The sequence below is a fragment of the Bubalus kerabau genome, chromosome 1, assembly GCF_029407905.1.
Source record: "Bubalus kerabau isolate K-KA32 ecotype Philippines breed swamp buffalo chromosome 1, PCC_UOA_SB_1v2, whole genome shotgun sequence".
In the NCBI taxonomy this organism is placed as follows: domain Eukaryota; kingdom Metazoa; phylum Chordata; class Mammalia; order Artiodactyla; family Bovidae; genus Bubalus; species Bubalus kerabau.
In genome coordinates this window covers 57,107,875-57,665,728 of record NC_073624.1, presented here as the reverse complement: position 1 = coordinate 57,665,728, position 557,854 = coordinate 57,107,875, and the positions used below count along the sequence as shown (strand labels likewise).

The window sequence follows — 557,854 nt, the reverse complement described above, 5'->3', positions numbered from 1 at the left end:
TATAATACACTGGTAATAGTAAGTGAACTGCTTTCCTGAGTTCTGTGAGCCAAACCAGCAAATTAACAAATCTAAAGAGGGAATCACCTATACATATCTTATTTCCACATAAGGGCACATTTTGAGGTTCCTAGACAGCATATTAAAAAGCAGAGACATCACTTTGCCACCAAAGATTTGATGCTTTCAAATTGTGGTGCTGGAGAAGACTCTTGAGAGTCCCTTGGACAACAAAAAGATTAAACCAGTCAATCCTAAAGGAAATGAGCCCTGAATATTTATTGGAAGGACTGATGCTGAAGCTGAAGCTCCAATACTTTGGCCGCCTGATGTGAAGAGCTGACTCATTGGAAAAGACCCTGATATTGGGAAAGATTGAAAGCAGAAGAAGGGGATGACAGAGGATGAGATGGTTGGATGGCATCACTGACTCAATGGACATGAGTTTGAGCAAACTCTGGGAGATAGTTAAGGACAGGGAAGCCTGGCGTGCTGAAGTCCATGGGGTCACAAAGAGTCAGACATGACTGAGTGACTGAACAACAACTAAGGTTCCAGGTGGATATGAATTTTGGAGGGGAGGCTATTCGACTCTATATAAATATAACATTTTAGTATTGATCATAACTGTTATAAAATTTTATATTATTGAATTACATACAGATAATATTTGTTAATGTAAATCAATAACATCCCTTTAAGATTGAACTTAGTCTTGTTTTTAATATTGGCTCTCAATAGATCATCTGCTGAATGAGTAGTTTAATTAACTGAGCGAATCAAGCTATCTGTAGCCCCCAAATTCCATCCAGTAGTTCACACAAGGCAGAATCCAAGGATTGATAGCTAATGTCAAAGCATTAAAAACAACATCAGAAAATACAAAATGCAGAATGAAACAACTAATAAATCAATCAAAAGAAAAAAATCTCCAACAACTACAGTAAACTTTAAGCAATAAAGGAGCATTCTTTTTTTTAATTTTTTAAAAATTATTATTATTTTTTTTACTTTACAATATTGTATTGGTTTTGCCGTACATCAACATGGATCCGCCACGGGTGTACACATGTTCCCCATCCTGAACCTCCCTCCCACCTCCCAATAAAGGAGCATTCTTATAGGGTTGTGAAAAAAACAACTCGTATTTCAATATTCAAGGATTATGAGATTATGAGTGACTCTTCTGTGTTCTGTAGAGATGTGTAGTCAGATGAATGAATATTCCTAATGTAATAACTTTAAAAATTTAGATCTCCAAGCATGATGCTTTCATCACAATCTGGAGAAAGTTAGAACTATTAAATAAAATACTTTGTCATCTGATGGAAGCAAACTGGTGACGCTTGCTTTGCATGTTACAACCATGCCAATTTCAAGTGAGAACACCTAAAACATTACTATTAACCTAACCACCAATTAGAAAATCTACACATGAAAGTAAATTGCAGCTCACTAGTTGAAACCCTCAATTACTAATTGCAGTGTTAGAATCAAGGTAGGTAAGATGGTGAATGTGCTTAGGGGGTGGGGTACTAGGGGGGTGGGGTACTAACTGAGAATTCTTGTAAAAGTGAAGTTGAGAGAGCAACATGGAGGACTTTTTTTATTCATAAGGGAAAAGCAGTAAGAATCAAAGAATCTAGAAGGGAACTCCTCACCCATTCCCCACCTTTAACCAATGAGGAAGATGGGCTTAGAGAATCTGATTTGCACAGATTTCCTGACTCTGGATTCACTTTTCACCACACTGTCCTTTATAAGCTAGAGGAGTTACCAAGACAAACCAGACAATGAAAATAAAAAGAAACCAACCATGAAAATACCCTGCTGCCAAAATTTCAGCAAATGGCTTACAGAAATACTAAGTGGTATGTGTGAGTGTGTGTGGGCGTTTATTTGAGAGAGAACGTATACATACTTCACATAACATAGTTTCAATTTTTAATAAATAGTATTCAAATGTTTAGGTACATGGCATGCATCTAAGAAAAAAATAGAACTGTTAACTATTGACTCACCAAACAAAATCTGTGTGACACAATTTACTTATTCTTAAGGTTCTGGAGAGCAGTGTACATATTTTGATATTTGGGCTCAACAAATCCAACATAAAATCAGAACTCCACTCAAAGTTTGGCTGAAAATGGTATGACAAATCGCCCCTTTAGTTTTAAATAGAAACACTATAAAACTGGTTCCCAACCTTTTTGACACCAGGGACCGGTTACATGGAAGACAGTTTTTCCATGGACCAGAGTGTGTGTGGTGGTGGGGTGGGGGGTGCTGGTTTCGGGATGATTCAAGTGCATTTCATTTATTGTGTACTTTATTTCAGTTATTATTACATCAGTTCTACCTCAGTTAATCAGGCATTAGATTCCAGAGTTTGGGGACCCCTGCTATAAAACATAGGTTGATTTGAACACCAGGTCCTGTGAAAATGGATCTACTGCAGTCATGGACAACAAAGGGTTCTGGTAAAGACACCAGTAAAAAAGGAGCAACCACTCTTGGGCTCATTTAAGTGATTCAACGATTACTTAAATGTCAACTTTTTGATGACATCTTTACTGGGCTAACCCAGAAGGTAAGCTCTGCAAGAGCAGGACCCCACTGCTTAGGATGGAGTCTGGTACAGAACAAGCGCTTAAGTGTGTTTGTTATATTGACTTCTCAAATCTCTATCTCTTGCACGAACCAGTTTAACCAGCTTCAGACCTAATTTTCCAACCATATCTTCTGAACACCTCAACGTGCACATTCTCCTCACATTTCAAAGTGAACACTACCTCACACCAAAATGCATTATTCTTCCCCCAGTGTTATTCTGTGTTCCTTAGATTGGCATCACTGTCATATGATACCAAGTCCAGATAAATCAGCCTTTTAAGTATCTCCAGACATCTTTCTCACTATCCCTTCTGAGCTAGTTTAAGTAATTATAATCTTTTAATTTTTAGAATTGCTGCCAATCTTACTACTGTCTCCAAAACCCTCAAAAATATTTTTTCCCCCTAAAACCCAAATCAATCACAATTGCTTGCAAGAAAGAATCTAAATTCCGTAGTATCTACAAAGGTTTCCTCTGTGCTTACTCCTCCAGCCTGATTTATCAATACCTCTAAATCCCTAAACTTGTCATTCAGAACTACAATTCCCAGAGCATTCCAGATGTTCTCACATCCCTGGAAGCTTATTCTCTCTGCCTAGAAAGCTCTTCTCACTCCTAATTATCTCCTCCTTTGGTAGATCCCTATTTGTCCTTCAAAATTCAAGTCTTTTCAAGGCTCTGACCATCACCCTTCAACACTGTAGGTGTTTCCTCTTTCACAGATTCTCTGATTTCCAGAGTCTTTATCACGTTGCTGAGCACTTTCAAGGTAAAGACTTTTCTCTTTTTAGTCTTTCAGCAAGCAACAGTACCTCTTCATTGTTTTTTGTTGTTGTTGTTGTTAAGTGAATGAAGGAATAAATGTTAAAGAGCATCTGCTGCTGCTGCTGCTAAGTCGCTACAGTTGTGTCCGACTCCGTGCGACCCCATAGAGGGCAACCCACAGGCTCCTCCCCTGGGATTCTCCAGGCACGAATACTGGAGTGGGTTGCCATTTCCTTCTCCAATGCACGCATGCATGCTAAGTCGCTTCAGTCGTGTCTGACTCTGTGACCCCATGGACAGCAGCCCACCAGGCTCCTCTGTCCACAGGATCCTCCAGGCAAGAATACTGGAGTGGGATGCCATTTCCTTCTCCAGCTAAAGAGCATCATTCCTGGTCAATTCCACTCTTTACAGATGGGAAACTGAGACCCAGAAAGGCGACATAATTTGACAAAATAAAGCTGAGAGAAAGGGCCTGGCCTTCCAGGCTTTCGGCTCTGACTTTATCCCATATTAAGCGACTTAGCAGCAGCAGCAGCAGCAACAAGCCACGCTTAGTGATCAGAGACCTATCTTTTATTACATTCAAGACCAGTCTCCACTTTACCTCAACCCTCCTATCTCTCATTGTGTTGCGGTCAAATCCTTCTCCCTCCCCTCCCCCACGCCCTACTCTGGTGTTTCCCGAAGGAACAGCCAACATCCTCTTTCTGCTTTCAGTTGTGGCCTGGAACTGCAGGGTTTCTCTCCCTCTCCCCAACCCCTCACAAGGATGACAGTTTGTATCCGGAAACGACAGCGCCCTCAATACAGTGAAATATCGGATTTAGGACTGGGAGGGGTTCTTAACAGATCAGGATAAAACTCGGGCAACTCTGAGCAACACTCCAGGTTGCTTCGAGAAGAGACTGATTCACCTCTCCTGCTAATCTGGACAAATACGGTTTATTGTTGTCGCTGAGGGACCAGATGAAAGGATGTGCCCTGTGACCAGGCCATTTTCTGTGAGAAGAGCGACTTTGCCGACAGACTTGTGTGACCCTAGGCAGAGGAAAGACACTAGTCCCTTGATCCGGACGCACGCAGGTCTCGTGCTCCCTAGAAGCCTGGAGGCGGGGCGGGGCCTCCAGCCACGGCCCCTCTCCGCCTCCTTCGAAACAGGCCGCGGCGATTGGTTCCTTCAAAACGGGCCGCGGCGAACCCTGAGCCTGAGGCAGCCGCGGCGGCGGTTGGGTAGGGGCGTGCCGGCCAGGCACAGATTGAGCGAGATGTTGCCCAGCAAGGAGAAGTGACCGTCCTGCGCCTGTGCGGGTGAGTACTTCTTTGTTTGCCGTTCTCTTTTCCTCGCGAACTCTTACGTGCCTTCTTGGGGCTGCGGTGCCTCAACTGGCATTGGAAGAGGCCTCGCGCTCAGCCCACTCAAAGGGTTGATTAAGTAGGGGCTCCGAGCTGCGGGATTCAAGTTGATGTGCGATTGGTCCACTCCGGGAGTCGCGTGCGCTGATTGGTCCCTGGGGCCGTCAAGATGAAGCAAGTCCCTGCCTTCTCCTGCCCACCCAGGTTTGGTGCAGGGGCCACAGGTGTGCTGGGGCGGCAGGTGTGCTAAGCGAGAGACGAGGTAATCACTCGTTGCCGCTCTGCTTTAGAATCCAGGAAGAGATAAGAGTCTGAAATTTAGCCTCTCCAGAGGTACCTTTGTTTCCAAGCACCTAGCTCATATAGGGTCACTTAATTCCTCGGTGTCACCCCTGGGAAGAACTGATGTAGTCACTGACCTTGGAAGGGAAATTGCAGATAGTTATTTGGCCATCCGGCAGAGGGAAAAGTTATCTGTTTGTTCCCTCCGGTCCACGCAAGGGTCATGTCGCCGAAATGAACGGAAAGAGGGGACGTACCTCAAGGCTGTGAGCGCTGCTTTTCCCACCCGCACGTTTCGGTTTGAAGGGCTGCGTTGCGGGGAGGTTTGTAGATTGCCTTGGAAGTCGAAGGAAGATTTTGGAGCCTGTGCTTGCCATTCAGTCGCTCCTGGTTCCTAACTAATCTCTTCGAACCGCAGGATTGAGTCTTTCTGATTTAGAGTGCTTCGTGGAACATCTGTTAGAAAAGCTGGTCAGTTCTTATTAAGTGAAGAAATGTTTCTTTGCCGGCCCTGTCTAGGTCAGAGTTTGGGTTTAGCTTCGTTTGTGTGAAGAGTGTTAATACCTACTCTCTCAGAAGATAAGCATGTTGTGAACTGTCCGATCTCCTCAGTTGGCACTTAAATAATTAGGAATTGGCATTCTCGCCACCTCAGATTCCCTTTAGGAGGAGATAGGAATGGTTTTGAATGAAGAAGTGGAAACTGGTGGTAGTCGTCTGGTGTAGATCCTGATACGTGTCTGTCTGACTCATCTGTTTCAAAACCTCATTAAAAACCAACGGACTTTACGTGGTAGGTGTGTCTGCTATTTCCACTTTAATGAATTATAAGTAATGTTTCTTTTTATGTGTTTCTAAGTGTGGGGGCTGTGAAGTCACACTTTACTATGTGTGTGACCTTAGGCAAGTTATTTAATCTTTCTAAGTCTATATTTCGTAACGTGTAAACAAAGGTTAATATTAAGTAGTTGCTACCTTATTGCTGTGACGTTTGTGAAGATCAAATGAAATAATCCATGTAACTAGTTTAGTACATTACCTGACACATAACTAGCATTATTTCTGTGCTGCTGGGCAGAGAGGAGCAAAAGGTGAAGGCAGTACCAGAGGTAGTGGTATTAATATTTATCATTCATTGATTAAGTTTGTACAGCTAAGGTACTCATTACTGTTTATCAGTATGAGGTGGTTGGATGGCATCACTGACTCAGTGGACGTGAGTTTGAGTAAACTTAGGGAGACAGTGAAGGACAGGGAGGCCTGGCTGGCTGCAGTTCATGGGGTCGCAAAGAGATGGACATGACTGAGGGACTGAACAACAAGGACAACAACTGTTTATCAATTGCATTATTACCTAGCATGTATCAGGTCCTGTTCTAGATGCTTTACTTATATATTGTTAAACCTGTTAGTAATCCTGCAGTGTCATTGGTGTTTTCTCCATTTTATAGATGAGGAAACTGAAGCCCAGAGAAAGAAATTAAGCTACTGAGGTTCACCCAGAATTCAGTCTAGACTGTCTCATTCCAATATCCAGCCTCTTTTTTTAATCACACTACTCTTGCATTTATATACCCAGAATTAAGCTTCTTTGCACAAAGTTGTTTGTATGGCCCAGGTTCATTTTTCCCATGGGTTTCAGTTCATTTTGACTACTTCATTAAAAAATAGTGGTAAGTACTTTGTGATGGTGAATCAAAGTGTGTGATAAAGGAATAATGTCCACAGTATACTGCTATTACTAAAAAACAAAATGAGTCCAATGACGTTTGGAGACTTGGTCGGTTTAAAAGTAATGTTTCCTAATTTATATTTTCCCATTCAGTTTTTGCGTATTTACTGTACTTTTTATTAAGCAGCACTCTTTTTGTTTTTTTCTCTGTCAATTTCAATTTAAGTTTGGAGATTAGTTATTTCAGTAATTGTTTTTCAAGCTGACTGTTGTGAGGAAAGTAAGGGGTTAAGGTTAATGCATACATACTGTAAACTGGCTGTATTTCTGTGTGTGTGTGTTTTACTTTCTTCCTATTATTTGTTTCTCCCTCTACTTTGTTATTTTTTAAATTCTTAATGAAACTTGAAGTGTACATAGATTTGAGAGAATAGGAAACTTGAGTCTGTCAGTCACTTGTCTCACTTTGAATTTCCCTGTTTTAATTGAAATGTAACTACTGTAGAGAAATGCCTCAGAAGTAATGTTTACAAGCTGCAGCCAATAATTATAATTGTTATCTCTTCAGTGTTTCTCCTTCTAAAAACTCAAAAAGTTTTCTCATATTATTGCATTGTTACAAAATAGGGGTTTTAACAGAAAGTTGCTATGTGTCTTGTCAATGAATTATCAATTTTCAAAGAACTAAAATGTAATGAAATGTAGCAGATACACTAAATGTAGTTTCATTTTTACTGCTGAAAGGGTCTTTTACAATATTATGACCATCAGTCATATATTAGATATTGCTGAAGTGCTGACTGGTAGAGATTTCTGCCTCCTCTCACAAAAACAAACTTTTCTGTAAGAAAGTATAAGCTATGGTGAAGGGCTCACTTTACATAGAATTTTAAATATTGTGACTTTTGTTTTCCTTTGATGGATGACTTGTTAATGTTTTTGATTGCCAAAATAAAATTGGCTGTTGAAAAAAATTACTTAACTTTGTTCAGGAATTTTTTTCTCTCACCCTCACACAGTTTAGAAAACACTGTGACCAGAGTAACATAATTAAGTACTGTCCTGCAGATTGCTTTTGGTTGCATGACATATAATGGACATCTTTTCATATCAATACAAACAGTTATTATTCTTTCAAGTGGCCAAATGAATCCACTGTATGAATGTCCTGTATGTTATTTTAGAGGTTTCCTGTTAATAGACATTTAATGTTGTTTTACATTTCTTTATCTGGAAACAGTGTCAGAGTTTATTTTTTTGGGCTCCAAAATCACTGCAGATGGTGACTGCAGCCATGAAATTAAAAGACACTTACTCCTTGGAAGGAAAGTTATGACCAACCTAGATAGCATATTCAAAAGCAGAGATATTACTTTGCCAACAAAGGTTCGTCTAGTCAAGGCTATGGTTTTTCCTGTGGTCATGTATGGATGTGAGAGTTGGACTGTGAAGAAGGCTGAGCACCGAAGAATTGATGCTTTTGAACTGTGATGTTGGAGAAGACTCTTGAGAGTCCCTTGGACTGCAAGGAGATCCACCCAGTCCATTCTGAAGGAGATCAGCCCTGGGATTTCTTTGGAAGGAATGATGCTAAAGCTGAAACTCCAGTACTTTGGCCACCTCATGTGAAGTGTTGACTCATTGGAAAAGACCCTGATTCTGGGAGGGATTGGGGGCAGGAGGAGAAGGGGACAACAGAGGATGAGATGGCTGGATGGCATCACTGACTCGATGGACGTGAGTCTGGGTGAACTCCGGGAGTTGGTGATGGACAGGGAGGCCTGGCATGCTATGATTCATGGAGTCGCAAAGAGTCAGACACGACTGAGCAACTGAACTGAGCTGAACTGATGTTAGTGTATATGCATGTTTTCCATTGTATACGTATGCCTGCAATATGGGAGACCTGGGTTCGATCCCTGGGTAGGGAAGATCCCCTGGAAAAGGAGATGGCAACCCACTCCAGTATTCTTGCCTGGAAAATTCCATGGATGGAGGGGTCTGGCAGGTGACAGTCCATGGGATTGCGAAGGGTCAGACAAGACTGAGCGACTTCACTTTTCACTTTCATGTTTTCCATTGATTTTTTTAGTCTGTCATATATAAAGGCAAACTGATTTTAAGTTTTTTCTTTTTAAACATTTCTTGGCTCCTTCCTCTCAAAGCCAGCAGTGTGACAATCTTTCTCCACCTCTATTCTCATATCCCCTTCTCTGGCTCTGACCTTTCTGCCTCCCACTTATAAGAATTTTTGTTATTATAATGGGCTCACCAGGAAAACCTCCCATTTTCTTAGGCCCTTAATTTACTCAATCAGCAGGGTCCATTTTGCTCATGAAAACAGTATATTCACATGTTTGGGGGTTATTACAATGATGTCTTTGGGGTTCATTATCCTGTCTGCTGCAAATGGAGTTTATTTAAAAGATGTAATAAAAATGTACTTATCCAGTAGGACAGCCATATGAACTCCTGAGTAGTATATTGACCTCAGAGCCCTTGCCTGTTGGCACAGCTCTTCTGTCCTGTTCATTTGGATCCTCTGCTAAATGTACACCAGATTTAGTCTTTTTTTTTTTTTTTTTCCCCAGTGATTTTATGTCAGGTAGCTCACTTGACCTGCTGGTACCTTGACTAGTAACTACTTCACATATTTCTCCTTGGACATGTGTGATGGGAGGCAAGATTATTTATCAGTTCAGGTCCCATAATAAACAAAAATGAAAAATAATAAATAATACCCCCAAAAGTTTCCTGTTAGATACTTGTTTGCTGTGTGTCAGCTTCCAAGACTTGCACCACATTTTACCTATCTGGTTTTTCCTAGAGATGTTCACACATCCATCTTCCACTGCAAGTGTTTTCCTAAACTTTCAGCTTGAATACTTCTCTCAACACTACTTCCAGTAGCAATCCTGTAATAGACTTGCTTCCCTGGCGGCTTACATGGTAAAGAATCTGCCTACAGTACAGGAGACCCAGGTTCAATCCCCAGAGGTCTGGAAGATTCCCCTGGAGAAGGAAATGGCTACCAACTCCAGTTCTTGCCTGGAGAATTCCATGGACAGAATTAAGTATATACTATTTCTTCATTATTTCTGTACATTGCTTGACCAAGTTGCGACCCTATGGACTTAATTCTGTCCATGGAATTCTCCAGGCAAGAACTGGAGTATAAAACACTATATAAATAAGGAATTGGGAGAAATGCTAGGTGAATTCAAGAGCTACAGATATAAGCAGAATTAATTTAGGCCAATCAGGAAGGGCTCCTGGGAGAAGGTAAATCAGAAGAGTTGTAAACCTGGAATAATCTAGATGAGGACTGTCCCTCCTGTTGACTCTTTTTCTCCTGTTTAAATGTTGGATTTTCTCAGGACTTGTTCTGGCCCTAATCACTGTTTTCTCCATTTTTTTCTCCAGAAAGGTCTCACTCTTTCTAGCGGCTATATCTCCCAAGGATTGCTGACAATTTCTGTCTCCTCCCAAACTTTCTTCTTAGCTCTAGATTTCCAACTGCCAAAATGACATTTTGGCTTGAATGTCTTTAAAGGCTTCTCAAATTAAACATGACCAAAACACAGCGCTTTTGCCATCTCTGCTGGGTTCCCTGCTTCAGTCTGTTCAGATGCCTATCATCCTCATCTCTCTAAACATTGCCATCATCTATTTGCTCAGTTGCTTAAACCAGAAAACCTGGAGTCGTTCCTGACAATTCACTCTGCGCTGACATCCTTTGCCTTCACCCTCTATCTCTAACCATTATCAAGTCTTGATTCTTAACTCCAAAATAAATGTCGGATCCGTCCACTTCTCTCTGGTTGAGACGTTACCAGTGTCCCTCCTCAGTCACCATCATTTGTCGCTGAACTGCTGCGGTGGGTCCACTCCTCTTCCCCTTCCAGGCTGTTCTCCATCTCATCTCCTATGTGCAAGGACACTCCTGCTCAGTGTCCTTTGCTCTCCCACCACTCCTCTCTGTTTCTCCTTCTCTCACTGAAGCCACTGATTCTTTTTCCCACATCTCTACCCACCTGTCCTTCTGTTTCCTTCCCCCTTTTCTCTGTTAAACCTGTCACTGTTTTGCTCCCATGTCTCCCGCCCCGCTGCAGGAGATCTGGTAAAACTATGAATTACATTATGTCTTTCCTTTGGTTAAAACTCTTCCATGGCTTCCTACTGCACTTAGAATAAAATCCAATTTCCTCAACTTGGCTTTGTGTGGTGGGGCTACTGCCTAACTTTGCAGTTCTATCCGAAGGCACACATGCTCCACGCTTCAGTCATACTGGCTTCTTTCAGTCCTCAGAATGCACCAAATGCTCTCTGTTCAGAGTCTTTGTAAAAAGTATTCTCTATGCATAGAACTTTTCCTCTTCTCTCTCCCTGGCTGATTCCCACCATTCTTCAAGTTCGTGTTTTTCCTCTGGCAAAACCATTACTATATCACTCAGTCTGAGTCTTTAAAGTAGGCCTCTGCTGTTCTCTCTCTGTTCTTTCCTCCAAAGCAATTATCATGATTTAACATTGTATATTCATCTGTGTATTCACTAACGTACACAAACGAATGTAGTGGCTCCATGCGAGCATCACTGCGTCTCTTGCCTGGGGTGCCTAGTTTAATAAAGGGTGTGAGTAAATACTTGGGTAAATGAAGGAATGGCCATGCTTGGATGAACATGTAGTCTGAACTGTGATAGAGCCACAGAAATGAGCAAAACTGGTAGAGAGGATGCTGAGGAGACAGCTTGAGTGGAGCAAAGAGCCTCTTTGTGACACACCGGAAGACTTATTCTAGCAATAGACTTGTAGGTCACAAATCCATATTTGAGTATACTCCCAATTAAGTTGTTGGTCTTTTAGAGTTTTTAATGTTCATTTATGGGCTTCCCTTGTGGCTCAGCTGGTAAAGAATCTGCCTGCAACGCGGGAGACCTGGGTTCGATCCCTGGGTTGGAATGATCCCCTGGAGAAGAGGAAGACTACCCACTCCAGTATTCTGGCCTGGAAAGTTCCATAGACTGTATATAGTCCATGGGCTCACAAAGAGTCATTCGTTTATAACTGTATTACAATATGTTGTAAATGTTTTATGGATTTCTCAGTATTTTATCTCTTTTTAATTTGATGAATTATGTTAAGTGCACTATAATTATGTATCATCATGGTATCATCACAACAACTCACTTGTTAAGTGTCAGTATGTGTCAGGTACTTTATTTGTATCACCTCATTTAATCTTTACATGAAGCAGACAAGGGAGGTGGTGGTATCCCATTTACAAATGAGATCATGGATTCAGAGAAGTTAACTACCCTAAAGTAAAAAAGAAAGTGAAGTTACTCGGTCGTGTCCGACTCTTTGCCACCCCATGGACGGTAGCCCTACCAGGCTCCTCTATCCATGGGATTTTCCAGACAAGAGTCCGGGAGTGGGTTACCATTTTCTTCTCCAGGGGATCTTCCCAACCCAGGGATTGAACCCAGGTCTCCCACATTGCAGGCAGACACTTTACTGTCTGAGCCACCAGGGAAGCTAACTAACTATCCCAAGATCATCTGAAATTCAAACCAGATGGATCTGCTACTTTCTACTACCCCAATGGTGCCTTTATGGTGACTTATTTTATACATTAAAAAACATGAACTGTGTTCTGTATGGATTTGTTGTTCAGTCGCTAAGTCCTATCTGACTCAATGCGACCCTATGAACTGCAGAACGCAAGGCTCCGCTGTCCTCTACTATCTTGGAGTTTGCTCAGATTCATGTCCATTGAGTTAGTGGTGCTATCTAACCATCTTATCCTCTGCCTTCTCCAAAAGGATCCCTTCTCCTTTTGCCTTCAGTCTTCCATAGCATCAGGGTCTTTTCCAATGTGTTGGCTCTTCTCATCAGGTGGTCAAAATATTGGAGCTTCAGCTTCAGCATTAGTCCTTACAATGAATATTCAGGGTTGATTTCCTTTAGGATTGACTGGTTTGATCTCCTTGCTGTCCAAGGGACTCTCAAAATCTTCTCCAGCGCCACAATTCAAAAGCATCAATTCTCTGGCGCCTAGCCTTCTCTTTGGTCCAGCTCTCACATCCATGCTGCTGCTGCTAAGTTGCTTCAGTCGTGTCCGACCCTGTGCGACCCCAGAGACGGCAGCCCACCAGGCTCCCCCGTCCCTGGGATTCTCCAGGCAAGAACACTGGAGTGGGTTGCCATTTCCTTCTCCAATGCATGAGAGTGAAAAGTGAAAGTGAAGTCGCTCAGTCGTGTCCGACTCCTAGCGACCCCATGGACTGCAGCCTACCAGGCTCCTCCATCCATGGGATTTTCCAGGCAAGAGTACTGGAGTGGGGTGCCATTGCCTCCTCCGTCTCACATCCATACATGACTGTAAAAACTGTGCAGCTTTGACTATATGGACCTTTGTCGGCAAAGTGATGTCTCTGCTTTTTAATACACTCTCTACGTTTGTCATAGTTTTCCTTCCAAGGAGCAAGTGTCTTTTAATTTCATGGCTGCAGTCTCCACCTACAGTGATTTTGGAGCTCAAGAAAATAAAATCTGTCACTGTTTCCACTTTTTCCCCTATTTGCCATGAAGCAGTGTGACCAGATGCCATGACCTTAGTTTTTTTTAGTGTTGTGTTTCAAGTCAACTTTTTCACCCTCTTCCTTTACCCTCATCAAAAGGTTCTTTAGTTCCTCTTCACTTTCTGCTATTAGAGTAGTATCATCTGTATGTCTGAGGTTGTTGTTATTCCACCCAGCAATCTTGATTCTAGCTTGTGGTTTATCCAGCCTGGCATTTCACATGATATACTCTGCATATAGATTAAATAAGCAGGGTGACAACATACAGCTTTGTTGTACTCCTTTCCCAGTTTTGAGCTAGTCGTTCCATGTCCAGTTCTAACTGTTGCTTCTTGACCCATATACAGATTTCTCAGGAGACAGGTAAGGTAGTCTGGTACTCCCATCTCTTGTTGTGCATGGTCAAAGGCTTTAGTGTAGTTAATGAAGCAGAAGTAGATGTTTTTCTGAGATTCCTTTGCTTCTCCCATGATTAAAAAAAATGTTGGCAATTTGATCTCTGGTTCCTCTGCCTCTTTGGAACTCAGCTTGTACATCTCCAAGTTCTCAGTTCACATACTGCTGAAGCCTCTAGTATGAGGGATTTTGAGCATAACCTTGCTAGCATGTGAAATGAGCACAATTGTAGTTGGAACATTCTTTGGCATTGCCCTTCTTTGGGATTGGAATGAAAACTGACCTTTTCCAATCCTGTGGCCACTGCTGAGTTTTCAAAATTTGCTGGCATATTGAGTGTAGCACTTCAACAGCATTATCTTTTAGGATTTGAAATAGCTCAGCTGGAATTGTCACCTCCACTAACTTTATTCATAGTAATGCTTCCTAAGGCCCACTTGACTTCATATTCCAGGATGTCTGGCTCTAGGTGAGTGACCACACCATCGTGGTTATTTGGGCATTAAGACCTTTTTTGTGTAGTTCTTCTGTGTATTCTTGCCACCTCTTCTTATCTCTTTTGCTTCTATTAGGTCCTTACTGTTTCTGCCCTTTATTGTGCCCATCTTTCCATGAAATGTTCCCTTGATATGTCCAGTTTTGTTGAGATTTCTAGTCTTTCCCATTCTATTGTTTTCCTCTGTTTTGAATTGTTGATTTATGTAGGCTTTTTTTTTTAATGTTTCCTTGCTGTTCTCTGGAACTTTGCATTCACCTGGATTTATATTTCCCTTTTGCCCTTGCCTTTAGTTTCTCTTCTTTCCTCAGCTATTTGTAAAGCCTCCTCAGACAACCACTTTGCCTCCTTGCATTTCTTTTTCTCGGGGATAGTTTTGGTCACCACCTTCTGTACAATGTAATGAACCTCTGTCCATAGGTCTTCAGGCACTCTGTCTACCAGATCTAATCCCTTGAATCTATTTGTCGCTTTCCCTGTATAATCATAATGGATTTAATTTAAGTCATACCTGAATGATCTAGTGGTTTTCCCTACTTTGTTCAGTTTAAGCCTGAGTTTTGCAATAAGAAGCTCATGTTCTGAGCCACAGTCCACTCCAGGTCTTTTTTTTTTTTCCTGACTGTATAGAACTTCTCCATCTTCAGCTGCAAAAAATACAGTCAGTCTGATTTTGGTGTTGACCATCTGGTGATGTCAATATATAGAGTCTTCTCTTGTGTTGTTGGAAAAGGGTGTTTGCTATGACCAGTGTGCTCTCTTGACAAAACTGTTAGCCTTTGTCTTGCTTCATTGGAAAACCAAAATTTGCCTGTTATTCTGTGTACCTCTTGACTTCCTACTTTTGCATTCCAATCCGCTATGATGAAAAGGACATCTTTTTTGGTGTTAGTTCTAAAAGGTTTTATAGTCTTCATAGAACCAATCAATGTTAGCTTCTTCAGCATCAGTGGTTGAAGCATAGACTTGGATTACTGTGATGTTGAATGGTTTGCCTTGAAAGTGAACTGAGATCATTCTGTTATTTTTGAGGTTGCACCCAAGTACTGCATTTTGGACTCTTTTATTGACTATGAGGACTAATCCATTTCTTCTAAGGGATTCTTGCCCACAATAGTAGATATAATGGTCATCAGAATTAAATTTGCCCATTCCTGTCTAATAGTTCACTGATTCCTGAGATGTAAATGTTTAGTCTTGCCATTTCGTGTTTGACCACATCCAATTTACCTTGTATCATGGACCTAACTTTCCATGTTCCTGTGCAGTATTGTTCTTTACCATATCAGACTTTACTTTCACCACCAGGCATATCCACTGAGCATAAAATGAGCATATAATGCATATAAACTGAGCATTGTTTCCACTTGGCCCAACCACTTCATTCTTTCTGGAGCTATTAGTAATTGCCCTCTGGTATTCCCCAGTAGTATATTGGACACCCTCCAACCTGAGGGCCTCATCTTTTGGTGTCATACCTTTTTGTCTTTTTATACTGTTTGTGAGGTTCTCATGGCAAGAATACTGAAGTGGGTTACCATTTCCTCCTTCAGAGTACCACGGTTTGTCAGAACTCTGCACTATGACCCGTCTGTCTTGGGTGGCCTTGCACGGTATGGCTCATAGTTTCGTTGAGTTACGCAAGCCCCTTCACTACGACAAGGCTGTGATCCATGAAGCGGATGGTATGAATATAGCATTTCTATTTTCTCTTCTAGGCAACTAAGAAATATTTAACTCAGAATTTTAAAGCTGAGAAGATAGTTTTTTTATTCCCCTGAACAAATCAGGATATTTTCTTCAACTATTTTTCCAAATGAAGCATTAAAAATGATGAAATGTTTTTTGACACACAGAAGGGAGTACAAAGTAATGTAAGAACACTTGTGTCCTCACCACTTCTCCTGAATGAGAATCTTGTTGGTACAGTTGCCTCTGTGCATTCCATCCCAATCTCACCTTCCTTCCCTCCTCAGCAGTGACCACTGTGCCAACCTGGGCATTTATCATATCCCTGCAGCTTATGTGTCTTGGCAGTTATCTGTCAGCTGGGTGCTATCGGTGTGTTGCAGTGGCAGTTAATGTTATTTTTCTGAGGAACCTTACTTTATTTCTTTGCTTTTTGGCCATTATTTTACAAATCGGCTCCTGTTTTGTTCCAGGACTGAGCCATGCCACCTGCACTCTCCCCACCATATTTTATTAATATAGTGTGATTAGGAATTAAAATATACTCGGTTTCGGAGCCTACAGCTGTGGAACAAAGGAGCAGCTCCACAGGCTGGCATTTTTTTTTTTTTTTTTTAATTCCCATCATGATCTGAAGTCAAATTGGTATAAAGAGCCTTACCATAAATAATCTTAAGGATCTCATGGCTGAAACTATTTCTGAGGGTTGTTGTTCAGTCAGTAAGTCATGTCCAACTCTTTTGTGACCCCATGGGCGAAGTGGACTAGGTCCAAATTCAGTTCAAGTTTCAGGTAGATGAGCTTATTATGTGCTTCTAACATTTTCTCCAGATTTAAAAAATTGAGCATGGTATTCCTCACTTGTGGTTTGCCTTGTTGAAGACTCGCATTAGCAAATGGTCTGGACTTGGTCACATGAGACCTTCCCACCGCCACCCCCCACCACCCGCTCCAGATCTAAAGGAAAAGACTTCCTCAAGAGGGCACAGAATTAAAATAGTCTTCTCCAAAAAGACAGACAAAAAACAGAAACCAAAAAGACCAGTAAGTTGCTAATTAAGATGCAGCTCCAAAGTGGAAGAGTTGCTGATTCAGTGTAATTAGTTTATGTGGGAAAAAAATGTAGAGACTGAGACTTTTAGGGAAAGATAGATAAGAGGAAAGTAGGTAATAAGCTGAGTAAGAAGCAAGAATTGCAGTTGTGATGCAGGTTAGGGACTGGGCTAGCAGTAGACAAGAAGCTGCTTTGGGATTATATGCTTGAGACAAAAATGGCTTAGAAAGAGAATGGCTCGAAAATATCAAATCACTGGCTCTTAGTATCTGGAACACAGTGAATACTCTGGAGTTAATTGATGATTCACTGATAGAGTCTCATCAACTAATAAATGTTTTCCAGTAAGAGCATATATTTGTGTACATGATAGTTTTCCACATATGAAGATGTGTTATATCTTATCTGAGTAACATTTATTAAATAACTACTTTTAAAAGGTAATCCAGATGGTCGTCCTTTTGTCATCTTTAAAGTAGTTCTATGAGATAAGGATGATGTGAGAAAATATATATATGTACGTGTATATATATTATATTTAAATAGACTCTGCTAAAGTTCAGTGACTGAAGGTTGTGCACAAATTCTTCATTTCTTTCATAAAACTAATTTTGTTGAATTTTCCGTAAAAAGTGCAACTGCTGAACATTCTTGTGATAGCTTCTTTGTGACTGTGTCACTGTTCTTGATTTGCACACGCCTTATAATTTAAGCCTTCTTTTGTTTGGGGTTGGCAGTTCCAACTGTTCAAGCTCTTGTCTGATTATGTGGGACTCCTTATTTTAATAGGAGCAGCTTCTCTGCTGCATTTTTTAAAAATGGTCTCGGAAGCTTCTTACTGTGGATCTTTGTTAGGGACAAAGGATTATTTATGCTAAAGGAAAATGTATTCCCCACTGAATTAGCTCGTGGGAAGCATAACAAGCTCATTAGTAATGCTCAATTGTACTTTGGCCTTTTGCTAGGGTAGAGAGGAGGAAAAATGATATCAGGAACATTCTGCTGTTCTTTGACTTCTTACAAAACCAACGTGATGTGTAACATCAGACTTTTCAGATAGGTTTAGCTCCATTTCAGCTTTGGTACCAGAAGTGTTCCTGAGAGGAAAGTGGAATGTGTAGTGGTCACCGTGCCTGAGGTATGTTTGGTATGACTTAGGGGAAGAAAGTCACTTTTCCTGGGAAATGGATAACATTATAGCCATAAGCCATTTCCTGTTTTTTTCTAAGAATGTTTTAATGGTGGTTTACAATTAAACAATAGACCGGTATATTATGCTGCTCTCAGCAATCTAAAAATTCTAGGTTTTATATGGTCTATATTATTCTGAATGTTTTCAAACTCTTTTTTTCCTCTGAAAATATATTAAAGAATTGTATTAATCTAACTTAATTAAAGTTGTATTTTTTTCTTGTAGGTTTCAAGAATAGTACTTTAGAGTTTGAATTCCTGTTCCTTTTGGGTTTTTGGCTTTAACACCTCGTGGAGAAAATAACTTATGAAAAATTATTATAGAAAGGTATTGAGTGTTGTTTCATAGTCAAAATTGATATTTTTTCTTTTTTACCTTATCGTATGGTAGAAGAGCCTTATGGTTTAGCCTCTTGTGAATTTATACAAAGTTTAGATAAACTTACATGATCTCTTTGTAAAGATCAGATGAAAGATACTTTCAGTATCAGTCATTGTGATGTTTGTATTATACTTACAGTGTCTTCACAGGGAGAAATTCTGGGGCATTTTTCATTTAAAACTAAGTTTTATTGTTAATTTTATTTTACTAGTCAGATGCTTTAAGAGTTTCTTTGATATTAGTGCCAGAAACTACATATTAAAGTGTTTCAGGTTTTCCTTTTTCAAATGAGGAGTACTTTTATGAAGAAACTAGGAGTATGATTGAATTCTCCTATCATCAAATAACTCCAAATAGAAGAAAAAGTATTAGGTTTTCCCTCGAATAGAATAAAGCAGATTCCTTATAAGTTGAGGGTTTGGGGGAATGGAAAAGCTACCATTGTGTTAATATTAATGTTTTGTTTTATTTTCAGAACAGCAGTGTCATTTCAGTATAGATGACCATGCTGCCTGCAATTCAAGTAAGTGGTTTCCTTGGGAAAATATGTATTTGAATTAATGAGATCAATGTAACAAGATTGCAATAATTAGTAGAGTTATCACAATTTTTTTTATTGTACTAGTTTTTTAAGCATCAAATTTAATAACAGAAATATTCTATTTTTACTTTCTAGTTCTAAAAAGACTTTAATTTTAAGCATTCATTTATACTGCATATTTATAAGAATCAAAAATACCTTTAGGATTGGTGAGTTCATCTTAATTATACTATCGCAGGAAAAGAATTAGAATATTTTGTGATTTTCTTCTCATTAGAATTTAGGATGTGTTTGTAGTTAAAAGAGCTTTCAATGAAAACAAATGAAAAAATTTTAATTTTAGATAATTGTACATGTGTCCTTTAATGCCTGTAAGTAACATGGTATTAAAACTTAAAATTTAAAGTGTGGATTTTTTTAGTTAGTTTTTTGGTGAGGAGAAGCAAGATGGAAATAATGAGACAAACCAGAATCATCTTGCATTTGAATTTGAATGATTTCCAGAGTTAGTACTTATTCTTATATCCTTTAAAGTTTTCTTTCTTTTGATATACATAGAACATGACTGAATTTTAACTTAAAACTGCCTGGAAGGTCTACTTAGAAAGATGCAAGCAACTGATAATAAAGTTTGCCTTGGAAAGTGAGAATTGTAGCATAAATCAGATTCCATGTCTGATTTTAGTTCTGCCACTCTGTGAGGTCCTGGCAAGTTATTTTACCTCTCTGAGTTCCCACTTGCTTGCCTCTAAGGTGAGGATAATAGCACTTATTTTTTAGGTAGTTGTGAGGAATCAGTGAGATATCATGAGCAAGATGTGTCCTGGAGTGTGTTACATAGTAGGCACTTAGGAAGTTTGGTTGTATCATTGGTACAACAAAATTACCCAAATGTAAAACTGGAGATTATACCTGTGTCATGAGAGTCTTTTTTTTTTTTTTTAATTAAGAAAGACGACATCAAGATAACAGTGGGTGATAGCCTAGAGAAGATAATTTATCAAATGGTTAAGAACAACTCAGGCTATGTTGTTGCTTTCTCTCCTCCTGTGCTGTGCAGCTCTGTCTTCCAACTCTGCTAGTAAACACTTTCATAGTGTTTTCCTTTTGGGCTTCCCTGATAGCTCAGTTGGTAAAGAATCCACCTGCAATGCAGGAGACCCTAGTTCGATTCCTAGGTCAGGAAGATCCCCTGGAGAAGGGATAGGCTACCCACTCCAGTATTCTTGGGCTTCCCTTGTGGCTCAGCTGGTAAAGAATCTGCCTGCAATGCGGGAGATTCTTGGGTTGGGAAGATCTCCTGGAGAAGGGAAAGGCTCCCACTCCAGTATTCTAGCCTGGAGAATTCCATGGAATGTATAGTCCATGGGGTCACAGAGTCAGACACGAATGAGCCACCTTCACTTCCCTTTGGGACTTGGCAGTTCATGGCAGTCTCCCAAAAGGTCTTATTTTTCCTATTTGGGTCCTCTCTAATCCACATTGAGTATGTTCAGAACTTCTTATTTCTAAAAACCATTTTTATCTGAGTATTTACATCTGTCTGTTTTTAACCAGGTCTCTGCATGTCATCAATTTCATGTTGATTATGTTTTCTTCCTTATTGAGTGCTTTTTATCATTGCACATTGACCATATTTTTCTCATTTCCATCCTACTGGCCATTAATACTTTCTTGATGAATTTTTTTTTTCACAGTGTTTTCTTGTAGTTCCATGAACCTTTCTCTCATCTAGATTACACAGATCCACCTCTAGTGATTCTTTTTCAAGAGTACTCTTGGCATCCCTCATGGAAGTTTTTGCTTCTTTCCCTGGTGAATGTGAGAACTTCCTAGGATTTTCACCTCCTTGCTGATTAGACTTTATTATTCCTAAACGCCTTGCAGAGAGGAGGCACCCAGTAGACAGCTGTTTTCAGTTTGTTTCTTATTCACTTAATTCATGAAGGTCTTCCTTGCCCCCTTTTATGTCCATGGTTCTGATTAGTAAATAAACTTACAGTCTAAAAATCAGTGAACTATAGCTCCTAATCTTTTTTGGGTCCTAGTCCCTTTTGGGAGAAGGCAATGGCAACCCACTCCAGTACTCTTGCCTGGATAATCCCATGGACGGAGGAGCCTGGTAGGCTGCGGTCCATGGGGTTGCTAAGAATCGAACACGACTGAGTGACTTCACTTTCACTTTTCACTTTCATGCATTGGAGAAGGAAATGGCAACCCACTCCAGTACTCTTGCCCGGAGAATCCCAGGGTCGGCGGAGCCTGGTGGGCTGCCGTCTATGGGATCGCACAGAGTTGGACACGACTGAAGTGACTTAGCAGCAGCAGCAGCAGCAGCAGCAGTCCCTTTTGAAAACCTGACAAAAACTATGAACTCTCTCTCTCAGAAAAGGATTGTTTGTACAGAGGCCTAAATTTTTGCCTAAATGTCAGTTAGGTTAAATCAGTAAGTTGTGTACTGATTCAAGTTCTTCTGTAGATGGCCTATGGTTAGGAATCTTTGCAATATGACAGTTTTCAGCATGTTTGAGGACAATCTTTATACATGCAGACTTTGTTGTTAACATCTGACTTTTAGCAGCATTGATATGCCAATTGATTTACAATGTTGTGTTGGTTTTTGCTGTACAACAATGTGAATCAGTCATAATTATATATATCCCCTCCCTCTAAAGTCTCCCTCTCCTCCCCACCAACCCCACCCCTCTAGGTCATCATAGAGCACCAGGCTGGGCTCCCTGTGCTATACAGCAGCTCCCCACCATCTGTTTTACACGTGATAGTGTACAGATGTCAGTGCTGCTGTCAGCTCAGCCCACCCTCACCTTCCCTGGCTGTGTCCATAGGTCTGTTCTCTGCTAGGTTCATCAGCACTATCTTTTTCCCCTAGATTCCATATATATGCATTAATATATGATACTTGTTTTTCTCTGACTTACTTCATCTGTGTAAGAGGCTCTAGGTTTACCCACCTCACTGCAACTGACTTAAATTCATTCCTTTTTATCAACCCAGGTTTTTATAGTTTTCTGTTTGCAATAATAGGAATATCCAAGTACTCGTCTCCCTAGTATGGCAAGAAATTTAGAATGACTTTTGTTACTTTTAACTTCTCCATTTTTGCACACGATTTTTTCGAGACCACCTTCCTAGCTAATACCCATTTTTCCTTGACAAACATCCACATCTTCTCTGACTTTTGTCAGCTCAGTTAAATGACAAATAACATTGTATTGACCATAAAATACCATTGATTGTAAGATGCATCTTGATTTTGATGGTGCAAAAAGTCATTTGCTAGTATCTATTCCTCAATTTTTCAGCTAATATTTTTGGTTGCATATCATGTGCTAGGTCTTATACTGAGTCCTGGGATTACAAACAAGATGTGCTTATGAAGGGAAGATTTAGATATTAAATTGCTGCTATACTCCCTTTGAAATAATTCTAAAAGAATTTGGGGAAATAAACAAAATCTTTTTCCTAAAACTTTATAGGATCCTCATGTATTTTCCTGAACCACTGCCCCTCAAATAATTTTGTTTCTCTTTCTCTTTGGGTACTTCTAAGTTTTGCTACTTCTGCTTGCCTCTGGTGGTATATATTCCTTGTCTTTCTTTGCGTTTGGAATTTTTAAAAAATGTGTTGATTTCTTACTACAGCAGATTGGAATGGGCTCTTTTCCTCCAGGTTTGTCTAGACTAACAATGGTGTTGATATAGCTTTTAATTTGATATAGTTAAGACTTGCCTCAAATAAACTTCAGTGAGTTTAATATATTTTAGGGAGGAAATTATCTGCTTTTAAAAATCAAGAAAGAACTAGATCACTTGATGTTACCTACATTTATGCCTCTTTTTTAGAAAACTTAAAAAATTTTTTACTTAAAAGCAATCACAGACCTACAACTAATTGTTAAGTGTAGAACAGAAGTATTTGTTTGCTGAACCATTTGAAAATAGGTTGCAGATCTTGTGCTCCCTTACTTCCAAACTTCAGTAGTATATTTCTCATGTGCAAGGACTTCCTGCTATAAAACCACCATGAACTCATCAGAGTCAGGATGTTGACTGACTTGGTGCAGTTGGTGCAGTACTGCCGTCTAATATTCAGACCATTTTCAAATATTGCCAGTTGTCCAATAGCATCCAGTTCAGAATCACATGTTGCGTTTAGTTGTCATGTCCCTTCTTCTCTATCAGTCCAGAGCAGTATCTCAGTCTTTGCTTTAATGACCTTGACACTTTTGAATATTATAGACCAATTATTTTGTAGAATGTCCCTCAATTTAGCTTTACCTGATATTTCTCATGATTAGATTGAGGTTATGCATCTTGGCAGGAATATCACAGAGGGATGCTGTTTCATCTCACTACATCCCATCAAGTGGCATGCGATTTTGATTTGTCCCATTATTGATCATATTCACTTGTGTCACTCAGTTAAGTTGCTGCCTGATAAGTTTCTCAACTGTGAAATTACTCTTTATTTCTTTGTAATAAGTATTTCTGTGGAAGTTCTTTGAAACTATATGAAAATCTCATCCCTCATCAGAATTCCAGTTTATTCATTTATTTGTATCTGTGTGAACTCAGAGTTGTCCATTTTGTTCAGTATGTCATAATTCCCTTACATCATTATTTTGATGCTCAAATTGTTCTTAATTTAGCCAGCAGAAGTCCCTTCAAGTTGACTTCTGGGTCCTTTTGCATGAGGCCTGGCGTGCTGCGATTCATGGGGTCGCAAAGAGTCGGACACGACTGAGCGACTGATCTGATCTGATCTGATCATTCTTTAAGTACTCATTAAGTACATCCTTCTTTTGCTTTCTGGTAAAAGATACTCCATTTGTACACCATAGAGTTCATTCTCATTTTCTCTCAGTCCATAGTTATACCTCTCTTTTTTGGCAGGAAGAAACCTGGCTCCAACTTGATAAATCCTCATGTCTCCCACTGTTAGTGCCACCTCTCCCTAAGTTGATGCCCCTCTCAGCTCAGCTGGGTTCTGACACCCTGCACTGGGACGTTCCCCCACTGTCCCCAGTGGACACCCTCCTTACCTTGCCTGGGGTCTGACCCTTGGGGCTGTACCCATGTGTAGTAGATACCCTGTCACCTCACTCAAGCTCTGATCCTCTGTTTCTCCCCTCCTGTGAGAACTCCTTCACCACTTGGACTCTGATACCCTTTCCTCAATTGAAATTTAGCACAGTCTTTTCTCTCAATAATTCTATATTAAAAGTACATCTAATTGTATTTCAAAATTTGCAAGTGTTGGTTTGATAGCATGTTTATGTCAGTTTTTATTTTAAACCAGGGTTGACCAGTTAGTAAATATTTTTGACTTTGTGAGTTGGTAGGCAAAATTGAAGCTATTATGTAGGTGCTTATATAACTACCATTTTAAAAAGTAAAAATCGTTTTTAGCTTGTGGGCCTTGCAATAGCAGGTGATGGACCAGATTATATAGGTTTTTTAGATAACACTGTTGTTAGGATTTAAAGTTTATAAAATGCCATCTGTGCACTCATTCATTTATTTGTCCATTATTCAACAAATATTCTTAGGCCCACAAGTGTATTAGTTGCTCAGTCATGTCCAATTCTTTACGACCCCATGGATTGCAGCCTGCCAGGTTCCTCTGTCCATAGAATTCTCCAGGCAAGACTTCCCTTCTCCAGGGGATCTTCCCAACCCAGGGATCAAACTCAGGTCTTCTACATTCTACAAAGATGTATTAGTAACTCATTTTACAACCAAGATGCTGAGACTCTGGTCAGGTAACTTGTTAAACTTACTCAGCTAACAAGTGAAAGAAAAATAATTATGTGTTAACTTTTATCCCCTTGATTTGACAGTAGAATCCATTAGTTAGAGATTCACTTACATTTGTCACAGAATTAAATATGGAAAATAAGTCAAGTATCTAGACTAATAGTTTGCTTCTAGTTTGTTAACTTTCTCTGAGTTGCTGCAGCTCTGTATACATGTATATTAAATATAGTCTATGAGTCATTATTTAAATAAACATTGGAATCCTGACTTTTAACCAGTTGCACCGATTGGTTGATGTTTTCTCTAGGTGTGGTTTGGAGAAGACCTGCCTCTAAGTCCACGGAGTCCTCTGACCCCCAGACATGGGCCAGGTTTGGCTGATGTTTGTCAGTATGATGAGTGGATAGCTGTGAGGCATGAGGCCACCCTGTTGCCTATGCAAGAAGACCTGTCAATCTGGTTAAATGGTTTATTAGGTAAGGCTTTCAAAGATACTCAAAATTATGTTGTCTTACCCAGTAAATGTTTGTTGAGAATCTTACTCTTTGTCAAGGAATCATTGTTCCAGAGGTTGGGGATCCTCTAGTGAAGGAAATATTTGATGTCCTTATTTTCACCAAACTTACATTCTGTTTTACAGAAGACATTCTGGTTCACTCTGACCCCCAGGGCTTGAATAGTAAGCAAGTTTGAGGCTTAATGGTAGAGGTCAAGTAGTGGTCAAGTGGTAAAAGCTGTGAATAATCAATGTTTTCATTTTTAATATTAAAAAAAATTTAAGTGTATTGGTCTAATTTGGGAGTCTATATTTCATTGATTTTTTTCCTCCTTAAATTTGTGTAAAGCATGAGATTCTGGGTGGAATATATTGCTGTAATTAAAATGATTTCTGTTTCCCTGGTGGCTCAGCTGGTGAAGAATCCAGCTGTAATGTGGGAGACCTGAGTTTGATCCCTAGGTTGGGAAGATCTCCTGAAGAAGGGAACGGCTACCCACTCCAGTATTCTGGCTTGGAGAATTCCATGGACTGTACCATCCATGGGGTTGCAAAGAGCTGGACACAACTGAGCAACTTTGACTTCACTTCTGTTTTTGAAGCTCTGAGGGGCACGGGGATATGAAAGCTAGGAGGAAGTGTTGGGATGGGGAATACATGGCATCTTACTTCTTTACTCAGATGGTGTGAGTGCTCTGAACTTTACCCCCGGGGGCAGGGGGTGGGGGAAATCTCTTTTAAATAACAGAATTTTGTGTAGCCTTCCAAAGTTTTCATGAAAAGGTATACATACATCTCATCTATGGTCTTTCAAGATAATTAAACATATACTAAACACTCAATCTAAAGATCTCATATCAGTTTGAAGATTTGGATAATTTTTTTGAAGTTTATTATGTAATAATGCTTCCAAAAAGAGGATTTTAGAGGTGAAAAGCTGGTATTTCCTGAATGCTTGTTATGTTGCTCTTTCATTTTTAAATTGCAACAAAGTCCATCTTATGGAGAATCTTTCCTGTGCATGCAGCTGTAATGTGCAGTGAATCAAAACTATTGAACAGTGAATATTGAAATATGAAACACTTCAATGTTTTTAAATGAAATAAAGTAGATGTCATTTTATTTTTTCTGTGCTTCTATACCACAGATATTTTTGTTTCATTCAACTTTCACTTAATTTGAAAGATAATTCACTTATCTGCTGTTTTAACTGTAATGTCTAAGAGTGAATACCTGGGGTCTGATCTAGTGTTTGTCTAGTGTTTCAGCTATAATCTGATTACATTTAATTAAATTTTAGCCATATTGTTTGAATTTACCATTTCTGGAAGAATCTTAGCTTTGAAATATGTTCTTAGGTATTGAAGTTAAGGCCGAAAGGCTATTGGAAGAACTTGATAATGGAGTGCTGTTATGCCAACTGATTGATGTTCTTCAAAACATGGTGAAAACATGCAACTCTGAAGAACCTGTGGTAAGAAAATGTTTGACAGTAGTGATTTTGTACTTTGGTACATATTGATTTGTTTATGGACACTTTTTATTTCTACAAGATTATAAACTTCCACCTCAATTATATGTAAATCTTGGATAATTTACTTAATATTTTTGAACATCTGAAAAAAAATTCTCACTTGTAAAATGGAGATATTAACATTTACCTTATAGAATATAGTTTCGAGGAGTCAGCAAAATTAAATGAGATAGTATAGAGATAGTGGTTAGCTTAGTGCCTGGTGTATAGTAAATATGCAATAGCTAGCTCCGCCTGAGAATAACAGTACCTTCCTTATAGGATTACTGTAAGAGTTAAATGAAAAAAGAGGTTATGATGGTTCCTGGCACACAGTTAAGAGCTATCGTCGTCATCATCTTTTTATTCCTTATATACTATCTTGGTGGTAAATTCTGTAAGTATTGGTTGAATGAATAAACTTTTCTTAGACAGTTTTCCTCCATTGACCATGAGGTTGTGATTTGAAGTAGATAAGGTTTCCTCTCTTTTTATCAAATATGGATGTTTTCATTCATGGCATGTGACGTTTGTGAGTGTGGGTTCTAAGCATGAGCCTAGTGCTGGTAGAAATATAAAGTAGTACCATCTTTCTGGGAGAAAATAGGTAATATATATCACATTGAAAATAAAGCATATTGTTTGCTATGTAACATAATTCTAATTCCAGGAATTTATTCTAAAAAAATAACCACAAATTCACAGGAACTATTGTGCAAAAAAAATTTAAGAACAACCTAAATGCTCTTCAGTAAAGAAGTTGTTTAAAATTAATTATGGTACCTAAATAGTAGAATATTATCTGTTCATTAGAAATGACTATTTTATTTACCCTAAAGGATGCCTGCAACCTGTCATTAAGTGTGCATATGCGCTTACACAAATCAGACTACAGAACAGTGTGTTTATGCAGCAGTATGTAGGGACACATATGGTTGTGTACAGAGATGTCTTACTGAAATGTGCATGAGATTTAAGTTGCTACTAACCATCTTTGAATTTGGCAGTGTTGTTTGATTTTTTTATATACATATATAATTAGAAAAACTCAGAAAGTTATTTTAACTCTGGAAAATAATAGCAACAGGAAGGAAATATAAGGAACTGGTAATAATGGTTATCTCCAGGGAGTGGAAGGAACTGAGGGGTAGAGGTGGCAAAAAGACATACCCTACTATGCCTGCTGCATTTTAAAAAACCTTATACATGAATTTCTTATTTCAAGTAAAAATTTAAGACAAAACTGAAAACTGCTGAGCCTCAGCAGGATTATTTGGTCCAGATAGTAAAAATAAAAACATAGGATTCTGTACAACTTAGATCATCGATTTTCAAAGATCTTGAATTAAGAATGGGCTATTATTTCATTGGTGAAGTACTCAAGAAACTCAGAACTGTATTTGTAAATCTGCAAATAAGGAAGTAAGCAAAAATTTGTCAGTCTGTAAACCTTTAACAGCAATAATTTTGTGTTTGTATTTATGTTTGAGGAGATGTACTATAAAGATGTGCTTTGGAACTCTCATGTCATTCTTAAAACCTTCTAGAACTAACACCCAAAAAGATGTCCTTTTCATTATAGGAGACTGTAATGCAAAAGTAGGAAGTCAAGAAACACCTGGAGTAACAGGAAAATTTGGCCCTGGAGCAGAGAATGAGAGGGGCAAAGACTCATAGAGTTTGCCAAGAGAATGCACTAGTCATGGCAAACAACCTCTTCCAACAACATAAGAGAGGACTCTACACATGGACATCACCAGATGGTCAACACCGAAATCAGATTGATTATATTCTTTGCAGCCAAAGATGGAGAAGCTCTATACAGTCAGCAAAAACAAGACTGGTAGCTGACTGTGGCTCATATCATGAACTCCTTATGAACTCCTTATTGCCAAATTCAAACTTAAATTGAAGAAAGTAGGGAAAACCACTAGACCATTCAGGTATGACCTGAATCAAATCCGTTATGATTGTACAGTGGAAGTGACAAATAGATTCAGGGCATTAGATCTGATAGAATGCCTGAAGAACTATGGACAGAGGTTCATGACATTGTTCAAGAGGCAGTGATTAAGACCATCCCCAAGAAAAAGAAATGCAGCAAGGCAAAATGGTTGTCTGAGAAGGCCTTACACACAGCTATGAAAAGAAGAGAAGCGAAAGGCAAAGGAGAAAAGGAAAGATATACCCATTTGAATGCAGAGCTCCAAAAAATAGCAAGGAGAGATAAGACTTCCTCAGTGATCAATGCAAAGAAATAGAGGAAAACAATAGAATGGTAAAGACTAGAAATCTCTTGAAGAAAATTAGAAATACCAAGGGAACTTTTCATGCAAAGATGGGCACAATAAAGAACAGAGATGGTATGGATCTAACAGAAGCAGAAGATATTGAGAAGAGGTGGCAAGAATACACAGAAGAACTATACAAAAGAGATCTTCATGACCCAGATAATCACCATGGGTGATCACTCACCTAGAGCCAGACATCCTGGAATGTGAAGTCAAGTGGGCCTTAGGAACCATCACAATGAACAAAGCTAATGGAGGTGATGGAATTCCAGTTGAGCTATTTCAAATCCTGGAAGATGATGCTGTGAAAGTGCTGCACTCAATATGCCAGCAAATTTGGAAAACTCAGCAGTGGCCACAGGACAGAAAAGGTCAGTTTTCATTCCAATCCCAAAGAAAGGAAATGCCAAAGAATGCTCAAACTACTGCACAGTTGCACTCATTTCATACACTAGCAAAGTAATGCTCAAAATTGTCCAAGCCAGACTTCAACAGTATGTGAACCATGAACTTCCAGATGTTCAAGCTGGATTTAGAAAAGGAGGAGGAACCAGAGATCAAATTGCCAACATCCGCTGGATCATGGAAAAGGCAAGAGGGTTCCAGAAAAACATCTACTTTTGGTTTAATGACTGTGCCAAAGCCTTTGACTATGTGGATCACAACAAACTGTGGAAAATTCTTAAAGAGATGGAATACCAGACCACCTGACCTGCCTTCTGAGAAATCTGTATGCAAGCTAGGAAGCAACAGTTAGAACTAGATGTGGAACAATGGACTGGTTCTAAATAGGGAAAGGAGTAACATCTAGGCTGTTTATTGTCACCCTGCTTATTTAACTTATATGCAGAGTACATCATGAGAAATGCTGGACTGGATGAAGCACAAGCTGGAATCAAGATTGCTGGGAGAAATATCAATAATCTCAGATATGCAGATGACACCACACTTATGGCAGAAAGTGAAGAACAACTAAAGAGCCTTTTGATGAAAATGGAAGAGGAGAGTGAAAAATTTGGCTTAAAGCTCAACATTCCGAAAACTAAGATCATGGCATCCAGTCCCATCACTTCATGGCAAATAGATGGGGAAACAGTGAAAACAGTGGAAGACTGTTTTGGGGGGCTCCAAAATCATTGTAGATGGTGACTGCAGTCATGAAATTAAAAAGCAGAGACATTACTTTACCAACAAAGGTCCATCTAGTCAAAGCTATGGTTTTTCCAGTAGTCATGTATGGATGTGAGAGTTGGACTATAAAGAAAGCTGAGCGCCAAAGCACTGATGCTTTTGAACTGTGGTGCTGGAGAAGACTCTTGAGAGTCCCTTGGACTGCCAGGAGATCCAACCAGTCCATCCTAAAGGAAATCAGTCCTGAATATTCATTGGAAGGACTGCTGCTGAAGCTGAAACTCCAATACTTTGGCCACCTGATGTGAAGAACTGACTCATTGGAAAAGATCCTGATGCTGGGAAAGATTGAAGGCAGAGGGGAGAAGTGGACGACAGAGGATGAGATGGTTGGATGGCATCACCAACTCAATGGAGATGAGTTGAGTAAACTCTGAGAATTGCTGATGGACAGGGTGCCTGGCGTGCTACAGTCCATGGGGTCACAACAAGTCAGACATGACTGAGTGACTGAACTGAACTGCTAATTTTGACCAGATTGTTTCCCTGGAAATGACTTTTTAGAATATATTGGGTTGGCCAAAAAGTTCATTTGAGTTTTTCTGTACCATCTTATGGAAAAACCCAAACAAACCTTTTGGCCAACTCAATACTTATTAAATAAAGCAAAATGGCAATACTTATTAAATGAAGCAAAATAAAGCAAAAATAATTTTTGAAGATGCATTTCTCCCTAGTGCTGTATAATCTTTAGCAAACTTCAAGGGACTAAACATTTAATAATGCCCATTTTAATACCCATATTAAAGTGGATATCTAAGGAAAATATTCTTGATACCTGTTTGAAATTATTCTTTTATCTTTTCCAGAATTTTCCAATGAGAAAAGTGCCCTGTAAGAAAGATGCTGCATCTGGTTCATTCTTTGCTAGAGACAATACTGCTAACTTCCTTCACTGGTGCAGGCACATTGGGGTTGATGAGACTTACCTCTTTGAATCTGAAGGTTTAGGTAAATGTTGTAGTCATATTTAATGTTTAATAGGATATTTTTGAGGTTTCCCTGGTGGCTCAGATGGTAAAGCGTCTGCCTTCAATGTGGGAGACCTGGGTTCGATCCTTGGGTCGGGAAGATCCTCTGGAGAAAGAAATGCCAACCCACTCCAGTACTCTTGCCTGGAAAATTCCATGGACAGAGGAGCCTTGTAGGCTACAGTCTGTGGGGTCACAAAGAGTCAGACCGACTGAGTGACTTCACTTCTTCTTCAGATGATCTTGATGATCTTCTCTGGTTCCTTTAGTCTGGCCTCAGGTGACCATATCCAGTGATACTGACATCTTCTGTTTGTTGGGTTTTAACAAACATATTTTAATAACAAGGATATTTTTGGAGAAGGAAATGGCAACCCACTCCAGTGTTCTTGCCTGGAGAATCCCAGGGACAGCGGAGCCTGGTGGGCTGCCATCTATGGGGTCGCACAGAGTTGGACACGACTGAAATGACTTAGCAGCAGCAGCAGCAGGATATTTTTGTATGCCTCACTTCTAGTTTTTCTTTCCAAATAAGAACTCAAATGCCACATCTCATTTTCCTAGAAAAATTTATGTTCTAAATAGATGTGAAACAATTGGAGAATCAGATTCCAAATCAAATACATGATTAAACTTTTCATTTATAGTTATAAATCCTATATATCCAGAATGGCCTAGACAGACTTTACTTCCTAAATGAATTGGCTGTGGGAAAGTTCTGGACTAATGCTTATTAACTAATTAATGTTTTAATCAAGAATTACTCAACAAAGTCTAAATTACTGGTAATCTCTCTTTGACCATATAATTACAGAAATAACAGAAGGTCAAATGATGTACACTCATGGTGTTTAGATTTACCTCATAAACAGAAGCTGCCAACTTGGTTATCTAAATGGATTAATGTTTTTGACAATTCATTTTAAAAAATCATGCTCTACTGGAGAATTATTGATGTATTTTCTCATTTCATTTAATTCAACAGAAGCATCTCTGCAGTGACCAAACTGAAAGCTATCTAAGATTTTTACTTGACTGTCTGTATATTCCCTCAAAGTATTTATATATGTATAATTGCCTGTTTAATTTGCCCCTTAAAATATGTGGTCTTATTTTTTCACAGTTTTGCACAAAGATCCAAGACAGGTGTATCTTTGTCTTCTTGAAATTGGTCGAATTGTCTCAAGGTATGTATTCTACAATATTTCAGGCTTCTGCAAAGTCATAAAGATGTTTTAGGCTACTTTATTTTATCTAGGATACTATTTTCTATAAGTGAAAATAATTTTTAATTGGAATAAAGTAACTTATTATTTTTTCTTTCTTTTTGTTCCTTTAGTAACTTTGTTCACATGAGCTGTGTCAACATTTGCTTGTTCATATAGCTTGCCTTTATTTAATATTAAACTATAAGAGTGGGCACTTAGATTTTTTTAGGTTAAGAGTAGAATAAGAGCATGCAGCCTTTAAGCAGTTCAAAGTGAGGCAAGTCCTTTGAACACAAAGAGGGTTTGATAAGAAGGCCAAGGTTTGGTATTCTCCATACCTAGTTCAATTCTATCTTCACTCATGAGCTGATTTTTAAAGGTACCTTTAGGATCCCAGATTGAATATTGGGAGCATTCAGTAACCCAAATTCATATGCTATGATGTAAAGGTGATAATCTGAATTTTTGGCAGTCTAAGAGACATTAAAAAGCATTTCCAGATGTTCCAATGAAACTATTGGTAGAAGAGAGTCATACAGACTTTATTTAAAATTAAAAGATAACCTATTGTGATATACATGTAAGTACTTGCCTCAGACTTCACTTGATTGATGAGATCACATAATTGATTTTCAGATATGGGGTTGAGCCACCAGTATTAGTAAAACTTGAGAAAGAAATTGAACTAGAAGAGACTTTACTTAATACTTCTGGGCCTGAAGATTCCATCAGCATTCCAAAATCGTGTTGTCAGCATGAAGAGCTGCACGAAGCTGTAAGTAACTGTCACACTTTCTTTCATCTGTGATGCGTCAGTCTCATAGTTTGCCAGAAGTGTTCCTCTTTCATTTTTATTGTAATTGAAAAGGGGAAAAAAACGTAGCACAAATGTGTTTATTGCACTGTTATTTGTAAGGGTGAAAAATTGGAAGCAATATAAATACTCTCAAATTGGACATTGGTTAGGTAAATTAGGATTCATTATCTTTACAGAATAATCATTTTATGTGATCATTATGAAGACCATATAGCAATAAGAAAAATGTTTATTTTGTATAAAGTATGTATCAGAACAAGGAAATAATGGATGTTAGGGTAGAGACTTCACAGATGATTTTAATTTCTTTAGCTATTTCTTTAATGTTAAAATGTTAGTTATGCAATAGATTAAAACCAGAGGAGAACATTTTTTTAGTCACAGTATTTATTACTTCATTTAGATTGACCACCTTATTTATATTGTGGGTTAGTGCTAATTTGTACTGCTGAATATAAGTGGTGTTTGGTATTTTGAACAAAGAAAATAAGTGACCTTTAGTCTTGTTATGAAAACTAAAAGAAAACACATTTCTTGAAACCTGTATGTGCTGTATGAATATATTCAATGTCCACCTATACATATGTGATCTGCCAAGATCTTAGGATCATGTCTAAAATAGGGAGCAATTATTATCTGATTCATTTTTTTGAGTGCTGTGAAGAAGTATAGAACTGCAGTTCTGTGTACCTAAGAAACTTTAATGGATAGAAAATAATGACTGAAATAATTATCTCCTTTCAAATTACTTTTTTATCTGATTTATAAATGGTTTAAATAATTATAAATTCTTTCCTCAAGTTCAGATTATTTTTAGCTATCCTTTGCATGTGGTATGTATGTGTGTGTATGAATGTGTGTACATATACATGCACATATATACCCAGGCTATCAAGATAAACTTGATTGAATGGCATATGAAAATCAGTTCTGTTTATAATCATGCTATTTTGTTAAATGAATGATGTTGAGAGATAAATCCAGACACTTCTGATTGGGCCCCAGATGAATCCATAAGTGTCATCTTGGGTAGATAATTAAGACAGTCATAAATTTCTGTTAGTGCTCAGCTACACTGAGTATATCTGAAGAGACTTTCTTTAATATCATGTCTGTATTCAGTTAACTGAATTTGTTTAGATATACTCTGTATGACAAGTAGTTGAGAAAAATAAACATGGTCTTGATTTTTCAAAAGTGTCATTTTAGGAGAACAAAATATTTTCCATAGTGGCTGATATGTGACTTTTTTTCAAGTCATACATATCTCAAGAAATATTTTCATTGAGTCAATTCATTTTAATTTCCATGTTTTGAATATAGAATTCCTAAATTTTTATTTCAGTTTTTACCATTTGTAAGATATTTACTGTAGTTAAAAATTCTGTAAACCCCTTGAGAAGTAGAGGTAGTTCAACTCATCTCCGTAGCAGACTATTTGAAACAAAGCAAGTATTTTTAGAAAAATATCTCTTGAGTTGAAATTTTTAGAATTTACCCTATCTTAGGTGAATAGATGTAAATATGTATATGTCTATTTTAACAGTAACTTTGGAACATATTTGAATATTCCCCATAGTATTACTGTAGCATAGCATTAGGGGGCAAGTGGTTAAACTTTATCTGACATGTGTGTATATATATATATATAAGCATACTTTTTAATTCTTTATTCTGTTGGCTTTCTTGGCTTTAAATTTTGTTGTTGTTGTTAAGTCACTCAGTTGTGTTTGGCTCTTTGAGACTCCATGGACTGTAGCCCACCAGTCTCCTCTGTCCATGGGATTTCCCAGGCAGGAATCCTGAAGTGGGTTGCCATTTCCTTCTCCCTGACTTGACATATATTAATTCAGGTCTTAAAACAATTCAAGCTTAGTAATGAACTCATACATTTCTTATGATCTAATGAATGTGTTTTGAATTGACTTCACTGTGTGCACATTCACAGACCTTTTCTGGTGATCAGTGAGTACACAATGAGTCGGACTACACTTGGGCAGAGAGCGAGAGAGAGACTCAATACTTCATCACTGCTAACTTTTATTAGATTAGTGAATGTCTAAGTCTCAGATGGTAAAGAATCTGCCTGCCATGCGGGAGACCCAGGTTCGATCCCTGGGCTGGGAAAATCCCCTGGTGAAGGAAATGGCAACCCACTCCAGTATTCATGCCTGGAGAATTCCACAGACAGAGGAGCCTGGAAGGCCACAGTCCATGGCCTGTCAGACATGACTGAGCTACTAACACTCAGAAGATTAGAGATAATAGTTGAACTGTCTTTAAATTTTTATCTTTGAGTTTGATTTTTCCCAGCTATCAAATAACCTTACATTTTAATGTTAAAGTAGTTTGGCATAAGTCTTAAATCTTTTTATTTATTTTTAATCTTAGGTTAAACACATTGCTGAAGACCCTCCTTGTAGTTGTTCTCATCGGTTTTCAATTGAGTACTTATCTGAAGGACGATATCGACTAGGAGATAAAATACTTTTTATAAGAGTAAGTCCACCATTTACATCCTATCACACTCAGATCTTTTTTTAAAATTAATTCTCATTAAAGTATAGTTGATTTACAATGTTGTGTTAGTTTCTGCTGTACAGCAAAGTGAATCAGTTATACGCATACATATATCCACTCTTTTTTTAAGATTCTGTTCCCATATAGGACATTATAGAGCATTGAGTAGAGTCCCTGTGCTATGTAGTAGGTTCTTATTAATCTATTTTTATATATAGTAGCCTATATATATGTCAGTTCCAATATCCCAATTTATACCTCCACCCCTCCCCACGTTCAGATCTTGTTTTGAGCAACTAACCATAGGGATAGCTCTTTGGATATAATTGGGCGGGGGGGGGGGGGGGGTGGAAATATCTTTGAATACCTCAGGTAACTTATTTCATTTTCAGACTTCCTAAGAAGGAATAGTTTTCTATCATAAGAAGAAAGAAGCAAAATCAGAACATCTAATAAGATTAAATGTCAGTAAGAAGAAAAATAAATAGAAATATTGTAGTTGATAATAACATAAGACTTTGGGTTTTAAGTATGAAGCCTTTTTTTTGCTGACACAGTATCAGCATCTATACTAGTAGCTAATATACATGCTCATTTTCTTCCTTTATCCCTTCTGCAATCTGTTATTGATTAATTGTCCCTGTTGCTGATAAGGAGATTCAAGTTTTACCTGTTTAGCATTCTGTCCACTTCTGATACAAGAGCTGTTTTATTCCCAAGTTAGGAATGTAATATAAAAGTATGTAAAAAAAATCCAATTTCATTACCCACATTTTCTTTGATTTCATATATTATCATTAGATCCCCATACCCAACTCAACTCACCCAGAAACAGGTACATGCACTTTCTGTCTTTTAATTAACTTTCTTTTCTTAAGCAGTATGATGCAGTGACAGTGTACAGAGCGTGGGATTTGGAGTTAAAATTTGCAGAGCAGTCTCATACAATTGTGCTGATTTGCCTGTTGAATGAATAGGGGCCTGAGGTCCAGCTTAGGCTGCGCTGGCAGACCCAAGATGTAGCATTTCTGCATGAAGGCACCATTTGGGGTTGGCAGCCTGGTGAATGTGAGGCCAGGCCAAGTTGGTGATTTGGGACAGTTTCCTTAATCTCTCAGAGCCATTAGTTCCTCATCTGCAGAGGAGAACTAGAAATAGATTATATCAAGGTTTTGGAAAGATTACATTGATATAATTCCTATGAATCTAATTTATTAAATTCTAAAGATTTTGGTTATTTTGATTGTTCTTCTGCAGTTTATCAGTATTTTTTCTCTATTATGAGGCATTTTTTTTCTCTTCTCCCTCTTGACTATCTCTACTCCTTTCTTCCTTCAATAGTGAATTCTCTACTGAGCAGTGTTCTCCTTGTAGTTTTGCACTTAGTAATTTGGATTTTTAGGATGTAAGCTGTGTGTAAATATCTTCTTACAAACTGGAAGACTCTATTGTTAGTGTCATGATTCAGTATGAATTAAATTTTAATAATACAAGAAAGAGACTGTCAATTTATAGTGAAGCTGTTGGCAGATGCATTGCATTTCATAGTCACAGACACCACAGACTGTGACTGCTAATAAATTATGGGTGCACCCTACAGTTTTACAGCTTTGTTTTGTGCTTTCTTTTGGGGGAAAGATGCTTCACGGAAAACATGTCATGGTCCGTGTCGGTGGAGGCTGGGATACTCTTCAAGGATTTTTGCTTAAATATGACCCCTGTCGAATATTACAATTTGCTACGCTAGAACAGAAAATTCTAGCATTTCAAAAAGGAGTTTCCAATGAAAGTGTGCCTGATTCGCCCGCCAGAACACCTCAGCCTCCTGAAATGAATCCTTTGTCAGCAGTTAGCATGTTTCAGAAACAAAACTCAAAACCTGGCACACCGGTTGGTATTCCAAGGGGCAAAGAGAAGCAGGTACATCTGCCAGCCGCATTGCCGTCAGCGTCTTCCCTGAAAGGAGGGAATCTGGCCCCTGGGTCAGTCCGTTCTAAATTGGCAAATTCTCCAGCAGCATCTTCTTATCTCAAACTCATGCCTTCAAAGGGCATAACGAAGAAACCACAGGCTCCTTCTAACAGTGCATCATCTTCACATGCTTCTTTAAATCCAGTGGGTAAAAGCACTTTTTCACCAGCTTTATCAAGAGCAGCACCTTGTGTATCTGAGTCATTGAGAAAATGTATCTCATCACCCAGTACTCCTAAGACCAAGCGTGTTCCGGCCCAGAAGTCAAGAGATGTGCCTGAGTCTACACTTCTGCCAAATAAGTGTTCTGGAAAATCTGAACCAAAGCATTTGAAACACAATCATGTACCTTCCAGGGATCACGCGGTCTCTCCCTCAGCTGCACATTTAAATTCATCATCAAAGTGTCCAAAGCTACCTAAGGCACATCTGCATGTGAGGCCTAACCCTTCTTCCTTCCAGTCCCCTGCAAAAGTGACAACAACCAGTTCCAAGACTGTCATTAGGAGTCTGGAAACACGGGCTCAGCCCCATGGTAGAGCTCCACAAGCCCAGAAACCTAAGTCGGCCCTGAATTTAAACCAGCCACTTTCTGTATCCTCAGTTGCTCCTGCAAAAGCTGCACAGAAATTGAAAGATAAGAATATGGTTTCAGTTGCCAAAAAGCAGCCTCAGAATAAAAGCACGTCCCAGAAGACAGGAACCAGCTCCTCCAGGTCCCCGGGCCGTACCCCACTGTCCATCGTGAGTCTTCCCCAGTCTTCTGCCAAAACACAACCTGAACCAAAGTCAGTACAGACTGCCACCAAGAGCCAGTGCTCAGCTGCTGGGCCTCCCAAAAGTGGCAAAGCCCCAGCTTCAACCAGGAAACCACCCTCATCTGGCAAGGAGACGGTTAGTGCAGATAAAAAACCTTCTGCTAAAAAGAAGGAAGACGATGACCATTATTTCGTTATGACGGGAAGTAAGAAACCTAGAAAATAAATATAATGTGTCATTCTAAGAAAACAAGAGAAGAGAAAGAGAGTAAATGTGTTAACTTCACATCCTAAAAGGTTTCTCCTGTTTGTGTTTATCCAAATAGGTTCAGACATTAAGTACAATAAGAGGGGGTAGAGGCTGAGCCCAGGAGAAGTCTCATCAGAACTCACATACCTGAATTCACCAGAAGGTACCTTTTTGAGGCAGACAGTGGTAAAATCACCAGAAGGTTCTTATTAGTTATAGACATTTATACCATTTTCCATCCGTGACATTTTTGTTAAAGTCTCCCCACTAAGGGAAACATAAAGTCAAATAACACTACTAGGACTGTAACCATGGTTGCTGTATTTTGAGTATGTGTTAAAATATGGCAGTTATTACCTGCTGATAGCAGTAGAGGTGCTCTTATTATGTTACTGCGTTATAATTTAAAAGGAACGGTTTGGCACTTGTCTTGGCACCTAATTTAGGTTCCTGATCAGGATTGTTGGAAGGAACAATACCGAGTACTGATGGCTGGTGCACGTTTGCTTGCTGTTACACTGGGTGTGGGAGAATTGTTACTACTTAAAAATTTTTTAAGCTTTCCAAATCAGAAAGAACTGATTTTTAAACTGACTTATATTAACATCAATAATATTTTGTTACCAGTATTTTTGGTAAAAAAAACAAATTAAGATATAAAAATTGAAATGTGGGAAAAAAAGTTCATGTATTATTTATAAGAACTTATATTTTTGATGGCCATTGTGCAATGTGAAAGGAGAAACTTAGTAGTTTTAGCATATTAGAAATATTTTTAATAATGCAATTTTCTGAGTGCAGATGACAGTTTTTACATTACAATAATGTTAACATCAAAATTATATTTTTACAATCTCAAAATTAAGGTGATAGTGAAAAAGTGGTGCTGCATAAAAATTCTATCATGTGATTGTTATTTTTCTTTATAGTAATACCCATTTTAATTAGTTTTCCAGTTATGTTTTCTTCAATCAAGTCATGCTGCCTTCAGTTTTCCAATGTCAAATGGACAGTCAATATGTACCATTTTCTGTTTTGTAGGCAGATTCTCGAAAGAACTTAGCCACATAATGTAATGACTACATAGACTCCATCAATCTAATGTATTTGTAAATAATATGTTTTTAAAGACATTGTGCCTATTTAAAAAAATTACTAATGTACTTTCAGAAGTTTTAGGGATGTGTTTAATAACTTTACAGTATTATCAGTTATTCCGTATTGAGGTTTATGTTTCCCTATTTTAAACTAAAATGTGTTTCTAAAGAAAAATAATGGTTCACACAAATATGCAATCATAGAATAGCCATCTTAAGCTGACTACTAATGTTTATAGATTATAAAGCATGAAACTTTTGTATAAAACTAAGTGATCTTTTGTCTGAGGAATAAAGACAAAAGTTATATGCAAGCTAGTTTTTGAAATAATTGATGCTTCTCATAAAAGAGATGGTCACCAGAATAGTTTAGTTTCACTGTTGGTCTGGGCATTGAGGGAGATAATATTTACATCTTTGGAAAGTGAAGTCAGGATTCAAGAAGTACTAGAAGCTTTACATTTCTAGTGATAAGAAATATTTACTGTATCTTTCAAAAAGGAAGAATTTTACCTTCAGGAAGGTGCTTATTTCTTTGTAAGAGCAAACAGTGCTTCTATATCAGTAACATCAGGAATAAAATTGACATGTGGCACAAATCCCAAGAAATAGTTTTTATTTTTTTCAATTGGAAGTTAATTCATAAATAGTCCTATTTTCATCAGGCCACTGATAGTAGGAATTTCTAATTCCTATAATTCTGTTTTAATTTCACACTTTGATGCAGTGAGAATATTCTTTTTTTTTTTTCTTTTTGAAGTTTTAATTAAACTTTTTTAATAAATTTATTTATTTTAATTGGAGGCTAATTACAATATTGTATTGAAATACTCATTTTATCCAATATTCAGGGTCAGAAAATTTCTCCAATTATATCTGCATTGGATGAATTTTTATTTATAGATAGCTTACTCTTCCAAAATAAAGCTGTTTTTTTTAAAGTAAGCAATGGCTGAAAGATAATTCCTTCAAATATATTTTGATATGCTCTTAAAAGACCTAGTGTTTCAGTTTTTACAGTGTTAAAAGTACATTGTTGAAGTTGGGAAGAAATTTTCATTTCTTAATAATAGTGCATGATTTTTAAAGTTCCTTTTTGTTTAATAAAGTGAATATTAAAGTACTGAAGTACCTGGAAGAAGAAATAATGTATACTTCCAAGAAAGAATGGAATGTTTTTCCATTGCTTTAATTTGTTATTATGAATAACATATCAAATTAACCTTTAGGGGAAAATGAAATGCTGACTATCTTTGCATTGTTTGAGCCTTACAGTAGGTGCTTAAAACTTAAATCTTCAAAATGTTTTGATAAATTAGATGATCTCTAACTTTCTTCTTCACACTAAATTTACAGTGCTTAAAGGATAAGGGAAATTTTTTGAGAAAAAGATTGCCATAACCTCTGTGATGTATAGCTGATATAAAAATCCATTAACTTTTTAAAAAGCCATGAGTAACAATTGTCAAGATACAGTCTTGTATCCAGGTTTGCATACTGACTCCAATTGAATCCAAATTTATGTATATTTTCTTGGACTGGCGATGTTTGTATCAGATTTTAACTTAAATATATTTTCTCAAGTATTAAAATTTAACATATATACCAAGTCCTCAATTTACTTTTTTGTGTGTTCTGAGTATATTCTGATCACTTGGTTCATGTGAGAAATTGCATATATGATGCAACTAAGACCCAATGCAGCCAAATGAATAAATAAATATTAAAAAAAAATAATGTTGGTGTTGATTTATCTTAAAAGAAGTGTGTATGGTGATGAAGTGATTTAAGAGTTTACAATGATAAAACATTAATTTATAATACTTCTTAATTGTCTGCATTCTGCCAGGCACAACATTTATTGCATGGTGTTGGCATGTAGTGTGTTATCTCTTACAATTAACCTCTTGTGGCTAGTCTTTTATGGTTTCATATAATACATTGTATCTAATTTGACCAACTTTCTTAAATTACTTTTGATAAATTATTTCACAAATTATAACGAATGAATTTAGTAGAATGGATTAATGTTGGGTGTGATTGTTGAGGACCTCTAGTGGTCAAATGTGGCATTATTGAAACACTTATCAACTTAAATCACTGTTTTCTACAACCTCTCTTGAGTTACGGGAGATAGAGGAATAGGAAAGTCATCACATTCAAGAAGCTTGGGTTTATACAGCACTGTGAAACTCATGAAGCACTTTCAATTACATTAACATCCAGTCTTCTGAACAGTTCCATGAGATCGTATTATCTTCTTTAGAATATAAACACCATAAAGACAGGAATTGCATCTGTTTTGTTTACCAGTGTTTTCCAAAGCCTAAGCCAATGCTTGGCACATAGTAGACATTCAGTAAATATTTGTTAATGAAAAAATGAATGAACTCTTTTTTTGTAGATGAGGAAACTAAGGCTCAAGATAATTGACAGTAGTAAATGTAAAAATATCCTAGTAGGATTGCTTAATTGAATTTTATTTAAAGGATAATTTTACTTTTACCTATTTATAATTTTACACAAACTTGATTTGTTCTTTGTGTTAATTTGATAAAATAGGAATTTAGTGGCATCTTTTAAAAAAATCTGTTGGAATATTACATCCTCTGTTTTCTTTCTTTCTTTAATTGGTTTTGATTTACTCTTTTTTATTTGTATCATTTCTTTTTAGATTCTGCATATAAGGGATGTCACAGTATATTTCTTTCTCTGTCTGACTTTACTCAGTGTGACTGTCTCTAAAGGAATTACCCTTTATTTTAAATATTCTAAACTTGAATAAATTTATAGAGATTAGTATATTCTTACATTTTTAATATTTATAAAGCACTTGTACTCAGAGTATGTTCTAGGAATGATGAATGTACTCAGTTCTCAGGACAATGTTGTGAAGTCAAGGTGCTCTGTAAATATTTGCTGGATAAATGAATGAAAAAAATAAAGGTAGCACAAAATACTTATATTGGCAATTAAAATAAATTCCCTGCTGCTGCTGCTGCTAAGTCGCTTCAGTCGTGTCCGACTCTGTGTGACCCCATAGATGGCAGCCCACCAGGCTCCGCCGTCCCTGGGATTCTCCAGGTAAGAACACTGGAATGGGTTGCCATTGCAGTGGAAATAGATTTTGGTGAAAGGTACTACTTGCAGATGGCCCAAGAATCTCCAGGTTTAAAAACATTTAAAAAAAAAAAAAGATTGCCCTTTGAGTAAACAGAAAAGATAAATTTTCTTCTTCTTCCAGGAGGAATAAATAAATTTAAATTTCTCTCACACAGCCCTGACAAGGTAATACAAAGTTGGGTCATGTAATTTCAGTAATTATTTCAGTAACTCACTGCACCATGCTAGGTGCTCAGGAACCCAATAATCAGCTGTGGAAGAAGATTCCAGACTGTGGTGTATGTGTACTGGAAGGGGAGTGGAACGTGACGTTTCTTATTTCATTCCCAAGCCCTGAGGTAACATGAAACAAGTGCCTTTAAACAACGATTTGTGATAGTTTCCATTTATGTTAAGCATCAGTGAAAAGAATTTTTGAAGTTCAAGAAGTCCCAGGTGTCCTTAAAGACTGGGGGGGAAAAAATCACCACTGAGAATGACAGCCCTTGAAATCAATGAAGCCCAAAGGGGAAGTGAAGAGGCCAGGATGGTCTTCAGAGGCTGCTCTAGCAGGAACTGAGAGTTCTGACTTCACCCACTGCTTCCCCCACCAGCCCTTCACCTCCTCACCATTACCCTCCACATCACTGCTTAAACGTCACTTACTCAGAAGCTTCCAGACCCTCCGAGCTTGGTTGGATGCTTCTGTGTGCCTCCTTCACACCTTGCACTTGTCCTGTCACTGCATTGCCATCTAGCAGTACTTCCCACTGACTTACCTCAGTTCTCACCAATGCCTCACTTGTTGACAGTTGCAGCTCCTGCATTTAATGCCTAAACGTTCATGGGGGGAAGGAAGTAGTCTTTTACTCATGGAAATAAGCATCCATATGTATAAAGTGACCCTCTAATTTAATGTTGGCCCACCTACTGTTAAAATGATTTTTTTTTCCCCCTGGGGAAATGTCATGGCAGAGTTTGGAAAAAGCGCCATAGATGACTCATCTCCATTGAGTCGGTGATGCCATCCAGCCATCTCATCCTCTGTCGTCCCCTTCTCCTCCTGCCTTCACTCTTTCCCAGCATCAGGATCTTTTCAAATGAGTCAGCTCTTGGCATCAGGTGGCCAAAGTATTGGAGTTTCAGCTTCAACATCATTCCTTCCAATGAACACTCAGGACTGATTTCCTTTAGGATGGACTGGTTGGATCTCCTTGCAGTCCAAGGGACTCTCAAGAGTCTTCTCCAACACCACAGTTCAAAAGCATCAATTCTTTGGCTCTCAGCTTTCTTAATAGTCCAACTCTCACATCCATACATGACCACTGGAAAAACCATAGCCTTGTTGAGATGGACCTTTGTTGGCAAAGTAATGTCTTTGCTTTTTAATATGCTGTCTAGGTTGGTCATAACTGTCCTTCCAAGGAGTAAGTGTTTTTTAAATTTCATGGCTGCAGTCACCATCTGCAGTGATTTTGGAGCCCAGAAAAATAAAGTCAGCCACTGTTTCCCCATCTATTTGCCATGAAGTGATGGGACTAGATGCCATGATCTTAGTTTTCTGAATGTTGAGCTTTAAGCCAACTTTTTCACTCTCCTCTTTCACTTTCATCAAGAGGCTTTTTAGTAGTTCTTCACTTTCTGCCATAAGGATGGTGTCATCTGCATATCTGAGGTTATTGATATTTCTCCCAGCAATCTTGATTTCAGCTTATGCTTCCTCCAGCCCAGTGTTTCTCATGATGTACTCTGCATATAAGTTGCATTAGTTCCAGAGAATGCTGCATTTTTATAGAAGAAAAATGTTAGGAACTTCTCAACTGTCTACACATGGTTTTGTTTTAAAACATTTATTTTCGGGGTTTTGAGAATTTACTCAGAGCATCATATATAGACTGAAGTTGGCAAGAGTCCTGCTACTACCTAATTCTGTCCTCACGCTGAACAGATGAGGAAACTCAGGCCCCAGGGAGTTTGTTAGTAGAGCCCATTAGTTACCAAATTCATACCACCTGGGAGCAACAGAGTGAATGCAAGGCAGTGGGCTATGTGAGTCACCCTGATTGCTGGTCCCTTCAATGTATTGTAAATGCCCTGAGCCCAGCCCAGCAGACTCCTTGTATTACCTGTATGGATGATTGGTTCCAGAGCAATCTACTGGACCACAAGGCAGTAAAACTGCATTAATTTGCTCATTTAGCAAACAGTTCTGAGTGCCTCCATGACAGTCACCAAGCTCAGTGCTAGAGATCCCATGGTAAGACCAGTCCCTGCTCCCCAGGATGTGACAGTCTTTGTTCAGGTGATTAACAATAACAAAGTATGATCTTTTTGACTGTAGCCCACTCAGTTCTTTCTGGGGTAAGATACTTTGGTGAGAGTAGCCTGTCTTTTCTCATATTGCTTCAGATCAGGAGCCCATAGAAAACAAACAAACAAACAAAAAAAACCTGTTATTTGTATCTGAACCTCAAGAACAAGAGTCATTCATCACCAATTGTTACTCAGAAAGTGGAGCAGAGAGGATCATATCTTAAACAAGGCATTGGAAACAGGTATTTGAGCTTTCTCTGCATAAACCATTACTTAGAAATTAAGAAGCACACATCTCTTAATGCTCGAAGATGCTCTTCTAACTCCATAGGATGTTTCCTGTGACAGTGGGAATTGATTCCAACCTTGACCTTAACAAGTCGCCCTGCCACGGACAGAGGCAGGATCTCAAACCAGCTGCCTATAGTAAGGCTGGTCTCTCTCCAGCCACCTCAGTTAGGTCAGAGGAACACAGTTTTGAGCAGATGCTCTCAGTGATTTGACCTCTCAGTACCGCCTCCCGCTGCCCCAGCAGATAACAGGAAACTTGTCCTGTACAGTGGGTGGCTGTGACACACAGAACAGCCCTTCTGGGCCTCTGCGGCATCTTCTTGGCTGTCCTTCTGGGCCTCTGCGGCATCTTCTTGGCTGTCCTGCAGCCCAAAGGGACCCATAGGTGTCCCAAGTAGACCTGCTGTGTTAGGTCAGCACTTTTGTCTGCAGATTCACTTTGGTCTTCATTAGTACTGGGCTTTATGGATACACAGAATCTAGAGGACAATAGGAATCTGGCAGCAACCCAGAAATAGCTGTGCAGTGAGCCTCACAGAAATTGGAACTGGAGTCACCCAGAAGCACAAGGAGCTCTAGAGTCAGGTAACCTCATCTCCCTTCTGCAGCCTGAGTTTCCCCTCTTCACTCTGGTGCTCTGCCAGGATCTAGCCAGCCTCCAGGTTTCAATATCTCTTTGGGTGTTTTCTTGCATCTTCTCCAAAATTATCCAGCCAACCAACCAACCAACCAAACTGCCTGATACCATTCAGTCCCAGTGAGAATCTGATTGGCTTAGTTAATTACCATTGTTTCTGTGCAGATTTTTTGCTCCAGGCCACTGCACAGGTCAACCAATGAACTTACTGCCCTCCATATACCCATCCCCCTTGCCAACCTGGTGAACAGATAGGTCACATGGTCTAGAGCCTGGCTACCTTGATGTAAGGATAGCTTGGTTCACTTGTCTTAGAGCCAGTTTTCCTTAAAAGGCTGGGCATGACTGATTTGTCCAGCCCTCTTGGTAAACAACCCCAGAGTTAGGTTGGATTTGGTCTGAGGTCCCAAGGGAGGTCTCTTTGCATCAGGGAGCCTTTAATTTCTAGCATTGACCTTTTCTTTCAAGATAATTAAGTCCAATATGATGGTAGATGTAGTCCTCCCAAATCTAAATCCATACTTGATGGCTAGAAATGTACAGATATATGTATGTTACTGAGGATGAGTGTAAAATCAGAAAGTTTTATTTTACCCCTGATTTGAACAGTAGGCCAATTCAGGAAAACTGATGTGTGTCCAGCCCACTGTGGGGTCTTCCAAAGCCCTTTTCTGAGAGGGAGAGAGAATGTTCTAGACCCTTGCTTCCCAATTTCTAAAGAAGACACTCCAACTCTTACACTACAGCATCAAAACAAGTAATTGATTTAATCAGTTTGTTTAAAAAAAATATATAGGCAAACCAGTGCTTGGGAATCATGTTAAAACAACCAAGATTGGTTGACTTTTTCTTTTGGTGGTTTTGGTGTTTTATAGACACTGTCTGAGATGCCCAGAATGCATTTTATCAGCCAGAATCATTTCTGTCCCTGAAATTCTGTCCCCAAATGACTTTCAGTGACTCCTTGAAAGTGTTCAAAGGCTTTTACCTGCACTGAGTCTTTGATTGTTTTCCCTAAGAAATTCCTGTTAGATGAAATGGTACAGCTGTATAAGATAAATTAAGATTGATTTTTATTTAATAACACTAGTTTTGAAGCTAGTAGAGATGCCAAATATATTCACTGCTGTCTATTTGCCTCCTTGGAGAGCAGAACTTTGCTGTTCCTTACAATTCTTCCTTGTTGTTTAAGTGATTACAGGAGGAAAAAAAAAGAAGTTATTAGTAGATTTCGCCACCATATTTAGAGCTTTATCCTAAAACCTGAACAGGTTCAGAAATCACACTTATATAATGAATTCACCTTGTGCCAGATACTGTTCTAAATGCTTTCCATGTAGTAACTTATTTAATGTTTACAACTCTATAAGATAGATTCTATGACTATCCCTACTTTATAGATGCGAAAACTGAGGTACTGAGATATTTCTTCCATTCCTCTGTGTTGAGGCCTGACGCGTCCTCATCTCAGACAAATACTTGGTTTTCAACTCTTCAGCTTTCTCCAAAAGTGGTTCACTGGGCAGAGAACCATGGGCTGGTCACAAACTGTCACAGGTCTCTTAATTAGGGGTCTTGGCCACGTGTTCATGTGTCAGACCTGTGGTGTGCTGGTGTGCACAGGAGTCACACAGCCCTTGGCCTCCCTCACAGCCAAGGCTGGCCAAGTGTGCCCTCTGTTACATCCAGTTTCTCTCGTTTCCCCAGCATTTTCCCGCTAATCCTACAGACAGGCTCCAGTCTGACCACACTTTCTTCTTTTTCCCCCTCATCCCCACATGGCCACCATGTGTTGGTCAGGATGGGCTAGGCTTTGCTGTGGAAAAGCACTCTTCACGGCTTGTAGCAACAAAAGGTTACTTCTCAGTCATGCTGGATGTCCATCAGGGCCATTGAGGGCTCTGCTCATCTTAGATGCTTGGGGACCCAGGCTGAGGGAAGCTCCATCCTTACAACACTTCAGCACTTACCGTGTCAGGGGAAAGGGGTGTGGGAGCGGCCGGCCCCTGCTCTTTGAAACTCCTCCTCTGATCTTCCTGATGTGACTGATTTTTCTCACGGTTCTCTGATCCTTCACACTTGTGTTCTGACTTGTGCTCCCATGCTGCCCTTTCCACGTAGCTGCTCCCTAAGGACCATTCCTTGGCCCTTTTCTAGCAAAAAATATTTCCTTCCTTCCTTCCATTTCTGTGTGAATGACTTCAGATCTTTATTTTTCAGCCCAGTTTCCCTGAGTCCTACTTCCACCATCAGTAGTCATCAGCCTTCTCCCATTACTACCTCAAAATCTCTTACCTCAAAAGAAAATTTCCATCTCTACCAAATCTACTCTTCCTACAACTCCCATGTTTCTGTTGACATGCCTTCCTCTTCTCATATTGAAACTTTCAAACAATTTTAGAATGTGCCTCAAATCCATCCCCTTACCTGTGCTGCTGCCCAAGTTCACAGCCTTCTCACCTCTCCTGGCAGACAATAGCCTCCCAATAACTCTTTGATCACACTTTCGGCCTCTCTGCCTGGCTCAAGGCTGCACATTGCACAGCTCTAGGAGCACCATTCATGATGTGTTCCAGGTCAATGGCACCCCCTGGAGTTGTGCAGAGGCCCTGCAGGCCTGCACTGAGCCTATAGTCATCTGCCTATAGCTCCACTTGAATCCTGACACACAATTGCTCAAAAACCTTCCTAGGCTTCTATTCCAATCTGAGTAAAGGCCAAATATCCTGGCTGTGCCCCCCACAGGTCCTGATGGGAGTCACCCTCTCTTTTGTCTTCTACATCAAATGGCATTATAGTGATTTAAGAATAGTGTTTCCTTTACCTGCTCTATGAGTGAGAAAGTAAATTAACTGAGAGATTAAATTAATAAGGACTATTTGTTGCTAAAATAGTGGAAAACGTCAAGCCAAAATGGCTTAAGTTTTACAAGAGAGCGTATTGGCTCACATAAATGAGAACTGCAGAGGGCATGGCTTACTGCTTTAGGAATAACAGGATATGGGGCTCAGCAAAGATCCTCAGGACTCCTTGCCTCTCTTTCCACCTCAGGAAGCTAAAACCGCAGCAGGCCTGTCTGGCGGGAGCTAAAGCCAAGGAGGAGAGGCAGCTGCCACCAGAGATGCTGCCCGAGAGGAGGAGGAATGTTCTGACTCCCCCTCCCGCTGTCTCCTGGTGGCCCACCACTGCTGCCTTCCGCTGGCTCACCCCAGAGTCTGGGGAACGCAGCCAGAAGGAGAAAAGGAAGAGGCCGGTCTAAGAGCAAACAGGTGAACCACCAGCACAAGCGTCTCATTCAGAGTCATACAGCAGCAAGTGCTGGAGCCTGTCTTATGCCACAGCTGAAGCTCTGAATCCTGCCACCCGTGCTGCAGCCCGCAAAAAAGAGCGTTCCAGCTGGAGGCGTCTGTGTGAGTGAAAGTAGCAAATTCTGGAACATGTGTGGAAATAGCAGAGGGTCCCCTTGGGCTGCAGTGTAAGGTGCTTGCAGAGGAACAGCAGAAAAAGGGTCCAACTACATAGAGTCTGAAGGCCTGGCTCAGGAATTTGGTCTTTGTTCAGGAAGCACAAGGAAAATTACCAAAGGAAAAGTAAGAGATAAGGTAATTAATTTATAGCTATAAAGATGTCAGAGAGAGGAAGGAAATGTTTGGACTTTCTTCAAACAAAATAAAAATACAAAGTGAAATAATTCTCAAGAATGAAAGTTACAAACATAATAGTTGCTTTTTTTTCTACTAATTTTTGTATAGTTGCCATCTTTGATACTGATAACAGAAATTAGGAAATCAAAAGCAACAAAAGCAAAAATAAACAAGTGAGACAACATCAAACTGAACACTGCATAGGAAAGGAAGCCATTAAAACGAAAAGGCAGTCTATTGAATAGGAGGAAACATTTGCAAATCATGTATTTGATAAAGGGTTATCAGTCAAAATATGCAAAGAACTCATACAACTCAGCAGCGAAAAACCAAACAATCCAACGTGCAGATAGCCAGCAGACACATGAGAAGATGCTCAACATCACTAATCATCAGCAAAATGCAAATCAAGGTCATGAGATATCACCCCATACCTGTTAGAATGGCTTTTATTAAAAAGTGTTGGCCAGGAAGTGGAGAAAAGGGAACCCTGTACATGGTTTGTGGGAACGTAAACTAGTGCAGCCACTATGGAGAACAGTTTGGAAGTTGCTCAAAAAATTGAAAATAGAGTTTCCATAGGATCCAACAATTCTGTTTATGGGTATATAAGTGAAGAAAAGGAAAGCACTGATTTGAAACTGTATATGCACCCCAATTCTCATGGCAGCATTATCTATAATAGCCAATATATGGAAGCAACCCAAGTGCCCATAAATGGATGAATGTATAAAGAAAGTACCATATGTGTGTGTGTGTGTGTGTGTGTGTATATATATATATATAATTATATATATATATAATATGTATAACTGGAATTACTAAGCCATAAAATGGATGGAAATATTGCCATTTGCAACAACATGGATGGACCTTGAGGACATCATGATAAGTGAAAGAAGGCAGGCAAGTGCCATCTGATTTCATATATGGGATCTAAAAAAAGAAAAAAAGTCTTCACTCTTTGCAGTACCTAACAAAGTATTTAGTACCTAACAGATGCTCAATAAATATTTGTGGAAAATATGAATTTTAAAAAGTGTAATGGTAGATCAATGAAATGGAACAGAGAATTTAGAAATAGATCCACACAAATACACTCCATAAATTTTTGACAAAAGTGCTAAAGAAATTCAATGGAGGAGCGACGGATAACTTTTTAACAAGTGGATTAATAAACTGTGGTGTTTTCTTAAAACCACATAGCACAACAGAAATAACTACTGCTACACACAACAACATAATGAATCTTACAATGATTGTCAAAAGCAGCCCTATATGAGAGCATAACAACAAAAAATAGGAATGAACATTTCATTCATTCATTCATTCAGGTGAGGACCTACCATGAGCTGGGTTCTGAGTCAGGGCTTTAGAGCAGGCCAACGTGAGTCGTTCGTTGGGCTCTTCTAACATTTCCATTCCCTTTTGAAGTTGCAGGAGAACACCCCACATAACGTCCTGTGATCTGAAAGATCTGTGGTTTCCAGAAAGTACACTAAATGAGTATTCACTTTGTACTCATTTTGTGGTTTTATATCTCAAGGTTATATGCTTGAGCTGGCTTTATTTGAAGTTAAATGGCTTGACCTCGCTTGCAAATGAAATTGATGGAATGTACACAAAAGAGATATGTCCACTAAGAAGGAAAATGTCTCTGGGTGAGGGCAGTAAAGATTTTGCATCTTTTGTGGGGAGAGACTGAGTTAGTGATTAAGCCCCTTGATACTTTCATTTCTTTAATCACAAACTGAAGATACTTGTTATTTAATAAGTATATCATCTTCAACAACACAGATGCCCCAACTAAAGGTCTGACTATGAGCCATACAATGTTAGGCACATCACACAGGGGACACTAAATATTATATAAACTGGATTCCTACAGGTGGTTAGATTTACAAATTTTAATCAACAGAGGGCGAGTCAAAAAAATATGAATCCCTAGGTGGTTAGAAAATTTAGTTCAACCTCAACACCCCTGCCATGACCTTACACTTAAAACCCATTCATTCACTCATTCAACATTTATTAAGTACTTTCTAGCTTCCATGATTTCAGCAAGATTTATTAATTGCCCATATGTGCGCAGCTTTGAGTAATGGTGAATAAAATAGATACGACTTGATCCTAAGGGAAGTACTGTTTACACCCATGGTTTAATACAGATTGTGCTGTCAAAAAGCTCTCTCTTTAGCAGGAAGACAAATTGGTGGGCAGACCTGCAGACAGGATGTGATGCGAGTATGAAGGTGTTCGTTGGGAATGAGTGGTAAGCTCTGCAAGTGTCCAGAGAAGGCTTCTCTAAGAGCTAACGCAGTGGCTGGACCTTAAGAGAAGCACAGGAGTTCCCAGACTTTCAGAGAAACACGTTTTGAGCAGAAGAAGTGGCAGGATGCTGAGGTATGGAAATGTGAAACATCATTCACAGTTTGGAATTCAGGGCTCTGAAGGTGTGGGAACAGGCGGGCAAAGCCAAGCCACATGAAGGCTGTGAACCATGTTTTGGAATTCGGGTTTCATTGTGAGGTGCATGGAGGTGGTTGATGGATGTGAAACAGAGAAGTGACAAGATCAGGTTTGCCTTTTAGGAAAACCACCCACCAACATTGTGACTCCTGGAGCCACTACAGAGAAAAGATTGATGCAACTTGGCCACTCACTGGAACCTTGGATGCAGGCATGTGGGTGTGTGTGATGGAAGGAGGAAGTGGGGAGTCTAGGAGAATCCCAGGCTTCTGGGTTTTTGCAGCAGTCTCTGTATAACCCCCAGGCTCCAGACTTTTCACACTAAAAAAGTTTTGCAGATGACAACCCGATCTCTCTTCCTTGACTAGATCTTTTGTCATGTTGCTTCCTTGTTAACAAAACTTTTAGTGTGTTTTACTCTGAAAATATGAATTTCTGAGCTTCCTTCCAAGGTCCTTTGTTGGGACTACTCTCTGGTTCCAACGTTAAACCCTTCTCACCTGAACACTCCTTTTTCACTGCTACACACACATCCCTTTCGCCTCCATCTCAGTGCCCTCGCATCTTCCGTCTGAATACCTGAGGTGCACCGTCCTCAGGTATTAGGCTATGCTATGCTAAGTCGCTTCAGTCATGTCCGACTCTGTGCGACCCCATAGACGGCAGCCACCAGGCTCCCCCATCCCTGAGATTCTCCAGGCAAGAACACTGGAGTGGGTTGCCATTTCCTTCTCCAATGCATGAAAATGAAAAGTGAAAGTGAAGTCGCTCAGTCGTGTCCGACTCCTAGCGACCCCATGGACTGCAGCCCACCAGGCTCCTCCATCCATGGGACTCTCCAGGCAAGAGTACTGGAGTGGGGTGCCATTGCCTTCTCCGAGGTATTAGGCTAGCCTGGCCTAATCTCCCTCACATGGCCTTCTCGGAGCGCTTCATGCCTCACTGATCTGCTGTGTCTTCATCTCCTGTAGTCTGGGGCGAGGACATAAGACAAGAATGTGAGCCTCACTAGGGCAGGGATTTTGTCTATTTCACTGCTATATCTGCACCCTTGGAAGAGTGCCTGAAACATGACAGGTACCCGATAATGAATGAATGAATGAATGACTATTTGGTGCTCCATAAATATTTAAGAAAGAAAACATTTTCAAGAAATAGAACACTTGATGGATTTGATGACTCATTAAGTCAAGAAGCATATACTGAGTGATTGCTCTGTGACAAGTATCACGATGGTTTCTGTGTATTCAAAAAGTCATTACACTTGGAGTCCACAATGAGAACAAAATCATTATCAGAATCAAAATCTGATGAATATTTACATTTTAACAGTACAAACAGATAGGGAACAGTACAAACAGACTTTTATTTTAAAAAGAAACCAGAATTTCATATCCCTTAGATTTCAGCATTTTCAAAGTCTGATAATACCAAGCTTTGGTAAAGGTGAGAGACTATTTCACTTTTTTCAAAGGAGCAAAAGCCATCCTCAAACACAGCTTAATTGAGGGGGAAATTAGTCCAGTCATGTTGGAGGGCACTTTTCCCATTATCTAGTAAAAGTGAAGATGGGTGTGCAAGATAGTCCAGTAAATCTACTCCTACACAGAAAACTCTCAGACCTGTGCCTGGGGACGGAAACCACAGTGCTAATGGCAGGACAGTTTGAAATGAACAGTTGGAAACAACCAAAATGCCTCAGCAGCAGCAGAATGAGTAAATTAATTGTGGTTGTATCCCAGTGGTGGAATCTTCTGGAGCTGTGACATGAGTGAACGTGATATTAATTATTATAATATTTATTATATTAATATAATATTAATTATATTAATATAATTACTTATATGACTCAATCTCACAAATGTTATATCGAGTGAAAAAAAGCAAGATGTAGAATAATAATGCATAAGGATCCTCTTTGCATGAAGTTTAAACATAGACTATAATATATTATTTGTGAATCGATATAAATGTAGTAAAAGTATAAAATATACCTGGCAGGGTGACCAACCATCTCTGTTTGCCTAGAACTGTTTTACCACTGAAAGTTCTATATCCTGGAAACCCTCCATTTCCAGGCACAACAAAACAATTGGTTGTCTTACCTGAAGAAGAGAAACATCAGGCTCAGAGTGAGGGTTATAGGCACGTTCCTGGCAGTCCAGTGGCTAAGACTGCACTCCCAATGCAGGGGGCCCGGGTTCGATGCCCGGTCCGGGAGCTAGATGTCTCATGCCACAGCAAAAAACCCAACTAAGACCTGGAACAGCCAAGTAAATACATAAATATTAAAAAAGAAATTGGGGGTTACTTCAGGAAGGTAAGGAAATGAAATTGGGTAAAGGTGCACTGGGTATAATTTAGCTGAATTTGAAATGTTCTGTTTTGTAAACTGGAGTATAGATATGTATGTGGTTATTTATTATTTTATTCTCCATTCGTATATGTGAAATATTTCATAATTAAGAAGCAAAACAAGACAGCTCCTATAATGAATGCCGTGGCGTGTCGGCCAGTGCATCTCCAGCTTTCGGGACTGAAGCACTTGCTCCTGCAGCAACCTGGAGTGCTGGCAGGTCCATCACCTTCCGCTCACCTGAGTCTTGAACTTCCTTGATCCCTAATTGCCTTTGTTTGAATGGATCCACTTCATTTCTGGGGGCAGCCTGCAATCAGTGACTGCTTGATACATGGATGTAAAGGCTCATTACCTCATTCCTCAGTTCAGGACCCTTATAAAGGGCCATCCAGGCTCCAGAGCTCCCTGTAGGGTCAGCTGAGGTGTCTGTTGTGATAGCATCACAGGCCACCTTCTTGTGCTCAGTCTTCGCTCCTTCCCTTCCCTTCCCTTGCCTTCCAGGTGTTGACCTGAGGATGCTCCCTGGTAGATGGATGCAAGCACATCTCCATGTCAGTCTTTCTCCAGGGGAACTTGACCTGTGACCCTGTCCTTCAATGAAAAAGAGAGAGAGGCAGAGAGACTGAGATCACAAATTATAAAAATAGTTCCCCTGCCTCTATCTTTTTCTTTAGGCCCTGCCCACCCCTCCTTGTATCCCAGTTGATTTTTAAATCTCAAGTCTATATACTACACAAAATTCTAGGTCTGGATGTGAAAAAGAAACACTCATTATACTTTAATGAACAATAACAAAATGATACATTTTTTTCTCCCATGGAGGGGTTTTGTGGGTCAGAGAATATTCTCACTCCCGATTTTGTTTTTCCCACTGAAAGAGGGGGGAATCAGAGGAAGGTGGCATTCAGAGGAATCAGGTGATTCTATCTGAGCCAAGTTGTGTGATTCCGGAAAAACAGAAAGAGAATCTAAAACAGTACCTAACAAACCACTGACTTGTGTGATGCAGATAATAAATACTTGTGGAACAGAGAGAAAGGGAAAGTCAGTGAGATACAGCAATGGGATCAGGCTCAGAACACAGACACAGAATAAAAATAAATGAGAGAAAGAAGGAGCATCTCAAAGCAGTCATCTCTCCACAAGCCTAACAGATCTTGGAGAAAGGTCAGTCATTTGATCTTGGACCATAACCTAAAAACTGCCAAGACCACTCTCAGTATGATCTCCTCCCTGTCCTGATCCCTATAACCTGCACCCTTGACCTTGCACCAGAATAACTTGCAATCTCCAAGACTGCAGGGCTCCTTCCCCTAGAAAGACACACACACACACACACACACACACACACCGCCAACATTCCTACTGTGGTTCCTAAGTGTTAGCTGCTCAGTCGTGTCCGACTCTTTGTGACCCCATGGACTGTAGCCCACCAGGCTCCTCTGTCCATGGAATTCTCTAGGCAAGAATAATGGTAGTCATTTCCTTCTCCAGGGAATCTTCTCAACCCAGGGATAGAACCCAGGTCTCCTGCATTGCAGGCAGATTCTTTACCAGCTGAGCCACCAGAGAAGCCCCTCATAACGTCTCCTGTCTCCCTCGCCGAGTTCATTGATGGGAGCTACTCTGTTTAGCACTGCTTTTGAAATTCTACTACAGCAAAGCGCTCTTGAAATTGGCTAGATTTAAATCCCAGGTCCACTGCTCACTGGCTGTGTGACCTTGGTCAAGTAACCACAGCTCAGTGTCCTCAACTATAAATCGAGAATAACACTCCTAACGTAGATAGGAGGTCTAAGCAAGAAAATGTTTCCAAAGCATGAAGTGAAATGCTTGAGAAATCTGTGTAGGATTTAATAAATGATTGATTAGTTGAATATTTTTAAATGTAAAAATGATGATTCTAAGAAGATGTAGGAAAATGACACATTAATATTTCAATACTATGCAAATTTTTAAAAACTTGACTGTGATGTAGGATTAAAATAAATCTAGTGAGGAAAGAAGGGAGGACTAAACTTCACGTTCCTACCAAACCATCTGTAGAAATGATAAAATTAGAACATTCTTGTGACAGAGAACTGTCATGTTTGTTGAACTGAATTGCAAGGAGAAAAAAAATGGTCAGGTTCTGTTTAATGTAATAATTCCTATGAGAGTAATTAAAATCTGAAGTTTCTGCGTCTTTTTTTAGAAATAATGTCTGCTTGAAATGAGCTCTAATTGTCCCTATTTACACACTGGCTGCGAGAGCCCATCCCAGGCAGGCAGACAACTCTGTAATTAGCTCCCTTCAAGAACAAAGCAATGACCATCTTTCAGCTGCTTTCTGGCTTTTGAGCTTAGGAGGCAAAGGAGAGTTTTTGGCTCGCTTGCAAAATGGAATTTAAATCTGCCACAAGCAGTCAGTTGCAAGAATGATAATTGCACAGTTTGTTACAATTGATTTATACAGGCCCCAGGAAAGAATGAAGAGCTTCTGGCTAAAACTGTCAAAAGAATAATCAGTGATGTGTGAAATTTTCTCTCTCTGAGATTTTAATGGCTGCATTTAGAATAAAATGGTGACGTTGACCTATTTCTCATACAGTGAATAAACCAGCTGATATTTTGGGTTGTCTCTTAATCATTCTCATTGATATCACCCTTTTCAATATCTACTATGATCTGCTTTTTATTAGTATTTTGCACATTTCAGGTGAAGAACTTTTAATGAAAAAAATTTAGTATTTCTTTATTTATATGGCCATGTCAGGTCTTAGTTGTGACATGTGGGACCTAGTTCCCCAATGAGGGAGTGAGCCTGGGCCCCATGCACTGGGAGCGCAGAGTCCTAGCCATTGGACCCCCGTGGAATTCCCCCCAAATTTTTAATTCACTGAATTACACCTTGTAAAAGAATATATGCAAAAATAAAAATTGTGCGACTGAGCCCAACAAAAACTTGTGTGTGCCACCAAAATCTTTTGCAAAGAGCATATAAACTGAATTACCTCCTTCACCACCACCACCACCTTGCAAAACACATATACAATACAGATGCACACATATACGCACTTAGCTCAGAAGAAATGGGATGAATCCACTTTGGTGTGTCACATGAAAATGCCTTATTTTGCTTGTTTCATTCAACCTAGAAGTCTCTTTATTATGTGAATTTAATCTGGCTACATTTATTGTGATTATTGATATAATTTGGACTATCTCTGCTACTTTACATTGAGTTTCTACCTTCATATTTTCTCTTTTTTCCCCTTCTTTACTGACTTCTGTTCTGTTCCCCGATGCTACTTTCTTTTCACCAATTTTCAAATATTCTACTTCTATTTTTTTAAGGATTACATTAAATAAAACTTTTAACACACATGTAAAATACATCTCTCAAAGAAAACAAGGAACTTAGCATGTTTATCTTCCCTCTTAATCTCACTCATCACCATCTTTTATGTTATTACCTAGAATTTTAGGTCATGTTGTCTCTAAATAAGAAAAGATAATTAGTTCTATTTTTGTAGACCATCATTATTTTTCTTTTATAGTCAATAATTGAACCCTTCAGCTTCCTCATAGATATCTTTTTCTTCTTCCTGTAGTAGTTTTTTCAGGGAAGATTTCTGGATAACACACTATTTTAGTCTTTGCCTGAAAATATCTATTTTATTTTCTCTCTTGCTTTCTTTTAAAATTATACTCAATTGGGGGAATAAGGAATACTTTCACATGATACAAAATTCAATTAAGTTGTATATTGTTTTAGTTGGGTATAGAATTCCAGATTCAGTATTGCTTTTCCTTGGCACCGTGGAGATATAACTCCATTTATTCCGGCATCATTTTGCAAATTAGAAATTTTGCATCTGTCTGATTGTCATTCTTTTTAGTTTCTCTCTGCTGGCTTTCAAGAAATTTCTCTTGCTGTTCTGCAGTTTTGCTTCTACAAGTTAAAGAGTGGATTTTTAAAAAAGTTGTCCTGCTTGATATACCTTTTAATATACCTTTGATATACTTTTTTATTCTGAAAAATTACATCAGAGCATTATAATCTGTTTTTCATATCTCAGTTTCATTTTCACATTTTTTTCTCATTTCATCTCTGTGTTTTATTTTGGATCAAGTCCTCCCTTTCAATCACTGATTCTTTAACTAAATCTAGTCAACAGTTGGGAGAAGGCAATGGCACCACACTCCAGTGCTGTTGCCCGGAAAATCCCATGGATGGAGGAGCCTGGTAGGCTGCAGTCCATGGGGTCGCTAAGAGTCGGATACGACTGAGCGACTTCACTTTCATTTTCACTTTCCACTTTCATGCATTGGAGAAGGAAATGGCAACCCACTCCAGTGTTCTTGCCTGGAGAATCCCATGGACGGAGAAGCCTGGTAGGCTGCAGTCCATGGGGTCGCACAGAGTCGGACATGACTGAAGCGACTTAGCAGCAGCAGCAGTCAACAGTTAATATCTTTCTGATGTCAATGATTACTTTCTTATTTTCCATAATTTTTAATTGGTATTTTTTCACAATTCTTTGTTCTTGATTATAACTTCCATCCTTTATCTCTTTTAAGATTTTAAATGTAAATAAAAGTCCTTTGGGGGTTGCTATATTTCTATTTCTTTGACTATAAAATTTCCTATTTGTTTGGAAGGCTTTTAAGAAACAAGTATAACATCAGCCACCTTCGGCTTAAGAGCTGAAAGGAAAAACCAAAACCTGCCCACTAAGAGATCAAGCTCTTGATCCTATCATTTTCTACTAGGACTTTGTGTAGGTTGTTATCTGCCAATGTCATATCCTCATGCTTAAGAGGTTTTTATGTTATATTAATTTGTGTCATCTTGTAAAAACTTTGGAGGGTAAGAAGAACAGATAGTATCTCCATTTTACAGATGAGAAAGATGAGACTCAGGGAGATGCTATTATTGAAGTTTTTATGGCTAGCAAATCGGAGAAGGCAATGGCACCCCACTCCAGTACTCTTGCCTGGAAGATCCCATGGACGGAGGAGCCTGGTAGGCTGCAGTCCATGGGGTCGCTAAGAGTCGGATACGACTGAGCAACTTCACTTTCACTTTTCACTTTCATGCATTGGAGAGGGAAATGGCAACCCACTCCAGTGTTCTTGCCTGGAGAATCCCAGGGACGGGGGAGCCTGGTGGGCTGCCGTCTATGGGGTCGCACAGAGTCGGACACGACTGAAGCGACTTAGCAGCAGCAGCAGCAGCATGGCTATAAAATATGGCGAAATCAAGATGAATGCCAAATATTTTTATTTCCACTTCCTTGCTCTTCCCATTTTTTATTATTGCCTCTCAATATTCATCTCATTAGTGGGGAACCCTTTTTCTCATCTCCTGATGTTTCCTTCCCATGAAGGACACTCCATCAGTTTAACTCCTGACCTCTTTCTCTTCCCTCTCTCCAGCCCTGGGAGGTAGTAATTTACTTGATTGATAGGTTGAGGAAAAATTCTTCCCTAATTCTCTTTGTGAAGGAGCTTGCTTTCCCAGAGAAAAGATCTACTCTGCTCTGCAATTCTAGGCGGTAAGTGGGAGGTGGGTGGGCGAGTGGAAGTTAGGAAGGTTTTCTGGTTCATTTCTGCCTGAAATTTAATAGTTAAATTTGCCTAATGCAGTCAACAGGCCCATTTGGTTAATACTCTAAACTGGACCCTCCAATCTAGCTCCTATTATGAATCACATTGATATTCTGGCTTCTATCTTTACTCATTATTTTATTTCTCAACTTGCTCAGAGCCTGGTCAAAGGATAGAGGTTACTACTTATTGCGCATTTCCCTGGAAATCTCCCGTTTAATCTGCATCACTCTAGGGAGTTTAGAAATAAGAATGAGGCATGGGAGCAAACAATCATGACCAAATCCTGAAATAACCACAGGAATATTGCATGACTCAGAAAACATATTAAGGACTTCCCTAGAGATTCAGTGGTTAAGACTCCCTACTTCTGCTACAGAGGGCACAGGTTTGATCCCTGCTGGGGAACTAAGATTCCCTCTCATATGTTGTGTGGTGTGGCCAAAATATTATATTAAAGAAAGAAAATATAGCTGGGAAAAGAAGTTAGCTGGGAGGATCCATTTAAGTATTAGTAGCAATTGATAGTCAGAAATGATGAAAATTAAACTCATTCTCTTAGGAGAAAAATCAATGGACCAGATAACAAATTAACATTTATTCACTGCTTAAATCTCTAGGAGCAAAAATAAAATCAATATATACCAAGTATGCAGTGGTTCAAAGAAACAGCATCAGAAATGAACACTAAGGTGAAGCATTAAGCTTATGGCAAAAATCTATTTTATAAAATAGCCTTACACATGAGCTTCTTTCCTTAACGAACATCTTTATAGTCACCTCTTTCAACGCAGCCTGCCCAGATTAACATGCAACCGACTTTGTTTTTAAGCTCCTACTATACAGTGGAGAAAGAAATGGCAACTCACTCCAGTATTCTTGCCTGGAAAATTCCATGGACATAGAAGCCTGGTGGGCTACAGTCCATCGAGTCACAAGGAATCAGACACAACTGAGTGACTAAACATGAGCACACAGTGTATACTAGACACCTTTTATACATAAAATGTACACAAATACTTCTTTCCTTACCAAAGAAAGAAGTTTAGCAAACTTCCAAGTAGGGAATGAATAAAAATTTACCATGAGAAGCCCTTTCCCTCTGGGCCAGACCTGGCAAGGCTGTGAATGTGTATTTGTAGATCCTGGTTCTCGTGGATTGTGGATTCATGTGTCAGAACACCAAACACATCCCTGCTCAGGTCAGAATAGATACCACACAGCGAATCCCAGAGGGATAGGAGCAGGTCCGTATCTCTGCATCATCCCTGGTATCTCCTGGAGCTGTCAGTGTGTGTGGTCCATGTGTGTGTGGTGGCCTTTTGCTCACCACTTCTGAGCATCTAACAAGAGAGTCACCTCAGGATGCTTATTGCTACTGAGTTTGTTGCTTTTTTTTTTTTTTTTTAAACTTTACATAACCGTATTAGTTTTGCCAAATATCAAAATGAATCCGCCACAGGTATACATGTGTTCCCCATCCTGAACCCTCCTCCCTCCTCCCTCCCCATTCCATCCCTCTGGGTCGTCCCAGTGCACCAGCCCCAAGCATCCTCATTTACCAATGAAGTAACATGAGACCAGTACTGTATATCATTTTAGAAATCTATGCTGAAGATGGTGTGATGTGTGTAGATAGCTCAAAATAGAAGTGTTGTAAAGCATTTGGTGGCTTCTCATAGTGATTTTTTTTTCTTTTCTATTTTGGAATTTTTTCCTGGATGCTTCTAAAATGACATGCACTCGTCTGCCAGCCTCCAAACTTCCTGAGTGGGCACAAATTGAGTCTTACGGATAGAATGGGAAAGACTAAAGATCTCTTCAAGAAAATTAGAGACACCAACGGAATATTTCATGCACAGATGAGTGCAATAAAGGACAGAAATGGTATGGACCTAACAGAAGCAGAAGACATTAAGAAGAGGTGGCAAGAAAGAACCATACAAAAAAGATATTCATGACCCAGATAACCACAACAGTGTGATCACTCACCTAGAGCCAGACCTCCTGGAATGCAAAGTAAAGTGGGCCTTAAGAAGCATCACTACGAACAAAGCTAGTGGAGGTGTTGGAACTCCAGTTGAGCTCTTTCGAATCCTAAATGATGATGCTGTGAAAGTGCTGCACTCAATACGCCAGCAAATTTGGAAAACTCAGCAGTGGCCACAGGAGAGGAAAAGGTCAGTTTTCATTCCAATCCCTAAGAAAGGCAATGCCAAAGAATGCTCAAACTACCCCACAATTGCACTCATCTCACATGCTAGCAAAGTAATGCTCAAAATTCTCCAAGCCAGGCTTCAACAGTATGTGAACTGTGTGAACTTCCAGATGTTCAAGCTGGATTTAGAAAAGGCAGAGGAACCAGAGATCAAATTGCCAACATCCGCTGGATCATCGAAAAAGCAAGAGAGTTCCAGAAAAACATCTACTTCTGCTTTATTGACAAATAATGCCAAGTCAATGCCAAAGCCATTGACTGTGTGGATCACAACAAACTGTGGAAAATTCTTAAAGAGATGGGAATAACAGACCACCTGACCTGCCTTCTAAGAAATCTGTATGCAGGTCAGGAAGCAACAATTAGAACTGGACATGGAACAATAGACTGGTCCAAATCGGGAAAGGAGTATGTCAAGGCTGTATATTTTCACCTACTTATTTAACTTATATGCAGAGTACATCATGCTAAATGCTGGGCTGGATGAAGCACAGGCTGGAATCAAGATTGCCAGGAGAAATATCAATAACCTCAGATATGCAGATGATACCACCCTTATGGCAGAAAGCAAAGAAGAACTAAAGAGCCTCTTGATGAAAGTGAAAGAGGAGAGTGAAAAAGTTGGCTTAAAGCTCAACATTCAGAAAACTAAGATCATGGCATCTGGTCCCATCACTTTATGGCAGATAGATAGGGAAATAATGGAAATAGTGAAAGACTTTATTTTTGGGGGGCTCCAAAATCACTGCAGATGGTGACTGCAGCCATGAAATTAAAAGACACTTGCTCCTTGGAAGAAAAGCTCTAACCAACCTAACAGCATGTTAAAAAGCAGAGACATTACTTTACCAACAAAGGTCCATCTAGTTAAAGCTCTGGTTTTTCCAGTAGTCATGTATGGATGTGAGAGTTGGACTATAAAGAAAGCTGAGCGCTGAAGAACTGATGCTTTTGAACTGTGGTGTTCAAGAAGACTCTTGAGAGTCCCTTGGGCTGCAAGGAGATCCAACCAGTCAATCCTAAAGGAAATCAGTCCTGAATATTCATTGGAAGCACTGATGCTGAAGCTGAAACTCCAATACTTTGGCCACCTGATACGAAGAACTGACTCCTTGGAAAAAACCCTAATGCTGGGAAAGACTGAAGGTGGGAGGAGAAGGGGACAACAAAGGATGAGATGGTTTGGATGGCATCACCAATGTGATGGACTTGAGTTTGAGTAAACTTTGGAAGTTGGTGATGGACAGGGAAGCCTGGTGAGCTGCTGTCCATGGGGTCACAAAGAGTCACACACAACTGAACAACTGAATGGAACTGAATTTATGTGTCCCCAGTGTGTGGATACAGATTGTGCTCAAAAAGTACTTTCTAGATGAAAGACTGGTCACAATGCCAAGGGAAGAAAGAACTCTAAGCTACCCTGAGACTCATTAGTTACTCTAACTTAGCATCAGACTTGGATACTCTGCAAAAGTATTCATAATGGAGAGCAGAGATGTCAAGCTATAGGGAAGAATAGTTCCAGCAGTGGGAATTTTTTCCTTGAAATCTAAAATGTTTGTACATCAACTTTAATTATGTGCTAGTGGCTTCAAACAAAAGAGCTCTCTAGTGCAAGTAATCTATAAGTATTTTGATCTGTCCAAAATAAAGTTAATTTTATCAGGATTACTGGTCAATGTTTACACATATTTTTATAGTTCTTGATAAATATCACCAACTGCTTTTCCAACAAGTTTTTTTGGTTTCCAACACCACCAGAGGGATCAGACCATACCTTCCACACCACTACTCTCCCTTCCCCAACTCTGGATAGTAATCGTTTTTTTTTTTTTTTCCCTAAAATTTTACTCACTTAACGAAAAACGATGTGTATGCTCAGTTGTATCTGACTCTTTGTGTCCCCATAGACTGTAGCCCTCCAGGCTCCTCTTTCCATGGGATTCTCCAGGCAAGAATGCTGGAGTAAGTTGCCATTTCCTTCTCCAAGGGATCGTCCCAACCCAGGGATCAAATCCACATCTCTTAACATCTCCTGCCTTGGCAGGCAGGGTCTTTACCACTAGCGCCACCAAATGCTAGTTCATTTTTTGGTTGTTCGTATTTCTTTGGCTACCACTGATTCTGAACAATTTCTCCTATTAATGTCCTTTGCTCATTTTTTATCCCCAGTGGTCATAGTGGTCTTCTTGCTAATGTGCATAAATGCTATTACAAAATAGTAAAATATATATATATATATATATATATTAACCTCGGTCTATGTCCTTGTTGCCTGGAGGAGGAAATGGCAACCCACTTCAGTATTCTTGCTTGGAGAGTCCCTTTCGACAGAAGAGCCTGGTGGGCTACAGTCCATGGGGTCACAAAGAGTCAGACATGACTGAGCGACTAAGCATATATCCTTGTTGTGTATATAGTGTTTTCCAGTCAACCTATCTTTTGCTTGGTTATATCTTTGTGTGAGGAAGTTGCAAAATCGTGTGCAGTGAAATTTCAGTCTGTGATGTCTTTAACCACTCCCAAATTTGGAAAGTTGCACTGCCCCCAGAAGTTTGATAGATATTTATTTTACTTTACTTTTTTAAAAAAATGGCCTGAGTTTTGTATATAGAGATTTAATCCATTTGAAATTTATTGGGATACATGTGTGAGATAAAGAGCTAAATAATTAGTTTCTGACAAATTGACAGGCAATTATCTTAGTACCATTATATTCTCTCCTTTGTTATTTGGTGATGGCTTTGCGAAAAATCATTTAAATTCTTCTGTGCAATAGTATCTACATCTTCCATGCTTATTCTAGTCCAATGATCTGTCTGCTATTCAAAGATTACCACACTATTTCAAATTATCATTTAAGACTCTTTTCTAATATTACTGCTGCTTTTTGAAAATTATTCTGTATTTACCCTGACTCTTTGTGACCCCATGGTTTGTAGCTGCCAGGCTCCTCTGCCCAATGGAATTCTCCAGGCAAGAATACTGGAGTGGGTTGCCATTCCCTTTTCTAGGGGATCTTCCCAAACCAGGGATAGAACCTGGGTCTCCAGCATTGCAGGCAGATTCTTTACTGTTCAAGCTACCAGGGAAGTCCTTTAAATATATTCCTTTTCTTCCCATGAAAAGGATTCTGTTGGAATTTTGTTTGGCTGTCTTTTACCTAAAAATGAAATCTACAATAGAACTGGCATTCTATTTCATTTTCCAGTATGGTATACCTTTATATTAACCAAGTAGTTGAGCTCTTTAAATAAGTTTTGGATTTTCTTTAGAGAGGTCATACACATTTCTCATAGAAATTACTTCCAAGTATGTCTTTTTTTTTTTTTTTAACTTGTAACTGGAACTGAAATCTTTCTCGTTATATTTCTTAACTTCTCAGTTGTTTGCAGGCATGCTATTGATTTCCACCAATTCATTTAGCTCTTATTCAGCTTTTCTAAAACCATGGGTCCTGTCTTCTGCAAAGGAGTATTAGGAGGATTCATGAGAAGAACATTTCTGTGCCACTTACACAAAATACAGAGTTACCGTGTGGTTCAAATGTCTTTTATATAAAAGATGAACATAGCTTTCTTTTATGGGGTGAAGAGATATAGCTATCTCTTCTGTATCCCTGGTCTTCAAATTACTGCTTACTCTGCCAGCCCAGGAGCATTCCCAGGAATGCTGCTCTTTCCTTGTCTCACTGGCGTTTCAGTCCCTGCTCTGGGCCTCCTGGCTTGGGCAGCCCATTCAGAGTGCTCTGGTGGCTTACAGCGTATGGACTCTCGCTGTGCCCTCACGATGCTGCTCCTCTAGTTTCGGTGTCATCAGCTGCTACCACTGAGTGACTCTTTGTCTCCATTTGTCCTGTTCACCTGGAAGTCCTTCCAGCCAGACTAGACCCTGGTATGAGATCAGAAGCCACAGTGCATCTTATTTCCTTTTTGTTCCCCAAGAAATCCAGAGCTAAACTTGGACAATTTAACTTACCCCAAGATCTTTTCTTCTTTTGATGGTTTTTCAAGCTTCTAAATATTTTTTTCACTGACTTGTTTTATATGTGATTTAGCTAAACACTGCATCAAGTATTCTCTAAAAATAGGCAAGATATAAATCTTAGCAAAATATGTTTTATGGTTAAGATTTTGATTAAATAAACCATACCATGTGTGCTTTTCAGACTAACAGCATTAAAAAAACAGAATGAAGCTGTGGGGAAAGAGCGCATGTAAGTGTTACAAGCTAGAATACCTCCTGGGTGTCTATATATGTGTATATGTGTGTGTATGGCTCCTGTGTCCATGGAATTTCACAGGTAAGAATACTGGAGTGGGTTGCCATTCCCTTCTCCAGAGGCTCTTCCCGATCCAGGAATCAAACCTGGGTCTCCCACAATGCAAGTGAATTCTTTACCATCTGAGCCACCAAGGAAGTCCCAAAATGTACATGCATAAGTTTTTCAAAACATACATGTGCACATAGGTGATATTAAACATAGTTTAAAACAATGGTCACCTAAATTCACATGTAAATAACAATTTAAAAATACATGCCCTTTCATTCTCTAATAAAAGTGCTTTAAATGATATAAATCATAGTGAAATGAGGCATCAAATAATTTCTAAATTGTTTGTTGATTTTTAGGAATTGCTGGTATGACCTTGCTGTCACTAGCTAAATGATGCCTGCTCTGAGCCAGGAGCTGTGTGAAACTCTTCCAGCCACTTCCCTACTGCATGGATGGGCATTAGGTTCCTGGAATCAGGGACTTGGTTGCAGGCATAGAGCAACTAAGCCTGTCCACTGTCACAGCCAGGCAGCCTCTGGATGCCAGCACTTCCCACAAGGACTGGACACAGATCGCCTTTCCCTCAACCCCTGCCCACGATGTAGTCTCCTTGTTTCCAGAATTCTCCTGGCCACTCCTGAATCAAGTCAAGGAAATGGATGCCACCTAGAAATTGATACTTTCGAACTGTGGTGTTGGAGAAAACTTTTGAGAGTCCCTTGAACTGCAAGGAGATCAAACCAGTCAATTCTAAAGGAAATCAGTCCTGAATATTCATTGGAAGGACTGATGCTGAAACTGAAACTCCAATACTTTGGCCACCTGATGGAAGAACTGACTCCTTGGAAAAGACCCTGATGCTGGGAAAGATCGAAGGCAGGAGAAGGGGACGACAGAGGATGAGATGGTTGGATGGCATCACTGACTCGATGGACATGAGTTTGATTAAGCTCCGGGATTTGGTGATGGACGGGGAAGCCTGGCGTGCTACAGTCCATGGGGTCGCAAAGAGTGGGACATAACTGAGCGACTGAACTGAACTGAAAGACAACTGCCACCAGGTGGCGCCAACCTCTGCAGCGAGGACGTGAACCGGTTTGGGTCTTGCAGCTGCTGCTGCTGCTAGGTCGCTTCAGTCGTGTCCTGGCTGTTAAAACTGAGTGGTTTCACTAATCTGGCAATAAAGGCCTGGTACTTAAATGGTGAGTTTTTTGGACTCCACTTTCTGCATTACGAGTGTGGGGGTTAGATTTTAGATCGCTATGAAGATGTACCTCAGTTTTTCTCCCTTCCCAACAATATTTGATTTGGAAAATTTTGAAACTTGGAGAAGAATTGTAAGAATAATATAATATATATAATGACACCCATATACCTTTCACTTAGATTCACCAGTTCTTACCATCTGGCCACATGCTCAAGCTCTCACACTCACATGTCTCTCTAATCTCTCCCTGTCTAGGTGTATATTTCTCTTCCTGAATCATTTGAAAATTAGCTGCATAAACCTGACTCTTCATCCCTAAATACGTCACCATATTCTCCTAAGAACAAGGACATTCTTCTACACAATCACAATTACTTTCAGAAAATGCAGTATTGATAATGATATAATTATCTAATATATAGATCTTAGTATTGAGTTTTCTAAATTGTCCTAATTATGCCATTTATAATTTTTTAAAATTCAGGATCTAATAAAAAAATCTCACACTGTATTTGTCATAACCTTGACTCGCCTTAACCCGAGATGATTCCTCACCTTTTTGAGCACGCACACGCAAACACTCATGTGTGTCTGTGTGTGGCCGGTCTTTTATGAAACTGAGTATTTTGGAGAGTCCAAGCCAGTTTTTTGCATTCGTCTGATTCTTCTTTCATGATTAAATTTGGGTTAAACATTTTTGGCAAGAACACCACAAGGTGATGCTGCATTTTCTTAAAACAGTGTTTAAAAGATTCCAGTGATTCTATTTTCACAACATACTTTTTGTTCTAGAAAAAAAATCACTAATCACTGACTCAAATTAATTTTAACACACACACAAAGCTTCTTAGACCTTCCGCCTTTGTCATTCTGATCCTATTTTCATGATTATACCACACATAATGGACAAAAGGAAATTACACAATGAAAACCAGCAGATTCAAGTTCATAATGGATTATATCTAAGTAAAGGCCCTAGTAGTACTGTTGACACCTGGGTTGTTTGTACAGCAACCTTTCTTTCAAAGAGTCACCAAACTTCCCTCTCTGTGTGGCCTCGGCTGTCAATCATGGGACTCAACCTCTTGACCTGTGGTGATGGTTCAAGGGTAAGCAGGATGTGACCTGAACAGAGCCCACTTCTCTAAGAGATTACACATGGGTTCTGAAGAAAAGTCTCTCTCTTCCTCTGGGATTGTAAGATAAACGATTATGTTTCCTGGAAGCATTTATGGTCCTCTTCCTTATTTTATGGAGGAATATTCTGTAGAAGAAAGTCCACACACACAAAATGAAGCAGTGGAAAGTGGAGATAGAAAGATCAATAGAAAGAGACAGAGTTAGTCCAAGTGACATATGTTAGTCCCTGGATCTAGCCATGCCTGAAGTCAAGTCAGCTATAAATCCTGTTTTATCCCCTTAAGCTAGTTTGAGTTGAGTTTCTGCTTCTTGCAACTGAGTTTTGAGTAATGCAATCATGATCTTGGTCAGAATCACAAGAATCTTTTTCTTTGCATTGGCAAAGCCTTGGCAATCACCAAAGAGCCCCAGGTACCTGGGCTATAATAGGAATGATATTAATAATGCATATTTCAGGGTACCTGTTGTGCAGATTAAGAGGGGACCTGGGTAAGCACCGGACAGTGTCTGGCTCGTATTAGGAAATCCGTGTACCATGCACAGAAGTCTTGGGCATCTCTCTAGGCTTCTGCCATTTGCCCTGTGCCCTTGAGTTTTCCCCTCACTGGGCATCCCTAGTGGCTCAGATGTTAAAGAATCTGCCTGCAATACGGGAGACCTGGGTTTGATCCCTGGGCTGGGAAGATCCCCTGGAGAAGGGAATGGCAACCCACTCCAGTATTCTTGCCTGGAGAATCCCGTGGACAGAGAAGCCTGGTGGGCTATACTCCATGAGTTTGCAAAGAGTCGGACACAACTGAGCTACTAACATTTTCACTTTACTGCCCAGACTAAAGCCAGACTTGGCTGAGAACAGTGCTTGCTTGGGTAATGTTCATTGCTCACTGTCAATGTCTTGGTTATATTCTCTCCATTTGTCCTATAAGCTCAGCAACATGCACAGTGTTGAATATGTCTTGAGGGTATTCTGCGTTTGTCAGGTTATTATTTTTCCAGGCGAGAAAGAAGCCAAGGGTGAGGCCAACAGAACGGAACTGCACTGATATTTTGGCAGCAGGCACGCTCTGCATGAGCTGGAGCTGAAGCTCAGGGGTCAGGAAATTAGTGACACTGGAATTGGTAAGTTTTGGGGCTACCATGTGTATTTTTTTTGGCCTTATTTATCCTCTTTCTGCAACCTTTTCCAGGAGGAAGTTTGTCCTTTCAGAGGCCACTGTATTTGTTGCTGTCGAAGGGGCCAGTTGCAAAGAGTCTTTCAGAAAAGCAAAATTCCCAGGGAAGGACTCATGAAGTTTATGTAAGTACCTGTACAACGCAGGCATACCTCAGGGGTTATGGAATTGCAAAGACTCTCACAATTGCTACATTTTTCTGGACTCCTCCTCTAAGTACCTTAGCATCTACTAAGAAGGGGTACCTCAGGCAGGTGCTAACAAATGTCCTGGTTGACTTCAGGTCTGGAAGATCATTGGAGGTGAGAGCATGGCTATCTCTGGTAGGAGTTTGTGGCCAGTGTGGACTTTCCACCCAGTCCACGGTGTGTTTGGAGCAGAGATAAGGGCACAGTGGTGACTTCTTGTGCCTGAAAATTCAGCCTCAAGTGGGAAGAATATGCTGGGCTTTGTGGAAGTCAGTCAGCCCAGTTTCCCAAGTTCTTGTATGTTTTGGAGTTGAGTGCTGGTAACCCCAGGGCTGGAAGCAGGTGACCTGAGCACTCTTTTCACTGCTTGGAAGAGCCTGTTGGGTGGGCCTGGCAGGATCCTCTTTGTTTGGGGAGCCACTAGATCCTCCTGAGGAAGAACTGGTGCTAAGGACAGAGACCAGCTCAGTTCAGTTCAGTTCAGTCACTCAGTCGTGTCCGACTCTTTGCGACCCCATGAATTGCAGCACGCCAGGCCTCCCTGTCCATCACCAACTCCCGGAGTTCACCCAAACTCATATCCATCGAGTCAGTGATGCCATCCAGCCATCTCATCTTCTGTTGTCCCCTTCTCCTCCTGCCCCCAATCCCTCCCAGCATCAGAGTCTTTTCCAATGAGTCAACTCTTTGCATGATGTGGCCAAAGTACTGGAGTTTCAGCTTTAGCATCATTCCTTCCAAAGGACACCCAGGACTGATCTCCTTTAGGATGGACTGGTTGGATCTCCTTGCAGTCCAAGGGACTCTCAAGAGTATTCTCCAGCACCACAGTTCAAAAGCATCGATGCAGGCCTATAAATTCAGCTGGAGAACAACATCCTAGTGGCCGAGACAGAAATGGTTTGAGTATAGGGAGGCCTCCTCCCAGTGCTTCCATCAGAGCCCTGGAAGAGAAGTCACTGTAAAACTCTGAGAGTGGCTCTCGAGGACTCTGGGTGTCCAGAAAAACAGTTAGCCCTGCTTCAGGCCATGCTTTGGTGACAGTAGAAAAGGCACAGAAAGAGCACTTCCTCCTTCTAGCAAAGCAGCTGTGGCATCACAGTGAGACCTGAGGGGTCAGTACAGAGAGCATGAAGGAGTGACCGCTGTGGTCGCCACAGGGAGGGGCCTGGGTACAGCTCTTATGGACCCCAGTGCCTCAGGAGCAAAGGCAGACAGCAGTGTCACGGGAAACAGTGAAGGCCTTCTTAAGTGATCAATGCAAAGAAATAGAGGGAAATAATGGAAAGATTAGAGATCTCTTCAAGAAAATTGTAGCTATCAAAAGAACGTTTCATGCAAAGATGGGCACAGTAAAGGACAGAAATTATAAGAACCGAACAGAAGCAGAAGATATTAAGAAGAGGTGGCAAGAATTCACAGAAGAGCTATACAAAAAAGATCTTACTGACCTAGATAACCACGATGGTGTGATCACTCATCTAGACTCAGACATCCTGAAGTGTGAAGTCAAGTGGGCCTTAGGAAGCATTACTACGGAAAGCTGGTGGAGGTGATTGAATTCCATCTGAGCTATTTCAAATTGTAAAAGATGATGCTGTGAAAGTGCTGCACTCAATATGTAAGCAAATTTGGAAAACTCAGCAGTGGCCACAGGACTGGAAAAGATCCGTTTCATTACAATTTCAAAGAAGGGACTAACAAAGAATGTTCAAACTACCATAAAATTGTGCTCATTTCACATGCTAGCAAGGTTATACTCAAAATCCTTTAAGCTAGGCTTCAGTGGTACGTGAACTGAGAACTTCCAGATGCATAAACTGGGTTGAGAAAAGGCAGAGGAACCAGAAATCAAATTGCCAACATTTGTAGGATGATGGAGAAGGCAACAGAGTTCCAGAAAAACATCTACTTCTGCTTCATTGACTATGCTAAAGCCTTTGACTGTGTGGATCACAACAAACTGGAGAATTCTTGAAGATATGGGAATACCAGACCATCTTACCTGTCTCCTGAGAAACCTATATGCAGGTCAAGAAGCAACATTTAAAACTGGACATGTAACAACTGACTGGTTCAAAATTGGGAAAGGAGTGGGACATATTGTATATTGTCACCATACTTATTTAACTTCTATCAGTGCCGGGAGCCACCACGGGAGATCCCATCCATGACAAAGGTCATGCAGAAGAGACCTGACAGGCAAAGGTGGATCAGGCCTCAAGGGACCCCCTGAATCTGCTCTAGCATCCACCCCAAAACCAAAATCTGTCTGTCTTACTATTTTATGCCTTTCACCAACTCTTCTGACATTAACAGGGGGCTATCCCCGACCACCTTTCTCTGAAAAAGTCAACTTAGGGCTTTAGTTAATAAGTCTCCTGGGCATGAAAGGAATATTTCTATTTTAACCCCTCTGTTGGCATTCTATATTGCCTGACAGGTTTATCCATACTCTTGCAATTAACACACATGATTGTTCACAACTCCCCGACCTTGAAAGGCATGGGAAGCCAAAACATTCTAAAAGTCCTAATGAGCATAGAGTCCTTTAAGGGATGAAAAATTATTAGAATAGATAGTACTGGTAAAGGGCTTCATTATTGGGCCAATGCTTGCTGCCAAGTTCCCATATCCCTTATCCATTGTGCACCTGGGAGTGCATTGGTTAACATAGTTGGAATGTAAGAAAAACAAGTAGCAGCCTTGGAATTAACCACATCAGACCTTTGAGCTAATTGGTTTTTTCTTTGTTGTGACCCACTGCACCTTTGCTCTGTGAGAATGTAACTCTGTTTAGTACTTTCTGAGCCTGAGAGAAATAAAGAAGAAACACTTCAAGGGAAAACAAGTTTTCTGGTGGAGCAGCCTTTATCAAAAAAGGGTCATAAAATGTCCACAGGCCTCCAAGGCCAGAAGATAATGTACACAACATTGTTTATGGGAAAGGTATGCAGAAAAAATCCTGGTTTTGATAAAGACAAAACAGATGTAATGTTCGGGCTGACTCTGTATGACTTTGCATCTTTCATTTCCCTCTATGTACAAGTCAAGGTATAAAAGTTCCTTTTGAAAATAAAGTTATGGGCCTTGCTCACCGAAGCTTGGCCTCCCCGTGTCGTTCTTTTTTTCCTTTTCCCTCCTTTTCTCTCTCTGTTCTTCTTTCAGGATGACTCCTTGGAACACAGGAGCTTTATTGGCTTTCTGTGTTAATCAAGGAAGATCAAGCCTCTGATCTCTCCGCTTTGCTATCCTTATCGCCTAAGCCGTCATCCTGAGGGTACCCCTGGCTCCTGCTGGGGCTGGACCCCGGTAAGAATACTGGGCTGGAAGAATCACAAACTGGAATCAAGATGGCTGGGGGAGATATCAATAACCTCAGATATGCAGATGATACCACTCTAATGGCAGAAAGTGAAGAGGAACTAAAGAGCCTCTTGATGAAGGTGAAAGAGGAGAGTGAAAAAGCTGGCTTAAAACTCAACATTCAAAACGCAAAGATCATGACATTCAGTCCCATGACTTCATTGCAAATAGAAGGGGGAAAGTAGAAGTAGTCAAAGATTTTATTTTCTTGTGTTTCAAAATCACTGTGTACAGTGACTGAAACCATGAAATTAAAAGATGCTTGGTCCTTGAAGGAAAAGCTATGACAAACCTAGACAGCATATTAAAAAGCAGAGATATCACTTTTTGGACAAAGGTCTGTATAGTCAAAGCTATAGTCATGTATGGATGTGAGAGTTGGACCATAAAGAAGACTGAGCACTGAAGAATTGATGCTTTTGAACTGTGGTGTTGGAGAAGACTCTTGAGAGTCTCTTGGACTGCAAGATCAAACCAGTCAATCCTAAAGGGAATCAATCCTGAATATTCATTGGAAGGACTGATGCTGAAGCTGAAGCTCTTATACTTTGGCCACCTGATGTGCAGAGCTGACTTACTGGAAAAGACCGGGGCAGAGAGTTCAACAATGGGGCTGAAATGGTGGCTGGCAGGAAGATGCCCAGGATCTGCCATCACCCCAGACTTTTCAGAACTAACTGGGGGAAGCAAAGTTAGTCAGGGACATAGGAAAGATGTAGAGAAATACGATTTTCTACTGTAAATGTTACCCCATTGTTACCTTTTTACTCCAGGACATGTGGTCTGGGAGGTAGAGAGGGGAACATGGGCTCCACCTGTCATTTCAAGCCCCTTTATTCTGATTATGAACAGCTTGTGCCACACAAGAATAGACACAAGAGTGACTTGGGGTGTTTCGCTTGATTGGCAGGAGCAGAATTTGGAGGAAACGTGGTGCCCCAGACAGCATCAAGGACTCACAGAGGGACTTGATTATCAGCTCATTGCTTCCCTTTAAATTCCTCTGAGCCCAGGAGTCTTGGGTTAGCTCTAGAAATGTCTAGGGATTTATAAGCAAAGATTCTCAGGAGAAGGTTTGAGCTGAAGTATTAACAAAAGAGATGATCACATCAAAATCAACATAAGGTTTCAGGGTATCGTCTATTCACCAGTCTCAACAGAGGGGTAATTCCATAATTATAATAAGGCAAAGTAAATTAAAGAGAGTAGTACTTAAATCTTGCCTGGAGAATCCCAGGGACGAGGGAGCCTGGTGGGCTGCCGTCTATGGGGTGGCATAGAGTCAGACACGACTGAAGCGACTTAGCGGCAGCAGCAGCAGCAATGCTTAGATAGCTGCAATACAGTTTCTTTGGAAATACCATTTGCAGAAATATCAACTGTTTTGGATCGCCCATGTCAATCTGTCATTCTCTAGTGAAGCTAATGTACATGCAGAAGTGTAACTCTATAGTAGGATTGCTGAAGCTGTGAAGTCTAGTTTTATGATTTGGTATTTGGGAGATTCAGTATGGACAAAGGACATTTACACTGCAATCATCACTTGGTTTCCTCTGCTTTTTATTAGCTCGTGTGACCTTCAGGAGATCACTTCACACCTCTCAGATTCAGTTCCCATACTGGTAAAATGTTGATAATAACATTCACAGAGTTCCTGTTATTGTACGTAGGAAACAAATATCTCTAAAGTTTCGCATGGGTTATTAACACAGTATAATATCACAATGTAACATTTATTGTGATCTGATTTTTATCAGTAACAAAGTCTGTATAAGCAGAAGTAGCTCTGATAAACACAGGCTGGGCAAATCAAACTGACCGCTGACATGATATGACAGGTGTTGGCATTTAGGGCCTTGGTAGGTCAGGACTTTTGCTCTCACATTTCTATTGGCTACAACTGTAGGGATGCTGAATCTAAGACTCAGGAACTCAAATCTGAATCACAATTATAATTTTAAATCTTTTGAACTTTGGTCTACTTAGAGCCGAGATGGTTCAGTACCTTAGAGAAATAAAATTCCAACACTTGGATTAAAGGACATTTAGAGCTTAACACTTGGATTAAGCTCTAGAGGACTGTGATTATGCTACAGTGAGTATTCAGAAAAACAAACACCTGAAGAGGATGAAGTTAAGGTCTAGTTGCCCTCTTTAATTCATGTTTCTACCCTCGATCACACCATAAGTCATTCTCCTTGACTGTACCTTGTGGCTCAGACCCCTCAGAATGTGAATCCACCCCTGAGTAGGAGACACAGAGCACCATGAGAACACGGAGATGGGACAGTCAGGCTAGGAAGACTTCCAGGAGGAGGTGAAACTTAAAACAGAGACTTAAGTGATGAGAAGGAGGTTTGCTCCACAATTACAGGGAGAGCAGAGAAACATTCCAGGCAAAGGGGACAATCTATGTGAGTGAGGGAATGGATGGATGGATGGATAAATAGATGGGTGGATACACAGATGGATACCCTAAGCTTAGAAATATAGATATCTCCTAAATATGACTAGAGTTCATGCTAGTTAACGGCGTATGCTGATTCTTCTCCCACTGGAGGTATCCTTGTGGCTCGAGGCATCCATTGTATGATTGGTGAGATCCCAGTTTGAATCCTGGTTGTGCTGGTTACTTATTCCCTATGTGGTTCAGAACTAGTTATTTAGTGCAACTTCTTGGGTCTCAAGCATCTCAGTTAAAAAATGAGGACATTAACATCCACCTCAAAGTTTTTTTCTTAGAACTAAATGACATTTTGTAAAGTTGTTAGCACAGTCCTTGGGATGAAGTAAATGCTGGGTTAATCGTGGCATTAACCATCATCAGCATCAACAACAGGTGATTTCCATCCAAGAAAAAGCAGTGTGTGACTGTAACAGCCACCTGAATAACATTTACAAACACCAGCGTGAGCCAGGTCATCTCAAAAGCAGAGATTTTGAAAAGAAATGCACAGTGCAGTCATCTGATGATCTTTGTTGGTCCAAACACACGATTCAGCCTTGAAAACAACAGGCTGGTTTGGGATCCTGGCTACTGACCCGGGGATGGGCGTCAGACGTGATGCATGGTGTAATAAGTACTTGGTTCCATCCCGGCAGTACAGAGAAACAAAATGGCTTCTCTGGAAAGAAATCGCAGTAATTGTTGTCATTTATAAGAGCTAACGCTTACAAAGTGGACTGTAGTTCTTGCCCTGCACAGAGAGTTAGAAAGAGAATCATTAGAATACTGTCTACCAGACTTACTGACTCTGTAAAGGTACTTAATGCCTCTTGAGTTTCTTCATCTTCAAAAAGGAGACACCCTCCCTGACTCCCAAGGTTGCTGTGAGCAGCAGACAAATGATGGAAAACAACAGGCAATCAGTCCCCATGATTAGTGGAGGTGCTGATACCCAACGGCATCCGATTCTTAGATGACTTGCTTTTCTGAGAGAGCAGAATGCTACCTGCCTATGATAAATATTTCAGAGATGCTGAATTATTTATTTATTATATACCTGGGTTTATAAGGAAGGAAATTGGTTCCTTTAAAATAATAACATTGATTGGGTTAAATAGCAGAGACAGCACTCTCCCATCCTTATTTACAGACTCTGGACCGAGTTCCAAGAGCACAGTGGCAGATTATGGATGTACCTGCTGACCTGCAGACAAATAGGAGGGTTAAAAGATCAATTAAATAATCTTAACTCGTGAGCAGCAGGGAAAATATTTCAGCTGAAACATTGATCGTCGTCCTGAAATGTACTACAGTGGAGCTAAACGGATTCATGTCTTCACAGGCAGTGGGCTTCCTGGCTTGTATCCCAGCCCCGGCGGCCTGTGACTGATGTAGGGCGGACAGAACCTAAGGATAGGAAAAGAGAAATGGATATGTGTTGAGCATATATTCTTGCCAGGCAGTCTACCTAGCCACTTCACCCAGGTAGGTCACTAAACATCTTTTAATATCTGGGAGGTTAAGTTCCTTGTTCCTTGCCTCCAGGTGATACAGCTAGTCAGAGGCAGGTGTCACCAAAACCAGGATTTACGTAGAGAATGGTCTCATGGACCCAGGGTGGGAGAAGGAGAGGGTGGGATGAGTTGAGAGAGTATCACTGACATATATACACCACCATCCGTGAGATAGGTGGCTACTGGGAAGTCAGTGTATAGCACAGGGAGCTCAGCTTGGTGCTCTGCGGTGACCTGGAGGGGTGGGATGGGAGTGGATAGGAGGGAGGCTCAAGATGGAGGGGATATATGTATACCTATGGCTGACTCATGTTGTACAGCAGGAACTAACACAACATTGTAAAGCAGTTATACCCCGATGTAATAAATAAATAATACAATCAGAATTTGACTCTCAGATCGGTGTTCTGTCACCACCAGCCTGACCATTCATTTCATCAGTCAACAAACATCCGCTGAGCTGCTTCCACGTGCCAGGCACTTGGGATGCAAAGGCACAGCAGGTAAGTTTTCTGCCCCCAAGGGTCTCACAGTCTGAAGAGGGAGACAGACAAGGGGGCTTCCAGTTTCCATGTGGGGTGGAGACGGTGGGACCAGAGGGCAATTTACTGTGATGCTTCAGGACTCCTCATTTGTGTGTGTCACTTCTAAATATTCACTCTTACACCTGTCTTTGTAATTTGTATTACTTTTCTTAAAGAGCATTCTCAAAATATATAAGCTTTGGAACTCAGTCCACCTGGATTCAGCCCTTAGCACAACACAGCAAACCCCGTAGACATGCACGTACAATATCTATATCTGCCCAGAAGGCTTCTAGAAGGTCGCCCTTGAAATGAGACTTAAGCACAAGAAGTACACAGTGAAGTGGAGGGCGGGGGATGGGATGGGCCTAGAGAACAGGACCTAGGAAAGCGGTGGTGAGGGAGTCAAAATAGCTCAATTTATCCAGGATGATGCAGGCTTGTGGGGAACGGTGTGTTGGCTATGGGGGCAGCTGATAGACAGTGGGGTGCTGGTGAGGGAGGGCAGGAGAGACTGTAAGGCCAGTGTGGGAAGGACTCCCATCCAGGATTTTATAGAACTTTAACTCTGATTTTTCATGCTAGAAGGAACAACTGAAGGATTTTTTGGATCCATTTTTTAGCATTAGATTTTAGAATCATCCATCTGATATCAAGACGCAGGATGACCTGGAGGCAGAGTGAGCAGCTGTTACCTAGGACTGTCCTGGTTTTAGCACCGAAGGTTCTCTGTCCTGGAACACCCCTCAGCCCCAGGGAAACCAGGACAGTGAACCACCTGACCTGGAAAAGGGTGGGCCCAAAGCCAGGAGAAACACTAAGGTGTGCTCAGCAAATATGCCTCCCATTACCCACCTGACAGCTCCACTTTGATGTCTAAATGGCATCATTAAATCAATGTGCTCAAAACCTCAGAGTGTTTCACTTGCTGTTCCCCAGGATAACCACACGGTTCACTCCTTCACCTCCCTCTGATGTTTATTCTGATCTTACCTTCTCAGCAAGGCCTCCCCCCAAATCCTCTTTTATTATTGCAGTCCCTATGCTTGACATTCCCTATCCTTGTTTTGGTTTTGTTCATAGTGCTCCACCACCACCCAATGAGCCCAACATATTGAATATTTACATTTTTTATGGTCAGTTTTTTTCCCACTATCAAAATCTTTCATGAAGGCGGGAATTTTGTTTGTTGTATTCATTGTCCAGGACAGTGTCTGGCATGTAGGACAGGTTCTTTGACTAAGTAAATTGAGTCTCCCTTGATTCATCCCTACTCTCTCAGGCCCTGCATCCAGTTCATCTGCAAATTCTGGTGACTGTCTGTTCATGGTATTTCCAGAATATGAGTTCTTAGCACCTCCACCACGCCTACCCAGGTCCAGGCCACGTCATCGCTCACGTGGATTGTTGCAAGAGCCTCCCTCCACAGGCTTCCCGTATCCAACCTTGCTTCTGAACAGCCTGTTCTCTGTTCTCAAATCAGCAGCCAGGGGATCCTGCTGAAATGTGAGTCTGATCACATTGCTCCATCATCTGCTCAGTTCCCCCTTTCCCCTTGCACTCCCTCGTCTCCTCTCCTTTGCTTCCTCTTCTTCCCTCCCTGCCATTGCCTCGTCTCAGGCCCACCTCTGTTTCTGGGAAGGCATCTTCTGATGTGTCCAGGTTCTGGCCCTTCCAGCCACACAGGCTCCCTTTGTGTGCCTCAAGCACACTTGGCCCCTCCTTTCCTGACCCAGGGTCTTCCTGCTGCTGCTAAGTTGCTTCAGTCATATCAGACTCTGTGCAACCCCATAGACGGCAGCCCACCAGGCTCCCCCATCCCTGGGATTCTCCAGGCAAGAACACTGGAGTGGGTTGCCATTTCCTTCTCCAATGCATTAAAGTGAAAAGTGAAAGTGAAGTCGCTCAGTCATGTCCGACTCTTTGCGACCCCATGAACTGCAGCCTACCAGGCTCCTCCGTCCATGGGGTTTTCCAGGCAAGACTTGTTGGGAAGGGAAAAAACCCAGAACCCAGGCTCATGACAAAAAAACTAACAAAAAAATTAATTTAAAGTAAGTAAAAGAGCTTTCATTTCATTTTTAAAATGCCTTTATGAACTAATTTTCTTTCCCTCTTGGAAAAGGCAGAAATGTGTGTTCTTGTCATATTGAGATAACTAATTACCCTCCTTGCTGGTAAAGACAGTAAAGTAGAAGCAGAATTTCAGAAAAATAGATTCTTTCCCTTTTTCTCTCTTTTCACTCACTGTATTTACCCACTTTCAGGAAGTAGAGGGTTTTGCTGCTCAAACTTTCTTCCTGTCTCTCAAGAAGCAAATCTCTTGGAAATTCTTTGCAAGAAGCCTGTTTGCTGCTAGAATGTGTTGAGAATATTGCTTCTTTCACAAGGTCTGTTTTGTATCTTTAATTCATAGGAGTTTTTTGTTTTTGGTTTTTTTTTCTGTTCACCCCCTCCCACTTCTCCCTACTTTTCCCCTTGGATTTTCCATGTGCTTCCTTCTTTGTGTCTTTCAGATGGTCACATGTTCAAACTTTCTGTGTACTCATTTGCCATGCAGTTACACATGCATCATCTCATTTAAATCTTCAAAAGCACCCTGTGAGGTGCTATTATTATTATTCTCTTTTACACACAAGGAAGCTGATGCCTCAGAGCTAAGTAGTGTGGTGAGAGCTGTCAGTACCCCATCCCATGCCACCAATGCAATGGGCACTGGTTGGCTTCCCACCGCCAAGGTCTATATATGTTTCTTTGGCCCCAGAAGAGGCCAGATGTGCTGGGGAATATGCCCATTCCCCATTCCAACACACCCCCTCCATGGCAGCCTTTACCCAATGACTGATGGAGTTGGTGTATAAATATCACAGCTTCCCTGGTCCTTGGCTGGGAGAGAACTGAGGGGCAATTTCTAGGCTGGTTTCAGAGACTCCTAGCAGGATTGTGCTCCATAGTTATCTGTCTGGTTAAAGAACCTTCTGTTGGCTACATCTACTTCTCTCGCTCTTCCCCTACTGGAGTTTCCTGGAATCACTTCCTAGATATGTGTCTGCACTGGAATCCTTATCTCAGGGTCTGCTTCTAGGGGAACCAAAGATAGATCTTTGCCTGAGATTGTATAGTTACCAGATGGCAGGGATGAACTGCAGACTCAAATCTGTGTGATTCTAGAGCTTGTGTGTTTCATCATGATGTTCTAATCCCTTCCTTCTCTTTAAGAATTTTTTTAAATTTCTATCACTTGTAGTGGTGATAACTTTTTTTCCTAATGTGTCAAATTATAGCAAACAATACTTTAAAAAACCATCTTGATAAATCAATTGGGAAATGTTAACATTTTTTTTAGATTGAAAATTTAGTTTTATAATGACAAACTATAAGCTATAAAAGGACAAGTTCCCACAAGTCCACAACCTAGCATTAATGGGGACCATATGATATGAGTCATGATGAGAAGAAGAGCGAGAATGGATTGATAATAAGTTAGGAGTACTTTGTTAAGTTAAAAATGAATTTACTGGAAGGTCTTGGTTAGATTGGAGCTTCCCAGATGGCTCAGTGTTAAATAATTTGCCTGCTAGTGCAGAGACACAAGAGATGTAATTTCAGTTCTTGGGTTGGGAAGATGTCCTGAAGTGGGGAATGACAACACACTCCAGTATTCTCGCCTGGAGAATACCATGGACAGAGGAGCTTGGCAGGCTACAGTCCATGGAGTCGCAAAGAGTCACACGACTGAGCACGCACGTACTTGGTTAGATTAGGGACTTGAAAGAAGAGCTGGATAGTCAAGTTCCAGAAAGGACAGACAGGACAGCTTTTGGGAACCAGGGACCCAAAGCTATTGGACAGTATTTTCTGGGAACCATAGTCAAGTCGATTAAGCTTCAGTTCATCTTGGAGAAGACTAATCCCAGGGTCAGATGGTGTGACTGGCTGAGCAGAGACAGTGGGCGGGGAGCACTTTGACTGATACAAGCAATGGGGGAGATGCTCTTTCCCCTACAAAAAAATTAGCTGGCTGCTTTAGAAAAGGAGGAGTGGGTTTCTGTGCTGTAAAGACGACAATATCCTTGTGAAAGAGAAGGGGAAATGTCTGCTGAGGAAGGAAGGAGAAGGGGGAAGCAACAGCACACAGAGGAAATATTTAATACATGAGGTGTCTGCAAAGAGAAGCAACTGTGGATATTCCCAGCTGCCGACAGGGTCCTTGCCATGTCTAGTCCCTTTTGAGGTAATCTACTATTCTCCTTTTCATTCCTTCCACCCTAGACATATTGGGTTTCTGGTGTTCCTCGATCACATGAGATACAGTCCTCCTCAAGACATCTCTACTTGCTGTTCCAATTTCTGGAACAGTATTCCCTCAACTTCAGCATGGCTATTCCCTTATCTCCTTCAGGTGTTTGTTCAAATTTCATCTTCAAAGGGCTGCCTTCCCTGATCACCCATTCCCTCCTCCCCTCCCCACCTTCTCTGCCTTATTTATCTATGTACATTGGATATTATTACCATCTCACATTATGTTTTTATTTGCATAATATATGTGTTCCTTCATGGGAATAAAAATTCCATGAGGGCAGAGGCTTGGTAACCCCAGTTCCTAGAATGTTCCTGATATGTTGCAGGTGTTTGATAGATATTTGTTGAAACAATGAATGGTTTCTCTTCTCTTCCTCCGGTAAGGCTATCAAGTGTAAACATAGGGTTTCAAAACGATTGACAGAGGCAAGCCTGAAATGAAGTCCTAGGGCAGGCAAGAGGGGCACCAAAGATGTCCCACAGAGACATCTGTGGGAAATATGCCTGGAAGATTCTCTGCCCCTCCAACCACTACACATGACGGGGACATGGGGATTCTGGCTTCAGAGGGAATTCCTGTTTCTATACATCATTACTCTTTCAATGTTTTAAGTGATTCCTGTTAAAGTCTAGTTTCATAACCTTGTGATCATTGTACGCTTACAGTGATAATCCCAAGAGGAGTGGTAATGGCACCCCACTCCAGTACTCTTGCCTGGAAAATCCCATGGATGGAGGAGCCTGGTGGGCTGCAGTCCATGGGGTTGCTACAAGTTGGACACGACTGAGTGACTTCACTTTCACTTTTCACTTTCATGCATTGGAGGAGGAAATAGCAACCCACTCCAGAATTCTTGCCTGGAGAATCCCAGAGACGGGGGAGCCTGGTGGGCTGCCGTCTATGGGGTCGCACAGAGTCAGACACGACTAAAGTGACTTAGCAGCAGTAGGAGCTCTGGGAAAATGGGAAGACAAGTCAGCAAAGAAGTGAAATTAATTAACTGAGAAATGTATCAAAGTGTAACTTTGTTTACTTTGTTTGTTTGTTTACTTTGTTAAAAAGTAAACCTTGTTTACTCAGATAAAAAACAATCCTTACCAATCTTGAAGATCCACTTTCTGTGCAGTTTCTGTGGGTCTCTTTTATCTTGAAAGTGTTAGTTCCTCTGTCATGTCTGACTCTTTGAGACTCCATGGACTGTAGCCCCCAGGCTGTTTTGTCCATGGAATTCTCCAGGCAAAAATACTGGAGTGGGTAGCCAATCCCATCTCCAGAGGATCTTCCCAACCAAGGGATTGAACCTGGGTCTCGTGTGTTGCAGGCAGACTCTTTGCCTTCTAAGCCACCAGGAAAGTTGACTTACATTTCTTATTTTCTAAATCACCAGACGGCAGTATTAAATGTTTGTTGATGTTGTTGCTGATTTAGGTACAATTCTGCAAAATAATGTTTGAGTTAAATACATCTCCAACTCTAATACCAAGTTTTCTGAGGATTAATTAACAGTGAATTAGCTGAAGTCTAAGGAATGATGAAAGACAAGTATATATCATCAAAAATTGATCTAATGACCACAAAGACATAAGAGCTAACACATATGGAACACTTAAAATGTACCAGGCACTATGCTATGTAGATATGGTAGAGAGAAATGATCTCATTTAGCTCAAAAGACATTCCAGTTTCAAATCTACAAACATTTATTTGGCCCATGTGCCAGGCAATGGATATATAAAGAGAAATTATAATTTCTGTCTTCAGTTTTCTTTTGTGTTAGATTAATTTCTTTGATGTCAGTGAAATACCATGGAGAAATCTCTGTAAGTGTGAAGATGTGTGTGCCCCAATTATCTTCATTGGGGCACACAAAGACCTTCACACTGGCTTCACACCTACCCATCTTCCTTGCTACATTGACTATTATCTCCTCAAATTATGTCCTAACCCTACTCATTTCTCCAAATAAGCCACAAGATATCACATCCTTAGGTCTTTGTACATGTTCTTACCTTTGCTTTAAATTCTCTCATCTGTCAGCTGAATTTCAAATGCCCTTCAAAACCCATTTCACACATCAACTCTTCCATGAGGGTGTCTTTAGAAGCTCCTCACCCACCTCATCTCTAGGATCAAGAGCTGGCCAATGGTTGTGCGTGTCTTTTGCATTTACCTTCCCAGTGTCCAGTCTGCCTTCTTTTGCTAACAGCACCCCACTTTTCACTAAGGAAGTCACTCCTCCCACTTTTCATCCATAAGGCTTGGGTGGGACTGATCCCACCTCCACCTCCACCTGGGAGTGGGTGGTTGAGCTTAAAGTCCCAGTTTAGAGGCTGGAGAGTGGTTCAGGGATGGGCACATGACTCACCTGGACCGCAGAAGACCAGCCTCAGCACTTCTGCCAGAGCTGTTGAGAAAGAGGCTCCTTATTTCAGCTGAGGTTGTTAAATTAGCAGACAAAGCTGGGGGCCGTCTTTGGGCCATGTGAAAGGAGCCTGTCAGAGGAAAGCAAGAGAGGGAGAGAGAGAGTTCTAAAGATGCAGACCCAGCTTTGGAATGTCTGAAAAATTTACCTCTAGATAGCTTAGCAATTTATTGTTAGGTAAATGAATGAATGAATCAATAAATTTTCCCTGTGCTTTAAACTCATCTGAGTTGGGTTTCAGTTATCTGTAATAGGAAGGATTCTATGAAATGGACCCTTTCTCATTGTTATATGATAGATAGGTAGATAGATAGATGATAGAGAGATAGCAACAGATAGATGAATAGACAGATCATGTAAACTGTGAGGATTTTAAGGAAGGAACTTGTCCCTCAGTGAATCTTTAATACTAGCATAGTGCTCACTGAATGAACAAAGGAATGAATTTTCTTTAATAACGACATAGAATGCTGCAGAATTTTAAATAGACATAGATAATCCCAAGGATTTTCTGAGTCATGCTTAGCGCATTTATGTCATAGCGGTGATGACTTATAAAGAATAACCCTCAAACCCTCCTGGGAGAAAGGATTCAGCTGGCTATACTATCATTCTGATACAATTCTTTTGATAAAGGACAAAAATCCCGCTTTAGAAAATTACTGTACTGTATGATATGGGCCAGAGTTAAATATCGTAATAAAGTGTATATGGTGTTTGCTATGGACCAGGCTCTGCTTCAGGTGCTTTGCAAGTTTTAAATCACTTGATCCTCACAACAAGTTTATAAGATAGATACAATTATTACCTCCATTTACATCTTGGAAAACAGAGGTGTAAGGAGGTTTACAACCCCAGATCTCACAGATGGCACCTGGCCAGCGCTCCCTGCAGTGAGGGATCCAGTAGAGGCTGGTAAGGGATGAGTCAAGAAAGGCACCTAGAAAATGTCTTAGCGGAAAGGAAGGAGAGGAATAAAAGAGAAGGCTTCATTTGATAGCAAGAACAATGCAGAGGTCCAGATTCTGTTTCACTTAAAAATTCAGTGCTAGCTTTTTTCAAAATAAGCAATGAGAAGTTTGTAATGAAACCTCCCCTTCAGGGTCGAGCCTCTATAGTGACTGCTTACTGTGAGCAAAGCTCTGTGTCTAGTGTTTGTATGTTGTGGTGGAGAAGATTAATTTCTCCTCAATATCTGTTATTCATTTCATCCATATTAAAAGAAATTGTGTTTTTTAGCTATGTGTGCGGCTGGCTGGAATAAAATAAATTCCAGTTTCCTTTGCAGTTAGGATGGCCATATGGTTAAGTTCTGGCCAATGGGATGTAAGCATGTGTCATGTGTAATGTTTACGTGTCATGTGTAATGTGTCATGAGCAATGTTTGGGAAGTGTCCCAAAAGGAGGGAGGCAGGCATGCATCCCTCTTGCTGGCTGTACTGTGTACATTATATTGTGATTTATAATAAATATATATTTGGTCTTTGTTCTAGTTTCTGGCATAGAACTCCTAAAACCCTTGGAATTTTGTAAGTGATGAGAGCACTAAAAAGTCTTCTATTATGTTAATGAGGTGATATTTAGAGGCATCTAGGCATGGGAGCATTTTATGGCCCAGGATGAACCATTTGGTGCCAAGATTATCCCAAAATGCATCTTATGGGCGAGGGCCCTGGTGCCATTCTGAGTTTTAAGACATTCCTTTGGAGAAGGAAATGGCGATCCACTTCAGAACTATTGCCTGGAGAATCCCATGGACAGAGGAGCCTGGTAGGCTACAGTCCATGGCATTGCAAAGAGTCAGACACGACTGAGTGACTTCACTTTCACAGGCATGGGAGCCAGGGTTGGAACTTTCAGCCCCATTTCCCTGACCTCAGGGGAGAAGGGTGGGGCTAGAGGTTGGAATCAGTGTCCAGTGTTTTAATCAGTCATGCCTCTGGAATGAAGCCTTCATAAAAACCCAGAAGGACAGGGTTTGGAGAGCTTCCAGGATGGTGAACAGGTGGAGGTGCTGGGAGAGATCCTGTGACCCCAAACCCCTTCCCCATACCTTGCCCTGTGCATATCTTACATAAGTTATAGCCTTTTATAATCAACTGGTCATCTAGTCAGTAAAATGTTTCCCTGAGTTCTGTGAGCAAATAATTGAGTCTAGGAAAGGGTTGTGGGAACTTCTGGTTAATCACCAGTCAGTCAGAAGCACTGGTGTGGATCTGATCTTGATGTGGCTGTTGGCATCTGATGTGAAGGGCAGTCCTGTGGGGTGGAGCCCTGAACCTATGATGTCTGATTCTCTCTCCTGGTGGACAGCATCAGTGTTGAGTTCAACTGTGGCCCCCAGCTAGTGTCCGAGAACTGCTTTGTGCTACAGGGATCTCTCCCCTGACTGGAATTTGGTGCAGAACCTTTAGATACTCGAGCAGCTATCCTGACCATGATATTTGGTGCCGTGTATTAGGATGGCACCATGGAACAACAGACTGGTTCCAAATAGGAAAAGGAGTTCGTCAAGGCTGTATATTGTCACCCTGCTTATTTAACTTCTATGCAGAGTACATCATGAGAAACACTGGGCTGGAAGAAACACAAGCTGGAATCAAGATTGCAGGGAGAAATATCAATAACCTCAGATATGCAGATGACACCACCCTTATGGCAGAAAGTCAAGAGGAACTCAAAAGCCTCTTGATGAAAGTGAAAGTGGAGAGTGAAAAAGTTGGCTTAAAGCTCAACATTCAGAAAACGAAGATCATGGCATCCGGTCCCACCATTTCATGGGAAATAGATGGGGAAACAGTGGAAACAGTGTCAGACTTTATTTTTCTGGGCTCCAAAATCACTACAGATGGTGACTGCAGCCATGAAATTAAAAGACTTACTCCTTGGAAGGAAGGTTATGACCAACCTAGATAGCGTATTCAAAAGCAGAGACATTACTTTGCCAACAAAGGTTTGTCTAGTCAAGGCTATGGTTTTTCCAGTGGTCATGTATGGATGTGAGAGTTGGACTGTGAAGAAGGCTGAGTGCCAAAGAATTGATGCTTTTGTACTGTGGTGTTGGAGAAGACTCTTGAGAGTCCCTTGGACTGCAAGGAGATCCAACCAGTCCATTCTGAAGGAGATCAGCCCTGGGATTTCTTTGGAAGGAATGATGCTAAAGCTGAAACTCCAGTACTTTGGCCACCTCATGCGAAGAGTTGACTCATTGGAAAAGACTCTGATGCTGGGAGGGATTGGGGGCAGGAGGAGAAGGGGACGACAGAGGATGAGATGGCTGGATGGCATCACTGACTCGATGAATGTGAGTCTCAGTGAACTCCGGGAGTTGGTGATGGACAGGGAGGCCTGGTGTGCTGCGATTCATGGGGTCGCAAAGAGTCGGACACGACTAAGTGACTGATCTGATCTGATCTGATCTGATTAGGATGGCAGTCACACATGCTGAGCTGCTTCTACTAAATTCACCAGTTATGGAAGTCACTCCTCCCCACCTTGGGGATCACAGACTCTAATGGAAGTTCTCCAAATGGAAACAAGAGGAATGGGAAATTGCATTACATAACAGAATATTTTTTGTTGATCTCAGTTTTACTTTGGGAAACTAAAGTTAGGTAATGTAAGTGTAATGCTAGGACTTCAGTTCAAATCGGCCTGATTCTCAAACTGGTGAGCTCCTCCACTATCTAGACTGCACAGCTTCCTATTACTCACAGTAGTGAGCTGGTAAAGACAACAACCAGCTGGGATGAGAGGAAAGACACTGAATTGTAGTGTTTGCCAACCTCCATGGTGTAAAGATTCCCACCAGGCCCATTTCAAGCTACCAGTAATTCAAAAATGGACCTGCAAAATTCCTGAAATTCTATCTGTCCCCCTGAGCCCAGGTGAGCCGGCTCCAGAACTTCTGGTGTGTACTTAGCTGAGCCTGAGAGAAGGCGCTCCAGGCAAACTGCAGGTTGTCTCCAACTGTCCTTCTGTACATTTAGGCTGTGCAGCTTTGGGTCAATTAGGATAACAGCCATCCAGAGCAAGCAGAACACCTGGGGAGCCCTCCCCCCTCACCCCAGTGATGCTGGGCATGAAGTGATTAAAGAGTAACTGCATGACCTGGGGCCCCTGAGGGACGTTAGGGGAGCTTCATAGGAAGTGACGTGGATGCCCTGTTCTTTCTGATGGGTGATCCATTTTCAGAAAGATCTGGCCAACAGGATTCTCAAGGGCTCCTCTAGCTGACAAAATGCCTACAATACCATTGCTGGAGCCAGGGGAAGATAGCTCTGCAGAGAGAAGCAGGACTGGAGCACTTGGGTTCAAGAGAGAGAGAGAAAGCTCTGTGGTCACAAATCCACAAGCAGCATCTGGCAAGGCAAGTTGGACGGACTCTGATGCTTCCTCCTGTAGTCAGTGGGTACAATAAGAGCCGTAATTTGAGCAAGTGCTGGAGGAAAGCTAAGAGGCTTTAATAGGGTGTCTGTGGTGACAAGGGCAACGCAGGACACACAGCTGAGGGTTTGGACAAACCCGCCCCCAGAAAGTTCTCTTACCACATCCTTAGGAGGAAGGCTGGAAACTCTTATTGGAACCCACTGTACATCCTTGGTAGCGTGAGGATGGTGAGTTTATACCACATCTATTAATAGTTCTCCTGACAGAGTGGGTTCAGTGACGCTCAATAAATCATTTTGTTAACTGCATGAATTCCCGAGCTAAAGAAGGCCTTTGGCTTTGTGGAATAAGGATGTCCATCCTGGAGGGCCCTGTTTGAGAATGAGTGTCAAGGTTCTGCACATGAGCCAAAACAGGCCATCAGACCCCTCCTAGAATTCTCGCTTGCCCAAGCCTTCACCTGTCATTACGTAAGGGGGACGTGTTGACCTAGCTCTGCTTTCTTTCGTGTCTCTCTGCTCCCTGAGAAAAATCTGTTCTAACGTCCTAATGTTTTCAATCCAGCTCACTTGTTTTGAATTTGTTTTATTACTCCCAAGGTTAAATCACAAAACGCGCACTCCTCTGTGTAGATTCTCTTTTTCTGGTGGTAGCATTGTGTTTCTCCAGGGACAGAATTGTAGACATTTCACATGGAGGTATTGGCAAGTGAGGGTCTTGCCTGCTCCTTGAGTATCACTGTTATATGGTCAGGCCACCCAAGATGGCTATACCCTTGTTCTCTGTACATCCCCTGCTCCACCAGTACCTGCCTCACCTAGACCCTAATCACCCAATGGACCTTCCTACGTACTTGCTCCTGGCCCCAGCTGGTCATTGTTCTAACTCTAGATCGGAGCATATCCAATATGATAGCCTGATGATGAGGAGTGTGCCCCTGTGCCAATTTCCCTGGTAACCGAAGAACCAACCTCAAGTCAATTCCCTCTATAACTGGTAACCTCTCCCTGCCCCCAGGAGAGAAGAATGCCACCATGCCCTGTCTGCCATCTACCGCACATAATGGGATGTTGCTCCAGGACCTTACTTCAGACATGTAAGATCCCCCATCCCCCATTAAACCACTGATGTCTCTCTTGATGACTCTGGGCTCTTTCTTTGATCTGAAGCTAGGCAAGGTCAGGCCTTGCAGACCTGTGGTGTGCAGCCCAACAAGTATGGACTCAGGTGTTTTGTTTTAAAGTTCGATGCTTCTCTGTCCTTTTGATATAGCTGAATTCACCTTTGAGCACCTCCTGGCTGTCTGCCACAAGATGTTTCCATATTACCTTTTACCTTCCCTGCCCCAGACCTGGAGCCAGCCATGTCTGCAAGAAGCCCTAGTTTCTTTAAGTGGGAAATGTTATTTGGAAACAAAGAACCGAGTTTGAGGTATGCTCATTACTACTGGAATATCATTGCCTCTGGCCCCTTTTTATAGACAGAACTAGAAGAAAAATTCAATGATGAATTAATAATGCTTCCTCAATTCAAATGAAACACAGCCCCAAGCCTTAATTTCCCCATTTCATATATGCATTTTTACCTGTTTATACTATTATACAATAAACACAGTGTAATTTCAGAAATACAACATTACCAATTCTGAACCTATTAAATAAAGTTCAAGATGTCTTTGCATTTCTCTTGATTTTAAGATTTATTCTATTAAGGATGTACAATCTTAGTGCTATGTGTAAAAGGTATTTGAATAATTTTTCTGTGTGACTATGTTATCTATCTAGAATATATTAATATTCACTTCTTTATTAATGTTAAGATTTTATTCCCTGGTGGCTCAGATGGTAAAGCATCTCCTACAATGTGGGAGACCTGGGTTCAATCCCTGGGTTGGGAAAATCTCCTGGAGAAGGAAATGGCAACCCATTCCAGTTTTCTTGCCTGGAAAATCCCATGGACGGAGGAGCCTGGTGGGCTACAGTCCATGGGGTTAAAAAGACTTGGACAGGACTGAGCGACTTCACTTTCACTTTCAAGGTTTTATTTTATCTTTCTTTTTACTTAATTTTATGTTTGAATATGTAAAATAGTTACATCATTTAAAAGTTAAGACTAGTAAAAAAGTTCTAATAAGAGAAATCGTGCTTGTACCCCTACACCCACCCCCTATAGGCAGTTATATTCATTAGCTTCAGATTTATTGTTCTTGATTTTCTTTTTGCAAAAATAAGGGTATATATTTTCTTTCTCTACAAAAGAGCATAAAATGAGCCTTCTTTTGCACCTTGCTTCTTGTCACTTGACAATATATTCTGCAGATTACTCCATATTAGTTTATAGAGATCTTTCTCATCCTTTTTGATAGCTGCATAGTATTCTATTGTACAGATATACTGTAATTTATCTGTAATGCCCTATGGATGGGCATTAGAGAAGGGAATGGCAACCCACTCCAGCATTCTTGCCTGAAGAATCCCATGGACAGAGGAACCTGGCAAGATACAGACCATGGGGTCACAAACAATCACACACGACTGAGCAACTAACACACCCACACACACATGAATGGGCAGATGGATAATTCCTAATAATTTATTACAAATAATGTCATGAATAACTTTTGTGTGTGTGAAGGTATATTTTCAGAGTAAATTTTCAGCAGTGAGACTGATGGCTTAAAGGGTTGATGCACATGTAATTTTGCTAGAAAATAGCAAATTTCCCTTCAAATGGGCTGTACCATTTTGCCTTCTCACCAGCAATATATGAAAGTGCTTTTTCTCCCATTGTCTGGCCATTAAGGATATCATTAAAGTCTTAACTTTTTTGTCAGATAGTTAAGAAATGGTATCTCAGTATAATTTTAATTTGTATTTCTCTTATTATAAGTGAAATTGAGCATTATTAATATATATATAAAAGGCCATGTGTGTATCTTTTTCCAGGAACTACCTGCTCATATCTTTTACTATCTGCTGCTGCTGCTGCTGCTAAGTCGCTTCAGTCGTGTCCCACTCTGTGCGACCCCATAGACGGCAGCCCACCAGGCTCCCCCGTCCCTGGGATTCTCCAGGCAAGAACACTGGAGTGGGTTGCCATTTCCTTCTCCGATGCATGAAAGTGAAAAGTGAAAGGGAAGTCGCTCAGTCGTGTCCGACCCTCAGCGACCCCATGGACTCCAGCCTTCCTGGCTCCTCCATCCATGGGATTTTCCAAGCAAGAGTACTGGAGTGGGGTGCCATTGCCTTCTCTGCTTTTACTATCTAGTAGGTTTTTAATGCATACTCTAAAAATCATCAAATTCTAGTTATAATATCGGAGTTTACAAAAGAATTTCACAAGTTATCTTTTTGATCCTGAAAGATTTTGAAAACCTCAGATGGAATAAGGACAGAACTGTTGAACTAGAACAGTTTCAAGGTAGTCTCATTAATCTGGAAAATACAGAGTACCTGCAACTATATGCATACTATCTTGTCTGATGCTTTTAGAAACCATGAGCAGAATATTTCATGTAGAAGATTATTAACACCGGCTGAGAGCAACTTGTCAGATGTTCATAATCATTTAATAAATATTCTCAGAAGTCCAACGTTGTCAAGTAAAGCCTAACTTGCTTCCTGCTTACAGCCGCACCTAAAAAGAGCCCTGAGGTGGAAATAGGGCCTGGCAGAATAGCAGCTACACACATCCAAAACATCACAGTTCAATGGGTTTGTTCATGTGGCTACTTTCATGGTTTGCTTTTGAATTTTTGCTTTTATTTCTCTTCTTATTCAGAAAGTGACTTGAACTCTCCCCAGTATCTCCAATGATTGCTAAGTCCAGACATTTTTCTTAAGAGGTTCCCTGCCAGGAATCTTTCATTTAGCAAACCATACCACTAAAGGCAAGAGGGGTTGATTTATTGGAATTACTGCTTGGCAAAGGCTGAAGAGTCAACTCTGCCACACTCTGACCCAGGGAAAGATTTTTGGAAAATAAGGATCATTTTCTTCGGTTGGAATAAAACCACTCTGCAAGGAATCAAATTGGCCTTCTGTCAGTGTGATCTTCATAACTCAAGAGAAAGAGGCATGTGCTCTGTCCACAAATGGAGTTGGCCAAGCAAACTGGAGAAGGGTGGGAAGTGGAAAGAACCTCACCAGCTTCCCTATTGAACTGAAAATCCCCTCAAGGAAGTAAAGTGAGAGAGGGAGCACTCATCTCTAGTCTCTAAGCTGCTCTCACTCATGGGCAGGAAGAAAGAATATCTTGTCTCCATTAGAACAGTCCTCTGAGATCCTGCCTGAAATGCACACGTGGCTGAATTGGAGGAGAATGAATGACTCAGAATTTCTTGAAGGATGCAAAACACTTACTCTCCAGGGCATTCTCTTGACTAAAGCTGAAGTCAGAAAAGACAAACCATAGTTACCACGTGAAGGTAAACGCTGACCACAGTGGGTAAAGTGCTTGATGCCTCAGAATTCCTACAGGACAGATTTGAAGGTGACAAGGGTAGCTGCCAGGGCTTATAACACACACAGAGAGAAGACACAGAGTGCTATACGAGATTAAGAGGTGGATGCAGGAGAATTCATATATTTTGATTAAGGTGTAATTTATAAACAAGAAAATATACACATTTTAAATGTACACTTTGAAGAGTTTTGACAGCCTGCCACCACTACTACCAAGATATAAGACATTTCTATCATCTGCAAAGTGTCCCTTTTTGCCCCTTCCCATTCCTGGGCTCAGGTAACCACTGATGTGCATTCTGTTGCTTGAGATGAAACTGAACTTTCCTGTGAGATTCATGTAAGTGGAATCATGCAGTATTTGCTCATTTGTGTCATGCTTCCTTCACTCAGCATAATAGTTTGGGATTCATTCATGCTTCTGCTTATACCAGCTGTTCTTTTTTTTCATCCTTTGGGTGTCCCACTCTCTCCTTCCCATACTGCGTCCTAAGTCTATTCTCTGTGTTTGTGTTTCCATGTCTGCCCAAGAAATAGGTTCATCAGTAGCATCTTTCTAGATTCCATATGCATGTATTAATATACAAAATGTATCTTTCTCTTTCTGACTTGACATCACTCTATATAATAGGCTCTGGGTTTATCTACCTCATTAGGACTGACTTTCTGTTTTATAGCTTAGTAAATATTTCAGGGGATATATATACCACAATTTCTGTATCCATTCATCTGTCAGTGGGCATCTAGATTGTTTCATAAACTGGCTATTGTAAAAAGTGCTAGAATGAACGTTGGAGTACATGTGTCTCTTTCAGTTATGATTTTCTCAGAGTATATGCCCAGTAGTGGTATTGTTGGTAGTTCTATTCCTAATAATGAGTGATATTGAGTATCTTTTCATGTGTTTGTTGGCCATCTGTATGCTAAATTACTTTCTATTTACTTTCTTTCCCCATAAATCTGCAACTGGTGAAATTGTAGAGAAGGAATTTGGGGGTAGGTAACTTCTAGTTTTGGCTATAAATATTTGTCAATAAATGTCTGTCAATAAACTGAAATTCACATAGTATTCCAAGACAACTCTTGAACAATTTGTTTCAACTTCCTTCATCACTGTGTAAACAGTGACCTAATCATACTCTGTAAATGGTTATTGCCCAAGTGCTAAAATAATATATCTGTGGGTCAGCTGGACAGACCATGGCCTTGATGAACACTTGCTTTGTTCCCTTTACTGTAGTAGCAGCTAGGAATATGAAGTGAAGAGACTCACTACTTCCTGGTCACAGAAGCTGGGAGATAATAGTGACTATTTCCTTGGAGGAGCTGTTTTTCTGTTGGTGTTGCCAGGAAGTAAGCCCTTTCTTTCCAAAATGATGAAGATTCCTGAGGTAGATAATGGATCAATGTATAGATGGTTAATGGCTGAATGAAAGGATAACCAGCCAGCCAGAGAAGCTTTTATCTATTCATCCATAAGATAACTAGATGAAGGAGATATGGAAAGAGTCTGCATTGAAAGGGAAGGAGTAAAAGGCAAGAGATAACCATTGATGTTAGCAGATAAGAAAAGGAGAAATAGAAGCACATAGAAGAAGCTATTTACAGCAGGGGGCCACACGCCCCTGTCAATATATATGACCACAGGGACTATGAAAGGGTGAAGTTGTTGCGAGCTAGTTTAGCAGCTGGCCTTGCTGTACAGTCTCTGATGACAGGGTGATGGGCAAGGTCCCAAGGCAAGAGAGACAAGTACCATTGCTGGTCCTCTCCCCTCTGGACGCCATTCTCCTCATTGTATCCAGTTGTCTCCTGGGCAAATGGAATGGAATCTTCATTATACCCAGTACACATTTCCTATTTATTGAGATATAATTCATATAATATAAAACAGGCCCTTTAAATGTATACAGTTCAGAGATTTTTAGTACAGAGACCTGTGTAAACATCACCACTACCTAAATCCAGCACATTTTTAGCACCCCAAGAAGAAACCCCATATCTGTTATCAGTCACTCCCCATTCCTTTCTTCCCCAAGCCCTCAGTGACCGCTATCAACTTTTATGTTTTTAAGATTTTGTAATTCAATAGTTTTAGGATTACGTGAGTCTGAGTGAACTCCGGGAGTTGGTGATGGACAGGGAAGCCCGGCCTGCTGCGATTCATGGGGTCGCAAAGAGTCGGACACGACTGAGTGACTGAACTGAACTGAACTGAGGATTATATCAAAATTGAGAGAAATGTACAGATTTTCCATATGCTTTCTGACCCCATATGTGCATAGCTCCACTATTATCAGTACTGCTTACCAGAATGATCCTTTTGTTGTTATTGTTAAATAAAGGAAGAACCTATACTGATCATCCAGAGTCCATAGTTTACTTTTTGGTTTACTCTTGGTATTGTGTATTCTGTGGATTTGGACAAGTGTATAATAAACAAATGGGCTTCCCACATGGTGCTAGTGGTAAAGAACCTGCCTGCCAGTGCAGCAGATGTAAGAGACGTGAGTTTGATCCCTGGGTCGGGAAGATCCCCTGGAGGAAGGCATGGCAACCCACTCCAGTGTTCTTGCCTGGAGAATCCCGTGGACAGAGGAGCCTGGTAGGCTATGGTCCATAGGGTCGCAAAGTGTCAGACACGACTGAAGCAACTTAGCACGCACATACATAATAACGTATATCTATCATTATAACATCGTACAGAGTATTTTCACTGCCCTAAAAGTCCTCTGTGTTCTGCCTGTTTATCTTCTCCTCCTACAACCTCTGTCACCGCCCTCCCCAAGCTACTCTCTGTCTCTATGGATTTGCCTGTTCTGGGGTTTTCCTATAAATTGAGTCAAACACGTGGCCTTTTGTATCTGGCTTCTTTCACCTAGAATAAATAATATGTATTTTTTTCTTTCTTTTTTAATTAATAAATTTTAAATCTTAGAGCAATTTTAGTGTACAGAAAAACTGAGCAAAGGTTCACGTGCCTACTTTCCCCACCCCTTACACAGAGCTCCCTATTGCTTTTTTTCCACCATCTCAATCATTTTTTAGATGTACAATTCAATAGTCGGCTATATTGCCATTGTTGTGCCAGTACACTGGTTTACTTTAAAAAGAGAGGTTGAAGAGTAGTCTTCAAGTCTACTTGACACCCTCTCTGGAACTGAAAGCTCAAGACCTTGATTAAGACTCTTCTCACAGTCGTGCAGCCCCACTGAGGCTCTCTTCCCTTTGCCAGGCTTCACAAAAGGCCTGAGATGAGCTCTTGGGAGCAGTGGTGACTCTCCAAGAATGAGCACGCGCCTCCCTGACCTTGTAGCATTGATTTGTTCTCCTCCACTTTAGTAAATATTTTAAGGCATTGAATTGGATTTTAAACATCAGAGACTTATTTTTATCCTGAATAAAACTTAACTGAATTAATATTGAAAGCACTAAATGATTCAACTCTAAAAACTTGTTGAGGAAGTCTTCCTAAAACTATTTTAATTGTCTCCTCTGGGCACAAAGGCCACTTGCCCTAAGAGATTTGCAATGCTGATAATATTCTTGAATAGTGGAGATTTTTTGCAAACATCAAGGGTAATTTAGGTATTATGGAGGTGATGATACTACTTTTCTATGAGTATCTTTGTGAGCAAAAATTAGAGAGACAGGATAAGGACATAACAAGATGCTCTCTGCATTTTTAGTTTATCTATATCTAGTAGAAAAAATATTGAATCGAAAATACTTGCTACCATTTATTGGGTGGTTAGTATGTCTCTGGTACTATGCTAAGCACTTTTATATGTGTTTTTGTTTTTAAAACTCACAACAGTCTTATGAGTTAGCTACTACTATTTTCATTTTTTAATTGAGACATACACTATAAGTTTAAGGTATACAAAATATTGATACATGTATATTGCACTGTGATTGCCATTGTAGCATTAGCTTAACACCTCGATCACATCACATAATTATCATTTCTTCTTGTGGTGGGAGCAACTGAAGTTCTAGTCTCTTAGTAAGTTAAATATTTATAATACAGTTTGGGTGTCTGTAATCACTGTACTGTATTTTAGCTCTGCAGGATGTATTTATTTACTAGTTGCAAGTATGTACCTTTAAACAACATCTCTTTGGGAAGACAATGAAACTAAGAAACATTAAATCACTCACTCAGGTCCCCCATTTTGCAGGTGAATTTAACTCCAGAGTCAAAGTGTTCAAGTACTCTGCTGACCTGGAAGTTGGATCAAGTAATTTCTCATCCTGATTGACTTCATGGAATTGGGCTTCATTTTCCTCATCTGTATAATGAGGACATTGGACCATATGCATGATTCCTAACCTGTGGCTGCCTTTAAAACAAGCTGCTATAGAGAATGTGGGTGACTGACAGCCTTAAGCTACTGCCCCTGTGAATCCGAGGCCACATTTATACTAGGCTGCACCCAGCCAGTAACTGAGCATGGGAGGGTCCTGGTGTTGGCCCAGTGAGGGGCTTCCTCTCATGGGCAGGTTTGGCTCAGGGCCTCTCCTTCAGCTGACCAAGACTACACTTTAGTCTGAGACTCTTCCTGTCCAATCCTTCCTTCTCGATCTCCCTCTCAAGACTTGCACCATGATGTGAAGGTACTCCCTGCCTACTCCTGCCTATATTCCATTTAACCTTCATGAAAATTACTCTCAATACATCTTTTGCACATGTAATCCTGTCTTTGTCATCTGCTACTCAGGGGACCAGAACTGACAACTTCCATCTTGAGTGGGAGGGTCAGGAAAATATTTCAAAGGGTCTGGAAATTCCAAGTTCAATAAGAGATGTCTTTAGACCATAAATCCTAGGTTTCACATTTATATGAACTACTACTTTCCAAATGAATGTAGATGGTGAATATAGTGTGGAATCATTTAAGAGTGTTACGGAATTTATAGATACTTTTGTTCATGTGTATATTTCCAATCAGTAAATTTTGAAAACATGATTGATAGAAAGGGTCTTTATGCTTAAAATATTGTGAGCCCCTGGGCTGGATGCCCACACAGAGTCTGTCAGGTCTGACATCCTTTGATCCATGGGGCAGTACCATATAGTGGTTAAGGATCAGTGCTGAGAGCATGGCTGAGAGATGACCCTGGATTTGAGTCCTTAATTTCATTCTCATTAGTTACATAATCTCAGGCAAGATGCACAATCTCTCCAAGTCTTTGTCATCTAAAATGGAGATACTAATAGTGATATCCGGATGGTATGGTTGTGAGGATTACATAAGAAACATGACTGGTAAAGTACTTTGCTTCTTAAAAGTTCATTGGAATTATTATCATTACTTGGCCTTAGTTTCATTTTGTGTATTCATCTTCATTCTACTCAATATAACCTAAAAGCTATTTTATAGTATATTTCATAGTTTTAAACTCTTACTTTGTGAGAAAGGGAGACAGTAATTTCTTATCTTCCTAAACCAGCTTCCCTAGTGGCTCTGTGGTAAAGAATACGCCTGCAATGCAGGAGACTCTTAGGAGACACGGGTTCAGTCCCTGGCTCGGAAAGATCCCCTGGAGTAGGCAATGGCAACCCACTCCAGTATTATTGCCTGGGAAATGTCATGGACAGAGGAGCCTGGTGGGCTACAGTCCATGGGGTTGCAAAGGAATCAGACATGACTGAGCAACTAAACAACAAAATCTTCCTAAATTATTTGGTACATTGTTTCAAAGAAATTGCATCCCATGTTTAATACACCTCTATTCATTTGAGCTGAGACCTTTGTAACCAACCGAGCTTTCATTTAATCATCTGGAATAATCTTGCCCTTCGTGTTTTCCCCCCTGGGTAATTTCCCTTTCACAGCCAATTTGTCCTTAATGCTCAGACTACAGCTGTCTCGGTAACATGAAGAACTGAGAACATCTACTATCACTGACACAACCCCATTTCAAATAGACGATGATTTCAGGCAGACATAGGGGTGTGAGATTCGGAAATAGGGCAGTTTTTTTGAATAATAATTGCTTATTTGAGTGCTGATTTTGTAGTTGACAGCAAAAAGTCTTCTGGGGTGACTCATTAGTGGGACAGGTGCAAGAACAGCTGCTCTGATTAATGTATTAGGGATCCTCATTCTTGATTTCTGTTAGGGATGAGAGCAAAGCTTTGCTATCTACCTGATTACACAAAAAAGATTGGATTGAGGAGGGGTAACCAAGAGGAATGTTTTTAGTTGAAGATAATAAAATACATGACTTCAGTGTTATACAAACTGGAGTTTGTTTTTCTTATATAGAATGAAGTCAGGAAACAGATGGTTGCTGGTGTTGGTTTCCCAGCTCAGGCACGTCTAGGATTATCTCCCTGAGATCCTTTTGGCCTTTCCTTCATTGTCCCAACATGGGTACAGGAATTCCAATCATTGCGCACACAGTCAGGGCAAGTGGAAGGAGGAAGAAGTAAGAAGTTCCCATGGATCCCCAGCAGACCATCGGTATGAGCAAACCCTGTATGTCTCATTGGCTAGAACTGTGCATGCGGTCCTCAGTTAGCTGCAAAGGAAGCTAGGATATGAGAATTTAGCTGGGCCCCTTGCCATCCTGGATATAATCAGGATTCTATTAAAGGGTCAGGGAAAGTAGAGGAAGTACATTGGGAAGGATACCAACACAATCTGATCTCAGAGGCAAGCCTAGGAATGTTATTGATGTTAATGTCTTGGAGTCACTTTTTTCTCTGTAGAAAGAATGAGAGGAGTATTAAATGTTGAAGTACATCTACTGGAGATGAAAACACATCACAACAAACTTCAAAGAGGTGTCCACAATGTTCTCTCCCTGTAAGCTTACACTATACTGAGAAGTATATCTCAGTAAAGCTTAGAAGTCATCTTCTTAGTCATGAAGAATTCTTTTTTTCTCTCTAACAAGGTCATGGTAATATGATTTACTTGAAATTACAGAATGTAGCAGAGATTCTTATGAAATTGCTTTTATTTCTCTGAAACACCATGCTATATTTAGGGTAAAGTATGTCCTGGAATCTGTTTGAGAGTTCAGTTGTAATTTGCTCAAATTAGTTGTCCCCAGGTTCACAATTTAATTTTAAGTTTTAAGAAAGATACAAACGACATCAGGAGCTTAAGCAGAATATAAATAGATCTTAGAATCCTGAGGTGTGCAATATAAAATAGGCCATGCCTCAGGAGTTTCTCATGAAGATGCCTGCAACATGAACTTTTGATTCTACAAAAATTATCCATCTTCACAACTAGGTAAAATTGTGAAAGTGGACAAGTATCTGTCTGAATCTTTTCTCATTTGTATGGTATGTAACTATCTTTGTCAGAAATGACAATCTAGGTATGTAGTTTTCATTTCATTTTTATTTTAAATCTACTTTAAAATTAATTATATGTTTGTCATGGGTAAATAAGTATAGCTATTTGACTTGTAGCGTATTTCTGTTACTTATATAATTCTCCTCTTCCCTGATATCTTGCTCTAATATCTTTAAATCATGTAGCCCTCATATTTTCCCTTTTAAAAATTTAGTGATATCTTCCAATTATGTTTTTATGGAGAACTTAAAAACCATAGAAAAGTAGAAAAGAAAACCTCACATTATTTATGACACATTTATACGCATTTGTTTGTTTCACCCTTGATAAGCTCTTGTGTGATGTCCAAGATGGGATACATACACACATATATCTTATATATATACATATATCTATCATATGTATATATGTGTATACACACACACAGAGAGATATGCATGGCTGGTGTGTGCCTAGAAAAAACTAGAACCTCCCTAAATCTGGATGAATAAAATCATATTCTGACTTCAATTGATGCATATGGTGAGAGCAGTCAATTTTCAGGCCAGTTTGATCATGGGAATGAGGTTAAAGAAGGCATACAAGGATAGGCAGCCAGAAGTATTTGGTCATTTATCACATTATGAGTAGTCCTGTGCTGTGCTGTGCTTAGTCACTCAGTGTGTTTGACTCTTTGAGACCCCATGGACTATAGCCTGTCAGGCTCCTCTGTCCATGGGGATTCTCCAGGCAAGAATACTGGAATGGGTTGCCATGCCCTTCTCCAGGGGATCTTCCCAACCCAGGGATTGAATCCAGATCTCCCACATTGCAGGCAGATTCTTTGCTACCTGAACCATCAGGGAAGCCTAAGAGTAGGCCTGGTACCTCATTAATTTGAAAGTATATGTAAATATATATTATAACCAGAGAATTTAAGTGACATAACACAGAGAGAACCAGAACTAGAATTTTGGCTTTCTAGTTCACTGGTTTCACTTCTTAATAAACTTAATAAAGAATATATACAAAAAAGCTTAGAGCTAATATCATACTAGTGGTGAGAAACTCAAAGCTTTTCCATTAAAATCAGGTTCAAGGCACGGATGTTCCCTCTCACCATTCCTTTTCAACATTGTACTGAAAGTTTTAGCTAATGCAATAAGAAAAGGAAACAAAATGTATAGAGATTGTGAAGGAAGAAATAAAACTCTCTTTGTTCACAGATGACATGATCGTCTATGTAGAAAATTCAAAAGAATCAACAACAACAACAAAAAACCCCTCCTGGAATTAATAAGTGATTATAGCAAGGTTGCAAGATATAAGGTTAGTATACAAAAATCAGTTTCTTTCCTATATACCATCAGTGAACAAGCAGAATTTGACATTAGAAACATAATAACATTTATATTAGCATCTTTAAAAGTAAAATACTTAGGCATAAATCTAAGAAAATATGTACAAGAACCATATAAGGAAAGCTATAAGATGAAAAAAACCAAAGAAGATTTCATGTTCATGGATAGCAAGACTCAATACTGTCAATATGTCAGTTTTTCCCAATTTGACATATAGACTCAATGCAATCCCAATCCCAGAAAGTGTTTTGTGGATATTGACAAACTAATTCTAAAGTTCATTTGGAGAGACAAAAATGTTTCATGCAAAAGAGAAAATACTATCTTAACATTAAAGACTAAATTTGTTGTGATCCGGTGTTCAGTCTTTGGCTTTGGGTTGTTTGACCAGAGAAACCTCAGTTAAAGTCAGTGAATGGAGGATTGGGAAGTTCTTTTATTTAACATGATCGTTTCCCTCTAGGACTCTGCTGCCACTGGTTTTTAAATGTTCCCTGGGTTTTGTTTACTTTTTATTCCTCAGTCTGCTTTTCTGCAGTGGAGGCAAATATTTTCCTCCCTAATGATTGTATTCATCTCACATGAAATTTATTCTCAGTAGGCAGCTAACAAAACCCATTCAGCAGTTCTTTGTTATTATTTGTTTATTTATTTTGGATGATTTTGTTGATGTTATTTTAAAAATCCCTTGGCACTTGCCACCCCATATGTGTTCTGTTACACAGATATTTAAAATATCTATTGTTAAGAAGTGCTCATAAATAGAGGATTTACATGTCTCTCTTAAATATCAATTGTTATATATATTCTGATTATTAGATTATGTACTGTTCACCTCTCTCAGTAGGGAATTAAAAACTAAAATATGTATGGGATGAAGAGGTCTGTTTTGCTGTGTGGAGTGATTAGAAACTCCAGTGGTTTGGATGTGTATGGTGGGGATGTGTGAAGCAGAGCTGATGTTCAACCAGGGCACACTGGTGCCAGTTTTAAAGTACTGAAATATTAATACCTCCACTCCAGTTGTAATAAACAGGTTCCACCCCGTGATCCCTATTGCCTGGCACCTTGTTTCCCCTGGACTTTCCCACATCCTGGTGGCTAAAGGGTGAAGCCTGGCACACGTGGGGTTCCTGTTTAGCAGTACATGTGCGGTATTTGCTGTTCAATATTATGAACATCATTAACCCTTGTGAAAGGGGTTATTATTTGGTTGATATTCCTAAAAGAATCCTGGAGAATTGCATGTAATAAATAATAGGGGTTAACATCTGTTGAGAACTGTTCTACAGGCTTTATACACATTAACTCGTTCAAGACCCTCAACAACCCTATGTTGTGGCTCTTATTATCGCCCCATTTGGCAGATGAGTAACTGAGGCCTGGGTCACACGATGAATATGTGGTAGAGCTTGTTTGAATTCAGACTCACCCCAGAACCAGTGCTCTTAAGTTTCCTCTTGGGTCTGACCTTCTGTGATTCTCCAAGCAATACACAAATGTTGGGCTTTTACCATGTAGAGCACTGTGTAATACACTGTGGGCAAAATAAAGAAAAATAAGACATAAGCAAGTCTTTCGCAGAGTTTATCATCTAGTGAATTTGGTCAAGATCCTCTTCTCCTGTCTGGACAGCACAAGTCCCACACAAATTCCTTTCTATGTCAGAGAAACTATTTAATGAACAAACTCCAGAGGAAATATTTGTTACATAAGACTCTTGTTTAACAGTGTTTATTACAGATTTAGAAAGGTGATATTTTCATTCGCTGCCTTCTAGGAGATGGGAAATATTTTTTATAATATAGAAATTTTTGCTTTTCACACTGAGATGGAAGTTATGGTAATTTTTTCATCAGTATGAATTCAGAATCATTCTAATCCATATGGATCTGAATATAAAACATTTTCACCTGTATAGTCATTGCAACACTCAATTTCAGGTTGAGGTACATGTCTCTGTTTTCATAAATAAGTCATATGGCACTTATATAACAAAATAAAGCATATTTAAGGTAAATATTATTGAATCCTCTAATAAATTTTCCATTGTGTCAATGCATAGGATTTAATGACAAGACAATGTCCTGCCAAAGCCAATTCTATTTTATGCTAAATTTAGTTAAATTGCCTGCAAAGTAGTTAGTGAAATATGTAATAAAAGGCATTTGTACTATTACAGGTGACAGCTTTTCTGTTATAAATTGAAGAGAGTTCATGACACTTGAGAAATGGAGACCAGTATGTCAGAATTTAAATAATCTACTCTCTTCCTTAAGGTAAGAATTCACTGTGCATGTTTAATTTTACAGTTTGTTTCTACCGGTTGGCCCTGATATACTTAGGAAAAGCTCATGTAGCCTCTTCTTATTACACCTTACTGCCCTTCAGTACAACTAACCTATATTTCCTTAAGGAAAAAAAGTATAAATAAAATAATATTTAAAATAGAAGACTTAGAAGGCAAAACAATTAGATAGTTTATATACATTCAACAACATTTGGAAGTGGTATATTATGAGCTCTGGAATCTGGTTTTAAAGCTTGGATCCATACCTTGCTGCTGCTGCTGCTAAGTCGCTTCAGTTGTGTCCAACTCTGTGCGACCCCATAGGTGGCAGCCCACCAGGCTCCCCCGTCCCTGGGATTCTCCAGTCAAGAACACTGGAGTGGGTTGCCATTTCCTTCTCCAATGCATGAAAGTGAAAGGTGAAAGTGAAGTCGCTCAGTCGTGTCCGACTCTCAGCAACCCCATGGACTGCAGCCTACCAGGCTCCTCTGTCCATGGGATTTTCCAGGCAAGAGTACTGGAGTAGGGTGCCATTGCCCTCTCCAATCCATACCTTACTAACAGTTAATTAGCCACTTGGTGGCTTAGTTTTCCTGTCAAATGATGATCACAATAGTATCTATTTCACTAGTCTTAATATTAAGACCGTATACATTATAGCACTTTATATATAAATGCTTTTATATATATATATATATAAAGAATGAACAATTCATGGTATACAAGAAACTTTATTCACTGTAACAAATCTGTCAAGTTTTGTAAGAATGTGTTATAAACATTCATTTAAAGCTCTAAAACATGAACTTGATGTATCTACTTCTTTGCCATTTTAGGTTATTGGGTTTTAAAACGAGTTTGAGGCTTTTGCAACCTTTCCATTTATTTTGGAATTTTGAAAAACAAAAGTTGTCATTTCATTTTAGCCACTTTTTTTTTTCAGGTGTAGCAAATTATAGCAGAGATCCAAGGAAGCCTTTATTGTAATGGAAATGGAATTGTTATGTAGCTATAATGCTCTATCTTTGAAATCAGTTATTTTAAAACATTTAACTTGTTAAATCTTTAATAATGGATCACACTCTAAGTCAAATTGATGGCAGTCACATGAAAGCTGAATTACTTTTCAGTTGCAATGGTCTTAAAGAATGAGTATTTATAGTTACTAAACTACAAACTTAAAGTAAGTGATTAAAAATGTTAATCACCCAGAAATGTTAATCACCAAGAGGTGGCCTCTTCCAGGGTCAAATACAATACAATCACGTTCAGAGCAGTTAATAATACGTCAAATTGTTCAAGTTCAGAGCGTGCTGAGAAGTGAAGGAGAAGCAGTTTTCCTCAATCTATCATCTGAAAAAGGCATTTTCCTGGAAAGGTTTAGAACATGGCTTTCATCAAGGTTGTGACAGTTCATATTTTACTCCTGAAGACACGTTGAATGAATAAAACATAAGAAAATCTGAATGACAGGCTTGTCTTTAGGAAATTTTACCTGCAACAACACAAATCCTGGACCTCATCTTTCACATGTCATTTCCTTGGTGAAGTCATCTGTGAACACTGCAAAGACAGGCCCCTCTTGCTCCTTGCAAGGTGTCTACTACCCTGTGTTTCATCAGGGTATCCTACTTCTCTGTTGGTCTTCCTTCTTCTCAAGAATGTGAGGCAGGGGGACCACCCCCTCCTTCAGACCAGGAGTCTGGGAGGCTGTTTAAAGACCACAGTCTCACCTGACAGCACATGGCCTGGGCACAGGGGAAGGCTCTTAGCAAACCTGATGATGAAGGAATGAGATATATTTGTCCATTAGTTCCTCAACCAAGAGGCCCAGGGTTCTCAACCTTAATTCGATGGAGAAAACCAAATATCTCAAGGCTTTGGAGTGGTATGATGTGGACAGAAGTTCAAGTGGCCTTAAGAGAGGTGAATTAATTACATGCTACTTTTTAGTTCCTTCTAATTAGAAAAGAGCTGCCAAGAAGAATTAAGTGCAATTTGTAACACATTTTGATTGTCCTTCCTCCTGACCATCCCTGGGAGGAAATGTGGAGATAAAGAGAGGACAAATATCTGCGCCTGGATGGCGGAAGACAACTCGCCAATGGCCTTGGGTCCCAGCAGAGGTGCACAGCAGGATCCGGGGGCAGCTCCAGGCTCGGGCCCCAGGGCTTGGACAGGAGCAGGCACCAAGGGTGGCACAGGCTGACAAGAGCCAGGAGTGCTGAGGATGGGGAACTGAGGGTGGGCTGGGGGTGGGCGCAAGGGAGGCTGCCAAGACAAGGAAGGCACTGGGCCCACCGAGGAAGGCAGGTCTGCCCCTTAGCCCGCCCCAACTAGATGCGCTCTCACAACCTAGAGCAGAGGGTGGGTTCCCAAATCGCCTTAGGCTTGGGGTCAGCAGGTTCTGCCTCTGGGGTCAGGGAAGTGTGAGATTAAAGGGACCTGGGCAGGGGAGAGGCTGGTGGAGAAGGCGGGTGCGGGAGAGGGTGCAGCGTCTAAGACAGAGCCCCACAGAGCCTCCGGAGTGATGGCACTGTCCGTGTCCCAGCTGATCCCCGCTTAAAGTGGGCAGGGCGCTAACAATGGTTACCCGCCACTTTACAGATGGGGCAAACAAAGGGTCACAGAGAGGGTCTTAACTAAGGGTCACCTTCCGGTAGCTGGCTGACGCAGCGGGAATAAAATGCCAGATTCCAATCTCTCACTCCCCAGCTCTCCCTTACCCAGCGCCTTCTCGCCGTTCTCCCAGTCTGGCCCCACCGGCTGCAAAGTGACATTACATTCTAGAGCCTTGCCCACCGCCACCTGCCGCCGCCTCCCCGCGCCCCAGAAGAACGGGAGTGCGAGAAGAGAAGAGAGAAGAGCAAAGAGATGAGAAGATGGCAGGTGCAAAAACCTGACACTTGGATCAGGCCGGCGGGCGCCACGGGCAGCGGCGGTGGCGAGGTCAGGAGCCAGCCGAAAGCTTCCTAAAGAAACGCCCCTTTTGCCTTCGCCAGATTGTTCTGCCCTCTCTTTTTTCTTCCATGAGAGTTGGCAAAACCCTAAACTCTGTTAAATAGCCTTGACAGCACCGCCTCGCAGTTAGTTGGGAGCTAGCGTTTTTCCAAGGCCGAGATACCCTGGTGATCAGGACTGTTAGTCCCGCGCTAGGAAGCTGGGAGTGCACCCCCCGTGTCGTCGTGACTTTGCACCTGGTACTCGGGAAGGCTCAGGTGCGCCTGATCCCGAGGGGGCGTTAGGCGGCCTCGCTTTTTCTCTTGTCCCCATCCGCAAGGGTGCTGCTGGCCTCTTGGATCTCTTTCTCCCTGTTCCCCATTGTTCCAAACCCTGATTCTAAATGAAGAGTTCTCACAACAGATGGCTGGGCTTCCACAAAGGACGAGCAAGGGGCTCGGACATTCAATCATTCAACAAAGAATGTTTGAGTTCGTGCCCCGATCGAGGGGCAGGGCAGTCATAGTGGAATAGGACACTGGTCACAGCTTCGTGGGGAGACAGGCGCAAGAATCAAGGTGATAGGATGGTGTTGCCAGGACAGATATGATCTGCTGGGGTCAGAACTCGGTACTTAGCCGTCAAGGACTTTATTGATAAAAGTCTTCAAGACAGAGCTGTGACTCTCCCCGGGGTTTTAGCCTCAAGGGAAACCCTTCCTGAGACTGTCGCCTGGGCTGGGACTCGCACCCGAGAGCCATACCCACCCCTATGTCCCCAGGCTCGCTCTCCAGTGGAACTTCCCTAGAAAGGGAGCTGGAGGTTCCAGGTCCCCGAAGCCGTGGCGCGCTCGGAACTTCCCGATCCCGCCTTTGCCCGCGTCACCTCTGCCGCCCCCACCCCGAGGGGCACCCACTTCGGCGTGGACCCAGCCAGGTCCTGCTCGCCGCCCGCCGGGTGTGGCCGCAGTCACCCGGTGCCTCCGCCCGGCACCTCCCACCGCCGGCTTCGCCCCTCCTCTCTCGAGGTTGCGCGCCCTCCCGGCAGGTTCAATCCCCGCGGGGCCCCGGAGCACCGCGGCCCGTGTGCGTCCTCGCTCCCCACGCCCTAGCAGCCGAGACCCGGCCCCGGGCACCTGCGCGCCGCCGGCTCCTCTCCGAGCGGCCGCGGCTGGCGGACTGGGCATGCTCAGCTGTGGGGCGGCCGGGCGCCGCGGGAGCCGAGCGCATGCCTTCGCGGGGCCAAACGCCCGCCGTCCAGGGGCGCGGCACGCAGGCGGCCGCTGTCGCCGACGCCCGGGCCAGCCTGCGCAGGACGCGGGCCAGGATGGCCTCTCTCACGGCATACGGTAACGGCGGCGATCGCGGGCTCTTGGGGCGCCTTGGGCGGCCGGGACCCGGGAGCCGTCCGATCACCCCGGGAAACTTCGGGGTTCGGCTCCTGAGAGGGTCTGGGAGGGAGGGAGCGGGCGGCAGTGCGCGCTGGCCTGGGGCTGGAGGGGTGGTAGTTGGAGGCTGCCTGGAACCTGGGAAGGGGGCGTTTGTGGAGTCCGGGAAGTAAAAACGCCTAAATTTTAGGTGTTTGCGGGCTTTGGTACTCCAGAAAAATTCCTTCCTCTTCTTACCACCGAGAGGAAGGGATACGGGTGTTGAGTCTTTTTCTAACGGTGTGAAGCTAGGAGTTCGATCCGCGTTCAGTACTTGCTCATCTTGTCCCTGACTGACCTTGAACAAGTTACTTAAACTTTTCTGTGCTTGCATTTCTCCATCTGTAAATTAGAAATGAGAACATCTCTCTTGACAGATCCTATGGGGTTAAATTATATGCACCAAAATATGCTTTTAATACAGAAAAACTCAGCTTGGAAATAATAGTTACATGGAAATGGAAGATTTTTTTCCCTTTCCAGTTTATTGTTAAAGAAATATATTTCTTAATTATTATTTTTAAGGCATTGTACAATTCTAAAGGAACATGAAATCAGTGTGAAGGTTTCAGACTGAGCTAGAAATCCTGGCCGCTGGGGAAACCAACAAGCCTCTTCATCAACATTTCTGCTTGCATGGAAAAAGCAATTCTCTTTCGTCCTTTATCAGAGATGCTGCTGAGAATGGGTTATATGAGGCAGAAACTCAAGTAGACCTCTTCCCTTAACCTGGATTGCAATCAGTTACTGTGATAACATTTAGTTTAGGCATTTTAAACATGGAAGTACTGAGCAGTGATTGGGGGATGTTCTGAGAGGACATCTCAGAGCCAGGGCTCCCTGGGAGGGAAATTGTTGCCGTTTGGCATGGAGTCTTCATTCTCCAGGCCAATGATGTCCCCTGCTCATTTTCCCAAGGTTAAAGTCTCCTTTTCTTGGGATTTAAACTGACAGGACTGAAGCGACTTAGCAGCAGCAGCAAATGATCACTCAGGTGGCTCTGAGGGTTTGCAATAGATGCTTGGGAACCTAACAAATTGTGAGCAGATTACAAATTGCATACTAGTAGCCTATTTTTTTTTTAACTCAGAGCATTTTCTGCAGAGATTTGGGTTGTTTTTGTCCCTGCCGCACATTTAGCACATAACATTGCCATTCTTGGGTTACCATTTGGGGATAACTCAACATTATAATCAGTTTTTAGTCCTATTCATTGGTAGAAATCTATTTTTACACCTTTTCCTATCAGAGAGAGCTAACTTGTGGATTTTACATGATGTTAGATTTCACATGCTTGTCTAGTGGATGTAATAGGTTTTACGTAATAATCTGTTCCATGATTTTCTAGAAGCTTTGAAAGCTTAATTGGGCAGCCAGGTGGAGAAAATGAAGTCTAAAGTGAAACTGTGTTTGCAAAGCAAATATATTTCAGTAATTAAAGGAAAAAGTGGCAGATTTTTTTTTTTTTGACAACTAAGAGTTGTATAGTTTCTCTTTAGAACCTTACAGGGAACTGAGACAGGTTTAGGTAAATATATCAATTAAAATTTGTACTATTTAAATATATTCTTTACACACTCTTCTCCTTCCCCCGAACCATCCCTAAAGTGGATACACTTGGCCTCTAAGTGCAGGTTGGTTTCTTTGTCTATACTGAGGTGACCCAAGACACAACGAGATAAATTAGTCCATCTGGGTTTTCAACCTGGTGAATGAGTTCAGGAAAAACAAACCGAGCACATTCAATACAATCCTCCTCCGCTGGATGCCGTTGAGTTTATTTTCTGATGAGAGTTTGGTCCAGTTCTGGAACTTTCATCTCTCTTTTTAAAAAATATCCCCTTTCAATTCTGTTGGATTTGGGTTTAGATATCATGATGGGGGATGATCTAAGTTTCTTGTCTAGAATTTAGAGGGTTCAATTTTTATATTCAGTTGACTGATTGAATAAATGCCTTTAATCCTATCTTTAGCACAGGGACTGTCAAGAGAATGAACAGTTACAGTGTAGACCGTGTGTTTTAGGTTCCTAAGAAGAGAGAAAAATTTGGCTTATGTATGCATTTCATTAGCAGCAGGCTCCAGTTAAACCTCATTAGCTTCCCAACCAAATTTGCATTTTTGATCCTATGTTGGAATTGCTTTTTCTGTAGTTTGGTGTGAATTTTACATTCAGGCAGCCATCTAGATATGTATCTTCTAGAAACATGGAATGAAATTAGGGTAATTAATAACTGTAATATGTCCTTGAAATACATGTTCAGTGGATGATGCTGTTTAAAAAATTCTGGATTTTTAATGCCTCTCCCTTTTGTACTCACGACTGATCTTTCTTTCCCTGTCCTCTCAATGGTATAGGTTCTTGACCACCTTTAGCTTATTATGTAACCATGTGCATGAGGCCAAGGATAGTGACAAGAGAGAAATGACTGGGACTTGATTCATTCTTGGCCATCCAAAAGAAGGCCCATGGGCTGTGTCCATGCTGCATCAGGAAGGTACTTGTGGTAGGACCTGCCGGCCTGGCTTTGAGCTGTCAGCTTCCACTCTTAGGAGGCTTAATAAGGGGCCCAAGGAGCTCTATAGAGCACAGTGGGAAAGATTTCAGATAAGGAAAGCCTCTCTGAGGAGATACTTGAGCAGAGGGGTGAATGAAGGAAAGGAACAAGCCATTTTGATAGGTGGGGAAAGTGCATTCCTAGCAAAGGGAACAATTAGGTGCAAAGGCCTTGGGACAGGAATGACTGTCATGTCCAAGGCTAGCTGGGAGGTCAGTGTGGCAAGAGCGGAGAGCTAGTAGATGAGAAGGAAACGCAGTCAGAGCCAGTTTCGTTGTTATAGCTATTCTCCCTTCATTTCCCTGCTACTTCTTAAAGGGCTTCTTTCTTCCCTGCTTCTGTTTCTTGTTACTGTTTGCCTGGGTTCTGTCTTTGGCTTTCTAATCTCACTCTCAGCCATTTGAATGGTGTTCATTAGACCTCTACCAAATGGGAGACAGTGGCCCTGAGTGCAGAGTCAGTCTCTTAGCAGGAAGCCTATAAACTGGGTGACAGAGTTGTAGGTAGAAGTGTGGGGTGTGCTGAGACACAATAACAGCAGTACTTTGTGCAAATTAGCTCATTTAAATCTTACCACTACCTTTAAGAAACTAGTCCAATATTAACCCTGTATCCACTTGAAGAAATTCAGTCCCAGATAGGTTGAAGAATTTACTTAATCTCATCTAATAAATGGGAGCCCAAATACAGGCTGGAGAGTTTGGCTGGGGAGCCTGAGGCTGGGGAAGTTAGGAAGAAGAGAAAATGTGCTTGTTCACGAACATGTTCACCATGTATGGATGGCTCTGTGGATTAACTCAAGGAGTTAATGGGCTTGAGCAAAGGCCAAAGGCAGTGGATGACCAGAAGCTCAGAACTTCTGACTGGAAGAGGGTAGGAGAGGGGCATACTAAGAGCCAAGCCTAACTATGTAACATGAAATGGAGGGAAGCCAAAAAGACAAGAGCCTAGGACCTACGTCCCTTCCTAGCACTTTGTCTTTATTGGTGCATGCGTGTTCAGTCACCTCTGACTCTTTGCAGCCCTGTGGACTAAAGCCCACCAGGGGCTCTTCTATCCATGGAATTTTCCAGGGAAGAATACTGGATTGGGTTGCCATTTCCTATTCCAGGGGATCTTCCAGATCCAGGGATCCAGCTCGCATCTCTTGAGTCTCCTGTGTTGGCAGGTGGATTCTTTACCACTGCGCCACCTGGGAAGCCCTTGTCTTTATCCAGTGACTCCCAGATAGGAATCACCAACTTTGAGTTTCTTTTCTTGTTTGTACTATGCTTGTCTAACCAGCTGTCTGCTTGACTTCTTTAAATGTATGCTTCTCTGGCATTGCAAACTCACTGTGTCCAAAACAGAATTCCTCTCCTGTACCTGTATTCTGTAGAATTAGTCCAGCTACTGAGCTCAAACTATGTTCCAGGCTCTAGCCTGGCTCCTGGAATACCAGAATAAATGAGATCTCATTCTTTCTCTCAGGATGGCAGCATCAGCTGGAGGAGCTAGACTCCTAAAGAGAATTATGATGCGATGTTTCAGGAGAGGCACTGTGGGGAGTAAGGGAGAGGTTGGAAAGAGTTACCCAGAGGAGATGATGTTAAAATACCAACTGGGAGAAGAAGGGTATTCCAGGGAGGGGCAACAGAATGAACAAAGGTGAGGGGAGCAACTTGGTGTTGGTAGAGCATGACATTCAAGACAGGAGAGGTTGGCAGGGGCCAGCATTCTCTATCTAGTACCTAGGCTGGAATCTTGGGAGTCATCTTTGAATCCTCTCTTATCAGAACACACTAACAGTGACCTTAGGCAAACAATTTTACCTCTGAGGCCTCAATTTTCTTATCTGCAAAATGGGATCTCTCTGAGGTTTAAATGCAACAGTACTTGGAAGAGCTTATGAGCTACACATAGTAAGTACTCAGTAAGCATGGCTATTACTGTCAACTGCCTCTCTCTGCCCATGTACTCTCAACCACTAAGTCCCATTGATTCTTCTTCCTTAAAGTTCTTATACTCTGGTTTTTCCTCTCCTTTCCCACTGTTCCTATCCTAGTCGAGGTCACTGCCAATTTTGACTGTAGTAGCAGCCTCCCAACTATCTCTGCCTCAGTCCAAGCCTCTTTGATCCCAGTTGCAAATCGAATCCTATTATTTCTATGCTTAAAACTCTCCAAGGGATCCCCTCTGCTTGCAGGTCAAAGTCTGACTTCCCTAGGTTGACGAATGAGGCCGTTCAGGAGCTGACCATCCTCCTTTCCTGCTGCTCTTGGTCTCAGCATCCAACTTTTTAGGGAGGGAGGTGGCCAATTGCACCTGGTTTTCTCAGGTGTCTGGACTTGGCCCTTGCTCTGAAACACAACCCCCTCCTCCTCTATGAGGTTCACTCCCCCTCACCTTTGACCTCCCCATCCTACTGTGTTCCTGTCTCAGGACCTTTCAGGTTACTCTTCTCCCGAACAACTTTTTTTTTTTTTGTGGTGCAACAAAGACTTCTCTCTGTGGGTTGTAAAGTCCCAAAGGCCATGGACTACATCTTTTTTTTTTTAAGTGCCTATAATACTTTTTTTAAAAAACTATTTACTTATTTGGCTGCACCGGGTCTTAGTTTTGGCACTTCATTGCAGCATGCAAGATCTTTAGTTGCAGCATTGGAACACTTAGTTGCAGCATGTGAGACCTGATTCCCTGACCAGTGATCAAACCCTTGTCCCCTGTATTGGAGTGCAGAGTTTTAGCCACTGGACCACAAGGTGAGTCCCTGGTGCCTAGCCCAGCAGCTGGCACATACTGGGTGAACAATTCTTGCCAGTCTGATCAACTAAAAGACTGAATGGGCAATAGGAGAAGGTAGTACACCACATATACATTTTTAAGACTTCATTTTCCTATTGAAAATAAGTAACAAAACTTTTGGGCTTCCCAGGTGGCACAGTAGTAAGGAATCCACCTGCCAATGCAGGAAACACAGGTTTGATCCCTGGGTCGGGAAGATCCCCTAGAGTAGGAAATGGCAACTCTCTGCAGTATTCTTGCCTGGAGAATCCCATGGAGAGAGTTGCCTGGTAGGCTACAGTACATGGGATCACAAAGAGTTGGACACAACTGAGCACACACGTACACAACAGAACTTTTATCCTTCAGAAAATAGAAGTGAACAACAGAGCAGAAGCATCCACACTACGAGGTGAAATCTGAAGTGTGCTAATAGGCTAGAAGTCATGCTTTAGCTGCAAAAAAAATCTAAGGAGCTATTTGAAGGCGTCTCTTGTTCTTGTCCTCCACCAACTGGCATGCTTGTTATTATGCAATCCAGTCATTTATGGTCAACATTGATTAGGATCCTTTTTGATTAAGAAGCTGCAGCGAAGCCTGCACAGATTAGTTTTTGACCTTCAGCCCTTCACAGTTAAAAAATTTCTTTTCTGGGGCAAAATTAAAATTTTATTTTGATCCTGTGAAGAAGCACTTTAATCTTTTCCTTTAAAACGTGATGTTCTCTGTAATAGGCATGTGGATTTTTCTATTCGAACTTAGTCCTAAACAAACTGTTCATAGCTACCAACAAAGTTTCTAGAACAAACAATTCAACATATATTTTGTGAGTGCTCACTATGTGTGAGGCACTGTTGTGGGTTCTGGAAGTAAGAACAAAATTAAAAACCATTTTCATAAATCTTATTACATTGTAATAATGCTGCTGCTGCTAAGTTGCTTCAGTCGTGTCCAACTCTGTGCGACCCCAGAGACGGCAGCCCACCAGGCTCCCCCGTCCCTGGGATTCTCCAGGCAAGAACACTGGAGTGGGTTGCCATTTCCTTCTCCAACGCATGAAAGTGAAAAGTGAAAGTGAAGTTGCTCAGTTGTGTCCGACTCTTCACGACCCCATGGACTGCAGCCTACCAGGCTTCTCCGTCCATGAGATTTCCAGGCAAGAGTACTGGAGTGGGTTGCCATTGCTTTCTCTGTGAATAATGAGGTATGGATATTTACCTTCTTGAAAAAATGACAAAGAATGTAGGCTTTTCAACACTGAATCAAAAAGGTACAAGGAGGAAACAAAAGGAAAGGAAAGGCTTTTCTCTAATTAGGATTCCTGGAAAGTCTTTTTGCCACTGTGTCTGTGAGAGTGGAATCAAAGGGAAGCTGAGATAATGAATATCGGGCCCCATGTTTAAAATGCAGGAATGGTGACTGAAGTATTTGAAAGGTTGCTAGAGTCTTTGGCAAATATTTATTGTGCTATTTATGTATTAGGCAGAGCCAAGCACTGTGGACACAGGTGAATAAGCATTGACTTTGCCCTCCAGGGGTTTGGGTCTAGCTCAGGTCCAGTGGGAGATGCAGAGAGAACCATTCCTAGTACAGTAAGTCCCCTACATACTAACCTTCAAGCTGCAAACTTTCAAAGATGCAAACATGCTTTCCGTCAACGTCAGGTGCGAGTGAAACTGCAGCCTGTGCTCCATCTCCTATTGCTGATGATCTCTCAGCTCTATCATCTCCCACCCCCTCTGCCTCCTCCAGGCAGTACTCTTCTTGCCTGTTCACTTGGTGCCGATCTCCGTATGCCAGCTGTTGCAAGTTCAGTTCAGTTGCTCAGTCGTGTCCGACTCTTTGTGACCCCGTGGACTGCAGCACACCAGGCTTCCTTGTCCATCACCAACTCCTGGAGCTTACTCAAACTCCTGTCCATCGAGTCGGTGATGCCATCCAACCATCTCATCCTCTGTCGTCCCCTTCTCCTTTTCAATCTTTTCCAGCATCAGGGTCTTTTCCAATGAGTCAGTTCTTCACATCAGGTGGCCAAAGTATTGGAGTCTCAGCTTCAGCATCAGTCTTTCCAGTGAATATTCAGGACTGATTTCCTTTAGGATGGACTGGTTGGATCTCCTTGCAGTCCAAGGGATTGTACTGTACTACTGTACTTTTCAAGGTACGGTATTGTAAGACTAAAAATGTTTTATTTGTTGTGTTTGTTTTTTATGTATTATTTGTGTGAAAAGTATTATAAACCTATTACAGCACAATACTATATAGGATTGTGTTAGTTGGGTACCTCAGCTAACTTTGTTGGACTTAAAAACAAATGGGACTTTTGAACTCGCTCTTAGAACAGAACTCGTTTGTATGTTGGGAACTTACTGCTATTACATCTGGTCCCTGCCCTGCCTGTCTCTTGGTGCTGCTGCAGTGTCACATGAAAGAGCAAAGACGAAAATGTTATGAAAACCTAGAAAGCCCTGGAGCATTATAGTACACAGCGCTCTGGTGCGTTTATTGTTGTGGGGAAAGCTCTGTGGAGTGAAGCACGCTCTACACTTTGATTAATTCATCAGCACCGTAGGGAGACTTTCCAAGGCACCAGTTCCTACTGGGGCCAGCCTGCAGCTACTCTGTGGTAGGCACTCAGTGTTTTTTAAATGAATGAATTTCAGTCACAATGTAAAGCCAGAATTTGAGGCTCAGGGAGGTTAGGGGATGAGATACAGGCTATAGCAGCAAGGAGGAAGGGGTTGGCCTTGAATATTAAACTTTTCTGTAAGCCTATAAAATACACAGCAGACATAGAGTAAATCACACCAGTATTTCTAAGGAATATACATATGCACATATAGACACATCCCACCTACATGATTGATATTTTGTTTTCTTACCAGTGGATTTTCTAGAGCCTTTTATAAACAATTTTAAGTGATTTACAAAAAGAAAAAAACACAATAAAGATGTGGTAAGCAGTTGTAGCTCACTCTCCACATAATAAATATATATTTTTAAAAGTGAAATGTTATCTCTAGTATACTACTGTAGAGTGGTAATTAAACACATTGTGAATTTTTTGATAATGTCAATAGTTATGTGTCATTATCAGTTTGGTAATTCTGGAGTTTCATCTGTCCATATGTATCAGCAGATTTCTAATATGTTTTTAAGGGTTTAATGAAAATATTTTCTTTTTTTTTTTTAGTATGTCTTCCCTTTCTTGTGGGTGAGACGTTCTCCCAGACTTTGTGGACTGTGGATTCCAGGGGAGGATTTTACCGGGGCTTGGAGACTGGTAGCACTGGCGTCACCTGGGACTCTATTAGAAATGCGACTGTCAATTGTATATCATTAGTGCTGAAAAATATGCAGAATTCCAGGCCCACCCAGAGCTATAAATCAAGCTCGTCACTCTAACAAATGCCCGAGTGATTTGCAGTCTCACATTTTCTGTATTTTCACTAAAATTTTCCTTGCTCAACCAGTTATTAAGTATGTTAAAACCTTCCCCTCTGATGATGGATTTGTCAGTTTCTCCTTGTAGCTCTATTCATTTTTGCTTCATATATTTTGAGGTTATTTTATCTTAAATAGCTCAGATGTAGCCTTTTTAATATCTTCCTGAAGAATTGAACCTTTTATTGAACCTTCCTAAACCTTTTATCATTATTTATTGCCCCTCTTTATGCTCAATAATGCTTTTTGTCTTAAAACCTTTTTCATCTAAAATTAACATAGTACCTCTAGCTTTATTTGATGAACGCTTGTTGCATCTTTTTATATCTTTTACGTTCAACATCTCTGTGTCCTTCTGTTATAGGTGTTTCTCTTATAAATAGCACTTTGTTGATTTTTGTTTGTATGTTTTCAAAATCCATTTCACAATATCTTAAATAGAAAATTTAGACCATTTACATGTATTGTTATTACTAGTGTATTTGAACTTAATTCTACCATTTTACTCCAGATTTTTCTCTTTGTCTTATTTTTTCCTATCCTTTAATTCTCATTTATTCCCTCTAAGTTGAATTTTTTTGTTAATTTCCCTTGCCCATTCTTACTCACCATCTGTCTCCAATAAAAAGTTAATTAAAAAAACACTAGGTTTGTCTTATACTAAGCCAATATTTGAGAACAGAGGCAAAGACAGAAGGAGGACAGATTATTAATGTAAGCTGGGTTAGGTGGGCTCCTAGAGTATCTGGTGCTACATGTTTGACAGTCATTTATCTGATGAAATTCTACAGAGAACGAGATAGACATCAAATCATGGACCCTGTCTTCAGAGGCCACTTTAACAGGAATGCATGACAAAACTTAACCCAACTTTATTTGCCTCAAATTATTTTGTGTATACTTATGATCAGTATGTTCTTGTAACAAAATCAGGTTGCTTTACAGTGTTGTGTTAAATTCTGCTGTACAGCAAAGTGTATCAGTTATGTATATCTATCTATTCTTTTTTATATTTTCTTCCTATTTAGGCCACCACAGAGCACTGAGCAGAGTTCCCTGTGCTATACAGTAGGTTCTCATTAATTATCTATTTTATACATAGTAGTGTGTATATGTCAATCCCAACCTCCCAGTTCATCCCACCTCCCCTTCCCCTCCTTGGTATCCATAAGTTTTTTCTTTACATCTCTGTCTCTCTTTCTGCTTTGTCACTAAGTTCATCTGTACCATTTTTCTAGATTCCATGTATAAATGATATTATATATTTACTTTTCTCTTTCTGACTTCACCCTGGATGACAGTCTCTAGGTCTATCCATATCTCTGCATATGACACTATTCCATTCCTTTTAAGGACTGAGTAATATTCCATTGAATATATGTACACATCTTCTTTATCCATTCCTATGTTGAGGGACATTTAGGTAGCTTCAGTGTCCTAGCTATTGTAAATAGTGCTTCAGTGAACATTGGGATGAAAAATGGAGAAGCTCTCTACAGTCAGCAAAAAGAAGACCAGGAGCTAACTATGGATGAGGTCATGAACTCCTTATTGCCAAATCGAAACTTAAATTGAAGAAAGTAGGGAAAACCACTAGTCCATTCAGGTATGCCCTAAATCAAATCCATTACGATTATACAGTTGAAGTGACAAATAGATTCAAGGGATTAGATCTGTTAGAGTGCCTGAAGAACTATGGATGGAGGTTTGTGACATTGTACAGGAGACAGGGATCAAGACCATCCCCAAGAAATGCACAAAGGCAAAACTGAGGTCTGAGGAGGAGGTCTGAGGAGGCCTTACGAATAGCTGTGAAAAGAAGAGAAGCAAAAGGCAAAGGAGAAAAAGAAAGATATATCCATTTGAATGCAGAGTTCCAAAGTACAGCAAGGAGAGATAAGAAAGCCTTTCTCAGTGATCAGTGCAAAGAAAGAGAGGAAAACAATAGAATGGGAAAGACTAGAGATCTCTTCAAGAAAATTAGAGATACCAAGGGAACTCTTCATGCAAAGATGGGCTCAATAAAGGACAGAAATGGTTTGGACCTAACAGAAGCAGAAGATATTAAGAAGAGGTGGCAAGAATACACAGAAGAACTATATGAAAAAAGATCTTCATGACCCAGATAATCACGATGATGTGATCACTCATGTAGAGGTAGACATCCTGAAATGTGAAGTCAAGTGGGCCTTAGGAAGAAGCATCACGACAAACAAAGCTAGTGGAGGTGATGAAATTCTAGTTGAACTATTTCAAATCCTAAAAGATGATGCTGTGAAAGTGCTGCACTCAACATGCCAGCAAATTTGGAAAACTCAGCAGTGGCCACAGGACTGGAAAAGGCCAGTTTATCTTCCAATCTTTAAGAAAGGCAATGCCAAAGAATACTCAAACTACTGCACAATTGCACTCATCTCACACACTAGCAAAGTAATGCTCAAAATTCTCCAAGCCAGGCTTCAACAGCATGTGAACCATGAACTTCCACATGTTCAAGGTGGATTTACAAAAGGCAGAGGAACCAGAGATCAAATTGCCAACATCCATTGGATCATCAAAAAAGCAACAGAATTTCAGAAAAACATCTACTTCTGCTTTATTGACTACACCAAAGCTGTTGACTGTGTGGATCACAACAAACTCTGGAAAATTCTTCAAGAGATGGGAATACCAGACCATCTGACCTGCCTCCTGAGAAATCTGTATTCAGGTCAAGAAGCAACAGTTAGAACTGGATGTGGAACAACAGACTGGTTCCAAATCGGGAAATTAGTACGTCAAGGCTGTATATTTTCACCCTGCTTATGTAACTTATATGCAGAGTACATGATGAGAAATGCTGGATTGGATGAAGCAGAAGCTGGAATTAAGATTGCCAGGAGAAATATCAATAACCTCAGATATGCAGATGACACCACCCTTATGGCAGAAAGCGAAGAAGAACTAAAGAGCCTCTTGATGAAAGTGAAAGTGAAAATTTTGGCTTAAAACTCAACATTCAGAAAATGAAGATCATGGCATCTGGTCCCATCACTTCATGGCAAATAGATGGGAAAACAATGGAAACAGTGACAGACTTTATTTTGGGGGGCTCCAAAATCACTGCAGATGGTGACTGCAGCCATGAAATTCAAAAACACTCCTTGGAAGGAAAGTTATGACCAACTTAGACAGCATATTAAAAAGCAGAGACATTACTTTGCCAACAAAGGTCCGTCTAGTCAAAGCTATGGTTTTTCCAGTAGTCCTGTATGGATGTGAGAGTTGCACTATAAAGAAAGCTGAGTGCCCCAAAATTGATGCTTTTGAACTGTGGTGTTGGAGAAGACTCTTGAGAGTCCCTTGGACTGCAAGAAGATCAAATCAGTCAGTCCTAAAAGAAATCAGTCCTGAATATTCATTGGAAGGACTGATGCTGGAGCTGAAACTCCAATACTTTGGCCACCTAATGCAAAGAACTGACTCATTTGAAAAGATCCTGATGCTGGGAAAGATTGAAGGTGGGAGGAGAAGGGGATGATAGAAGATGAGATGGTTGGATGGCATCACCGACTCAGTGGACATTAGTTTGAGTGAACTCCAGGAGTTGATGATGGACAGGGAAGCCTGGCGTGCTGCAGTCCATGGGGTTGCAAAGAGTCAGACATGACTGAGTGATAGAACTGAACTGACTTATAATTTCAAATTATGGTTTTCTCAGGGTATGTGCCCAATAAACCTAGGTTTTAATTCCAGCTTTGTGACTTCCCTGAAGTGTGATTCTGGGCAAGTTCTCTACTTTTGTGAGCTTCTTGATAGTAGGATAATCATACCTATCTTAAAGGAATCTTTTTGGAACACAAATGAAATAATGATGGAAATGAAGTAATGAATTTTTAGCTCAGTGCCTGACAAGGAGTATGTAGTCAATGACTACTGTTTTATGAATCCACCACCATTTCATTTTCTTAGACATTTTGTACAGAATTTGCATTTCTACATCTTGCCCTACTGTAATTTCTGTCCCTCTTTATTTTTGTAAAAAAGCTATTGTATATACAGACAGGTGGTCAAGACAGATTGATAATTTAACAAATAATTATAAAATGAATACCTTGTGACCACCACCTAGGTCAAGAACAGGACATTCCCAGCACTGTGGCACACACCCGCATTCCCTGTTCTTTCTCACAATTCAAGGGGTTTTCTTTCTTACCAAATGGAATCACCATGCTGACTAATTATTTTTGTGCTAATTATTTTGATACTTTTCCTTACAGTTTTACCATATATGTATGCATCTATAAATAATTCAATTTAGTTTTGTTGTTGAAATTTTCATAAATAGAGTCATATATCATTTGGGTATAATATATGTGCTTCTTTCATTAAACATTATGTTTGTGAGGTCTGTTGATAGTATTTTGCATTGCTTTGCTTCATTCATTTCCTTTGCTGGATGGTATTCCATTTTATAAGTACCTTTGTTCTTTTTAAATATAGTTAGTGTTAGTTGCTCCTTCATGTCCAACTCGTCGTGACCCCATGGACTGTAGCCTGACAGGCTCCTCTGTCCAAGGGATTCTCAAGGCAAGAATACTTGAGTGGGTTGCCATGCACTTTTCTAAGGGATCTTCCCGACCCCAGGATCAAACCTGGGTCTTCTGCATTGATAGGCAGATTCCTTATTGTCTGAACCACTAAGGAAGCCCAAAAGCTAACACTAATTGTACACCTTCTATGTATTATTTTATAAAGTAAATGCTGTTATTATTCCCATTGTACATACATGGAAACAAACCCACTGAGAGACAGAGTGCTCAAGGGATGGAAAGTGAAAGTGAAGTGAAGTCGCTCAGTCGTGTCCGACTCTTTGCAACCCCATGGACTGTAGCCTACCAGGCTCCTCCATCCATGGGATTCTCCAGGCAAGAGTACTGGAGTGGGTTGCCATTTCCTTCTCCAGGGGATCTTCCTGACCCAGGGATCAAACCCAGGTCTCCTGCATTCCAGTTAAGTTGCTTAGTCGTGTCCAAATCTTTGTGACCCCGTGGACTGTAGCCCACCAGGCTCCTCTGTCAATGGGATTCTCCAGGCAAGAATACTGGAGTGGGTTGCCATTTCCTTCTCCAAGCAGAGGCGTTAACCTCTGAGCCACCAGGGAAGCCCCTAATGTAGATTGCTAAGTCACTTCAGTCGTGTCTGACTGTGCAACCCCAGAGATGGCCTCCTACTAGGCTCCTCTGTCCCTGGGATTCTCCAGGCAAGAACACTGGAGTGGGGTGCCATTTCCTTCTCCAATGCATTAAAGTGAAAAGTGAAAGTGAAGTCACTCAGTTGTGTCCGACTCTTAGTGACCCCATGGACTGCAGCCTACCAGGCTCCTCCATCCATGGGATTTTCCAGGCAAGAGTACTGGAGTGGGGTGCCATTGCCTTCTCCGAATGTAGATTACTGACTCCAAAACCCACAGAGTTCATTAACCTCATTCATAGGCTCAAGTTTTTCCACTAGTTACTTGATTTTATTTAACTGCAGTTCGTTCCTAAAAGATTAAATGGATAGTTAAGCCCTCTCACATTTTTTGGTTTTAATTCTTATATAGGAAAACATCTTTACAGAGTCACTTTGTACCAAAACTACCATAGTTCTTTGTACTTACTTTTGCTCTTTGAGTCTTTTCAAAATATTGCGAAACTATGCCCTAGTTTTACCATTAAAATTCAACTCAAATTTCAGTAGTTTTTCCTGTTTAAATGTATGCGCAGCCTCTTCCCAGGCATTCATTGCTAATTCAAACATTCTGCTTCTTTGTTGATTACTAATTCTCAGTGTTCTTTTCTTTTTCATTCCTTTTCTCTTCTCACCATTCATAATCATTTCTGTGGCTACTGAATCTCTCCTGTCACCTCTCCCCACACTTTGATGCCGTTGACCTTGTCTCTTTTCACTTCCAAAATATTTTAAGGGCAGATCATTAGTGAAGGGTTTTTAAAAATTAGGAAGGACAACTTTAGAGTAGTTGTAGTTTGACATGTTTTAGGTCTGGGTGTTGTTGATTCAGCTGATTCCACAAATATATATAGAATGACTTGCTAACTATGCATTTTGCGTGGCTGATTTATCTTTGTTCACCGTACCTCGTCCTCTTCTACCTCCCCACCCTATTAGCCCAGGAAAAGTGAGATAAGCGCTATTGTCACCATTTTCAGATGGGAAGATCAGGACTAAAGAAGTCAAGAGCTTGACCAAGTTCACAGAGTTCATGTGCAGCAAAGCTGGGGCTTCAGACCTCAGGTCTGCTAACTCTTAGCCGAGTGCTCTTTCTCCTTGAACCTCTGTTGAAGTTACAGTTCATAAGAAGGGGAAATGGTCATGTATTTTTCCTTTAATTTCATGCATTCCTTTATTCTTTCTTTCAAACAATGAACATATATTGAGGATTCACCTTTTCCAGGCATAGCACTAAGGTCTGGAAATAACAAATTGAATAATGCGTGGACCTGCTCTTGACAAGCACATGGTTTGGGGTAAACCCGCTCTGTTCTTAGCTGTTGAGTCTTGTTGGACACTTTGCGACCCCATGGACTATGGCCCGCCAGGCTCCTCTGTCCATGGGGATTCTCCAGGCAAGAATACTGGAGTGGGTTACCATGCCCTCCTCCAGGGGATCTTCCCAACCCAGGGATCGAGTCCAGGTTTCCCTCATTGCAGGAGGATTCTTTACCATCTGTGCCACTAGGGAAGCCCTAGGGGTACCCGTAATAGAGTACAATCTCTCATGCGCAATACTGTTGGAGTGTCTACTGTCCCTGAAGCTCACTAGAGAGGGGAGATGGTCTGGGAAGGTTTCTTAGAGAAGAAGTTGGTTGCATGAACTTGCTTGAATTATTTTCTCCACATTAAAAATTGTTTAGTTCCTTGTTTGTAGACCTGCAGTGACCTTGATGTGGCCTCTAGGGGCTCCCATTACTTCTCTGGCCTCTGGCTCACTACCTGCTTTTGTCAATACTCTCCAATTGCTTTCAAACCACAAGCACATCCAGATACCCCTGCGGATGACTCCCATTTCCTGCTCTCTCTGCCTAGGCACCTGCGGGTCTTTCCTCCGAGAGTGTTCATCTGCAAAGCCATCTTCTCTAACAGTCTGCATTACTGTTCTTAAAATATGACTCCGCATGTTTCTAAAAACCCTTTCTCTTTGAGTACATTTGACTAATTCTTAATTATTTCTCTCCTTCAGACCTGTAATTTTTAACGTTATAGATCAGAATTTCATAATGAGTTTTCCTGGTATCACATGGCATATAATATTTGTATATTTCCTTCAGGTCAGTTTTGCAACCATTCTTACAGTAACTTTTTGTCTCTAACCTGTAATGTGTTATATTAAATAATATTTATTTTGATATTTTTAAAAAATATTCATTTAATTTGACTGTGCCGGGTCTTAGTGGCAGCATGTGGGATTTTTTAGCTGTGGCATGTAAAATCTAGTTCCCTGACCAGGGATAGAACCCAGACCCCCTGCATTGGGATCATGGAGTCCTGGCCACTGGACCACCAGGGAAATCCCTGTTTTAGATATTTTAAAGTCACTTATGCCCTGCCTTTTTCATAGACATTTTAAAGCAGTTCTGATCTCGGTTGGAGCTCTGCTCTGCCACATGCTGTTGCGTGACCTCAGGAAAGGTGCTCAGCCACCTGGAGCTTCAGCTTTTCCATCAGAGACATGGGGTGACATCTGCCCTGCTCCACCTCGTGCGGGAGACAAGGTGGCTGGAAATGCTAAGATGCCATGTAAACGGGAGGTTTGGTGTCTCTGCTGCTCTGCCTGGAACGCAGTCTGCTCACGGTACTGAAGTCTGCATGGCAGCTGGCTGAACTCGAGCCTGGAAGGGAATTGAACTCACTCTTTGTCTCCATTGCCTGTCCTGCCATGATTTGGCCACCATTACCTCTTCTCAGGATGACTGAGTGGCCTCATAAAGCAGTCCTTCTGCCTCTCCTGTCACACTCCTCATGTCTGTCCCCCTTGCTGCCTCAAAGTGATCTTTCTGAAATGAAAATGGAATCCTGATCTCTTGGCAGCATCCAGATTTGTTAATGTGGTTTATAAAGACCCTTTGTGGTCCAGCCGCTGCTCATCTCTTTTTTACTGTGTTTAGCTGCTAACTCACGAAGCTGAGACTTCTGAGTTTCTATAGCACTCTGCCTGGGTCTTTCCCCTCAATGCACCCCGCCCCCTTTTGCCTAGATGGATGGTATTCATCTCTTAGGTTTTAGTTCAGATGTCACTTCCTCCACAAAGCCTTACCTGATACATTCTAGTTTGGATTAGGTGTTTTTTCACCTCGTCATACGGTCCTCTCCCAGTGCCCTCCTCCCATTTTAATAACAGTGACACCAAACTGAAATTGTCTATGTGACAATCTGGGTTGTTTGTCAGAATGTTCTAAATGCCTGGCCCCTAGCACTTCCTGCAATGAATGAACCAATGAATAAGTACGAGTTTCCTGGACACAGACATTTGGTTTATTTACCAGCAGTCATATATCTACTTTGTGGTTATGGTACTTATCAGAATGTAATTAACCTCCTCTTTTATTTTCTTAACAGACAAAGATATAAGCAGTGGGAGTTATAACCTTTCCTCTGCAACGACCGGCAGCTACTACAGTTGTGTCAGCCAGGTCACCATAGGTGAGCAACTGAGTCATGTTTTAATGAAAATTATTACTTGTAAAGGGTTGGGGTGTGGGGCTAAGGAAGGAGTGAGTAGAAAATGTAAACTGGAATTTATTTTCAGGATCAGAGCATTTGCTTGTGGACTCAACTTGCTAGGGCGCCCTCTTGTGGATCATTATTACTTTTGCATAGAGATGGTTGGAGCTAATGTGGTCCAGAGAGATTTAAAAAACATGGGTTTCCCTAACTCTCCATCATTTGCTTTCTCTTTCATTTGTGTATCACCTATATTATTATGTACTTAATATAAAAACTGACTTAGTTTTTAAGATTTATTTTCATTTATTTTAAAAAGAAAATTTATATCACAATAGCAAATAGTATGTTTCCTGGAATTTAATGCATAGTAGTGAAAGTTGCTCAGTTGTGTCTGATTCTTTGCAACCCCATGGACTGTAGCCCGCCAGGCTCTTTAGTCCATGGGGATTCTCCAGGCAAGGATACCGGAGTGGGTTGCTGATCCCTTCTCCAGAGGATCTTCCTGACCCAGGGATTGAACCTGGGTCTTCCGCATTGCGGGCAGATTCTTTACCGTCTGAGACACCAGGGAAGCCCTATTCTCAGGTGGCTCAGTGGTAAAGAATCTGCCTATCAATTTAATGCATACATGTGTAAAATAACAACAAATTAGTGTTACTGAACGCTAGCTATGCTTTGAGGGCTTCTGTGTGTACCAGCTGCCCTGTCGCCTGACATCTCAGAAATAAAATCTCCTGTCATAGCACATGGCCTCCTCAGAAGCTTGAAGCCTGCAGCTTGGGGCGTGTGGCTCTCTGTCCCTCCCTCCTGGATGAAGGACTCCCTGCAGATACAGTAGGATCCTAGCGGAACATAACATGCTCACCTAGCAGTACTCTTTGGGGGAAGTACAACTGGGATAGAAAAATTATCAGTAATAGGAAGACCTGAGAAGCACATTTCTTGAAAAGCCCAGAGAATTTCTAGAAGGGGAGACTGAGGAAGGTTAAAGTTAAACATCTACCCTGGTATCATCCCTGGAGCCATGTCCGTGGATGATGGGAGGGAAGCCAGGTACAGGGCCTTGAATAAGGAGTAATGAACTGTGAGTAGAGATGTCTCTTAAGACACTTGTCAATGAACGTGGAGGGGTAAATGGTGAAAACCGTATGGGAGCTTTCTGTGCCAAGTGCTGTTCTAGGTGCTTTTCCTGTATGTACCCATTTAATCCTCACAACAATCCCATGAGATGGATGCTGTTATTTCCTCCATTTTACAGATGAGGAAACAGAGTTCTTAACAAGTTAAAAAGTAAGAAAGAAAGAACACATGGGTGGTAAGAGCTGGGATTTGAGCCCAGGTAATCCAACTCCCGTTGGACGTCACTCTTGTGAAATTGCCATGGGTCTAGTCAACTGTGGACTGTGGCCACCATGTCAGGGTGTTATGAACTGAATTTGTTTCTCCAAAGATAGATTGAAGCTTTAACCTCTGGTATGTGTGAATTGACCTTATTTGAAAATAGGGTGTGTACAGATGTAACCAAGTTAGGATGAGGTCACATTAACTTCCCTGGTGGCTCAGACAGTAAAGCATCTGCCTACAATGTGGGAGACCCGGGTTCAATCCCTGGGTTGGGAAGATCTCCTGGAGAAGGAAATGGCAACCCACTCCAGTCTTCTTGCCTGGAAAATCCCATGGATGGAGGCACACTACAGTCCATGGGTTCACAAAGAGTCGGACACAACTTAGTGACTTCACTTCACATATGCACTTAGGTTGGGGCTTCTAATTCAATGTGACTGGTGTCTTTGTAAGCAGAGGAGAAGAGACACACAGGACATATGTAAGAGGCAAAGATTAGAGTCATGTGTCTACAAGTCAAGGAACTCCAAGGATCGCCAGCAACATCAGAGGCTAAGAAAAATGCGAATAACAGATTTTCTCCTAGAGACTTCAGAGAGAGCACAGCCCTGCCAAAATCTTGATTTCAGGTTTCTAGCTCTAAAACTGTAAGAGGACAAATTTATTTTTTTTTTTTATTTTTTAAAGCCACCTAGTTTGTGGCCTTTTGTTACAGTAGCCCTCAGAAACTCATGTAACAGGGTCTTAAAAAAATTATCATTATGAATACTTTTTGGCTGTGATGGGTCTTTGTTGCTGTGCAGGCTTTTCTCTAGTTTCAGAGAGCGGCGGCTACTGCTTGTTGCCACGCACAGGCTTCTCACTGCAGTGGCTTCTCTTGTTGCAGAGCACAGGCTCTAGGTGCATGGGCTTCAGTAGTCGTGGCTCCCAGGCTCTAGTGGTGCGCAGGCTTAGTTGCTCTGCAGCATGTGGGAGCTTCCCGGACCAGGGATCAAACCTGTGTCCCCTGCATTAGCAGGTGGATTCTTATCCACGGTTCTGCCAAGTAAGTCCATGTGACAGGTTCTTACCTATGTACTCACCTCTGAAGAAGAGGTGGGTATGACACACAGTTTTCTCAGAAGGTGATGAGCCCTTGAATGTTGCTTCTGTTTCAACAAACTCAAACCGGCTGAACCCATAAGGAAAATTAACACTCTTACGAAAAACCTCAATGAACTTTTGGGCCAACCCAATATTATTTCACATAACAGGAAAGTCTGTTGGGAGGACTGGTTGATTAAGCTGCTCAATGATACTGTGAAAGACCTTCCATTTGCCTTCCTAGGAGAATCTCTCTGTGGTGGCAGCCAGATGGTCCAGGAATTGCACTGAGCCACAACAGTGATCAGAGGGAAAGGAGCGTAGGTGCCTTCCTCAAGCATGCCCTTGAGAAGCTGAAACTTTCCCTTGCAGGGTCTGCCTCTCTCATTGGGTGGGATTAGGTCACATGACCACCCTTCAGCCAATCCCTGGCAAGAGATAAGATCATCTTTAGACCCATCCTTGCCCAGGTGGTGGTGGGAGAGGACTAGATCTGCCTGCCCTCAGTCATGGGCCTGTGTGTGGGTGGGATAAATTCCCAAACAAAATTTGACTCTGTGGGAGGATGGGATGGGGGATGGGTTCTGCACCAGAATCAGGCGGTGTCCACTGCCCACACTCTGTCCAGTACAAACTCTTTAAAAATATTTATAGTAAAAATAGCAAATAATTAACAACTTTATACTCAGTACTGGAGGGAGGACATCTCTGAGTCACCTAAGCAGTTTTTTTTTTTTTTTGGTTTAGAGCTCTTTTTGTTTTCTTTCATCTCCTGTACTTCAACTGTCTCATCTGTGAGGGAATTCCATTTAAGAAAACAGCATACTTCTGGACTTCCTATTAATGTAGTTCTTTGTAGGAACCTATGTCCTGACAAAAGAATTGCCAAAAAATCCAATCCACAGAAAAAATGACTCCTTCTGAAAATTTTCTACTTATCTGTGAGGCTCTTGTAAAAACTCCTTATATTTTTAGTAAATGCCCATTTTACCATGTATGAAATATTTAAGAATTTTATTTTATTTTATTTATTTATTTTTTTATTAAAAAATTTTTTTTTAATTTTATTTTTAAACTTTACATAATTGTATTAGTTTTGCCAAATATCAAAATGAATCCGCCACAGGTATACATGTGTTCCCCATCCTGAACCCTCCTCCTTCCTCCCTCCCCATTCCATCCCTCTGGGTCGTCCCAGTGCACCAGCCCCAAGCATCCAGTATCGTGCATCGAACCTGGACTGGCAACTCGTTTCATACATCATGTTTTTTTCTCAAGACCATCTATAATTTTGAGTGTTCCTTACATGTCTCTTTTTAGGATTTGGGGGCTAGTGAATGAGAATGTTGACATGTAACTCAAAGGGAGCTGGGACCCCTGCTTCTACCCCACTTCCCACCTGGAGACAGGGTGATGGGTAAGAGTGAGTGAGTAGGCTACCAATGTGACATTCTTATTACTTGCCTCTTGGACACTTGGACTCCAGCTGTCCACCGGCTGTTGGACAACCAACCACCCAATATACTTTGACCTCATTGCTGCTATTAAATTTTGGCTGGTCTGGTTCTATTCCATTATAATTAGGCAGATCTTATTATAGCTCATTTGTATCAATAACATGAATTAATATATTTGCTAATGAACTCCATTTCTGCATTAAATGATGTGGAAATTTCCTAAACTTTAAAAACAGACTGTGAACAATATTTTTTCAAAACTAAGCATGTTATAAATAAGCTATCATTTTATGATAGAAATGGTAAAACCTGAAATTGTGGATAGTCCAGAGTTCCTTCGGACTTTTAAGTCTAATTTTTTCACAGTGTGTGATAAATATTGTACACCCTGTTCTGTATAATGACTTCCAAGGAGCTTGGAATATGGAAAGAAGAAGAGGTGCCTAATCGAGTTTCTGAATGAAACAATGAGGCAAGGGAAAACATGGTCCTGTAATTGTTCTTCTTGTAAAGGATTCTCTGGTGTAAGTAGGAGGTAATACGTTTTCACAATTTTAATAAAAACATAATGGAACATCAATTTATTTATTTATTTATTTATTTATTTATTTTTTTGGAACATCAATTTAAATGGAGCCTCCTCGAATTTCATTTCTATGGCCTAGTACACTCGTAGGAGCTATGGGAGATCCAAGAGTATTGATCACGAGATAAACACACTTGCATGAGAGGTTTAGTCCAACAAACAGTATCGGGGGCAGCCCTGGGGTCAGTAGCTTTTGCTTCAGCCTCCACTGCAGCTCTGGCTCCATTGAGGTTCTGAACATTGAGAATTAGCATTCTCTGTGATTATCTTCAGGGGCTCCATAGCCCTCACCAGAGGAGTCCCTCATCTCACTACATTCCATTTACTCACCTTTTAGGAAGATGACCAACCAAGAGGAGTTCAAATAGTCCAGTTAGCATGTTCTCAAGTATGTCAGCATTTCCCTTTCCTTGGGAATTCTGGTCCATTGAGATCCCTCTATGAAAAATTGTTTGGAGAGGAATAAGTAACCTCAGAGCAATTTGTGGGGGAAACAGATCCCGGTTACATTTTCTAGAATCCTTCTTGTTGCCTGTGCTCTTAGCAAGGCAGGGTAGCTTTGAGGACCAGAGCACTTGTCTTCGATGAGCCTGGGCTTGACTCTGTTATTTCTGTGTCATTATTGACCTTGGGAAAGTAATAATGTCCCTTAGCCTTGGTTTCCTAATCTGTCAAATGGGAATATTAGTACATTCCTGACAGGGTTATTGTGAGGTGTAAGTGAGGTGGTGCTGATAGAGCCCTACTGCATTGCCAGTAAGCATTAAACAGGATCATAACTTCTAGTAGATTTATCATTTTGTTTTGGGATTTATTATTTTATGACAGTGAAATAGAGTGTTCATTTCTTGGCATCAGCTGTGACTTCAATGTGGTTGCTTCCCAAATTTACAGCTCTGGTCCCATGTCTCCTGATCCTCATTGCCTTTGTTTTCCAGTAAAACTCTATCTCCTCCTGTCTAAAAACATACTCAACCTTCCCCAGCCCTTGCCAGGCCAGTCCTCCTTATGGCCAGTGTGAGGATGGGGAAATTCACCTTTCTGTTTGCTATAAGTCTTCTCTGACATCTTGCCGGACAAAGCCACCTGGTGGCCCCAGACGCCTTTCTTTCCATCTTATTGTTGTATATCTCACTGGACTTCTTTTCCTTTCTTGCTGCCAACACTTAGATTTGATCCCTTAGTAATGCTTTCTTAGCTTCTACATCATAGCCTCTATGTCACCTCCTTGCCACTGGTCTAGGAAGAGTTCTGTGAACAGTGGGTATCTATTGAATGCCAGGATAAAGAGCCAAATAGAGAATCACTGGGAGGGAATTTCAAAGATGATTAAGATAGCCTCTGATCTTGCAGGATGCTCAGCTCATGAGGGAGACACATAGAAAAAAGAAACACTTGGCTGTGAAGTATAGGCAGAGACTGTCCGACACACGAAAGTGAAAGGGTTAGTTGCTCACTCCTGTCTGACTCTTTGTGACCCCATGGACTGTAGCCTGCCAGGCTCCTCTGTCCATGGGGCCTCTAGGTAAGAATACTAGAGTGGGTAGCCATTCTCTTCTCCAGGGGCTCTTCCCAACCCAGGGATCAAACCCAGATCTCCTGTATCATAGGCAGGTTCTGTACCAACTGAGCCACCAGGGAAGCCCAGTCTGACACATGTCTGTGTTCAAGTGGTTTCATGCATAGTGTGGGAGGGCTGCCCAGAAACCACCGTCAGGTCTTCAGGATCCAGGCAGGCCTCCCACCTTGTTGCCCCTTTAGGGCTTTCTTGGTCCCTCAATACCCTCTCCCCCATTTGGACTGTCTTCCCTCACACCTCCAGTCCCTACACCCAGCACCTTTTCCAGGGCCTCTCTTTACTTGGTTAGGTCAGCTTTGGGAAGTCAGAGGAAGCTTCCCAGAAGGAATCAGCACCAGAGGAAGCAGGGACAGTTTCTGGCTTTTGCTGCTGTCTGTTTGATTTTGCCAGTACCCATTTCAAAAACTTATTTAGAGCTATCGTTTTGCCTAATAAGTAAAATCCAATTTTCTTACCTTGGCATTTAAGACCCTCAGCTATCTTGCATCAACCTACCTTTGCATTTTTATTTTTTTTCCTGACTATACTTACATTGTATTTCTAAATTCTCTATCTTGGCTGCAGATGCAAAGGCCTGCAGAGGTCAGGCATGTAAGATAAATTAAGTGAAGCAGGCTGGGAGTAAGGCATTAGGGAGGGGTGGGGACTGTGGCAGACAGGAATTCCTTTATTCCACTTCAATAGAGTTGCTCTATGGTTGCTTCAGCTGACAGTTGCCACATGGGAATGTGGTCCAGTATTGCTAGATCTTTAGGGGAAGATCAAGAGGTTGTTTTTTTTTTTTTTTTTAATATTTATTTATTTATTTTTGTCTCTGCTGGGTCTTCGTTGCTGCATGCAGGCTTTCTCTAGCAGTGGTTAGCAGAGGCTACTGTTCCTTGCGGTGTGTGGGCTTCTCATTATAGTAGCCTTCCTTGTTGCAGAGCATGCGCTCCAGAGAACAGGCTCAGTAGTTGTGATGCACGGGCTTAGTTGCTCCGTAGCATGAGGGATCTTCTCGGACCAGGAATTGAACCTGTGTCTTCTGCATTGGCAGGCAAATTCTTTACCACTGGACCACCAGGAAAGCCCTGAAAATCAAGAGATTTTTAAAGAGATAACAGAAAGCTGGATTTTTGTTGAGACTACTCTAGATTTTTATTGTTGTAAATTTTAATTTTGCTTCAAATTAAGAAAAATGTAGGCTAACAAAACATAGCTACAGAATAAATCTGTTCTTCTGGTTGTTCTAGACTACAACCCTTGCCTAGAGGGCCAAGTTCATGCCATCTTTTCCATGACCTAGTTCCTCTACTGAGAAGGGCTTTGTCTCCCAAAATCCTAAGGAGTGTTCCTATCCTGCTTTAGTTCTTTCCTCTCACTTTGTATTCTTGTTAGTTGTAATGTAGGAGAAAGAACGTAGGTTTTGGAGCCAGACAGACCTGGCACTTACTGGCTGCTTGGCCTAGGGAAGATTCAGTTTCCTCATCCATAAAACTGAAGTAGTGGAGAAGGGAGCAACAGAGGATGAGATAGCTGGATGGCATCATTGACTTAAAGAACATGAGTTTGATAAAACTCCAGGAGATAGTGAAGGACAGGGAAGCCTTGCGTGCTGCAGTCCATGGGCTCTCAAAGACTCATATATGACTTAGCGACTGAACAACACATCCTTGTATAATTGCTGTGAAGATTACAGTCACTTTTTGTAAAGTACCTAGAATGTAATAACAGTGAAAGTGTTAGTTGCTCAGTTGTGTCCAACTTTTGCCACTTCATGGACTGTAGCCCTCCAGGCTCCTCTGTCCATGGGATTTTCCAGGCAGGAATACTGGAGTGGGTTGCCATTCTCTTCTCCAGGGGATCTTTCCAATCCAGAAATCGAACCCAGATCTGTTGCATTGCAGGTAGATTCTTTACCATCTGAGCCACTAGGGAAACCAGAATGTAATAGACCTTCATTTATTTTTTTTATTATAATCACAAGTCTTATCTCCTTTATTAGACTCTGAGCTCCTGAAGGACAAAGACTGGGTACCCAGCACACAGTATGTGCTTGATAAACATACATTGGTTAGTTAACAGGATTCATCAAGTGTGACAATTCCTGCCTGCTTATTAGTAACATGAAGCCTTATCTCAAGTGGTGTTTTATTGACTCACAGCTAAGACTTTGGGGAAATACAAAAGGCAAGATGATGTGATGTTTTAATTGCTGATCCTGACCTTATGTGTCTGTCTTGCCAGGTTATGATGTTGCAGGGCCTGTTGCAATTGGGCTCACCCGCTGGAAAAATCCCTATGCACAAGGCAGACCCACCCTACCATCAGATCTGCCTCTCTTCATCTCCAAAGATGCAGGCGTCCCAGTGTATCACCGATCCCTCACTCGCAAGACGGAGCTGGCCACGCCTCTGTCTTGCCCAGCCTCACTGTCCATCACTCCAGTGCCTTCTTACAGCAGCAGCAGCCAGGAAACCCTGAGCCAGGACACAACAGGTAACAGCGCTGGCTTCCTGTTGGAGAGTCAGGACACAGTGTGTTTAAAGAGTCCTTCACGCATTTGCCTACTGAATGGATTGCATCTGTATTTCTGCTTGTGGACCCCAACAATTCTCCCATATTTGCTGGCCTTTAAATAGCTTGGGTGTATCAGAAGTAAGGTTAGATGTGTTCAGAAATATCTGACCTAAGCATTAGTTCTGTTTGGTATGATGTCATCTGGAAATCAACTCTCAATCAGAATTCCATGACTTTTTGTTTGTTTAATTTCTATTCTCTACTTAGCGACAAGGCATCTATCTTGAATTAAACTCTTGTATTCAAGAAAGTTTTGAATACAGTCAAATTGGTAGTCAGTTACCATCAACATGTGATGCTCCACCAGTTTGATCTATGTCAGGGGTCTGCCCATCACTGCCAATGGGCCAAATCTTGGCTGCCACTTGTTCTTTTTTCAGCCCAAGAACTAAAAATAGTTTCTGTTTTAAATGGTCAGTATCTTAGTCTGTTCATGCTGCTATGACATAAGACCACAGATCAGGTAGTTCATAAAAAAAGGCAAATTTATTTTTCACAGTCTGGGGGCTGGAGGTTTGAGATCAGGATGCCAGCATAGTTGGGTGAGGACCCTTTTTTGGGTCACAGACCTCTCGTAGTGTCCTTACATGACAGAAAGGGTGAGGGATCTCTGTGGGGTCTTTTTTACAAGAATGCTAATCCCAGTCATGATGGCTTTACCTTCATGACCTAACCACCTCCCAAGGGTCCCACCTCCTAATACCATCATATTAGGCATTAGGATTTCAAATGTATACATTTTGGAGGGATACAAACATTCAGACCATACTGTTGGAAAAAAATTAAAAGGATGATAATCTTTGAGACATGTGAAATTCACATTTCAGTGTTCATATATAAAGTTTTATTGGGACACAACCACTTATGTATTTGTCTCTGGTTGCTTTCAGGTGGTAATGGCAGAGTTGAGTAATTGTGACAGAGATGTTATGGCCTGCAAAGCCTAAAATATTTGCCGTGTGTCTCTTTGCAAAAAATGTTGACCACTGATCTATGTGATCTTTGGGGCTCATGACTTATACAGTCAGGGCAAGAGGAATATTCACAGCATCTTACTTTGAAATTTATTGCTTCCATTATACTTTGAGTTGTGGAAAGCTTTACTTAGGCAAGAATGGCCAGTTAATTAAACATTTCTAGAGTCTTGAGTTGGAGGTTTAAAATATGCAAAATCTATCCTGCCACTATTTTTTTCCCCCTACAGATACAACACTTAGAGATAATGGTTTAGGTGGAGAAATTCAATGCGTAATTTCTGTTCTGGAGATAAATTTTTGAAGGTTGACACTCAACATTTCACAATAACATTCAACAAATTCACAGATGCTGCCACCTAGAGATGAGACACTGATGTTGCAGACTTTTCAGATGATCAAGAGCAGTCTTTAAACAGTGGATTGCAGACTTCACTAAATGTTCCGAGTCCCCAGCTGCTTAGAAATGAAGATGCCTGGGCTGTATCCAGGGGATGCTGTGGGCATGGCACAGAGCAAGCTTCAGTGTCTGCTTTCTGCAGACTGCTCCCTCCTGGGATTTTTATTCCTGAGTTTCCCACACACACCTTGGGGTGTCACAAATATGACACACAAGTGTCTTTGGTTAAGTGGCTGGATGATATTGCAGGATGCTGGGGGATATTTGCATACCATTAGCTCTGGAAAACTGAGCATCTTTCTGGTTGTCCTGATTGAAGGTCAGTTGGAGAGTAGAGAAATCATGATATGAAGTATGAACATTTTCCATATTTATGTTTGAAATCTGCGGCGCTTTGATTTATCATGATTGAAAACTGACTCTGCCTGCTTTAAAAAGTTGAGTAAAATCCGAAGTTAAGAAAAGTGCTGCCTTTGGCCCTGGCAGCTGCGAGGTTATGGCATTTCGTGGCAAAGAGGAATGTGAAATGGCAGCTGCCAGATTAGCATTTTATCGTGTTTCCCTTTGAGTTGACTTTTCATTTTCTTTTTCCATAGAGCCTCACAGTCTGATTTCTGGAGGAGGTTTCTATTTTTAACTTGTAGGTTTTCAGAAACAAATGAAAAGCCCATATTTCTCTTCAATCCTAGGAGCTTTCTGTTAGCATTAAAATGTTGAATTTTTACAAGCAACTGGTTTTTAGTAATAATAATTTGTGTATTTACAAAGTAAGCCTGACAATGATACATTAAACAAGCAGGTAGTAGTTTATAATAGAATATTATAGATTCTGGTGTAACTTCTGTGAGTCTCAACTATGATTATCTATAGGTTAATTATTGCATTTGTTGATTTCTTACAGCAGTTTATTGATTTTAATTGTATTTTTTTGGTGTGAAAGCTTCCAGTTTAATTTTTCTTTCTTTTTTTTTTTTTTTTTTTGCTGCATCTTGCAGCATGTGGGATCTTAGTTCCCTGACCAGGGATTGAATCCATACCCTCTGCATTGGAAGTACAGAGTCTTAGCCACTGGACCACCAAGGAAGTCTCTCCGTCCTGTTTTCAATAATAAAGTTAATTTATGTATACATATGTACATACACACACATACACACATATAGATTTGATTCTGTTGCTAGTTTGAAGAAAACTCTGAGGTAAGATAAGTCACTTTAACTCTAGGAGAGTGCTTCCTACAGTTTCCAGACTGAATTTCCGACTGTTTAATGGTGCCACAGTCCATGCAGACCCCAGGGCAGACACTGGGTGCCCTCATGCTTTAACCCTCTGCTGCCGTCAGCCTCCACAGCCAGCTGACTGACATGTGCATTGTCTACTCTAGAGTGTCTCTGATTCAGAGCATCCTCTCCATCCCCATTGCATTATCTCACTCCAGCTCTCACGATCTCTACTAGAGGAGCCTCCCCATTTCTTAATTCTTCTTTGTCCTTGGGGTTAGCTTTTCCAAATTCATCTCTTCCTCTGTTTTCCACTCTTTCTCCCTCTCTCCATTTCCCTCCCACTTGAAAATCTCTGTTGAGAGAAAGAATGGAGAGAGAGAATATTTTTAAAAAGATAATCACTGAGAGTTTCCCAGAATTGAGAGACAGAAATATTTTGATTCAAGAAACACAGTAATGCCAAGCAGAATAAGTAAAAATAAATCCACGTATAAACATATTGTGGTGAGTCAGCAAAAGACAAAGAGAAAAATCTTAGCAATCTGAAGGGAAAAGCAGATTTACCATGAATGAGAAACAATTAAGGAGGAAGCCTTTCCAATGATAATGATAGAGGCCAGAAGACAGTGAATCAATATCTTCCAAGTGCTGAAAGAGGTAATGGTCGGTTCAGAATTCTGAACCCAGCCAAGTGATCATTGAAGAGGGAGGTCAGCATTAGAACATTTCAGAGAAAGACTGGGAAGGTGTACCCAGTGCACAGCTATTGGAAGAATGGCTGTAAAGCCTATTTAATTTTTTTAAATATTTTTATTTAAAAAATATTTATTTATTTGACTGTGCCAGGTCTTTAGTTGTGGGATTTTAACTTTTAGTTGCAGCATGTGGAATCTAGTTCCCTTAACAGGGATTGAACCGGGGCCCCCTGCATTGGGAGTGCAGAATCTTAGCCCTTGGACCACCAGGGAAGTCCCCTGAAGAGCCTATTTTAGAAAAGAAGGAATTTGAGCCTAGAAGAAAAGCTAAGATGAAAGAAATAAAGAGAGGAAGAAATATATGTTTAATTTAGAAGGATCCCTCTAGAAGAATGGTTTTCAACCAGGGATAATTTTATTTCATGGGTACATTTGGCAATGTCTGGAGGTATTTTTGGTTGACACAATGGGGCAGAAGGTATTATGAACATCTACTGATGCTGAAGCTGAAACTCCAATACTTTGGCCACCTGATGTGAAGAACTGACTCCTTTGAAAAGACCCTGATGCTGGGAAAGATTGAAGGTGGGAGGAGAAGGGGAAGGGGAAGACAGAGGATGAGATGGTTGGATGGCATCACTGACTCAATGGACATGAGTTTGAGCAAGCTTTGGGGGTTGGTGATGGACAGGGAGGCCTGGCGTGCTGCCGTCCATGGGGTTGCAAAGAGTCGTACACGACTGAGCTACTGTACTGAACTGAATGGGTAGAGGCTAGGAATACTGCTAACCATCTGCAGTGTATGTGACATGGTCCCATGTTCATCATTAATTCTTAACACTGCCTCCTTCCTTTGCATTTCTCTTCTTATATGTTGTACCTTGACCTTGCAGTGGGCCCCCACCTTTATGGCATTTCCAGGACTGTCTTTGATAAAGTATATCCTTCACACTTTTGATTTTCCTTTTTCTATGTTTCTTTGTGTCCTTTGGCTCTTCCTAAATTCTATCTCATGCTGCATATAGGTCTTTTCTTGTTCACCTATACCAATTTTTCAGCCTTGGCACTATTGACATTTTGGGTTGAGTAATTCTTTGTTATGGAGGCTGTCTTGTGCATTGTAGATGTTTAGCTGCATCTCTGGTTTCTACCTGATGGATGCCAATTGTGACAACCAGAAATATCTCCAGACAATGCCAAATGTCTTCTGATTCTAAAATTGCCCCTAGTCGAGAAAGTGAAAGTGAAAGTCGCTCAGTTGTGTCCAGCTCTTTGCGATTGCATGGACTATATAGTCCATGGAATTCTCCAGGCCAAAATACTGGAGTGTGTAGCCTTTCCCTTCTCCAGGGGATCTTCTCAACCCAGGAGTAGAACCCAGGTCTCCTGCATTGCAGGTGGATTCTTTATCAACTGAGCTATGAGGGAAGCCCCTAGTCTAGAACCACTGATTTATACTAATTAAGTCCAGTGCAGTTCTCTGGACTTCTGCTTTTATCCATTCTTTTGATCTGTCTTTTAACTGATATAGTTAAACCATTCACATTTAAAGTGATTATTGATAGAGCTGGGTAAATATCTACTGCTTTGTAACTGCTTTCTATTCATTGCATTTGTTTGCTGTTTCTTCTTTCCTCTCTCGTTTTAATTGAACATTTTATATGATTTAAATTTATATGATTTATATGATTTATTATATGAAAATTATGATTTATTAAATTTATATGATGAAATAACATTTATATGATTTAAAATGGAATGGACCATATATGTGAGACAGCAAAAGAGACACAGATGTAAAGAACAGACTTATGGACTCTGTGGGAGAAGGCAAAGGTGGGATGATTTGAGAGAATAGCATTGAAACATGTATATTACCATATGTGAAATAGATCGCCAGTCCAGGTTCGATGCATGAGACCGGGTGTTCAGGGCTGGTGCACTGGGATGACCCTGAGAGATAGGATGGGGAGGGAGGTGGGGGGAGGTTCAGAATGGGAAACACATGTACACCCATGGCTGATTCATGTCAATATATGGCAAAAACCACTACAATATTGTAATTAGCCTCTAATTAAAATAAATAAACTAATTAAAACAAAACAAAAATGGAATGGGTACCTACCCCCTTATTTCTCTGTCTTTAAAATGTTTTCCTTTTGTCAAAACATCCCTGAAGGGGTAATTCAACTTTAATTGTATGTGATGGAATGTTTCCTAGTAAAGTTTATATGGAATGTAGTAGGTATCATGGTTAACCTGCTAATGTTGGGAAGTTGTAATAAGTGAAACTGCTTGTCCTGGCTTTCTGGAAGGTGATCTGTGGTTTTCTAGAATATTGGCTGGGTAGAAGATGTCACAGTAGAAGGGTAGGCATTTGAGTAAAGGTTGTTCAAATGAGGAACTGGTATTCCAAACAATGGGCAGTGCATGGAGACTGATCCCAGAGCAATTAGGGGTTGTGTGTCCTTATAGTCAAACTTGAGCACTGAATGCATTATATATAGAGATGCTGTTATATGGGGTCGTTGGGTTCTCTGGGGCTATTACTTTGGTGTTCAACTTTTTTTGGCATTCCATGAGTTAATTGACATCTGTGAACGGACCTAGAATCTTAACCCATGTATATGCCACTTCTCTGAGAAAAACTGAGGTTAGTTGGGGATTGCCTGCATTTTAGAACTAAGAGGATGGTTGGTAATGTTTATTTGACAAGAGAACTGGCTGAGAGAAATAAATCACCGAGCTTTCTTCAAGTTTCCTAATTTCCTCTTGTTCTCTTAAATTTGGCTGTATCATTCTTTTCAGAATTCAAGACCATGTGCTGCCATTTAACTTCTGATTCTAGCACAATCCCGTTAATCCCTTCTCCAGGTGTAGTGGTTATTTAGTTTTAGAAGATTGAATGCATCGGTGAATCAGGGAATGATTAATGGCACATGAGGACAAAGTCAATTAAATGATGCAGCTAAGAAGTTTCTGGAGGATTTCTGATATATGAAACGGAAAAACCTGATTTAAAACTGTATTAAATCTGGTTTGCAAAGGATGATATATTTTAGAATCAAAAGGCATTAAAATGCTCCAATAAACTCATCCATTCATCCAGTCATCTAGATTCTTGCTACCTGATGTGTGGTCCTCTAGAGATAAGAAGGCTTGAGCTGGGATTAAGCAATATAATCCAAAAGGGGCACGTCTGAGGGATAGTTTGGAGGTAGCTTCAGCCCATCTTGGTGATTAATAGATGTGGTATGTGACTGAGTGGATATTGTATGTGCTTCCAGATAAATTGAACTATATTACTGAAACTTTATTGTTTAGGCCAGTTCTCTCAAACTTTAATGTGAATACAGATCACTTGGAGATGTTAAACTGAAGATTCTCATTCAGTAGATGGGGGTTGAGGGTGACATCTTGCTTTTCTGACAAGCTCCTGTATGACTGTTGTGGAGCTTGTAATTTAGTGTGAGATGCAGACAACAAAATCACACCCCAAAATGTATAGTATAGTATAGTGATGAGCAGGCAGGTGCTGTGAAGGAAAGGGATCTTTTTAAAGATCCTTGGAAATCTTGTTTTTATCAAAACATGCCTCTGAGTTCCCAGAACAGCACTCCATAAAGACATTTGCTTTACCACAAGTTATAAGCAGAAGGTCTGCTTATACCATGTTTTGGGAAAATGATTGACTAGTGTGGTATGTGTTCTGACTTTTTTGTATACATGGTTTTAGATACAAAAAACCCCCAACAACCACAGTACTGCTTGAGGGGGCGGGGGCGGGATTAGTTAGCTTGGTTTGGGTTTCCTGGGAAGTAGGTTCCGAGCTAGAGATGGACATGTAAGAAGTTTATTGGGGAGAACCCTTGAGATGAATGTGTATGAGTGTATTTGTGGATGTGGGCGGTGAGGATGGGAGTGGGAACGGAGCAGGGCTGGGTAGAGCCGGGATTTGGACTGTGATGACATACACAGGCTTCAACGCATCATATAGGGTGATCTGGAGCGGGCCGGCCTTCAGAATTGTCCCCCAATGGGGCTTTGTACCTCTCATCACTGCCTGGAGGCAACCTGCTACCTGAAAGGGGTGTGACCTTGAGAAATTCTCTTGGAGGGTAAGGCCCCAAAGACAGAGAAACTCAGCTGAACGGCATCAGCACCAACACTTAGAGCAGCTGGGGGAGTGTCAGGGCTCACTACAGCCTCTGCTACATCAGCTGATTGAAGTGAAGGGATTAAGAAGTTATAAGGGGGAAAGGCAAGTTGGCTGCACAGTGGATTTCTCAAGCCACGGGTATGGTAAGTCGGCTGGGGTGGGAGGCGATGACTGTGCCACTTGTTTAACTGAGTCCGGAGTTGAAGTAGGTTAGGGTTTTTGAGATGTGGTTCATCAGAGTTCATCCAGTGGGTTTTTGGAGAGCAACTGACTTGTAAATTATTTTGAAAGTCGGGAACGCATAGAGGATCTACGCTTTGAATTCTGTGGTGGGGGAGGTGGTGATGCATGGGGCAGATTTTCTGAGCACCCAGATTCAGGCTCACCTTGTAATATTTCCCTCCAACAAAGGGGCACCCTTCTGACGACTGGGTGCCTGGTTAGGAGGGTAGGAGTTTGGAAGTTTTCTACGGCGGTTTCTTTTCAGCAAAATAAGAATACAGATGGTTTATGGCTGTAACTGGAGAATGGGCGAATTCCCTTCCCTTTTTTCATCCGAGGTGGTGTCCATTTATTCAACAGCTGTTCCCTGAGTAGCAAGTACTGAGTGGGCCAAGCACTGCATTAGGACACAGGGCTCCTTTCTTTTTGGAATGACGGTGGAGCAAGCTAGTGGATTAAACAGATATTAAATAATCCCAAATAAGAAAATCTGATTAGTTCAGTGAAGGGGGGGGGGGAGTACAATTAGGGATTCCACGTGGGCGATGCTGGCGGGAGATGCGCAGTCACTGACTGGGGCACGTGGGCTGGGCTCCGCGGCTGACAGGGCGGCAGGAGCTGCGGGCTCCACCGAGGCGGCGTCTGCAGCTGCCCGGACGAGCTAGCGCCTAGGCGCCCGGAGCCGGGGAGCCCGAAAGGCGCAGGCGCGCGCAGGTAACGCAGAGGCGGAGCTGGAGCCCCACGGCCCGCTCTCTTCGCCTGGGCTGCGCTGTGGGATCCAGGTTCCAAAAGCGGGCTCAGAACCAATTCGCCGGAGCAAACAAAACTAAAACAAAAAATCAGAGGGTATATCAAGTGGGGTTTATTTAGATTTGAAAACAGGTAAAGACTCAAGAGTGACAGTAGATTGAGAGATCTCAAGGATGTATTGGAGCTGGTGAAGTTATAGTGAGAATGTGGGCAGCCAGGAGACTGAAGACCTGGCTTCCCGTCCCAGCTCAGTCACGTAGCATGGTACCCTCACCCGAAGGACTTAACTTCTTTGAGCTTTGATTGCTTCATCTGTAAAACAATACTGGTATGAGACTCAAATGAGATCAAATAGACGAAAAGTTTGTTAATCCTAAAATGTGAGGATTTTAGGAAAGTGGCTATTTCTATTAACTACTCTGGCCCACTGACTCCTTCTCTTTCCTTACCTGGCTCCTCCGATTTCCTGGTTTGGGCTTGGATGCTGTGTTTAGTGAGTTGTAAAATGCTGTGCCACTGCCTTGTCTTAGTTTGTGGCTTTCAGCTTGTTTTTGCAGTGTGTGTGTGTTTTGCCATTACCTAGAGTGACAAACATTTTCATACTGTGATCCACTACCTCTACTTTTCTTCTTCCTTCTCTCTCACATCTGAAAACAATGTTTCAGGACATAACACTTATCCTCATGTGTTATGTACTCTGATATGCATTGTTTTCCCCCCAGAAGTGCGTTGTGATCCGTTAAATTGATGCCATTGTCTACCAATGATTGCAACTTATAATTTGAATGGCATTGATCTATGTAAGATAGTAGTACCTCAGATCCTCTGAAACCATAGTAAGGTGACAGAGGTAATTTTTTTGCTGGTGTGTGTGAGGTCTGTTGTACAAGGATTTTTGGACCGAGGTTGACTACTGGTGACTGAAACCATGAGAAAGGGGGACTGCTGTAGTGTTAACTGTAGTCACCTTGCTGTACCTCCCCAGGATTTATTTTTTATAACTAGAAGTTGGTATCTTTTGACCATCTTTATCCATTTGCCCCACCCTCTGCCTTTGACAACCACCAATCTGTTCTATTTCTATAAATTCATTTTAATTCATTAAAAAAATTCTGCAGGTAAGTGAGCTCATATAGTATATTTTATCTCACTTAATAAGTCCGTCAAGGTCCATCCATATTGCAAATGATAGGATCCTTCTTTCTAATGACTGAATAATATTCTGTTTTACATGTATACCACATCTTTATCCATTCATCTATTGATGGACTCTTAACGTTGTTTCCATATCTTGGCTATTGTGAATAATGCTGCAATGAACATGGGAGTACAGATATCTTTTGGAAGTAGTCTATCTTCCTTGGGCAAATTCCTGGAAGTAGAATAGCTGGATTGTTCAGTAATTTGATTTTTAAACTTTTGAGGACTCTCCATACTGTTCTCCATAGAGGCTGCACCAACTTACATTCTGATCAGTGTATCTTTTTTTCCACATTCTGACCAATACATGTTACTGCTTGTCTTTTTGGTGATGCCTCACACATGTTAGAATGGCTGTCTCATTGTGGTTTTGATTTGCATTTCCCTGCCTAGTAATGTTGACCACCTTCTCATGAATCTGTTGACCATTTGTATGTTGTCCTTGGGAAAATGTCTATTCAGTTCCTCTGCCTACCTTTTTAATCATATTTTTTTCTTTTGAGTTGTATGAGTTCTTTTAATATTTTGAATATTAATCCCTTCCTGGATATATCATTTGCAAATATATTCTCCCATTTAGGAGCTTTCCTTTTTATGTAATTGATGGTTTCTTTTGCTGTGCTGTAACGTTATAATTGTAATCTCTTTTTTTTCCATTGTAATCTTGTTTTTTTTTCTTTCTGATGTCAGATCCAAAAAAGGCATCCATAAGACCAATGTCAGGGAGCCCCTCTCTGTTAAAGAAGTTTATGGCTTATATTATTATCCTTGAATTTTAATGTAGTATAGGCTGCTACAGAATAATGCTTTTGTGTTATTTTCCTCATTTAATTTTAGGGCCAAGATTTCAGTATTTTGTGTCTTAAACTAACATTTTGCAGCCTTCCTATATAAAAAGTATAGTCAAGATTCAGGATGAAACTAGAGGTGTCACTTTAATTTGTGTAGAATACATATTATTATTTTATAATGTGATTTATTGATGCAATGAATATTGACCAGAAAGCCCAAGACTTAACAAGAGACAGGAGAACAAGAAATTAGATGATGACTCTTCTCCCTTCCCCCACCTTCAATAGTTGAGCTTTAAAAAAAAATCTGCCTCATATCTTGAGGAAAAAATTGCTATATAGATTCAGTTGTACTAAGAAGTACTTTTATTGTTTGGCTGAAACACAAGACTAGCCAGAAAAATCTTAAGTTTTCAATATGCTCTAATCACTTATTTGCTATGCATCTTTTAAAATAGAGCAGGGATAAGATTGCCTACATCATATGTTTTTGTAAGAATTCAGAGTGAATCAACTTAAAGTCCTTAGAAGAGGGCTGCACATAATTACTACTATTTTCATGATCATAAATCCAGTTATGCACATCCTTAATTCATCCAAAATGTACTGAACACTGCCTGTGCTTGCCATTGTGGAAAATGGTGTGGATGTTAAAATGAAAAGTAGGGTCCTTGCCTCTTTGGAGCTTCCAGCAGAGAAAATAATTTCACACGTGGTTATAATTCACTAGAATACAATCATCTCATCACTTTCTTCTTCACACCCCTCATTGAGTCTCTGTCTGCCCTTTATAATAGTGGATCCTGTCCCATTGGCCTCTTCAGGGACTTTATCAGCTTCTTTCCAACTAGTGTCTACATTCACTCAAGTCCTAAATCCTATAAACTAAGACAAACCCCAATTCTCTATAACAAAAGTGAACAAACTAAAAATACCAACAAAATAAGCAAAACCCAACTCCTAACTCTAGAGTGCCCTCTAGCTACTACCCCTTCTCCTCCAAACTCCAAAGACAAGCCTGCATTCATTTTCTTCTCTTTTCACCCTTTTCTTCCCTTTATTATTCATCTGGCATCTCCACCCACCCTTGCATGGGATATATCAATCATCAGTGACCTCCTAATTGCCAAACCTAGTACCTAGTAAAAACCTAATCCTTCTCCCTTTCAGTGGGGATTGTTCAGCTCTTGGGAGATCTCCATGGAGCCCTTCAAGCTTTGGGTTCTATTCTATGTTCTCCTTCACTAGACCTTCTCTATATCCCTTAAATATCAATATGAATATCAATATATTTAATTGATATTTAGTAAATATAATACATTTAGTAAATTTATTTAATAAATAACAGTCTGCCCTTTTACTCCCTCTGCCCTTACCTGGTTTGTAACCTTGTTTGTTGATCTGTATTCTGTTTTGTAGGCTCAAACCTCCCATCTGACCTTTTCTGACTTTTTTAGAAATATTGATATAGATATCTCATGGGTACCCCAACTCAGCTTAGCCACAATACCCTGCCCCCCGCTTTTTATCCCAAATTCACCTTTTCCTTCTGTAGTTTCTCTCTTGGTTGAATGTACCCAGTTGTCCAAGCCAAAACCCTAGAATAATCCTATACTTTCCTCTTCTGCTCCTCACATCCCTGCAGTAAGCTGTGTTGAATCTGTCCCTGTTCACTCTCCCTATCTTGATTCAAACCTTGTCACTTTTGTCTGGATACTTCCCTCAAGCATCTCCAGACTCTTTTCTTGATACTATCAAAGATAATATTCTTTCTGCCCTATTCTACTTCTTATCCAACTTCTTTGATTGATCTATATCTATTCTCCTCTCTCTCAAGGACTGTAGCTTTGAATATAAGTACATGCTCAGTTGCTTCAGTGGTGTTTGACTCTTTATGACCCCTGTGGACCATAACCCTCAAGGCTCCTATGTCCATGGGATTATCCAGGCAAGAATACTGGAGTGGGTTGCCATTTCCTACTGCAGGGGATCTTCCCAATCCAGGAATTGAATCTGCGTCTCTTGTGTCTCCTGCATTGGCAGGTGCATTCTTTACCACTAGCGCAACCTTTAATATAAAGGAAAATCATATCAACACTCAAAGCTCCCTTTAAAAAGGAAAGGCCAGAAAGTACTGGAAACATTACATCATGCCTGAAAATGTCCTGAGTGAGACCCTTTGGATCAGAGGTTGGCCATGGAAGGCCTTGCGGTGAGCTCTTCCTCCTTTAGCCTGGACTTAATCTGCCTAGAAGTGCTCTGACCCAGAGTGCTCTTCATGGAGAGACTCTGGCCCCAGAGTCACCTGCCCTTGGTCCTGGCTCATTCAGGAAGAGAGTAGGGCTGACATTGAACTGTACTTGGATATGAGTTGTTAGCACAGATGGTGGCCTCAGTGTGTGATGCTTGCCACGTGACTGGTGTTGGGGAGCAGATGGACGCCTTCTTTCTGCACCAGCTGACACATGAATCCTCCTCAAAGGCGCAAAGTACAAGCGGAGTGAGGCGGTCTAGAGCAGGCAAGGCAAGGAGTCAGGTGACAGCATTCTGTCCTCTCTGGCAAGAGCTGCTGGCTGTGTGTCCTTAGGGCCAGGTCTGGAACTTGGTTTCCCACAGGAGATGTGTTACTCTCCCCAGTTTTGATTTAACAATGATAGCTGTCACTTACATGCCTCTAAACAGTTCACAATGTGTTTTAACCTTCATTATCTCACTTGATGTTCATGCTGACCCTGTAAAGCAGTGTATTGGTATCCCAGGATTGCTGCAACAAGTAGCCACAAACTTAAGTGGCATAAAACAAGAGACATTTATTCGCCCTCAATTCTGGAGGCCAGAAGTTTGAAATCAAGATGGCAGCAGGACTATCTTCCCTCTGAAAGCTCTAGGGAACAATCTTTACCTTGCTCTTTCTGTGTGTGTGTGTGTGTGTGTGTGTGTTGCTCCTTTCTGTCTTTTGTAAGGACACTGTCACTGGATTCAGGGCCTATTTTACTCCAGGATGATCTCATCTCAAGATCCTTGCCTTAATTACATTGGTTAAGACCCTTATTCCAAATAAGTTCAAATTCTGAGGTCCTAGGTGGGTATATATTTTATAGAGTACTGTTCAACCCACTATGGATAAGTATTAGTAAACTCATTTGAGGCTGTAGAAGAGCGTGTTTTGCACAGATACCTTGGAGCATGGGCTCAAACTCAAGTCTTTGGATGTCAAATGTCATACCTTCCTACTGGGTCGTGTTAGCCCCCACTCTCTCGATATGTGGTATCTGTGTGGTGGGAGCATCACTTTCCTTCCCATGTGTTAAGCACCACTACAGCCTTGGGAAATGCATGCATCTTTGTTAAATCAAGAACAGACCAAACTGGAGCTTTCTTACTATGGCTGAGACTGGAATTAGGGGAGAAGGAGTTAATGGATTCTGGGCTCAGTCATTTCTCCCTGCTTTTTCCATCTCTTTCCTACATCTTCAGGGCTGTCAGAAGGGGCTGGGCAAAGCATAGCTGCTATGGTTGTGTGGTCAGTGTGGCTGAGCTGACTTGGCCAGGCGACCCCTCCAACATGCTGTTTCTTTCCTTCCCTGAACAAGAGGCACCTTTACTCCACACCTGAAGCTTTTAGAGACAAAAAGGGAGGGAGGAAGCAGAGAAGCATAGGAAGAGAAGCAGGAATGTGCCTACTTAAACTCACTCTAAAAGTTTTTTGCAAGAAAGATCCCTAGGGCCTTTATCAAGGCCTTTTGGCCACTTAAAGCCAAGGCCACCTTTGCAATATGCCGCATCCTCCTCCTCTTTTTCTTTCTGTCTCCTATCTGTATTTTCTCCTCACTCTACCCAAAACTTCAGTTTCTCCAGCACAGGGGTCTTTGGTGGTGTGGGAAGAAAGGCATCTGTCCAGAGGCTTTGCGTGACTTTCAGTCCCAGGCCCACATCCTGTCCTTGGGCCGATTTCTGCAGGTCCTTAGCATCAGGGTCCCTAGGACCACCTCCAGGTTCACTGATTCCCTGGGAGAATTTGAAGGAGTCAGTACATAGTCCTAATCACAGCTAAGATATATTTTGATGAAAGGGTACAAAACAATACCAGCAAACAGAAAATTTAGGTGGGACAAAGTGAAAGTGAAGCTCAGTTGTATCTGACTCTTTACAACCCCATGGACTATATAGTCCATGGAATTCTCCAGGCCAGAATACTGGAGTGGGTAACCTTTCCCTTCTCCAGGAGATCTTACCAACCCAGGGATTGAACCCAGGTCTCCTGCATTGCGGTCAGATTCTTTACCAGCTGAGCCATAAGGGAAGCCCAATAATACTGGAGTGGGTAGTCTATCCTTTCTCCAGGGGGTCTTCCTGACCCAGGAATTGAGCTGGGGAATCCTGCATTGCAGGTGGATTCTTTACCCATTGAGCTATGAGACAAAGTCCAGAGGAAACCAAGCTCAAGTTTCCAAGGGTTTTTTCCCAGTGGAGTTGTGCAGGATGTAGTTAATTCCTCCAACACCAAATTGTGACAACATGCATCAAGTGTTGTCTACCAGGGAAGCTCATTAAAGACTTGGTGCCTAGGGGGTATTTGGTCACATGAGTCCCCTCTGCCTTGCATGTATCAAAATCCCAGACTCCCAGAAGGAAAGCAGGTGTTCATCATAACCCACATTGCTTAAACAAACCCAGGCACCATGAACCATTCTTTTGGAGAATGGATAGAACTGTCCTGAAGTCCAGGTTCTCAGATGCCAGCCAAGGGCCAACAAGCATTTCTAAAAAAATGGTCTCAGGCCTGCAACATTAATTCTTTCCTGCACAATCCAAGTCTTCTCTTCCAGGTTCTAAATTTTCAGCTGCTGACAGTTTCTCCTCCCTGTCTTTAATGTGGACCTTCTTTCTCAGCATCCCAGGCTTCCTTTCCAGGGCTCACAGTGGAAGAAGAAAGGGTCTCCCCTATTCCTCCCTGTTCTGCCTTCACTAAGCACATAGAGGCATCATCATTAATCATTAGGGGAAAAAGGGTATAACAAAAGCAGTAGAAACCTTATCATTTCAGTTCAGTTGCTCAGTCATGTCCGACTCTTTGCGACCCCATGAATCGCAGCACTCCAGGCCTCCCTGTCCATCACCAACTCCCAGAGTTCACCCAGACTCACGTCCATCGAGTCAGTGATGCCATCCAGCCATCTCATCCTCTGTCGTCCCCTTCTCCTCCTGCCCTCAATCCCTCCCAGCATCAGAGTCTTTTCCAGTGAGTCAACTCTTCACATGAGGTGGCCAAAGTACTGGAGTTTCAGCTTTAGCATCATTCCTTCCAAAGAAATCCCAGGGCTGATCTGCTTCAGAATGGACTGGTTGGATCTCCTTGCAGTCCAAGGGACTCTCAAGAGTCTTCTCCAACACCACAGTTCAAAAGCATCAATTCTTCGGCGCTCAGCCTTCTTCACAGTCCAACTCTCACATCCATACATGACCACAGGAAAAACCATAGCCTTGACTAGACGGACCTTTGTACAGTTCCCTTAATCATGAGCAGTTCCCATTTCTTACTTCCCAGAAGTAATTTTATACGGTGCTGGAGGCTGTCCAGGTGCTCCTAGGTGCTGGAATGTTCAGGGCCCCATATATAACCCACCAGATTTCAGGATTGGTTGATAGGTAGGTGCAGGTGCTTGGCATGTAGAGATTAAACTGCATGGTTGATGCAGTTTCCACGAGGGCAGACTGTTCGTAAACTGCTGAGTCACTCTTTTTCTGACCAGAGTGGTTTGGAGAATGTGGCATAAGTTGGATATTGTTCCCTTTTGTACTTTCTGCCCAGGCCTTGCGACAGCCCGACTCAGGCAAAATTCAGGCTACCATTGCCTCATGCTGGCCCAGGTGTTGAGGGAAAAAAGGAGGCCAGAATCTCTAGTGCTGTCGACCTTCAGCCAGATTACCTTTTCCTCACTCAAAACTGTGGCTCCTTTGGAAAGGAACACTATATCAGAAATGTCAGTTATTTTAGAAAGTCCTCTACATGGAAACCTAGAGACATGAAGACTGGGAGGATGTGTTCTTCTGTACCAGGTGAGAATGTGGCTGGGAAATTTCAGCTCTCTGGGGAGTTCCCAGGTACTTCTAGAACTTGCTCCTTATCTCTCTCTGGTTGAGATCTTAGGTCAAAAAGTAGTTCTTGTATTGACGTCCTGAACACCCACTCTGTGCCATGGCTGCTGCAGTTTCCACAAGGGCAGAGAGTTCCTACTTTGTTTACTGCTGAGTCCCCAGCATGAAAGCCTAGAACGTGGCAAATGTCCAATGAACCCATTGTCAAATGAATCTGTTGTTCCATTTAATCTCCAGAAACAGCTTTTTGAAGAGTAGAAATTATATTTTCTCATCTTTAAGACAAACACAGTGTTAGTGAGATGAAATAACTTGTTAAGATGTATACCATAGTATGCTGCTGCTAAGTCACTTCAGTCGTGTCCGACTCTGTGTGACCCTATAGACGGCAGCCCACCAGGCTCCCCCGTCCCTGGGATTCTCCAGGCAAGAACACTGGAGTGGGTTGCCATTTCCTTCTCCAATGCATAAAAGTGAAAGTGAAGCCGCTCAGTCATGTCCGACTAGTAGCGACCCCGTGAACTGCAGCCTACTAAGCTCCTCTGTCCATGAGATTTTCTAGGCAAGAGTACTGGAGTGGCTTACCATTGCCTTCTCCGATACCATAGTATAGCGGTGCCCAATCTTTTTGGCACCCGAGACCAATTTTATGGAAGACAACTCTTCCACAGACTAGCGGTGAGGGGATGATTTCAAGATGATTCAAGCGCATTATATTTATTGTGCACTCTATTTCTAATCTAATGCTGCTGCTGATCTGGTAAAAGGTACCAGCCCTTGACTTGGAGGTTGGGAACCCCTGCCACAGTAAGTGGATGAGCAGGGATTGGACCCAGCTTCACCTGGGTACAGAGAGGAAGTTCTGAACCATGCATGTCATAGGCCCTCAATGTGTTTGTTGCATTGAACTGCTTTGTTTGGTTTGTTACAGCTTTGAGTTGTAAATGCCATACTTGGATGTATTGATGTTTTTACTAGTGTGTTTCTGTAACTTAAAGTGCTACAATTTCCCCAGATTTTCAGATTTTCCCATAGTTGATCCCTGAGTCAGAAAGATCTGCTGGAGAAGGGCATGGCAGCCCACTCCAGTATTCTTGCCTGGAGGATCCCATGGACAGAGGAGCCTGGCAGATGACAGTCCATGGAGTCAAAAAGAGTTGGACACAACTGAGCGAATTTCACTTTCATAGTTCACATCATACTTGGATATTTCAGGGAGATGGGAGTAGCATTAAATTTGGTAGAATAATTCTGTTTTTATAAAATTTCTAAGAGACTTTGATTCCCTTAAATCTACGTAATTAACAGCTATTAAAATTGTCATGTCATGAATCTCTATGCCTGTGATAGCATCTTATGTGTGAAAAGCCATCTGTTTAGGTAGCTATTTACGAAGTGACAAATAGCTTCTCTGTTGAAATCAGGAAACAACTAAACTTCAAACACAAAAAATCTATCCACACAGTCATTCTTAAACCTGTTATGAAACATCCCTGCTTTCTCACAGAAAGACTTTTGAAATCAATTTTCTTGGATGGCATTCACTTAATTACAAAATTTGGCAGCCTTATCAATCTCACTTTTCTCATCAAGAGTGCAAGGATATCTTGAGAGGTAAGCATTTGTGATTTTAATACAAAGGAAAGAAGCAAGTGATCTAGCTGGCTCCTGCAATTGGTCTGACCTCTTTATAAATAATGCAGAGAAATTAATAGGATATTCATGAAGATAATAAAAATGTAACTGTTACTTTGGTGTTTCAATCTAACAATGAGAGTGTATAGTGTCATCAGCCCACTGGGTGGAAAAGGATACCCAGGGGCTCTATTATTACCTTATCCCTTACCAGCTGTTGGCCATGGGCAACTCCCTTAGCATCTTGGAACCTAGTTTCCCGATTTGTGATGTGAGGTTGTTATAAATTTGCATAGAGAGTTGTGGAGGTGCTTAAATGAATATGGGAAACCTTGATATGAACTGTAAAGGGGTGTATCAATACAAATATAAAGAATCCTTATTATAGACTGGAGGGTCATCTGATCGATTACTCCCCAAATTTTTGTTTTTTTTGGACACAATTAAGTACAGACACATCCTAGAATGATACTTTGACTCCTATGTCTAATATGACCTCTTAGCGTCCTTCTATCAGCCGCAAATTGGCACTTGCCATAGTCCCACCTACCTCTGAAAGGATTAATTCACGTGCTGCTACAGCTGGTAACCTCCAGCACCCCCTGAAGGACTTCAGGATGGAGAGCAGAAATGGGGCACTATGTGCTGTGGGAAAACGGGCGGGACAGGTCTTCAGATAGTCAGATATTCTCAGGAGCTGATTTTATGAGCCCAATTCTTATATCTCCTCATCTCTAGAAAAACACTAAAATCCTTCATGGTGACAACTGTTTCTTGTGACTCAGAAGCTTCATGGGACCAGCAGAAACTCTCTAAAAGAGTATGTGCCTGACTGCCAATTCAATACCCTGTCCTTTCCCCCTATGTCTTTGGAGCAGTTTCTCAGAGCTGGGGTGCTGTCTGCCAGGCTGCAGTCCTCGTATTGCCCCAAATAAAACTTGCAGCTCTCACATTGCGCATTCTTTTTAGTCAACACTACCCACCCTATAGTGATAGGTGCCATTAAGTTGCTTGAACTTAAATATGTTGCCAGGGGAAGGAAAATGCACATACATTTTGAGAATTTTCACAAGTTGAGAATTATGTTTTATTCAGCCAAATTTCTGAGGATTTAAGCCCAGAAGGCAGCCTCTCAGATGGCTCTGAGGGACTGCTGGAAAGAGAGGAGCCAGGATATGTGAGCCAGGATATATGAGTTTTGCAACAAAAACCAGGTAGTCAGAGCATGAAAAGATGACTGTCAATTAAAGAAAATGAGCCATCTCAAGTTAATGAATTTAGTACTTTTCTATGTATGGGAAGATGCAAGAGTCTGACTCATTGAAATCACTCCTTTGATATGCACTGTATCTATCTCTAGCCAGTGTCCTGTCTTTTTCCCTATCCTGGATCCCCTTAAGGTAAACAGTTGGGGGTGGCTGCAGTGGCTGATGGCTTGATGGCTGTCACGTTCTTCATCTAATAATATGGCAGGTGATATTCTTCACCCACAAATACTTAATGCTAAAGCCATCTCTTGGGGAGGCTTAGACAGAAGTGTCATATTGTTATAACTTAGAACTGTTGCTGCTGCTGCTGCTAAGTCGCTTCAGTCGTGTCCGACTCTGTGTGACCTCATAGACGGTAGCCCACCAGGCTCCCCCATACCTGGGATTCTCCAGGCAAGAGTACTGGCGTGGGGTGCCATTGCCTTCTCTGTTAGAATTGTTAGTTGTAGTCTATTGGTTTAACACATTCCAGGAGTATAATGAACTTAGTTAAGCATTATTTGATTTTCCACGAAGCTTTTTTTCTCAACCGAATTGTCTAAACCTTCAGAAGACAACATTTACAGACTTTAAATAATTCGGCTTCAGTTCAGTTCAGTCACTCAGTCGTGTCCGACTCTTTGTGATCCCATGAATCACAGCACACCAGGCCTTCCTATCGCCAACTCCCGGAGTTTACCCAAACTCATGTCCAGTGAGTCGGTGATGCCATCTAGCCATCTCATCCTCTGTTGTCCCCTTCTCCTCCTTCCCCCAATCTCTCCCAGAATCAGAATCTTTTCCAGTGAGTCAACTCTTCGCGTGAGGTGGCCAAAGTACTGGAGTCTCAGCTTCAGCATCAGTCCTTCCAATGAACACCCAGGACTGATCTCTTTAGGATGGACTGGTTGGATCTCCTTGCAGTCCAAGGGACTCTCAAGAGTCTTCTCCAACACCACAGTTCAAAAGCATAAATTCTTTGGTGCTCAGCTTTCTTCACAGTCCAACTCTCACATCCATACATGACCACTGGAAAAACCATAGCCTTACCAAATTCAGACTTAAATTGAAGAAAGTAGGGAAAACCACTAGACCATTCAGGTATGACCTAAATCAAATCCCTTATGATTATACAGTGGAAGTGAGAAATAGATTTAAGGGCCTAGATCTGATAGATAGAGTGCCTAATGAACTATGGAATGAGGTTCGTGACATTGTACAAGAGACAGGGATCAAGACCATCCCCATGGAAAAGAAATGCAAAAAAAGCAAAATGGCTGTCTGGGGAGGCCTTACAAATAGCTGTGAAAAGAAGAGAAGCAAAAAGCAAAGGAGAAAAGGAAAGATATAAACATCTGAATGCAGAGTTCCAAAGAATAGCAAGAGAGATAAGAAAGCCTTCCTCAATGATCAATGCAAAGAAATAGAGGAAAACAACAGAATGGGAAAGACTAGAGATCTCTTTAAGAAAATTAGAGATACCAAGGGAATATTTCATGCAAAGATGAGCTCAATAAAGGACAGAAATGGTATGGACCTAACAGAAGCACAAGATATTAAGAAGAGGTGGCAAGAATACACAGAAGAACTGTATAAAAAAGATCTTCATGACCACACAAAGATGGTGTGATCACTGACCTAGAGCCAGACATCCTGGAATGTGAAGTCAAGTGGGCCTTAGAAAGCATCACTACAAACAAAGCTAGTGGAGGTGATGGAATTCCAGTGGAGCTCTTTCAAATCCTGAAAGATGGTGCTGTGAAAGTGCTGCACTCAATATGCCAGCAAATTTGGAAAACTCAGCAGTGGCCACAGGACTGAAAAAGGTCAGTTTTCATTCCAGTCCCAAAGAAAGGCTATGCCAAAGAATGCTCAAACTACCACACAGTTGCCCTCATCTCACACACTAGTAAAGTAATGCTCAAAATTCTCCAAGCCAGGCTTCAGCAATACATGAACCATGAACTTTCAGATGTTCAAGCTGGTTTTAGAAAAGGCAGAGGAACCAGAGATCAAATTGCCGATATTCTCTGGATCATGGAAAAAGCAAGAGAGTTCCAGAAAAACATCTATTACTGCTTTATTGACTATGCCAAAGCCTTTGACTGTGTGGATCACAATAAACTGTGGGAAATTCTGAAAGAGATGGCAATACCAGACCACCTGACGTGTCTCTTGAGAAATCTGTATGCAGGTCAGGAAGCCACAGTTAGAATTGGACATGGAACAACAGACTGGTTCCAAATAGGAAAAGGAGTATGTCAAGGCTGTGTATTATCACCCTGCTTATTTAATTTATATGCAGAGTACATCATGAGAAATGCTGGGCTGAAAGAAGCACAAGCTGGAATCAAGATTGGCGGGAGAAATATCAATAACCTCAAATATGCAGATGACTCCACCCTTATGGCAGAAAGTGAAGAGGAACTAAAAAAAAGCCTCTTGATGAAGGTGAAAGAGGAGAGTGAAAAAGTTGGCTTAAAGCTCAACATTCAGAAAACGAAGATCATGGCATCCGGTCCCATCACTTTGTGGGAAATAGATGGGGAAACAGTGGAAACAGTGTCAGACTTTATTTTTTGGGGAACCAAAATCACTGCAGATGGTGACTGCAGCCATGAAATTAAAAGTCACTTACTCCTTGGAAGGAAAGTTATGACCAACCTAGATAGCATATTCAAAAGCAGAGACATTACTTTGCCAACAAAGGTCCGCCTAGTCAAGGCTATGGTTTTTCCTGTGGTCATGTATGGATGTGAGAGTTGGACTTTGAAGAAGGCTGAGTGCTGAAGAATTGATGCTTTTGAGCTGTGGTGTTGGAGAAGACTTTTGAGAGTCCCTTGGACTGCAAGGAGATCCAACCAGTCCATTCTGAAGGAGATCAGCTCTGGGATTTCTTTGGAAGGAATGATGCTAAAGCTGAAACTCTAGTACTTTGGCCACCTCATTCAACGAGTTGACTCATTGGAAAAGACTCTGATGCTGGGAGGGATTGGGGGCAGGAGGAGAAGGGGACGACAGAGGATGAGATAGCTGGATGGCATCACGGACTCGATGGACGTGAATCTGAGTGAACTCCGGGAGTTGGTAATGGACAGGGAGGCCTGGCGTGCTGCGATTCATGGGGTCATGAAGAGTCGGACACAACTGAGTGACTGAACTGAACGGAACTGACTAGACAGACCTTTGTTGGCAAAGTACTGTCTCTGCTTTTTAATATGCTATCTAGGTTGGTCATAACTTTCCTTCCAAGGAGTAAGCATCAGAGATTGTTATATAGATAGTAATAAAAACATATGTAACTTTTAGAACTTATAAAATGTTTACCACTCTCAATGAATATAGTGATGGTTATGTAATACACTGTTACCCCAATTTGCTTTAGGTGCCAAGAAACTCAGAGCTCAACTTTATAGTAACTATTTTAGTCAGTGTCAGTGTTAAGAGGGCTCTCCTTAAGTTTAATTAGGTCCCATTTGTTTATTTTTGCTTTTTTTCCTTTACTTCAGGAGACAAATCCAAAAAAAAATATTGCTGCAATTTATGTCAGTATTTTGCCTATGTTTTCCTTTAGGAGTATTATAGTATCCAGTCTTCCATGTCCATGTTTAATTCATTTTGAGTTTATTTTTGCAGGTGGTGTGAGAATGTTCTAATATCATTCTTTTACATGTAGCTGTCCAGTTTTCCCAGCACCATTTACTGAAGAGACTGTCTCCATTGTGTATTCTTTCCTCCATTGTTGTAGGCTAATTGACCAGAAGTGATTGGGTGTGTATATGTGTGTATATATGTATATGTGTGTATATATATATATATATATATATAATGGAATACTATTCAGTCATAAAAAAGAATGAATTTTGCCATTTGCAGTGACATGGACAGATTTGGAAGGTATTATGCCAAGTGAAGTAAATCAAAGACAAATACTGTGTGATATCACTTATATGTAGAATCTAAAAAGTACAACAGACTAGTGAATATAACAGAAAAGCAGACTAAGATACAGAAAAACAAGCTAGTGGTTACCACTGGAGGGTAATATAGGGGTGAGGAGAGTGGGAGGTATGAACAATTGGATGTAATATGCACTACAAGGATGTATTATACCACACAGGGAGTATAGTTAATGTCTGTAATAACTGAATAGAGTATAGCCTTCAAAAACTGTATTAAAAAACAAGTAATAATAGTACCCCCACGGATCATTTTAAGAATTATGTGAAATAAAATAAACGTGCAGATTGCTTTTAAAAAGTTCTCCTTAGACGATTAGCATCTGAATCACCTTGAATGCAGTTCAGATGGACTCAGCCTCAACGTAGATCTAGTGATGGAGATTTCTTGGATCCTGGTCTTAGAAACTGGCATTTTAGGTAGAATACTGGTTATTCTTAGGCACACTAAACTGAAAATTCCTGGCTTTAGAATTTCAGATTTTTCTTCCTTCCATGACAGGAGTTTTGACTTTATGTTTCTATCTTAAGAGCCATATTATATCTGTAAGTGCCCATAACCTTCTTGGAATTAGGCAGGACAGACTAAACATAAATGTTCATTTGGAAATGATTCTAAAAACCAAGACAGTCAAAGAAACTTTCTGCCGGTTGCAGTGGAAGAGCTTCAGATCAGCTCTTGCACTGAAGAAGGTAAGAAGGAGGACTTGCAGCTGGGACCTGTGGGCTCATGTTTGACCACTTCTCTGCAGCTGGAGTGATGGTGTGTAGACATCTCAAAATGCGCTAGTGAAAGTGAAAGTCGCTCAGTCATGTCCGACTCTTTGCCACCCCATGGACTATACAGTCCGTGGAATTTTCTAGGCCAGAATACTGGAGTGGGTAGCCTTTCCCTTCTCCAGGGGATCTTCCCAACCCAGGGATTGAACTCAGGTTTCCCACACTGCAGGTGGATTCTTTAGCAGCTGAGCCACAAGGGAAGCCCAAGAATACGGAGTGGGTAGCCTATCCCCTCTCCAGGGGATCTTCCCAACCCAGGAATTGAACCGCGGTCTCCTGCATTACAGGTGGATTCTATACCAACTGAGCTATCAGGGAATCCCCAAAATGCACTAGAGATGCACAGATGTCATAGTTTAGAGTGTGAGAGGCCGTACTTTGATGTGTGGGTAGGCAGCCATACATTTGTTTCACATCCCAGGCAGAGCTCAGAGCCCGGCTCTTAAGACACAGTGCTGGGGTGAGAGATCAGTGCTGTTGATGGGCATACAGAATCTAAACTGAACCTCTTGGTTTAGGTTGCTGAGAATTCTATATCATTGGATATGCCTATCTTTAAAATACACATTTTAGGGCCCAATCTACATGATTTTGAAATTTACCCTCTAATTCTCCCCATACCACTGATGATTGAAAAGGAATGAGTTTAAAAGTAGCAGATTTTGGCTGAGAACCAAAATGCTCTTTTTTTTTTTTTTTTTTTTTGAATGCTTATGTTGTTCTTGCTCCCTTTGCTGGCATGTGGCACTCCGTCACCCTTGAATCTCTGCATTGCTTTCAACACCTAACGCAGATGACATTTGAGTCACAGGGAGACCGTCTGGCATAAAGGAATGAATTTTGAGTTTGGAGGACCTCGACCCAGGGATGCCAAATCCTTCTGAGATCTGTGAACAAGCAGACACTGCTAATTGATTGCATAAAGATTCCTTTTTCCTTGGAGCCTGACGCAGCTGTTGAACCCCACAGCAGTGCTGTGGTAAGCTGCCACCAGTTGATACAAAAGAAGAATCCTGTTTACCATGGTGATCAGCCTTTCTAGTTTCTGTCAGATGTAACCTCTCCTCTTCAATTCCTTCTTTTAAAATAGGTTTTTATTAATTATGGAATAGATATAAAATATTCATAAAGTATCCATAAGATATAAAGGATCACATGACCTCAAGTACCTGTTTATACAGTATTCAGCTTAAACAATAGAACATGATCATCACCTCTGAATGCTCTTGTAGCCTCTCTCTGATCCTCTGGATATTAAAAAAGGATCTAATGTGGTTGCCCCATATTAGAGGCAACCACTCTTCTAACTTTGGGGTTTTTCATTTTCTTATTTTATAGTTTTGCCCTACATTGGTATCCTTAAACAATATAGTTTATATTTTTGAATTTGATGGAAGCAGCATCATAGAGTATACTAAGACTTTTTCACTAAAGTATAAATTGGATGAGGTTCATCTATATTGTAGACAAGTATAATTTGTTTTTGTGATGACTTGCCTGCCAATGCAGGAGACTTAAGAGACCTGGGCTCGATCCCTGGAGAAGGAGATGGCAACCCACTCCAGTATTATTGCCTGGACAATCCTATGGACAGAAGAGTCTGGCAGGATACAGTCCATGGGGTCGCAAAGGGTCGGACACAACTGAAGCGACTTAGCATGCATGCATGTAGTATTTCATTGTATTAATAAACCCAACACATTAATGCATTCCACCGTTTATGGACACTTTTGTAATTCCAGATTGGGGCTGCAAAAAACAACTCTGCTATGAATTATCTTGCCTGTGTTCAGATACGAGAGTTTCTCTAGGGTTATACCTAGAGAAGTGGAATTGGTGGGCCCTAGGGTATGAACCTGCTCAGCTGCATTAAATAAAGGCCAAATATTTTCCACGTTGATTGTGTCAGTTCACACTTTCATGGTCAGTTTATTATTTCATAATAATTTCCATGATACTCATGGTGATGATGACTGATAGCTAATTCACGTTGTATCGACTGTGCCTGGCAATACACTCGACATATATAATCTCCATTCCCACTGCAGTCCTGAGTGTCCTACCTGCTCTCCATCCTTGCCAGCATCTAAAGTTAGCTAACTTTCATAGTTTGCCAGACTGGCGGATGTGACATGGTACCCTATTATGGTTTTACCATGTGTTTCTATTACCACTGAGGTTGAACATCTCTTCATATGTCTGAAGTGCCCTGTTCAAGTCCTTACCCCATATTTGAATTGGGTTGTCTTTACGGCATAAGAAATTTGATTTTTTTATACTTTTTGTTATAATTTGGGTCCTGTCTTATTTCTTTCATTAGATTGTAAGGTCCTTAAGGAACTGACAGTGACCTGTGTGTTTATTCTTGCAGAGCTAAGCATTGTTTTAATTTTTTATTGGAATATAGTTAGTTTGTGGTGTACTACAAACTAGTCCAAATTAGCATCTGAATTTTTCCCATATTAATTGAACCTGGTCATTGCACAAGACTCTAGTTTACCTATTTATTTTTGAAAATGTGTCCCCTTTTACCAGCCTTCCCCCACATCCCCCAGCAAGCATTCTACTGTTAGAAAAGTGATGCCCGGTGGTATTTGTCTTTCTCTGTCTGGCTTATTTCACTTAAGTAATGCTCTCAGGGTCCATCCATGTTGTTGCAAATGGCAGGATTTTCTTCTTTCTCTTAGATGCATAACACTCCATTGTATATATATGTATATGTCACATTTTTATCCGTTCATGGACATTGGGGTTGTTTCATATCTTGGTGTGATATTGTAATTTACAGTAATACATATTTGGTCCTCATCCCCATTTCTGGCGCAAAACTCCTAAAACTTGTGGTTGTTTCCTGAGTGATGAGTGATCAAGGTGTCTTGTATAAAGCACACAAGCATGGGGGTTGGTTGCCAGTGGAGCCAACCACATGATTAGAGGGTTAGAACTTTCAGTCTCCCCTCTCCCCTTCCACCTCCAAGAGGGAGAGGGGAGCTGAAGGGTGAATCGATTACCAGTGGCCAACGACTTAACCAGTTGTGGAATCTCCACAAAAACCTTCAAGGACAGGGTTCAGAGAGCTTCCAGGTTGGGGAACAGGTGGAAGTGCTAGGAGAATGGCACAACTGGAGAGGACCTGCAGGCTCCATGCCCTTTCCTTATACCTTGCCCTGTGCACCTAGCTGTTCCAGAGTCCTGTCCTTATAAACCAGTGATCTCGTAAAATGTTTGAGCTCTGTGAGCTGCTCTAGTGAATTAAAGTCAAGGAGAGGGGTCATTAGAAACTCCAATCAGAAGGCAGTTGGTCAGGAGCACAGGTGACCACTTAGGCTTGCAGTTGGCATCTGAAGTGGAAGGCAGCCTTGTGGGGCTGAGCCCTTTAGCCCTGGGAATCTGATTCATCCCCCAGTACGTGCATGCTAAGTTGCTTCAGTCATGTCCTATGGTCTACAATCCTGTGGACTGTAGCCCACCAGGCTCCTCTGTCCATGGAATCTCCCAGCAAGAATACTGGAGTCGGTTGCCATGCCCTCCTCCAGGGGGATATTCTCCACCCAGGGATAGAACCTGCACCTCCAGCATTGGCAGGTGGCTTCTTTACCATTAATGCCACCTGGGAAGTCCTTATCCCCTGGTAGACAGAATCAAAATTGAATTGAGTTGAATTTTCAAGCACCCTGCTTGCATGTGAGAATTAAAAATTTTTTAATTAAAACTATTTTGTACTGGAGGATAGTTGATTAACAATGTTGTGTTGGTTTCAGATTTATTGGTGTGGGGAAGCCTCCGCACACGCACATTGTAATTGGGTCCAGAAACCTTTTCACTTGACTCCTGTGAAAAATGCTGCAGGGAACGTGAGAGTGCACATGTCTCTTTGGTATCTTATTTTCATTTCCTTTGGATGTATACCCAGATTGCTGGATCATATGGCAGTTCTATTTTTAGTTTTCTAGAGAATCTCTGTAAGGTTTTCCATAGTGGCTGTACCAACTATGGAAACTGTTACAATCCCACTAATAGTATAGAAGGTTTCCCTTTCTCCACATCCTAGCCAATACGTACTATCTTTGTCTTTTTGATGATAGCTATTCTAACAGGTATGAGGAAATATCTCATTGGGGTTTTGATTTGCATTTCCCTGATTAGTGATGTTGATACCTTTTCGAATATCTGTTAGCCATTTGTATTCTTTTGGATAAATGTCATTTTGGTTCCTTTTGCATATTTTTAAATTGGGATTTTTTTTTTGCTATTGAGTTGTATAAGTTGTGTATATATATTTTGGGTGTTAACCTCTTGTCAAATACATGATTTGCAGATCTCTTCTCACATTCAGTAGGTGGCCTTTTCATTTTGCTGTTGGTTTGCTTTGCTGTGCAGACGCTTCTTAGTTTGGTATAGTCTTACTTGTTTCTACTTTTGTTGCCTTTGTTTTCAGTGTCCATGGGAATATTTATTGAGTGAAATAGAGGGCCAGTTTTGCTTTATAAAATGATAATCTTGCCCACTAATCCATTCCAGAAGATATTCCCTCAGAGGTTAATTGAACACCCAGCAGGAATACTGCAAAAGGTATTCCCCCACTGGGAGAAGGTCGAACTATATTGTTTCTTCCAACTTAAAATTTCTCAAGCTCTGAATCTTTGACTTATCCAGGAAATTTCCTGACTGTGTGCCTTGACCAACCAGCCTCCCAGGATCCCTCAGTCACTTAAAAACCCTTTCTCAGGAAATGTAACAGATATGCCAACAAGTACATAAAACATAGAAGTGCATTATAATAAATAATTTTATAGCACCCAAGTCACTGTTCTGAAATATCCTCTATTGTAATGCCACATAGATCAGCCACCCTCAGAAACTCAGCCCCTCAGTGTGATCTTGGGGGGCCTGGCAGACTGGCCTGTGGATCACATACAGCCCACTGCCTGGTTCTGTCAAATCTTAATGGAACAGTCATGCTCCTCTGTTTCCATGTTGACACTGGCTGCCTTCATCCTACCACCGCAGAGCTGAGTAGTCGCAACAGGAACTATACAACCTGCAAAGCTGAAAATACTTCCTCTCTGGTCCTTCATAGAAAAAATTTGCTAAACTAGTTCTAGAGTCTGTCCTGGAAAATAGTATCTGCCTCTATGTCCTGCATGGTTTAATCCTCTCCATAGAACTAGCCTAGTGAATCTTTGTTTGAGAAAAGAAGTTAAGTTATAATTACTTAACTTCTTAGTTAAGAAAGCAACCTAGATGTCCATCCGCAGACAAATGGATAAGGAAGTTGTGGTACATGTGCACAATGGAATATTGGACTTCCCCGGTGGCTCAGACGGTAAAGCGTCTGCCTACAATGCGGGAGACCCGGGTTTGATCCCTGGGTCAGAAAGATCCCCTGGAGAAGGGAATGACAACCCACTCCAGTACTGTTGCCTGGAAAATCCCACGGATGGAGGAGCCTGGTAGGCTACAGTCCATGGGGTCGCAAAGAGTCAGACACAACTGAGCGACTTCACTTTGAATAAAAAGGAATCCGTTTGAGTCAGTGCTAATGAGGTGAATGAAATTGGAGCCTGTTATACAGAGTGAAGTAAGTCAGAAAGAGAAACACAAAAACTGTATATTAACACATATATATGGAATTTAGAAAGATGATAACAGTGATCCAATATACAAGGCAGCAAAAGAGACACAGATGTAAAGAACAGACTTTTGAACTCTGTGGGAGAAGGCGAGAGTGGGATGATTTGAGAGAATAGTATTGAAACATGTATATTACCATATGTAAAATTAATGACTAGTGCAAGTTTGATGCATGAGGCAGGGCACTCAAAGCTGGTGCTCTGGGACAACCCAGAGGGATGGGGTGGGGATTCAGGATGGGGGACACACGTACATCCGTGGCTGATTCATGTTGATGTATGACAAAAACCATCACAATATTGTAAAGTAATTATAGTCCAATTAAAAAGAATTACTTTAAAAAACATACAAAAAAATTAAACTCTAGGATCTATTTTTAATGAAATCTTGAAAATAGCCAGAAACTAAAACCTAAAGCAAATTATCTGTAAATCTTGACCTCCTTAAGGATGTGCTGAATTGCATCAACAAAATTTTATAATGAAGACACTGGAGCAACCTAATAATTTTTTGGGTCACAGGGTATAACTAATTGAATAGGAAAAGAGACTAACTTCTTGATTATGTCCCTAGAGAAGGTAACACCTGAGCTTTTTGATTAACTTATTCCTTAGTGAGTAGAGGTTAAACATCCAAACATATGAAAAAATTTAGTAGGAAATAGAGCCCACATCTGTAATTGACACTTAGGAAGTGCATATGCACGCTGCACCCCCATCCCCCACTACACACACTCACCCCATGCTTAGTCAAAGACCAGCCGAGATGAGACGGTCATCATCCCTGAGTTTCTACTTGAACATGGAATATGTGTTGGCTTTAATTCTTCTCTACAACTGTCAACTTCCCTCTAGCAAAACCAATTTAGTCTTCTTTGGACAATCTCATAAATGAAAATAAAAAGTAGGGAATAACTTAACTGCCTACAGGGGAAATGCAGTTGAAGACACATGATTGTATAGAGTTCATTTTGAAAATCCAGTGTAATCTCTCCTCCAAGCTGTGTTTCTGTCTAAGGGTTTCCAGGAGCGGGGCAGGAGTTATGTTTTTATTGTGCTTCTCAGAGAAAGAGTGAGTTCTAATCTGAGAAAGAGATACACAATTCAAAACCTTCTTCCTCCTTCTCTCTCTAATTTCAAAAATGATATATAAAATGCCTTGCTTTTCAAATTTGCATGTAGAGAATGTTTTGTTTAGGGCTGTCTAAGTGAAAAACTGAACACATTAAAATAGCAGTCTTTCACATACAGAGAGGAGTATTTTTCCTTCCCCAAGGAGTGATTGCTGCAAGTGCAGCTCTTTGGGAATGTACTCTGTAAACATAAGGTGTAGAATGTGTAGGCGAGTCTGAAATCAGAAGGAAACGGGAGGCCCAAACTGAAACCCTCTCGTCTAACATAGGACTGGTCCATGTGCATGTGAATGCCTGTTTCTTTTATTGTTAGTTTCTGTATATCCTTTATCAAAGTAGAGTGTAAATGATCCTTGGCACTGAGAGACAGTGGTTGAGAGTCCAGTGTTTGTCATCAACTGATCTGGATTGCATCACTAGAGTGAGCGATTCATAATTATGTGACTTTGGGGAAATTGTTCTCTCAGAATCTCAGATACCTGACCTGAAAAATGAAAATAACACTGATCCCCATCACAGTGTTGATTTGAGTATTAAGCAAAATAATACATGAATAGGTATCCACAGCGGAGAAGGCAATGACACCCCACTCCAGTACTTTTGCCTGGAAAATCCCATGGACAGAGGAGCCTGGTAGGCTGCAGTCCATGGGGTCGCTAGAGTCAGACATGACTGAGCAACTTCCCTTTCACTTTTCACTTTCATGCATTGGAGAAGGAAATGGCAACCCTGGAGAATCCCAGGGACGGGGAGCCTGGTGGCCTGCTGTCTATGGGGTCGCACAGAGTCGGATACGACTGAAGCGACTTAGCAGCAGCAGCAGCAGCAGGTATCCACACAGTTCTGGAAAATCATAAAGGAGTGGGGAAAAAAAATGCTCCTGTGCTTGTTAGTGGCTGCTTAAGGCACAAGGTTACTAACAACTATTACAGACTTTTTTCTGATTGCCATTCTGACATTTGGGCTTTTTGCTTGTTAGAAGAAAATGTAGTGGCTTTCTCCTAGCTGTGCTTTTTTAAAACATCTATGATTTTTAAAACCTTATAATCTGTACTGTAACCATAGACTTTGCTTACCAACCGATGAATATAGGCAGCACTGAGAAAAGGAGCCAGAAGGTTAATTGAGAATAATAGTTAACCTTTACTGGATGTTTACTGTATTCCAGATTCTATTCATTCATGAATTAGTTCCTTTAATTTTCATAAGACCTTGTAAGATAACAGTATTGTTCCCATTGTACAGGAAGGTTAAGTAGAGGCACTGAGAGTTAAGTAACCTGTTGAGGCAGGAATGGGTAGACCCAGGACTCCCAAGCTTATCCTGGGCATGTCCTTGAGTTGTGGGTGCTCACATTTCCTGGCTCACTCTTGGCAGTGAGGGGAGTGATGCCTGGCACTGAGAATCAACTCCTGAGAGCCCTCTGCAGAGACCCAGATCCACACCAGAGCTCCTGGAAGTTAATGGTTTGGTTGAAAACCACCCCGGGGACTCTTGGCACCAGAAATGAACCAGGGCCCTGCCTGCCCAGGAAGGTGGGGTCTTGTCACTTTAGTTTGCTTTTCTTTCTAGACTTTTCACTGCAAGGGTTGAGGGGAATAGGCTCTCATATAATTTGAGGAACGTGTTGATAAGCTTTTTAAGGACCGTGTTTGGGCAAGAATAACTTTGAATGTGAAAGGGCTTTTGAATTTAACATAAAAATACCAGTAGCCTTTAAGAGCTGGTGCTAAGTATTAAGATTTTTTAAAAAATCCCCTTCATCTTCGGGGCCCAGGGACTGTTCACTGGACTTTTGGCCTTTATTTCTTTTACAAATACAAGGGCTTCCCAGGTGGCATTAGTGGTAAAGAACCCACCTGCCAATGCAGGGGACTTAAGAGACATAGGTTCAATCCCTGGGTTGGGAAGATCGCCTGGAAGAGGCCATGGCTACCCACTCCATTATTCTTGCCTGGGAAATCCTATGGGCAGAGGAGCCTGGTGGGCTACAGTCCATGGGATCACAAAGAGAAGGATGTGACTGAAGCTACTTAACATGTACACACACAATCAAAAAAGGAAAAGTGAATGTCTTTTCAAGTAATTCCTGGCCTTTCTTTTCCTTTGGAAGTAGCATTTCTTTTTTTAGACTATATTTAAGGACTGGCTGGGGATGAAAGGAAGATGAACAAGAATGATAACCTCTGAGAGAAATACATCAGGTAGTGGTATTTAAGCTAATCTTCTGGGGACACTGCTTCTTAAATGGCTTAGATGGAACACACAGATGTTCAATCCAGTTTCAGAGCTATAAGGCAGCTGAAAGACCATCGAGTCACCATTTTTATAGATAAAATAACAACTTAGTGACAAAGTTAGGACTAGAAACTAAGTCTCCTGATTTTTTTGTCTTTATTTGTATTCTGAAGTGACTGCTGGGAACAACAAAAAGCCACAAGAAAGAGGCCGCTCCCAGAATCCTCCTAGGCTGGCACATGTAGCCCTAACCTTCAGTTTCCCTAAGCTTTGGGTTTTTTTAAAAAGGGATTCTGTAATTTAGACTTTTTCTAAAAGTTTACGTGGGAAAAGGAAGAGGCTGCCTCCATTGCTTATGAAATTTGGCAATAAACAGTGCCATTATTTTGTTAGGTTTTTGCTTGGAATTCAGATTTATAGATTTAAACTGTATCTCTCCATTCCCTCCTACAAAACAGATGTTGGCATCTATAAAGATAATACTAATATCCGCCATTCGGCAGTTGCAATTCACTGTCTTGATTGTCGCTAATGACCAGGAATGTTCTTGTGTTCTCATCACATTGTCAGGTGCCCTCACCGGCTTTAGAAGGCAATGCTTAAGATGTCTGTGAGTGTCCTTTTCCCCTTCCTTTGCAAGGAGCACTGACAGACTTTAATCATGAGGGTGAATGGGCGCTTGAGCTTTCTCTAAGTCTTGGAGTAAGTACTTAAAGGCAGTGTGAATCAGTAAGACGAATGTAATTTAATCCATTTAATTAAAGATTATAGCGGCTTGGTTCTAGAATATTTAGTGTTGTCTTCTGCCACGAGGAGGAATCACAACACAAGAATCTCATTCATTTGAAGTCCTAAAAAAGCAACTTCCATAAGCTTCCTTTCCCACTCTGTTTTGGGACTGCCTCTTCTGTCAGAGACTTCAGGGTGTGTTGGAAAGAATACCAGACAGAAAGTCAGAAGATCCGGGTTCATGGGCTGACCCCACCCTCCATCCTGTTAGGTTTGGGGCTGGTAACTTTACCTCTACAGCCTGGAAAATTCTCTCATTTGTAAACTTGGATTATGGCTCAGACTTTGGTTGTCAACCCTGGCTGTACATTCTGAGCAGCTGGAGAGCTTTTGTTTTCTGGCCACTTCATTATAAAAGTCTTAAAACACAGAAATGTAGGACCACCACCCAGATTCTTCCATTAACACATCTATTTGTCCATTAGTTGCTGCTAAGTCGCTTCAGTCGTGTCCGACTCTGGGCGACCCCACAGACGGCAGCCCACCAGGCTCCCTCGTCCCTGGGATTCTCCAGGCAAGAACACTGGAGTGGGTTGCCATTTCCTTCTCCAGTGCATGAAAGTGCTCAGTTATGTCCGACCCTCAGCGACCCCATGGACCGCAGCCTTCCAGGCTCCTCCGTCCATGGGATTTTCCAGGCAAGAGAACTGGAGTGGGGTGCCATTGCCTTCTCTGTCCATTAATTGGGGAGCCTTTAAAATACACACAGTCCTACCTGTTGTAGGATAGATACTTCTGGGGTTAGAGATAGTGAAGAAGGGAGATTTCTCTTTACTTGATATACTTGGGGTGTTTGAAATTTTGTTTTACAGTGAACACGTGGCTGCTGCTACTATTACTAAAACCCACTATAACAAAATAAGTGCATGTACATATTCTGGGACTCCAACCCCTAGAGAGTATGATTTTTTTTTTTTTTCTTTTGCAGTGTATCCAGTCTTGAGAACACAGGACGATAGTCTCTGGGGTGCCACTGAGACTTATTAATCTAAGTGTGTAAACTCTCCTTTATTGTCAACCTGGAAATTTCCCTCTTTCACAGATGGGTTCCAGTTCCTTCCAGATTGGTTCCAGATTCTTACTGGTTCTTATAGGCATGAGTACTGCTAATGGCATGATGGTGAGCTCCCAGCCAGCAGGAGGAACATTCTGTATAGTTGGAGAAAACTCTACATTCACTCAGTGCAGCCTGGCTTCTTGGCAACTTCTCTATCATTCTTCTTGATTCTGCTATGGCAGCAGTTGTAGACCTTTATTCTTAAGCACCTAAAGCCACCTCCTTGGCTGCTTTCTTTGTAGACAGTAGCCTGGTTTGCTGTGATGGAGACCCTTACCAGCCACTGTCCTATGTGGCTCTGCATCACACAACATTGACTCAGTTCAGAAGCTCTCTCCAGGGACACCTTATGTAACCCTTAAATCTGGGCTCTGTGTGCCGTGCTGCCCATATCCTGGCCGTTCCTCTTTTGAGGTACTTTTCTCACTCATGTTGCAGTTGGCTATATGTGCTTCTGTCTTCCCCACCGCATTGTCCTTTGTATCTATTTCCCCAATTGGTGGCATGTGGTAGGTGCTCGACATGTAGGTTCTAGACGTCTGTCCCTTCATATCTGTGATCGACATTCATGTGAGCTTCTTGATATCCATGATGGGACTTCTGTGCTCCCAAGAGTATTTGTCTTTTGCTATCCATTTAAACGGGCTTCCCTGGTGACTCAGACATTAAAGAATCGGCCTGCCATGCAGAAGACCCAGGTTCGATCCCTGGGTTGGGAAGATCTCCTGGAGAAGGGGATGGCTACCCAGTCCAGTATTCTTGCCTGGAGAATTCCATGGACAGAGGAGACTGGTGAGCAACAGTCCATGGATTCCCAAAGAGTTGGACATGACCAAGCGATTAACACTTTCACTTCTTCATCCATTTAAACATTAAAATTATAAGTGCTAAAACCTAGTTTTTCCTTTAGCTTTTAACTCACAAACCTTATTATTCAATTCTAAATTTATAAATGTTAATAGTCACTTGTAAAGAATCTATTTGTTACTGTTTGGCCTCATTTAGTTAATGAAATTGTCCTAAACATTTTAATGCATCAATAATTTTAGTATTCTGTTTTCTTTAAGACCTCATTTGTGTGCCTAACAAAATTTTCTTAAATTTTTTAAGTCTAATGAATTAAATGTATAAACATGAGATTTAAAGTTCTTCTAAACATTCCAATACTGTAACAAACGTAGCAAAGTCCTACCATACCTTTTTAACTTGAAATCACAGGTCTCCATTGCTCAATCAAATAATTTACATTGGAATCATGATGCTTATCTGCTTGCTGGCTAATGTGTCACAATCCTTAACAAAATAAACACTTTAAATATCAAACAGAAAAATATTGGACATATTTGCTTCATGACTTATTTCCATGTCTTTCTAAGCTTAGGCTTAACAGATGTTTACTCACCAAGGAAGTAATTCTACCCTCAATCATTCTGCTAGTTCTTGAGGTTAGGAGGTACAGACAACCAGGTTGATTTTGTTTTTTTTCTTCAAACACTGAGGGACACATGGATCTCCCCTCCATTGTTGCTGTGCCAGTAAGATCTCCCAAGTCCACATGTTTCCATGGAGTGATTTTCATAATCCCTGCCCTTTGGGTTTTGATTCTACCTTCTCTAGTCTAATTTAAGTCTATACTCATTCACCCAGGTTGGTTCACTACTAGACCGGATTTACTAATTACTGTTAGTTTAGTTTCCTGATCACAACATGTGTAAATAGTTAATGTCTGATTTCATTATGTGAATTTCTAACATTCTCCTGATAGTCTTTAATTCTAATGACAGCAGTTGTTTTGCTTTGAAAGACCCTTTTTTTATCCTCTGTCACTGGTGTATGTTTTGGAAGACTATTATTAAAGGCAACATTCAATAAATGATAATGTGATCTTTTTCTTTTGACTGATTTTGGCGATGGCTCAGCAAGTAACAAATCTGCCTGCAATACAGGAGATACAGATATGCGGGTTCAATTGCTAGATTTGGAAGATCCCTCTGGTGAAGGAGGTGGCAAACCACTCCAGTATTCTTGCCTGGAGAATCCCATGGACAAAGGAGCCTGGCAGGTTATAGTCCATGGGGTCGCAAAGAATTGGACGTGACTGAGCGACTAAGCATGTTCTTGTGGCTAACCCAAGGCAAATTTAGCTTCTCAAAATTCCTATCTGTGTGAGATAATCAGTGTTACATAATGAATTGATAGAATTCTAAGCGAAAGGAAAGAAATCATTTCTGTGCAGGCTCATCAGTGCAAATGTAAGTCTGTTAGACTTACTGGCATAATAGACATCATTCCTCAGATCTTCATTGAATGTTTCGTAGGTATTGCGTTGGGAACCACAACTCAATCTTATTATTCACCTGTCTTTTCTCCTTTCTTGACAGCTAGCTCATCCTTTCTTTCCATCTTTGGAGGCCTTTCTTCCTACAATATTGCCTTTACTTCCTACGTCTCTGATTTCTACCTTTCACTGTTCTCTTTGACCCATAAGCATCTTGTTTATGTTAAACTCATTACTAACTTTGTTTCTCCCTCTTACAATGCTCTTCCCTCCATCTGTCCAGTTACCATCAAAGTCTTTCATTGTGGCTGATATAAAGTACCTATTCTTTCCTCTTTCACTACCAAAAAATACAGCTTATGTAGCTCTCCCCTAACACCATGGATTCATTCCAGCATTTTCTAGTCTAGCCTTCCTTTAAAAAAACTCCTTATTTGGCTCCTGTATTTCTTTGCTTCCCTTTCCTCTTTGCCCAACCCATAGTCACTTTCTTGAATCACTCCTTTTTGTCATGGAGGTTGGGGTGCAGAATAAGCACAGGTTTTGAAGTTGGGCAGATCTGGGTTTGAATTTCAGCTCTGTTAACACCTGCTATTTGACTTTAAACAGTGCTTATCTTTGCTGAATGTCGGTTTCCGCATCTGTAAATTGGGGATCATATACCTCACTTATAAATTGTTGTAAGGATTAAGAGGATAATATATATGCAGTGTCAACTGTGGTGACTGGTATTTTAGACTCTCTTTACTTTGCAGTTATAATGTGGACATCACCCAAGGTTTATTGAGGCATCCTCTTTTCCTGTGAAGTAATTAGCTCTCATTCTGTGCTGCAACTCCCAAATTTGTATCAAACTCATCCCACCCTCTAGATTTTTACTTCTGCCAGTCTGCTAGTCATCTTCACTGGGATGCTCCATGTAATCCCAGATTCAGCATGACTCTAGTTCTCAGTTTGTGGTTACTTCCTTGGTTAATAGAATCCTAGTCTTCACAGTGGCTCAGAGGTTGGAGGTTCTCTGTCCTTCCTCCTTTCTATCCGGCCAGTCTGTGTGTATTGAGCAGCTTATTAAGAACCATTTGCTGTTATCTGTACTGAGTATGCAACAGAGAGCAAAACAGGACCATCTGAAGCATAATGAGAAGGTCAAATTGAAGGAAATGTGGTGGGTGCTGGGATGATAAAGAACAGAGTGCACTTGAGGGTGCTCCATAGTTCCCCATGGAGCTGGGATGAAGTAGTGGCCCAAGTTTAACTTCTCCCACCCCACCCCATTTCCAATAGATCCTTTGAAGTTTGTTAAATATCTTATTTCCATCCCCCTTTCTATTCCCACCTTATCGTTTGTTCTGTCCAAGTATTTCTGGGCACATTAGTTCTGGCTAAAATCACTTAGAAGTTCCCAAAATCTCCTTTTAACCCATCTATCTTGCCAATTTACCTTCTAAGCAGCTGCTTAGGTCACTTCTAGAAGCACAGAACTGATCATCTCTCTCGCTTTCTTAAATATCTGTATTGGTACACTCTTACACACACACATACATAGTGTGTTTGGACTTTAAAGAAAGAGATGGGAATACCAGACCACCTGACCTGCCTCATAAGAAACCTGTATGTAGGTCAGGAAGCAACAGTTAGAACTGGACTTGGAACAACAGACTGGTTCCAAATAAGCAAAGGAGTATATCAAGGCTGTATATTGTCACCCTGCTTATTTAACTTATATGCAGAGTACATCATGAGAAATACTGGGCTGGAAGAAGCACAAGCTGGAATCAAGATTGCTGGGAGAAATATCAATAACCTCAGATATGTAGATGACACCACCTGTATGGCAGAAAGTGAAGAAGAACTAAGGAGTCTCTTGATGAAAGTGAAAGAAAAGAGTGAAAAAGTTGGCTTAAAGCTCAACATTCAGAAAACGAAGATCATGGCATCTGGTCCCATCACTTCATGGGAAATAGATGGGGAAACAGTGGAAACAGTGTCAGACTTTATTTTTTTGGGCTTCAAAATCACTGCAGATGGTGACTGCAACTATGAAATTAAAAGATGCTTTCTCCTTGGAAGGAAAGTTATGACCAACCTAGACAGCATATTCAATTCAGAGACATTATTCTGCTGACAAAGGTCCATCTAGTCAAGGCTATGGTTTTTCCAGTGGTCATGTATGGATGTGAGAGTTGGACTGTGAAGAAAGCTGAATGCTGAAGAATTGATGCTTTTGAACTGTGGTGTTGGAGAAGACTCTTGAGAGTCCCTTGGACTGCAAGGGGATCCAACAAGTCCATTCTGAAAGAGATCAGCCCTGGGATTTCTTTGGAAGGAATGATGCTAAAGCTGAAACTCCAGTACTTTGGCCACCTCATGCAGAGTTGACTCATTGGAAAAGACACTGATGCTGGGAGGGATTGGGGGCAGGAGGACAAGGGGACGCCAGAGGATAAGATGGCTGGATGGCATCACTGACTCAATGGACGTGAGTCTGAGTTAACTCCGGGAGTTGGTGATGGACAGGGAGGCCTGGAGTGCTGCGATTCATGGGGTCGCAAAGAGTCGAACATGACTGAGTGACTGAACTGAACTCATTTCTGGACATGAACATGTAATAAACCTGATTTCTAGCAACATACAGAAAACACTTATTATTTAAAACCCTTCAGAAGTTCTACACATGGTCAGCCCTTGCTAGCATTCTGTCATTAGAGAATACATAGCAGCATCTTGTATGTCGCAAGCTTTCAAGATGGCCTGGATTTAAAAAGTCAGTCAATTAGTTGTTATACATCTGATGGATGTAAACTTGCCTCCGAGTTCACTATGTATCAGGAGCTAAAACTGCGACCCCAACTTTCTCTTATTGGTGGGTAAAAACTATTTTATTTTCATGGTAAAAAAAAATCTGTACCTATCAAGATTCAGTGTGGAAAAGAGGCTACTCTGGGTATTTTAATCAGAAAAAGGATTTTCTATGGAGGTTAGGGGTTATAAAATCAGAGGAGGGTTAGAAGAACAGGCAGAGGAAGAATGCACCCAATGTCTGCCTCTCAGGCCCTCCTAGATGTCTGGATTCAAGAACTGGCTGTAGCTGTTCATGGATCAGGAAGCCAAGGGCACTACTGTCTCTCGACTGCCTTTCCTCGCCAGAAAAATAATGGACTCGAGAATCGTGCTGCAGGAAAACCTTACACATCTGATTTTACTTGTCAAAGTGGATCTCAGTCAAAAGGTGTCAGGAAGGCATTCTTCATCTGCTTCCCACCTTCTGAGTTTCATATAAGTGCATTGAATTAGTGGATCTGAATTCTCCTTCAGAGTCCTAGCTTCAGGGAGTCCGGAAGATAGATTTTGCCTTACCAGCTTCTGTATGAGAAAGGAAGCTGGAAGGAATAGAAGAATCAGGATGAGCAGAGCATGCAAGGCGTCCAGCTCCCTGGGTTCTGCATTGCCCACAGCCAGTGCAACCTAATGTTCAAATTGTGTTTGGTTTCATCGCTGCTTTTCATGTCTTCCGTCATCTACAATATCTGTCACTGGCAGATGCTTAACAAGTATTTGTTGACTGTATGAATGAACAAATGTATCCACTCCTGATCCAATTCTCCTATCTTCTGGCCATAACTGTAGCAGAAAAACCCTCCTGGCTGGTTCTAACTTCCTGCTGAAATCCTGCTCTTTTTTCCTGAAGCCCAGACAAGTGTTCCCCTTCAGAGGGTCTCCTAAAACCCTCCAGGATCCTTCCAGTCTGTTGATGCTGCTCTCACCTCTGTTTTAGAGCTTATTCATTTGCCAACATCAGTTGTAGCTATGTATAGTTGACGCTTGAATAATGTGGATTTGAACCGCATCAGTTCAGTTCAGTCACTCAGTCATGTCCGACTCTTTGCGACCTCATGGACTGCAGCATGCCAGACCTTCTTGTCCATCACCAGCTCTTGGAGTTTACCCAAACTCATGTCCGTTGAGTCAGTGATGCCATCCAAACATCTCATCCTCTGTTGTCCTCTTCTTCTCCTGCTTTGAATCTTTCCACCATCAGGGTCTTTTCAAATGAGTCAGTTCTTTGCATCAGGTGGCCAAAGTATTGGAGTTTCAGCTTCAGCATTAGTCCTTCCAATGAATATTCAGGACTGATTTCCTTTCAGATGGATTGGTTGGATCTCCTTGCTGTCCAAGGGACCCTCAAGAGTCTTCTCTAACACCACAGTTCAAAAGCATCAATTGTTCAGCACTCAGCTTGCTTTATAGTCCAACTCTCACATCCATACGTGACTGCTAGAAAACATAGCTTTGACTAGATGGACCTTTGTTGGCAAAGTAATGTCTCTGCTTTTGAATATGCTGTCTAGGTTGGTCATCACTTTTCTTCCACGGAGCAAGCGTCTTTGAATTTATGGCTGCAGTCACCATCTGCAGTGATTTTGGAGCCCCCCAAAATAAAGTCTGCCACTGTTTCCATTGTTTCCCCATCTATTTGCCATGAAGTGATGGGACCAGATGCCATGATCTTAGTTTTCTGAGTGTTGAGTTTTAAGCCAACTGTTTCACTCTCCTCTTTCATTTTCATCAAAAAACTCTATAGTTCTTCTTTGCTTTCTGTCATAAGATTGGTGTCATCTGCATATCTGAGGTTATTGATATTTCTCCCAGCAACCTTGATTCCAGCTTGTGCTTCCTCCAGCCCAGCATTTCTCATGATGTACTCTGCATATAAGCTTAATAAGCAGGGTGACGATATACAGCCTCGACGTATTCCTTTGCCTATTTGGAACCAGTCTGTTGTTCCATATCCAGTTCTAACTGTTGCTTCTTGACCTGCATACAGATTCTCAGGAGGCAGGTCAGGAGGTCTGGTATTCCCATCTCATTCAGAATTTTCCACAGTTTGTTGTGATCCACACAGTCAAAGGCTTTGGCATAGTCAATAAAGCAGAAATAGATGTTTTTCTGTAATTCTCTTGCTTTTTTGATGATCCAGAGGATGCTGGCACTTTGATTGCTGGTTCCTCTGCCTTTTCTAAATCCAGCTTGAACATCTGGAAGTTCACAGTTCACATACTGTTGAAGCCTGGCTTGGAGAATTTTGAGCATTACTTTACTAGCATGTGAAATGAGTACAATTGTGCAGTAGTTTGAGCATTCTTTGGCATTGCCTTTCTTTGGGATTGGAATGAAAACCGACCTTTTCCAGTCCTGTGGCCACTGCTGAGTTTTCCAAATTTGCTGACATATTGAGTGCAGCACTATCACAGCATCATCTTTTAGGACTTGAAGTAGTGCAACTGGAATTCCATCACATCCACTAGCTCTGTTTGACGTGATGCTTCCTAAGGCCCACTTGACTTCACATTCCAGGATGTCTGGCTCTAGGTCAGTGATCACACCTTCATGATTATCTGGGTCATGAAGATCTTTTTTGTATAGTTCTTTTGTGTATTCTTGCCACCTCTTCTTAATATCTTCTGCTTCTGTTAGGTCCATTGCATTTCTGTCCTTTATTGAGTCCATCTTTGCGTGAAAAGTTCCCTTAGTATCTCTAATTTTCTTGAAGAGATCTCTAGTCTTTCCCATTCTATTGTTTTCCTCTCTTTCTTTGCTTTTATCACTGAGGAAGGCTTTCTTACCTCTCCTTGCTATTCTTTGGAGCTCTGCATTCAAATGGGTATATCTTTCCTTTTCTTCTTTGCTTTTCGGTTCTCTTCTTTTCACAGCTATTGGTAGGGCCTCCTCAGACAACCATTTTGCCTTTTTGCATTTCTTTTTCTTGGGGATGATCTTGATTCCTGCCTCCTGTACAATGTTACAAACCTCCGTCCATAGTTCTTCAGGTAATCTATCAGATCTAATCCCTTGAATCTATTTGTCACTTCCACTGTATATACATAAGGGATTTGAGTTAGGTCATACCTGAATGACTTAATGGTCTAGAACTGCGTAAGTCTACTTATACTTTTTTTAAAAATAAAAATCCATGCAACACTGCAGGGCCATATGATCTGAATCATCTGATGGGGAATTGTGGGTGCTGAGGAACCCTGTACAGAAGGCTGATTATGAATCATATATATAGATTTTCAGTTGCCTCAAGGGTTGGCACCACAGCCCCTGAGTTGTTCAAGGGTCAGCTACACTCTTTTTTTTTTCAACCTGCCATTACTTGAACTTTAGGGTAACAGTAACTGTTGCATTCACTTCTGTGTCACCCCCCGCATGCTTACCTAAAGCTTCTCATCATTTTATCCTTTATTCCTCCTTTTCTCTAGACATAGCACTTCTAACTCTTCTGAAGACATTTATTTCACTCCTTATTTTCCTGCAATTACAGGTGAGCTTCGATGGTTTATACTTATAGCCACATCACTGTTACTACTCTTCTACATAGGGACCTGCCTGCTGTTTTCTGAACAGATTGTTTTTTCTGTTTTAGAACTGGGCGGTAATAAAATATAACTGTAAAAGGGAAGGAAAAAAAGAAATGATTTTTTGTTTGCTTTCAGCATGTTAGTGAAATTCACAGTGTATTCAGTGTTCTGGTTTGCTAGTCCTTGATGATGGAAACTATCAACGGAATGTTCCAGTCAATATAACATTCTAGTTGGAATTCTGAGTTGTCAGAACATGGCCATGCAATTTATCTGACCATTTGCCACAGTGAATTTCTTAGAACTTCTTTTGACTTTGTGCAGTTTTTGGGAGTCCTCTTTCTTCCTCTTTTTCAATGGTTTGTTTTCCAGACCTATTTACTTAATAAGACAACTGAAATTCATAAAGGCTACCTAGTTGCTTAGTCTTCAAGAGAATTCTTTTTTTTTTTATTAAAAGGAAAGAAAAAGTCTATTTAAGTTTTTAGGTTTCCAGCAAAATTGAGCAGAAAGTATAGAATTCCTGTCTGCTGTCGATCCTATCTTGTCCCCACAGCTTCCCCCACTGGTATATTTGTTACAATTGATGAACCTGCATTGACACATTATCACCCAAAGTCTGGGTTTACATTAGGGGTCACTCTTGGTGGTGTAGTCTGTGGTTTTGGACAATGGTGTGAGACCATGTATCTGACAGATCTTACAGAATAGTTTCACTGCCCTGAAAGTCCTCAGTGCTTTATCTCTTCTTACCCACTTCCTACTTAACCTGTGGTAGCCTCTGATATTTTTATTGTCTCCATAGTTTTGCTTTTTTCCAGAATGTCATTTAGTTGAAATCATATAGTATGTAGCCTTTTCAGAAAGCAAATATCACAATAAAGGGAAATACACAATTTTTTGTTTCCTAGTCCATGACATATAAGGTTATGTTTACACTATAGTCCATTAAGTGTGCAGTAGCATCATATTTAAAATGTGTATACCTTAATTGGAGAAGGCAATGGCACCCCACTCCAGTACTCTTGCCTGGAAAATCCCATGGACGGAGGAGCCTGGTAGGCTGCAGTCCATGGGGTCGCGAAGAGTCAGACACGACTGAGCGACTTCACTTTCACTTTTTACTTTCATGTATTGGAGAAGGAAATGGCAACCCACTCCAGTGTTCTTGCCTGGAGAATCCCAGGGACAGAGGAGCCTGGTGGGCTGCCGTCTATGGGGTGGCACAGAGTCGGACACAACTGAAGTGACCTAGCAGCAGCATACCTTAATTAAATTTCTTGCAAGAAAATGCTAATATCATTTGACAAATAAGGTTGCCACAAACCTCCAGTTTGTAAAAACAAGCAAACCATGAACTATCTGCAAACTACAGTGAATTGCAATAAAATTAGGTATCCCTGTGTCCTCTTATGGTTCCTTCATGTCTTTCCATGGCTTGATAACTCATTCCTTTTTAGTGATGAACAAGATTCCATTGTCTATACCAGTTTATTTATCCATTCACCTATTGAGGGACATCTTGGTTGCTTCCAACTTTTGGCATTTATAAATAAGACTGCTATAAATATCTATGTGCAGGCTTTGATGTGGACATAGGCTTCTAACTCATTTGGGTATATACCAAGGAGTATACTATAATAGCTGGATTTTATGGTAAGAGTATAAGAATGTGTTTAGTTTTGTAAAAAACTAGTCAACTATCTTCCAAAGTGGCTGTACCATTCTGCATTCCCACCTGCAATACAGACTCACTCTTGTTAGAGGTTCAAAGTGAAAGTGAAAGTTGCTCAGTCATGTCCGACTCTTTGCAAGCCCATGGACTATACAGTCCATGGAATTCTCCAGGCCAGAATACTGCAGTGGGTAGCCTTTCTTCAAGGGATCTTCCCAACCCAAGGACCAAACCCAGCTCTCTGGCATTGCAGGTGGAATTCTTTACCAGCTGAGCCACGAAAGAAGCCAAAGAATACTGGAGTGGGTGGCCTATCTCTCCTCCAGTGGATCTTCCCGACTCAGGAATTGAACCGGAGTCTCCAAGGGACTCCTTAAAAATTCATAAATGGAAAAATCCATCTCTACAAAGTTGTAGAATGGTCAGTATATGGCCTAGTTCCATTTTACCAAAATATGAGCATGTCATAGTCTTTTAAAATGACCATTCTGCTTTCTCCTCTCAGTGCAAATAATAGAACTCAAAATTGGTTTCAGAGCAATGAGGGGGAAATGGTATAAAAAGCAGACTAGATGATCACATCTGTAGCACTGATATTTTGGCTCATTCTTGGTTTGTCTGTTGTGGATCAGCAACACTGGGAGGATGCAAGTGTTCTGGCCTCCCCTTCCGCCCCCCCGCTCTGCCCCCCACCACCCCCCACAGCTGACTTGGCCAGGTGTCTGCAATGTCTTGAGTGGGCCTCCCTTACTGATATGAATGTCCCCCGTTCAGCCATCCCAAAGGGAGATTAGTTCTTTAGGAGCTGATGGCTAGTGCAGCTATTGGTAGGGGAGGGGGGTGTTATTCCAGTTCTTTGACTATGTCATAGCTAATTTTCTATAAGGGGAGTAGGTGATGAAACTGAATAGTCCTCTGGCAGGTGTGGAGAGTCCATTGCAAGCCCCAGGTTTTGCCCTATGGCATCAAACCACAGCCCTTCTTGTAAGAATGCCTGTATGTTGAGTGTGGAACTGAACTTTTAAGGAACATTAGCAACCCCAGTCTCAACAGTGAAATTCTCTACTTGGGCAGACAGGGCTATTTCCCCTCCAAACTTAAATGCTAGTGAAATCTCTCCAAGAAGCCCCTTCTGCCTGAGAGAATCAACAATCTTTCCTCTGCCTGACAATTCAAAGTAGAAAGGATGTTTGGAATGCTTCAATTATCTGCAAGATACCCCAGTTAGTTGAATTACTATTAAAAATCAGGAGTTTCAGAAGTTGAATCTTCATGGTTAATGCCTGTGTTGTTTTATAATTTCAAAAAGGAGATTTTTTATATTTATACTTAAAAAAATGAGCTAATTAGAAATTAGCTCAGAGGGATTTTTTTAATTTTCTGAACTGAAGGGTTTTTTTTGGCCAATGATATTTGAAGAATTCCCCAAACATTCACTGAGCATTCATCGATGCCAGCCATTGCAATAAACAGAGAGGTTCGAAAGATAGGTGAAATAGTCTTCCATTCCTCAGGGAACAGTCTAGTAAGACGTACATGAAAGCCCAGTCTTTCTAGAACCATTTATGTGAGAGTCTCAAGAGAAGGTTTGTCTCTGGGGATGCAAAGATGAATAAAACTCAAGACTAGGACTCTCCTGAAGGAATCAGATAATAACACAGTTATAATGCGTGTAATCAGTGCTACACTTGAGGATGTTGAACTCTGTTAGAGGATAGGGCTTCCCTGGTAGCTCAGGTGGTAAAGAATCTACCTGCAATGTAGGAGACCATGGTTCGATACCTGGGTCAGGAAGATCTGCTGGAAAAGGGATAGGCTACCCAGTCCAGTATTCTTGGGCTTCCCTTGTGGCTCAGGTGGTAAAGAATCCACCTGCAATGCGGAAGACCTGGGTTCACGGAGGGAGTGTCAGGAAAAGCCTGGAAGAGGAGGGAGAGGCTTGGGTTGGGTCTTAGAGAATAAGTAAGAGTTCAGGAGGAATGGGGCTGGGACAGGAAACTCTAAACTTTGGGAAATGGTTGTGCCAGGACCCTGACATTTTAAACAGATTGGTGAATGCTGGAACTGTGTTAGGGCTGTTTAAAATGTCAAGGTACAAGAGGAAGGTAAATGGGAGTGATGGGGGAGGAAAAGTGGAAGAGTCCTGGGGGGCTCTCATGTAATAAGGGAAGGAGTGCACTTCATCCTGAACATGGTGATGAAGCAGAGAAGAGGTTTCAGGGGGAGAGGGCAAGCTGGTGTTTTCACTTAAAAATCCTCAGGTAGCTGCAAAGGATGCCTTGGACACAGGGAGGTGCAAGGCAGGGAGACTGCTTCTGGAACTGTTAAGCTGAGGGAAGAATTTGTAGCTAGGCTAGGGTAGTAAGAGTGAGGAGATGTTGGAGGAAAGGAGGCGATATGGACAAGATGAGTTAAAGCAAGGATGATGCTGAGATTTCTAGGGACCCTGTAAAGTGACCTGGGTGAAACAGTGAGAGACTTTACTTTTTTGGGCTCCAAAATCACTGCAGATGGTGACTGCAGCCATGAAATTAAGATGCTTGCTCCTTGGAAGAAAATTTATGACCAACCTAGATAGCATATTAAAAAGCAGGGACATTACTTTGCTAACAAAGGTCCGTCTAGTCAAAGCTATGATTTTTCCAGTAGTCACGTATGGATGTGAGAGTTGGACTATAAAGCAAGCTGAGTGCTGAAGAATTGATGCTTTTGAACTGTGGTGTTGGAGAAGACTCTTGAGAGTCCCTTGGACTGCAAGGAGATCCAATCAGTCCATCCTAAAGGAAATCAGTCCTGAATATTCATTGGAAGGACTAATGCTGAAGCTGAAACTCCAATACTTTGGCCACCTGATGATGTGAAGAACTGACTCATTGGAAAAGACCCTAATGCTGGGAAAGATTGAAGGCGGGAGAAGAAGGGGACAACAGAGTATGAGATGGTTGGATGGCATCACTGACTCAATGGACATGAGTTTGGGTAAACTCCCAGAGCGGTGATGGACAGGGAGGCCTGGCATGCTGCAGTCCATGGGGTCGAAAAGAGTCGGACATGACTGAGCAACTGAACTGAAAGTGACCTGAATAGTCTTCCATGAAAGAGTTCAATAAATGTTAATTTCTTTGGCAACAGAGTAGATAGTGATGCTCTTAAGTGGAGAAAAAGAAAGCTAGAGGAAAATTTGGGAGAAAAAGATGTATTTGGTATTGGGTCTCAGACATTTGTTCCTTTATAAAAGAAAACAAAAAACGACATGTTTTCTGCCAGTGACAAATTCATATGGTCATTTGGTAGATTGGTGCAGTATTGTTAATTAAAAAATACTCTAATTGAAAACTATGTCTTTCCAGATGACCGGTGGAAACTACCCTTCATATATTATACACGATTGCCATGATTATTTATTTATTAGGCCACCTCTTGGGCCAGGCTAGTCAGAAACAGTGATGATATGGTCAGGTTTGGGAGGATTTCTGTATTTTGCCTTTCCAGACAGCTTCTTGGGAGGAAAGAAAAATTGTCTAGGTTCCTGCGCTCCTGATAAAAAAAGCCATTTGTTCTAGTTAATGCTTTGGAAACCAAGGACCTTGTCAATTTCTTCTTGGGATCAGCTTGGACCAGAGTAATTTTAACATAAAGTAAGGAAAGGAGAATGAAAAATAAGGATCCAGTAAACCTCCTGACATCAAATAAACATAATTTAACTTTTTTGCTCAGTGTTTCATTTCCAGTTATGTGAGTGAAGATCATCGTGCCAATCTTGGTAATTCCTATTTCTAATGCAAGTAGGAGTTAAACATTGATTCTAGGTACCCCTTGTCCCTGGATAGCATTTTAATGTCTGTTAATGAGTGTTACACATTAATTAAATACCTATAATAAACTGGAGCACTGTGGTATTACCCTGAATACCATATTAATTGCAAGATTTCATTCCCCTATAAGAGTCATGATAACTGGGATTTTGTTGAGATGGAGAGAAACATGGGAATAGTTGTACAAATATTGGTCATGCTGTAAATATTCAAGAAGTGGATACTGAGTGTATATTGTGTTCTGGACATTATGTTAGGCTCTGGGGACACAATGAAAAGCACAAGAACAGTCTTTGCTGGAGAGGAACATATGTTATATTGCAGAGGACAAATAGGCAATCAAATAAATGGTAACAGATGGAAGTAAATGTTGTCAGAGGTAAATGATAAGAGTGAAGAAAGTGATGTGCTGAGAAAATGATAGACAGGGTCAAGGAAGCCTTTCCAAGCAGCCATGCCAGGATCTAAAGAAAAGGATGAGGCAGAGGAAACCCATACTCAGTCCCTGGGGTGGGAATGAGCTCTGCAAGTTCAAGAAACAGAAAGAGGGCCACGACTGGGGTGTATGTAGATACTGTAGAGTGAGGGAGACATGGCTTTTTTTTTCTCTGACCAATCATGGAAGGCTTATTAGAGACTTTGAAATGAAACAGATGTGTATATACTACAACTAGACATATATTCCATCTCATTTAACAGTGTAGTGAGTTAAGTGTTGTTCCTTCCATTTCCTAGAAGAGGGAACTGGGTATCAGGGAGCAGATCTACAGAGCTAGGGCCCAAATCAGGGCTGTTCCACTCTTCCACTGCACCCTGACTGCAGACCAGCAGAACTGGAGCAAGGCACTTGGACTGATTAAGTGCTGAGTCATTGGACTCCTAGGCTGGCTTCCCTTAGATTATGTGATGGCTTTGGGATATTAAAAATGATCAAACAAGGAGGACAGCAGTGGTGATAACACCTCCCACTACACACATTATAAGTACTTGACCACGCCGTTCGTCGTTTGTGGCTTAGAAGAGCCCTCAAAGGTAAGCAGGACATGTTTTATTTTTCTTTAGGTTAAGAAATTAACCTGAAGTGACACAAGACAAGGTTGGGATTTGGCTCTTCTGATTCTAATCAAGGGCCCTTTCCTTAAACCAGAGAAACTCCTGATTGAAAGAGGACATAAATATGGCTCATAAGCTTGTTGTCCTTCAGACTTCCAGAAAACAAATATGTTCTTTTTTTTTCAAAGTGCTTTTAATTGTGAATAAGAGGCATAAAATATAGACTTCCTCTCATGGGTTTGTTGAGCTTCTTTGTGTGTCAACCACCAGGACTATCAAAGGATTATAGTGAAATAGGTTGAAATTACTAATTGAGCACAGTGTTTCTTACCCTGTGGTGCAGGACTAGAAAAAATGCTCTGGAAATATAAAGGAAGAAGTAATTAAGTCACTTTGGGGAATTTGGGGATGACCTCACCAAGATGATGACAGTGAACCAGGCCTCGAAGGATGAATATTTGGCTTTTTCTCCAGGAGGGAAGCAGGGAGATTATTCTAGGAAAAACAGATAAGGACACCATGATAAAAGAGTACGGTGACTCTGAGGAATAGGCACTCATTGACTGTATCTGGAGCATGGAATATATAGGAAATAATTACGGGAAAGGAGGCTGTAGACGGAGGCTGTTTGCAGAGAGCCTTGAATGCCAGGCTCAGGTGGTGCTGTACTTGGCTTGACCATCCCAGGTTTACTAGTAAGGGGATGATGTGATTGTATTTTCTGTGTTTTAGAAAACAAGTGCCATTGGCAAAGGGCAATGGGACTGGAACAGAAGAAAGGCTAGAAACTGTTGTAGCAGTGAAGGAGAAAGATCAAAGCCCTGAATCAGTTGTAATCCCTAATTATGTGTTGAAGACATAGGGCAGTAACCTTGGGACTGAGGGACTGATTGGCTGTGAAGGCACACTGATTGTATTTTAAACATGCACACCAAGAGCTGCGTTGGTACACAGACACATGCTCCTTATTTTGGCCTCCCTACACTTAGCCCAATTCTCCCGGACTCTTCAATGCATCTACTGATTGTTTTTTTATCCTCAAAAAAAGGAGAAAATGTTATAAGACTGTAATCTTACACAGATTCTTTCTATATGATTTGATCTTTGATCCCATAGGAATCTTCTGGCTGAGAAATGGTGAGTGCAATCAAATTTTTGAAGAGTTGGATGCTGTGACAATATTTATGTCCTGCATATTATTTATTTGGAACTGTTGTTGCAAATTTGAAAGCCCGCCTACTAAGCACTTTGGGGAGATTATTCTCAGCCAGTGACCTCTGGTAGGGAAACATTAGCAGAGCAACTTGTTCTCTCTCTGTTTCAGGCCTCCTGCTGAATGCTGAAGGAGAATTTAGATATTAGATAAAGGACTTTCTTTCAGATCCCACACATTTCTAAAATACTCTTTCCTTTCACTTTTTTTTTTTTTTTTTTTATTAACTGAGGACCACTCATCCTGGCTTTAAAATGTAATGTAGGGTCATAATTATTTAAAAAATCAACAAATACAGTTTGCTTGCTCTTTAATTTTTAAATTATAAGCATCAATAATTTATTGCGGTTGCAGAGAAGGGCTACATTTAATCTCTGAAGTAAAATGAGTTTTTCTGCTTTAGCTTGAATTTGTTTCATTCTTCTTTCACCCAAATATATGTAACACCATAGGAAGGGTCCCCAGATAATCTCTACATTCAGTCAAAAACATCTGCGGGGAGTCTTCCATGTTCCTATCAATGTTTCCATGGAAGAGGGGCAGTATTTTGAGGCTATTCTGGTGGTTCATTTACTGACATTGCCACTTGCTAAAGCTTTCAACTCCCTGTATCTCAGTTATTTCAATAAAGATGAAATTCATGTCCTGTGAGTGCTGTGAAGACTAAAAGAGGTATAAAACCACTGCAACAAAGTCTGGCACAAATGAAGTTTCAGTAAATATTAGCTCCTTTAAACACCAGTTTATAGAAGTTTGGTAAGAGAGGTGCAGGCTTTACTTTAGGGAGATTATAACTTAGTTTTCAAAACCAGTGATTGGCAGAATATTGTTTAAAATTCCTCCTTTTCTATTGATCTGTGCATCTGTTTTGATGCCAGTACTATAGTGTTTTTATTGCTATAGCTTTGGTATATAGTCTAAAGTCATGGGATGTGATACCTCCAGTTCTGTTCTTTTTTCTCAAGATTGCTTTGCCTATTTTGTATTTCCATACAAATTTTAGGATCCTTTGTTCTAGTTCTGTGAAAAATGTCATTGGTATTTGGATAGGGATTGCATTGAATCTGTAGATAAATACAATATGTTACCACTTATATGTAGAATCTAACAAATGAATGAATATAATAAAATGGAAACAGATTCACAGATATGGAGAATAAACTAGTAGTTACCAGTGAGGAGAGGGTAGTGGAGAGGAGCAAAATAGGGGTAGGTTGGGGACTAAGTGGCACAAACTCCTATGTATAAAATATAATCTTCAAGGATATATCATACAGCACAGGAAATACAGTCAATATTTTATAACTTTAAATGGAGTATAATCTATACAACTTTTGACTCACTGTTGTACAACTGAAACTAATAGAATATTGTAAATCAACTGTACCTCAATAAAAAAGAAAATTCTTGATTCTCATGTCTCTTGTTAAGTGTCTGATGTCAAAAACAGAATTACACAGCCATTTATCTCCTTGGTAATCTAGGAAATAGGTATGTTTTTACTTTTTATATTCAGATTGGTTACAGAGAGTAGAATCCAGTATCAGTGTTAAAGACTGAGCTTGAAGTATCCTTGACTTTCAGGATTAATACAGCTCTGTCAGCGAGCTCAGTTCAGTTCAGTCGTTCAGTTGTGTCCGACTCTTTGCGACCCCATGGACTGCAGCATGCCAGGCCTCCCTGTCCATTACCATCTCCTGGAGATTACTCAAACTCATGTCCATTGAGTCGGTGATGCCATCCAACCATTTCATCCTCTGTTGTCCCTTTCTCCAAGTCAGCGAGCTACTTGGAAGCAAATTTCCTGAAAGAGCTTTGTTTTTTTCAAATAAACGGCAGGTATATGTATGTAATTCAAATTATCTCGTAGTCTGTTTTTAAAAAGGCATTAAATCATACTAGTGCAGAATTTTAGCCAAATTCTCTTGTCCATTGAAATGGCCTACTAACATTTAAGTACTGTTACTCCAGTGAGCAAGATACAGTCCCCGAAATTGTTGTAGTTTAATTGACCTGGATAAGTATTTTGTGATTTAAACAATTAATTGTTGCTACAATTAATTTAAACAATTGTTGAAATGGGAGGTATTTCTGTCTTTTGAGGAGGTAGGAGTGAAGGCCAAATTTTAAAAATTAATTGCATTTGAGTAAGTGACTGTGGAATACTTGTTTTCATTGACCCAATTGTTATAGAGATGTGCAATTATTTAATCAGCTAAGTAATTTGTACTTCTGTAGTCTTATCATTTTCATGCTTCATTGTAACTCTATGTACTCAAGGTATTGAACCTGTTCTATAAACAGTATTAATCTCAATTACTTTGGTAGCTTTAAATAATATTCCCTTATTAAATAGGTTCTTTGTTATGCTGTCCATGTTTTTGCAGCATCAGAAACTGTTGATGCTGATAAAAGCAAACATTCAGATAAAAAACCTTTTCATACTTTAATTAATTTTAAAAAATAAATGGTGCATTTATAGTTCTCAAATGATTTTGGTTATGGAAAATACCTTATTAGGCTAATTTAGAACTTTGAATCCAAAATCCAACTTCATGGCTTGGCTTTATCTAAGGGACATTAAAACAGTAGAACATTTTCTGTCGTGGCAAGCATTGCAGTATTGAAATTTTGAAAAGATTTCATTTAGTCCATGGGACTATAAACTTCTTGAAGTCAGGACCCACTGCTTTTATTTCTGTGCTGCCTGATCATGTGGTTAAAAGTTTGCGAGTAGAGTGGAACTGAAGTGAATAACACAACAGAATTTGAGATGGAATCTCCCAGGCAGGTTTTCCTTGTATAATATACATAGGATGAACCTGACGAAATCAACCTTTTTTTCATTTCAAAAATTTCATTTTATTCTGTTCATCTTTGTGGAATATTTTTATGGCTTCCTGCTGTAACTCATTTGAGTAGTGAGTTAACTGTTTCCTTGGAATTTAGCCCTTTTCTTTTTTCCCCTGAAATTCTGCTTAAAAAAAAATTTTTTTTGAGATGTTTATTTTTTTTCCAAACTGTAAACTTTTTATTTTGTATTGCTGCTGCTGCTGCTGCTAAGTCGCGTCAGTCGTGTCCAACTCTGTGCGATCCCATAGACGGCAGCCCATGAGGCTCCCCCGTCCCTGGGATTCTCTAGGCAAGAACACTGGAGTGGGTTGCCATTTCCTTCTCCAATGCATGAAAGTGAAAAGTGAAAGTGAAGTCGTTCAGTCATGTCCCACTCTTCGAGACCCCATGGACTGTGGCCCACCAGGCTCCTCCGTCCATGGGATTTTCCAGGAAAGAGTGCTGGAGTGGGGTGCCATTGCCTTCTCCGATTTTGTATTGGGGTATAGCCAATTAACTATGTTGTGGTAGTTCCAGGTGAATAGCAAAGGGACTCAGCCTTACACATACATGTATCCATTCTTTTCCAAACCCCTCTCCCATCCATAGTGCTTCCTTTTACTTGGCAGTATTCAGGCTTCCCAAAGTTAGCTTGAGTCTGGGTTCAGATTGCAACACAATGTCCAAATGATCCTTTAAGTTGTAGGAAAAAGTTGAAATTAGATTAAAGACTCTATCATGTATACCACCTGAAAACAAAGCAACCCAGCTACATTTGTGTCTTCCTGTTAACTCTTGGCTAGTACAAAGAGCTAATATTTCTTGCAAAGATAAAAAGATGACCCAAGACAGTTTCCCCAAGTTAAACAGTTCTGAAGTTTTACTGTGGGATCCAATTCAACTGGCATTTAACTCAAGAACCAACACCCCAATTTAATTTAATCACCACAGACATAGAGTCGCCGAGAGTCATACATGACGGAAGTGACTTAGCAGGCACGCATGCACAGCCAAAACGGAATGAGTACATATGAACTGAGTTTACAGTTCAATATTAAAATAGAATGGGAAGAAAGGCAGGCAGAAAAAGTATAATATTCTTTACTTGTTAGTCAGTACTACAGAATTCACGCATTTCCCTGTTTTATTAGTCTAGCTCAGAGTTTTTCAAACTTCTGAGTGCCTATGAACTATTATACAGGTCAGTTCAGTCACTCAGTCATGTCTGACTCTTTGCAACCCCATGGGCTGCAGCACGCCAGGCTTCCCTGTCCATCACCAACTCCTGGAGCTTACTTAAACTCATGTCCATTGAGTCATGATGCCATCCAACCATCTCATCATTATACAGGTATTTTTACCCAAATCCACGCATGCTGTCTTATAGGTGATATAAGAAACCTCAAAAAGAACTGTCACTATCTTTATAAACTATCTCTAATAAGTACTTCTATCTATATATTATATAAGAAAATTTATCAAAACTGAGAAGATTTTAGAGAGACCTTTAACCCATTTCTGTCTAGAAGTCTCACTTGTGAACCTGGGATCCAGGTCCCTGGTATTTCATCCTGTGTCTTGGGCATGAAGCAGCTTATGGTCCAGCGTGCCATTATCGTACTCATGGTGACTTCTGTGCTCACATCATCAGGGCTGTCTGGTCTGTGAGATGCCCTTAGATATCATTTAGTTTGGGTTTCAAGGCTGGCTTCTTGCAGAGATGCTGTGGGATGCTTAAGCAAACTTCCTGATTGGTTGCTATAACTATGGGGCTTTGGGTCTTATTTTTAAAAACAAAGCAAATATTATCAGCAACGGGGCAGAGGAGGAGAAGATGCCAATCCTGCCCAACTCCGGTGGAGGCAGGGGGCTGTCCTGCCTCGCTGAGAACGGGCTGTTATCCACTGCTCTCTTGTCACACTGACACGGCCCCCTGGCTGGGCTGATTGGTTGCTGGCAATAACTGATGGGGAATTCTGATATTCTAGCCGGTAGTTCCTCACACTCCAAAGAGGTGCCTTCCCATCTCTCTTTTCACCTTCCGACCCCGGCCTTGTGCTCAGCCTCCCCCCACCTCGCCGCCCCTGCCCCGGTGGCGGGGAGGAGAGCCCTGGGCGTGATGCTCTGAAATCCACCAGGCTGTTCGCGCTCCAGCTCGCCCTCGGGAGAGTCCTGTTCCCGACTTCTCAGGGCTTTTACAGCACAAACAACTGCATGCGGGCCCGGGGTGGGGGAGGCTGAGAAGGACTTGTGTATGTTGGTTTTCTCGTCTTTCATCACTTTGTTGGCCTCATCCGTTGCCTAGATCTCCGCGGTGGATTTCTTTCTGTCTAAGACTCTGAGGAAGGATCCCTTCTCCTTCTGTTGACTCTTTCTATTTTTATGGTAAGTGCTTGCATTCAATGAGCAGCCCTGCTGCAGTGAAGTGAACGCTTAGCTAGCTCGCTCGCTTCCTAGCTAAGCTTAGTGACCTTCTCTCTGCGTTTCTCTAGTGTTCTTGGGTCCACGTCTGGGGGTGGGGAGTGGGGATCCAGCTGTTGAAAATGCTGGAGGGTCGTTTGTCTGGCTTGTTTGTCTTTTGTTTTGTTTAATTGTTTCCATAAACGGAGCTCTTCAGCTGTGATGGAAACATAAGCACTCTCTCTTTGTCCTTGAAGCGGCAACCAGGGAGATGTGAGCATGATGGTAAACTGCAGCAGTGTGCAGGGGATCCGGGGAGGGCAACTGACAAATCTGGGGGCGAGATGAACCCTCGGCGTGCTCAGGTGCACTCTCTCCGAATCCGGAAGGGCCGGGCTGATCGGCCCACCTAGCGAACTGTTCCATCTTTCCCGGAGACGACGGCACACGTGTGAGTTATGTCGGAGTCGGCTGGGGGCAGCGACGCCTTAAGCACCTGCCTGTGGGTCCACACCAGCCCTGCGTCTTTCTCGTGGGCTTTACAACTCGGGTGGTAACATTGGCGGCGGCGGGAGGACCCCTGTGCCGGCGGACGGAGTAGACGGCATGACCTCATTGCTTTTTCTCTTTGGAATTTCAGGGTGCCTGTTCTGCAGATGGGTCTCTTCCCATCCTCTTCCGAGGGTGGTGGGGCAGTGAGAAGAGGCACGTTTTTTTGAGTTGACAACATAGTTTCAATCCTCCTCTTGGTAGATAAAAGGCTTGGAGGCTGTTAGAATGGTTAGACTTCGCTCACAGAACATAAGCAGGGTTGGAAGGAAGAACGTGCGTGTTGCGGTGACATCAGGCCGGCTGTTTTGTTGCAGGGCATTTACTCTTAGATTCGTGTTCTGATTTTTCACCTGGTCTCTGAGGCTGGTGGCTCCGGCACCACAGCTTCGGGTCAATTATTGTCAGCCCCTGAAAGTCCAAAGGAAACACATCGTGAACACAAAGTACAGCTCTATCTTGTGGAACCTGGGATTAAAGGGGAGTCTCTTCTCATAGGGAGATGTCTGTCTGGTCATTTTTTTTTTTTTTTTTAGTAGCAGGTGTCTTGGATTATTTTGATCACCGCAGCATTCCAAAGAATAAGCTTTGCAGTTCTCATTCTGCTCCTTATTTTCCAGTCTTGGACTGGAGATGGGTTATCTTACTTGATTTTGTGTGGGTTTTCTGATTGTGGTTCATTTAACTCTAGGGAGGGGGAAATGTGGGGTGAAATTTCTGGTCTTTCTCCCTGTTGATTGGGAGTTTGGAACGGAAAGTTGCTTGACTGGCTTGCTCTTTCTCACCACTTTTATTTCTACCCTCAGTGTGGATTTGTCTTAAAATAGTGGTGATGACATCAGACATATGCTTTTATCTTGTTCCCTAGGTACATTTGGTTGGTTTTGGTGGAGGGTTCTTTAAATACATGAAAGCATATATTAAAACAAAGAGCAAGAATTTGTAGATGTTTACATTATATCCCAGCTTCACAGTGAAACCAGCAAATAGGATAACAGCAACAAATTAGGATCCTTGCATACTGTAACCTCTGAATCATTAAATAATGCTTGAAATACTTTCATCATTGTTTGCATTAGCTATTCTAATATCCATACCTCCCTACACTTAGTTATGGCTGGGAGAAATGTTGTCATTTAACTGGCTGACTTCTCTGCTTCCTTTGATTCTAATGTTTAGTTGTTGACTTTCAACTCTACTGGTGTTTTCTTACTTTGCTTAATTATTTCCCCTCCAATTGCAAGGATTTTTATCAGGTGCTTGGCAACTCAACTTGACGTATTCATCAAGATGGAAAGAGTTATAGAGTCAGCTTGGGTGTCTTGGAAATAGACCCTGCATTTTACAAGACAGGCCATTTCAGATACATTTAGAAATCTTTTGTTTTAATTAGTAGCAACATTAGCTTTGAGAGAGAATGCTGTGGGCGTTCTTCATTTTACTGAGCAGAATATTCATCTGTGCCATCAGAATTGTATATATGCAGCATATTCACAAGTGTATTGTTTACTTGTGACTGTTGTGTACATATTTTCCGTATTTGTAGCATGCTCATTTAGAGGGGAGGAGAAACATTTTTGAGGCTCTGCTTTGCATTCTCCAGCTAGTTTTTTTTTTTTTTTTTGGTAGGGATTTCCCCAATGATTCCACACCCCTCCTCCAGATAACGCCTTTGGGAATTTCTCTGAATTGGGAGAGTGCATTCTTTGTGTTTGCTTGTCTCAAAGCATGAAGTTAGGTTAATTCTTTTGCAGGGTCCCTGAAGGCAGCATATATAAGCACTGCAGGAAACACTGGTAAAAGCTGTGCTGAATGGAGCCAGGAACGCTTAGCCTCTTGGTGTGATGTAGTCACTGCCACATTTTTTGTGTGTGTGTTTTTGTTTAGCTGCTATGTCTTGCAACCAATTTTGCTTGCAACCCTAGCAAATTGTATTTATTTGAAATGGGTCTAGAAACACCTAGATAGATGTAGATACAGTTACTCATACAAATGTCATTAAAACAGTGCTTTTACTGTTTCTTTTGATGATGATCTAATTTGAAACCTATAGCTTATATTCTGAGTCAGTATTTTCCATTTTTTTATCTTCTTTCTGCTTTCTTTCCCACTTCTGCTTTATGTTTCTATGCATGGACACGCATATGTGTCCACCTGTAAACTCAATAACGATTGTTTGATTAATGAAGAGTTGGTTAACAGCTTCTCTTCCAGTAACCAAACTCTTCTGTGCTCAACCTATAATCATGTAACTGAGAGAAGAAATTGTCCCTGTTAGCATAACTATAACCACATGTGTCTGTAGGCCTTCTTGTCATTGAAACTACTTTCCATAGTTGATTACTAGGACCAGAAATAGAATCACTTTTGCATTTTAATTAATGACATTCTAGATTTGTCTAGGTTGGAATGCCCTCAAATCTTGACATGTTTACTACTTAAAAGGTCTTTTGGTAAAGGGGGGGAGTTTATGGATGATACAAAATAAAATCACTTGATTGTGATTTCTTGGAAATTGAATGAACTATATCATTAAGGATGTTGGCTGAATTTTCCTGTGGCTTTTTAAAATATAATTAAGGCGACATATTCTTTTACCATCTCTCCATGAGCCCCCCTTTTTTTTAAAGAGTAAAAAGAACATATAACTCCCACATAAAGCTGCTTAGAGGGAGAACCATTTTTTAACAGAGATTCAAAACCACTTCCAACACCAGCTATGGTGATCTACTTTGAAAGGAACTTGCTAGTCAATTGGCAACTCAGACAGATTGTATAAAAGAGGAGAGATTCTTCATGAGCTGTGTTGAAGACTGCATTTTTGATCTGTCTCCCTTCTAAATTCATCTAGGACTATAGTCACTAGGTCAGCTTTGCAGAAAAAAAATCATGTACTTAGGAGCTTAATAATCTACCCACACTGTCATAAATGTTTATGTTGCAAGTTATATCTCTTGGGTAGTAAAGGGAGTTGGCAGAATTTTGGAGGAGAGTCAAATCACAGCCTGAAAATAATGTAAGATGAAAGGGGAAAAATTCCTCCCCATACTTAGCATGAATTCTCTACTCTGGCTGTTGGCCTTTAAGTCTGAAGAGTCAAGAAACTGTTAAAAATACATAATGACAGGGTTGGTGGGCCTGTTCTCTAATAGAAATCTCTGACCCTTAACTAGGCATCTGCTGAGTGACCTTTTGGCTTGCAGCCATTCTTATAGGAAGCAGACATATTGTCATACAGCAGGAATTCACTTACATTTTTCCCATTGGTCTCCCACTGGGGACCTCCTGTGAGTGTCAGAGAGGGAACAGTGTCTGGACACCATTAGACACCATGGGCAGTCCCAGCAGGATGTCTTCAGGACCCCAAGTGCCTGTCTGGTCTCAGCCACGAACTGGCTGTCAGACTCAAACTCATAATTGGGCTTGGAGAACCAGATAATCTGAAAAGTGAAAGTGAAAATGTTAGTTGCTCAGTTGTGTCTGACTCTTTGTGACCCCACAGGCTGTAGTCTGCTAGGTTCCTCTGTCCATGGGAGTTCCCAGGCAAGAATACTGGAGTGGGTAGCTGTCCCCTTCTCTAGGGGGTCTTCCTGACCCAGGGATCGAACTCAGGTCTGCCACATTGTAGGCAGATTCTTTACTGTCTGAGCCAGCAGGGAAGCCGCAGATAATCTGAGGGCTCTCCCAATCACTTAAAAATCATGAACTGTTGTTCCAGCTCTGTTTTTTTTTTTACTAGATGGGTGATTTCTAAGGCAATTGACCCGGATGAGACATTTCTGGGGGATGAGGAATAAGCTGTGCCTTCCCTTAACCCTACAAGACCCCAGCATGTCATGACAGTGACATGATCATCAGAGTTACTCAGAAACATGTGCTGATGTTGATCCTTCATGTTCAGGGCTTATGTGGGTATGGCGACTACCTGCTGACCTGGGGACACCTTGAAATACCTCTCCTTGTCATCAAAAGGGATCTTGAGTATCTTACCTACCATCTGGTTTCATAGATAAGAAAGCTAAAGTCTTGGGAAGTTAAGTCACTACCACAGGAGAGATCTGGTCAGCACCTGGGCAAGACAGTTGAGTCAATGTGGACAGATTTACTGAGACACCAGCTCCACTCCTGGTGCGGGCCCTTCCACGATACACAGCTGACACTTACCGTGCCATTCTTTGCTCACAAAACTGCTTTGTGGCATCTAACTCACTGCTGTCCATTATTTCTGGGGTTATTTCATGCAGATTACGTGGCTGTGCCAGTCAGAGTGAGTCACATCAAGCAACTGTTTATGGTCACGTGTTTATGCTTGTGCGGAAATGCATTTTTTTATATTGAAACTGCTTTTCTTAAGAACGTTTCAAGAATTCTAAAAATATTATGCTTGATTTCCCACCCCCTGGGCTTCAGGTGTTTCTGTTCAGTTGAGGGCGTGATGTTTACGGATCAGTTCCTTTGTCTATTTATTTACTCCAATATTCATTGAGCACCTGACGTGTCCACCCTAGTGCCAGGCAGTGGGGACCTCCTGGTGACATAGCTGGATGCTGCCATTGTTCTGAGGGCGTTCAGTTTAGTGATGCTTCATGGAGTTCATCATCTCTTGACTTTTTCAGCCAGTGGCCTGCTTACTGTTTCATAACCATTTCTGAAAGAGCCCAAGTTGAGAAACAGTTTACCTGGGCAGTTCATTCCTGTGATTATTCCACTGAGAAGTTCTTTTCATAAAAAAGCACCTTTGCTGTCATTGCAAGGTATATCTTTACCATTTTCCAAAATAGTATTTTTAGCTTGTGATTTTTGTTACCTGATTCAACAAAAGGGATTAATCAGCTGAACTTGTTTGTACTGTTGTTGGGATTCACCAAGATGACTGTTCCATTTTTTGGCAAAACTAGCCTGATTCCTGGAATTGTAAATTCATAGTCTGGATAGCACAGTGTCCATGGAACTAACTGTAGGTTAAAGACCAAACTCCTCAGCCTTGTATACCAGGCCTGTTACAATGTACAGCCATTGCTTCTTGTTCTGCAACTCCCCTAGAACATTCCAGAAATACCAAAACATTTGTAGTGCTCCGCAGTAAGGAGCTCTCACTTGCCTCTGTGCCTTTGCACATGCTATTTCTCCTGAGACTAACTTTCAGGACAATCTCAGACAACATCTCCCATGGAAATTTTTTAACACTTACCACTTTTACTGAGCCTTGTGCCCAAAGCTGAGCTAGGTAGACCCTGTCTGTCTTCTTACATACCTCGTAGGACTTGATATAGACTTCATGCTGCTATTGCTGCTAAGTCATTTCAGTCGTGTCCCACTCTGTGCAACCCCATAGACGGCAGCCCACCAAGCTCCCCCGTCCCTGGGATTCTCCAGGCAAGAACACTGGAGTGGGTTGCCGTTGCCTTCTCCAATGCATGAAAGTGAAAAGTGAAAGTGAAGTCGCTCAGTCATGTCCAACTCCTAGTGACCCCATGGACCACAGCCCACTAGGCTCCTCCATCCATGGGATTTTCCAGGCAAGAGTACTGGAGTGGGGTGCCATTGCCTTCTCCGATAGACCTCATAGGACTTTATAAACTATTATTATAATTCCTTGTCTACTTGCGTCTCTCCCAAGTAGACAGTTTGTTCCTTGAGGGCATGGACCGTATTTTCATCTCTATATCCTAAGGCCCAGGAGAGTGACTGCTGAATAGCAGATATCCAGTAATTCTTGAGTCAGGGACTGAGCAATAACAATAATTCTTGAGCAAACAGATCGAGAATCACCATAGAAAACCTAGGGTGCTGGTATTGGCAATGGCTGCTCTGTATGGAAAACTTAATTTTTCAAAATAATGTGACTGTATGAATTGTACTGAGAAGGATAAAGAGACTGGCAGCCATCCTGTGTAATCCGTTAGAAATTCTATGTGAAATCCCAGAAAATGTTTCTGCCTCCCAGTGAGTTTCAATAAACAGTAAGAATTTATTAAGTGTCTTCTCTAAGCAGAGCCTTGTGTCAGGTCCCCAGGAATGAAAGTTTTAAAGAAAAAAAAAAAAAAAAGCAGTGTAATTCCTGTCCTCCAAAAAGCCACAAACTAGTGAAAACTTATTCTGTGACCTGGTTACAAGGCAGACAGAGTCTAGTAGGCTGTAGACTTCAGACATGACGGAAGTAGAAAGGTCATTTTAGGCAGAGGGGCTGGCTTTAGTAAGAACTTAGAGATGCGATGGTGGGTCAACAATGAGGTAGCTTCGGTTGGAAGGTAAAGGGAGTGGGATGGGCCTGTACGGAGGGGAGTAGAAAATGCAGAGCAGGATGAGGAACTTTTGGGTGGGGGAGATGGCAGTGGTATCAGAAGATCTGAGTGGCAGTTGATGAATTTCTGTAAGTTGGGAGATAATACAGTCTAGAAAAAGCCAGTTAGAAATTTGTTTGGAATCTCTCCTCAGGTTTAATTAAGTCAAAAGTCTGTATTCAGCAGGGGAGAAATGCAGTTGCTTAGCATAAGACATGTGTTTCTCACCCACCCCTTTTGCCCTTGAGGGTATAGTTTGACATTCAAAGTCATCACAAGGAAATGAAGCTGGAAAATCTAACCTAAATCAATCAGTTTTAGACCTAGAGAGAGTTGAGGACCGAGGTCACTGAAGTGCCTGTTAACACACTGTCCAGAGTGTAAAGAACCCCGTAGGCCCTTTGGTGCTTTATTGCTAATAATTTATGGCTTTTTTCTTTGGCAATTAGCCTTGTGCTATTTACAAAGAATACATTCATCTTACCCTGATGCTGGGAAAGATTGAAGGCGGGAGGAGAAGGGGATGACAGAGGATGAGATGGTTGGATGGCATCACTGACTCAATGGACATGAGTTTGAGCAAGCTCCGGGAGTTGGTGATGGACAGGGAAGCCTGGCGTGGTATAGTCCATATGGTCACAAAGAGTCGGACATGACTGAGCAACTGAACTAAACTGATAATCATCATCTTATGAACCAGTGGGTACAGGCATGCATGAATTAGTTTCATTTAGGTGAAAAAGTGGCTTAGAAAATTTTGTGTTAGTTCATCCCTAAAGTATAATTTCTGCCGTGTCTTCCCTCCTTTTTTTTTAAGAGTCAGGAAACATATGTTTAGGAAGTGGTGAGTAGTTAAGTTTTGTACATCTCAGAATTGGATCTGATCAGATGACTCTCCATCTTGAAAGGAACCTAAAAAAGATTGAGGAGGATCTCTAAATATCTTGGCCAGAGTATGAAAGCAAATCTTGTTTACGGAGTGAGAGATGATAATATAGAATAGCTTCATTCACTCACTCACTCATTTAACGAGGACTACTGAACGTTTATGGGCTTCCTTAGTGGCTCATAAGGTAAAGAATCTGCCATCAATGTGGGAGAATCAAGTTCAATCCCTGGGTCGGGAAGATCCCCTGGAGAAGGGAATGGCAACCCTCTCCAGTATTGTTGCCTGGAGAATTCCATGGACAGAGCAGCCTGGCATGGTGTCACAAAGAGTCAGACATGCCTGAGTGACTAACATGCATGCTGAACATTTATAATACTATGCTCCTGACTCAGTTCTGGGCACTGAAGAAACAGGCAAAATGGTCAACATCTTGTCTTCATGGAGAAAACATTGTGGTAGGAGGTGAGGAGGAAACAGATTATTTTAGCCCATACAAAGCATGTCAGATGGCGATAAGCACTAGGGGGGAAAAAATGAATATTTTGTTCACATTTGGCTTTCTTTTGATTTATTTAACTTATTTGTTATGTTTGAATCATTTTCTTCATTTATTGTTTCAGCTTCTTGTTTTTATATTTGCTTTCTGACGAGTCTATCATAAATAAAACGAATTTATTTTTCTTGCTACATAAGTGCAACTGTTGAAACCATTGGAGTGCTGTGAGCAAAAGTTAAAAGCAGGAATTCAGTTTTTGATCTGACTTAAAGGAAAAGTACTGTAGACATCAAAGCTCATATGAGTGTGTTTCTGAAGGGTAAAATTGTCAGAATTTAAAGAAACAGTATGGGATAGGAAGAGATCTCTCTCTCACCAGAATCTGAGGGGAGTGAATTAGGCTGTTCTTGGAGAAAGACTGTGAGCTTATGGGACTGTGGGAGACAGAGAAATGGTGGCCATCACCAGTGAGCATAACTCATTAGGAGAGGGAGATGGGAGTGAACTGAAATGAACACACAGGGAATTTAGCAAGGAATTTCAGTTCAGGAAGGAGGATAAAGCCTGTGAGACATATGTGTGTCAATGAGCAACGCTTCCAGAAACAGGTGCTGCCTAATGTGGAACATCTGTGTGAATTGGTTAATGGAAATAATGACTTGAAACAAAAAGCAGTATTTATGGATTTCTAAAAATTCCCACTCTATATTCTGTGTGATCTTGAATTCAGTATCAGTGTTCCATTCTATTCCAAGCAAGCTTCCAGTCAATACTTTCTACCTTCTAAAAAAATTAGGATTTAAAGCAAAATATCTTCTGGTGGTTCAGAGCTGCTCTGGGGCAGTCTGGTTCCCATTCTGGCCCTGCTAGTTACTTGCCTTTGGATCTTGAGCAAGTTACTTAGTCTCTTTCTAAGTTGATATGTTGTATTTTAATTTTTATTCCATTCAAGAAATTTTCTTTGTTTTTGGCTGCACTGCATGCAGAATCTTAGCTTCCTGACCAGGGATCGAACCTGCACCCCCTGCAGTGGAAGCATGGAGTCTTAACTAGTGGATCACCAGGAAAGTCCCAGTTACTTACTCTCTTTATATGTCATTGTCTTCAATTATAAAAAGGGGGTTAACTAATATTCTCTGTTTTATAGAGTGGCTGAGTTAAATGAGATAGTACTTGGAAAGTACTTAGCACAGTGGCTACAAGATAGTCACACAGCCTAACAGTTGTTAGCTCATTATTATCATTGCCTCTCTGCTGTTAGGAATTTGGAGAAATTCTTGCATATATATTTACCGGCCTAGCAGAACTTTTCTTTAATAATTCAGATTGTGCCTTCTTCTTCACGTTTGTGATTAATGATTTCACATTGGAGCTTTTTGGATGGATCTCACAGGTTTTGTTCTCAGTCTCTGAGAGGCTTATTGTGATTTAAAATTCACTTGGATCATAAATGAATCAAAGAGACATATGAACAGGAGAACTGAAGGCCCACTTGGCCAAAGGGGTCAATGGGAGGAAGATCTACTAGACATAAGAAGCAACTTTCTGTCACGAAAAGAAAAAGATGAGATTGAAGAGAAAAGCACAGGATGGAAGCAAATATGATTACATTCCTTTGACTCTTGATATTCTAGAGGGTTTAGGAATGATGGCTCTTCAGATGGACTATGGTCTAGACAAGCTACTGCTGCGCTGTGACTTGCAGTTTCCTGGAGAGAACAACCAAGGAAAGGGGACTGGTGGAGATGGGGGCAGGGTGGTTAGAGGAGAGTAGTCATATGCCAGGAAGTATGTAAGAAATATTTCTAATAGTGGAATGCTGGGTCACAGAACTTGTGAGTTCAAAATTTTAATAGCTTTTACCAAATTGTTGTTGACTTTAATCTGCCGGGGAAAAGTAGCATCTCATAGTTTAATTTGAGTATCTTTTCGTGTGACATCCTCGTATCTTTCTCTTCTGTGCCCTTTGCAAGCTTACTTTTAAGATTTGAGTTTTGACCTTAAATTTTAGTAACTCTTTATAAAAGAAATTAACATTTTCTGATATGATTTTCCCCTAAATGGTTCCTGCTGTCCTGCCATTTATCTTTTGATACTGTCTATGACATTTTGGGCATAAAAGCTTTGTTTTTATATAGTTAAAATCGTCATATGTTTCTTTCTTTCTGGATTTTGTATGATAATCAAAAAAGCCTAACCCACTCTTGGATCGTAAAATTGATTCTTCAATAATGTCTTGTTGGACTTCTATGAAGACTTTATTTTCATATATTTCTTTGGTTCAAACTTATTTTGCTGTAGTAATGAAATAGAAATCTGAATTTATTTTTCTTCAATAACTACCCAATTCTCTCCAAACGTTTCTTGAATGATGTCTTTCCCTTGCTTTTACTGTGATGGTTCTTGAGAGAGATGATTTTTACTTCGACCAGGGTGAAAGTGGAAGGAAAGGGTAACATCCTGTATTTAATCCCCTCTGCAGTTCGAGCTATTTTTGGAGAGTTTGCTCTGTTTTGTTGACTGCCAGTTTGTTGGATAACTGCACTGTGTTAATTTCTTTTAGTTTTCTATGGTTTAATATCTCGGATGGCTAGTCTTCTTTTACTAATATTTTTTTTCTTCCAGGATTTTCTTGTGTCTTCTTACATTCTTTTTTCTATATGAACTTTGAAAATAGTTTGGTTCTTTAAAAATCATGTTTTAGGGGGAGGGTTGAATTAAGTTTATAGATTAAGGAAAGTATTTTATGAAATTGAATAAATTCTGTCCTCAAATAGGGTATAGGTTCCCATTTATTCAGATCTTCTTTTGTGAAGCTCAGTAGTGTTTTAACATTCTTCACATGTATCAGTAGTATCTTTTCTTTGAATAAATTATTTGATATGGTATTATGATAAGTCCTTACTAGTCTTCATGTATTTCCAGAAGTATTGAGAGATGAGAAAGGAATGGGAGTGTTCATTGAGCACTGTAGACTGAATAAATAACCTGGGGAAAAAATATTTAAAAATCCATATAGATGTGATTGCTTTTTTTGTTCCTTTTCTAAAACCTCATATTTTGAATTGTTGGTTTAACCATGAAAATGTATTTGTTTTAAATTTGCAATTGAATTTCACACTCCCAAATTCAGAGGACCAGTTACTCTGATCCTTTCGCACAGTGTCCTTTTTACATTCTTCCATTAGCTCATTTATCTATTAACTAACTCAGGAGACATTTAATGAGCACTTACCATAGGCCAAGCATTTAGGAATATGAATATTAACAAGACGTGGTTCCTTTCATTAGGGGGTTTTCAACGTTCACTGGGAGACTGACCTGAAAACAAAAAATTATAATGATACTGCGGCAGTGTGCTTGCTTGAAAACCTATGCATGGTAGAGTTGGAGCATAGAGGGGAGGGTTTAGGGCTGTCTTGAGCCAATCAGAGAAGGCTTCCCTGAGGATTCTCATCTGAACTGAGACCACTTAGATGAGCTGCTTCCAGGTGGGCAAAGCAGAGGGGGCTGCTCCAGGCAGAGAAGTGAACCAGTGTGAAGACAATGTGGCATAACTTGATCTGCAAGTAATTGAGCCTATGGGGCCAGAGTAGGAGATGAGGCTTGGCAAGTAGGTGGGTGCCAGATCTCAAAAGGCTTAATATGACATGGTAAGGAGATTTTGCTATATTCTATAGGCATTGGAGAAAACTCTGAGCAGGAAAGAGTCAAGGTCAGAGTGCAGATTCCCGTCACTCTAGTAGGAGTCAAGTGGGGAGGAAGGGCGTGTGCATACAATGAGGACTGCTAGTACGGAGACTGTAACAGTCAGCCCAGTAAGACTAGTTTAAACTGGGTCAGTGGCGTGAGGCATGACAGAGGAACCTTATGTGAGATTCATTCAACAGTTACTCATTATGATTGCATGTAGGCCAGGCTCTGTTCTTGGCTTCAGGGATACAGCAGTATATAATGTAGATATGCTCCCTGCTTCCAAAGAGGTTACACAGTAGACCTGCAAAGAAGCTGATCAATAAAATGTGGCAGGCAGTGGTAAGTGCAATGAAGCAGAATGAAGGAAGGGAGAGTGGTGTGGAGTATGCTGGTCAGGACGGTCCTGTCAGCAACGTGATGGCTGAGCAGAGTGAAAGAAGCGAGCCAGGGGATATATGAGAAAAGGGTATCCAAGCAGAGGACACAGCCAATGGACTGGCCCTGAGTAGGGACTGTGTGTGGCATGAACAAAAAATAGGGAGAAAAACACGAGGCCTGGAGCAGTGGGACAGGAGAATGAGGCTGGGAGCCAGAGGTCATGGTAGATGTTAGACCTTATCAGAGTGAGATGGGAAGCTGGGCATTGTTTTGAGTAGAAGAGTGGCAACCTTGAAAGAATCTCACTTGCTGCTGCATGGAGAACACAGTCGGGAGTCAGGGTGGAAATAGATCAGTGAGGGGACTGGTGGAGAAGTCCAGAAGAGAGGAGCCAATGGGCCGAGGAGTGGCCTTTGAGGTGGTGAGAGGTGGGTCTGTCTCCACACTGGAGCTGCAAGATGCAAGCACAGAATATTTTAAGGAAGATAAGGAAAGACTAGCTGGCGAGGACTACTTCAGCATGAGCAGTCAGTGCAACTGATTGCTGAGTAGGGCACCGTGAACTCTCGCAGGGTGAACTACTGTACATCTGTATACTTGCAAACCACACTGGAATGTGTGAAATGATTCAATAGTGAATTCCCAGAATTGCCTTACCGTGTCTGAGGCTGTGTTAAATAGGGTTAATTGAAAGTATATGAATGGTGTCTACTTTCCTGAGCAATAAAATTGATAAAGAGTCTACAGTAAAATTTAACTTTAAGCAATTTCACAGCCTGAGAATTTTCAGCAAAGAATAATCAGGACCCTGATAATAAGAAATTGCCAGACTGGATTGACATGGGAGAGGGACAAATTGGGGGCACAGAAAAGGACCCACAGATCATGAACCTTGGGAGTGTGGGGAGAAATGAATGAAATGTGGCTGAACATAATAAATTGCCTAACATTTAATTCAAGGGCTTTTAGCTAAAGAGAGTTATTTCTAAAACCTTGGTATTCTTCTCCATTAGCTAAAGGTTATAATATGTTTCAGAGTTAAGACTAGTTCCTTATCTTTGAGAGTTATCTTTGCATAGCTATTCATTCTAAATAGTATATTTCTGTAAATCACATGGTGTTATGTCATAAAACTGAAAATACAATCATGAAAAAAATTTTATGGATCCCAACCTCTTGTCAGACACTGCCTTTTGGAGGATTTTAGGCTGTTTATAAGAATGTAAATTTCCTCTGCAAAACTGAGAATGAAAACCATGTCCCAAACTGCTCCAGTTACCATGGACTGTGGGTATATTTACACAATAGGAGTAGAAATTAAAATTGGTCAGGAATAGAGACTTGGTCTCTACTGAACAAGGCATTTAATTTGGCCGATATTCTCCAGTTAACTGTATAGTAAACCATGCACAGTCCTCATTGAGTTGGGTGGGTTCATTCTTTCTTGAATTAATCTGCTCTTGCCATCATAAGTCATGAAATTAAAGAACTTTTCAATTGTTATAGTAGTCAAAGTAATGGATAAGGAGTCCCTTCAACAAAGACAGTCAATATGAATCCTTTATACATAATTGAGCATGAGATGGCATTAACATTCCTCTGTATTATAACCCTATATAGACTTACATCAGTGTTAATGATATAACATGTGTGGGTATATACATGCAGACACATTTGTAATTCCTCTCCTCCACAAACCACAGTAGTCCTTTTGAATTATGACCCATTCTTATTTTCTTCTTAATTCTTTACATCTAGCTTAGTGTCTAGCACAAGGTAGGAGCTCAAACAATTTTTAATCAAAACCTAAAATTAGATTTTGATTTTTGTTACTGTTTTGTTGTTTAAATACTCCTGTATCCTGTTAAGTTTTGTTTTATTTTTGGAGGCCCAAATGATTGTACCTTATATTCTTGGTACCTTGGTTTGATGTGACAGTCTATAGCATATTCATGATTCCAAGCATTAAAAAAAATAGGCAATATTTTAAAGGGAAGTAGCTCTGTAGAAGGAGAAGGCAATGGCACACCACTCTAGTACTCTTGCCTGGAAAATCCTATGGATGCGGTAGGCTGCAGTCCATGGGGTCGCAAGGAGTCGGACACAACTAAGCGACTTCACTTTCACTTTTCATTTTCATGCATTGGAGAGGGAAATGGCAACCCACTCCTTCTTGCCTGGAGAATCCCAGGGATGGGGGAGCCTGGTGGGCTGCCGTCTGTGGGGTCGCACAGAGTTGGACACTACTGAAGTGACTTAGCAGCAGCAGCTCTGTAGAAGGAGAAGGCAATGGCACCCCACTCCAGTACTCTTGCCTGGAAAATCCCATGGATGGAGGAGCCTGGTAGGCTGCAGTCCATGGGGTCACTAGGAGTCGGACACAACTGAGCCACTTTCACTTTCACTTTTGACTTTCATGCATTGGAGAGGGAAATGCCAACCCACTCCAGTATTCTTGCCTGGAGAATCCCAGAGATGGGGGAGCCTGGTGGGCTGCCGTCTGTGGGGTCGCACCGAGTCGGACACGACTGAAGTGACTTAGCAGCAGTAGCAGCAGCTCTGTAGATCTAAAAGGATGTGGAAGGAGCATGAGATTATAGGACAAAACTCCAGCCTGTGTACACATATTTAGGTCATTGTTGTTCAGTCACTAAGTCCTGTCTGACTCTTTGCGACCCTATGGACGGCAGCACACCAGGCTTCCCTTCCTTCACTATATCCAGGAGTTCGCTCAGACTCATGTCCGTTGAATCGATGATGCCATCCAACCATCTCATCCTCTGTCGCTCCCTTCTCCTACAGTCTTCAATCAAACATATATAGGTACCTGTATGTATATTCCCTCATGCCAGAGGGAATTTTGGCTGCTAAGAATACAAAATGGGACAAGGAATAGAATTAAATCGTGTGTCAGAATGACCTAAGCATAAGCTCCAGGGGCCAAAACTTTGCCTCTAAGTTTTCTGTGAGCCAGCGGGAAGAGGAAACATTTGGAGGAGTACAGAGAAACCAGCTTCTCAGGATGATTATAACTACTCTTGGCACCAACATCAGACGAGAATTTCTCCCAGGAGTCTCCATAAAGAGTACACTGTGTTTTGTTTTGAAAATCAAGTTTTGTAAGGCTGATTCTCCTAAAACATTTTTGGGTTAATAGCATCGCTTCAAAGCAAAATTTTGTAAGAGCAATGGCAAGGTTTTGTTGTGGTACCCTATTCTCTGCGGATCTGATTTGGCCCACTGATAGGAGAGCTAGATGAACTCCTTGTCCTTCCAGCAGGCTTCCCTGTGATTGTTTTTCTCAACTGAGGTTTTGAGACTATTCTTTGCCTTGGAACATGAGGCAGTACTTCCTGATAAGGCCTAGAGTGCAGCCACTCTGTGTGGCCAATTAAGGAAAGACTTGGTGCCCTAGCAAGTGTCAAATTAAAGGTGGGGTTAGCATCCTTCAGAGTGAGCTGAGTTGCTAACAGACACATTTGCCCGAGGCTCCCCCCACATCCCCCCACGGATTTCTAATGGCAGCAGAGGGGACACCCAACAACTCGGCTAGGATTATACACAGAAAATTCTACAATGATCAGACAAATGGGTAGTCCACTCCAGAGGTTTAAAACAGGTATCCCTGGGTATATTTGAACACTTAAAGCATAGAATGTTTTGAGGGTATCGGTTCCCAATGTCTGAACTCTTATTTCTCACTTCCCCTTTCACTGTTACTCTTTGCCCATTTTAGCCAGGAAGTCATCTCCTTATATGTCCCACATTTCAGTGTATTGTGCAGGGGTCAGGAATCCACCTGGGCACCGGACAAAGCAGCAGTCTGAAACATTTTCTTGCAAAGAAGTATGGTAGAATGGGCTATAAAAAGACTTCCCCAACATATAACAAATACTCCTACATTGGGATAAAGTTCTGTGGGGAAGTAGACTGAATAAAAGAGTTAATGGGGAAAAAAAAAGCTATATAAAATTTCCAGTTGATAGGAGCTTGAACTTGGTTATATTTTAAATGGATAATGTTGTTTACATTAGTGAAGATTCTCTAGAGAAACAGACTAATAACATACATGCATACATATATACACATCCACATATGGGAGAGGGGGTTGTGGGGGCTAGGAAGGAGATATAAGAGATTATAAGGGATTAGCTCTTGGGATTTGGAGGCTGAGAAGCCCCAGATCTACAGTTGGCATGCTGGAGACCCAGGAGAACCAGTGGGCTAAGTTCTGTACCAAAGCTGGCAAGCTCAAGACTCAGGAGTCAGTGTTTTGGTTCAAATCCAATGGTCCGAAAAGACCAACATCCCAATCCAAGGCTATTAGGAAGGAGTTTACTCTTACTTAGCTTTTTTGTTCTATTCAGATCTTCAATGGATTGGATGAGATCCTCACATGGTGGAGTAGGGTGAGAGAAGGGAGCAAGATGAACTGCTTTCTTTACACATTCAGACGTTAATTTCACCCAAAAACATCCTCACAGACAACCCATACTGTTTGACCAGAAGTCTGGGCCCCTTGTGGTAAAGCTAATAGAAGTTATGTATTACTCAGTCATTAAAAAGAATACATTTGAATCAGTTCTAATGAGGTGGATGAAATTGGAGCCTATTATACAGAGTGAAGTAAGCCAGAAGGAAAAACACCAATACAGTATACTAGTGCATATATATGGAATTTAGAAAGATGGTAACGATAACCCTGTATGTGAGACAGCAAAAGAGACACAGATGTATACAACAGTCTTTTGGACTCTGTGGGAGAGGGAGAGGGTGGGATGATTTGGGAGAATGGCATTGAAACATGTATAATATCATATAAGAAACGAATCGCCAGTCCAGGTTCAATGCAGGATACAGGATGCTTGGGGCTGGTGCACTGGGACCAGAGGGATGGTATGGGGAGGGAGGTGGGAGGGGGGTTCAGGATGGGGAACACGTGTACACCTGTGGTGGATTCATGTTGATGTATGGCAAAACCAATACAATATTGTAAAGTAATTAGCCTCCAATTAGAATAAATAAATTTATATGGGGAGGGAGGAGGGAGGAGGGTTCAGGATGGGGAACACATGTATACCTGTGGCGGATTCATTTTGATATTTGGCAAAACTAATACAATTATGTAAAGTTTAAAAATAAAATAAAAAAAAAGAAAAATATGAAATTGAATAAAATAAATGATTCAAGTTAAAAAAAATTTGATTCTTCAAAAAAAAAATAAAAGTTTGCTGTTTACATTACCAGAAATTATATTCTTTGTAATCCTATGTAAATTTATGATGATGTCAACTTAAAACTTCATGCGGGGACTCAAGACTTCAGGAGGGGATACAGAAGTTTTTGTTTTTAATCTTACGACATACATGAGTGAAAGTGTTTGAAAATCCAAAATCTACTCCATATAGTATGACCGAGATAATTTTAGCCTGATACTTGTTTCACCCAAAGTAAAAACCTCAACGATAAAAGGGTAGTCTCTTCTTTAGGCAAAGAATGTAGATTCAGAACATATCAGAGTATGACACTTGTCTGAGTACTTCACCACCGCCCTGGTCAAAGCCACCCTTGTCTCTTGACTGGATCATTGCAGCAGCCTCTCTTATTTGACCTTGACTTCTTCACTGTGTTCTCAGCACAGAAGTCTGGAGTCATCCAGTTAAAACAGAAGTCATGTCATGTCAGTTCTAACTTAACATTTTATTGACTTTTCATGGACCTAAATAATTTCCTCACCCCACCTTGTGCTTTCTTCACTCGGCTCCAGCTGTGGTGGCCTCCTTGCTGCTCCTTCAGCACATCATGATACACTTTCAAGCCCCAGGTTTTTGCACACTTTACTCCCCATGCCTATGACACTCTTCTTTCTCTATTTTCTGAGCTTCATCTATCTTCTTACCTCCAAGTCCCTGCCCAGGCTCTCAGAGAGGTCTTCCTCAACCACTCTGTTTGTACTTCCCACTTCTTGATATTCTCTGTCTCCCTTGCAGCTTAATTTTTCTCCAAAGTACTTACCATCTTCTAACATACTCTCTAGTTTATTCATTTGTCTTCATATTACCTGTTTCCATTGACTAGAAAGTGAGGATTTGATGTGTATTGCTCATTGGTGTTCCCGGTGCCTAGAACAATGCATGGTAACTAGCACACAATAGACGTATCCTAGGCATATAGTAAATATTTATTCAGTAAGTCAGCCTGAATTTTATATAGTTTTCATAGGTTAAGTTCAATATTTTATCTATGTTTTCTCAACTAGCAAGGTATTTAGTAAAGAATAAATAATGTTAGTATAGGATCTATTTTTAATTCTTAGTTGAAATATAATTAACAATATATTAGTTTCAGGTGTACAGATTCAGTTGTATAGATCTTTGAAAATATGTAATTATTTAATGTTTTGCTGAATTTGAGTTTAAATTTTCCTTTTTCCTTGAAACTAATCTTGTTTCATTTTTTCATGTCTTTATATTGTTTGAATTTTTAATTTAAAAGATGTGTATTTTAAAAGCTAGTTTGAATGCCTGTATTTCTTAAAGTACCTCAAATCTGTTTTCAAATGAGTTGAATTCGATGTGACCAGGCATGGCGGGGCTTTTTGGGGGACTGCAAGGCCAGGGGAGGAGCTACTGCTCAGGGATGTTGGATGTTGATTCTGCTTCCGCAACTCTCCACCATCTCCCTACCTGGGAAATACGATCTTGCTCATGCCCCACTGAGTTCCAGAACCAAATGTTTTTAGTGCCACTTCAAAAGGCAAAGCAGGGCTGTTAGCATCAGTTTGAGAGTAATGAAGTAAGCCTGGGAAGGAGAGCAGATCTTGGGGAGAGCTAGGTTTCTCTCTCCGTTCTGGCAGTGCCTTGGCCACATGGAGGAGGAGGGTCACTGGCAGGACCACCAAGCTCCATAGAGAACCAAGAAAGAAGGGAAATCTGTGCAGAGACGCTGCATCCCCTCTATATTTTGTGTAACTGCTCTTTTCTGTTAAATTCTCTGTTCTTGGCTAAGTAAATTAGGAATTTGTAGCAGAGGGATATGTGTGTGTGTGTGTGTGTGTGTGTGTGTGTGTGTTGCTGGTGGCAGCGGGTTTGATGGTGATGTTGATGGCGTTGGAGTTGTTTGTGTGGCTGTGATGGAGGAGGAGTTGCTCCTGGTGTGCAAAGTTCTTTCCGCCAATCCATAATACCTATTGTGCTGCATGAACTCAGTACAGTTTTCATTTCTATGTGATTGTTTTGGGGTAGTTCTGAAGTAGTCATGGTTCGTATTAAGGAAATGACTGTGTTGATGTCCTTTAAGACACCTGAAGATTTCCAGGAACTTCTTTGAGTCAGAACATGAAGACCATATTTCTATTTTGAGGTCCTGTGGACTCCTTCCAGCCTTGAACAGGTTGAGTTGTTTATGTCTCTGATGCTTGCTCATGCACATGTGTTCTTACTCACGTGGATTCTCTGTTAGGCTAAAACACTTTCAGCCTAGTATCTTTTTAAAAAAATTATTGCTTTATAGTTATTTATTGGTATAGTTATTTTACAATGTTGTGTTAATTTCTTCTGTATAATGAAGTGAATCAGCTATACATATACATGTATCCCCTCCCTCCTGGATCTCCCTTCCACCCATCTAGGTCATCACAGAACAGTGAGCTGAGCTCCCTGTGCTATACACCAGGTTCCCACTAGCTAGCTATCTTGTGTATTTGTCAATCTCAATCTCCCAATTCAGCCTGTGCCCCTACCCACCAGCCCCGTGTCCATACATCTGTTCTCTGCATCTCTACTCCTGCCCTGCAAATACGTTCATCAGTACCATTTTTCTAGATTCCACATATATGCATTAGTATACAGTTTTTGTTTTTCTTTCTGACTTCATTCTGTATGACAGACTCTTAAGTCCATCTACCACCCCACATCCTTAAAAACAAAGACCAAGCTTTTGTTGCCTCCTTAAGTCTGTTTGCAGTATTAGCCTCTTAATGCTACATTGCATTTTTCAGCATGCTTCACACACATATTTATTGAGGTGTATTGTATGTAACTCAGACATTTCAAACATAGAAGTCAGTAAAAAATTTTAATATATTTACCAGCTTGTGAGATAAAACCAGTTTTAGAATATTTCATCACCCATTTAGATTTATCATGTCCATTTACATTAATATTCCTGCTTTATTTTTCTTCTAATTTTAAAGGGACTGTAAGTTCATATGAGAAAATGCCTAAGAACAGTACATTATGGATGAAGGAAAGGAAAGCAGGAGGGACAGGACCAGAATTTTATCTTTTATCAAAATGTGAATGCTAGCATCTGTTTTTATTTTTTAAAAAAACTGATTTTTTCCCCTTGTCCTATATTTTTATCAACAGAAATACAATAAGAGATTAAAGTGGGGCTCTGTCTTAGTTTTGCATGTGATCCCAAAGGCTAAGAATAGTATAAGAGGTTCTCCCATGGCAATTACCCATTCAGAGCATGCAGAGACTCATTCCAGAATTGTCTGCTTCATTCTATGTATGAGATTTAAGTTGGGGCCATGGTGAACATATTGGTGGGGTGGGAGAATGGAATGGGGGATGGTACTCATCTGTCCCTCCAAACCAAGTGAGAGGAACCCTAAGTGATCTTGACATGTGCTCCTTGGCTGGAATTCGGGGGGCACGGGGTTGTGGAATCTCATAGACATCTAAAACCTGAATAGGTGGAAGGCTGCTTTCAGTGAGAGCAAAGAGCAAGAGGGAGCTGTAAGGAGATAACTGCGTGCTGGTGGACCAAGGATTGTGGGATTTTCCTCATGTATCCAGAGGATGCTCTGGGATAACTTTAAAAAGTGAGTCCCCTCAAAAGAGAACTGCCTGAGAGGCTTTGGGGGAGGTGATGGCAGAGAGAGTGTGAGAGGGAGTATGAATGAATATAAGTGGTGATCAGTTCCCTAAATATTCTAGGTATGTAGGAATGTAGTCTAAACAGATCATACAAAAATGACCCATTTGCTGTCTGGCCATCTGGGAAACATTATTGTATAGAGCTTTGTAATCTAACAAACCTGGATTTAATCTCTCCATGATCCTCAGAAAGTTATTTAGATTTTCTGAACTTTCAGAGTTATGACTAGTATTTGTTGTAATAATACAATCATTGGCTTCGACAAGTCCTGGATCTTGCATTCTAAATATTGACATTTTGATACTTGGCATTGGTTGATGAAAGCCAATTCTGTAGTGACAATTAGTATCCATCACATAGCTAGGGATCTGAAATGGTCATTAGCAGGTACCACAAGCATTTAACATACAATTTTCAATATTTAACAAAATCCATGGGACTTCACTTACTGTATTGCATTTACTTATTTGGATCAAATTTGTCACTTTTTATAAGCCTGTTTACATATATTTTGAAAATAAAAATAAAATGGCATAAATGTAATTCTGTTTTTATCTAGAATACAATTCAGATTTATTAACTTTAAAATAAGAATATTTTAGGCATTGTTGCAAGATTTTTTAGCAGATAACATTATGAGTATGTTACGTATTTATGCCAGCCAACAAAAGTTTTTGGGGACAAAATTGAATTATTTACAACCACAGAAGTATAAACAACTAAACAAGTTTTGGTGTTAATACTGCAGTAAACAATAATGCTTTGAACTATGTGTGCAGCTTGTATGTAGAAACTGATTTTGCAGATTGGATCCTGGGTGTTAAGAAAAAAGTTTGAGATTTTGAAGAGAAGACAGTTTAATTTAAAAAATCCACTTCATTCAATGTTCTTTGTCTTCCCAAAGCATTTAAAGTGTATAACTGTCTTAGCACTATTCAGAGGCTTCCCTGGTGGTACAGCAATAAAGAATCTGCCTACGATGCAGGAGCTGCAGGAGACGCAGGTTCGATCCCTGAGTTAGGAAGATCCCCTGGAGAAGGGCATGGAAACCCACTCCAGTATTCTTGCCTGGAGAATCCCATGGACAGAGGAGCCTGGTAGGCTACACAGTCCATGGGGTTACAAAGAGTCAGATTCGACTGAAGCGATTTAGCAGCAGCAGAAGCACTAACCAGTGGTATAGTATTTTCTTCATTCATTAATTTATTTAAAAATACTTAGCACCTACTGTGTGCCAGGCAAACTGTAACCAGTGAGCATACAAGAATGAATAAAGATAGTCTAACCTCTGTCCTTACAGAACCTAGAGTTCATTAGTAAACACATGAATAAACATAATTATATATTGTGATCATTGCTGTGAATAAGAAGCAAGTGACATGAGAGAACACCCGAGGAAGCATAATTTGTGGAATCAGGGAAGACCTCTCTGACAGAATGGAATTTACATGAATATCTGAAAGATGAGTAGCATTTTTCAGTTCGGAGCAGGTAAGAGTTTTTTAGATGGAGGGAGTAACATATATAAAAGCTCTGTGATGAAAAGGGGTTGACTATTGGAGAAAGCAAGGATTAGATATGGGTTAGGAGGCTATGGGAATAATTCTGACTAGAAATGAAGTAGTCAAGTGACTAGATCAGACTAGGTGAGTGGCAGTAAAGTTAGAAGTGAATAGATTTTAAGAAACAAGTAGAGATAGAATCAACTATGACTTGGGGATGGATTGGATATAAAAGAAGAGGAAGAGGGTGGGATCAATAAAATAAGGCTATTGGCAAAAGGGGATGAATTGGAATCTAGCAAATGAAACTGTTATTGTCACACAACCCTTAATCTTCTATGAACATTGCAAGGTTGTATATGTACTTATTTTCAAGTTTCAGGTGGCACATATTAAAATACTGCTCATTTTTCTTTTTTGGACTTTTTAATGTAAGCTTCTTAGAACTGAGGATTTGTTATCTTTTCTTGGTATAACTCCAGAGTTCTAAGCCCTCTAAACCCAGTTATTAAGTCAATTGTATTTTTTTTAATAGTGATTAGAATATCTAATTGAGGAGACAGAAAAAAAGTTAGATGTTTATTGGGGGTGGGGGGTAGGAGGATGACTTAGGAACAGTTTTCTCAAGGCAGAGATATTAAACATGATTACTTGTCAATTTGTCTCGGTCATTATTATATAAGGATCTGGGAAAAAAAACAATTTAATTAATAGGCATGATTGGATATTTAAATACTTATGTATATGCTATAGAGACCTTTCAAAATATTTTAAAAAGGTAAAAAGTACTTGATTATCTGACTCTGGGATATACTTATAAAACTTGCTGACTTGGTAAGGTTAAAATAGGCAGATAATCCCATTTACATTCCAGCTGTAATTGTGGTATCTAAATTACTTGGTTTCCAACAGATGGAATCATGGATAATTCCTGCCTCAGCATAGCCTGGTTAGGTGGTCTCGGTTTAGATATGATCTGAGATTTTGAAAATAAAATAATTGAGAAGAATCAAAGCAATATTATAATGAAGCTAAAATCAGTTTATTAAATAGCTAACTTAGTAGCAAATTATACATGAAATGTGGGTTTTACTGTTGTTGTTCAGTCACCAAATTGTGTCTGACTCTTTGCGACCCCATGGACTGCAGCACACCAGGCTTCCCTGTCCTTCACCAGCTCCCAGAGTTTGCTCAAATTCATGTCCATTGAGTTGGTGATGCCATCCAACCATATTAACCTCTGTAGCCCCCTTCTCGTCCTGCCCTCAATCTTTGCCAGCATCAGGGTCTTTTCAAATGAGTCAGTTCTTCACATCCAGTGGCCAAAGTATTGGTGCGTCACCATCAGTCCTTCCAATGAATATTCAGGGTTGATTTCCTTTAGGATTGACTGGTTTGATCTATTACTGGTTTACTGTCATATCTATTTATGTATTGTTTCTACATATCCTTAATAAAGGATATGTAAACTGTATAGCCATGAGTGACAAAAGGAAACCTTTTTGTTCAAATGTTGGATTATGTACTTGTATCTGCTATCCTGTCGATTCATTTTTGTACTGTATACATTTTTTAAAAAGAGCCAGTTCTAGGCTTGCAACAAAGTTGAGCACAAAATAGAGTTCTCATACTCCAGGCCCCACAGGTGAATAGCTTCCTTCATTATCAGTATCCCCAACCAGAGTGGTACATTTGTTACAATTGATAAACCTATATTGATACATCATAACCCAGTTTATGTTATGGTCACACTTGGTGTTGTACATTCTGTGGGCTTGGACAAATGTATAAATGATATGTATCCATCATTATAATATCATAGAGAGTATTTTCACTGTCCCTCACATCCTGTGTGTTTTCTGTTCATTTCTCCCCCACCCAGACCCTAGTAACTGCTGCTCTGTTTACGCCTCCATAGTTTTGCCTCTACCAGAACATCACATAGTTAGAATCATACAGTACATAGCCTTTTTGGATTGGCAGCTTTCATTTACTAATATGCATCTTAATTTTACGCATGTGTTTTTGTGGCCTGATGGCTCATTTCATTTTTTAAAAAAGGTTTTATTTTTGGTTGCACTTGGTCATTGGTGCTCTGTGCAGGCTTTCTCTAGTTGTGATGAGCTGTGGTTACTCTTTGTTGTGGTGTGTGGGCTTCTCAGTGTGGTGGCTTCTCTTGTTGAGGAGCACAGGCTCCAACTGCATGGGCTTCAGTAGTTGTTCCCTGTGGGCTCAGTAGTCTCGGATCATGGGCTCTAGAGTGCAGGCTCAGTAGTTGTGAAACATAGGCTTAGTTGCTCTGTGACACGTGGAATCCTCCTGGACCAGGGATCAAATCTGTGTCCCCTGCATTAGCAGCTGGATTCTTATCCACTGTGCCATCAGGGAAGTCTGTTCATTTCTTTTTTAGCACAGAATAATATTCTGTTGTCTAGATGGACTACAGTCCATCCATTCACTTACTGAAAGACATCTTGGTTGCTTACAGTGTTGGTCATTATAAATAAAACTGCTGTAAATATGTGTGCATGTTTTTATGTGGACAGCATTTTTACCTCCTTTAGGTAAGTACCAAGCAGTGCAATTGCTGGATCATATAGTAAGAACATGTTTAGTTTCATAAGAAACCATTAAGCTGTCTTCCAAAGTGGCTGTACAGTTTTGTAGTACCAGCAATGGATAAGAGTTTCTGTTGCTTCCTCACCAGCCAATATTCTGGACTTTGGCCATTCTAACAGTGTAGAGTGGCATTTAATTTGCGTTTCCCTGGTGACATGATATGAAGTAGGCTTTTTAAATATAGTCAGGAATAATTAGAAGCCCTCTTACTCTGTAATGCTTAGAACTGATTTTGTTGGCTAATGGAAAAAATACGTTTAAATGAGAAAATCATGAAAATAGTACATTTCTTGAACATTTTTACTGAAAACACAAATTAAGCTGACTTAGTAATCTTTTGATGTTAAGCTAAGGTCATTTTTTCTAGTAAGAATCTATTAATTTGTTTTGTATGTTTTTCTTCTATAAACCATGCTTGTAATTAATCATTTATGAAGACAAACTTAATGGATTCTATCTACACTTAGGTTATTCTCCTAAGTGTTCTATCATTACTACAGTTCCTTGTTTAACACTAATGTTTAAGATATATGACTTAGCTTATCAACTGTTTCCAAAGCTTTAAACCTTTTTCATAAAAACACCAACCGTTTACACTCACGTTTTATTGGATTACATGTTATTTAATAAAAAATAACAAAATTACAATAAGTATAAATGGCATAAAAAGTTTTAGGAACAAACACAGAAATAAATAGTGTGCCAAACATTAGCCAGCTTAAGCTGTAAATTTTGGTGAGCTGTAGGATCAGTCTTTACATTTTACAGAAAGGCTGAAGAATGTTTAAGCTGGTTAGTTTAGCAACACCTATAAATCATGTCCTTGTGGATTGTGATGAAAATGATTGGGCTTGTGAGAAACTGATAGGAAAATCTAGTCCCCTAGGATGTGATTGATTATCCAAATTATTTCCTAGCTTCTTCACAAAAGACTGTTATAATTCAGTACTCAGAACATGTGACTTGCGCAAAAACATTACAAACCTACGCATGGTTGTCAAGCCAAAGTTATAATATACTTAAGATAAATATACATAATTCATATGTATTGAAAATCTTTTTGTGAAGAAATGTATGCTTTGGAACATATTAATGAATAATTAATTCTTTGAAAACCCTTGCATCCAGGCCTCCTCTTAGATCTCCAACTGAATCTTTGATCATTTCTTTCATAATCTGAAGGATTAAATAACAAACTGTAGTTCCCAGCATTTCATAGCCGCTTGCCTTTCCTTTTGCCATTTTTTGTTGTTGTTGTTTACATACTCTTTCCACTTCTGATTGACTCTCTAATATTAACTATCCTTCAGTACTCAGCTTGTGTGTGGCTTTCTTCAGGAAATTTTTCCAGACACTCCAGTTCAGGCTCATACCCCTGTTTTTGTTACCATGACACTCGTATAGAATTATTTTAAAATTAATCGTATATTATATACTAGATTGTACCTCTTTCATAAGTAAAAACTGTATCTTGTTTGCCTTTGTACCCAGGACTCAGCGGGGTGGACATGCTGGATACTCAGTGTTTAACTGAAGAGCAAGGTGCCAGAGTTCATGTTTTGCAAAATTCACGACCATCATTTAGATATAGAATTTTTCTAACAGGACTTAGAGGAGGATTGGATATAGAGAGCAGAAACTTGGCAGAGGACTAAAGAAGGTTAATGTAAAAATTGCATTTTTAAATTGCTGAGAGAATAATAGGTTTGTATCTTGGCTACATACTAGTATTATGTCAGCCTTGAAAAATTGGGGTCAGTTTCACTAATAGATATACAAGAGGTAGAAATTATATATGTTCATCTAGGGCCAGGCATCTTCCTAAATTATCTCAGACTAATTTTCTGTAAATCTTGGATTGTCCTCAAATAAGTAAAGAAAATGAGGGTGGGAGAGTTTTCATGTAGGAAAAAAAGAGTTAATTTTTTCAGGTTTTAAAAATTGTTTGTTAATGATATAATAATACTATCATGATTATAAGCTGGAAGAATAAAACAACCACTTAATTACCTAATTTGGTAATATCTAATGAGAGAAACAGGTGTTATTGAAACAGTGTGAGTCTAAGATTCAGATCATTTGGTGCTATTCCCAGTGATGCCTTCCTCCAGCTTTGTGGCCTTAAACATTCCTGCAACTCTTTGTGATTCAGCTTTCAAATCTGCAGGCTGATAGTTCTTCACTGAGGGTGATTTTGGTCCCCAGGGAACATTTGGCAATGTCTTGAGACATTTTTGACCACAATTTGGAGGGTGTTACTGGCATTTGAGCTTCCCTGATAGCTCAGTTGGTAAAAAAAAAAAAAAATTCACCTGCAATGCAGGAGACCCTGGTTCTATTCCTAGGTCAGGAAGATCCCCTGGAGAAGGGAAAGGCTACCCACTCCAGTATTCTGGCCTGGTGAATTCCATGGAATAAAGTTTATTGGGGGCTTCCCTGGTAAAGCGTCTGCCTACAATGTGGGAGATCCGGGTTCGATCCCTGGGTCGGGAAGATTCCCTGGAGAAGGAAATGGCAACCCACCCTAGTACTCTTGCCTGGAAAATGCCATGGACAGAGGAGCCTGGTAGGCTACAGTCTATGGGGCCTCAGAGAGTTAGACATGACTGAGCGACTTCACTTCTTCACTGGCATTTAGTGAATAGAGACCAAAGCTATTGCTCTCGGCATCCTACAGTACACAAAACAGCTGCCAACAACAAAGAATTACCCTTCGAAAATCTCAGTAGAGCCAAGACTGAAAAATCCTGGGCTGGATAATCTATGAGGGGCTTTTCCCACCTAAATATCTCTCATTCTCAAACAGAGATCTTTTTTTTTGTAAATGGTCTGAGTAATATAAAGATGGTGGTTCAGTTGCTAAGTCACATCTGATTCTCTGAAACCCCATGGACTGCAGAACGCCAGGCTTCCCTGTATTTCACTATCTCCCAGAGTTTGCTCAAACTCACATCCATTGAGTTAGTGATGTCTAACCATCTCATCCTCTGCTTCCCCCTTCTCCTTTTGCTGTCAATCTTTTCTAGCATCAGGGTCTTCTCCAATGCGTCAGCTCTTCTCATCAGGTGGCCAAAGTATTGGAGCTTCAGCATCAGTCCTTCCAATGAATATTCAGGGTTGATTTCCTTTAAGATTGACTGATTTGATCTCCTTGCTGTCCAAGGGACTCTCAAAGAGTCTCACCAGCAGCACAATTTGAAAGCATCAGTTCTTTGATGCTCAGCCTTCTTTAATGGTCCAACTGTCACATGTATACATGACTACTGGAAAAACCGTAGCTTTGACTATATGGGCCTTTATTGGCAAAGTGATGTCTCTGCTTTTTAATACAGTATCTAGATTTGTCACTCTAATGGCCAAAAGTGAAGAGGAACTAAAGAACTTCTTGATGAGGGTGAAAACAGTGAGTAAAAAGCTGGCTTAAAACTCAACATTCAAAAAACTGAGATCAGGGCATCTGGTCCCATCACTTCATGGCAAATAGATGGGGAAAAAGTGGAAATAGTGGTAGATTTTCTTTTATTGGCCCCCCAAATCACTGTAGACTGTGACTGCAGCCATGAAATTAAAAGACTCTTGCTTCTTGGAAGAAAAACTATGGCAATATAAAGATGAGGATATTCAGTGAATTTAGTTGTCCAGTATGTTTTTAAACGGTATCCTAGTAATTTTCAATGAATTAAATATCATAAGCAGAGAAAAATAAATAGTCAAAACATACTACTCTGCACTTCTTCTGATTTAGCATTTTCAAATGTGAGTTAAATACAATTGTAGAAAACCCCTGATAGATAAACATCTTATTTTTTCAGTAGTGCGACAGTTTCCCAATGCTAGCTGTCAGATAGATACCAATAGTATTTATAGGGAAGAGGGAAAAACTAATGCAGGAGAGCTTAAATACTATAATTTAGAGGAAAACCATATTTCAGTAAATAGCAACTTTCAGAGAGGGATACATATCCCTATGATTTAAAGTAAGATTTATCAGTGGTATAAAAATATTGCAGTGTACTGAATTATATGACTTGGGATCAGTTAAGAATGAACATCAGTGCTAGTTGAATTCTCAGTTGCATTGGAGGAAGTGTGCATTTTGAAAAGGTGGTGATTAATGGTTAGGTCCTATCTGCTCCATATCTTTATGAACTATTCCCTTAAAGAATCTGAGAACAGGTTTCAAAAGCAACAACATAAACTACATTTTTCTAACCATAAAGCAAGGTTTTTGTTTGTTGTCCAGAATGTCCTTTTAGAGACCAGGGTGAGGGCGTGCAAGACTTGAGGTAGCTTTGGAAGGGGAGCTGGAAGTGGGTCTCTTACTTCCTTTCCTCTCCCTTATTCTCCTTCCCTGCCAGGCTATTCTACTCCCTTGCACACCTGACTCACCAAGTATGGATCCCAAGTTGGAGCCCTTACCAAGTTCCCTAGGTGGTGGGGCCCTGTCTTATTTCTGTTCATCCCTGATGTTGGGCATGCAGTGGCTCCAAATCACCTCCTGCCCCCAGGCCTCAGGCTCTTTGCCTGTGCGCAGTCCTGGCATAGCTTCTGCTTATTGCTCTGTCTTAGTGCTTCCTTTTGTTCCCCTGCATCCTGCTGCTCCCTCTCCTTTCCTTCCATCTTGACTTGGAATATACAGATTTTGTGGTGGTTTTGCTGCATTTTATCTAGCACTTCTAGATCTTTAGAGCAGAAGGGGAACCCTCCCACCTGACCTCAGCCTGCCACATTGCTGGAACCCATTGATATATTAAAGTCTTATTTCATTTTATTACCAAAAATTCTTTCACACAGCTATTTGATGGTTCTCTGGTTTTCTTTCCATTCCAGCAAGAAGACTGGTTTCTCAGAACCAGTGCCCCCTTTCCCTATCCTGATTGTTACACGGGGCTTCCCTGGTGGCTTAGAGGTTAAAGCGTCTGCCTGCAATACGGGAGACCGGGGTTCGATCCCTGGATCGGGAAGATTCCCTGGAGAAGGAAATGGCAATCCACTCCCGTATTCATGCCTGGAGAATCCCACGGACCGAGGAGCCTGGTGGGCTACAGTCCACAGGGTTGCAAAGAGTCAGACATGACTGAGCAACTTCACTTTCACTTTCTTTCAGGAGTTGACAGAGCACATACAGGATATGGTCTTGAAACATTCATTTTTTACTCGGTTAAAATATACCTTTGGCATTACTGTCTCTAGGAAAACCAAACATTTGGCTCAAAATTGAGAAAAATGAAAGTCAGTAAGCTTATCTCTAACTCCCCATGATAAAAGAAATCAAGTATTTTAGAGCTGTCAGTCATACTTGGACTTTGTCTACTGCTGTGTCTATTACTCCCCCCCCCCTCAAAATAGAACTGGTGTGTAGGCAGAATTGAAGCCAGCAGTTGAGATTTGGGACTATCTCCAACATCAGGTTCAACTCCAAGTTGTTTTCCAAGGGCCTGTTCACCTCTGGTTTGCAATGCAGAATTGTAGTCCTAATCATTGTTTTTCATGTGCTAATGAGGAAAATTATGAAGGAATGGATATCTCTCCTCCTCCTGCTTTGTCATCCTGACCCTGGTTGTGCTAGTTAACTTTCTCATTAATGATGCATGGTCTATCTGCGTTTTACTTAGTTGGGAACCATTTCTCGTAACTTTATTTTTTATTGGTCAGCACTTTTTTATTGGTCTTTGAAAATGGTTTACCAAGCACTCAATGCCATGGCCAGCACACATTTGAATAAAAGTGCTAATGGTTGTCAGAACTGAAGGGACATTCCTGTGTCTGATTGGTTCTCAAATTTATGGCATTTCAGGATGCCCTGAAGGTAATTTTCAACTATTGTATTTATAGAGATGGTTTATTAAGTGTAATCCTGTCTAGTAAGCTACCATATGGTGTGTTAGTATGTCATCGAATGGGTAGTCAAGCTTAAGAGTAAATTTCCAAGAACTAATCAAACAAATGTGATGTATGAAATGTGTGTTATTTGAGACAGCAGACATCAGTGACTGGATCACTGAGAAAGGCTTTGCTTTTCTCCTAGATGTTTAGTAGATGGAAAACTTTTGAACAGATACGTCCAGTATAGTACCTTAAAGTGTTTTTTTTTTTAATTATAAAAGCAATACATGTTTATTTAAAAGTTAAATAATGGAAAGGAAGGATAAAAACCAAGTGATTCAATTTATTTCTCTGCTACCCTAAAACTTTGGGGAATATAGTTTCAGATAATTAAAGGGACAGAAAAATAAAGATGGAGTCAAACACGAAATTTTAAGAATATAAATGAATCATAATAATTGTCCAACTTGTTACTTTCAATTTGTCTTGAAGAGTTTTAGGTGTCAATTGGAATATATCAGTCCATCTCATTGTTTTTAATAGCAAAGCAGTACTCAAGATCATAGAGCAATATGCCATATTTAGTAAGTCTCATGCTATTGATTAACATAAGGTTATTGCCAATATTTCACTGTTATGAACAGTGGCTTAGTGAATATCTTTTTTTCTTGGAATACATAGGCTGACATTTCTGTGGGATTAATACTTAGAAATGGAATTTGTCATCAACAGTTGTACATATTTTGAATTCTGATAGTTTTAGACACTGTCTTAATTGGCATGCGGAGAAGGCAATGGCACCCCACTCCAGTACTCTTGCCTGGAAAATCCCATGGATGGAGGAGCCTGGTAGGCTGCAGTCCATGGGGTCGCTAGGAGTCAGACACGACTGAGCGACTTCACTTTCACTTTTCACTTTCATGCACTGGAGAAGGAAATGGCAACCCACTCCAGTGTTCTTGCCTGGAGAATCCCAGAGATGGGGGAGCCTGGTGGGCTGCCATCTATGGGGTCTCACAGAGTCGGACACGACTGAAGTGACTTAGCATAGCATAGCATAGCATTAATTGGCATGTTCACCAGCATTGAATGAAAGTGCTTATTTCCACCACACTTCAGTGCCCGCTTTTTCTTTTTTTTTTTAATGGAAGAAAACAGTTTGAGGGTTCTTTTTGTATTTTGGCCTATAATTCCAACCTTGACCACACTCACCAAATAGATTCCTCCTGTACTCCATGGAGAGAATAAGACAACAAAAATAAGAAGAATCAACTTGAGAATATGGATCTTTTGAGCAGTTTAACCAAAACCTAAGCAAATCAATTAAGTGACTCTTATCAGCAGAGGTTTCTGCTCACCCTCCGACTAAATGACAGGCTGCTAGGCTGGATCACACGGAGAACTCGAGCACAAGCAAAGCTGGAAATCTTGAACCAGTTAGCAAGTCAAAAGTGTTTCTCCACTTCTTTACCCAAATTCCCAGCCTGAGTCTTTCATCTAACCACTTCCATTAGAAGAAAGCCCCCACTTACTAATGTTCAAATCACAGAGCATTTGCTCTGAGAAGTGAGTCACCCTTCTCAGATCTCAAGGGAGACAGTAGCCCCTGGACCTGGCGGTAAGCCTGTGAGAGTCTGAAAAAAGGTCATTCACCTCCCATCCCCCCAACATCCCCCCCCAACCCTCGTGCACAGAAAGAGATAGAGGAAAACATTTTTCCAAGGGAAAAATAGGCAAAAGGAAAGGATGAGAGTGGTTAACTGGGTGTTATCCCAGCTACTGGGATAGGGGAACAACAAAAACAAAAGCTCTTAAATTCATCAGTTCAGTCGCTCAGTTGGGTCCGACTCTTTGCGACCCCATGAATTGCAGCATGCCAGGCCTCCCTGTCCATCACCAACTCCCGGAGTTTGCTTAAACTCATGTTCATTGAGTTAGTGATGTTGTATAACCATCTCATCCTCTGCCGCCCCCTTCTCCTGCTGCCTTCAGTCTTTCCCAGTATCGGGGTCTTTTCCAATGCATCAGCTCTTCACATCAGGTGGCCAAAGTATTGGAGCTTCAGCTTCAGCATCATCCTTCCAATGAATATTCAGGGTTGATTTCCTTTAGAATTGACTGGATTGATCTCTTTGCTGTCCAAGGGACTCTCTAAGAGTCTTATCCAGCACCACAATTTGAAAGCATCAGTTCTTTGGCACAGCCTTCTTTATGGTTCAACTCTCATATCCATACATGACTTCTGGAAAAACCATAACTTTGACTATTCAGACCTTTGTTGGCAAAGTGATGTCTCTGTCACTTTTGGTGATAGACTTCCCATAGGGACCAGCAAACACTGTATTAGGTGTGTTCCCCTTATTGTTGGGGTTCCTACTCATACTTCCTTTGTGGTTAAAATTTGTTATATTTATATTAATTTTTTGTCAGATCTTAACCATTTACATTTTTGGAGCTTTATGTTTCCTTTTTTTGTTTCTACATTGCTTGCTTTAAAACTACACATCCACTGAAGAAATCAAACCATAATCTTTAAGTACATGTTTTAAAAAAATCATATTTATGGATAATAATATAGAAATAGTTTATTTTGCAAGTATATCTAGATTCAGTGTCATTTTTGCCACCTACTTCCTATATTATGTAAACATTAAGTTTATTAAAGACATAGAAATACTTTTTCTGCCTCTTATCAGGAGATTATCAGCCAACTTATCTTAAAATTTAAAAAATTAATTTACTTTAGAATACTTACATACATGGTAACTTCTAAGACAAGCTAGGAATTTGCAACAAATTCAGGAAATTGTCTATATATAGATATCCTATAAGAGGATTGATCAAGAAGAGGATGGATAAAATATCTGTGAATATCTCACTTAAAGGTAGAGGGCCTCTCCTTTGTTTTTAAACACTAAAATTTCTTCTCTCCTTCGCCACACCTCCCTTTCTTTTTCTCTTCTTGGGTTTACTAACTGGCAGTTGGAATATGTATTGCAGCTGCCTTTCACTCTCACATGTAGGATAGAACTCTGGAAAATTGAAAAAGGCTGTGCAGTTTCCTTAGTGATTAAAATCACATGCCAGGTATTTTAAAATAATTTTATATTAGGCAATTTTTAATGAATTTTTGTGTAAATCAAGAAATTTCCTTTTTTTTCCCATAAAGATCTTATATTTCTCCTATAAGCCACTTAGAATGGAATCTCAAACTGTCCAATGTCAAATACTTTATAAATCTGAAAAAGCTATGCCCTATGGCTTGTAATGACTCTGCAGGTGAGCACTGCAACAGGATCTCTTTGGAGAACAGGCTATTTTTATACACCCATGTTGTGTATTTGATGAAATGATAGGCAATTAAAGTTTACATAAACATGTATTAAAATAGTCTGCATATAGCAGAGAGGTTTTTCGTATAGTAACTGGTCAGTTTTATAATAGGAATAAAAATGCTATAAAACTTATTTATGAAGAATGCTATTAAAAGATAGCTCTTTTTAATATTGCTTGAATTTTCTGGGCTATGAGTGGGCAGATGAGTAACTGAAAAATAACATCAACATAAAAATTAAGCCAAGGACTGCCTAAGCTTGTTTTTCACAATTGGGAGCCTTTGCAGCTTTGTAGGAAATCGTAGGCCTTGGAAAAACACTGGGTTAGAAGCAGGATGATCTGGTGTTGGAGTGGTTTTCCTGTAAATTAGTCATGTCATTCACTCCTCCAAGTCTCAAATTCCTCAACTTAAAAAAGGCCTGTACTGTAGAGGGCTTCCCTCTATAGTACAGGTGGCTGAGTGGTAAAGAATCTGCCTATGAAGCAGGGGATGTGAGTTTGATTCCATGGTTGGGAAGATCACTTGGAGAAGGAAATGGCAACTCACTCCGGTATTCTTGCCTGGGAAATCCCATGGACAGAAGAGCCTGGTGGGCTACAGCCCATGTAGTTGCAAAGAGTCAGACATGACTGAGCGACTAAACAGCCCACTAGAGTAAAGGCTTAATAAATGCTTGTTGAATGAATGAATTAAGCTTTTGAAAATTCCTTGCTAAGATTAGGAAGTTCCACTGGGAATTAAAAAAAAAAGACAACATCACAGATATCAAAAATCCTCCAGTCAAACATTCTTTATACTTTAAAGTTGTTTGTAGACTTACATATGTTCTAAAGAACACATTTTCTCAGGCACAGAATGACTTTTGCTGTTAGAGTACAATGCCTCATTAACTGGTTTGGAGAGAATCTCATGCTACAGAAATGTAACCCTGTGCTGTGCTGTGCTTAGTCGCTTAGTCATGTCTGACTCTTTGTGACCCCATGGACTGTAGCCTGCTAGGCTCCTCTGTCCAAGGGAATCTCTAGGCATGAATACTGGAGTGGGTTGCCATGTCCTCCTCCAGGGGATCTTCCCGACCCAGGGATTGAACCCAGGTGTCCTGCCTTGCAGGCAGATTCTTTACGATTTGAGCCACCAGGGAAACCAACCCTGGATAATGCCAATCTGACACAAATGGAGATGAATTAGTTGTCCACAGCATCTGAGTATATGAGGCATAAAGCAACATTGGCAGCCAGTAGGGAAGATCTTGTCAATGAAGTACACAGAGCTCTGAATGTTTACTTCAGAGTGAAAATGGCTTTGCAGATTAGAAAACTGAGTTGTCATAGAAACCTTCATGCCAGAGAATGTTTTAATACTACAGATTAAATGGATTCAGAGACAGAGGACTCTATTTTGGTTTTCCCTTTTTACTTTGCTTAATCAATACTCCTTTTTAAAAGGACTTTTAATATCTAGAAAGGAATGAAATATTTTTGTGTAAATTGTCCATAGATTTCTGTTGAAAAACCATGAAATCAGAACTATTTATTTTATAAAAGTGGTAAGCTTTATCATCTTACTTCTCATCAAAAATTATGTTTTACTTAGAATCAAAATAATTTGTGAACCTTTTTCTGTGGTCAGTCACCATTTTCCATATCCTCATTTCTCTTTCAACTGCTTAGCAATGAAAATTAATAGTTTCTCCATCTACTGAATAGTCAACCATTTAGGAAAAAAGACAAATACTGAATTACTCGATTTTTTCTGGAGAGCTGATATTATTGAGGGCCTGCGATGGGCCTGGAAATACTAGTCTCTGTGTATGTGATTTCATTTAATCCTCCAACTACTCTGAAATTCTTGATTTCTTGATGTGTAAGCTGAGGCTAAGAGATGTTAAATGATGTGCCTAAACCACACCTTGTGGCTCACCTGGTAAAGAATCTGCTTGCAATGAGGGATACCTGGGTTTGATCCCTGGGTTGGGAAGATCCCCTGAAGAAGGGAAGGGCTACCCACTCCAGTATTCTGGCCTGGAGAATTCCATGGGCTGTAGAGTCCATGGGGTTGTAAACAGTCGGACATGACTGATCAACTTTCACTTCACAAGGTCATACATAGGTAAGCAGTCTGAGCTAGAATTTAAACCCATTGAACTTCTAATATGGTACTATGCTGCCACATATGGATAGCTAGATACAAATCTCTAAGGAACAGAGGAGACAGTTTATGATAAATACAACATAGCTGGTAGGGTAGGGTGGAGATTCTGTAGTAAGAAGTAGGAGTATGTCTAGACCTCACATGTGAAAGTCCCTAATGGACTGACCTGTTAGACATGGAATTAAACAACCAGCCTTCTAGCCTGGTGTGCAAAATCTGAAATTATGGACCTGAACATATTTCCACATAATTCATACTGATGCCATTTGATAAATGGTCCAAAGTATGTCTACTTGCGTTTTCAGTTTTTTGAAAGGGACTGATGTGATTCTGTGATTTTAATTATGCACAACCTGTTGACTGGACATTTTCAGATTTTTCCTTGGAACGTTTATGTGTTATTGCTTATAATATGTTCACTATTTATTAGGTTAAAATTTTAAATCTACTGTGGTTGATGTGATATTTGTTCTGAACATAGGTTAGTTCAAAAGAAGTAGTGTTTTCAAGTGAAAGATTGTAATAGTGAAAATTTGAATTGGAATATGAAAAATGACAGAGGACGATGTTGAAAAATATTTTAGTGGATTTTATATAATACATGTTTAAAGGTAGAAAAAAAATATATCTGAAGATGCAGTTGAAGGAAGAAATAAGGTTATAGAAAATGGTGATTGACCACAGAAAAAAGTTCACAGACGTTATCCATTCAGCATATTATGATTGGATGAAAGATAGATGGATGTATGCAACTAATAGAATGGCTTCAGAAAAGCTAGTGGTATCCATTAACAGCGATGCATTGAGTTCTACTAATCTTATGTATGGATGTACTATGATTAGGCTCTGGCCCATCAGTCTCCCTCTATCTCCTTTCTGTATTTGACCCCTACCAATGGGTTGGGCTCTGTCCATGGTCCTGAACCAGTTCTGCCTGTAGAAGTCATAGGGATGTTTTTCATCTCCCAGCTAGAGTACTGTTTCTTTACCTAATACTTCCTTTTGTAAATGCCGCACATCAATCTTTTAGCAGTATTTTTTGTTATTGCCATTTCAAGTGTGTGATCTCAATAGAGGTCCCAAACTTTACATGGCTAAAACTGAACTCCTGATATCTTCCCTAAACTTACTCTTCCTGCAGTCTTCCCCATTTAATTAAGGGCAGTTTTCTACTGTGTTATTCAGGCTGAAATCTTGGTATCATCCTCAACTCCACTCTGTTTTTTACATTCCACACCTTATCAGTTCTACCTGCAATATATATTCAGAATCCAACCAGTGTTTTCACCACTACACTATGACCATGCTTGTGCAAGCCACCACCACCTCTTACTGTTGGAGACCTCTTGCTGGTCTTTGTAATTATGTCCTGCCCCTTTTTCTGTACCCACTTTTGAGGTCTGCTCTCGATATGGAAGCCATAGTGATCTTGTAAAACATTGTCAGATCATATCTCTCCTTTGCTGAAAATCCTGTGATGGCTTCCTGCCTCAGCCAGAGTAAAAGCCAGAGTCCTCATTAAGGCCCTTGCATGATATAGCTTTCTTGATGGTTTTGTATTGAACTTCTCTACTTCTCTTCCTCTCATGCAGCCCATTTGAGCAACCCAGGCCCTTCGGATGCTCCTTGAATCCATTCAGTTATGTTCTTACTTTAGGGTCTTTGCATTTGCTGTGCCCCCTCTGTATAATTTTCCACCACCATATACATAGCTCACTTCTTCACTTTAGGTCTTTATTCAGAAGTCTTTTCATTGGTGTTCTTCCCAGTCTCAGTTTTTTTTTTTTTAAAGCCTCCATAGTAATTTATATCTGCCTGTTCCTAATTTTTCCCTTTAGCATGTATGTGATCCAATAAACTGCATATTTTAAATATGTTGTTATTTCTCCCTCTAAGATGTCAGCTCAACGAAAGTAAGGACTTTTGTTTTCTGTTTTGTCTACTGCTATGTCTAGAATAAAGCCTGGCACATAGAGGTCAATAAATATTTAACTTACTAAACGAATAGAATTACAGTCATAAAAAATTTGGGAAACTTGTCATTGTTTGATATAAATAAGTGTATCTCATTCTATCAGATTATTTTAGGAAGCAAAAATGTTTTTAGTTTTTAGCATTAGTTGCTTTATGGTTTGGATTCTTGTATATGGATGGGTATGAAGTGCAGCCATTTAAGATGCAGAGGACTTCAGCAGAAGCTCCAGAACTGGTGAGGTCCCAGGAAAATTTTCACATGAAGCCCCTTGATCCTATACTTCTTGCCTTCATTATCTATCCCCACTTCTAACACATATGGGGCTTCCCTGGTGGCTCAGATGGTAAAGAATCTGCCTACAAGTCTGGAGACCTGGGTTTGATCCCTGAGTTGGGAAGATCCCCTGAAGAAGGAAATGGCAACCCACTCCAGTATTCTTGCCTGGAGAATCCCTTGGACAGAGGAGCCTGGCAGTCTATAGCCCATGGGGTTGCAAAGAGTTAGACATGACTGAGCAACTAACACTTTCTAACACATATATGTCCTAGATAAATTGATGGTTTCTAGTGGTGTGGGGCAAAGAAAAGTGTTCCCTCAAGCCATTTCAACTGGAAAGAGGTAAGTTGTATCTGGAGTCTTATTTCTATGAACAAGATTTGATGAATGCTCTTGATTAGAATATTTTTTATAAATGTGCACCAGCCACTAGGGGGTGCTGGGCATTCATATTCAGAGTAGGGTCCACAGTCTCATTGGTTTTGGCAAGTTAGGAAGTCTAACTTCCCCCAAACCATTTCCTTGTTTGTATTCCTTTTGGTATTTTGTATAAAACATTAATATTTCTCTCATTCCTCTTTTCCCCACTGTTTCCTCCAATTGGAGAGGGTAATTATGGGACCATGTGAGTTCTCACCCTTAGAGATTTGTGTTTAATCATTGATAACCTCATTCCCATTTGCTAGGTAGCAGTAACTCATGCGGAGAAGGCAATGGCACCCACTCCAATACTCTTGCCTGGAAAATCTCATGGGCGGAGGAGCCTGGTAGGCTGCAGTCCATGGGGTCGTGAAGAGTTGGACACGACGGAGCGACTTGACTTCACTTTTCACTTTCATGCATTGGAGAAGGAAATGGCAACCCACTCCAGTGTTCTTGCCTGGAGAATCCCAGGGACGGGGGAGCCTGGTGGGCTGCAGTCTATGGGGTCGCAGAGAGTCGGACACGACTGAAGCGACTTAGCAGCAGCAGCAGTAACTCGTGCAAAGAGGATCATGGCACTGGAGCTCTATCAGTGCTTCCTCATTCATTAGCATTTCCTCACTTTCCTAAAAAGTTTAAAAGTCTTTCATGTGATTTGGCTTATCTGTAGGAGAGAGATTTTAAGAGAAACAGTGGTCAGAATGACTAGCATTTTTACGTATGAGTATCAGTTCTTTCAGGTGTCCAGTTTCATGTTATTTTAGTTTAGGAAAGTAACAGTCCACATATCCCCATCTCATTCTTTGTAATTTTTACACATGATTGATTGTATAGGTAAAGGGGGCATCAGTATCTCATTGCCAAGAGTTAAACAGGTGGCTCAGACAGTAAAGAATCCTCCTGCAATGTGGGAGACCTGGGTTCGATCCCTGGTTTGGGACCCAGGTTCGATCCCCTGGAGAAGGGAATGGCTGCCCACTCCAGTACTCTTGCCCCAAGAAATTCCATGGACAGAGGAGGCTGGTGGGTTACAGTCCATGGGGTCTCAAAGAGTCAGACACTACTGAGTGATTAACACACAGCACAAGCAGGAATCAGATAAGAGCAAGGAATGAAAGGTGAAAAGAGAAATGTATATATATGTATGTGTGTGTGTGTATATATGCAAACACATATGTGTATGTGCACATATATACATATAAATAATCTTCTCTCTAAGGTAACATAGAATATTAGATCTTTAATTTAAATTTTGCTCTTTAGTTAAGACAAAGTACTCTTATAGAGTACTCTGCCTGTAGAGATCTATGAGGGGAAAAAAAAATCTTGATTTCTTTAAATAGCTTAGTAAATGGAAAAGCCGAGTCAATATGTTGTCATTATGTAGTGGTTAAAATTAAGTTCTTTGGTGTTAAATATTCTTGGTTTGACATTAAGTTCTATATTAGGTGAGTAACTTCAGCTGAGTTACTTTTTAAAAATCTCTTTTGATCGTTCATTTCCTTATCCATCCAACAAATTTAATAATCACTACCCCATAAAATTGTAGTGAGTTTGTCTGGAGAGAGATATAGTATATGGTGATATATATGACCATCAGCACAAAGTATGGCGTGTAGTAGCTACTCTGTAGAATTTAGTCCCTTTCATATTAAGGTTTTTAATTTGGTTGTCAGATCATCCCAGTCCTAATGGAAATGTTTGAAATAGATTTTGTCCTCCCTGAACAATAGTACAGTATGTGTATAAATCACTAGTAAGAATTCTGCTATTAGAGTTCTCATAATGTATTGCTGAAGCCTGGCTTGGAGAATTTTGAGCATTACTTTATTAACGTGTGAGATGAGTGCAATTGTGCAGTAGTTTGAGCATTCTTTGGCATTGCCTTTCTTTGGGATTGGAATGAAAACTGACCTTTTCCAGTCCTGTGGCCACTGCTGAGTTTTCCAAATTTGCTGGCATATTGAGTGCAGCACTTTCACAGCATCAACTTTCAGGATTTGAAATAGCTCAACTGGAATTCTATCATTTCCACTAGCTTTGTTCGTAGTGATGCTTTCTAAAGCCCACTTGACTTCACATTTCAGGATGTCTGGCTCTAGGTCAGTGATCACACCATCGTGATTATCTGGGTTGTGAAGATCTTTTTTATACAATTCTTCTGTGTATTCTTGCCATCTCTTCTTAATATCTTCTGCGTGAACTTCCTGATGTTCAAGCTGGTTTTAGAAAAGGCAGAGGAACCAGAGATCAAATTGCCAACATCCGCTGGATCATGGAAAAAGCAAGAGAGTTCCAGAAAAACATCTATTTCTGCTTTATTGACTATGCCAAAGCCTTTGACTGTGAGGATCACAATAAACTGTGGAAAATTCTGAAACAGATGGGAATACCAGACCACCTGATCTGCCTCTTGAGAAATTTGTATGAGGTCAGGAAGCAACAGTTAGAACTGGACATGGAACAACAGACTGGTTCCAAATAGGAAAAGGAGTATGTCAAGGCTGCATATTGTCACCCTGCTTATTTAACTTATATGCAGAGTACATCATGAGAAATGCTGGGCTGGATGAAACACAAGCTGGAATCAAGATTGCCGGGAGAAATATCAATAACCTCAGATATGCAGATGACACCACCCTTATGGAAGAAAGTGAAGAGGAACTAAAGAGCCTGTTGATGAAAATGAAAGAGGAGAGTGAAAAATTTGGCTTAAACCTCAACATTCAGAAAACGAAGATCATGGCATCCGGTCCATCACTTCATGGGAAATAGATGGGGAAACAGTGTCAGACTTTATTTTTCTGGGCTCCAAAATCACTGCAGATGGCGATTGCAGCCATGAAATTAAAAGACGCTTACTCCTTGGAAGGAAAGTTATGACCAACCTAGATAGCATATTGAAAAGCAGAGACATTATTTTGCCAACAAAGGTTTGTCTAGTCAAGGCTATGGTTTTTCCTGTGGTCATGTACGGATGTGAGAGTTGGACTATGAAGAAGGCTGAGCACTGAAGAATTGATGCTTTTGAACTGTGGTGTTGGAGAAGACTCTTGAGAGTCCCTTGGACTGCAAGGAGATCCAACCAGTCCATTTTGAAGGAGATCAGCCCTGGGATTTCTTTGGAAGGAATGATGCTAAAGCTGAAACTCCAGTACTTTGGCCACCTCATGCGAAGAGTTGACTCATTGGAAAAGACTTTGATGCTGGGAGGGATTGGGGGCAGGAGGAGAAGGGGACGACAGAGGATGAGATGGCTGGATGGCATCACTGACTCGATGGACGTGAGTCTGAGTGAACTCTGGGAGTTGGTGATGGACAGGGAGGCCTGGCGTGCTATGATTCATGGGGTCGCAAAGAGTCGGACATGACTGAGCGACTGAACTGAAGTAAAAAAATCAGTATTTTGCTTTTTGAAGATGATATATTTTGTTACTCCTGGACTTCAGAGAGGACATCAACAGAATCATTTAATTTGAAAGTTGTGTGTAGAATTATGCTTTATTTAAATGGCATGAGAAGAATGAATTTATAGTGAACCACACCAGAAACCTTATATGAAATTTTGTCTTTGTCTTGATAAATGTCAAAACCTAATCTCCTGAAGTGGGTGCCATAGATTTCAGTCATACATCATCTGTGTAAAATTACATGACTCCAGCTTATTTTATATGGATTTTGAAGGTCATGTGTCCACAAGATGCCCTATTTACCCTACATACATAGTAGAGAATGATGACATTATATTTAAATCTTGGATCTTTTGCTCAGTAGTTGCATGATCTTGGACAAGTCCATTAATTTGTGTGAACACAGCTCTCGGGCATAAAAGACAGTAGTAATTCTGCCAATGGTACATCCTTGTATTGGGGTGAAAGTGTGTGTGTATAGACACACACATGTATGCATACATACACACATGCATGTGTATACACACATGTATGCATATATGTAAACATGTATGCATGCATTCATGTGCACATACACGTATGTATACACATATATGTGTATGTACATATATGTACACAATATATACACATGTATAATATATACACATGAGAAACCATCATATATACATACATCGATGTACATATGTATGTACATCGATGTATGTATATACATACATAGAGGATATACGTATGTACATCTATGTATATATACATACATATACGTGTGTGTGTGTGTGTATTTGATGGTTTCTCATTGCCAGACTGGTGGCTGCTTTTGCTTGTCAGCCACATTTCTGAAACAATATAAGTTACTGTTAAAGTAAGGAATATATAAGGGGCACCAGATGATGTGGGGAAACCTTTTTTCTCTACTTTCTTTTCTAAACGAGAGTTATTAAGAAGTCTATGAGATGGAAAAACAGAGGATTAACTAGGGAATGATTCTACATTTGCCTAAGAAGAAGAATGATGTTTTTAGATTGCTTTGGAAATTAGACGGTTTAGTAGTTTGTCTTATTTTTCTGAGTGTTTCAATATGTTAACTGAGTTGGATCCAGACAGATTCTCCTACCTAATTCCAGAATGCCTTTTCCTTTACTTGGGAATAACACCAAAGTATTGATCGTTTGACTTTCCAGACTGTCAGCCCTCTGCCTTGTAGCAAATCAAACAGCTCCTGGGCTGCTGGTGGGCGATAGTGGACATCACATGGGTGTTCCTGCCTCCCTGCCACAGCTCTTAAACCATCTTTTCTGCTCATGCTAAGACTTCATAAAAGGCTGTTTTCCTGACATCAATGTGACCTGGCTGTTGAGGTAATATTTCTCACATTTTGTTTCAGTATTCTAGTATCTTTATCCTAAGATGAATTAGACTTTCATTCATCAGTGGCTGTTCATGAGTTCACTTTTAGCTTATGCATACACTCTGAGTACAGAAGTCTGGATTTTTTTAAAGTTGCTTTTCTGTGAGTATAACAGGCTCTTAGAAATATTATACAGAAACCCATCTCTTATGGAAAATACACTAGACCTGTACCTCAGTGACTAGCATAAAATGTATTTTCCTCCATGAAGTGTTTAACACATGTACAGTACATTTTTATATTGTTTTTATAATTTGTTCTGTGACAGTGCCTTTTATAATGCATTGTAACGGCTAAATATGTCATTTTGAACTGATATTTAAAACTGTACAAAGATCCTGTGGTTATTGGTAAGAGTACCTTAGTAGAAAACACTATGGTGTTTAAAACATTGCCAAGCTGCAGTGGGTGAGTTTTCCCTGAGGTTCTTGCAGACATCCCTCAGTCAACATTTAGTGGCTTTCTCTGATGTCATGTGCTTTGCATAAGGCCTTCTGAGTGTGTTGATACTTGTGAATTGTATGTTTCAGAGGTACCTGGAGATGGTTCCTTTCAAAGAAATGTTTTCTCCATTAGCTCCCTGATGGAGATTTGCTAAAATTTTGGATTGATTTCTTTTGTTTTTGAATAGGAAATTTCATAAGTTAAGTCACTGAATGAGTATTTCTTGTATGCGTAGTATGTGTTAGGGCCTGTGCAAGTACTGAAGTCAATCATTTCCACCTCTGTAAAGATGATTAGCTGGTTGGATGAGAAGAAGGAACACAACTTGAGGGCAATTTACTCCTGAGTGTGATGGTAAAGGAAGAGAGGAAAATGGTTTTGACCATTGAAGATGTTTAATAAATACTTATTAAATGAAGTGTGATTCTGGTTTCATCAAGTTATGCTACAGTAGAATGCATACTGGGCCAGAAGTAGAGACATGGGTTTTGCACGACTGTCTTTGCCATGAGGCCACTTAGCTGTGACCTCTCAAGAAAGTCATTTCACTTCTCTGGGCTACCACTTCCTTATTAGTGGAGTGGTGGAGAGGGGACTAAATTTCGCAAATTTGATGTCTTTTTTTTTCTTCCTAAAGCATGTACACCTGAATTTTAATGAAAATGTTATTAATATTTATTGGGAAGTTAAAAAGTAACAGGCACCATTTTTATTCTTAGGTTACAAATAATGCAACTTGTAAGTTAACAGTCCTAAAATCTGTTTTGGTGTCAGAGCCAGATTTGAACTGAGATACGAGTCTCACCACCCCACTGTGCTTAACCATTATGCTACACAGCTTCTAGAATAAAGACGGATGAAGACAGGAAAATCCATCTTCTCCTGTTCCCATGTAAATTTCCAATATCTGTTCTGGACTATGCCACTTACCATGGAAGAACATTGGAAAGAAGGAAATGGCAACCACTCCGGTATTCTTGCCTGGAGAGAATCCCATGGACAGAGGAGTCTGGCAGGCTACAGTCCAGATATGACTTAGTGGCTAAACCACCACAATCATGAAGAGCATAAATGACCTTTTCAGGAAAATTGTGTAGCCTTATATTGCAGGATGCCCAAAGGGCTCTGTAATGCCCTAAATTGTTTCTTGTTCAATGCAAGAAAACTTTCTGTAAAATATATGATTAAATCTGCCTTTGCTAAATGGTGCATAGAGGCAGGTGTTGGGGTCAGTTGGCAAAGAAGCAAGACCAATAGTTTCTTTGAAACTGGGTGGAAAATGTCTCTTTAACCCAGTCTCTCAGTCCACATAGAACAGATGACATTTGCCAGCTTCTACTCATCACCTCAGAAGTCATTCTGGTTTCTCAGAAACATGTGTGAAGTGTCCCCTTGGGCAAACATTCGTATTGCTGATGTTGGTGCATCTCCTTTAGTCAAGGATATTCAGCCAGTAGTTGTTTCCCTTGCTGTGCTTTTTGCTTATGAATTTGTTCAGACCTGCTTCTTGATGATTTCACCTAGCCAATTGCCAAATCAAAGCCATTTGTCTCTCAAGATGTGCTGAACCTGTTTTATCTATCATATTGGGAATGAATTCATTAAACTACTTCCGGCTACATGGTCTTAAGGTAAAGATACCATATCTTCAGGAAAAGGTAGAAGAAACAAGATTTCAGTCATAGCTTTCTTTCTCAGATCCATTTCATCACCTCTTATTTATTGAAAGTATTCCTTTTTTGCTAATGCTTTAAACACTTAAACTGAATATTTTTTTAAATTTTATTTTATTTTTAAACTTTACATAATTGTATTAGTTTTGCCAAATATCAAAATGAATCTGCCACAGGTTTAAACTGAATAAATATTTAAACTTCTGTGTAGGCAACTGGCTTTTAGACTTTCTTGCAGATTGATTGCCTGGGAATGACACTTCTAACAAAGTAAAATACTTGTCTTCAAAATACTTTAGTTTATTTCCTCCATTTATTTATGAACACTAGAACTAAGCCCATATGAAGGGATTGGGGAGGGATGATGCATTGTTTCAAAGAAAGGTATTGAGGAACTGGGTGGTGTAATGCAAATGGAAAATGTAACTTATGGTACACACACAGTCTTTCTCTGTTTATGTCTGTGTATGTGTATGTATGTATAATTTTTTTTAAGTAACTGAAAAATTAAAAGCAAAGAATAATTATTCTTTACATTGAATACCTCCTTCCAGCACCTGATGAGTCATTGGGGTTTGATGGAACTCAAAAAAATTGTGTGAAGAGTAGTATACATATGGAAGATGTTGCCATTAGTATGCATAAATACATTACTGTTTTAGAGAACTCATTCACCATTTCATATTCAGATTTGTGTCTCTTACCAAATGCATGCCTCTAGCTTCACTTTTATTCCTGAATCATATTCAGAAATGAAGAGTCATAGCCTTAAGATTTACTTTTAAGTGCTATACCTTTTACTACCTCTTATTTAATCTCAAATCTTTTTCAGCTCCCCTCCAATGAAATGGTTCTTCTGTTAGTCACTCAATGTTACGTCCCCTTGAAACAACATTGAGATCTTGCCTCCAATCTAAGCTCTACCAATTCCTTACTAGTTGTGTGTTCTTCAGTAAGTTGTTTCACAGACTGCCTGGCTCATTGTAGGGGTTCTAAAAACACTCATTTTGCCTCTGTTCCCCTAGCCTTTCACTTCTTTACCCATCCAGATCCTTTATTTTCAAAGACTAGGACTGGTTACACACCTTACATGAGGCCCATGGGATTTACATCTTCCTCTGATCCAAATAGGAAAACTTAATGGTCACTTAATAGTGATGCTCTGCATTACTTTCTTTTTTGTGTTGTGTTAGCTAAGGCTCTTTAGGTAAAAGCATTAGAAGTGATTGTGGCTAAAAGAATTTTGGCAGAGGCTGTGTGTAGCTCGTTCACTACATCCTGGAGAACCAGGTCTAGAAATGGAAACCAAGGCAGTATCACACAGATGAGGGATGAGAAGTCTGGTGAAAGGTTCCATCATAGGAGCAGTCTGATAGGCAAGCGAGGCTGAGTTGAAGGAATCTTAGTTGCTGCTTCCCTGATTGTGAAGCAAATAGGGAAAGATGGTGTGACGGACTCAGCCCAGCCTTACCAGTGCAGAGAGTGGAAGGGTCTGCCCTTTTGGCTGCCCGAGTAGAAGGTCAGACACCTGGATTTATCATCCTGAAAGACTTTATATAGTGGAAGACACATCACCCCCTCAAAGGCAGATGAAATAGGTGTCCATTGGCCTCCAAAAGGGACTTCCCTGGTGGCTCACACGGTAAATAAATTACCTGCATTGCTTTAGGAGCTTTAGGAGACTAAAGCTGAAACTCCAGTACTTTGGCCACCTCATGCGAAGAGTTGACTCATTGGAAAAGTCTCTAATGCTGGGAGGGATTGGGGGCAGGAGGAGAAGGGGACGACAGAGGATGAGATGGCTGGATGGCATCACTGACTCAATGGACGTGAGTCTGGGTGAACTCCGGGAGTTGGTGATGGACAGGGAGGCCTGGCGTGCTGCGATTCATGGGATCGCAAAGAGTCGGACACGACTGAGCAACTGAACTGAACTGAACTGATTGCAGAAGACTCAGGTTCGATCCCTGGGTTGGAAAGATCCCCTGGAGTAGGAAATGGCAACCCACTCCAGTGTTCTTGCCTGGAGAACCCCATGGACAGAAGAAGCTGGGGGCTACAGTCCATAGGGTCGCAAAGAATCAGACACAACTGAGTATAGCACAGCACAGGGCCTCCAAAAACGTAGTTTTGCCCTTCAGTCCCCAGAAATTTTAATTTCCTTGAGAGCACAGATTATATCATGCTGTTTTTTAGAGATCTTATAGTTGATCCATCACACAGTTATTAATCCCTTATGTGTACATTGGCACCCATTTTTGGTGTCATATATGTAGTAAAAACATTTCCCTCTCCTGGGAGCTTGCATTTGGGTGATGGGGTGAGACAGGCAATTGAGCAAGATAATTGAAATTTGGGTTGTGTTAGTGATGTGTGTTATGGAGAAAAACATGGCAGGCTGACGAAAAAAAATGCTGTGGTACAGGACTTGTGATTTTAAAAGTGGTCGAGGAAGGTCTCACTCAGAAGGGAACATGAGGAAGAAAGCTAGGCAAACATCTAGGAGAAGAGTGATCAAGGCAGAGGGAATAGCAAGTGTAAAGGCCCCGAAGCATGTGTTTCCTTGGCGTGCTGGGGAATAGCATGAAGGTCAGTGTGTCTGGAGTGGAGTGAAGGAGAGGGAAAGAATTTGGAAATGAGACCAGAGATGTTAAGGGATCTAGGCTACCCTGGGAACAATGCATGAATGAGATGCAGCCTCTGGGGCCGTGTGGTCTAGTAGGAGGCACAATAGTGTTGAGGACATACGAAAGTACATTCATTGAGTGCCGAAGTCAGGGATAAGCATGGGGTGACTGCACCCAAGCTGAGGGACAGGCCTGACTAGGTCTCTGCTTGCCCCTGAATTCTTTGTGCAAAGGATGTATCATACTTAATTCACATGCTTAATTTATATGTTGATGTATCTTTACTTAATTTACACATTTTAAACAGGTGATTTTTTAAAAAATTGAGGTGTAGTTGATTTACAATGTTGTGTTAGTTTGAAGTGTATAGCACAGTGATTCAGTTGTACATATGTATATCTTCTTTTTCAGATTCTTTTGCCTTATTGATTTCACGATATTGAATATAGTCCCCTGTGCTGTACAATAGGTCCTTGCTGTTGATCTCTTTTATATATAGTATGTATATTTCGTATCCCTCCCCTCTCCTTTCCCTTTTGGTAACCATAAGTTTGTTTTCTAAAGTCTGTGAGTCTGTTTCAGCTTTGTAAATAAGTTCATTTGTATCATTGACGTCTTGAGTGGCTTGTGCAGTGCTGGGCGTATACCTTTAGTGTATGTTTTCGAGTTAACTTTGAGTAACTGAACAGTGGATAGTACGGGCACAATACATAAGCAGGTTGTTCCTTAATCACACATTGAAAAAGAAAGTTAATCACACATTAACAGGGTTTAGAGACACTGAGGAAAATAGGAAAGTAATAGGGGATGGAAGAGTTTAGCTTTGCATCCCTGCTGTCTCTTTTCTATTAGGCACTTTGCCTGTCCCTGGCATCGTTGCTTCAGTCTTGTGAGGTATTGAAAGCAAAAACTACTGAAAAGATTTTGGAGAGGTAAGCATCATGTCTGTGCTGCTGCTAAGTCGCTTCAGTAGTGTCCAACTCTGTGCGACCCCATAGACGGCAGCCCACCAGGCTCCCACGTCCCTGGGATTCTCCAGGCAACAACACTGGAGTGGGTTGCCATTTCCTTCTCCAATGCATGAAAGTGAAAAGTGAAAGTGAAGTTGCTTAGTCGTGTCCGACTTAGCGACCCCATGGACTGCAGCCCACCAGGCTCTTCCGTCCATGGGATTTTCCAGCCCACTACTGGAGTGGGGTGCCGTTGCCTTCTCCGCATGTCTGTGCTAGTGGCACGATTTGTAATGTCAATATTGTTGATACTTTAACTGCCATATAGGGATTTAATTTACTGCTTTTTGTGGTGTTTTATCCCCACATGGAAGCTTTTTGTACTTGTTTGTTTGTTTTCCTCTGCACCATACCCAAAGGACTCCGTAAGGTAAAATGAATCACTTCCCTGTATGGCTGCAGGCAGTTGTCAGAGAGGCTGATCATTTGAATTTTCCTGTTGTTACCAGTACTGCAAGTATATTCAGCTATTTAGTGTTATCCAGTGCTGGGTGGTTCCTTCCACCATAGCCCCTTGAGTTGTGAAGTGGAAATTTGATGCCCTTATATAACCGATCACTTGTATTATTCAGTTAAGCAAGGTGCTTGCTGTATGAATCAACAAAACAACTCCAACTGAAGATCAGGAAAATACATCTCAATTAGTGACAGCAGGACCAGTGCCCGAGGGCCCCAATCCTCGAGAAAAATATGACCGTGCCAGAGAAATGCGAACGCATTTCTTACAATAATTCTGTCTGCTGAACTAATATTTATTGGAGTCACTCATCTTTGCATATATATCTCATTTACTTCCCTTCACTTCCCATCTGTCAAGAAGTTTTTGGAGTCCCCACAGATGGAAATGTTAATTTGTGTTAAATATTTAAAACATATAGTAAAGGTTTGCCTGGGCTCAGAGGCCTATTAATCAATTTGAAAAACATCTTCTATCAGGCACTGTACTAGGCATTAGGCCTGTAAAAATGAATACAATATGAAGCCTTTACTAAGTTCTTCAGTTCAGTTCAGTCACTCAGTCGTGTCCGACTATTTGTGACCCCATGAATCGCAGCACGCCAGGCCTCCCTGTCCATCACCATCTCCCGGAGTTCACTCAGACTCACGTCCATCGAGTCGGTGATGCCATCCAGCCATCTCATCCTCTGTCATCCCCTTCTCCTGCCCCCAATCCCTCCCAGCATCAGAGTCTTTTCCAATGAGTCAACTCTTAGAATGAGGTGGCCAAAGTACTGGAGTTTCAGCTTTAGCATCAGTCTTTCCAATTAACACCCAAGACTGAGCTCCTCTAGAATGGACTGGTTGGATCTCCTTGCAGACCAAGGGACTCTCAAGAGTCTTCTCCAACACCACAGTTCAAAAGCATCAATTCTTCAGCATTCAGCCTTCTTCACAGTCCAATTCTCACATCCATACATGACCACTGGAAAAACCATAACCTTGACTAGACAGACATTACTTTGGCAAAGTAATATCTCTGCTTTTAATATGCTATCTAGGTTGGTCATAACTTTCCTTCCAAGGAGTAAGTGTCCTTTAATTTCATGGCTGCAATCACCATCTGCAGTGATTTTGGAGCCCTGAAAAATAAAGTCTGACACTGTTTCCACTGTTTCCCCATTTATTTCCCATGAAGTGCTGGGACTAGATGCCATGATCTTAGTTTTCTGAATGTTGAGCTTTAAGCCAACTTTGGTAATCAGTATTCCACAGGAACACATCTAGACTGTTGGTGGCCATGGTATGGGACATGGATGATTTGCTGCTTCTTGTGATTATGAAATATGGAATAAGATATGATGCCAGCTGGCTGAGGTTGGTGCTGGGGAAGGTGAGGGATACAGTAGCAAATGACTGAGAGGAACATGGACTAAAGATGACTTGGATGCCAGCTTGGTGAGAGATTGAGCCCTGAGATTTGTTCAGTTTTGTTGAGTCTAAGCTGATGGTCTCATAGGGAAGAAGAATGAAAATATTTATAGTCTAAAGCCAAAATATTCATTGGAAGGACTGATGTTGAAGCTGAAACTCCAATACTTTAGCCACCTGAGGCTAAGAACTGACTCATTTGAAAAGACCCTGATGCTGGGAAAGATTGAAGGCAGGAGGAGAAGGGGATGACAGAGGATGAGATAGATGGTTGGATGGCATTACTGACTTAATGGACATGAGTTTGAGTAAATTCCAGGAGTTGGTGATGGACAGGGAGGCCTGATGTGCCGCAGTTCATGGGGTTGCAAAGAGTCAGACACGGCTGAGCAACTGAACTGAAAGCCAAAATAGTCTTTCCATTAGTGTAACAAGAATACAGAAGTCATAGTCCACAGGGCCTGGGAAAGTCAAGGAAGATTTCATCAAGAGAAAGGGATTAGAGCTCGATTGGTGGAGGGGGAGACAGCATAAGCAAAGATGTGATGTCAGGAATGCTTATGGTGAGCACCGAAGATGGAAGGACACCCTGAGCATCAGGCCAGATCTGTGAAGAAAGTGGTAAATAAAATTTCGATAAGTTAAGGGACTTTCCTGGCAGTTTAGTGGTTAAGGCTCCTTCCTTCCACTGCAGTGGGCATAGGTTCAAACCCTGGCCACGGAACTAAGATCCTGCATACTGTGGTATGCAGCCAAAAAAAAAAAAAGGTTTTGATAAGTTGAGTCAGGTCAGATTATGGGGGTCTTCAAAGAAGTCTGCTGTTTGAACAGTGGGAACCAATATATGGGGTAGCCAAAAAGCTTGTTTGTGTTTTTCATGTTAAAACCGAAACAAATGTTTTGACCCCCCGAATAAGTGCTTGAGCAAGTAATTCATGATGAAAGGGGATTATCAGGTCATCAATTGTAATGTGTTGGATTGCAGAGAGACTGCAGGAGGAAGGGGCATTTAGGGACTATAATCCTTAAGTGTGTGAAATGAACTGAGGTCTGGACAAAGATATGGCCATGGGACCAAGGCACAAGGGGTAAGTGCCTTCAGTTAGTCCCTCAGTGTGTCTGACTCTTTGAGACCCGATGAATTGCAGCATGCCAGGCCTCCCTGTCCATCACCAATTCCTGGAGTTCACCCAAATTCATGTGCATCAAGTTGGTGATGCCATCAAGCCATCTCATCCTCTGTCGTCCCCTTCTCCTCCTGCCCCCAATCCCTCCCAGCATCAGAGTCTTTTCCAATGAGTCAACTCTTCTCATGAGGTGGCCAAAGTACTGGAGTTTCAGCCTCAGCATCAGTCCTTCCAATGAATATTCAAGACTGATCTCCTTTAGAATGGACTGGTTGGATCTCCTTGCAGTCCAAGGGACTCTCAAGAGTCTTCTCCAACACCACAGTTCAAAAGCATCAATTCTTTGGCACTCAGCTTTCTTCACAGTCCAACTCTCACATCTGTACATGACCACTGGAAAAACCATAGCCTTGACTAGATGGACCATTGTTGGCAAAGTAATGTCTCTGCTTTTGAATATGCTATCTAGGTTGGTCATAACTTTCCTTCCAAGGAGTAAGCGTCTTTTAATTTCATGGCTGCAATCGCCATCTGCAGTGATTTTGGAGCCCAGAAAAATAAAGTCAGCCACTGTTTCCACTGTTTCCCCATCTATCTGCCATGAAGTGATGGCACCAGATGCCATGGTCTTCGTTTTCTGAATGTTGAGCTTTAAGCCAGCTTTTTCACTCTCCTCTTTCATTTTCATCAACAGGCTCTTTAGTTCCTCTTCACTTTCTTCCATAAGGGTGGTGTCATCTGCATATCTGAGGTTATTGATATTTCTGCCTGCAATCTTGATTCCAGCTTGTGCTTCTTCCAGCCCAGTGTTTCTCATGATGTACTCTGCATAGAAGTTAAATAAGCAGGGTGACAATATACAGCCTTGACATACTGCTTTTCCTATTTGGAACCAGTCTGTTGTTCCATGTCCAGTTCTAACTGTTGCTTCCTGACCTGCATATAGGTTTCTCAAGAGACAGGTCAGGTGGTCTGGTATTCCCATCTCTTTCAGAATTTTCCACAGTTTATTGTGATCCACACAGTCAAAGGCTTTGGCATAGTCAATAAAGCAGAAATAGATGTTTTTCTGGAACTCGCTTGCTTTTTCCATGATCCAGAGGATGTTGGCAATTTGATCTCTGGTTCCTCTGCCTTTTCTAAAACCAGCTTGAACATCTGGAAGTTCACGGTTCACGTATTGCTGAAGCCTGGCTTGGAGAATTTTGAGCATTACTTTACTAGCGTGTGAGATGAGTGCAATTGTGCAGTAGTTTGAGCATTCTTTGGCATTGCCTTTCTTTGGGGTTGGAATGAAAACGGACCTTTTCCAGTCCTGTGGCCACTGCTGAGTTTTCCAAATTTGCTGGCATATTGAGTGCAGCACTTTCACAGCATCATCTTTCAGGATTTGAAATAGCTCAACTGGAATTCCATCACCTCCACTAGCTTTGTTCATAGTGATGCTTTCTAAGGCCCACTTGACTTCACATTCCAGGATGTCTGGCTCTGGGTGAGTGATCACACCATCGTGATTATCTTGGTCATGAAGATCTTTTTTGTATAGTTCTTCTGTGTATTCTTGCCACCTCTTAAAATCTTGTGCTTCTGTTAGGTCCATACCATTTCTGTCCTTTATCGAGCCCATCTTTGCATGAAATGTTCCCTTGGTATCTCTAATTTTCTTGAAGAGATCTCTAGTCTTTCCCATTCTGTTGTTTTCCGCTATTTCTTTGCATTGATCACTGAGGAAGGCTGTCTTATCTCTCCTTGCTGTTCTTTGGAACTCTGCATTCAAATGGGAATATCTTTCCTTTTCTCCTTTGCTTTTCGCTTCTCTTCTTTTCACAGCTATTTGTAAGGCCTCCTCAGACAGCCATTTTGCTTTTTTGAAATTCTTTTCCATGGAGATGGTCTTGATCCCTGTCTCCTGTACAATGTCACGAACCTCCGTCCATAGCTCATCAGGCACTCTATCAGATCTAGTCCCTTAAATCTATTTCTCACTTCCACTGTATAATCATAAGGGATTTAATTTAGGTCATACCTGAATGGTCTAATGGTTTTCCCTACTTTCTTCAATTTAAGTCTGAATTTGGCAATAAGGAGTTCATGATCTGAGCCACAGTCAGCTCCCGGTCTTTTTTTTGCTGACTGTATAGAGCTTCTCCATCTTTGGCTGCAAAGAATATAATCAGTCTGATTTTGGTGTTGACCATCTGGTGATGTCCATGTGTAAGAGTCTTCTCTTGTGTTGTTGGAAGAGGGTGTTTGCTATGACCAGTGCTTTCTCTTGGGACAACCCTATTAGCCTTTGCCCTGCTTCATTCCATACTCCAAGGCCAAATTTGCCTGTTACTCCAGGTATTTCTTGACTTCCTACTTCTGCATTCCAGTCCCCTATAAAAGGACATCTTTTTTGGGTGTTAGTTCTAAAAGGTCTTGTAGGTCTTCATAGAATCATTCAACTTCACTGTTATTGGTTGAGGCATAGGCTTGGATCACCGTGATATTGAATGGTTTGCCTGGAAACGAACAGAGATCATTCTGTCGTTTTTGAGATTGCATCCAGGTACTGCATTTCAGACTCTTTTCTTGACCATGATGGCTACTCCATTCCTTCTGAGGGATTCCTGCCCACAGTATTAGATATAATGGTCATCTGAATTAAATTCACCCATTCCAGTCCATTTTAGTTTGCTGATTCCTAGAATGTCAACGTTCACTCTTGTCATCTCCTGTTTGACCACTTCCAATTTGCCTTGATTCATGGACCTAACATTCTAGGTCCCTATGCAATATTGCTTTTTACAGCATCAGACCTTGCTTCTATCACCAGTCATATCCACAACTGGGTATCATTTTTGCTTTGGCTCCATCTCTTCATTCTTTCTGGAGTTATTTCTCCACTGATCTCCTGTAGCATATTGGGCACCTACTGACCTGGGGAGTTCCTCTCTCGGTATCCCATTATTTTGCCTTTTCATACTGTTCATGGCGTTCTCAAGGCAAGAATACTGAAGTGGTTTGCCATTCCCTTCTCCAGTGGACCACATTCTGTCAGACTTCTCCATGACCCATCCGTCTTGGGTGGCCCCATATGTCATAGCTTGGTTTCATTGAGTTAGACAAGGCTGTGGTCCGTGTGATCAGATTGGCTAGTTTTCTGTGATTATGGTTTCAGTGTGTCTGCCCTCTGATGCCTTGGGCAGTGAGAAATGAGGACTGAAAAGGACATAGTTGGATAGGTGAGAGAGAAGAGAGAGTAAAGTAGATTCCAAATCCAGCCATAAGGAATAGAGAACAGAACTGCACCAATGAGATACCTGGGAAAATATATCTATTTCATAATTATAAGGTTATATGTTGTAATTGATTTTATTATGAATTATACAGTATGTTTTGAAAAAAGTGAAAGTGAAATGTATAGTATGTTTTACTGATAGCAAAATGCACATCTTGATGTCTCTGGGATCAGGATGTATCTTACACTTGGTGTTGGTGAGCCCATAATTGTGATGCGATGGCCATTAAGTGTGGATCTGTGATAGAACTTGCAGAATGTGTGTCAGTGACTCAGAAAAAAACCCAAACAACATGAGATCCCTCTTAACAGCACAGAGGATGATTTTGTGTCAGAAGCCCAGAGACTGGGGACACCTAGTCAAAATTGATTTGGAGATCGAAACTCTGCAAATGAAGAAAGTTTAGGGGTAAGCCTAACCAATTTATTTCTTTTTAATGTATCTATAAGAATTATATATGATAAAAAAATTAATGTAAGTTTTAAAAGACTTTTAGGAAAGATAAAATAAAAAATTTCAAATGATAGGAAAGCATCATTTTATGGTTTAGTTGGCAGCTTGTTTTATTTTTTTCATTTTCAGTCTATATAATGGACATTTTACAATCAGTGAGATCTTCTACTCAGTGAAATAAGGTAAAATATTCAGGGCCCATTGCTTGTTTGAAATTTGTTTGCTTGAGAGTGGAGATACACAAGGGTTTTAAAGACTTTTTTAGGCATAACTTTGTTTCATTTGTGTAGGCTGAGTGGATTTGGGTGCTGCCCACTGTTAGATTTATAGTGGCAAAAATTGAGGATTCTGTGCAGGTGAGCTTAGACTCAGAGAAAACAAATAAATTCTTGTAAAGTATGCACTAGTCTAAAATGTTTAATTGCCTTCTCTGATGTCTGAGTAGTAACGCCTTGCACACAACTGCACTTCTCTTCTTCGCATGGATGTGGATCCCTTAGTACTTTATCAATTGCATAGTACTTGTGGTTATTTTCATGTTTCCTAATCAGGTGCTGGTCTCTCTCCCTCTCCTATCCCCTCCTGGGTAAGTGAGTGGTGTGCTCAGTGAAATTTGTTGATATGCAAGAGACGTCTTTGAAATAAAAAAGGAAACACTGGCTTAGAGCACACCAGTTGCCCTGTTCCTTCCCTTTCTCCAGGAAGAATGACTTCAGCAACTTTGATAATCTGTGTGATGCAGCCCTTTTTGAACTTTCCTGGTTGGAAATGACTTGTGTGGCTGGGTTGTTCAGGAAGGGCAGGTGTTACATCATTTACATTTGGGGAACTGAGACCTGGTGGGCGGGGGCGGGGGTTGGGGGGAGATGGCTTGTATAGGTCATACTGGTTAGTACTCGCAGTGTTAGAGCAGAGAGGGACCTGAGTCTAGTGGCTCCTCATTCAGTGCTCTCTTTCTGCTTCTCTTTTTCCTGTTGAGTCATCTCAGAGGTTAGATTTAAGAGTAAAATAAAACTCTCTTTCTTTTTATGACTCACAGCTTTCCCCCACCTCACTTCCAATATGTGAAGTCAGCTCTCCAGGGTTATCACTTATTTTCCAGGGCTAACACATCCCTTTTCCAGACTGTGGCAGTAAAGGGACTCCCTCAAAGGTCCCTGGGTTGACAGAAGCAAGGATAATGACAGGAGTAACAGATCAGCTTTTCTCACCAGTGAATTGGCCAAGGGAGCATATGAGGTTATGGACTGTTATCTCCTGCGTGCTTCTGGTCAGTCTCCTCTATAAATAAAACATGAAACCAACCTTGGTAACTGCCGGCTCATGTTATTTTTGAGTTGTGTTACCAGACCTTACCAAGAGTCTTTTAGGTATGCATAGAACATTGGTTTGGAGAAGGCAATGGCACCCCACTCCAGTACTCTTGCCTGGAAAATCCCATGGATGGAGGAGCCTGGTAGGCTGCAGTCCATGGGGTCACTAAGAGTCAGACACGACTGAGTGACTTCACTTTCACTTTTCACTTTCATGCATTGGAGAAGGAAATGGCAACCCACTCCAGTGTTCTTGCCTGGAGAATCCTAGGGACAGAGGAGCCTGTTGGGCTTCCGTCTATGGGGTTGCACAGAGGTCGGCCACGACTGAAGCGACTTAGCAGCAGCAGCAGCAGAACATTGGTTGACAAAGCCTAATGATATGGCCATCTCCATTTGTCTAGCCCCTGGTTCTCTTGTTTTCAACACTTGATTTGTTTTTGGCTTCACTGAGTCTTCATTGCTTTGCATGGGCTTTCTGTAGTTGCGGTGAGCTGGGACCTGCTCTTCGTTGCGTTGCACAGGCTTCTCATGGCAGTGGCTTCTCTTGCTGCAGAGCACAGGCTCTAGGCCTGGGCTTCAGTAGTTGCAGCACATGGGCTCAGTAGTTGTGGCACACGGGCTTAGTTGCTCTGCAGCACGTGGGATCTTCCCAGATCAGGGACCAAATCTGTGTTCCCTGCATTGGCAGGTAGAGTTTTATCTGCTGCACCACCAGGGAAGTCCTAGCCACCATTTCTTAATAAGAAGTAAGCAGTGGATGCTTCTTTAAAAACATGGCCAAATTTTAAAGCATACCTCCTGGATCAGAAATTTGGAGAGAGCAGCCCATAGATGGATATCATGAGGGTAAATAAACTTGAGAGATTCTCATTTTCCTGTAAGATTTTACTGTCATGCTAATAAGGCCTAAAATGACATTTAAAAAATCCTGCCACCTAACTTTATTGGTTCATACTAATCTTATCATCTGATACTGTTATGACTTTTTGATAAAATGATTACTGAGATAGGTGTCCCTACTCATGTACATTTTCAGTTGTTTATTTCTGTTCAATGAGCACTTGTTGAGTGCCTGATATGTTCTAGGTACTGTGGACAAGATGGTGAATGAGATAAAATACATATTTCTTTAGAGCTTATATTCTAATGAGCCAGAAAACAACCAAGTATGCAGAAGCATCTCTTCTTAAGAAGAGGTGAATGCTGTGAAAAAAAAAAAAATGAAGCTGAGAAGAATAACAGATAGGGTATTGCGAGCTATATGCATAGAATGTTCAGAGAAGGCTGGGGAGGTACCAGTGAGGAGAGTCCTGAATAAGGTGATAGAGCAAGCTTTAGGAAGATTGATCCAGGATGAAAAACAGTCCAGGCAGACATAACAGCAAGTGCAAAGACCCTGAGGCAAGAAAACTTGAACTGATACATTTTATGTTGGTTTAAAACCATTGTTTGATTCTTTAAGACAGTTGGGCTAGTCTTTAAGAAACATAGGAATATAATTAGAGCCCCAGAGTTGAACTTGGTTGAAATAATTTAGGGATTTCTCATTATCGTTTTTTTAGATTAGCTTCAATGATATTTAGTTTGCCTTTTCTATTTGCTCTCTGTAGGAGACAATAATTAAAGGTTGGATGGCTGTGCATCTTCTGTGACATATTTTTGGTGTGTGTTTTAAGAAAGGTGCATTGTCTCCTTATAAGTGTCTAGAATCTTCCTGGTGGCTGAGTCAGCCAGATTGGCGGACCCAGCTCTGGCATAGCTCTCAGGCATATATCCTGTATAGCTTTTGACAGATACCAATGCTATGGTGTCCATCCCCTGCCCAAAGCCAGGGACACAATATTCTTTACTCATTTTCTGGCTCTGAATGTCTTTTTTTGTTTTTGTTTTTGCAGCCTAACCTTTTTGTCATCTTTGGCATTTTCACAGGCTCCAGCTCATTCCTGGCTTTAGTTAAAGTTTTCTGAAATTCTTCTTATAGGTCAGTGTTACTCATCTATTTCATTGTTTGTTACATGTTTCTTCTCTTATATCTTTTCTGTGTTTGTTTTGAAATCTGAGTTCCTCAGAAAGTTCCCTGGGCAGCCACACTTATTTTCTCAAGATGCTTGCTCTCTTGCCTCCTCTTTAGAGCTGTGTGTGTGTGTTGAAATGTCATTCTTTAGAGTCTCTAGTTCCTTTTAAGATAGGTGGTTCCCATTGAAAACTTGTGAGCGTAGCATCATGCATGTTTTACTTCTAAGTTTAATTACACCTTTTAAAAATTCTAAGTTGATGTTGTAACCTGATTTTTCTTTAGTGGGCAAAGTTCAAGATGACAGATACAATTTCTTTGCCCCCAAAGTTTGTCTCACCAGCATCACCAGCTAGTGGTTCCTTGTTAGCATTATGACAGAGGCGCTGCGATAGCCTAGTAATTAAGAGCATGGGCACATCCAGGTTCAAAGTCAATGCCATCATTTACTTTCTGGTGACTCTTATCAGATTGTGAGGAAGAGTGAATGAATCCATTTCAAGTGCTTAGGAGAATGTTCTGTATACCATCAGTCCTTACTGACTCTTCACGGCCACTACTATCATCATCATTGTCAAAGTCATGATTCTGAGCTAAGAATTCATCAACAAGGCAAGTCAAGAATTAACAAGTTCTCTAAAGAAGTGTCTGGATTATTGATGTTCCTTTTCATTATGATGTTGTAACTCGGTAAAAATGTTTCTCATATGTATGAAGGAAATGTCCTTCACACCTACTGTTCCTGGGAACTTCAGCTTTTTTTTAATAGAGCCAGTTAATTCTCCCCAATGTCTGGCCCCAAACTTAGGTATCTAAACCCTCATCAAGGTGTTCAGTAGAATTAATGGCCTTACTGGTATAAAAGTGATGGAATGGGGAGGGAGGAGGGAGGAGGGTTCAGGATGAGGAACACATGTATACCTGTGGCGGATTCATTTTGATATTTGGCAAAACTAATACAATTATGTAAAGTTTAAAAATAAAATAAAATTAAAAAAAAAAGTGAAAGTGAAGTCACTCAGTTGTGTCTGACTCTCTGTGACCTCATGGATTATAGCCTACCAGGCTCCTCTGTCCATGGGATTTTCCAGGCAAGAATACTAGAGTGGGTTTCTATTTCCTTCTCCAGGGGATCTTCCTGACCCAGGGATTGAACCTGGGTCTCCTGCATTGTAGGCAGACGCTTTACCATCTGAGCTATTAGGGAAGTCACTGGTATAAAAAGTACCCCGTAGTTTAGAAGGCAGTTGGACTAGGACACGGGGGAAAAAAAAATTCTGTTATGTTGGGAATGACTGTCATCTTTTCAGTATGTACAAGATCACCTTTAACTTGGTTAGAGTTTTGAGTAAGGAGAAAGGAATGGTTTAGTTAGTCATTTAAAGTAAATAATTATACCATGCTGATAGAGTGGCATGGAATAATTGGAGAGTCATTGTGGAACTTTAGACTTCAATATGAAACATGTAATGATTTGTTTATATTGGAAAAACTTGCTGAAAGGAAAGAATTTTGGAGTATTAGACACTTCTCTGCAGATAGAAGTTAAGCTAGAAATGTATGGCTCATTTTATTTCTGTTTCTTAAAGTCAAAGGCAAGACAGGATGTATCAGTAGCTCTGCTGCATTCATTCATTCAGCAGTTATTTATTGAGTATCTGTTGTATGTCGGACATGATTCAGATATTAGGGTTACAGAACTGAAGGAGTCAAGCGAGGTGCTTGCCTTCATGGAACTTACATTCAAAGGAGGAAAACGATGTTAAAGGAATAAATCAAAGTTACTTCAGTTAGTTCTGAGGGCTATGAAAACAGGATGATGGAATGAGGTGGTGTCGAAGGAGTAAGGGAGATACTTAGGAAAGACACAGGAATGATGAGAAGTTGTAGGTCTAGAGGCAAGTACTCGGAGGTAAAGTTGTATTTTTATCCTATATGGATTGTGAAGCTATTTATGGATTTCAAGCAGAAGAGTAACAAGCCCTGAATTTCCTTTCACAGCGATTCCTCTGTCCATTTTGGATAATGTGTTTGGGAAGGGATTAGGCTTGATATGAGGAGACCCATTAAGAGTCTTGTTCAGAGAAAGGAGGTTGGTGGTTTGTCCTGGAACTGGGGAAGGTGGTGATGGGAAGAAATAAATAGACTGAAGATAACATTTGGAGAGCTGAGTTGACAGGACCTGCCAATAGACTAGCTGTGTGGGATGGTAGGATAGATTAAATTTGGGGCTTCTTCAGAATTGATGCTTTTGAACTGTGGTGTTGGAAAAGGCTCTTGAGAGTCCCTTAGACTGCAAGGAGATCCAATCAGTCCATTCTAAAGGAGATCAGTTCTGGTGTTCATTGGAAGGACTGATGCTGAAGCTGAAACTCCAATACTTTGGCCACCTGATGCAAAGAGCTGACTCATTTGAAAAGACCCTGATGCTGGGAAAGATTGAGGGCAGGAGGAGAAGGGGACGACAGAGGATGAGATGGTTGGATGGCATCTGACTCAATGGACATGGGTTTGGGTGAACTCTGGGAGATGGTGATGGACAGGAAGGCCTGGTGTGCTGCAGTTCATGGGGTTCCAAAGAGTCGGACACAACTGAGTGACTGAACTGAATAATAAGTTGATCTTGCAGTAATTATGAGGCATAGATGAGATTGAAGATTAAATAGCAAGGATCTGATACCTAGGAGTCCCTTGATAAGTGTTAGCTCTACACAGTCCCCAGACTTTGAGTGAATTAATAGTCAAAACACTGAAAAAATGAAGATCTTAATGTAGAAAGGTCATATTTTCCTCCCATCTTCTTATTTCTGGGTAAACCAATAATTTTAAAATTGAAATTATTTTTCAGGTAATTGAAATTATATTTCAGATAATTCTTACATTATGTTGTCGCAGAACACAGAGAACCCAGGTATAGTTCCAAGTTTCTCTCCATGGTAACATTTTGAAAAACTACAGTAGCACTCAAAATTTGATGCTATGAACAGAAAAACAATTTATTGGTGCTAATATCCATTAAACTATCAAAAGTTATTTAGTCCAAATTCCTTCAATTGAAAATAAAAAGTACAAAACTCCTAAATTGTATCATTACTTAAACAGAAGTAAGGAAGGCATGCATTTTGATTCTCTTAAATTTTTATTCAATTCAGGTCAGTCGCTCAGTCGTGTCTGACACTTTGCGACCCCATGAATCGCAGCACGCCAGGGCTCCCTGTCCACCACCAGCTAGGAGCCAAGGCAATATCCTGATTTAAGCAGTAGACTAATGGATCTAGTGCAGCAGACTCCTGACTTTGCTCTGATTCAGTGACCTTCACCAAAGCACTTCTATATTCTAGAATTATATATTGTTACAATTATATTCTAGAGCTAATTGTAAACTGGATGAAAGGACCCATTTCTGCCTAATTCATGGGAATGTTCTGGATGAGGTAGATACCATGTGTATCTATTCTGTGCTTACATCGCTGGCCTCCTTTCTTGATACTATCTTTTACTTGGCCTCTAGAGTTTTCTAAGTTCTTTAAGTATATCATGTTCTATCTTATTTTTGTACCTTTTCTCATGCTGTTCCCTCTGCCTTGATTGTACCCTATGTTTTTCCTGCCCAACCTTCCAGTCTATACACATATACTTATATTCTGTCTTTCCCTCTCTCCTTCTCCAGCTCCTACATTTTTTTGCAGATCACACTTTTAACAAAGTCCATAGGGGAAGCTTTTCATGATGCCCAAGCTGGATTAGGTCCCCACATTGTATGTTTCTGTAGCATCCGGTGTTTCCACTTCATGGCACATACCCCATGTCCTTGCTGTGCTTTGTCTGCTACTGTTTTGACTAATATGTAAAGGCAGAAAGGGTATCATCTTTCTTTTTTAAAAATTTTATTGGAATATAGTTGCTTTACAATGTTGTGTTAGTTTCTGCTGTACAGCAATGTGAATCAGCTATATGTCCATGGGGTTGTAAATAGTTGGACAAGACTGAAGAGAGTGTGTGTGTGTGTGTGTGTGTGTGTGTGTGTGTGTATCTCCTCTTGTTTGGACTTCGATCCCATATAGGTTACCACAGAGTATTGAGTAGAGTTCCTTGTGCTATACAATATGTTCTCATTAGTATATGTATCTTATACATAGTAGTATATATATGTCAATCCCTATCTCCCAGTTCATCCCACCCCTTCTTCCCTCGTTGGTATCCATAAGTTGTTTGTTCTTTACATCTCCATAAGTTGTTTGTTCTTTACATCTGTGTCTGTTTCTGCTTTGCAGATCAGTTCATCTGAATAATTTTTCTAGATTCTGCATATAATCGATATTATATTTGTTTTTCTCTTTGATTTACTTCAGTGTGACAGTCTCTAGGTCTGCCCACGTCTCTGCAAATGGCACATTTTCGTTCATTTTTATGACTGAGTAATATTCTGTTTTATATATGTACCACATCTTCTTTATCCATTCCTCTGATGGCCATTTAGGTTGTTTCCTTGTCTGGCTATTATAAATAGTGTTTTAATGAACATTGGGGTACATGTATCTTTTGAAATTAATGATTTTCTCTGGGTATATGGCCCAGAAGTGGGATTGTTGAGTCATATGGTAGTTCTATTTTTAGTCTTTTAAGGAACCTCCATATTGTTCTCCATAGTAGCTGTACCAATTTACGTTCCCACTGACAATGTAAGAGGGTTCCCTTTTCTCCACACCGTCTTCAGCATTTATTACTTGTAGACTTTTTGATGATGGCCATTCTAACTGTGAGAGGTGATCCCTCGTTGTCATTTTGATTTGCATTTCTCTAGTAATTAGTGATGTTAAGCATCTTTTCATGTGTTTGTTGTCCATCTGTATGTGTTCTTTGGAGAAATGTCTATTTAGGGTCTAAGACAAGAGGAGTATTGTCTTGATCACTACTTTATCGTACGCATCACAGTGTCTGCCACAGAGTGGGTGCTATAAATCCCCATGGAATGAGGGAATGAATACATTTAAGAAACATATGCTTAACTTTTTGGAAGAAAACAGTATGCAGGTCAGGTGGAATTGTGGGTGGTATTTCTATTTAGTATGTGACTCATGTAGATTTAAGACTGTGAAACGTTTAAAAATATCTTTATGGGGTGGTTTAGTTTTCCTCATTTTCCCCCCTTTGTTTTTATGTCAGATCTACTGTGTAATTATGTCTTGTAAAATACCTCAAAGTGTGGCCAAGCTGAGTTTTAAAAAGGAAGATAAGCCCAAAATAGAAATGAGTATTTACTTTGATGCATTTAAAGAGTTGTGAATGTGAAGCTCTTGCCAGTCCTGAGGAAAGCATGAAGTTGTCCTGGTGCAAGAGCAAGTTGCTGCTTCTCATTTTGCCTCAGATAGTGAAAAAAACCATCATTTTATCACTGTTTTTTCAGGCCAGTTAGGGTTGTATGTACTACAGGCATCTGAATGTCCAGTGTGAGGCTGTAACTCTTTAACTACATGACTGAGATAAAATAATGTTTAAGGGTGCTCTCTGCTTTGGCATCTCAGGCATTTTAAAAAAAATCAAAGCAAGAAATTTTTGTATTTATATTAACTCAACTTTATTGTAGGATGAGACTTGTAAATGTTCCCCTTTGAGGGACTGACCTTGATTTATCTCATTGTTTCTATTTTTTATTTCCTCTGCCTGGAAGGTCGAAGCAGCCCACGGAAGCCTGCTTTCTGCTTACTCAACAGGAAGACCTGCTCTTTTTGTCTCTTTTTCAGTCACCAGCAGAGTATTTTGAATCGTTGTGTGGGGAAACCAGTGGTTCCTGTACTTGGATTGCCATCAAAATCACCAGGAAAATTAAAACAAAACAAAAAAAACCTTAAAAAGCTTCTGGGGCCCCATGCCCTGAAATTCTCATTCAGTATGTCTGGAGTGGGACCTGAAAATTGAGTCTGTTGGTGATACAGATAAACAATGTCATTTGGAAATTACTATTTGGAAATCCCAAATAGTTATTTTAAATTATTTGTCCTGCACGTAGTGGGTGCTAAATAGTTGTGGACATGTAGGAGCTGTCAGTTGACTTCTCTGTCTTGCCTACTGTGTTGTGAGCTCCTTAAAATAAGACCTATCTTTTCCGCCTTGTAGATTCAGTGCACTAGCTGCCGCATGGAACAGTAAATGAATGATTGTCTGGATTAACTGATAATGAAAATATTAGGTTGGTCGACTTTTTTTGGGGTTTTCCAGTACCACCTTATGGGAAAACCTGAATTAAATTTTTGGCCAGCCTAATAGAAGAATCCTGTCCTTTGGGCAGAAGGTTATGGTGGTAGTTGCTGCTGTTTTGAGTTGGAGAACATTTGCCTATTACAATAGACACATATTTTAAAATAAAGAACTCGGGGCCATTAGCAGTAATTGTTATCACGAATATTAGAGCAACAGAGAAACACACAGGTGAATTGTCCTGTATGTATTTTTTCAAGTGTTTTATTTTTATATGGGTAATACCTCTTACAAATTCTAAAGGTATAAAAAAGGCACACAGGGAAAAGTCTTCCTACTCCTGTCCCCCAGCAACCAATGTCTCCAACCCAGAGGCAGTCAGTGTTTCAGTTCTTTGCCTTTTAAAAGACAAATGGTAACAGATTGCAGCTGTTCAACTCCTTGCTTCATGATTGTAACTTGGTCAACATCTGATAGGAACGGGTACACAAGGAGCTTCTTCTCTCTCTTACAGCTTGAAAGTATTGCACTATAAGAGTATATCTCAGTTCATTTTACTAGACCCTTATTTCTGAATATTTAGGTTTCTGTTTCAAACATTGTCATCGGTGAATTACTTTTCTTGTACCTGTGGTTTTGCATGTGTATGCCTACACCTAGGAAATTTTCTAGAGTTCTACTTGCCAGATCATTGGACACATGCCTTGTAATATTGTCAACTTGCCAAAGATGAGGGTTATATCAATTGTCTTTGAACTGTCATCACAAAGCTCTGGTGGTTTCTCAGATATCCAGGACCTGTGGGCTCTGGCCATCGAGTGTCTGGTCTTCCCAAGTTCTGTAATATGTCTTAATATGTAAATTGGTTGAGATGAGTTCAAGGTATTTGAAGGGAATTGGAACTCAGAGAGCTACCTATGTGTTACTTTCAAGGCTAGGTTTTTAGAATATTTCTGTTTATAGATTAAATTCATCATTTATTTAGGAATATTTGATTAATTAACTACTAATTAAAAATCCAAAAATTTTTCTCATGGGCATTTCATCTGTATTTCTGCCATTGACCCTTAGAGGGGGACTTGTGTATGTATGATTAAAGGAGAGAATTTAGAGATGGTAGGAAATAATGAGGTTGACAGTTGACTAAAACAATATAAGTGGGCCTAGATGGACACCTTTCTTCCTTGTTACACCTACTACTCATGCCCACTAATGGGAATCAGTCTCCTCTTTCTCTTTCCTTTCTCTTTCTTTGATATGAGATCATGATTGTGGGCAACACTTTCTGGTTGAATTTCACGTAGAACTATGCCAGGTCCACTATCACTTTCTTGTGGTTTGTATTTCTGTTTGGGAGTTAGTGATTTTTCCCCCTCAGGTAATTTTTGTGACATTAGAAAATGATGTCTTTTATTCCTTCTATTTAAGTGATGGCCATATATTTTATGTGAATTATCCAATATAATGATTAATGTTCATTGTAACTTGTAATTATAACACTGACAGAACTTAGGACCATGAATGCTCTATTTTAAAATATGTATTTACTTATTTAAAATTTGTATTTCTTCTAAATAAAATTCACTTGTTCTGAGTTTTTCAGTTTCCCTGATTATGGATGAAAAGTTATGGAACACAAAAAAATGTATTTTAAAGGAAGGAAAATATCCCTAACTTTATGATATAAATGCAGAAATTACTGGTATTATTTGGTATATTTCCTTGTACTTTTTCAATAATTATAGTTATTTTCACACACTCAAGACCTTATTCTGTATAATCTATGTGACATCTTACATTTACCATACTATTACAATAAACACTTTCCCAGGTTGTTAAGAATTATTTTTATGGGATACTAATATTCTTTATTAGGTAGGTAGCAGAAACTTTGGGAAAGCAATATTCTTTTCATGCCTTTTAAAATGGTTACCTAGTTTTTACGCAAGTTAATTTTGCTAGTTTACTGTTTATTAGAAAACTGTCTCTTACATTTTCTGCTAAAAATCTACTTGCAACATTAATGAAAAGCATAGCATACTTAAAACTCACACTCATCCCTTTCTTATTGATTCGTAGTATCAGTTAGGTTGTATTCAGATGTATGTGAGGAACCCTACTGTAGAGGCTCAATCAAATGGGGCTTTTGTTTTTCATATGAAAAGGAGTTGGGAGGCAGGTAGTTCAGGGCTAATTCAGTGGCTCTAGGAAAGCATCATGGATGCAGGCTGCTTCTACTCTCCTGAATGTGTATGTGGCTGTCATCATCCTGTTCGTAAGACAGTCCTCCAGGCATCTGGTTCTGTGTTCTGACATGAGGAAAAAGAGGGTGACTGAGACTGCTCTTTTTCCTTAAGAAACAAATCATTTTACTGGAACCTCCAACAGTAAACTTTCGATTACCTCATAGCCAGAATTGAGCCACCTCACCGATCCTAGCTAGCTTCAGGGTTGTCTGGAGATGAAGTAGTTTGAACTGGGCACATTGCTGCCTTGTATGCAGTGCACACTTCCCTGGTTATGTAAGAGGGTACTAACAGTGTTTGTCACAATGGACAACCTATGGTAAAACTTGTACAGATGAGTCTCAAAGAAAAAGATACACTATGTAACCCTGATGGCTCAGATGGTAAAGAATCCCACCTGCAATGCAGGAGACCTGGGTTCAATCCCTGGGTTGGGAAGATTCCCTGGAGGAGAGCATGGAACCCACTCCCATATTCTTGCATGAGGAATCCCCATGGACACAGGAGCCTGGCGGGCTACAGTCCATGGGGTTGCAAAGAGTTGGACACAACTGAGCAACTAAGCACAGCACAGCACATATGTAAATACATATGCAAAAATGACAGAATCTATATTTCCAAAGTGCGAGTTGAAATAACAAATAGTTACTGCTTGTGTGCATCAAATTTTAACAAAAATGATAATTTTAGCAAAAATTTAAACAAAAATTATAAGTCTCAGAGTAAGCAAGCATAAGGTGAAATGGCATTCTTTTATTCTGCTGAAGGAAGTACAACTTGGTATAACCTTTCTGGGAGCAATTTAATAATATATGTGGTGTGTCTTGTTGAAGGTTTGTTTTGCGTTTCCCTGATAACAAATGGAGTGGAGTGCCTTTTCATGGGTTTCATTTGAATTTCCTCTTTGGTGAGACTTGCCTGTTCAAGTCTCTTGCCCATTTTCCTAACTAATTATTGTCCTTTTCTCAATATAAAGAAGTTTTTTATGTTCTGGCTACAAGCCATTTGTCTGGAATATGTGCTGAAAACATCTTCAAAACTGTAGCTTGCCTTTCCAAAGCTCTGCTAATTATGTCTTCATGTACAGAAATTCTTAATTTCAATATCTGATTTTCAGTCTTTTCCTGTTAGTACATTGTATGTCTCATTTAAGAAATTTTTCCTTACTCCAAGTTCATGAAAGTACGTTCCAGTGATCAACAAAATTTGCTACATTTATCTTTGTTTTTAGTTCTAAATACACATTAAAAAAAACTGTCCTCTCTCAATTACTTGGTATCATTACCTTTTCTGTAATTCCAATGCCTGTATATGCACTGGTTTCTTTCTGAGCCCTTGCCTCTGCTGCATTGGTTTATTTGTCAATCACTGTACCAATATTACTCTCTGTTAATTAATGTAGTTTTCAAATAACTTTTGATATTCCAAGATTTGGTAAATTTTTCCACATTATTTTCCTCTCATAGTTAGGAACCTATAAGTTCCTTTACTTATCTTTACCTTAGAAATTTCAGCATGTGTATGTTAGTCACTCATTCATGTCTGACTCTCTGTGGCCCCATGAACTATTGCCCGCCAGGCTCTTTTCTCCATAGGATTCTCCAGGCAAGAATACTGGAGTGGGTTGCCATTCCCTTCTTCAGGGGATCTTCCCAACCCAGGGGTCAAACCTGGGTCTCCTGCCCTGCAGGCAGATTCTTTTACCATCTGAGCCATCTCAGTTCAGTTCAGTTCAATTCAGTCGCTCAGTTGTGTCCGACTCTTTGCGACCCCATGAATCACAGCACGCCAGGCCTCCCTGTCCATCACCAACTCCCGGAGTTAACTCAGACTCACAGCCATCGAGTCAGTGATGCCATCCAGCCATCTCATCCTCTGTCGTCCCCTTCTCCTCCTGCCCCCAATCCCTCCCAGCGTCAAAGTCTTTTCCAATGAGTCAACTCTTCGCATGAGGTGGCCAAAGTACTGGAGTTTCAGCTTTAGCATCATTCCTTCCAAAGAAATCCCAGGGCTGATCTCCTTCAGAATGGACTGGTTGGATCTCCTTGCAGTCCAAGGGACTCTCAAGAGTCTTCTCCAACACCACGGTTCAAAAGCATCAATTCTTCGGCGCTCAGCCTTCTTCACAGTCCAACTCTCACATCCACACATGACCACAGGAAAAACCATAGCCTTGACTAGACAGACCTTTGTTGGCAAAGTAATGTCTCTGCTTTTGAATATACTATGCAGGTTGGTCATAACTTTCCTTCCAAGGAGTAAGCGTCTTTTAATTTCATGGCTGCAGTCACCATCTGCAGTGATTTGGGAGCCCAAAAAAATAAAGTCTGACACTGTTTCCCCATCTATTTCCCATGAAGTGATGGGACCGGATGCCATGATCTTCATTTTCTGAATGTTGAGCTTTAAGCCAACTTTTTCACTCTCCACTTTCACTTTCATCAAGAGGCTTTTGAGTTCCTCTTCACTTTCTGCCAGAAGGGTGCTGTCATCTGCATATCTGAGGTTATTGATATTTCTCCTGGCAATTATGTTTTAATATTTAACTACACCTGCTTTGTAGTCGTTCCCCAGATTAACCATTACTTTTTGTTGTTGTTGTAGTCAATATTTTATGTAGATTTACCAACACAATAATCAGTTTATTTGCATATTATTGCTCTTTGCATTTCACTTATTCCTTCTGGATTCTGTTTGGTTCTTAACTAGGGCCATCTTTATGGCTCTGTGCATGATAAAATCTTATTTTCTTGAAAATGTCTTTGTTTTGCTTCATTCATGAATAATAGTGTTGCTGAGTATAGAATTTTAAAATGAATTATTTTCCATCAGTTCTTAGAAAACACTTTTTATAAGTTCTTGGAAGATACTTTTTCATTGCTTTCTGCATATTTTGTAGCTGATGAGAAATCTGTCAATCTAATTATGGTTTCCTTGTTGGTAATTTCCTTGTTCTCTATTCGCTTTAGCTATTTTCCTCTTTCCTTTCAAAGAGTGCAGTATTCAGTTGTGATAGCTGTAGTTAGGTTTAGAAGTATTAGAGACCCATGTCTTCCTTCAGTTGTGAATGTTTTTGAGTTGTTATTTTCTCTCCCCAATTCTGTCTTTTCATTTTATTAATAGAACTTAAATATAAGATCAGATCAGATCAGTCACTCAGTCGTGTCTGACTCTTTGCGACCCCATGAATCGCAGCACGCCAGGCCTCCTTGTCCATCACCAACTCCTGGAATTCACTCAGACTCACGTCCATCGAGTCAGTGATACCATCCAGCCATCTCATCCTCTGTCGTCCCCTTCTCCTCTTGCCCCCAATCTCTCCCAGCATCAGAGTCTTTTCCAATGAGTCAACTCTTCCCATGAGGTGGCCAAAGTACTGGAGTTTCAGCTTTAGCATCATTCCTTCCAAAGAAATCCCAGGGCTGATCTCCTTCAGAATGGACTGGTTGGATCTCCTTGCAGTCCAAGGGACTCTCAAGAGTCTTCTCCAACACCACAGTTCAAAAGCATCAATTCTTCGGCGCTCAGCCTTCTTCACAGTCCAACTCTCACATCCATACATGACCACAGGAAAAACCATAGCCTTGACTAGACGGACCTTTGTTGGCAAAGTAATGTCTCTGCTTTTGAATATGCTATCTAGGTTGGTCATAACTTTCCTTCCAAGGAGTAAGCGTCTTTTAATTTCATGGCTGCAGTCACCATCTGCAGTGATTTTGGAGCCCAGAAAAATAAAGTCTGACACTGTTTTCACTGTTTCCCCATCTATTTCCCATGAAGTGATGGGACCAGATGCCATGGTCTTCGTTTTCTGAATGTTGAACATTAAGCCAACTTTTTCACTCCCCACTTTCACTTTCATCAAGAGGCTTTTTAGTTCCTCTTCACTTTCTGCCAGAAGGGTGCTGTCATCTGCATATCTGAGGTTACTGATATTTCTCCTGGCAATCTTGAACTCTGGGAGATGGTGAAGGACAGGAAGCCTGGCATGCTACAGTCCATGGCATTGCAAAGAGTCAGACACAAATTAGTGACTGAATAACAAGAGCAAAGTATACACTAGGTTGAATATTTCATCTTTCATGCATGTTTATGGATCTTTCATATTTTTCATTTCTGCCTTAGTTCATAGAGTGTACAGATCATTTTGTTTATTTTTATCTACTTGATCTTCCACATGTTCCATTTTATTGTATGATTTGTAGCTTGCCTTTGTGAACTTATCTTCTGCAGGAGTTTTGATTTTTGTGATTGTTATGTGTGCATTAATGAGGAGGGGGTTCCCTGTGCACTGGCTCCTGAATGGATCCTTTCAGAACCAATTCATGTTTGTGCTATGGCTGACCTACATCATCAGTTCAGTTCAGTCGCTCAGTCATGTCCGACTCTTTGCAACCCCATGGACTGTAGCACACCAGGCCTCCCTGTCTATCACCAGCTCAGGGAGTTTACTCAGATTCATGTCCATCAAGTCAGTGATGCCATCCAACCATCTCACCCTCTGTCATCCCCTTCTCCTCCTGACCTCTGTCTTTCCCAGAATCAGGGTCTTTTCAAATGAGTCAGCTCTTCACATCAGGTAGCCAAAGTATTGGAGTTTCAACTTCAACATCAGTCCTTCCAATGAACACTCAGAACTGATCTTTAGGATAGACTGGTTGGATCTCCTTGCAGTCCAAGGGACTCTCAAGAGTCTTCTCCAACACCACAGTTCAAAAGCATCAATTCTTGGTCACTCAGCTTTCTTTATAGTCCAACTCTCACATCCATATGTGACTACTGGAAAAACCATAGCCTTGACTAGACGGACCTTTGTTGGCAAAGTAATAGGATCCTTACTCCATGCAAATGTGAGTTAGATTCTGTACCCACTCATAGTTAAGCCTAGGACTTGGATTTCTCACAGGTAACTTTTCCTTTTTCCTTTCTCATGAAATTTTGCTACCATCAAGATTCCTTGCCCCTTTCTTGGTTGAGTGAGCAGAGATGATTTGGTACCCATTTCATGGACTGGGTAACCTTCTGAGTTCCCAGGTTTTGCTGATGGAGATGTAATACCAGCCAGAATGTGGTTGGTATTCACCTCATGTGGCCCTAAGTCTATTCTTTTTATCTCCTCATATGCTTTATGCTTCAGTCTTCTAGGTTTTTATATCTTCATCTGAAACCTATTTGGACCATAAGTATATCAGTTCCTGCTTCCTGATCAGGGATTAAGTTTCTCATTTGTTTCCGTAGCTGGGGTATTCCATTTCTTATTTTCAAGTTTGGTCCTGGTCACTCTATTTGTTAAATCTGTATTGTCATTTCTGTTATTATAATAATGTCAGCTTGCTTCAGAGAATCCTTTTTATTTTTGTCTATCTTCATTAACTTCTGTTTTCTGTCCTTAAGCTTTTATTATCTTTGTTAGTATTATTTACTAAAACAGTGTTATGCTAACTGCTAACATTGGAGGAGGCTTAAAAGAACTAGAAAAATTTCCCCATAATCTCATAATTAGAGCAGGAGGGTCTGTCTCTAGTCCCTGGATATCCTTCAAATCTTTATTCATAGGGTTCTGTAGTTCCAATCATGCTAAATATTTAGTTTTGTTTTCTAATTCTCTCCTGATTTACCTTTTCCCCTGTATTTCTAAGTAATCTCCCTTAAAAATTATTTTTTTACTGAAGTATAGTTGATTTAGAATGTTGTGCCAACCTCTGCCATACAGCAGAATGACTCAGTTATACACATATATACTCGGGCTTCCCTGGTGGCTCAGAGGTAAAGAATCTGCTTGCAGTGCAGATAAGCGTTTGATCCCTGGGTCAGGAAGATCCCTTGGAAAAGGAAATGGAAACCCATTCCTGTATTCTTGCCTGGAAAATCCCATGAACAGAGGAGCCTGGCAGGCTATACAGCCCATGGGATCACAAAAGAGTCGGATATGACTTAGTGACTAAAGAACAACAGCAACGGTAGTCTGTTCAATTGATGTGCTCTGTCATGCTGAGTTTCTTGTTTTTCACTGTTTCAAACAACTTTTTCCCAGAATATTTTTGCATACTAGCTTTTCTTTTCTTTTTTTTAAAATTATTTGTTTTGGGTTGTGCTGGGTCTTTGTTGCTGTGCTCAGGCTTTCTCTAGTTGTGGCTAGTCGGGACTACTCTTGGTTGTGATGCAGGGGCTTTTCATTGCAGTGGTTTCTTTTGTTGTGGAGCACAGGCTCTAGGCACATATGCTTCAGTAGTTGTAGAGCACAGGGTAGAGTGTGAAGACTTATTTGCTCCACAGCATGTAGAATCTTCCTGGACCAGGGATCAAACCCTTGTCCCCTACATTGGCAGGCAGAATCTTATACACTGCACCACCAGGGAAGTCCTACATTATTTTCTGTAGCTAAAGTCTGAGGATAGAGAATGTTAAATTAAAAGCTGTGGTTCAGCCGCTGCCAATTCTTTTGTCCTTTGAGTGAACTTTCTCATTTTATAGTGATGTAAGGAATACATTCACATACCAACAAAAAGCATTTATTTAACACCTTCTGTATAGGAAGCTCTGTGCATTTTGAATGCCATAGTGATAAACAGGACCTACTTCAAGGAACTTACAGTGAAGCCAAGGATATAGACGTGCTAACAGCTTCTATAATATTAGAGCAAAAGGAACAAGCATTGTAGTCAAAATCTAATCAAGGAAGTGATTTCATGGAAGAGCTTGCATTGCAGTCATGGATAGAGGAAGGAGTTGGATTTCCCCGGGCAAGGAGAGGCTGGACAGTATTCCACGCTTCGAGATCTTAATAGACCAAGAGCCAGAAGCATGAAAAAGTCCTTAGTGCGTTTGGAGAACATTGAAATTGATGCTATGGCTGGAATAATGGGTGAGGGAAAGGAGCAGGTGGGAAATGAAACTGAAGGAAGACTGTTAGGTTGTAGTTCTTGAGTACTTTGCTAAACGGTTTTGGACATCATCAGCCCAAAATTTCATTTCTGCTTTTAATGGCAAATGGTGATTTTGGAAAAGTATGCATTGTAGAATCATGGTACCTTATGGTTGGCAAGGGATTTAGTCAGCCAGCTCTCTATTTTATAAATGAGGAAAATAATTGCTATAGAAGTTAAGGAACTTTTCCATATTTATACTGATAAGTAGGAGTATGTATGAGGGTAAATATGCTCCCTCTTTCAGGGAATATTTGTTGAGCATCTGTTTATGGCTCTGTACTAAGCACTGTGAGATGAGAAGCTGAGTGAAGTATAGGGCCAACTCTCATAGCTAGTTGAGGGGAAAAGGCAAATCAGTAGTCGTAAAGAACATCGATAGCGATGGGTGGAACATATTCTGAGAACATGGAAGACGAGCAGCAGTTTTAGTTTGGCAAATGGTTCGGGGAGTGTTTGTGGAAGATGCCTGTATTGTATTCTGCAGGATGGATAGGAAGAAGTTTGCTAGGGGTACCGAGGCCAAGGGAAGGGTGTTCCTGCATGAGCAAAGGCATGGGATGGAAAACAGCAAGACGAATGTGGGAACCGAAGCAGTTTCGTACTGTGGGAGAGTCACATTTAAGGCAGAGAGTGGCAGGCTCTAAAGGGAGGGCAGGATGCCTGGATCGTGTTTGCCATGGTGAGCAGTATGGGCTGTATCTTCTAGGACAGCAGAGGATCTTAAATATTTAAGAGGGAAACTTGGCAGGGCTTTCTGATTGATTGGATGTAGGGGTAAGGCCGAGGGAGAGATAAGAAAAATATGATTTTCAGGTGGACCTATCCTCTCTTCTGTGGTTTGTTGGCTCATCAAGATTTAAGGTGGTGGTGCTTTTGTTTCCATAGAAGCAGTGCAGTGTGGTGTCACATGAAGGTGGAGAAGCTTTCACTGACATATGGAGGCTTAAGTGTCCTCAAAATGCCTGAGAGGACAGTGAGATACTTCTGGAGGTCGCTGCCAGGGGCCGTGCACATTGTCACATTTTTAATAGCCCCTACTTACTGCTTACCATGGATGTAAAAATGAATTTATAAGGGTCAGAAAGCTTCCTTAAATGGATAACCTCGAAAGTGTACAACAGGTGAGGCAGAACCAGAAGTTGTTATGGGTCATGGAGCTCAGCATTGCAGAATGGCAATACTAGGGGATAGTAATAGTAACTGACATTGATGGGGCCCTCACTGTTTTCTACATATGGTACTAAATGCTCCATATTAATGACCTTATTTAATCAACACTACACCCTTCACATGGGGAAATAAGGGCACCAGAAGATTTGTTATAATTACTTGCCCAAAGTCACTAACTCTAAAGTAGATCCTGGAACCTTGACTCCAAAGGCCCTTACTCATAAACTCTAGGCCATCCTGCCTTTCCATGATACACAGACAGATGGGCTGCATTGAGACTTATAGGGTTCACCTGTCAAAATGTGGACAGCGTTGGCCCATTGGCATGAAACAGGAGGTTGAGTGCCTTATATCAGCTATGTTTGGGTGGTGGTAGGATGTGGGGTGGAAGAAAGAAATTAGATTGTCTGTGAAGCTCTCCGAGTTTGTATTAAATTGCAGTCTCCATAAACGAAACCTACAAATTCACTTACGTCACTTCTTTTCTTATGAAAGAATTTTCTTACTAAATCGGTTAATGTGATTAGACTAAATGAAACAAAGATAACATTGAAACCAAACCATTAGAAGCAGAAAAACACAAAAGAGAAATGCAACCATCTCATAATTCCTTGGGAAGGATATATATGAAAGCATAAATTCTGTCATTGGTGTCAGGAGAATTTAAAGATCAAAATCTTCATGGGTTGAGAAGAGCAATTTTTAACTAAACTGATGAAAGTTCATATAAATAATATTTTCTATTTGCTAAAATAAAGCTATGCTGCTGCTGCTGCTAAGTTGCTTCAGTCATGTCTAACTCTGTGCGACCCCATAGATGGCAGCCCACCAGGCTCCCCCGTCCCTGGGATTCTCCAGACAAGACACTGGAGTGGGTTGCCATTTCCTTCTCCAATGCATGAAAGTGAAAAGTGAAAGTGAAGTCGTTCAGTTGTGTCCAACTCTTAGTGACCCCATGGACTGCAGCCTACCAGGCTCCTCTGTCCATGGGATTTTCCAGTCAAGAGTACTGGAGTGGGTTGCCATTGCCTTCTCCAAAATAAAGCTATAGACCTATACTAAACAGAAAATTGACATTTTCTATATTAATATGGGCATGGGTTGTTTAATTGATTGCTGCTTATCATCGTTTGCTTCTTAGAAACTTCATGCTCCCTCACAGTTTGAAGATCTCTCCTAATTTCTTCTGTTTGCTTACAGATAATATGTACCTTGGAATATTTTTGTCTTTATTTTCTTTGCCTGGTTCCCTATTCAAATAGTCAATGCCTGTGTGACTTAGGCTTTTCTCTTCTTACAGATACAGAGTTTCAGGATTTGGAGTCCATTTTCCTTCAGCTTCCTGTTTCCTGCCAATAATTTCATTGCAAGAACCACCACTTCTCTGCCATCTGCCCTGCTTTCCTCACTTTTCTGTTTCCATCTCCTAGTTCCCTCATTTTCTTATTACTCCCAGTAGCAGTGTCTCAAACATACTGGGTTGGCCAAAGAGTTTGTTTGGGTGTTTCCATAACATCTTATGGAAAAAACCAAATGAACATTTTGGCCAACCCAGTATATTAGAAGCAAGATTCTCATCATTCCAAGTAGGAATAGGAAAGTGTATCATACTGTAGTTTTCTAAAAAGGGACATTGTGCATCTGGATTTTCTTCTTTCAGAGAAGAAGCATTCTCAAAGACAGTCGAGTCTTAAAGCAGAAAGTAATACAATAAACATATTAAGGAATAGCACTTTCAAACTTTCATTTCTATTGCACCTCAAAGGTAGTCTGCAGGACTATTCACAAATATTTTGATTCCCTCCCTCTTTTGGTGTATAGTGCAGTTGCTATTTATTTATTTATTTTTAATTGCTTTATTTGACTGCATTGGGACTTAGTTGCAGCATGGTGAGTCTTTTAGTTGTGGCATGTGGGATCCAGTTCCGGGATCAGAGGTTGAACCTGGGCCCCCTGCTTTGGAAGCATGAAGTCTTAGCTATCAGGCCACCAGGGAAATTCCCAGTTGCTCTTTCTTACTTAACTGAACTCAGGTGTGGCCATGTGATTTGTTGTAACCTGTAAAATGTAAGTGGCAAGGATAGGTGTCACTTCTGAGTAGAACCTTTAAGAGCCAGTGTGTGCTTTGATATCTTCTAATTTTTGACGTTTGCTATTCTTATCAATTCAAGGCTCTGAGTGGCAGTGTAAACAGAGGCCCTCAGTTGACTCACAATGGAATATGGAACATGAGCAAGATATATTTGCTGTCTTAAGTCACTGAGATTTTAGGGGGTTGTTTCTGCATCATAACCAAGTCTATCCTGACTAATACATCAAAATATGTCTAGCATCTGAAACTCATAAAGTAATGTGTAACAGATGCAAATATCATAATACCTCTTATGTGTGGATCAAAGATAATTTGAACTTAAAGTATTTTTAAAGCATTTACTCTAAGAGAAGGTACTTCTGCATCCATATAGGTAGTGCATTTCCTATCACACAATAGTTTTGTGTTTATAGATCTGCCATGGTTCTGCAAACCCTCTGAGGGCAGGAGTGATGTCTCATTCTGTTTTAATCCTGGGTGCCTAGCATAATGTGTGACATTTGGTGAGCAATAGATGAGGTTATAGATGTGAGAGTTGGACTGTAAAGAAGGCTGAGCAACAAAGAATTGATGCTTTCCAACTGTGGTGCTGGAGAAGACTCTTGAGAGTCCCACAGACAGCAAGGAGATCAAACCAATCAGTCCTAAAGGAAATCAACCCTGAATATTTACTGGAAGGACTGACGCTGAAGCTGAAGCTCCAATACTTTGGCTACCTGATGGGAAGAGTGGACTCATTGGAAAAAACACTGATGCTGGGAAAGATTGAGGGCAGGAGGAGAAGGGGACAACAGAGGATGAAATGGTTAGACAGCATCATTGACTCAATGGACATGAGTTTGAGCAAACTCCAGGATATAGTGAAGGACAGGGAAGCTTGGTGTGCTGCAGTCCATGGGGTTGCAAACAGTTGGACACTTTGTTCAATCAACAGCAACAAAGATGATGTTAGATTAATGAAAAAGACCAAAGAATTGCCTGGCACATATTAGATGCTCAATAATTATATGGTGTTAAATGTTAATATTTGTTGTTGTACAGCATGCATTTCTGTCTGCTGTGGCAGCTCTTTGGCTAATTTTCCTGGCACAAAGAAGCAGCTTAGTGTGAATTCTCAAGTTGTATTTCTCCTGCCACCAGGGCCTTTAAAAAGCATTAAAGAAGTACCGTTAGCACATCTTTGGCTGGAGGGATGATGTTTTTGTGTATAGGATGATTTGGAGCTGGATGCTGAGTTTGCATCTTGACCATCTTTCTGCTGGGCATTAGCATTAGAAAATTTGGATGCTTAATCTTGGATAGTGTGTATTGATTCACAGTATACTTCACCAGGGATTGCATAGAATTTTATTTGGTTGAAAAGTGTGTAATCTGTGTTATTCTGGGAGTGTTAAGGGATCATGATTTGGCCATTTTGTGTGCTCTCCATGATCCAGGGATAGCTCTGCCTCAGTCCCCAGCCCCCTGCCAGCCCCATTTTGTCTCTTCTTGGAAAGCATTTCAGGCATCTGAGAGAACATATGTACACAAAGCTGATGTGATATGGTCACTGCTTGCCTGTCTGTCTGTACTATCTCCTAAATTTAAATTCCCTAAGGGAAGCACACTTTCCCACATCTCTATCGTTTGTCTAAACAGTTTCTTCAAAACCCAAAGGCTCTCCTCTGGGTTCATTCATTCATTCTCATATGTATGTTAAGAGCCTCCTCTATGATACGCTAAGCCTTATGAGTACCGCTCCCCTGAAATTTCAGTCCTATTGGAAGAGACAGATGTGAACACGCCAGCAAATATATAGTATGTCAGGAGGCTGTGAAAAGGAGGGAGGGTAAGGAGCATCACGACTGTGGGAGTAGGGTGGGACAGTGTTGCTAATTGTTGCAGGGAAGGGAAAGCCTAGCTTCTAAGGTGCTTAGCAGATGCCTTAAGGAAGTGAGGAAGAAAGCCATGAGCGCCTGGGGTGGAGAGAGGCTAGTAGGAAGAACAGCGACTACAAAGGCTCTTGAGGTAGGAGCTTGCTTGGAGGGCTTGAAGAAGAAGGAAGCTGGAATCAGAGGGCGGGGTCGGAGGGAGCAGGGGAGGTATCTGGATCATGCAGGACTTTTTCGTTGGTGTAATTGGGTCTTTACTCTGAATGGAATGAGCAGCTATTGTAAATTTTTGAGCAGAGGTGCATCTTTTTAAAAGAATAATTTAAAAATATTATTTACTTATTTTTGGCTGTGCTCGGTCTTCGTTGCTTTGCACGGGCTTTCTCTAGTGGCAAGCAGGGGCTCCTCTCTAGCGGTGTTGTATGGGCTTCTCATTGCTGTGGCTTCTCTTGTGGCAGAGCACAGGCTCTAGGTGTGCTGGCTTCAGGAAGTTGCACTGCGCAGGCTCAGTAGCTGTGGCCCATGGACTTCGTTGCTCTGTGGCATGTGGAATCTTCGTGGTAGTTGTTGTTCAGTTACTAAGTCGTGTCTGACTCTTTATGACCCCATAGACTGCAGCACGCCGGATTTGCTCAAGTTCATGTTCACTGAGTTGGTGATGCTGTCCAGCCATCTCCTCCTCTGTCGCCCTCTTCTCCTGCCCTCAATCTTTCCCAGCATCGGGGTCTTTTCTAATGAGTCAGCTCTTCGAATCAGGTGGCCAAAGTATTGGAGCTTCATTCAGCATTAGTCCTTCCAGTGAATATTCAGGGCTGATTTCCTTTAGAATTAACTGGTTTGATCTCCTTGCAGTCCAAGGGACTCTCAAGAGTCTTCTCCAGAACCACAGATTGAAAGCACCAAGGCATCTTCCTGGACCAGGAGTCAAACCTGTGTCCCCTGCATTGGCAGGCAGACACCTATCCACTGCTCCACAAGCGAAGTCCAGCAGAGGTGTATCTTAAAAGGATCTAGGTGATGTAATGAGCACAGACAGTAGAGTGGCTAGAACAGGAAAAAAGATGATGGCTTAGGAATCTGTTAGACTAATCCAACATGAGATGAAGCCTTGACTTTCAGTACTCAGCTCAAGTGTTAGTTCCTCTGGGAAGCCTCTCTCAACAGCATCAGCTGAGCTGGATTCACCTCTTCTGCGCTCCCATAACAAGCTTACTCTAGTAATTAGGTAGTTGAGTCCACTTAAGTTTGGAGGCCAACTATATAAATGAGAGCTCTCTGAATTTTCAATTAGAATACAAAGTTCATTACGGATATTGAATTAAAATAGGCTGTCTCAAAGCTCGCATGTATATCAAAACTTAACAGTAACTAACAATAGTTTAGAAGTTTGACTCATAAAAGGTTCTTGAGGGAGGAATACTTTGATAAGGTTTAAAATTGCCAATAATGGAAATAATAAAAGGAAGACTGCCTCATAGTAGGTTCTACTATTGTTTTTAAGTTATTTATAATCTCCCTTTAAGAGTGCACCCACGGTAGACTGGGGACACCTTGGTATGTCACTGATAGTAAGAACTCTTTCAATTATAGAGCACTCAACTCAAAGTGCTTGCCTTGAGCAAAGGGAAAGTCCAAAAGTGTTAGTTTCAGGTGTGGTTTGATCCTAGGGACTCAAAAAAAGAAAGGTCTTCAGAGTTATTCTCCATCATACCAATCTCTGGGTTGACTTCCTTCTTAGGCAGACTGTCCATTCATGGTTTTAAGGTCGCTCCACCCTTCTGGTTACCTTGCTCTTGGTCACTGCAGTAAAAAGCCCCACAATATGACTCTAATACTGTCATATGCTTACTCTTGAATCAATTTCTGTGGTCAAGGGGATGTGATATTCCCACTAGCCAGACAGACCTGGGTCTCTTGCCCCCTTGTGGATCTGGGGATGGGTTGGGTCCATTTCACTTAATTCCTATAGAAGCAGAGTAGGGGAGGACAGGCCTCCAGGAACAATTAGGATGCTGTTAGCAGAAGGAAGAATACATATTAGTCAAGCAACACCCGTGTGCCACAAGCAGTTATTTCCTATTTCTATCCAAAATCCTGTCCTTAAAGGGGTTCCCAGTTGACAGATGAGGTACATAGATATGAAGTTCTCACTCATAAATTAATTGTCACTGCAGCTTCCTCTCACTCTAGGCTCAACATCTCAGTGGGAATCCTCTCTTCAACCCCTCACCCTCATACATCCTCTCACACAGATACCTTTCATTATAAGCTCTACTTTTGCCTTAAGGACTTTACTTAAACTTATATTTTTTTGTGTGCAGGTGGTCAAAAAAAATAATGCCTCACAAAAGTTGTATTTTGTTTTACCCTATTGATGCTATATAAATCTGGGTCTCAGCAGGAAACAGATGGAACACTCAAATTAGAATAATTTGAAGAATGTAATAAAGGGACCATTTGCAAAGGTGTGGGCAGGGTGTAAGGAAACCAGAGGGGCAGTGTGGCACTCTGGGGCTAGAACGCAGCTGTGTTTACCTCCCGTCATCCTGGAGGGGTCGGGGGAGGAGGGAGCCACTGGTAGACTTGGCTGGGAGCACACAGCCGGCTGCTGCTGCTCCTACGGGGAAGCAGCTGGAATATTAATACCCTACCATCTCTCTCCTTTAACCCTCCTGCATTCCATTGGTACCTCCCATGGGCAGACTTCCCCAGAAGCCACAGGGCAGGGGAGCTCACGGATATGATCTTTTCCAGCCAGCACATGTGGCAGGATGAAGAGACGGTCTGCAGTGGCAGGGGGAGAGCCCCAGCATGGCTGCACCCTTTTTACCCCTCAATAAATGCGCTTATCTTTTGTCTAAGTAAAAAGTTCTTGTTCCCTTCACATGGGATGGAAGAAGTGCCATCAGCTAGGGCTCATTGTTGAATAAGGTCACTTCAGTGATACTCCCTTCTCAACCTAGTGAAGAAGTGAAGTGAAGTCGCTCAGTCATGTCCGACTATTTGCGACCCCATGGACTGTAGCCTACTAGGCTCCTCTGTCCATGGGATTTTCCAGGCAATAGTACTGGAGTGGATTGCCATTTCCTTCTCAACCTAGGAGCAAGGGATAAAAGAACAATGAAAGCATAGCGGCTGCAGTTCTGGACTCTGAGGCTCAGGCTGTTTTTTCCATCCCCACTTTGTGCTCCCCTTACTGTCTACAGCTTCTCAGCAAAGGGGCTGGAAGCGGTGAAACAAACCTTTTATTCCTTCTGAGTCTCAGTCCTGGCAGCCCCTTCTTCACTAGGTTATTTCAGTGTTGCCAGGTTCCAAGCCCAGTCGTCCATGCTGTTTTAGCAACTCGATTTTGCCCTGGGAAATGGAATTAATCAGTGAGTCCTCCTCTGTCTGTTGGTCAATCATTTGACCAGCCCAAGCTACCCAGGGGTGAACTCAGCTTCCAAATCTATGAAATTCTCACTGTGTTTCCTGATGGAAGCATTTCTCCCTTAGGCACTGGGACTTCCATGGTCAGGCGGTCAAGGTCACGGGAGTGAGATGCAAAGATTCTGCAAGTGGGTTACTAGGTATCCAGGTTACAGTGAAGATCAGAACACTCTCCTCTTGTTTTTGGACCTAGGCATTCTGGTTGAGGAGGAGGTAAATTATAAAAAATGCTGTTGACTGTTGACATGGGAAACCTGGTGAGACCAGAGAATCCCTGGATGAGCGTGCAGTGCTGTACTTCCCTTGCCTGGACAGAGGCAACATTAAATGAGATCCTACAGCAAGTGGGCAGGTCCACAGATAGTGGTGCTGGCAGAAGTGCGCCAGTGCTCCAGACAAGAATATTTCAGCAAGATCTGATGCTGATAGTAAAGGTATGCTGTTCTATCCCCACACTGGAAGCAAACTGATTCCCATTTGCTTTATGGTTAGGATGGGGGAAATAGCATTTGCCTAGTCAGTAGCTGTGTACCAGCTGCCAGTCTGTGTTGATTTCTACACGAAAAATACCACTTCTGCAGCCACAGCTATGAGGTGCAATGCCCACTAGGTTCAATTTGTGATTGTCTCTTAATAGTCTCCACAAACTATCTGGCAATTTTTTTCTGAGTTAAATGAAGATAAGATAGGAATCACTACTCTTTAATTCTTCAAGTCTTGGGTAATAGCACCAATTTCTGCCATTCCTTCAGGCGTGGCAATGATTTTAGTTTATTCCATCTGGTAGGGTAGTTCTCAGTTCAGTTCAGTCGCTCAGTCGTGTCCAACTCTTTGCGACCCCCTGAACTGCAGCACACCAGGCCTCCCTGTCCATCACCAACTCCTGGAGTTCACTCAAACTCATGTCCATCGAGTCAGTGATGCCATCCAGCCGTCTCATCCTCCGTCGTCCCCTTTTCCTAGTGCCCCCAATCCCTCCCAGCATCAGAGTCTTTTCCACTGAGTCAACTCTTCGCATGAGGTGGCCAAAGTACTGGAGTTTCAACTTTAGCATCATTCCCTCCAAAGAAATCCCAGGGCTGATCTCCTTCAGAATGGACTGGTTGGATCTCCTTGCAGTCCAAGGGACTCTCAAGAGTCTTCTCCAACATCACAGTTCAAAAGCATCAATTCTTCAGCACTCAGCTTTCTTCACAGTCCAACTCTCACATCCAAGTGCCCATTTACCCCTCACTCAATGAATCAGTGAAACAGAGTGGGGTTTTGCCAGTTGATACTTGTATCTATTTCTGCCTTGAATTCTGGGAATGGGAGTTAGCCTCAGGCTGGGTCTCTGATACCAGTGAACCCACCATGGGATGGACTCAAGCCAAGACACTTATCACATCTCCACAAGCCCTCCTCCCTCCTATCCGAGTGGTGTACCACAGTAGTACTTGAGCACTCTCCAAAGAGCAGTTTAAACTCAATCTAAGTCATGGAAGATCTGAGTGGGTCCCTTCCTCCAGTGCATAGTCATCCTGGAAACAGCCACAAATTCTTCCTGAAAGGCTTGAGGGATGCCTAAGTGAACACTGCAATGTCCTCCTCAAAAGGAACTTCAGTAAGAGGCTGAGAATCCCCACTGTTAGATTTCACTCCATCAGACCTAGAATTTTTCCACTTGTGTGTTTCGAGTAGCATCTTCATAGATTGCCCATCTTTTTCTGTTTTATTTTTTGGAAGTCATCCAAAAAATATAGTCATCACTTTATAGTCATCACTATAGATCCTTGTGGATCAAGGCTCTGATTATCACTCATCCTTGTGGCCTGTTGCATCCATCTTGTCACTGACAGTTATGTGCCAGCTGCTGGCTTTTACCACTCTTGGATCTCTTTATTTCCATTGAAATTAAAGGAACTGATTCTGTTTCAGCATCCCCCTCCCTCCAACCCCACCAGGCCACCACCATCTCCAGCTTGCGGAGGATAGCTGCCACAAACTTTTCAAGGATGCCTCCCTGCTGATCTTGGTAAAGTGTAGAATTTAGGGTTAGGGAGTGGCAGCTGCACATAATATTGATAGATCCACGTCAGCACTCCCATCTCTCTAAGGCAATTCTAAAGGAAATCAACCCTGAATATTCATTGGAAGGCATGAATATTGAAGCTGAAGCTCCAATATTTTGGCTACCTGGTACAAATAGCCAACTCATTGAAAAAGACCCTGATGCTGCAAAAGATTGAGGGCAGGAGGAGAAGCGGGAGACAGAGGATGAGATGGTTGGATGGCATCATCCACTCAATGGACATGAGTTTGAGCAAGCTCTGGGAGAGAATGGAAGACAGGGAAGGCTGGCCTGCTGCGGTCCATGGGGTCACACAGACTCAGACACGACTTAGCGATTGAACAACAACAAGTGTACTTCTGCAGCCATTACTGTCAGGCTCTGGGCTCGGTCCTTAGCCATATTTGTCCTATGACTCTAGAAGATGAAGAATTGCTGCGATTGTAGGAGATAAGTTGCTGAGGGGATTTTCTGGCTTATCCATGTATGCTCTTACTTGTATATTTATAAACTTGCATATTTATTTCTCATTTTCCTTTTGTATGCCTTCCAGGGCTCTGAGAAGAACCCAAGAGACTTGGTAATCTTTATAATCACTACCATCACCTTAGCAATTAAGTCACTTGACCTGCCAGCACCGTCCCTTCCACCTCCCCTTCATCCTGGCCACCACTGGGAACAACTCGAGTGAGCGATGTCACCACTTGCCCTGGGTCATCACTGGTCTTTCATTTCTTCCTGGCGAGGAGGTTCTGCCTGCGTTTCTCAAACCCATGAGCAATTCAGTACAGAATCTCACTTACAGGTCTCAGTAGAAAACAGCACACTCAAATTAGGATAATCTGAGAACTTTAAAGGGAGTTAGAAGCCCGAAGCAGTGATGGGACGGAGCATTTACTAGAACCCAAGGCAGACATAACTATGTGCAAAGGACTGCCAGAAGGGAGCTGAGAGGATTCCAAGTTGAGGGGCATGGTCTGCACTCTTGATATTTTCCTGTAATATTTTATGTAGCAAATCTCATTTTAAATGTACCTTGTTTAAAACTCCAGAGCATCATGGGACTCCTGTTTTGAAAAGTCCACAAAATAATTATTTTACTTGCTTTAGACAACCTTATCATATTCTACAGCTGATGGAATTCAGTTAAGTATAATTGGTTGTCTATTGAAGAAAATAAATGGATTATGGTAAGGATTTATTTTAGTTTTAATTTTTCTTTTTTACAGCATAGTCCCTGAAAGATGTTTGTCATTCCATATAGTTGCAGATTTTTATTTTTAGAAAACCTGAGCTGCTGTTTCTTACTTTCAAATACCATTATCACATAATTTATTTTAATCCCTTAGCCTGTAGGTCACTTTTATCTGATTATTTCTTTCATTTAAATTTTAATTAGGGTTTGCAAGCCCTTCTTGTAGATACGGCACACTGCAGGACAATAAATACACTTTTGTAGGGTGTCAGGGTGATCCATAGTCCAGGAAATCAATATCCAGGCTTCTATATACATTAGTTCAAGGTGGGAGTTACTTTCTCATTTGTTCCTGAAATTACTTTAGGTTTCCAAACATAATTGTATTGGATCCCATCCATTAAAGGTATAGGTCTGTTGTTCTAAAGAAGTCTCCTTCTCTAGGGTGGTATTTTTCAGGTATTGCTGGGATGTGTTTTTATTTATCTGAAAAATGGGTACACTTACTCTCTGTCTTCATTACATCATTCCTACCCAGTTGGAGGAGATGACAAAAAACCTCCTTTAATAGAAGGCACACATACGTCTTAACTTCACTGTCCTTATATTTTATGCTGTTTTCTCCTGGAAATCCTGGGGCTTTTCCAGGTGGTCTGTCTTCATCCATCACTTTGTAATAGTGTTTGGATCATCTTAAATCTATGATCTGTTCCTCAAAGAAAAAAGGTGATTTATCATGTCTCTTTTATTGAAAAGGACTAGACAAGACAAAGAGTTATTACATAAACAGTTGCACCCATGGAACTTTCTAAATTGTATTTCAAAATGAACAACAATTTCTTTAACCAAACTGTACAAAATAAATGAGATGGTGTTTGTGAGAAACCCGTCTCTCTATACTCAACTTTTTGCACACTTCAATTTATAGCTTGAAGGTCCACTTCTCTATGAAGTAGCTTTTGAAAGTGCTGGAGACAGTTAGCAGTTCCCAGTGCTATGCCCCAGTGCCCTTTGTATGCACTTCTGTTATAGCTCTGAACACCCTGTAGCTTGTAATGGATCTTTTTACAAGTCTTTCTCCTCCTGGAGACTGAGTACCCCAAGAGCACAGACTGTTAATTACTCCCCATTCTGTACATGAGGGTGCTTAGATCGTGGTGGCCAACTGAGTAAATTCTGAGCAGCAAGGTTAGCTGACATATCTTGGCATTTGTATGTGATTGCCACTAATAATGCCAAATTACTGAATTTATGACACAGTAATAGTAAAATAGTAAAAGAGGGCATCAGAGGTTGAAATGGCTGGATGGCATCACTGATGCAATGGACACAAACTTGGGCAAGCTTTGGGAGATGTTGAGGGACAGGGAGGCCTGGTGTGCTGCATTCCATGGAGTCGCAAAGAATTGGAGGTGACTGGGTGACTGAACAACAGCAACAGTGATCCTGGATGCTGTTCTCATAATCCAGCAACCAAATGGTTACTGGACTCACTTTTTCAATATTTCTTCATTCACTCGACATGTATTGAGCACCAACTACATTCCAAGTTATTAAAAAAAAAAAAGTCTGTGCTGGGTCTTCATTGCTGCAGGCAGGCTTTCTCTAGTTGTGGCAAGCTAGGAGTACTTTATTGCAGAGCACGGGCTCTAGATTGTACCCAGTGGTACATGGAGCTTAGTTGCACTGTGGCATATGGAATTGTCTCAGAGCAGGGATCAAACCTGTGTCTCCTGCATTGGCAGGCAGATTCTTATCCAGTGGACTCCCAGGGAAGTCCTATTGTATTCCAAGTTTTGATTTAAGCTTTGAGAATCAAGGAGGAGTAAGACCTTGTTCTGCCTTGCCCTTCAGTTAGGAAGACAAAACAATTGCATCACAACATTTTTAGAGGCTGTCACAGGGCAGAGTGAGAGCCAAGGAACTGAGGGGGGCAGGGCAGCTCACCAGCCCTAGAGAGACACACGTGACCTTGAGATCCACTCCATTTTCTGAGCAACCCTGGCAAACCAGTATAGTCAGGTTTCTGTGTCCAGGTAACTATTTGCTTTTCACTTTGTAATGCTAAGTGATTATGAGGATTAGCTGCAGAATGAAGGGGGCATTTTCAACGCAGCAAGTCATTAAAAATAAATGTATGTCCAATTTAGCTATTCTTTTAGCTTTAATAAACTAATATGTTACAGTAAGAGCCTTGTTCATTTGTATGTTGATAGGAAAAAGCCACAAATATGACCTGAAATGCACTTTAATTTATATTTGAGCAGCTATAATTTTATAAAAATGGGACATGGCTGTCTAAAAAGTACTTAGTTACATAAGTTCTGTAAGTTATTGAGTCATTTTCATTTTATAATCTAGGTGCTTCCCTGAGGTTCCCATAGGAAAGAACATTCTGTCCTAAACCATCTCTAAGGCTTCCCACCCGCGCTGCCCCCCCACCCCCCCCCCCCCGCCCACTGTCATTTATTTAACATGTATTTGCTGGCCTGCTATGTCCCAGTGAATAAAAAGACAGAAATCCTAAGGTCACTCTTGACCTGACTCCCAAGTGGGGGCACATATTACAATTACTGTTAGTTAGATGCTCCTTCTGACATGCTGCACACTGCTTTTCCTGAACCACGCCTTTCTGAGACCCCCTCTCCTTTAAAACTCATATACTTCAGAGACCTACTGCCAGAGAATTGATTTTGTATACAGTAACTCTGGTTACTGCAGCAGATAAACATCAAAATCCCTTTGGTTTAGAACAATAGAACTGCTCACTCAGGTGAAGTCCAGCCTTCCTGTAGGAAAGAGTGAAGCTCTTGCCCCCACCTCCATGGCTCCCCTGTTGGCTCAGATGGTAAAGAATCTGCCTGCAATGCAGGAGACCCAGGGTTGGGAAGATCCCCCAGAGAAGGAAATGGCAACTCACTCCAGTATTCTTGCCTGGCGAATCAAGATCCCCTGGAGAAGGAAGCGGCAACCCACTCCAGTATTCTAGCCTGGAGAATCCCCATGGACATAGGAGCCTGGTGGGCTACAGTCCATGTGGTAGCAAAAGAGTCAGACACAATTTAGTGACTAAACCACCACCACCTGCCCCACTTCCAGGGATCCAGAGCTAAGCTTTGTCATCGTAGACATGTGGTTTCCAAGGTCAGCCTGAGTGTAGATTCTGTAATATTCTGTTCCTTCTTTCCACAGATAAGTAATGAAGTTGAAATACAAATTATACACTGTAATTTGTATCTCAATTTTTTTTTCTGATATTGTCCAAAATGTTATGTTTCTTAAGTGAAAAGTGAAAGTGTTAGTTGCTCAGTCTTCTCCAGCTCTTTGGGACCCCATGGATTGTAGCCTGCCAGGTTTCTCTGTCCATGGGATTCTTCAGGCAAGAATACTGGAATGAGGTAGCCATTCCCTTCTCCGGGGGTCTTCCCAACCCAGGGATTGAATTCAGGTCTCCTGCATTGTGGGCAGATTCTTTACCATCTGAGCCACCAGGGAAGCCTTTATGAACTAGTTATCAAATCCTAGTCTTTAGAATCACTATGCAATATCATCCAATAAAGATACGCTGGTGGGGTAGAGAGTGTTGCAGTCGGATACCACTTCTGCTGCCTACTGGCCAGGTGACTTGCAACACTGTAAAAATCCTTTCAACATTAATTGAGCATCTACAGTGGGTCAGCCAGTGCTGAAGGTGCTGAGGATAATGTGGCAAATCAAAACCAGTCTTGTGCCCAAGGAATTAGAGTTCAGTGAATTCAGTGAGATGATATGTGTACGATGTTTGTACGTTGAGCGTGGGCACTGGACGAGTGTTAATTCTTGATGTACTTGTCAAGTGCATGATGACACTTCTTGGTGAGAAAACGTCAACACCCAGTGGGAAGTTTGTTCTGTTTCCTGATCAGATACTAAGTGATGTTCCCACCTACATGTAAATATCCAGTGATGTTAGTGTTTAAAAGTTGGTCTCACCCACTGAGTCAGAATCAACAATTTATAGCCAAGGTGAGACTTACTGAATTGACTGTCCCTCTAAAATCTTCTTCCTAAAACAATTGGAATGAACACTAGTTAACATGATTGTCTATTGGCGGTGCTGGAATAGTCTCCCTGAGGACTGTGGTTCTCTAGCTGGCAGTTATTGTATTTCATTGTATTTTATTTTCTTTAATGAAAGGAGCATCAGCATTTTCTGGTTTATTTGCTCGTACAAAGCAGCGAGAATTCTTTAAATGAAACGAATCAACCACTGATAGATCTTAAATTTTATCTTCTCAAGGGTCCATGTTCTGATTCACCAGTCAATATTCATTTCTGAGTCTCAGAACTTGAAAAGATCTGTCTATGGTACTTGAATTAGTGTGTCTCAAGAAACCAACCCCTGGGAAGGTGTTTGTTTTCTAACACACATGAGGCTGGATTTTGTACTTCTGGAGAAGAGATATTTTGTCTATCCCTGCATTGGAGTGCCCATTGCAGGAAACCTTGTTCAGTGAATGGAGGAAGGGATATACCTTGGGGAAAGGGGCTATTCGATATCAGTGTTGTCAGTTTAATACCATAAATCTTGCTTTCTAAAAGTTCTGGTGCCATCAGAGTTTCTGACAGTGAAGCGAGCAATTGAAACACATCCATGCGAATGTTAGATGTATTCTTACACACTCGGTTTAGCTTTTTATTTGTGTATATTTCCTCTCTGAGTGGAGATCACATTGTAGGTAAAGGAGAAAGAGATTAAGTCTGGAGACCCCTGGAGACCCATAGTCTCAGCCTCCACAAAGAGATCAAATAGCTTTGGATAACTCTGGGGTCCAGCTTTGTTGGGGATCTGGGGTTGGAATAGAGCTTGTGAATCTAATGGTTGTCTACTTGTAAGATTGGGAGTCCCTCAGGGTAGATCTTTTGCATCTATTTTAGCACCTTGCACAGTTCAGGCATATTATAAATGTATCCTGTTTATTCTTTGGGGAAAGATATATACACAGATGTTTTCTGTATACTTGAAAGCTGAGAGTAGACCTTAAGCATTCTCATCACAAAAAACAGTTAACTATGTGAAGTGATGGATATGTTGGTTATGTTGATCTTGGTTGTCATTGCATAATGTATCAGTTCAGTTCAGTTGCTCAGTCATGTCCGACTCTTTGTGACCCCATGAATTGCAGCACGCCACGTCTCCCTGTCCATCACCAGCTCCCAGAGTTCACTCAGACTCATATCCATCGAGTCAGTGATACTATCCAGCCATCTCATCCTCTGTCGTCCCCTTCTCCTCCTGCCCCCAATCTCTCCCAGCATCAGAGTCTTTTCCAATGAGTCAACTCTTTGCATGAGGTGGCCAAAGTACTGGAGTTTCAGCTTTAGCATCATTCCTTCCAAAGAAATCCCAGGGCTGATCTCCTTCAGAATGGACTGGTTGGATCTCCTTGCAGTCCAAGGGACTCTCAAGAGTCTTCTCCAACACCACAGTTCAAAAGCATCAATTCTTCGGTGCTCAGCTTTCTTCACAGTCCAACTCTCACATCCATACATGACCACAGGAAAAACCATAGCCTTGACTAGATGGACCTTTGTTGGCAAAGTAATGTCTCTGCTTTTGAATATGCTAACTAGGTTGGTCATAACTTTCCTTCCAAGGAGTAAGCGTCTTTTAATTTCATGGCTGCAGGCACCATCTGCAGTGATTTTGGAGCCCCGAAAAATAAAGTCTGACACTGTTTCCACTGTTTCCCCATCTATTTCCCAGGAAGTGATGGGACCAGATGCCATGATCTTCGTTTTCTGAATGTTGAGCTTTAAACCAACTTTTTCACTCTCCACTTTCACTTTCATCAAGAGGCTTTTTAGTTCCTCTTTACTTTCTGCCATAAGGCTGGTGTCATCTGCATATCTGAGGTTATTGATATTTCTCCCGGCAATCTTGATTCCAGCTTGTGTTTCTTCCAGTCCAGCGTTTCTCATGATGTATTCTGCATATAAGTTAAATAAGCAGGGTGGTAGTATATAGCCTTGATGAACTCCTTTTCCTATTTGGAACCAGTCTGTTGTTCCATGTCCAGTTCTAACTGTTGCTTCCTGACCTGCATACAGATTTCTCAAAAGGCAGGTCAGGTGGTCTGGTATTCCCATCCCTTTCAGAATTTCCCACAGTTTATTGTGATCCACACAGTCAAAGGCTTTGGCCTAGTCAATAAAGCAGAAATAGATGTTTTTCTGAAACACTCTTGCCTTTTCCATGATCCAGCGGATGTTGGCAATTTGATCTCTGGTTCCTCTGCCTTTTCTAAAACCAGCTTGAACATCAGGAAGTTCACAGTTCACATATTGCTGAAGCCCGGCTTGGAGAATTTTGAGCATTACTTTACTAGCGTGTGAGATGAGTGCAATTGTGCGGTAGTTTGAGCATTCTTTGGCATTGCCTTTCTTTGGGATTGGAATGAAAACTGACCTTTTCCAGTCCTGTGGCCACTGCTGAGTTTTCCAAGTTTGCTGGCATATTGAGTGCAGTACTTTCACAGCATCATCTTTCAGGATGTGATGTTTTCTAAGGCCCACTTGACTTCACATTCCAGGATGTCTGTCTCTAGGTCAGTGATCACACCATCATGATTATCTGGGAGGTGAAGATCTGTTTTGTACAGTTCTTCTGTGTATTCTTGCCACCTCTTCTTTATATCTTCTGCTTCTGTTAGGTCCGTACCATTTCTGTCCTTTATCGAGCCCATCTTTGCATGAAATGTTCCCTTGGTATCTCTAATTTTCTTGAAGAGATATCTAGTCTTTCCCATTCTATTGTTTTCCTCTGTTTATTTGCACTGATCTCTGAGGAAGGCTTTCTTATCTCTCCTTGCTATTCTTTGGACCTCTGCATTCAGATGTTTATATCTTTCCTTTTCGCCTTTGCTTTTCTCTTCTCTTTTCACAGCTATTTGTAAGGCCTCCCCAGACAGCCATTTTGCTTTTTTGCATTTCTTTTCCATAATGTATAGGTATGTCAAATAATTACACTGTACACTTGGGAGAAAAGTTATGACCAACCTAGACAGCATATTAAAAAGCAGGGACATTACTTTGCCAACAAAGGTTCATCTAGTCAAGGCTATGGTTTTTCCAGTAGTCATGTATGGATGTGAGAGTTGGACTGTAAAGCAAGCTGAGCACTGAAAAATTGATGCTTTTGAACTGTGGTGTTGGAGAAGACTCTTGAGAGTCCCTTGGACTGCAAGGAGATCCAACCAGTCCATCCTAAAGGAAATAAGTCCTGAATATTCATTGGAAGGACTGATGTTGAAACTGAATCTCCAGTACTTTGGCTACCTGATGCGAAGAGCTGACTCATTGGAAAAGAGTCTGATGCTGGGAAGATTGAAGGTGGGAGGAGAAGGGGACAACAGAGGAAGAGATGGCTGAATGGCATCACTGACTCTCTGGACCCGAGTTTGAGTCAACTCCAGGAGTTGGTGATGGACAGGGAGGCCTGGTGTGCTGCAGTCCATGGGATTACAAAGAGTCAGACACGACTTTCAGTTGCTCAGTCATGTCCGACTCTTTGAGACCCCATGAATCTTCATGATAACTCATAAGAAGTCTTTATTCCCATTTGATAGATGAGAAAAAGAGAGGCATAAAGATGCATCATGTGATCACAGAGCTAGTCTAGACTTTATCTCTGAGGCTCTGGATCAGGAAGTTTGTTCTTAATCACTATATTATACTGTGGAAAATAAATTCTATTATTGTAAGTCTGAAGTTAATTTTTAAAAGAAAAAAATCACACATATCATTGAATTCTCATTTCATATATTAATACAAAGAGTAGCTTTGAATCACTGTTTCCAGGCTTCATAAATTTTTTTAATGCCTTGACCATGTTTCTCTCTAATGATGTGATACTTCTGTGAGGTGAGTAGATTCAGGTCACTGCCAATAGATCTTCGCACTACTGCCCTCATACAGGATCCCAGTGAAACATGTCAGTGTGTTTAGTGCAACTTCCAATTAGGCCTAATGGCACCCCCCTCCAGTACTCTTGCCTGGAAAATCCCATGGATGGAGGAGCCTGGTGGGCTGCAGTCCATGGGGTCACGAAGAGTCGGACACGACTGAGCGACTGCACTTTCACTTTTCACTTTCATGCATTGGAGAAGGAAATGGCAGCCCACTCCAGTGTTCTTTCCTGGAGAATTCCAGGGGCAGCGGAGCCTGGTGGGCTGCCGTCTATGAGGTTGCACAGAGTCGGACACGACTGAAGTGACTTAGCGGCAGCAGCAGCTGCAAGAATATCTAGTCTGTCTAAGCTGTAAAGACAGTTATGTGACTATTTGCCCTGAAATTTCCCTTTTTTTCCTCCCTATAGTCATGCACACATCTACTCAGTGTACCCTTGACAGGGTCAGCTATTGTGGATAAGTATGCCTTTCCGTCAGAGTTCATTTGCAAAATACACCTCAAGAATTGATTGGCTCTGCTTATCAAATAGAGAAGGCAATGGCAACCCACTCCAGTACTCTTGACTGGAAAATCCCATGGACGGAGGAGCCTGGTAGGCTGCAGTCCATGGGGTTGCTAAGGGTCGGACACGACTGAGCGACTTCACTTTGACTTTTCACTTTCATGCATTGGAGAAGGAAATGGCAACCCACTCCAATGTTCTTGCCTGGAGAATCCCAGGGATGGGGGAGCCTGGTGGGCTGCCATCTATGGGGTCACACAGAGTCGGACATGACTGAAGCAACTTAGCAGCAGCAGCTTATCAAATTCTCCACTATTTAATAAACAAGTAGATCGTAATATAAAATGATTTTCATTTAGGTTTTTGCCATGAAACTGTGGCAGTCTGTTGTGATGGAAGGATTTCAGACCAGAATATCTGATCTTAGTTTTTGTTCTGATGCTAAGATTGTTCTGGGATCCTGGGTCCGTTGTTGAGCTGTTCTGGACCTTGGTTTCCTCATCTGGAATTTGAAGATTTTGGACTAGGTCCACAGACTTTTCCCAACGCTAACATTTTGTGCTTGTGCAGTTTTGCAATCCAATACAATTTTATAAAAAGGAGAAAAGCAGTTGTCATGGCAACTGTTATTTAATACACGACCCTGTTTCTTTTGTTTTCAACTTACTGAGGTGTGATTAACAAAATAGTAATTTAAAGGGTACTACAAACTGTGGACAATTCTGAAAGAGATGGGAATACCAGACTACGTGACCTGCCTCTTGAGACATCTGTATGCAGGTCAGGAAGCAACAGTTAGAACTGGACATGGAACAACAGACTGGTTCCAAATAGGAAAAGGAGTACATCAAGGTTGTATATTGTCACTCTGCTTATTTAACTTATATGCAGAATACATCATGAGAAACGCTGGACTGGAAGAAACACAAGCTGGAATCAAGATTGCCGGGAGAAATATCAATAACCTCAGATATGCAGATGACACCAGCCTTATGGCAGAAAGTCAAGAGGAACTAAAAGGCCTCTTGATGAAAGTGAAAGTGGAGAGTGAAAAAGTTGGTTTAAAGCTCAACATTCAGAAAACGAAGATCATGGCATCTGGTCCCATCACTTCCTGGGAAATAGATGGGGAAACAGTGGAAACAGTGTCAGACTTTATTTTTCGGGGCTCCAAAATCACTGCAGATGGTGCCTGCAGCCATGAAATTAAAAGACGCTTACTCCTTGGAAGGAAAGTTATGACCAACCTAGTTAGCATATTCAAAAGCAGAGACGTTACTTTGCCAACAAAGGTCTGTCAAGGCTATGGTTTTTCCTGTGGTCATGTATGGATGTGAGAACTGGACTGTGAAGAAGGCTGAGCACCGAAGAATTGATGCTTTTGAACTGTGGTGTTGGAGAAGACTCTTGAGAGTCCCTTGGACTGCAAGGAGATCCAACCAGTCCATTCTGAAGGAGATCAGCCCTGGGATTTCTTTGGAAGGAATGATGCTAAAGCTGAAACTCCAGTACTTTGGCCACCTCATGCGAAGAGTTGACTCATTGGAAAAGACTCTGATGCTGGGAGGGATTGGGGGCAGGAGGAGAAGGGGACGACAGAGGATGAGATAGCTGGATGGCATCACCGACTCGATGGATGTGAGTCTGAGTGAACTCTGGGAGTTGGTGATGGACAGGGAGGCCTGGAGTGCTGCGATTCATGGGGTTGCAAAGAGTCGGACATGACTGAGCAACTGAACTGAACTGACATGATGATTTGATATATATATGTATACAGATTATGAAAGGATTCCTACCATCACATTAATCACTAACTCACAGATTCAAATTTGTTTTTTTGTTTTTTTCTTGATGAGAACACTTAAGTTCTACTTTCCTTGTAAATTTTCATTCTATAGCACAGTATTATCAATTATACTCACCATGTTTTACATTATAGCCTCAGACCTTATTCATCTTAGAACTGAAAATTTACCGCCTCACCATATTTTCCCCCGCCCCTAACCTCCAGGCAACCACAAATCTACTCTGCTTCTATGAATTTGGGTATTTTTAGATTGTACATATAAGTGAGATCATATGTATTGGCCTTACCGTCTGATTTATTTCACTTGGCATAATTCCCTTGAGGTTTGTACATCTCATCATAGAGCAGGATTTCCTGTTTTTAGCTAAATGATATTCCATTGTGTATATATACTGCATTTCTTCCTCCATTCATCCATTGGTGACATTGTTTAGGTTGTTTTCATGTCTTGGCTCTTACAAATCATGCTGCAGTGAAAATAGGGGTGCACCAGATATCTCTTTGAGAAAATGACTTTGTTTCCTTTCAAAATGTACCCAGAAATTGGGTTGCTGGATCATATAGCAGTTCTATTTTTAATTTCCTGAGAAACCTCTATATTGCTTTCCATAGTGGCTGTGCCAGCTTCCATTCCCACCAACAGCATATAGTAGTCTTTTCTTCTACATCCTCACCAACATTTGTTATCTCTTGTTTATTTGCTATTAGATATCCTAACAGGCATGAGATAATATCTCATTGTGGTTTTGATTTGCATTTCCCTCATGATGAGTGAGGTTGAGTATCTTTTTATGGACTTTTTGGCCATTTGTATGTTTTCTTAGGAGAAATGTCTGTTCAGGTCCTTTGCTTACTTTTTAATTGGGTTACTGCTTGGTTTTTTTGCTGTTGCGTTCTTCTTGTTGCATGAGTTCTTGTATACTCCATAACCAAAAAAAAAGAAAAAATAAGCCTGTGCACAGCATAGCAGAATCTGTGAGACATCCATCCATCTGTGTACCCGAAAGTTAGTGGACTGAACTCCAGAGGAGGCAGCAGATTGAGGGGAGTGCTGGGGGAGCTAATGGTGCCAGAGGTAGTGACGTCAGAGTAGGTGATTGGCAGGGAGCTGATGCAACCTCTCCAGCAGATGAGGTGGAGGGTGAGGTGATGAATGTGTGTCTGCCTAGCCATGTGCACTGCAGCTGGAGGGAGCTGCTGCTGTCTCTAATGAGAGACTGCAGTGACTGGGGGTGCGGTAGGGAAAGTGGAGGGCAGTAGGCAGACAAGAAAGAACTGAAGGAAAGCATCTTCTGCTGTTTGCTCTAGGAGATAAGATAACTGCCCATGGACCTCTGGGGTTCCCTGACCTGAGGAGCGCCCTACCAGGTTGTGGGCACACCCAAAGTCCCAAGTACTACGTGCACCCCTCTCCTGCTCTGCCAGCACCTCTTGCTTTGTTAATGCATTCTTTCCTTGCATGCTCAATCACTCAGTTATGTCCAACTCTGCGACTCCAAGGACTGTAGCCCCCCAGGCTCCTCTGTCCAAGGAATCCTTCAGGCAAGAATACTGGAGTGGGTTGCAATTTCCTATCCTTTCCTTACCTTAGTGGTAAGGAAAGCAAAACTTGTGCTATAGTGCTACCCTCTAAAAAATAAAATGAAGGCACCTAACCACCAGCCTGTTGAACTGTTAGAACCAAAGTAAACAAAACCTTATCTAAGTAAGGAATGTGTCTGCTACTTCAAATGCAGCAGCAGGGGCATTTCTCCTCAAACACCATGAAAAATCATGGTAATGTGATGTCACAAAAAGAAAATGACAATTTTCTGGCAACTGAAACAAAAAATGTAGACTATTGTGATATAACTGACAAGGAATTTAAAATAGCTGTTATGAAGAAATTCAGTGAGCTATAGGAAAACTCAGAAAAGTGCTACAAATGGTTTCAGGGATAAAATTAGCAAATGGAAGAAGTACTTTACCAAAGACACTGAAATTCTAAAAAAGAACCATACACATTCTGGAGCTGAAGAACTCAGATGGAGAATGCTTTATAATGCATTGGAAATAGAGCAGATCATAATTGAAGAGAGAATTAGAAGCTCCATGATGGAAATATGGAGAAGGAAATGGCATCCCACTCCAGTATTCTTGCCTAGAGAATCCTGTGGACAGAGGAGCCTGGTGGGCTGCTGTCCATAGGGTCACACAGAGTCGGACACAACTCAAGCAACTTAGCATGCTTGCATGCATTGGAGAAGGAAATGGCAACCCACTCCAGTATTCTTGCCTGGAGAATCCCAGGGACAGAGGAGCCTGGTGGGGTGCCGTCTATGGGGTCGCACAGAGTTGGACACAACTGAAGTGACTTAGCAGTAGCAGCATGATGGAAAATATAGCAATGATTCAGATGGAAGAGAGAAAACTAAGACTTAAAAGTGAAGAAAACCCTGTAAGACCTAACTGCAGTAGAAAAGCCAACATAAGTGTAATGAGTATCCCAGAAGCAGAGGGAAAATGGGGCAGAGTTTATTTATAGAAATAATACCCTAGAACTTCCCAAACCTAGAAAAGAAACTCTATCTAGAAGTCCATAAAGCTAATAGAACACCTTATGATGCATCTCCAAGATACATTATATTAAAACTGTCAGAAGTCAAGGTAAAGGATTTTAAAGGTAGATAGGAATAAAAGATAATAACCCACAAACTCTCCATTAAGCTATCAGCAGAAGTTCTACCTGGAGAAGGAAATGGCAACCCACTCCAGCATTCTTGCTTGGGAAATTTTATGGACAGAGGAGCCTGGGAGACTACAGTATATGGGGTCACAAAAGAGTCGGACACGACTTAGCGACCAAACAACAAAAACAACAGAAACTCTATAGGCCAGGAGAGAGTGGAATAACATGTTCAAAATATTTAAATATAAAAACTACCAGCCAAGAACACACTATCCAGAAAAAATATGAAGCAGAGGTAAATCTTTCCCCAGACAAACAGAAGCTGAGGGATTTTCCAACATTAGAACTGCTTTACAAGAAATGTTGAACAGAGCTCTTCAAGCTGAACTAAAAACATGAAATCACCCAAAGCTCTGATTAAGATGATAAATAGAATTAGAGCACTAACTCTTTTATAAGAATAATATATTAAGCTTAAAAAATAATAGTGACTACTACTACTTAGTAATGAAATTACAGAATCAAAAATATAAAAAGGGAAGTATAAAAGGATGGAACCCTCATAGGTGAATGAAGATAAATTGCTATCAGCAGAAAAAGGACTATTTTATCTATAAGACATTTTATGTAAACCTCATGGTAACCCCAAAGCAGAAGTCTAAAGACACAAAATATTGAAAAAAGTGAGGAGGGAGAGAATCACCATAGAAAACCACCAATTTATAAAGGTACCCAGAAGCAGAAGGAAAAAGAAACAATGGAGAGAGAAACAGAAGGCAAAAGATAAAATGGCAGCAGTAAATCCTTACATATAATAATCACACTAAGTGTAAATGGATTGAACTAACCAATGGATAGATTAATAAAGACCCAACAATATTCTGCCCATAGAAAATTCATTTTAGAAACACACATAAACTAAAAAGTAAAATGCTGGAAGATAACATTTCAAGCAAACAAAAATGGAAAGAAGCCAGCATAGCCATACCTCTATCAGACAAAATAGACTTCAAGCCAAAAAGGGTTACAAGACAAAGGGGTTTGGGGAGTCTCTGCCTGGGTGGGAGCCTTAAAAGTTGGGGCACTAGGTGTGTGGTCCAAACCCTTCACTCTTCAGGGAGTGACTGAGAGTTGAGGGTTCCCTGCTGATTGTATGGTGCTCTGCCAGGTATGGGATTTACAGTGTGAATGTGTCTCAGTCTTTCCCACCTATTGTGATGTGATATTTTCTCTTTAGCCCAATATATAGGAGTCACTCAGTTAGTTTCTGGATCCCTCTTAGAGGGGCTTGCTTCCTGTGCAGCTGTACATTCAGTGACTCTGTTGGAGGAAGGAAATTCAGGAGCCTCCAGTGTTGCCACCTTAGTCCCACTTCTCTGTTTCTTTCCTTTTTTTAATTAATTTTCTTTTTATTGAAGGACAATTGCTTTACAGAATTTTATTGTTTTCTGTCAAACCTCAGCATGAATCAGCCATCAGATCAGATCAGTCGCTCAGTTGTGTCCGACTCTTTGCGACCCCATGAATCACAGCACGCCAGGCCTCCTGTCCATCACCAACTCCCGGAGTTCACTCAGACTCATGTCCATCGAGTCAGTGATGCCATCCAGCCATCTCATCCTCTGTCGTCCCCTTCTCCTCCTGCCCCCAATCCCTCCCAGCATCAGAGTCTTTTCCAATGAGTCAACTCTTCGCATGAGGTGGCCAAAGTACTGGAGTTTCAGCTTTAGCATCGTTCCTTCCAAAGAAATCCCATAAGTATACATACCCCTCTAAGTTGATACAGAGCCCCTGTTTGAGTTTCCTGAGTCATACAGTAAATTCCCTTTGGCTATCTATTTTACATATGGTAATGTAAGTTTCCATGTTACTCTTCCCATACATCTTACCCTCTCCTCCCCTCTCCCCATGTCCATAAGTCTATTCTCTATGTCTATTTCTCCACTGAAAGTGAAAGTGAAGTCGCTCAGTCGTATCTGACTCTTTGCGACCCAGTGGACTGTAGCCTACCAGGCTTCTCCATCCATGGGATTCTCCAGGCAAGAGTACTGGAGTGGGGTGCCATTTCCTTCTCCAGGGGATCTTCCCAACCCAGGGATCGAACCCAGGTCTCCCACATTGGAGGCAGACGCTTTTTCAGTACCATTTTTCTAGATTCCGTATATATGCATTAGAACACAATATTTATCTTTCTCTTTCTGACTTACTTCACTCTGTATAATAGGTTGTAGGTTTATCCACCTCATTAGAACTGACTCAAATGTGTTCCTTTTTAGGGCTGAATAATATTCCATTGTGTATATGTACCACAACTTCTTTATCCTTTCATCTGTCAATGGACATTTAGGTTGCTTCCATGTTCTAGCTATTGTAAATAGTGCTGCAATGAACAATGGCATACATGTGTGTTTTTCAAACCTGGTTTCCTCAGGGTATATGAGTAGGAGTGAGATTGCTGGGTCATATGATGGTTTTATTCCCAGTTTTTTAAGGAATTTCCATATCGTCTTCCATAGTGGCTATATCAATTTACATTCCCATCAACAGTGCAAGAACATTCCCTTTTCTCCACACCCCCTCCAGCAGTTATTGTTTGTAGACTTTTTGATGATGACTGGTGTGACGTGATATCGCATTATAGTTTTGATTTCCATTTCTCTAATAATGAGTGATGTTGAGCATCTTTTCATGTGTTTGTTAGCCACCTGTATGTTTTCTTTGGAGAAATGTCTGTTTAGGTCTTTTTCCCACTTTTTGATTGGGTTGTTTGTTTTTCTGGTATTGAGTTGTATGAGCTGCTTATATATTTTGGAAATTAATCTTTTGTCAGTTGTTTCATTTGCTATTATTTTCTACCATTCTGAGGGTTGTCTTTTCACCTTACTTATAGTTTTCTTTGCTGTGCAAAAGCTTTTAAGTTTAATCAGGTCCCACTTGTTTACTTTTGTTTTTATTTCCATTACTGTAGGAGGTGGGTCATAGAGGATATTGCTTTGATTTATGTCATTGAGTGTTCTGCCTGTGTTTTCCACTAAGAGTTATAGGATTAAAACTCTTCAAAAAATGGGCATAGAAGGAATCTACCTTAACATAGTAGAAGCCATATATGATAAGCCTACAGCAAACATTATTCTCAATGGTGAAAAACTGAAAGCATTCCCCATAAGATCAGGAACAAGACAAAGGTGTCCACTTTCACCACTGTTATTCAACATAGTTCTGGAAGTCCTAGCTACAGCAATCAGAGAAGAAAAAGAAATAAAAGAAATCCAGGTTGGAAAAGAAGCAGTAAAGCTTTCACTGTTTGCAGATGACATGATACTGTATATAAAAAACCCTAAGATTGTCAAACAGGAGATGGATTGAGTGAATGTCGACATTCTAGGAATCAGCGAACTAAAATGGACTGGAATGGGTGAATTTAACTCAGATGACCATTATATCTACTACTGCAGGCAGGAATACCTCAGAAGAAATGGAGTGGCCATCATGGTCAACAAAAGAGTCTGAAATGCAGTACTTGGATGCAATCTCAAAAATGACAGAATGATCTCTGTTCGTTTCCAACGCAAACCATTCAATATCACAGTAATCCAAGTCTATGCCCCAACCAGTAACCCTGAAGAAGCTGAAGTTGAATGGTTCTGTGAAGACCTACAAGACCTTTTAGAACTAACACCCAAAAAAGATGTCCTTTTCATTATAGGGGACTGGAATGCAAAAGTAGGAAGTCAAGAAACACCTGGAGTAACAGGCAGATTTGGCCTTGGAATATGGAATGAAGCAGGGCAAAGACTAATAGAGTTTTGCCAAGAAAATGCACTGGTCATAGCAAACACCCTCTTCCAACAACACAAGAGAAGACTCCTACACATGGACATCACCAGATGGTCAACACCGAAATCAGATTGATTATATTCTTTGCAGCCAAAGATGGAGAAGCTCTATACTGTCAGCAAAAACAAGACCAGGATCTGACTGTGGCTCAGATCATGAACTCCTTATTGCCAAATTCAGACTGAAATTAAAGAAAGTAGGGAAAACCATTAGACCATTCAGATATGACCTAAATCAAATCCCTTATGATTATATAGTGGAAGTGAGAAATAGATTTAAGGGACTAGATCTGATAGACAGAGTGCCTGATGAACTATTGAATGAGGTTCATGACATTGTACAGTAGACAGGGATCAAGACCATCCCCATGGAAAAGAAATGCAAAAAAGCAAAATGGCTGTCTGAGGAGGCCTTACAAATAGCTGTGAAAAGAAGAGCAGCAAAAACCAAAGGAGAAAAGGAAAGATATAAACATCTGAATGCAGAGTTCCAAAGAATAGCAAGGAGAGATAAGAAAGCCTTCTTCAGTGATCAATGCAAAGAAATAGAGGAAAACAACAGAATGGGAAAGACTAGATATCTCTTCAAGAAAATTAGAGATACCAAGAGAACATTTCATGTGAAGATGAGCTCAATAAAGGACAGAAATGGTATGGACCTAACAGAAGCAGAAGATATTAAGAAGAGGTGGCAAGAATACACAGAAGAACTTTACAAAAAAATCTTCATGACCCAGATAATCACGATGGTGTGATCACTGACCTAGAGCCAGACATCCTGGAATGTGAAGTCAAGCGGGCCTTAGAAAGCATCACTACGAACAAAGCTAGTGGAGGTGATGGAATTCCAGTTGAGCTATTTCAAATCCTGAAAGATGATGCTGTGAAAGTGCTGCACTCAATATGCCAGCAAATTTGGAAAACTCAGCAGTGGCCACAGGACTGGAGAAAGTCAGTTTTCATTCCAATCCCAAAGAAAGGCAATGCCAAAGAATGCTCAAATTACCACACAATTGCACTCATCTCACATGCTAGTAAAGTAATGCTCAAAATTCTCCAAGCCAGGCTTCAGCAATACGTGAATTGTGAACTTTCAGACGTTCAAGCTGGTTTTAGAAAAGGCAGAGGAACCAGAGATCAAATTGCCAACATCTGCTGGATCATGGAAAAAGCAAGAGAGTTCCAGAAAAACATCTATTTCTGCTTTATTGACTATGCCAAAGCCTTTGACTGTGTGGATCACAATAAACTGTGGAAAATTCTGAAAGAGATGGGAATACCAGACCACCTGACCTGCCTCTTGAGAAACCTGTATGCAAGTCAGGAAGCAACAGTTAGAACTGGACATGGAACAACAGACTGGTTCCAAATAGGAAAAGGAGTACATCAAGGCTGTATATTATCACCCTGCTTATTTAACTTATATGCAGGGTACATCATGAGTTACACTGGTCTGGAAGAAGCACAACCTGGAATCAAGATTGCCGGGAGAAATATCAATAACCTCAGATATGCAGATGACACCACCTTTATGGCAGAAAGCGAAGAAGAACTAAAGAGCCTCTTGATGAAAGTGAAAGTGGAGAGTGAAAAAGTTGGCTTAAAACTCAACATTCAGAAAACTAAGATCATGGCATCTGGTCCCATCAATGTGTAGCAAATAGATGGGGAAACAGTGGAAACAGTGGCTGACTTTATTTTTGGGGGCTCCAAAATCACTGCAGATTGTGATTGCAGCCATGAAATTAAAAGAGGCTTACTCCTTGGAAGAAAAGCTATGACTAACCTAGACAGCATATTAAAAAGCAGAGACATTACTTTGTTATCAAAGGTCCGTCTAGTCAAGGCTATGGTTTTTCCAGTGGTCATATATGGATTTGAGAGTTGGACTATAAAGAAAGCTGAGCATTGAAGAATTGATGCTTTTGAACTGTGGTGTTGGAGAAGACTCTTGAGAGTCCCTTGGCATGCAAGGAGATCCAACCAGTCCATCCTAAAGGAGATCAGTCCTGAGTGTTCATTGGAAGAACTGATATTGAAGCTGGAACTCCAATACTTTGGCCACCTGATGCGAAGAGCTGACTCATTTGAAAAGACCCTGATGCTGGGAAAGATTGAGGGCAGGAGGAGGAGGGGATGACAGAGGATGAGATGGTTGGATGGCATCACCGACTCAATGGACATGGGTTTGGGTGGACTCTGGGAGTTGGTGATGGACAGGGAGGCCTGGCATGCTGCAGTTCATGGGGTTGCAGAGTTGGATACAACTGAGCGACTGAACTGAACTGACCTATGGGTAACTTATTTTTGACAAAGGAGGCAAGAATATACAATGGGCCAAAGACAGCCTCTTCAATAAATGGTGCTGGGGTAAGCGTACATCTACATGTAAAAGAACAAAATTAGAACACTTCCTAACACCATACACAAAGATAAATTCAAAATAGATTAAAGATCTAAATGTAAGGCCAGAAAGTATAAAATTCTTCTGTTTCTTAATCAGCCTGTTTTCCCTTGAAGAAATCAGCCTCTATTGTTATGTAGACCCAAAGGTCTCCTAATCCTCTTAAAAATATTCAGTTCCAAGTTACATCATTCAGTGAATTAAACCAGTTACTTAACTTTCTTATGCCTAAGTTCCTGTATCCTTAAAATGGTATTGATAATAGTGCCTCATAATGTAGAACATTTATCATCAGGCAAGTTACATGGTGATGAAAATATTAATAATACTAATACTGAAAATAATAAAAATAGTTAGCATTTATTGAGTGTATACTCTGTTAGGCAGTGCTATATGTATTAACTCAAGTAATCCTCAAAACAGCCCAAGCGTAGATGTTACTATTATCCCCCAATTGGGTCATGTCCAAATTCTCACAGCCAGAAAGGAGTAGAACCAGAATACAGGCCAACCTAGGTAGACAGACTGTAGAGCCTACACTCTTAACCACTAATTGCATTCTCAATAGTAAGATTATTAATATATTGCTGTAAATTATCGATACTTTTTAATGGAATTCACTATGTGCCCAGAACTGCTGTATTCTATGAGGTAGATAGTACTGTTATCCCCAGTTTATATAAGGAAACTGAGGCCCCTAGAAGCTAATTAAGAACACAGTTGGTAGTGGCATAGGCAGGATTTGAACCCAAGCAGTCTGCATCCTAAGTCTGTGTTCTTTGCCACAGTGCCTCATTGTGAGCCGTTATTACCATTGCACCCAATTCAGGCCAGTTTCCATGAATAACACAATAAAATTATTATTAAATATTATTTAATAATTGTTATTTAATAACAATTTAATATTTAATAATATAATTATTATATAGTAGATGTAAAATTGTGGATAGATGTAATATGGTATCTATCTACTAGAGCATATAAGGCTTTTTGTGGTCTATTGGAACTGTGTTTATGCTCTTCCTGTTGTTACCTATAAACCCCCCAAACAGGTTCCCAACTTCCACATTAGTTTGGAAAAACACCAAGCAACTATAGGAGTTATTTTGCCATGCCTCACCAAATAAAACAGGAAGGAAGTGCAAAAGTCTATGAACATTCAAGCTGTTAAGGTTTGAAATTTCAAGCAGATTACTGTCTGTAAAACATTTAAGGAGATAGTTTGTGTCAGTAAGTCACAATACCTGAGCAGTGTTTTCCAAATACCTTAGTGGTGTTGATCTAAGACAGGGGTAGGCAAACTTCTGTAAAGAGCCAGATGGTAAGTATTTCTTCTTTGAGAGCCAAACAGTCTTTGTCACAACTCCTCAATTCTGTTGTTGTTGTACAAAAACAATCATAGGTGATGTAAACAAATTGTAAACAAATCTGTGGCTGAGTTCCAATAAAACTTTCTTTACAAAAACTGGCGATTGGCCAGATTTGGCCCATGAGCCATAATTTGCTGACCCTTAATCTAAGGGAGATGTCAGAGGATGAGATGGCTGGATGGCATCACCGATACAATGGACATGAACTTGGGCAAACTTCAGGAAATGGTGAGGGAAGTGAGGCCTGGCATGCTGCAGTCTATGGAGTTGCAAAGAATTGGACACAACTGGGTGACTGAAAAACAATCTAAGAGTTTGCCCACTACAGCAGGTATTTTAATGCTAGTGAATTTGGAGATCAGCAGCCACTAGGAGACATATACTTAAAAACAATGTTAATGCTGTGTTTATTTCCCCCTTCCTTATTTTCTGTGAAACCTAACCTTGCTGTCATCGCACATTTACTGAATAGGGTACTTGTAAACCATGGTTAGCTAAGGCTTCTGATATTCACATTGCTATGAAAGTATACATACGTGATTCCAGTCACTTGATTCATTAATATACTGAGGCTTGGCTTTAGGGACAGGCTTTCAAGGGCTTCCCTTGTAGCTCAGTTGGTAAAGAATCTGCCTTCAATACAGGAGACCTGGATTCAATCCCTGGGTCAGGAAGATCCCCTGGAGAAGGGAATGGCAACCCACTCTAGTATTCTTGCCTGGAGAATCCCACAGACAGAGGAGCCTGGCAGGCTACAGTCCATGGGGTCACAAGAGTCGGACACAACTTAGCGACTAAATCATCACCACCACCAATGATGACCAAACAAGTTTTGAAAGACCATACAGAATGAGAATAGTGAATATGCCTTGTTTTGAGCAAATTATTTTGCTAAATATTTTGGCATGGGGTAACTTATTTCAAACAAATATTTACTTAAGAAAAATGGTTAAAGTTTTTTTTTTTTAAACAATAATTTAGACCATTTCAAAAGGGCATTAAAATACAGGTTTGTTTTTTTTTTTTTTTTGGCCAGAAGCTTTCATTAATTATTAACTCTATCAGAAATGTATTTGTTAGCACCAAAATTAGTTAAGATCAACTTTATAACTCCTATAAATAACCTTCATTATTCCTTTGAAATTATCATTAACTTCCGTTTTAAAGTTACATTTCAAAGTCTTGTGTGATTTATTTATTTATTTTTGTCTTGTGTAATTTAATGCCATTTTGTTGCCTTTTTTTTGTTAACATTTGTCAGAGTCTTTAGAAGCACATCATATGGCTGAAAATCTAACTGCACCATTATTAACATCGAGCTGTAATCAGTAAATGATTAGAGGGCTGCATTCTTGAGTTAGCTTTGATAAATTCTTTGACCTCTTTGAATTAGCATTTGTTTCTTGGTCAGTTAAATTAAGTATTGATTAAGGAGGGCTAGCTTCCCCATCTCCCTCCTTCCCTGGCCTCTCAGTGCCTTGCCCTGGATGTTGGGGAGCTTGTGCTGACTAGGGGATTGCCCATTGTCTGTGGCCATGGCTGGGGGTGGGCTGACGTGGGTGGGTCTTAGAATCATTACCAAGAATATTAATCAGATTGGGGAGAGATGGGTAGCTGAGTTAGTGTTCTATTGCTGTGGTAATAATTACCATACAATTTGACTTAAAATTACACAATTTTTATAATCTTAAAGTTCTGCAAGTTAGAGGCCAGATACAGGTCTCATGTGGCTAGAATTGAATTGTTAGCGGAGCTGTGCTCCTTGTGATTTGTGCTCCTTCTTGTGACTCTGGCAGAGAATCTGTGCCCTTGACTTTCCCAGCTTCTAGAGCTGCCACATTCGATGGCCCCTTCAATGAGCCAGCGGCGTGTGTCTCTCTGACTCCAGCCACAAAAGGTTCTCTGCTTGTAAGGACTCCTGTGATTAAATTGTGCCCTTCTGGATAACCCAGGATAGTTTCTGCCAGAGTCCTCATTCGCATCTGTGAAGTCCCTTTTGCCACATGTAGTAAGGTATTCACAGGTTTCAGGGATCAGGACTTGGATGGTTTAGGGGAGTCATTATTCTGTCTGCCACAGGATTTGCATTCAGAGTGTTGGATTTACTGTCTGCACTGCCTGTGTTCTTCTCACTCTTTAGCTTCTTGCTAAAGCTAAATCCATTGGCATCCATTTCTGTCTCAGTCCATGTGAATCCTTTCTTTTCTGTTCTCCCCTTGTTCGGCCTTCCTTGAGCATGTCATTCTACTGTTTCCCTTCTCTTGCTGCATGCAGCATTGCTGGGAAGGCTAGCCAGGTTGCCTGGGTTCAAATTCTGGCTGTGCCACTTACTTGTAACCTTTGGTCAATTACTCACTACTTCTATACCTCAATTTTCTCTTCTGTCACATGGGGATAAAGAATGTGCATGTATTAATACCATGTATGATTGACACAATGCTTTAAAGGAGGTAATATATTTATTACTCTTGGAACAATATCTGGTACATGGTTAACCCTCAACCAATGCTGACTATTGTTGCTGTTATTTTGGATTATTCTCCCTCTAGAAGTTCCCTCCAGGTTTTATCTGTGAACTCTCTCTTCTCTAGAAGTTGCAGGCTCTCTCAGAGCTTCACTATTCATTCACCTCTAGCAAAGAACTCCAGCTGGAAGCATGTCCAATCTCCACACATTTATTTCCAGTAGTGCTGAGTGAACATTTTATTTCGATGTCTCAGGGAGCCAGAGACCCAGTATATCCAAAGATGAACCCATTTTGTAGCCTGCATCTTGCCTATCAAAATATCCCATCCATGTTTTTATTTCTTTTACTATCTTCAGATCCAAAGTTAATCTTGATTCTTTCCTCTCACCTCTAAACATTAAAAAGGTTATCCAGTTCTACAGAATCTGCTCTCAACATGTCTCTTCGATCTGTTTGTGTCTCTCCTGTCACTACTCTGATCCAGGCCCCTATGATTATTAATAATTTGGATCTATTGCACAGGATGAAATCGAGGAGTCTTGTTAAATCTCTGCTCTGGTGATGTACCCCCCACCTTGCTCACATACTGTCAGTGATTCCTCATTGTCTTAGAATGAAGATTATACTCTTTAGTACAACGTTCAAGGCTCAAATTCTCTAAAATTTAATCCATACAAAAGGTGTCATGATCATTACATTCAGTCTATTCAGCCAGTGTGAATGCTCATATATCTTACACATGCTTGAGACTGGACACCTTTTCATTGCCTGAATTGACGCTGTCCTTTCATGCCCTCATGACTTTGCTGCCAGGAATGCTCTTTCCCTCCATCTCTGCCTTTTAGAAACTTGCCCAGCAATCCAGGCTGGGTGACAATACCACCCTTCTTGTGAAGCCTTCTGTAACAGCCCTTTTCTTAACTTTCCAAGTCAACCCATGGACCAAATTCAGCCCATCACCTGTTTTTTTAAGTGAAGTTTTATTGGAACTCAGCTACACATTCACTTACACATCATCCATGGCTGCTTTGGGGCTACCGTAGTAGAATCGAGTAGTTGCAGCAGGAACCATATGGCCTGCAAAGCCCCACATTTTTATTATCTGTTTCTACAGGAAAAGGGTGCTGAGCCTTCTTTCCTCTTTAAGTGTACGTATTCTGAGCTGTACCTCCCTTATGGAGCTTTCACATCTTGCTGCTATCAGAGTTGCTTCTGTGTAACTCTTCCCCTTGTGACAGCATCCTCCTCTTACAGACATAGATTCAGCCTTCATCATCCTTATTTTTGTCCTTAGGCCTGACATGTAAGGCTCACTAGTTGTTGATAGAAATAGATTGTAACATAAAAAATTCTTTTTAACTAAATTTTACTCACTTGCCAAATGACTAAAATCTTACATAAAACACTGTTCCCTCTAGGGGTTAATGCTTATCATTTGATATTACTGATAGTAAACCATCTTGTGTTTCACTTCTAGAAGCTTTTTTTTGACTGCCAAGATAAAATTGAGTCCAGTGATTTTATGAAATAGTACTCTTATACTATTTAAGTTGCTTGATTGGTAATATTTAGTAAGTGGTTCCACTGAAATTTGGGATTTCAGTGTATATGTTTGCACCAAGTGTGGGTTTCCCCAGGTAAGGTACATACCTGGTTTCTACTTAGCTCTTTTTATCACCTATCCCTAACTCTGTATACCTGGAGTGCGATAACATTTAGCCATATCATTATGAAAAATATGAAATAATTAAAGTCCTTTTGGAGAAAGCAGAGGTGCTTTACTGGCTTCTTAGAGAGAATTGAAGATTTAAAAAGAACTCTTTTCCAAGGTATAAATTTCAAACTGCATATTTCCAAATGCCTATATCCAGCTTTTCACTCCTTAAATATCACCTGTAACAGTTTTCTGATGAGTTTTATATCTATCTGGGGGGGAGGGGGTTGGGGGTGGGGCTGGAGGTAGAGAGTACCTTGTGCCTAAGTGTATGAAACACAAGGAAAACCCTTGAACTTCCACAAAATGACCAGAAATTCATAGTCATTCTCTCATTGTTTCTCTGAGTGAAAATGTGGTGATTTAAGATAAGTTAAATATCACAGGATGAGATGAAATGAGAAATTCAGAGTGTTAACCTTCGGAGTAGTGAAGAAGAAAAACTGACCCCAAATGAGACAGTGTTGGGGAATAAAAATGAAGGATAACAATCATGAAGTTTTTGAGAACCTTCCAAAGAAGTTTTCAGTGATGTTATTGAGTTACGAGAATGTAGAACCTTTAACTGTTAAAACTGAGGGAGATGGATTTGCACAACACTATCATCAAAATTCAGGTGAAAACAGCATTTGAATTAATGAGCGGATTTTAGTAAAAGGACTTTCTGTGTTGCAAAAAGTGGTTAGGTTGAGGACATTAATAAGAGGCAGTAAAGTGCCCAGGGTCTACCAACAGTGGGAAGCCTTTGTGTTTACTTGCTCAGTCGTGTCTGATCGTTTAAGACCCCATGGATTGTAGCCCACAAGGCTCCTCTGTCAATGGGATTTCCCAGGCAAAAATATTGGAGTGGGTTGCCATTTCCTCCTCCAGGGGATCGTCCTGACCCAGGCATTGAACCCACGTCTCCTGTATCTCCTGTATTACAGGTGTATTCTTTGCCTGCTGACCATCTGGGAAAGTCTTTACAGTGTCTAAAGAGGCGAGGATAGCATTAGAGCCCAGCAGAGTTGGAGCCATGGGAAAGGGACCACCTGACAGGTACAGATCGCCCTGGGCCCTCAGAAGTCCTGAGACAGAGAGCAGGGAAGAAGTAACTCAGCCATCACCATTTGAGAACATTTTATGTCTATGTTTTCATCATGTCTGCTAACATTGTCTTGGCTTAAGCAGATCATAATGACCAGGTCCAAAATGAACAGAACAGGGAATGCACTTCCCTTTTTACTGGAAAGCGCTGATGGGCCACATGGCAAAGAAAAATTATGAAGAATTGGGGTTAGTCATCTATTGTATCACTGTAGTTTCCTAAAATGAAGTCCTTCTAGAAGAATTCTGTAGCAAGGGGAGAAAAGGAGACTCTAAATCAGTCCCATAGGAGAGAGAAAAATTACCAAAAAAGCTATAAAGAATCTAGAAGTGGGCTTGCAGGAGAGAAACCCTGGTAATTCATCCCTAGCACTTTAATTAACACTTGAATGTTGTTTCAGGCTCTTATCTTTTCTGATTCTGTAAGTTCTTCGTATAGACACTGAACCAAAAGTTAAGTCTGGATAGTATCATATCTAGTCCTTAGCATTTTGGTCTCCTTTCAAAGTGCTTGAATGCCAAGGTAATGTGGCTTAAGACAGACAACTGTCACAATATTACAGATAACAGCAACTTGGCAGGAAGTCCTTTCTGGTTTTGATGTGTTGGTACTGCAGGTTTGTGAATATATGGATGCCAACCCATCAAATAATCTGTTCCAATGAAGGAAGATCAAATAGCAGTAGACATGTTCGTGGATGGTGTGATGGGGGAAGGCTGGGCTGCAGCAAGTCCTGTCATCAGGCCTCTGGAGGTGGATTTGTTCTCTACCTTAGTACTTAAATCTGAGAAAAAGAGAAAACTAGAAATAAATATCCCTTTTCACAGATTATTTTTTAATTAGAAATAGTTGAGTCATATTTAGCTTATGGTGATATTCAAAACATGGTTTTTCGGTGTCTTGAAACATAGTTGATCTAAGAAATGACAAGGAGAGTGATGCAACACATTGGTGCTGTTGCTGCGAGTTGTAAAACATTGACAGAGCTCCAGATGTTCCTGTGGCATAGAGTGCCTCTGAATCGCAGGGATGACATTTAGATGAAGGCAAATCGCTTCTACATAGGCACCCTTCTATCGCACAACGCGGCCAGAGCTCGTGCAGTTTAGGGGTAAGCCGGAAACAAAGAGCACTGAAGAATTGTATTTTATTGAGCAAAATACTTACGTTTCAGCTAGAATTTTTGAAAACAAAGAAAATATACAAGGAACTTAGAAGAAATCTAAGCTTTGCTTTATCAAGACATTAAACACTTTCTGTGTTCTGTGGACAGACCTGTTGAATTTCCCAAGAGCAGACTCAAGCACCGTGGGAAAGATGGCTTGAAATTTAGGAGACAGAGTAAATTAAGAATCACTTGGAAGACGACCACACATAGGTGACAGCGGGAGACATGGAATGTGTGAGAAGATGGAAAGAGAAGACCCACATCAGAACCTTGGGGAATCCTCACTGTGATTATGGCTTCCAAATATACAGCCATGTCCTAATCCCCAGAAACTGTGAATGTGACAGTTGGAAAGACTTTGCAGATGGGATCTTGTTTGCTGATGAGTTTGCTGCTAAGCATCTTGAGATGAAGAGATTAGCCTGTATTTTCCAAGTGGGCCCAAAGTGCCATCACATGCATCCTTAAAAGGATGAGCGGTGGAGGGAGATAGACATGAGCGCAGAGGAGGAGGTGATATGACAGTAAAGACAGACATCACAGTGATGTGCTCACAAGGCAGAGAACACCAAGGACAGCTGGCATCCGTGAGATGCTGAAAGAGGCAAGGAATAGATTTCTTCTCACAGCTCTGAGAAACACCTTGATTTCAGGCTTTTAGTCTGTAGGACTGTAAGATAAATTTCTGTTGTTTCAACCCACCACAGTTACTGTAATTTGCTACAGTAACCCCAGGAAGTGAGTACCCCCACCTTTGGGAACAAGGAAGGAAAGAGAACTTAGAGTTAGGAGTTCAGTTCAGTTCAGTCACTTAGTCGTGTCCGACTCTTCGCAACCCTATCGATCACAGCATGCCAGGCCTCCTTGCCCATCACCAACTCCCGGAGCCTACTTAAATTCATCTCCGTTGAGTAGGTGATGCCATCCAACCATCTCATCCTCTGTTGTCCCCTTCTCCTCCTGCCCTCAATCTTTCCCAGCATCAGGATCTTTCAAATGAATCAGCTCTTTGCATCAGGTGGCCAAAGTATTGGAGTTTCAGCTTCAGCATTAATCCTTCCAATGAACACTCAGGACTGATCTGCTTTAGGATAGACTGGTTGGATCTCCTTGAAGTCCAAGGGACTCTCAAGAGTCTTCTCCAACACCACAGTTCAAAAGCATCAATTTTTTGGTGCTCAGCTGTCTTTACAGTCCAACTCTCACATCCATACATGACTACTGGAAAAACCATAGCCTTGACGAGATGGATGTTTGTTGGCAAAGTAATGTCTATGCTTTCTAATATGCTGTCTAGGTTGGTCATCACTTGTCTTCCAAGGAGCAAGCATCTTTTTTATTTCATGGCTGCAGTCACCATCTGCAGTGATTTTGGAGCCCCCCAAAATAAAGTCTGACACTGTTTCCACTGTTTCCCCATCTGTTTCCCATGAAGTGATGGAACCAGATGCCATGATCTTCGTTTTCTGAATGTTGAGCTTTAAGCCAACTTTTTCACTCTCCTCTTTCACTTTCATCATGAGGCTTTTTAGCTCCTCTTCAGTTTCTGCCATAATGGTGGTGTCATCTACATATCTGAGGTTATTGATATTTCTCCCCACAATCTTGATTCCAGCTTCTGCTTCATCCAGCCCATCATTTCGCATGATGACCCATTCCATGTTTTACCTATTGTAAATAGTCCAGCACCCACATTTTAACCACACACTATACACTTGTCATCCTTAAGGGTTTGTGTTTCTCAAGGTTCTGACTTAAGATCTTTTTCAAGTAAGATAGATGGTAGGTCTCAAGAGGAAAAGTTTAAAAGATATTTGGGGGTAGAAGGGAGGGAAGATGAGAGATTTGATATCCCCTGGGCTCCATCTTTTCAGCTGAGTGGGAGAGGAAGCGATGCTGAAGTTGAAGGAAGCAGCCAAGCCTCAGGCCTGAAGTTGACTAGGGAAGAGGATGAGGGTGTAATGAAACCAGAAGCACTATATTAAAAATGGGTTACACAGGTGAACATGTCATTTTCTTGACCAGCTCTTGACTCTCTGCTGTGCCTCTGCCTATGGAGTCTTTGCACCATGCAGGACCCAGGGTGCAGAGTGAGAAGGAGCTGAAGAAGGGGAATTGTCACTTCCGTCTCTGCATGGAAGGTACTTGGGAACTGGGGAGAGAGTCAGAAGTACACCATGTGATCCTTGTCCTTAGAGACTCTGGAGCTGGTGGAAGAAATGGGTCATCTGCCTGCCAGCAGGTGACTGAGAGTACAAGGCCATGGTGTGATCAAAACTAATGGCAAGTTTAAAGAGACCGGAGTGTAGACTTGGGCCAGAGGAGCTGGAAGGGCTTCGGGAGGAAGAGGCAGTTTCTTACTGACAAAGGTGTTTGGTAACTGGTCAGGAGCCAGGGAGACATTTCAGATGGGTGGAAAAGGGGGGAACAGATGGTTTCATAAGAGTTTGGGTCTAAAGGAGTGTCAGCACACTCTCCCTTCCAACCCTGCCTCGTTAAATTATTCAGAACCACTACTGACTTCATATATTTCACCCTTGGATTGATATCTCATTCATCAGGCTACATGCTAAAGTGGAAAAGATCAGAGTTCAGATTCGTTGCTCACTTGTTGTGTGGCCTTAGGTGAGTAGCTTCATTTCTTGGGCCTCAGGTTTCAAACATAGAAATGAATACTGTCTTTTAGGGTTGTGATGAGGCCTTATTGGGACAATGATCAATATTGAGCTTGTTTAATAGATACTCAGTGTCAACCTTTTCTTCCAAAGAAGTTAAGAACAAGATGGGTGATGCACTTTATTTGCTGACAGTTCCTTTCTGAAGATGTGACTGCTGTGTGTGTGTATGTGTGTGTGTGTGTTAGTCGCTCAGTCGTGTCTGCTTCTTTGTGACCCCATGGACTGTAGCCCCCCAGGCTCCTCTGTCCATGGGATTCTCCAGGCAAGAATTCTGGAGTGGGTTGCCATTCCCTTCTCCATGTGACTGCTGAGTCTCCTGTAAATGTTAGCTTTCTGTAAGACTGGAGTATATTTGCTGTCTTGTGTACTGTTTGTTTACACATCTCTCCTTCATTGACTTAGCCACTATATGAGGAGAGCTCTGAAAGTCCAGTCTCTTTGTACCTCTGAGAATTCCTAATTCATGGAGGACCCAGAGGGCTTTGCTCAAATATCAAGGGTTTTGCCCCAGTTACCCTATAAAATATCCATCTTCCTCATATCCACTTTTTCCTGGTAGTACTTGTGAATTCTTTTTATATTTGACCTTTTCCCCATCATCTGCATTATTAGATTTTTTAATCAGGAATTCAATTTCAAGTACCTGTGCTGTTTATTTCTACTGTGTAATTTTTCTTCACATTTCTGTCATTTTGCGTTTTCTTGAGGGGTTGTTAGATAAGAGCTAGAAGTGCCATGCTGACTCACCATTCTGGTTCCTTCAGCCCAATAATCTTTGGAAAAGGGACAAGAAAATATGGTCTCGGGAGAGCCATCTATTGCAGACTGAGACTGTTGTGTACTGTCTGATGTTGACTTAAAGCGTCTCTCCCAGCCCCTTCATCTGTCACCTGAAAATCTATCTGTGTTCTTCTGGAGTCTTTTTTAATATTTATTTTAATAGTGTATTTGGCTGCCCTGGGCCTTAGTCGTGGCATGTGGGGTCTTGAGTCTTCATTGTGGTGTGCAGAATCTTTTATTTGCTTCATGAGGGATCTACTCCCTCGACCAGGGATGGAACCTGGGGCCTCTGCACTGGGAGTGCAGAGTCTTAGCCACGGAACTACCATGGGAGTCCCTCTTCTGGAGTCTTTATGGGTCTGCAGACATTTGTCTTGCACCTCTCTGGAAATGTGGAGCATATCATGGTGGGAGGGAGCGTGGGGATGCCAGGTGGCTGCTATCGTGATAGTCCTGCTCGGAGGAAGGCTCACACTTGCCCAGGCAGCTGTGCATCAGAGCAGGGCATGCAGTGGGAGGGGAAGGCTGCCAGGCTGTCTCCTGAGCGGCCACCCCGCATGACAGGCTTTTCCAGGATAAATCTTCCGACAACAAGGTTTCGGCCTCAGAGCATTGCAGGCTTAGTTACAGTTCATGGGCAGAGTATCCTGTTTGTGAGGAGGTAGATGCATGGACGGAGAAGGCAATGGCACCCCACTCCAGTACTCTTGCCTGGAAAATCCCACGGGCGGAGGAGCCTGGTAGGCTGCAGTCCATGGGGTCGCTAAGAGTCGGACACGACTGAGCTACTTCACTTTCACTTTTCACTTTCATGCATTGGAGAAGGAAATGGCAACCCACTCCAGTGTTCTTGCCTGGAGAATCCCAGGGACGGGGGAACCTGGTGGGCTGCCGTCTATGGGGTCGCACAGAGTCGGACACAACTGAAGCGACTTGGCAGCAGCAGCAGCAGATGCATGGACACCCAGAATACCAGCTGTTAATCTACACTGGGGATCCTGTCTTCCAGGGAGATGGGAACACTCGTGTGATTACTGTCTCCTTGCCCTGGGAGCCAAATCCTAATCTGAAGTTCGTCTGTGAGCATTGTCAGAGTAAGGGCAGTTAAGTGGATAAAGGAGAGAAAATGTGTGTGTCAGTGCTGTCTGCCTGCGCATTTGGAAATCTTGAACTTTGGGGCTGTTGCCTGGATGGGCACTGCCCAGGTTTGTCTCCCTTACACGTTCTATGTATTTTTTTTTTTTTTGCATTGTTATTGTTTTTTCCTTGGCTGACTAAACCTCATTCTGGTTTGAGTCATCCTTTCTTAAAATTCATTAGAATTTACAGATTGGCCCAGGTTATATCCTCCTCTCCTCCTTGGAGAAATTTAAAAATAACTCTTCATACCTCTGTTATATCCCAGATTGCTCAGAATTTTAAAATATAGTTTATATGTATCAGCAGATATCCATATCAATATAATTGGTGTAAGTTAATGTAATCCAGTATTATTTTTGATGAAATTGACATGAAGTCTGGAATTTGCTTCAAACTACTCTGGCACCTAAAAAGCAAACCAACAACAAAGGAAATGAAATAGGTGAAGATTTGAAAGTTTTCTCAGCCTTTTGGAAATATCTTTATTTATTGAAACTGGATGGTGTATGCATGGGGTCCATTATACTATTCCTTTTACTTTTAGTGTGTCTGAAAATTTCCCAGATAAAATAGCTCTAAATATCTACATCATTCTAAGGTTATCAGAGGTATAAATCTGAGTTCAGTCTGTATTCTGACTTATACATGAATATTTTGAAAAAAATTATTTGATTTTTATTGAAATTACAGATATCACAACAATTTCTAATCCTCATTGCCCTTGACAACAGCATGCCAATTATGTGCACATTTTTTAGGACTCGGGAATAATTCTAATATTTAACTTTATTGGATCTGTGTATAAAACTCTTGTCACAATAACTGAGGATGTCCATTTTTGACTGAAACAACATTCAGTTATTTATGTGATGTGAAGATCAGTCACTACCACAATTTTAGTATTACTACCATCCCTTAAGAATGTGAAACAGTTACTGAATGCTTTCTGAATTTTATGCCAGAAAATAATTTGGTGTTTTAGCTATTCTGAACCAACTTCTTCCATATCATGGTGCTATTTCTCATTCCAGGTTTAAGTTTATCTATTCATGGGGCTGAAAAGCGTTTGCAAATCCACCAACGGCGAAGTGTGGCAAGCCGCCCAGGGTCACGTCGCCTGCCCGTGGTCAGGCATTCCTCACTTCCACCAGGCAGAAGGTCAGTAAAAATGGAGACGAGCTCTTCTGGAATCACTAATGGGAGAACCAAAGTCTTCCACCCAGGTAATGCATGGGGAAGGGTCAACAGGGACCTGGGTTAGCAGCAGCCTGACCGCCTGTGCTATATTTTTGTCATCTAATTCTGCCACGCTTCCAGATAAGCTTACTTTTTAGAAGAGTCTTGTTTTTTTCCCCCTTATTTTCACTTCCATCAGTGGTAAATGTCACCAAGACCAATAGGAGGGAAGAGGGCTTGAAGTATCAGAAAAGGTTAAGGCAACATTCCACTTACTGTGGTAGAATCTAGATGAAAATTCCAGTGAATACACTTGCTCAGTTCAGAAAAGTTTACTGTAGAATAAAACAATACAGACGTTTGGCCAGTTTCTTGATACTTTGCTCTAAGACAGCCCAGGGAAAATGTCAAGGTGAAAATGCCCACTTTGAAGCCTCAGTTATGTGGCTTAACTCGCTCATGTTTCTTTCTCAGGTGAAGGGAGACAACTAGAGTCATGTGAATTTTCAAGGCCCTGGGAAGTACCTGTGATTTCTTAAAAATGATAAAATGATCAAAGTTGGTATTTACAACCTCAAGTATTTGGGTGAAAGGCTCATTTAAGTAGTCATTCATTCATTCATTCATTCAACACATTTCTTGAGTGCCTGCTATATGCCAGGCTTTGTTTTGAAAACAGGAAAAACAAGTGAACACTATTTCTGACTCATGGAAATAGCACATTGTGAGGAAATTCCAAAGTCACATATTTTAAGTCTCCCCCAGTCCTGATTCCTGTGTGTAATGTGCTTTCAGCTGGCCAGCCAGTCTCAGCTAAAGTCATTTCCTTCTCGTGCCATGTCATCTTCTTTCTCTCAGCTGACACCCTGGCTTCCTACCCTCACTGAGAAACCCATGGGCTACTGGGCCTGAGACTACAGGTCCCTGCATCTCCAAATATATCTCTGTCTACTCCCATCCTTCACTTCTGTCCTCTGGTGGTCAGGAGGTGGCGGTCTTCCCACTGTCCTTGACTGAGCTTTCCCCTGTGTCCTTCACCAGTGGCCTTGACCACCCCTCCTCTCCTGGACCTTGATCTTTCCCCTCAGTTTGTGAAGAAGGCTGAAACTTCTCATTTTAATCATCTTCATTTGACACTGCATCCTTTTCTCACTTCTGCCACTTCTCCTGGTCCCTCCAAAGCCAGATTTCTGAAAGAGTAACCTACCTTTGTTCGCTTGGGTTCCCAGCCACTTGTAAACCCAATGCAGCCTGGTTTCTTCCTCATCCACATCATCATGGCTCTTCTTATTGACCCGCTTTCACCCCAGTTTGGTGGGTAGCAGACTCTTCTGATGTACCCAACCAGAGTTGACCACCACTTCTTCCCAAAGCATATTCCCTGACTTCCATGGCAACCTGCTTTCTCCATTCTCCTATCACGTCTCTCACAGGTAACTCTGATGGTTTCCCAACTGCCGAGGTCCAGCCCTGGCTGATCCAGGGTATTCGAAGGGGAGACGGCGTCAATGACTTATTCAAATATTCATCAAAGATATAAAGAGTAATAGAATGAGGATAGCTCAGTAGGAAAATTCAGTGGAGAAAAGAGGCTGAGTAGCTTGGTTTACGCGGAAAATCAATATAACCTGTGACACCAGGTTAGCTCTGACCACGGAGGCCACAGGCGCCCTCTCGAATAGCGGAAGGTGCCCCACCTTAGACACCTTTTCGAGTGGGTCTTAGAAGCCCAGGCAAATAAATGGTTGCAGAGGACCTCTGTGCTCCAGATGGAGACTCAGCTGGAAATTGAGAAAAAGAATGACATGGGGAGACCAAGCTTTGGTGAGCAAGGCCCATAGCTTTATTTTCAACAGGGGCTTTTATACCCTAAGTTACACATAGAGGATAATAGAGGATGTGAAATCATGCAAAGTCAGCAGTCTTTGATCCTTATCAAAAACTAAGGTTTCTTTCCTGCAAATTTATCGTATACAAATGGTTTAGGTGATTTGCATCATCTTCTGGCCAGAAGGCCTATTAACATTTTATGACTCTTGACAAAGGTTTGTCAACCTTAAGACTTATTTTCTCTAAGAGTAATTATTTTAAGGTTTGGCGCCATCCTCCGAAGTTAGATAAAGTTGCATTCCTATAGGGCAGAGGTGCAGTGGGTTTACAACAAAGGAAAGAATTTATTACCTTAAGGGTCTAAAGTTGCTAACACCAAGGCCACTACTTTTTTTTTCTACATACCAGCTATATTAATACACATTCAAGGATACAATACAGGGGATGTGGAAACTTGGCAGCAAGCGTTGGCTCATCAATGAAATCTTTTACTAGTTTTATTCTGAGAGTTTCTAACTCGCTGAGAGGCTCTAAGCTATTTGAATATCTTAAGCTTCCTGTGTCTCTCGAGGCTGGGAGACTGTAAACAATCGTATGCATAGCTGTAGGAGTCCGGGTAAACTTGTCAGGCGAGTTAGAGAGCTATCTGAGGGGTTTGGATTTAAACACTCCTAATGCCCAGGAACTTTATTAATTGGAGCTGCAAGTTAACTCTTTGTCAGAGAGAGCGAGATGGTGGTGGGGGACAGCCCCCAGTAAAGTCAGAGGTGAGAGCACAAAGCAATAAAGTAGGCAGACTCTGGTTTTTTGGGGGTAGATGCTTGAGAATATCCAGGGGGACTCCTGAGGCTCGATCCCGCCTTTGTGTATGCCAAGCTTCCTCCCTCATGACCTTTGCCATGAGTGGAATGCCTCTCGCTGGCTCCCGGCACCCAACCTCTAGCATCTCTCTTGTCCTCTTGCCTCTGGTCACAGTACATGGTTCACACCAAATGCAAAATGACTCATCTTCACCCGTGACCATGCCATTCATCTTGCTTGTCCTACTCATTCCAGGGTAAAGGCCAACACTCTTAGTATGTTAGGAACAATTGCCCACCATAATCCAGGCCCTAGTGCTTCTCATCCATTTTTGCCTCTTTATGTCTTAAACTTTACACTCTAATGTATCAGCCAAGGTTCAATCAGAAAAGCAGAGCCAGAAGATTTATACTAGAGTTTTACTAAAAATCAACTTACATGATTATGAGGGCTGTCTAAGAAGGTCTGAAATCCATAGGACAGGCTGTTGAAGGGCAGACTAAAAGCTTTGAGCACAGCGGAGGATGCTGTCCACAGGTACAATTTCTTCTTTAGGGAAGCCTCAGCTCTGCTTTTAAGACCTTTTGCCTGATTGAATGAGCACCCCTCCCTCATTGTGGGATAATCTCCCTTATTTAAAGGTAACTGATGATGGACTTTAAATCACCTTCACAGCAGCATCTGGATTGGTTTTCACCAATAACTGGGAACTCTAGTCTAGCCAAGTTGGCGCATCAACCAGACCTTGAGATCTGATCAGACTTACTTTCTTTCAGCTCTCCAGACACATGATGCTGAGTCATGTCTCTCTACCCTTGCTCATGCTGGTCTCTCTAGGATACCCTGATTTTGTTCCATAATCTTGAATACTTTGAAATGGTCTGTCTTGCCACTGTAAGATCTTTAAAGTCATGGATTCTGGAATATTTATTTTTGTATCTCCAATAAATAATTTTTAGGGTAGGACTGAACTGACCCTTCATTAGCTGGTTTTCAGACTATGACTATAGAGTTCCTTAAAATTTTTTTTCTGGCTTTTTAAAAGTATAATTGACTGATTACAATCGCTTTCTAATTGCTCTGTCAGCCTGTCAACAAATGTTTTGTTGAGGGCCTGTTTGGTTGCCAGACACTCTTTTAGGTACTTAGAATACATCAGTGAATGAAACAAAGATCCCTGCTCTTAGAGAGTTTACATACTATACGGGGGAGATAGATGATATATAAACATAGTTAACAGTGTTTAGGAAGAAGATAAATATTATGGATAAAAGAAAAAGGAGGGGTAGCAGGTGGTGAGGGTTGCATGTTACAGTTGTAATAAGGTGGTCCTCAAGGTGTAGGGCGGAGAAGGCAATGGCACCCCAGTCCAGTACTCTTGCCTGGAAAATCCCATGGATGGAGGAGCCTGGTAGGCTGCAGTCCATGGGGTCGCTAAGAGTCGGGCATGACTGAGCGACTTCGCTTTCACTTTTCACTTTCATGCATTGGAGAAGGAAATGGCAACCACTCCAGTGTTCTTGCCTGGAGAATCCCAGAGGCAGGGAAGTCTGGTGGGCTGCCGTCTATGGGGTCACACAGAGTCAGACACTACTGAAGCGACTTAGCAGCAGCAGCAGCAAGGTGTAGGGCACATTGTGGAGAAGATGTGTGATCAAGGGCTAGAAGGCAAGAGAGCCATGTCGATAGGCAGGTTCATTCCAGCCCAGGGGTAGCCAGTGGACAGGCCCTGGGATAGGAGTGAGTCTGGCAGTCTGGGAAAGAGCACTGAGACCCCTGAGCCTGAAGTGAGAAGCACACATCAGCTCAGTGAGGTCAGATGAAGCAGGGCCTTGAAGAGCATGTAAGGACTTTGACCCCTGTGTGAAATGGGAGCTCTTAAAGGGTTGTGAACAGAAGAATCCTATAAGCGGACATATTTTTTAACAGGATCACTTTGGCTGTTATTTGAGAATAGACCACAGGGGTAGAGGGTAAATCAGGAGGAAGATCAGATAGGAGGCTGCCATTAACAATCCAGTCAAGACATGATGGCTCTTACTAAGGGCAGCGGAAGTGGTGGTGAGAATTTGGATCCTGGATGTATTTTAAAGTTGGGCCAACAGAATTTCAATAGATTAAATGTGGAATAAGAGAGAAAGGAGAGCTAAGTACAACTTTATGGTTTTTGACCTGAGTAAATGGGATTGGTATCAACCGATATGGAGAAAGCTGAAGGGAAAGCAGAGTTTAGGATTTGAGGGCAGAAATGGGGTCAAAATCAAAAGTCTGTGGGGAAAAAAAAAAGTCTGTGGGCAACTGAAGAGACCACATGGATGGTGGGATAAACATTGTTGGAGTTTGAGAGACTGGGGTTTAAAGCCATAGTAGGAAAAGAGATGACCAGATGGAGAAGGGGGAGAGGATTAAGGGCTGAAATCTGTTGCACCCCAATAGAAAAGGTCTCAACATGAACCACCAGCAAAGAAGGCAGAGAAAGAAAAAAAAAGCTGGCCAGCAAGACGAGATAAACCAGAAATTATGTGTCTTGGAAATTAAGAAAGTCTTACACAAAGATAGGAGTGATTATCTAGGTTAAATGTTTCTGAAAGTCAAGTAAGATGAGGAATGAGAATTGGCCTCTGATTTTAGTCAAATGGAGATGGATGGTGATTTTGAGAAGAGCAATTTTGGTGAAGTGGTGGGGATTAAACCCTGATTAAAGTAGGTTTCATAGAGAACGGAAGCATATGTATCAGATACTGAGAATATATACAACTTTTTAAAAGTAGTTTTGCTGTGAAGGGTCGTGAAGACAAATAGGGCAGCAGCTGGGGGAGAAGTGAGGTCGAAAGAGTTTCTTTTCAAAATAGCAATCTCCTGCAGATCATTCGTGGCACTGGGGAGATGGGGGGATTTGTGATGTGAGCAGCAGTGAGGGAAATGAGAGCTGTTCGCACAATAGAATCATGAAGAGTTTTTCTGTGATAACAAATGGGATGGGAGAGTGCGTGGATGCTGGTGATGTGAGGAGGGTCTCAGAAGTTCTTTTCCCCTGTTTCAGGGCTTCCCTGGTGGCTCAGATGGTAAAGCGCCTGTCTGCAATGCAGGAGACCTGGGTTCGATCCCTGGGTTGGGAAGATCCCCTGGAGAAGGAAATGGCAGCCCACTCTAGTACTCTTGCCTGGAGTGACTCCACTTTCACTTTCACTTTTCCCCTGGTTCAGTTTTATCTGGAATCTGGGAAGGAAGGTCATAACTGAGAATGAGAAAGGAGTGAGATGGATTGAGAGGATGGTATGATTGTGTAGACAGTGGAATATGGCTGCCAGCCCACATTAAAAGGCTAGTTGAGGTTCGTGGTCATGAAACTAAACTAGGACTAGTTACCATAGTTGTGTGTTTTCCTTTAACCTTGTTCACCTACTTGAGTGAAAACGTAGAACATATGTGAGTGAGTGAGTGAAGTTGCTCAGTCATGTCCAACTCTTTGCAACCCCATGGACTGTAGCCTATCAGGCTCCTCTGTCAATGGGATTTTCCAGGTAAGAGTACTGGAGAGGGTTGCCATTTCCTTCTTCAGGGAATCTTCCTGACCCAGGGATCGAACCTGCATCTCCCACATTGTAGGCAGAGGCTTTTTACTGTCTGAGCCACCAGGGAAGAGCCAAACATATGTAGAGTTGTCTTTAGTTCAGGATTGTGATTTTGCCAAGGAACTGTGAAAAGAGAAGGGGAACCAGAGGTGCACTAGAGAGAAAAATGATAACAACCGATCATGTAAGCTTGGTACGGAAGGGAGTGAAGACACCCAGAGGCATGAGTTTCAGTGGATAGTTGATAGGATCACTTTGTTGGAGGTCCCAGAGGGGTTGAAGGGATGTTGAGGTTAAGTTAGGGGAAGAAGAGCTGAAAGATAAGAGGGGGTAATCAGAGAGTAGAATGCAGGGCACTGATATTAAGGAGGGCATTGCTGTTATTAGTAATGGAGAGGTCAAGGCTAGGGTATGAAGTTAGTGTAATATGATGGAGGGCAAGATCAGTGGAGAAAATAATTCTCAGGGAATGAGAGGCAAGGGTTTGAGAAAGCTCATCTGCACAGACATTGAAATTGAATAGTTTTGGGAGAGTGACACAAAGCCAGGATTTAACCTCATCAGGAAATGAGGAAACATGATCTGGAAGGCAGCAGATAGGTGCAGTGATGGTGGAGAAAAGGTGATATAATAAACAACCTCAGAGTCAAGGCTGGGGATGTTTAGGAAAGAGGGAAGAACAGTGGTCTAAAGGTGGCATTGAGGACTCAAGGAAGATACTTCCCTTCTCCACATTCTTTGGTGTCAAGTTGTGGTACTTTCCTAGTACCATAGGAAAGAGCCTACGGGAAGCAGTGACCTCTGGGAGGAGCCAGCCTTTCCTTAGAGCAAGAAGGGAGCTCTAAGGGAGCAATCTGAGAAAAGACAGGTGGGAATAGAATTCTGGAAGGCCCAGTGGAAAGGTTTTGAATGTTGGGACCTTCAATGGCTCTCTTATTTTTCCAGACCACCCTGAAGTTCTCTACCCTGAAGTTCACTTTTTAATCCTCCTCTGCTTAAAAATCTTTATGTTTATCTAGAACAAAGGACAGTGTTGTAAGCCCAGTTGTTTGAAGCCTCTACAAATTCACCTCCCCCTGTTTTTCTTGGAATATCTTTTATATACTCCATAACCTGCTTTGTTCTACTTTATCCTCAGCTCTGCACTATTTCTCAAGTAGGCTTTTACTCTCCCATTTTTCTGCCATTGTTCAAGCTCCTCCCTCTTTTTGGAATGCCCCTACCTCCATAAATCTCTCTTAAGTCCTTCTCATTCCTCAAAATGTAACCCAAATTCTGCCACCTCCTAAAAGCCTTTCTGGATCCCTCTGGTCAGAACTTCTCTCCCCCTTGCCCAGAACTTGGAATCTAATCCACTCACTGGATATAGGTTTTCATTCTGAAATTATACAGAGTAAATCTATATTTCTTTTAGTGATGACTTTTAGTTGGTTGAAAACTCATCTTGAGGAATTTTCGAACTGAAGCATTTCCTAGTTTTTTTCGATGCTTCCTTTGACAACATGGTTGTCACATTCTTTTACCATCCTACCCATTCTGCTCTTAGAAAAAGTCTTTTATTTCATTGCTGCACCTTTGGCAATATTTGCCCAGAATTATATAAAATATTCTGTTTGTGTTTGATTGAGGCAGAAAAGAGTCAGTCTTTGACATCCACTACTGATACTACTGTAATAAACATTTGAAGAAATGTTATTAAGATATTTCTTAATGGTATAATATCAGCATATCTTGTCACTACTTTTACCTTAAAAACATATCACGGCATTTATCTATCATAATTTTATCATAGATTCTTGAATCCTACTGGCATTGGCTATTGGTTGAAACTATAAAGCCATTCCTTAGCACAGAATTATAATTAAGAAAAATCCTAGTAAATTATAGTTAGAAACCTGATTTTGAAAATATATGTGTTTAAAATTCATATTATTGAGATACATATGATGATTTCAATTCTATCCTTCTATGTTTAGTGTACATTTTTACTAATGCATCATAGTTCTCTGTGGGAGATTATAGAAGAGGTCTCAAGCTGAGTTTCTTATTTGCAATGAGTCATAGATCTTAGAAGCAGCACGTGCATTTTAGTCATGGTGAAGCCTATTAAGTCATCCATCTAATTTTTACAAAGTTAATCATCTTGGTTCCCAAAGTGCTTTCTAAAAGCCCACTCAGACTGGTTGTTAAGCATGAAAAGAACAAGAAAATCTTACAGATCTTCCATGCCATCAGCCCTTAACAATTTTAGTTCATTTATCCCTCTTTGAGTTTACAAGCATTTCTTAGTGCCTACCATGTCCTAACAAATATTTATTTGAAGGGTAGCTCTTTGGAGCTGGAATGGCGTAGAACTCTATTACTCATGGACCTTAGGGAGCTCACAGTCATGTCCAAAGGGACCATCAGTCAGGGCTCTTTGGTTATAAACAATTGAAACCAATTATTTAATTCAAGCAAAGAAGAAATTTAAATTTCAAGGATATGGATGGAAAGCCTGGAGAACTAGCCTTGGGAAAAGGAACAGATACCAATAAAAGAACTATTTGACTTTCTGGAATAAAGGAACCCTTACCACTTTTCTTAGTTTCATCATTTGGTGCCGGGAGCCGGCATATTGCATATTGAGTGCGTATTGCATATTGCATATTGAGTGCAGCACTTTCCACAGCATCATCTTTCAGGATCTGGAATAGCTCAACTGGAATTCTATCACTGCCGGGAGCCAGTGTGAGGAATTCCACCCATGACAAAGGTCATGAGGAAGGAGGCTCGGCATACGCAAAGGCGGGATCGAGCCTCAGGAGTCCCCCTGGAAATTCTCGAGCATCTACCCCCCAAACCAGAGTCTGCCTACTTTCTGCTTTGTGCTTTCACCTACACCTCTGACTTTACGGGGGGCTGTCCCCCACTACCTCTCTCTGAAAAAAGAGTTAGCTTACAGCTCCAGTTAATAATTCCTGGGTGTGACAGTGTTTAACCTACAAACTCCTTTGGAAATCCTCTAGCCTGCCTGAATAGGTTTTTCCGGCCACATGTGATTGTTCAGAGCCTCCCAACTGTGAGAGGCAGGAGATGTTCTAAACTGCCTAAACACAGATTCCTTTGAGTAGTTAAAAGATTGATTAGAAATTGTATTGGTGAAGGGTTTTTCACTTGTTGGGCCAATGTTTGCTGCTAAGTCTCCATACTCCGTACCTACTGTGTCCTTGGCAGTGTATTGATTGATATAATGGGTGTATAGAAATGTAAGTAGTAGCCTCAATGTTTGTAACGTTGGACCCTTGAGTTAATTCTTTTCTTGATTGAGCCCACCTCACCTTTGCCCTATAGGAATGCAGCTTTGTCCAATGCTTTTTTGGAGGCTGGTGCCTGACTTTGGAATAATCCCCTTTAGAGAAAGATAAGTTTCTTAAAATGTTAACAGGCCTCCTGGCCAGAAGATGATGTAATTCACCTGAACTTTTGCATATGATAAGTTTGAAAAGCCTGGCTTCGATTAGGACCAGGAACTGCTGTCCTTGCATGACTCCACCCCTTCCCCCATTATCCTCTATGCACAACTTTAGGTATAAAAACTACTTTGGAAAATAAAGTGCGGGCCTTGTTCACCAAAACTTGGTCTCCCCATGTCGCTCTCTCTTTCAAATTCTGGCTGAGTCTCCATCTGGAGCGCGGAACCCACCATGCTTGCTAATTATGCCTGGGCTTCTAAGATCCGACCGGGGAGGCCTCAGTGTCTCCTCTCCTTCGGGAGAACGGAAGGACGCCTGCGGCCTACGTAAGTGGTGCAAACTTCTTGTCTTGAAGTTTTATTGGTCTCCCGCGTAAACCAAGCTACTCAGCCTCTTTTCTCCACTGAATTTTCCTACTGAGCTATCCTCATTCTATTGCTCTTTATATCTTTGATGAATAAATAATTAAATAGGTCGCCGACGCCGTCCCCGCTTCGAATACCCTGGATCAGCCGGGGCTGGACCCCGGCAATTTGGCTCAGTTTTTGAAGACCTGGAAGAGATCCCTATTTGCCATGTGCCTTTCCCTTGGTTGGGTAGAGAGTGGTGAGAGATAAAAGGATAGGACAGGAGACGTCTCCCTTGAGCAGCAGATAGGACCCCTTGATTTCTCCTCCCACTTGGATTCCACACAGTAAGGGAATGACACTTCCCCAAAATGAAATAGAAGTGACATTACAAAAGGGAAGTGTATATGGAAGCATGTCCATTATACAGGGACCTGTGCTTAATCTGCTATAATAGAATTCATTGTATTAAGGGGTGGAATAAAGATGTAAATAAAATTATGGTAACATTCTTAATAAGGACAAAGATTTAAGAAGTAATCAAAAGGCCATATGATTTTGGGCTTTGAAAGTCAACTAAGACCTCTATAAGGTGGGGTGATGGCCATCCAGATATAGGAAAGAGCATAGTAAGAGTGCATTATACTAGTGATCAATGCAAGCTCTGTTGTTAGATGTTTTAAACTCACATGTTACCTAATAGCTTTGCAGACTTGGGCAAATAACTTAATTCCTTTGAATCTGTCTCCTCATCAGCACAATGAGAATATTCATACATATCTCACAGTGTTAGGGTTGCCACATGAAACACAGGACTCACAGTTAAATTTCAGATAAACAACAAATATCTTTTGATGTATGTCCGAAGTATTGCATGGGGCACACTTATGATAAAAAAAATTACTAATTTATTTGTAATTCAAATTACCTGGCCTCCCTGTATTTTTGTGTGTTATATCTGGCAACCCTATATAGCGTTGTTATGTCAAATGAATCCGTTCATGTAGAATGCTTGATATGATCCTTGGCACAGTAGGGTGCCAGGAGCAAGTGATGATGTTTGTTGTCGCCGTCATCATAGACAAAGTTCAGAAGCCTGAAAGTATGTCCCAGAATCATTTCTTACTTGGTTCTTGAACCATAGGACAGTTTCCCAGTTAACTTGTGCCAGGACAACATTTAGATGGTTTCCCTTTATGCGGCACTGACACAGGAACTGTTCACCTCCACCTTGTATTCATATGATTTGTCTTTCCTTCTGATTGTTTCAAAGACTTCTCTTATGTATTGAGTTCATTTTGACCTTATCTTTTAGCTGCTCAAAATTAGTGAATACTGTTTCCTTTTATGGGCAAATCATTAAAGTATTAAATGGCACCAGGCTTGGAACTATCATTTAAGGGTCAAGAAGACTCAACTGAAGCATTGATTATGAATTTTTGAGTTTGAAACTGTAAAGCTTAGTGAGTGTGGGATCAAATTATCCCAGTATAATGACTGTGCCATGTGAAATAGAATTAATTAGAAGCTTTGTGAAATCGAAAATGCTTCTTTGTTCTATTGCTTTTCCTTTATCTGATAGGCCCATTATAGAATCCTAAAGAAACGCCATTAGTCACAGAATTTGTCCCTTATTCTCTTCTAGAGTTGGTAAAATGATGTTTTGATAATATGTTTCATTACTTCTCAAAATAATGTCTAGCATCACTGACCCAATGGACATGGGTTTGGGTGGACTCCAGGAGTTGATGATGGACAGGGAGGCCTGGCATGCTGCGGTTCATGGGGTCACAAAGAGTCGGACATGACTGAGCAACTGAACTGAACTGAAAAGCCTAAGCAGCTCTGTCCCCCTTTATACATGATCATTTCCCCCTTATATAGATACGGTATTTAAATGCTGGTACAAGTTGATTTCATAGGAGAGAAACTTCAGGATTTTGTTGTTTTCAGTGAGCTAGAATAACTATTATACTTTCTGTATGCAAAGGGTATTAAATGTTTGACAATAATATAATTACAGCTATCATTAAGCATGCTACCATATTCCCAACCTCAAAAACTGTTAAGCTATTTACATTCATTATTCCATTTAATTCCCCTAATATCCTCATGCTGTCATCCTTATTTTGTGGTTGGGGTATCTAAGGCAGGGACAGGGAAGGTTTAAATAACTTGCCCCAAAACATGCAGCCAGTAAGTGTCAGAGGCAGGATTCCAACTCCAGTGGTTTGGTTCATTCATTACCTCTTCAGTCAACTTGGTAGCAGTATTTCTAGCAAGTTTGTATTACAAAGCTTTGGAATATTTAAATTTAAAGCCCTGTAATCGTTCACACCCTAGGGTAGCAAGGAAGGGACCATAGGATTCCATTGAAAACACACATAGTCACCTTAATGGGGTTTCTTTCTATTGAATATGTCAGTGATGGTCCACTTTCTAGCATATTTTTTGTTCTACTCTACATTAGACCTTTCTTTTTTCTTAAATTCAATTTTTATTGGAGTGTAGTTGCTTCCCTGGTGGCTCAGATGGTAAAGCGTCTGCCTACAATGTGGGAGACCCGGGTTCAATCCCTGGGTCGGGAAGATCTCCTGGAGAAGGCAATGGCAACCCACTCCAGTATTCTTGCCTGGAAAATCCCATGGACGGAGGAGCCTGTTAGGCTACAGTCCATGGGGTTGCAAAGAGTCGGGCACAACTGAGTGACTTCACTTTCACTTTCACATTAGACCTTTCTTTTTTCTTAAATTCAATTTTTATTGGAGTGTAGTTGCTTAGACCTTTCTCATTTCCTCTTCCCGTTTTCTAGTTCCAATATTATTAAACTCCTTCCTGTTTCCCTGAGTTTTAAAGATTACTTTCTGGTTCTTATATCAAGACCTGATCTCAAGTTAGGGAACAGAATCAACTCAGCAAGTACCTTTCATATTCTGTTTAACTTCAATACCAGAGGCTGCGGAGAAAAGACGGAAAGAAAAGAAGTTAAGGAGAGATTTGAAAAAAGCCAGACAAGAAAGATTTGTCTCTTCGTTGACTTATTTCTTATTCTGCCAAAATGAAAGTCAAAATTCAATTCATTCTTTAGGAAAAAAAATTAGGAAAGGATAATCATCTGGTTAATCTTGACCACAATAATAATCATGATACCACCACATTCTGTTAGGTAATGCTCCATTGTCTGAGTTCTCACAGCAGTCTGGGAGGCAGAATTAGCCCTATTTCACTGGGCTCAGGAAATGAAGTTACTTGACCAACAAGTACAAATTAGTCATCGATGGACTTTAGCTAAAACCTTTGTCTTCAGTTTCTTAGGAGTGTTTTTTCCCCCCACTGAGCCAATGGTTTGTTCTTGAGGATGAAAAGAGTTGAATGTGAAATGTAGTGTTTTCTCATCACCTTATCTGGAAACAAACATTTTATTGATAAATATGCCTGAAACTTCTTTATTGAGCCTGAGGAATCTGAATGTTCTTCTTGAATAGATCTCAAGCTGGGGTGAAAATACGTAATTATTTTTCTGTTTGTGAGATGGATTTTTGGTGTGACTGAAAGATAAGATCTTCCATGTGGTTTTGAGAATATGTGGGAGAAAAACCAGCTACTTTGAAACCCTTTTATTTCTCACTGCCTTGAAGGTAAATGTGGTGTCTTTCTAAATGATGGTTTAGAAATAACACTAATCATCCTTCATTTGAATCACATCCTCTTAAAGTATTTTTTAAATGTGTGATGTGAGTTTAGTAAATAGAGGGGTGCTTAGGAAAACAAGCTATTTTGAGCCTTGAAATGTGGGCTTTGGGATTTGTGCTCCTTGCTATCATTTGCTGAGTAACAAAATTGTTCTCTAAAAATATATGCCAAATTCTTCTCCATCAGTGTATACTTTTTCCCCTTTGCTGAGGTACATATGCACATATTTTGACCTATATAATGCATTTATTGCTTCCCAGGTGGCATAATGGTATAAAGAATCTGCCTGCCAACGCAGGAGACACAAGAGACATGGCTTCAATCCCTGGGTTGGGAAGATCCCCTGGAGTAGGAAATAGAAACACACAACAGTGTTCTTACCTGGAAAATTCCATGGACAGAGGAGCCTGGTAGGCTATAGCCCATGGGGTAGCAAAGAGTCAGATACCACTGAGCAGGAGCATGAATACATTTAGAGGGAATTTTCTAAAGAATCTTTTCACAACCATTTACACATACAAAGTGAATGAAAAAAAGCTACACAAAGAAAATTATTTCTGGGAAGAGTATTGTATTTTAATAGAATTTAGAACTGCATCTTCTGCACAAGGCTATTTCAAATAGTTTTATATTTAGGAGAGATTTAAATAACTACTAACTCAAGATCATACAACTATAACCAATGACGTCAGCCCTACCCCAACCTAAGATCGTAGTTGTGGTAGATAGACAGTTAATAGTAAGCTTCTATTGTGCTTACTTAATTCCCAGAGTTAGAGATTAGAGACTGATATCCAAGGTGGACAGAGCCCTGCCTCTCATGAGGTTTGTTGTCTTGCGAGGCCATTTTGCTTCATACATTCATCTCAGGCCCTTCTGTATATGTATTGTGCAAGTTAAGAGAGTAAGCAACATTATAGTGATTTTGAAAGCAGCATGGTTTCTATTCTATTCTATAACCCCTCCTAATCCTGAGTTTCTCTCTTCCCTTTCTCTGCAAGAGTCCCTGTTGTCATAGCAACAGACCTCAGCCTCTAAGAGATTGGAAGACCCCCATGGAGCCCTGCCTAGACTTCTGCACAAATCATTCCTGCCATTTCGAGCTTTGCAGCTCTGGTTTCTAGGCCCTCTTAGCACAGGCATTCTTTATAACTTAGGAGATCACTGTCTTGCCAATCCTGGGAAACATAGAGGTAATTTTGCTGAAGGTCAGCCATTACTAACTGAAGCAATGGGATTATTATTTCCATTTTAGACCTGAGAAACATCCACCTGCTGTTAGCTAAATGTTCTCCATTCATGATTTAGTCCAGAATTGGGTCCTTAAAACTACTCCATGTTAATCATTAGAGGAAACATATTTAGCTTTTATAGTGACAAATGTGGATGAATCAATCTGTGTATTCCTACTAACACAAAGCCTAGCTTTCTTATGTAAAAGAATGATCTTGCAGTATCACTAGATTTATAGTTAAGCAACACTAATAATGAAAGAGTGGGATTTGTGTGTCTTTTTACAATAGCATGAATGAAGCATTTTCTGTTTTGAAGGTGTTTTAGCTTATGGTACACTATATAGAGTTTGGTAAGCACTATAAATGAAGAAAAACAGATGGAAAGTTTTTCTAGAACCAATGGAATATCCCACATGTAAATCTAGAGTTTCCAGTGTTAGAATCCTCCGGAAGAATATGCTTTTTTATGTCACCTTGTGTTTGTTACAAATATAAGATCACCTCTATTTGATTGAACAAAGAAGTTGAATTTTAAGTAATTGATTTAAAGTCACTAAACAAAGGTGATAAAGTAGAATAACTGGTAAACAGGTGGGTGAGGGGAAAGGGGTAGCAGCAGTAATATAAGTTATATTGTCTTGTATCATAGCAGAAAACTATGTAATGAACAGTTGACCCTCAAATAATGGGGTGTGGTGGTTAATCTGTGTATAATTAATTTATAACTGTACCTCCCAATCTGATATTCCTCCACATCTATGGATTCAAACTTATATCCCATTTAACCATTGTTAAGTATTGTAGTATTTACTCTTAAAAAATATTGCCATATAAGTGTACTTGTGCAGTTCTAGGGTCAACTGTGTAAAAGTGATCAAGAAACAACAAGTACACCCATGGAGAGGTCCAAAGGAAGTAAAAACAGAAACTCTTAAATGTGATTGGACTAGGGGAATAGGATTGGGATTGAAAACGGAATAGAATTGTCTATTGTTGATTTTCATTCTAAGCCGTTTGGTATTTGAAAGTTTTCTTTATTATTTGACAAAAATTTTAAAAGATTTTACTGAAAAGAGCAAACGTATGATTTAGAATATGCCTTTCATAGTCATCTATAGATGACTATCAAGAGGTGTTAAAGTTGTGGACAAGAAAGGAAAACTGGGACATGTTCTTGTCTATATCTACTGCTGTTGCTAGTCATGTGAAATTGTAGTAAAAGAGCATTAACTGAGCAACTAATATGTTCAAGGCCTTGTCTTGAATTCTGTAGGAAATGAAAAGGAGGATGCAGTTTGATGCCAAGCCTTCATCATGTCACAGTGTAGTCAGAGGTGCTGGAAATGAGGAGGAAACCTAGATGGGGAGAACTAGGAACTCAGATTTGTCTGTGTCTACACGATGCTACATACTTTACCTATTTTTTATGGAAAATATGTACTGTAAGAAAGATAAAATATAGATAACTGCATGGGTTTAGTGAGTAGGAAATGGTATTTACTTGTTAGGATCAGGAAATGGCTTGAAACATAGAACATTCAGGATGGGTCCTAAAAGTGGAAGGAATTTCTATAGACAGGGATGGGAGAGGCATCAACATACTTGCTAATTGAGAAGCTCATATTGGAAGCTTTGAGGGGGAGTTCCTTTAGCGTATAAGAATTTAGCTAAATTCCCCATAAGCTAGGTACAAATCTAAAATGCGTTTTTAAGATGTTTCCTCAGCTGAAGATGTTTTATTAAATATGTTATCAGGGTTGCTTTTTATTGAAATTGCTTCCCACTTCACTCATACTACAGATCACAGTTAAGATTTGAATATAATCACTCCTGTCAATTCAGTGTGAGAAAAGATAAAGGCAAATTTGGAGATCACATGAACTTTGTAGCTACTTTTGATTTTTAGAAATTGTTTAGTAGGTTCTCCACAACTTCAGGTATGTTTTTAGCTTCCCTCTAGAAGGTAACTTGTTTACTTTTCTGGGGATTGACTTAGTTACATGTCAGTTACTGAGGCCCTTCAGTTTGGAACCATGACACCTTCACCCTCTTGCCTAGTTTTTTCAAAGTTTTGTGTTTTGACTCAGAGACATCTGTGACCATAGGAAGGAGTCCAGTTCTCAACTTTTAGAAATCCACCAGTGCTACAGGACTAACAATAAATAATTAAATATCAGAAATCCAAAGTAGACACACAACTTCCTGTATATTGAAGTTATTCAGTCTGTTTCACTTGGGCAGTATGTGCTGAAGATGAAGATTGTCACCTTGAAGGATTCATTTGAAGATATCCTTGTACAGTGATCACTCTCCATTTAGGAAAGGTTACAAAAGTTCTTATTTTACAGCATTCCCTATTTCAAAATCTTAGACTTTAGTGAGTGACTTACTGCCAGAAATTCCACAGCATTATATTTTATGAAAGTGTACTTTGTATTCCTTTGAGAGCAAAGGAATGAAAAGGCCTTGTATTTTAGGGATTCTAAATGCAATCCTGTTTACTATGAAGAGAGTGTTACATCTTGTAATTTAGAGCTATTTGACTTACACAGGTTAAGAATTGTAGTAATTTAGAAAATCTCTTATTAAATTAGTCCCTTAATGGTTTAACATCCATAGTTTGTCTTGAATTCTGAATTTTAAATGCTGAATATCCTCTACTGCCACAATCTGAATTTTAAAATAACTTTAAAACTAAAATATGTTGCTTATTGTGAAAAACATTGGAAAGATAATGAATAAAACAAAAAATACCCATCATTTCACAGCTCAGAGAGCTTTTGTACCCAATGGAATATTTCTTCCTTTTTCTAATCAGACAAAAAAGTGTGGTTTTTAGTATACTTGAGACATCTATATATTTATCTGTATGCTTGTATCTACTTTTTCACTTTTTTCTTTTCCATGTCTTTAACATTCTTTAAAGACAGACTTTGATCCGAATGCCTTTTTATGTTGCTTCTTTTGTGACTTCCTATGCTCCTACCAAAGAAAGGCAATGCCAAAGAATGCTCAAACTACTGCACAATTGCACTCATCTCACATGCTAGTAAAGTAATGCTCAAAATTCTCCAAGCCAGGCTTCAGCAATACATGAACTGTGAACTTGCAGATGGTCAAGCTGGTTTTAGAAAAGGCAGAGGAACCAGAGATCAAATTGCCAACATCCGCTGGATCATAGAAAAAGCAAGAGAGTTCCAGAAAAACATCTATTTCTGCTTTATTGACTATGCCAAAGACTTTGACTGCGTGGATCACAATCAACTGTGGATAATTCTGAAAGAGATGGGAATACCAGAGCACCTGACCTGCCTCTTGAGAAATCTGTATGCAGGTCAGGAAGCAACAGTTAGAACTGGACATGGAACAACAGACTGGTTCCAAATAGGAAAAGGAGTCCGTCAAGGCTGTATATTGTCACCCTGCTTATTTAACTTATATGCAGAGTACATCATGAGAAACGCTGGACTGGAAGAAACACAAGCTGGAATCAAGATTGCCAGGAGAAATATCAATAACCTCAGATATGCAGATGACACCACCCTTATGGCAGAAAGTGAAGAGGAATTCAAAAGCCTCTTGATGAAAGTGAAAGTGGAGAGTGAAAAAGTTGGCTTAAAGCTCAACATTCAGAAAATGAAGATCATGGCATCCGGTCCCACCACTTCATGGGAAATAGATGGGGAAACAGTGGAAACAGTGTCAGGCTTTATTTTTGGGGGCTCCAAAATCACTGCAGATGGTGACTGCAGCCATGAAATTAAAAGACGCTTACTCCTTGGAAGGAAAGTTATGACCAACCTAGATAGCATATTCAAAAGCAGAGACATTACTTTGCCAACAAAGGTCCATCTAGTCAAGGCTATGGTTTTTCCTGTGGTCATGTATGGATGTGAGAGTTGGACTGTGAAGAAGGCTGAGCGCCGAAGAATTGATGCTTTTGAACTGTGGTGTTGGAGAAGACTCTTGAGAGTCCCTTGGACTGCAAGGAGATCCAACCAGTCCATTCTGAAGGAGATCAGCCCTGGGATTTCTTTGGAGGGAATGATGCTACAGCTGAAACTCCAGTACTTTGACCACCTCATGTGATGAGTTGACTCATTGGAAAAGTCTCTGATGCTGGGAGGGATTGGGGGCAGGAGGAGAAGGGGACGACAGAGGATGAGATGGCTGGATGATATCACTGACTCGATGGACGTGAATCTGAGTGAACTCCGGGAGTTGGTGATGGACAGGGAGACGTGGCGTGCTGCGATTCATGGGGTCACAAAGAGTCGGACACGACTGAGCGACTGAACTGAACTGAACTGATGCTCCTACCTGTCCTCTAACAAAAATTTACTCAAAATTATGGAATTTTAGTTATGAAAAATTATAGTTATTTAATAGTCACAACTACTACTTGATGAGTTTATGAACTTCTATGACAGATACCAAGTAAATAAACTGAGCTTCTGTTTATCAATTTACTTTTAGAAGTCATTTGCTTCTTAGGTTATGTAATGACTTTGGTCCTGGTCCAAAGTCCTGAATATTGGTATATCCTGAACTATTGGAATCCAGTAAAAAGTGTTAAATGTTCTCATTTCTAGCAGCCTGTATTTATGACTGCTTGGATATGAGTAGTTTTAAAGACTAGTTAAGAGCATGGGTTGGTATTATGTCTTTATAACTTATTGCATCTCCTTTTCAAGGTTAGAGTGAAAACTAAGTGAGATAATAAAGTAAGTGGCACAGAGTCTGGCTGAAAAGTAGTATTGAATATTCTTTTTTTTTTTTTTTTTCTGTCAATGTCATTGTGAGGTCTTTGGGTCTCTGGTTATTGAGCACAGTGATTAGCCTAAGCAGAGGTTGAAAAGCATCAGAACTTTTCCCTCCCTATTCAAGGTAGCTGACCATGAGAGGGAAGAAAGCATATAGTGCTTTCAAATTCTAGACCAGCAGGAAGACATCTTTGTTTTTTCTATTGAGAAGCTCAATCTCACAGGTAACTTCAGACTTTGTAATGAGGCAAGTGCTCGCACGCACTTAAAAATTCACCGCTATGTCTGCATTGCTGGATTATCACTTAAATGCATGCTGGTCCCAAATAATTGACTTATGGATTCCTTCTCATTCCTCAATAGCTAGGTAGTTTCTGTAGAAACCTAAAAGAACTACCTGTAGTTGCTTTAATAAATCTGTAGTTCAATAAACCTGTAGTTGCTTTAATAAACATAATGGATGGTAAGAGTAATGGCCAATGCAGGTAAGTCCACATAGCATTGAAGACCCAGCACAGCCAAAAATAAACATATAAATAAAATTCTAAAAAGAAAAGAGTAATGGCTTCCATTTACTGAGTGCTCATTTAGTCTTCATTGCTGTTCCATACAACTGTTACTATCACCCCTGTTTCATCAATGAGGAAACTAAGATCTAGAGAGATTCAGGGTTTCCTAAATAAGAATGTGAATGCTGGTTTGTCTGCCTGCAGAATCTGAGCTTAATAGCTTTATGTGTTGTATAGCTCTGCTGCCTTTGTTTCATAAGTACTGCATAACCTTGTTAATTCATTCCATCTACATTAGTTGTAATAGACACTGTTCTAAGTGATGGATTATAGCATGCAGACAAAAGTTCCTGCCCTCCTAAAACTCACCTTTCTAATATAGTTAGCTGCTCAGTCATATCTGACTCTTTGCAACCCCGTGGACTGTAGCCCACCAGGCCCCTCTGTCTATGGAATTCTCCAGGCACAAATACTGGAGTGGGTTGCCATTTCCTTCTCCAGGGATCTTCCCAACCCAGGGACTGAACCTGGGTCTCCTGCATTCCAGGCTTTTCCTTTACCATCTGAGCTACCAGGGAAGCCCATTATAATTACTTGTGTCCATTTCCCTCCCAGAATGAATGTTGTTATAAGATAGTAACTGTATCTTATTCTTCTTGAGTTTTAGGGATATAATTAAAGTTTTAATTCAAAGCTGAGAATAATTACTGGGCTTATGAAAGAATTATTTCTACAAAAATTTTGGAAGCTAGAGTGTGCCCCATTCTATTTAGCAGGCTCTCTGTTTATTTTAGCACTGATGTTCAGCCTTCCAGACTCATCCAATTCTTACCATTTATTTTAAGAAGCATTTAGAGGTTTATTGTTAACAATAAAGCTACTTTTTGATATCTTAGTTTCTTTGACTTCCTTCAGGGATCCATAGGTGTGCAGAGCAACATAAAAATTTTTCTTTCTTTCTTTATTTTTTTTTAATTTTATTTTATTTTTAAACTTTACATAATTGTATTAGTTTTGCCAAATATCAAAATGAATCCGCCACAGGTATACATGTGTTCCCCATCCTGAACCCTGATTGATAAATTTTTCTTTCTTTAGAACACACCAAAAATACATCTGGCAAACCAAGTTCAAGAGCCTTAACTACTTCATAGAACAAATTATAATATTCTGGTATAATTGAAAAGTAAATGATGATAGCAGGGGAAGTCCAACTGTGAAAAAATTGATACCTTTTTTTCTGTGATATCAGGAATATTGAATCCTGTCTTTTGGATAAATTACTATCATTTTAAGGAAAATGGTCTCACAAAGTGTTAGTGTGTAATGTTCCGTTTTAACCATGTTAGAAGCTGAGAATAATTTTAAGTGTCCTTGGATGGAGGTCAGCATGCTATATTCCCCACCTATGAAATCATCCATAAATTCTATGAAGTAGGTGGTATTTTAATAAAGTAATTGCCTTATTTTTGCCTTGGAAATACAATTAAACTTTTTTGGTCCCATAAGAGGCAAATGGCTGATAATGTTGCTCATTTTTAAAAAGTCATTTGTCCAAGTGGGAGGATCCGTAGGCAAACCAGCTGGCTGTTGGCTGTTCATTTAGATTTTGACATTACTTCTCCTTGGGACCCTGATGCTGGGCTGTCTGATAACCAGTGCAAACTCCAAGAATATCTTTCGTTTCTCTAGAAGGAGGTGTGGATTTGCAAAGCTACCAGCTGGATATGCAAATACTACCTGACGGGCCAAGGAGTGATGTGGACTTTTCAGAGATTCTTAATGCAATACAAGAAAGTAAGTTTCTCTCCAATTTTAAATTCACCATGAAAGGAGAAACTATTATAATACTTGGGAGGGGTAATAAAGCTAGAAACCTTAGATGCCAAGCTTTAAAATAAAATGATGTCTTAAAAGAGATACTGTGTAAAATAATTTTGAGACCAGAAGAGATGGTTAGTAAAATGCCAGTTTGATTTGTGAAAATGAGCCACATAGTACTGCGGTTTTTGATGATGCCTGGTGGGAAAACTATAGAGGGATTATAAAATCTTAGTATGCTATGCTGCTGCTGCTGCGTCGCTTCAGTCATGTCCCTGACTCTGTGCGACCCCATAGACGGCAGCCCACCAGGCTCCCCCGTCCCTGGGATTCTCCAGGCAAGAACACTGGAGTGGGTTGCCATTTCCTTCTCCAATGCATGAAAGTAAAAAGTGAAAGTGAAGTCACTCAGTCGTGTCCAACTCTTCACGACCCCATAGACTGCAACCCACCAGGCTCCTCCATCCATGGGATTTTCCAGGCAAGAGTACTGGAGTGGGGTGCCATTGCCTTCTCCTAGTATGCTATAATACTTAGTAAATCACTGGGCCTTATAATTTTTTAGATTCCTTGATTAATCATAACCAAAGAAAAATCTTTAAGACACCAGAATAATATTCCTTCACTCAAGTATCAGTAGTAGGAAGCGTTTTGATGCAGTAAACCAGAATCAGGAATTTATTCTTCAAAATGGGTATATGAAGTCATTGATGCAGTGCTGTGACCAAGAAGTAAATTCCTCTTTTCTAAGCATTTTGATTAATCAGGGTTTACTCTTCTTCGTCTATTTTGTGTTACATAGTTTTCACCAAGAACTTTATCGTAATCAATACATTTGCTCATGTTACAGGTTTAGCATTGAGGGTGGGGGATGTGGTATCACAAACTAACTCATTAACATTTGTGTTTCATTAACAGAGCTCTAATTCTTGGTAATTATGCTCCTCTTTCAATTTTAATATTGGATTTGAAGGGTTCAGATCTGCAATTTTTGCTACTTTGAGTTTTGTGACATTGCATTTCTCTGAAATATAGATTTCTAAACTATATTTTTATTTCTCTATTTTCTTATGAACAGTTTTAAGCATTTTAATTCTGTTTACCCTCTTTTGTCATTAAACTACCACCTCCCCCCCATCTTACGAGGTAATTAATATATCCACTTCACAAGTAGGACAGTTTAGGATGGAAGAAGGTCAGTGCCAATGTCAATAAGATAAATAGTGGAGACCGACTTAGAAAGGAGGGTCTCCACCCTCCTTTAATTCTTTCAGAAATGTGTTCAGTAAACACCGAGGTGGGAAGGGACCTGGAACTGAAAATAAGACTACTTCCAAGAGAAATACTTTTAATGAAAACTTAAAAGGACCAAGTATTTGTTCTGGGGGGAATCCCTTCATACTCGGTTGCTGAATAAAGGAGAAAAAATTTCCCCAGGAGAATAAAAATCAAATTAGTAGACATTGGAGAGAAATTAACTTTTCACGGAAAGTTATAAAATTATGTAATTGCTTCGTTTGATTGAAAGATGATAGATTACACGTTGCTGAAAGGATTATTTTCTAATAAATGATGAACGTTGGCTTCTGTGCAAGTGCAGGCAATGAACTTTTTTAGGGCTGAATGAGCTTCTGTCAAAGTGAACTAAGTGCTCACAAAACGATTTTTATAGTATTTTTTGTTAGCACATCTTAGTAAAAACTCACTTCTTTATGGTGTTAACTGTTTTATAGTTTAGAATGGTGATCCCTCTGTGAACAGAAGAGTATAAGTTTGTGAGTACTTAATATTTAAATTTAAAAGTAAGAAAAAGAAAATATTATTTCATTTTAACACAATTTTTATAGGTTTAAGAATCTTCCAATGTTTGAGAATTTAATCTGTTTATTTTCTTGTTTAAAAAGCAAAGTTTTATGCTAAGTAGGTTTGGGAAGCTACCCACACAGTCTGGGGCATCTCTTGTAAGAAAGATTTGGGCCATTTATCTACCTTCAGTCTCTAACTAGAGATTCCAAGTACAATTCAGATGTTTAACCAGGTCATTGATATTTCTGAGTCTAAAATCACATAGTGTGGTTCTTCAAGGGACTGTGCCTTAGATGATTATTTATAGAAATCTTTGAGAGACTGACATATAAAAAATGTAAAAAATACAGGATTTGAACATCAGTAAAACTCATTGTCTACTACAAACATATTAATTTGGATTAACAGGATAATGGAAAGATTTCACTGTTTCTTAGGATTTTGGGGACATTTTTGTATGATTTGTATGATATGCAGGATTGGGCTAGAACACTGTGTGTGTGTGTGTGTGTGTGTGTGTGTGTGCATACACACAGGTTTCAAATATTTCTTCAGTGTCTTAGCAGCCATCATGGTAAGTGCACTCCCTTGACTGTCTCTTGTCATTATTAAAATGGCCATAAGTAATAGTAGATACTATTGTCTTCATTTTAAAAGTGCATATACATCCTGAGGCTATATGATTAATATATGATAGGGTCAGTATTTCCTTGTGTGTCAGCCCTTGTTGTGCTAAATAAAAAGTGAAATAATAATGATTAGGAAAAAGTGAACTACTTTGGATTTTTACAGTTTTATTCTTGTGTTACATCTTGATGCAAGAATTCCTTCACCATGCATCTGTGTTGTAAAATATATTTACAATTTTTCCTGTTGCTTATGCCCTAAGTATAGCTTCATCTGTTCAAAACAAGAAGTCTCAGTGGCTAACCATCCATAAGTTGTTTTTCAACTTCCCTCATATCAGATGTATGGCTTATAAGGAAGGAAAAACTTATTTTATCCATCCTCTCTTGTATCCATCTCACCTGTCATATGCCAGGCACTGTGCTAGGCAGAATACTTTAAAGCAATGGTGAACCTTTTTGGTGCACAGTTCAAGTCAGGAAAAATTTTGTCTTATTCAAAATGAAAGCAACCTAGTTACTTTGTAGTAGGAAAGCATTTATATTTGGTGGTCTAATGTAAAGGGATATTTGTTTTGAGTGTGTATTTTTTCATTGATGTTATTTTCCCCTCCCTTTTTATTCTCACCATTCACTCCCCATCCCAACATAGCAGCCAAGTCCCTTGTTTCAGCAGAGTTCTGTGTTACCTAAATTTCCTGCCTTTTGGTATCTGAAAGCCTGAGATTCTAAGTGCTTGATGCTTAGGTAGGTGGAGAGGGAAGGAGAGAGGAAGGGAGGGAGGAGGCAGAGAGAGGAGATGAGATCCTGCAGAAGCAGCATGGCATCTTGCAGGTGGGTGGGAAGAGAGAGAATGCTGTGTTGGGTACCTTGGGCGACTGCATGTGGGCCACCTGAACTGCCAACCATAACTGAGATTCTCCATCCTGAGGAAGGAACAGATCCTTCAGTGATCAGGGAATTCGGAGGCTCTGGGAAAGCAGGAGTCTCATCGTCCCATTTCTTTGTCATATACCTGGTACCTTGAGCAGAGTGTGGAGTGTGGGTTTTGCTGTTCGGTTGCTAAGTCATGTCCACCTCTTTGCAGCCCCATGGACTGCAGCACCCCAGGCTCCTCTGTCCTTCCCTCTCTCTCCTGGAGTTGGCTCAAATTCATGTCCACTGAGTTGATGATGTTATCTATCTCATCTTCTGCCGCCCCCTTGCTTAGTAAATTTTGTTAATGCCTTAGTGAATGAATTCCACTGTAGACTCACAAAGGGGACAGCTCAGCAGTAGCCAGTGTGGCGTGGAGACCTAAGTCATCCCAGTAGATGTTCTGCCATTTATAAAACCTCTGGAACCTTTGTGCAGTTCTGGATATCTGAGAGTGAGGCATGGGAATGCCAGCAGTGACTGAAATGAAATTGTCCACTGCAGACGGGTTCTTTGAATTCTCAGATGGGAAACCCGTGGATATAGAAGACCAACACTATCCAGACTCTGGGGACTCTTAAGTGGCATTCATACCCTGGCAGACGTGATTGTGATCTAGTCCATTAGATTCTAATCTACTTAGGAGGGAAAGAGAGCAAATAGCAAAGTGTTTGGAAGGAGAATTGGGAGGCTTTAAGGATTATTGAGTGATAGTTATGCTGTGAAGTGAAGAAGTCACTTAGTCATGTCGGACTCTTTGCAACCCCATGGACTGTACAGCCCACGGAATTCTCCAGGCCAGAATACTGGAGTGGGTAGCCTTTCCCTTCTCCAGGGGATCTTCCCAACCCAGGGACTGAACCCAGATCTTCCACATTGCCGGAGGATTCTTTACCAGCTGAGCCACCAGAGAAGTCCAAGAAGACTGGAGTGGGTAGCCTATCCCTTCTCCAGTGGATCTTCCCAACCCAGGAATGGAACCTGGGTCTCCTGCCTTGCAGGCGGATTCTTTACAGCTGAGCTACCAGGGAAGACCGTTTTGCCTGCAGTGTCCCTGTACAGTCATAAAGCTATTCCCAGATTGGTGATGCTCTTGCTCTGTGGGTGAGGAGACTAAGTCATTTCTCAGTGACATCCAGTGAGTCATTCTCAATCCACTTTCTTGAACCCTGATTTACCATTGTATTTTTAATTCATATGGCCATGCTATTGCAAAGGGGAAGATGAGGGAGAGGAAGGAACTGATAGCCATTAGACATTAATTAAGGCAACTACCTGTATTATTTTGTTTAGTCTTAAACTCTTTTTGCCCTAATTTCCATATCGGTGAAAGGGAGGTAGTTATAGACGATCTATGCAAAGCCCTTAGTGCTTGGCACACAGTAAGCACTATGGGCTTTCTGGTGGCCGCCTTGTCTTCATTCCTTGCAACAGTCCTCTCTGGTACATTGTATTATTCCCACTTAAATTAAAGCTTGAACAAGTTACAGAATCCAATCGAATAGTAAGTGGGAGGACTAGTGTTTGAACTCAGGCTTGTCTAAATCCAAAGCTCATGTTCTTTCCAGAGAAGGGGCAGTTATGGTCAGTAGACTTTAGGATTTTTAATGCAGAACATCACTGACCTTGTTTCTAGTTGTGAAAAGGGAGCCACGGCTATTGAGCAAAGCTTGGATTAGGTACACAGTTCTTCTCTAAATAGCATTTGCAGGGTTGAAAGAGGTGCCATCATTAGACTCCTTATTATAGAATGACCAAAGTGTCTGTCCATTCTTTAGAATGGAGTAGCTGCGTGAAGAGCTGTTCGTAAGAAACATGCTGTCTTGGGAGCAGCTTAATGATCTTGGCCCCATTACAGAGTGTGCTGTGGCTACCCCATGCTGTCCTGTATGCTCTGTTTTAAAAGTGGTATCTTTACAAAGCCAGGAAATGCCAATGGAAAAAAATTTAATAACCACACATTTTAAAAAATCTCATGACTTGTGTTCTTGTTGTTTTTTTTTAAAGACATTGTGAATCTTAAAGTATTTCAAGTAAATTTTTCAGGCAGAAAAAAAAAAAAAAAGGCCAGCTCTCAGATCTATAACTGTTAGGACTCCAGCTTTCTTATCCCAGTTTTCGTTTGGGGAGGTGTTAACATACCCGTTTAATTGTTGCCCAATACACTGGTGGAGGTATCCAACCTTTTTTAAAGCTGCAGAATCTGTTATTTTGTCCCTAATATATTTTTACGTATATCATCAGTGTTTAGGACAGATAACTGAGCTATTTGGAGTTGGTGGGGGGTAAAAGGTGTAGGACTTCCCCACTCAGTTTCCTTTTTGCCCCTTTCATGGCCCCTGAAGTTCCTCCAGAGAATCCTGGGGTTCCAGGGAACACACTTTGAAAACCACTGGCCTTATAGAAAGGAATAAAGCCAGCTAAGGAAGATTTATGTCTTTTCCAGTTATTTATTTTAAATATTCTAAATTAGACCCTCTTCTTCTTGGTTCACCAGGTAGCCTCTGCCTTAGGGCTGTTATCAAATTCATTTGAAGAGTAATGAACATAGAGGGTCCTAGGCTTACTAGTGCCATATAAACACAAAGCAATGTTTGGTTTTTAAAATTCCAGTGGCTCAAAGCTGTGCTGTGCTGCTTTGTGTTTTCCTGGATTTTTTAAAGCATTTAATTTGATCTATTTGTTAAATTTTTAAAAGCGTCAGATTTGTCAGGGTATAGCTGTGAAGTCTAGCTTGATTCAGATCAGTGTTAAAATTGTGACAAGATAATTGTTTGCTGGTGAAATGACTTCCTGTTCTTGAAAACCAAACAGGATTTAAGAAGAGTAGAATGCCTTCCACAAAAACAAGAAGCTGGCTGGAAATAGCCTGCATTTGGGAGTCAGAACTGGGTTGGAATTGATCTCTGTCACTTAGGAGCTGTGTGAGCATACTTAGCATCTCTGAACCTGGCTTCTTTCTCGTATTACCTGTCCTGCAAGGTGTTGTGAAGATCCAAGGAGAAAACAGACCTCACAATTCTTCATACACAGTCAGCTCTGAATAAATAATAGTCCCTTCCCACTTCCTTCCTATTTGACCTCTGAATTCAAGAGAAAAACACATTCTTGCAGGTAATGGCACTGAGGTAGTTAGAATAAGGGGGAAAAAAAGGCAATTGATATAATCTTAAGCTAGCTTTTATTTATTATAAAATGGGCATTGAGCACCTCATATTTGCTAGCCCTTGTGTCAAGTTTGGAGCCATCTTAGGCCTTCATCTGAAAGGGACTCTAGATGTATAGATGAGCTGGTTATAAAACAGCCAGGTCAGTGTTCAAACTGAGACATGAACAATTTTTTTTTTTATTATTCTAAATTATTCCTGGAGGTGTCCTTTTTTAAATTTTCTAATGAGGCTATGAGGTCAGTATATAATACCTTCAGAACTCTGAGTATCAGATGTAATCATTTGGAACTCAGGATAAAAATATCAATAGTATAATGAACTGACACTCTGCAGAACAAATATAGAAACTCAGATTATTTTGCACACAGCCCTTTCATGTCTTCTTCAGTGACCTATAATTTCACTGTATTTTCTCTGCCTCAGAAAGTGCCAAGATTAAAGAGCTATAATGCCGAAGTGAGGTTTTATTTATTTTTTTGAAAGAGCTGTGAGTTGAACTCTCTGATTTTTTTGGTATTTATTTCTTACTCTCTTTTAGATTGTTTCTAACACAGTCTAAAATAAACATTTGCTGTGTTTTTCCAATTGCCTTTATAGCATTGATTTCTCAAGTTCATCCTCTTGTCTGGAAGTATGAGGCTTTCTACTTATGTCTTGGTCATGTTTATACCTTCAGCACCTAAGCTCAGTGTTGGTTCAGTGAGCAAGTGGCAGAAGATAAGCAATTCATTTCTTTGTTCTAGCCCTTGCCATATGTTTGCAGTCTCTTTTCCCAAGAGAGTTGAGCTAATATACAAAATTATTTTCACTGAAAGAATATTTGAAATAATTGCAAATATTTGATAGTAGATTCAGTACCACTGTGGCAAATTTGCCCTCCCATCACATGAGGGAGGTCAGGATCTCTGTGCTTCCTGGTCCTTTGCCTTCTCTGATCTGCTTCCGTTCTGGGAGAGTAGAACAAGCCAGCCCTTAGAAATCTTTCTCCCTGCTGCCTGTCTCCTCTGCTTGACTCAGAGTCAGTAGCTGATTTTTGGTCTCCCAGGCAATTTCAGTTTCTTGGCCCTTGTTTAGTTGTTCAATGTGAGTCCCTGCTGTTAGTTCCTGGGTCTCTTTAGGGTAAGTGACTGCTTTTTGCGAGAGAGTCATTTGGGTATCTTCCTGCTTTCCCAAATATGTGGTATCCATATGCCAGAACCCGTGTTACCTGCCCAGTTGTGTTCACAGGGCCCTTCCTGAGTCTGTATACAATGCAGGTCCATATTTGATTAGAACAGAATTTCTGCATTCCCTCTCTCTCTTTTCTCCCTCCCCCTCCCTTCATCCTTCTCTCCCTCCTTCTCCCTCTCATTCCCTCCCTTCCTCCCTCTCTCATCATTCTTAATTGACTCCTCAGAACATTTGGCTCTCTTTCTTACTTAATGAGCCTAATCACAGAATTCAACCAGGCAGATAATTATCAAACATTTCTTAATTTGAGAAACAATGTATGAGGGAGGCGATGGGATGTATTAACAAGTGACCTTGTTTGGATGAAGAGGAGCTTTGTCACGTCTGTCCCAAAGGAGGAAGAGGTCCTGCTTCTACCTTGGCTGGACCAGGAGCTCTTGGAGGGCAGGGGTCCTGCCTATTGTGTCCAGTACTTGAACCCCGGTTTCTGGTCAGCGTAGGTTTTGATAAATACTTATTGAATGAGTAGATTTCTAAAAATTGGTTAACTTCACAGTTGGAGGTTATTTTCTTTAAAAAAAATGAAAGTTTCCATTAAAGGGCATTGTACTTAGTTCCTCAAAAATCAGTGACAGTGGTGAGCTACTGATGAAGGTCACATTTCTTCTGTCTTCTGTGGAGTGTTTACATGGCTTCTCTGGTGACTCAGATGGTAAAGAATCCACCTGCAATGTGGGAGACCTGAGTTTGATCCCTAGGTTGGGAAGATCCCCTGGAGAAGGGAACGCCTACTCACTCCAGTATTCTGGCCTGGGGAATTCCATGGACAGAGGAGCCTGGCAGGCTACAGTCCAGGGGGTCGCAGAGAGTTGGACACGATTAAGCAACTTTCACTTTCACAGTTGGAGGTTGTTTTCTTTAAAAGAATGAAAGTTGCTATCAAAGGAGATTGCACTTTGTTCCTAGAACTTACGTTCTAGTTAAAGCAGCTCTATCAGTGACAATGGTGAAATACTGATGAAGGACATATATTTCTTCTGTCTTCTGTGGAGTGTTTACATGTTCTGCAGTCTTACTGATCACGTGTTTAGCTGAGCATTTTCTGACACTTCAGCATTTCTTATCTTGGCTGAAGCTCTTAAAATACTGGCAGGTGATAATGGTGCCTTCGTATCACTCATTCTCTAAAAATCAGAGACGTACTGATTTCCCTTGAGCGCTCAGGTAACACCAGTCCCGTAATATTAATAGCTTCCAGACAGTAATTCTGATGGGCAGCAGTAGGAAAGCAAAGGGCTTCTCTCCCTTTTCCCAAATTAACTGGTCCCTCTGGAATAAAATAGTTGGACCTTTAATGCAAAGCAGAACCTCTCAACCTCAGCACATTAACATCTGGGCTGGAGAACTCACTATAAGGGCTGTTCTATGCATTGTAAGATGTTTAGCAACATCCCTGGATTCTTCCCACTAGATATGACTGGCACCACCCTGTGAGAACAAACTCCTCCTAGACCATAAGAGATGGCTTCAGGGTGACAGTTTGGGGCCAGTTGAGAATCATAGATGTCAAAAGCTTTCTTGAACAGATTGTGCCAACACCAGAAGGTGATACTGGTGGAAGATAATCTGGTAATTTTCTATCTTGGCAAAAGCATAGGATGAATGAATGAATATTCAAGACTTTCTCCCCAATGAGGGCCAGTCACCATGACAAGAATCTCAGTATCTGTCGTCTTTAGCTTCCCTCTCTCTCTCACATCTCATCCCAGTCCATCCCTCTGAACAACCACTCCAGCTTGTAAATGCGTCCTCTGCCTTTTTGTATTGGTAACGCTAAAGTGCTGACTTAAGGTCCCAGAGTCTAAAATTGACAAACCCAACATTTCTCATGGATTTGCCATATGTCAGCCACCCTGCTGACATGTGCAAATATATCTCACATAATCTTCTTAGTCACCCTTAAAGAAGGTTTCTATACCTGTCTCACCAGTGAGGAAATGGGAGCACAAATTCACACAGCTAAGGGGTGGAGTTTGAAATAGTAATCAGGTCTTCCCATGTTAAAAGAATATTTTGATCCTATTCAGATATAATCAGTAGAAAGTCATCATTATCTCCTTGAAAATTTAATCAGTATCTACTTGAAATGATGGAGCTCCTAGCTTGTAAGAGTTGCATTAGGAGAAACATATATGCATGGTCCCAGAGTCATAGAACAGTGAAGAAAAGTCCTCTCACACATCATTAGACAGTGACCACTTTGAGGTCATTCTGTGTGGGTGCATGCGAAGTCGCTTCAGTCATGTTCAACTCTTTGCGACCCCATGGACTGTAGCCTGGCAGGCTCCTCTGTCCCTGGGATTCTCTAGACAAGAATACTGGAGTGGGTTGCTGTGCCCTCCTCCAGGGGATTTTCCCAACCCAGGGATTAAACTTGGGTCACTTATGTCTCATCTCCTACACTGGCTGTTATTCAAAAAAAATGAGTTGAGGGCTTATTCCTTACCTGGATCTCTGTATACCAGTCAACACAGACAGGGTCCCTATTCTTTGGGAACTTAAGTTCTAATAGGGTAGACATCCAACATTTAAGAAAACAAATGAATAAATAATTCAGACTGTGATACATGCTGGGAAGGAAATGAGCAGAGAGAAGAGATGGAGGGTACCTGGGTGAAGGGCAGCTTCTTTACATAGGGTGGTCAAGGAAGTGGTCTTTGTCCTTGACACCTCCCACAACATACTGTGCTTCCTCAAAAATGTCAGTGCTTCTACTTGAGTACCTGGTTCAGTGTAGATGCTCTTAAGCCTTGGTTGTATGAAAAGACCTTGATGTTTTTTCATTTGTAGCCTCAATAAGTGTATTAGTTCCTTTTTTTTTTTTTTTTTTTTTTGGCTGCTGTAACAAATTACCACAAACTTAGTAACTTGAAACAGCACAGATTTCTTATCTTACAGTTCTGAAGGTCAGACATCTTCAAGGTGTCAGCAAGACTGTGTTCCTTCTAGAGGTTCTGGGGGAGAATCTGCTTTCTTGCCTTTTCTATCTTCTAGGGCCACCCCTGCATTCCTTGACTTGTGACCTTGTCCTCTATTGTCAAACTCAGCAGCATCCTATCTTCCCGTGTCTTTATCTGATTCTGACCTTCCTGTCTCTCTTGTAATTACATGGTCCTATCCATATAATCCTGGATAATCTCCCCAATTTAAGATCCTTGACTTAATTGCATCTATAAAGTCCCTTTTCCCATATAACTTTATATAGTCATTCATTCCAGGGATTGGTCACCTTTGGGGGCCGTAATTCAGCCTGCTACAGTAAGCAATAAATGTTCATTTTATTCCTGTGTCAATTTTATTTTACAGATAAAAAACTTGCAGTTAAACAAATTGCCCAAAATCACACACTTGGATCCTGGTCACCCCATTACACTCTTGTTCTTCATATCACTCACCACGCTTCACATTTCTTTATTTTTTTTGTTATTACTAAGAGAGCAGGAAGACTCATCACTTTTATTCACCAAGATTCAGTCACCACACATCTCTGCCTGACACAGTGTGCACACCTCTAAAATTTTTTTGGATGAAAGAATGGATACTCTTTCATATGCTTGGGTAAATAGAACTCAGTCTTCTTTGAATTATTCTAGCCAGCAGCTTCTGATAGGTTAAAAATCCTTAGTTATTTTTAAAGCATCAAAGAAAAAGTGAACTTCAATGTTGTTCTAAAATTTAAGTCAGTATAGAAGGGACCTCAAAAGCAAAAATAAGCAAATGAACTTAATTAAACTTAAAAACTTGCACAGCAAAGAAAACCATAAGCAAAATGAGAAGACAACTTTTGAACTCAAAAGAAAATATTTGAAAATAATGTGACTGGCAAAAGCTTAATTTCCAAAATATATGAACAGATTTATACAGGTCAGTATCAAAACAAAAACAAAACAAAACTCAATCAAAAAATGGGTAGAACACCTAAATAGACGTTACTCTAAAGAAGACATACAGATGGCGAACAGGAACATGAAAAGATGCTCAACATTGCTAATTACTAGAGAATGCAAATCAGAACTACAATGCAGTATCACCTCACACTGGTCCAAATGTCCATCATCAAAAAATCTACAAACAATAAATGCTGGAGAGGGTGTGGAATAACAGGAACCCTCCTCCCCTGTCGGTGAGAATGTAAGTAAGTGCAGCCACTATGAAGAACAGAATGGAGGTTCCTTAAAAAAACTAAAAGTTGTCATATGATCCAGTGATCCCACTCCTGGGCATCTATCCAGAAAAGACGAAAACTGTAATTTGAAGATACTCGCACCCCAATGTTCATAGCAACCCTATTTATAGTAGATAAGACATGGAAGCATTTAAATGAAAACAAAACATTTTTGTTTTTTGTATCCTCCAATATAAAATGAGATCTTAAGTTGCTGTACATATATACAATGGAATATTACTGAGCCTTCAGTTCAGTTCAGTTCAGTTGCTCAGTCGTGTCTTACTGAGCCATAGAAACAAATTTGAACAAACAAAAACAAATTTGAGTCAGTTGTAGTCAGGTGGATGAACCTAGAGCCTATTATACAGAGTGAAGTAAGAAAGAGAAAAATGAATATTGTATATTAACACATATGTATGTGAGCTAGAAAAAATGATACTGATGAACCTGTTTGCAGGGCATTGATAGAGATGCAGACGTAGAGAATCAACTTGCGGACACAGTGGGGAAAGGAGAGGGTGGAACGAATTGAGACAGTAGCACTGAAGCCCGTATATACACTACCATGTATAAAACAGATAGCTAGTGGAAAGCTGCTGTACAGCAGAGGGAACTCAGCTTGGTGCTCTGTGATGACCGGGATGGGGAGGCGGTATGGGAAGGAGGCTTAAGAGGAAGGGAACATATGTATACTTACAGCAGATTGACATTGTTGTACATCAGGAACCAGTACAACCTTGTAAAGCCATTATCCTCCAATTAAAAATTTTAAAAAATATGCAAAATGAGTTATTTGAAGTCTTAAAGAACCCATGCTAAACAACTGTATGAAGGAAAGCTAAACAAAATAACACTTCCTGATATCATGAAGACAAATTATATTTATATTGTGGAGATACTTCACTTCACATTGTCTTTCACCTTGGCCTAATAGAGACACTATTTGGTTAAACACATTTTACATTTGACATCCATTTTTCTTAGGAAATAATATATCTGTCATTCAAGGTGTCATTGAAACAATGAAAAACTATTAAGCCAGAGGGAGATGTCTTTACTTTTAGTATTGCTTTTAAGATCCCAGATTCTTGACTTGACTTGTAATGTATTTACTTTGGTTCTAGTGGCCAAGGATGTCAATATTCTTTTTGATGAATTAGAAGCTGTCAACAGTCCTTGCAAAGATGACGACTCTCTCCTTCACCCTGGAAATCTTACCAGTACTTCAGATGATGCTAGCAGGTTGGAAGCCGGGGGAGAGGTAAGAGTATGCCATTTCATAAAAACAAAATTCTTGATCCAGGCCAGAACTGGAGAAGCATATTCCAGTGGATAGTTTAAAGTCATCTCATTGAACTGGGGACTCCTGGGGGAAAAGAAGGGGTGAAGTCTTATATGCTTTTGAAAACCTCTGGGGGTCTAGCACATTTCAGGAATCTGAAATCTACTTAGCTCAAAACAGACTTTCAGTGGGTCATGCACTTCTCTTATAGCTAAAGGCATTTAGCTTATACAAAGAAGATTTTTAAAAACACTCATCATTTTAAAATGATTTACATTTTAGGTATGGCTAACTAGTCAAAAGTTAGCTTTACAAGAATGGATTCCCTGTTGAAATCTCCCATCATGTGGAACAATGATGTAAAGTGGACCAGCTCTCGGTAGACTGTGTTGTCTGCAGCCTCTTTGCGTTCCCATTCGCCTCTGTAATCTGGAAACTAAGATTACAGAAACTCATTGCAATTATAAACAGACCATCTGTTCATGTGTTATTTTTTGGGGAAAAAAAGTATTTTGTTAAAAGCGTTTGCTATTGCTCAGCTGTGTCTCAGTGGAGTTTAATATCTTCTTTGTATATGCACTTTGTATATAGGCTTTCCTAGTGGCTCAGTTCCGGAGAAGGCACTGGCACCCCACTCCAGTACTCTTGCCTGGAAAATCCCGTGGACGGAGGAGCCTGGTAGGCTGCAGTCCATGGGGTCGCTAGGAGTCAGACACGACTGAGCGATTTCACTTTCACTTTTCACTTTCACACATTGGAGAAGGAAATGGCAACCCACTCCAGTATTCTTGCCTGGAGAATCTCAGGGACGGGGGAGCCTGGTGGGCTGCCGTCTATGGGGTCACACAGAGTCGGACATGACTGAAGTGACTTAGCAGCAGCCGCAGCAGTGGCTCAGTTCAGTTCAGTCGCCCAGCTGTGTCCAACTCTTTGCAATCCCATGGACTGCAGCACACCAGGCCTCCCTGTCCACCACCAACGCCCAGAGTTAACTCAAACTCATGTCCATTGAGTCAGTGATGTCATCCAAGCATCTCATCCTCTGTCATTTGCTTCTCCTCCTGCCTTCAATCTTACCCAGCATCAGGATCTTTTCAGATGAGTCAGCTCTTCCCATCAGGTAGCCAAAGCATTGAAGTTTCAGCTTCAGCATCAGTCCTTCAAATGAATATTCAGGACTGATTTCCTTTAGGATGGACTGGTTGGATCTCCTTGCAGTCCAAGGGACTCTCAGGAGTCTTCTCCAACACCACAGTTCAAAAGCATCAATTCTTCAGCACTCAGCTTTCTTTATAGTCCAACTCTCACATCCATACATGACTACTGGAAAATCCATAGCTTTGACTAGATGGACCTTTGTTGGCAAAGTAATGTGTCTGCTTTTTAACATGCTGTCTAGGTCGGTCATAGCTTTTCTTTCAAGGAGCAAGCGTCTTTTAATTTCATGGCTGCAGTCATCATCTGCAGTGATTCTGAAGCTCAGATGGTAGGTAAAGAATCTGCCTGCAATGCAGGCGACCCGGGTTCTATCCCTGGGTCAGAAAGATCCCCTAGAGAAGGGAATGGCTACCCACTCCAGTATTCTTGCCTGGAGAATTCCAAGGACAGAGGAGCCTGGTGGGCTACAGTCCACGGGGTGACAAAGAGTTAGACGTGACTAAGCGACTGACACTTGTATATGCCCTAGGTTTAGGTAATAGGAACGCAGATCAGAGTCATTAATTTATTGTGTATTCTTAATGCTGTTGTTATTCCAGAGGCTGTTAGCCAGTGAAAGGATAACACCTTTGAGCAGGAAAAATTGTTTACTTCTATCAAACTTCCCAGACCTCTTTCTATAAACGCCATACACTACTTATCTGTGTGTGTGTGTTTTAAGAAAAAAACTCAGTCAGCATTTCTTCACACAGAGACTTCGGATACCATAATATGACACAAAGTAAGGACCTTGAAAGGCACCTCACAAAGCAGCTAGTCTAATCCCCTTAATTTAGAGGTGATTGAACAGTCTCAGGGAGATTAGGGCTTTGCTAAACCTTCTCTTGAAGCCTCGGCTGGTTCTGCAGATAGATGGTAATGTGCTAAATCTACTGAATAGTTCCCTTGCCTGGCAGATGATTGCTAAGAAAGTGTTTATTTGGGTGGGCTTCTGAGCAGAAGCCAGAAATAGTGACGATTGATCATCAGTTATAAATACCTGCCCAGGTATGAGACATGTTATTTTCATCTCTCCCAGCTGAGATTTTCCTTTTGAATGAGGTGGCATGCATGGCACTGCTGCAAGAATATGGACTCTAGCAATAGCCTTGGAGGTCTGGCATATTTTTTTTCTTCATACTGCTATGTAGAAACTGATATATACTGTGATCTCAAATTTTTTTGTGTTTACACTTACAGTTGACCCTTGAATAATGTGGGTTTGAGTTATGTGGGTGCATCTATCTGTGGATGTTTCAGTAATAGATATTATAGTACTAGATAGTATGTGTTTACAACCATAATGTGGAGAAACCATGGACATGAAGACCCTGCTCTGACTAAAAGTTACAAGCAGGTTTAATCCTTGTGCTGTTTATAACTATATACACAAATATCACAAAGAAAAATACTTGCTATGGTGGGCAAAAATGTTTGAGAGACACTGACTAAAAAGTATTTCTAAAACCATCAAAGTACATGTAGTCTCATCCTTCTCCCCTACCAGATGGACTGTCTTCCTGAATTTTTGCATTTTTTATTACCTTGCTCTAAAAATCATTTTACCATGCATACATATGGAGCCTTCCGGAGAAGGCAATTGCAACCCCTCTAGTACTCTTGCCTGGAAAATCCCATGGATGGAGGAACCTGGTAGGCAGTCCATGGGGTCGCTATGAGTCAGACACAACTGAGCGACTTCACTTTCACTTTTCACTTTCATGCATTGGAGAAGGAAATGGCAGCCCACTCCAGTGTTCTTGCCTAGAGAATCCCAGGGACCAGGGAGCCTGGTGGACTGCCATCTATGGGGTCGCACAGAATCAGACGCAACTGAAACGACTTAGCAGCAGCATATGTAGTCTTAACAACTTATTTTACCTTGATTTTGTTTTGTGCTTTGTAAAAAATGGTATCATGCAGTATAAAGTCTTCTGTGACTTGCTTTTCTTCTGTCAATGTTGTTTTTAAGATTTTGCTTACTATAAGATGTATCATTCGTTCTTTTTCCCTGCTGTATAATATTCTATATGACTATACAATTTATTTATGTTTTCCTGTTCATTGATATGCATTGATTCCCATTTAAAATTTTTTCTCTTATGAATAATGCTGCTGTGAACATTCATATACACATTTAATGGTTTTTCAGGAATTTATTAGGGTTATGTATGCCAATGTTCCTTCCAAGGAGTAAGCGTCTTTTAATTTCATGGCTGCAATCACCATCTGCAGTGATTTTGGAGCCCAAAAAAATAAAGTCTGACACTGTTTCCACTGTTTCCCCATCTATTTGCCATGAAGTGATAGGACCAGATGCCATGATTTTAGTTTTCTGAATGTTGAGGTTTAAGCCAACTTTTTCACTCTCCTCTTTCATCAAGAGGCTTTTGAGTTCCTCTTCACTTTCTGCCATAAGGGTGGTGTCATCTGCATATCTGAGGTTATTGATACTTCTCCTGACAATGTTGATTCCAGCTTGTGCTTTTTCCAGTCCAGTGTTTCTCATGATGTACTCTGCATAGAAGTTAAAGAAGCAGGGTGACAATATACAGCCTTGACGTATTCCTTTTCCTATTTGGAACCAGTCTGTTGTTCCGTGTCCAGTTCTAACTGTTGCTTCCTGACCTCATACAAATTTCTCAAGAGGCAGGTCAGGTGGTCTGGTATTCCCATCTCTTGAAGAATTTCCTACAGTTTATTGTGATCCACACAGTCAAAGGCTTTGGCATAGTCAATAAAGCAGAAATAGATGTTTTTCTGGAACTCTCTTGCTTTTTCTATGATCCAGCGGATGTTGGCAATTTGATTTCTGGTTCCTCTGCCTTTTTTAAAACCAGCTTGCTGGGAGGGATTGGGGGCAGGAGGAGAAGGGGATGACAGAGGATGAGGTGCCTGTGTGGCATCACCAACTCAATGGACGTGAGTCTGAGTGAACTCTGGGAGTTGGTGATGGACAGGGAGGCCTAGCGTGCTGCGATTCATGGGGTCGCAAAGAGTCAGACACGAGTGAGCGACTGAACTGAACTGATGCCAATGTTCAGTTTTACATGATGATGTTAGTGTGTTTTCCAGTGTTACTATATCAGTTTTCACTCTCACCTGTAGAATGTCAGTTGCTCCACATCCTTGGCAACTTTTGATATCATTGGGTATCTTTAAGTTTTGTTCATTAGACTGAATGCTTTTTCCGATTTTTATTTTGTGTTCTGTTGTTTACATTTTTCATTAATAAAAGCGTAATTTTGATAAAACACAAGGAAAATTCATTTAGTTTTAGTTATTATTTAACATTACTCAGTCAAGGCTCAGTTTTGAGTGTCTTAAACTGGTCCCTTTCTCTTTGTGTGCAGACAGTACCAGAAAAAAACAAATTAAATGGCCTTTACTTCAGAGACGGAAAATGTCGAATTGACTACATTCTTGTGTACAGAAAATCCAACCCCCAGATGGAAAAGAGAGAAGTATTTGAAAGAAATATTAGAGCAGAAGGATTACAAATGGAGAAAGAGGTAAATGGTTTGCCTGAATGAGAAAAGTATATATATTCGTCAGTTCATATCAAGAGACAATTTAAAAAATAAGCAGTTAGTAGAGTAACTGAATGTTTCATTTTCTGAGGCTTTGCCAATCTGCAGTGTATGGAGAATTTTCCTGCAATTAGACTTCTGCAGCACAATTTGCCTTTGAGAGCATTTTGATATCCAAAGATTTCATAAAAATCAAAATATTCCAATTAAATGGATTGTTTCAAAGTGTTATTTTACCTGACTTCCTACATCTGCTGCCTCTCTATGTTAACGGTGGGTTCTATTGGGTTCACCAAAACGTTCATTCAGGTTTTCCATACCATCTTACAGAAAGCCTGAACGAACTTTTTGGCCAACCTGATATTCACATGGATTTAAAAAAAAACTTTGGATAAAATGCAATCAGCTGACCCTAGAGGCTCTTTTTACATCTCAGGAAACATCATGGGTTTGGGTATCCTCACACACCGGAAGAGACTGTCTGGCTGATTTGGCCGAAAACAGCCGAGACTTACAAAGTGTTTCTGGTTTTAAGAGATGTTCAGGATGTTTTATCAGGTTCCCAAACTCAAGGGTTACCTTATCAGTGTTTACTCTTCCCCCTTCCCTCCTCCTCCATAGGGGAAGTTTTGAGGAAGGTATAAGAGACCCAACCAGGCCTCTGATAATAATCCACAATGGGACTGTTGTGTACCCAGAAACGCTGTGCACTTTTCTAGAACTTGGCCCCGTTTGCTGGATTACATAACTCCTGTCACATTTTCCCTAAACATTTTGCACAGCTTCTGGAGTTTTTCATAGTCAAGAAGAACATGTTGCAATTAAAAGTGTTTGCTTCTGCTGCTTCTCTTCAAGGCTGAAGGATGGATCTTTGAAGTCAGGCATCCCTGTTTTCTTTGTATGGGAAGGGTTGCATGCTGTTCCTGGGACTCTTCTGATAAATAGGGTTTTTTCAGTTCTGTTTGACTAGCCTCAACCCTGGAGCATTTATAAAATAGGAGCAGTGTTTTTCTGGAATGTCTCCAAAAAGAGAATTAGAAAAACGGTGAGATGAGTATGGCCTTAAGGGAACAGGTTCTCATTCTCAGGAAAGTGGAAGCAGATTGCTCAAAAGACTGCTTCAGTTGGAGTTTCCCCTGGAGCAACAAACAGAATTAAATATGTTGCTTTTTCCATTTTTGTGGGATTCTGGAAAATCTTTCCTATACCCACTGGAATATACATTTGATAAACCTTGTTCTTTAGATAAGTTGTATGTTGGTATCCAGTTGTGTATTCTTTTCTTAACATTAATAGTGCATTAATATTTTATCCCTAAAAATCATTTCTTCATGTTTTACTCTAAGTTTCAGAATTTTTATATAAAAAAATAAAAGATCTGAATTGCCGCCTGATCTAACGAAAGTCCTTCCTGTGATCCATTCTGACTCTGTCAAAGTTTTTATTCCTGTTAAAACTAAGTAGCTTTGTTCAGTTAATGAAAGATTTATATTTTAAGCTTCATCATTGTTCTCTCCATTTCTGGGGCTTCTTTTGTGTAGGTCTTTTCAGTGTCATTTCATGACTTTGAAAAGTTAAAACTCAAAAAGCCTAATACTTTTACAAATAATGTACATTACTAAAGAGTTGACAGCTCTCCTGTACGTTTCCTGAAAGTCTTCTGTACTGCAATATTCAGCTGCCAGAATTAGAGTGGGTAGCTAAGGAAGGTTACTCTGCCTTCTAATGTGAACTTTTGCTGTGTAGTCCAGAGTTGACCAGAGTATGTTAGATGGATGGCTCATATGATTTTAGTGGCTTACAATAATTTTGTTTGGTTCTAATTTTTAAAAATTTTAATAGCTAGGTATTTATTTTAATGTATGGAAATAATAGCAATTGGGAAGAGTGATATCACCATATGGCAGACTTCATTCAGCACTTATCTAATGAACACATAAAGAAGTTGTGGTACATATGCACAATGGAATATTATTCAGCCATAGAAAGGAACGAATTTGAGTCAGTTCTAGTGAGGTGGATGAACCTACAGCCTGTCATTACAGAGTGAAGCAAATCAAAAAGAGAAGAACAAATATGGTATATTAATGCATATATATGGAATCTAGGAAAATGGTACTGATGAACCTATGTGCTGGGCAGCAATAGAGACACAGATGTAGAGAACACACTTGTGGACATAGAGGGGGAAGGAGAGGGTGGGAGGAGTTGAGAGAGTAGCATAGAAACATATATATTACCATATGCAAAATAGATAGCCAGTGGGAATTAGCTGTGTGATGCAGAGAGCTCAACCTGGTGCTCTCTTACAACCTAGAGGGGTGGGAGGGAAGTTCAAGAGGGAGGGGACATATGTATACCTATGACTGATTCATGTTGATGTATGGCAGAAACCAATATAATATTAAAAGCAATTATACTCTAATTAAAAAATAAACACTTATCTAAGCATCTCTTTCTCCTCTTTCCCCCAGAAGTTTTTCTCTTGGTGGCAGCTTCCCTGCAGTGTTCTATCTACTACCAAAAGTTTGGTTTTCCTCTCTTTGGAAGCTTTTTCCTAAGCAGCTTCTCCCTGTGGCCCACACTCTGCATAAGCAGCACAGTTTGACTCTCAGTTCCATCTCCAAGCTCTGCTTTGTATTTTCATGGTCTCAGCCGGCTCAGCAGAAAAAGGGTCTCTGCAGGATCTTCCTTGCTTAGAGGCAGCAGGAAATTATAGCTAAATTAATTTTCCCTGTCATAATTAATTAAAATAAAATGTCCCTTGTATGAACAGAAAATCTGCATCTTCATTTTTTTTTAAAGAATTGCTTTTTATTAAACCATCAGAAGCATTTTTGAGCTTCCCAGGGGGCACAGTGGTAAAGAATCTACCTATCAGTGCAGGAGATGCAAGAGACGTGGGTTCGATCCCTGAGTCAGGAAGATCCTCTGGAGGAGGGCATGGCAACCCACTCCAGTATTCTTGCCTGGAGAGTCCCATGGACAGAGGAGCCTGGAGGGCTATAATCCATGGGGATCACAAAGAGTTGAACATGACTGAGTGTACGCTTGCACGCAGAAGCACTTTTATTTAAATCAAGTATTCTCATAAACAACTGCAATAGAAAGCCAGCAATTTTAATAGCTATTTCAACTTCCAGAAGTTATTTCCACCTTTTATACATAAAACAAAGAATTTAGTTCAAGGTGAAAAAGAAAACCCAGGGGACTTCCTGTGAATCCATGTATACCTGAAATGATGAACACTGAATAAATTTTATGAATTATTAGTATCTTCTTCATTAGTTGTGTGTCATGATGTCCAATAATTACAGAAAATATCTCTCAGACTTAGAAGCTTTTGTGTCCAAATCAGCAAAGACGGGATATCTAGTTGAAGTTTAATAGGAGAATCCTCATCTCTTATAACATTGAGAATCATGAAACACAATCAGGAAAATCTTTGATTCATGATAAAAGTGAGGATCCAGTCAAATTTCATCTTTCTTGAAAACCTAACCCCCTACCTGTCCAGTCAATAGGTAAGTGCTTGCTTTAGCACCATGGGTCTTTAACATTCTGTAACTCATCTCTCATGTTAGTTCAGAGAAAGCAATTGATAGCCAAGTTCCCAAATAAAATATCAAATCCAAGTGATTTTCTTCTCAAGTGTCTATTTAAAGAGACTCTCTTCTTTAAAGGTAAACTCATGTTTATAAACCCACATTTTCTATTTTAGTTTTTTTTTTCATTTTTAATTTTGTGTCCATCATTGACTCTTTGGTACCCATTTTGAAATCAGTATCAATGAGGTTTATCTTTTCCTTTTTATAAGGGGTCAGGTTGTGGATGACTTTGGAATGTATGAGTACCAATTAGATTAAAGGAGCACCCTTCCTCTTTAGAATCATGCAGAACATAAGGGAAAACTCATATCATCAGGTGTTTACAAAATAACTGTAATTATATAAATCATACCATCTTGATGGTATCTTGATACCATCATAATTCACTCAACAAATATTTATTGCACATTCACTCTCTACTAGGCACTATCTTAAGCACTAAGAACACAGTAGCGAATGAAACAGACAAAAAATTCCTGCCCTGTTGGAACTTGAGAGCAAAATAAATAAGTAAATCTATGTAGAACAACAGTAAATTCTGAGAAAAAAGTAAAGCAGGAAGTGTTGAAAGGGGCTTATAATTTTATAAAAGTTGGTAAAGATGGGTCTCTCTCCCAGGGACCAAGAAGAGCACATACAAAGGCCCTGAGGCAGGAGGATGCCCGGTGCATTTATGGAACAGGGCAAAGGCCAGTAGGACAGGAATTGACTGAGCAGGGTAGAGAATAGTGAGAAACTGTATCAGAGAGGCAATGGAACAGATGGCATCAGATCTTTGAGATCACTGGGCAACTTTAGTTTTTCTCAACATGACATGGAAAATCATTGGATGATTTTGAGCCAAGGCATTATAAGATGTGGTTTCTGTTTTATTAGGGCCACTCAGGTTTAGGGAAGAAGCAGAGATGCCAATTAGGAGATTTGTTGCAAGAATCCAGGAAAGAAGTGATGACGGCTTGGCTAAATGCACAGCAGAGGAGACGTTGAGAAGAGTAGTGAGTAGAGCCTGTGGGATTGCAGATAGATTGAATGAGTGATGTGAGAGAGGAGGCGGCACAGGTGATTCAGCTGTCTGCCGTACACTGTTCGTTTAAAGAGTTAGAAGAAAGGAATCACCATTTACAGGGAAGCAAAGGGAAGTGAGTCTCCTTGTAGATGTGTTAAGTTTGAGGTGTTCCGGTGGTGCAGATGTTGAGTAGGAGGGAAGATTGTGGAAGACATGGAGAGATCTGGGCTGGAAATAGACTTTTGGATAATAGGAGTCAGCAGAGAGGAGCTAGAAGGAAACCTTGAGAGTATGGTGCTCGGAGGGAAGTGTGTCAGGAGAGAAGGACAGTTGTGTCCACTGCTGCTGATGGAGTGAGTGAGATAAAGACTGAAAGTTAGTCATTGAATTTATCAACGTGGAGGGTTTTGGTGAGCTGGGCAAGAGAAGTTTCCACAGAGAGGTAGAAGTGAAAGCATGACTAAAGTATATTCAAGGAAAGAATGGAAGGAGAAAATGGGAGAGAACAGATAAAAATAGCTCTTTGAGAGAGGTTCACTGTAAAAGGAAAGAGACTGGTGTAAAAGGTGGAGTCAATCAGATCAGATCAGTCGCTCAGTCGTGTCTGACTCTTTGCGACCCCATGAATCGCAGCATGCCAGGCCTCCCTGTCCATCACCAACTCCCGGAGTTCACTCAGACTCACGTCCATCGAGTCAGTGATGCCATCCAGCCATCTCATCCTCTGTCGTCCCCTTCTCCTCCTGCCCCCAATCCCTCCCAGCATCAGAGTCTTTTCCAATGAGTCAACTCTTCTCATGAGGTGGCCAAAGTACTGGAGTTTCAGCTTTAGCATCATTCCTTCTGAAGAAATCCCAGGGCTGATCTCCTTCAGAATGGGCTGGTTGGATCTCCTTGCAGTCCAAGGGACTCTCAAGAGTCTTCTCCAACATCACAGTTCAAAAGCATCAATTCTTCGGTGCTCAGCCTTCTTCACAGTCCAACTCTCACATCCATACATGACCACAGGGAAAACCATAGCCTTGACTAGACGGACCTTTGTTGGCAAAGTAATGTCTCTGCTTTTGAATATGCTATCTAGGTTGGTCATAACTTTCCTTCCAAGGAGTAAGCGTCTTTTAATTTCATGGCTGCAGTCACCATCTGCAGTGATTTTGGAGCCCAGGAAAATAAAGTCTGACACTGTTTCCACTGTTTCCACATCTGTTTCCCATGAAGTGATGGGACCGGATGCCATGATCTTAGTTTTCTGAATGTTGAGCTTTAATCCAACTTTTTCACTCTCCACTTTCACTTTCATCAAGAGGCTTTTTAGTTCCTCTTCACTTTCTGCCATAAGGGTGGTGTCATCTGCATATCTGAGGTTATTGATATTTCTCCTGGCAATCTTGATTCCAGCTTGTGTTTCTTCCAGTCCAGCGTTTCTCATGATGTACTCTGCATATAAGTTAAATAAACAGGGTGGAGTCAATAAACAGATGTTTTTACTAAGATGGGAAAAATAACTGCATGATTTCATGATAATAGAAGTAATTTGAGAGACAAAATTGTGGAAGAGTAAAGGAAGAATGTTTAGACCTGTGTTTAGTACTTCAAAGCACTAAGTAGAGTGGCCACAAGTTGCTCCCATGCAGGGACCTACCTGCCTACATCTGTGTCCATAAAAGTAGCCTTGCCCCTGGTGCTAAAGGTGTTCTAATCGTGCTCCCAGCTAAGGCCAACCTTTTGCTTTGGGCTGGAGAAGGAAATGGCAACCCTCTCCAGTATTCTTGCTTGGATAATCCCATGGACAGAGAAGCCTGGTGGGCTACAGACCGTGGGGTCACAAAGAGTTGGACACAGCTGAGCAACTGAGCACAGTTTGCTTTGGGTATCACACTTCATCTTCTAAGTCCTACTCAAGGACATTGCCCCCTCCAAAGATAAAATACAATAAACTTTAAAAACAAATCCACAAAGTCACGCAATGTGTCAAAACAGCCTATTTCTCTTTTCACTTGTTTCTCAGGAGGATTGGGGAAATCTCTGTGGTAAATATCTGTGTAGCACTCAAGGTTGGGAGTTGTGGATGTTTTTCTTTGAGATGATGACAAAAATAGTATTATTAAAATTCTCACTCTTGCCCTTATGAACCACTTACTATTATCTCCATTTTATAGGTGAGACAGTTGAGGCAAAGCAATAACTTGCCCCAGGTGACAAGGCCAGTAAGAGATACAGGCCACATTAAAACCTGAGCCTGCTTACTCTTTACCCTTGTATCATGTTGATTCCTGCTATCTGAAGATGAAATCTCAGGGTTAAACAAGGTTAGGACATGGGTGGAGTTTTGAAAGAGAACCGGGAAAACTGGAGTGCATAGTGAAATTGGGTGCTATCTAGACATTTCCTTGCACTTTGGCGGCCAGTAGTCATAGGTTTGAATCTTGGTTCAACAGCTTATAAGCTGAGTAGTCTTGAGCAACTTATCAAAGTTCTCTGGATCTCAGCTTTCACATTTTTAATAATGAAGATGATATTATTTACCATTAACAGTGTGATGATTAAGTGAGCCCTTCCAGGTGAATACAGAGTACAATGTAAATCTTTTTTATTTTACCTGTTCCACCTTCTATTCATGGCAAGCAATTTGTGATTGTGATATAAAACTTCTTTGTGAAATATTTTAAAAAGTTACTCAAATTAAGGAAACACAGGAAATAAAAATATCATAGATAATATACACAGACTTGGCAGAAGCATGATTTTACTCTGTTACTTGGCTAGTCGTGGACAGACCCTGAAGCCCTGCCTCCTGGTTTTAATGCCTTTTTATCATTCCCTCTCCTGGAGAATAGGTGACTTGCTCTTAACCAATAGAATATGGCAAATGGGATGTTACTTCCATGGTTATGCTATGGTATGTAAGACCCTGTCTCAGCTGGCAGACGTTGGGCTCTCTTTTGCTGGCTTTGAAGAAGTAAGCTCTCATGTTGTGAAACTGTTTATGAAAGGGGCTCTGTGCAAAGAAGGGGGGCTGATCTCTTCTTAGAGCTAAGAATTGCTCCCAGAGAGGAGGAGCCAAGATGGCAGAGGAGTAGGACAGGGAGAACACTTTCTCCCCCACAAATACATCAAAAGAGCATTTAAACGTCGAGTAAATGCCACAAAACTACTTCTGAATGCCGGCAGAGAACATCAGGCACCCAGAAAAGCAGCCCAACTCTTCGAAAGGAGAGAGAAGAAATACAGCTCCATCCACCAGAACATCGACACAAGCTTCCCTAACCAGGAAACCTTGACAAGCCACCTGTACAAACCCACACACAGCGAGGAAACACCACAATAAAGAGAACTCCACAAACTGCCAGAATACAGAAAGGACACCCCAAACTCAGCAATTTAAACAAGATGAAGAGACAGAGGAATACCCAGCAGATAAAGGAACAGGATAAATGCCCACCAAACCAAACAAAAGAGGAAGAGATAGGGAATCTACCTGATAAAGAATTCCGAATAATGATAGTGAAATTGATCCAAAATCTTGAAATTAAAATGGAATCACAGATAAATAGCCTGGAGGCAAGGATTGAGAAGATGCAAGAAAGGTTTAACAAGGACTTAGAAGAAATAAAAAAGAGTCAATATATAATGAATAATGCAATAAGTGAAATTAAAAACACTCTGGAGGCAACAAATAGTAGAATAACAGAGGCAGAAGATAGGATTAGTGAATTAGAAGATAGAATGGTAGAAATAAATGAATCAGAGAGGATAAAAGAAAAACGAATTAAAAGAAATGAGGACAATCTCAGAGACCTCCAGGACAATATTAAACGCTACAACATTCGAATCATTGGGGTCCCAGAAGAAGAAGACAAAAAGAAAGACCATGAGAAAATACTTGAGGAGATAATAGTTGAAAACTTCCCTAAAATGGGGAAGGAAATAATCACCCAAGTCCAAGAAACCCAGAGAGTCCCAAACAGGATAAACCCAAGGCGAAACACCCCAAGACACATATTAATCAAATTAACAAAGATCAAACACAAAGAACAAATATTAAAAGCAGCAAGGGAAAAACAACAAATAACACACAAGGGAATACCCATAAGGATAACAGCTGATCTTTCAATAGAAACTCTTCAAGCCAGGAGGGAATGGCAAGACATACTTAAAATGATGAAAGAAAATAACCTACAGCCCAGATTATTGTACCCAGCAAGGATCTCATTCAAATATGAAGGAGAAATCAAAAGCTTTTCAGACAAGCAAAAGCTGAGAGAATTCTGCACCACCAAACCAGCTCTCCAACAAATACTAAAGGATATTCTCTAGACAGGAAACACAAAAATGGTGTATAAATTCGAACCCAAAACAATAAAGTAAATGGCAACGGGGTCATACTTATCAGTAATTACCTTAAACGTAAATGGGTTGAATGCCCCAACCAAAAGACAAAGACTGGCTGAATGGATACAAAAACAAGACCCCTACATATGTTGTCTACAAGAGACCCACCTCAAAACAGGGGACACATACAAACTGAAAGTGAAGGGCTGGAAAAAGATTTTCCATGCAAATAGGGACCAAAAGAAAGCAGGAGTAGCAATACTCATATCAGATAAAATAGACTTTAAAACAAAGACTGTGAAAAGAGACAAAGATGGTCACTACATAATGATCAAAGGATCAATCCAAGAAGAAGATATAACAATTATAAATATATATGCACCCAACACGGGAGCACCACAGTATGTAAGACAAATGCTAACAAGTATGAAAGGAGAAATTAACAATAACACAATAATAGTGGGAGACTTTAATACCCCACTCACACCTATGGATAAATCAACTAAAGAGAAAATTAACAAGGAAACACAAACTTTAAATGATACAGTAGACCAGTTAGACCTAATTGATATCTATAGGACATTTCATCCCAAAACAATGAATTTCACCTTCTTCTCAAGCACACATGGAACCTTCTCCAGGATAGATCACATCCTGGGCCATAAAGCTAGCCTTGGTAAATTCAAAAAAATAGAAATCATTCCAAGCATCTTTTCTGACCACAATGCAGTAAGATTAGATCTCAATTACAGGAGAAAAATTATTAAAAAATCCAACATATGGAGGCTGAACAACACGCTGCTGAATAACCAACAAATCACAGAAGAAATCAAAAAAGAAATCAAAATTTGCATAGAAACGAATGAAAATGAAAACACAACAACCCAAAACCTGTGGGACACGGTAAAAGCAGTCCTAAGGGGAAAGTTCATAGCAATACAGGCACACCTCAAGAAACAAGAAAAAAGTCAAATAAATAACCTAACTCTACACCTAAAGCAACTAGAAAAGGAAGAAATGAAGAACCCCAGGGTTAGTAGAAGGAAAGAAATCTTAAAAATTAGAGCAGAAATAAATGCAAAAGAAACAAAAGAGACCATAGCAAAAATCAACAAAACCAAAAGCTGGTTCTTTGAAAGGATAAATAAAATTGACAAACCATTAGCCAGACTCATCAAGAAACAAAGGGAGAAAAATCAAATCAATAAAAGTAGAAATGAAAATGGAGAGATCACAACAGACAACACAGAAATACAAAGGATCATAAGAGACTACTATCAACAATTATATGCCAATAAAATGGACAACGAGGAAGAAATGGACAAATTCTTAGAAAAGTACAACTTTCCAAAACTCGACCAGGAAGAAATAGAAAATCTTAACAGACCCATCACAAGCACGGAAATTAAAACTGTAATCAAAAATCTTCCAGCAAACAAAAGCCCAAGTCCAGACGGCTTCACAGCTGAATTCTACCAAAAATTTAGAGAAGAGCTAACACCTATCCTGCTCAAACTCTTCCAGAAAATTGCAGAGGATGGTAAACTTCCCAACTCATTCTATGAGGCCACCATCACCCTAATACCAAAACCTGACAAAGATCCCACAAAAAAAGAAAACTACAGGCCAATATCACTGATGAACATAGATGCAAAAATCCTTAACAAAATTCTAGCAATCAGAATCCAACAACACATTAAAAAGATCATACACCATGACCAAGTGGGCTTTATCCCAGGGATGCAAGGATTCTTCAATATCCACAAATCAATCAATGTAATACACCACATTAACAAATTGAAAAATAAAAACCATATGATTATCTCAATAGATGCAGAGAAAGCCTTTGACAAAATTCAACATCCCTTTATGATCAAAACTCTCCAGAAAGCAGGAATAGAAGGAACATACCTCAACATAATAAAAGCTATATATGACAAACCCACAGCAAACATTATCCTCAATGGTGAAAAATTGAAAGCATTTCCTCTAAAGTCAGGAACAAGACAAGGGTGCCCACTTTCACCATTACTATTCAACATAGTTTTGGAAGTTTTGGCCACAGCAATCAGAGCAGAAAAAGAAATAAAAGGAATCCAAATTGGAAAAGAAGAAGTAAAGCTCTCACTGTTTGCAGATGACATGATCCTCTACATAGAAAACCCTAAAGACTCCACCAGAAAATTACTAGAACTAATCAATGACTATAGTAAAGTTGCAGGATATAAAATCAACACACAGAAATCCCTTGCATTCCTATACACTAATAATGAGAAAACAGAAAGAGAAATTAAGGAAACAATTCCATTCACCACTGCAAAGGAAAGAATAAAATACTTAGGAATATATCTACCTAAAGAAACTAAAGACCTATATATAGAAAACTATAAAACACTGGTGAAAGAAATCAAAGAGGACACTAACAGATGGAGAAATATACCATGTTCATGGATTGGAAGAATCAATATAGTGAAAATGAGTATACTACCCAAAGCAATCTATAGATTCAATGCAATCCCTATCAAGCTACCAACAGCATTCTTCACAGAGCTAGAACAAATAATTTTCACAATTTGTATGGAAATACAAAAAACCTCAAATAGCCAAAGCGATCTTGAGAAAGAAGAATGGAACTGGAGGAATCAACCTACCTGACTTCAGGCTCTACTACAAAGCCACAGTTATCAAGACAGTATGGTACTGGCACAAAGACAGAAATATAGATCAATGGAACAAAATAGAAAGCCCAGAGATAAATCCATGCACCTATGGACACCTTATCTTTGACAAAGGAGGCAAGAATATACAATGGATTAAAGACAACCTCTTTAACAAGTGGTGCTGGGAAATCTGGTCAACCACTTGTAAAAGAATGAAACTAGAACACTTTCTAACACCATACACAAAAATAAACTCAAAATGGATTAAAGATCTCAACGTAAGACCAGAAACTATAAAACTCCTAGAGGAGAACATAGGCAAAACACTCTCTGACATACATCACAGCAGGATCCTCTATGACCCACCTCCCAGAATATTGGAAATAAAAGCAAAAATAAACAAATGGGACCTAATTAACCTTAAAAGCTTCTGCACATCAAAGGAAACTATTAGCAAGGTGAAAAGACAGCCTTCAGAATGGGAGAAGATAATAGCAAATGAAGCAACTGACAAACAACTAATCTCGAGAATATACAAGCAACTCCTACAGCTCAACTCCAGAAAAATAAATGACCCAATCAAAAAATGGGCCAAAGAACTAAATAGACATTTCTCCAAAGAAGACATCCAGATGGCTAACAAACACATGAAAAGATGCTCAACATCACTCATTATCAGAGAAATGCAAATCAAAACCACTATGAGGTACCATTTCACACCAGTCAGAATGGCTGCGATCCAAAAGTCTACAAGTAATAAATGCTGGAGAGGGTGTGGAGAAAAGGGAACCCTCTTACACTGTTGGTGGGAATGCAAACTAGTACAGCCACTATGGAGAACAGTGTGGAGATACCTTAAAAAACTGGAAATAGACCTGCCTTATGATCCAGCAATCCCACTGCTGGGCATACACACTGAGGAAACCAGAAGGGAAAGAGACACGTGTACCCCAATGTTCATCGCAGCACTGTTTATAATAGCCAGGACATGGAAGCAACCTAGATGTCCATCAGCAGATGAATGGATAAGCAAGCTGTGGTACATATACACAATGGAGTATTATTCAGCCATTAAAAAGAATACATTTGAATCCGTTCTAATGAGGTGGATGAAACTGGAGCCTATTATACAGAGTGAAGTAAGCCAGAAAGAAAAACACCAATACAGTATACTAATGCATATATATGGAATTTAGAAAGATGGTAACAATAACCCTGTGTACGAGACAGCAAAAGAGACACTGATGTATAGAACAGTCTTATGGACTCTGTGAGAGAGGGAGAGGGTGGGAAGATTTGGGAGAATGGCATTGAAACATGTAAAATATCATGTATGAAACGAGTTGCCAGTCCAGGTTCGATGCACGATACTGGATGCTTGGGGCTGGTGCACTGGGACGACCCAGAGGGATGGAATGGGGAGGGAGGAGGGAGGAGGGTTCAGGATGGGGAACACATGTATACCTGTGGTGGATTCATTTTGATATTTGGCAAAACTAATACAGTTATGTAAAGTTTAAAAATAAAATAAAATTTAAAAAAATTAAAATTAAAAAAAAAAAAAAAAAAGAATTGCTCCCAGAAACTGGCCAGAAAACAGGGCCTGCAGACCTGCAACCTCAAGATGAGCTCTGCCAACAGCTGAGGGATCCTGAAAGGAGATCTGTCTGCAGTCGAGCTTCTGTTGAGACTGCAGCCCTGGCCAAGACCGTATTGTATGTAGCCTGGTAAGACCCTGAAGCTGAGAGCCCCGCTGTGCTATGTCTGGATTCCTGACCTACAGGAACTGTAAGCCCAGTTCAGTTCAGTTGCTCAGTTGTGTCTGACTCTTTGTGACCCCATGAACTGCAGCACGCCAGGCCTCCCTGTCCATCACCAACTCCCGGAACTTATTCAAATTCATGTCCATTGAGTCAGTGATGCCATCCAGCCATCTCATCCTCTGTCGTCCCCTTCTCCTCCTGCCCTCAATCTTTCCCAGCATCAGGGTCTTTTCAAATGAGTCATTCCCTTGTGGCTCAGCTGGTAAACTCAGTAATATGTGTTGTTTTGTTGTGGTGATTTGTTCTGCAGTGGTAGGTAACTTAATACAGTGGTTAAGAGTCTGGGGTCACACATTCTGAGTTCTCATTTGTTTTCATCATTAAAAGCTGTGTGCACTTGGGAACTTTAGCTTAATGAGGCTAATGATGAGAGCTATTGGGTTGGCCAAAAAGTTTGTTCAGGTTTTTCCATAAGCTATTATGGGTTATAATACTACATGGGTTATTATACTAATTAAATGAACTCATTCATATCAACTGCTTATCTCTGTACCTGTCATATTGCAAGCAAGTAATAAATCTTTATTACCATCATTATAGTTATCATAACAGCTAAACATAGTATATGAACATTAATACTTCAAAAATAGTTTTCAAGGTAAAGTCTTTGGAAAATTTATCATACAGTGTATAAATACCTTAAAATCTAATCATTAGGGTAGCAACATCAACTGACTATATATTGCTAATAATGTTTATGTATTAATGAGATTGCTGATTACCTTCAGTGCTCTTGGAAGAACTTAAAATACCTTAGGTAACATGTTTAGCATTGTCAAGGTCCAGACATTTCTGTGCCCAGAGAATTTGGTTTTAGATTCATCAGGAAATAAAATGGTATATCAACCGAGAACTAAAACACTGTGCTCAACTGCCCATCCTGGTCTTGCTTGACACCTATTCAGGGGAAATCTATACAAAGATTCTGCATCGAAGGTGCTAATCTCACCACAACTATTCTCTGCCTTCACAGGCTTCCTGCTTATCCTACCCTTCCTATTCTCATCCCTGATTATGTTCCACAACCCCTGTTACTATAGCTGTTCTCTCTGGATCCAGAACTCTGAGAATGAAGGAAAAAGGACCAGAGTCTCCTCCCTTCTTTATAGTGCAAACCATGATAAATATCTAAAATAAATGTCAGGGCAAACAGAACTATCCAAATTCATGTCCTCTAGTATTTTCTGGAACCCCTTCCAGTTAATAATCTCCATTTTCTGGTATGTCAAACATATGTTCTACCAAGGGTCTCAAGTTGGATTTGAAGGGAAGGGTAAATTAAGGACAATCCTAAGCACAGAATGAAGGCAGATTTTCTTGTGAAAATCAAAGCCCTGGAAATTCCTTGAGTATTTATGTTAATCTGTCTGGGCCGCTATAACAAAATACCATATACTCAATGGGGTATAAATAACACAAACTTATTTCTCATAGTTCTGCAAGCTGGGAGTTCAAGGTGCTGGTGAAAACCTTCTTCCTGGTTCATAGACAACACCTTTTTGCTGTGTCTTCACATGATGAAAGCAGATATAGGAGCTCTCTGAGGTCTCTTTTTTAAAGTAACTAATCCTATTTTTGAGGAATCCATGACCTAATCACCTCTCAAAGGCCCTAGCTCCTAATACCATCACATTGTGGGTTAGAATTTCAACGTATGAATTTTAAGGGGATACCATTCAGATCAAAGCAGTACCTTTCAGGAGTTCTTTGTTGATCCATACTAACAGTGACCTTTTTAAAAAGTGGTCTCTGAGGTTGAATTTTTTCCTAGGCAGAAGCGGAGCCTGAGGTGAGGATTCTTGCAAAGTTGTTGTTGGGTAGAGTGAGCTCAGGAGAAAGGGGTGTGGGGAAGTAGCAGAGGTCTGAAGAGAAAAGCCAAGCTGAGAGTATAGTCTCTATTCCAGGTAGAGAGTTCTGGATCTGGTTCCCTTTCAAGCAGAGGTCCTCCTACCCATCAATCATTGGCCGAGGCTGGGATGTGGTGGGAGGCAGATGCTGCCCCTGCTTGGCGGAGGGTGCTTCTTCAGCACTCAAGGCTACTTGGCTTCTGGGCTGTACACCATCAGAATTCATTACCAGTGATACTATATCTCTACTGATCATATGTTGCTCTTCAGTTAGTAAAGTCCTGTCTTGACCCTTTATAACCCCATGGACTGTAGCCCGCCAGGCTCCTCTGTCCATGGAATTTCCCAGGCAAGAACACTGGAGTGGGTTGTCATTTCCTTCTCCAGGGTATCTTCCTGACCCAGGGATCAAATTTGCATGTCCTGCATCAGCAGGTAGTGGATTCTTTACCACTGAGCCACCAGGGAAGTCATCTGTGGCTTTAGATGGCCCACTTTGAGATTACAGCAGACAGGAAATTCATGTGGTCATGATGGGAGTGAAGAAGAGAAAGAAGTGCACAAAGACACTTACTTTGCTTTAATTTGCCCAGTGTTCCCTCTAAGATACTCCATCTTAAAGGCAAGGATTCCATGTGGCTAGTATAATCACTTTGAGGGCAGAGATGGTGTCTTGTTGGTTTTTTAACAGTAAGACTGAGCCCAGTGCTTAGCTTGTGGGATTTTGAGTTTGTCACAAGAGATTGTAAATAGCTGATTTCGATGGCTGTGTCTGGGTAGCATCAATCAATTTAGCTCCAGGATTTCTCAACCTCAGCAGTATTGATGTTTGGGGCTGGATAATTCTCTGTTATAGGAGGCTGTTTTGTGTACTATAGGATGTTTAACAGCACCCCTACCCACTAGATCCCAGCAGTGCTCCTACCCCCACCCCACCAAGCTATGACAACCCAAATGTCTCCGGGCATTGTCCTGTGTCCCCAGGAATAGGTGTATAAAATTGTCCCTGGCTGAGAGCTACTGAGTTAGACTCTTAGATCCAACTTTATGCAGTTGGTTGCAGTGTCTATGAGATAGCTAAAGGAATTCAAGGCAGCTGTTCTTTCATCCACCTGGGCTAAATAATTTAAGCACTCTTAATATCAGACTTTTGAATCATAAAGATCCTATGTCTTTGAAGAGATAATAGGGTAAATTAAGTTTGACCTTTCAAGCCAGACAACAGGAATTTAGATCCACTTGCTACTTCATCACTTACTGAGTAAATACCCAGATGAGACTCTTAAGCACTCTGTGCCGCAGCTTCTTCATGTGGATAAAATGAGCTAGTATATTGTAGCCTGCTTAGAAGAGAGTCCAGTGCATATGAAGGGCCCAGTGAGTGGTGGTTGTGGGTGTTGATAAAGACAAGAGTGGTTTCAGCCCCAGGTCACCTTGTGTTCTGATCTCAGACATTCAGTCCTATACCCTCTTAGACTGAAAGTCCCTGGCCTGTGTCTAGGGAGAGCTGTGGGGGTCTGGTGGGTGGCACCCCCACCTCATCACCAGGGCTCAGTCCTTCTGTCACCTACCACTGCCCTGAATCAGTCCCTCAGAATCAGGGCTTCATTGTCATGGGTCCATCTTAAGATTGTTTCTCCAAATGGTGGGGGGTGGGGGACTTTCTCCTCTCTCTCTCATTCTTTCTTTCTCTGGCTCTGTTTCTCTCTTCCTCTTTCTGTCTCAGTCTTCCTTTCACTCTGACTTGTGAGATGGCTTTAAAGAGTGGAGGGCCTACTTATTTTTACCTTGACTGTTTTTGCTTGTTCAGGAAGACAGAATTTAAGCAAAACATTTCTGTTGCCAGGTCAAGATGACCAGTACACAGTTATCCTGAACTGATTTACTCAAAGAATCATTCTAAATCAATACATACTTACATGACTCATGCGTATTCCTTTGCTTAAGGCAGAATATTAAGGGAAAAATTACCCGTTATATAAGACACAGCTGAAGAACCGAAATCACGTTATGAACTATTGTTACCATCCCACGAGAAGAAAATTAATCTAAAAGATCTTCTCACTGGTCTAAATTGAACTTGTCTGATATAAAACACGTTTCGCATTGTTTTTACATACCAAATGTAGGCCAGTAGAGTTGCAGCTATGAAAGGAACTGAAAGTCTTTTCTTAATGATGTTATTTTTGTTGCTGTTGTTCTTACTATGTGTTATGTTAAGTTGCTGAAAATTACACAAATTATACACTAGGGATATGATGTTAATTATTCATTAATGAGATGGAGTGATTTCAAAGCTTTGAAGCAGTCTGGAAAACTGTAAATCCGAGGTCTCCTGCTCATAATCCTTACAAGTCGAAAATCTGACAAAGGTCAATTGTAAGTTGAATTTTATTATCCAAACCTGATATACTTCATTTGCAAAAGTGATGATGCAGCACTGTCCCTGGAGGCTGAGACCAAGCTTTAACTCACTTCCTGTTGTGGCTTAGGCATATTTTAAGAGCAGTTGATGGTGTCTGATGATTCCCGTTTCCAAACAGAGTCATTCTTCATTCATCAAATATCTAAATGAGCATCATGTCTAATTATTAAGGGAAGAGAAGCATTAAATAAGTCAGGTGTGATGAGAGCTGTGAAGAAAATACACAGGAATCGGAGGGAGTCACTATTTTGTCCAGGAGTTCAAGGTAAATCTCCAAGATAATGAGTGAACTAAGAGAGAAGTTGGAATATGCATTTCTAAACCCAATTCTCAAAAGCCCCTCAGAGTTTTCCCACTATTGGGGTTACTTTTGCTCGCATTTTCCCATGTGTGGAGTGGAATGAGGGTTGGAAGAGTAAGTGGACCCACTGAATGCAGTGGGAGTATGTCTGTAGGAAGAGGGAAATGGGTCGATTTGGCTGGGGTGGGGGCAGAGAAGATGCCCGTGTTTGTATCTACATGACCTTGCCCAGGGCCCAGAGCAGGGGCAAATCAGGTGCCTGAGCAATACTGGGACCTTTGCTGACCTGTTTCCAAACCCCTCCCTAACTCGTCCTTGGCCATTCGTTAGTTTAGCTTCCACCTCTTTTGGTGCTTCATCTTTCATGACCTGACACGCTTTCATCTACACCTACATCAAATTTCTTCTTTGAAAGGCTTCCCTAGTGCTTGTAACTGTTTGGGCCCTCTTTCAGTTTAGAGTTATGCAGAAAACAAGCCACTGTATGTCTTCTAAGCATGAAGTGTTTGATACAGAGGCTTGCACCATTGATGAAAAAGGCAGGGAAGCCACCTTCAATTGTTTCCTGACACATCACAGCAGTGGTCCCAGGCACTGACCTGGAATCCACTAGGGGTCCCAAGAATGTCTGACAAAGATGACTCTCAAAAGACTTACTTGAAGCTGTCTCTAACTTACACAACTGTGACTACCTGGAGGGAGAAACAGCCTCTTCTACTTTCCAGATTTCATTTTCCTGAGTGCATCTCTCATTGTTGACTCTAACCCACAGCTCCACAGGGAAGGGCATTCTGGGAAATGTGGTCCCAGTTTCTCCCCAGCAGTACAGAGGAGACTTCAGAAAGAGAGGCGGAAATGCAAAGATGACAAAAACAGCATAGCGCAGCCACTACCCCACCTCCTTCCAGGTTTGACCACCTAGCCCTTCATTTAAGGCTACGCCAGCCCCTTCTCTGTCATACTCAAAAGCTTTACAGTTGAAAGTCATAAATCCTAATACAGGAAGTCCCCCACATACAAACCTTCAAGTTACTAGTGGTTGTGCTTTTGTGTACTTTACTGTACAATGCACACATTATGCTTTTGTATACTTTATAGCACTGTATACAGTCCAGTAGTATGTGTGTGTGCTCAGTCATGTCCGACTCTTTGTGACCTCATGGACTGTAGCCCACCAGGCTCCTCAGTCCATGGGATTTTTCAGGCCAGAATACTGGAGTGGGTTGCCTTTTCATCCTCCAGGGGATCTTCCCAACCCAGGGATTGAGCCTGCATCTCCTGCATTGGCAGGAGAATTCTCTACCACTGAGTCACCTGGGAAGCCACAGTATAGTAAAGAAGTATCTTTATTTCAAGCCCAGGGTGTCTGGAAGCAAGCCTAAAAGCAGTGGTGATGTGGCTGGTACTGCTAAAAAGCACCCCCTGATGTACTGTACTACTGTACTTTTCAAGATACTGTACTGTAAGATTAAATTTTTTAATTTATTTTTTGTGTTTGTTTTTTATGTATTATTTGTGTGAAAAATATTAGAAACCTATTACAGTAATAGCTGATTGTGTTAATGGGGTACCTAGTCTAACTTTGTTGGACTTACAATAAATTGGATTTATGAATGTGCTCTTGGCCTGGAACTCCTTTGTACAGAGGGGACTTACTGTGCTTCCCCTCAAAGTGATGATGGAACAGCTTTCATCACAAGGCTGTAGCTGGATATATTGCCCACAGTCAAAATACCTCCCTCACACCCACAGCATTGTTCTGATGCTAACCCCAGGCAGTTCTTGGTTCATAGCAGAGCTAAATTCATTGAGACCGAATCTTTAATTAGACATTCAGACAGTAGCAGTCCCCAGCCTGCATAAGGAAACCTCTGTGTATCTGTGGTGTGTGAGGAAGGGAGAGGACAAAGGAAAGACAAGCTGAAAACTCCCCTCACAGCTGAGTAAAAGGGAAAGGCTCCCACCACCGCTTGGGGCTCCTGTGGTGGTAGAGGGTCCATCGTCACATGTTGGGGGGAATGTCATATTCTAGGCACAGTATCAGGCAGTGGAGAATCAGTAATGAAAAAGTGTTCCTTTCATCTATTGTTACATAACAAACAGCTCCAGGATTTGTGGCTTAAAACAGCAGTTGTTTATTTTACTGTCAAGTCTGCAGTTGGGCAGGGCTCTGCAAGACTGGCTCTTTTCTGCTCCCTGGGTCATCCTCCCAGGAAGCTGGTGGATCCTCTTTCAAGGCAGCTCTCAGCTGAGAGCTCAGCTAGGTCTGCAGGCTTCAGGCTTCATTTCTTTCCATGTGGATCTCTACACAAGCTTCTCTGAGGGTCCCCTGCCACAGGCCTCCTTATGACATGGTGCCTGGGTTCCAAGAAGATTAAGCAGAAGTGCATTTTTTTTAAATTAAAATATAGTTGATATTGTGTTAGTTTCAAGTATACAGCAAAGTGATTCAGTTATATATTTTTCATTCTTTTCCATTATAGGTTATTGCAAGATATTGAATATAGTTCCATGTGCTATATAGTAGGTCCTTTTTGCTTATCAGTTTTATCTATAGTATCAATAGTTTGTTAATCGCCTTCTCCTATTTATCCATATCCCTTCTCTGTTTCCCCTATGGGAGCTTCCCTGGTGGCTCAGATGGTAAAGAATCTGCGTGCAGTGCAGGAGACCCGGGTTTGATTCTTGGGTCAGGAATATCCCCTGGAGAAGACAATGGCAACTAACTCCAGTATTCTTGCGTGGAGAATTCCATGGGCAAAGGACCCTGGCCAGCTACAGTCTATGGGATTGCAGAGTTGGATACAACTAAGCGACTAACCCACTCCTCTCTTTCTCCTTTGGTAGCCATACATTTATTTTCTGTGACTGTGAGTCTGTGTCTGTTTTGTATATGTATAGATTCATTTGTATTATTTTTTAGATCCCACATATAAGTGATATATAATACACAGCATATATAATATATAATACATAGCATATATGATATAATAATATCATATAATACCTTTCTCTGCCTGGCTTATTTCACTTAGTATGATATTCTGTAGGTCCATTCATCTTGCTGCACATGGTAATATTTCATTCCTGTTTTGTTGTTCAGTCACTCAGTCATGTCCAACTTTTTGTGACCCCATGGACTCCAGCACTCCAGACTTCCCTGTCCTTCATTATTTCCCAGAGTTTGTTTAAACTCATTCCTGTTTATGGCTGAGTAATACTTCCTTGTATATATATGTGTATATATACACCACTTCTTCTAAAACCCATCAACAGATGTGCATTTTTATGACCTAGACCCAGAAATGTTTCTTCTGCTGTGCTCTATTGGCAGAGACAGGAACAAGGGGAAGGTACATAGGTTCTACCTCTTGATGAAGAGAGGCGAGGTTCTGGGAGACATGTGGGATGAAAGCTATTGTCAGGGCCATCTTTGGAAAATATAGCATGCCACGTTATACTCAATGTGTTTGAGGAGCTCATTGACTAGAGGTGAAGACAGGCATGAAACAGATGACTAGAATACAGCCTGAAAAGTTTTCTATGAAAACACTAAGAGTTCCCAGAGGTTTCAGGAAGGTTAGAAGCAGTGACCTGGGCCTTGAAGGATGAATTGACAGAGCAGCAAAGTAGAAGGGCATGGAAGCAGTTTGAGTGGAGGCAAAATAATTTGCAGTGGAGGCATCATGGCCCTTCTAGCAGCTCTGCTTCCCCAGTTGGAGTAGGAATCCCATGAGGACTGCATGGGTTTACCCACAGAGCCTAGCCTAGTAGTTGCCTGGCTCATCACTTCACCTTGACTTTCAAGTTGTTTATGCTCATTCAGCAATTTCTCATGAATATAATTTTCATCAGACATAATTGTCCTCGTAGGCCTTGATGAATGTACTGATTCTGGCCAGATAAGCATTTTTTTAGGCATTTGCTTTCCAAAATGGTCTAAACTGTTATCACTTAGCTTCTTTGCAACCAAATCCACCCCAACCATACTTCTATTTAAATAGTGTCATCTTGTTGCTGGATTTCTTTCAAGCTAGGTGTTTTACTCAGCCAACTGCACCCCTATAACCTGAAAACTCAACCAAGATCATGACAGTTTTCCAACAAGATGGTGTTTATTGCTCAGTAGAGTTCTTTGTTGTTCATCTCCATTCTCTATTCTGATTTGTTCCACACAGGTTGAAATTAAAAAGAGCTTTAGAGAAGACTGGGAGTAGAGCAGGAAGAAGAATGAAGGTGTACTACACATGATTTTCCTTAACCTTAGTCCAATAGGCAGTAAAGAAAATGACACACGGTGAGACCTGGTGTCCATTAGTGTTTCAGAAATGTGTTCTGTCTCCTCTTGGGGCCTCTCCTCATCTGCGGACTGACAGTTCTTTGCTTTAACCAGTATATTATTTTGGATTTCACAGCAGTAAGTCACTTTGGCATTCATTTGAGGCTGCCTTGATTCAGCTTTTCAGACTCTAATAAGTGCCTGTGGGTCTTCTGAAATCTAATCCTTCATTCAGTGACTCATGGATCACACTGTGTACATTATGTTTGGGGCATCCACTGTTGCTTCTTTTCTGACTGCCAGAAGGAATCTTTTACCCTTCAGTTCTCTGTACAAACTCCAGTGGAATGAAAAACCCCTAGTCTTGATTGTTTTTGTCACACAGTGGTTTATTTAGTTTGCAAAACAAAGATAGCAAGTAGCAAGTAAGAACTGTAATTTGGTTTGTAATTGTCCTTTTCTTCTTTTTCTAGATACACTTAACAAAGATATACCTTAATCTCTCTTTGAAATGAAGTCACTTTAGGGAAAGAGAATTCTAGGTAAACCCTTAAATACTTGGAAGTGAAACTTGCTTTAAATGGGTTTAGATATTTCACATTGTCACTGGAGAGGGCATTGACTATCATGATGAGCCTGCTGATGAATTGTCCCAGCCTCTCTTTTGACCATCATTTCATCCCCCTCATTACTTCACTTCTATTCCAGGATCCATAATTATGACCACTCATTTACAAGTACTTCAGTTCTCTCATTCCCTCATTTCTTTGACTTATTTGCCTGGCAAAGCCTTGACCTTGATTAAATCCCACCTTCTTTGTGCCTGCAGCTGAACAGGTTGAATGTTCCTAGAAAAACATGCTGACTGGTTCCCTTTATGACTACTCTCTCGGACAAGGACCAGAGTACCAAAGAATGCCAGGGAGCCTCGTGGGTGTGCTTCCCTCCTCACCATAATGAGCAATTATATTCATTTCTTCTTCCCATCCTTCCTTTCTTGGCCTCTTCCTTTCATTCATTCATTTTAAAAATGTTAATTGTTCAATAAATGGACAATGCCTGGCATAATTCCAGACATTGAGAATACATCAGGGAACCAAACAAAGAGCCCCCATCCTTGTAGCACTCAACTTTTAATTGTTGAAGTAGAGAGGACCCCTTCCAAGGCATGAGAGTGGGCCCTCGTCTATTACTCAGAAATGAATTGTCTGAGGGGCACATGTGCTGCCAGAGCAAGAGACTTTATTGGGAAGGGGCAAGCAGGCAGACAGCAACAGGATAAGGGAACCCAGAAGAACTGCTCTGCCACGTGGTTCGAGGTCTCAGCTTTTATGGTGATGGGCTTAGTTTCTGGATTGTCGCTGGCCAGTCATTCTGATTCAGGGTCCTTTCTGGTGGTGTGTGCATTGCTCAGCCAAGATGGACTCCAGTGAGGAGGGTTCTGGGAGGTTGGCATCTCCTTTTGACCTCTCCCTAATTCTTCTAGTAGGTAGTAGTTTTTAGTTCCGTGTTCCTTACCAGGACCTTCTCAGTGGCTACTACCTTACCTGACCAGGGTGGTCAGTTACAGTCAGTGTTGCCCCTATCATAATGAGTGAGACAGTGAAAATAAACTAATAAAAATAATATGGCATGTTAGAATATGATGTAGCAAAGGGAAAAGTAGTGCTGGAGGGTGAATGAATATGCTTTCTAAATAGGGTGTGATGTAGGGGGCTCACTGAAGGTGATATCTGACCAAAGACTGAATAGGAGTTGACTGGCTGTAATTTCCCACCATCTTCTTGCCCCTGCACCCTCTCACCTCCTTTATCTGTACCCCCACCACCCACCCAGGCTCTGCTTATAATCTTGTCTGTACTTCGAGAGAGATTAGAAGCAGTCAAACTGGCTTTTCTGTGGCCATCCCCACTCTCACTCTCTGCCTTCTGCTGTTACTGTGCTCCAAGTGGCTGCCAGTGTCCTGGGAGCCCTCCAGTTACGTGCTGAATCCTTCCCATTTCACCTTCTCAAGGACTTTGCTTCTGTGATCATCTCTTCTCTCCTGCATCATCAGTTTTTGCTCTCTACTCAATCATTATAAATATGCTCCTGTAACTCATAATAAAAATCCCTTGACCACCCCCCCCATATTCTCTTCCAATGACCACCTCACTTCCCTTCTCCACTCTACAGAAAAACTTGTTCAATGATTTGTCTAGTGTCCTTGTCTCCACTTTCTCACATATGATTCTGTCTCTTTTTTTTTTAATTGAAATATAGTTGATATGGATTTCCCTGGTGGCTCAGAAGGTAAAGAATCCGCCTACAATGCAGGAGACCCTGGTTTGATTCCTGGGTCTGGACGATCCCCTGGAGGAGGGCATGGCAACCCATTCCAGTATGCTTGCCTGGAGAATCCCCACGGACAAAGGAGCCTGGCAGGCTACAGTCCGTGGGGTCACAAAGAGCTGGACACAACTGAGCAACTAAGCACAGCACATAGTTGATACACAGTACTGATAGTTTCAGGTGTGTAGCAAGCAAAGTGACTGTTAAACATTTTTTCGGATTATATTCCATTATAGGTTATTGAATATAATTCCTTGTGCTGTGTAGTATGTCCTTGTTGCTTATCTGTTTTATGTATAGTAGTTTGTATCTGTTAATCCCATACGCCTAATATGTCCCTCCTTCCCTCCCTCTCCCTTTTGGTAATCATAAATTTGTTTTCTATATCTGTGAGTCTATTTCTGTTTTATAAATAAGTTCATTTGTATCATTTTTTTTAAGATTCTACATACAAGTGATATCAAATGGTTTTTTGTCTTTCTAAGTCTGACTTACTTCACTTAGTATGATAATCCCTAGATCGTCATGTTCCTGCAATAGATATCATGTTAAGCCAGTTGTCAGTTGATGGGCCCAGCCTCTTTTCAAACTACTGGATCTGGGCTTTCTCCCTCCATAGACACTGTTTTTATTTAGATCAGTTTTAAGCATACCCAGCACTCATGCCATTTCTGTTTTCCTACTTGCTTTGTCAACAGCATTTGTCCATATGGTAGGTTATTGCTTTCCTGAAAAACATTCTTTTCTTGACTCAGAAGGCATCTCATGATCTTCTGATTTCTCCCTTCTTTTCTGACCCTTTCTCAGTCTCCTTTGCTCACCCTCCTCTTCCACTTGACCTCCAGCTTTTAGAGCATCCTAAGATCTGGTTGTGGGCATCTCTCCTTCTATGTCTCCGTATAATCCCATGAAGTTCAATGCAGAGCTTTTATATCACTTCTATATGTCACTCAAGGCTTGAAGCAACAGGGTTTACTTCTTGATCTCAGGATAGCAGGGAGAGGGGGAAGAGTTATCATTTACATGTAATCATCAGGGACCCAGCATCACAGTAACTTCATCCAGAGACCTGCCTTTGTGGAAGGGAAAGGCAAATTGCACACCAGTCTTCAAGGCTTCTGCTCATAGCTCAGTAGCCTGAGCATGTTCTGTGGCTCCAGCCTAACCACTGGGTCAGGAAGCCCAGTTTTCTATGTGGCCAGAGTATAGGAGAACCCGATGCCAGTGATACATGGATGGCTCCCACACAACATGATTTCAAATACATTATATAATTTTATGTGTAGTTTATATCTATATATACACCTATCTATATCTGTCTATCTCTCTATCTTGGCCCAATAAAGTAAGCAAAGGAGTTATATTAGCATTACACCAATGAGGAACTGATAGGAGATGAAGTATAATCTATCAGCTACATTTCTGATCATATAAGCCCCAGTTTTGGGCAGCTTTTTCATAACCTATAGGTAAAAAAAGCAGTTTGTAAACTATCACTCCTTGCACTGTTTCTGCATCCTCTAGTTTCTGTCAGCATTCCACCAAAGGATAACTAGAATAGGCCTAGGAAGAATATCATAACCTTTCCAAGTGCGTTAGAAAGTTGTTTCCAAAGTCAAATTGCTGCTTCACTGGCAGCAGACAAGATACTCACCTGTCCTTTCTGGGTCATGCTTGTTTCATGGCTGTTAATTGCCGCAGCTTATTAAGGACATAATGACACATTGATTATTGACTGGGTCATAACTGTGAATAGTTATCAGCAGGTCAATCGTTCATGATTATATAAAGTGTAACTGTGATGATACACTTGTCTCCAAGTTCAGCTTATCTAATACATCACCTTGAAGAAAAAGAGAATGTTATGATGAGGACTTTTGGAGTTGGGTAGATCAGAACTGACATTGCTTACTTCTGAGAAGAGATTTAGTACTCCATGAACGGAATGTCCACAGAGGGAACATTTTCTCTCCTACCCTCCCATTGGGCATGAGACCAACATCTATTCATATTCATCACATTTTACTCAGCATAATTTTGCAGTTAGTTGATCTGATGAATTGTGAGTTTCCTGAGATCGAGGACCATGTTTTAGCCTTTTCTGCATCCCAGCTTAGTACCTAGGATATTAAGTTTACCCTTAGGTATTTGTTGAGTGACTATGAATGGTTATGTTGTGAAGTGGATAAGACATTTGTTTTACACAGTAGATATACTGTGATAATCAGGTGATGGAGGAAGGGTATTCTGTCTCAGTGTGTATTAATTAGACTACTCATCAGATGTAACTCCTCTTCCTGGTGTCCTCATAGACAAATGGGTCCAGATGATGACTTCTGTTCAGTGAGCTGGGCGCAGAAGTGGTGTGTGTCCTCGTGAAACCTTCTGAGCTCTGCTTTCCCTCTGGCACAGTCACCCTCAGCATGGCTCACTGAGTCACTGCAGTAAGCTAACCTGCAGTGAACACATACTGGCTTCACCAGAAAGGGCATTCAGAACCCGAACGAAATTTCTGGCCAACCCAATAATAGAAGCAGGAAATAGAACTTTATCATAGCACAAGCCAATAGAAGCAATGTAATTCTAAGTTTTTGGTAACAGTGTATAAAAAGTAGTGGAGAAGGCAATGGCACCCCACTCCAGTACTCTTGCTTGGAAAATCCCATGGACAGAGGAGCCTGTTAGGCTGCAATCCATGGGGTCGCTAAGAGTCGGACATGACTGAGCGACTTCACTTTCACTTTTCACTTTCATGCATTGGAGAAGGAAATGGCAACCCACTCCAGTGTTCTTGCCTGGAGAATCCCAGGGACGGGGGAGCCTGGTGGGCTGCCGTCTATGGGGTTGCACAGAGTCGGACACGACTGAAGTGACTTAGCATAAAAAGTAAAAGACAGGTGAAGTTAACTTTGATGTTTAATATAGTAGATCTAAATTATCATTTAAATATGTGATAAAGAGATAAAGAGATACTTTATATTCTTGTTTTCAGACTTCTCAGTCTTCAAAACCTAGTTCATATTTTCCACAGATCTCAATCTGGACTAGCTGTATTTGAAGTACTTAGTAGCTCCCATATGGATAGTATAGTACTACTATTTTCAGTCAGTTCAGTCGCTCAGTCCTGTCCAACTCTTTGCAACCCCATGGACTGCAGCAAGCCAGGCTTCCCTGACAAACACCAACTCCTGAAGCTTGCTCAAACTCATGTACATCGAGTCGGTGATGCCATCCAACCATCTCATCCTCTGTCATTCCCTTCTCCTCCTGCCTTCAATCTTTCCCAGCATCGGAGTCCCTTCCAATGAGTCGGTTCTTTGCATCAGGTGGCCAAAGTATTGGAGTTTCAGCTTCAGCATCAGTCCTTCCAATGAATATTCACGACTGAATTCCTTTAGGATTGACTGGTTGGATATCCTTGCTGTCCAAGGTTCTCTCAAGAGTCTTCTCCAACATCACAGTTCAAAAGCAACAATTCTTCGGCACTCAGCTTTCTTTATAATCCAACTCTAACATCCATACGTGACTACTGGGAAAACCATAGCTTTGACTAGATGGACCTTTGTAGGCAAAGTAATGTCTCTGCTTTTTAATATGCTGTCTAGGTTGGTCATAGCTTTTCTTCCAAGAAGCGAGTGTCTTTTAATTTCATGGCTGCAGTCACCATCTGCAGTGATTTTGAAGCCCAAGAAAATAAAGTTTGTCACAGTTTCCATTGTTTTCCCACCTATTTGCCGTTAAGTGATGGGACCGGATTGAAGAAAGTTGGAGAAAACCATTACACCATTCAAGTATGACCTAAGTCAAATCCCTTATGACTATACAGTGGATGTGAGAAATAGATTTAAGGGACTAGACCAGATAGACAGAGTACCTGATGAACTATGGACGGAAGTTGTTGACGGTGTACAGGAGACAGGGATCAAGACCATCCCCAAGAAAAGAAATGCACAAAAGTAAAATGGCTGTCTGAGGAGGCCTTACAAATAGCTGTGGAAAGAAGGAAAGTGAAAAGCAAGAGAAAAGGAAAGATATACCCATTTGAATGCAGAGTTCCAAAGAATAACAAGGAGAGATAAGAAAGCCTTCCTCAGCGATCAATGCAAAGAAATAGAGGGAAACAATAGAATGGGAAAGACTAGAGGTCTCTTCAAGAAAATTAGAGATACCAAGGGAACATTTCATTCAAAGATGGGCTCAATAAAGGACAGAAATGGTAGGGAACCAACAGAAGCAGAAGATATTAATAAGAGGTAAGAGGTGGCAAGAATAACAGAAGAACTGTACAAAAAAGATCTTCACGACCCAGATAATCACGATGGTGTGATCACTCACCTAGAGCCAGACATCCTAGAATGTGAAGTCAAGTGAGCCTTAGAAAGCATCACTACGAACAAAGCTACTGGAGGTGATAGAATTCCAGTTGAGCTATTTCGAATCCTGGAAGATGATGCTATGAAAGTGCTGCACTCAATATGCCAGCAAATTTGGAAAACTCAGCAGCGGCCACAGGACTGGAAAAGGTCAGTTTTCATTCCAATCCCCGAGAAAGGCAATGCCAAAGAATGCTCAAACTACTGCACAATTGCACTCATCTCACACGCTAGTAAAGTAATGCTTAAAATTCTCCAAGCCAGGCTTCCGCAATACATGAACCATGAACTTCCTGATGTACAAGCTGGTTTTAGAAAAGGCAGAGGAACCAGAGATCAAACTACCAACATCCACTGGATCATGGAAAAAGCAAGGAGAGTTCCAGAAAAACATCTATTTCTGCTTTATTGACTATGCCAAAGTCTTTGACAGTGTGGATCACAATAAACTGTGGGAAATTCTGAAAGAGATGGGAAGACCAGACCACCTGACCTGCCTCTTGAGAAATCTGTATGCAGGTCAGGAAGCAACAGTTAAAACTGTACATGGAACAACAGACTGGTTCCAAATAGGAAAAGGAGTACGTCAAGCTTGTGTATTGTCACCCTGCTTATTTTACTTCTATGAAGAAGCACAAGCTGGAATCAAGATTGCCAGGAGAAATATCAATAACCTCAGATATGCAGATGACACCACCCTTATGGCAGAAAGTGAAGAAGAACTAAAGAGCCTCTTGTTGAAAGTGAAAGATGAGAGTGAAAAAGTTGGCTTAAAGTTCAACATTCAGAAATGAAGATCATGGCATCTGGTCCCATCACTTTATGGGAAATAGATGGGGAAACGGGGAACAGTGGAAAGAGTGTCAGACTTTATTTTTCAAAAGGGCTCCAAAATCACTGCAGATGGTGACTTCAGCCATGAAATTAAAAGACACTTACTCCTTGGAAGGAAAGTTATGACCAACCTAGACAGCATATTAAAAAGCAGAGACGTTACTTTGTCCACAAAGGTCCGTCTAGTCAAGGCTATGGTTTTTCCAGTGGTTATGTATGCATGTGAGAGTTGGACTATAAAGAAAGTTCAGTGCCAAAGAATTGATGCTTTTGAACTGTGATGTTGGAGAAGACTCTTGAGAGTCCCTTGGACTGCAAGGAGATCCAACCAGTGCACTCTAAAGGAGATCAGTCCTGAGTGTTCATTGGAAGGACTGATTTTGAAGCTGAAACTCCAATTCTTTGGCCAACTGATGTGAAGAACTGACTCATTTGAAAAGACCCTGATGCTGGGAAATATTGAGGGCAGGAGGAGAAGGGGACAACAGAGGATGAGATGGTTGGATGGCATCACCGACTCAGTGGACATGGGTTTGTGTGGACTCCTGGAGTTGGTGATGGATAGGGAGGCCTGGAGTGCTGCGGTCCATGGGGTCACAAAGAGTTGGACACATCTGAGCGAATGAACTGAACTGATGGGACCGGATGCCATGATAGTTTTCTGAATGTTGAATTTTAAGCCAGCTTTTTCACTCTTCTCTTTCTCTTTCATCTGAGGCTCTTTAGTTCTTCTTCACTTTCTGCCATAAGGGTGGTGTCATCTGCATATCTGAGGTGATTGATATTTCTCCCGGCAATCTTGATTCCAGCTTGTGCTTCCTCCAGCCCAGCATTTCTCATGATGTACTCTGCATAGAAGTTAAATAAGCAGGATGACAATATACAGCCTTGACATACTCCTTTCCCAATTTGGAATGAGATTGTTGTTCCATGTCCAGTTCTAACTGTTGCTACTTGACCTTCATACAGATTTCTCAGGGGGCAGGTAAGGTGGTCTGGTGTTCCCATCTCTTTCAGAATTTTCCACAGTTTGTTGTGATCTACACAGTCAATGGCTTTGGCATAATCAATAAAGTAGAAGTAATGTGTTTCTGGAATTCTCTTGCTTTCTCTGTGATCCAACGGATGTTGGCAAATTGGTCTCTGGTTCCTCTGCCTTTTCTAAATCCAGCTTGAACATCTGGAAGTTCACAGTTGACATACTATTGAATCCTGGCTTGGAGAATTACCTACCATTTTAAATCACTGATATTTGGGTTTATTTGTTGCTACAGCATAACTTAGCTTAATATGCCAAACATGGATTTTCTTCAGGTAGGCCAATGCAATGAGTTTCCTAGGCTTGATATAGGGATCACCAGGGTTGATGCACAGTAAGCAAGAGCATGTTGCATCAGTGTTCACTTAATTGCAACACAGGGAACCTCTGAGGAAATGTGAAGATTTGTGCTTAGCTCTTCTTTGGATCCTTCCTGGTTGTGACCTGGAGAAGTATTTACTTAAGTTTCTCATATGTAAATGTAAACCGTATTGAAACCTTCATAGTGACAAGAAGATGAGTTTTTTAACAAGGTAATGTTAAAGGTAGTGTTTTAACAAGGCAATCAATAATGAGAGAAAGTTACTTATATTCTAGGTCCCAAGATGTTCATCCTCCAGAACTATGTGCTTAGTAGTATCTGGGTTCTGGGAAGCTGTATGGTTTCCTAGAGACAACAGTGAAATATGTAATTTCAGAATTAATGGAGTTCTAAACTGTATTAGTTTATTAACTGAAATACAGTTAATCTACAACATTGGTTTAGTTTCAAGTATACAGCAAAGTTATCTAGTTTTATATATATATATATATATATATGTATCTTATAATAACTTATGTAATATCTCTTAATAACCTATAATGGAAAATAATCTGGAAGAGAATACATAAATATATATATATGTGTGTGTGTATATTGAGTGTATATATATTCCTTTTGTATATTGTCTTCCAGATTCTTTTCCATTATAGGCTATTACAAGATATTGAGTACAGTTCCCTGTGCTATACAGTAGGTCATTGTTGCTAACCTATTTTATACATAGTAGTGTGTATGTGTTAATCCTAAACTAATATATTAAGCCTGTATTAGGTTTATATTGCTGCATAAGAGATTACATCAAACTTTAAAAGCTTAAAACAGTCCATGTTTATGATCTCATAGTTTCTCTGTGGACCAAAAGTCTGGATACAATTCATTGGGGTCTTCCAATCAGGATGCCACAAGGTTGCCATCAGGATTTCAGCCAGGCTTCATTCCTTTTGAGTTCAAGGTCCTTTACGTGGTTATTGGCAGAATTTATTTCCTTGTGGTTGTCAGACTAAAGTCCCCCCTTTCCTGCTTGGCTGTCAATTAGAGGCTGCTCTCAGCCCTTAGGGGCTGCTCACGACTCCTGGTCTTCCCAGGCTTTCTCACAACGTGGTAACTTAGTTCTTTAAAGGCTGCAGACGGATCTCTCTGACATTGAAACTGTTTCAAAGACTGACCTGATTGATTCAGGCCAATCCAGGATAATCTTCCTGTTTATTCACTCAAAGTTAACAGTTTAGTATCCCAGTCCCAGGAATGCCATCCCCTCATAGTCACAGGTTCCACCTATTTTGTTATTAAGGGCGTGTACTCAAGTAGGGTGGAAATCCTGGGGACTGTCTTATAATTCAGCTTGTCACATAACTTGTAACCTGAAGGAGCAGGAATTTATTGGGCAGAGAAAATAGCATATGAGAAAACACTGAGGCTGTCAGGAGTCTGGTGATGGAAAGAAGAAATGAGGGCCGTGTGACTGGAACCCAGAGAAAGGAAAAATGATACAAGATAAAGGAGTCCCTGGATCATGCATTGGCCACCTTAGTGATTTTCCAGACAGTCATGGGATACCATGGATCACAGTGTATTTTTTTTTTTTTTTTTTTTTATTTTTAAACTTTACATAACTGTAAAGATGTCTCTGATGTCAGCGAGAATACACAAGGCAAGAATGGAACTAGAGGGAGCCCAGCTTCTGGAAGTCTTCAAGGAGCTAGATGATGGAGACTTAAAGGAGGATGGTGGTGGTGGAGATGAAAAGAAATGGATGGATCTGAGAGAAATGTAAGAGGTGGAATCAGTAAGACACAACAATTGACTGAATGCAGTCTAAGGAAAAAGAAGTCAAAGGTGACTCCTGGACTTAAGAGGCGGATTGTGCCATTTGCTGAATCTCGGGACAGTGAGAAGAGCAGTGTTTTCCAGGAAAGTGGATCTGTTTTAGACACATTGGATGTGATGCACCCATGAGATTATTAGGGGTAGATAGTATGTTGGCCTTTGATGCTGATGTGGAACTCAGAGGAAGGGTCTGAACCAAAGATAGGGATCTGGGAGATAGGCGACACCTAAGGCCATTGGGAAGGGATGCAGTCTTCCAGGGAGAACAGGTAGAATGAGACTAGAGTCTGGATGGAGTCCTTGGGGAGCCTCATGTAAAGATATGCCAAGGAGGAGTGGGGAGCAATTTCATACATCTGTTTCCTATCTGTTAGTTGCTCATTTGTGTCTGACTCTTTGTGACCTCATGGACTGTAGCCTGCAGGCTCCTCTGTCCATGAAATTTCCCAGGCATGACTACTGGAGTGGGTAGCCATTCCTTTCTCCAGAGGCCCTTCCCACCCTGTGAAGTTGAATCCGTGTCTCCTTCATTGCAGGCAATTTCTTTACCATCTGAGGCACCAGACAAGTCTTATTTCCTGGCTGATGCTAATGTTATCTTCAAGGAATGAGCATTGTGACCATTTAGGAACATAGAGTATCTCAGAGGCTTTTCTCTACCAGGGCATAATGGGAGGGAGGGAGGGAGGAAAAGAGAGAGAATGTGTGTGTGTGTGCAGGTACATGAGTTGTGGAGAGAGAATTGCGTCAGAATCAGCTGAAGAGCTTTTTTGAAACTACACTCAGGAATTCTGAGGAGCCCTCAGGGAACCAAGAATGAAAAAGGAAAATGAAACAAAAAGGCCTTTTTAGAAACATGTGCCCTCATTTTTCAGAGAAAACTTGAAGCTCAGAAAAGTGGAAGTCATTTGCCCAGTGACACACAGCTGAGCTGATGGCAGCCCCACTGAAAGGGGTTGAAATTGCTTAGCGATTGCTCTGAAACCTTCAGCCCTCCAGAAGTGTACATTTCTCCATCTGTTTCAGAGGCTAGGTTCTAGATATACCAAAAAAAATTCTACCATCAGCTGTAAATTAGCAGCATGTTCTCCATGCATTCAGTAGCTATGGGAGGAAGAAGAAAATTCTTATAGAGCTACTTGCAATATGACCATGTAGCTTCATAGCAATCATGCTTGATACTGTCCTCATTTTACAAATCAGGAAACTGAGGCTTATGAACTAGGAGCATGCCAGGAACACACGGGGAATGTGAGTGGCAGAACCAGGATTCAACTTTTTTTTTTTTTTTTTAACCACTGACCTGACATTCATTCACAAATGTCATTCAGTTCAGTTTAGTCGCTCAGTCGTGTCCGACTCTTTGCAACCCATGAACTGCAGCATGCCAGGTCTCCCTGTCCATCACCTGTCCATCGAGTTGTTGATGCCATCCAGCCATCTCATCCTCTGTCGTCCCCTTCTCCTCCTGCCCCCAATCCTTCCCAGCATCAGGGTCTTTTCAAATGAGTCAGCTCTTCGCATGAGGTGGCCAAAGTACTGGAGTTTCAGATTCAACATCAGTCCCTCCAATGAACACCCAGGACTGATCTCCTTTAGAATGGACTGGTTGGATCTCCTTGCAGTCCAAGGGACTCTCAAGAGTCTTTTCCAACATCACAGTTCAAAAGCATCAATTCTTCGGTGCTCAGCTTTCTTTATAGTCCAACTCTCACATCCATACATGACCACTGGAAAAACCACAGCCCTGACTAGATGGACCTTTATTAGCAAAGTAATGTCTCTGCTTTTTAATTTGCTGTCTAGGTTGGTCATAACTTTCCTTCCAAGGAGTAAGCGTCTTTTAATTTCATGGCTGCAGTCACCATCTGCAGTGATTTTGGAGCCCCCCAAAATAAAGTCAGCTACTGTTTACACTGTCTCTCCATCTATTTGCCATGAAGTGATGGGACCGGATGCTATGATCTTAGTTTTCCGAATGTTGAGCTTTAAGCCAACTTTTTCACTCTGGTCTTTCACTTTCAACAAGAGGCTCTTTAGTTCTTCTTCACTTTCTGCCAGAAGGGTGCTGTCATCTGCATATCTGAGGTGATTGATATTTCTCCCGGCAATCTTGATTCCAGCTTGTGCTTCCTCCAGCCCAGCATTTCTCATGATGTACTTTGCATTTAAGTTAAATAAGCAGGGTGACAATATACAGCCTTGACGTACTCCTTTTCCTATTTGGAACCAGTCTGTGGTTCCATGTCCAGTTCTAACTGTTGCTTCCTGACCTGTATACAGGTTTCTCAAGAGGCAGATCAGGTGGTCTGGTATTCCCATCTCTTTCAGAATTTTCCACAGTTTATTGTGATCCACAAAGTCAAAGGCTTTGGCATAGTCAATAAAATGTCATTAGCATATTTAAAGGAAACTGTATGTACGGTACCTTGGAGTTCAATGTATAACTGATCATTTTTCAAAAAATAAAGTGATGATGGAATTGAATCCACAAGAACATACATTTACGAGCCCTGCTGTCCTCTTGTGAAGCAGCAGGTCTGAGCCCAACTGCCTTGGTGAGAATCCAGGTTCCCTCCTTCCTCGCCGTGTGATTTTAGCCCAGATCTCTGTGCTTTAGGTCCTCATCTGTAGTGGAACAGGCTAATGAAGCTGCCTGCCTCATGGAGTTGGTGTGAAGATGACGTTATTTAATGTGTGTGAAAGCCCTAAAACACTACATAGCGTGTGTTACACTCTGTAACTGCTCCCATCCTACTGCTGCTATTTAGTTTTTCTCTGAGAGTCGTATCTGAGTTCCTAATTGGAAATTCATCTCTCCTTTTTGCCCCAGAATTTTGTGGGTTTGCTCTATTCTCCTGACAGTATGGGTATGAGAGAGTGAAATCCTTGTAGTTGCCTGAGGGGGTAGTGGAGAGAGGCAAGTGGCTACCCCAATGTGATCCTTTGTGCCGAATAGATTGCATCATGGAGTGTCTTTATGCCTCGGGCCCTCATCCTTTGATTTCTGCCTGGAAGACACTTTCCCTGGGTAATGGAATGGCCTCCTTTCCCATGTCTTCTGGTTTCTGTTCAAATGTCACCTTATCAAAAGGCCTGTCCACAGCACTGTCTAAAATAGCATTTCCTTTTCACCATCACTTTCTATTTCCCTCCCTTCTTTATTCTTCTTCGGAGCACGCCCTCGGCAGTATCATGTGTCTTATTTATTGAGGGTTGTGTCCCCAGTAGAACTTGAGCTCTGTGAGGATGGGGATTTGGTTTGTTTCACCCACAGGTATATGCCCAGCACCCAGGACAGTCCCTACTCATAGCAGGCCCTCAGTGAAGCTTTGTGGATGACATGACTGGATGAGTAGTGAATTGTTCAGTCATGTCCAACTCTTTGCAACTCCATGGACTTCAGTATGCCAGGCTTCCCTGTCCTTCGCTATCTCTTGGAGTTCGCTCAAAACTCATGTCCATTGAGTCAGTGATACCATCCAACCATCTCATCCTCTGTCACTCCCTTTTCTTCCTGCCCTTAGTCTTTCCCAGCATCAGGGTTTTTTCCCTGTGAGTCAGCTCTTTGCATCAGGTGGCCAAAGTATTGGAGCTTCAGTTTTAGCATCAGTCCTTCCAATGAATTTTCAAGGTTGATTTCCTTTAGGATTGACTGGTTTGATCTCCTTGCAGTCCAAGGGGCTCTCAAGAGTCTTCTGCAGCACCATGGCTTGAAAGCATCAATTCTTCGGTGCTCAGCCTTCTTAATGGTCCAGCTCTCACTTCTTTACATGACTACTGTAGCTTTGACTGTACAGACTTTTGTCAGCAAAGTGATGTCTCAGCTTTTTAACACACTAGGTTTGTCATAGCTTTCCTTCCAAGGAGCAAGCATCTTTTAATTTCCTGGCTGGAGTCACCATCCACAGTGATTTTGGAGCCCAAGAAAATGCTAAGTTACAGTTCATGTTGTGAGATGCATGGTCAGCTGCAGAGACTACTGTGATTTCCAGGTACCCTTCTGCTGAATGAGTTTGGAACGGACTGTGTGATTCTAGTCCATGTTTTGCAGATGAGGAAACTGAGGGCAGAGAAGAGGCCAGGCTCTAATTCTAAGAGGTAGGTAGAGCCAGGACTGGGCAGTTTTTGCCATGTTTCACAGGTTGTTTTAATCTGTATGGTAGAATAGCCCCAAAAGTTTGCAGCCCCGGGGATCAGGTTGTTTCTTTGTGGCCAGTGAGAAGTTCATAGTCAGAGAAGTGAGGTGACTCACCCAAATTCGCAAGACAGGACCTGGCCCAGGCATTCTTTCCACCACAGAGCAGCGTGTGGTTGGCTGTTGGCCAGTGAAATCACCTGACAAGTGACATCAAGGAGACTTCTAGAAAGTACCTAAGCCTAGGTCTCCTTTAGTCTTTTCTGCTCTAATGGAGTTTCAGCTCTTTTAAGACAGTTGTCTTCAAGGTTATGGGGATCATCTTTTGAGCTGAGGTGGCCTTTTTAATTTCGACAGCCTCTTGCTTTAGGGTACCCTGGGACTGACCTAGACCCATGGGGGCTATTTCCAAACAGACCCCTGTTTCCTTCCCTACTCACCTGTTCCCTGTCCCTGTTTGGCACAAATATAACCCCAGGATGCACTTGTATCTTAGATGAATCAAATGAGCTTACAAGTGAGAGCGAGGCGGCTTTCTGTGAGCCAGGCCCTCATTCTGCGATATCCATTGAAAGGAACCTGTTCAGTTTTCACATGAAGCTACCCCTCCTCATAACCTCTAGGCAAACACCTCTTTGTTCCTAACATTCCATAGCTATACTTTCATGGCCAAAATCAGGAAACCAGGTGGGAAGAAAGAAATCTTGTTTCTCAATTAAAGCTTTAATTTTAAACCATATTTTCAAATGCTCTAATGAATCTGCCCGCAATGCGGAGATCTGGGTTCAGTCCCTGGGTCGGGAAGATCCCCTGGAGAAGGAAATGGGTATCCACTTTAGTATTCTTGCCTAGAGAATTCTATGGACAGAGGAGCCTGATGGGCTACACTCCCTGGGGTTGCAAAGAGTGGGACACAGCTGAGCAACTAACACTTTCACTTTAATAATTCACAAGCCTTCCTTCTTACCATTTAAAGGGTATTTTATGTGCATAAGGAACTAGCTAAGTACTTTGCATCCCTTAAACTCTATAGTCCTCAGAAGAACTCTGAAATAAGTGCTGCTATTGTTCCCATTTCACAGATGAGAGAATTGAGGCTTACAGAGTTTAAACATCTTGTTCAAGGTCACCAGCTACTAATAGCAGGTCTGGTACTTGACCCCTAACTCCAAAGCTGGGACTTTTAACAATTACACTATATGCTTGCTCCATTCTATTTTTATTCGGTGTCCAAAGAAAGGTTGCATATCATTGCACAATAGCTCTTGTATAATTCTACCAAATTTCACGTATAGTTTCTATCTCTGTGGCTTAGGTATTAGCATCTCAGGGACAGGAATGATCTCATTTTTGTTATAGCCCAAAGCCAATTGCCTTATGATAACATAAATGACCCTTCCCCAGCACAAGGCAAGTGGTTAATAAACATGCAATAAATATTTGATGAAAAAATGATTAACCAAATCCTTTAAAATTGCTTTCCTTTCTCCTGCTACCTTTTAAAAAGGGCCACCATCCTGTTTCATTAGAACCCAATCAGCAAAAATGGACCTGAAATGAAAACAGATTGATAAAAATTTCCCAGAATAAGGTTTCTATGGCAGACGTGAGGTCTAGTCCATTTCTTCTGCGTGCACACATATCCTCCATGTATGACTCTGTACATGATCATGATCTCATTCAGACAAGCATCATAGGGTCAAACAAAACTCACAATTGCAGTGAGATTTATCTCTGAAATCAGAGATATGTGTATGTCACGATGGAGGGAGGTCCCTGCTGCATGTCCATCTGAGGAAACCTGGGACATTGCCAGGGGTGTTCAGCACCTGGGAATCCTTGGAGAAAGTGTAGGAAAACCACAGCCTCAGAACCCCGGGTACAGAGCCACCTCTCATCTCTTGATGAGGTGTTCTCAGATAGCTGACGGCTCTCTCACCAGCATGGACCAGGGGAGTTGTGGGCTTCGTTCACTGGTTGGTATATGCTGTGTGGGACAGAGGTGTGCTGGAAGAGGGACATGGCGTAGTACCTGTGTGCCTATCTCGGATACAGCTGTCACTCAGGAGAACCAGCTGGAACATGGATGTTCCCAGTTTTCCTTCAAGGAACAAGCTGGACACCATGAGAGCAGAGATCCTCGTCAGCTCTGCATTAGAATCAGGCTGCAGCAGCAAGGCTGGGACCAGGGGCACTGCTGAACAAGGTCACCTCTATGTAGCAGCCCAGTATCCACAGGAAGGATGACCTAAACTGCCCCTGGCTTATCCAGTGCTGCTCATCACTTCATCCTTCTAGAAACCCATTTCTCCTGGCTTCTGCTTTGTCCCTCTCTTTGTTTCCCACCTCCTTCTCTGATGGCTCCTTCTCAGTCCTCTTTGATGGTTGCTTTCTCCTCTTCCAAACCTCTTAAGTGTTAGTGTGCCCTGAGACTTGGTCCTTCCCATTTTCCTCCAGTCTTTCCTTTGGTGATCTCATCAAGTTCTGTGCTTTTAAATATCAGCTACACGCCTGCGATTCTCAGTAAGTCCCACCCTCTGAGAGCCAGACTCCTGTGTCCATTTGCCTGCTTTAACCTTCTGTGTAACTACCACCCAGGTAGTCCAAGCATGCGTATCCCAAAGTCAGCAACCTTCTTCTCCCTGACTGTCCTCTGTATCAGTGCATGGGAGTAACCATCCCAGTTTCCTGGGCAAAGCAACCTGCACAGGATTCTAAGACACTGGATTTTTTTTCTCACTCTCACTGGACCGATCCCAAATTTACCTCCAGGTAAATCTCAAGCCTGTCCATTTCTCCTGTGTAGTCATGTCCACATTCTGGTTCCTGCCACCATCTTGTCTCACCTGGCCTCCTGGAGTAACTTTTCTAGTGAACTTTTCAGTCCTATGCTCCCTGTAGGAATTTCCCATGGTTATTCAGATTGTGCTTTATTTTTTTTTTTAATATTTATTTATTTGGCTGCCTTGGTCTTAGTTGTGGCACGCAGGATCTTCAGTCTTTATTGAAACATGCGGGTTCTGTAGTTGTGACATGCAGGATCTGTAGTTGCAGCCGGCAAACTCTTTAGTTGTGGCATCTAGTTCCCTAACCAGAGATCAAACCTGGGTTTCCTGCGTAAGAGTCCAGAATCTTAGCCATTGGACCACCAAGAAAGTCCCCAGGGTATATTTTCTGAAACAAGTGATGCCATCACCTCTCTGCCTTTAACCCATTGATAACTTTGCATTGACCTTAGAAAATAAAATCCAGACTCCTAACAGCATTGACCTTGGCCTGGCAGGGTCTGTTCCCAGGTCTCCTCTACAGCCCTGTGATCAGGTATTCTTCCTGCCTCACACTTTACACTGTCAATCACTGGAGGATTTGGTTCCTGGTGTGGTCTCTGATCTCTGAGTCTTCATACTTGCTGTTCTCTCTGCTTGGAATGCTTTTCACTTGGCTTCTCCCATGGCTGGCGTCCTTCTCACCTTTCGAATCTGAGGTTGGATGTTACGCCTGCATGGATCAAAGAGCTGATCTAAAGCAACTAAAGCAAGTACCCCGCTTCTTCTGGACCGCAGCACTGTATTCTTTTCTTTTTTACAACTTTTCATAATTTTAACTCATATGTTTATTTGTTGTTTAATGTCTGTCTCCAGACTGTAAATTTGGGTGACTGTAATATATCTAACCACCTGGCAGAGAACCTGATATGCCAGTTCAGTCACTCAGTCGTGTCCGACTCTTTGCAACCCCATGGACTGCAGCACGCCAGACCTCCCTGTCCATCACCAACTCCCGGAGTTCACTCAGACTCATGTCCATCGAGTCAGTGATGCCATCCAGCCATCTCATGCTGTTGTCCTCTTCTCCTCCTGCCTTCAATCTTTCCCAGCATCAGGGTATTTTCAAATGAGTCAGCTGTTTGCATCAGGTGGCCAAAGTATTGGAGTTTCAGCTTCAGCAACAGTCCTTCCAATGAATATTCAGGACTGATTTCTTAATGGACTGGTTGGATCTCCTTGCAGTCCAAGGGACTGTCAAGAGTCTTCTCCAACACCACAGTTCAAAAGCATCAATTCTTCGGTGCTCAGCTTTCTTTATAGTCCAACTCTCACATCCATTCACGACTACTGGAAAAACCATAGCCTTGACTAGATGGACCTTTGTTGGTCATGATCTCTGCTTTTTAATATGCTGTCTAGGTTGGTCATAGCTTTTCTTCCAAGGAGCAAGCGTCTTTTAATTTCATGGCTGCAGTCACCATCCACACTGATTTTGGAGCCCCCAAAAATAAAGTCTGTCACTGGTTCCACTGTTTCCCCATCTATTTGCCATGAAGTGATTGGCCATGATCTCAGTTTTCTGAATGTTGAGTTTTAAGCCAACTTTTTCACTTTCCTCTTTCACTTTCCTCAAGAGGCTCTTTAGTTCTTCACTTTCTGCCGTGAGGGTGGCTCATCTGCATATCTGAGGTTATTGTTATTTCTCCTGACAGTCTTGATTCCTGATATGTAGTTGTCATTCAGTGAATGTCTGATGAACGAATGAATGGGTGTCCTTGGAGGAATATGTAGGGACTGTGGAGGGAAAGGAGATGGGCATTGGGAACTTGACTTTCAGAATTTCTTCTGGTTTAGACTTGTAGTCAAAGCCTGGAAAATCCTTTTCAGGTAGTAGTTTCTTATTTGTGACATTCACAGATTGTAAGTAGGTAACCAGTAGTGCTGTGTTCTCCCCCCGACCACCAGTGTGCTATGGCCCTTCTTGGAGATAATGCTAACATGTTTTCAGATGTACTACGAGTACCTTACCTGTTTTATGCCATTTAATACAACTCAACATTCATAAAACTAAGATCATGGCATCTGGTCCCATCACTTCATGGCAAATAGATGGGGAGATGGTGGAAACAGTGTCAGACTTTATTTTGGGGGGCTCCAAAATCACTGCAGATGGTGATTGCAGCCATGAAATTAAAAGACGCTTACTCCTTGGAAGGAAAGTTATGACCAACCTAGACAGCAAATTAAAAAGCAGAGACATTACTTTGCCAACAAAGGTCCATCTAGTCAGGGCTATGCTTTTTCCAGTGGTCATGTATGGATGTGAGAGTTGGACTGGGAAGAAAGCTGAGCATTGAAGAATTGATGCTTTTGAACTGTGGTGTTGGAGAAGACTCTTGAGAGTCCCTTGGACTGCAAGGAGGTCCAACCAGTCCATCCTAAAGGAGATCAGTCCTGGGTGTTCATTGGAAGGTCTGATGTTAAAGCTGAAACTCCAATACTTTTGGCACCTCATGAGAAGAGTTGACTTATTGGAAAAGACTCTGATGCAGGGAAGGATTGGGGGCAGGAGGAGAAGGGGATGACAGAAGATGAGATGGCTGGATGGCATCACTGACTTGATGAACATGAGTTTAAGTAAACTCTGGGAGTTGGTGATAGACAGGGAGGCCTGGCGTGCTGTGATTCATGGGGTCACAAAGAGTCGGACACGACTGAGCGACTGAACTGAATACAACTCAACTGATACGTGTTGCTATCATTTCCCATTTTACAGTTGAACAGACTGAGGCACAGAGAGATTCAGTAGCTTGGCCAGGATCACAGAGCTAGTAAGAGGTAGTATGAGTATGTGCAGTTGAACCTCAGAGTCTGCAGCCCCATCTAACCTCTGTGTTGCAGCTACCTACATGGCTCTGTCCCTGTATTCTCTTCCGAATTGACCTTATCCAATCCCATGGATTTAAACATTGTCTGTCTCCTGGCCATATTCATTTTGTATCTCTGACTCAGACTGCTCTCCTAAACTCCAGACACAGTTGGGTCTGTACTCATTTATCCACCCACAAGATGTCTTTTCATGGGCGTTAAGAACTTAGTATGTCCTAAAGTAAGTTTGTGATGCCTCCATACCCCCACTCCCAAACCTTTTCTCCATCAGTGTCTTCTTTTCAGCCATTGTTTTGGGGGTCATGAGGTGAAGAGATGTGTACATTTACGCATTTTTAAAAGGTAGATTGCTTGGGTTAGATAATGGCATGCTATTTATTTTTTCCCTTATGGTTACCTTATCTAACCTTCAAGGCAAGGACCACAGTTTATATATCTTTGCATTCCCAGAATCTATACATAGATCATGTTCAATATGTTCTTGTTGAATGAACAAGAAAGAAGAAAAGTTCTCTGTGGCTCTTACCTTTTTCTATTCCAGGGGTTTTCCATGGTACTTTTAAATTTCTCCAGTCATTCTTCTAAGGAGATTTTTCAAACTCCTCTAAATGGTTGTTTTTCTTCTCCCCAAGGTTCTAACCTAAGGGGTTTTTATTGTAGTATATGAATGAAACAACTCTGTTTCAAAAAATCATTTCCATTTCTCTTCATTTTGGTACTTGCACACTTGGATTTATGTGGAAAGGAATACTTAATAAGAAGGAAAACCTATTTAGACCCAGTAGTATAATCATTCAGTACTCGAGAAAAAGAGTGATGTATGAGCCATATAATTAGCAGTCATGTTTCACATTTATTTTTCTGAGCTGAAGTTCAGTTTCTCCTTAAAAACAGAAAATAAGCCCCATACACACATAGACGCAGGCATGCACAGATGCAGACCCCCTCCACACACATAACACATGAATAGACACCCATCATCATTCAAGGAATTCAGTTAACATTTTTCTCAAGATTATCAAGATAATCTTAAATATAGCTTAATTTCCCCTCTTTGTGTAAACTGATAAAGAATTCAGAGATTATGTGTCTTCAATGCATGTAAAGGCCATGGATTTATTTAAACCTCAGAGTTTATCAGATAAAATGGACAGAGTCAAGGGATGTGGGTGGGGACTCAGATTTGAGTGAAATAAACTTTCAGTTTAGCTGTGGGTGAATTGCTTAGTCTCTTTCCCTTTTTAAGAAATTAAAGCCTCTCTTACAAGTTTGAGAATAAAATGAGGTAATGTGTAAAAGTGCTTGTAAAATTATACAGCACTAAATATAGTAAAGTGATGATATTATAAAATAAGTATAACAGGCTTTATAATCATTGTTATAATTGAAATAATAAGAAAATGGAGGAGTTTTTTTTAATCATACTGAGTGACTCAAAGCAGTTGCTCATTTATGCAGAAAATGGTTGAAATCCCACAGTAGAATTTTAGTTGACTCAGTACGTGTTCAGATAATGAACTTGGCTTTTTCATACACAGAAATATGACACTTAGAATATGCCCTGAATGGGATATTGTATCCTCCCTAGTGTGTTCATATATTCATGGGAGATCTACAAAATGGTTATTCTTGAGGTAGATTATATATTTTCTGTAAAACTAGCAATCACAGTAATTCTGTGAAGAGAGTATATTCTAAGATTTCATGCTCTAAATCAAGGTTTGGTTGATTCTGTGAATCAGTCCCATGGCCATTTGTCTTCTTTATTTTGCACAATTTTACTCTTCCTCTCATGAGAAGATGGAGAAGAAACAACAGGAAGTGAGAACCTTGTCAGAAAACTAGGCAAATTTAAAGAATTCCTAGTATCATCATGAAACCTCCCAAGTGAGGAAGCTGCAAAATCTTCCCAGACTCTAAAGCATATCTTTCTTTTTTTCTTTTTTAAAATTTTATTTTAGCCTTCCTGCTACATAGGGCTCCCAATTTTTACCTGGGCCAGGACGAACTGTTCACATTTCACCAGGGCTTCCCTGGTGGCTCATTTGGTAAAGAATCTGCCTGCAATGCAGGAGACCCAGATTCAATCCCTGGTTTGGGGAGATCCCCTGGAGAAGGAAATGGCAACCCACTCCAGTATTCTTGCCTGGAGAATCCCATGGACAGAGGAGCCTGGCGGGCTACAGTCCATGGGGTCGCAGAGTCGGACACGACAGCAACTACACCACCACCAGGCAAATATCGGTTGAGAGCTCCCTCTATAGCAGGAACTGTTCTGGGGCCAAAGGATTCAACCATGACAAACAGAAGCTTTCCTTGTTCTCAGGGGGCTTAAAGGTGGGTGCCTGCTTGTCCTACGTTGAAAGGTAAAACCTTATTTCAGCCTGAACTGCCAGAAAATTTGATTTTTTTTTTTTCTAACCAATATCAGGGGTTCCCCTTCACCATTGTGTACTTGGATCCTGGCCCTTCTCCCCATGGGAAAGTCAGCATCACCAAACTTTCTGAGAATGTTGTCGTTGATACCGGTTGGCTTTTCCATAATATCTTGAGGTGTTCTTAGGCCTTGAATACAATATTTATAAGCCCAGCAAGAAGACCCTGAAAAATGAATTATAAAATGAATGAAAATACAAAAAATGAGTTACAGCTGCCTTTCATCTGCAATGTAAAAACAGTTCCCTACAGTGCAAATGTACCCCTGCTAAAGCATAAAGTTGAGGGTTTTTTGTCAGGTGTGTAGAAATATTGACTTGTGTATAGATACTGTTATAAGGAGAGTTCAGCCACAAAGGCCCAATACATCTTAAACTATGAAATTTTAAATTGATTTTCTTAAACTATGAACACTTAAATGGTATGCAGTTCAGGATGACCCTGTGTGAAAAGATAAGGATAAGTAATTGGCCATTTGCCTCATTAAGCTCTGGCTTAACTGTTTCTCATCTTTCTTCCACATCCTTCCACAACTCAGCCCTCGCCCTGGGAAATGACTTCCAAAGGAAATCTAATAAGGGATGTCCCTGCCACCAGAGGCACAGACCAAAACCTGTTGGGTAGTTAATGGAGTGTGAAGTCCTAGTTTTATGGCCCTGAGTTCTGTGTTGATAAAAAGCCCCAAAGAAGGGAAAGGTTTGGGGCCAAAGAGCACGGTCCTTTGAAAAAGCCTTGCTGATGCTGGCCAGATTTAAGACACATCTCTTAGTTCCCTTTATCCCCACCACCAACTATTGCTTTTGCCTGAATGATTGAGAGCATCTCTTTCTCCATTTCACTGTGACTCTCCCTTATTCTTTCTCTTCCATGCAGCAGCCGCAGTGGTCTTTGAACACCTAAATCCAAATGACTTCCCCATGTACCTAGCATAAAGTTTAACTGTGTTGTTGTGGCTTGTGAAGCACCGCATACTAGCTCCTGCTCACCTCTCCAGCCTCTTCTCATGCCAGTCTCTGTGATTAATCCACCCCAGCACCTCCATCTTCCTCCTTGCCCCTCCCCTATAGGACATACTAAGCTGTTTCCCAGCCTAGGGGCTTTGTACCCAGAACATTCAGCTTTTTACCCAGCTGGCTCCTTCTTTATATCTCAACTCACACGTCCACTCCTCAGAGAGGAGAGGACTTTTTTTTTGACCCTTTGTCCAAGGAAATGGATATCCCACTCCAACTTTTCCTCCCAAGACTCTGTTGTCTTCAGAACACTCAACTCTCTGAATCTCTTTCTCTTGTTAACTTGTTTTTGCCTGTCTTCTTTTGTATGTGTGTATTTGCAGAATGTAAATGCCATCTGTATCTCTCTTCTTCCCTGATGGTTCTCCAGAGCCTGACTCACAGTAACGTATTGATTGAATGGATATGTGCACACATAAGGACCCAGCTGATTGCTGAAAAATGCCCTCTGACCTTAAACTCTGTACAAGTTCATGTGTTCTAAGTTCCAGTTCAGTTGAAACCATAGGAGACTTGGATATACTTTTCAATTTAGTTTCTTTTTTCTGTTTCAGTCCTCTCTAATAAATAGTGACATTATCTTTGTGAAGTTGCATGCCCCATGGGAAGTGCTTGGAAGATATGCAGAACAAATGAATGTAAGAATGCCTTTCAGGTAGGTGTAAAAGTATTTCTCCCCTACTCTCTCTGCTGCTAGTGCACGCCTCTGTCTAAACAAATAAAATCAAAATGCAGACTGGAACACTGTTAGAGGAAAAAAATCCTTTAAATGTGTAGGAAATGCAATAAGTAACTTCATGGCTAATAATGACTTCATGACTTTTTGTGAAAATGCCTGGCTAATGCAGTCCTTAGAAGGATAGACTGTTGAGAAAGAAATATTTTCCAAGTGGCATTTTCATTTCCAAAGTGCCAATTTTAAAAACCCTGCTTCTTTGAATGGCCAGATGTCAGGACTGGTGGTACAAGTCCTTACTGACTGGTCCCTTCCAGAAAAAAATTAAAGTCTACTTCCATTGCTACAAGTTCAAGAAATTTCAGGAAAAAGTGACCTTATTTTTTTAAATAACTATTTTTGCATTTTAAGAGTCAAGTCATAAATACTGTGCAAACCACAACCATTGATATTTATTCCTGCTGCTGCTGCTGCTGCTAAGTCGCTTCAGTCGTGTCCAACTCTGTGCGACCCCATAGATGGCTCCCCCGTCCCTGGGATTCTCCAGGCAAGAACACTGGAGTGGGGAATATAAAGTACTTTGCATGAATTTCTTAGTTATTTTGAAGGATTAATTTTCCTCCATCTCAGAGTGAATATTCTTATATTCCCTATAGATTAACAAAAAGTGATTGTTTGCTAGATAGAAATGAAATTAAGTATTAAATCTTAAATTATGAATGCCAAGATACGTAGAAATAATAGAATCTCTTAAAGGAGGTGGAGGGGTATAGTACCAAGGACAGTTCTTAAGGGACAAAAGAATTAAATACTTTCTACTTTTGGTTCAACATTTGCCAATACGACCAAGTCAGAGGGCAGAAATTAGGCAGATGGCCAATTCTAAGGTATAGCTCTTAATGAGCTGTGGAAAGTTATTGAGACAAAGATCCATCTATATTCTTAGAAATGAAGAGATGCTAGGAACACATTTAGGGAAGGGCAATTTCCATTCATAAGCCTGTAATATATCTCTCTGGTGCATCTTATTTTCTTTATTAGTCTTTGTGTCCTAATACAAATTCAAAATAGAGGCTGAGATTTCTACCATGTATTTTCCTTAAGGCAGAATTCTCAAAGGAACTGAGACTAAAGTAGTTCTAAATTTTTCACTTATTTTTGTTTTTAAAATGTTACAAAGAAAATCTTGGAACCCAAGGATTGTTTAAATTATATATATACACACACACATATATATATGTAAATTATGTAATATATGTAATCAGTGAGAGATAAGGAATACCAATTTTGTTTCCATGAACAGTTGTTTGCACAATCAGTAATTTATCAATGTGAATTAATGCTATGTCATACATAAGGACCAAAGGGAAAATAAGTATATGCTTAGATAGAGTCATAGATCAAACCAACAGCTTAAAGCCAACAGAGCTTAAAAAGTCTACCTTTTGATAATAGTAAGGTAGTAAAACCTAAGGAAACTGGCTGTATCATAGACAACACCTCTGTGTACTCATTACATAATAGCAGAAAAGTGCTGCCTGCAAGCAGCATGAATACTTCTCTTATGCAGCATTCAGAGAATGTGATCCAGGCAATAAAATGAAAGCCATAACAACTGTGAATAATAATTTTACATGATAGGAATTCCTGCAAGACAACATTTTAGGAGGAAATACTGTTAACGAGTGGCCAGGAGTTGGCCTTATTAATATTGATGTGATTTTACCTAAGCATAGCTTCACTTGATACAACTTGGTGCATTTAAAATTTACATTACTTTTTTATCCAGTGTGTACTTCCAAAAGAGGAATTGTCCTGACATATCAGTTCAACAGTGTTCAAACATCAGTTTGGACATTGAAATGCCTCCAAGAATCTTACCTTTATTATTTTCTATAGACTGTACTTCTGAATCCCAGGTTTAGTCTCCTTGGATTTTTGTTTCTATGATATTTAAAAGGAAGTTGAGGAATAGATTTCTTGTGGGAAATGGTCACTAAAACCTGCTTTTGCTAAATACCTGTGTGTCCAAGGATATAGAGTTTTTAAATAGTTTCTAGAGCAGTTTTTGGTTTACAGAAAATTGAATAGATAGTACAGAGTGTTCCCATAGACCTCCTCTCACCCCTCTTACAGCCTCCTTACTATTGATACCTTGCATTGTGGTTTATTTGTTACAACTGATGGATAAGTATTGGCACATTGTTACTATCTGCAGGTTAGTAGCATGCTCTGTCATAGTGGTGTTTGTTTTAGTGGTCCATAGTTGAGGGTTCACTTCTTGTCTTGTACAGTTCTGTGGGTTTGGACAATTCATAGTGCCATGTATCCCCTATTATGGTATCATGCAGAATAGTTTCACAGCCCTTGAAATCCCCTTTACTCTATCCCTTCTCCCCTCAGCCCAGACCCCTGGCAGCCACTGATTTTTCTATTGTCTCTATAATCTGCCTCTTTATAACATGGGATATGTGTTCAAATTTTCACAGATATGCACTAAAGTTTTGGTGTATAAACTTCCAATTTTCTCTAATATCTTAGTTCAAAATCCATGCAAACTATTCATCCATTCATACCCATTGGTTGAAGTCCAAACCATGGAAAAAGAGATTGCATTTTTAGAAGTATCTAATGCACATGTTCTCTGTTCACACTATACTCAGAATTTGCATTTGTAATACTTTTTATATGCAGGTACATAGAAGTACAACAGACCCTTAATAAGTCTGATTTTTAAAAAGAGTTTTTTCCAGGATTCCTTGGTTTACCTCTTTAATTAACAATACACAGGGGCCAGGGGTTAGACGATATGTGCTGGTGTGGTTATTTCCAGCAGGCTGTTGATACTTATTTGTTAGTGTCCTTCCCATACTGGTTGTAAAAACATATATTTTTATATATAATTTATATTACCTTTGCCTATATCAGATGACAGAAACATTTTCTAAACTTAAAGTGCTGTAGAAATATTTGTTAATATAACAGTGTGCCTGTTAAATTATGTATGTTGCGAGCAGGCTGGCAATCTATCTTTGTATCCTGAAGAGAAAAAAAAAGCTGACCTCAGCTGAATTCATACAAATACCAATTGCTCCAAATTATTGCTCTGCACAGGTTCTATAGGCGAAGAGCAAGTGTAAAAATTGATGGTAACAAGGAGAGGAAGCAATGTCAATAGAAACTATTTCATACGATTTCATGAGTCAAAAATGCATGCCCTGCGTTCCCACTACATTTCTCACTGTTAATCTCTTTTTAGTTTTTTCTTCTTCACCTCTTACAGGCTTCTATCTTCAATCTCCTTTCCTTCCTTGCTAGTTCAAACTGTAACTGACGATGGGTTTTCTTCTCGACTGGCTTCATTTTTGCTGTTCTTCCAGGAGAAAAATCTATTACCTGCCCCGCCGGTACAAGTTCATGAGCAGGTTAGTAGCATGCTCTGTCACGATGGTGTTTCTTTTAGCTCTTGTCCTGTGTGCTCCCAACATTGACAAGGAAGACAAGCTGGGGAGGAGGGGCCTTTGTCCCATGGGAGAGCTGGTTGCTGCACCAAAAATAGCTATTTCAAGTTAGGCTGGGTTGGGGAGCGGGAAGCAAAGATGGAAATATTCCTCTTAGAGTCTTCCCTGTGATTCCTCCACACTTGGGAGGCAGAATTTATCTGCAGGTCTGTTGAGGCTGGGTTTGAGAGGTGAGGGTCCCCATTCTAACTCCCAGAAAGCCCCACTGTTTAGAAAGCATCTTTGGTCTGAATGTTACTTTTTTCCCCATGCAAATTACTCCCTCTACTATATATAACTTGAAATCCAAATGCAGACAGTAACCCTCCCAGGTGGCTTCGGATCCTACCATGGGTAGTGTCCTCCTATGTTAATAATATTTTGTTAATAACGTTTGCAGATATATTACCTTACTCAGAAGCCCTCCTACTCTCTTTTTTTAACCCTCCTCCCCCAAAATCCTACTGGATGAGGACTGCCTTTACCATGCTATATTGCCTTCCTAAGCTTGTTTCTCCTTGGTTTTTGAGAAGTTGGGGATGAAGGGGAGATTTCAGTATGTTCTTTGATTTGATTTCATGGTGATCAGTGGCAATCTAACTTCAAACTTTTAATTCGTCTTATGTAATCATGCTCCCTAAGCTGAGCTGATAGTTAAACAACTTGGAAACCATTACATTTGTCTGAAAATCTTTAGAGTTCAGTTCTGTGAGATCTAGCACTCAAATTCACTCTGCTTCTGTTCAGTGCAGAAGGATACATAGAAGAATAGTTGATATAGTTTAGTGGGTTTAACCAAGTACATGTGTGCTTGACAAAATATGACATGAAAATGGGCATTTAAAGAAACTAAGGTGTGCTTCCCGAAAATTTTCCTGAGAAGCATCCTTATTAGCAGTTCTTTCAATCAGATGGTTGCCATGGCATTTGGATTCACCAAGCAGAGACGAGTCCCTTGTCACATAATGACCTTCTACAGAAACTTCATGCACACTTTAGCGTATTTCAGTAGTTCTCAGACTTTAGCCAGCAGCAGAGTCACCTGGAGGGAGTATTAAAACTCAGATTGCTAGGTCTGTGCTATAGCCTATGATGTAGGCCCTCCACCTGGAAGGTATATGAAGGCTGTTTTTCCAGCGCCTCACATATAGTAGGTGAGGCAAATGAATGAACGAATCTTCATATACATGTGTGAGGATTTGCAGTGGGAAAATAAGGCCACAAAGAAAAGCATAGAAAAACCAGGACTTCCTGAAGCATCAGACATAGATCGAGGACTGAAACATTGTTTGCACTGTGGGGAAGAGGTGAGCAATGAGGACTTGAAAGAAAATGGTAATTAAATGGCCCATATAATCTCAAGGTTGGATGGGATATCAAATGTCATCAAGTCCAGCCACTCATTGGCTGTTGAGCCTCTGTTATATCATCAGCCAGCCTGTGTTTAAACATGTCTAGAGACAGGGAATCCCTGAACCCATCTGTGAACACCTGACTTAGAAAGTGCTTCCTTACAAGTCATAATCTCTGTCTCCTTGACTTTCACTCTAAAGCACTCAGATTGTACTCCTGCTCCATGCAGAGCCAAAAAATAATCTATCAAGTAAAACAGCAAAGTATATGAGAAAGATTGGAGGAAAGTATAGGCAAAAGGACTTAGTGGGTATTTGGAAAACAAGAAATGGTGGAGAGAAAGAGGTTTATATATAAGGGATTGGGAGGCAGAAGAAGAGTGGAAATTCAGGGAGATACAGATGTGGTAAGACAAGTGTTGATTTGTTATCTGACACTTTGGTATTATGACTCACAGTAGGTTTTGAGGTAATTTGTGTCACAGTTGGTCTTTGAGGCTTTTGAAACTGATGCCAAAGCAGTTGAAGCTAAAGGTAAAGCCAGAGAATAGAATTGGAGAGGTGAAACTCATTAGCCATCATGACCTGAGCCAGGGAAGTGGATGGAATTTCCCAGGGAGTGATGCATGGAGTGAAGAGAAGAGGGCCGGTAGCAACTGCTTGGAAAAATCTGCTTTAAGGAGACAGGAAGAGGTGGGGGAGAATGAAAAGGAACAATTCAAGAAGTATAAGGGGAACTGGGGAGGGCAGGATCAAAGGTACCATGTACGATTTCCCATAAGGGGTTTTCTTCAGCGATGAACAATAAGAGATGAGAACTGGTTTTTGGTCACCTTGGTAACCACCATGCTAGCAGTCTCCATGGAATGGTGGTTCTCAAACTTTCACATGTATCAGGATCACTTGCAGGGCTCTTTCATACTCAGATTGATGGGTCCATCCCCAGACATGAGGTTCAATAATTTGTACTTCTGTTAAGATCCCCAGTGATGCTGATGTTGCTGGTCTGGAACTAGTGCATTTTGAGAATGATGATTGCAGAGAGGAGAGTAATAGAAAGCAAATTATAGCTGGTGGAGAACAGAGGGGGTCCTGATGAATCAGAAAGTGAGGGCTTACTGCCACCATGTTAAGGTTTGCGATGAGAAAGGAGAAAGTGGATGGGGTTTAGAACAGGAGCAAGAGGAGGAAAGCAGAGGGAGCTGTGACCATGTCACCCATCACATGTTCTCTGTGTGTGTAGAAGGGAGGTTGTGAGTGAATAAGAGCTTGGAAAATCCTTGTTTCTTGAACTGGAAGAACAGCTTACTAAACACTAATTTTGGGCCTGGAAGAGTTGATGCTACTTAAGCGCATACATAACAACTATAGAAGAATCGAGTCCTTAAAAGGCACTCACAGGCTCTGGGTCAAAATAAAGGGGAAAAAAAATCCCAGTTCTGGTTGTATGACACGTTGATTCAGCATGGCCTCTTGAGATAAGCCTTACTGCTGACCACACAGGATTAAATTTAGGATATTGGTGTGGTGGTATTACTTATTGAAGTCTGTGCAAATTTTTAAATGCAGTTTGTCAAAAAATTTTGTATCTGCTTTAACTCTTCACCTCAGGACAGGATGATTTAAATGATGAAGAATAGGTGTCTCTGCAGCCAGAGATGACTTCCAAATTGCAGGGCTTGTATGTAACTTGTTATCCTAGTCATACACCAGTAGTAAAATACTGACTTTAATATTCTGAGATCTTCATGCCATCCTAAATATGGATACTTAATTTAGCTTTTAGTTGCATTCTTCCAAGTGATATTTTACTTCATTAATCCACAAAAGCACCCTGGAAACAAATGTACCTCCTTTCAGAATAAGGGAAAAGAAATAAAAATTGTGAAGTTTCTGAGCAGGCAGAAAAATAAAGCATCATTTCACAAATATCTTTGCTTGTGAAAAGTCACCTGACGCCATGAAGCACACTCATATAATTCAGATGTGTATTTTGGGGGTAAGTGTTCTTTTTAGCACATACTTGGTCTATTAAAGGATGCTTTGACACTTACCTTTGAGCAGACTTAGAGATATTACACAATACCCATCTAGTCAAGAAAGGAAATGTATCACTGTTCTTCTGCCTTATTTTATTTTTACTCTCACCAAATAGTATGAATATAGCCTGTAAAAGATATGCTTACAAAGTCGTAAATCTGATGATTGTGGGTGACTGGTAGCTGAAGTCTCATTACTGCCCATTCGTTTTTTGTCCTTGCCCCCATACGCATCCTGACTGATGTTCTCCTTTGCAATGCTTGGCAGGATGAACACTTGTCCCTGCTGTGTTACACACTGAGTGCCTGCGCAGTCTTATCAGATGAGTATACAGGCAACATGACAGCATGGCTTGGATATTTCCATCCTCACCTTAAAAAATTAATATTCATAAATGTTCTAAAACTTTTGGACTCTTCTAGAAGATCCTTAAGCTCTGCCCCAGTTAGCAGCCTTGTGACCTAAAAGAATGGCATTAGTTTCTCAAGATCCCTAACTCCTATCTGAGGAGAGACTGCTAATATGGAGCACTTGGCTCTAAGAAGAGGAAAAAGAAACACAAGCCTCTGTTGTCTGTTATCCATCCAGGAGGGCTTCCTTTCCTGCAACGCAGGCCTGTGTATGGTGCCTCCATTACATTTTTAAAAAGCTCATCTGTTGTGCTCTCTGGGCATATTATCTCTGAAAATGTAATCTAACTGTTCGAAACCTGATGCTATTATTATAGTATTCTGATCTGGGGAAAAGCAGCTGTCTCTGAAGTCGCCTGTTTCATTTAATTCAGCCTAATAGAGTTGTCTTTAGTACAAACTCCCTCCTGGGTTGTTAGTGGCTCGAGAAAAATGCCCTTGTTTTCTGATTCTTCAGGGTGCACCCTCCATATCCAGGTTGGAACTCTGTATACAGCCAGTAATTTATGAAGGCCTGCAGACAGGTTTATCGGTTAGGGGTGAAGTTCTATGCATGTGGCCTTTTCTGTGATCACCACAGTCTCCCCTTCACCACTGAGGAAGCCGAGGTCAAGGTATTTTAACCAGGACCTTCCCAAGGCACAGCCCAGCCAAGGTGGGAGATGTGTGCCCCCTAGTTTGTTTTTGATTAACTAATTAATGTTGGGCTGCACTGGATCTTCATTGCTGCAGACGGGTTTTCTCTAGTTGCCGTGAGCAGGCTTCTCATGGCAGTGGCTTCTCTTGCTGTGGAGCATGGGCTCTCGGCGCCCAGGCTGCAGTAGTCGTGGTGTGTGGGCTCAGTATTTGCAGCTCTTGGGCTCTGGAGCATGTGGCCTCTTAGTTTATGCTTGCTCTTTCCAGCTACCCAAAACCTCACCTGTCATGAACTGGTCTTTGGGGACGGACCCCAAATTTACCATCAGAACAACTTTCTTAAGAGAGTGACTCACCTTTTGGTCTAGATGCTAACTTGACAAGTCAAGGCCACAAATAATCAAGCAATGGTCCATCTTTATTGATCTGCCTGTGTAGTCTGTGAGGGGGATTTTGCTCAGTAAATGGCAGAGATGGACCAAAGTGACAGTGTATCCAACGAAAATCAATGCTCTATCATTAAACCGACATTTTATCTTTCTCCTGTCAGAGGAGACGTTATTAAGTAAGCCCTACTCCTCTATTGAAGAGACAAATGAGATGCTTTCTGGTTAGTTGGTTTCTCGACTTTTCAGCTCTAAGTAAATTTCAGGATCACTTGTTCAGGGATGTCTGTGAGACATGGGAGCACAGACCTCAATATATAAGGGAAGACCATGGCTCTTGAATGTCTATTGAGAACTTGGTCAACAAAAGTTCATTGTCATCATTGTTTTCTTCATCCTAGAAACTACCACTTAATTGAGCATTTTGTCCAGCCAAGGCATTGTGAAAACGCTTATGCATTATCCTTACCAATTCCATCTGTAATGGGTGTTAGCTCAGAGAGGCTTAGTCCCTTGCCCACCACGGCACTTACCACTTTTGAGCTGAGTAGTGAGAATGTTAATCCATTTCTCGCTGACTCCAGAGTCATCATTCTATACAAAAATTTATCCATTATGCTTTGTGAAAAGGAAAGCTGTTTATTAACTCAAGGCTTGTTTGAAATGGAATAGCCAAGATATGACCTCTAAAGTCACCAGCAACATATATTAGACAGCATCTGATTGATCATTTTAAAGACAAGGATACTAAGGCCCTGAGAGGATAAAAGGTTTGTCCCAGGCCTCTAGCTTGACTCTCAGGCTTTCCAGCCTGGTGGCTTTTGCACTGTGTGTCTTTCCTTGGCAAGATGGAAGGGGATGCTCACTGACGTCTGAGTGGCACAGTTTGGGGCCAGGAGTGGGTTTGTGGAAGAATGGACGTTAGTCATGCAGCCACACAGGGACAAACTCTTGTTCCCAGAGCCACTTACCTGGGAGGTAGGGACAGAGTGTGGAGCATCAGTCTCAGCCCATGGGAACCTGGCCAGCCGAGGTCTGAGGAAGATGGGATCAAGGCTGTTTTGAGAGGTGTGGTAGTCTCCCATTGCATTTATGACACATCCCCAGACAAATTTATTATCTCAGTTCTGTGAGTCACAAGTCTGGGTGGGGTAGGTTTCATCTGGTTTCTCTGCTCAGGGTCTCACAGGCTGAGATCAAGGTGATAGCCAGCCAGTTCTTCTTCAGAGGCTCCTGAGAAAAATTGGCTTCCAGTCTCATCCAGGTTGCTGGCACAGCTGAGCTCCATGCTGTCGTCGGACCAGGGTCTCCATTTCTTGGCTGTTAACCAAAGGTCTTTGTCAGCTTCTAGAGGCTTCCTGCCACCACCACCCCCCCACCCACCCCGCCACCGGCTCCTGGCCCCCTTCACCTCCAAAGCCAGCTCTGGCTAGTTGAGTCCTCCTCACACTTTGAATCTCTCTGACCTCCCTTTGGCCTCATCTCTCCTGTCTCCAGCCAGAGAAAGTTCTCTGCTTTTAAAGGGCTTAGTGATTAGATGTGCCCACCTGAGTAATCCAGTATGCTGTCCATAGTTTAAGGCCCAGCTTACATCTGCAGAGCCCCTTTGCTGTGTCACACTCATATTCACAGGTTCCAGGATTAGGGTGCCGGCATCACTGGAGGCCCATTCTGCCAAGCAGTGGAGGCTACAAACTGCTGATCACTTTTGAGCATTCTGTTCTCTCGTTGTGAGCACACAGCCTGGACTGGTGTGTGTGATGGGACCAGAACAGTCCATGCTTTGTCTTCCTGCTTCTGCTCAGGCTGCCCGATGAAAGCTGGTTCACACCCTCAGGGGTTATTTTTAAACTGTCTTTTGACTATCTTTCCTCTACCATAGTGTTTCAAAAGCCCACTCCCTCTCCTTTCCATCACTTTACATTAACCTCTGTGGTCCTCAAAGAGTGATTAGTAGCCCTGCTCTCTGCTTGGCAGTTTCTCCAAAGCATTTCATGCACATCCTCTTTTATAAGCTTCCTAGCAACTCTGTGAGGTCAGTGAGATGATGGTGGTGGTGATGATCCCATTTAAAAACCCTGGAAAAATAAGGCTCAGAAAGGTGAGTGATTTTGTGGAAGGTCACACAGCTGGTAAGCAGCAGAGCCAGGATTTCGGCATCGCAAGGGCAAATCCCAGCTCCTTTCCACCACGCCAAGCAGTCTACCCCTCACTTCCTTCTCCCCTCTCCTCATTTTTCACTTTCATACCCTGGTCGTCTCTCCCTCCATCTCCACAATTCACTTAAATAGCTGTGCCCCAAGCGTGTTGCAGAAAGTTGCCATTTCATTCCCTGAAGTTTTACAGCTTTGTTTTTCTCCACATTGAGCACTGTACCCATCTGGTTAAATTCGTAGTCATTGCACTCAGAGCCCAGACTCCATGAGAATGCGAATTTTGCGAAGTGTAATCCGATTAGTGCTGCAGACTGGACACGTGTGGGAGGTGAAAGCTCTGTTATGGAAAACCTCTGGACCAGGGTCATCTTTCATGAACAACTTTCAAGGCAATCAGATGAAATAAAGCCAAGAGCCACAGGGAAGCCCACCAGCTTAACCTAGGAAGTTTCATTTAACGACTAAATCATTGAACTTGGCCAAGTGATAGATGCTCATGATGCATAGTTAACTTTGAATTGAAAAGCTGAAGGACAAAACTGTTAAGAGGCAAGCTGGTTGCTCAAATTCTTGTCTTTGCAGAAAAAAGAAAAACGTAATAATAGCCATGTTTACTGTGCACTGACACCATTCTGGAGGTTTTATGTACATTTTGATCATTTAATCATCACAATCCTATGAATTACACATCATTATCATGCCCATTTTACAGATAAGGAAATTGAGGCATGGCAAAGTTAAATAACTTACCCAGGGTCACACTGCTATTATTTACAGAGCCAGGGTTTGAATCTAGGCACTCCAGCCTCAGAGCTCATGTTCTCAACCACTGTGTCATATCACCTCTCTGAGGCTTACATCTCACTATATTTAAGTGTCTTTAAAAAGATAATGGGGCATCCTTGGGTCAGGAAGATCTCCTGGGGAAGGGAATGGCTACCCACTCCAGTATTCTTGCTTAGAGAATTCCATGGACAGAGGAGTCTGACAGGCTACAGTCCATGGGGTTGCATTGAGTCAGACATGTCTGAGTGACTAACACTTTCACTGCTACTAAAAAGATGATGAGGAAAGAAGGTGAACCTTAGGGGTGAAGTAAATGTAGGTTTTTCCCGCTTTCTTGGGTCTTTGGGCCATTCCAATCTATTATTTTCTGGCTATGTGACCCAGAGTAGGATCTTTATTTCTGTATGTATATATGTGATGGGGACGGGTCCTCTTGGAGATGAGAGTCTTCAAGAAGCTGGAGGATTCTTTCCAGTTTGAACTTTCAGAGGCTCTGGAAAAAGGACAGTCACCACCAAGCAGAGAAGGGAGTTATGGTGAGGCTGAAACAATGCTGAAGATAAAAGGTGGTAAAAGAGGAGTTTACTGTTACTATTCATTTTGGAGTTGATTTGTTATAAAAAAAATAATCCATTCATCTGAGAGTTTTACTGAAAAGGACAAATTGCCATGTGAATAATTTCAACTGGGGAGAAAAATAAAAGATGCCAAAATTTCATGTATTTTCAGTTAATAGAAGGCATTTAAAGGTTTTTCATCCCCAGAGAAATGTGTCTTTTCCATAGCCCTTAAGTGAAGATTCCCATTATCAACTACTGTGATGGGCATGATCATGGGACTTTAAAATCAAAAGTCTAGAATCTGCATTTTGGTTCTGACTTTATTCACTGTCTGGGTAACTTGGGCTGGATAATTACCCCACCATAGGTCTCTTTTATGATGTGTGAATGAGAACGGTCCCTGTTCAGTCTGCCTCACAGAGCTGCTATTAATGTGTGCTCTTAGGGAAAAAAGAAGTTCCAGTGGTGTAGGTAGCTGAGGTGGCATAATCATTTCAAAGTCTGTTGTGGTGTTTGCTCTTCTAGTAGTTGGCTGTGAGTGACTGAGAATCTGGTCACGTGGAGGCCAGATGTTTTCATCAGAAGTCAGAAGGAATGGAGAGGCCACCAGGGAGGCAAATCATGGCTTGAAAACTGCTTTGGGGACAGTGCTGGGTTTTTTTTGGCTTGGCATCATTGTGTACTCTGACCAGAGTGACACATGTATGTCATGACACCCCACCCCAGCACCATGAGAACCATGGGGTCAGCTTGAAAAGAGACATGAAAGTTAAAAAAACAAAACAAAACAAAACACGTCGTCTGCTGAGAGGCTGTTTGGGGCAGGTATGAGGGCCAGAAAGCAAATGGTGACATTGAGCTCTCTGTGCACAGTCTACCCCTGGAATGTGCTGTCTCTGCCCCGCCCCCAAAGCCAACTAACTAGAGCTTCAGCTCTTCCCTGACCTTGGATGGGGAGATTTGCCAAGCACACAGTGAGTTTCTAGAATCTGCAGGATGGAAGAACTTAAGGTCTTGGCTGCTTTGCTTCAGGGACTGTCCGCTTCCTTTCCGGAGCCTTCCAACCTCGTTCTGACTCCTTGGCCATCCACTGGCGTGTGGGTAGACATGTGACTCATAGCAATGATATCATGGGCAATCAGGACACTGGGTCTCAGCTTGCTTCCTTCTTTGTGTCGAGTGAGGGTTTCATGAGTGCAGTGAGGACGTCCAGAGTGTGTGGGTCGTAATTGCGGCTCTGTGGAGACCTCCCTCCTGTGTTTTGGGGCAATGCTGACATGTTGTACCCTTTGGTCTTGCCTTTCATGTACCACAGGATCGATAAACAAATAAGCAGGTTTCGGAGATGGTTACCTAAGAAGCCAATGAGGCTGGACAAGGAGACACTGCCAGACCTGGAGGAGAATGACTGCTACACTGCCCCTTTCAGCCAGCAAAGGATCCATCAGTGAGTGTTTCCTATGAAAGCCCTTGTCTCACTAAGTTCATGCAGCCATGGTAGATCCCTCTCCTGCACACCTTTGATTCCGTGGTCCTTGGAAGGAACAGCCTAGTGCCCGTCTCCCCAGCAGTCCTGTTTTATGTTCATATCCCCTTTAGGGTAAGCAGGCTGCTGTAACAGACAATTTCCACATCGCAGCAGCTCAACACAGTAGAATGCTTGCTCATGTGTGTTGGGTGTACCACCTTCTGATTCAGAGACCCAGGCTCCTTTTGTCTTGTGGCTCCGCCAAAGCCCAGTGCTCAGAGCCCTCTGCAGGCTCATCTGCCTTGGGCCAGCACATAGGGAAGCTGTTGCCCTGTTGAAATGAGGGGTTGTTGAGTTAAAAAAAAAAAAATCTCAGTTCACCTCTCAACTCCCCTTTCTTCAGCAACTCACCACGTTGCCCCAGAAAAAGCCACATAACCTAGCAGCTGGCTTCTGGACTCATCGATCAGGCTCTGAGGAGTGATTGGTCACTTTGTACTTGTATGGTTGGGGGAAGAAGGGGTTAGCTAAGTAATGGAGCCTTTGAAGAATTGCAAAAGTGACAAAGAATTGACTCTGAAGCTTTTGATGTGACAAGAAATCATGGCCAGAGGGCAGGGTCGGTGGTAGGAGAGAAAACCATGCCAAAGACTATAAACAACCAGGCCCAAGACAGCCTCTTAAAAGGAGGATAAATCAGGTGAGCCTGGCCTCGCTTTCAGCCAGACTTCAGGAATTCCTGGCACTTCCTGTTTCAGCTATAGCTACAGCCTCCATAAAAATGACTTACCTGAAGGAAAGAAAGGGGGTGACAGAGTTTTTTTAAAAACTAGGTTGCTGACTTTGGGAAAAATATAAATCAAATGGCATTGTCAAGTTGCAGAGAGTGCAAGTCAGGGGCACATTTCAGCAACAGAAAATCAGTTAAAGCCTTGGATTTCTGGAGGGTGCAGGAGAAAAGGAAAATCAAAGAATAGATGCTCTGCATCAAAATGTGTAATGTGTACTGCAAGGGAAGAAATGCTATAAGCCTCTAACTCAGCCAAACTCTAGATCCCCACCAGTTAGACTGATGCCAAACAAGCCCCGCTATGTGAACATTTAAAAGGGTTATTGAAGAAGACATGAAGCTCACAGCCCAGCCTCGAAATCCTAGCTAAATCCTCCGTGGGAAATAGGAACTGAGCAGGATTTCAAGTTAACCCCAAGATCAGGACCTACGATGTTTTCTTAAGAGAAAAAGACAGATGAAAGCTGACGTTTTCCCACTCTTCATTTAAACCCTCGCTGTGCCTGTGTTGTTCATCTTGAAGTTTCTTACACAAGCGGGTGTTTGTTTTTAAATCCTTCTGGAATAGAGTCTGATTTACATGCAAAGGTTCGCTTTGCTTCTCACCTGCCTGAGAGGATGCCTAGCAGGTTGTAGGAGGGTCTCAAAAGTTTTAGCTGGATGGATGGGTAGATGAAAGCATCAGTGAAATATATGGTGTGCACCTGGGGTTTGTTTTACTTCAGAGGAACACAGGTAAATGAAAGAGAAAGGCTTCTCAGTACTTGTCTTCATGCTGGTTATGTTGTGTAATATTCTGGCTTTAGAACAAAGTTTCTCAGCAGAGTTATCAATCAGAAGCACCTGGGCGCCCACCAGGATCCCTCGGAACTAGACCTGAGAATCACACCTTTATGGATATTTTAAACGATATAATAAATGAGGGCTAATAGCCTGTGGGATGGTGGTATTCAGCCATCTCTCACATAGATTTGAGAGGCTTTTTTTTTTTTTTACATGTTTGGGTATTTGTTCACTGAATAATTGTTTCATTCAACAGTCACTAATTTGATGCCTACTTCTAGCCAGACACTGTCTGGATACAGGGCATATATCAACAAAATATAGTAAATAATACAGAACCTTGACCCCGCCTAGTAAATAGAGTAGACTGTTTTATTTAATTTTAACTTTTCCTGGAGTGTAGTTGATTTACAATGTTGTGTCAGTTTCAAGTGTACATCACAGTGGTTCAGTTATGCATGTACATATATTCATTCTTTTTCAGAGTCTTTTCCCAAATAGTAAGTTATTATAGAATGTTGAGTAGAGTTCCCCATGCTATACAGTAGGTTCTTTTTGGTTACCTATTTTATTTATAGCAGTGCATGTGTGTTAACCCCAGACTCCTAATTTATTCTTCCCTATCATGTTTCCCCTTTGGTAACCATAAGTTTGTTTTCAAAATGTGTGTGTCTGTTTCTGTTCTGTAAGTAAGTTTATTTATATCATTTTAAAAATTAGATTCAATATATGAGTGATGTTATATATTTGTTGTTCTCTGACTTACTTAGTATGGTAATTTTAAATTTCATCAGCCTTGCTGCAAATGGCATTATTTTGTTCTTTTTTTGGCTGAGTAATATTCCATTATAACTATGTACCACATCTTCTTTATCCTTTCCTCTGAGAGAAGACCACTTGAATCACTATAAAAGTATTTTGAATGTGACTTACAAGAGGGCTTGCTCCATCCTCCAGATTTGGAGGGAGATTGGTTAAAGATAAGGGTGGGTCACGAGAAGAAAATGTTTGAGATAAGCCTTGAAGGATAACACTTGTCCACATAGGTAAGGGCGAAGCATATCCTAAAAAGAGAGGGTAACATATGTTTAAAACTACAAAGGCATGAATCAGAACAGGGTGTTTGAAAAACCACAGGTAGTTTTCTGTTTTGGGGTAGAGGGTGTGAGAAAACCTGGCATCATTGTTTGGAAAAAAAGAGAGTGATCGGTGGAAGATGAGCTTCCAACGTAGGAGAACTAAGGAGGAAGAAGCAGAGGGACAGTTGGAACAGAGCAAACCTCAGAACCAGACCTCAGTGGGACCGAGAAGACAGTTTAGGCAGTTCTCTTGTGCCGTTGGGAGAGGAAAAGTTCAAGAAGTGTCTTGAATGTTATAGGCAGTGGGGATTTCTTTCTCTTTGAAAATTAACATGCCACATGGACAACATCCTTTAATGAATGTATATAAGTAAGATGTGAAGAACACAGGCTGTCCACTTGGAAATAATGGTTTGATGCAATTAGAAAAAGATTTCCCTAAGGAAGGTTCAAGAGTGATTTTAATGGGTTTAAAGTGATCAGAAGTGCTGGCTAATGAGCTCTGGGAGTTGTAACATGATCCCTGGTTTTCCAAATGCTGTCCAAAATCTCATGTGGTTTCTTTGCAGAATATTTGATATTATGTTAGTCCAGGAATTGAAAAAAGGATAATAGAAATGTAAGGGTGTGTGTGTGTGTGAGTGTACATGAATGTAGAAGAAAAGACAATGAGATGTTTAATAAATAATGACCAAAGTAGAAAAGAGCCTTAAACATACTCTGCTCTCAGGATAAAACTCAGAATCCTAGGCTGGCCCACCAGCCCCCTCTTCCTTTTCCCTGTTGTATGCTTTGGCCACATTGAGCTGCTTTGACCTCAGTATCTCTCTGTACCCTCCTTGTTTACATTCTCTTCTCTCACCTGGAATACCCTTTCCCCGAGGCTCCCTTCTTGGCACATTGCATCAGAGACGTTTCCTCCAGAGAACCTTCTATAATTTCCAACCTCCAACCCTGATTCTGGGTGAAGTACACTCTTCTATGTCTTGGTGATAATATTTTTGCTATCATAATTCTTAATAGTATCCATTTTCTTTGCTTTCTCCTAGACCATAAGCTCCTCTAAAGACTGTGTCTATATCACCATTTTTGAGTCCCATAGTTGGTACTTTATAATGATTTGTTAAATGAGAAAATAGATGAATAGATAGAAATGAAAATAGGAGAATCATATTATGAGCAAAGAATAAAGATGATGTGAGGGTAGCTCACTGCATACTCATCTCCAACCAAACATGACATTTTCTCCTCTAAAGTGGTCCATGTCCATTGTCACCTGTCCAGTAAGAAGCATAATATTTGTCCAGTTGCTGAAACCAAGGTCTAGAATCTACTCTAGACACCTCCCTCACCTCCACTTCCCACATCGAAGATAACTCCAAAAGCTAATGAGTTTTTATCTTAAGTGTCTCTTTAATCCAGTCATCTCTGCTACCACAATCTCACCTCTGTAATCCAGAAATAATAGGTCCCCTGGCTCCACCCTTGCCTACCTCCATTCCATTTTCTTTAAAAGCATAAAAAATGAGGTTTTTTTTAAATGCTTATCTAATCATGTTACTTCACCCTGTTTAGAAAAAATATGAAAATTATTGAGAATGACCTACAAGGCCTTGAATGGCCTGGCCATGCAGCCGACTCCTCTCCAGCCTTATCTGCCTTGACTACCTTCCTCCCCTCACTTCTTACGATCCAGACATATACAACTTCTCTCAGTTCTTTTGATATACTCGACTTCAGGACATTTGCATATGCTGTTTCCTCTCCTTGAATTCCTTTCTCATTCCTTCCCCCTTCCCCAAGTTTATTCTTATTCATCCTTCAAACTCAGCTCTGAAGCTTCCTTCCAGGAAAACCCTCCTTCCATCCTTCCAAAGACCATTTCTCTTTGCTTTGTACTCTTTTAGCAGTGTGTTTCCCTTATAACATTTTTCATATTTGAGATTTTATAATTATTTGGGTATTACATGGTTAACGCCTAACTCTTGAGTAAGCTTTGAACGCTATGGAGGCATAGGCTATGTCTGTTTCTGCTCATAATTCTATCTCCAATATTTAACACAGCACCTAGCATATGATAGGTACTTAAATGAATAAAATGAGGATAAAAGTAGTAAGGATAACATGGAATAAATCTAATCTTAAATTTTTGTACTTTGAACTACATTATACAAAAGAATTAAAGAATTGATTAAAACTCAAATAGCCTAGCTTTCTAGTTTCCAGTTACTTCAAACCCATATCAGTGTTTGCTATGCTCAGTTGCTTAGTCGTGTCTGACTCTTTGCAAACCCACGGACTGTAGTCCACCAGGCTCTTCTGTCCACAGGATTTTCTAGGCAAGAATACTGGAGTGGGTTGCTATTTCCTTCTCCAGGGGATCTTCCCCACCCAAGGAATCAAACCTGGGTCTCCTGCATTGCAGGCAGATTCTTTACCAACTGAGCCACCAGGGAAGTCAAATATATCAATGTTTGGGAGGCAATAAAAGCAAACCTGAGTACACATCTCTATAAATTAACATATAATGCCGTTGGTCATTTTATATGGTGTCACTGAAAGTGGACCCTCAGATGGGAAAACTCTTATTAGATGCCAGACACTATTTTAAAAACTTTAATCCTCATGGGAGAGATGGTGTTATCATCACCATTTTGCAGATGAGGAAATCGAGGCACAGAGAGGTTAAGAAGCCTGCAGTAGGTGACACTAGTCCACCTACCTGATCAACCCCAAGCATCAGTGGCTTACCATTGTAGAAGTCTGTCTGTCTGTCTGTCTGTCTGTCTTTCATACCATGGTCTACTGCGGGTCACCACAGGGACAGAGGGGCGCTGTCTCTGCTCCAGACAGTCATTCAGGTACCCAGGCTCTGTCTGTCTAGTGACTCTGCCATCCCCTAGATCCTTTGCATCTGGTTTATGGACGGCGAAAAGAGATGAGTGATTTTGAAGGAAGTTTTTATAAGCCAGTTTTAGCAGTGGTGGACAGCACTTTTGCCCACATTTCATGCACCAGAACTTGTCGTGTAGTCACCCCTAACGTGAGGAGTGCTAATGTAACTACTTTTGTGCCCAGAAGGAAAAGGGAAATTGGTTTGCCAGACAGCTGGACAGTGATGAAGCAGGAATTCAGATTCGCACAAAGAGGTCTCAGATCCCATGCCCTTAAACATCATGCTCTACTGCAGGGCCTCTCAACCTCGGCACTGCTGACATTTTCGACTGAGTACATCTTGTTGTGGGGAACTGCCCTGTGCATTGTAGGATGATTAGTAGCACCATGGCTTCTATCCATTAGATGCAAATAGCAGTTTCCTCCCCCCCTACCCTTACTTAGTTGCTAAAATCAAAATGTCTCCAGACATTGCCAAATTTTCCCTTGTGGTGGTTGGTATGGTGGATGCAAAATCGGACCTTCACTCTCCTTAAGAGCTCTCTCTCTACTATTTTTTATCATGTGACTCCCCTCAGGCAGGCCCACCAACTCTCTGAGATAAATTAAACTCTGGTTAAATCAGATGACTGAATGACAAGTCCATTCAGGAATTAATTTATTCCTCCTGTTTTCCTTGCCTGTGAGTGTTGGCCTGTTTCAGTAGCCCTGCCCTTCATTCTTAAAATGGCATCAGCAGTACTACCCTTGAGGCAATTACTTTCTAAGGTCAATACTCATAATAAAGGTTTTCTACTGGGAAACAGAGAAGAGGAAATTTGGAAAAGAGTCATGTCACTTTTTATTTTATATATATATATATATATATATATATATATATATATATATATAGTATACTCTCTCCAGAAAGAGATCAATTCTGAATTGCCTTTCAGAAAAATGTTTGTGTTAGATACAGAGAAAAATATTCCTCCCTGAATTTTAAAATTTCTATCATTACCATTATTTTATTTTGATGAAAATCCATAAAAAATGAGGTAAAATTAAATATCACTTCCAAATGGAAGCATCTGAAGCATATGTTGTTGTGTGTGCATTTGTTTAAACAAATATTCCTTCATTCACATGTTCCATGCCCGTTGTTGTTCTGGGGACTTGGGAATCAACAGTGAATAAACAGGCAAAAATTCCTGCCTTCCTGTAGCTTCCATTTTAGCTGTAGGTCACCAACACTAAATTATACATCACTGATTCTCAATAGGGAAGTGACTTGGCAATGTCACTCCCCCTAATGTCTGGAAATTTTTGGTTGTCTAAACTTAGGGCAGAGAGTACCACTGGTGTGTAAGGGGATGGAGCACAAGGATGCTGCTCAACATCCTTCACAGGAGCCCAGCAAAGAATTATCTAGCTCTGAAGGCCAGTCGCCATAGGACTGGAAAAGGTCAGTTTTCATTCCAATCCCTAAGAAAGGCAATGCCAAAGAATGCTCAAACTACTGCACAATTGCATTCATCTCACACGCTAGCAAAGTAATGCTCAAAATTCTCCAAGCCAGGCTTCAACAATACGTGAACTGTGAATTTCCAGATGTTCGAGCTGGCTTTAGAAAAGGCAGAGGAACCAGAGATCAAATTGCCAACATCCGCTGGATCATAAAAAGCAAGAGAATTCCAGTAAAACATCTGCTTTATTGACTACGCCAAAGCCGTTGACTGTGTGGATCACAACAAACTGTGGAAAATTCTGAAAGAGATGGGAATACTAGACCACCTGACCTGCCTCCTGAGAAATCTGTATGCAGGTCAGGAAGCAACAGTTAGAACTGGACATGGAACAACAGACTGGTTCCAAATAAGAAAAGGAGTACATCAAGGCTGTATATTGTCACATATGCAGAGTACATCTTGAGAAATGCTGGGCTGGAGGAAACACAAGCTGGAATCAAGATTGCTGGGAGAAATATCAATAACCTCAGATATGCAGATGACACCACCTTGATGGCAGAAAGTGAAGAACTGAAGAGCCTCTTGAAAGTGAAAGAGGAGAGTGAAAAATTTGGCTTACAACTCAGCGTTCAGAAAACAAAGATCATGGCATCTGGTCCCATCACTTCATGGCAAATAGATGGGGAAATAATGGAAACAGTGAAAGACTTTATTTTCTTGGGCTCCAAAATCACTGCAGATGGTGACTGCAGCCATGAAATTAAAAGACGTTTGCTCCTTGAAAGAAAAATTATGACCAACCTAGACAGCATATTCAAAAGCAGAGACATTACTTTGCCAACAAAGGTCCATCTAGTCAAAGCTCTGGTTTTTCCAGTAGTCATGTATGGATGTGAGAGTTGGACCATAAAGAAAGCTATGCTCTGATTTTTCCAGTAGTCATGTATGGATGTGAGAATTGGACCATAAATAAAGCTGAGCACTGAAGAACTGATGTTTTTGAACTGTGGTGTTGGAGAAGACTCTTGAGAATCCCTTGGACTGCAAGGAGATATCCAACCAGTCCATCCTAAATGAATTCAGTCCTGAATGTTCATTAGAAGGACTGATGCTGAAGCTGAAACTCCAATCCTTTGGTGACTTGATGCTAAGAACTGACTCATTGGAAAAGATCCTGATACTGGGAAAGATTGAAGGCAGGAGGAGAAGGGGACAACAGAGGATGAGATGGTTGGATGGCATCACTGACTCAATGGACATGAGTTTGAGTAGGCTCTGAAAGTTGACTGAAGCATGGCATGCTGCAGTCCATGGGGTCGCAAAAAGTCGGACATGACTGAGTGACTGAATTGAACTGACTGAACTGAAGGCCAGTAGTGATGATGTAAAAATTTTTGGAGTGTAGTAGATTTACAAGGTTATGTTGATTATATGTGTAGAGCATAGTGACTCAGTTATATATATACTTGGAATGGAATTTCTTCACATGCCTTTCTCTCCCTGCTAGACTGAACCATTGAGGGCAGGAACTGTGTGCCTAGCAGCTGGTGGCACCGGAATGATCAGAGCACCTAAAAGAATCAGCAGAACTGGCATTCTTGCCATTGCAGCAGGACAGAGCTCAGGCTCTAGAGTCAGGTTCGTTCATCTGCCAAACCCAGGACACCCAGAGGAAGGGTTGAAAAACACAGTGAAATAGTCAGTGATGGTCTCTGTGTTCCGCTGCAAATTACCCCTGGCTTACTGACTCATTTTGTCTCACTGCTACTAACTGATCATCTTTCCTTCCCTAATTTCTGTTATGAGGACTAATGCCTGACCCCAAGATATTTAACTCATGCCTCAGACATCTTAATCTCATGGGTCATGTTACATATACGAAATGGACAGTATAAAAATATCATTTGACATGAAGTTGGCTTATATCCCTTTCTTTCCTTCTAGACTTGGAGCTAGGCAACAGTGTAAACATCTCAGGCAGCAGTTCCCAACCTTTTTGGCATCAGGGACAAGTTTCGTGGAAGATATTTTTCCATAGACTCGAAGGGGGAGGGATGGTTTTGAGATGATTCAAGCATAGTACATTTATTGTGCACTCAATTTCTATTCTTATTATTATTACATCAGCTGCACCTCAGATCATCAGGCACTAGATCCCAGGAGTTGGGGACCCCTGATCTAGGGAATAACAGAATGATACATCTGCTGGTGACCAAGAAAGCACTCACCATGGGAATCTGGGTGCTGGACCAGCAAGGGCTATTAAAGACAAGAGAAGGCTGCTGAAAGGGACAGCAGCTGGGAGTTTGTCTGCAACCCTCCTTTGATTGCCTTTTTATTGTTTGAATCTGCCTCTCAAGTGAACAAGCCAACAGGCCATGGCAGTGAGTTGTGGATGACAGTGGTCAAAGAAATGGCATTCTTCAAGTAGTGGTGGCAAGCAAAGCATTGCAAGATAAGAGTGGCAGGTACCGATTGTTAATAAACAATCCTGCATTCCAGAATTATGATATAGATGCATGACAGCTCTGAGGGTAATAGGTAGTATTGTGAAGTTCAGAGAGACTGAACAGCTTGCTCAAGGTCACACCAGTCAATGACAGATGATTGACTGGAGAAAAGGGTGTTTTCTGCACAGTGTGGCCACCTCAGTTATATGCCAGTTACGTGAACAGGGCCAAAGTACATACAGTTTTTAAGCCATATGACATTAGTATGAGCCTGTAGATACAAAAACATTGCTTCTCCTCTGGAGTTTATTGTTGAAGCATTTGAGATGGGGTGAAGAGACAAAGAGAATGGTAAAAATATAAACAAACATTCAAGCCAAGGAGAATAACTTTTAGAGCAGGGAAGTTCAGGGAAAAAAATAGGTTCAGATTTGTAGACCTCGGTAGCCTATATTTCTGTGATGATTGACAAATGAGCCAATAAATTGGGCCCTAAGCTCTTTCTCACATTTTCTTAGCATTTGCAAAAAATGAAGTCCTTGCACAGGGACAGGGACTCTAAGCGAAATAGTGGGCAGTGTCCTCAGCGATGTCTTTAGAGCAAACTCCTTCTAAGGCTTTTCTGGGGGCTCTTTCTGGTGGGCCCCCTCAGTGGGCTCCTGCAGAGTTTATCGCTCATGGCTGTAACCTTCTGCAGGAGTTTAGGTATATATTCAGCAGAAAACTTCAGTCTACCCTAATCTAACCACATTGTACATCTTTGCTGTTTGAAGTACAGTTTACAAAAATGGAAGTTGGTAACTGATTAACAAGCAAATAGCCTCACCTTCCATTTGAATATATTCATGTTTGAGAAGCAACAAAAGCAAACCTGTGGGATGCATGTTTAAAAGCCAATGCATGATGCCATTTGTTCATTTTATCTGACGTCGCCAGAAGGGGGCCCGCAGGCTGCTTATCAGCCATGATTGTGTGAACACGTGAAGGTCTGTCCCACAGAGGCCTCTCCTGCACTAGCCAGCTGAGGGGCCCGAGGCTGTCAGCATTGTTGTTGTTGTATAGTCTCTAAGTTGTGTTTGCCTCTTTGTGACCCCATGAACTGTAGCTTGCCAGGCTTCTCTGTCCATGGTATTTTCCAGGATGGAATACTGGAGTTGGTTGCCATTTCCTTCTCCAAGGGTGTCAGCATTAGGGGCAGTCATTTTATCGAAGCATTGTAGTTCAGAAGACTCCTTTCAAACTCAATTTCAGAGAAGGTAGTTCAGTACAACAGTAGAGAGTTTATTGAAGGAATAATGACAGCTGCTATGTATATGATGCTTAGGCTTCAGCAATATGTGAACCGTGAACTTCCTGATGTTCAAGCTGGTTTTAGAAAAGGCAGAGGAACCAGAGATCAAATTGCCAACTGGATCATAGAAAAAGCAAGAGAGTTCCAGAAAAACATCTATTTCTGCTTTATTGACTATGCCAAGGCCTTTGACTGTGTGGATCACAATAAACTGTGGGAAATTCTGAAAGAGATGGGAATACCAGACCACCTGATCTGCCTCTTGAGAAATTTGTGTGCAGGTCAGGAAGCAACAGTTAGAACTGGACATGGAACAACAGACTGGTTCCAAATAGGAAAAGGAGTTCGTCAAGGCTGTATATTGTCACCCTGTTTATTTAACTTATATGCAGAGTACATCATGAGAAACGCTGGACTGGAAGAAACACAAGCTGGAATCCAGATTGCCGGGAGAAATATCAATCACCTCAGGTATGCAAATGACACCACCCTTATGGCAGAAAGTGAAGAGGAACTCAAAAGCCTCTTGATGAAAGTGAAAGTGGAGAGTGAAAAAGTTGGCTTAAAGCTCAACATTCAGAAAATGAAGATCATGGCATCCGGTCCCACCACTTCATGGGAAATAGATGGGGAAACAGTGGAAACAGTGTCAAACTTTATTTTTCTGGGCTCCAAAATCACTGTAGATGGTGACTGCAGCCATGAAATTAAAAGACGCTTACTCCTTGGAAGGAAAGTTATGACCAACCTAGATAGCATATTCAAAAGCAGAGACATTACTTTGCCAACAAAGGTTCATCTAGTCAAGGCTATGGTTTTTCCAGTGGTCATGTATGGATGTGAGAGTTGGACTGTGAAGAAGGCTGAGTGCCGAAGAATTAATGCTTTTGAACTGTGGTGTAGGAGAAGACTCTTGAGAGTCCCTTGGACTGCAAGGAGATCCAACCAGTCCATTATGAAGGAGATCAGCCCTGGGATTTCTTTGGAGGGAATGATGCTAAAGCTGAAACTCCAGTACTTTGGCCACCTCATGCGAAGAGTTGACTCACTGGAAAAGACTCTGATGTTGGGAGGGATTGGGGGCAGGAGGAGAAGGGGACGACAGAGGATGAGATGGCTGGATGGCATCACTGACTCGATGGACGTGAGTCTGAGTGAACTCCGGGAGTTGGTTGGTGATGGACAGGGAGGCCTGGCATGCTGCAATTCATGGGGTCACAAAGAGTCGGACACGACTGTGTGACTGATCTGAGATTCCCTGATAGCTCAGTTGGTAAAGAATCCAACAGGAGACCTAGGTTCTATCCCTGGGTTAGGAAGATCCTCTGGAGAAGGGAAAGGCTACCCACTTCAGTATTCTGGCCTAGAAGTTCAAGGACTGTGTAGTCCATGGGGTCGCAAAGAGTCGGACACGACTGAGTGACTTTCACTTTCACTCTTCTAGGTTCCAAGTGCTGCCCCCTAGCTCAGACAGTAAAGCACTTGCCTGCAGTGCAGGAGACCTCAGTTTGATCCCTGTGTCAGGATCATTTCCAGAAGGAGGAAATGGCAACCCACTCCAGTATTCTTGCCTGGAGAATGCCATGAACAGATGAGCCTGGCAGGTTATGGTCCATAAGGTTGCAGAGTTGGACACGATGGAAGCGACTTAGCCACCTGTCTATTGTAATTTGTTATAGCAGCCTGAACTAAGCTAGGCTACATTACCATTTTGCATTTATTTATCAATAACATGTGCATATTTTCTAAAGTCTCTCAGCCTAACCATCTAAAGATACTGATTTTTCTAGCATGTACTTTTAACTGTATTTTCTTTTCGGTGTTTGGAGTTTTTGTGTTGTTTTCATTGATTTGAAATCTTGAGAGAGTCCTTTAGGCAAAGAGAGGCTGAGATTGATTTTGGTAGGATTAATGTTCTTTTAGTGCCCCCATGACTTACAGCCGTCTCAAAATGCTCATTGTATTACACACACTTATTCTGCATTAGAATCCTCAGTATGCAGCTTGTTGGTATTGATCCACAGAGTCAGGGGAAACAGATCTCTTTCCTAGAAAGTTTTAAACTGAGATGAAAGTGCAGCAAGCTGCGTAGCATGAGATGTATGTTTCTTAAAGATGATGTAGCTCCTGTTAGGTAGCACATAACTTAGTGACTTCAGTTTAAGGCACAGAGAGGTCACCTAATCATGTGAGGAAAGTGTCCTTTTGTGTGTCTGGAGATCCGGTGGTTAGTCAGCTGTGTTCTCTTAGTATTTGTGCGACTGACTTTGAATAAGTCTCTTAGAACTCTTTTATTGCCATGTATCCATCTTTGAATAAACAGTTCTTTAACATTTATCAACTTATTCATTTAATAAGTGCTTTTGTATTCTGTGGCAAGTACTGTGCTATAGTAGAGCAATAGTTATGTTACTGTATGTTCAAATGTATATTTATGTTGTTTAGTAGCTAAGTCATGTACAACTCTTTGCAACCCCATGGACTGTAGCCCACCAGGCTCCTCTGTCCATGGGATTTCCAACGCAAGAGTACTGGAGTGGGTTGCCATTTCCTTCTCTGGGGATCTTCCCAACCCAGGGATAGAACTCTCATCTCCTGCACTGTAGGCATATTCTTTACCACTGAGACATTTCAGGGAAGCCCCATGTATATTTGTACCTATGTATCTATTTATTTAAAATTTTAACTTGAGCATGTTAAATTTGGTAGGAAAGGGGCTTTTAGACTCATCAAAGTGGTAAGAGGCAATTTAGAACACCTATAGAAAAAGGGAACATTTGCCAAATTTAAATACAGTAAAATAAGGAAGGGTTAACTTAAGTAGGAAGTACGGGGCCCAGCATCATATCTGGGGTGGATTGTGTATGATGTAGTGACATGTGCATGATGTCATGTAGAATAACAGTGGTCAGAGGAGGAGGAGAACGTTGAGGCTTGTAGGCACCCAGTGCCAGGCTCTGTGCCGTGTGTTCTTTATTCATTATGTCCTTTGACTTCTGTAGCAACACTGCAACATAATTGTATTATCCTCCATTTATGGAGGTGTGGAACCCAGACTCACAGAATTAGATAGTTTACCCAGGGCCACATAGGAGCAAGCAAGTTTGGGGGTTAGAACCATAACATGACTGATTCCAAACTCCTGCCCCTTCCATGATACCCCAGCTAATGTTTATCACGTGCTCACTAAATATCAGACCACCCATAAGACTGGTGTATAGTATGGCAGCACCAAGCAGGGGCTGTGAATGGCACCCAGGCAGGGGGATGGGGTGTCCACATGTGTTGAGTCTGAGCCCCACCCTAGTGTGAGATGGAGCTGTGCGTGGGAAGAGAAGGGGTCAGGCTGTGGGGAAGTGGAGGGACTTCACACCCAACAGTGAGGATCCTGTGAGCTTGGACTTTGAGGTCTTTATACAGCTATTGAGGGCATAGAACAGAAAGGGTGAACCAGCTATCTGAGTTACACAGTGGGCAGGAGCTGGAAACCATCTTTCCCGAAGAGTCAGATTCCTCGAGCTCAGCCTTACCTACCCCGCTGGCACTCTCACACCCTGGCTCTCATTTATCTTCATTAGAGTTAGGGGACGAAAGACAATAGACTCATCTCTTTTAAATCACTCATCTTGAATCTAAGGAAGGGCAAGGCCTGCCGCTAACAACTGTAAGGCCTGGGGCAAGAGTCCAGATGAGGCCTGTAGACCTTGTGTCTCAATAATTAAAGTAATAAATCATGTTAACAATTAAGTACAACACAGTCTTTCCTTCTCCCTTGACAAACACAACTGCATAAAGACCTTGAAGTCCAAGTTCATAGGATCCTCGCTGTTGGCTGTGGAGAAAAAGTCCCTCCACTTCCGCATAGCCTGACTTATTCTCTTCCCACCCACAGCTCCATCTCACGCTTGGCGGGGAGGGGCCCTCAGATTCGCACATGTAGACACCCCATCCCCTAGCCCAGGCTCCATCCACACCCCCTGCTTGGCACTGTCAGTAACAGAGGCGTCTTCAAGTGGATGGACCTGAGTAGAGGCCCCGAAAGACCTAGAAGTGGCCTTGGCACTTTCTGGGTGGGTTCTGGTGGGCACACACCCTTGGCTTTGCTGACAGCTCACCCCACCACGAGGAGCAGTCAGCCGGGGGGAGGGGGGGCCTGTTTATGAGCACTGTGGGGTCCTGAGCCTGGGCAGGGTACTTCTTACCTCCAAGAGCGGCAGTAAGGAGGGGACAGGAGCTAAACCTGCGGCCTTTGTGCAGAGTGCTTAAGTAACCACTAATTCAGGACCATGTCTTAGCAGTGTCTTTGTCCCCAGTTCTTCTCATTTCCTGCTTTCCTTACAGCACCCATGCCATCAGTTTTGTGTTTCCCACAGCCAACTAAAGCTACCACCTTACACGATGGCCATCTTCCTCACTGTCCACCATCATCACCAGAGCCTTTTGGTCCTAGTTCTTCCTCCTCTCTGACCTCACTGCCACTGGCTTCATTGAATTGGCCACTAACTCCTGCAGGAACAGTTCTAAGTCACCTCGCTTGCTCCATCTCTCCCTACTCCCCAGTCTGTTCAGCACACTCATGTCATAGGTCATCCTCTGGGCTCCCATCACCAGCCCATCCAGAGCTTGTGAATAATCCCCTTCCTCCAGGAATCTACAGCCCACAGGTTGGTCAGCAGAGCTTAGGATGGATTTCCTCCTCTCCTCAGCTGCTTAGCCAGGCACACTCAGCAGTGAATTCCATGCCCTGTCCCATGTGGCAGCATCTCTTCCTCTCTTAGCAGCTTTCAAAGTTTCCCTGTGTCCTTTGGGATCAAGTTCAGACTCTTTGACATGGCACATAAGGCAGCTTCTCCCTTCCTTACCCCAGTCTCCTGGGCTGGACAGGCTGGATGATCCTACAACATGGAAGCTTGTTGTTGTTGTTCAGTCACTAAGTCGTGCCTGACTCTTTGCAACCCCATAGACTGTAGCACAGCAGGCTCCTCTGTCCTCCAGCATCTCCTGGAGTTTACTCAAATCCATGTCCATTGAGTTGCTCAAATTCATGTCCATTAAGTCAGTGATGCTACCTAACCATCTCATTCTCTGCTGCCCTCTTCTCCTTTTGCCTTCAGTCTTTCCCAGCATCAGGGTCTTTTCCAATGAGTTGGCCCTTCCCATCAGGTAACCAAAGTATTGGAGCTTCAGCTTCAGCTTCAGCTATCAGTCCTTCCAGTTGACTTCCTTTAGGATTGACTGGTTTGATCTCCTTGATGTCCAAGAGACTCTAAAGAGTCTTCTCCAGCACCACAATTTGAAAGCATCAGTTCTTCATTGCTCAGCCTTCTTTATGGTCCAGCTCTCATATCCACACATGACTACTGGAAAAACCGTAGCTTTGACTATATGGACCTTTGTTGGCCAAGTGATGTCTCTGCTTTTTAATATACTAGATTTTTCATAGCTTGCCTTCCAAGGAGCAAGCATGGCAGCAGGGGTACCTTAAAACCCTGTAACTAGTGCTCCCTCTTGCTGAGGAAGGCTGTCATTCCACTCACTCTGGTGAAAACCTGTTCTTCCCCTGGAGCTGATCCTGATGCCCCTGTCTTTACAAGGCCTCAGATGTTTCATGCAGATGTCGTTCAACTTCTGGGTCAATAGCCTTTGTAAATGCTTCAATCATGGCATTGATTATACACATTTATTTGTTTTCACCCATGTCTGTGTGTTGCACAAAGCTCAGTGCAGCAGCCAGAAGTTGTTAGAGGGGAGTTCCAATCTTTGCTTGAGTTTCTCAGAGGACGCAAAGACAAGCTGAGTACATAGTCCTCAGCAACTTCTCATCGCTCTCCTTCCTTCATACCCTCCTGTACTCAGGTGTCGTGTTTCTTTTCCCCAGGCAAATGCATTCCTCCTTCACTGCAGCCTGCACAGCATTTCTTTCCTTCCCATCTCTTTTATTGTTCCTCTCTGCCAGCCTCACTCATCTCTGTCATCACTTTCTTGAGGACTAACAGAGCTTTTCTTCCAGGAAAAAAAGATGCACCCTTTTCAGGAGAGGGTAAATTAGGCCATAAATTACAGGGTCGTCTTTGTTGGGATAGAGATTGTGCCAGTTGGATTTGCTAGGTTCTGCTGCAGGAACAAGCAACCCTCACATCTCAGTAGCTGGCTTATTTATTGCTCATGTAACACATTAACTGTGGGTTGGCTGAGGCTCTGCTTCTCATGTCTCCTTTCTTATGAGATCTAGCCTAATGAAGCAACTTGTGCCTAAGGCATGCATTCTTTCTTTTTTTAATTGAAAAATAATTGATTTATAATGTTATGTTTAGTTCTGTATGGCATAGTGACTCAGTTATATATATATATATATAACATTCTTTTTATATTTTTTTCCATTATGGTTTATCTCAGGATATTGACTATAGTTCCTTGTGGTATACAGTAGGACGTTGTTGTGTATCCATTCTATATTTAATAGTTTTGATCTAGCCCAAACTCCCAGCCCAGCCCTCTCACCACCTCGCTCCACCTTGGCAACCACGAGTCATTTGTTTTCTATGTGAGTTTGCTTCTGTTTCATGGATAGGTTCATTTGTGTAATATTTTAGATTCCACATGGAAGTGATATCACATGGTGTTTGTCTTTGTCTTTCTGATTTAATTCACTTAGTATGTAAGGCATGCATTCTCACAGCAGAGGGAAAAAGTCATAACTGAGCCACACAATGGCTCTTACAACTTCTGCTCAGATGTAGCATCTGTCACTCCTGCTCGTATTCCATTCGCCAAACAAGTATCACAACCATGCATGGAAATGGGCAGGAGAATGGGACTTCTCCCCAGGGAGGGGGGCTGCAGGTCCATGATAACAGGTAGGGATATGTAATCCTCACAAAGAAAAGCAGCCAATTAGGAATAATCAATCTACTCAGGAATACCCCATGATAATATTTTTTGTCCTGTCACATTTATATAACACAGTAGTGTATGGGCTCTTTCAGGACTTAGATTATGTCATACCATTTTGCTTTGTTTTTAGTACAAAACCTTCTAGGTTTTTAGAAAAGGAAGTTTCTGTGAAAGTTAGCAAATACTCCGGCAGAAGAGAGTCTGTAGGACAGAAATTAGACATGGGACTAGAATTTTTCAAAATTCAAATTCATAGAGCATCTTCTTTTTTAATTGAAGTATAATTGATTTACAGTATTATATTTCAGGTGTACAGCATAGTGATTCAGTATTTTGCAGATTATACACCATTAAAAGTTATTACAAGATGATGGTTATAATTCCCCGTGCTATGCAGTATATCCTGTTGCTTATCTATTTTATACATAGTAGAGCACGGAGAAGGCAATGGCACCCCACTCCAATACTCTTGCCTGGAAAATCCCATGGACGGAGGAGGCTGGTAGGCTGCAGTCCGTGGGGTCGCTAAGAGTCAGACACGACTGAGCGACTTCACTTTCCCTTTTCACTTTCATGCATTGGAGAAGGAAATGGCAACCCACTCCAGTGTTCTTGCCTGGAGAATCCCAGGGACAGGGGAGCCTGGTGGGCTGCAGTCCATGGGGTCGCTAAGAATCGGACACGACTGAAGTGACTTAGCAGCAGCAGCAGAGCATCTTTATACCATGGTGATATTTCTTTCAGATGCACAAGCAGGATGGATAAATGGCTGCTTGTGTGGTATGATTTCTAAGAGAAAGCCTTTTTCAAAACACCATGTGATATCACTTCTATGTGGAATCTAAAATATTGCACAAACCTATTTCTTTCTTTACCTCTCAGTCTCCATTTAGGAAAACTGAAACTCAGCAATTATTTTAATAACAGGTTAACATAGAGAATTGATTAGATAGGTATTAGAGGACGAACATATCACAAAGGGAGCATGGATGCCACACAGATAATAGCTTCAGGAAGTGAAGCAACTACTGCCCCAGGGCTAGAGGAACAGAAGGAAGAGGGTAGGATTATCAGAACCTCAGATTATCAGAAGCTCAGAGGCGGCACCCTGGGCCTGAGCCCTAGACCTCTGAGGAGATACTGCCCTGCTGGTACCTCTGGGGCATGGGGCAATGCAGTGAGTTTACTTTGAGGTGTGTTTTTAAAGATGAAAACTGGAACCAGTTGCCACTATGAGATTGCAGAATCACTGCCGGGATCACATCCACAAGGACAGCAGGCAAGTAGGAAAGACCAAGTCCCTTGATCTCCATGTTTTTCCTTTCCAGTGTCCCCTACTGGCAGAACACATCAGAGAGCCAGATGCAAAATAGAATTATCGTTGGCAGAGTCCCTACTGCAGCACCTAGAGGAGAATATAGAACAGCAAAGCTAGGAAGTGACTTAGTAAACAGTACACACCCTGATACCTAGAATTTTACAGTACGAATATTAATCCTTTGGCTAAAGTCATCTGCATTAAAAAAAAAAAGTGTCCCTGGGAAAGGTGAAAAATGCTAACGTTATTTTTCCTTTATACCCACTATGAAAAAGTTTATTAGATCCTTTCTAAAGAGTTAAACGGGGCTTCTCAGGTGGCATTAGTGGTAAAGAACCCACCTGCCAATGCAGGAGCCATAAGAGACATGGGTTCGATCCCTGGGTCGGGAGAAATCCCCTGGAGAAGGAAATGGCAACCCACTCCAGTATTATTGCCTGGAGAATCTCATGGACAGAGGAGCCTGGCGGGCTACGGTCCATAGGGTCACATGGAGTCAGACACAACTGAAGCAACTTAGCGCACAGAGTTAAATTCAAGGGGAGGAAGGAAGAGTAATAGAGGGGATACTTTCAGTGTAGTAGGAATAGATGGAGGATGCCTCTAAGGTGGTAGAGGGGGAAAATGGTCAAAGAAGAAGACAAAAAAAGACAGGGATTAAGGAAGACACATTTTTTACCAACTTACAAATTTTATAGGTGCTTGCCAGGGTTTCTAGGTCTTTGCCGATTACAACAACAAAAATAAACAGCATGGAAATACATAGGCCTTTCTGTCCCTTCAGTCAGCACTCAGACCTAATCAGCTTCAATAAGGGAAAATAAAAGACAAGACCCATGACCAAGACCAGACAAACCACAGTAGCCATGGATGAGTCGTGGAATGATTTAATTCATACACTGACAGTCACTTAGTTAATCTGGGCAAAACCTTTCTAGTGACTGAATGACAGTAGCATCCTAATTAGTAGAAAACTAAGGCCAGGGTTATCCTAATTGGGTTTTTCTTGTCTGAGGATTAATTAGGAAATCACTTATGTTTCCAAACTTGTGTTTGCAGATTAAAAAAAAAAATTTATTTCCTCTTCATTCTGGCTGATTTGGATAGCAGATAAAATGGTCTCTAATAAATTTAAAGATCATAATACTTTCATATGTTCATTCTGAATATCCATTTCAATTTAGTCACAGAAATGGCAACTTGTTGCTGACTCGATCTAAATCTGCAAACACAAGTTTGGAAACATAAGTATAGGGCTGAACAAAGATGAACGTATCTTCATTTTTGTCCTTAAGGGTTGACAGTTGAGCTCACAAAAGCTCTGGTTAGGAGCACATGCTGGAGTTTGTAGGACCTGGACCCCAAATCCCAGCTCTGCAACAAACAAGCTGCATGATTCTGAGCTTTGATTTCCTAACTCATAAATTGGGAATAATAATAATACCTGTGTAATATTGTAAAAATTAGCAACACAGTATATAAGTATATATGATAAATGTTCAATACATTTTCTATTATAGTTAATATATACCCCTGATAAATAGTTAATTTTGATATTTCAAATAGTTAAATTTGATATATGTGAACTTTTTCACTGTCCAGTCCTAAAGATGGAGATAGTTTAGGATTGGCCTGAATTGATAATTCCAGAATATCATTTTTTTCTCTCTTCCTCTTTTCTCTTCTTTCCTACAACATTCCTTCTTTCCTCCACCCTTTGCTTCTCTTCTCGCCTTCTCTTCTTCCACTTCCTCCAGAATTATCCAGATTACCACCCATCTCCCTAGTTTATTCAGTTCTGTGTACACCTAGCCAAGATCAGAGATACTGTTTGGCCCACTGTGTCTTACCAATAGGTGTTCAGTCTCTGGCCAAGTAAATGCACATCCTCATGTTATGTAACTGACATTTTGAAAATATTTATTAATTCAACCAATGTTTCTTCCACCTTTCTCTGCCATTGATAGGCAAGAATGGTTACTTATGCAGCACACTCCTTTGTGCTGTACTCTTCTTCTAGACAGTACATTGGAATAGATGAGAGGAAGTTAATGTCTGGAAGAAACACAAGCTGGAATCAAGATTGCCAAGAGAAATATCAATAACCTCAGATATGCAGATGACACCACCCTTATGGCAGAAAGTGAAGAGGAACTAAAAAGCCTCTTGATGAAAGTGAAAGAGGAGAGTGAAAAAGTTGGCTTAAAGCTCAACATTCAGAAAACGAAGATCATGGCATCCGGTCCCATCACTTCATGGGAAATAGATGGGGAAACAGTGGAAACAGTGTCCGACTTTATTTTTCTGGGCTCCAAAATCACTGCAGATGGTGACTGCAGCCATGAAATTAAAAGACGCTTACTCCTTGGTAGGAAAGTTATGAGCAACCTAGATAGCATATTCAAAAGCAGAGACATTACTTTGCCAACAAAGGTTCGTCTAGTCAAGGCTATGGTTTTTCCTGTGGTCATGTATGGATGTGAGAGTTGGACTGTGAAGAAGGCTGAGTGCCGAAGAATTGATGCTTGTGAACTGTGGTGTTGGAGAAGACTCTTGAGAGTCCCTTGGACTGCAAGGAGATCCAACCAGTCCATTCTGAAGGAAATCAGCCCTGGGATTTCTTCAGAAGGAATGATGCTAAAGCTGAAACTCCAGTACTTTGGCCACCTCATGCGAAGAGTTGACTCATTGGAAAAGACTGTGGTGCTGAGAGGGATTGGGGGCAAGAGGAGAAGGGGACGACAGAGGATGAGATGGCTGGGTGGCATCACTGACTCGATGGACGTGAGTCTGAGTGAACTCTGGGAGTTGGTGATGGACAGGGAGGCCTGGCGTGCTGCGATTCATGGGGTCACAAAGAGTCGGACACGACTGAGCGACTGATCTGATCTAATCTGATAAATAATACATCATCTACAAATTGTGACAGTTTTACTTCTTCCTTTCCAATTTGAATGCCTTTTATTTCTTTCTCTTGCCTAACTGCTCTGTCTGGGACTTCCAATACTATGGAGGGGTGGGGGGAGTTTGGTGTTTCTTCTCCTTTTTTTTCAGTTATTAAGATGTCATTGAAATATAGCACTATATAATGTGTATAGCATAATGATTTAGCTTACATCATGAAATGATCATCACAATAAGTATAGTAAACATCGAACACTATGTTGAATAAAAGTTTTGAGAGTAGACCTCCTTATCTTGTTCCTGATCTTAGAAGAAAAGCCTTCAGTTTTTCACTGTTGAGCATGTTAGCTGTGGGCTTGTCATGTATAACTTTTATTCATAAAGATTTCTTAAATGTTTCATCACTTTACAGAGCCTAATTTTCTCTAACATATTTCTTTCTCATTGTGTTTTTGTCTTTGTTTTATTCACTTTTATGTTAACGGATTTCTTCAGATACCTGGTAATCTTTGGCTGACTGTTCATATTTAAGAATAGGAAATGCAAAATAAGAGAAGTTCAGAGTATAATGTGGGAACTGTCAACTTATGTGGGCTTTATGGCTGAGGAGTTTCAGTTTAGATTTTTTTATCTTAGGCTGGTCAGATTCCTTAGAGACGTATTTGCCACTCTTCTGCCCAGAAAGTCAAGGCCTAGCTGCTAGCATTTTAGAGCCTAAATGGTTGAAGATAGTTGAGTCTCAGCTTCTAGAATGCAAATATTCACTTGATCCTCCAGTTTTTACTATGGTACCCGTACTCCTAACTATGCCTGAATGTCTTCAGTTCAGAGATTGTATTATCCTATTTAAAAAAAAAAAAAAAAGTGTACGAGACAGCAAAAGAGACACTGATGTATAGAACAGTCTTTTGGACTCTGTGGGAGAGGGAGAGGGTGGGAAGATTTGGGAGAATGGCATTGAAACATGTAAAATATCATGTATGAAACGAGTTGCCAGTCCAGGTTCGATGCACAATACTGGATGCTTGGGGCTGGTGCACTGGGACGACCCAGAGGGATGGAATGGGGAGGGAGGAGGGAGGAGGGTTCAGGATGGGGAACACATGTATACCTGTGGTGAATTCATTTTGATATTTGGCAAAATTAATACAATTATGTAAAGTTTAAAAATAAAATAAAATTTAAAAAAAAAAAAAGGAAAAAGAAAAAATCTCCAGTATTCTGTTAGAGAGAGCTTCCCTGGTAGCTCACCTGGTAAAGAATCCACCTGCAATGCAGAAGACTTGGGTTCAATTCCTGGGTTGGGAAGATCCCCTGGAGGAGAGCATGGCAACCCACTCCAGTATTCACGGCTGGGGAATCCCCTTCAACAGAGGAGCCTGGGGGGCTACAGTCCATAGGATCACAAAGAGTCGGACACAACTGAGTGACCAAGCACAGCACAGTGTTCTGTTAGAGTACAAATGAGGACTTGGGGATCTAACATCTTCCTAAACAACTTTCAACTAGTACTTATTTTAGCATTCCTTGCAGACTACTTCTAGAGGTCACTGTGTCCCAGTTCTGAGATTTTGTAGCATAAATACATAGTTTTTCTTGGTTTTCCCCAGAGCTGGGTTAGCATTTGGCTCTTTCTGGTCTCCTAACTCTGTTACCACTTGTCTGTCTGCTTTTCACACTCCAGTGCTTCTTTGCTGCTGTTTTCCGCTATCCCTGTCCCTTGAGTGTTACACCTTTATTTAAACACAAACAAATATTACTCTTGTTTTCATGGGGTTTTAAGAGAGAAAAAAATTGAATGCAAGTGTTTAATTTTCCATCTTTACCTAAAAGTCTCAAGAGCAAGTATTTCTAATTTGCATTTAATATTCAAATAGCAAAGGTAAGATTGTGAAGTATGATTAGAAATGACCATTGGAATAAAAACATCTCACATTGCTTTTTATTCCAGTAGCTTATCACCTAAAAAGAGGTTTGAAAATTTTTACCAATCAGATAAATAGTATATATTTAGTCTGAGAGTCGTTTTATCCTTTTACTCATAACAGTATTCTTAAGAAGTTAGCAGAATTCCCTGGCTGTCCAGTGATTAGGACTTGACACTTTGACTGCCAAGGGCCTGGGTTTAATCCCTTGGCTGCATGGTGCAGCCAAGAAAAAAATGAGTTAGGTATTGCCCTGCAGTAGCCTAAAACCCACAAAACTATCAAAATAGGCCTTGTCGCATAAAAAATTAATTGGTTGCTTGCTTTGTTCCTACTTAGATTTTCATTAACTTGAGGACATACTTTAAGTGACAATTAACTGTATCACCTTTGTTTCTGCTTGTTAAAAAGAGGTGTCTATTTAAAAGTCTAATTAATAAGGTTCCTGAAATATTTATCCTTAAGGCATTAACCTTCACTTTCCTTTTTGTATTATGAATAGTACAATTGCAGCCATCATGAAAGACTGATCTGTTGGTCATCTACTGCCATGTAAGGGTAAAACTCACTGACTTAAAACAATGCATGTTATATTTGCTTATGATTCTTTGAGCATTTTGTGCTGGGTTCAGCTGATCAGTTCTTCACTGGATTTAGCTGGTCAACAGGAGGTTGAAATCATCTCTTTGCTTCGCCAGACTGGACAGTCTAAAATTGTCTCCCTTTGGGTGGTGCATGCTTGTGGCTGGGTTTCTCTTTTCATGTGGTCATTTATCTTCAGAGAGGCTAGTCAGACTTCTGTATGTTGGTAGCCTTGGGGCTTTGTTCCAAATGGACAGGAGTGGGTGCTCAGAGCCTGGGCCTCAGCTCATGAAAATCACTTCTTCCACATTCTGTTGATGAAAGCTAATCACAAAACTCACTCAGAGAGGTGAAGAGAGAGACTCTACCTCTTAATGGAAGAAGCAAGAAATTCACATCGCAAAGGGATGTGTATATAGGAATGGGAGGAGTTGTGGCTGTTTTTTTTTGTTTGTTTGTTTGTTTTGCATTCCACCAGAGCCTTCCTTCTGGCATAAAATTTATTTATGTTTTTCCCACATAGAAAATATGCTCATTCCCATTTCCAGATCCCCAGAGGTCTCAACCCAATATGACATTAGGCTCAAAGTCCAGGATCTTTTGTTCCAACATCAGGTTCAGTTGAGGATGAGAATCCCTGGAAGCAGCTCTTCAGGGATAGTTCTTCTTGGACAAGAGGCCTGTTCATATAAAAAGCAAATTAACTGCCTGTTATGTTTCCAATAGACCATGAGGAGAGATGCGGGCATGCTCAATCATGTCTGTCTCTTTGCATCCCCATGGACTGTAGCCCACTAGGCTCCTCTGTCTGTGGGATTTCCCAGGCAAGAATACTGAAGTGGGTGGCCATTTCCTTCTCCAGGGTATCCTCCCAACCTAGGGATTGAACCTTCATCTGTCTACTGCACCACCTGGGAAGCCCAAGGAGCAATGGGCCCAGGATAATTACAATAGATGCTTCCATTCAAAATGGAGGGCAGCAGGAACAGAGCGGTTCTAACACCCAGTGGGGCAGTTGCTTCAGGCCCCTGTACTCTAGGGCCAAGAGCATACCCTGATTAATTATCTGGTTCTGTTTCTTTCTTTACCGTATGTCTTAGATTTTTAATTTATAAGTCAATAATATAGCTATAAATCTAACGTAATTAGACAGCACCACCTATAGGTAGTTAAATGCTTTTTGAGAAAGTTTCCACCTGAAGTTTTAAACCATGGAGATTTTCATACCTTGGAGGACCCTTGTTTATTTTTACCAGTTGCAGAAATTTCATAAAATAGGCATTAAGCCAAATTTTTCAAAACCTCTTCATTGCCTTTTTTTTCCCCAAAGTAGTAACAATTACAAAGAAACCATAATTCTAACATAAAACTGATTTTCAGAATCTTTAAGTTAGAGGGAAAAAAGTAAAATTTATCTGTGATATAATTGGACAGTTTCTGCAACATTCAGTGGGTCTCTAGAGACCACAGCCCCAGGAGGTTTGGAGTTAAACCTCAGTTTCACAGCATATTCCTAACCCTAACCTTCCATTTTGGAGGAAAGGAGATTGGCGCCTCCCCAAGTAAAAATGGAGGGCTGTTCTCCTCCAGGGAAGGCAGGAGAGGAGAGACCCTGGAGGGGAGTTAGTGGGAGCTTCAGGCTCAGGCCCACGCAGTACTTAGTGAGCAGGTCAGCAGGGCCTCCTTCACAGGGCAAGATGGAAGCATCGAGAAAGTCCCCTTCACACACGCATGCATATTAGCAGACCTGGGCTTCCAGTGGTTCCTTTTACAAAAGAATGGGAAGATTTGGAGGAAGGCATTTGGTTTTTGAATTGCTGATTGTATGACTTCGTGTGTAATATAGAATCACTCCAGTGGGGAGGATAAGGAGATAGATGTTTAGAGCCTTAATCCTATAGTTGATCCTCCACCAATTCAGCAGTTTATTCCTCTCCTCACCATGAAAATTGTTCTTATTCTGCAAGTAAGAACAGACCTAGAGGAGAAATTGCAGTTTTCCCTTTAAACTTTCTTTTTTCTAAAATGTCCATTTTTTGTAGGTAGTACTTATGATAAAAATTTCTTAAGTGTATACAGTGAAGTTCCCTTCCTACCTTCCCAGTCACCTAGTCCTTCCCAGAGGCAACCAGTGTATCCAGATGTCTATACATCCTTCCATAGTCCTTCTGTACATGCACTGGTAAACATATATGTCATTATGTATGTCTGTGTACTTCTTTCCATGTATACACTTTTATTTTGGACACAAATAGCTGTGTGACTGATCTGAACCTTGTTTTTGCCCTGTACTATCTTGCAGATTTTTAATATCTGCACTGAGCATTGTTAATCTCTCTATAGCTGCAGAGTGTTCCATCGCAGAGCTCTACCAGTATTTGTTTATCCTCTCCTCCACTGGTGAATTATTTAGATCATTTCTGGAGTTTTGTTATGGTAAACCATGCCACGATGAACATTCTTGTACATCTGTTACTTGCCATGTGGGTGAGCATACTTTTAGAATAAAATTTTAGAGGGGAATTGCTAGGTCAGAGGAGATGTGATGACGATGTATGAATAATTCTGATAGACCTGGTCAAGGTACCCTCATAGAATTTGTACTTGTTTGCTGCCCCATCAGCAGTGTGTGAAAGAAGAGCTGAGTTTCTAAGCCCGGGTAAGAGTCCTGATACCTCACAGACTAAGCATCAGGTCTTATGTTTGTCAAACAGCTCAGCTTACAGGGTGTGTAACAAACACATGCATGCATGTGTTTGTGTCTGATTTCATTTGGAGAGGGTTGTTTTGTAAGTGGCTAAGAGAAGCTTGAGAATCATGATGCAGGACATCATCACTGTTCTTCCTCTTAACCCTCCAGTTTGAAGGAGTGACAGAGAAAGTGAGATGGCTCCATGCACTACAAGAATATCCTTAGACAAGTAACATGGAGAGAATGGTTCATGTGGTAGCTGGAAAGATGAAGTAGGAAGCAGGCATGGAGGTCACGGTCTAATGAGATGAGATTTAGTCTCCTAGACCCCCATACTGGGCTTCCCTGGTGTCACAGACGGTAAAGAATCCGCCTGCAATGCAGGAGACCTGGGTTCGATCCCTGGCTTGGGAAGATCCCCTGGAGGAGGGCATGGCAACCCACTCCAGTATTCTTGCCTGGAGAATCCCCATGGACAGATGAGCCTGGTGGGCTAAAGTCCATGGGGCCACAAAGAGTTGGACACAACTGAGCGACTAAGCACAGCAGCACAGGAGCAGGCCCCCATATTAACTAGGGGTCTCCAGAAGATCTCATTTGTTCTCATTGAGCCAACTTTAAGAGCTTGTCATGTGCCAAGCCCTGTATTAATACTGGAAATAGAGATGCACATGGCCAGTCCCTGCTCTAAAGAAGCTCATATAGAAAAGTCATGTAAGCAGAAAAGTTCTATATAAAAGTTACATAAACAACAAGAGTGGTAACAGCTGACTCTGAGAGCCTATTAAATGCCAAACAGGGCTCAGCAGTGCTCATCATCTCACCTGCTGCTGCTGCTGCTAAGTCACTTCAGTCATGTCCAACTCTGTGCGACCTCATAGATGGCAGCCCACCAGGCTCCGCCATCCCTGGGATTCTCCAGGCAAGACTACTGGATTAGGTTGCCATTTCTTTCTCCAATGCATGAAAGTGAAAAGTGAAAGTGAAGTCGCTTAGTCATGTCCGACTCTTTGCGACCCCATGAACTGCAGCCCACCAGACTCTTCTGTCCATGGGATCTTCCAGGCAAGAGTACTGGAGTAGGTGCCGTTGCCTTCTCCATCATCTCACCTAATTCTGCAAAAATCTTATTGGAGGATGATTCAAGTTTTATCCCATCCCACAGATGAAGAAACTGAGACCCAGGGAAGTTGAGGGATGGTCCCAACACCCCATAGTAAGTGACAAAGCTGGGATGCAGGTTGAGGTCAATCTCACTTCCAAGTCTTAAGGGAAATCAGGAGTGATGTTGGAACTAAAAGCTTATCTCCCTCCTCCATGAAATGGTTTTATGCTCCCTTCTCTTTTTGTAGCACCATAATACTTTTGAGGGTGAGGGTTGGGGGTCAGGGAAGACTTTTGGAGGGAGATATGACCTGAGCTGGGGCTCTGAGGATAAGTAAGAAGCAAGGAGAACAGTTCCAGCAGAGCTGACCTCCAGGAGTCAGAAGTTTGTCCCAGGGAGGCAAGTGAGTGGCATGGATAAGATGAGAGCTCTGGAGCCAGACAGCCTGAGTTTACATCTGGGCTCTGCCCCTTATTAGCAGAGTGACATTGGGTATATCACTTAACCTGTCTGATTCTATTCCTGTAATATGGGGGCTATAAAGTACTTTTTTCCCAGGTTATTGTAAGCATGGCATGAGTTAACATATCTGGAGCTAGTGGCTGGCAGCACAGGTTCTCTATATTTGTTCCCATTATAGAATCTCTAGGATCCAGGTATGACCTAGATGTAAAGGAGAGGAAAACAGAATTATGAGGTTCGCCTGTGATGCTTATTACAGAGAATGATTACATGAGCTCACAAAATGTAATGCGATGCTATTTAAAAAAAAAAAAAAGAAGAAGCAGAAAATCATTTAATGGAGGAGCAAGAGACACGGTCTTTTAGCCCAGAATTGTCTTGTCAAGCATGGTTGTGCTTATCAGCTTTCAGTTATCTAAAATTGTAAGTCAAAACGGACTTTTTTATTTATTGTCTACTTCTTTATGATATCTTTATGGGTGTTAAAATGTAATAGTCTATCTCAAATAAGGTGAAAAAGCAGAGGAGAATAAGAAAAGGAACTACATTTGCTGTAACTCTCAGTTTTCCCCTCTTCCCCTTTGACGCCATAAAATGTTTTCAGACAACCCTAAAGAAGAGATAAGATAAATGCTGCTGCTTTCCCATTTACCCACATAGCATTTATCTCTCCTGTATCAAGTCAAGTTACTTTATTCTGAGAAGTAAATTCCATAACAGAATATAAGAGAAGTGCAATAGAAGTGAACAGAAAGCTCTTATCCAAAAAATCCATTCATGTGATTTACATTTTGTCTTCATATTATCTGACTTTTTTCTCCTTTATCCCAACCTCACATTCTCAATTCTGTTCCACAGTCAAACCCCATGCCTGGACCACTCTTTGTGTAGGCCAGTTTTATCTAGATGACTTGAGTAACTCCCAAGAATTCATCTTATTTTTTAAAAATTAATAGCAATTTCCAATATAAATTCACACAAACCCTCTCTTACTGCTATTCAAAAACCTATACCTTTTCTGTGTACTAGCCACTCACTTGGAGAAGGCAAGGGCACTCCACTCCAGTACTCTTGCCTGGAAAATCCCATGGACAGAGGAGCCTGGTAGGCTGCAGTCCATGGAGTCGCTAAGAGTCGGACACAACTGAGCGACTTCACTTTCACTTTTCACTTTCATGCATTGGAGAAGGAAATGGCAACCCACTCCAGTGTTCTTGCTGGAGAATTCCAGGGACGGGGGAGCCTGGTGGGCTGCGGTCTATGGGGTCGCACAGACTGAAGTGACTTAGCAGTAGCAGCAGCAGCCACTCACTAGCTCCTGGGGCTACAGAAATTATTACAATTCAGCCTTTGGTCTTATGTGGGAAAAGGCATGAATAAGGAGGTTGATTCTGCCCATATCTGCCTCATGTTCCTTTCCTTTGTCGTTTATCTTTCCCACTAGACTGTAAGCCTCTCAAGGTCAAAGATTGTGTCTGCTTTATTTTCCACTGGATAATCATTACCCTATAGAGTGTTCTCCATAACCATTTACTGATTTCATTAATGAAAATAAATACATGACTATACAGAATGATCAGTAAATTGATGTGTTTGCAAGATAAGAAATAGCTTAGAGGAGAGAATGAATAGTAAACTCCTTGGAGGGCAGAAGAGTGGTTGGAGGGGTTGGGAGATCTGCTGAGGAAAATGACTTCTGAGTTGAGTTTTGAGGGTGATGACTGCCACTATTGATAAGCCTTACATAGTGTCCAATTCACGCAACATACTATAAAAGTCTGCTGAGGTAATAAACTATAATTTATGAAGTAATTATACTTACAGTATCTCTCATATTCGACCATTTAACCCATTACTGGGTAGGAGGACCTGGCCATTTCATGCTGCATTGTGTGGTCCTGGAAGCTCTGTCTGTTGGCTCAGGGTAGGAATACCTACACAGTGTTGTGTGTGTGTGTGTTCATGAGTCCTGTGAGAAACAATGGAGGCTGGATGGGCCTTTGGCTGAGAGAGAAGCAGTCTTAAGTATGTGCTCTAGAAGAGTGGTGGTCCATCCAGGAGAGAAGGTGGGAAAGGAACGGACAGAGGCCGTTTCTAGTGACTCAGCCCTGAGCCAGGCCAGAGTGATTACCTAAGACCTGTGTCCATCTCCCAAGCCAGTTTCAGATGTTAAAATTCCTGAAAAATCATGTGATTATGACATGGGAGAGGATGAAGTGGAATACAAAAGGAGATAAAAGCAAAATGAATTTTTAGTTGAATTTATCTGTTGACCTTACTGAGGGAAAAAACAGGATGCATGGACTTGCTATTAGTTGCAAGTTTCTTAATTGTAGTTAGCTCCAGCCCTTTCCTAACATAATGATGTAAATGACTGGGAGGTTGAGAACCAAAACTGCTAAGATTCATGAGCCTCTTGCCTCTGGTGTGATCTTGGGGTGGGGGGGATTCCTCATGCTATTCCAGACTTACCGTCTCTGTGACAGATGGAAGACATAGCTCTCTAAGTCACACCAAATTATATCAAAGATTAGATCCCTCAGCTCCAATTAATCCTTAACTTGTGTTTTCAATATGTGTGTACAGCTTCATCATACACAACAAAGACACTTTCTTCAACAATGCCACAAGAAGTAGAATTGTACATCATATTTTACAAAGAATAAAGTATGAAGAAGGAAAAAACAAAATTGGTAAGTAGTATATCAGTATAACAAGTTACATTTGATTTGGAGGATTACAGACTTTTCCCTTTGGTTTTATTACATTGATATCAATTCTAGAAATACTTGTGATTTATAAAACCTCTAACTGCACAGTTCCTTGATGGATAACTCAGAAGTGTGAAACCTTAATAGATTGCTTTTTAAAAGATAACACATCATCTCATTTATCTTAGACCATGGAAAAGTGCTCTCAATTCAACAGATATTTAAGGAGTGCCCATTATGTGCCAGGTGGGCTTCCCAGGTGGTGCTAGTGGTAAAGAACCTGTCTGCCAATGCAGGAGATGTAAGATACCCCGGTTCCATCCCTGGGTCAGGAAGATCCCCTGGAGGGAGAGCATGGCAACCCACTCCAGTATTCTTGCCTGGAGAATCCCATGGACAGAGGAACCTTGCGGGCTACAGTCCACAGGATCGCAGAGAGTCAGACACAACTGAAGTGACTGAGCATGCATTGTGCGCCAGCCACTGAGCAAGATGTTAGGGAGATGAGCACAGTTCTCTCCTGAAGTGTATGTTCAAGACGTTAAGAACAGACAATAAATAAGTAAATACAGTACATAACATGAAGAAATTGAAATGGATGATGTTATAGAGATTGACTAGGGGGTAGAGATCATGCTGAGATGGCATGGTCAGGGAATGCTCTTCTAAGAAGCTGGAATTTGAACTAAAACCTTAATGACAAGAGGGAGCCAGTGTATGGCAAGATGCAGAAGCAGGCACAGGGAACTGCCATACATAAGTACATTCTCCAAATAATCACCACCTCCAGCAAATAACCTCCACATATTACACTGGGGATATTTGCGTGAGAATCTTTCCATAATATATTACCAAATTTCCTGCCTTATTAAGTAGAGTACTATATACTGGGAAGATTTGGGAGCTTTGTCCATATCTCTGTCCCAGAAAGACTTTTATTTATGCTTTGAATGATGACCTGTGTCAATCATGGTCTAATCAAGAGATTAAAAAATCACACAGAATTTGAACAGGAGAGTGAAAATGAAAGTTGCTGTGTTGTGTCCAACTCTGCAACCCCGTGGACTATACAGTCCATGGAATTCTCCAAGCCAGAATACTGGAGTGGGTAGCCTTTCCCTTCTCCAGGGGATCTTCCCAACCCAGGTCTCCCTCATTGCAGGTGGATTCTTTACAAACTGAGCCACAAGGGAAGCCCAAGAATGCTAGAGTGGGTGCCTATCCCTTCTCCGGTGGATTTTCCCAACCCAAGAATTGAACTGGGGTCTCCTGCATTGCAGGTGGATTCTTTACCAACTGAACTATCAGTTTGATAACTTTTCCTGAAACAGGAAAAGTTAATGTAAATAATTAATTGTGATGGAGATTTGGAGTAACAGAGGACTGACTAGTAAAGAGCAAGAAGAATTCTAAAGAATAGAAGAGAAGATGCCCCACAACAAAGCTGAGATGGAGACCTTGTTAGAAGGGGGGCAGTTGTGGATCACTGCGCGGCAGAGCAGTTTGCTCGGGTTTCTGTGCCAGCAGGATTCTCTGTGAATCCGCCCTCTCAAGTTCTGGGAGAAGCTGGCTAGAGGGGTTCCAAAGGAACCCCTTCACTGGGAGTTGTTGCCCAGCGTCATCATCCTATGAAGCTGTTCAAAGGCCCACCTGCCCTTGAGGAGATCCCAGGGCTTCTGGCTACCATGAACTACACGTGCCGGGTTCCACAGAAGCTATGAGTTGCAGAAGCCTGCTGGGAGGAGCATACTAGTACCAGGAAAACAAACTCCTCCCTGCCCTACTGTCCCTCTAGGGCCTTCTACTGACAAAGCTTAACATTGCAGCATCTGGCAAATGAGAAATATTTACAGGGTCGAACTGCATTACTGCAAAGCTAAGGAGCAGTCAACTGATAACTGGCACAGAGCCTAAACAGTTTGCTCATCAGGCTTTCAGGTGGAGTGGAGACTGGAAGGATGCATTATGTTAGTCACTTGGAGTTAGGATCCTGAAAGAGCTCAGTGATCTGGAAATCTCAGCCACATCTGAGAGATGACTTTCAATAGTTTGTAGATGTTAAGTGCTATACTCAAATTCAGCAAAATAGCTATCTTGGCACCGTGTGGGAGAAATATTACTCAACACATCATAAAGAGGGACAAACTTGGGAGGTTTAGTTGAATGCAAGTGTGAGTCACTAGTATGGGGAAGCTGCCAAAGACTACTTTGATTGCAAGCTGTGTAAATTAAAATATAATAGGGAGAATCAGATACCTGGTCCAGATCTGAATACACCTGGAATATTATGTTCAGTGAGAGTCAGTGTAGGTGGGTATGGTGACATTGAGCCAGATTTAGGACTTTCTTGACTTACATAGGGTTATGGGTTAGCACGTCCTTAAATTCTCTGCAGCAGTCATCCATCCTTGAGACACATCCTCTTCATAATGTCCTCCATAGCCACTCCAGCTCAGAGGAGTCTTTTCTTCTTCTGAATTCCTATGGAAATTATTTTTGCAGTCTATATGGTAATTAGCCATGTACAACTCTTCTTTTATTATCTTGAATTATTTACTTTCAATGACAATGAAAATTCTACCAACTAAAGAGAACCAATGTTAACATTTTGTGTACTGAATAACTTAAATATTACATTAATTACTCTCTTCATCTTTATACCTCATTTGTCCATGTGATTTTTTTTAAACAAACTTAAGATATGCTACACATACTTTTTTTCAACCTTTTCTTGGTTAACAGCATATCAGGAACATACTAGAAAACAAGTGAGTAGAAGTGAAATGATTAGGGCAGTAGCTCTTCTGGATTATTTCATAGCATGCAAAGAATTTTTAAAACCAGTCTCTTCACTAGTATTGGTAGTATAATATTAGCACACCTCACAACTCATAATATATTAGGGTGTTGAGAATCTGCAGTTAAAAACTGCTAGTCTAGATAATAAGCTTCTCAATTATAAATGAGTTGCCTTATTTGTCTTTGTATCATCATTGCCTAGGACAGTATCTGGCATACAGGCAGATTGCTTGTTGAACCAAATTGAAAATCTTTTAAACATGATCAGCGTCTAACCATCAGAATTCTTACACAATCAAAGACTATGCAGTGAGGCCATACAGCAATTATTGTGCTTAAATTTTTGCAGCTAAAAATGTGGGTTATTTTTATAGCTCGTCAAGATGGAGACAGAAAAAGGGCAGAGAGAATGATTTGTAAATGTTCTGAAAAAACACAGGAAATGTAGTACTAGTAAGAAATGATTGTTGTAAAATTTTCTCTTATTTGATGAAAGAAGAATTCTATCAAGAACCCCAGTGCTTTGAAAGTCAGTGAGGAACTGAAAAAATGTCTAGTTAGAAATAACCAACTACAAAGTAAATTACTAACCAAGGATCAGACATTATGATGAAAAATTTGAAGTTCAAATATAAATGTTCTGTTGACCCAATGTTTCATTATCATCTTCAGTTTCATAATTAAAAGAAACATGTTATAAGACAATTTAATCCATCAATAGAATTAATGTTTATCTTATGTTATTATCTGGCTGAAACTCTTTCTGAAAGTGCATCTTGCATGGGTCAACATGGATTAGAGATGATACAAAAATATGGTTTGTAGACATGATTTATGAGGGTATTTCAGTGGAGTGAAAAACTACCACAATATTCACTCTGAGATTATTACAACTCCGAAAATCAAACCTAGTGAATTCCATTTTCAAAATAGAGCAATTAATAGATAAAAAAGACTTATTTAACAGTATAAGTACAAAAAATAAATCTTGATATTAATTCATAGTTTCAAAACTGATGCTTAAAGGGGAAGACTTTTAATATTAACTGTTTTCTCATTTTTCAGGACTTTGATAAATTATCACAAATTCACACGAGAATTTCATCATCAGAAGTCTCTTATTAGGTCCCTGTGAATCTTTTGTTATTATCTGGAATATTTGAAAGTGATTGATGATATATGTAGAATTCTTATAGAAGCTCCAGGAAGTCAAAGTTTTCTACATAATCAATCATTTATTCATTCATTACAAAGGTATTTATCGAGGGCCTCCTCTGTGCTAAACAAAGCCCTACGGATATTTATACTTCAGCTGTCTTTCTTAGGCATTTAGAGTTAATGTCAAAGCACCTTAAAATACATTTAATCATGTTACCATGATTAAAAGTACCTAAACATTGATTGATCCTCCATCAATAAAAAGTGAATTGGTGCATGTTTCATTTTCCAGTTAGGCTAAGCCTCTTGCCTCTAATCAGGATCTGAAACATGGAAAGCACTTATCAAAAAGTTGCTTGAGAGACATCCTTCCAGTCATCTTCTTTGAAGTACATTTTAGGAAGTAGTATCTTGATCTGAGAGAAACTTTAAAGATCAAAACATATTTCCACTTCTGGCCAAGATGGAGTAACAGGCACAAGATTACTCTCCCACCTGAAACAATCAGAAAAGACAAAAAGTATGAGACAACTATTTTCAAGACACTGAGCACTAGGCAGCCAAGAACAGGGATCCCTGAGAGACAGAAAACAAATGAGGTGAACCCTACAGTTGCCTCAGCTTACTATCTTGAGATGATTTCTAGACAGCAACAGAGGGAAAAAGAACCCGCACTGAACCTAGTAGACTCCCCAAGTTGAAAAGATGCTGCTGAGAATCCAGGGAGACCAAGGCAGCCAGAGTTCACAGGGCAACACACCAGAAAACAGAGAGCTTCACAGAGAACCCTAAAGATCTGCAGAGAGCCTCTGCAAGTATTTAGAGTACTGATTAGTACACACATCAGAAAGCTACCCAAGGCCAGAGAAAGAACAACCCAAAGGGATTTCCAATGAGACTAGTAGAGCACCTCATAATTCAATAAGCATTAAATATAGATGGTTTGAAAATCCCAATCCAGAATTCAGAAGTTGACATTAAATAATAAAGCAAGACCTATTTTTTTTTTTTTGCTGCATGCAAAAAACACTCTTTAAAGACACAAATAGCTTAAAGTAAAAGAATCAAAAAAGATATATACTGTGCGAACCAAAAGAAAGCTGAAAGGCCTAAACTGACATCAGACAAAATAGATTTCAGAGCGAAGACTACTACTGGGGATAAAGAAGGCTATTCTAAAATGATGGAGTCAGTGCATCTGGAAAACATAGAAATCCTAAATGTTTATGCACTTAATAACAAAGCTTCAAACTACGAAGTAAAAACTGATAGAACTGCTAAGAGAAATAGGCAAGTCCACAGTTATAGTCAGAGGTTTCAATACCACTTTTTCAATAATTAATGGAACAAGTAGACAGAAAATCAGTGGAGGTTAGAAGACCTAAACATTATCAATGAAATTAATTGATCTTTTAGACCACTCTACCACTGGCAGCAGAATACCCAACTTTTTTAAGTAAACACAGAGTATTACCAAGAGACCATACTTGAGGAACATAAAACAAAACAAAAATTCTTTGACCACAGTGGAATTAAATTAGATATCAATAAGACCATCTCTGGAAAACTTACAAATATTTAAAACTAAATAATATATTTTTAAATAACTCATGGATGAGAGAAATCAAAAGGGAAATCAGAAAGTTGCCATATTCAGTGAAAGTGAAAAAACAGTGTATCAAAAAGTGTGCAGTACAGGGAGAAATTTATAGCACCATATGCGTATATAGGAAAAGAAATGGTCCCAAATTAATGACCTCTCCTACCTTAAGAAACTAGGGGGTAGGGAAGGAAATTAAAGTAGTCTAAAGTTGGTAGATGAAATAATAAAAATCAGAAGAAATCAATGAAATGGAAAAAATAGAGAAGAATAAATGAAACCAAAAGCTGATTCTTTGAAAGAAAAAAATCAAATTCATAAACCTGTGATAGACACAGGCTGGGGGTGACTCCTGAATGTGTAATCCCTTCCCCTTAAGTGTGGGTGGAAACTGTGGTTTATACCTGACCAATAAAACCATTGCAAATCCACATGTCCAATATCCTTCCCCCACCTTATGGATGAGACAGTTGAGGGCTGAGAACAAGAGGACTTTCCAAAGTCATCCCACTAGCCCAATGCAAAGGAGTTGGCTTCATCCATATTGAAGCTTCTGGATGAAAATAGGAGAGCTCAGGTGGAAAGTCATCTTTTTGGCGTGATTAATTCATCCACTTCTCCCAGCGCGCTCCCTTCTCTATGCCAAGCCCTATGCTAGGTATGCTTCATCATGTTTTTCCTATTTGAAAACTTGATTTTCTAGTCTTTGTTTCTAGTTTCCTAGCAGATAGAAAAACTTTCTAAACTGTTGTCCCCCAAAAGTATTTGAACTACTTTTGAAGATATAGGTTGTTTTCTCCAAAAAGTATGACCCTTACATTACTTTTACATTAGGAGGATTTAAACTCAGTATGGATTCACTTTGGACTTTTTTATTGTTGTAGGTCTGAATCGTTTGCTTACTAATGGCTCCTATGAAGCTGCATTTCCTCTGCATGAGGTATTGTCCTGCCTTTTCTCCTTCTCTGTCAATTCCTTGTTAATAAATCAGCTTCTGGGGATAGTCATTAATTGCGTTCATTGATAGGACATTTGTTTAGAATGAATCTAATTTGTTCAGTGAATAGATGGGGAGGCCCTACTTGCATTGTTACATCTCTCGCCCAGCACAGATTTATTTCTCCATATCTTTTTTATGTAACTGCAAGAGTACTCGAATCAAGAGTCACTCAGCATGAATTTAGAAGAATGGCTGAGGGACTCCAAGTCATAAAATTAAAGAGGCATTGAAAATTTGTATGACGTGCTGGACCCAGGGGGAAAATGTCTCTGAAATATATAGTCTCTGCAACAACAACAAAAAATTTATAGCTAATCCTTAAAGAGTGGGAGGAAGCCATCTTGTGAAGGCTCTAGTAACTAAAAGATGATAAATGGAAATTAATAGTAGTGTATTTATTGTTGCTTATTTAAGATGTATAAATTTTTATATTCTCCTTATTTACTGCACAATCTTTGTCATCTATAAGGACTTTTATAAATGTAACTGTAATTACCCTTACCTCTATTTTTCCCACTAGATTTTAGGTAATTTAATCCAGAATTATCTTTACATATATGGTAATTTAACCTCTAATTCTCTTTGCATATATGGGTTTTCAGGGCCATAATTCTCATGATTGGTGAGAGATTAGTGTCATTTTCATGGTACCTACTCCATACCAGTCATAGTATGACACCGAGAACATAGCCAGTGTCCTCTAAGACCTCACACAGTGGCAAGGTGAAATTACTGTTAGATTTTCTTAACAATCTTCTATTAGAAACAATGTTTCTTAACAATCTTCTATTAGAAACAATGTTAACAGTTTGTCAGTTCAGCTCGGAGGACAGTTCCAGCTACCCAGCAATGGCAGGTCTTCCCAAAATATATTTCTTATATGGCTTACGGAGTTTCTTCTCTTGATTTTAAACACCAGGAGGATGGAGAAGGTGGTATACCATTTTTTTTATTATTATTTTTTATTAGAGTATAGTTGCTTTATAATGTTGTGTTTATTTCTACTATACAGCAAAATGAATCATCTATACGGATACATAAATTCCCTCTTTTTTGTGTTGAGGTCACCACAGAGTATTCAGTGAAACTTTTAAAACCTCTTTCATTAAGAAAACTAGAGGCTTTGATCCAAGACCATATTAACAGACAGTCATGAAACCTTTTGTGTGATAGAAGCAAACATTTTGACATAAAAGTTTTCTCAAGCCACACACAGATGTTTCTGAACTCAAAAGACACCTGTCCCCAGAGGATTAGCACAGTCAGTTCAGTTCAGTCGCTCAGTTGTGTCCGACTCTTTGCGACACCATGAGTTGCAGCACGCCAGACCTCCCTGTCCATCACCAACTCCTGGCGTTCACTCAGACTCACATACATCAAGTCGGTGATGCCATCCAGCCATCTCATCCTCTGTCGTCCCCTTCTCCTCCTGCCCCCAATCCCTCCCAGCATCAGAGTCTTTTCCAATGAGTCAACTCTTCTCATGAGGTGGCCAAAGTACTGGAGTTTCAGCTTTAGCATCATTCCTTCCAAAGAAATCCCAGGGCTGATGTCCTTTAGAATGGACTGGTTGAATCTCCTTGCAGGCCAAGGGACTCTCAAGAGTCTGCTCCAACACCACAGTTCAAAAGCATCAGTTCTTCGGCGCTCAGCTTTCTTCACAGTCCAACTCTCATATCCATACATGACCACTGGAAAAACCATAATACCATGTGGTTATTAGTTGGCATTGCCCCCAATAAAGGGTTTCAGTGAGAACTGCATTCTCCCACTGCCTACCCCTTGCCCACAGTAAGGGCAGTGTTGAGCAGTTGTGGGTGAACAGAGTCTCTATGCAGACGAGTGGGTATGGGCTTGCCGATATCTGAGGAGATGCAACTGTGAAACCCCAGAATAACTCCAGGTCTTCTCTGTGGTTTTCATATCTTGCTAAATCCCTGCACTGTATGAAAAGAGGATTTTTCAGTTAGTAATTGCAGCTGCAGTAATAACATAATCGCTCTTTTGACTTTTGCTCTCAGTTTAACCTTATTATAGTATTTGACCGCATAACAACCTTCAGAGGCAAGAAGGGCAGCTCCTGTTGCCTTGTTTTATGGTGAAAACTTAAATAGAGGTTTAGAGAAAGCTTAGCCCACCCCCAGTTATGGAGTGAGTTGGTAGCTGAGCTGAGACTAGAACCTGAGTGAGTTCCTTGTCTCTCAGGCCTGTTCACTTCCCCCTAAGAAAGGACTTCTCAAGTTAAAATGTCAATAATTTACCTCCAGACAGCATACCTTTTCTGTTGTTGAAACTAGCATTAACACTAACTGAACTTAAAAAAAAAAAAGCCTACTCCTCTGACCCATGGTATCCTCATTTGTTCCATGAGGATGTCAAATTATATTTGAATTATTGTAAACTTGAGGTGACTTACAACTCTTACATTGTAAAATTTTCTGCCCTTGGTCACAAGGCCATGTGACCAGCTGTTTACCAACTATCGATACTTTAGTCTTGAGACAAGTAGGAAAGAGAACTCCTAAGTCTTGGGCATGGCCTCTGAGCAAGATGCTCTGTTCATTCAAATCACAGAAGAAACCTAATGAGGCAGATGTTGTTAGTTCCACTATGAACTGGGAATCCAAGGCTCAGAGAGTTTAAGATATCCTAGCTAAAAAGTAACAGAACTGAATTTTAACTCAGTTCAGACCTGCCTGATTCCAGCAAGCATGGGCTTTTTACTGCATGGCATCAACATCAAAATTATGTCCAGAATAACTAATCCTACTCTTTTCCCTTCAATAGAATGGATCTATCCTTATATCATCCCTATTGCTACTCTTGCCATAAAAACTAGTATTACAGCTCCCTACATGTATAGCTTCTCCCAGTATCCCCCATAAGAGGGGAACATTTGTTTTAATTAATGACTCTACATTGAACCATCATAACCAACCAAAGTTCATAGTTTATTTTAGGGCTTACTCTTGGTGTTGTATTCCATACATTCTATGAGTTTAAACAAATGTATAATACACATGCATCTACAATTATAGTATCATACAGAGTATCTTCACTACCTTAAAAAGATAAAAACAAAAAGAACTAGCATTACTATCAGTTTTTGCTCTTGGCTTTTGTGGGTATTACCTCACTGGCCATGGTGTTTTTATCCAGGGAAGTTACAGAAGTAAAAACTCCATCAGAACCCACGGAGCGGTAAACCACCGACATCTGCTCTATGAGTGCTGGGCGTCCTGGGGTGTGTGGTATAAATACCAGCCTTTGGATCTTGTAAGGTGAGTTCTTAACCGGCTGTAAATATAAAGCTTATGCAGAATAATTAGGGCAGACTGTGAGCTGGGACAAGCCAACACTGGGCAAAAAACAAACTGAGATGCACAGCCGACACTCAAATCTGGCTTCTTCCCAAGAGGGCAGCTCATCAGAGGACATGGATTGTTCTTGGTAAACCTGACCTCCTCCTGCCAAGGCTGGTGTTTCCTCTAAAAGGGACTTAGAAAGGGGTGTGTGAGATTAAACCAGGCCTCTCACAGGATTCCGTAAGAAGCTCATCACCCACGTGACTGTTAGTGACAGAGTATCAACAACAATTGTTGAGAGGTAACACCGCTTACATGTATTAATGACAATGGACTATTAGTAACTCTTAGGCAAATAGGAAACAGAGGGTGCTGTCATTCTAATAAATTTTAGGCTTACTTTAATTTTCATTTCAAACTAATAACCTTTAAAGATTGTTTTAATCCTACAGGTCAAAAAAGTATCTGCTTTTAACTTGAGATAATCATTCATTGATTGTTCTTTAATGGTCTATATATGCCCAACATTCTGCCATGGCAGTATTTATTCTGTTTAGAGACTGATAATTCAGATTGGGTAATGACAATCCACACTTCACTGATTCCTTATTAAAAAGAAAATCATACTTTATTTCTTAGACTAGGTGGATTAATATCACTTTTCCCTGAGCCCTTAAAAAATGAGCCCAGAGGAAAATGAAATAATAAGACAACTCACCTTACATTTCATCTCCCTGGGTAGTCATTCTTCCTTCCAGAGTCCTTGTTACAAGGGTTTACTCCTGTTGACCCAATGACATTGATGAATTGTGGCCCCTTCTGGGTATGAGTAACAAATGATCCACATGACCTGAGAGAGTGAAAAATGTTTTCTGAGATGAGACCATTTACTTCTGACCAGTCTCAATATGTGATAGAATAGAAGGGGGGAAAAAATCAAAGTCAGTCCTGGCAAAGCATCTCCCATCCATGACAGTTTCTTGATTAAGATTTTGCAATTTTTCGATGAGTATTAATTAACTATCCATTGTGTTCCTAGTACAAAACTAAGTACCATTGGCAAAGACAGAGAACCCATGGTCTCTGGCTTTGAGAAATTCATGCTTTCCTTCAAGAAAACCAGCCCTGAAAACTTGAAACAACTGGAAAACAAGGCTCTGCATAATTTGGTAACGTGTGATAGAGGCCAAAAGTTTGACAGCAATTAAGAAAAATGGAAGGATGGATATGGGCCAGTGCCCCTGTGTAAGGCTCCATAGAGCTGAGGCCTAGAAGAGCAGTGGGATTGGTGTTGGCCAAGGAGAAGGGGCATGAAAAACACAAGCAAGATTTGAATGGAATGATGTTGAGCAACTGGGGAATCACATATCTTAAATAGTTCCTCCCCTATATCTAGATTTTGCTTCCTCCACATCTCTCAAATCACACTGAGTACCTCCTCTGCCACTATTGCCTTCACCTGTGACCTGGACTATGACTGTTTTCCTCTACCTGTCTTCCTTTTTCATCTCTGGCACTTCCATATCATTCTCTACCCTGGAGACAAAATGTGAATCTGGTCATGTCCCTTCTTGTTGTTCAGTCACGAAGTTCTGTCCAACTCTTTGCAAACCCCATGAACTGCAGCACACCAGGCTTCCCTGTCCTTCACTATCTCCCAGAGTTTGCTCAAACTCATGTACATTGAGTCAGTGATGCCATCCAACCATCTCATCATCTGTTGCCCCCTTCTCCTCCTGACCTCAATCTTTCCCAGCATCTAGGTATTTTCCAGTGAGTTGGCTCTTCACATCAGGTGGCCAAAGTATTGGAGCTTCAGCTTCAGTATCAGTCCATCCAATGAATATTCAGGGTTGATTTCCTTTAGGATTGACTGGTTTGATCTCCTTGCTGTCCAAGAGGCTGGACTGGCTAAAATCCTTTCACCATTTTTCAATTTTCTCAGGACAAAAGTCAATGTATGGTCTGCAAGGCCCATCAAGGCTTGGCCTTTGCCTACCTCAACAGCCTACTTTTTTTTTAATTAAAGTTTTTTTCTTTTTTAATGCAGACTATTTTTAAAGTCTTTATTGAATTTTTTTTTTACAATATTGTTTCTGTTTTATGTTTTGGTTTTTTGGCTGCGAGGCATTAGCTCCCCAACCTGGGATCAAACCTGTACCTCCTGCATTGGAAGGAAAAGTCATAACCACGGGACAATCAGGGAAGTCCCAGTCCATTTCTTGTTGTCAGTGTTCCAGCCACACTGCCCTTATTTCACCAACATCACTCCTACCACAGGGCCTCTGTTTCCTCTGCTGGAAAGACTCTATCCCTAACCCTACCTAGTGAACTTTCATTCATCAGCACAACAGTCACCGCCTCAGGGAAGAAGTCTTCCCTGGCTAAATTTGCCAGATTGCCTTGTTATACATGCTTATTGCACTGTGTCCCTCTCCTCTCTTTTCCCGGTTTTGTAACTAGAAGCTTATTTCTTTAATTGATTTATATATGTCTCCTCTGTCACCCGCAAGCTTCAGAGGAGTAGGGACCAAGCTTATTTTGCTCACCATTGTATTCTCAGCCCTTAGCACAGTATTTGGCATAGAGCAGGTGTTTTTTAATTTGTTGAATGAATAAATGAATTTATGTGTATATGAATATATGCTGTAAAAGTCTTCTGAAAGAGGAAGGTTTCTGTTGAGACATAGTAGGAGATATGATAAATAATTCATGATTTTTAGGAGCCATTGTTTGGAGGAGAGCAGCAGACAGTATTCAGAGACAGATGGTCAACATTTGTCAACATTTGTCTAAAATGAGAATAAAAAATAATTAGAAACTTCTTACACTGGACTAAGAAATAATTAAGCTCTAAGTTATGAAATGTGAGATAGAAAACACAATAATAATATTTAAGGAATAAAAAACAAAGAATTCCCTGGACACTTTCAAACTTCACAGACCACAGGGCAGTAGGCAGACTGGTTAGTCTCAGAAAAATATTTATAGAGGTAGATGTTGATGCCTGTGAAAAGTCCTCACTTAAAAGGGAAAGTTGCTCTCAGTATTGATTCATACTGAGTCTCAGTAGAGTTCTTTATTAGTGATAGCTTATGATTCTAGCATTGTAAACATCTTATAAAACTACAGACTATTAAAAGGGGGTGTTTAAAGGTTTTTGCAGTAATTTTGTTTACTAGTCTTAAAATATATATATAATACATACATTAACAAACACACACTCAGAAATGGCAAAAATATTATATGTTGGCACCAAGTCTTCAGATTCCCCTGATTCCTCATAATTAACAGTATTATACATAATTTGCTGAATGAACTGGGTTTATCCTATGTTTTCAGAACAAGCTTGTGTATGATCATGTTCTTGTATGAAAGGGTTCATACTATTTCTTTTTTAGAGTAATAGGAAAAGAAGTTTAAGTCTAGAGCCTAGATTTGGTCAAACATTCCATTCTCTTGGCTTAATTTGTCTGTATGGTTACCAGTAAGGCTACCACAAAGTAAAATGACTGGTCAAAGTGTCAGAATGCCTGACTATAAACACTTCACTATAATTGGCAAGACTTTTATATCATAAACAGGCGGTACTTTGGAGAGAAGATTGGGTTGTATTTTGCCTGGTTGGGCTGGTACACCGGCATGCTCTTCCCAGCTGCCTTCATTGGATTGTTTGTCTTTTTGTATGGCGTCATCACTCTGGATCACTGCCAAGTCAGGTATGGAGAGCTCTGGGTGAGCCTGCCTTTGCTTATGTTTGGAGATGGGTATTTGTGGTTTGGGAGTGTTTACAGACTGTGGGTCCACTTAGCTATTCATTTTAACGTCTTTCCAGTCTCCTGGGAAAATTCTAAAGGTTCAATTCACAAAATCTGTCTATCCATTGCCCTTGCTGCTGTGGTCTCTAGCTACCAAGGAGCTCACTTTTATGGGTATACAAGTCACTGTGAATCCACAGAGGGCTTCTCAGGTGGCTCAGTGGTAAAGAACCTGTCTGCCAATGCAGGAGAGGTGGGTTCAGTCCTTGGATTGGGAAGATTCTCCTGGAGGAGGAAATGGCACCCTGCCCTGGTATGCTTGCCCAGAGAATCCCATGGACAAGGAGCCTGGTGGACTACAGTCCATGGGTCTTAAAGAGTCGGACACGACTGAGCACACAAATGTATATCCACAGAACAAATGGCTTTGATTCACTGGCTCAAAGTTGTTCTCTTTCTGACTTTTTTACCTTTTTTTCCTACTACTACTGCAAATAGTGGGTTAATTATCTTTTTATCAATTATGTGTTCTTACACAGACCTGTAAGCTAGACACCTGTAAGAAAGACATCTCACCAACTTGCTGGGACCTTGAGAATGAGTCAGTGTCAGCAATTGTTATCTTGGCTCTTTCACTAGAATATAGTCTAAGGTATTCATCGAGATCTTAATACAATGCTGGACAATGTCCTTAAATAAGAAATGTGCCTTTTAGAAATGATTGCAAAAATAGAAGTGACCCAAAAAAAATTTTTAATTTCTGGGGAAATTGTTAATGAGATGTAATTTTCTCCCAGAACTAATCCCTAATATTTTTTCCTCCATAATTCATTCTTATTTATCATACACATAGAAATTAAGGCTGGCACTTTTTTCCCCCATTGTTTTCCCATCTATTTGTCAGGAAGTGATGGGACTGGATGCTATGATCTTAGTTTTCTGAATGTTGAGTTTTAAGCCAACTTTTTCACTCTCCTCTTTCACTTTCATCAAGAGGCTCTTTAGTTCTTCTTTGCTTTCTGCCATAAGGGTGGTATCATCTGCATATCGCTGATGGTAAAAGCAACAATTTATTCTCCAGGGAAATTTGATAGTCCTTAACCTGTGTTCATTTTAACACAATATAATCAAAGTATAAATTGTCAGGATGGGGGCCACATAAGGCTGGCACTTTAAGGTGTCTCATTTTTCCCATAATTAAGTATGAAATGTCTTCAAACCTGTGCAATATTGTAAATGACTCCTGTATAATCTGAGATATAACCATCAATGTTTTGCCTCATGTGTTTTCCTGAGCTTAACTTATTAATATGGAAAAGCCAAGAAACAGCCTCATAAAAAAGTAGGCTTATCAAACTATAAAACTGTGTAGGCACTTGATTACATTAATAACTAAGAAAAGGCTAAGAAGCTTCCAAGGGCAAAAATTTGATCTACTGACTCTTATTTACTGGTCGACTATTCTGGTGAAATTGAAGGGAAAGAAAATGCTGTTATGTCATCAAAAAGCATTCCTTTTCTGTTCTGTTTTCCAGTAAAGAAGTCTGCCAAGCTACAGATATCATCATGTGTCCTGTGTGTGATAAATACTGTCCATTCATGAGGCTGTCAGACAGCTGTGTTTATGCCAAGGTAATTCCAAATATGCAGTATTTTAATTTTGCAGGATTAAATTTAATATATATCTTCCTGAGAGACAGTGGTGACCACATTCTTTCTGTCCATTTTGATCTTTGATTCTCAAGTTTATTTTGTAGGAGAGATTTATCTTTATCATTTAGTACTCTAATTCAGATACCTTTTTTATTGCATATGTGTTTTCAATGTTATAGCTCTGATTATCTTCACAGGGAGCAAATAGAACAGTTGATAGAATCAGCGAAAGTTAAGTTCAGATCTTGACTGTGCTCTTTACCACTTGTCAGCATAGGAGCCCTCGTCTCAGTTTTCTCATCTGTGAAGTGGAGAACATGATGACTGTTTTATTTTTTAAATGTGATAAGGTGTATGATGAGCATGAAAAAAGTGAAAGGGTTAGTCACTCAGTCGTGTCCCACTCTTTGTGACCCCATGGACTGTACTGTAGCCCACCAGGCTCCTCTGTCCATGGAATTCTCCAGACAAGAATACTGGAGTGGGTAGCCATTCCCTTCTCCAGGGGATCTTCCCAACCCAGGGATTGAACCCAGGTATCCTGCATTGCAGGCAGATTCTTCTACTGTCTGAGCCACCAGGTGGGTATGCTGCTGCTGCTGCTAAGTCGCTTCAGTTGTGTCCGACTCTGTGCGACCCCAGAGACGGCAGCCCACCAGGCTCCCCCGTCCCTGGGATTCTCCAGGCAAGAACCCTGGAGTGGGTTGCCATTTCCTTCTCCAATGCATGAAAGTGAAAAGTGAAAGGAAAGTCGCTCAGTCGTGTCCGACTCTTAGCGACCCCATGGACTACAGCCTACCAGGCTCCTCTGTCCATGGGTTTTCCAGGCAAGAGGACTGAAGCGGGGTGCCATTGCCTTCTCCGAGGTGGGTATAGTGCTTGGCAAATGACAAGATCTCAGTAAATGACAACTGCTGTCATTTTCCTCCTCTTCGCCATCATTACTATCCAAAAGACCTAGACTGATGGCTAGCTCAGCTGCTTACTGCCTTGACCTTGCACTTGTAAAACCTCTTTGAGCATAAACTTTCTCATCTTTAAAGTGCAAGCATTGATAGCTGCCCTCTCTGCCCCATGGCATGTCATGAGGACAAAAGAAGACAGTAGATGTGAAAGTTTTTTGAAAAAATTACATAGAACCATTCTATGTGTTATTACATACCTCTTTCTGATATTATACCTTACTTTATTAAAGTTTTAGACATGTTCATTGAAATTCTAGGGTTTATTACTGAAGGGTAGTATCATTAATGTAAAGCAATGGCTGAAATATAGACTGATGAAGACTTTTCCAAGACCCACTGCCTATCAGCTTAGCCAGATTTCAGGTGTAAAAGGGGTTGGCAGATTTTATGTAACCTCCGCAATCACTGTGACTTGGATTTTTCTGTGTATACAGCTGGCATTGCAGAGTTTAAAGGTAGGAACATTTGATCGGCAGCCCAGGAGCCCGCCTGCCCATTCATGCTGTCTCTAGCTCTGCAGGTGGCCAGTCTGGTGGGAGGATAAGCAGCCAGCTGTGATTTTAGAAAGATCTAGGCTCTTAGTATGTGCTACAAAGATCCAAAAAAGCCCCAAATACTCTCCCTTCCTTTGGTGAACATGCAGATAGACCTGCCTGGATGAGGACAAATTCAGTAGAGTGAGCTTGGGAAATAGAGAGGTGGTGCTGAGAATCAGAAGACTTTGTTCAGTAATATAATTTTGTTTAAAGATTGTGAGCTAAGCACAAATGACTCAGGTGTAAAAATCCTGCTTTTGAGGAATCTCAGAAGCCCATTTATTTTTTGCTTGGGGGTGTTTGTTATGTGAAAGGTCTGCCTTGAGTAAAAATCTTTTTTTAGGGGAGCTATAATAATTCCTTAAAAGGAACATCATGAATAGTTTCAAGTGCTCAGATTTCATCAATGTCTGTTTCAGAAAGTGCATATTGCCTAGTTTGGTGTTTTTTGGAGGCAGCTGACTTCCCCAGATATCCTGTTGTTTTCACCCATGAGTGCTGGTCCCATGAAGTATCAGTCACTTAGGGTGAGGGTCAGAAGCCGGGTCAGTCCTGTTGAGTTGAAGAATCGGTCACTTAGGTGAGGATCAGAGCCAGGTCAATCCTGGTGAGTTTACACAGAGAAGAGAACAGTGTGTTCCAGGCACCGAGTGTAGGAATTTTCTGGCCAGTTTCATTTTTAAGCCTGCTTAGAACAAAGCAGAATTGGGAGAAGGCTCTCCCCCTTGACTGTAAGCAACCATCCCTGGGGTTTAAGAGGGAAAACACTGAGAAGTGAAAGCCTGAGGCCAAATGGCCAGGCTGCACCTGCATCCCTCATTTCTCCAACAAAACAGGACTCTGCGCATCCCTGACATCACCCCCACAAATACCTGCCCTCGTGGTTTGACCTGCTGTAGTTGATTGCTGAGGGAGGGGAAACTAATTTTCCAGTGACCGCTGAGGTAGGGGCTAGAATGGAACTCATATATTTCTCTATCCTGTGTTCTCACTCTGCTCGGGAACCACCTCCACCCCCACCATCTCACACACACACTTTAAAACAACCTTCTAACTCCCCCAGCATTTCTCAGGCTCTTTGTTTCTGTGTTTTTGTTCTGTCAATTCCTGAAATCGACTATCCTGTTTCTCTGACTTTGATTTTGGCAGAGGGAGCCATCAGCTTATCCTAGCTCACCATCTTAGGAGGGACTGGATGTTCCTATTCACCCTGATAAACATATTTCCAGATTGGTAACTGCAGCTGGAAAACGTGTCTCTCCAAGTGTTTGCATACCAATCCCAGGGAAGGACTCCTATGGGCTGTATTTGAGCCACGTGACTCCTAGTGACCTACATGAGAGAAACCTGTTACCTAGAGGAGGAAAGCTGATCCACACAGCCCAAAACAATGACAACCACAATCCATTCCAGAATCTTCCCTGGTGGTGCAGGGAGTTTCCACCACGGAATACCCTAGCAAGGGGCACAAACTAACCACCTACCATTAGGACTTTCAGGCTTGATTTGATGCTGACCACCTGATGTACACAGTGTAACACTCTTCTGGCATCAAAATAAATTGGCTTTAGACTTGTCTCACACTAAGTATTTAAATGCTCCCTATCTCTCCTATGTTTAAAGAAATAAGTCATAAACTTGTGGAAAATTTTGAAATATTTTGTACTCTGATATAATAGGAAAAGACTTGCTTATACTTGGCATGTTCTCCAAGGGACAGTAAAGTATACTTTATAGAGAGCTATAAAGCACCAAAAAAAGGTTATGCTTTATGAACATATCAGTCATCATTTCAATTTGGCCTGACACTGGTATGATTTATCCAGGAGGTGGAAATGAGCTCAGCAGTTTTGCAACAAAAATAGATATTTTTGTTTTCTGCCATGGTGACTACAATAAAATGTATTATTCTAGCAATAAAGTATTTGCTAGCTGTCTCTGTGTTATGAATAAGAGGTAAATGTAGTGATTACCTGAGGTTTTAATACAGGTAGAAGTGGTTTGTGTTAATGGGTTGCTCTTCTTTACAGTGCTGAAGTCCAGAGGGCAGCCCAGCAAATGTTTGTTCAAAACTGTACACACAAAATAGACATGTTTTCAAAGAGAATAAATGAGGCATTAAAACCAGTGCTGGGAAAATCAGAAACCTTTACAGCAACATGAATACCTACCGGTCTTAAATACAAACCTATCCATAAGTAGATGCGTGTTAGTTTTTATAATGCACAAAAGGAAATTCTTAATAGCACCACTGGGGCTGCTGATCCATGCTCAACTAAGTGATACTCACGTAAATGGAGCAAATTCTCTTTTCCATATCTGAACTATTTCACAGTTTGAAAAAAAACTTCTTCCTTATGATCTAAAAGGAATATCCCCCAAAGAAACCCTTTAAAATTCATTGTATCATCAGAGCTATTTTTCCAGAATGTGAAAAATGTGAATTGGAATATTGTATATAAGACATTGGTTTAACTGTCATTCATGTTCCCAGGTAACCCATCTTTTTGACAATGGAGCCACTGTTTTCTTTGCTGTTTTCATGGCAGTCTGGGGTAAGTGTTCTACATTTGTATGACTTGAGTTCCCATCATTTGCTCTATTATATGTTCCTTTAAAATCTGATTTTGAATATGAGAGGAAGAAGCAAAGTGAATTCAGTTTGGCTGTTCTGTTAGACACAAGTTATTTAATAAATAATTCATTTGGTTTATTTTTAAGGTGATGTTTTACAGGACAACATGTCTTCTTTCTCTTAAGCCTTCCAACAATTTCATCAGCATTCCATTATTGGAGTAAAATTCACCTTCTGTTGGAGACAAAAGTAAAGGTTATAGTATACCAAAAAGTCTGATGGTTAAGACCTGATTACACATCTCAGTGTATATGGGACTTTCTAATGTGAGTGGAATATTTTCATCTGACTAGTGTGTGAATACTCACACACTTTTAAATAGTGTGTGATACTCACAAACTTTAAATACTCACAAACTTTTAAATAGTTTCAAGCCAATAGCCATATAATAACAAGGTATGATGGAATGTTCACTGAAAGAATTATTTAGCCCAAAGGAGTTACTTCACCCACGTTTGGGTTTAATAGTATCTTCCTCAGTACCATGCATTTTAGTCACTCAGTCATGTCCGACTCTTTGCAACCTCATGGACTGCAGCATGCCAGGCTTCCCTGTCCATCACCAACTCCCAGAGCTTGCTCACACTCATATCCATTGAGTTGGTGATGCCATCCAACCATCTCATCCTCTGTTGTCCCCTTCTCCTCCTGCCTGCAGTCTTGCCCACCATCAGGGTCTTTTCCAATGAGTCAGTTCTTTGCATCAGATGGCTAAAGTATTGGAGTTTCAGCTTCAGCAGCAGTACTTCCAATAAATATTCAGGACTGATTTCCTTTAGGATGGACTGGTTGGACCTCCTTGCAGTACAAGGGACTCTGAAGAGTCTTCTCCAACACCACAGTTCAAAAGCATCAATTCTTCGGCACTCAGATTTCTTTATGGTCCAACTCTCATATCCATACATGACTAACTGGAAAAGCCATAGCTTTGACTAGATGGACCTTTGTTGGCAAAGTAATGTTTCTGCTTTTTAATATGCTGTCTAGGTTGGTCATAGCTTTTCTCCCACAGAGCAAGCGTCTTTTAATTTCATGGCTGCAGTCACCATCTGCAGTGATTTTGGAGCCCAAGGAAATAAAGTCTCTCACTGTTTCCACTGTTTCCCCATCTATTTGCCATGAAGTGATGGGACTGGATGCCATGATCTTAATTTTCTGAATGTTGAGTTAAGCCAACTTGTTCACTCTCCTTTTTCACTTTCATCAAGAGGTTCTTTAGTTCTTCACTTTCTGCCATAAGGGTGGTGTCATCTGCATATCTGAGGTTATTGATATTTCTCCCAGCAACCTTGATTCCAGCTTGTACTTCCTCCAGCCCAGCATTTCTCATGATGTACTCTGCATATAAGTTAAATAAGCAGGGTGACAATATACAGCCTTGATATATCTTCCTAGTAAAATAATTATAGAGCTTTAATTTAATCATATATAAAAGTCTGAACAAATTCATAATAAATGATGAATGGTGGTTTCCTTTGGAGAGGAGGTTATCTTCATGGAAGGGTAAGTGAACAGTGAGGAGAGACCTTTTACACTATATATTTTCAATTTGGTTTGAATGCTTTTTACAACATTTATGCATTTCTTCTAGTACATAAAAGGCCAGAAATCTTAATTTTGAGGTTATTGAACTCTACTCACTCAAGGCTTAGGTTCATGATGTTCCTTATGTCTAGAATGAATATTAGAATCTTTGCCAACTTTCAAGGCCCAGCTGAAATGGCATCTTCACCAGCCAGACAGTGTCTTCCTCCTTTGAACTTTCATAGCATTTGGTTTATGCCCATTGTTTGGGCACTAATAAGAATTTGCATACACAGTTTCTCTCATAGGTTCATGGTCCACAAGGCCCATTATGGTCATGGGAGTCCTTATACATTTCTTTTAAAGACAGAGAGATTAATGTTTATTGGATGGATGGACGGATGGATAAATGGATGGATTGGAGGAAAAGAAGGAAAAGAGAATAAAATTACCAGAAGAATTTATTTAAAAAACACTTATTTGGTTGTATTGTTTTTAGTTGTGGCACATGGGATCTTCATTGTGTCATATGGGATTTTGTGGTGCATGGCCTTTGTAGTTGTGGTGTGCGGGCTTAGTTGCCCCAAGGCATGTGGAATCTAAGTGCCCCAACCAGGGATCGAGCCCACATCCCCTGCATTGCAAGGCAGATTGTTAACCACTGGACCACCAGGGAAGTCCTACCAAAAGAATTTCTTTATGAGACAATGAATATGTTTAAATGGCCTCTTTGACAAGTCAAACCCTTGTTCTCTTTAGGGGGCTTGTCCTATATATTTTATGTCTTCTTTACCTCAAGCTCGGCACCCCACTCCAGTACTCTTGCTTGGAAAATCCCATGGATGGAGGAGCCTAGTAGGCTGCAATCCATGGGATTGCTAAGAGTCGGACATGACTGAGCAACTTCCCTTTCACTTTTCACTTTCATGCATTGGAGAAGGAAATGGCAACCCACTCCAGTGTTCTTGCCTGGAGAATCCCAGGGACGAGGGAGCCTGGTGGGCTGCCGTCTGTGGGGTCGCACAGAGTCAGACATGACTGAAGTGACTTAGCATAGCCTTACCTCAAGCTCTTCAAAAGAAAATTGTCCCACCCACCACAGCTCAGTTGAAGGGACTTTTTTGAACCCTATGATACCAGTTCCTCTCACCCAGTGGGTGTTTGTCCCAGGAGTAGTCAAACCATAGGTTGGTGAAAGTGGCCTGGGAGAAGTTCTAAGGTTCTAGCCAAACAGGAACTGGTAGTCCACCCAGAGTCTTATTCTTAAGAATGGGACTTGGAGAATGTGGAAGGACACTGGGAATTGGTGGTAGAAACTGACATGGAAAGATGCAGAGAGGGAAGAAGGGAGAGAGACTGACAGTGGCTAGCAGTGAGGGCCAGGAGGAATCCTGAGCAGACTGAAGTTATGACCAATCAGAACCTAGAAATAAGCAGAAACAAAGAACTAGTGGAAGAAAATTAGACTAGAAGGTACAGAAACCAACTGGTAGCCAACTTGGAGAAAACGTAAGACAATCCCCCAGAGAGAAGCAGAGAGAGAATGTACCCATCTCATGTGGACTATCAGGGTGAAGCCCCAGGGTCTCTTATGTCTATAATCTCTCAAGCTGTTGGCTTCCATATCCTGTCTGAATAGGTCCAGTCTTTTAATTCCTGTGGGATTTCTGCCTCCTTTGGTGGGCCTTGCAAAAGCCCTCATGATTTGTGCTACCCATTACTGTATCTCTTGCAAACAATGGAAGCTAACCATAATAGAGTTTTGGTTACAGGAATGACCTCTCAGGTCAAGAATGTGTATATGGCTTTTCTAGAATGTATTGGTAACCATGATCATGAAACATAATAAGCCATCCAGTACTGCAGTTTTGTCATGGTTACAAATGAGGAGACTGAAAAATGTACTCATTTCCTAAACCAATGGTTTCCAAACTTTTTCAAGTCATGATACGTAGAAAATGATAATACTTGTACAATATGCTAATGTCCATGAAGGAGCCTGCTTGTGGCCAGGTAGAATACTGCCCTAAACCTCCTAGCCCTAGTCGCCTCCCAATCTGATGGGATTAGTACCTCTTGCAAACCTATAATCTATTCCTGGCACACATATGGGGAAGCTGTGCTTTGGGCTACTGGTCTTCTGTGTAATGAGTTAACGCTTCTGTAGAGAGAGTAGTGTTCTGGAAGAATTAATACCTAAAACTCCCTTGACCACTTCAGTGTCCCATCAATTTAACATACACTTGACTGAAATCATATTTTCTTCTCCCATAGTTACCCAGAACTAAAATTCTGGTAGAATGATAATTGTCTATAAGGTAGAGGTTGTCATCGCCACCCCTCACCCAGTACCACCATTATAAACGGATGGCATTCCTTCCTTGCAAGTTGGACCATTTTATACTGGGGACAATGGATAGATTTTATTATTTTATCTCTGCCAACCTCAGTGGACTGAAGTGAAGCCTGAAGCATGGAGGCTGCAAGTAGGTGGGTTGGAGATCTGACAGCACTCGTGCGTTGGAGGGTATTCATTAAGAATCTGATAGATGTTGTGTAATAACCATTGAGCACAAGGGAACATTTTGGGGCCGCTCCAGGCAAGGCAAGCCTGGAATAATTCATTTTCTGAATCACTTTGTCTTCACTGACACCTTCCTGTTTAAATCCTGTATTGTTCCCAGAAGTAAGCTAGTTTGAGAAAAAGAATGATTTACCCCAGGTGTTTTCTTTGTAGATAGGACTTTGCCTCTTGCAGAAATCTAGACTTGCCAATAAGAGTAACACTTACAATAACACAAGCCTTTACTAAGGGCTTACTGCATCCTGGACACTGTGCTGAGCATTGTACAGCATCACTTCAGTTAATCTGTAGAGCAACCTTTGACAAAGGGACTGTCACTATTCCCGTGTGATAGATGAGAAAATTGGGCAATAGATAGACAGTGGTAAGGCCAGGAGTTAAAACTGGACAAGCTTAGCTCCTCCACTGCACCGCTAGGATCGTGTGCTGTCTGTAATCCTGTTTGCTTCTGCTTCAGAGAGCTGGATTTTGAGATAAAGCACTGTTACACTCATCCTGAGCCCACTATAAATGCCGCTTTGTGATGGCAGTGTTCTGTAAAAGCGTGTCAGTTCTAACCAAGCTTGGTTTAATGGCCTCAGGACCAGCCTTTACGATTGACAAGTTACAACATTTAGGAAAACACATGCACTTTATTTCGGGAAATTGCTGGATATGGAGATGACAGAACAGATGTAAGTGGTTTACAAGCCCTCGGAAGGGATGAAGTTGATGTGTTTGCTTTGTTGCCTTTTGCTTTGTGTTCACCAGAGAAACAATACAGTTCCATGTGGAAACCATCTGTAGTGCTCGGGAAGGGCCTTTGTGTTGGGTTAGAAATCTTGACAGAGCTCTCTACCACCTTTGTTCTTATATGTATGTACATGATGGCAGGGCCTCCTGGGGACCCGAGAGGTACTGGATTGGCCAAAAAGTTTGTTTGGGTTTTTAGTAAGCACTTACAGAAAACCTGAATGAACTTTTTGGTCAACCCAGTGTACTATGAGCCTAGGGCTCTGGGCTTGAATCAGAGTGGTTTAGAAAGATTCAGGGACCATAACATTTATGGCTTAAATTAGCTCTCTCCCTAGGGGAAAATAAAATGAGTCGTTGGAGAGTTTGATACCGGCAGAGATTCACCAGGAAGCATATTATCTCCCTCTGTTCTCTTTTTGTTCTCCTTCCTCTGTTGTTTGTTTCTTCCTTTTTTAGCATTGCGGAAAATTAAATTATCCCCAGTAAACAAACAAATCAAGCTCCTCAGAGCTTTCTAATCAAAATAAAAAGTTTGTGGTTGTTTAAATGCAAATTCAAAGATTCTGTATATGGTCTCATCAGTGATTGATGAATGCAGTATGTCTCATTTTTTTACATGAATTATATAATTTGTCTTTGTTTTTAGATATTTACACTAATTTTATTTTTTATACTCATATCATCCAACAAAAACTGGTGATTGTATATTCAAAAAAAGAAAGATACACATTTACTAAATGCCTATTAGGTACATAAGTACAGTCACATATGACATGTCATCAATTTCTTATAACCCACCAGAAAGAAATTAGTATTTCCCTCTTGAAGATATTGAGGCTCAGAGAGGTTATGTTTATGTAACTTGACCCAAGATTACCTAGCAGCTGGTAAGTGGCAGAGTCTTGAATTTAAACCAGATCTAATCTTTATTTTCTTGGGCTCCAAAATCACTGCAGATGGTGACTGCAGCCATGAAATAAAAAGACGCTTGCTCCGTGGAAGAAAAGCCGTGACCAACCTAGACAGCATATTAAAAAGCAGAGACATTACTTTGCCAACAAAGGTCCGTCTAGTCAAGGCTATGGTTTTTCCAGGAGTCATGTATGAATGTGAGAGCTGGACTGTGAAGAAAGCTGAGTGCCAAAGAATTGATGCTTTTGAACTGTGGTGTTGGAGAGGACTCTTGAGAGTCCCTTGAGTTACAAGGAGATCCAACCAGTTCATCCTAAAGGAAATCAGTTCTGAATATTCATTGAAAGGACTGATGCTGAAGCTGAAACTCTAATACTTTGGCCACCTGATGCTAAGAACTGACTCATTTGAAAAGACCCTGATGCTGGGAAAGATTGAAGGTGGGAGGAGAAGGGGACAACAGAGGACGAGATGGTTGGATGGCATCACTGACTCAATGGACATGAGTTTGAGTAAACTCTGGGCATTGGTGATGGACAGGAAAGCCTGGTGTGCTGCAGTCCATGGAGTCACAAAGAATTGGACATAACTGAGCAACTGAACTGAATCTGCCAAACTCAGAGTTGTACCAAAGTATGTCCATGGTGGCATGCACCTTCTATAGGCTGTTATAAGATTTCATTACTCAGCAGACAGTGTATATTCTCTGTCTCTTGGCACTGGGTTTACCCCCCAAAATGAATAAGATGTGATCTGTGCTTTCAAAAGTTGGTAATTATAATAGTGGGCATTAAGTCTGATTTATGAAGGGACAGTGAGGATCCATGCAGCCAACTTCCTGAGGCAAAAAGGAAAAGGAGAAAAATTTTCACCCAAGGACAGATATTAGAACCAAGTCTTAAATTTGCCAGACAAAGAAGTGAGTCAGGGAGAAGTTTGAATAACATTCTGAGCTGAAAACTGTGTGGACAAAACTCTGAAAAGGAATGCTTGAACACTCCATGTGCTAGGGACATAGAATTTATCTTAGTTTCCTAAGGGTGCTGTAATAACATGCTACAAAAGTAGGTGGCTTAAAACAACAGAAATTTATTCTTTCACATTTCTGGAGGCAAGATGTCCAAAATCAAGGTGTGAGCAAGGTGGGTTCCTTTGGGAGGCTCTGAGGGGGAACCTGTTCCATGCCTTTCTCTTAGATCCTTGTGATGCCCAGTGATCCTTGGCTTGTTGACACATCAGCCCAATCTCTACCCCCACCTTCACGTGCATTCTCCCTGTGTCTTCACATGGCAGTATTCTTATATATGGACACTAATCATATTCAGTTAAGGGCCCACCTTACTCCAGGATGAACTCAACTAGTTAATCTGTAGTTACTTTATTTCCAAAGAAAGTGACATTCTGAGGTTGGGGTTTGAGACATAAAAATATTTTTGCCAGGGGGGACAAAATTCAACTGTAACAGTGCATGTTGAAGCCTGAATCCTGCTTACCACAGGACATCTGTACCACAACAGAGAACCATGGCTTCACCCTGTGGGCAATAGAAAGCCAAGTTGACATTGTAAACTTGGATGTGGCATTATCAGTTGTGTTTGGGAAGCAACTATGGCAACAATGGAAATGGTAAAAGTGGGGACCAGTAAGTAGCAGGTAGCCACTTAGAAGGTTGTTCCCGGGCTCAGTCAAAATTTTATGCAGAATTGGGTATCAGCTTCTGCTGCTGCTGCTAAGTTGCTTCAGTCGTGTCTGACTCTTTGTGACCCCAGAGACGGCAGCCCACCAGGCTCCCCCATCCCTGAGATTCTCCAGGCAAGAACACTGGAATGGGTTGCCATTTCCTTCTCCAATGCATGAAAGTGAAAAGTGAAAGGGAAGTTGCTCAGTCCTGTCCGACTCTTAGCGACCCCATGGACTACAGCCTACCAGGCTTCATCATCCATGGGATTTTCCAGGCAAGAGTACTAGAGTGGGGTGCCATTGCCTTCTCCACAGAATAAGAACATAATACATAAAAATGTTTTCCTTGCTTTGTTTATATTAGGTAAAGACTGAAAATAACCTAAATATCCAACAATAGAATGGTTAAGGAAATTGTAAGTAGCCATTAAAAATTCTTTCAAAGCACATAATAACATAACACAAAGCTGTATTTAAGTTTTCTTTAGGATGCAAAGTGTACAAATAAAGTGTGATTTGGAGTATTTTAGTGTTACTGTGTCCAAGTTCCTACTGCTCACTGCTCAGTTCAGTTCAGCCGCTCAGTCATGTCCAACTCTTTGCAGCCCCATGGACTGTAGCACACCAGGCCTCCCTGTCCATCACCAGCTCCTAGAGTTTACTCAAACTCATGTCCATTGAGTCGGTGATGCCATCCAACCATCTCATCCTCTGTCATCCCCTTCTCCTCTCGCCTTCAATCTTTCCCAGCAACAGGATCTTTTCTAATGAGTCAGCTCTTCTCATCAGGTGGCCAAACTATTGGAGTTTCAGCTTCAACATCAGTCCTTCCAATGAATATTCAACACTGATTTCCTTTAGGACAGACTGGTTGGATCTCCTTGCAGTCCAAGGGACTCTCAAGAGTTTTTTCCAGCACCACAGTTCAAAAGCATCAATTCTTCGGTGCTCAGCTTTCTTTATAGTCCAACTCTCATATCCATACATGACTACTGGAAAACCACAACCTTGACTAGACAGACCTTTGTTGTCAAAATAATGTCTCTGCTTTTTAATATGCTGTCTAGTTTGATCATAACTTTTCTTCCAAGGAATAAGCATCTTTTTATTTCATGGCTGTAGTCACCATCTGCAGTGATTTTGGAGCCCCAAAAAAGATAAAGTCTGCCACTGTTTCTACTGTTTCCCCATCTATTTGCCATGAAGTGATGGGACTGGATGCCATGATCTTCGCTTTCTGAATGTTGAGCTTTAAGCCAACTTTTCCACTCTCCTCTTTCACTTTCATCAAGAGGCTCTTTAGTGCTTCTTCGCTTTCTGCCATAATGGTGGTGTCATCTGCATATCTGAGGTTATTGATATTTCTCCCAGCAACCTTGATTCCAGTTTGTGCTTCATCCAGCCCAGCGTTTCTCATGATGCACTCTGCATATAAGTTAAATAAGCAGGGTGAAAACATACAGCCTAGATGTACTCCTTTTCCTATTTGGAACCAGTCTATTGTTCCATGTCCAGTTCTACCTGTTGCTTCCTGACCTGCTTACAGGTTTCTCAAGAGGCAGGTCAGGTGTTTGGTATTCCCATCTCTTTCAGAAGTTTCCATAGTTTATTGTGATCCACACAGTCAACGGCTTTGGTATAGTCAATAAAACAGAAATAGATATTTTTCTGAATTCTCTTGCTTTTTCAATGATCCAGCAGATGTTGACAATTTGATCTCTGGTTCCTCTGCCTTTTCTAAAACCAACTTGAATACCTGGAAATTCACAGTTCACATATTGTTGAAGCCTGGCTTAGAGAATTTTGAGCATTACTTTACTAGCATATGAGATGAGTGTAATTGTGCGGTAGTTTGAGCATTCTTTGGCATTGCCTTTCTTAGGGATTGGAATGAAAACTGACCTTTTCCAGTCCTGTGGCCACTGCTGAGTTTTCCAAATTTTCTGGCATATTGAGTGCAACACTTTCACAGCATCATCAAGTTTCTACTGCTCACTGCTCAACAGGCCATTAAATTGAGAGATGAGGTTTTGGGGTAAGGAATAGCGACTTTGGGCTTCCCTGGTATCTCATCTGGTAAAATCTGCCTGCAGTGCAAGAGACCCCAGTTCAATTCCTGGGTTGGGAAGATCCCCTGGAGAAGCAATAGGCTCCCCTCTCCAGTATTATGAGGAGTCTCCCTCATGAGGGCTTCCCTCATGGCTCAGACAGTAAAGAATCCACCTGCAATGCAGGAGACCAAGTTTGATGCCTGGGTTGGGAAGATTCCTCTGGAGGAGGGGATGGCAACCCACTCCAGTATACTTGCCTTGGAGAATCCCCACAGACAGAGAAGCCTGATGGGCTGCAGTCCATAGGTTGCAAAGTATTGGACATGACTGTACGACTAAGCACAGCACAGCAGCTTTATTTGAAAAGCCAGCAGGCTGAGAAGATAGTCGACTGGTATTTAAAGAACTATCTTGCCTGGGTTTGGATGCCAGTTTCATTTTTAGAACAAAGCAGGGAAAGTGAGGAGGTAAAGTAAAAGAAGCTATAAGTCGTTGCAGGTATTTCCTGGTTCTGGCCAGACTCTGGAGAGGAATGTGTTAATTTCTTCCTTCCTGCAGTCATTCACTGGTGGGCCTGGTCAAGATTTTTCCTGTGAGCTAAACAAAGGTATTTTATAATGTATTAATGGTGGTTTTCTCTGGGTGACAGAATCATGAAATGTTTTTGTCAGCTTTGGTTAGGTATAATTTACATAAAATAAAATCCAGTGATTTTAGGTGAACATTTTGACAAATCATGTCAAATTGTCTATAGTCATGTAACTGTTACCATAATGATGACATAAAACATTTTCATCCTCCAGAAAGTTTCCTCGTGCCTCTGAAGTCAGCCTCTTGGCAACCTCCAACATGCTTTCTGTCATTGTAGTTTCATCTGTTCTAGAATTTCATACAAATAGAATCTTTCAGTATTCAGCATTTTGTTTCTTCCACTAAGATTGATGCTGTTGAGATTCATACATGTTGTTGCATATGTCTATAATTTGTTCTTTTTAATACAGAATAATATTCCCTTGCCTGAGATGTACTGAAATTTGCTTATTCATTTTATTCATTTGTTTATCCAAATGTTAATAAGTATTTGGTTCAATCCAGCTTTTATTCATCTAAGACTTAATGGCTTTTATAAACTTCTTTTGGAGAAGGCAATGGCACCCCACTCCAGTACTCTTGCCTGGAAAATCCCATGGACGGAGAAGCCTGGTGGGCTGCAGTCCATGGGGTCGCTAAGAGTCGGACACGACTGAGCGACTTCACTTTTCCCTTTTGTGCACTGGAGAAGGAAATGGCAACCCACCCCAGTGTTCTTGCCTAGAGAATCCCAGGGACAGGGGAGCCTGGTGGGCTGCCGTCTATGGGGTTGCACAGAGTCAGACACGACTGAAGCGACTTAGCAGCAGCAGCAGCATAAACTTCTTTGGACATTTTGCATAAAAGTCTTTGTTATCTATTTCTCCTGGAAAAATAATTGAGAATGGCATTGCTGATCATAGAATAGGAGAATGTCTAACTTTATTTTAAAAAAATTATAGTTATGCAATTGTGCCATCCCCATCACCAACTAGATGGACATGAGTCTGAGCAAGCTCTGGGGATTGGTGATGGACAGGGAAGCCTGGCGTGCTACAGTCCATGGGGTCACAGAGTCGGACACGACTGAGTGACTGAACTGAACTGAGGGCAAAGGGGAGCAGAAAATAAGGAAGTCATTATCTCTCTTTGGAATGAACATTTGGATGCATACTTTTCTCCATGAAACAGATTCCAAACATAGGACATTGACATATTTCTCTAACCTGACTACACAGTAAGACCCAGTAGAGATGGATCTGACAGTTCCCTCTCCTAGGGTGTGTCTGTGATTCTTAGTTGCAGCCATCCTCTGAGTGAGTGAGTGAATGTGTGCAAGTGTCCCCTCTTCTGGCTTGTGGCTTCCTAGGCAACAGGAATATGTCTTGATCATTTTTTGACCTGTCATTTTATAATACTCAGCAATTCGTTTGTGTTGATATATTTAAACTGAATTGAGTAGAAAGTTACTTTGGCTAAATGAGGATCACCATCTGCTTTACATGGGTAGTAAAGGTAAAGGTTGAAAAAGGTTCGAACAGGTTTGAAAAGGTTTTTTAATACAATTTACACACTTTGCCTTTAATATGAGGATATTTGTCTTGGGGAGGATTGGAGGGAATGAGAAATCTCTGCCAATTAAATACATGTGACCTGCTAAGTTTTGTTTTCGCTTTTCTGTCCCTCGCTTTTTAACACATTATTGACCAGGGGATTTTTGTAGAAACTAACACCTGTAGCTGGCAATTTGTTAGTAGTAGTAGTTTAGTTGCTAAGTCGTATTGGACTCTTGCAACCCCACCGACTGTAGCCTGCCAGCTCCTCTGTCCATGGGATTCTCCAGGCAAGAATACTGGAGTGGGTTGCCATTTCCTTCTCTGGCAATTTGTTATGTAAGTGATTATTGATTCGTCTCTAGTCAATAATGTTCAGGTAACAAAAGATGTATTAATATATCTCTGGTCAATAAGTTGTTAAATACTCTATCAGATAGAAAGATATTGGTAACCTAGTTTTCTGTATTCTTACATCCCAGAAGCTTTGTCATTCTAATAAGTCTGTTCTGCCATGACTTGCAAATCAGCTTAATTTAAATCTCTTGAGTTTTCATTATGTTTGACACAGGCTTAGAAATTCTCAGAAAATGATCTTTGTTAAATGATGTTTAGCTAGAAATTCTGATATTCAAGAATGCTTACACAAACAGCTGTCATTCTTTACAATGGCTTCATTATCTATTGACACAGTTCAAGACATTGTTTTATTTGAAAATATCTGTCTTTCTCTGCTTGTTCCAGCAACAGTTTTCCTGGAGTTTTGGAAAAGACGGAGAGCAGTAATTGCTTATGACTGGGATTTGATAGACTGGGAAGAAGAGGAGGTTTGTATTATTTACCTCAATTAAAAAAAAAAAGCAGATAATCAAGAAATACACAATCCCTTTTGAGTCATCACTTTCTGCTCTGTGATAGAAGTCAAGTTGACTCATAAAGCATTTTTATACCTGTCTCTGCAGGAAATTTCAAGCATTATAAAAATATAGCAGAAGAATAAAAAAAAATACATTTTGATTTCTTAGTGGAGTAAAAAGTTCATGGCTAAGTAAAGCATTTCACTTGTATGCAGAGGCATCAGAAGAATTGGTAGTAAGATTTGTTTAGTTTCCTTAAATATTATCCATTCTCTTTACTGTGTCAGAAGGAGAATATTAGTTTACAGTTATAGGCACTTGAAAGCAGACCTCCTAAAGTTCTCCAAGGAAATGATTAAGTCTTCAGGACCCTGGACAGCTCAGAAGGATTCTCACATGAGGGGGAACCACTACGCATGCAAGCTCTTTGGTTGATGTGCTAAAAGCCGGCCACCGCTAGATAAAACTGTCCAGCAGAGGTAAACTCGGGCCCTCAGACATGTTACTCTCCCTTCCTGGCCAGTACACCATGCCCTTTCCTAACCTGTGTCTGGTCTTTATGTCAAAAGTCTTGAGGCCCCATGCTGAGTTTGGTTATCGTATGTCTCTCGGACCCTGCTTTCCCTTGAGAGTCACTCAGGCCTGAACTCGTCTTTCTTTCCTCTCATCCCCTGCCTCTCCTGAGTTCCATTTCCTGAGAGCCTACAGGTGCAAGTAAATCCAATGCAGTCATCATATATGATATGACCATGGGTCTTAATGGGTGTTTTCCTTCCAGGAGACACATATGTTTATTTTTATAAATTAAATGGAATCGTCTGTAAACATAACTGAGAATTTTAGCCCTGGGATAGGTTTGGTAGGGGACATAATTTTGAGAGGAATGTTTCTTCCTTCAAATCATACCTTGTGGATGGATGCCTTTTCTCCTCAAGCCCATGAACATATTTGGGTAATTTTTAAATATAGACATGATACTGGGATTTTCAGCAATCCTTGTTCCTGTGCTAAGGCCCCTCTCAGGCTTGTATAAGCATTCACTCTCTAGAAAATGGTTTTCTGAGTTGTAAGGGACCGCCCAGGTTTCTGAAGGCTACCAACTGCAGCAAGACTGCATTCGAGACATCCTCCTAGGTGGAGCTGTTCTGGTTTTTGTTCCATGTGTGTATAGGAGTAGCTTTCACATGGGATGGAAAATGCTCTTTCCTGGGTATCCAGGTCACCACCAAGAAGCTGTGTCATCTAAGGCAAATTACTTCACCTTTGGATTTTCATTTCTAAAGAAAAATGTTTCTAAATTCTCCCCTGTTGGCTATAAAGTGTAGCATTATTTAAGTAACTTTGATTAAACCAGTCTAAAGTCACCACTGGCACTTGTGGTGGGCGCACTATGTGGGTACCTTTAGGGTAAACGTATCTCTGGTAAGTCTGGATCCTTCTGGATTCCCAGCCCTGTTAAAAGCATGGAGTGCTGAACCGTGCTTCCACTCAGCACCCCTGTGTAGAGGTCAGGTCTGGAGCCGTGTGCAGTTTCAGTTCTGTTTGGGATTCAATGTAAAAATGCCTGTTACTCCTAGCCTGTGGCTCTCAGCTTGCTGTGCAGAAGAACCCAGATGAGCTGCATGCCTCCTTCAGGGGTAACCCAGAGTATTACTGGCTAAGGCTGCCATAACAAAGCACCACTGACTGGGTGGCTTAGTCTCACAGTTTGGAGGTGAGCAGTCCGAGATCATTGGCAGGGCTGGTTTCTTCTGAGGGCCATGAGGGAAGGATCTGTTCCCTGTCTCTGTCTTTGGCTTGTCGATGGCCATCTACTCCTTGAGTCTTCACATGGTCTTCTCTCTGTGCATGTCTCTAAATGTGCTCTTCTTACAAAGACACTAGTCATATTGGATTGGGGCTCACCCTAATGACTTCATTTTAACTTAATTACATCTGTAGGACCCTGACTCCAAATACAGACACATTCTGAGATACTGAGGGTAAGGACTTCAGCTTATGAATTGGGAGGTAGGGTGAGGACAAAACTTAGCCTATTGTACCCAGGATGACATGTCTGCCTCCATGATTGACCTCAGTTTCTGCATGATTAACTTAGTGACCCTTGATGACACTTATAGCCTGATGAATTGAGTTTCCTAAAGAAGCAGAATATTCTAGATCTGATATATCCTAAGGTATAACTACCTGAAATAAAGGAGGCAGAGGCTGTTTATAATTGTCTCTCCCCATGACCTTCCTGATTATCTGCGTGAAGCCAGCATCGGGCTTATCCTGTGGAGGGAGTCAGGCTGCCTTTCCTCCTACACAGGGTGGCCCCTACCAGACCCTCCATAATTTCTCTCCTGTCAGGTCCTTCTTTGCTTTCTGTCAGTACCTTCACCCAGCTCTTGAGTGATTCTGCCTGAATTAACTCAAGTCTCCCTTGCACCAGAGTTTCTGCTCCTTTTCCTGCCTCTTCCAAGACACTCACATAAAACAAGTTCCTAATTAGTCAGAACCACTTCAGCACACCGTTTTGTTGCTTATCTTTTCCTAATCCTGTAATTGCTTTTAGTCAGAAGCCATTCACATTGGATAGGGCTCAACTCAATGAAATAAAAATCTCAGCTTGATTTAGAATTAGAGGAGCCTTGATTTTAACTGGATTTGAAAGGCGTTTACCTTGTTTTCAATACCAATTAAGAATGCATTAAAATCTATGGTTAAGGGTGAATGACTCCTATAGGAGCTTATTTAAAAAATAGATTCACCAGGTTTTTAGCTGCCTAAATTGAAAAACTAAAAATTGTAGAAAACTAAGACTTATATTGCCATTATATCTCATAAAATGAATTCTGAACATTTCACTCTTGAGAAGTTTTCTTTGTCCTGGTGTTCATATCATTCCTCAATAATAAATAAAAGCTTGTTAGTTATTTCAAACTACTGGGGACAGGGACAAATTGGCCCCTTTCTCAATATCATTTAATAAGATAATAGAAATACTTAACTATTAGTCTAAATCACAGAGCCATGATGATAATAATTGAAGATCATCATTCTTTAGATTTTCTTTAATAAGTGGCCAATTTCAAAATATTTAAACCTGGGTTTCCAAGTGTATATCATTGAGTGAGTGATGACTGTGGCATTTGTTGACTGTTTTCCTGTTGGGTAAAATGATTTTTTTTTTTTCTTCTTGACCAAGTACCTCTTCAGTATGTAAAAATGTGTCTGCTTGTTTTTCAGGAAGAAATACGGCCCCAGTTTGAAGCCAAGTATTCCAAGAAAGAGAGGATGAATCCCATTTCCGGCAAGCCAGAACCATATCAAGCATTTGCAGATAAATGCAGCCGACTTATTGTTTCTGCATCTGGAATATTTTTTATGGTATGAACCCTTTTTTTTTTTACACAACTATGTTTCATAAAGTACAAACCTATAGCATGGGAACAATAATCATACCAGGTATTTAAATACATTCTTTGTACGTTCTGATATTTAGACCTCACAACAGTTCTATATGATGACCAGGGGTGACACCGCTGTCCCATTTTACAGGTGGAGTAACTGAGACTCCAGGAGGTTAAGGGGCTCACCCAGGCTAGCCAGGAAATAGCCAAAAGCTCAGGTTCTCTAACTACTGTTCTTTCCATTTGTCTATGCCATAATGAAAGGAACTAAAACTATGAGATGGAACTTACAGCAATGTCGTTCAAGCTTTCATTTTTACAATGCTCATATAATAAGAAATACATTCTTTGCCATTACCCAGTATATGCTATGCAAATAGATGTATAAAACTGAAAATAGTTATTGAAACAATGCCCATATTTATAATATTCAAGGAACTCTGATTTTTTTTTTGTTTTATTAGTCTGTTTTTTAATGCCAGCTCTAACTCCCTAACATTTATTTTGCTGATGTATGCCGCTGCTGCTGCTAAGTCGCTTCAGTCGTGTCTGACTCTGTGTGACCCCATAAGACAGCAGCCCACCAGGCTCCGCCGTCCCTGGGATTCCAGGCAAGAACACTGGAGTGGGTTGCCATTTCCTTCTCCAATACATGAAAGTGAAAAGTGAAAGTGAAGTCGCTCAGTCGTGTCCGACTCTTAGTGACCAAATGGACTGCAGCCCACCAGGCTCCCCCGTCCCTGGGATTTTCCAGGCAAGAGTACTGGAGTGGGGTGCCATTGCCTTCTCCGGCTGATGGTTATATCAGTTTTCAAAACACTAATCTGAAGCTGGATTGTTAGCTTTTCCTAAAAAGAAGTCATTTTGTGACCCACTTTGACCCTGTTGGTTACTGAACCGCACACATGCGATTTGTCAGAAATGTCATTTTAGAACAGGAAGGAATGGTTAGGATTCTCTGTTTCCTCTTTTCAAAGAGCACATGTGCATCAATACATATCCTAATTGGCTCAAATGGGAAGGACAGAACAACAGAAAATCCAGACAATCTCCCCGCTGTGGCCAGGAAGAACCTGGGGAGATGGTGGGGTAGGCAGATTGCCCAAGTGTCCCTCAGCTTGGATCAAGACTCAGATCCTGCCCTATCTACAGATTCTGCTTTGTAAGCAGTGGGGTCAGGCTTTGCCTCCTGTAAGTACATGTATATGTATTATTTTGGGTTGTATTTCTCACAGTAAGACCTGTAGAGGCTAAAGCCCTGGAGAGGAGAAGCTACTTGCTCAAGGTCACACTGCCAGGTTGTCGCTGAACCAGGACTCAGCCCCCACTTTGACTCAGTACAGTGAACTGTCCATTGTAGCATATCGCCACCCTTGTCTAAATTCAGTGTAGGTCTCGCCTATCTCCCTATCAACAGCTCCAGGATTCAGGCATGGGCGGTTTTTTGTTTGTTTTCTATTATTACTACTATTATTATTTTTTGCCAGTTCAGCTAGGTTTTATACCTGGGCTTTTAGAGCATGTCTCTCACGATATACCAAAGACAGAGTCTATGCAAAACATAGGAAAGCTCCTATAAAAAAAGGAAGCTCTAAGTTGCCAGAGCACATCCTGAAGCCCCACTTTAACATCTAGTTTTTGACGGCCATGTAAGCTAAGGTCTCTTCTCTGAGACACAGTAAGCGAGTCATCTAATGAAAGCCACAGCATTTTTTGGAATCTCAAATCCCCATTATTCACAGAGATAGAGATATGCTATATTCTTCTCAAACACCATCAAGTGTTCAGAGGAAGATGCCTCAGTTCAGTCTGTGTATCTATCTGATAAATAAGAGTATGTACCTTTCATAGGCTTATTCAGCAACAAATAACTGAGCACCTGGCATGATGCTAACATGTTGCAGAAACCATGAACTGCAGAAACAACAGTCACCATCCCTACCTTGGTAGAGCTTACTGTCTGAGTGGGGGAAACTGACAATAAGCTGACAGTTGTTAGAAATTATAAGTTTAGCAACTGAATAACAACAACTAAGCTGCATATTGCAAGAACGCATAGGTACCATGAGCATGCTCAGTTGCACAGTCATGTCTGACTCTTTGCAACCCTACAGACTGTAGCCCACCAGGCTCCTCTGTCCATAGGATTCTCCAGGCACCTGGAGTGGGTTGCCATACCATCCTCCATGGGATATTCCCAAACCAGGGATCAGACCCATGTCTCTTCTGTCTCCTCCACTGGGAGGCGGGTTCTTTACTACTGAGCCATCTGGGAAGCCATTGGTACCATATAACAACAACAAAAAGCCTGAGGAGTGGTGGTGCGGGGAGGGGGGGAGTTCATGAAAAGCATTAATTATGAAGTAGTTCTTGAGATGTGAAGAATGAATAGGTATTAAGTAGACTATGGATGTGCATGTGGGTGTGTCATGTGTTTGGCAGGGGAATGGGCAGGTCAGCGTTTTGGGCAAAGGAAGATTAAGTGTGCTTAGCCTATTTGAAACAACAAGGAAAGGTCTAGAGTCTTTGGAATGAGTGGAAAAACAGTGGGGCTGGAGAGACTCTTCAGGCCACCGTAAGGGCTTTGCTTTTATCCTAAGAGTAAAAGGAAACCAAGAAATAGCTTTAAACAGAAGAGCAACATGATAAGATTTCCATAATATTTGTTCATTTGCTTAATCTAATATTCTGATTTAAAAAGTGTCATTCTGTAGCCTAACAGTTTATCAACTCTCAAGTACCATGGTTTTTCTATTTGGAGAACAAAGAACATACAAACCGATGAGAGGAAGTATCAGCCACATGGAAAGTGTGCCTTTTGTTATGGTGTCTCAAGTCAGGACCACCATGACTGTATCTCCTTTTCCTGTGGGAGGATCTTCTTGGGGTGGGGGGCCCTCCCTGAAATATCCCACCACTGTGCTCACCGGGTGTCCTCTATCTTCCTGCCAGATCTGCGTGGTGATCGCCGCTGTGTTCGGGATTGTCATTTACAGGGTGGTGACCGTCAGCACTTTCGCAGCCTTTAAGTGGGCGTTAATCAGGAATAATTCTCAGGTTGCAACCACAGGAACTGCTGTGTGCATCAATTTCTGCATCATTATGCTGCTGAATGTGGTAAGTGAGCATCTGGGTAACTAGTCACGTGGATAAACTATGTGCAGCAGGTGACTGTGTCTTCTGTTTCTAAAGGGACCTGGCCTCAGAGAGATTGGTCAGTTATGTGACACCTGTGGCTGGCATGAGGTGTACCTTTTGGGGGTATAGAAGATTTGAGTCAAATCTGGCCTGTAGAATTTCCTACAGTATAAGATTGAGCAAGGCATTTGCCCTCTCTAAACCTCAGTTACCTTATGTATCCAATAAGGTAACACTATAAGCCCATTGGGGAAATTTAGAGACCAAAAAAAAAAAAAGGGGGGGGGCTTCCCTGATAGCTCAGTTAGTAAAGAATCCACCTGCAGTGCAGGAGACCTCAGTTTGATTCCTGGGTTGGGAAGATCCCCTGGAGAAGAGATAGGCCACCCACTCCAGTATTCTTGCCTGGAAAATTCCATTGACTGTATAGTCCATGGGGTGGCAAAGAGAAAAAATATATTTTAAGGCCCAGCTCAGAATCGGACATAGCTCAACAGTATTGGTTCCCATTTCTTTTTTGATTCTGAATGATGGGAAGTTAATCTGTATCCAAAGCATTCCTAGAGATAACTCAGCAAGGAGTCTTCCAGGGTGGTACATGTTGCTTGTGTTGATTTCAGGCTTTTTTCAAGTGTGTTTTTCAGCCCATCTGTCTCCCTTGAATCCCAGACTCCTCTTCACCTAACACATTCAACCCCCTTACTCCCCATCTTCTTTCCAGAATCAGCTCCTCCCATAGTCTCCCCATCATAGCTGCCCAGGCTGAAAACCTTGTTCTCCTTGACTTCTCTGTTTCTCTCACCATGAAAATGTATCCAGAGTCTGACCACCTTTCACACATCCCAAGTCCCACCTTGGTCCAAGTCCTCAGGATCTCTCACCTGGGTTATTGCAGTGCCTTCCCCACTGGTCTCCCAGCTTCCCTGTCTGCTCAACCCAGGCTCATCACAGCAGCCAGAGCAAGCTTCACACGAGTAAGCCAGCCTCTCTCACTGTATCTAGTGGCTTTCCTCTCACTCAAAGTTCAGGTCTTCACATGGCTGCTGGGGTCTCCCTCATCTGGCCCCAGTGGGGTCTTTGACCCTGTCTCCCCCTTCTCACCCTGACTCCCCTGCTCCTACTTGGCCTTCCTTTGGTTTCTCAGATGTGTGAGGCATGCTCTCACGCAGGACTTTGGACTTGCTCTTCCCTCCACCTAGAACCTTTTTCCCTGTGGGATCTGTAGACTTTACTCCCGCACCTTCTTCAGGTCTTTGTTCAAAGGTTACTTTTCTAATAGAAGGCTTCCCTGGTCACTCCATGTAAAACTGCAACCCACTCCTGCTTTCTGACCATTGCCTAGCTCCTCGCCCACTTCATTTTTCTCTATGGCGTTGTGCTATGCTAAGTAGCCTCAGTCGTGTCTGAATCTTTACAGCCTTATGGACTGTAGCCTGTCAGGCTCCTCTGTCCATGGGATTCTCCAAGCAAGAATACTGGAGAAGGTTGCCATGCCCTCCTCCAGGGGATCTTCCCAACCTAGGGACCGAACCTGCATCTCTTACATCTCCTCCATTGGCAGGCAGGTGTTTTGTTTTGTTTTGTTTTTTACCATTAGTGCCACCTGTGAAGCCCTCTATGGCATTAATCACCATCTAATAGGCTATTTTTAAACATTTATTGTGTTTATTATCTATCTTCTCCATTTCAGAGTAGCCCCAAGAAGGCAGAAACTTTTGCCATTTTTTTTAATCTCTGTTGTTATTTCCCAGGGACAAAACAGGCTCCGGCTCATAGTAGGCACTCTGTAAACTGTTATTACTAATTACAGATCAAAAGGTAATGACTGACATTGTTAGACTTGAGGTTTGTAGGAGAGAATAAATATATGTAGAGTGCCATGTATAGTGTTTGGCATGGAATAAGTGTTCAATTATAGTTCCCCTCTCTCTTATTTATACTGCAACTTAAATCTGGGCCATAGTGCTGAAATCACTGAGATAATGAAGTATATGTAATTTATTATTAAATATACAGGAACTTTATTATTGTAGGAAAAAAGTTTAAACATCCAGAAAGTAGGAAAAAAAAAGGAGCACTTGCTGATCATTTTGACAGGATGGCTGTGTAACTGTTTGGTCCAGTGGAGACTGAAAGTGGATGTCCGTCACTCCCTAGCACTGCCCCCTCCACAGTTCAGCTGGTCTTAAAGTTAACTGTGGAATAATCTTTGTAAAGGGGAGTGATTCATAGTGAAATGAACCAAAGAGCCAGAGCACTGAAAGATTCTGCATCCAGGTAGGATGTGGTGCATTAAAATTTACTGTATTTTTATCATCTCTTTTCTCCAATGTCTTACTAAAATTTAATTTATTCATCTTAAGAAATAAATTTCTGTGTACATGCCTTGGGTCTATAAACACACACTTGATGATACATTTTGACCAGGTGCCAATGCTGTCAGAGTAATAATTCATGTATCCAACAATGAACTTAAAATCATGTATCCAACAATCTCTACTTCATGGAACACAGCCAAGAAAAAAAAAAAGAAGTAAAAATGAAGCAGGAGGGGAGTTGAAATAGTATATAATTAGGGACAGTACAAAGCACCTACTGTGTGTTAGCAGCTAGACAGGTGTTTTATATGTTTAGTAAAGGGTTTCTGAGTCACCAAAATGGATGATAAAGTCCATACACTGAAGCTTACATGTATCATCATATTTTTGAGAAAGGTTGTCTGAACAGTTAAATTTAATTTTCCTTGATAATTAACTTTAATGATATGATACTTTTGTAATATTAAAGTACATTTGATTAACATCAAATATATCTGTCCTAATATGTTGTTAACCAGTATTTTATATTTATGATACAGTTGAGATGTATGACTCATCTATACCACAAGACTTCATATTGAAAATTATACCAATCTCTTTTAATGCTGGACTCTTACAGAGTCTGAGGTTTCTATACATAAAATGTGTTACTATGGCTATATGAATTGTATTTTACTATAACAAACCATAATTATTGCTGAAAGTTTAAAGTCATACAATCTGAGTATTTTGACTTTAAGTAGTTAGCCCAGAAATCTGGGGTAAGAGAGTTCAAAAGTTAGTAAGGACCTCAAAATGAGTGAGTCTCAACCACGTGTAAGGAAAATGATGATATTAAGAAGAAGTGAGGTAACATGCCTAAGACCTACAGCTTTCTGGCTGGTAAAGCTCTAATTCCAGCCTGGGGAATTTTACCCAGTGTGATTTTACTATTTTAGTTTAAACGTGATCTTCATTTCCATATTTTCCAAATCCATTTGACTAGTTTTCTTTTTCCTCTTCATTTATTACATTTCATTTTAGAGGAAGAACTTGCTCTTTTTCTTTTAATGTATGCCCTCCTAGGAAACCTCTTAGAGGAGGGTTTGCCCTTAACTCTAACCCCTCCACTTCCATACACGCACACATGGGCACACTCCCCTTCTGTCGAGCCATCTGTTTCCGTTAACCAGATGGTTAGGTGAGTTAGGGATACACCTAATTAATGAATGGAAAAGCAGAGTACCATAGGTTTGGTGGTTCCTAATAATGTTTCATCACTTTATTATTTATGAATGCTATCATCTAGAAAATACAACAGCCGGTAAAAACAATGGGATTACAGACTCTTTTCAGAAGCAGTCTTAGAGATTTTACCCTGAGGATGCAGAGTCCCAGGAATATTATGACTTGCCCAGCATCACTTAACAAGTTACTAATTATGGCATCTGGCTTGTTGTCACAGAATTATTCATCCCAATCAAAAAGTGAGATTTCAAAAATGGGCCCATTTCTTTCTTGCCCTGAGAAGACATAATTGTAGACAGTATTTTCATTGTTTCAACAGGGGGATGGTAATTATTTTGATTCATGACTTAATTATCCATTTGCTTCATAATTACCTATCTTAGACCATCTACAGTTTGTTAAATGTAGGAAATTTATTTTACAGCTCTATGAAAAGGTTGCTCTTCTTCTGACAAATTTAGGTGAGTAGAACCCTTTTAATTTCATGATACATTATTGTGGTCTGAAAAATGCCTTCTCAAAGAGTCGTATCTGAAACACTGCTGAAAAGAAGCATTCCCTTTATTTTGAATTGTGTACAACAGTTTGCTCTTTGCTCTCAACAGGACATGTTAACTATGTCTAAGAGCTGGGAGAATCTTTCCTACCTAAAGTTTTAAAAGCTCCCACAAATACTATCCTTTCATGAACTAACACAATTTAAAGTAGGTTTTCTCTTAATGCCCCAAAACTATAACATCACAAAAATACATGTGTATGAAGTACCTATAATCATTTAGGAAAGGAGTCATTTGCTACAGCCTACAATTTTCATTTAATTAAAAACATAGCCAGTCTTCATGGCATATAAAATCATAGCAAAGTTAGTTGCTTTGAAGACCAGGAGTCTTTTACCAGGAATATAGGCAGGCTAACTATCACAGACATTTGTAGAAATATTTATCTGAACAGTTACGCCTAAGACCCTGTAAAGCACCAGAGCAGTCTGGTGCCAGCTATAAGCTGTGCATTCACTACATTTTCAAGACAGAGGAACTGTCCCAATTTCATTAATGAGATATTAGTCATTTTACTCTATGCAGTCTGTGAAAATTATATGCTCCCACACAGAACCTGTTTTAGTGCATTCCCATATGTAGCTTCTCCAAAAGGGGAAAAACACAGAAGTGTTTTTATTTATAATAACCATTATAATAAAAGATGCTGTTTATTTAGCCCTTCTATGTGCCAGATACAGAGCCAGGCACCTGGCATATCTCCTGTAAAGTCACAGAAATCTTCCATCACCACCACTCTTTTTCCCAAAAGATAAAAGTTCATGTCCACAGAAGAGATAACTGCCCATTGATATAGTCTTTGTCCAGTGGCAACTTGATGCAGGCTGGAAAAGATGCTGATGGAGATCCAGCCCTGGTCAGTCTGGTCCATCTGGGAAACCACCAGTTGGTTGATGACCTAGGAGACCTTCCTGTGTAACCAAGAATTCAGTAGCAGAAATGAAATGAAGCTAAAGCCCTAAAGCAGCCTTTGTCATTTCTTCCCTCCACGGGAGTACAGCCTTATTCTGAAATGGACATTTAAACCATTTTAAATAAGATTCCCTTTGTCTCTCCCCTCCCTTCTCATATATGCTCCTCGGAAGCATTTTGAGTTATCATTTGTGGGAAAGGAATTGATGGAGTAAAGTGGTAAATGAGCAACTAGAAGCTCAGGGAATCTATGTAGAAACAGAAAGTACTGTTGCATTAAATGCATTTTCTTTGATGTTGTTTGAGGTGAGGATGGAAGTCCTAGTGAAGGAGAAGTGCATTTGACGTGAGATTTCAGGTTGGAGGACTGAGCCATATTTTTGGCTGTATCACAGTATCCAAAGAGCATTTGCTGTATGGAAGTTGAAATATGAGGAGATGAGAACTGGTGCCTGACTGAGGTCAGGAAATTGTAAAACAAAGATACTAGTAAAAGCTCTGGAGGTGAGGTCATCTGGGTATTTGTACATGAAGTTGAAAATGATGCTGGATGAGGGTGACAGGTAAAGGAGTCAGATGCTCATTCTGAGATGGGGGTCTGATTTCTAGTCCAGTAGCATCTCACATCACAGCAGAAATAGAAGTCAAGACCACAGAGTTATTAGGAGCTGGGAGGGGACCTGACCCCACATAATTTCCACCTATGAGGTGGGTCCTAAGAGCAAAAGAAAGGCTCCTGCAAAGAGCCAGGGCTAGGCATGTGGTGCCTTCAGCCTGGCTGTGTCTGACCCAGGCTCTTGGGGCATCCTAGAACAGAGGAACAAACCACATATCCCCTCCCCTCAGACAAGTATAGCCACTTGCCACCAAATCCTTCTTGGGGCTGGTCTGGGAGCTTGAGGATCCCACGGATGGTCCATTCCATTGCACGCCATCTATGGGTCTCCTGCAGCCTCCTTGGACCTCCTGTGCACCCACCCCGTGTGTCTGGAGAGTGACAGAGGGAGCTGAGAGGGAGTCAGATGCAGCCTCTCTCAAACTCTGCTCCCCTTGTGTCCACAGAACAGCCTCGCACAGAGTCCGAGTGGGAGAACAGCTTCACCCTGAAAATGTTTCTTTTTCAGTTTGTCAATCTGAACAGCTCCACATTTTACATCGCGTTCTTCCTCGGAAGGTAAGAACCCCGTATCTCCGCACATCCTGGGGCTAGGAACAGCACGCAAAGGTCATTGACCAGGGATGACAGAGAAGGCAGCCTTTAGAGTAACCTCATAAAGTATAAAAAGATCAGTCTCCTTTCTTTTACCTTCCCATTCCCAGGATGGTCTCTGTCAGAGCCCCTTGTACCCTTTCTTGCTAAGGTGAGTAGAAAAAAATAGTTTGCACATGTGAAGGATGAGTGTCACTCTTGCAGGCTCCATCGGTATCTGAATCAGGCCCCTGGATCTTGTACCTGTAAGAGCAGGTGACATCATGGAGGACGGGGGGGAGCATGTCCTACGTCCCTGACCACACAGAGTGGGGAAGGATATTCACATGGGAAGGGGGGCTAACCCATGCCGAGGGAGCCTGGGTTATTTCTGAATCCAGCAGTTCTGAGGATCTGGAGTGGCCGTGTCCCATGAATTCCATCACCACGAATTATGTCTGAGGAGACGAGAACCAGGGAAGAGCCAAGTGTTGGGTTTTGGTGAACAGGATGAGCAGCCTCTCTGCAGTTTCTAGCTACTTCATGGCATTCTAGTCAAATAGTTTTCTTTAAAAAAAGCATTACTAATATTCCAAAAGATCAACTGTACCCAACCTGCTGCTTACACAACAAGCACTTGATATTAAGCAGAAAATGTTAAAAGTTACAGCATGCAGCAAAAACTGGCCTCTGTGGTCAGCAGCCAGGCAGAACACCCAGAAGAGAAATACCCCCAGAGAATTCCAGAAGTTGCCATTATGCCATTTCTGGGGAGTTTTCCTAATTCCATCAGACCTGTTCCTTACTGCACCATAATTTTCACTGGAGGATGTGCTAATCTGAATATAATCTTCATTGAAGGCTACAGGATGCTAATGGTTTGTTTTTCTGTGTGTGTTGAAGATTCACAGGACACCCAGGTGCCTACTTGAGGCTGATAAACAGGTGGAGACTAGAAGAGGTCGGTATTCTCCCATCACTCCTGCTTTCCTACAGACTTCTATTAAACAGCCTGAGGGCAACTTTGTGCAGATTAGAAAGCAGACAGCCTTTCTGCCTGTCCATTGATTCTTGAATTTCTGTGTTTGCTTACCTCGCAGTGCCACCCTAGTGGATGCCTTATTGATCTCTGTATGCAAATGGGTATTATAATGGTGCTAAAGCAGACCTGGAATAATTTCATGGAACTTGGCTACCCGTAAGTACCTTAGGTATCTATACTTGAGAGGCAGCATGTCTCTTGGCTATTGGCTTTTCTAGGTGTGGCAAGTAAGATAAGCAATGCAGACTCAGCAGTTAAGCCCATGCATATTATACCTGGAGCTAGTCTTCATGCTTAGATATTCAGAGACAAATGATGAAAGTAATAAACATGGGCCCTTTTTGAAGATTTAGTACAAACTGCGTGAACAAAAGTGAATATTCCTTAAGAAGTCTCTGTGGACCCCTAAATATTGGATATCCACTTCCAAGCTGCTTTAAATGATGACACATTAACTGGACCTCTGTGCCTGCTCCCCAGCCCCTGCAATAAATCACAAATGGTCATTTTTTAGCTACTTTAAATTCAGACTATGTAGAAAAGGAATACCCCCCTAAAAATAGGATTTAAAAAAGAAATTGGATTATTTCTAAGTCAGCATATCTTAACCAGTTAAAACTGTGATTATCACTAATAACAGTTTATGTTGATGATTGCATCAGTTTTGTAAGGATAACCTTGAATTTGGCTGTGTTTACTCAGTTATGGTCAGTTAAGTTTTAAAGGGACATAAATCAACAGTAGTTCTATTTCTGTTTTAATTCTATACATATAGGTTTCCATGTCAGCCCAGTGTCCCCATAGAGAATTCTAGGTTTCAGGGAGGACCACTCAGCCAGAACAATTAGCTGGAGCTTAGTTCACTTCGGAAAGTCATCTCTCAGCTCCCTGTAAGAACCAACGTCAGTAATTTTCTCTTCTCAGATTTACTTTAGAAAACTTCTTCCAAGTGTTTCATGTTTTCTATAAAACTTTTAAAAAGATAAAGCATAAAATTAAAAATTAGAAACATATTCTTGTTTAAAGTATGATCCATAACTTATCAAAATGTCATAGACATCAAGGGAACTATATTTTATCTTCTATGAATATGGACATAGAACAATATTGTGAATTAGGCAGAATTGTCTTTGATACCCATTTTCTTAATTTCACATTTTTGTTTTGGAATTGGTACTCTCAGATACCCTTCAACTTTCTCCTTGCCTCCGACAGCATACAGACCTGATTCTCCCCACACATTTCTTCAACCCCATTCCATATCATAAGATGCACTTCTGAACACTGCTAAGGTTAAATGTACTAACCTCACCAGTGTGAGCTGCATTTTACTAGGAATCAGAGCCCCCATTGAGTTCAAGCCAAAAGCAGACAAGTCCAGTTGTAGACCTGCAGGCTTCTGTGTGCCAGGAGAGGAGGAAGCCTTTGTGGGTTTTCAGACCTTCTAGGATCCTCAAATCAGTTTGCAGGTCATCACCCTATGGTAAGACTGCTCATGGCTCCTTAAATAAGCCAGCAAGGCCAAACCCTCTTCTCCTCAGAGGTCTGAGTGTTGCCTTTACACTGGAGGATCAGTTTATCAACATTCTCAGTCCTCTAACCAACCCTTCAAGGCAACACTGAATAGGAGACAGTTTTGTGAATGATTAAAATAAGTTCATCAATCATTCTGTTCACTTTGAAGTACAAGTGCTTGAAGTATAGCCTCCATTGTTACTTCCTTCCTAATCCAAGGCTTTAGCTCCTAGGCAGCCTGTCCTAAATTTTTTTTAAACTACTGCTCTGTATTTTAACTCTACTTCTTATTACTTAAGTTATATATGTATATATATATTTTTTTAATAAATTGATTTTGTTGTGCAGGTTAATTCAGAATTGGTGGACTAGAAGAAAAGTACGACAAGAACATGGGCCTGAAAGGAAAATAAGTTTCCCACAATGGGAAAAGGACTACAACCTTCAGCCGATGAATGCCTACGGACTCTTTGATGAATACTTAGAAATGAGTAGGAAAATAGTCTATTTTATTCTATTTTAAAAATTTTATTGAATTTTAGTTGATTTAAGTGTTGTGTTAATTTCTGTTATACAGCAAAGTAGTTATACATATGTATAACTCAGTTATACACATGTATATTTTTCATATTCTTTTCCATTATGGTTGACCATAGGATATTGCATATAGTTCCCTGTGCTCTAGAGTAGGACCTTGTTTTCTGTTTTATCCTATTAATTATAAATGTGAATTCTAGCTCTCTGCTGCTACTGCTGCTAAGTCACTTCAGTCATGTCCGACTCTGTGCGACCCCATAGATGGCAGCCCACCAGGCTCCCCCATCCCTGGGATTCTCCAGGCAAGAACACTGGAGTGGGTTGCCATTTCCTTCTCCAATAGCTGCATTTAACCAGACATATACCATTATTGTTGAGGCTGACAGTGTGGAGGGATTCTTGAGCTAAATGCAGAGGAAGGGTATCTTGCTTTAAGAAACTTTATTGATAGAAATAGTGCCAAGTCACTTCACACTCTTCACGACATTGTGTCCTGTCCCTTGCAATAAATCAACAGAAAAAATAAAAAATGAGCTGAAAACCTGGAGAACCAAAGAAAAAGGAGTGATCACTCATGGTATGATTGATTCATTCAGCACGCATCTTTTTTTTTTTTAATTGAAGTATAGTTGATTTACAGTGTTGTGTTAGTTTCAGGTGTAAAACAAAGGGACTCAATTATGCATGCTGCTGCTAAGTCGCTTCAGTCGTGTCTGACTCTGTGCGACCCTATAGACGGCAGCCCACCAGGCTCCCCCGTCCCTGGGATTCTCCAGGCAAGAACACTGGAGTGGTTGCCATTTCCTTCTCCAATGCATGAAAGTGAAAAGTGAAAGGGAAGTCGCTCAGTCCTGTCTGACTCTTAGCGACCCCATGGACTACAGCCTACCAGGCTCCTCTATCCATGGGATTTTCCAGGCAAGAGTACTGGAGTGGGGTGCCATTGCCTTCTCTGCAATTATGCATATATATATATAAAAGAACAGATATTCTTTTTCATATTCTTTTCCTACAAGACATTTACAATAGTTCCCTGTACTATATAGTAGGACCTTGTTGTTTATTTTATATATAGTAGTTTGTATCCAGCAGACATCTTTTGAACCATGTTATGTCCAGACTTGATGTTTGGCACTAGAGATACAAGAAGGAATGAGGCGCAGTCGCAGCTCTCAAGAGCATTCTGTGGCGGGAAGTCAGAGATGTGAAATGTTAAGTGCAATAAAGTAGCAGAGATGCTTCAGGATGAGTTGCTAGCAGGTAGAATGGGCAGTCATTTCTCTTGGAAAGGGTGGCAGGAATCTGGGAATGTATAAGCTTAATGCTACACTTCCATTGAAGGAATCTCATTTCTCTGTAATCAAACCCAAGCCATTTATTTTACCATGTATCTGAGAGCATGGACTTTAGAAACAGATTGCTGTTGTTGTTCAGTCACTGAGTCATGTCCTACTCTTTGCAACGCCATGAAATGCAGCATGCAAGGCTTCCCTGTCCTTCACTATGTCGCAGAGTTTGTTCAAATTCATGTCCATTGAGTGATGCTGTCTAACCATCTCATCCTCTACTGCCCTTTTCTTCTTTTGCCTTTGATCTTGCGCAGAATCGGGCTCTTTTCCAATGAGTCAGCTTTTTGCATCAGGTAGCCAAAGTATTGGAGCTTTAACATCAGTCCTTCCACTGAATATTGACGTTTGATTTCCTTTAGGACTGACTGGTTTGATCTCCTTGCAGTCCAAGGGACTCTCAAGAGTCTTCTGCTGCTGCTAAGGTGCTTTAGTCGAGTCCGACTCTGTGTGACCCCACAGACGGCAGCCCACCAGGCTCCCCCATCCCTGGGATTCTCCAGGCAAGAACACTGGAGTGGGTGCCATCCCAGCCCCTCACTTATTAACTCTGAAACCTTGGGAAATTGCTTAATGTCTTTGTCTCACTTTCCACTTCTCTATCATGGGGATAAAAAGAGTAACCACTTCAGTGTATCTTTGTGTGGACTAAATAAATTAATGCATGGAAAGGGCTTAGAACGATGCCTAGTTCAGAGTATGTACTGGATATATGTTAACCATGTCTTTATTATTTTTCTTTGTGTCTCACAGGGGAGAAAAACTTAACAAAATATCTTAGCAGATACAATGAGTGTGGATAGATTTTCTTGTTTTGGGGTTTTTTTTCTAATTATGTTTAAGCTCTGAGACATTGGGGTGGAAGTGGGAGTAAGGGATGGGCAAGATGCATTAATTCTGAAAGAAGCAGTTGTTTCTGGGCAAATCTGAAAATTAAAGGAGTGGTAGAAGTGAAGCTTAATGTTTCTCAGATCGCTTATGTCCTACGTATCTACCGGTGTTTTTAGAGTTTCAATTATAGAATGGCATAATGGTATAACTTGGAGAAGAAATCAATTTGGGCATTAATAATAAAACTTAATAAAATGAATTCATTAAGAGAACTAACCACTTGGAGGTCTCTTAATGGATTCTTCTCCCATAAAGAAGGAAATGAACAGTAATGTTGGTATATAGAGTGCTTGAAAAGAAGCTGTTATGGGGTTAGAACTGGTAGTGCTCCAAATACCACAGTAGCTTTGCAGCAAGAAACAAATCTCTGAAGTATCACAAGAAGACTAGTGAATACTAATTGCTTGCTTCTGTTCTTGTTGTTGTTTGTTATTTTCTTAATGACCTTCCTGCTTTGTTATATTTTTTAAAATGTTTTCATTGAAGTAGAATATAAAGTGAGAAAGGCATATAAATCAAGTGTGTGTATCAATGAATATTCACACAGTTATGCATAGATGTAACCAACCTATGTAGGTGAGGACTTAACACACTACTGGCATCAGACCCAAAGCCGGCCCACTGCCTGGCTTTGAAAATCATTCTGTTGGAAGACAGCAATATCCATTTAGTTACATATTATCTATAGTTACTTTTTAAATTTAATTTTTATATTATAGTTGATTGACAGTGTTTTGTTAGTTTCGGGTGTATAGCACAGAGGTTCAGTTACACACAGTTGTTTAGTTGCTAAGGGCTATCCGGCTGTTTCGCCACCCCATGGACTGTAGCCCCCCAGGATCCTCTGTCCATGGGATTTCCCAGGCAAGAATACTGGAGTGGGTTGCCATTTCCCTCTCCAGGGGATCTTCCAGACCCAGAGATCAAACGTGTGTTTCCTGAATTGGCAGGCAGATTCTTTACCACTGAGCCACCAGGGAAGCCCCTCAGTTATATATGTATATATAGATATAAATACCTATCCATTCTTTTTCAAATTCTTTTCCCTTATAGATTATTACAGAATATTGAGTAAAGTTCCCTGTGCTATATATACAGTAGGTCCTTGTTGATTATTTTATATATAGTACTATGAATATGTGAGTAACAAACAATTTATCTCTTCTCCCCAGCTTTCCTGTTTGGTACCATAAGTTTGTTTTGGAAATAAGTTCATTTGTATCATGTTTTTAGATTCCACTTGTAAGTGATATCATATAGCATTTGTCTGTCTGACTTATTTTACTAACAATATTCTCTACGCCCATTAATGTTGCTGTAAATGGCATTATTTCATTCTTTTTAATGTCTGAGTAATATTCCATTGTATATATGTACCACATCTTTTTTATCCAATTCTCTGTCAACAAACATTTATGTTGCTTCCACGTCTTGGCTATAGTATATAGTGCTTTGATGAACATTGGGGTCATGTATCTTTCGGAATTATGGTTTTTTTATGGCTATATTCCCTGGAGTTGGATCGATAAATCATATGGTAGCTCTATTTTTAGCTTTCTAAGAAACCGCCATACTGTTCTCCATGGTGGTTGTACCACTTTACATTCCCACAAAGCATGTAGGAGGGTTCCCTTTTCTCCACACCCTCTCTGGCATTTGTTATTATAGACCTTTTGATGATGACCATTCTGACTGGTGTGAGGTGACACTTCACTGTAGGTTCGATTTGCATTTCCCTAATAAATAGCAACATTTAGCATCTTTTCATGTGCCTGTTGGTCATCTATATGTCTCCTTTGGAGAAATGTCTATTTTAATCTTCTGACCATTTTTGATTTGGTTGTTTTTTCCATAATAAGCTGCATGAGCTGTTTGTGTATTTTAGAAACTAATTCCATGTCGATCACTTCATTTGCAAATATTTTCTCCCATGCTATAGGTTGTCTTTTCATTTTATTGGTGGTTTCCTGTGCTCTGCAAAAGCTTTTAGGTTTAATTAGGTCCCATTTATTTTCATTTTTATTATTCTAGGAGGTAGATTCAAAAATATATTCCTGTGATTTATGTCAAAAAGTGTTCTATGTTTTCCTCTAAGAGCTTTATAGTATCTGGTCTTATATTTAGGTCTTTATTCTTTTATATGTAGCTGTCCAGTTTTCCCAGCACCACTTATTGAAGTCTTTTCTCCATTGTATAGTCTTGCCTGCTTTGTCATAGATTAATTTACCATAGATGCATGGGTTTATTTCTGGGTTTTCTGTCCTGTTCTATTGATCTATAACTGCTTTTGTGCCAGTAACATACTATTCTCATGACTGTAACTTTGTAGTATAATCTGAAGTTGGGGAACCTGATTCCTCCAGATCCATTTTTCTTTCTCAGGATAGCTTTGGCTATCTGGGGTCTTCTGTGTTTCCATACTGATTTTTAAGATTTTTTTCATTCTAGTTCTGTGGAAAGTGCCATTGGTAATAGAAATTGCATTGAATCTGTAGATTGCCTTAGGTAGTATAGTCATTTTGATAATATTAATTCTTCCAATCTGAGAACACAGTGTATCTTTCCATCTGTTTTGTGTCATCTTCATTTCTTTCATCAGCATCTTAAGAGTTTTCAGAGTCTTTTGCCACTTTAGGTAGGCTTATTCCTGGGTATTCACTTTGATGTATGGTAAATGGGATTATTTCCTTCACTTTCTGATCTTTTGTTAGTATATTCTGTTGCATTTCTGTATACTATTTTGTTTCCTGTGATCTTAACCGAATTCATTGATAAACTAGTAGTTTTCTGATAGCATCTTTAGGGTTTTTTGTGTACAGTATCATTTCATCTGCAAATAGTGACAGTTTTACTTCTTTTCCAAATTGGGTTCCTTTTTCTTCTTCTGATTGCTGTTGGCTAGAATGTCCAGAACTATGTTGAATAAAAGTGGTGAGAGGGGACGTTTTTGTCTTGCTCCTGATCATACAAGAAATGCTTTCAGCTTTTCTCCATTGAGTATGATGTTAGTAGTGGGTTTGTTATATATGGCCTTTATTATGTTGAGGTATATTCCCTCTAAGTCCACTTTCTGGAGAGTTTTATCATAAATAGGTGTTGAATTTTGTAAAACATTCTACTAAGATGATCATATAGATTTTTCAGTTTGTTGACACAATATATTGCACAGACTGATTTGCTCAGGTTGGCTTTAGGCAGTCTATCTGCTGATGGCTAGAGCTACTTTCCCACCCTTTTGGTTGTTTGAAAGTGAAAGTAAAGTTGTTCAGTCCTGTCCATTTCTTTGCAACCCTATGGACTGTAGCCCGCTAGGCTCCTCCTCCGCCCATGGGATTTTCTAAGCAAGAATACTTGTGGGTTGCCAGTTTCTTCTCCAGGGGGTCTGCCTGACCCAGGGATTGACCTCAGGTCTCCCACATTGCAGGCAGACTTTTTAGCCTCTGAGCCACCAGGGAGTCCCTAAGGCATCTCAACACTGGAACCTACCTGCTGTTGAATGGGGCCAGGCCTTGATGAGAAAAAAGGCAGCCTCCAGCAGAGCTCACATCAATGAATACTCCCCAGTACTTCTGCCACCGTTGTTCTTGTCCCCACAGTGAACCACAGCCATCCCTGGGAGATCTTTCACCCCAGGAGACACTCCAAGGCCAGAAGGTAGGTCTGGGCTAGGTTCCTATGAAGTCACTGCTTTTTCCCTGCCCAGTGCACATGAGACCTTGTTTATTACCTTCTAAGAGTGTTGTTTGCCTCAGTCCTGTGAAGTGCCTGGGATCAAGATCCACTGGCATTCAAAGCCAAATATTCTGCTGAGGGTTTCTCCTCCCAGTGCCAGATGCCCAGACTGGGGAGTCTGATGTGGAGCTCAGAACTGTTACTCCTATGGGAGAACCTCTGTGATACAATTATAATCAAATCCCATACCTGCTGGAAAGCGAAAATATCACAAAAGTGCCCCTCCTACCATCTTGGTGTAGCTTGTCTTTGGATACAGAATATGTTTTCTCATGGGGTGTAGTCTTTTTTGTTGATGGTTGTTCAACAGTTGGTTGTGATTTTGGTGTTTTTATGAGAGGAGGTGAGCTCAAGTCCTCTACTGTTTTGTCTCTAACTGGTATCAAGCCTTTTTCTTCTTCTGTCGTTGATTTTTAATTCTGCTGTGGTCAAATGATACTCTGTGGTATTTTAGTCATTTAATATATGCTGAGATTTGTTTTATGCCTCTGCATATTTCTGTTTTGATAAGTGTTTAAAGTGTGTTCTGCAATTGTTGAGTATAATCTTGTGTCTATTAGTTGGCAAGTTTAACTGTGTTGTTCAAATCTTACATTCATGTCCTATTAAACTTGGTCTATTTCCTCTACTAGTTACCAAGAAAAGTGTGTTAAAGTCCACAATCATACTTTAGAATTTTATCTTATGCTCCTTCTAGTTTGGTCACTTTTTACTTTATATACTTTGAAGCTGTATTTTTATGTCCAAACAGTTTAGGATTATTCTATTTTACTGTTGAGTTGAAATTTTATCTTAAAGTCATTCTTTATCTATAATAATGTAATATTTTGAAGATGTGATGGGCAAGCAGCTACGGACCTAACTGTAAAACCTCCCCAAGGACAGAACTGAGCCTCTGTGGTCATTGGCAGAGAAAAAGGTCCACCCTGTTCTTGGTCACAGCCAGGCAGGTGGACTGAGCTTTACAAAAACCATACCCAGGACCAACTTGGCTTAACTCATGGCCACACTAATCATCTCCTTCTTTGCTGCAAAAGAACATCACTAAGAGCAGAGATCAATAACTTATTCTTTTCATTTTATTTTTAAACTTTACAAAACTGCATTAGTCTTGCCAAACATCAAAATGAATCCGCCACAGGTATACATGTGTTCCCCATCCTGAACCCTCCTCCCTCCCCATACCATCCCTCTGGGTCGTCCCAGTGCACTAGCCCCAAGCATCCAGTATCGTGCATCAAACCTGGACTGGCAACTCGTTTCATACATGATATTTTACATGTTTCAATGCCATTCTCCCAAATCTTCCCACCCTTTCCCTCTCCCACAGAGTCCATAAGACTGCTAGACAGTAAATAATTTTGACTTTGGGGGTCATGATGCAAGATTGAGGCTATTATATTTTAAATGGCTGTATATGTATTTACATAACTACTTAAAATGTAAAAACTATTCTTAACTCACAGGTAGGTTTAAAAAAAAAAAAACAAAGCAGAGAGTTATCTAGATTTGGCCTTCAGGCTATAATTTGCTGACCCTTGATCTAGAACTTCTATATGTCTGGCATACAATAGAAATTACTAGACTTAAAGACTATTGAAAGAAGCAAAATAAGTATAAATTCTTAACTGGGGTAGGTGTCTGCTACTTCAAAGATGAAAGCAGAAGTGTGTGTGGTCAAACACCATGAAAAATCAAGGAAATGTGGTATTACATAAAGAAAAATATTTCAATCTAAGTGGTAAAGAATTCAAAACAGGTGTAAAGAAAATCATTGAGCTACAAAAAAATCATGGGAAGGTAATTCAATGAACTTGCGAATAAAATAAATGAACAGAAAGAGTCCTTTACTAAAGAGACTGAAATTATAAAAGGGAACCAAACAAATTCTGGAGATGAAGAATTCAATGAATGAGATGAAGGTAACAGGACAGACCAGATGGAAAAAAGAATAAAATGACTGGAGGATGCTGCTGCTGGTAAGTCGCTTCAGTCGTGTCCGACTCTGTGCGACCGCATAGACAGCAGCCCACCAGGCTCCGCCATCCCTGGGATTCTCCAGGCAAGAACACTGGAGTGGGTTGCCATCCTTCTCCAGTGCATGAAAGTGAAAGTGAAGTCACTCAGGTGTGTCCCAACTCCTAGCAACCCCATGGACTGCAGCCCACCAGGCTCCTCTGTCCATGGGATTTTCCAGGCAAGAGTACTGGAGTGGCCTTCATTGCCTTCTCCAGACTGGAGGATAGGAATATAGAGATAATTCAGTCAAAAGAAGACTGAGAATAATTGGTATACCAGAATAAAGTGGGGGGTAGGAGCCAGAGAGCTTATTTAAAAAAATAACTGGGAACTTTCCAAACCTGGTTCCTCTGCCCTCTTGATTAGAAACCTGAGATCAAATTGCCAACATCCACTGGATCATACAAAAAGCAAGAGAATTCCAGAAAAACATCTACTTCTGTTTTAGTGACTACACCAAAGCTTTTCTTTGCCTGTGTGAATCACAACAAACTGTGGGAAATTCTTCAAGAGAGGACTAATTATTAGAGAAATGCAAATCAAAACTACCATGAGGATCAGAATGGCCATTATCAGAAAGTCTACAAATAATAAATACTAGAGAGGGTATGGAGAAAAAGGAATCCCTCCTGCACTATTGATTGGAATGTAAGTTAGTGCAGCCACTATGGAGAACAGTATGGAAGTTCCTCAAGAAATTAAAAATGGAGTTGCTATATGATCCAATAATCCCACTCCTGGGCATATAATGGGACAAAACTAGAATTCAAAAAGATACATATACTCCTATGTTCATAGAAGCACTACCTATAATAGCAAGACATGAAACAACCTAAATGTTCATTGCCAAATGAATGGATAAAGAAGTTGTGGTATATATATACAGTGGAATACTACTCAGCCATAAAAAGAATGAAATAATGCCATTTTCAGCAATGTGGGTATCTAAAGTAAGCCAGAGAGAAAGAAAAATACCATATGATATAACGTAGAAAAAATAGATAAGTTTCTAGAAATACACAACCTACCAAGGCCGAATCAGCAAAAAATAGAAAATATGAAAAGATCAATAATGATTAGAGAGAATTAGTAATCAAAAGTCTCCCAACACAGAAAAACCACAGGACCAGACATTAAAAGAATACAAATCCTTCTCATTTACAAAAAATTGAAGAGGAGGGAACACCCCCAAACTCATTCTTCAAGGCAAGCATTACCTTGATACCAAAGCCAGATAAGGATACCACAAGATAACATTGGACCAATATTCTTGATAAATACAACTTCAAAAATTCTCAAAATATTAGCAAGCCAAATTCAAGAACACAATAAAACCATTGCATACTACAGCCAAGTGGGATTTATCTGTGATGCATGACTGGTTCAACATATATACATTTTAATGTAATATATCAGATCAATAGGATGAGATACAAAAATCATATGATATCTCAATAAATACAGGAAAAGAATTTGCAAAATTCAACATTTTTTTATGATTAAAAAAGAACCCTTGACAGATTGTGTATAGGTCAAACAACTTTAGCCACATACAACAAACTCTTGACTTTTTCCTGCCATAGCTCTGGAATCAATCATTTCTCTAAAGAGCCCTGGTTCCTTTTACTCGAGAATGGTATTTAGAAAACAAGATCTAGACTTGAGATATGATTACTGCTCCTAGGGTGCCATTGCTTCCAGGCTCAGGGAGCAACTCTTTTTAAAGTGTCCTAGCCCTATTTCTAGAAGATATGTTACCTGTGCTTTGGGTGAAAATAGGGCTTCCCAGGTGGCACTAGTGGTAAAGAATCCACCTGACAAAAGCAGGAGATTCAAGAGATGCAGGTTCAATCCTTGGGTCACTTACTTCAGTATTCTTGCCTTGGAAATCCCATGGACCGAGGAGCCTGGTGGGTTATAGTCCATGGGGTCGCAAAGAGTGGGACACAACTGAAGTGACTTAGCACATGCACAAGCATTAAAACAGTGACATATTCAGACTACTAAGCTTCTGAAAATAGTACTGGAAAGCCAATATGCTCTGTTCTTTTTCCTTCCCTAGTTCTTCAGTTTGGATTTACAACTATCTTTGTGGCAGCTTTTCCCCTAGCACCACTTCTGGCCTTACTGAATAATATAATTGAAATTCGACTTGACGCTTATAAATTTGTCACACAGTGGAGGCGACCTTTAGCTTCAAGGGCCAAAGATATAGGTAAGTTGGATTTGGGGGTGTTTTTAAAAGATATTAATCGTCTGGTAGATAAAAGAGCCACTAACTTGAGATATTTACATACAGTTTCCATGTAAGATGACTAAATCTTGCAAAATAATTATATTAGCTTTAAATAATATTAGGTAACAAGTACAGTTACCTGTTTGAAAATTTATAATTTCCAGTGCTAGAGAATATGTGCTTAAATAGATTCTCAATTTGGTTGTTTCTATCCTAGGATGCTAGAATTTAAAAATTTGATTTATTACCACTTTTGAAAGTAGATCTTGCATTTGCTTCAGTTTGTTTTGCTCTTTCCTAAATGTATGCCTGACTCACAGGAAGCAGCATCCCATTTTTCTAGAGGCAGAGATGGCTTTTGGTTTTTGACTAGAGGTGCTAAGTTGAACCAGGTGTCTTTTATTCATTTCTGCATTCGGTGCTTCATATAGAGCTAGCAGGTGCCCAGCCAGTGTGTGTGGAAGAGAATTCAGTGTGGATGTTAGCTCAGTGGCCTCTTAACCTCCAGATGAAACAGACAGACATTCAGTGAGCACCCACCTTGGGTCATGCATCAGGAACTTGGTCCATAAAGATGAACTGGAAGGATCCTATACTTACCCCGAGGATCTCCTAGTCTGGTGACAGCTTGACACTGCATATGCCAGCCAGTCTTAGCAAATGGTATTTGGTACCTTATCATCAACCAGAATTCTCTCCTTATTTCTGAAGCTGATTGAGTTTTAAGTCATGAGTATTGGCACTTGCAATCAAACTCCTTCAGTGCCAAGGTGTTTGCAAGTAGAAAGTGTTCCTTCTGGTTGCAAGTATCAGTATTTGGAATGATGGAAGGACCCATGGAAAGGACTATTGAAAATTAGTTACCCCAGTTTTCATACTTATTTGCCTCTGCTGTTGTATCTGGAATTAACTAACACTTCTCTTTGAATAGGAATTTGGTATGGGATTCTTGAAGGCATTGGAATTCTCTCCGTTATTACAAATGCATTTGTGATAGCGATCACATCTGACTTTATCCCTCGCTTGGTGTATGCTTATAAGTATGGACCTTGTGCGGGCCAAGGAGAAGCTGGGCAAAAGTAAGTTTGCCATAAAGCCATCATGCAATCCCCATTAGCTAGCCATTGTGTATGGTTGGACACCCAAACAGAAGCCTCTGCGTTGGAGTACATGGGACACAAGTCCAAGACAAGAAGGCTTGTTGTGGGGGAGGTGGGATAATAATATAACAATACTTTTGGCCAAAGAAAACACATCTTGTTCTACTGAAGGGTTGGGAGTCATATAGATCATACACGTTTTAGATGGAATCAAATGTGAGAAGAGCAATTAATCAATTAATCATTTTTCCCACTCTTGCCCACCATAAATTTACAAATGTGTGGTATGCTGTGTAGCAAAAAAAAATAGTAGTACATGATGTATAGTTATTCCATTTTTATGAGTTTGTAAAAATATAATTTGATTCCCCTTGTGTCATTAGGTAGACTCTGCAAATTTTATATGGGAAATGTGCAACCATGTGCCAGGTACCCATAAAGTACTCAATAAATACTTGTGGAATAAGTAACTGTATGCTTCTTTCCTGGCTACTGACTTGACCAGTGTCATTATCATCATAGGCAAAGTGGGTAAACTTTTAACTCCCTGAGAGGTCAGTTCTATAGCGTCACCTCAGTGATCCCCAAAGCTGCATTTCTGGTCAGATAAAGCCTTGACAATATCATAACATGTCCCCTAGCTTAGCTTCCCTGATGGCTTAGAGGTTAAAGCGTCTGCCTCCAATGCAGGAGACCCAGGTTCGATCCCTGGGTTGGGAAGATCCCCTGGAGAGGGAAATGGTAACCCACTCCAGTATTCTTGCCTGGAGAATCCCATGGATGGAGAAGCCTGGTAGGCTACAGTCCACAAAGAGTCAGGCACGACTGAGTGCAAAGGGTCGCAGAGTCAGACACGACTGAGCTACTTCACTTTCCCTTTCCCTTTGGGAAAAAAAGATATAAAAAGTCCTAACATACTTCAATGGGAAATAATACAACAACCCTGTTTGGTTAATGTCAAAATAATCTAATTGTGGGGTTTAAATGTCTGTAGGTCGGAGTGGAACGTGTGTTGGTGTCACAGGATCATTTCAGTGCCCCAGAAATCATCTCACTTGGGCTACTGCTTATTCACACAAGCAGCCCTGCCTCTTGGCTTACTGGTTGAGCCAAATTAATTCATCCTCTGTAGCTATTATAGTTCCATCAGCCCTCAAGGAGGACAGTGCCACCAAACGAAGTTGGCTGAATTCATGCATGTGTAGTCTAGGTCCAGCTCACAATCCAGTTATTTGAGGAAATTTCTATAAAGTTCATTACTACACTAGCCATGTGGTTGTTAAACACGTATACTCTAGCAGCTTTAAGTGAGCATACCATCCCATTTTAAGAAATATTTTAAAACTTATGTTGTACTACGTATGCACTTCTTTCTAACTGTAACTGTTGTCAACATTTTGTGCTTGACTTAGCCTAGAAAAGCTTACCTATGTTCAAACCACATTCACGTATGTTTTGATTCTCAAAACAATTCAGGGAGCGAGGACATGTATTATTACCCTCATTTTGAAGAGCAGAAAGAGATTGAAAGATTAAATCCAGAATCACAAGGCAGGACTCATCCTGAACCTCATAGCTCTCAAGGCCTGTGCCAATAAGCCAACTCATCAATAGTCAACTCCGTGGGGTTTAAATTCCAGTGGTTATTCCCATTCTCCCCTATTTCAAATATTGTGAAACCTGTCTTATTCTAGAGGGAACCAAAAAACAAAGTAGCAACATTATGAACAGTTAATAGCGAATCAATTCTTTAGACTTTTGGCAGCCTATTAGATTTAAGACAGTGTTCATGGTGATTAGAATTATATCAAAATAGCCTCATTTCAGTTTTATTGTGCTCTCCAGGCACCCCCCCCCCTTTTTTTAAACAACCTTTCTCTTAACCTTTGCCACCTTCAATATTTATACATCTACTTTTTAATCTTCTACTCCATTGTTCATTTTTCTTGTTTTTAAGTAGTTACATTTGTCTGTTTCTCCATGAATCTTATTTTCTGCCCCACCAGCTACTCCATTATCCTTTTTAGGTTTCTTTTTTTTCCAATTTAAAAATGCTTCAGAGATGACTGAACTCATAGAGGAGCAGCATTGTCAGACTTTAGATGTCACAGGCTTCTTGGGTAGCACGTGCGGTCAGAGTCAAATCCCACTTATGATTAAGTCTAGTTGTAGAAATGTCATATTTCAATTAAAATTGACCCTAAGTTAACAGTACACCAACGGGACCCATTACCTTCTCCAAACCTCCAGGTCTCCTTACCTTTCAGGCTTCCCTGGCTCCTCCACAGATGAGAATTTCAAGCCTACATCCAGGGTCATTCAGTTCACAGGCCCCTTGTCCCTGGGACAGCGTGCTCCAGTTATTCCTAGTCGTGTGTTCCAACTAGTCTCTCCACCAGCACAGATGCTCTGCAGACAAGCCTTCAGTGACACAGTGGGGAAGATAGTCTCATTTTCAGCCAGATCTGGAACACTGTGGTTTGAGGCATGGTCTCCACACAGTGGGTACACAAGAGTATTTCAGATGTTGTCACCTTCCCTCTTAAGACACTCTGTCTTTCCTGCTGCCTGTGATCAGACTGTTTATTGTTTGTTTATAAAATGAAGTCACTTCCTCTTTGAGGGTATCTTCCCAGGGCCCTTTAGAAAAGAGCTTAGATAACTGAAATCACCTCTGGGCAGACATCAGGAGGCAGAAATTGTGAAATAAAATTGAAGGTGCAAATTATAAAATTGTTCCTGCCAATCAGAGTTAAAATTTAAATCAACAAACTAAATTTTTTTCCCAGAAAGCACAAATAACCAATTTTATCAGTTTGATCCCTTATCCTCAATGAATGCATCAAACTAATTACTTTGGTATCAGATAGACATAGATTACAGTTTGGGAACTTTCTCTTACAGTTTGGCAACATTCTCTAAGGATATATGCAGGCCCAAGAATTACTGTGAGGTATGTACCTGGTGTACATGATGTAGTGATAAATAAAATCAAGCTAATTTTCCTGTAGAAATAGTGATCTCATAAGGAGTTACACACTTGATCAAGGACACTGCTCAAATTTTCACAGAATGGATTATGAATATCTGAATGAACTATATTTATAAACTATAAATCAATTACATAGATCAACATCATAATCAGTTGTAAAGTTGTATTTCAAAAGATAAAGCTGATGGTTAAGTGAAAGTGTTAGTTGCTTAAGTCATTTATTATAGTCATTTAAAAACATGTCTGACTTTAAATGCACAGACCTGATCTAATTTCCCCTGGATTTTTTGCCCTTTTGCCCCATGCTTTGTGAGTCACAATGCCTAAAACCTCAAAAGCAAATTTACTTTGGCAGAATTCAAAGATACTCTGCAGTGAGTTTGACCTGGAATCAACAGATTCAAAGGTCAACTTCTCATTCTGTTCTCTCCCAAATAGTTGTAGTAAGTATAATAATGAGTGTGTGTGTTAGTCGCTCAGTCGTGTCCAATTCTTTGCGACCCCATGGACTGTAGTCTGCCAGGATTCTCTGTCCATGGAATTCTCCAGGCAAGAATGCTAGAGTGGGTTGCCATTCCCTTCTCCAGGGGATCTTCCTGATCCAGGGATTGAACCCAGGTCTCCTTCACAACATGTAGATTCTTTACTGTCTGAGCCACCAGGGAAACCAAGTATAATAATTATCTCTAGTTCATCCTTTTCCCCCATAGTAAAGGATGGAAAGCAATAAATAATGAATAGTGTTAAAACCAAAATTCTCACATTTAAATATGTCTTCTCAGACATTATTTGGACAAGGTATGCATTCTAATTCAAACAATGCTGCCTTTTCATAAGACGTTTTTCTGAATCTCCTTTCTTAGAAATGTCTGCAGAGGCTACCTGCCAGCCTCTTAAGGAAATTATTATTTTATGTTCCCAGGAAACACCTCTTTTGTTTGATACCTTTTCCTCCATTCCTCTCACTTCTCCCTGATCATCAGTGTAGCCTCATCTTCCCTGTGTCTCACTTGGATCTGGGGCTGAGTCACCCTGAGGGTACACAGACCACCTGGCAGCAAACTGAAGAGTAGACATGGGGTCTGCCGCTGCCTGTGGCCTTCCTCCTGTAATAGGAGGCCGCTGGGAATGAAGCACACCATACAGTGAAGCATGGGAAACTTCCCTGAATGGATGGTCGTCCCAACTATGTGATGTTGGCAAGCCAAGATTCTCCCACAGTGGAAACAGAGAAATGCCTAGACAGTTCAGCATCAGCAGTCCTCCTCCTTCTCTGATTATGAAAATAACATGGAAAAAAGACTTACAGAGTTGACAGTTATGTATATATGGACTAGCTTCACATGTAACGCTTTGGACCCAGGAGGAGTACACGCCCACTAAAGGCACATTTTCAGCTTGATTTATGAGTGACATCAAATGAATATGCTTAATAAATAGTTCAGTGGCATACCCCCTTTTATTTTGAGGCTTTAAGGTATTCAGCCCATGAGACAGGTATTTCATTTGAATTTAAGTTCTCAATTGAGGTTTTTTAAACAGAGCCTCCATTAGACAAGCAGCTTTAATCTTAGTAAAGCTCAGGGCTGCTTTAGGAGAGAAAAGTGTAGGAGGGCCTGGAAATAATTATTCCATTTCAACAATGGCCTGTTTTTTGCCAGTTTCCATAGCACCTTTCCCTTCCCACAGCCCAGCTCCTAGGAAGACTGCTCTATATTTCACAAAACCGGCTCCCTCTCTGACAACTAATTATCATCAAGATACCGATTTGTTTTCATGTCATGTTCTAGGCAGTTCATATATGAGGGAGAAATCATTTCAAATTACCCTTTTAAGGAGTGATGGGGAGGCCTGCTGCCAGTGAGAGAAGGGCATGTTACACACACCCTGACCATTACTTTCACTCATGAGTGACTTGATAAATGAGCCCTTCTCCTTGGTTCACTTAAGGCCAGCCTTTTCTTGAGCAAGACAACACACATACAGAACCCATGTGCTCTCAGAACAATATCTGTGTCATCACTTGGGTCTGATATTCAGCAACTTTGAATAATCACATCAGACATATTAATGAAAAGAGTCTGAAAACCATTATTTATTCTTTCAGTTGATAATTATTTGTTGACCTCTTGCTAGGTGCATGCAATAAAATGAATAATAGCCACTCACGTTTATTAAGATCTTGCTATATGCTAAGCAGTATATCAGAGTATATAAGCAGTACATAAGCAGACATGTTTTACACATATCATTTTATTCCCACAATGACCCTATGAGGTGGCACTTTTGTTGCTTTAAAGAAGTTGCATAATTCGTCAATATGACATGGCTAGAAAGCAGCAAAGCTACAATATATGACCCTAAAACCCAAGTTTCTTGTACCAATATACTGAACCCCCAGCACAGGCTGAAAGCCATGTTCTCAAGAAGCTTATAATCCTAGGTAATAATTTTATTCCTGATCCATCTTCTAGACCTTGATAGAACCCCTGGTACTTTATGTCCTCTCCAATCAAATCCATTAAATTCAATATTTAATGGATTCCTACACTGCATGAGACTATCCTAGGATACCAAAGTATGGATGACACCTCTTTTGATCCAAAAATAAAAAACACTACAGTTCAAAGGAGAAGACATACACACATGCAGCCAACCCTAGGATAAGCTGTATGGCCATTAGGAAGTAAATACAGCAGCACCACAGACAGAAGGGAATGAAGCTTCTGACTACATACATTAGGACATCTTCACACACGAGATGGCATCTCAGCTGGCCATTGGAGGATGTTACCACTTGTACAAAATGAGTAAGGAATCCCAACAGAAAAGACAACATAAGCAGAGGCATGTAAGCATATGATACATGAAGGAAACATAATCTACCATGATTGTAGCATGGATGAATTGGGAAGGGGTGTCGTATCCATAGCAATTATATTCAGGTCATTATAAGGAAGTATGTGCTGTGCTCATTCACTTCAGTCGTGTCCAACTCTTTGCAATCTATGGACTGTAGCCCACCAGGCTCCTCTGTCCATGAGATTCTCCAGGCAAGAATACTGGAGTGAGTAGCCATGCCCTCCTCCAGGGGATCTTCCTGACCCAGGGATCGAACCCATATCTCTGGCATCTCTTGGATTGCAGGGAAGTTCTCTACCTACTGAGGCACCTGAGAAACCCCATTTAAGAAAGTATAGACAACCAGTAATGAAGGAATGTGATTGTGTGTACATGTATGTGTGTATTTATGAAAGAAGTAGTGACCTAATTTATACTGATTATGCAATGCTATCACCGTTTCACTGAAGCATCGATTGGGGTAGTGCTGTTCTATATGATGATTCTGCACAAAAAGGACCAGAACAAAAGAAATGACTTGTCTCTCATTTAACATAGCCAGGGTTTTTCAGTGTATTCCAACTTGAGTGCTGTGACAAGACAGGGTCAGATAAGACACCTATAACTGCAGCAATTTCTAGCAAGTAGACCCTTGATGAATTGGATGCAAAGGTGATCCGAGTCCTAATTACAGAATCTGTTTTCATCTTTAGGTGCATGGTTGGCTATGTGAATGCCAGCTTGTCTGTATTCCGAATTTCTGACTTTGAGAACAGATCTGAACCCGAGTCTGATGGCAGTGAGTTCTCGGGGACTCCTCTCAAGTACTGTAGGTAAGTGTAGCACACTGTGCCTCAGCTGGGCTGGCTCTGCCGTGGGGAGGTGTTGCTCAGGTAACAGCCTTTTTGACTGAGCGGCTTTAAAGCAGGGGTCCTCAAACTTAACTATGCATTACAGCCCTCTGGAGGATTTTTAAATCTCTTCACCAAGCTGTGACCCAGACCGATTCAAACACAATCTCTGAGGTGAATCCCAGGCTTCTAGATCCAGGAAGCCCATGTAAGAGGAACCCAAAGAGATCCCCACTAAGACATTATAATTAAAGTGTTAAAAGTTAAGAAAAGTAGAGAATATTAAAAGCAGCAGGAGAAAAGCAACTTGTTACACACAGGCATATCTCATTTTTGTGCACTTCACAGATACTGCATTTTTTAAAAGTTTAAGGTTTGTGACGTCTCTGATAGCTCAGTTGGTAAAGAATCCTCAGGAGACCCCGATTTGATTCCTGGGTTGGGAAGATCCACTGGAGAAGGGATAGGCTAATCACTCCAGGACTCTTGGGCTTCCCTTGTGACTTAGCTGGTAAAGAATCCTTCTGCAATGCAGGAGACCTGGGTTCAATCCCTGGGTTGGGAAGATCCCCTGGAGAAGGGAAAGGCTACCCACTCCAATATTCTGACCTGGAGAATTCCATGGTCTGTATAGTCCATGGGGTTGCAAAGAGTTGAACATGACTGAGCGACTTTCACTTCACTTCACAAGGTTTGTGGCAATCCTGGGTTGAGAAAGTCCATCAGTGCTGATTTTCCAATAGCATTTGATCACTTTGTGACTCTGGCAACGTTTTGGTAATTATCACCATATTTCAAAATTTTTCATTATTATATTTGCTGTGGTGACCTATAATCAGTGGTCTTTGGTATTAGTAATTAGTAATTACAGTAGTAAAAAACTACTGTAACTGTTTTGGGGTGCTACAAACCATGCCCATGTAAGAAAGACAGTGGATTTACTTGATAAATGTTATATGTGTTCTGACTTACTCTTTTTTTCCCTGCTCTCCCTCTCCTTGGACTCCCCTCTTCCCTGACACAACAATATTGAAATTAGGCCAATTAATAACCTTTCAGTGGCCTGTAAGTGTTCAAGAGGAAGGAAAGCCTCATACCTCTCACTTTAAATTAAAAGCTAGAAATTAAAATTAAAAGCAAGAAATGACTAAGCTTAGTGAGGAAGACATGTCGAAAGCAGAGGTAAGCCCAAAGTTAGGCATCTTAAACCAAACAGTTTGCCAGGTTATAAATGCAAAGGAAAAGTTCTTGGAGGAAATTTAAAGTGCTACTCCAGTGAACACCCAAATGAGAAGTAAAACAGCCTTACTGATGATCTGAAGAAAGTTTTAGTGATCTGTAGAAAAGATCAAACCAGCAACAACATTTCCTTAAGCCAAAGCTTAATTCAGGGAGAGACCCTCACTCTTTCAATTCTGTGAGATCTGAGATAGATAAGGAAGCTACAGAAAAGTTTGAAGCTAGCAGAGGATGTGGGAGAAGGCAATGGCAACCCACTCCAGTACTCCTGCCTGGAAAATCCCATGGATGGAGGAGCCTGGTAGGTTGCCATCTATGGGGTCGCACAGAGTTGGACACGACTGAAGTGACTTAGCAGCAGCAGCAGAGATTGGTTCATGAATTTAATGAAAGAAGCTACCCCTATAACATGCAAGTGCTAATGTAGAAGCTGCAGTTATTTATCCAGAATATCTATCTAAAATATTTAATGAAGGTGATTACACTAAACAACAGATTTTAAAGATAGATGAAACAGCCTCTATTTGGAAGATGTCATCAAGAACTTTCATAGCTAGAGAGGAGAAGTCAATGCCTGACTTCAAACTTCAAAGGACAGGCTGACTCTCTCATTAAAGAGTTAATGAAGCTGGAGACTTGAAGTTGAAGCCAGTGCTCATTTACCATTCTGAAAGTCCTAGGGCCCTTAAGAATTATGCTAACTCTACTCTGCAGGTGTTCTATAAATGGAGCAATAAAGCCTAAATCACAGAAAATCTGTTTACAACATGGCTTTCTGAATATTTTAAGCCCACTGCTGAGACCTACTGCATAGAAAAAAGATCCCTTTCCAAACATTGCTGCTTAAGACAGAGACTAAATGATAAGAGTAGAAGGACGTGAACTCACCTCTTCTTACAAAAACACCAAAATCACGAATAACTGCTGAACAACCATTAACTAATAACTACAAAATAGAAACCTACAAAAATAGATATTCTACACCCCAAAATAAAGAAGAAACCACAACAGGATAGTAGGAAGGGTGCAATCATGATAAAATCAAATCACAGCCACCACCAAGTGGGTGACCCACAAACTGGAAAAGAATTAGGCCACAGAAATTCTCCCACAGGAGTGAAAGTTCTAAGCCCCATGTCAGGGTCCCCTGCAATGGCAGCAGAGCCCCAGAAAATCTGGCTTTGAAAGCCAACAGGGTTTGATCACAGGAATTCCACAGGTCTGGGGAAAACAGAAACCCCCACTCTTAGAGGGCACACACAGGGTCTTGTGTGCACCAGGACCCAGGGAAATAAACAGTGGCCTTATAAGAGCCTGGGTCAGACCTACCTGCTAGTATTGGAGGGTCTCCTACACAGGCAGGGGGCAACTGTGACTCACTATAGGGACAAAAACATAGTCAACGTAGTTCTAAGGAGTACTCATTAGCATCAGCCTTCCTGGAGGCCATCATTTTCTCACCAAGACCTGGCCTCACCTAACAGCTGGCAGGCCAGGACACTTCAGGCCAAACAACCAACCGAATGGGAACACAGCCCCACTCATCAGCAGACAGGCTGATTAAAGTCTTCCTGAGCACACAACTGCCTGATAAACATATCTCTTGACATTGTCCTGCCCAGAGTGACAAGACCCAGTTCCACCCACCAGTGGGCAGGAACCAGTCCCTCCCACCAAGAAGCATGAACAAGCCTCTTAGACCAGTCTCATCCACCAAGTTGAAGACAGCAGAAGAAGAATTACAGCCCTGCAGCCTTCAGAATGGAAACCACAATCACAGAAAGTTAGACAAAATAAGACAGCCAAGGAATATGTCCCAAATGAAGGAACAAGATAAAGCCTCAGAAAGATAATTAAAGGAAGTGGAGATAGGCCATCTACCCTAAAAGGAATTCAGAATAATGACAGTAAAGATGATCCAAGAGCTTGGAAAAAGAATGGAGGTATAGATCAAGAAGATAAATGTTTAACAAAGACCTAGAGCTAAAGAACAAACAGAGGTGAACAGTACAGTAACTGAAATGAAAAATCCACTAGAAGAAATCAATAGCAGAATAACAGGCAGAATAATGCATAAGTGAGCTGGAAGACAGGATGGTGGGAATCACTGTCATGGAATAGAATAAAAAAAAAAGAATGAAGAGAAATGAGGACAGTCTAAGAGACCTCTGGAATAACATTAATTATGCCAACATTTGTATAACAGGGGTCCAAGTGAAAGAGGACAGTGAAAAAGTTGGCTTAAAGTTCAATATTCAGAAAATGAAGATCATGGCAACTGGCCCCATCACTTCATGAGAAATAGATGGGGAAACAGTGTCAGAATTTATTTTAGGGGGCTCCAAAATCACTGCAGATGGTGATTGCAGCCATGAAATTAAAAGATGCTTACTCCTTGGAAGGAAAGTTATGACCAACCTAGATAGCATATTCAAAAGCAGAGACATTACTTTGCCAACAAAAGTCCGTCTAGTCAAGGCTATGGTTTTTCCAGTGGTCATGTATGGATGTGAGAGTTGGACTGTGAAGAAAGCTGAGTGCCGAAAAATTGATGCTTTTGAACTGTGGTGTTGGAGAAGACTCTTGAGAGTCCCTTGGACTGCAAGGAGATCCAACCAGTCCATTCTAAACGAGATCAACCCTGGATGTTCTTTGGAAGGAATAATGCTAAAGCTGAAACTCCAATGCTTTGGCCACCTCATGTGAAGAGTTGACTCATTGAAAACGACTGATGCTGGGAGGGGATTGGGGGCAGGAGGAGAAGGGGACGACAGAGGACGAGATGGATGGATGGCATCACTGACTTGATGGACGTGAGTCTGAGTGAACTCCAGGAGATGGTGATGGACAGGGAGGCCTGGCGTGCTGCAATTCATGGGGTTGCAAAGAGTCAGACACTACTGAGTGACTGAACTGAACTGAAGGAAGAGAAAGGACCTGAGAAGATATTTGAAGAGATAATAGCTGAAAACTTCCTTACATGGGAAAGGAGTCACTCAAGACCCAGAAATGCAGAGAGTTCCTTATGGGATAAACCCAGGGAGGAACATGCCAAGACATATAGTGATCAATTTGACAAAAATTAAAGACAAAGGAAAGATAGTAAAAGCAATAAGGGAAAAACAGCAAATAACATACAAGGGAATTCCCATAAAGTTATCAGATGATTTTTCAGCAGAAACTCTGCAGGCCAGAAGAAAGTGGCACAGTGTATTTACAGTGATGAAAGGGAAGAACCTACAACCAAGAATACTCTACTCAGCAAGAATCTCATTCAGATTTAACAGAGAAATCAAAAGCTTTACAGACAAGCCAAAGCTAAGAGAATTCAGCACCACCAGACCAGCTTTGCAACAAATGCTACAGGAACTTCTCTAGGTGAATAAGAAAAGGCCACAACTAGAAAAAAAATTATGAAGATAGGAAATCATCCCATACACAAATATGATATCAAAACCAGCAATCTTGATAAAAGGTGAGCACAAATGCAGGACACTGGAAATGCATGTGAAATTAAGAAACCAGCAACTTAATCTTTTATAAGTATGTGTGTGTACATATATAGATTGCCGTATCAAAACCTCATGGGAACCACAAACTGAAAATCTACAATAGATACACACAAATAAAGAAAAAGGAATCCAAACACAACTCTAAAGATAGTCATCAAATCACAGGAGAACAAGAGGAAGGGAGGAAAAATAAATTACAAAAATAAATCCAAAACAATTAACAAAATGGCAATAAGAACATACATATTGATAATTACCTGAAACAGAAACAGATTAAATACTGCAATCAAAAGTCACAGACTGGATGAATGGATGCAAAAAAACAAGGCCCATATATATGCTGTCTACCAGGTGGCTCAGTTGATAAAGAACCCACCCGCAGACACAAGAGATGCAGGTTCGATCCCTGGGTTGGGAAGATCCCCTGGAGAAGGAAATGGCAGCCCACTCCAGTATCCTTGCCTGGGAAATCCCATGAACAGAGGAGCCTGACAGGCTATAGTCCACAGGGCTGCAGAGAGTCAGACACGACTGAGTGCACATGCACACACACACACATAAGACCCACTTCAGATCTAGGGACACAGACAAACTGAAAGCGAGAGGATGGAAAAAGGTATTCCGTGCAAATGGAAATCAAAGGAAAGTTGGAATTGCTGCTGCTAAGTCACTTCAGTCGTGTCCAACTCTATGTGACCCCATGGACAGCAGCCCACCAGGCTCCCCCGTCCCTGGGATTCTCCAGGCAAGAACACTGGAGTGGGTTGCCATTTCCTTCTCCAATGCATGAAAATGAAAAGTCAAAGTGAAGTCGCTCAGTTGTGTCCGACCCTCAGCGACGCCATGGACTGCAGCCTTCCAGGCTCCTCCATCCATGGGATTTTCCAGGCAAAAGTACTGGAGTGGGATGCCATTGCCTTCTCCGAAAGTTGGAGTAGCACTACTCATATCAGACAAAATGGACTTTAAAGACTGTTACAGGAGACAAAACAAGAGAACTACATAATGATCAAGAGATCAACCCAAGAAGAAAATATAACAATTGTAAGTACATATGCACTCAACAAAGGAGCACCTCAATATATAAGGCAAATACTAACAGCCATAAAAGTAGAAATCAACAGTAACACAATAATAATGGGGGACTTTAACACCCCACTTTCATCAATGGACAGGTCATCCATATAAAAAATCAATAAGGAAACACAGGCCTTAAATGACAAATTAGACCAGATAGACTTATTTATATTTATAAAGCATTCCATCCAAAAGCAGCAGAACACACATTCTCAAGTGCACATGGAGCATTCTCCAGTTTGACCACATGCTGGGTACAAGGCAAGCCTTGGTAAATTTAAGAAAACTGAAATCATATCAACTATCTTCTCTGATTATGAGATTATCTATCAGCTACAAGAAAAAAAACTAAAAAAACACAAACACATGGAGGTTAAACAATATGCTCTTATACCACCAATGGATCACTGAAGAAATCAAAGATAAAATTGAAAAAATAGAGACAAATGAAAACAAAAGCATGATGATCCAAAACCTATGGGATGCAGCAAAAGCAGTTCTAAGAAGGAAGTTACAGCAATGCAGTCTTACCTCAGGACACAAGAATCTCAAACAACCGAATCTTTCACCTAAAGCAACTAGAGAAAGAAGAACAAACAAATTCCCAAAGTTAGTAAAAGGAAAGAAATCATAAAGATCAGAGCAGAAATAAATGAAATAGAGACAAAGAGAATAGAAAAGATCAACGAAACTAATATCTGATTCTTTGAAAAGGCAAACAAAATTCATAAATCTTTAACCAGACTCAGCAAGAAAAAAAGGGAGAGGGCTTAATAAAATAAAATAAGAAATGAAAAAGGAGAAAATTATGATGGACACGACAGAAATACAAAGGATCAGAAGAGACTACTACAAGCAACTATATGCCAATAAAATGGACAACCTACAAGAAATGGACAAATTCTTAGAAACTATAATCTTCCCAGGAGAAAATAGAAAATACAAACATACCAATCACAAACACTGAAATGGAAACTGTGATTTTAAAACTCCCAACAAACCAAATGAGTTTGAGCAAGCTCCGGGAGCTGGTGATGGACAGGGAAGCCTGGTGTGCTGCAGTCTATGGGGTCACAAAGAGTCAGACATGCCTGAGAGACTGAACTGAACTGAACAGAACAAACCACAGTCTGGGGCCAGACTGCTTCACAGGCAAATTCTATCAGATATTTAGAGAAGAGTTAACACTATCCTTCTGAAACTGTTCCAAAAAATTGCAGAAGAAAGAGCACTTTCAAACTCATTCTATGAAGCCATCATCACCCTGATATAAAAACCAGATAAAGATACCAAAGAAAATTACAGGCCAATATCACTGATAAACATAGATGCAAAAATCCTAAAACAAAATACTAGCAAACTGAATCAAACAATACATTAAAAGGGTTATACACTATGATCAATTAAAATTTACCCCAGAAATACAAGGATTTTTCAATACTGGCACAATCAGTGTGGAATATAACATCATATATTGGAGAATAAAAACCATATGGCCATCCCAATAGTTTCAGAAAAAGCTTTTGACAAAGTTTAACACCATTTATGATTAAAAAAAAAAAAACTCTCCAGAAAATGGGCATAGAGCAGACATGAGTACATGCACAGCAAGTTGCTTCAGTTGTATCTGACTCTTTGTGACCTAAGGACTGTAGCCTGCCAGGCTGCTCTGTCCATGGACTCTCCAAGCAAGAATACTGGAGTGCATTGCCATGCCCCCTCCAGGGGAACCCAGGGATCAAACCCATGTCTATTACATCTCCTGCATTGGCAAGCATGTTCTTTACCACCAGCGCCACCTGGAAGGCCCAGAGGGGACACACTTCAACATAATAAAGGCCATATATGACACAGAAGAACTATACAAAAAAGATCTTCATGACCCAGATAACCACAATGGTGTGATCACTCACCTAGAGCCTGATATCCTGGAGTGCGAAGTCAAGTGGCCCTTAGGAAGCACCACTACAAACAAAGTTAGTGGAGGTGATGGAATTCCAGCTGAGCTATTTCAAATCCTAAAAGATGATGCTGTGAACATGCTGCACTCAATATGCCATCAAGGTTGGAAAACTCAGCAGTGGCCACAGGACTGGAAAAGGTCAGTTTTCATTCCAATCCCAAAGAAAGGCAATGCCAAAGAATGTTTAAACTACCGCACAGTTGCACTCATCTCACATGTTAGCAAAGTAATGCTCAAAATTCTCCAAGCCAGGCTCAACATTACATGAACCAAGAACTTCCAGATGTTCAAGCTGGATTTGGAAAAGGCAGAGAAACCAGAGATCAAAGTGTCAACATCCATTGGATCACCAAAAAAGCAAGAGAGTTTCAGAAAAACATCTACGTCTGCTATAATGACTATGCCAAAGCCTTTGACTGTGGATCACAACAAACTGTGGATAATTCTAAAAGAGATGTGAATACCAGACCACCTGACCTGCCTCCTGAGAAATCTGTATGCAGGTCAAGAAGCAACAGTTATAACTGGACATAGAAAAACAGATTGGTTCCAAAGTGGGAAAGGAGTACGTCAAGGCTGTATATGTCACCTTACTTATTTAATTTATATGCAGAGTACATCATGCAAAATGCCGGGCTTGGATGAAGCACAACCTGGAATCAAGATTGCCAGGAGAAATATCACTAACCTCAGATATACAGATGACACCACCCTTATGGCAGAAAGCGAAGAACTAAAGAGCCTCTTGATGAAAGTGAAAGAGGAGAGTGAAAAAGTTGGCTTAAAGCTCAACATTCAGAAAACGAAGATCATGGCATCTGGTCCCATCACTTCATGGCAAATAGATGGGGAAACAATGGAAACAGTGACAGACTTTATTTTCTTGGACTCTAAAATCACTGCAGATGGTGACTGTAGCCATGAAATTAAAAGATGCTCCTTGGAAGAAAAGCTATGACCAACCTAGACAGCATATTAAAAAGCAGAGACATTACTTGACTGACAAAGGTCCATCTAGTCAAAGCTATGGTTTTTCCAGTAGTCGTGTATGGATGTGAGAGTTGGACTATAAATCAAGCTGAACACTAATGAATTGATGCTTTTGAACTGTGGTGTTGGAGAAGACTCTTGAGAGTCCCTTAGACTGCAAAGAGATCCAACCAGTCCATCCTAAAGGAAATCAGTCTTGAGTATTCATTGGAAGGACTGATGCTGAAGCTGAAATTCCAATACTGTGGCCACCTGATGCAAAGAACCGACTCATTTGAAAAGACCCTGATGCTGGGAAAGATTGAAGGTGGGAGGAGAAGGGAACGACAGAGGATGAGATGGTTGAATGGCATCACCAACATGATGGACATGAATTTGAGTAGGCTCTGGGAGATGGTGATGGACAGGGAAGCCTGGTGGGGCTGCAGTCCATGGGGTCACAAAGAGTCGGACACTACTGAGCAACTGAACTGAACTGATGACAGAGTTACAGCTAACAACATACTCAATGGTGAAAAACTCAAAGCTTTTCCTCTCTGACCAGAAATAAGACAAGGATGTCCACTCTTACTACTTTTGTTCAATATAGTTTTGGAAGCCCTAACAAAAGCTCACAATCAGTGACAAGAAAACACATGAAACTGTAAAACTCCCTGGTAAAGATCAATATATAGAAAACGTAGTGGAATAATCAGTTATAAAGTTAGTATGAGTTACAAGAAAAAAGTCCAAAAAATGACTATAACTACAATAATTAGTTAAGGGATACACAAGATAATAAAAATGTGAATTGTCGCATTAGAAACATAAAACTTGGTAAGGGGAGCTTTAGAATGCTAAAAATGTAGCACTTTAGAAAACATTCAAACTTAGGTTGCAATCAACTTAAAATTGACTGTTATAAATACAAGCTGTTATGTGTGTGCCTTATGCTAACCACAAAGCAGAAGCCTATAGTACAACACAAAAGATAGTAGACTCTAATGATAACACTGAAAAAAGTCAAACCCAAAAGGAAGAAAGAAAGAGAAAGGGAAAGGAACAAAGAGAACTATATGACAGCCAGAAAAGAAGAAACAAAATGGAAATAAGTACATACCTATCAATAACTATTTTCAATGTAAGTGAATTAAATTCTCCAATCAAAAGACATGGAGTGGCTGAATGGAAGAAAAAAGTAATATATCTGTATGCTGCCTACAAAGACTCATTTCAGATGCAAAAACACAAATAACTCAAACATGAAGGGATGGAAAAAATATATTTTGTGAAAATGGAAATCTAATGAAAGTTGGAGTATCTATACTTACATCAGACAAAATAGACTTTAAAACAAAATTACAAAAGAATGTCATTACATAATGATAAAGCGGTCAACCCAACAAGAGAATATATTTCCCAATACAGGAGCACCTAACTATATAAAACAAATATTGACATACCTAAAGGAAGACATGAACAGCAGTACAATAATACTAGGGGATTTTATACCACAGTAGATCATCCAAACAAACCACCACCAATAACAAATCAATAAACATTGGTCTTGAAGGACTTTAGACAAAAGGACTTAACAGATAAGTACAGAACATTCCATCAAAAGCAACAGAATTTACATCTTCCCAAGTCCACATGGAACATTCTCCAGGATAGATCATGTTATGTCACAAGTCTCAATAAATTTAGAAGACTGAAATCATATTAGGCATCTTTTCTGACCATAATGGTATGAAATGAAGCAAGAAATCTCAATTACAGAAGGAAAACTGGAAAATTTACAAATATGTGGAAACTTAATTATGTAAAGTTTAAAAATAAAATCAAATTAAAAAAAAAAAGAAGGCAAAAAATAAAAAAATAAACAACATGCTAGAGAACAACCAAGGTTCAAAGCAATCAAAAGAGAAATCAAAAATTACCTTGAGACATTTGAAAATGAAAAATACAACATACCAAAACACAGGATGCAGCAAATGCAGTTCTAAGAGGCAAGGTGACAGTAGTCAATGCCTACCTTAGGAAACAAGAAAGGTCTCAACAGCATAACTTTACATCTCAAGGAACTAGAACAAAGTCCAAAGTTAATAGAAGGAAGGAAATAAAGTTCAGAGTGGAAATAAAACTAAAAAGATGAAACTAAGAGCCGATTCTTTTAACAATGAACAAACTCAACAAATCTTTAACTAGACTCACCAAAAAACAAAGAGGACTCAAATAAAACCAGAAATCAAGAAGAGATATTACAACTGATACCATAGAAATACTAATGATCCTAAGAGACTATTAAGAACAATTATATGTCAACAAATTTGACAACCTAGAAAAGATGGAAAAATTCCTAGAAACATACAACCTACCAAGACTGAACCAGGCAGAAAGAAAATATGAACTGAGTACTACTAATAAAGAGACTGAATCAGTAATCAAAAACCTCCTAACAAACACAAGTCCAGAAGCAGATGGCTTCACTATGAATTCTTCTAAATAGTAAAATAAATTCTACTATTAGTCAAATTCTACTAATATTCTATTAATACCAATTTTTCTCAAACTCTTTCAAAAAACAGCAGAGGAGGGAATGCTTCAAAGTCATTTTATGTTGCCAGCATTACTGGGACAAGGGCACCACAAGACACAAGACACTGTAATAAATTACAGGCCAGTGTTACTGATGAATATAAAGGCAGAAATTCTCAACAAAATACGAGCAAACCAAATTCAACAATATATTAAAAGGCTCATATACCATAAGCAAGTGGGATTCATCCTAGGATTGCAAGGATGGCTCAACATATGCAAATCAATGTGATATACCACATTGACAAAATAAAGGATAAAAATCAATCATCTCAAAAATGCAGAAAAAAATTTGACAAAATTTAACATCAATTATGATAAAAAAAAAAAAACTCAAAGTGGTTGAGTGACTACGTGCACTTCAACATAATCATGGCCATATATGACAAACCCATAGCTAATATCACACTCAAAGGTGAGAAGCTGAAATGAAAGCTTTTCCTCTAAAATCAGCAACAAAACAAGGAGGCTCTCACCACCTTTTTGCAACCTAGTATTGGAAGTCCTAGGCTAAAAAAATAAATAAATAAAAGGCATCCAAATCAAGAAGGAAAAGGTAAAATGGTCACTATTTGGAGATGACATGATATTCTATATAGAAAATCAAAGCACTGTTTTGAACTAATAAATTCAGTAAAGTTGCATGATATAAAATCAGTATACAAATAATTCTATACACTAACAACAAGTTGTCAGAAATAGAAATTAAGAAAACAATCCCATTTACAATTGCATCAAAAATAATGTCTAGGAATAAATTTAACCAAGGAAATGAAAGACCTGTACACTGAAAACTATAAGACACTGATAGAATAAACTGAAAACACACATTTTTAAAAATGCTTCATACTTATGGATTATAGGAATTAATATTGTTAAAATGTCCATACTACCCAAAGCAATATACAGATTCAGTACAATCCTTATCAAAATCCCAATGGCATTTTTCACAGGAGTAGAATAATCTTAAAATCTGTGTGGACAGGGAGGCCTGGAGTGCTGCAGTTCATGGGAGTGCAAAGAGTCGGACACAACTGAGTAACTGAACTGAACAAAAGACCCAGAATACCCAAAGTAACCCTAAGAAAGAAGAAAAGGCTGGAAACATCTCTCTTCCTTATTTCAAAGTATATTCTCTCTTCCTTGTTTCAAATTATATTACAAAGAAATAATAATCAAAACAGTCACAGTAATTAGTACTATTAGCTGACATGAAAACAGACACACAGATCAGCAGAACAGAATCAAGAGCCCAGAAATAAACCCACACAAATAGAGCCAATTTATGACAAAGGAGTGAAGAATATACAATGGAGAAAGGATAGCTTCTTCCTTTCTGGTGTTGGGAAAACGAGACAGCCTCATGCAGAAAATGAAACTGGACCACTGTCTTACACCATACATAAAATTTAAGTCAAAATCGATTAAAGATTTTAATTTAAGACTTGAAACCATAAAAGTTCTAAAAGAAAACATAGGCAGTAAGCAACTTGACACCAATTTTGGTGATGATGTCTTAAATCTGACACCAAAAACAAAGAAACAGAAGCAAAAATATACAAGTGGGAGTATATCAACCTGCACAGCAAAGGAAATCATCAACAAAATGAAAAGGCCATCTCCTGAACAGGAGAAAATATTTGCAAATAGTTTTTCTGATTAGAGGTTAATATCCTAAATACATAGAGAACTCATATAATTCAATGGTGGGGGAAAATGTTATTTTTAAATGGGCAAAGGATCTGAACAGACATTTCTCCAAAGAAGGCATAAAAATAAGTCAAGAGGCACATAAAAAGATACTCAGTGTCACTAATCATCAAGGAAATGCAAGTCAAAACACAATGAAATAGCACTTCACACCTGTTAGAATGGCTATTATCAGAAAAGGCAAAGAATAACAAATGTTGGCAAGGATGTGAAGAAAAGGGAACCTCCATGCACTGTTGGCGTGAATGTCAATACAGGCAGCCACTATGGCACTAGTATTGGAGAAGGAAATAGCAACCCACTCCAGTATTCAGAGAAGGCAATGGCACCCCACTCCAGTACTCTTGCCAGGAAAATTCCATGGATGGAGGAGCCTGGTAGGCTGCAGTCCATGGGGTCACAAAGAGTCGGACACAACTGAGTGACTTCACTTTCCATTTTCCCTTTCATGCACTGGAGAAGGAAATGGCAACCCACTCCAGTGTTCTTGCCTGGAGAATCCCAAGGACGGGGGAGCCAGGTGGGCTGCCGTCTACGGGGTCACACAGAGTCAGACACGACTGAAGTGACTTAGCAGCAGCAGCAGCAGCAGCAGCCAGTATTCTTCCCTGGAGAATTCCATGGACAGAGGAGCCTGGCAGAGTACATAGTCCATGAGGTCACAACGAGTCGGACATGACTGAGCAGCTAACACACACACACACACACACGGCATTAGTATGGAGGTTCCTCAAAAAGTTAAAAATTGAACTACCATATGATTCAGCAATTCCACTACTGGATATTTATCCAAAGGAAACAAATCCCTAACTCAAAAAATAGGCTGCACCCCCATATTTACTGTAGCATTATTTACAATAGCCAAGACATAGAAAAAATCTTAAGTGCCTACTGACTGATATACATGTATAAAGAAAATGTGGTGTGTTTATACAATGGAATGTTATTCAAACATAAAATAGGAGGAAATCCTATTGTGATAGCATGGATGGATTTTGAGGGTATTATGCTAAAGTGAAATATGTTAGACAGAAAAAGACAAATACCATATAATCTCACTTATATATAGAATCTAAATAAAAATCTGAACTCAGATTCAGAGATCAGACTGGTAGCTACCAAAGGCTTGGGTTGGCATGGGCAAAATGCATTATAAAGTAAGTTAATTCTTGGGATGTAATGCACAGTATGATGACTATAGTTAATAATACTGTATTATATATTTGAAAATTGCTAAGATTGCCTTAGGTGGTATAGTCATTTTAACAACACTGATTCTTCCAATCCAAGAACATGGTATATCTTCCCATCTCTTTGTGTCATTTTTGACTTCTTTCATAAGTATCTTACAGTTTTTGGAGTACAGGTCTTTTGCCTCATTAGGTAGGTTTATTCCATTAGGTAGGCTTATTTATAATTTTTGATGCAATAATAAATGGGATTGTTTCCTTAATTTTTTTCCTTAATGACTCAAGGCAATCTACAGTTTCAGTGAAATCTCTATCAAATTACCAATGACATTTTCCACGCAGCTAGAACCAAAAAAAATGTTAATTTATATGGAAACACAAAAGACGCTAAATAGCAATAGCAACCTTAAGAAAAACAGAGCTGCACGAATCAGGCTCCTTGACTTTAGACTATATTACAAAGCAAGAGTAATCAAAACAATATGGTACTGGCACAAAAATAGAAATATAGATAGATGGAACAGAATAGAAAGCCCAAAAATAAACCCACATATTTGTACTCAATTAGTCTACAACAAAGGTGGCAAAAATACACAATGGAGAAAAGACAGTCTCTTCTATAAGTAGTGCTGGGAAAACGGAAAAGCTACATGTAAAAGAATGAAATTAGAACATTCTCTAACACCATAATAGAAATAAACTAAAAATAGATTAAAGACCTAAATCTAAGACTGTTTACTATAAAACTTGAAGAGGGAAATATGAGATTCTAATATAATATGAGATCAGGACTCTCTTTAAGATAAATCACCACAATATCTTTTTGGATCCATCTTCTACAATAATGGAAATAAAAACAAACAAATGGGACCTAATTAAACTTAAAATCTTTTGTACAGCAAAGGAGACCATCAACAAAATGAAAAGACAACCTACAGAATGGGAGAATATTTGTAAATGATTCTACTGACGTTGGATTAATATCCAAAATATACAAACAGCTTATACAATGGCTGCAACAACAAAAAACACAATCCAATCAAAAAAATGGACAGAAGATATAGACATTTCTCCAAAGAAGAGATACAGATGGCCAAAGGCACATGAAAAAATGCTCAGCATTACTAATTATTAGAGAAATGCAAATCAAAACTAAAAGGAGGTATTGCCTCACACTGATCAGAATGGTCATCATCAAAATGTCTACAAATAACACATGCTGTTGGTTGGAATGTAAATTGGCATAGCCAATATAGAGAACAGTATAGAGGTTCCTTAAAAAACTAAAAACAGAGTTACTTATGATCCTGCAATCCCACTCCTGGGCATATATCCAGGGAAACCATAATTCGAAAAGATACCTGCACCCCAGTGTTCACTGCAGCACTATTTACAGTAGCCAACCTGAATGTCCATCAACAGAGGAATGGATAAAAAAAGATGTAATACATACAATCGAATATTACCCAACCCTGAAAAGAATGAAATAATACCATTTCCAACAACATGGGTGGACCTAGAGCTTATAATACTAAATAAACTATGCCAAACAAAGACAAATATCATATGATATTGCTTATATGTGAAATCTTAAAGAAAGATACAAATGAATTTATGTCCAAAACAGACTCATAGGCATAAAAAACAAACTTATGGTTATCAAAGGAGAAAGAGTAAGGGATAAATTAGGAGGATGAGATTAACATATACACACTATTATATATAAAATAGATAATCAATAAGGACCCACTGTATAGCACAGGGGAGAAGGCAATGGCACCACACTCCATTTTCCTGCCTGGAAAATCCCATGGATGGAGGAGCCTGGTGGGCTGCCATCTATTGGGTCTCACAGAGTCGGACACAAGTGAAGTGACTTAGCAGCAGTAGCAGTATAGCACAGGGAACCATATTCAATATTTCATAAAACCTGTAATAATTATTATAAAATCTGATATTTATGTATATATGTGTGTGTGTGTGTATATTTTCTGAATCTCTGTGCTTTCCATCTGAAACTAACATGATATGGTCAACCAACTATACTTCAATTTTTAAAAGTTGCAGGGACTTCTCTAGTGGTCCAGTAGTTGAGAATCTACCATCCAGCGCAGGGGATGTGGGTCTGATCCTACTGCAACTAGAAAAAGCCTGTGCGCTGCTATGAAGACCCAGTGCAGCCAAAAATTAATAATATTAAAGTTGCAGAGGAAGCAGATCTTAAAAATTCTCATCACTGGAAAATAAATAAATAAATAAAAGCAGAACCCAGAGTGCTATGCAGAGCACTGCAACCAACTTTTACCCAAAGGGCATTTGCTGAACTGACTTAAGCTTTATTTTTCAAAACTTTGATGCTTAGGGAATCTGAAAGAAAAGAGAGAAATTACCAGCTTGTGAATATAAATCTAAACACATACTACATAAGACAACAACAATATTCATACTACAGTTTGCTATACAGCAATGGCCACATGCAACAGCACAGATAAATCTTAGTAGCACAATGGTGGGAAAAAAGAAAGTCTCAGAAGACTACATACAGGATAGCATACTTTCTAGAGAATTCAAAACACACTGAACTGAACAATATCATTCAGACAAATGAATATACATATACCCTACAAAAATACATGTTAATGATAAAAATGAAGTTCAGGATAAGGGAAGCAAGGAGATGAGATGAAGAACCCCAAAGGTAGATAAAAGTTGCCAGTAATGTTTTAATTCTTAGTTTGCATGGAGGATTTATGAGCATTCATTGTGTTATTACAGTATTAAATACATAAATATAAAAATTAGAGAAATAACATGAATGGACAAATAAGATTAGTTATAAAAACTAAGAATCATAATTAGGCCAATTCTCTGCATCTGAGGGCAAAAATAACATTATAAAGAAATGCAGAGAATGAAGAACAGTCAAGATATTTTTGAAGAATAACAAAGTGGCAATTTACCTTACATTAGACACAGTATAAAATTATAGTAATTATGTCAGTATGTTGTTTAACATCTGAATAGAAAATGGAATAGAATTGAAAACTCAAAACTTAAGTTATGTAATAAAGATTTAATCACAAAATAAAACATACAGTATGATTCCATTTATATAGAATTCAAAGCAGATAAAACTAAGCACTGCTGTATTTAGGAACACTTGCATGAGTAGCATAATTATATAGAAAAACAGAAAATTGCAACAGTTGTCTCCTCTCAGGGTGTCTGGCATTGACAGTAAGACACTGACCCCACTGTTTTAACTTGGATGAGTTTCACTTATCATTCTTTTAAACATACGTATGTTTTTATTTTCACAGTTCACAAAAAAAAAAGGGAATGACTTAACTAGTTCTAGAATATACCTAGTGCTAGAAAAATAATATTTGCAAGCCTTTTCCTGTGAAATAAAAGCAACTTTAGAGAATATACTAATTTAAAAGGGAACATCCTGCCTTCCCTATGTGTCAAGTTGAAACCAAGAAACTTAAAGCTTTACTTTCAAAAAGAAAATTCTGACTCACTTGGGAAAATTCCTCCACATGTTAACATTACTGGACTATTTAATGTCCTGGAAGGTACTAGGCTAAAAGATCAGAAAAGTGACACTGATTTATTGTTTAAGGTTTGGTTTCCTGGCTGTTTCTACAGAAAGGCAAGGAAGTGTTTTCTTCGTATTGATACAAGTTCCAGAGAACATGTAGCCAACCATTTTGCAAAAGAAAGATTAGACTTTGCATCAAAAACAAAGACATGGGACACAAATGACATCTGAGCACAGCCCTCTCCAAAACATCTGTCAAGTGGAAAAAGCAAGGAGATCAGGGGGAGGTGCTGGAGCAGGAACTGAGAGCTCCACTTATAGTCATTCTCATAAAAGTCAAGCTCATAGAAGAAAAGAACGAGTCCAAAATTTTAGAGCAGGGTGAGACAGACCCTAAGTTTGTTGAAAGGGAAAGCTCATGTCCAGAGATGCTTTATGCATCATTTAGTCAGGCAAACCCCGAGCATGGTTCTAGTATACTCTCTAGTGCGTAATTCTGGAGACAGTTGCAGGCAGCAAAGAAGATGACAAACTCATTGCTACCACTGAGTTTTAATTCCCTTAGGGAGCAAGAAGAAATTTCTAGAGAGAAACTTGACTTTATGGTACAATGGCTTAAGAGAGTTGGAAGCCAGAAATCTGCTGCTTCTGAAAACGAACTTCCTAAGAATTTCACAACTTCTGATTCTTGTTCTTAGAACCTAAGTGGCCACACAGACATGTTGTGTTCCTCTGGGTACAGGTTTTCAGAACTCTGTGATCTATCACAAATGGGCATATATGACTCACAGTCTAAATAAATAGATGCATATTCTCAACAACTTGAATCCTGCATAGAAATTTTCGAAAATGTTGCCAACTCACCATAGCCATGAGTTTGTGTTTTCTAAATATGAAAAAGCATATAGTAAAGATCAATTTTTTAAATTTTGAAAAAACATAAATTAACATTTAAAACCACCACCTACAACCTTTTGCTTCCCTTGTAGCTCAGTTGGCAAAAAATCTGCCTGCAATGCAGGAGCCTGGGGTTCAATACCTGAGTTAGGAAGATCCCCTGGAGAAGGCAACCCACCCAGTATTCTTGCCTAGAGAATCCCATGAACAAAAGAGCCAGGCAGGCTCCAGTCCATGGAGTCACAAGAGTCGGACACAACTTAGCAACTAAACCAACCAACCTAAAATCTTTTAAACATACATATGTTTTTATTTTCACAGTTCAAAAAAATGGGAATGAATAAATTAGTGCTAGAATATACCAAGTACTAGCCCGTCAAGCTCCTCTGTCAATGGGATTCTCTAGGCAAGAATACTGGAGTGGGTTGCCATTCCCTTCTTCAGGGGATCTTCCTGACACAGGGATCAAACCCAGGTCTCCTACACTGCAGGGAGATTCTTTATCATCTGAGCCACCAGGGAAGCCCCAAAACCTTTTATCTTTTATGAATTTACAAATAGTCATTGTGTTTGATAATCTATTCTCGTTGGGTCAGGAAAAGTATTTTATTATTCTAATTTTCATACTTATATTTAATGGCTGTTTATATTTGACATGTCCCTAATTTATTCAGCTATGCTGAATGAAGGAATTCATTTATTTGCTATGAATTTATAGCAGGACTTATAAGATGCATATGGGGCTTCCCTGGTGGTCCAGTGGTTAAGAATCTGCCTTGCAATGCAAGGGACATAGGGAATGATCCCTAGTATGAGAAGATCCCACATACTGCGGAGCAACTAAGCCCATTTGCCACAACTAAGACTGTGCTCTAGAGCCCCTGGGCCAGGACTACTAAGCCTGCCTAGAGCCTGTGCTCCACAACAAGGGAAGCCGCCACCACGAGAAGGCCATGCACGACAAGGAAGAGTAGCCTCCACTCTCCGCAGCTAGAGAGATGCAGCATCAAGACCCAGAGCAGCCAAAAAGTAAAATAAATAAATACATCTTAAAAAAATGATACATCTGAATTGTATTTTACAGAAATAGTCAAGGAAAATAGTCCACAAAAATCAAGGAAAAGCCATGATTTTCTACTCAGCAAGTTTAGAAGGTATCTGGGGAAGAAGAGATTTGTCAAAATTCTTTAAATGAAAACCCAAACAAGGTCTGAGAAGCTACAAAACAGAGCAGGCAAAACAAAGGACAAAAGACAAGAGCAGAGAAGAGGCATAAATAGGAAAGAGACGAGTGGGTCCTGAAAAGAACTTCCTTTTCTAGTGAACGCTATTGTGGGAAAAGTTTAAGGGGTCAATGAAGGTGACTCTTGAAACATATAGGCTCACTCCTCTTATATATACTTTTGTCTAATAATTAAGTATGTGTATAATAAAAAGCACACTGCTATTTTTCTTCTAGATTGTTGACTTGGACTATATTTGAAATACGTGTAGCTAAAGACAAACAAAGGAACTACATTCGTTGTCTTAACTGAAGAAAACACAATTCTGGGTTCTTGACTAGCTGTGGTCTGCAAAAAGTAAAAGGAGTTTACAATAGTCTATGCAAACCTTTAATCTTAAATAAAATTATTCTTCCTAAAATTCCAGGCATTGTTATTGGACCTATGGCAGTAACAGATTATTTAATCTTACCAAATCCTCACCATCATAGAGAGAATCAAGTTTGAAGGCACTAACACACTCATTAATTTCTGCAGTATAGTGATTTACAGTGTTTTATTATTTTCAGGTGTACAACACAATGATTTGATATTTTTATAGATTATCCTCTATTTAAAATTATTATAAAATACTGGTTATATTTCCTGTGCTGTATATTACATCTTTGTGTCTTATTTATTTTATACTTACTCTTTGTACCTCTTAATCCCCTTCCCCTATCTTGGCCCTCTGCACAGCCCTCTCCCTGTTAGTAACCACTAGTTTGTTATCTGTATCTATGAATCTGTTTTTGTTACATTTGTTTTATTTCTTATATTGCACATGTAAAAGAAAACATATGGTATTTTTCTCTGACTTACTTCACTAAGCAGATGGATATATATCCAAAGAAAATGAAAACACTAATTAGAAAAGATGCATGTAGAAACCAATACAATATTGTAAAGCAATTATCCTCCAATTAAACATCTAAAAAAATAAATATAAAGAGGCAAAAAATATATACGCACCTCAATGTTCATAGTGGCATTATCTACAATAGCCAAAATATAGAATCAACCTAAGCATCCATCAACAGATGGATGAATATGTGATATGCAATTAGATAGATACATGTGTACATACATACACACAATGAAATATTACTCAGCCATAAAAAATAATGAAATTTCACCATTTGCTGCAACATGGAGGGTATAATGCTTAGTGAAGCTGTCAGAGAAAAACAGATTCATTCTTAATTTCAGTAGCAAGTACTCATCAAAAATATCACTTTATTGGCAAAATAATCATAGTACAATACTATTAACATTCCATAGACACTAATAATTAAGATGATTGTATTGATTATTGTAATAGTCACAGCTCATATTTTTGTAGTCTGATACTTTTCAAGGATGCTCTGCATAGGAAGTGCCCTATATCCTCCATATACAAATTAGTGCCAACTTTAAGTTAGGTACTGTCTTATAAGAAAGTTAAGTCGCTCAGTCGTGTCTGACTCTTTGCGACCCCATGGACTGCAGCCTACCAGGCTTCTCCATCCATGGGATTCTCCAGGCAAGAATACTGGAGTGGGGTGCCATTTCCTTCTCCAGGGGATCTTCCCAACCCAGGGATCAAACCCAGGTCTCCCACATTGCAGGCAGACGCTTTAACCTCTGAGCCACCAGGGAAGCCCTATAGAAGAACCTAGGCAATCATAATTTTTATTCAGATAAAGGAAATCTGGTATGTCTACACAGCAGACCTGTTGTAATAACCAATATTTCTAGATCTTTTCACATTTCTGAAGCTAATGAAAAGAACATTCAAAACACATGAAAACACTAAGGCAATGACAGTCACTTCTTAGTTTCCCCATGTAATAGTACTAATGGATAGTAAAGGATAAAATGTAGTCACAAGGATTTAAGTTCCTAGGATAAGACTTGGTACTTAGTTCGTAATATTCATGGAAGTTGATGACTCACAAGTTACAGGTGGAGCATGTACATATTAGGAAGGACTCTAGTGGCAAGTGACAGAAATCCAGTATAAACTGATTTAAACAGAAATCCATTGGTTCAGGTGACCAGGAGGTTGTTAATGATATTAACATTACTAACGACTAGATTCCAGCCCTCCAGTAGCATCAGTGAGAGACTGCCTTTGTGCTGGCTCTGCTGTTATTTGGCTGCATTCTCAAGCAGGCTGGCTTCACGTGCATCTGTGACACCCACCCGAAGCCCCAGGCTTTTACTTTCTGTGGAGTTAGTAATGATTTGCTAAGTGATCATTCTTAGCAGAAGACCCGGTAATGAGTTTCACTGACCAGGTCTGATTCATCTTCTGAGCTGGAATCACCGAAGAGGCAAACCCTGCCCAGCCCACAGGGATGATTCCCCAGAGAAGGAGAGAGAGTCTTTCACCAGAAGAAGAGATGCAAAACCACACATGTCTCATATACAGAAACTTTGTATACTTGTCTCCCGTGAATGAGGGTTACATAGTAGGGAGAAGAGATTTGGGAGGCAGGAAAATCATAATTTGGACTGTAAGATTCTCCTGTGTGTTTATAGATACCGAGACTACCGTGACCCTCCTCACTCACTGGTGCCCTACGGCTACACACTACAGTTCTGGCACGTCCTAGCAGCCCGACTGGCTTTTATCATTGTGTTCGAGGTAACTTTTCTCACCCAGTTCCTTGATTTCCTTTGACCTAATGAAGTAAAGAGAAGAAGCAGATGAATATAAGTTACAAGAACTTTCAATGTGATTATGTATTGTCTAGAAGCAGGATAAGTAATTCTGTGCAATCTTTTTCTCATTTTCTTCTCTTTAATTAAAGTACTTGAATTTTCTGAGAAATATTTGAAAGTCCACTGTTGATTGTTAATGGATAAGTCAGGAATCTTTGGTCCTATGTTTAATATTCTAGGGCTGTGGTTCTTAAAATTCAGGAAAATTGCCATTTTTCCATCCCCACGCCCAGAGATTCTGATGCACCATGCCTGCAATTTGCTTTTCAGAGTCCTCCAAGGTGCTTCTGATGTTCAAGGACAGTGTTTAGAAAACACTGAAATGACCGTTACAAGTGGCAGCCTCTGGTTGCGCATCATCATGACATTACTTATGAACGTATAAAGTGTAATCTACCTAGACGATTATGCCTGTATTGTGTGTCAGTAAAATTATATCATCTATTTTCTCCTAGTCTTTAAGAAAATTGTACTAAAAATAGTTTGCATTCCCATAACTGTATCCCAAAATGGAAATTTCATCTCTCATTACATATATTAAAGCCAGATTAATGCAAGCGAAGGCTGCCTCTTGGCTCAGACTAAAAGTTCCTATACAGGCATACCTCAGAGATACTGCAGGTTTGGTGCCAGACCACCACAATCAAGTATTTTGCCATCTGTGGAGCCTTTTAAAATATTTTCTTACAATTATCATAATGACACCCATTTTGTGGGTGGAGGAATTGAGTTTCAGAGTGACTTATCCTCAGGTAAACCGTCTTCAGTGCTAAAAGTGGAGCTGGGATTCAGACCTGGCCTCCTGGTTCCATGGTACTTTCTTCTGGCTCTCCTTTGCAGTCTCTGGCCATTGCTTCTCCACCTTCCTTCCCGAATCCTCATTTCCTATGTGGTGCCATCCCACCAGGTTCAGTCCTTGCCTACCCTGTGACTTTCTCTCCTCACACACACCTCCCCTGGCTTCATCCCACTTTCCAGAAACTCCAGAGGCTCCACATCCCTGGTCTTGACCAGCTCCCAGAGCTCTTTCAGTTCAGGCTGCACAGTAGACCTGACTCTGCTGTATTCTCCCCTGTGTTTTTAGCACCTCGTGTTTTGTATAAAGCACCTCATTTCATATCTGATCCCAGACCTCCCAAAAGATCTAAGGGATCGAATGAGAAGAGAGAAGTACTTGATTCAGGAGATGATGTATGAAGCAGAACTGGAGCGTCTTCAGAAGGAACGAAAGGAGAGGAAGAAAAATGGAAAAGCACACCACAATGAGTGGCCGTGACCAGGTCGGTGAGAGGTACGTTCACGCTCTGAAATCTCTCCTTGGCTGGGAGGGGTGCTTTTAACTCCTTGAAACAGAGCTTGCCATTGTTCTCTTGATAGGGATGAAAATAAATCCTTTAAAGTTAGTTGCACAGTCATGTCCAACTCTTTGTGATCCCACGGACCACGCCAGCCAGGCTCCTCTGCCCATGGAATTCTCCAGGCACGAATATTGGAGTGGGTTGCCATTTCCTTCTCCAGGGGATCTTCCTGATCCAGGGATCGAAACCAGGTCTCCTGCATTGCAGGCAGGTTCTTTACCAATTGAGCCACTAGGGAAGCCCAGTAGTAAATAATCCTTTAGAAGTTTCCAAAACCAGCCTATTTCTTACTTTAATTGCTAATTTAACCGAATCTTCCCTTTGCACACAACTCCTGCAGCTCTTCTCTGCCTCCATGTCACACTCTGGCCTGGCAGCCAAGATCTTCACAAGTTGGCCTATGTGTCCCCCAAAATAACCTTGCCCCACTACCACATCCACTCCAGTCTGGCTGTTCTCTTTCATCAGAAATAAGGGGCAGATTACCCTGGGGATATTAAATCACCTTTTCATCTCACCCACAATGGCCTCCCCTCCATTACCCAAGCATCATTTCTTCCCAGGTTGACCCATGTCACACCACACCTTCTAAAAAGGTTTCCCCAGACTCATCAGCCCACAGAGACTCACTCCTGATAAATATCTCTGGTTACTGCATCAGTACCACATGTATTGACAGATATTGATATTAATTTGTGATTTTCAAACAGTTATTCGGCTTCCCCAGCACAATTGTAAGCATCTTTAGGAAAGTCCCTATGGCTTGTAATCGATTCTTCCAACTCTCAGTGCAGTGTTAAGCACACAGCACCTATTAAATAAATTCACATTTAGGGGCTTCCCTGGCAGTCCAGTGGTTAAAACTTTCACCTGCCAATGCAAGGAATGCAGGTTCCATTCCTTTTCAGGGAGCTAAGATCCCACATAAATTGTGGCCAAAAAAATAAAATATAAAAAAATAAACTCAATATTGTAAAAAATTCAATAAAGACTTTATTAATTAAATGTGCATTTTTAAAGGTCAGGTGCATTACACTTAAGAAAGTTCCATGATGCTCCAACATATCTTATGCAAAAGTTCTTCTGAAACCTTTCTAGCAAGGCAGTTACTATCTGTGTGTCCTTGGACAAGTCACTTTGCTTTTCTGGGCTCAGTTTCTTCAGTGATAAGATGAGCCCTCAGTTCTGATACTCCGTGAAGCTAATGTTGCAGCATTTGTTTTGCCTTCCTTTCTCTCTCCACTTGTTTGGAGACTAACTGAAAATTTGGCCTCCAAAAGAAAAATGAAATAAACAGGAAAAAGTATGTCTTTTTACTTTTCACATAGGTAAAAATATAGCAGATATCTGCAGAAACGTTTGTTGTTAAATTAGTAAAGTTCTGTCAATGCAGATCTGTATTAATAGTCCAGGAGTTTACTGTGAGTCAGGTATGACGGTGGACTTGGGGGAATGCCCCTAGCCCCAGGCCACAGGATAGTAGTGGTATATGGATGCTGATGGTGATCAGAACCATTCCCCAAAAAAAAGAAAGGCAAAATGGCTGTCTGAGGAGCCCTTACAAATAGCTGAGAAAAGAAGAGATGCAAAAGGCAAAGGAGAAAAGGAAAGATATACCTATCAGAATGCAGAGTTCCAAAGAATAGCAAGGAGAGATTAAAAAAAAAAAAAAAAAAAAAGCCTTCCTTAGTAACAATGCAGAGAAATAGAGGAAAACAACAGAATGGGAAAGACTAGAGATCTCTTCAAGAAAATTAGAGATACCAAAGAAACATTTCACGCAAAGATGGGCACAATAAAGGACAGAAATGGTATGGACCTAACAGAAGCAGAAGCTATTAAGAGGTGGCAAGAATACACAGAAGAACTATGCAAAAAAGATCTTCACCACCCAGATAATCACGATGGTGTGATCACTCACCTAGAGCCAGACGTCCTGGAATGTGAAGTCAAATGGGCCTTAGGAAGCATTGCTATGAACAAAGCTAGTGGAGGTGATGGAATTCCAGCTGAGCTATTTCAAATCCTAAAAGATGATTCTATTAAAGTGCTACATTATGCCAGCAAATTTGGAAAACTCAGCAGTGGCCACAGGAGTGGAAAAGGTGACAGATTTTATTTTCTTGGGCTCCAAAATCACTGTGGGCAGTGACCACAGCCATGAAATTAAAAGAGGACTGCTCCTTGGAAGAAAAGCTATGACCAACCTAGACAGCATATTAAAAAACAGAGACATTACTTTGCCAACAAAGGTCCGTCTAGTCAAAGCTATGGTTTTTCCAGTAGTTGTGTATGGATGTGAGAGTTGGACCATAAAGAAAGCTAAGTGCTGAAGAACTGATGCTTTTGAACTGTGGTGTTGGAGAAGACTCTTGAGAGTCCCTTGGACTGCAAGGAGATCAAACTAGTCAATCCTAAAGGAAATCAGTCCTGAATATTCATTGGAAGGACTGATGCTGAAGCTCCAATACTTTGGCTACCTGGTGCGAAGAACTGACTCATTAGAAAAGACCCTGATGCTGGGAAAGATTGAAGGCAGGAGGCAAAGGGAACAACAGAGGACGAGATGGTTGGATGGCATCACCAACTCAATAGACATGAGTTTGAGCAAGCTCTAGGAGATGGTAAAGGACAAGCCTGGCGTGCTGTGGTCCAAGGGGTCACAAAAAGTCAGACAAAACTGAGCAACTGAATAACAACAACATAGATGCTGAACACTGGTTCTGCCCTCAATTCCAAAAGTAGCCCTTGACTTCACTAAAGGCAAGAGATGTTTTGCTACTTAGTAATTTTGCCATTTTCCCCAGCTGTCATTTGGCTATGTGAGTTCAGGAAAATTACATTTTTCTGAGTCTGCTTATTTGGTGGAACTAATATACAGCTCAAATAAGGCAAAATATGTGAGACATGTACAAAACAAAGTGCTCTAGAATACTATATGGGATTTGCACTGTGGCTGAGCACCGTGTTCTAGTCCCGTGGATTGCAGATCTGGCTTTTCCATTCTCTGTCTGGCCTGAGTTGGAGCATTCCTGTGGATTCAGTTTCCACATTTGCAAGAAAAAAGGAGTTGGACTAAACAATCCTTTAAGAGCCTATCTGGCTTTAACCTTCTGGGATTCTATAATTTGCTCCAACCCCCTGGCCCACGCACCGTTTTGACCACCTTTTCTCTGGCTCTGGTCAGCTCTCAGAGAAGAAAGGCTGACCATCCAGACATCTTGAGTTGGAGTAGGAGGCAGACATTAGTGAAGAGAACTGCTCCAGGGCCCAGAGACCAAGGTGCTGCTGTGCATTATCCCCACCTCACACCCCAGGACAACTCTGCACTGCAGGGCCCTTCACACTTGGGAGCTGGGAGTTCCTTCTGGCCTCATCATTTGATTTGCTTTCTCCCCAAAGAGGCCATTTCTCAATTTTTCTTAAAAGCGTAGTCTTTGTCTCTGTTTGCCCAACAGTTGGCAGGAAGCCACCTTCCTCCAGACTGTGCCTCCATCTGTTCATCTGTAAAGTGGGCACAGTAATGTTATACCCTACCTGACTTGGTTCAGGATTATAGATTCTTTAAATATCTTTGATTTCATGCTAACAAGTATAGACCATTGCACATTCTGTCCTTTCAGCCATCATGTATACTTAGAATCTTAATACTTTCTCCTTTTTTTCCAGATAATCGTTCATTTCCAGGCCTAGGACCTGAATACTTGTTTACTTCTCCCAGCTGTGCAAAAGCACATTCAAGTGAATGACTATAATGCAACCGCAGTGCATGTCGCCGAGGTCGGCAGCAGCAGAGGGGTCAGCACCCTGAAAGGACTGCCTGGGAAACCACGCTGCTGTGAAGTCACATTGCAGCCCAGCACACAAATGCTATCTATTCACAGACCATTCTTGACCAAGCAAGCATGCACATCATGGGCAGTTACATTCTCAAGTTTTTAAAACCAAGGGGAACTTGTATACTGGGCCTGTTTTTCAGCCTGTTTGCTATCTTTTTTGCATTCTAACCCATGTGAATTTTACAGACACTGGGCTAAAAAGGGTATTCGGACACCTGGACACATTCCTAGAATGTCATCATATGGTCCTAATTCCGTGTCATCAAACAACACAAACAAGACCCTGTTTACAACTTTTTCTTTTTTTAATTTCGGATCTTTCTGAGGAGATTATTATATATGACATATCTATAGCTATGTGTATGGCCATAGATGTATTTCTGTGTGTACATATGTATAGTCATATATTCTTACATATGTACATACAAATACAGAGATATATAAAGTACATAGAACTTCCTTAATTGTAAATAGCCAAAAGGTACTGACATGAATGACAAATTTTCACATTTAAATAGTCATCAACGTGAAGCCATGTTTAATGCTTGTATAATGTGATGCAATAAAATTTAAAATAAATTTATGCACATGGAATATTTTTAGCTGGGTCTTCTGAAATTTTGTTGTCGTTTCTCCTCACAGAATAAGAGGAATCATAGTGTCATCTTTAAAGAAAGTCTGTCACTCCCAAACACGCCTGAGAAATGACTTCATCCTTCAGAGAGATTGCATTTTTCTTCCTAAGGCCCCTTTTCTCTTTCCTGATGCTGCCTTCTTAGGGTACCAAGCTGACTAATTAGAAATTACTCAGAAGAGGACATAAAATGCCACTGACATACTTTGTGGAGGAAATATGGAATACAACCAATGATACATACAATGCTTTTGATTACCCTGCCTGCTACTATGCTCTGCTAATCCTAGCAAAGGGACTGTCTGTCTGGATGGGCCATGAGGGGCAGGTCGAGGAGTGCACTTCTAAGCAATGCTTGTTGTTATAATTACTCTTCTTCCAGAGATTGCAGAACCTGACCTTGAATTATTATATCACCTTGCTTGTGCCAGTCAGGGAAATGGGAGTGCACCTCATCCATCAACACTGTCTCATTCTGGCTGTGGAATCCTGAGCTGATGGAGTCCCAGGATCCTTAAATGTTCCCTTACATGGGGACAGTTGGTCAGCGTGGCTTTGGGCAGGCTAGAACTTGAGCCATTTAGTAGTTTTATCTTTTTAGTATTCCTTCTGACCTGCTGTTGCTGGGAGTGAAATGCAGTTAACCCTTGAACACCACAGGTTTAAACTGTGAGGGTTCATTTAGCAGATTTTTTTTCAATAAATATACAGTCTAGTACTACAGTATCTGCTATTGGTTGGATCCATGAACCCTGGACACAGAGGGCCATCAGTATAGTAATATCCAGATTTCTGACTGGACAGAGATTGGCGCCCACAGCCTCTGCATTATTCAGAAGTCAACTATACTAACCCTAGCAGAGCCTAAACTAAGGATATGTTGGGAACTGAAAACAAGAGGCCACTGGCAGAGTTTTCAATCATGGTTAAGAAGTCTGAAATATTTCACACGTTGGCCAGAGGAATTTCCATGGAAAGTCTCAAAAGATGAAATATACTGAGATGCTCCAAACAGACAACTTGCTCTACTGACCCAGTCCTGTGGCTTTTGCTTGTTATGCCTAAAGCTCTATCTTGAGCATCATGGCCCAATAGGTCCCTGCTTTTGACCTGGCCATAACTTCTCTCCTGTTCCGTGGAACAGGAAGAGTTGTGGGGGCAGAGAAAGGAACCAAACAACTTATTGGGTTTGCAATGGACTGTGAATATTCAGAACTACATAGACGACCATGCAACACACTGGTCAGGATAAGGAAGCATCCATTTGGTACCAGTTTATACCTGGTCTGAGCATAGACTGAACTTCAGACTCTCTGGCCAGAAATATATTTTCCCCCATGGAATTCTGCCTTTGCTATTGCAAGTGCCTCTGGCAATCACAATTCTTGATAATGTTTCTAAAATAAAACCTCTTCTCTTTCCTCCTCCCATCTCTCCCTTCATTTTTTTCTACCAGCACAGTGAATGCACTTATTCATCTTCCCTGTTTTTGGAACAAGGAAGACATAGTGAACATCTTACGATGTTTGTAAGTTTGTAGAGGCAGAAAGGCAAAGAAGGTTGCAGAGGGGAACTTCTGAGGGACTTTGTAAGAAATCAAGTGTTAGGAGTGACAATGACATAGGTAGTTTCTGACTTCCCTCTCCCTCTCAAGAAAAAAAACGAACATTTATGGGTAAGACACCACTAAGAAAATCCTAGAACATGGGGGTGGGACTGAAGCATCTCCTCCACACCACAGGGACCAAGACTGGTGACAGTATGCAGGTTCCTTAAAAAAACTAAAAACTACCGTATGATCTGGCAATCCCACTCCTGGGCATATATCTGGAGAAAACTTGGTTCGAAACGATACATGCACCCCAGTTCACTGTAGGGCTGTTAACAGTAGCCAAGACATGGAAGCAACCTAAATGTCCATTGACTGATGAATGGATAAAGATGTGGTACATATATATAATGGAATATTACTCTCCATTAAAAAGAATGAAATAATGCCATTTGCAGCAACATGGAAGGACCTGGAGATTATCACACTAAGTGCAGTAAGTCAGACAAAGACAAATATCATATGATATTGCTTATATTCAAAATCTTTAAAAAAAAAGTGATACAAATGAACTTATTTACAAGACAGATATGAATACAATGTTGTAAATCAATTATACTCCAATACAATTTTTTAAAAAAGAAACAGACTCATACATAGGCTTAGAGAACAAACTAATAGTCCCCAAGATGGGAGGGTGGTAGGGAGGGATAGATTAGGAGTTGGGGATTGACATGTAGACACTGCTATATTTAAAATAGATAATAAAGACCTAAAGTATAGTGGCAGGGAACTCTCAGTATTCTGTAATAACCTAAATGGGAAAAGAATTTGAAAAAAAAGAGACACATGTATACGTATAACTGAACCACTTTGCTGTACACCTGAAACTAACACAACATTGTTAATCAATTATACTCTAAAATAAAAATTTAAAGAGAAAGAAAATCCTAGAACATAGAGGTGAGGTTGAAGCACCTCCCTCACACCATGGAGATCAAGACATGAAATTAGGAGGGTAAGAAGAATGGCCACATGCTGACCACATTGCCCTTCCCCCAGGGCAGCACAGCACCCCATTAAGAGGTCTTCCCCTGAGCCTAGCATTTCTCTATTGGGAAATAAGAGCCTAGAGTGAACCTCTAGCCTCCACAGTGTTGTGGGTCACTTCTTGGTAGCCCCAGTCTGGTCTCATTCCACAGGAATTGTGGGGAAATCTGTGGGGCTTGATCACAGAAATTATGATTATGATGGAGAAGGGGTAGGGGCTTGCAAGAACCAGCATTTGCATCTTGGCAGACCCAAGTTCCTACTTGCAGGGTCCAACTAGTTGTCCCAATCAGGGACAACCTATGACCAGGGAAACCTATGGGATGCAAGTCTGCCCGATTCAGATCCTCAAATGAAGAACCTTGCTATCCCTAGAGTCTGGTCTGCTCCACTGCAGCAGAGGAGCTGAGTCATAGCCCAACCCGCTGCTGAGTGCAGTTCCAAGTACCCCCTGACCAGAAAGCCTGGAAGCTACACAGCTTAGGAATACAGAGCTATGTAGCTCTGCTTGAGCAGAGAATGGCAGGCTGTTATGATTGTTGCAAAGCAAAGTCTATCAGTATAGGGCCAGGGTTCTTGGAAGGACCAAGTCAGACTGAGTCAAAACCACACAGAATATTGCCGGGTGTGGGTGTATTCTGGGCTCCATCAAAGCAGGGAAACCAATTCATACACCCATCCATTACTGAGTATAGCGTCTGGCCTCTCCCAACCAGAAAGCCTGATCCAGAACACCTGAGAACAGCTTGGAACTGACCTTTCCATTTCACCCAGGCAGAGGAGTTAAACCATCCCTTTATCAACTGGTAACTGTACCTCCTGGCCCACCTGGCCAAAACACCTGGAAGCTGCATAGCTCAGCAACACTCAAGTAGAGAGTATGGCAGGCAGAGATGATAGGCTGCAAAGCCAAGCCAGTGGCCTTGTTTGGCCAGGGAACTTGGAGAATGGGTTGACTTGAGTCAAGACCACAAAGAGCCTTGCCAGACTTGGAGATGATTCTCCTGTTCTACCTGGGCAGGAAACTGATTTGTTCCCCTCCCATTGCTATACACAGCATTCAGCTGGCCCAGCCAGAAAGCTAACCAGAGCAGACTGGAAGCTGTACAGCCCACCCAACAACCTTGCTTACAGTGATGCTTGAACAGAGAACACAGGCTGTGGCTTTTCGGTCTGCAGGGCAGAACCAGTGACCTCATCTGGCCATATAATTCAGTGCACATACCTGCCTCATTCAGATCCCCAAATGATGAGTTATGCAGGCCCTGGAGCCTGTCCTGCTGCCCTACCGAGGAAAGGAAGCTAATTTATAGTTCTGCCTCCTGTGGAGAATAGTATCTAGTTTCAATTATCTAGTAAGTCTGACCAGAGAACTCAGGTAACCTTGGAGCCCATCCTACTGCCTTACCTAGGAAGGGAGCAAAGCCAAAAGTCCTATCTAACATTCTCAGTCAGAAGTACCACCCCAGACCCCAGCCTGAACAGTGGACTCATCTGAAAATACACCCTGATGGCAAGTCCCACCTGTCCAAAGATATCATCATCAAACATGTCCAGAAACCAAAATGAGCCAACTGGTAAAGAACTGTCTGTGCCAAAGTAAATTTTAAAAGTCTGGAATTAGAGACTTTTTACTAAAATGCACAGATGCCAACATAAGGAATCAAGGATCAAAAAAAATCAGGTAAACGTGTAAATGTGACACAAAAGGATATAAAGTTCCAATAACTGAACCTAAAGGAAGGGAGGTATATGAATTGTCAGACAAGGAATTTAGAATAATCCTCCTAAAGAAATTTAGTGAACTGTAAGACACAGAAGACAAGTAAACAATCAGGAAAGCAATGACAAACAAAACAAGTTCAACAAATAGAAACCATCAAAAAGTCAGACAGAAATCCTCGAGCTAAAAATTACAATGATTGAACTCAATGACTAAAAAGTCAAACTGTCAAAAACTGTTAACTCAAAAGTCAACGACTTGATCTAACAGAAGACCTAGAAGACAGAACATTTGAAATAATCCAGTCAGAGAAGCAAATATAATAGAAAACAAAGAATGTAAAGAGTGAAGAAAGAATATGTAACTTATAGGACACAATTGAAGGAAACAATATTGGCATTATGGGAATTTCAGAAGAAGAGAAAGGGAAAGAAAGCATATTTAAAGCAATAATGACTAAAAACTTACCCAATTTGGGGGAAAAAATGAATGCCCAAATTCATGAGGCCCAAAAGTCCCCACATAGGTGAACTCAAGTAGGGCTACACCAAGACACATTATAATTAAATTGTCAAAGTGAAAGCTAAAAAGAAGTCTGAATGCAGTGGAAAAAAAGAGTGGAGCTACACACAAAAGAACACTCATAACATCAGCAGCTTTTCCTACAGAAGCTTTGAAGGCCAGGAGAGAACAGAACGATATATTCAAAACATTGAAAGAAAAAACTGTCAGCTGAGAATTCTATGCATGGAAGAGCTGCCGTAAGTAATGGATAAAGACTTTCCCAAACAAAAGCTGAGGGAGTTCATAAGCACTAGGCTTGCCTTCTAAGAAATGCTAAAGGGACATCATTCAAGATACTGTCTCTGGAAGAGACAGAAATCCATGGAAGCTCTTCCTCTGGAAAAAATATAGAGTCTTTTAGAGAGTGAGATGATCAACAAGTGCTTATCCAGAAAGTTGTTCACTAACAAACTGTAAGACTTGTAAACTTGTAAAACAAGATGTAAGACTCACATACTGGAAAAAGAATCTGTGAAATCCAAGCTGTTGACAGTACTGCAATCTCCTCATTTACAGTGAGAGAATGTGAGCACTCCAGTGGGATGGACCCAGCCCAAGGCGCTACTTATTCACAGGTCACACAAACGGCCGCATTCAGGTGTGGGATATGACCACCACCATGGATACGGTTAACAAAAGTGAGGAAAAGGACGTAGGCGGTCTAACTGAAGATTGGCTCACAAGACTGGATCGGTGTGATCTATGCACATCTCACTGCGCTACTCCTAAGATCAGTCTGGCAACTTCTGTGGTTCAGCATAGCCATCTTTGGATATCAGATTCTAGTCTTCAGCTTCAGTACCATGAAACCATCCATGAAGCAGTTGCTTATGGTTCCATGAGACCTTACCAGAGAAAGTCCCTTGTAAGCAAGAGCAAGGAGGACTGAGAGCTTTCACAGTTACAGGGATTTCCAGACTGTAAACTTCAACAGAAATATAGAAAGTATTGTCCCTAAAATAGTAATTTGGGTCCAATACAAGCTGAAGTAAAGCAGGCAATAGGGTAATGGAATGTATCTAAGAGAAAGTCTCATGGAACAGAAATTTAAAAGTTTGAGAGGCTCAGATAGGGGAGTGGAGGTGTATAAAATAGCCAAAGATTTTCTAGAATCCAAGAAAAGGTCATCAGAAGATGAAAATGAAAACAGAGTTATAGAAGAAAGGATTTGAGGGAGGAGGAGTCCTTGGAAGGAAGAAAGTCCCCCACATGGCATCATCACCAAGTATGTCTGATGGAGGAGCTGATTCACCTGGTACTGCACCCCCATCCCCTACAGAGGTCACTCTATCTCCTCAGCACAAAAAAGTGATTCTTCAGGTCAAGAGTACAGCTTGTGAAAACTCAGCAAAGTGAGTAATTGTTACATTAATTCAGACAAGAGTTAAACTTTACTGGATTTCAATACATTAGCTTTTACATCAAAACTTTACAAATTAAGACTGGACTTTATTTTGTATCATTTTATCAGAAACACCTGGGGTAAGGAGATAAAATAACCATATTTCTTTCAATCTTTTGGGAAATTTTTTTAGTTTTACAGGCACATTTAATAGATTATTTGTAAAGCGGGAGTCTATTTCAATGTTAATCTACTTTAGAATATACTATGTCTTAAGAAGATGATTCCCATGTAGACAAGCATCCCCTTAGAGTGTGGAAACCAACAATTTGCATTCCTAATATTGATTAGGTAAATTTCAAAATTCCCTTTGGAACTTAGTCTCCCAACCCTTATTGTGATGGCAAAGTGGTTTACCAGGTATTTAATAAGGTGCTATGTTTATGAAAAAAACACCATGTAATTCAAAAACACTATTAAATTGCTTTGGTGTGTCAGTAAGTCCTTTAAGATAATTTTAATTGTGGTCATTTTCTGAGTCTCATTACTGAAATTCTTAAATGTTAGCAAACATCACCAATATTAAATGTCAAAAGTTCATTTAAACGTTCTTTAAAGTTACAGCAATTGTCTGTGCTTGAACAAATGAAGTAAGAATAATAAAGACGGCTTTGAGTGCCCAGAAAGAACACTGCACCAGTTGCTAGTCTGCCTTACGTTAGAGCCACCATAGTTTTTTCCTGTGTTAATAATTAGGATAATTAAATTAGAATGTAGCCATTTTGTTAAGCTTAAGAGATTGAAGTTCTGAATTTTTGGTTAAAGGTTTTGGCTGCGGCAGAAATGTTATTTTAAATATATTTTGAATTATAAGAACAGAAAAATTGTACTTTTTCCCCATTTAATTAGAATGATTTCCAAGTTTCTGTAAATAATTGTACACTTAAAGCATTAAGCATTTATTGGTAAATAATGTACATATTCCCATTCTGAGAAATATAAGTGGGTCAAGTCAAAATAAACTCTTTCAAGTTTAAAACAAAACCCAAAAAACAAACAAACGCTAAAGGGAGTTCTTTATGTGGCGGTAAAAGGACACTAATCAACATTATAAAAACATAAGAAAGTAGCATTCAACTCACTGATCATGTTAAATATAAAGTCAAAGAAAGATTCTATAATACAGTAATGGTGGGCCATAATTTATTTGCAACTCTAGTTTAAAAGTTAAAAAACAAATGTAGTGAAAAGAAAAAAGAAAATGACCATAATAATCTGTTATTTGATACAAAACATAAAAAACACATAAACTGTAACATCAATAACCTAAAATGTGAGAGGCAAAGTATAAAGTTTAGGAGTGCTATCAAAATTAAATCATTATCAATTCAAAATAGGGTGATAAAATTTTTAAATTTTATATTCAAGCCTCATGATAACCACAAAGGAAGAGCCTATAGTAATCACATTCACACCATGATAAAGAGACTCATTTAGTCTTAAAGACACACAGACACACAGAAATTGAGAGTGAAGATATGGAAAAAGATTTTAGCAAATTAAGAGTTAAAAAGGTAGCTCTATCAGAGAAAAAAATATATTTTAAATTAAAAATGGTTATGACGAGTCACCAGTCCAGGTTCAATGCATGCACGATACTGGATGCTTGGGGCTGGTGCACTGGGACGACCCAGAGGGATGGTATGGGAGGGAGGAGGGTTGAGGATAGGGAACACGTGTATACCTGTGGCGGATTCATGTTGATATATGGCAAAACCAAAACAATATTGTAAAGTTAAAAAAAAAAAAACTGGAAAAAAAATTTTTTTAAAGATAAAATAAAAATGGTTATGAGGCAAAAATCATTTCATAATTAAAAAAGGGCCAACCTATCAAGAAGATTTAACAATCATAAATATTTGTCCCCAATATCAGAGCACCTAAAAATGTAAACCAAAAACTAACAGAACTGAAAGAAGAAATAAACAGCAACATAATAATAGTTGGGGACTTTAATACCCCACTCTCAATAAGACAGATCATCTAGAGTCAGTAAGGAACCAATAGGTTTGAACAATTCTATAGTCCAAACTAACTTAACACACAGAATATTGTGTCTGACAACAGCAACGCTCATTCTTCTCAAGTGCATGTGAGCATTTTCTACGTATATCATTATTTTAGGTCACAAAACAAATCTTAGCAAGTTCAAAGAGACTGAAATCATACCAAGTATCTTTTCCGATCACAATGAGATGAAACTAGAAATCAGTAATAGGAAACTGAAAACTTCACAAATACAGGGAAATCAAACAACACTCTCCTGAATAACCAAGGGATCAAAGAAGACATTAAATGGGAAATAATAAAAATATCTTGAAATGGAAACAGTGTACCAAAACTTATGTGATTCAGCAAAAGCATTTCTAAGAGGAAAGATTACAGAAGTAAATGCTTACATTAGTAAAGAAGAAAAACCTTAAAACAACCTAACTCTATGCCTACAGGAACTAGAAAGAGAAGACCAAACTGAGCCCAAAACTGACAGGAGGAAGGAAATAAGATTAGAGTAGAAATAAAATATAGAACAGGAAAACAATAAAAAAGAGTAACAAACTAAAAGTTGACTGTTTGCAAGAGAAAACTGAGAAAACTTTAATCAAAGAAAAAACAGGAAACAAATCAACAAAATCATAAATGAAAATGCGACATTACAACTGGTACTACAAAAACAAAAAGATAAGAGACTACTGTGAACAGCGATATGCCAACAAATTAGACAACCTAGAAAAAATGGAAAAATTCCTAGAAACATACAACCTGTCAAGACTGAATTAGGAAGAGACAGAAAATGTGAACAGACTGATTAATAGTAAAGAGACTAAATCAGTAATCAAAAGTCTCCTGATGAAGAAAATTCTAGGACCAGATGGCCTCACTGGTGAATTTTACTAGACAGTTAAGAATTAATGCCAATCTTTATTAAACACTTCCAAAAAGTCAAGGAGTAGAGAACACTCATTTTAGGAAGCCAGCGTGGACCCAATGTCAAAGCCAGAGGAGGACACTACAAGAAAATAAAACTATAGGACAATGTCCCTGATGAATATAATTACAAAAGTCTTCAACAAAATAGTTTCAAACCAAATTCAGCAGCACAATAAAAGGATCATTCACCATGATCAAGTAGGATTTATCTTTGAACTACAAGGATGGTTCAACTTACACAAATCAATAAATGGGATATATCCATTAATAGAAAGAAATAATTATATGATCATTTTAATAGATACATAAAAAGCACTTAACAAAATTCAACATCCATTCAACAAACTATAAACAGATTCATGTATCAATATAATAAAGTTCATATACGACAAGGCCACAGCTAACATCGTACTTAATGATGAAAAGTTAAAAGCTTTTCCTCTGACATCAGGAAAAGACAAGGGTGCCTGTTATTTCCAATCCCATTCAACACAGTACTGGAAGTCCCAGCTAGAGCAAATAGCAAGAAAATAAATAAATAAATGGCATCAACATTGGAAAGGAAGTAAAATGGTCTCTATTTACAGATGATATGATTTAATATACAGAAATCTTGAAGACTCCAAAAAAAAAAATAAACTGTTATAGCTAATCACTGAATTCAGTACAGTTGCCTGACAAAAAATTAACATACAAAACCCAAAGTTTTTCTATACACTATACAAATTATCTGAAAAGGAAATAAAACAATGCCACTTAAAGTGGCTAGAAAAATAAGATACTTAAAAAATAAATTTAACTAAAGAGGTGAAAAACTTCCACACTGAAAATTATAAGATATTGATGGAAGAAACCACAGACAACACAAATATATGGAATTCTTGTTTAAGGACTAGAAATGTTCATATTGTTTAAATGTTCATATTTAAATGACCTCCAGTGGCTAAGAATCTGCGTGCCAGTGCAGGGGACACAGGTTCTATCCCTGGTCCAGGAAGATTTCACAAGCTCAAGGCAATGAAGATCACATGCCACAACTACTGAGGCCTTTGCACCTAAACCCCGTGTTCCACAGCGAGAAGCCACCGCAATGAGAAGCCTGAACATGGCAACTAGAGGGTAGTCCCCACTCACCACAGCTACAGAAAGCAATGAAGACCCAGTGCAGCCAAACTAGCTAACATGAATATTTTTAAAAATCAATTAAGCCATTTATAGATTTAATGAAATCCCTGTCAAGACATTAATGACATTTTTTTTACACAAGTATAAAAAACAATCTTAACATTTATATGGCACCATAAAAGACCCTGAATAGGCAAAGAAGTCCTAACAAAAAAGAACATGGAGAGGGGCATCACATTTCCTGATTTCAAGCTATATTATAAAATTATAGCAATATGGCTGGTTCAAGATCATAATGTAGGAAGTCCCTGAACTGATCTCCTCCAATAGACGCACCAAATCTACAGCTAAATATGGAACAATTTCTTCTGGAAAACAACAACAACAACAAAACCTAAAACTAGGTGAGGAACTCCTACACATAGGGAAAAAGAAGAAAAAAACCCCCACAAAGTGGGTAGAAGAGGCTGAGATGCAATCTCACCATAAACCCCATCCCCAGTGTGACAATCTATAGTCAGAATTCAAAACCAGGACCTTCTCCCTGAGAAGGAACAAGTCTCAACCCCACATCAGGCACCACAACTTTTAAGACCTGCACCTGAGGGATGAAACATCTCGCTTTCAAAACCAACAGGACTCACATCCTTAATAGCACAGAAGAACTTCTCTGGTGGTCCACTGGTTCGGAGTCTGCCTGCTGGTGCAGGGAACATGGGTTCAATCCCTCGTCCTGGAGAATCCCACATTTCTCGGGGAGGATGAGCCTATGTCCCACAACTGCTGAAGCCCGAGTGCCCTAGGAGCCCATGCTCTGCAACAAAGGAGTAGCCCATGCTCGCCACAACTAGAGAAAGCCTGTATGCAAGCAACAAAGACCCAGTGGAGCCAAAAATAGTTAAAAAAAAAAAAACAAAACTTTTTAAAAAAGAGCATAGCAAACTGATAAATGATTCAGAGGGCTCACATGCTCAGACTCACTCGTCCCAGGGACTAACACATAGGCAGCCAATTACAAGGTGCTCAGAATACATGTGGGCTTCCCTGGTGGCTCATCGGTAAATAATCCACCTACCAATGCAGGACACATGGATTCAATCCCTGGGTCAGCAAGATCCTCTGGAGTAGGAAATGACAACCCACTCCAGTATTCTTGCCTAGGAAATTCCATGGACAGAGGATCTTGGTGGGCTATAGTCCAAAGGGTTGCAAAAGAGCCAGACCTGACTTAGTGACTAAACAACAGAATACATACACAGAGAACAACTTGGTGGCAGCCAGGGGTGGGGGCAGGGAACAGGTGATACGGGAAAGAGAAAGTGGCGTCGCTCAGTCGTGTCCGACTCTTTGCGACTCCATGGACTGTAGCCTACAACACTCCTCCGTCCATGGGATTTTCCAGGCAAGAGTACTCACTCAAAAGTTACAAACATCTAGTTATAAATAATTCATGGACATATAATGTACAACATGGTGATTACACCTAATAATACTGTTCTGTATATTTGTTAAGAGAATAGATCTTAAAGTTCTCATCAAAAGAAAAATAAACTGATAACTGTAATGGATCTTAACTAGGCATACTGTGGTCATCACTTATTAATATACATACCACTTACTAATACACACTATGTATCAATGTAATATATAGAAATATCAAAGTATTATGTGGCATACGTGAAGCCAATGTATATGCCAATTATATCTCAAGAAAAGTTAAATAAGTATTAATGTTAGGGATATACTGCACAACACGATGGCTATAGTTAACACTGCTGAATGGCATATTTCAAAATAGATCCCAAGAAGTCTCACAAGGGGAAAAAAACTTTTTTTTCTTCTTTTATATTTACATGAAATAATGAATGCTAGCGTATATCGATAATCATTTTACAATACATGCAGTTAAATCATTATGCCGTACATCTTAAACTTATATAGCACAGTATGTTAATTATATCTCAATAAAACTGGGAAAAGAAAAAAGAAAAATCAAGTGTTTATTGGATGAATAGATGCAGAAACAACATAGCGAACAAAAGATTAGCATATATTTCTGATGAATTCCGTTTCCCAGTGTTGGTGGAGAATGATTTTAAATATCATGTATAATGAGTATGCCATAACTTGAGGATTTTCTAACATATATAATCTTATGAGTCTTCATAAAACTAGAATATTGGAAATACACAATTTCAACACTATAATCTTCATTAAAATCTAGACTGTGTGGATATAAAGTTATCCATTAATAGTTAACAGTGGGCATTAATCTTGGAACTGACTAAATTTTATTTTAGCTGATATTTTAAAATGGAAATCTCTCTAGAAATAAATTCCTATATAACTGTTCTATAAATACACTTTCCAGGGGTTCTTAACTAAAGGAAACTGAAATTTATCCTTCTTTTGATAATTTATTACTCTATTACTACTTATTACATTATATTATCTCATGCATGGTGGAAATATTAGTTGCTCAGTCACCTCCGACTCTCTGCAACCCCACTCCTCTGTCCATGGAATTCTCCCAGGCAAGAATGCTGGAGTGTGTTGCCATTCCCTTCTGCAAGGGATCATCCCAATCCAGGGATCGAACCTGGTCTCCTGCATTGCAGGTGGATTCTTTACCATCTGAGCCACTAGGGAAGCGCTAGAGTATGGTAGAGGCAGATTAAGAATACAGCAAATACACCTACCAGGCCAGCAGACCCTCCTGGATTCAAAGAGAAGATCTGGTAAAAGTCCTAATTCTACATTCTGCTCCTTCAAACCAGCCCCTTTACCTGTACAATGTTTCTTTATCTTAGTACCAACCTCCCTGCTAGCCAAGATCTCCTTAACTCCCCGAGAAAAGCAGATTTCCTCACTCTTCCCAAAGCATTACTTATACCTTCCTTCAGGCACCATACACCCTGGAAAAACATGTTTCCTTTCCTCTTTGCCCTTTCCTATCATCTCAGGTTTTAAGGTCCAGCTTGGACTTCAACTTTTCAGTGTGCCTCTCATCTAGTCCTGTCCACTGGGATTCCTTCGTCCCAGAAGCCTCCTGCTGGAGAATGTGCCTTACTCATTCGGACTCTTTCCCATGTTTTATTCCTCCATCAGTGCATGAATATCTGTCTTATATCCTCAGATAGCTTGTAAGTGATAAAAGAAAGAACCCCACTTTTGCTTTCTCCAGCACCTAACAGTGTATGATGCCTACAGTCAAGTGTTTAGTGCTTACAGGATGCAATGCTAACTCACTTTCCTGTAAGTAAATTTCAACATGAAAGAGCTAAGTGTAAAACCTCAACTTCACACAATCCATGAAAAATTTAAGCCCACTCAAGTCCAGCTATTGTTTTCCCAGCAGGAACATTAGTTTCCCCAGATCGCACAGAGACTCTCTAGCTTTGAAACAGGCTTGTGACCTGGGATCCTTTGCTGCTGTGCTCTAATGCTTACACCTGGATACACCACTCCTTGAGCAACAGAATACAAAGAAACTGTGTGGGACTAAACCTAACCGCACGCATGCAGTTGGGACAAATTCTGGACCTAAAAGATATAAAGAGACACCCCCCGCCGGAAAAAAAGACTTTAAAGGTCATCTTTAACTTTCATTAATTCAGACCTCACTCACTAGGATGTTGTGACTATTTAGGAGGGCTGAGATCCAACATGAAAGCAAATCCAGCGAACAGAGGAAACATTCAAACCATTTAAAAAGGAATCAGTTATATACAGTTTATTTGCTAATTGCTTGTTTCTCCTACTAATTATCAGTACCATCTGTTCCAGTACTTCTCAAACTAACTCTAGCTTGCAATAGAATCACCTGAGCCTGCCCACCTCAGTTTTGAACTCAGGAGTTTCCAGGAAGGCCCATGAATTTCAATTGACACAGTACCAGGTGGTGTCAATACTGTTGGCTGGGAACCCATACTTAAAACCACTGATCTACTCAATATGTTGCCAAAATTAGAATATACAATGCAAGCTAAACTTTTCAGTTTTATATGACTGTATGTTTTCCAGAGTACCACCCTGATGGAAAGGCAGGCAGGTACCAACTTCAAACTGTAGTAGTTGTTAATCACATCATTCAACACACAACACTATCACAACAGTTTTCTTGCTGAGCAGAGCAATGGGGGTTTCTTAAAACAGGGGTACCCAACCCAGGGGATCTAGTGCCTGATAATCTGAGGTGAAACTGATGTAATCATGATAGAAATAAAACACACAATAAATGTGATGTGATTGAATCATCCCCAAACCATCCCCCACCCCCAACACCAGCCTGTGGAAAACATGTCTTCCACAAAACTGGTCCCTCGTTCCAAAAATGTTGGGGACCACTGTTAAAAGATTGAGTCAGGACCATTCAAAGGTCTGTCACCTTGACTTGCACTTTGTATCTCAGAAGCCCGAGAATAAGTCCTCCCAATTCCAACTCCCAGCTCTCACCAATTTAACAGTGAGCTTACATCAACGTGTGCAATAAAGTAAAATATCAAGATCATGGGCTTCGGCGTCAGACATAACTAAACTTCAAATCCAAGCTGTACGACCTTGGACAAATGATTTAACGTCTCTAAAATGCAGTTACCTTGGGAGTGGACACCGTAATACATGCCGAGATACCCTGCACTGAAGGACGTCTTGCGGCAGCCATTGCAAGCTGCTCCTACTGCAGACAGCCTTGCTCTCAGCTCTTCAGGATGGACTTATGGAAGAGGATCACATGGTCCAAGACCACGCCCCTTCCCGCCACCGCCCCAGGTGTGGATCCCAAAGGCGCCTCTTAATAAACATTAAGCGCACCAAACTCCATCTCAGATTCTGCATCCCAGGGAATCAAACCTGTGACGCTCTTTTAAAAACAAACAAGTGGATGAAAACTCCAACAGGCAGTGATTTTATAGATTCATTCATTCAGCAGTATGTATTGGGCCAAAGTGTTTTAGATGCTAAGAATACAGTAGTGAACAAAGATGACTAAGTTTAAGAAGAGAGATCATGAAAAGCTTTAAGAGGTTGAAATCAATTGTTAGCTGTTGTATTGATTGAGCTTCCGAGGTGGCTGTAGTGGTAAAGAATCTGCCTGCAAATGCAGGAGACACAAGAGACTCGGGTTCTATCACTGGGTGGGGAGATCCTCTGGAGTAAGACATGGCAACTGCTCCAATAGTCTAGCCTGGAAAATTCCATTGACAGAGGACCCTGGTGGGAGTCACAACATCAGACACCACTGAGCACAGCACGCATGCATTGTTGACTACTTGCTATTTAAAAAAAAAAAAAAGAGAATATTACTTCTTTCCATCCTCACTCCCCTATCTGCCTAGGTTTTTCTATTTTTTTATCTAAGCTTATAATATTTCTATTCTGTTCAGAAACCAAAAAATACTCGTCAGTCTCAGTAGGTCTCAGGTGTTTGAGCCTAATTCCCCTATTGGTTTCCTTCTTTTCATCCGTCCTGTTCTTATACTACCCTAGGTGTGCAGGTTGTCGGAAATTGTTAGGCTAAAGTCCTAGTCACCTAGACACTTTATGTACTCATTTCTGCTTCATGCTTACAAACCACTGTAGAGTCTCTCTAACACCCCAAGGTCATATGCCTGACCTGTGTAATTATTGGGGTAATTTCACAGCTCAGCTGTGTAATTATTGGAGTCCTATGACTCTAAGCTTTAACCAGGAGATGGGGCACAAGTTTTGCTGTTTTTCTCAAATCCCACAAACCTATGGCAGTTTGCTGTGACCACTTCAGCACTCACCACATAAAGTAGGACACAGGCCCTTCCTCAGAGACTCATTAATATATTGACTCTCATGGTTTCCTCTAAACCCTCCCAGCATCAGAAATCCATTTCTATTTTAGGGGTTTGAGAAGTTAGCTCTTACCTTCCAAGATATTTTGACTCTGTCAACCAAGAGGTTAGATTTTTGACTCTCAAAAGTCAAGAAGAAATCTTTTTTTTCCTCTGGTATTTGTGGAAGCATCCTTTTTCTGAGCTAAAAACACCAAATGCTTAATTATTTGAATGTGAAAGAAGAGGCAAGGAGGCAATCAAATGCTCCAGGGAGTGGAGAAGATCATTGGTTAAGTTTTCTGAATATCTTCTCTACTTGATCACTTCCCCTGCAGATGGCCTCCTTGATCCAGCCTCTTACCTCTCTGTTCGTGCTAAATTGCTTCAGTCATGTCCAGCTCTTTGCAACCCCATGGGCTGTAGCCCACCAGGCTATTCTGTCCATGGAATTCTCCAAGCAAGAATACTGGAGTGTCTGCCGTGCCCTCCTCCAGGGATCTTCCCGACCCAGGGATCAAACCCATGTATCTTAGGTTTCCTGCATTGGCAGGCAGGTTCTTTACCACTAGCGCCACCTAGAAAGTCTCCATTACTGTCTCATACCATTTTTTTCAGTCTTATCTTTGCCTGGGTATCCTGGCTTCCACCCATGCATGACTTTAGCAGGAAGATAAATCTATGTATTTATCTTTCTCCTATTGCTTGTCTGTCCATCTCCTTCACCTGTCTCCTACTGTTTCTCTGTCTAGGGCCAGTCGTGTCTGACTCTGTGTGACCCCATAGATGGCAGCCCACCAGGCTCCCCCGTCCCTGGGATTCTCCAGGCAAGAACACTGGAGTGGGTTGCCATTTCCTTCTCCAATGCATGAAAGTGAAAAGTGAAAGTGAAGTCGCTCAGTCGTGTCTGACTCTTCGCGACCCCATGGACTGCAGCCTACCAGGCTCCTCCATCCATGGGATTTTCCAGGCAAGAGTACTAGAGTGGGGTGCCATCGCCTTCTCCAAGATATGTTTAGATCTTGTCATTTTACTCTGTAATTAAGAGACTTTGAATTATAAGAAAACTCTCCCCCAACCCACAGAGTGGAAGAAAATGTAAATTTTATCTGATAAGAAACTTGCATCTTGAATGTGCAAGGAACTCTTATAATTCAATAAGAAAAAGATATATAAGCCACTGGAAAATGGGCAAAAGATCTCAATAGACATGTCACCACAGAAGATGTACAAATGGCCAATAAACAGAAAAAGATTCTCAATATCATTAGCTATCAGGAAACTGCAAATCAAAATCACAAGATACTACAGCTATAATCAAACATATAGTTAACAACTGGTCATCAGGATATGGAGAAATTGGACCCCTCATACATTACTGATAGAAATGTAAAATGGCACAACCACTCTGGAAAGAGTCTAGTTGTCCCTCAAATGGTTAAGTATAGGGTTACCATATGACCCAGGAATTCTCCTGCTAGTATATACTTAAGAGAAATGAAAACACACATCCACACAAAATCTTGCACACAGCATTCAGATTAGCGTTATTCATAATAGCGTAAAAGTAGAAGCAACACAAATGTTTATCAACTAATGCGTGAGTAAATAGAATGTGATATAGCCATACAATGGAATATTGTTAGACCATAAAAATGAATGAAGTACTGATGTCTACAACATGGATTAACCTTGAAAACATTATGGTATGTGAAAGAAGCCAGTCACAAAAGACCACTGTGGTCACAAAAGACATACTGTGGTTTTTCAATTTTCATGTGATTTCATTTATATGAAATTTCCAGAATAGAAAACTCTGTGGAGACCAAAAGGAGATTAGTGATCGCTTAAGGCTAACTGTGTTGGGAGGAAATGGGGATGGACTGCTTATGGATATGGGGCTTTTTCTGGGTGATTAAAATGTTCTAAGATTTTAGTCGTCCAATTCTGTGACTATAAAAATATGAAAATATAGAAATTATGAACTAGATTAGAAGAAATAAGGGATGAGACAAAAAGTGACACCATTCATCTAATAGGAGTAAAGAGTTACGGAATAGAGAAAATGGGAGATGGGGGGAGATTAAAAGAGAGAACAGCTAAGAAATTACCAGTATTAAATATGTTACTCTCTATTTTCAGATACAGTCTTAATTGCTTAAAATATAAAGTATTCTTCCAGTGACAAAAGTATTACATGTTTATTTGCTTACACATTTATAACCTACACATAGTACATAGGAAGAGTCCTTTGTGTGGTAGGGTGGAAATAACTTTCCATAAAAGCTGATAACATTAATTAAATTCAATTTGACATTTAGTCCCTAAGAACAAACACCTGCAGACACTTGTAGAGTTTAATCAGCAAGTTGAAATATCAGAAATGCAATCATGTTTTTATATTATGATGTTCAATCTCAAGTTTTTTACAAACAATGGGCATGTAACTTAAGTGTGAAAGTCAATTTTACAGTTATTAAATTATACAGCAAATTTTCAGTAACTAAAGGGTCATGCAGTTTGTTGACTCTGTATCAACAATCATTATTGGATGAAACTCAGAATTTCATGTAAGGATCAATACAAAAGCTACTTCCTCCATCTCAACCACATCCCTGTCCCATGTTATCTACATTGTGGACAGACACTCATTTTCTATACTTTCTGGAGTTATCATAAATAAAACAAAATTATGAAACCTTCATATTCATATATTAATATTTCCTTTATCCTAGAGCATGTTAATATTGAAAACCATGTTGCAAAATGAAACTCTTTTAAGAGTTGTTTTCACATTTACTCACAATTCTACAGGCCTTACTATTTTCAAATGCTGTGGAAAACATATGGTTATTATTCTGCATCATAACATTCCATATGCTAGAATACTTTATCCTCACCTGTAGATGAGAATAATCAGATAAGTCAAGGCCACTTTCTAAAGGAACATAGCCAAGGTATGTGACTTTGGGAAAAATCAAGATTTCAACATTAGCCTCTCGGGCAGGATTTCTTGAACTCAACACTATCGCTATCTGAGGCAGGATCATCTTTTGCTGTGGAGGAGATGGTGGATCTGCGCATCATAGAACATTTAGCAGCATCTCTGAATTCTATCCACCAGATGCCAGTAGCACCTCCTCACCAGCTGTGACAACCAAAAATGTATCCCGATTCTTTCCAAATGTCACCTGAGATGTAAAGTTGCCCCATGGAGAACCACTAGTTGACAGGGAAAATGAACGCATTAGCAACTAAATGGATGAATGTACATATATCCTGTTTTACATCCTACATATAAAATTTTCTTTTCTCTATGGAGTGAATGTGATTGGCCTGTAGCCTTTTGATTCTTACCTATATTTTAATATTTCTATGGTAGATATCTTTTAGAGAAAGGAACTATCACCACATCATTACATTGAAAATTATTAACAGCTTAACTTTTTTCAAAACTAGCAATAACCTTTGTCTCAACTTTTGTTTTTGTTTTTTTTTTAATTTAATTTTATTTTTTAAACTTTACATAATTGTATTAGTTTTGCCAAGTATCAAAATGAATCCGCCACAGGTATACATGTGTTCCCCATCCTGAACCCTCCTCCCTCCTCCCTCCCCATTCCATCCCTCTGGGTCGTCCCAGTGCACCAGCCCCAAGCATCCAGTATCGTGCATCGAACCTGGACTGGCAACTCGTTTCATACATGATATTTTACATGTTTCAATGCCATTCTCCCAAATCTTCCCACCCTCTCCCTCTCCCACAGAGTCCATAAGACTGTTCTATACATCAGTGTCTCTTTTGCTGTCTCGTACACAGGGTTATTGTTACCCTTTTTCTAAATTCCATATATATGCGTTAGTATACTGTATTGGTGTTTTTCTTTCTGGCTTACTTCACTCTGTATAATAGGCTCCAGTTTCATCCACCTCATTAGAACTGATTCAAATGTATTCTTTTTAATGGCTGAGTAATACTCCATTGTGTATATGTACCACTGCTTTCTTATCCATTCATCTGCTGATGGACATCTAGGTTGCTTCCATGTCCTGGCTATTATAAACAGTGCTGCGATGAACATTGGGGTACACGTGTCTCTTTCCCTTCTGGTTTCCTCAGTGTGTATGCCCAGCAGTGGGATTGCTGGATCATAAGGCAGTTCTATTTCCAGTTTTTTAAGGAATCTCCACACGGTTCTCCATAGTGGCTGTACTAGTTTGCATTCCCACCAACAGCG

General features: G+C 40.7%; 2 protein-coding genes, 3 long non-coding RNA genes, 1 other non-coding gene and 1 pseudogene across 36 annotated transcripts; 6 read left to right on the top strand and 1 right to left on the bottom strand.

Annotated features, from left to right (window-relative positions):
- The first annotated feature begins 3,587 nt into the window (after positions 1–3,587).
- GAS2L3 (growth arrest specific 2 like 3) lies at positions 3,588–41,486 on the top strand. Of its 7 annotated transcripts, XR_008712962.1 has the most exons (13): positions 3,591–4,690; positions 5,673–5,810; positions 18,323–18,424; positions 18,954–19,001; positions 25,104–25,272; positions 26,651–26,766; positions 31,097–31,238; positions 32,382–32,445; positions 33,103–33,241; positions 35,675–35,782; positions 37,442–38,738; positions 38,859–38,945; positions 39,731–41,486. XR_008712962.1 is itself a non-coding variant. In XM_055576058.1 (12 exons), the coding sequence occupies exons 4-12, from the start codon at positions 18,978–18,980 to the stop codon at positions 38,888–38,890; spliced, it is 2,091 nt and encodes a 696-aa protein (XP_055432033.1). In that variant the 5' UTR covers positions 3,591–4,690; positions 5,673–5,810; positions 18,323–18,424; positions 18,954–18,977; the 3' UTR covers positions 38,891–41,486. The 7 variants fall into 7 exon arrangements, 6 of the variants coding, with proteins under 6 accessions (XP_055432071.1, XP_055432052.1, XP_055432061.1 ...); XM_055576058.1 differs by having other exon boundaries at positions 38,859–41,486; XM_055576077.1 differs by lacking the exon at positions 18,323–18,424 and having other exon boundaries at positions 3,589–4,690; positions 38,859–41,486.
- A 34,369-nt stretch (positions 41,487–75,855) lies between these two features.
- Positions 75,856–96,276, top strand: LOC129649061 (uncharacterized). 3 transcript variants are annotated; one of them, XR_008712951.1, is made up of 6 exons: positions 75,856–76,449; positions 77,642–77,784; positions 78,234–78,316; positions 79,620–79,843; positions 90,469–90,547; positions 92,397–96,276. It is a non-coding gene; the product is annotated as an uncharacterized LOC129649061 (long non-coding RNA). The 3 variants fall into 3 exon arrangements; XR_008712950.1 differs by having other exon boundaries at positions 75,856–77,115; XR_008712952.1 differs by lacking the exon at positions 75,856–76,449 and adding an exon at positions 77,193–77,241.
- Positions 77,249–84,859, bottom strand: LOC129649070 (uncharacterized). Its single transcript, XR_008712957.1, has 3 exons — positions 84,650–84,859; positions 83,739–84,076; positions 77,249–77,706 (listed from the first exon to the last, which is right to left on the bottom strand). It is a non-coding gene; the product is annotated as an uncharacterized LOC129649070 (long non-coding RNA).
- A 12,591-nt stretch (positions 96,277–108,867) lies between the features above and the next one.
- Positions 108,868–537,434, top strand: ANO4 (anoctamin 4). Of its 23 annotated transcripts, none has more exons than XM_055575828.1 (30): positions 108,868–109,148; positions 126,590–126,673; positions 134,973–135,224; positions 311,616–311,807; positions 333,661–333,765; positions 346,829–346,965; positions 351,537–351,695; positions 398,519–398,619; positions 402,021–402,065; positions 411,782–411,913; positions 443,139–443,245; positions 449,705–449,760; positions 452,980–453,101; positions 456,710–456,844; positions 458,419–458,515; positions 462,532–462,592; positions 475,026–475,108; positions 478,370–478,510; positions 481,486–481,650; positions 485,641–485,677; positions 487,748–487,859; positions 488,778–488,835; positions 488,975–489,072; positions 490,780–490,922; positions 501,019–501,171; positions 502,124–502,271; positions 508,839–508,958; positions 531,461–531,566; positions 532,728–532,934; positions 536,671–537,434. In XM_055575828.1, exons 1-29 carry the CDS (start codon positions 109,028–109,030, stop codon positions 532,917–532,919), a joined length of 3,462 nt encoding a protein of 1,153 aa, XP_055431803.1. In that variant the 5' UTR covers positions 108,868–109,027; the 3' UTR covers positions 532,920–532,934; positions 536,671–537,434. The 23 variants fall into 23 exon arrangements, with proteins under 23 accessions (XP_055431803.1, XP_055431821.1, XP_055431810.1 ...); XM_055575924.1 differs by lacking the exons at positions 108,868–109,148; positions 126,590–126,673; positions 134,973–135,224 and adding exons at positions 142,590–142,896; positions 275,962–276,202; positions 278,372–278,398 and having other exon boundaries at positions 311,616–311,742; XM_055575846.1 differs by lacking the exon at positions 333,661–333,765.
- Positions 250,387–259,628, top strand: LOC129649054 (uncharacterized). Its single transcript, XR_008712948.1, has 3 exons — positions 250,387–250,665; positions 251,715–251,800; positions 257,505–259,628. It is a non-coding gene; the product is annotated as an uncharacterized LOC129649054 (long non-coding RNA).
- On the top strand, positions 502,941–503,012 carry TRNAW-CCA (transfer RNA tryptophan (anticodon CCA)). The gene has a single exon. It is a non-coding gene; the product is annotated as a tRNA-Trp (tRNA).
- Positions 537,435–542,543: 5,109 nt separating the features above from the next.
- Positions 542,544–543,700, top strand: LOC129644349 (BTB/POZ domain-containing protein KCTD3-like; annotated as a pseudogene).
- Positions 543,701–557,854: the final 14,154 nt, after the last annotated feature.

Excerpts from the sequence above, each read along its gene's own strand:
- GAS2L3 (XM_055576096.1), top strand. The coding sequence starts at position 18,978 with ATGACCATGCTGCCTGCAATTCAA. Across the intron at positions 19,002-25,103 it reads CCATGCTGCCTGCAATTCAA|GTGTGGTTTGGAGAAGACCT; the intron begins GTAAGTGGTTTC and ends TGTTTTCTCTAG. Across the intron at positions 31,239-32,381 it reads CTTTGAATCTGAAGGTTTAG|TTTTGCACAAAGATCCAAGA; the intron begins GTAAATGTTGTA and ends ATTTTTTCACAG.
- ANO4 (XM_055575828.1), top strand. The coding sequence starts at position 109,028 with ATGCCTTCGCGGGGCCAAACGCCCGCCGTCCAGGGGCGCGGCACGCAG. Across the intron at positions 135,225-311,615 it reads CCTGAGCCAGGACACAACAG|GTTTAAGTTTATCTATTCAT; the intron begins GTAACAGCGCTG and ends TTCTCATTCCAG. Across the intron at positions 462,593-475,025 it reads TGTTTTCATGGCAGTCTGGG|CAACAGTTTTCCTGGAGTTT; the intron begins GTAAGTGTTCTA and ends TGCTTGTTCCAG.